This window comes from Oncorhynchus tshawytscha, linkage group LG02, assembly GCF_018296145.1.
Source record: "Oncorhynchus tshawytscha isolate Ot180627B linkage group LG02, Otsh_v2.0, whole genome shotgun sequence".
In the NCBI taxonomy this organism is placed as follows: Eukaryota; Metazoa; Chordata; class Actinopteri; order Salmoniformes; family Salmonidae; genus Oncorhynchus; species Oncorhynchus tshawytscha.
Genome location: NC_056430.1, coordinates 37,759,691 through 38,333,917, shown reverse-complemented (window position 1 = coordinate 38,333,917; position 574,227 = coordinate 37,759,691). Strand labels below are relative to the sequence as shown.

The 574,227-nt window shown below is 42.3% G+C and overlaps 15 protein-coding genes and 1 pseudogene across 28 annotated transcripts; 9 read left to right on the top strand and 7 right to left on the bottom strand.

Annotated features, from left to right (window-relative positions):
• The first annotated feature begins 927 nt into the window (after positions 1-927).
• On the top strand, positions 928-36,785 carry LOC112216161 (advillin). Its single transcript, XM_024375946.2, has 20 exons — positions 928-1,268; positions 1,715-1,832; positions 1,923-1,997; positions 2,265-2,461; positions 2,857-2,965; positions 3,079-3,189; positions 6,658-6,863; positions 8,663-8,741; positions 8,858-8,956; positions 9,089-9,242; positions 19,599-19,699; positions 19,817-19,954; positions 20,084-20,242; positions 20,903-21,082; positions 21,279-21,430; positions 21,652-21,796; positions 21,934-22,122; positions 22,335-22,406; positions 35,957-36,067; positions 36,338-36,785. Exons 2-20 carry the CDS (start codon positions 1,773-1,775, stop codon positions 36,449-36,451), a joined length of 2,451 nt encoding a protein of 816 aa, XP_024231714.1. The 5' UTR covers positions 928-1,268; positions 1,715-1,772; the 3' UTR covers positions 36,452-36,785.
• A 1,153-nt stretch (positions 36,786-37,938) lies between these two features.
• LOC112216170 (probable Bax inhibitor 1) lies at positions 37,939-68,827 on the top strand. 2 transcript variants are annotated; one of them, XM_024375969.2, is made up of 10 exons: positions 37,939-38,092; positions 46,939-47,037; positions 47,473-47,581; positions 60,114-60,234; positions 62,955-63,003; positions 63,122-63,219; positions 65,110-65,189; positions 65,348-65,448; positions 66,771-66,846; positions 67,084-68,827. In XM_024375969.2, the coding sequence occupies exons 2-10, from the start codon at positions 46,982-46,984 to the stop codon at positions 67,108-67,110; spliced, it is 717 nt and encodes a 238-aa protein (XP_024231737.1). In that variant the 5' UTR covers positions 37,939-38,092; positions 46,939-46,981; the 3' UTR covers positions 67,111-68,827. The 2 variants fall into 2 exon arrangements, with proteins under 2 accessions (XP_024231737.1, XP_024231727.1); XM_024375959.2 differs by having other exon boundaries at positions 67,081-68,827.
• Positions 68,828-68,994: 167 nt separating this feature from the next.
• Positions 68,995-72,325, bottom strand: LOC112216179 (ly6/PLAUR domain-containing protein 1-like). Its single transcript, XM_024375980.2, has 3 exons — positions 71,265-72,325; positions 69,873-70,010; positions 68,995-69,728 (listed from the first exon to the last, which is right to left on the bottom strand). The coding sequence occupies exons 1-3, from the start codon at positions 71,314-71,316 to the stop codon at positions 69,496-69,498; spliced, it is 423 nt and encodes a 140-aa protein (XP_024231748.1). The 5' UTR covers positions 71,317-72,325; the 3' UTR covers positions 68,995-69,495.
• A 23,522-nt stretch (positions 72,326-95,847) lies between these two features.
• LOC112216190 (nck-associated protein 5-like) lies at positions 95,848-210,091 on the bottom strand. Of its 3 annotated transcripts, none has more exons than XM_024376009.2 (14): positions 209,920-210,091; positions 164,653-164,843; positions 136,534-136,609; positions 134,222-134,356; positions 116,483-116,551; positions 116,231-116,269; positions 115,983-116,102; positions 112,498-112,590; positions 102,819-106,129; positions 100,041-100,209; positions 99,856-99,934; positions 99,468-99,755; positions 99,077-99,219; positions 95,848-96,530 (listed from the first exon to the last, which is right to left on the bottom strand). In XM_024376009.2, the coding sequence occupies exons 4-14, from the start codon at positions 134,348-134,350 to the stop codon at positions 96,285-96,287; spliced, it is 4,686 nt and encodes a 1,561-aa protein (XP_024231777.2). In that variant the 5' UTR covers positions 134,351-134,356; positions 136,534-136,609; positions 164,653-164,843; positions 209,920-210,091; the 3' UTR covers positions 95,848-96,284. The 3 variants fall into 3 exon arrangements, with proteins under 3 accessions (XP_024231777.2, XP_042154049.1, XP_024231785.2); XM_042298115.1 differs by having other exon boundaries at positions 100,041-100,182; XM_024376017.2 differs by lacking the exons at positions 164,653-164,843; positions 209,920-210,091 and adding an exon at positions 143,656-144,218.
• A 7,880-nt stretch (positions 210,092-217,971) lies between these two features.
• Positions 217,972-223,895, top strand: LOC112262789 (annotated as a pseudogene).
• Positions 223,896-226,846: 2,951 nt separating this feature from the next.
• Positions 226,847-240,420, bottom strand: LOC112216201 (leucine-rich repeat flightless-interacting protein 1). 3 transcript variants are annotated; one of them, XM_024376029.2, is made up of 6 exons: positions 240,161-240,419; positions 238,021-238,095; positions 235,690-235,731; positions 234,946-235,107; positions 232,308-232,391; positions 226,847-230,961 (listed from the first exon to the last, which is right to left on the bottom strand). In XM_024376029.2, exons 1-6 carry the CDS (start codon positions 240,257-240,259, stop codon positions 230,296-230,298), a joined length of 1,128 nt encoding a protein of 375 aa, XP_024231797.1. In that variant the 5' UTR covers positions 240,260-240,419; the 3' UTR covers positions 226,847-230,295. The 3 variants fall into 3 exon arrangements, with proteins under 3 accessions (XP_024231797.1, XP_024231805.1, XP_024231815.1); XM_024376037.2 differs by having other exon boundaries at positions 235,690-235,728; XM_024376047.2 differs by lacking the exon at positions 238,021-238,095 and having other exon boundaries at positions 240,161-240,420.
• A 9,743-nt stretch (positions 240,421-250,163) lies between these two features.
• LOC112216217 (growth/differentiation factor 11) lies at positions 250,164-301,957 on the top strand. Of its 2 annotated transcripts, none has more exons than XM_024376065.2 (3): positions 250,164-250,928; positions 292,141-292,514; positions 297,790-301,957. In XM_024376065.2, exons 1-3 carry the CDS (start codon positions 250,514-250,516, stop codon positions 298,165-298,167), a joined length of 1,167 nt encoding a protein of 388 aa, XP_024231833.1. In that variant the 5' UTR covers positions 250,164-250,513; the 3' UTR covers positions 298,168-301,957. The 2 variants fall into 2 exon arrangements, with proteins under 2 accessions (XP_024231833.1, XP_024231825.1); XM_024376057.2 differs by having other exon boundaries at positions 250,165-250,928; positions 297,787-301,957.
• A 1,475-nt stretch (positions 301,958-303,432) lies between these two features.
• Positions 303,433-375,997, bottom strand: sarnp (SAP domain containing ribonucleoprotein). 3 transcript variants are annotated; one of them, XM_024376075.2, is made up of 11 exons: positions 375,891-375,997; positions 372,092-372,191; positions 371,539-371,579; positions 371,333-371,406; positions 370,926-370,977; positions 350,408-350,481; positions 346,852-346,889; positions 346,736-346,764; positions 337,984-338,052; positions 305,352-305,438; positions 303,433-304,362 (listed from the first exon to the last, which is right to left on the bottom strand). In XM_024376075.2, exons 1-11 carry the CDS (start codon positions 375,921-375,923, stop codon positions 304,321-304,323), a joined length of 639 nt encoding a protein of 212 aa, XP_024231843.1. In that variant the 5' UTR covers positions 375,924-375,997; the 3' UTR covers positions 303,433-304,320. The 3 variants fall into 3 exon arrangements, with proteins under 3 accessions (XP_024231843.1, XP_024231850.1, XP_024231858.1); XM_024376082.2 differs by having other exon boundaries at positions 371,539-371,576; XM_024376090.2 differs by lacking the exon at positions 337,984-338,052.
• Positions 375,998-382,340: 6,343 nt separating this feature from the next.
• On the bottom strand, positions 382,341-399,122 carry LOC112216259 (cyclin-dependent kinase 2). 2 transcript variants are annotated; one of them, XM_024376114.2, is made up of 7 exons: positions 398,729-399,122; positions 385,274-385,351; positions 385,062-385,179; positions 384,690-384,860; positions 384,426-384,527; positions 384,129-384,332; positions 382,341-382,835 (listed from the first exon to the last, which is right to left on the bottom strand). In XM_024376114.2, exons 1-7 carry the CDS (start codon positions 398,842-398,844, stop codon positions 382,731-382,733), a joined length of 894 nt encoding a protein of 297 aa, XP_024231882.1. In that variant the 5' UTR covers positions 398,845-399,122; the 3' UTR covers positions 382,341-382,730. The 2 variants fall into 2 exon arrangements, with proteins under 2 accessions (XP_024231882.1, XP_024231890.1); XM_024376122.2 differs by lacking the exon at positions 398,729-399,122 and adding an exon at positions 386,032-386,066.
• Positions 398,146-442,792, top strand: LOC112216251 (protein QNR-71-like). Its single transcript, XM_024376099.2, has 12 exons — positions 398,146-398,334; positions 438,478-438,573; positions 438,672-438,818; positions 438,962-439,108; positions 439,364-439,525; positions 439,706-440,011; positions 440,153-440,953; positions 441,065-441,244; positions 441,360-441,462; positions 441,581-441,786; positions 441,917-442,007; positions 442,243-442,792. The coding sequence occupies exons 2-12, from the start codon at positions 438,522-438,524 to the stop codon at positions 442,394-442,396; spliced, it is 2,349 nt and encodes a 782-aa protein (XP_024231867.1). The 5' UTR covers positions 398,146-398,334; positions 438,478-438,521; the 3' UTR covers positions 442,397-442,792.
• Positions 442,793-451,809: 9,017 nt separating this feature from the next.
• LOC112216270 (tubulin alpha chain-like) lies at positions 451,810-461,580 on the bottom strand. The gene is made up of 4 exons (XM_042298037.1): positions 461,432-461,580; positions 453,432-453,654; positions 453,193-453,341; positions 451,810-453,083 (listed from the first exon to the last, which is right to left on the bottom strand). Exons 1-4 carry the CDS (start codon positions 461,432-461,434, stop codon positions 452,103-452,105), a joined length of 1,356 nt encoding a protein of 451 aa, XP_042153971.1. The 5' UTR covers positions 461,435-461,580; the 3' UTR covers positions 451,810-452,102.
• Positions 461,581-467,096: 5,516 nt separating this feature from the next.
• Positions 467,097-483,785, top strand: tuba2 (tubulin, alpha 2). Of its 3 annotated transcripts, XM_024376164.2 has the most exons (5): positions 467,097-468,187; positions 469,321-469,543; positions 469,829-469,977; positions 470,080-471,006; positions 483,604-483,785. In XM_024376164.2, exons 1-5 carry the CDS (start codon positions 468,185-468,187, stop codon positions 483,649-483,651), a joined length of 1,350 nt encoding a protein of 449 aa, XP_024231932.2. In that variant the 5' UTR covers positions 467,097-468,184; the 3' UTR covers positions 483,652-483,785. The 3 variants fall into 3 exon arrangements, with proteins under 3 accessions (XP_024231932.2, XP_024231913.2, XP_024231923.1); XM_024376145.2 differs by lacking the exon at positions 483,604-483,785 and having other exon boundaries at positions 470,080-471,493; XM_024376155.2 differs by lacking the exons at positions 467,097-468,187; positions 469,321-469,543; positions 469,829-469,977; positions 470,080-471,006 and adding exons at positions 480,419-480,565; positions 482,120-482,342; positions 482,430-482,578 and having other exon boundaries at positions 482,677-483,785.
• A 6,688-nt stretch (positions 483,786-490,473) lies between these two features.
• Positions 490,474-497,135, top strand: LOC112216288 (plasticin). Of its 2 annotated transcripts, none has more exons than XM_024376183.2 (9): positions 490,474-491,178; positions 493,573-493,633; positions 494,450-494,545; positions 494,686-494,850; positions 494,973-495,098; positions 495,435-495,655; positions 495,743-495,783; positions 495,967-496,040; positions 496,197-497,135. In XM_024376183.2, the coding sequence occupies exons 1-9, from the start codon at positions 490,613-490,615 to the stop codon at positions 496,293-496,295; spliced, it is 1,449 nt and encodes a 482-aa protein (XP_024231951.1). In that variant the 5' UTR covers positions 490,474-490,612; the 3' UTR covers positions 496,296-497,135. The 2 variants fall into 2 exon arrangements, with proteins under 2 accessions (XP_024231951.1, XP_024231945.1); XM_024376177.2 differs by having other exon boundaries at positions 490,476-491,178; positions 495,743-495,792.
• Positions 497,136-506,900: 9,765 nt separating this feature from the next.
• On the top strand, positions 506,901-538,161 carry LOC112216301 (timeless circadian clock). 2 transcript variants are annotated; one of them, XM_042298003.1, is made up of 31 exons: positions 506,901-507,066; positions 517,613-517,669; positions 517,855-517,993; positions 518,244-518,397; positions 519,542-519,656; positions 523,907-523,969; positions 524,112-524,213; positions 524,536-524,691; positions 524,935-525,068; positions 525,415-525,502; positions 525,705-525,881; positions 528,628-528,845; positions 529,024-529,127; positions 529,250-529,419; positions 529,691-529,816; positions 530,220-530,371; positions 530,634-530,731; positions 531,195-531,312; positions 531,528-531,729; positions 532,172-532,317; positions 532,431-532,516; positions 534,094-534,217; positions 534,404-534,486; positions 534,738-534,898; positions 535,045-535,273; positions 535,473-535,541; positions 535,712-535,830; positions 536,066-536,312; positions 536,676-536,715; positions 536,796-536,860; positions 537,066-538,161. In XM_042298003.1, exons 3-31 carry the CDS (start codon positions 517,897-517,899, stop codon positions 537,188-537,190), a joined length of 3,768 nt encoding a protein of 1,255 aa, XP_042153937.1. In that variant the 5' UTR covers positions 506,901-507,066; positions 517,613-517,669; positions 517,855-517,896; the 3' UTR covers positions 537,191-538,161. The 2 variants fall into 2 exon arrangements, with proteins under 2 accessions (XP_042153937.1, XP_042153940.1); XM_042298006.1 differs by having other exon boundaries at positions 517,613-517,688.
• Positions 538,162-542,536: 4,375 nt separating this feature from the next.
• Positions 542,537-568,364, top strand: LOC112216308 (transmembrane protein 198). The gene is given in 6 exon segments (XM_024376208.2): positions 542,537-543,103; positions 563,389-563,647; positions 565,160-565,735; positions 566,082-566,194; positions 566,196-566,231; positions 566,813-568,364. Coding segments are annotated over 5 exon segments (1,017 nt in total). The 5' UTR covers positions 542,537-543,103; positions 563,389-563,505; the 3' UTR covers positions 566,963-568,364.
• Positions 568,365-569,045: 681 nt separating this feature from the next.
• mmp19 (matrix metallopeptidase 19) lies at positions 569,046-573,989 on the bottom strand. The gene is made up of 9 exons (XM_024376221.2): positions 573,370-573,989; positions 572,938-573,026; positions 572,500-572,630; positions 572,127-572,339; positions 571,522-571,767; positions 571,253-571,372; positions 570,824-570,988; positions 570,485-570,612; positions 569,046-570,249 (listed from the first exon to the last, which is right to left on the bottom strand). Exons 1-9 carry the CDS (start codon positions 573,463-573,465, stop codon positions 570,019-570,021), a joined length of 1,419 nt encoding a protein of 472 aa, XP_024231989.1. The 5' UTR covers positions 573,466-573,989; the 3' UTR covers positions 569,046-570,018.
• Positions 573,990-574,227: the final 238 nt, after the last annotated feature.

Sequence of the window (574,227 nt, the reverse complement as noted above, 5' to 3'; positions counted from 1 at the left end):
CGTACAAAATGGAGACTTAACTAGATTTGGGAAATAGCTAGGGCAGAGGTGGGGCATACTGAGATTGGATCATTCTGATCACATCCAACCAATCACAGAGGTCAGCATGAGTAGATGTGGCTCCTTCCCTGGGTGTTAACAAATCCTTTCATATTTCACTAATCTTGCCTGGGTGGCATCATTTCCATTCTGTAGGGTTTTCCCTGAGAACACAACAGACCACTGCTGTAGTTTTTCATGTTCCTCTGAAATTGTTTGCATTAACGGTGAGGTAGCAAACTGTGACTGACACCGTGTCCAAAATATATGGGTGTGTGATGTCCTTAGCATTGTGTACACTTCTTCAACACAAGTCATTTGCCTGTCAAACTTCTCAGGCTGGTAAGGGCCCCCCAGTATTTGTGTGATGCGTCCAACAAGGTTGAGTTCTTGAATAAACCTTTCAGACCGCTTCCGTATGTCTGGCATGAATCATCAGATTTCATGGAAAGGTACTTTTAGACTGCAGCTAGATTTGTCAGTAAGGACATCCAGTGAGAGCATTCTGATGTTGAAAATCAATAACACCATTCGAAACATAATCAATGTAGAGTGAATGTCACATAGCAATGTGGCCTCATGTGAGATTCTCTCCTACAGTATAGGCCTCTACTTGGGGTGGCTGTTAGGACCTTCTAATGCATGAATATTATAGGCAGCAACTGCATTAAAGCATCAGTGGTCCACCCTCTGTGCAGTACATAATTTAACTAAAAATCCATAGCTCTGTGGCTTCCTTCCAATACAGCCAGATCCATTTCCTGGCAAAGGGAGGGTTTTAACTACTCCACCTCCCTCCCTTTCTTTCTCTCCCCCTCCACTCCCCCCTCCCTCACACAGTCCCACCACCACTACCACTAAAGTGTCTTTTCAGCCTGTGGTCTTTTGAATAGGAGTCGTGTCTGCTTTATCCTCATTTGCCTGCTGGTTTGTGTATCTTTCCCTTTCTCTAATCAGCGATTGGACGGAGCGATAGGAGGTCCTGGAACATGCAAACTCAGGCAAATCTCTCAGGGGACGAGGGCCAGGAGGAGGAAGAGGAGAAGGATGCTTTGATACCCCAGTGACAGCCCTAAATCGTCTGGTTCTCTCCTGAGGGTTGTACTGCTGTGTCCAACCTTGAGTCAACGGAAGAACCATCCAGACACACACAGAGACACTTACTCCTACAAGCAAGCAACTCTCTAGCTGGACACGCTTGTCTTCTGTCTCCGCAGCCGCAACTCAAGGTACTGTTTGACTTGATCATATCTGCCCTCTGTGATTTCAGACAGTGGCTCACTGAGTTTCATGATGTGATTTGAAAGGAGAGAGTTAGGATGTTTTGTGGCTGGATCGATGGAGTTAATGGTCAGAGGGCTGAGGAAAACACATCTCTGACTATCAGAACAGTAAAATACAGTATGTCGTGAACTTTGTGATATTGACTGAATCAAACGTATAGTAGTGGGTGTCAACAGCAATGCAGTGCTTTTGAATGCTTCTTTCTCTTCTTCCGACAACACGCTGTCTGACCGGTTTATGATGTAAATACATTAGTCCTGCAGTAAACCTCCAGTAATCCTGGAATGGATATTGAAGTCCTTTTAATATCCATCTCAATAACCTCCGGGTTTTAGATAATGTAATTTGTTTAAGTGGTTAACAAATGACTCCTTCCTGGGTCCAAAACCAGGAGGTGGGCCAAGGAACTCTTTCCAACATCAGATTGAGATTGCCTGAATCTGAGAAACATGGAGTACACATTCCGTGCAGTAACCCACAATCCTGGGATTATAATCTGGCGAATCGAGGTAAAGAGGCTGTCAGTCAGTATATTATTTAAAATTGATCAGGGTGTGTATTCACAGTCAGTGGTGAAAACGATTTCTTTGTCCTCCCAGAAAATGGAACTGGTGCAAGTCCCTGAAAAATCCCTTGGCAATTTCTACGAGGGTGACTGCTACATCCTACTCTCTGTGAGTCCAGGGGCCATGATACTTATCAGGGGTGTCATGTCAGCACATTCATTTGTTGAATTAGGGAGTTATGACTTAGCTAAATGCCCTGGAGTGAATCAGTGTGTTTGCACTATAGATTATGTTTGCTTTGGAGTCTGTGCTACATGATTATCAATGCTCTATGTGATGTTTCCTCTTTCCATCTCTGTCTTTTTGTCTGTCTGCCTCTCCCTCCATGCTTTTTGTCTCCCCCCCAATCTCTCTATCTCCCCCTGTCTGTCTCAGACCCAGAAAGTGGGCAGCTCTCTGATCTATGACATCCACTACTGGATCGGCTCCCAGTCCAGTCAGGATGAACAGGGTGCGGCCGCCGTCTACACCATCCAGCTGGATGAGTTCCTGGGATCAGGGCCTGTCCAGCACCGTGAGGTCCAGAACTATGAGTCTGATGCCTTCCGAGGATACTTCAAACAAGGGGTCATGTAGGTCTATTTGCAGAGCAGCCAGGGAGCCACATTAACCTTATAGGAGAGAGCAATCTCATCATTACACTCTGTTCAGTATTCTCATTCTGATCTTATTTTGAAGCACTAAGGGTAATTCTTCTGTGGGTGTAGTTTGGGGAAATGAGCGTAGTTATCAATGGTGATTAGTGTGCAATCTCAAACACATTTTATTTTAGAGCAAATGCTCTATTTCTTGAACGGCATTGTTGGTTAAGGGCTTGTAACTAAGCATTTCATGATGAGGCCTGCACCTGTTGTATTTGGTGCATGTGACAAATAAAATTTGATATGATATATATAAAAAAGACCATGCACTGTAATAAAAGCAAGAGATTGATTGTTTTGCCTACTTACCTCTCCGCCCCTTACAGCTATAAGAAGGGTGGGGTGGCGTCAGGAATGAGACACACAGAGACTAACAGTTATGACATCCAGAGACTGCTCCATGTGAAAGGGAAGAAAAGGATAAGCGCCATGGAGGTGAGAAACACATACAGGGGGAAGTCATTCTGTGGAACACAACAGGAGGTGCCTCTGATAATGCCTGAAATTTTACTTGTAATATATCTTGCACAATTTCCTGCATACTGTAGGTAGAGATGAGCTGGGAAAGCTTCAATCTTGGGGATGTCTTTCTGTTGGACTCTGGTAAGACCATCATTCAGTGGAATGGACCAGAGAGCAACAGACAGGAGAGGCTCAAGGTACGGTAATGATCTGTGCAAATGCTGTTCTCAAGGAGTGCACCAACAGTAAAGGCAACCCACACTAGTTGAATCAATGTTGTTTCAACGTCATTTGTCAACCTATTGTGATGTGGAATCTACGTGGGAAACACATTTGTATTTTGAAAAAGTCATCAGTGAAAAGTCATCCATTTTCATCTCATTTCAATCAGCGCTGTAAACATTGAAATTAGAATAAAACCTTTACATAAATACAATGACTTAACCTGACTAACAGGTTGTTACATCAATCTAGTTTTAACATAATCATTAGAACTATGTATATGTTGAAATTGCATAGAAAAATTAAACAATACGTCATATAACATCATTACACCACTACATACAGTATAATACCACCATGCAACAATATTACAATGTACTGTACAGGTGCGTAGTGTGAGTGCTAGCGTGTGTGTTTACGCATGTGTGCCTGTGTGTGTGTCTCTCTTCACAGTCTGTGGCGTTGTTCCATAAGGTGTCGTTTTACCAGTTTTTAGAAAATCAGCTTTACTGCTTGCATGAGTTACTTGACATATAATAGAATTCCATGTAGTCATGGCTCTGTGTAGCACTGTGAGTTTCATGGAGTTTGTTCTGGACTTGGGGACTGTGAAGAGACCCCTGGTGGCATGTTTTGTGGGGTATGCATGGGTGTCTGAGCTGTGTGCTAGTCGTTTGAACAGACAAGTAGTGATGCAGTCAATCGCTCCTCTACTTTGAGCCATGAGAGATTGTCATTGATGTCAGCTCTGTGTGTATATTTAAGGGCCAGCCGTACTGCTCTGTTCTGGGCCAACTGTAATTTGCCTATGTCCCTCTTTGTCGCATTTGACCATATGACTGGGCAGTAGTCCAGGTGCGACAAAACTAGGGCTTGTAGGACTTGTTTTGTTGATAGCAATGTCAAGAAAGCAGAGTAGTGCTTTATTATGGAAAGACCTCTCTCCCCATAGTAGCTACCATTGCATCAATATGCTTTGACCATGACAGTTTACAATCCAGGCTTACACCAAGCAATTTAGTCTCCTCAACTTGCTCAATTTCCACATTATTCCTTACAAGATTTAGTTGAGGTTTAGGGTTTAGTGAATGGTTTGTCCCAAATACAATGCTTTTAGTTTTTGAAATGTTTAGTGCTAGCTTATTACTTGCCACCCATTCTAAAACTGACTGCAGTTCTTTGTTAAGTGTGGCAGTGATTTCACGAGCTGTGGTAGTTAACGCGTATAATGTTTAGTATTCAGCATACATCGACACACAGGCCTTACTCAGTGCCGGTGTCAGGTCATTAGTAATGGGCCTTTCCAGAGTTAGCCATCCCTGAAACCGGGTATGGTAACTCACATGTCCAAAGTTTAGTAAAGATGTTAGGTTTAGTGGGACTTTATGTAAAAGGGCATTATAAATTAAATAGCAATATACAGTGCATTCGGAAAGTATTCAAACCCCTTGACTTTTTCCACATTTTGTTACGTTACAACCTTATTCTTAGACATTTAATCAATGTTTTCCTCATCAGTCTACACACAATGACAAAGCGAAACCAGGTTTTTAGAATTTCTTGCAAATGTATATAAAAAAACGAAACTGAAATTCTTTATTTACATAAGTATTCAGACCCTTTGCTATGAGACACAAAATTGAGCTCAGGTGCATCCTGTGTCCATTGAACATCCTGAGATGTTTCTACAACTTGATTGGAGTTCACCTGTGGTAAATTCAATTGATTGGACATGATTTGGAAAGACACACACGTCTACAGTATATAAGGTCCCACAGTTGACAGTGCATGTCAGAGCAAAAACCAAGCCATGAGGTAGAAGTAATAGTCGTAGAGCTCTGAGATAGGATTGTGTTGAGGCACAGATCTGGGGAATGGTACCAAAAAATGTCTGCAGCATTGAAGGTGCCCAAGAACACAGTGGCCTCCATCATTCTTAAATGGAAGAAGTTTGAAACAACCAAGACTCTTCCTAGAGCTGGCCACCGGGCCAAACTGAGCAATTGGTCAGGGAGGAGACTAAGAACCCGATGGTCACTCTGACAGAGCTCCAGACTTCCTCTGTGGAGATGGGAGAACCTTCCAGAAGGCCAATCATCTCTAAAGCAATCCACCAATCAGACATTTACGGTAGAGTGGCCAGACGGAAGCGACTTCTCAGTAAAAGGCATGACAGCCTGCTTGGAGTATGCCAAAAGGCACCTAAAGGACTCCGAACATGAGAAACAAGATTCACCGGTCTGATGAAACCAAGATTGAAACTCTTTAGCCTGAATGCCAAGCGTCACGTCTGGAGGAAACCTGGCACCGTTCCTACAGTTAAGCATGGTGGTGGCAGCATCATGCTGTGGGGATGTTTTTCAGCGCAGGGACTGGGAGTTTAGTCAGGATCGAGAGAAAGATGAACTGAGCAAAGTACAGAGAGATCCTTGATGAGAACCTGTTCCAGAGCGCTCAGGACCTCAGACTGGGGTGAAGATTCACCTTCCAACAGGACACCGACTCTAAGCACACAGCCAAGACAACACAGGAGTGGCTTCGAGACAAGTCTCGGAATATCCTTGAGTGGCCCAGCCAGAGCCCGGACTTGAACCTGATCGAACATCTCTGGAAAGACCTGAAAATAGCTGTGCAGCGACGTTCCCCATCTGACAGAGCTTGAGGATCTGCAGAGAAGAATGGGAGAAACTCGCAAGTACAGGGGTGCCAAGCTTGTAGCGTCATACCTAAGAAGACTTGAGGCCTTAAACGCTGCCAAACGTGCTTCAACAAAGTACTGAGTAAAGGGTCTGAATACTTAAGTAAATGTGATATATTTAATACATTTGCAGAAATGTCTAAATACATTGTCATTATTGGGTACTGTGTGTAGAGTGATGAGGGTGAAAAACAATTTCATCCATTTTAGAATAAGGCTATAATGTAACAGAATGTGGAAAAGGTCAAGGAGTCTGAATACTTAACGAATGCACTGTAGTTCTGATGATTATGTTGAAATTAAATTGATGTAACAACCTGTTAGTCAGGTTAAGTCATTGTATTTAAGTTTTAAAGTTTTACCCTGATTGAAATGTTTACAATGCTGGTTGAAATGATGTGAAAACAGTACTGGTTGATGACTTTTTGCAAATCCAATTGAGTTTTCCACGTAGATTCCACTTCATAATAGGTTGACAAATGATGTTGAAACAAGGTTGATTCAATCAGTGTGTGCCCAATGAGAATGTAATCTTATTGCACCTACCATCCTACTAGTGACACAAGGAAGCTAATTCCACATTGGTAGCTCAATAAATCAAGAGTAGTTGAAGGGAAATCCACTTCACTCCCCTAAAGATTGGCTGAAGAGACCCCTAGTAGAAACACATTAGAATTAACGTTTTAGAATCACAGAAAATCAATCCATGTCACGCACCTCTAACTTTACATGCAATGACTCTTAGGGCATGCTGTTGGCTAAAGACATTCGGGACCGGGAGCGAGGGGGTCGGGCGGAGATAGGAGTGATAGAAGGGGACACAGAGGGGAACTCCTCTAAACTGATGGAGATCCTTATTAGCATCCTGGGGCAACGGACCTCCAAGCTTCTCAATGGAATGCCTGATGAAACAGCGGACCAACAACAGAAAGCTCAGCTTACTCTGTACCAGTGAGTGACTGAGGGCCATGTCCAGATGTCCTGTCTTTTTGCCTGTTTGAATTGTTTCAGGCATTTATTGCAAAGAAAGTGAAACTTAACAAAGTTTTATACTCTTTCTAAACAATACTTAGCCTAGTCCCAGATGTGTTTGTGCTCACGTCAATTCCATTGCTAATTTTCAAGCCAAACCATGTTTGCATGATGGGACGCAGGCTAAATCATACTTACTCATTAGTAAATACAGTGCATTCGGAAAGTATTCAGACCCTTTCTCCACATTTTGTTACATTACATTCTTATTCTCAAATGAATTTAATATTTTTTTTTCCTCATCAGTCTACACACAAAACCCCATAATGACAAAGCAAAAACAGGTTTTCAGAAATATTTGCAAATGTATAAATAATTAAAAACAGAAATACCTTATTTGCATAAGTATTCAGACCCTTTTATATGAGACTCAGGTGCATCCTGTTTCCATTAATCATCCTTTAGATGTTTCTACAACTTGATTGGAGTCCACCTGTGGTAAATGCAATTGATTTGACATGATTTGGAAAGGCACACACCTGTCTGCATAAAGTCCCACAGTTGACAGTGTATGTCAGAGCAAAAACCAAGCCATGAAGTCAAAAGAATTGTCCGTAGAGCTCCGAGACTGGATCTGGGGAAGAGTACCAAAAATGTCTGTGGCATTGAAGGTCCCCAAAAACACAGTGGCCTCCATCGTTCTTAATTGGAAGAAGTTTGGAACAACCCAGACTCTTTCTAGAGCTGGCCGCCCGGCCAAACTGAGCAATCATGGGCGAAGGGCCTTGGTCAGGGAGGTGACCAAGAACCCGATGGTCACTCTGACAGAGCTCCAGAGTTCCTCTTTGAAGATGGGAGAATCTTCCAGAAGGACGTCCAACTCTGCAACACTCCACCAATCAGGCCGTTATGGTAGAGTGGCCAGACGGAAGCCACTCCTCGGTAAAAGGCATATGACAGCCCACTTGGAGTTTGCCAAAAGGCATCTAAAGGACTCTAAGACCATGAGAAACAAGATTATCTGGTCTGATGAAACCAAGATTGAACTCTTTGGCCTGAGCGTCATGTCTGGAGGAAACCTGGCCATGCCTACGGTGAGGCATGGTGGTGGGAGTATCATGCTGTGGGGATGTTTTTCAGCGGCAGGGAATGGGAGACTAGTCAGGATCGAGGGAAAGATTAACTGAGCAAAGTATAGCGAGAGCCTTGATGAAAACCTACTCCAGTGCTCAGGACCTCAGACTGGGGCGAAGGTTCACCTTCCAACAGAACAACGTCCCTAAGCACACAATGCAGGAGTGGCTTCGGAAGAAGTCTCTGAATGCCCTTGAGTGGCCCAGCCAGAGCCCGGACTTGAACCTGATCGAACATCTCTGGAGAGACCTGAAAATAGCTATGCAGAGAAGCTCCCCTTCCAACCTGACCGAGCTTGAGAGGATCTGCAGAGAAGAATTGGAGAAACTCCCCAAATACAGGTGTGCCAAGCTATAGTGTCATGCCCAAGAAGACTTGAGGCTGTAATCTCTGCCAAAGGTGCTTCAACAAAGTACTGAGTAAAGGGTATGAATACTAATATAAATGTGATATTTCAGTTTATACATTTGCAAAAATGTCCAAAAAACTGTTTTTGTTTTGTCATTATGGGGTATTGTGTGTAGATTGATGAGCGAAAAAACGATTTAATCAATTTTAGAATAAGGCTGTATTGTAACAAAATGTGGAAAAAATCAAGGAGTATGAATAGTTTCCAAATGCACTGTATGTCTTTTCCCCAACAGTGTGTCTAATGCTGAGGGCCAGATGAAAGTCACAGAAGTTGCCACCAGGCCACTGGTTCAGGACCTGTTAAATCATGATGTGAGTCTGCAGAGCAGCAAACTGTACAAGTCGGACATAATTTGATCTCGGCATTATAAAGAGTAATTGGCTCCCAAACTATACATATTACCTCATGTGACTTCATCTTTCTCCAGGACTGTTACTTCCTAGACCAGGGAGGGGTGAAGATCTTTGTGTGGAAGGGGAAGCGAGCCAACAAGGCCGAGAGACAGGCTGCCTTTTCCAGAGCTTTGGTGGGTACAAGAAATCACACATACTGTACATACTGTAACAAAAAATAAGCCATAGTTGAGTTTTGTGTGTCAAATACCAGTTGCAGTATCTGATGGGAAGACTCTGAAACTGTCTCCTGCCTCTGTGCACAGGAGTTCATTAAGCTGAAGAACTACTCCACCACCACCAACGTGGAGACAGTGAATGACGGGGCCGAGTCGGCCCTCTTTAAGCAGCTGTTCCAGAGCTGGAGTGTGAAGGACCAGACTGTAGGCCTGGGAAAGACACACAATGTGGGGAGAGTGGGTATGTGTTTCTATGTTAGCTAACAGAAGCAAATCAATCACTAGAAAAACTCTAAATGGTTCTACCTAGAACCCATTATAAGGGTTCTTCCTACTACCCTCTATAAATCGTTCTGCCAATAACCCTTTTATTATCTAAAGGTTTTTCCTAGAACCCTCTTTGAGCGGTTCTTATGAGAACCCCTTCATCTTTAAAATGTTCTTCTTAGAACCTTCTATGAGGAGCATTTCCACCAGCCTTTACAATTAAACACTTAATGACAATATATTACATCCCACTGGGCACAAACTGGTTGAATCAACATTGTTTCAACCTAATTTGTCAACTTATTGTCACGTGGAATCTACATGGAAAATGCATTTGATAAAAAAGGGTGAACCATGGAATTGTCGCCATTGAAACCAATTTTCAACATATACAAACCTTGTATAAAGTATGCTGAATTTGTACCTTTGAAACAACTTCAGATCTTCAACTATGAAATAACGTATGTGGCCTCCACAATCTCCCAACCTCAACCCAATTGAGATGGTTTGGGATGAGTTTGACTGCATAGTGAAGGAAAAGCAGCCAACAAGTGCTCAGCATATGTGGGAATTCCTTCAAGACTGTTGGAAAAGCATTCCAGGTGAAGCTGCTTGAGAGAACGCCAAGAGTGTGCAAAGCTGTCATCAAGGCAAAGGGTGGCTTTGAAGAATCTCAAATGTAAAATACATTTTTATTTGTTAAACACTTTTTTGGTTACTACATGATTCCACAATAGAACTGGTTAGGCTGTTTTCATGTTATCCATAGGTAAACAAATCATCGGCCAGAGCGTCAAGTGTGCGCTCTGAACTCTCCGAGAGCAAACGAGATGAGTGGGGCTAAAGCTTAAGAGGGTGTAAATGATGCTGAATGTGTGTAGACAAAGAAGAGCTCTTCACTAGATACCAAAACATTCAAAGGCCATTTTCTCAAAAGTGAGTTTAAAAGTTTATCAACATTCAAAGCATAATTACTTTCCCATTGTTCCTTAAAAATGCAGTTTATGATAAACCATTTTGTAGCTCTGAGTCTCTACTTTTCTCCAATGTAAAAAACACAATTTCAAATTTTGCTACATAAGACCGAATCCAGGTGGTGAGTCACATATGTGTTATTTCATAGTTTTGAAGTCTTCACTATTATTCTACAATGTAGGAAAGTAAAAATAAAGAAAAACCCTTGAATGAGTAGGTGTGTCCAAACTTTTGACTGGTACTGTATATGCCTAGGGTTTCAAACTTTGGTTGATTAAAGTTTGGTAATCTTCAAGTTAATCATTAGTATGTTGGATTCACATCTCCATCTCAACCAAGAATCAAAGTTAAAGAATAGGACTAAATCGAATCAAACTTAAAATGCACTTTAAAAAAGTTTGATTTGATTTAGTCCTATTCTCAAACTTTGATTATTGGTTGAGATATAGCCATGAATCCAACACACCAATGATTAATTTGCCATGTCAACCTGTAACGCGGACACGGAGCCATGAAGTAAGTGCAGTTGGTGAGTTTAATAACAAAGAAAATGAAGACATACAAAACTGGAAAAGCGTACTGGGAATGAAAACCAAAACAATTACTGCCTGGAGTCTGAGGCTATTGAGGACTAAATAAAGGTGGAGTAATCAAGATACTGATGAAGTCCAGGAGTGCATAACTATGGGGAGCAGGTGTGCGTAATGTGGGTTGCAAGGACCAGTGGTCAGCAGACCGGCGACATCGAGTGCCGGAGTGGGAGTAAGCATGACGCACAGCTCCAGCCGCAGGACGACGCCATCCAGGGGGACCACCCCAAGAGCGAGGAGCGTGCTGGTCCGGAGGTGGAAATCCCGGATGATGTTGGGATCCAGGATGTCGTCCACCGGGACCCAACAGCGCTCCTCTGGGCCATACCCATCCCAGTCAACCAGGTACTGGAGCTGACCCCCACAACGTTGGGAGTCCAGGAGGGATCTGAAGGCATAGGCAGGGCTCCAATCGATGTCCAGGGGAGGCGGAGGGGTGTCGCAGGGGAAGGAACCAGCCAGGGGACCAGGATCCACCGGCCTGAGGAGGGAAACATGAAAACAGGGTGAGATCCGGTAGTTAGTGGGGGAGCTGTAATCTATAGGTTAACTCATTGACTGTCCAGAGGACCTTGAACAGCCCCACAAATCAGGAGCTCAGCTTTTTACAGGGCAGGCGGAGTGGGAGGTTCCTGGTGGAGAGCCAGACGCGATCACCAGGATGAAACACGGGAGCCTCACTGTGGTGGCGGTCCACCTACTCCTTCTGGCGGTGGACAACGTGCTGGAGTCTCACGTGGGCATTGTTCCAAACCTCCTCTGCGCGCCTGAACCACTCGTCCACAGCAGGAGCTTCGGTCTGCCTTGGTGTCCAAGGAGCCAGGGCTGGCTGATTTCCCAGGACACACTGGAAGGGGTCAGTCCGGTGGAGGAGTGATGCAGTGAATTCTGGGCGTAATCTGCCCAGAGAAGAAACCAGGACCACTCCCCCTGCTGGTCCTGGCAGTGACTCCTAAGGAACTTCCCCAGCTCCGGGGTCATCCTCTTCACCTGCCCATTGGACTGAGGCCTGTTCCCGAAAGTGAGGCTGACCATGAACCCAGCTTCTCCATGAAGGCTTTCCATACCCGTGACGTGAATTGGGGGCCACGGTCGGAGACGATGTCCTCCATAGGCTATAGTGTCGGAAGACCTGCTGCGACAGTGCCTCAGCGACCTGGAGAGCGGTATGAGGACTAGAGAGAGGGATAAATCGGCACGATTTAGAGAATCTGTATACAATAACCATAATCATAGTGAAATCATCTGAAGAGGGGATATCAGTGATGAAATCAAAGGACAGATGAGATCAACCAAGGCGGCTGAGGCACTGAAAGGCAAGGAGTTTCCCTGCTGGAGCGTGCTGGGCAGATTTGGTTTGGGAAAATATGGAGCAGGAGTTGCGTAGCGGGCAACGTCCTGTGCCAAAATGGGCCATCAGTACTTAGTGGAGATGAATCGAATGGTGCAGGTGATACCTGGGTGTCCAGCGGCAAGGGATGTGTGCGCCCTGGTCAATAGTAGCAGGCGCTGGTTCCCTCTCCAGAGCCTGGCAGATGTCCACGTCTATGTCCCAATGTATGGGGGCAACGATTCGGGAGGGCGGAATGATGGGCGCACTCTGGACAGGAACCTGTCCCGAATCGTGGAGACGGAACAGGGCATCGGCTTTGGTGGTACTTCAGGTTCCGATGGTCTTTGAGGATGAGAAATGGGTCCTTGGCGCCCTCCAGCCAGTGTTTCCACTCCTCTAGTGCCAGCTTCACCGCCAGGAGCTCCCAGTCGCCGACGTCATAGTTCCTCTCTGCAGGAGACAGTTTTGTTTTAGTAGTACGCACTCTTGTAGTAGTAACATTTTTGTGGGTTACCTAGGCGTTGTGACTGGACAGCCCACACACCCACGTCAACTCCACCACGAAGGGCAGCGTAGGATTTGGCTGTTTCAGAATCGGGGCGGAGGTGAAATTCCCCATCAGTAGGTGGAAGGCCTCATCGGCTGCAGGACTCCACACCAACTTACGGGGGCCACACTTGAGGAGAGAGTTGAGAGGAGAGGCGATGGAGCTGAGGTTCTTAATGAAGCGGCAGTAGTCCATTGTAGTCCCTTTATGGTGGTTGGGACTGGCCATTACCTGACTGCCTCAAACTTCCTTTCATCCATAACCATTCCCTGCGGGCTGATCCGGTATCCCAAGAATGAGACAGCAGCCTGATGGAACCGGCACTTCTCCGCTTTGATGTACAGATGGTTCTCCAGGAGGTCGTCCCAGAACACCTCATTCACGAATGCCTGGAACAACGATGGAGAATTGGCTAATCCATAAGGCATCACCAAGTACTTGTAGTGCCCAGACATCATGCTAAAGGCTGTTTTTCATTCATGCCCCATCCGGATGCAGATCAGATTGTAGGCACTCCGCAGGTCCCGTTTAGTAAGAAAACGGGCCCCGCGGAACTGTTTGGGGGTGGATGAAACGCTGTCGGAGAGTCTCCTGGATGTATTCCTCCATAGCCTTGGTTTCAGCCATTGACAGGAGGTGGAGGCGGCTGCGCAGAGGCACAGTATCTGCTAGCAGGTTAATGGCACAGTCCCAGGGACGACTCGGAAAGAGACAGGTGGTGCTGGTCCTGGAGATCCCGATAAGCCTCTGGGATGTTGACCTGGAACCACAGGACTCTCAACTGACGTGGAACCACAGGGTAAGGGAAGCAGGTATTCCGACATCTGGGTGTCTAGATCTCCATCCTCGACCAGGAGATGGTGGGGTCGTGAAGTTGAAGCCACAGAGACCGAGGATGACTTTGTGTTCGGGTGCCTCAATGATGACGAAGGGAAGGCTTTTGTGGTGCAGGGGTCCCCTCGGTAATGCTGAGTGGTGTTGTGATGTGTGTGATTGTCCCGGATTCAAGTGGTCGACTATCCAGTGCTTGAACTGAAAAATGAGAGGAGAGTAGGTATGAGGTGATGTTCAGGGAGGAGGCAAGGGCCTTGTCAATGAAATTCCCCGTGGCACCAGAGTTCGCTAGAACAATACATGAGGGACAGCCAGCCAGTGAAATTGAAACCAGAAAGCGTTTGGTGGTAAGTGATGATGATGGAATACTCACGCCTACCCGGGGAGACGGTTGATCACCGGGCTGTTCCCCTGCCCTCGTGGATCCCTGGTTGGGACGCACCGCACACTGTTGAAGCTGGTGCCCCTCCTGACCGCAATAGGGACAGTGCCCCAGCTCTGCCGCCGGCAGGTTTGTAGACCCTACCTCCATGGGTTCAGGCTCTGTCTCAGGACGGCCAAAAGAGGAGGGCGAGAGGCAATGTGGGTCCCCACGCTCGCGAAGAAGATTGTCCAGATGGACGGCCATCGCGGTGAGTGCGTCCAAGGAGTGGTTGTCATTTCGACACGCCAGCTCCATCTGGAGCTCTTTGCACAGTCTTCTTCTGAATAGGATGCGGAGCGCCGGCTCATTCAATCCACTGGAGGCTGCCATGGTCCGGAAGGTGAGGGCGTACTCCGCAGCGGTTTAGGCACCCTCCTGAAGTTGGAGTAGTCGCTCACCTCCCTGTCCGCCCTCCGGTGGATGATCGATGACCACCCTGAACAGAGCCATGAACCTCTCATTGGAACCCAGATCCTCCTCTTCTCTCTCCCAGACGTCCGTGGCCCACTCCAACGCCCGTCCGGTCAGCAGGGAAATTACATGGCAACCTCAAACCTCTCAGTGGTCTCCCGTCTGATGGAAGAAATAGAGGGATCACTGGAGTAGAAAGCCACAGCATTTAGATGGAGTCCCGTCATATTTGTCCAGGAGGACAACCGGGTATCGCAGACCTGGGCGGACTGCTGGATAGGCTGGGGACTGGCTAGTTGTAGATGATGCCCCTCGGGTGATGTCAAGGTGTTGGAGAACGCAGAGGACCTCATTCATAGCCGTACCCAGTTGCACCAGTTGGTTGTGGTGTTGCCGGATTAGGTGTGCCTGTTCAACGACATTCTGGGAGATGTTTGGATTTTCTGCTGCTTCCGTCGATCACTGGAGCGGGACAACGGGAGTAGGCTTGACACAGCCAAACACAATTCAATATTACTTTTGTAATACAGTAAATAGCCTAAAGTTTAGGCTATCTCAAACTAACGTAACAAATCAAATCAAATCAAATGTATTTATATAGCCCTTCGTACATCAGCTGATATCTCAAAGTGCTGTACAGAAACCCAGCCTAAAACCCCAAACAGCAAGCAATGCAGGTGTAGAAGCACGGTGGCTAGGAAAAACTCCCTAGAAAGGCCAAAACCTAGGAAGAAACTTAGAGAGGAACCAGGCTATGTGGGGTGGCCAGTCCTCTTCTGGCTGTGCCGGGTGGAGATTATAACAGAACATGGCCAAGATGTTCAAATGTTCATAAATGACCAGCATGGTCGAATAATAATAAGGCAGAACAGTTGAAACTGGAGCAGCAGCACGGCCAGGTGGACTGGGGACAGCAAGGAGTCATCATGTCAGGTAGTCCTGGGGCATGGTCCTAGGGCTCAGGTCAGTTGAAACTGGAGCAGCAGCACGGCCAGGTGGACTGGGGACAGCAAGGAGTCATCATGTCAGGTAGTCCTGGGGCATGGTCCTAGGGCTCAGGTCCTCCGAGAGAGAGAAAGAAAGAGAGAAGGAGAGAATTAGAGAACGCACACTTAGATTCACACAGGACACCGAATAGGACAGGAGAAGTACTCCAGATATAACAAACTGACCCTAGCCCCCGACACATAAACTACTGCAGCATAAATACTGGAGGCTGAGACAGGAGGGGTCAGGAGACACTGTGGCCCCATCCGAGGACACCCCCGGACAGGGCCAAACAGGAAGGATATAACCCCACCCACTTTGCCAAAGCACAGCCCCCACGCCACTAGAGGGATATCTTCAACCACCAACTTACCATCCTGAGACAAGGCTGAGTATAGCCCACAAAGATCTCCGCCATGGCACAACCCAAGGGGGGGTGACGCACCCCTTCCAGGGACGGCATGAGAGAGCCCCAGTAAGCCAGTGACTCAGCCACTGTAATAGGGTTAGAGGCAGAGAATCCCAGTGGAAAGAGGGGAACCGGCCAGGCAGAGACAGCAAGGGCGGTTCGTTGCTCCAGAGCCTTTCCGTTCACCTTCCCACTCCTGGGCCAGACTACACTCAATCATATGACCCACTGAAGAGATAAGTCTTCAGTAAAGACTTAAAGGTTGAGACCGAGTTTGCGTCTCTGACATGGGTAGGCAGACCGTTCCATAAAAATGGAGCTCTATAGGAGAACGCCCTGCCTCCAGCTGTTTGCTTAGAAATTCTAGGGACAATTAGGAGGCCTGCGTCTTGTGACCGTAGCGTACGTGTAGGTATGTACGGCAGGACCAAATCAGAGAGATAGGTAGGAGCAAGCCCATGTAATGCTTTGTAGGTTAGCAGTAAAACCTTGAAATCAGCCCTTGCTTTGACAGGAAGCCAGTGTAGAGAGGCTAGCACTGGAGTAATATGATCAAATTTTTTGGTTCTAGTCAGGATTCTAGCAGCTGTATTTAGCACCAACTGAAGTTTATTTAGTGCTTTATCCGGGTAGCCGGAAAGTAGAGCATTGCAGTAGTCTAACCTAGAAGTGACAAAAGCATGGATTAATTTTTCTGCATAATTTTTGGACAGAAAGTTTCAGATTTTTGCAATGTTACGTAGATGGGGGGAAAAAGCTGTCCTTGAAATGGTCTTGATATGTTCTTCAAAAGAGAGATCAGGGTCCAGAGTAACGCCGAGGTCCTTCACAGTTTTATTTGAGACGACTGTACAATCATAAAGATTAATTGTCAGATTCAACAGAAGATCTCTTTGTTTCTTGGGACCTAGAACAAGCATCTCTGTTTTGTCCGAGTTTAAAAGTAGAAAGTTTGCAGCCATCCACTTCCTTATGTCTGAAACACATGCTTCTAGCAAGGGCAATTTTGGGGCTTCACCATGTTCCATTGAAATGTACAGCTGTGTGTCATCCGCATAGCAGTGAAAGTTAACATTATGTTTTCGAATAACATCCCCAAGAGGTAAAATATATAGTGAAAACAATAGTGGTCCTAAAACGGAACCTTGAGGAACACCGAAATTTACAGTTGATTTGTCAGAGGACAAACCATTCACAGAGACAAACTGATATCTTTCCGACAGATAAGATCTAAACCAGGCCAGAACTTGTCTGTGTAGACCAATTTGGGTTTCCAATCTCTCCAAAAGAATGTGGTGATCGATGGTATCAAAAGCAGCACTAAGGTCTAGGAGCACGAGGACAGATGCAGAGCCTCGGTCCGATGCCATTAAAATGTCATTTACCACCTTCAGAAGTGCCGTCTCAGTGCTATGATGGGGTCTAAAACCAGACTGAAGCATTTCGTATACATTGTTTGTCTTCAGGAAGGCAGTAAGTTGCTGCGCAACAGCCTTTTCTAAAATGTTTGAGAGGAATGGAAGATTCGATATAGGCCGATACTTTTTTATATTTTCTGGGTCAAGGTTTGGCTTTTTCAAGAGAGGCTTTATTACTGCCACTTTTAGTGAGTTTGGTACACATCCGGTGGATAGAGAGCCGTTTATTATGTTCAACATAGGAGGGCCAAGCACAGGAAGCAGCTCTTTCAGTAGTTTAGTTGGAATAGGGTCCAGTATGCAGCTTGAAGGTTTAGAGGCCATGATTATTTTCATCATTGTGTCAAGAGATATAGTACTAAAACACTTGAGTGTCTCTCTTGATCCTAGGTCCTGGGAGAGTTGTGCAGACTCAGGACAACTGAGCTTTGAAGGAATACGCAGATTTAAAGAGGAGTCCGTAATTTGCTTTCTAATAATCATAATCTTTTCCTCAAAGAAGTTCATCAATTTATCACTGCTAAAGTGAAAGTCATCGTCTCTTGGGGAATGCTGCTTTTTAGTTAGCTTTGCGACAGTATCAAAAAGGAATTTCGGATTGTTCTTATTTTCCTCAATTAAGTTAGAAAAATAGGATGATCGAGCAGCTGTAAGGGCTCTTCGGTACTGCACGGTACTGTCTTTCCAAGCTAGTCGGAAGACTTCCAGTTTGGTGTGGCGCCATTTCCGTTCCAATTTTCTGAAAGCTTGCTTCAGAGCTCGGGTATTTTCTGTGTACCAGGGAGCTAGTTTCTTATGAGAAATGTATTTAGTTTTTAGGGGTGCAACTGCATCTAGGGTATTGTGCAAGGTTAAATTGAGTTCCTCAGTTAGGTGGTTAACTGATTTTTGTCCTCTGGCGTCCTTGGGTAGACAGAGGCAATCTGGAAGGACATCAAGGAATCTTTGTGTTGTCTGTGAATTTATAGCACGACTTTTGATGTTCCTTGGTTGGGGTCTGAGCAGATTATTTGTTGCAATTGCAAACGTAATAAAATGTAACATTATTTATTCAACCTTAAAGTAACACATCTATGGCCACATTTTGAGGTTAGCCTAATATAACTATAAATGTATTCTTATGTAATCATAGAAAGCGTGCATGCAAAGGTCAAAGATCTGTGGAGGTCATCAAAATTGCTATAATAATCTTGAATTCATCACCTCACTATGAACTTTTAATGCATTCAGAATGACTGCCAGGGTAGATGAAGCACAGATTGTATAAATATAAATATATGACAATGTACTCCCATTTTAACTGTGTTGTGCTTTTAAAGATGTCAAGATGAAACTAAACCATCTGTTTTTCCAGTAATTGTGAAAACACATTGAATTCAATCAACTTCTGGCTGTCTTTTTAGAGGTTTGCAGAGTAGTTGGACAAAACTTTGAGGGACTAGTTATATAACACAGTGGTTTTAGAAAAATGGATATGGGCAAGTTTACAAATTGGATATTCCAAGTATTTTTGTAATTATCCGCATTCAGAAATCTGAAATTGATAAATAGACTACTTAAAAGATTTTCAGTAATTGGTGCCAGACAAAACACGTATAGTAAATGGATATGGGCAATTTACTGGATATTCCAAGTATTTTTGTAATTATCCGTAATCTGAAAGAAATTACTTTTTGGGTGCCAGCACGCCTCTTTCTCATGTCAGTCAGTCAAGTGAGGTACTATGTGGTCTAAATAACTCAACTGGCTAGTTTGCGTGTTTGTAAAGAGAAAGAGTAGCTGTAGGACCCGCCTGCTCTGATTGGATAGAATGAAGCTGTATTTCTCTGTCCACTCACTTCATAATTTCACACGATCACTTTCACTTCTCTGTTTCAGTCTTTTTCAACTGTAGATGATTAAAGTTTATGCACTGAGGTAAACCTTCATGCTCACAGCACTATTTAAAAGATGAAAAGTACGTTAATTTGGATTCACAAGAGTTTTATTTCAAACGTTCTTGCCTTCCAAAGAATCCTTCTTGCCCTTCCAAAGAATGATCAAAGAACCCTTTCTTCCAACAATGGTTCTTAAGATGAAAAAGGTTCTTGGTAGAACCCTTTGGCTTACAAAGAACCCTTGTCAATCAAAAAACAGGTTCTTCGGTTCTTGGTAGAACCCTTTGGCTTACAAAGAACCCTTGTCAATCAAAAAACAGGTTCTTCAGATGAAAATGGTTTTCAGTAGACCCCTATCCCTCCACAAAGAACCCCTATGGAACCCTTTTTTCCAAGTGTACCTTTCTTCCTTTTTGATGTATGATTGAGATGTGAGTGCTTGGCAAATACTACCTTTAGTATGTAATTCCTCACCTTGTCTTTGTTTTGTGATTCTACACTGTCTTACCTACATATACACCTTAGCCATTGTGACTCAGGAGAAGTTTGATGCCACACGGATGCATGTGATGCCAGAAGTAGCGGCACAGGAGCGTATGGTGGACAATGGCACTGGTCAGGTGGAGGTAAACTCACCAAAACATTAACTCTGATTCATGTCATTTGTTCCAAGGTATCTCGCCGTCATTCTACTCACCATTTGTTACTTGTGGACATTTTAACACTCTCTGTGACACATGCAGGTGTGGCGTATCGAGGACCTGGAGTTGGTCCCAGTGGAACCCCAGTGGCATGGCTTCTTCTATGGAGGAGACTGCTATTTGGTGCTCTACACTTATGAGGTCCACAGCAAGCTAAACTACCTCCTCTACATGTGGCAAGTAAGGGAGCTCCCTGCCATTGTAGAATGCATAAAGTTGAATCCTTTTATTTGTAATAACATGGCAACAAAATGGCATACCTTTAGAGCTAAATGCCTCATCATTTTATAAATAAATATTTTGTTTTAGGGGCGCCATGCCTCTCAGGATGAGATAGCAGCGTCTGCCTTCCAGGCCGTGGCCCTGGATCAAAAGTATGGCAACCAGCCTGTACAAGTGAGGATCACCATGGGCAAGGAACCCAGACACTTTATGGCCATGTTCAAGGGTAAAATGGTTATCTTTGAGGTGAGATAATTTTGTTTTGATTTAATGGTACAATGATAAAATTTAAATACTGTGAAACTGGTTGTCATTATCTGATAGCAATGGATTGTCTTTGGTTCAACCATGATTATAGGTTGATATAGGATTTCTAACCATGAAGTAATTTATTACCACATACTGTACATTTAAATCAAACCTGACTTGCTATCATGTTTTAGGGTAAGACCCAGATGCAGACAGTGTCAAAGTAAAAAAACGTTTATTATTAATACATGGGCATGCAAAAAGACAGGTCAAAGACAGGTCAACGACGTCATTAATCCAGATAGGGTTAAAAAGGTCCAGAATGGCAGTCAGTCTGAGGGTCAGAGCAGCCAGGGGTCAATAATCCAGTGTTCTGTGGCAAGGTACAGAAAGGCAGGCTGGCTCAGGACAGGCAGAAAAGTCAAAACCGGGAAAAAATAGAAAACAGGAACTAGAACAGACATGAGCAAGGGGGAAAACGCTGGTAGGTTTCATAAAACAAAACGAACTGGCAACAGACAAACAGAGAACACAAGTATATATACACTGGGGATAATGGGGAAGATTGGCGACACCTGAAGTGGGGGAAGACAAGCACAAAGACAGGTGAAACAGATCAGGGTGTGACACCTGCTTTCCTCATCTTCTGTTCTACAGGGCGGTACCTCCAGAAAAGGCGTGTCTGACCCAGAGCCACCCGTCAGATTGTTCCAGGTCCGCGGTTCTGACGCCTCCAACACCAAAGCCATCGAGGTGCCTGCCCTGGCAGCCTCGCTCAACTCCAACGATGTCTTTCTGCTGAGGAGCCAGTCAGGGATTCACCTGTGGTGTGGCAAGGTACTGTTGGGAGGGGAATTAGGTATATGAAGTTGTGGATACTACAGATATAGCAGCTTAGAGATACTGTGCGTGTGCCAAATGACCAGGGTCCAATGGTCAAAATAAGTAGGAATAGGTTGCCTTTTGGGACACAGACACGGAGATATAGAGATGGTAAAACATTCTGTCTAATAGTCTCTCTCTGATTGGCCAGGGATCAAGTGGGGATGAGAGGGCCATGGCTAAAGAGGTCAGCTCTGTGATTGGACAGCACTCGACTGCTGAAGAGATCATGGCAGAGGGTCAGGAGCACATTGAATTCTGGAATTTACTTGGAGGGAAGGCCCCTTATGCCAACAACAAGAGGTAATACACAAGTTGCCTTGCCATAATCTGTATTTCAACCAACTATTATCTAATAAAATGTCAATGGGAGCAGCTGTACGAAGTTAGTTAAGTGATTGCGTCCTTAACCATGTCCAATTGATGGATTGTGATTCACTGTGCTAGATATTATGAATTTTAAGTAAACAGTGTGGTGTATGTAAAGTTGTATATGTTCTCTGTATGTGTTTTGTGTGTGAAAGACTACAGCAGGTTGCTCTGGATCATCAGCCGCGTCTCTTTGAATGCTCCAATAAAACTGGTCGTTTCATCGTTACCGAGGTGACCCAGTTCACCCAGGATGACCTCAGCGAGGATGATGTCATGTTGCTAGACACGTGGGACCAGGTACCGTGTGTATTGTTAAAATGTCAGTTTAACAGCCTTCTTCAGTGTGTAGGTCCAAACAATAGACTATAATACTATTAGACCACTGCCAAGCACCCATTTGTGGGCCGTCATCAATTATTTGATGTTGCATCCAGGTCTTCCTCTGGGTGGGGAACGAGGCCAATGAGGTGGAGAGGAAGGAAGCGGTGGTCACCAGTCAGGAGTACCTGCGTACCCACCCAGGGTCCCGGGACCCTGACACCCCTATCCTCCTCATCAAGCAGCGATATGAACCCCCCACCTTCACCGGCTGGTTCACCGCCTGGGACCCCTCCAAATGGAGTGTGAGTGCAAATGATCTCCTTCTCTTACAGATGAACTCTTGGTCTGCTTGTGTGTGCGTGTGTGTGTGCGTGTGTGTGTGTGTGTGTGTGTGTGTGTGTGTGTGTGTGTGTGTGTGTGTGTGCGTGTGTGTGTGTGTGTGTCAAATAGTGTACACAACTGTTTAAGTTAATATATTCAATCAATAATACTGTACACACATGTTTTGTGTTAGGGTGGGAAAACGTATGAAGAGCTGAAGAAAGAGTTGGGTGAGGTGATGACATCCCTCGTAAGGATCACAAATGTAAGCACAATTGTATTTATCTATGCACTCACCAAAACTTGGTATAACGAGTGGGATTGAGACAATGATGAGCTGGATCCAGAAAATCAATTTATCTAACCTTGCTGTGAACTCAACCCAACAAACTCATGGTTACATCAATTTTATTGGCCCCATACACACTTCCCACTGGGCAAAAGCTGGTTGAATCAACGTTGTTCCCACATCATTTCAACAAAAAAACGCAATGTGATGGTGTTGAATCAATGTGGAAAACTCATTGAATTTGCAAAATGTCATCAACATTTCGTAAATATTTCAACAAACTTTTAACCTACAGTAAATCCAATGAAATTGTGAAATGTTTTGTTGATTTCACATTGAATTCACGTTAGTTGACAACTCAACCAAATGTAAATCAAAACTAGACGTTGAACTAGTGGCGAACCGTGACTATAGGACCTAGGCCTTCAGAGGGACCAAAAATATTACAATACATTGTATCAAAGAAAATAACATCACCTAATGCGCCCGACGTTATATCTTCTGTAGTCGGACCAGAGGAGCAATTCTTTTTGATGACATTAAGAATTAATAAAATAGGCCTGGCAGCGTTTTGGGCTGCGGCAACACAGAGCCGGAACCCGGCATGGACACAACATGTGACAAATAGCATAAAATAATGCGACCAGCAAAACAAAAACACACTGTTTATACAACCAATAGTAACCTAGCACCACTATCACACTATCATCAATAGCGACAACAATAGTGTCACATCAAAGGTGACTGGCTCATGGTGCTGAAAGGACAGCGACCGTAATACCTCGGCACTCCATGGCGCTGAAGGAGAGACAGATTTGATCAAACACATACATACAGCTGATATCCGACAAGCCTCCAAGGTAGCTAGCTAGCTTGTAATCCTGCAAGTGTAGCTAACCTTATTATTAATAGATGTATGTAATAACAACAGTCACACACAGCATCAAATAATGTTAAAGAATAAGGAGCCCATTCACTCCAACAGGCCCCATGAAATCACAACAATTCAAAATCACAACCATTTAATTTACAAAATGAAATTAACAAACCAGCTATTACTTCCCATTGCAAATATATTTGATCACTTTCATCACACTAACCCAGGGGTTCCCAAACTTTTTTGGGCCCACGACCCCAAATTATCGCGAACCCAACCATGTGAAAAAAAGCTATGTAATTAACAGCCAATGTTTACTTTTTAAATTGGGGCTATGGCAGTCAATTGAAAAACATTATAACAGTATTTCTGATCGACTTCTCAACTCACCATGATATACTTTTAATGTGGGGCTATGGCAGTCAATTGCAAATTAATCTGACATAATGTCCCACCACTAATGAGATTGGTGTGCTTGATTCATGTGGCTTCGGAGCTTCTCAAAGTCACGGGCGTGCTCGACAGTGCGCACATAATCTCTCAGGGAGAGACGGCAGGGTATTTATTCCAAGTGTTGAAGGTGAACAGTCAACACTCGTGTGAGACACTTACAGAAGATGTTTTCTGTTAGAAACATGCACAGCCGAAGGAAGCGGTCTTAGTTCGGTTTTGAAAGTCTCTCTCGAATAAGAATTATTTTCTCTGAATCAACTGATTCGGTCACTCATCTGTAGAATGTTTTTGTATTTCCCCTGCATGCTTGCGTTCAATTCGTTCAGTTTCCTAAATATGTCTGTAACATCAACACAATCTCACACTCAATTTGTGCAAATATGTATTAAAAGTATTTCAGCAGATTTCGTGCGTATTTTGCGTTTTTTTGCGACTTAATTCGTAGAAGAAAAAAAATGTACGACTTCATTCATAGGAAAATACATTTTGGGGGGGAAACTTCAGAACAATCTTATGAAAGTTATTGGAGCAATGCATTTTGGGTAATGGGGTTCTACACTGCCTTTTTTGAGTCCAACATTTATTTCTAAACATTTTTAAAAAGTGTTAGCAACCCAATATTAGTAATAAACCAGATTGTCACGAAATACTTGTCATATAATAGTAGCCTTACATTTTTTTTTTGGGGGGGGGGGATACTTGTGCTATGTCGGATTTTATGAGGGTTGCCAGATTATAGTAAAAAGTTGTATTTGTCTGTATTTTTTGTGTGGTATCAATGGAAGGAATTTGATTGGGGAAGGGGGATACATTTTCACGATGGGAAATTAATTTATCAATAAATGTGGGGAAACAGAGTACCTGCAAAAAAGATCTAACATTTCCCTGGTGCAACTGCGTGGTATTTGCAACTATAACGAGTCTAGACTATGATCAATTAAACCATATCAATGCATTTAAATAGGTTAATGTAAAATAACGAGTTATGTTTGCTTAATCTTATGGCACTCCAAGGCCGTTTCATGATGATTATTACGGTCGTATCATTCATGTTATATACTTAGGCTATTGTAACAAGGCATATGCCAGCATTGTAGGCCGACTGCCTCTGCCCAGAGGCTTACCAGAGTCGTGGAAATTATCGCCAGGGAAACATGAAGTTAATATTAAATGAATCATTCTTTCATATCAGCAAGCTGGAGAGGTTCCAACCATCTTGATGCACCATAGTACACGTCGGTCGGGCTCTCCCCCGGGGCAGTCCCGTTAGTTTTCTTACAGTGCCTTGCAAAAGTATTCATCCCCCTTGGCGTTTTTTTGCTTTACAATCTGGAATTTAAATTGATTTTTATTTGGATTTCATGTAATGGACAGACACAAAATAGTCCAAATTGGTGAAGTGAAACGGAAAAGTGGTGCGTGCTGTGAAGCCCCTAAATAAGATCTGGTGCAACCAATTACCTTCATAAGTTACATAATTAGTTAAATAAAGTCCACCTGTTTGTAATCTAAGTGTCACATAGTCTGTCACGTGAAAGCAGGGTAGCCTAGTGGTTAGAGCATTGGACTAGTAACCGGAAGGTTGCAAGTTCAAATCCCTGAGCTGACAAGGTACAAATCTGTCGTTTTGCCCCTGAACAGATAGTTAACCCACTGTTCCTAGGCCGTCATTGAAAATAAGAATTTGGTCTTAACTGACTTGCCTAGTTAAATAAAGGTAAAATATATATATACAGTTGAAGTCAGAAGTTTACATACACTTAAATTGGAGTCATTAAACTAGTTTTTCAACCACTCCACACATTTTTTGTTAACTAACTAAGCAAGTCAGGTAGGAAATCTACTTTGTGCATGACACAAGTAATTTTTCCATTAATTGTTTACAGGCAGATTATTTCACTGTATCACAATTTCAGTGGGTCAGAAGTGTACATACACTAAGTTGACTGCACCTTTAAACAGCTTGGAAAATTCCAGAAAATTATGTCATGGCTTTAGAAGCTTCTGATAGGCTAATTGACATCATTTGAGTATATTGGAGAAATCTCCTCTGGTCTGATGAAACAAAAATGGAACTGTTTGGCTATGATGACCATCGTTATGTTTGGAGGAAAAAGGGAGAGTCTTGCAACGTAACGCTCGTCTTCCTCCTCTTCTGAGGAGAAGTAGTAGGAAGGATCGGAGGACCAATGCGCAGCGTGGTAAGTGTCCATATTGATAATTTATTATCATGAACACAAAAAACAAAATAACGAGAATGAACAAAACGAAACAGTCCTGTACGGTGAATACCCAAAACAGAAAACAATCACCCACGAAACACAAGTGGGAAAAGGCTACCTAAGTATGATTCTCAATCTGAGACAACTAACAACACCTGCCTCTGATTGAGAACCATACCAGGCCAAACGCAAAACACAACATAGAAAAAGAAACATAGACAACCCAACCAATTCATGCCCTGACCATACTAAAACAAAGACATAACAAAAAAAACTAAGGTCAGAACGTGACATGCAAGCCAATGAGCACCATCCCAAAAGTGAAGCACGGGGGTGGCAGCATCATGTTGTGGAGGTGCTTTGCTGCAGGAGGGACTGGTGCACTTCACAAAATAGATGGCATCATGAGGCAGGAAAAGTATGGGAATATATTGAAGAAACATCTCAAGACATCAATTAGGAAGTTAAAGCTTGGTCGCAAATGGGTCTTCCAAATGGACAATGACCCCAAGCATACTTCCAAAGTTGTGGCAAAATGGCTTAAGGACAACAAAGTCAAGGTATTGGAGTGGCCATCACAAAGCCCTGACCTCAATCTCATAGAAAATGTGTGGGCAGAACTGAAAAAGCGTGTGCGAGCAAGGAGGCCTACAAACCTGATTCAGTTACACCAGCTCTGTCAGGAGGAATGGGCCAAAATTCCCCCAACTTATTGTGGGAAGCTTGTGGAAGGCTACCTGAAACCTTTGACCCATGTTCAACAATTTAAAGGCAATGCTACTAAACACTAATTGAATGTATGTGAACTTCTGACCCACTGGGAATGTGATGAAAGAAATAAAAGCTGAAATAAATCATTCTCTCTACTATTATTCTGACATTTCACATTCTTAAAAGAAAGTGGTGATCCTAACTGACCTAATACAGGTAATGTTTGCTAGGATTAAATGTCAAGAATTGTGAAAAACTGAGTTTAAATGTATTTGGCTAAGGTGTATGTCAATTTCCAACTTCAACTGTACACACCTGTCCTGAAAGGCCCCAGAGTCTGCAACACCACTAAGCAAAGGGGCACCACCAAGCACGCGGCACCATGAAGACCAATGAGCTCTCCAAACAGTTCAGGGACAAAGTTGTGGAGAAGAACAGATCAGGGTTGGGTTATAAAAAATATCAGAAACTTTCAAATATCCCACGGAGCACCATTCAATCCATTATCAAAAAATTGAAAGAATATGGCACCACAACAAACCTGCCAAGAGAGGGCCACCCACCAAAACTCACGGACCAGTCATTAACCAGAGAGGCAACAAAGAGAGCAAAGATAACCCTGAAGGAGCTGCAAAGCTCCACAGCGGAGATTGGAGAATCTGTCCATAGGGCCACTTTAAGCCGTACACTTCACAGAGCTGGGCTTTACGGAAGAGTGGCCAGAAAAAAAGACATTGATTAAAAAATAAAATAAGCAAACACATTTGGCGTTCATCAAAAGGCATGTGGGAGCTATGTCTGGAGCAAACCCAACACCTCTCATCACCCCCCGAGAACACCATCCCATCATACTGTGGGGATGTTTTTCATCAGCAGGGACTGTGAAACTGGTCAGAATTGAAGGAAATATGGATGGTGATAAATACAGGGAAATTCTTCCAGAGATTTGAGACTGGGACAGAGGTTCACTTTCCAGCAGGACAATGACCCTAAACATACTGCTAAAGCAACACTCAAGTGGTTTAAGGGGAAACATTTAAATGTCTTGGAATGGCCTAGTCAAAGCTCATTGTTCAATCCAATTGAGAATCTGTGGTATGACTTAAAGATTGCTGTACACCAGCGGAACCCATCCAACTTGAAGGAGCTGGAGCAGTTTTGCCTTGAAGAATGGGCAAAAATCCCAGTGGCTAGATGTGCCAAGCTTATAGAGACATACCCCAAGAGACTTGCAGCTGTCATTGCTGCAAAAGGTGACTTTTAACAAGGCACACATGTTAATTGAAATGCATTCCAGGTGACTGCCTCATGAAGCTGGTTGAAAGAATGCCAAGAGTGTACAAAACTGTCATCAAGGCAAAGGGTGGCTACGAACCTCAAATATAAAATATATTTTGATTTGTTAAACAGTTTTTTGGTTACTACATGATTCCATGTGTTATTTCATAGTTTTGATGTCTTCACTATTATTATACAATGTAGAAATAGTAAAAATAAAGAAAAATCCTTGAATGAGTAGGTGTGTTCAAACTTTTGACTGGTACTGTATATATTTTTTCTTCAGGATTTTGGAAATTCTCCCGTGACCCCATTTGGGACAGACCGGCTCGATTTGGTCTTATGTCGCAACATTTTAAATTGTATTTTTTAAAGAATTGGATAAAAGTAGAGACTCAGAGCTAGAAAATAAATGGTATATCATACACTACAGTTGAGGAACAATAGGAAAGTAATTCTGCTTCAAAAGTTAATAAACTTGTAACCCCACTTTTGAAAAAATGGCCCTTGAATATTTTGATACACCTACTGGAGAGCTCTTCTTTGTCTACACCCATTCATCAACGTTCACAACCTCTTAAGCCTTTGCCCTCCCATATCTTTAAGGATTCACATGTGAGGCCATGTGCTGAACAGACAGAGTACGGTAGTGTGATTTAAAGGCTGATTTATACTAGTAGACAGTTTTCGCAGTGACATCATGAACATTCTATTGTCTTCCGACATCAAACTTGCTGTTGTTGTTATGAAAAAGTATAAACACAAAAACAACAGGCTGCATGACATCAGCAGCCTGGTGGTCCAAAACAGCATAACTGGTGTTTTTTAACACCAATAAACCCATCCGTCTAAAAATGAATTCAGTATGTGCCAATCTAGCAAACCAGGCAACTAAAAGCAACTTTCTAAACAATGTTTTGGTTCATTTCTAGTTTGTTAGCTGGCTAACGTTAACTTAGCTGGCTAGCCAGTTCAAATAATGACCATATCATGGCTGACAACGTCTTCATTTAAGCAATTATTTTGTCATTATTACAGTTAATGACGAGCTAATTACAAAACATAGCTCACGGTTGTGAATGTTGCAAAATAAAAGCAGGGCATTCTACTGGAGAATTGGCCTAACGTTGGCCTAATGTTATATCCTAATTTTACTTTGGTGGAGCTCATGTTGTTCTTCACATTGCCGTCTTTGGTAAATGTTGGTTACTGGCCCAACGCTCTTACCACTAGGCTACCTGCCGCCCCCAAACACTATATCATATAAAATCTATGTTTATTTGTCACATGCACAAAATACAGAAGGATTAAAAGGTACCTTGAAATGTTTACTTGCATAGTGGAGTCTTTTGTTTAGCTAGCTAGCTAAACAATGAACCATAATCCCAACTCATAACGTTACTACCATGCATGAATATGCAGGTAGCTAACCAACTAGGTTCAATGTTAGCTAGCTAACATTAGGCTATAACTAGCCATGCAAATGGCTTTCTGAGATAAGAATAATATTACTACACAGATCGTACATGTAACGTTAACTAGCAAGCCAGCCAGCTGACGTAGTCTAGCTATCTAACAGTACACTTGTTTGTTTTTTGGAGGGTGGATCATCTTAATATTGCGGAAAAAATGTTGCTTCCAATGTAATTGTCTGCATCATTTCCAATCCCCCATATTTTTTGGGTAAATATATATATCCATACACGCATGCATATATATACCCATATATACATACACATACCTATATAGACATACATACTTTTTAAAAGAATATACCTTTATTATTATTCCCCGCAAACCCTTCCACCGATCCCCCAATTGGAGTAAACTAATAAACACTTCTGCTTCTACCTTCAATCCATACATTTTATACACACTCTACAGACACAGTCTACTTTACAATAGTTCTCTCTTGTTTGTTCTTAGTCCTTCCTCTATTTCTGATCCATCCAGTTTGATTTCTATTTGTAACTATGCTATTTCACAAAAGCTCCGAACCTATATACATTTTACAGATCCCTTATGCCCTACATTGTTTATCTTGTTATTAGTCCCACCCTTCAGCTCCACTCAACCCCTCCCATCTGTCTCTCAACATCATCCATTTTGGATTTCTACTTGCCATATATTTTTCAACTGTGCTGTGATGCTTCACAAAATAATTGAACCTTCCTATTCTCATATAGCTTCTACAGATTGTAAATTAAAAATAAACATTTTTGCTAAAATAATTATTATATTACTGATTGATTGACTATGGCTTTTCAAATCACCCAGTATTGCTATCTGTAGTGTTAGTTCTAGGCAAATGTTGCAATTCTTCAGCCATTCCTGGACCTGTGACCAAAAATGAGCTACATATGGACAATACCAAAATAAATGATCTAATGACTCTGCCTCCTCATAGCAGAATCTGCAGAGCTGGGAAGATTGTATCCCCCATATATATAACATTATATTAGATGCAAGAATTTTGTGTAGTCATTTATATTGAAAAATGTGAAGTTTTGAATCCGGCGTTGTTTTGCGTATCAATTCATAAACCATGTGCCATGGAATGGGTACATCAAAAATCTCTTCCCAACTATTTTGCAATGTATATGGCACAGCTGTCAGTTTTTGGTCCTTAAATGAAATTGGTATATGTTTTTATTTCTCACACTTTTCTTTAACCATTTATGTTCTTTAATACAGGGCCAACATACAAGTTCCTTACTTTTTTCCCCTTCTACCTGCCTCTTCCATTTTTGTGGTAATGCTGCATTTAATTGGTTGTAATTTTGGGTAGAGCAGACATTTCCATATGTCTGTGTTAGCTGCATGTGTGACGTAACTCCACCAGTCCTATTTATGATATCATTCACTAAATATATACCTTTTTTAAAAATTTCTTCGATAAATACAATTTTTTTAATCAATTAGTATATTTGAATTTAACCACAATATTTGTTGTACTTATTGTTCCGTCCTTTCAGGTGGATTAAACTGAAATTGCAACCAACTTTCTAAGGCTTGTTTAAAAAATAAAGATATTTTGGAGATTGTTACCTTTTCAAACAACCGAAAGTGAGCAGGTGTAATCTGAATAAAGGGGAAAAGGCCCTTCCTGAATATAGGATGAGACATTCGTACCAATTGACTAGAGATTTAAGTATAACTTTTGTATGACTGATGCCTTTAGTGAGAGGTCTAATGCTTTAATATTTAATAATTTCTGCCCACCGAATTCATATTCATTATATAAATAGGCCCTTTTAATTTTATCTGGTTTGCCGTTCCAAATAAAATTTAATATTTTTTGTTCATATAATTTAAAAAGCAGGTCACTATTTGTAGGCAAAACCATAAGCAAATAGGTAAACTGATATAACTAAGGAGTAAATCAGGGTGATTTTTCCACATATAGACAGGTATTTTCCTTTCCATGGTAGCAAGATCTTATCTATTTTTGCTAACTTTCTATAAAAATCTATTGGAGTGAGATCATTTCTTTCCTTTGGGATTTGTATACCGAGTATGTCTACATCTCCGTCAGACCATTTAATTGGTAAACTACATGGTAATGTAAAATGTGCATTTTTTAGTGATCCAATACGTAATATGGTACATTTATCATAATTTGGTTTTAATCCAGAGAGGATAGCAAAAGTATCTAGATCCTCTAAGAGGCTGTGGAGAGACTCCAATTGTGGTTTTAAAAGAAAACATGAATCTTCAGCGTACAATGACACCTTAGTTTTTAGGCCACGGATTTCTAATCCCTTAATATTATTGTTTGATCTAATCTTTGCAGCTAACATTTCGATGGCAATAATAAACAGATATGCCGATAGTGGACAACCTTGTTTTACTCCTCTAGATAGTTTAAAACTTTCTGAGATGTAGCCATTATTTATTATTTTACATCTAGGGTTACTATACATAACCTTAACCCATTTTATGAGAGATTCCCCAAAATTGAAATATTCTAGGCATTTATATATAAACTCCAGTCGTACTTTATCAAAAGCCTTTTCAAAATCAGCTATGAAAACCAGGCCTGGTGTCCCCGATATTTCATAGTGTTCTATTGTTTCCAGTACTTGTCTTATATTATCTCCAATGTATCGTCCATGTAAAAAGCCTGTCTGATTAGGATGAATAATATCTGACAATACTTTTTTAATTCTGTGTGCCGAGCATTTTGCTAGGATTTTTGCATCACAACACTGAAGTGTAAGAGGTCTCCAATTTTTTTAATGGACTGGATATTTATATATACCACTTGGGTCCTGTTTCAGTAATAATGATATCAGACCTTCTTGTTGCGTGTCTGATAATCTACCATTTATATAGGAGTGGTTAAAACAAGCCAACAATGGTCCTTTGGGTATACCAAAATAAGTTTTGTATACTTCCACTGGTATGCCATCCAGCCCTGGAGTTTTCCCATCCTTAAAGGCCCCAATTGCCTCAAGCAGTTCCTCCTCTGTAATTTGGCCTTCACATGAGTCTTTCTGTACAGATATTCATTTTACATTATTATTGGGGAAAAAATCCATACAATTAGTTTCAGTTAGTGGAGATGGAGGAGTCTGAAATGAAAACATATTCCCAAAGTACTTTACTTCCTCCTTCAAAATATCATCCGGTGAATCATGCGTGACTCCATCATTTGTAACAAGTTTTAATACATTTTTTTTGGTAGCATTTCTATATTGAAGATTGAAAAAGAATTTGGTGCATTTTTCCCCATATTCCATCCAGTTCGCTTTATTTTTATAATATATTACACTGGATCTTTCTTGAATAAGTTCCTCCATTTCTTTTTGTTTTTCCTCTAACTTATTCTATGCCTCTATAGTACCATTTTTATTGCTATCTAACTGTACTGTTAGTCCTTCAATTTCCTTTGTTATTATGGACTCTTTTGATCTAAATTGCTTTTGTTTTATAGATGAGTACTGTATTGCATTGCCTCTAAAGGCACATTTAAAAGTGTCCCATACAGTAAGGGGATCTGCTGTACCTATGTTATGTCTGAAAAAGTCAGTTATAAATTCTTCTGTCCTAGTTCTAAACAATTTATCATCTAGTAGGCTTTGATTAAATTTCCAGTATCCTCGCCCACGTGGAAATTCTGTAAGAGTAATATATATGCCAATTATGTGATGATCTGACCGCATTCTGTCCCCTATCAACACTTTTTAAACTTTTGGTGCCAGAGAGAATGGTATAAGAAAGTAGTCTAGGCAACTAGCTTGATTAAGCCTCCGCCATGTATATCTCACTAGGTCAGGGTATTTAAGTCTCCATATATCCACTAATTCCAATATATCCATGACATTCATGATTTCCTTAAATGCCTGAGGGTGATAGTTTGTAGTGTGATTTCCTTTCTGGTCCATAGAGGTATTTAAGACCGTATTAAAATCTCCCACCATAATAATAGAGTCTAGTGTTTCTTGTAGAGTTGATAGATTCTTATATATATTTTCAAAGAAGCTTGGATCATCATTATTCGGACCGTATAGGTTAATAAGCCATATCTGTTTATTGTCCAATAACATATTTAAAATAATCCATCTACCTTGAGGATCTGTTTGGACAATTTGCACATTTGGATCAAAATTATTGTTAATTAAAACCATAGCTCATGGGAGAAGTATATTTCGCCCCCCCTCCACTTCTTTTTCGACAAAACTTCATCTAAAACTGTTGAATGGGTTTCCTGTAAACAATAAATATTATATTCCTTCTCTTTTAGCCAGGTAAATACTGATTGTCTTTTCTTATTATCTGCTAGGCCATTACAATTGTAACTGGCTATACTTACTTCACCACTTACCATAATGAGACACGACTTTCAATTCTATTTATCAAAATATATGTTTGTAAACGTACCATTAAAAAGTAACATGATGATGAAGTGTCTATAAAGCTGTACCATGATCTTTGCCTTTCTACTAAGTAAACCTCCAATTGGTCCCTACTATTCCACCCGCTAAAAGCCCTCCTCATCCCGAGTTGGTTTGTCATCCCAATGCCCGGCAGACCACCCTCGACCCCCTGTATCCCATAACCCATAAACGACTGGGATCCATCCTTTGGAAAGAGCCCACAGTGCCATTTACCGAATTGAAGTAGATTAACTGCCAAATGCATTTCCATCGCCCTCACCTCGATTTGTATTATATATAGCTGTGGATCATCCTCTATTGTCCCTAACATCTTTTACTTCTTCGCAACAGTTGTGGGAAACACACATACACCCACACACACTCAACCCATACCCCTAGACAACCATAAGCTCACTTACTCAACAATTGCACCACCCCAGAGCCCAACTCAAGACAGGTCTTGAATTACAAATGTACTCGCAGTTGCAGCTGCACGAGAAGGCCTGCAAGACCGCACAAAAAAATTGGCAAAAATTAAGAGATTTTATTTACCATTGTCACATCCTAGATGATGGAGGTCAAATGTACACCTCAGTACACTTTAACTTGCTATTAAAACAACTTGCTGACAAAATTAGATATAATAACTGAAAATGTAGGTAGCTAGACTCTTATCCGTATACATGGATGAACGCTTCTCCCTCTCCTTTTATACAACAGCCTTCTGTATTCTCTTTTATACTCCCTCCGCATATTTGCAATCAAAAGCCAGAATTTTCTCCATCTTCTTAGCTATCATACTCTGCTTTTACCGGGCATTCCACTGATTTCAAAACTCGGTCAACTTCTTCCATGGCAATAAAACTGTTGATTGCTGTTTCTTCCCCATCACTGTCATCAGAAGACTCTACAATGTCTGGTTCAATGAAAATGTTTTTACCCAAATCAGGTATTTCCTCATTGTCTGATTTTTTTCAGAGTCAGAGAGTCAGCAAGGCATGATCGTCCACCAGAAAGTGGAAAGCATTTGCAACACTTTTACAGTTCTTTGTGATATCTTTAAAAAAATGCATTAGAAAGAATTACCTACACGTACCGAGCAGCTCATATCATATACAGAAGCATGCTACATGGCAGACCATTCTGAACTCATCTCTTGGCAAAATTCTGCTCTGATACAGTTGAACCACAGAGTTTCTAAACCCAGAGGCACAATATTGCGAGACTTCTGGGAACGCTTGTGAACCAGACCAAGCAGACCAGGCTGGGGTTTGGGGTTAGAGATGTCAATGAAAGAAGTTAAACATTTTTCCTGAGTTGTTAATTTTAGAGAAATCTAAAGGCAAAACCTATAATTGAGCTAATGCCTTAAGTAGTTGAACATGATATTGCTCCAAACCAATGAAAATTGCAAACGGAGACGTTTTCAATTTTGTCAAAAATAACTTTATATTGAATGAGTGCCTTTGATTTGATGGCTGCACATGCGCAGTTCGGAGCACGAGCATTGCTAGCCAATGTCGCCATGACATTGCCTACAAGTGTGATCAGGGATTTCTACTGGAGAAGCAGTTTTAGCCTGTCTTTGGTTGAATGGCAGAGGACTTCTGTCCAGATTTTGAAGGCCTAGCCAATGGCTGGCTGGACTAGCTAGATTTTTCTACCTATGGACCACCAAATAAAATCCTGATTGGATATTGTTTTCTCTTTAGTATTAATGAAATCAGAAGATCATAAAAACAAATTCTAAAGATGAAATAGAAATCAAAACGAAATGTGATAAAAAACATGTATACATTGAGACCAGTGTCTCTTTTACATGAGAGCTCTACATATACAATTTCATAAAATACATCAAAAAAAACAAATACAACGTGAACTCATGGTTCCCCACTGCGTTGAACTGACATTTGTGGACAGTGGGTAAGGTCGTACAACACATTTACAACCCATTTTGGTTGTGATACAACTGCTAGTTTTGTGATAGGCTACAACAGAGAGCTTGTATAAAGAAAAATTATTACACAACTATTATGCAATGACTCGACAACCGTTGTGTTAACATTTTTTGTGCAGACAAACCTGAATCGAATCATTTACTCTCAGGGGCAGAATGGTGTTGAGACCAGGAAGAGCTTCCAGTCTTACCCACCAGAGGCCCTGATCAACAAACTAGCCAATGAGCTGCCTGAGGGTGTCGACCCCACCCAGAAGGAGGTAGGTGTTCTGAGCTGCTATACTGAAATGACTAGTGTTCAAAGTACTGCCACACTGATACCCTCAGATGCAATATTGTTCAGTAGTTTTTGAAGTGTGAGAAGTAGATTCCTCCATACACTACTATGAGTTACGGTGTATTATAGCTGGTTTTAATAAAGTGTCTTGACAAATGTATTCTTTACACTTGAATGTTGCCTTGAAAAATAACAATGGTCTCCTTCGCTCTCTGTCTGTCTCTCTCTCTTTCCTCCTTCCTCTGTCTTCCAGAAACATCTCTCAGACTCAGACTTCAGTGCCATATTTGGAATGTCTAAAGACCACTTTGCCAGCCTGCCTCAATGGAAGCAGCTGAGCATTAAAAAAGGCAAAGGCTTATTTTAAGGGGAATTCATCTCTGATGAATTGATGTCTTATTATTTCAATCTAATGACAGTCAGTCTAAAAAAAACCCTGCACTTATCTGTTCCTAATTGTGCATTTACAAAAGATGTTCCTATATCATACTATGTACTGTATGTCTGCCTCTCAATTAAGTATATGGATGTCCATGTTGAATACGATCAACCTAATCAAAAAATCTGTGTATTCTGAATGATTGTTTTATTGACTCTTCTGTGTTCCGACCACACACTACTACCATATCTCCTGTAGTTTTGTTGAATGTAATATGGTATGGTGGGACTTAATATACAAATAAAAAAAAGGGGAAATGTTATGTGTATCTCATCTTGTAGTGCACAAGTCCTGAGTTAGAGAGTATACCCCCCCCATCCAGATTCAATAAATTGTTATTAATAATGTCAAAGTCAAACACTCATTCATATACAGTGCATGTACAGTGCTGTGAAAAGGTATTTGCTCCCTTTCTGATTTTCTCTACTTTTGCACATTTTTTTATATTGAATGTTATCAGATCCTCAACCAGAACCTAATATTAGATAAAGGGAACCTGAGTGAACAAATAACACAACAATTACATACGTATTTCATAAACAAAGTTATGCAACACCCAATGCCCCTGTGTGAAAAAGTAATTGCTCCCTTACAATCAATAACTGGTTGTGCCACCCTTAGCTGCAATGACTCCAACTAAATCCTTCCTGTAGTTGTTGATCAGTCTCTCACGTCGCTGTGGAAGAATTCTGTCCAACTCTTCCATGCAGAACTGCTTTAATTCAGCGACATCTGTGGGTTTTCAAGCATGAACTACTTGTTTCAAGTCCTGTCACAACACCTCAAGTGGGGTTAGGTCTGGACTTTGACTAGGCCATTCCAAAACTTCACATTTGTTGCTTTTTAGCCATTTTCATGTAGACTTGATTGAGTGTTTTGGATCATTGCTGCATGACATAGCTGCACTTCAGCTTCAGCTCACAGATGGATGGCCTGACATTCTCCTGTAGAATTCTCTGATATAGAGCACAATTCATGTTTCCTTCTATTAAGGCAAGTCACACAGGTCCTGAGGCAGCAAAGTGTCCCCAAACAATCACACTACCACCACCATGCTTGACAGTTGGTATAAGGTTCTTACTGTGTAATGCAGTGTTTGGTTTTCGCCAGGCACAATGGGGCACATGCAACAGTTGCAGCTAAAGCTGGCATAACTAGTGATTGAGTGTAAGTGGGCAATTACTTTTTCTACAGGGAAATTGGGTGTTGCATAACTTTGTTAATGAAATAAATAAAAAAGCACAATTTATTTTTGTTATTTGTAAACTTAAGGTTCCCTTTACTAATGTTAGGTTTCGATTTTCTCCAAAAATAGAGAAAATCAGAAAGGAGGAAAATACTTTTTGCACGGCACTGTATAAAGGCTTATTCAATGCAATTCATGCAACTGTTGCACTTTTGTTGCACTATATTCGGGGCGTGTCTATCTAGCTCCTACGATGTCACAACGTACCCTATAACTTTCATACGTACGCTTTGAAACAACGACAGCATCAAAAGGCTGAAGTGTGGAAAGAAATAGCTTGCAAATCAATCTGTTGCTGACCACTGTGGAAATATTGACATCAGGTATGTTAATTAAAGTATATTTAATGCAGCCAACCAGTAAATTGTAAACGACACCTGAGATTGTTGTTTTGACGTGATACTGAAGAGCCAGGAGACCGAGAAGCAAAACGTCGTTAGCCAGCAATGTCAATGGCAGCTACTGGTAACGAAGCTAGCTAGCTAAATGGCTGACTTTCTACTACATTTTGTTGTCGATAAATATAAACAAACTGTCCTGATACAATGTTTTATTTTAAGGCTTGTGCTTATATTATTGTTGGTAATTGGAATTAAGCGAGTGAACGTTAGCTAGCTCGCTCACTGTTTCGTATAATCACCATTCGATTGAGTTGCGCTTGATTGGGGGAGAGGGCCTTCGTTAGCCAAATTGGCTGGCTAGCTAGGATAGTTCGACATCAAGTTACGTTACATGTCTGGCTATAATGACAACGCCCCCTTCAACGAGCCGAATCATGGTTTGGGAGCATTATCTTATACACCCAAATATCTAGTTAGGTAGATTTGACTAACTCAAATTGCCAATTACATATATGTTGTAGCCTGAAATTAGCTACCTACTATAGCTTCCTGGTTACACTTTGTCCTCTCACAAGTAGCTAACGTTACTGTCATGTTGAATCCATTGCGTAGGTAGCCTGATGTAACTGGGTAATTGTTAACTCGTTTGCGATTACGATAATGTTTGATCACATTAGACAGAGCTGTTAAATATTTCCCGGTAGTTAGCCGTAATAGTTTCTAGTTACTGGTGGCGGGGTGATTTTGGCCTAGATCTATTTACAGTAGTCGTGTGTTTAGGTTAAGCAACTGTCGCTAGCTAGCTAAGTAAATCTGAACGATTTGAGACTCAGAATAGAGGTTTGAACTCAGGAAGCCCATAACTGAGCTGCACTTGGTCAGAACACAATTATGGTTAGGGACAGATCGACATTTACTGTGGGGGAGGGTTGTCAAAGTAAAAAAAAAATCCTTTGGGGTGGGTTGTGTATTTAATTTGGGGGGGGCACAGGTTATAGGGTATTTAGTTTTCCCCCTTGTTTACATTCGCTCCTCTGCTCATTTTCCCAATAAACAATGTCTCAACTTTTTGATATTACCCTAATAAAGTACAGAAACATTTGGTATGGCGTGGCTATTAGTATGCTTTAGCTGATGCAGGCCTATGATATGAAGGCAGTGCGCCCCGGTGCTCCAACTGACTCCACTTGAGGTGAGGAAGACTGTTTCTTGCCTACTAGAGTTACTTCTATAATCTAACATAATAATGTTTATCTTTATACAAAATATTATGTTTCAAAATTAACAAATGATCCTCAATGTTTATATGCCAGTATTTATGCACGGACCGGTTTGGGTTTTTACTTTACCTTCTATAACAGTATTTGAATGTTTGGTTTGTTAAATATGATACGCCATGTGTAACTAACTTCATTTGTATATTTTACTCCGCTACTTGAGTCATATCTCTCGCTCTCGCTACAAAGTACTGTGTCAGAGGAAACGTAGCTAGCTAATACAGCCTGATAACAGTACTGGTGGAGGCTTAAATCAGCAGGTTTGTGCAAAAGTATCTTTTAAGTCAGAGAGAGGAATAGGCCAAGCATGAATATGTTGCCTATATGAATAAAGAGATTTAATGTAGTCAAAGATTATAGGGTCCCCTAGGAAACACTTTGGTTCCTACTCTAGAGGTCGACCGATTATGATTTTTCAACACCGATGCCGATTATTGGAGGACCAAAAAAATCCGATACCGATTAATCGGCCATTTAAAAAAAAAAATATATTTAAAAGAAAATTGTAATAATGACAATTACAACCATACTGAATGAACACTTATTTTAACTTAATATAATACATCAATAAAATCAATTTAGCCTCAAGTAAATAATGAAACATGTTCAATTTGGTTTAAATAATAAGTGTTGGTGAAGAGAGAAAGTGCAATATGTGCTATGTAAGAAAGCTAACGTTTCAGTTCCTTGCTCAGAACATGAGAACATATGAAAGCTGGTGGTTCCTTTTTAACATGAGTCTTCAATATTCCCAGGTAAGAAGTTTTAGGTGGTAGTTATTATAGGACTATTTCCCTCTATACCATTTGTATTTCATTAACCTTTGACTATTGGATGTTCTTATAGGCACTTTAGTATTGCCAATGTAACTGTATAGCTTCCGCCCCTCTCCTCGCTCCTCCCTGGGCTCGAACCAGCAACACAACGACAATTAGCGCACGCTAACTAGCTGGCCATTTCATTTCGGTTACGCCGACCTCATCTTGGTAGTTGATAGGCTTGAAGTCATAAAAAGCGCAATGCTTGACGCACAACGAAGAGCTGCTGGCAAAATGCATGAAAGTGCTGTTTGAATAAATGTTTACTAGTTAAATAAAGGTATAAAAAAAAAATTAAAATCTGCAAATCGGCGCCCAAAAATACATATTTTCGATTGTTATGAAAACTTGAAATCGGCCCTAATTAATCGGTCGACCTCTAGTTCCTACCCTGTCACAATAACTAGTCCATGGCAAACAACACTCTATTCAAAGTGCCCACTGTTATTTATATTATAATAAACATTCTGTTTCCAAAAGTCCACCCAAGTGTTTTGCTCTAAATCAAATCAAATCAAATTTATTTTATATAGCCCTTCGTACATCAGCTGAAGTGCTGTACAGAAACGCAGCCTAAAACCCCAAACAGCAAGCAATGCAGGTGTAGAAGCACGGTGGCTAGGAAAAACTCCCTAGAAAGGCCAAAACCTAGGAAGAAACCTAGAGAGGAACCAGGCTATGTGGGGTGGGCTCTTCTGCCTGTGCCGGGTGGAGATTATAACAGAACATGGCCAAGATGTTCAAATGTTCATAAATGACCAGCATGGTCGAATAATAATAAGGCAGAACAGTTGAAACTGGAGCAGCAGCACGGCCAGGTGGTCTGGGGACAGCAAAGAGTCAACATGTAAGGTAGTCCTGGGGCATGGTCCTAGGACTCAGGTCCTCCGAGAGAGAAAGAAAGAGAGAAGGAGAGAATTAGAGAACGCACACTTAGATTCACACAGGACACCGAATAGGACAGCAGAAGTACTCCAGATATAACAAACTGACCCTAGCCCCCCGACACAAACTACTGCAGCATAAATACTGGAGGCTGAGACAGGAGGGGTCAGGAGACACTGGCCCCATCTGAGGACACCCCCGGACAGGGCCAAACAGGAAGGATATACAGTGCCTTGTGAAAGTATTTGGCCCCCTTGAACTTTGCGACCTTTTGCCACATTTCAGGCTTCAAACATAAAGATATAAAACTGTATTTTTTTGTGAAGAATCAACAACAAGTGGGACACAATCATGAAGTGGAACGACATTTATCGGATATTTCAAACTTTTTTAACAAACCAAAAACTGAAAAATTGGGCGTGCAATATTATTCAGCCCCTTTCAGTGCAGCAAACTCTCTCCAGAAGTTCAGTGAGGATCTCTGAATGATCCAATGTTGACCTAAATGACTAATGATGATGATAAATACAATCCACCTGTGTGTAATCAAGTCTCCGTATAAATGCACCTGCACTGTGATAGTCTCAGAGGTCCGTTAAAAGCGCAGAGAGCATCATGAAGAACAAGGAACACACCAGGCAGGTCCGAGATACTGTTGTGAAGAAGTTTAAAGCCGGATTTGGATACAAAAAGATTTCCCAAGCTTTAAACATCCCAAGGAGCACTGTGTAAGTGATAATATTGAAATGGAAGGAGTATCAGACCACTGCAAATCTACCAAGACCTGGCCGTCCCTCTAAACTTTCAGCTCATACAAGGAGAAGACTGATCAGAGATGCAGCCAAGAGGCCCATGATCACTCTGGATGAACTGCAGAGATCTACAGCTGAGGTGGGAGACTCTGTCCATAGCACAACAATCAGTCGTATATTGCACAAATCTGGCCTTTATGGAAGAGTGGCAAGAAGAAAGCCATTTCTTAAAGATATCCATTAAAAGTGTCGTTTAAAGTTTGCCACAAGCCACCTGGGAGACACACCAAACATGTGGAAGAAGGTGCTCTGGTCAGATGAAACCAAAATTGAACTTTTTGGCAACAATGCAAAATGTTATGTTTGGCGTAAAAGCAACACAGCTCATCACCCTGAACACACCATTCCCACTGTCAAACATGGTGGTGGCAGCATCATGGTTTGGGCCTGCTTTTCTTCAGCAGGGACAGGGAAGATGGTTAAAATTGATGGGAAGATGGATGGAGCCAAATACAGGACCATTCTGGAAGAAAACCTGATGGAGTCTGCAAAAGACCTGAGACTGGGACGGAGATTTGTCTTCCAACAAGACAATGATCCAAAACATAAAGCAAAATCTACAATGGAATGGTTCAAAAATAAACATATCCAGGTATTAGAATGGCCAGGTCAAAGTCCAGACCTGAATCCAATCGAGAATCTGTGGAAAGAACTGAAAACTGCTGTTCACAAATGCTCTCCATCCAACCTCACTGAGCTCGAGCTGTTTTGCAAGGAGGAATGGGAAAACATTTCAGTCTCTCGATGTGCAAAACTGATAGAGACATACCCCAAGCGACTTACAGCTGTAATCGCAGCAAAAGGTGGTGCTACAAAGTATTAACTTAAGGGGGCTGAATAATTTTGCACGCCCAATTTTTCAGTTTTTGATTTGTTAAAAAAGTTTGAAATATCCGATAAATGTCGTTCCACTTCATGATTGTGTCCCACTTGTTGTTGATTCTTCACAAAAAAATACAGTTTTATATCTGAAGCTTGAAATGTGGCAAAAGGTCGCAAAGTTCAAGGGGGCCGAATACTTTCGCAAGGCACTGTAACCCCACCCACTTTGCCAAAGCACAGCCCCCACGCCACTAGAGGGATATTTTCAACCACCAACTTACCATCCTGAGACCAGGCTGAGTATAGCCCACAAAGATCTCCGCCATGGCACAACCCAAGGGGGGGCTCCAACCCAGACAGGATGATCTCCGCCATGGCACAACCCAAGGGGGCTCCAACTTGAGACCACATCAGTGAATCAACCCACTCAGGTGACGCACCCCTTCCAGGGACGGCATGAGAGAGCCCCAGTAAGCCAGTGACTCAGCCCCTGTAATAGGGTTAGAGGCAGAGAATCCCAGTGGAAAGAGGGGAACCGGCCAGGCAGAGACAGCAAGGGCGGTTCGTTGCTCCAGAGCCTTTCCGTTCACCTTCCCACTCCTGGGCCAGACTACACTCAATCATATGACCCACTGAAGAGATGAGTCTACAGTAAAGACTTAAAGGTTGAGACCGAGTTTGCGTCTCTGACATGGGTAGGCAGACCGTTCCATAAAAATGGAGCTCTACAGGAGAAAGCCCTGCCTCCAGCTGTTTGCTTAGAAATTCTAGGGACAATTAGGAGGCCTGCGTCTTGTGACCGTAGCGTATGTGTAGGTATGTACGGCAGGACCAAATCAGAGAGGGGTAGGAGCAAGCCCATGTAATGCTTTGTAGGTTGGCAGTAAAACCTTGAAATCAGCCCTTGCTTTGACAGGAAGCCAGTGTAGAGAGGCTAGCACTGGAGTAATATGATCACATTTTTTGGTTCTAGTCAGGATTCTAGCAGCCTTATTTAGCACCAACTGAAGTTTATTTAGTGCTTTATCCGGGTAGCCGGAAAGTAGAGCATTGCAGTAGTCTAACCTAGAAGTGACAAAAGCATGGATTAATTTTTCTGCATCATTTTTGGACAGAAAGTTTCTGATTTTTGCAATGTTACATAGATGGGGGAAAAAGCTGTCCTTGAAATGGTCTTGATATGTTCTTCAAAAGAGAGATCAGGGTCCAGAGTAACGCCGAGGTCCTTCACAGTTTTATTTGAGACGACTGTACAACCATTAAGATTAATTGTCAGATTCAACAGAAGATCTCTTTGTTTCTTGGGAACAAGCATCTCTGTTTTGTCCGAGTTTAAAAGTAGAAAGTTTGCAGCCATCCACTTCCTTATGTCTGAAACACATGCTTCTAGCAAGGGCAATTTTGGGGCTTCACCATGTTTCATTGAAATGTACAGCTGTGTGTCATCCGCATAGCAGTGAAAGTTAACATTATGTTTTCGAATAACATCCCCAAGAGGTAAAATATATAGTGAAAACAATAGTGGTCCTAAAACGGAACCTTGAGGAACACCGAAATTTACAGTTGATTTGTCAGAGGACAAACCATTCACAGAGACAAACTGATATCTTTCCGACAGATAAGATCTAAACCAGGCCAGAACTTGTCCGTGTAGACCAATTTGGGTTTCCAATCTCTCCAAAAGAATGTGGTGATCGATGGTATCAAAAGCAGCACTAAGGTCTAGGAGCACGAGGACCGATGCAGAGCCTCGGTCCGATGCCATTAAAATGTCATTTACCACCTTCACAAGTGCCGTCTCAGTGCTATGATGGGGTCTAAAACCAGACTGAAGCATTAAAATCGCAATTGCAACATTTGGTTAAAAATAAGGCCTAGTATTTTTGCACATATCGTGGAAATGATCTCAAATGAGTGCAAGAAATGCAGAAATTGATGCAAATGCAGAAAATTATTTTAGGTTGAAGTTGAATTGAATGATATAAAACAATACGAATGGAGAAAGACCCATTGAAAAAAATGTAGAATATGTGTTGCTACCCTAGGGTCACGCACTACCCCTTAAGCAAATGTAGAACTTTTATTAATCAAAAACATAGAATACCGTAAAAAAATACCATGTTATTTTGCCCATTTCGCCTAGCCCTAGCAGAAGCCGTAGCCATCTGACATAAATAAATGCATCTCAGTGTCAGAGCATGCCACCAGCATATCTCACTACATGGCCAAAAGTATATGGACACCCAAATGAGTGGATTTGGTTATTGCAGCCACACCTGTTGCGGCAGTGTATAAAATTGAGCACACTGTAATGCAATCTCCATAGACAAACATTGGCAATAGAATGGTCCGTACTAAAGAGCTCAGTGACGTTAAACTTGGCACCCGTCATAGGATGCTACCTTTCCAACAAGTCAGTTTGTCAACATTTCTACCCTGCTTGAACTGCCCCAGTCAACTTAGACTACTGCGCCACTCGGGAGCCCATAAGGCACTGCATCTCAGTTCTAGAGCCATTAATACAGACCCTGGTTCGATTCCAGGCTGTATCACAACCGGCCATGATTCGAGTGCCATAGGGTGGCAAACAATTGGTCCAGCATGTTCCGGGTTGGGTTTTGGCCGGGGTGGACCGTCCATTGTAAATAAGAACTTGTAATTCACTGACTTGCCTAGTTAAATAAACTAAGTGCTGTTAATGTGAAGTGGAAATGTCTAGGAGCAACAACGGCTCAGCTGCAAATTGGTAGGCCACACAAGCTCACAGAACAGGACCGCCGAGTGCTGTAGCGCATAAACATAATCTGTCCTCTGTTGCAACACTCACTACATAGTTCTGTATACAACATAAGTGCAAGAACTGTTCGTTGCGAGCTTCATGAAATGAGTTTCCATGGCCAAGCAGCTGAAAACAAGCCTAAGAACACCATGTGAAATTCCAAACGTCTGCTGGTGTGGTGTAAAGCTTGCCGCCATTGGACTGTAGCAGTGGAGACAAGTTCTCTGAAGTCCGACGGCCGAATCTGGGCATGGCGGATGCCAGGAGAACGCTACCTGCCCCAACTATGAAGTTTGGAGGAGGAATAATGGTCTGGGCTATTTTTCATGGTTCGGGCTAGGCCACTTAGTTCCAGTGAACGGAAATTTTAATGCTACAGCATACAATGACGATATAGACTATTCTGTGCTTCCAACTTTGTGGCAACAGTTTGGAAAAGGCCCTTTTCTGTTTCAGCTTGACAATGCCCCATTTCACAAAGCGAGGTCCATACAGAAATGGTTTGTCGAGATCAGTGTGGCCTGCACGGCCTCACTAATACTCTTGTGGCTGAATGGAAGCAAGTCCCCACAGTAATGTTAAACATTTTGTGGAAAGCCTTCCCAGAAGAGTGGAGGCTGTATAATATTCACATGAAAAATAATAAGTCCCTGACTTTGCAATCCCGGTCACTTAAAGTTGTGTATTTTTATTTTTAACTGAGAAATAAAATCAATCCAAACTGTGCAGCTGCCAATTTGATGAATGGAAAGAGACATCTGTTACAAAACAAATGTTTAATGACATTCGGAGATTGCCAACCTTTCGTTACTGGGAAAGCCGACAACGTAGGGAGGGCTGTATTTTCTGTTTGTGGAGTTGGACATAGTCTATTTATTAGAGGCCGACCGACTAATCGGAATGGCCGCTTTAATTAGAGCCGATTTTTAAAGTTTTCATAACAATCGGAAATCGGTATTTTTGGGTGCCGATTTAAAATAAATAAATACAATTGCTAAAGTGGCAGTCGTTATCCACGTTTAATCATAATTGCGTTCCTACCCCAGTGCAGCTCAATGTAAATAACTGTGACTGTAGGGTCGGTATCTTTTTGGCAAAGCCCCCATACAAGACCTAATGAATACAATGTAACTTAGGTTAATCAAAACAATTCAATCCTTGCATAAGTGGAGGAGGCTACATTTGTTCATTTTCAGACCCAGAGAGTTAACGTTAGCTATCTATTTGATCTACCAAAGCATGTGATCCAGAATAGATAGGAAGTGACAATGTACTTTTGGTTCTGGTGACGCAGACACATGTTTCCAGTTCTACCATTCCAGGACATGTAGACTAGTTCAAGTTTCTGAATTAAGAAGGCTGTATTTATTTCATGCTGTTACTGTACTAATCAACAGCAATGTCTAATGTCCATCTCATATCTGTTTTGTTTCAGGAAATTTTACTGCTGTGACAGGGTCCAACCAAATCCAGACAAGATGAACGTGTTCGATCGAAGTATAAATTTTGATTCCCTTTTTAAATTTTCCCAAATGTAAGTATCTTGGTTTCCTGTTTCCACACAATGTCTGATAACTGTAAGAAGACTCACTGTCACAATGACTATCTTCATCATCATCATCATCATCATGAGTCATTCATTGAACAGAAGCAGTCTGTACTGGTCACAAACTGGTTGTGCTACAGACAGTGATGTGTTACCAAATTAGAATATGACTAGATAGGCCTAACTGATAAGGAGGCGGACATTTTTTGTTAGTGTATTTTCTGTAGAGCTAAACCTGTTCCTTGTACAATTAAAAACTCTCCCCTCTATCTTAGCTCCCACTCCACTCAGTCTACAAACCTAGCTATAATGTGGTAGGGTAGTGATGCATCAATTTATCTGTGTCAATATAGTTTTCTCTTGATGTCTTGCAACTTAATGAAGAAAAATAAAATCTATCCATCTATTCCGTATACAATACAGCTCCCACTCCACTCAGCTGCACCTGAAGAATGTCTACTCCAGCCTGGCCCTGTGCATGTTTGTGGCTGCAGCAGGAGCCTACGTCCACGTCGTCACCAGGCTCTTCCAGGTAAGCAGAGGCAGTGGGAACAAGTACATCCAAACTGAAGCACTTTTATTAGTGTGCTGTAATATTAAAGGGCCAATGCAGTGTATTGTTTTATTTTATTTATCTCAATATCAGATAATTCCTGGGTAACAATTAATTACCTTACTGGGATTGTTTTCAATTAAAATAGCTCAAATCACAAATGGCTCAAATCAAATTTGATTTGTCACATGCTTCGTAAATAAAAGGTGTAGACTGGGAAATGCTTACCTACTGGTCCTTTTTCAACAATGTAGATTTAAAGATAAAAAATTGAAAAAGTGACGCATGGCTATATACAGGGAGTACCAGTATTGAGTCGATGTGCAGGGTTATGAGGTTGTTGAGGTAGCTATCACATTTTATTGGTCACATGCAGATGTTATTGCGAGTTTAGCTAAATGCTTGTAAGGACTGGAAGCGAGGCAGCCCTCTATCGGCACCACCGTTTTCTATGTTATGTGCATATAGGTAGGGTTAAAGTACAGTGCCTTCGAAAGTATTCGGCCCCCTTGAACTTTGCGACCTTTTGCCACATTTCAGGCTTCAAACATAAAGATATAAAACTGTATTTTTTTGTGAAGAATCAACAACAAGTGGGACACAATCATGAAGTGGAACGACATTTATTGGATATTTCAAACTTTTTTAACAAATCAAAAACTGAAAAATTGGGCGTGCAAAATTATTCAGCACCTTTCAGTGCAGCAAACTCTCTCCAGAAGTTCAGTGAGGATCTCTGAATGATCCAATGTTGACCTAAATGACTAATGATGATGATAAATACAATCCACCTGTGTGTAATCAAGTCTCCGTATAAATGCACCTGCACTGTGATAGTCTCAGAGGTCCGTTAAAAGCGCAGAGAGCATCACGAAGAACAAGGAACACACCAGGCAGGTCCGAGATACTGTTGTGAAGAAGTTTAAAGCCGGATTTGGATACAAAAATATTTCCCAAGCTTTAAACATCCCAAGGAGCACTGTGTAAGTGATAATATTGAAATGGAAGGAGTATCAGACCACTGCAAATCTACCAAGACCTGGCCGTCCCTCTAAACTTTCAGCTCATACAAGGAGAAGACTGATCAGAGATGCAGCCAAGAGGCCCATGATCACTCTGGATGAACTGCAGAGATCTACAGCTGAGGTGGGAGTCTCTGTCCATAGGACAACAATCAGTCGTATATTGCACAAATCTGGCCTTTATGGAAGAGTGGCAAGAAGAAAGCCATTTCTTAAAGATATCCATAAAAAGTATTGTTTAAAGTTTGCCACAAGCCACCTGGGGGAGACACCAAACATGTGGAAGAAGGTGCTCTGGTCAGATGAAACCAAAATTGAACTTTTTGGCAGCATCATGGTTTGGGCCTGCTTTTCTTCAGCAGGGACAGGGAAGATGGTTAAAATTGATGGGAAGATGGATGGAGCCAAATACAGGACCATTCTGGAAGAAAACCTGATGGAGTCTGCAAAAGACCTGAGACTGGGACGGAGATTTGTCTTCCAACAAGACAATGATCCAAAACATAAAGCAAAATCTACAATGGAATGGTTCAAAAATAAACATATCCAGGTGTTAGAATGGCCAAGTCAAAGTCCAGACCTGAATCCAATCGAGAATCTGTGGAAAGAACTGAAAACTGCTGTTCACAAATGCTCTCCATCCAACCTCACTGAGCTCGAGCTGTTTTGCAAGGAGGAATGGGGAAAACATTTCAGTCTCTCGATGTGCAAAACTGATAGAGACATACCCCAAGCGACTTACAGCTGTAATCGCAGCAAAAGGTGGCGCTACAAAGTATTAACTTAAGGGGGCTGAATAATTTTGCACGCTCAATTTTTCAGTGTTTGATTTGTTAAAAAAGTTTGAAATATCCGATAAATGTCGTTCCACTTCATGATTGTGTCCCACTTGTTGTTGATTCTTCACAAAAAAATACAGTTTTATATCTTTATGTTTGAAGCCTGAAATGTGGCAAAAGGTCGCAAAGTTCAAGGGGGCCGAATACTTTCGCAAGGCACTGTAACTAGGCAACAGGATATATCATAGACAGTAGCAGCAGTGGGTAACCATTTAATTAGCTGTTTAGCAGTCTATTGGCTTGGGGGTAGAATCTATCAAAAAGAGAACCAAAGCACGCTTCATATAATGAATTAAAATGCCTTTATTTGTATAGCATGTTTTAATGGAACAAAGATTTAAATACTTTGACGTGTTTCGGCTGCATGGACTTCATCGGGTAGTACAAATGGCTGCATGGACTTCATCGGGTAGTACAAATATACGATGTCGTCTTTTGAACAAACCATTTTCCAATCCACCCTGATTGAAGAGGGAGTGGTCACAGAACAGCTTATAGTCAAAATGAACTAGTAAACAACACTATACACTCATCATTGAAATAGATATGCTATCAAAATGCACATCAAGGTCAGAAGTATTAGAACCACTAGAAAACAAAGTAATTCTGTCCTTGAGTGGGAGAAATTGAGAATGGGAGAGCCATACATTTATAGTACACTAGATGATGGCTAACATGGACCAACGCAGTCCAAACATAGCATAGGGCATGATGTCCACTAGATGACAGCAAAGGGACCACTAAGTCCCTACAGGAATTGTGAAAAATCCATGTTTTTCTTTTAAACCAGGGTACTTAGTGGGCTGTAGTTTGTAAATCCCCAAACTTTCCCTTTGGGTTAGCAGTCCCCTTCTAATTTAGGCCTGAAAATGATCAATACCCATAGCTTGTAGGGAGTAAGTGTAAGTACTTGTAGCCCCTTGCCATGGTGTCTATTTATTTTATTATTATAAAAATTAGAGGGTAGATTGGAAATGACGCAGACAATTACATTGATGGAAGTTACAATCTATGGGGTAGTCTTTGTTGCCTACCTGTGTGGCATACGTGTGTCCCTTTAAGCCATGGTGGGGCGAAGTACGGGCCGTATCCCGCCCGCCGGGCACTTCAATCCAACCTGCGAGACATTATTATAATTATGTTTTCTTTACCCCTTTTTCTCCCCAATTTTGTTGTATGTAATTGGCAGTTAGTCTTGTCCCTTTGCTGTTACTCCCGTACGGACTCGGGAGAGCCGACGGTCGAGAACCGCGTGTCCTCCGAAACACGACCCAGCCAAGCAGCACTGCTTCTTGACACAATGCCCGCTTAACCCGGAAGCCAGCCGCACCATTGTGTCTGAGGGAACACCGCACACCTGGCGACCGTGTCAGTGTGCATGCAGTATCTCTAGAGGCATAGCTAGCACTGTGATGCAGTGCCTTAGACCACTGCGCCACTTGGGAGGCCCCGCGAGACATATAAAATTTTAAAAAAAGAAAGATTATATTTGAGTTCCAATTTTTGGCCTAAAATGACTCATTCCATGATATCCAAACAACCTCCAATAGATGGTGTTGTAGCCTGGCAGGGTGCTCTGTATTTGGTCCTGCAGTCAGAATTCAGAATGCGCTCAATCATCATAGCCACTTCATTGCTTGACGACTTTTGATGTGAAAAATGAGTGCTGGGAAAATGAGAAGTGGACTCTGAAAGTCGTGTGTTTTTAAAGAAGAATGGACAGCAAAATACTTATGTCTGATATGCCAAGTTGGTGTTGCTATTTTTAAGAAATATAATCTCAATTGTATTTTTCAAGCAAGCATGCTAACTACGCTAGCCACCTGTCCTCTCAGGAAAAGGAAGGAAGGAAGGAAGGCCTCAACTTGCCACAAACTTAAAAGCCCAACAAAATACGTTTACTAAACGGTGCTCTACTCAAGACTGTAACTAAGGCAAGCTACACAGTGTCACATAAAATCCCAAGCATAGCAAGCCTTTTGCTGAAGGGGAGTTTATGAAAGACTGTATGGTGGAGACTGCTGGTGTACTTTGTCCTGAGAGTAAAAGCCAATTCGAGACAATCACCAGGCGCATGGAAGTGATAGGTGAAGAGCTAATCTCCGAATTGAAGAAAGAAGCAGATGGCTTTCATTTTTTTTTCTGTAGCACTGGATGAGAGTACTGACATCAGAGACACTGCTCAACTTTACATTTTTGTCAGAGGAATAAATGAGAACTTCTTGCGTTGGACTCGATGATGGGAACAACCAGGGGCTCTGATTTATATGACAGGGAGTCTGCCCACTTGGAAAAATTAATCTACCGTGGAGCAAACTGACAAATGCAACAACGGATGGATCACCAAATCTAACTTGTAAAAACATTGTAATCTTTTTAGTAGGCCAAGACATAGGGCTTTCTTCTTTTACTAACTCGGAGGAATTTATATTTCTTATATTTCTTCACTGTACTTTTCATCAGGAAGATCTGTAAAAAAAGTTAAAGCTGGAAAATGTTGTCAAAGTGGGTGTAAAACTTGTCAACTTTAAACGGGTAAGGGGGCTTAACCATGGTCAGTTCGTTCAGCTGCTCAATGACAGAGACAGCACCAGGACTTGTTGTATCATTCAAATGTGTGCTGGCTAAGCCTGGGGAAAGTATTTAGCTGTGTGTGGGAACTGAGGTGATGTAGGTATGTTCCTTGATACGGTTGGTAAAGCTGATGACTTCTCTGAGTTGACAGACTGGCTGGGCGACTTTGCTTTCGTTGTGCACATGTTGCTGCATCTGGACAATCTAAATGTGAAACTGCAGGGAAATTGTGATTTGTGCATGAACTGTATTCCAATGTGGAAGTATTCAAGGCCAAACTTATGTTGTTCTCAAGACAAATGAGCAGCTGGTCTCTCGCTCGTCTTCTGACACTGTCAGCAGTGCCTCACCCAGACATACAGTAACACTTTGATCGACCTGCATGCTGAGTTTTCCCGCCGCTTCTCAGACTACACTGAGAGTGAGCTGGAGCTTGTATGCCCCCTGTCTTTCGACACTGAGAAAGCACCACCCGACGCACAATTGGAGCTCAACAACATCCAATGGGACAGTGCTTTGAAGGAGAAGTACAAAACGGCAACAATACACCAGTTCTATGACTCACTGAATGAAACACAGTTTCTAAACATTAAAAAGCACGTCCAAAGGATGCTTGTTTTGTGTGTGTGTGTGTGTGTGTGTGTGTGAGCAAACGTTCTCAGTCATGAATTACAACAAATCCCATCACAAAAAATGACCACTTGTCATCTCTTCTGAGAATCTCTACATCAAAGATGACACCACACTTTGCCCTTGCCAAGAGAGGTGACCAGACTCATTGTTCACATTGACTTGAATAAGCGTTACTGGGGTAGGCAAGGATTATTTTTCATGTCGATGGTTATGTAGTGAGTGATCCAGCAATGCACTTGGATACAGGTCCCAATACATCTGACAACGAACACTTATTCAGTCAGATTTGGCCTGAGGTGATTGGATAACTGTAAATATGGCTCGCAATTGAAATGAGAAATGTTCCTTTATCTGCTTTCAAAAACAGACCCTTCCAAATGAAACTGATGCTCTTACCATATGTTTCAGTCAAATTTTAGAGTAGTTTTTTTTACACCTGCTGTTACATTTTGCATGTCTCCAGTTGTTTATAATATCTGTTTTTAAGTTTGCATATTGTGACTAAGTTTGTACTTTACAAGGGTAGAGATGCAGGATCTGTGTGTGTTTTGACTGTCTGTGACGTTATAAATTATATCAATATTTAGAAATTTGTTCATAAAACAAGGGTAGAGATGGTACAAGGGTAGAATTGTTCTGCATATGTACACCTACAGTACACTAGTAGTTGCATGTTGGTGTGGAAATGAATAAAGGCTTCACATGTTTTGTCACGCATATAGTATGTGGCCCTTCACTTGGTTTCAAAAACTCAATGTGGCCCTTGGGCCAGTAACCTAAAGGCTCAACACTCTTAACCACTAGGCTACCTGCTGCGAAGGTAGTTGTGGACTAATTTGTTATTCAGGGTAAGAGCTCTCTTAAAGCTTCTGGTGCCTCTGGGAAGACTTTGTAGTAGCGTATCACTTTAATGATTCTACAATTATTTTTGTTTTTTTAATGTTCTCTGCTTCAGTGCTACATTTTAGAACAAAGTACACTCTGGTGCATCACAAGGAGCTCCCCTCTACAAAAAGTCTTCTCTGTCAAGATGTCCACTCCTTGTCCCTGCTTCTTACAGAACCTGACTGCTGTAACCTTGATTCACGAAGCGAGACTCCCAATTCAGCGGATTTGACACTGGTCTGTTTACTGATCGCAAATTCTGCAGACTGTTTGGAATTCTCCATAAGGAATGTTCTCTCTTAGCCTTTTGGGGTAGAAACTGTCTGTTCAGGATCTGTTGGTTCCAGACTAAGTGCAAGGGAACCGCTTGCCTTGCGGTAGCAAAGAAGTGTATGGCTTGGTTGGCTGGAGTCTGGAGTTGACAATTTTTAGAGGCCTTTCTCTGACACTGCCAGGAAAAGAGGTCCTGGGTGGCAGGGAGCAAGGCTCCAGTGGTGTACTTGGCTGTACTCACCGTTAGAGGTCTTCACAAGTCCAAAAAACTTTTGCCACACGGAGTAGGCTCTATGATTGTAGCCTATTGCTTCTTTGATGACTTATGACTGGCCAATAGCAAGCTACATGTGCAACGCTCTACTCGTGAAAAGGAAGAGCAGCAGCCTAAATGATAAAATGTTTCCCTACTGCAGCAGTCATGTTCAGATTTGTACTAGTCCTTCCAGCCAAGTCAGTTACAATTGCACATGCTCAAGACCATAACAATCAGATCTGACTCAGACCCGTGACATTATTTAGAATTCTGGATCCGGACGCATTTAGTTCCTGGATCGGGTCTTGGGTACGTGCGGATCCAGAAAGACCTCTACTCACAACCCTCTAGTTGGTGGTGCAGCTGTATAACTTTTTGAGGATCTGAAAGCCCATGCCAAATCTTTTCAGCCCGCTGAGGGGGAAGAGGCACTATTATGCCCTCTAAACAATTGTGTGGGTGTTTGTGGACCATGTTAATTCCTTAGTGATGTGGACACAGAGGAACACGAAGCTCTTGACCCGTTCCACTACAGCCCCATCGATGTAGATGGGACGGGCGAGCACGCCCCCCCATTTCCTGTCGTCCACGATCGGCTCCTTTTTGTCTTCGTGAAGTTGAGGGAGAGTTTGTCCTGGCACCACACTGCCAGGCCTCCGTTCTCCCTATAGTCAGCGTAGTCGGTGATCAGTCCTACCATCATGTCGTCAGCGAACTTAATGATAAAATATATATTTGATTATTATTTTAATGTCCCAGTTTTAAACACACATTGTTGGAGATTTCTGAGCTCCCAGTTGTTTTGAATGCGGCATTCGCACACACCCCCTGAGTGGCCCCATGTTGATGGTAAGCATGGCGGATGTGGTGTTGCTTTTCCTCACTGCCTGGGGGCAGCCCGTCAGGAAGTCCAGGATCCAGTTGCAGAGGGAGGTGTTCAGTCTAGGGGTGTCACCCCCCCCCCCCAAAACATCTTGGTTGACCGAGATCCATGTGCTCATTAGATATTTTACAATAGACACACCCTAGGTGTTTTAATAAAATCTGACGCTTTAAGTGCACTGTTTGATGAAATAATTAAGACACACAAATGACACGAGGGAGCCAGGGGTCAAGATGACCAGAACCTGTTCCCCATCTGCTTCCTCCTGCTGGCCTATGCCGATTCTGCCGTTATGCTCCCGAAGTTGCCGGTAATGGGCAATTTACAATTTCTGACCATTTCTACCACTCTGCATCCCAGTTCTAATTTTCATATTCACATTTTCGTGGAACAGTATTATTTTTATTCTATTGCCAACTAGGTAAAAAAAAATAGGCTATATAAAGCCAACAATTAAGAAGAAACTATAAATAAATAAATAAATATCCTACAAAGGATTGTTCTTCAATCACATTCATCTCTCTGCAACGAACTTGAAACATTGTATGTCCTGCAGCTCCCCCTAGCAAACTTGCAACATTGTATCAACTATTCTGGACCCTCAGAGCTTCCCGCACCACTGGATCAGAGCATGACATATTTCCCTTTCACAACATGCTCAGTTATCAAAATGTAGATTCATTGGTTAATTTTTCAAATAGCCTACATTTGGCAATAGTTTATTTCTCAATGGATGTAAAAACAGGCTTTGTTTACTTGTTTGAGGTGAAGAGATACTTTCAAGCTCCACAACTCTTTAGTGGTGGTGAGTTTTAAGACAATCAGAAATGCTGTCAGACATCCCCAAATGGACACATTTATACATTTGCTCGCAGGCAAAGTAGGCTAGGCCTAGTTCTTTCTGTGTAATCGGGTACACGTCTTTACGCAACATAGACAGGAACGCTCCCAAAATACTCAAATGGAATGAAAGCAACTAAAACTTGTTTCTCACAAGTGTAGCATAGGTTGTGAGCTCTACAAACATCTTGTCCACTCTGACAATGAGAAACAACTAGTAATAACCTATTTAATGCATTAACAGAAATTACTGTCACCAAACAAACACAGAGATTAGAAATTAAGGTTAAATGCAGCATAGCCTAGTGGTTAGAGCGTTGGACTAGTAACCAGAAGGTTGCAAGTTCAAACCCCCAAGCTGACAAGGTTGTACCTGTCTGTACCTGTATCTGTCGTTCTGCCACTGAACAGGCAGTTAACCCACTGTTCCTAGGCCGTCATTGAAAAATAAGAATTTGTTCTTAACTGACTTGCCTAGTTAAATAAAGGTACTACTGGTTATGTATGAAATAAATTGATAAACATTAACAATCAGAGGCAAACGATTCACACAATGAAGCGATTAAAATAAATGCGAATGAATGGGGGGGGGAGACTCTAAGCTTAACTCCCCTTGACTATAATGAAGGGTTTCTTTATTTTGACTTGTCTACATTGTAGAATAATAAGTGAAGACGTCAAAACTATGAACTAACACACATGGAATCGTAGTAACCAAAAGTGTTAAACAAATCAAAATATAATTGTATATTTGAGATTCTTCATAGTAGCCACCTGTTTCCTGGATGACAGCTTTGCACACTCTTGGCATTCTTTCAACCAGCTTCAACCTGGAATGCTTTTCCAACAATCTTGAAGGAGTTCCCACATATGCTGAGCACTTGTTGGCTGCTTTTCCTTCACCCTGTGGTCCAACTCATCCCAAACCATATCAATTGAGTTGAGGTTGGGTGATTGTGGAGTCCAGGTCATCTAATGCAGCACTCCATCACACTCTTTGGTAAAACAGCCCTTACACAGCCTGGAGGTGTGTTGGGTCATTGTCCTGTTGAAAAACAAATGATAGTCCCACTAAGTGTAAACCAGATGGGATGGTGTATAGCTGCAGAATGCTGTGGTAGCCATGCTACCCAAGCCATACAAATAAATCAGTGTCACCAGCAAAGCACCATTCCACAGTGAAGCATGGAGGTGTTGTGAACTACCTATGCGGAGGTCATCTGTTCACCTACTCTGCATCTCACAAAGACAGCGTTTGGATCCAAAAATCTCAAATTTGGACTCATCAGACCAAAGGACAGATTTCCACCGGTCTAATATCCATTGCTTGTGTTTCTTGGCCCAAGCCAAGTGTCTTCTTCATATTGGTGTCTTTTTTAGTAGTGGTTTCTTTGCAGCAATTCAACCATGAAGTCCTGATTCATGCAGTCTCCTGTGAACAGTTGTTGAGGTGTCTCTTACTTGAACTCTAAACCATTTATTTTGGCTGCAATTTCTGAGGCTGGTAACTCCAATGAACTTATGCTTTGCAGCAGCGGGTCTTGGGTCTTCATATCCTGTGCTGGACATTTTTCGCATTGATTGACCTTCATGTCTTAAAGAAATGATGGGCTGTTGTTTCTCTTTGCTTATTTGAGCTGTTCTTGCCATACTATGGACTTGTATTTGACCAAATCGGGCTATCTTCTATACACCTTCCTTTTCACAACCCAACTGATTGGCTCAAACACAAACAAAATTTTAACAAGGCACACCTGTTAATTGAAATGCATTCCAGGTGACTACCTCCATAAAGCCGGTTGAGAGGATGACCGCTTTGCACACTCCTGGCATTAAGGCAAAGGTTGGCTACTTTGAAGAATTTCAAATATTTTGATTTAACCCTTTTTGGGGGGTTACTACATGATTCCATATGTGTTATTTCATCGTTTTGATGTCTTCATTATTATTATACAATGTCGATAATAGTCAAGATGAAGAAACGCTTGAATGAGTAGGTGTCCAAACTTTTTTGACTGGTACTGTATATTAGAGGTCAACCGATTTAAAAAAAATCGGAATGGCTGATAAAAAAATTAATTTAAAAAAGTAAATTATTTTTAATTAGGGCTGATATCAAGTTTTCATAACAATCGGAAAACTGTTTTTAAACACCGATTTGATAAATAAATATAATTTTTAAAACACCTTTTATTTTATCTTTAACTAACTAGGCAAATAAGTTAAGAACACATTCTTATTTTCAATGACGGCCTAGGAACGGTGGGTTAACTGCCTCGTTCAGGGGCAGAACGACAGATTTTCACCTTGTCAGCTCGGGGGATTCACCCTTACAGTTAACTAGTCCAATGCTATAACCACCTGCCTTTTCGTTGCACTCCACGAGGAGACTGCCTGTTACGCGAATGCAGTAAGAAGCCAAGGTAAGTTGCCTAGCTAGCATTAAACTTATCTTATAAAAAACAATGAATCATAATCACTAGTTAATTACACATGGTTGATGATATTACTAGTTTATCTAGCATGTCCTGCGTTGCATATAATCTGACTGAGCGGTGGTAGGCAGCAGCAGGCTCGTAAGCATTCATTCAAACAGCACTTTTGTGCGTTTTGCCAGCAGCTCTTCCTTGTGCGCCAAGCATTGCGCTGTTTATGACTTCAAGCCTATCAACTCCCTAGATGAGGCTGGTGTAACCGATGTGAAATGGCTAGCTAGTTAGCGGGGTGCGCGCTAATAGCGTTTCAAACGTCACTTGCTCTGAGACTTGGAGTGTTTGTTCCCCTTGCTCTGCATGGGTAACTCTGCTTCGAGGGTGGTTGTTGTGTTCCTAGTTCGAGCCCAGGGAGGAGCGAGACGGAAGCTATACTGTTACATTGGCAATACTAAAGTGCCTATAAGAACATCCAATAGTCAAAGGTATATGAAATACAAATGGTATAGAGAGAAATAGTCCTATAATAACTACAACTTAAAACTTCTTACCTGGGAATATTGAAGACTCCGGGTTTCATATGTTCTCATGTTCTGAGCAAGGAACTGAAACATTAGCTTTCTTACATGGCACATATTGCACTTTTACTTCTCCAACACTTTGTTTTTTCATTATTTAAACCAAATTGAACATGTTTCATTATTTATTTGAGGCTAAATTGATTTTATTTAAGTATTATATTAAGTTAAAATAAGTGTTCATTCAGTATTGTTGTATTTGTCATTATTACAAAGACATTTTTAAAAAAATCGGCCAAGTAATCGGCATCGGCTTTTTTTTGGTCATAGTCATAATCATAATCGGTCGACCTCTATTGTATATCCATGTCCTCGTTGAGCCGTGACTCTGATAAACAGGATATTACAGTTTCAGGTCCCATTGATTGGATAGTCTCGAACGGAGCTCATCCAGTTTGTTCTCCAGTGATTGCATGTTTGTTAATAGAACAGAGGGCAATGGCTGTCTATTTGCTTGCCAAGGTAGTTTCTTCAGGGTGCCGGCTCACCTGCCTCGCTTTCATCGCTGCTTCCTCTTTCGAGACCCGGTGATTTTGGCCTGGTCCAGAGTAAATCAAAATGTTTTGTCACATGCGTTGAATATAATATATTTCATTAGCGTGAAATGCTGACATGCAAGCCCTTAACCGACAATGCAAATTTGCTAAAGCAAAAAATACAATAAAATAACAATAACGAGGGTAATGGTACCGAGTCTGTGCGGGGGGTACAGGTTAGTCGAGGTAATATGTACGGGGGGGGTCAATGTGGTGATGCATAGGAGTAAAGTGACTATGCAGCAATGTTAAAAAAAGGGGGTCAATGCAAATAGTCAGGGTAGCCATTTGTTTGACTGTTTAGCAGTATTTTGGCTTGGGGGTAGAAGCTGTTAAGGAGCCTTTTGGACCTAGACTTGGCACTCCGGTACTGCTTGCCGTGCGGCTGTAGAGAGAACAGTTTTTGACTTTGGAGGCTAGAGTCTTTTGACCCTTAAAAAACAAAAAAAATTAGGGCCTTCCTCTGACCACCTGGTGTAGAGGTCCTGGATGGCAGGAAGCTTGGCCCCAGTGATGTACTGGGCTGTACTCACTACCCTTTGTAATGCCTTGAGGTCAGATGCTGAGCAGTTGCCGTACCAAGCGGTGATGCAACCAGTCGGGATGCTGTTGATGGTGCAGCTGTAGAACTTTTTCACAAAAGGTGGCCACATAACATATGATTGGTAATGCTTTGAAGGTTTTTCATTTAACTGGTGAATGACAATTGCCATTGATGTTATTACATTATAACTGTTGCTGTGTGTTTTGTGTCCATTAGGGTGGGATGTTGACCATGCTGGGCTCCCTGGCCATGATGGCTTGGCTGGCTATGACTCCCCACAGCCCTCTGACTGAGAAGAAGAGACTGGCCATCCTCTCTGGTTTTGCCTTCTTCACAGGTAATCTCATCTGCCCTATAGCTCTGTCAGAAAAGGGCCTACACAGTGTGTGCACTCATTCAATCACCTTCATGCATTTAAAAGCATTGGATTGGTGCAAACATGGCTGGAGGGAGTTTTCACCATAGAGATCCTATTAAATTACAAAAGGGACTATTTCATAAACCCTCACTTCCAGAATGGGGTGAAATTGGCAGCCATAAATGCGGTAAAGAGGTCAATCGAACTTGACCACAACAATGGAATTGCCATGGAAACTCTTGGTGGAAAGATCCTGAGTCACCCCATTGCCCCCTAGCAAAATTAGGTTACATTTTAGGCTATTGTTTAAATGTGTATTAATAATCAGGAGTATAGTGCTTGTATGAACGGGAGTTAGCATTTAGCAGTCGCTTCTTATAAACCTGAAAAGGGACAACTTCTACATGTTTTACAACAAAAACAGACAAATGTATCAATTGGACTTTAGCAACCACATTGTGGGCCTGTTACAATACATAAAACTTGACGGATGACAAATATCCCTTTTGTTACATCAGATTTGTTAAATGTGGGCCAATCTGGTCAATGGAACATCTGTTCCGTTGATTCTTTTACCGCATCTTATATTGGTCATGGAGAAATCCAAACCAGTCTAATTGGAATGAATGGCAGTCGAGGCATAATCCTTTTTTTGTTATCAACCTTGTATTTATTTTTAAAGGAACACAGACAATAACAAAAAGCAGCCGGAATGGTCATGCAGTAGGTAAATAATTGAATGTTACTAGGTTACCCGTGGGCGTGGTTTTGCACCAAGTTTGGAGTGGATAAAAAGGATGCGCCAGAGAACAAGTCTGAATGCTGGCCATCATGTAAACTATCCAGCGGCACAGCAATACCCACTGTTGGATTCTGGGGGAAACTTTGAACATTGTTATACTCAGAAGTTTAGGAACATTAGTTACAGAAGAGACCTGAGGGGTGCCATAATGAAGCTTGGGAGGGGCTGAGTGCAGGGAACACGATTGCATGTTCTCCCATTATCAGTGGAAGTACTGATAAGGGGAGAAACCGTTGAAGGCTCATATCACTTAGCTCCCTGCTTAGCAATAATGATGCAATGTTTAGCGATTAGGAGACTCCCACCCAAAGTGGGGTGTGAATACTACCACGGGGGAAGCCATGTCTGTGTCTGAATTACAGCTGTATCGACCCATAGAGAAGCTTAACCAAGTTGAATTCTTCCTAGTGTCCGTGAGTTATTTACTCTGAAAATTAGAACCTAACATTGCTAATTCTCGTCAACCGCGCCCCGCAAATTGAGAGAATCATCCTCCTTTGGATTGGAAAGTTATCATTTCTGCGCCATGTTTGAGTGTGACAGCAGAAATGCTTGGAATCTGCTTTTCTGAGACCAGTCCCTTGTCTTAAAGGCCAGATGCATGGTGTAGTTGCATTGGTGAAGTTACTGTAGTCTGCCCGGCCAGAGTGGGAGCGTTCTTCCTAACCGCCTTCAGAATGCAGTGTCGGTCAGTGAATCTGCGCACCAAGAAAATCAAGGTTTGGGATCCGGCTGAGTTGCCAATGTGCCTGCCTATGCAAAGAGCTCTCATAACTTCCAGTTCGGTACCAGTCAGCTCTGGAAACCACTCTGAAAGTTCTCTTGATGAAAGAGTTCATTCTGGCCCTATTCTCACATTTTTCTGTTGCATGCCCTCATAGCAAGCCATTTTCTCCTCCATCGTCCAATTCTGGTTTGGCCCTGAATCGACTTCTCCTTACATTTGTCAAGTCTATTGTCCAGCTTTGCACTCAGCTCAAAGTTTTTTATTTTATTATTTTTTATTTTTTCCTTTTTTTTTTTTCTTCTAACATCAGTAATGCACTTGGAAACGTAATCCTGAATAAAATCCAACTTTTTTTGTACTCCACTAAACTCTGAGGCGATGAACTCTTGTTGGTTTACAATAGCTTCATCTAACATGGTAGCTAGCACTTTGTTGTCAGGAGATGTCTTCTTTGATTTAGCTCGTAAAGCGTGGCGTGTTATCGTAAGTTACTAAATACTGTTACAGGTTAGCTGTGTTAAATCAACTGAAATGCTTCTGAAAAAGCAGCCATATTTCTGCATATTTCTGTCACATGACTCCCATTAGTTAGAGGCATAATCCTAATTTGACTTGAGCAGGAAAATTTAAGTGAGGCATGTGATATCAGGAAACGTATAATAGAATTGTCAACCTAAAAATATTTTCATAATTATAAATACAGCTTATTCATGTTTTAGAAATTCTGTATAAATATCCTCTAAATATGTAAACAGACATGTCTCCATTTTTTGTTTTCTTCGAAAGCTGTGAGTGCTATTATATGATACAATATCACTGATTTCAGCCAGTATGTGGCTGTAGATTGACTATTGTTTGAATGGAATGTTTTTATATTGGCAGTTAATTTCATAAATATTTTTCAAATTATTTAAGTGGATGGCTAGCTAGTGAACAAACATTAAAAATCATTCTTCAAACTCATTGTGTAAAATAATCTTATCACAATGGCTGACCTTTTATTCCATCATAAGAAGGTTCATGTCATTCTAATTCTATGTTTTCCCCCATATTCCCATGAGGGGAGGGTACGAGTACACACTTACAAAGAAAGGTAGAGAATTGGAATGCAGCCTATGTATTTTTAACTATTGAAGTAGCCATGAGCTGATGTTTTCCTCTTCATTTCAGGTGTTGGTTTGGGCCCAACCATGGATTACGTCATCTCTATTAACCCAAGGTAAGATGACAGTAATAATGTGTATAGTTAAATAATAATAATGTGCTAGTTTCTTTCAATGGGGGTTTCCTCCTGAGGTGACTGAATGAGCCTCACATCTCTCTGCTTCTACAACCAGCATCATTGTGACAGCTTTCCTGGGGACCTCAATCATCTTTTTGTGCTTCACGCTGAGTGCCCTCTACGCCCAGCGCAGGAGCTACCTCTTCCTTGGAGGTAAAGTGCTGAACTTTCTTATTCATGCATAACGGACCAAATAATGAAAGACTAGCACTGTAGTTTTGAGTTCCACGAAGTGGGTGTGGAAGTGGTGACATATTCTTTGCTATCTATAAATAAGTATAAACCACCTGGTACCAACAACCTGTATGGTAAATTGCTGAGGTTGGTGTTGGAATGCATTGTGACTCCTGTTTGTCACATCTTAAATGTAAGCCTAGAAGACGGTGTGTGTGTGCCCTCAGACATGGAAGCAAAGGTCATTTCGCTACCCAAGAATAGCAGAGCACCCACCACTTTAATGATTTAAACAGCCGACCAATCAGCCTGTTACAAGTGCTTAGCAAACTTTTGGGGAAAAACTGACCTTGAATAAAGCCTGTGTGTCTATGCACGCCGACGACTCAACAGTATACACATTGGCTGCCACAGTAAAATAATTAACATCCTTAACAAAATCAAATCAAATTTATTTGCCACATGCGACAAATACAACAGGTGTAGTAAACCTTACAGTGAAATGCTTACTTACAAGCCCTTAACCAACAATGCTTTTAGAATTTTTAAGAAAAAAGCGTTAAGGAGAGGTATATCTATATTTCCATGTCTAACAATTGTATTTATCGACATTTATAATGAGTATTTCTGTAAAATTATGTGGCTCTCTGAAATATCACTGGATGTTTTTGGAACTAGTGAACGTAACGCGCCAATGTATACTGAGATTTATTTATATAAATATGAACTTTATCAAACAAAACATACATGTATTGTGTAACATGAAGTCCTATGAGTGTCATCTGATGAAGATCATCAAAGGTTAGGGATTCATTTTCTCTCTTTGCTTTTTGTGACTCCTCTCTTTGGCTGGAAAAATGGCTGAATTTTTCTGAGTTTTTGCTGACCTAACAATCATTTTTGGTGCTTTCGCTGTAAAGCCTATTTGAAATCAGACACCGTGGTGGGATGAGGAATTTTAATGATTAGATTTCTGTTTTGAATTTGGTGCCCTGCACTTTCACTGGTTGTTGTCATAACGATCCCGTTCACGGGATTGCAGCCCTAAGAAGTTAACTACATGGAACTCTGCCACTGCAGGTATTTAAAAAAAAATGTAACCTTTATTTAACTAGCTAAGTCAGTTAAGAACAAATTCTTACTTGCTATGACTACCTACCCCGGCCAAACCCGGATGACGCTGGGCCAATTGAGTGCCGCCCTATGGGACTCCCGATCACGGCCGGTTGTGATAAAGCCTGGATTCGAAACAGGGTGTCTGTAATGACTCCTCTAGCACTGAGACGCAGTGGCTTAGACTGCTGCTCCACTCGGGAGCCCAAGCTAGCAATAAGAACAGATTTTAAAAAACAGATAAAAGAACACCTTACTGCACAAAGGGGACTGTGAAGAGATGGTCATTTTATATATCTTGTTTTGTAATTTGCACTTATGTATTAGACCTAGATATTGTGTGTATGTACTGATATGTAGGCTGTGTGTGATGCTTTTTTTTTATGTATGTATTGCGGTCCTTGACTAATAATGTTCTGTATTGTTTCATGTGGACCCCAGGAAGAGTGAAGGGGATCCTAATGAATACCAAAGTGTTCTGTGCTGCTTACCAGATATTGTGTAATGTAAAGGAACTGAAACTATAGAAAGTAAACTCGCACACCTTGAAGTGCTACCAGGTGCATAGAGAAAAAATTGTACTCATTACCAGTGTGCCGGAGTTTTCCTTTTTTATTAAGGAACTGAAACTTACCACTCTGGATTTAGTGAGACTGTGCTCACTAAATAAATGTTACCAAATGCAGATACCCTTAATAAAGAAGTTTCCAACTTTCTATTCTGTTCATTTATCGCAAAAATATTTCTGTCTTTCAGGTACTCTAATGTCCGGACTGTCCATCCTGCTCCTGGTCTCTTTCCTCAACATGTTCCTGGGGTCTGTCATGTTGTTTACGGTAAAGAGGAAAATAACCCAATATTGTTATGTTTGCTTTGTTTTGATCCATTATTATTGCTACACAATGCTACTCTTCATGGACTTAGCAATTAGTTACAGTATGACTTGCGCTGGTTGTCATTTTCACCAAGCATTTCTCTCTCTGTGTGTGTCTAGGCTCACATGTACCTCGGTCTGGTCATCATGTGTGGATTTGTGCTGTTTGACACTCAACTCATCATTGAGAAGGCTGAGATGGGAGACAAAGACTACATCTGGTAAGGGACACACACTCTCTCTGGGCCTGGTGATGAGGGTGAGTGGTTAGATGTTGAAACACATTTTTTTGCCACTGTCATCTGGAATTTAGTCTGTCAGCCTGTGACTGTAAATTAAAATGTTTCATTGGTACCACTCCTAAAGTTAGGAGCACAACAACATTTTGGAGCATCAGAAAAAAGGATAAACATTTTTGTTGTTGTTGAGATATAGCCTTATATTGGGCAAAATGATTTTGACTTTAAGCACATGTTGTGCAATAGCAACTAATAGGTAACCCTGTAAATAGATTTGTTAATTTATAAAAAGCTAAAATGTTGACGTAAATACCCGTCACTGAAAATAGTTATTTTTGGAATATTAGATTTCTACATAGTTATGGCCCTATAAAATGTCTTTATTTTTGTTAACATAATTTCCCATTTTTGTTTTGCCCAAATTCTGTTTCATCCGTTTAGTTCACTTTTTTTTTTAAATAGAACATCCCAGTTTCAAGTCCAAAACAATACTTAAACCACATCAGGAGACTGCTTTTCTAAGACATTTACATGTTTTAGTGTAGTTACCCTTTAATTCAAGTGCACACCATGCACCTATAGCAATAGACTGTTTGGTTAAAAGTGTTTCTGTAGCGTGCGTGCGCGCGCAGAGCTTGCAAAACAAATGCCCAATGGATTGATGCAAGGAAGCATATCTTTCTGTCAGGTAGGCATAGGCTACTTAACATTTAATTGAGAAGGTTTTTGAGAAAGCCTTTCCATCTACCAGAAGGCAGTTGCCGTTAGCGATGCTAATGATTACACAAAGTGGTAGACATGCACACGAACGGTACCGCACGCGCACACAGAAGGGACATTCCTGTGCATTGCATCTTCAGAAGGTTGCAGGAAATCCGAATCCCTGATCCGTTCATGTCTCATGATATACTTCGGCAAATTGAGTGAATCTTTCAAAATGTTTGGGCAAGAAACAATCTGTTTTGATGTGGCCTAGTATTGGTGCAACCATATTCGCTAACGAATCTGTTGGCTTTTTTTCTCTATGGCACTCAGAAACAACAGTACAGTGAAACTTGATCATTACAACAATTATCTGGTTGTTTTTTTTCTAGGCGCACTGGTGCTCCCAAAGAGAAATTCCAGGTCGCTCAAGAAAATATTAAGGAGCATGTTTATGGTTGCGCTTTAGGTTGAGAAGAAAAGATTGCACACAGAAAAACACAATACAATTGGTATGCACTTGGTAATTGGGGCTCTTTTACAATGAGCTTATGAAGTGTTTTGTAAGATATATGATAACTTCTCTTTTCACCCGGTTGAAGGCACTCTGTGGATCTCTTCTTGGACTTTGTGACCATCTTCAGGAAGCTCATGGTTATTCTGGCCATGCATGAGAAGGTACAATATTGACAGTGTATTGCTATTTATATAGCATACCGACTATAATACACTTTCACTATCTCTCATACACGTTGCTATGTTTTGAACCATAGAAAAACATGAACCTAGGACCAGAAAGCATTCTAAATACAATATGTGCGATAAACCAGCATATTGTAGAAATGTTGCACTTTGCACTGCTAGGCTAATAATGGTTTAATGTCAGTTAGGTGAAGTGTTCTCTTTATTTAGCAGGACAACAAGAAGAAGGAGAAGAAGTAAATGTGGAGGAATGCAAGCAAATAAAAGATATGTGACTTGGAATTGCTTCAGGAGTGCTTCTGGTGCATTCACATAACTGCTTAATTATTCTAATTATTTAGACCATGTTTGATTTTGTACTTTGATAGTGTCTTAATTGTTAGGAATCGATTGGTTTGGAATTTGGCTTTGGCGTAAGGTTTGACGTTTTTAAAAGTTGATGTTAAGGTTTTAGACGTCCCTGTGTCTTTTTTGTTTTTTTTAACTCTCATTTTGTAGGGATGGTGTAGTTAACTAACATACTTATTTCGATAGTTATTTTTGCATTGTCAAGTAACGATTTGAGACAATTTGTTCTTTGCTCTTCCATCTGATTAAGCAGGAAATCAATGCCTCAAATAATTTTTAAATGGCCACTTTTTATATACCAACTGATTAAAGTACCGTATCAGTTTGGAGTTGTGCGAGGTTGTTAATTCTGTGAATATTATCTGTCCATTTGGGAATTCTGCCATTTTAAATAAGCCACACACTATAGTCTCAATTATGACATCACAGGCTTTTTGTTGCGATGAGTAAATGAAGAACATGATGCATTTGTAAGGTGGACATTTACATGGGGTATCATTTATTAGCAAATTACAAATATTACTAGTGCTTTTACAGTACAATCTCTTTTTTACTGAAATCATGCATTCGTAACATTTCCCCTTGAATGATCAGAGTAATTTACTGGTTTAATTTAAGACATTGATTCTCTCTGAGGCTGCTCTAACCAGTCTTTCTGTTGTAGTTTGTGCCAATAGGGGATCTTGTCAGTTTGTTTTAATAAGATGCAAATGATAGAGCAGACAGCTTTGCATCTTAGATGTTAAATATTCAGACCTTGCACGGACTCATCTGTTGAAACATAAATGACATTTTTCAATGTAATTGCTGGTGGTGTCGTCTGCTATGGTGTCAAGAAAGTGATGTTTTATGGATGGACTTGTATTGAGAAGTGTAATATATTTTCCTGATAATTAATTTTGTCAAGCTTGTTCTCTTTCCACTACTAACAAAGATTCAGTGCTTGAAATAGAGGTGATCAGTAGAGAATCTGTGTTTCATGTAATTAGGTGACATGAAAGAAATCCCACTAATCTTCCCTATGTGCAGGGGTAACAACATTTATTTTCAAGGTGCACTTGGTTTTATTGAGAGAATCTCCTGTGACAGGGGTTACGGGATTAATTGAGACGGTATGGCAGTACTGCCAAAGTCAATTAACTCACTGAATCACATGGCATAGCATCCAGTTACCAGTCAGAACGTGTCCTCATCTACCCAGTAATAGCTTGGCTAAAGGATTAGCCATTACAAATGTTTCAACCTCTTGCTTGATGTTGGTAATCTAGATGACGTGAAATGTACTTTTTCTGATATGGGTCGTAGTCCTTCATTTAAAAAAAAAAACACTTTTTTAATTGAATGACATTGAACAGATAATCTGGCAGTCAAACATCCTCTGCTATGCAGCTCAAGGCTTTATTTTCTTAGAAGTGCCAATAACAATACAAGTTTACCAAACTAATCACCTGTTGCTTTTCAACTGAGGATTTTACTGTTTCAAAAATGAAATAACTGCATATCTTATACTGTGAAATTTGTTTTGCTTTTATGGGAATTACTTTTGTAATTCTGCTACATTTAATGTAATTTAAATTTGTTAAAATAAAGTTTGATTAAGTCAATGACACTTATGTTCATGTTTTAATAATGGTTGCGAAGAGGGTGAACGGGAAAGACAAAAGTGCCTTTGAACGAGGTATGGTAGGTGCCAGGCACACCGGTTTCTGCCAAGAACTGCAATGCTACTGGGTTTTTCATGCGCAACTGTTTCCTGTGTGTGTATCAAAAATGGTAACTTGACAACTGTGGGAAGCATTTGGCATCAACATGGGCCAGCATCCCTGTGGAACGCCTTTGACACCTTGTAGAGTCCATGCCCTGATGAATTGAGGCTGTTCTGAGGGCAAAAGGGAGTGTAACTTAATATTAGAAAGTGTTCCTAATTTGTTTGTACACCAAGTGTGTCGTCCTAACTGTAAACATTGTGTATAGTACTGAATGTACCCTGTCATCTCTGGGATATAAACACTAGTTATTTGATTCGGTGCCATCTGCACTAATGATTAAAGTGTAATTTACTATGGATGCAACCTATTTTTATGAACTTTTGGGTCAGATTTAATATACTTCCTAAATTTCTCACTCCCGTCAACGGACCGGTATGTGTCGGACAGCTCTGTTGCTTTGATTTCAGAATCCCTGTCCAGTCATCTCTCAGGACAGTGTTTGCTCCAACACCAGGCACCTCCACACCTGAGAACATTCAGTCCAATCTAGCTAATACCAGTGTCCATATCAGGGCAGTGTTGCCATGGAAACAGTGATGAGGAGGAGGAGCGCAGTGGGTCTGGTGGGGGGATGGCTGGGGGCCAGGGAGATCCTTGGGGGGCGGGGTCCGTTGCAGAGGGGGGTGTTACAGCAGCTAATGCAGACAGAGCCCACCCGACCTGGGACACAGAAAGACTGATACCCTGCTGAAACAATCAGACAGGTGGAGAAGGAGGCACAGGCCTTCCTGTAAATCACACCTGGAGGAAGATAGAGAAGACAAAGCCTTGGCCAAAAATTACACAAAGGGTGCACATTTTAGGTCTTGTAAAACAAAAGTTATTTACTATTAACCTACTAGAATAAATTCAGACTTGAGGTCAGAAAAAGTCAACAAGGCTCACCATTTTCACCCACAATCACCTCCTTCTGACAGGCATTCTGGATGTTTGCTGTGCAGTTGACAATGAACTTTGGAGCTGAACAGTCATTGTCCAACAGAGTCTCTTCACAGTGGTAACACTGCATCTGATAAGGCCAGACTGAAACGCATGCACACACACTAATTGTGATGCCTAAAATACATGGAAGGAAATCTCTAGTTACAGTGCACGAGAGTGGAAGTACGTGTTTCCAAGCAACCTCCATGGAGATAATGCAGTGCAGAAACTCCACAAGAGGGAGCCATATCCCTCTGTTTATGCCTCTATTCCCTCTAATACATTGATAAATCCATTGTCCAGTGCCCTTTTCAATCAGATTGGACAGTAAAACAGCAGAGGTTTAAACCTGCTTAAAATGCTATATTCACTTGTTTTTTCAACTACACTGTTACTCATTTTAACACTATTATTATGACCACTGTCTCAGGAAAAGGAGATATTCAGATGCACTTTTAAATGTGAAGGCTATCCAGTCACTTGTGGTGAAATGCCAAATCCCAACAGCCAATACAGAGATAATCATTAGTATGAAGAATCCTTGACTCACTCAACCTTGCTTCCATATTTGTAATCAGTAGTCACCCAGCTAGTGTTCAACAGAGACGTTTGGAATAGATCTGTTGTGCTTCCTCTGACTATCTGGGCTTGATTGATATGTTATGCCTGCATGATCTGATGGATATTTGCTTGCAACACATAAAACGCATTATAGGAGCACTTTGTAAAACACATCGCTATATCACTAATTTGACCCCCCAAAAACGGATTACATCCTATATTCGTGGTACTGTACTTTGTCTCTGTCTGTCGGGTCATTAACTATAAAATATGAATGCAATGTGGCCAAACATTATTATTGCATTAGCCATAGTTCAAACAAAAATATTAACCTGTCTAACTATAAGGGTGTTGAAGCAGAAATTATTCATGCGTCTGTCAATGACAGATTGACAGAATGGCCATTTTAATCATGTTCACATACTGGTATTATGATTATAACAGGTTGGCTCAGACTCCAAAGGTAAAACAAGTTCAATCATTAATTTCTGTCATTGTGTGTAATTGCGCATGTTTAGTCTACATTTAAAGCGATTGCATTCATATTTGCATCATTTTAGAACATAATGTATACATTATATTAGCAGAGAGGCTTAACGCATGGATTTAGTTGGGTAGGCTAAAAGGCTTCTCAAAAATCTCATTTTATTCTAGACTATAAACTTTAAATTGAGAGATTTTGGGGTAACGAGACAGTAATTAAGAAATTAATTATTACTCCGGATTGCCACTGTTATAAATAATATAAATAAACCTACACTGACATTTAAAAAAAGAGAAACAGTAGTTATGTACCTGAGCAAAGGACGCAGCCACACAGAGAAGCGAGGAGAACAAACGATTGCATCGTCCATAAACTCCATCAGGTTACTTTTTCTCCCAAAAAAACATTACACAGTTGTATGGTCAGCCTCAACTTGAATCCACTTCTGATAAAGTAGGAGCAGTAATATCACCAGTAAGCATGCAGTGTCATGCCTAAAAAGGTTTCTAGGTGGCTTGCTTCTCCTAACTTTGAGTGCGCTCTGTTTGGCAAGCGTCACAGAATCAATCTCAATCTGACGCCTCGATCACACCAACGGTGTATTTGCGCAAAATGGGATGTAGCATCATCTGGATGTGTAAAACGTAATCATTCTGCTACCATTTCTGTCAAGCCTCCTACGCACACAGTTTGATGCATATTAGATAAATCCAATGTATGTGCCACACAGAACGCACTGCAAGAAGGCAAACACAGGGTTCCTTTAGAAATTAATGTAGGTACTTCTGGTGTACCAAAACGAATTAACACTGTAGGTGTGATCCAGTGGCAGTCAGTGCCGTTTATGAGGGAGGACAATTTTTTTGGTTCATGAGCATGGCCTTGTTTATATTACAGCATGTTGGATGACTATCATTCATATTCCATTCACGCAGTTCAATGTAACATCGATGGGATTAGGCTACTACATGATATTCACATGTTCACTATACCCATCAGGAGGTTGCTGCAACCTAGCCTATGAATGAACGTTTACAACGTAGGTGCACACAGGTCGAGAGAAACAAATTGAGATGACAGACAGTTACACATTCAATACACTCTTGCGTGCATCTAGCTTATCTAGGGTGTAATCATTAGCCCAACAGTTGCAAACAAGAGTTTCTATTGGATAAATTCAGGTATTTTTTTTATCCCTGTGTCGTTTGCTTTCGTTTAAGAAACGTTTTTCAACTAAATCGGCAGCCGCCATGTTGTATTCATTCACCCTCTATGCACTCTCCTCCTCTCACCTTTTCCCTTCGTTTGTGGACTTCAATGAACAACACATCAGCTGTATGTGACCATGCGAAAAAAAACTTTCCAAGCTAAACCGTGTCATAACCGCTACACACAGCCTACATCGTTGTCCCCATATTAGCTAAAGTAACGTCCTGGTCCACATAGCTAATAGAACTAATCCATTAATAATTATTTGTAGGCAAGTCAGCTAAGAACAAATTCTTATTTTCAATGACGGCCTAGGAACAGTGAGTTAACCGGCGGCCCCGGTGGCAATAATAAAAACAAAAGCTTAACGAGAACTTGGAAGAGTTCCAGTGTTGTGCGGGATAGTCATAGCCAACTAGATAACATAGCATACCTCTGTTTGAACCAGATGTTTGAGTAACTAAACTAGCCAGCTGCATTTGCTAGCTAAGTAAGTGAAACTGAAAGTGAAAAAAAAAAAACGAAATCTCTCTATCTTGTATGTTGAAAATTGTTAAACTACTGTCTTTCTCTTTGAGTCAACTACTCACCACATTTTATGCACTGCAGTGCTAGTCAGCTGTAGTTTATGCTTTCAGTACTAGATTCATTCTCTGTTCCTTTGATTGGGTGGACAACATGTCAGTTCATGCTGCAAGAGCTCTGATATGTTGGAGGACGTCCTCCGAAAGTTGTCATAATTACAGTGTCTATGGAAGGGGGTGAGAACCAAGCGCCTCTTAAGTTTTGTATTGAAGTCGATGTACCCAGAGAAGGACAGAAACTAGCTGTCCTCCGGCTAAACCATCATGCTACCCTACAGAGTGCTGTTTAGGCTACTGTAGACCTTCATTGCAAAAGAGTGTGTTTTAATCAATTATTTGGTGACATGAATATATTTAGCATAGTTTTTCACTGTTTTACCATTTTTATTTGTATGAAATTCACTGTGGAGGATGGTCCTTCCCTTCCTCCTCTGAGAAGCCTCCACTGGTGTGATTGCGGTATCAGAGTGCTGTGACATGCTCCAGTTCAGTGGTTTCAGATAAACAACAAATGCTAGAACATATCTCAATAGCAGAAAAGGAGGAAATGTCTGTATAACTCAAATTCAGTGTGACTACCCTAGTCTTTTACCACAACCCTTACCCTATCGCTTCGTATCCCAGCCCAGCAGCAGCAGCTCCACATCCTTGTTCATCCCTAACCTTAGCTTCATGTCACATCCCAGTTCAACCCTAACCACAACCTTAACCCGAGCTTCATGCCTACATCCCAGTTCAACTCTAAACCTATATACTCAAAATAAGTGCTAGTTAGTACCACAAAAACATTCTTCATTTTGTCCCTGTAGGGGAAACCTTTTTAGGGCTGTGAAGAACCTTTATCTGTTCTTTGAATAATCCTTTGTGTAGTTCTTCATTAAACTGTTAGAACCAGAGCCCAAACCAGTTTAATAAATGTTGTTTCAATGTAATTTGTATAATATAATGTGAAGTTGAAAATATTTATGTAACTAGGCAAGTCAGTTAAGAGCAAATTCTCATTTACAATGACAGACTAGGAACAGTGGGTTAACTGCCTTGTTCATATTTTTACCTTGTCAGCTAGGGGATTCAATCTTGCAACCTTTCAGTTACTAGTCTAATGCTCTAACCACTAAGCTACCTGCGGTTGAAAATACATTGGATTTGAAAATAAATCAATGTAAACTGTTGTTTTCGGGGTGGAATTTCAACCACATGATTATGTGATCTTTAACCAGGTTTCCATCCAACCTTTTTATGCTAGTATGTCGGATAAAAAATGTCATGCCAGGTCTGATGACAATAGCCAATTTGGCCGTGAACTTTCCGAATGTCGACAAAGCAAAATACACTAGAGAAGGTGTGATCTTCGTGTCTGTAAAATGAATTATACGATAAATGGCTGTGGACTTTACACACAAATATCAATATAATATGCATCACATTGTGACTGCTCTTCGTTCGATGCGATTTGGTTCCCGAAGTTCACCAAAAATATCTATTCAATAAGAGCCATTCGTTCGCGAAGGACCCATCACTAATGTAGGCTACCAAATAAAAAATACAAGTTAAATAGGCTTCCATCGCTCCCTGATTTGCATACTGCTACTACTGCTTTTTGAGCTAAAACAATGATTTTCTGCAGATAAGTTAATAATAATTCTCTAAAGTCAGGGGTCTCCAACCCTGTTCCTGGAGAGCAACTATCCTGTAAGCTTTCATTCCAACCCTAATCTAATGCACCTGATTCTAATAATTAGCTGGTTTATAAAGATGAATCAGGTTAGTTACAACTGGGTTTTGAGTGAAAACCTACAGGAGGGTAGCTCTGACCCTTCTTGACCCTAGCCTGTATCTCAGGACCTGAAGCAAAAATATGCATATTATTGATACCATTTCAAAGGAAACACTTTGAAGTTTGTGGGAATGTGAAATTAATGTAGGAGAATAACACACATTAGATCTGGTAAAAGATAATACCATTTTTTTTATTCTGTCATTTTTGAAATGCAAGAGAAAGGCCCAAATGTATTATTCCAGTTTAGGCACAATTTAGATGTTGGCCACTAGATGGCAGCAGTGAATGTGCAACATTTGTAATGAACCATTACATTTCTGTTCAAAATGTTGTATCAAGTCTTCTCAAATGTGCCTAATTGGTTTATTAATACATTTTCAAGATCATAACTGAGCACTTACCTCAAATAGTAGCATGATCTTTTTTCACTGTGATAGCTACTGTAAATGGACAATGCAGTTAGATTAGGGGGGGTGAATCCTCACTGCAGAAACAATAAATTGTGGGGAGAACGCCTCAATCTGGTCCATGCTGATTTTTTCAGTTTGTAGAAAACTTTTTTTGCAGGCCATTTAATAATTTGGCCATGTACAAAATGTATTTGAACTTGCATTTCACAATCTTTCACAGGCCTACATTTTGGGCTTTACATTGGAGATTTGCAATATTTTCACAGTTCTAGGCTGTTCTTTAAGCATTTTGAACAAAGAGCCATTTGGGAGCCAAATGAGCCGTCTCTTTTGCGTGAACAGAGCCTAATGAGCCAGCTCAAAGAAAAGACACGAAATGCCCATCACTAACCTACATGGGAATTTAACCACAGATTGCCTGCAAGAGATTGCCTGCAATGACAACAAGCTCAGTCTGATGACGCTGTGACACACCGTCCCAGACCATGACGGACCCTCCAAATCGATCCCACTCCAGAGTACAGGCCTCGGTGTAACGCTCATTCCTTCAACGATAAACGCAAATCCGACCATCACCCCTTGTGAGACAAAACCGCAACTCGTCGGTGAAGAGCACTTTTTGCCAGTCCTGTCTGGTCCAGTGACGGTGGGTTTGTGCCCATAGGTGACTTTGTTGCTGGTGATGTCTGGTGAGGACCTGCCTTACAACAGGCCTACAAGCCCTTAGTCCAGCCTCTCTCAGCCTATTGCAGACAGTCTGTACACTGATGGAGGGATTGTGAGTTCCTGGTGTAACTCGGGCAGTTGTTGTTGCCATCCTGTACCTGTCCTGCAGGTGTGATGTTCGGATGTACCGATCCTGTGCAGGTGTTGTTACACGTGGTCTGCCACTGCGAGGAATATCAGCTGTCCATCCTGTGTCCCTCTAGCGCTGTCTTAGGCGTCTCACAGTACGACATTGCAATTTATTGCCATGGCCACATCTGCAGTCCTCATGCTTCCTAAGGCACGTTCACGCAGATGAGCAGCGACCCTGGGAATCCTTCTTTTTGTGTTTTTCAGAGTCAGTAGAAAGGCCTCTTTAGTGTCCTAGGTTTTCATAACTGTGACCTTATTTGCCTACCGTCTGTAAGCTGTTAGTGTCTTAACAACCATTCCACAGGTGCATGTTCATTAATTGTTAATGGTTCATTGAACAAGCATGGGACACAGTGTTAAACCCTTTACAATGAAGATATGGGAAGTTATTTGGATTTTTACAAATTATCTTTGAAAGACAGGGTCCTGAAAAAGGGACGTTTCTTTTTTTGCTGAGTTTAGAAGTAGGACTAGTGTTCCTGGCCTTTGCATAAATGCAGGCCTATAAATGTCTCCATTTGGTGATCTGATATTATTTATGGTTGTCTTAACTCACCATCACTGTGGAGCTTCTCAAAGTAAGTTTTTCTTTGCCTCAAACAGCAAGTAAACAACGTCTGTTTTTACATCCATTGAGAATGACAAAGTCATCTTTCCAGCTCTCTCCCTTTCAATTACCACTCAGCATGAAAGGGGAAAAAAATGGTATGCTCTGATCTGGTGGAAACGTCAAAATAGGCCTACTTGACTACTTCCTATATCCTAGCAGAAATAGCCCAAAGCAGTGTCCCGAGCTCACTGGTGCTGGGAACTCTGAGGGGCCAGAAAATTTTACACAATGTTGCAAGTTTGCTAGCACAAGTTTCTGGCCTGACCAAGTTAATAGAATAGTTGATATAATGTTTCAAGTTCCTTGCAGACAGGCCATGCACAGCCAATGTGATTTATAGGATATTTATTTTTATCAGGATAGTTTCTGTTGGCTTTATGTAGGCTGTTTTCACATATTGGCAATGGCAATTGAAGTTACTTTTAGATTTGTATAATTTTCATTTAGATATAATTTTGAGATATGAAGACTTTATTATGAAATTCAATTAAACTGTTCCACGAAAATGTGCATATGAAAACCATAACTGGCACGCAGATCAGTAGAAATGGTTCAATTGAAAAGGTTGCCGACCGATGGTGTAGCCTATTACCGGCAACTTCAGAAGCATAATGGCAGAATCTGCGAAGGCAGATGAGGGTCGGGAACAGGTTGTTTTCTTCTGGTTACGCTATATTGATGTCTGGCGCCCTCTTTAGTAATTTGTGTGTCTTCATTTTTAATCGCAGTGCTTAAAGCATCAGTAGCCTATATATAGTTGATTTCTTTCAAACAGGGTGTCTATACATGGAAAAACACACATTTAAAATGTCGACCATTCGATTGGTAGAAAGAATAGACGATTCTTGGTCGACTAAGATCAGTTTTGGTTCGGGAACCGACCTAGTCCCAAGTGTGCTCACCACAAAGAATGCATAGTAGTTGTTAACTAATATTAAGCTATCTTGTAATCAGAAAAGTTCAGTCAGTTACTGGCAGCTAGTTGCAAGTAAGTTACTAGCAGTTACTGGCTATTAAGATACTGAGATTTTTACAATAACTGAGCGACAGCTGGTTGTCAGTTAGGTAATGTACAATTCACAGAAAATTCCAGGCAACTAACTGCTATTCGAGTTACTGTGAAATGCACGTTAAGGTTGAATCGGGATGTGGACATGAAGCTAGGGTTTGGATTTGGGTTAAAGGAAAAATCCACCCAAAACCACTTATTCCTTTAATTTACAGTGTTAAATAGCACTAATGAGTGGGAACAATATTTTTGGTAAACAAATGTTTCATTTTGGCGTTTCATTTGGTTGGTAGCAACCAGTGACGATTTTAGCATGTAAATCTTGGTGGGGAAAAAAACAAATACATTGTTTTTGATGTATGCCAGAAAGCCACTACACAACACAACACTGAACAATATATTAATTGCACTATAATGTTGACAAACCGTGCCCACAAACTATTAGGGCCTACAGAAAACTGTACCAGCAGAGTCCTAACACCTTACCAACGCTACATGTGGCTATTAGCGATTCCTTGTCTGGTAGCGAAACAGTTCATTCAGCCTCATTCACTGCCTTTAAAAAAAACATAGCTGATATTGCTGACTCAGTCTCAACCTTTAAGTCTTTATTGAAGACTCATCTCTTCAGTAGGTCCTATGATTGAGTGTAGTCTGGCCCAGGGGTGTGAAGGTGAACAGAAAGTTACTGAAGCAGGAATTGCCCTTGCTGTCTCTGCCTGGCTGGTTCCCCTCTCTCCACTGGGATTCTCTGCCTCTAATCCTATTACGGGGGCTGAGTCATGGGCACACTGGTGCTCTTCCATGTCGTCCCTAGGAGGGGTGCATCATTTGAGTGGGTTGAGTCACTGACGTGATCTTTCTGTCCGAGTTTGCGCACCCCTTCAGTTCTTGCCGTGGGGAAGATCTTCATGGGCTATACTCAGCCTGGTCTCAGGGTAGTAAGTTGGTGGTTTGAAGATATCCCTCTAGTGGTGTGGGGGTTGTGCTTTAGCAAAGTGGGTGGGGTTATATCCTGCCAGGTTGGCCCTGTCTGGAGGTATCGGCGGAAGGGGCCACAGTGTCTCCCGACCCCTCCTGTCTCAGCCTCCAGTATTTATGCTGCAATAGTTTATGTGTCGGGGGGCTAGGGTCAGTCTGTTATATCTGGAGTATTTCTCCTGTCTTATCTGGTGTCCTGTGTGAATTTAAGTATGCTCCCTCTAATTCTCTCTCTCTCTCCCCCTCCCCTCTCGGAGGACCTGAGCCCTGGGACCATGCCTCAGGACTACCTGGCCTGATGACTCCTTGCTGTCCCCAGTCCACGTGGTCGTGCTGCTACTCCAGTTTCAACTATTCTGCCTGCGGCTATGGAACCCTGACCTGTTAACCGGACGTGATACCTTGTCCCGGATCTGCTGTTTTTCTCTCTACTGCACCTGCTGTCTCTGAATGCTCAGCTATGAAAAGCCAACTGACATTTACTCCTGAGGTGCTGATCTTTTTGCACCCTCTACAACCACTGTGATTATTATTATTTGACCCTGCTGGTCATCTATAAACATGTGAACATCTTGGCCATGTACTGTTATAATCTACACCGGGCCCAGCCAGAAGAGGATTGGCCACCCCTCAAAGTCTGGTTCCTCTCTAGGTTTCTTCCTAAATTCCTGCCTTTCTAGGAAGTTTTTCCTAGCCACCGTGCTTCTACATCTGCATTGCTTGCTGGTGGGGCTTTAGCCTGGGTTTCTGTATAGCACTTTGTGACATCGGCTGATGTAAAATGGGCTTTATAAATACATTTGATTGAATTTGATTGAGATGTACAAACTATGGCATAAGGGGACAACAAGCAGATAAGAGGCAATCCGTAATTTCAATTTAGACATTAATGAGCAAGCTAGGACAGACGTAGTCAATATAACTATTTGTTCAGCGCTTTTGAAATGGGCTACTGACAGCTTACAACATACACGTAATTTTACTTTCTTAGCTACAGTATTCATAGCTCTCTGGAATATTACATAATTTATGCAGCAGCATACACAACATATTTGGACTCACCTTGTTGTGCTGTTCTCACTTGAACAGGAAGGTGTCACGGGGGTCCTTCTTAGGGATCATTTTGCCATCAATCTTTGTCAAAGTCTGTCATTCTCTGGATTTATGGTGCTTGAAAGATATCTGTGAACTCGGGAAAAAAAACAGGTGGAATCATGATGACGTCAGTGATCTTCAGGTGGGAACTCTAGAAAGAGGCCCGAGTTCCTGACTTGCAATTCAGAGTTAAATGACCGTTCAAATTGTATTTTCCCATCCGGAGCTCTTTTTATTTTTTTTATTTTTATAGTTCCCAGTTGTCTTGAACTCACTGAAGTCTGAGATTTCCCAGTTCAATGTTTCCAGTTGTTTTGAGCGTGGCAGCATGGCCAGTGTTGAATGTTTACCCTTTTAAGCTTGTAAAAGAGACTCTTAAACCCAGACCACACACCCACTCCACTGAATAGCAGGCTAGTGATTGCCAAAATGAATGCCATATGCTGCATTTGCTTTAGAACTATTGCTTACCTTTTTGTTGGTGACACTTTGATATCTGTTTAAAGGGCAAATCCACAGATGAAACCATAACAAATCCCCCCGCCTCTGTTTTGGTAAAAAGGCCTGGAGAAATGTGACCACTCTCAGATTAATAGACAGAGCTAGGGATGCAAGGACTGACCATCCATAATATAAAAATGGTTTTAACCATGTTAAGAGGCAAAAAATTGGAGTAAAACAAGCTTATATTTTGGGTTCTCGTGGAGTGTGACTGTTGAACTAAGCTCATGAGGCATTCAAAAGATATATACTTCAAGAATCAATGGATATACACTACCATTCAAAAGTTTGGGGTCACTTAGAAGTGTCCTTGTTTTTGAAAGAAAATCAATTTTTTTGTCCATTAAAATAACATCAAATTGATTTTTATGGAATGTCTGCATAGGCGTATGGAGGCCCATTATCAGCAACCATCACTCCTGTGTTCCAATGGCACGTTGTGTTACCTAATCCAAGTTTATCACTTTAAAAAGGCTAATTGATTATTAGAAAAACCCTTTTGCAATTATGTTATCACAGCTGAAAACTGTGGTTCTGATTAAAGAAGCAATAAAACTGGCGTTCTTTAGACTAGTTGAGTTTCTGGAGCATCAGCATTTGTGGGCTCAATTACAGGCTCAAAATGGCCAGAAACAAATAACTTTCTTCTGTAACTCGTCAGTCTATTCTTGTTCTGAGAAATGAAGACTATTCCATGCGAGAAATTGACAAGAAAATCAAGATCTCGTACAACGCTGTGTATTACTCCCTTCACAGAACAGTGCAAACTGGCTCTTACCTGAATAGAAAGAGGAGTGGGAGGCCCCGGTGCACAACTGAGCAAGAGGACAAGTACATTATAGTGTTTCGTTTATAGAAACAGACGGGTCACAAGTCCTCAACTGGCAGCTTCATTAAATAGTACCGGCAAAACAACAGTCTCAACGTCAACAGTGAAGAGGCGACTGCAGGATGCTGGCCTTCTAGGCAGAGTTGCAAAGAAAAAACATATCTGACTGGCCAATAAAAAGAAAAGATTAAGATGGGTTAAAGAACAGACACTGGACAGAGGAAAAAAGTGTAAAAAAGTGTTATGGACAGACAAATCTAAGTATGAGGTGTTCGGACCACAAAGAAGAACATTCGTGAGACGCATAAAAAATGAAAATATGCTGGAGGAGTGGAGGGGTGCTTGACGCCATCTGTCAAGCATGGTGGAGGCAATGTAATGGTCTGGGGGTGCATTGATGGTGGTAAAGTGGGAGATTTGTACAGGGTAAAAGGGATCTTGAAGGAAGGCTATCACTCCATTTTGCAACGCCATGCCATACCCTGTGGACGGCGCTTAATTGGAACCAATTTCCTCCTACAACAGGACAATGACCCAAAGCACAGCTTCAACCTATGCAAGAAATATTTAGGGAAGAAGCAGTCAGCTGGTATTCTGTCTATAATGGAGTGTTTGAGTTCAAGTTTTTACAGGGACATGGCACATTAATCAACGTTTCAGTAAAAGTGCCGGTTTTAGCCAGCCGGCTAATTTTCAACCGCAGTCCCTGGGCAGGTTATTAAAAACAATTACAATAATAATATAGATAATCATTGAGCAGTGAGCACACGCAGAGCAACATAGGACAAGCAAGACATAGCACACAGACAGAGAAACATAGCACAAAAAGACTAAATGTTTCCACACCTCACAAGCTACAAACAACATGGAAAGCGGCAATACACAACTAGGGATTATGTTCACAAATCTGATTGGCCTTTAGCCATGTCTTCATGTTTTTTGTGTAAGTGTGATAGGTGGTGCAGTTTTGTGTGTCTGATGGCAGTGTATTCCAGACATGGGAAGCTCTCACAGAGAAGCAGATTGACTAAAGGTGCTTTCCCTAAAGGGAACTATACAGTCACTTCCGGATAAAAAGCGTGCCCAAAGTAAACGGCCTGCTACTCTTGCCCAGAAGCTAGGATAGGCATATAATTGGTCGATTTGGATAGAGAAAACTCCCCAAAAAAATTAAATGATGTCTGTGAGTATAACAGAACTTATTTGGCAGGCGAAACCCAGAGGACAAACCATCCAGGATTTTCTTGTTTGTTGAGGTGACAGTGTTTTCAATGGGTTTTCTATGTGGATCTGGATTTCTAAGGCACTTCCTTGCAGTTCCTATTGCTTCCACTAAATGTCAACAGTCTTTAGAAATTGGTTGATGTTTTTCCTTTGAGAAATTAAGAAGTAGCCATTTCCTATCTGGGTGGATAGCCAAGTGTACTGTTGTGGTTGGGGCGAGCGACCTGAAAGCTCGCTCCACTTAATAATTAATTTATTAGATATTTTGTAGTCATGTTGCGCGAGTTGGAACCTGTGGTTTTCTGAATCCAACTCGCCAAATAAATGGACATTTTGGACATATAACGATAGAATTTATCGAACAAAAGGACCATTTATGATGTTTATGGGACATATTGGAGTGCCAACATAAGAAGATCTTCAAAGGTAAGGCATGAATTATATAGTTATTTCTGAGTTTTGTGTCGCGCCTGGTGGGTTGAAATATGATTGTCATGTGTTTGTTTGATGGGGTGCTGTCCTCAGATAATAGCATGGTTTGCTTTCGCAGTAAATCCTTTTTGAAATCTGACATGGTGGCAAGATTAACAAGATGTTAAGCTGTATTTTGGTGTATTACACTTGTGATTGTATGAAAATTAAATATTTTGAATAATTGTTTTTGAATTTCGCGCTCTGCAATACCACAGGAAATTGTCGAAACGTTCCGCTAGCGGAATCCCTAGCCGTAAAAGGTTACTTCTTTGGGATATTGGGCAGCATTTTCACTTTTGGATGAATAGCGTGCCCAGAGTAAACTGCCTCCTACTCAGTCCCAGATGCTAATATATGCATATTATAATTACTATTGGATAGAAAACACTCTGAAGTTTCTAAAACTGTTTGAATGATGTCTTTGAGTATAACAGAACTCATATGGCAGGCAAATACCCGAGAAAAAATCCAAACAGGAAGTGGGAAATCTGAGGTTTGTAGTTTTTGAACTCAGCCCGTATCGAATTCACAGTGGGATATGGGTTATTATGCATTTCCTAAGGCTTCCACTAGATATCAAGCGTCTTTAGAACGTTGTTTCAGGCTTCTACAGGGAAGGGGGGCCGGATGAGAGCTGTTTGACTAAGGGGTCTGGCAGCAGCCTCGTTCTCAGTCACGCGCATTTCACGAGAGGTAGCTCTCGTTCCATTGCTTTTCTACAGACAATGGAATTCTCCGGTTGGAACATTATTGAACATTTATGATAAAAACATCCTAAGGATTGATTCTATACTTAGTTTGACAAGTTTCTTCAACCTGTAATATAACCATTTGAACTTTTCGTCCGACTAGACCTGAACGCGCATTTGGATTTGTTTACCAAACGCCCTAACAAAAGAAGCTATTTGGACATAAATGGACATTATCGAACAAAACAAACATTTATTGTGGAACTGCGATACCTGGGAGTGCATTCTGATGAAGATCATCAAAGGTAAGTGAATATTTATAATGCTATTTTTGACTAATGTTGACTGCGCAACATGGCGGATATTTCTTTTGACTGGTTTGGGCTCTGAGCGCCATACTCAGATTATGCTTTTTCCGTAAAGTTAAAAAAAATCTAACACAGCAGTTGCATTAAGGAGAAGTGTATCTAAAGTTTCATGCATAACACTTGAACATTTATAATGAGCATTTCTGTGAATTCATGTGGCTCTCTGCACAATCACCGCATGTTTTAGAACTACTGAACGTAACGCGCCAATGTAAAATTAGATTTTTTGATATACATATGCACTTTATCGAACAAAAGATACATGTATTGTGTAACATGAAGTCCTATGAGTGTCATCTGATGAAGATCATCAAAGGTTAGTGATTCATTTTATCTCCATTTGTGCTTTTTCTGACTCCTCTCTTTGGCGGGAAAAATGGCTGGGTTTTTCTGTGGCGTGGTGGTGACCTAACATAATCTTTCGTGGAGCTTTCGCTGTAAAGTATGTTTGATATCAGATACTGTGGCTGGATTAACGAGAATTTTATCTTTAAAATGGTGTAAAATACTTGTTATTTCATTTGCTGTTGGCGAGGGGTCCATTAGCAGAATGGAGTCCCCAGTCCTAGACAGGTTAATCTAATTCATGCTAATAAAATAAATCCATGGGCCTAATGGACACATGCTCAAACTCGCACACTTTTGATAGACTTAATATGTAGTTGCTACATCCATTTTTGGACCTATAAATTATATATATACACTACCGTTCAAAAGTTTGGGGTCACCTAGAAATGTCCTTGTTTTCCATGAAAACATACATGAAATGAGTTGCAAAATTAATAGAAAATATAACTCAAGATGTTGACAAGGTTATAAATAAGGATTTTCTATTGAAAGAATAATTGTGTCCTTCAAACTTTGCTTTTGTCAAAGAATCCTCAATTTGCAGCAATTACAGCCTTGCAGACCTTTGGCATACTTGTTGTCAATCTGAAGCTATTTCCCCCCCATGCTTCCTGAAGCACATACGGTCAAGCTGCTCCCACAACAGCTCAATAGGGTTGAGATCCGGTGTGACTGTGAGATCCAGTGACTGTGCTGGCCATGATAATGGCCATCTTTAAATCTGGTGACCCTGCTGACATGAGTAACTACAGGCCCATTAGTATACTACCTGTGGTGTCGAAGGTTGTTAAAAAGTGTGTAGCAGAGCAACCGATTCCCCACCTCAACAGCCCCTTCACATTACCATCCATGAAGTTTGGCTTCAGAGCAAAACACTCCACAGAAACGGCCAACTGCTTTCTTCTGGAAAATGTGAAGTCCAAGATGGACAAAGGGGGCATTGTTGGGGCTGTGTTTCTGGACCTAATGAAGGCTTTGATACTCTTAACCATGAGGTTCTCATCACAGAATTGTCCAAGTTAAACTTTTCCCCCAATGCCTTGAGATGGATGAAATCATACGTTGAAGGCAGAATTCATTGTGTCAGACTGAGCAAAGAGCTGTCGCCCACTCTTAGCTATAATGTGGGCGTGCCCCAAGGGTCAATACTGGGGCACCTCCTGTTCAGCCTGTACATTAATGATCTGCCTTCTGTCTGTACTGGGTCTGAAGTTCAAATGTATGCAGATGATACAGTAATATGTGCATGCAGAGAGCAAACAACAAGCTGCACAAGAACTCACTACTGTAATGGACCAGGTTACAAAGTGGCTCAGTGACTCGTGTTTGCATCTCAATGTGAAAAAAAACTGTCTGCATGTTCTTCAGAAAGAGGGCAACAGATGCTACTGAGCCAGATGTCTATGGGTCAGGGGAGAAGTTCCAGGTGGCATCTGATTTTAAGTACCTTGGCATCATAGTTGATTCCAACCTCTCTTTTAAAAAGCAGGTGAAAAAGGTAAATCAAATAACCAAATTCAACCTAGCTAATTTCTGATTTATACTAAAATTGTTTGACTACAGAGATAGCAGGACTGTACTTCAAATCTATGATACTCCCCCACTTAACATACTGCTTGACTAGTTGGACCCAAGCTTGTTGTACAACATTAAGCAATAAAAGCCCCACTTTTATTCCTATTTTCAAAAACAATGATTGATAGGCATCTTAATTCAACCATTGGGTTCAAATACACATTTATCCTTAAGGTGCAAATAGCAAAATGAGAGAGCAGCAGTGTGATTCATATCAATGCGCTATGTAGATATCCATAATAATTGATATCTGTATTTACGTAGACTACACCACTGCTGTCGTCCTTACCTCCAAGAGTTTATTCAAGTTGGATAATCTTTTGGATGCCGACAGCAGTCGCACCATTGGAAGACAGCTCGGACTGTAGCCTAAAAAAGCCTATTCCTGCTCTTTTCCCACCAAACAAATTTGGTGTCATCATAATGGTCTCTGAATTTTGGTCAGACTCACTCAGGTGGAACAAACTTATACTTGTGCCTTTTTTCAATGCTGATTTGAATGTTAGAGAAGTGTCTGATTTTTTCCGCAAACATCCTTTCTTAATTTAAAAAGTAATCCTCGAAGTAATCCACTAGTTTTTCAAAAGTATTATCAAGGCACAAGGCAAGACCCAAATGCAGACACAGGAGGCAGATGGTTGGAGTCTTACAATGTTTATTATTGCAAAGCGGTAGGCAAGATAATGGTCGTGGACAGGCAAAAAGGTCAAAACCAGATCAGAGTCCAGGAGGTACAGAGTGGCAGACAGGCTCATGGTCAAGGCAGGCAGAATGATCAGGCAGGCGGGTACAAAGTCCAGAAACAGGCAAGGGTCAAAACCGAGAGGATTAGAAAAAGGAGAATGCAAAAAAGCAGGAGAACGGGAAAACCGCTGGTTGACTTGGAAACATACATGACGAATTGGCACAGAGAGGCAGGAAACACAGGGATAAATACACTGGGGAAAACAAGCAACACCTGGAGGGGGTGGAGACAATAACGAGAACAGGTGAAACTGATCAGGGTGTGACATGTATCTGTAATCTGATTACAATATTTTAGCTGGTAACGTAATGGTTTACAGTTACCGTTTTTTGCAATCCTTTACATGTAATCCGTTACTCCCCAACCCTATCTGTGGCCAATGACTTTGCGCCTTGCTGGATTGGCACTTCTAATGTAACTTTATTGCAGCACCCCAAGGGGCTTGAATGTTTGAGCTCTACCTGTAGATTTTGCAATGAAGTAGTGTCCCCATGAGTGACAGAACACTGAGCCAATCATGGCGTAACTAGAGAACATTACCAACCCCTACGCTACGTTTTTTTTAGCTGGCTGCCCCACCACCACAGACAGCACTGAGCTAGGCTGAAACACCTGCCTTACTCAAGAAAGCAACAAAAAAAAGACGGTGTTTGTATGCGGCTTTATTAACTAAATTATAATTTTTTGTACATTGTTTGCAAACTGATATGTAACACGTATTGATGCCAAAACAACAGGCAAAACAGGCACAACATTTATATTTTATTTTAGCTAAACAGGTGGGGCTCAAAACAGGTGAGCTCTGCCCTGAATGACGGGTCGCCACTGATAGTAACATGGAAGATCGTTGTGGAAATCTGTTACAGCTCAAGTCAATTCCAAAATCGACAATGCAATGCTCTTGCTATGGGCTGGCTAGGTAGCTAGCTAGCAAACATAGCCACACAATAATACCAAATACAATATCATCATGTGAAGTAGCAAGTTAGCAGTAAAATCGCCTAAATATAGGGGTCCACAATCTCACAATGTACAACCTGCAGATTGATTTGCCCCACAGAGTGGGGTCTAACATTCTCAATGGCAGATATACTTTTGAGAAAATGGGAATTGTTGCCCATGCTACGTCAATGGACCGCGCGGTGCATTCTGGGCGATTCTGGGACAAGCAGCACTCTCCTTCAAGGAGTGAATGGGAGTCTATTGGGCTCTAGCTCAAAACCCCCAACATCAGCACAAATTTTGTCAACAAGAAGTACAACATTACAAATATTTTCCGAGATGTGAGAATTAACTTGCTCTCTGTAATATTGTATTGCCTTGGATTCGTGACAATCCTAGCTTCATGTCCACATCCTGGTTTAACCCCAATCAGGGTTGCAAAGATACAGGTAATTTACCATAAGTAATTTTTATGAAATACTGCCATTATTTTCAATTAACTATGCAGACTATTGACTTTTCACAAGTGCCACCAGTTTGGCACCAAAACATTTACAACAAAGATATGAACATAGTAAAATAATTAAGTGTGTAAAAAAAAAGAAGATACAGTATTTCATGCTGAAACCCTCATATTAAAAAACGATGGTATTCACTAAGTTGATGGTTTATATTTAGTTTAGTGTTTTACAGCTTTGCCGTTGTATTTTTGTGATCATTATCACAGGTGTCTCGCTGTTAGGAACGTTGGGCCAGTAACTGCAAGGTCGCTGGTTCGAATCCCCAAATTGTCTGTTAAATTATTAAAATGTCAAATGTAATAATCGGAAGTACCCAAAAAGATCACTAGATGTCATCTGATAAAATAATTTTGTTGTTGTTGAAAAATACCAATATTCTGGTAGTTTACTGGTAAACTTCAAAGGATTCTAGTAATATACCTTTCCTTTGCAACCTGAAACCTAGCTCTAACCACAATCCTAACCCTAGCTTCATGTCAACATCCCGGTTCAACTCGAACCCTTAACTACAACTCTAACCCTAGCGTCATGTCCACATCCAGGTTCAACCCTTACCCAAGCCTCAACCACAACCCTAACCTTAGCTTCATGGCCACAACCCGGTTCAACCCTAACTCTAGCCTCAACCACAACCATAATTTGACATAACACTAACCCTAGCCTTATGTTTAACCCCGACTGAACCCTAATCCAGAGTATTGCATATGCAGAGTATTGATACAGCAAGAACGTTTTGTTTGTCTCAAAATAGCAGGCTCTGATGCTTTGTGGATATTATATACATAGCAGGTTAGCTTTTCAATCAATAGACTTCAATGAATAAATGAAGAATGTCAAGCGAGCTCAGAGAGATTTTTATTTGTTGGGTTCTTGCATTTGTTTAGAGACATAAAATGAACATAATCATCATCATTGTGTTTTTACTGCCTTGATAAAATACATTACGGTTTATGGCTTCATTTGAGATCTGGTGGAACTTCTATGTACAGAACACCTTGATATACTATTTACAAATACATGAGTAATAAAATGAAAATACCCCAGACAACAGAACAAAAGACAGGCCTCTGATGAAAATAACAACCTTTCACTCAATAGAATAAAATAAGAGTATAGTACAAAAATAACGGGTATCAGAATAAAAACAGCAATAACGTCAATGACTAAACAGAAACAAAAAATTCATTTCAGTATGATTTGACCTAAAAAATAAATAAGTACATAAATACAACAGATCGAGATAAATCGCGAGTCCATAAAGCAAATGTACTAAGTAAAGATTCCACGACATCGCCACGCCACTCCATACTAGTCAGCATTGGCATGGTTATTGTACATGGTGTTGCTAAGACTCCTGACCGGGGCATGACCCATGTTTTGGGGGGTTTGTCCGCAACGTAGAACACAGGATGTTTTATGAGATGATTGTAAAGCGAATGGCCTTCATGTCAAACCCTTGTTTTCATTTTGACATAAACCAGACGGGCTTGAAAGGGTGGAACGGTAGCAGATATTCTGGAAGACTACTACCTCTTCAACTGAAATCTATCTGTTCTCACAAAGGACTGTGTATGCAGTAATAGTCAGATCTCCACAGAGTAGTTATTTTTTTAACTCAGAAGGGGGAGAGGAGGGAGCTAAAGGAAAGGCAAGGTTCAAGGTGGGATTATGAATAATTTTCAACTAGAAAAAGGTCAAATTCATGTCCATTTTGAAAGATCACTTGCTTCTGAAAGCTCAGAGTTTGGAAGCACAAGGATGTCTTATCCCTGAAGGAGTTTCTGGGGAGTTATGAAGTTGAAGTGGATGGACCTATACTGAACAAATATATAAAATGTAACAAGCAACCATTTAAAAGATTTTACTGAGTTACAGTTCATATAAGGAAATCAGTAAATTGAAAATAATTCATTAGGCCCTAATCTATGGATTTCACATTACTGTGTAAACAGATATGCATCTGTTGGTCACCTTTAAAAAAAGGTAGGGACATGGATCAGAAAATCAGTCTGTATCTGGTGTGACCACCATTTGCCTCATGTATGACACATCTCCTTCACAGAGTTGATCAGGCTGTTGATTGTAGCCTGTGGAATGTTGTTCCACTCATCTTCAATGGGATGGCAGATAGCCTAGTGGTTAGAGTGTTGGACTAGTAACTGAAAGGTTGCAAGATCAAATCCCAGAGCTGACAAGGTAAAAATATGCTGTTCTGCCCCTGAACAGTTAACTGTTCCTAGGCTGTCATTGAAAATAAGAATTTGTTCTTAACGGACTTGCCTAGTTAAGTAACAGTTTTTTGTCTGTAGCTTATGCCTTCCCGGGGCATGACCCATGTTTTGGGGGGTTTGTCCGCAACGTAGGGGCACTCTACTCTGTTGACATCAGCAAACCGCTCGCCCACATGACACCATACACGTGGTCTGTGGTTGTGAGTCCGGTTGGACGTACTGACAAATTCTCTAAAACAACATTGCCTATGGTAGAGAAATTAACATTAAATTATCTGCCAACAGCTCTGGTGGACATTCCTGCAGTAAGCATGCCAATAGTATGCTCCCTCAAAACTTAAGACATCTGTGGCATTGTGTTGTGTGACAAAACTGCACATTTAAGAGTGTATTTTTATTGTCTCCAGTACAAGGTGCACCTGTGTAATGATCATGCTGTTTAATCATCTTCTTGATATGCCACAATTGTCAGGTGGATGGATTATCTTGGCAAAGGAGAAATGCTCACTAACAGGGATGTAAACATATTTGAGAAATATGCGTATGCGTTTGTGCTTATGGCACATTTCGGGGATCTTTTATTTCAGCTCATGAAAACAACCCTTTACATGTTACGTTTATATTTTTGTTCAGTGTACTTATGAGGACATAATGAAGTACATGGGCTGGAAGGGAGGGAGGAGTCCAAGTCCTTCTTAGTGTCTCTTGGTGCTGTTCTGAACTGGGCGTTTAAACAAGGGGTGTGTCCCAAATGGATCCCCATTCCCTATAGTGCACTTCTTTTGACTAAAGTAGTGCATTATATTTAGGGAATAGGGTGCCATTTGAGAAGCAGTAAAGTTCCCTAATGGGCTAGGATCTCCTATCAGTTTATATTCTGTTCGCAAAAGAAGAATGAAATTGTACCAAAAAAAAAGCGATAGGTGTTTAGCCACAGACAGGGTTGCCACAACCTGAAACGACCCACAGTTGAACATAAAAAAAACATGTTTTTGGCAACCAGAGGGAATTTAAAACACATTTACATACAGCACTTCTCCATTAGCATAACCTCAGATTCTAACAAATGCTAAATGTGTGTAGAAACACAATACTCTTGCTTCTGCAACAAACATCTGTAAGCCTACCTAAACACTTTAGTGTATCATCTGCAGTACAGCACTAGTGATTGAATAGCACATGTGTTGTCTTAATTGGCCAACAGTAAATTGATTGAATGTGTGTCTGTTTAGGCAAACATTGGCCCATATTGCAGAAGTAAGTAACTACTCTATGTTAATCCTTCACAAGGAAGGCCTACATATATCTTTTTGCTTTAGTGGAGCATTTTGTGGACCCAAAGTAGGGTTATTGTTTTTCTGGCAGAATAAAGATGGACCCTGTGCCAAACGAAATGTCAGAAGACTATAGTAGGGATTCAATCCAAGGTGAGTTACAGAGCTGCGGACTAAACAGTTGACAATGCACCTTTTAAAGGCATTTTCCCGATGTTCACAGAGATCGCATTCATGGTAAACACTGTACATGTCAGATAAAGCATGCATTATCTTTAAAAGTCTGTTACATTACGCTGCTCTTGAACACGCCTTGGATTGAATCCTGGCCCATGTATGCAAACTCAGTTTATAGTCAGTATAAAGGTGGATGAGTCCTGTTACTTGTTTACTCTTTCAGCATGTCAAACTCTCATTTTGAGTATTAAATGGCAGCTCAGTTGAGAACTACATTTTTAATGGTGGCAGTCACAGGCTGCCTTTATAATGCTGTTGTAATGGCATTATTCCTGACATAACTGTTTCACTACGTAAAACAGTCTGACAATGGATCAAACACATGTAAAACATTTGACTCTTGGTTGAGATTCTTAGAATGTCATTGTCCATAACACATACACTAGTAGGTAATATCTGGTCATAAGGCTAATATAATGGCTGTTGTCTTGATCCGCCACTATCTGTTAGTTCAGACGTTAGGTCGATTTCTTTGTCAGTGTTACAGTAAGTTGTGATACAGTACAGTATATGGCAGCTTCAGGGAAACTGGTCAAAGCTATCATGGAGACACTGCATTACGTCTCACTCACATACACTCATCCATACATCCCCACACTTAAAAAAAAAACGTAACCCTTTACACTCATGGGAATTGGCCTAGATGGATTGGGCTCAATTTAAATGTTTCTTACCGAAGAAATATGAAATGCATAACCATGGTAGCAAGTGAAAGGGAACAGTTTGAAGATTATGGGAAATTAGTTGACCCAAGGTGAGGACAACAGTTCATCTGACACAAGACCGAAACCAAACATTACACTCGATTATATGAGCATTTTACTTTTAGCTGCATTCGTTGAGAACGAAATCTGAAAATACTCTGGATACATTCAGTAACATGATAAGAATATTCCTGGAAATTGTGGGGTAGGTGCAACATAAGACAAAACAATGACAACGGTTTGAGTGGCTACACACCTCTCCAAAGTGTGCACAGTTCCTAAGTAATTTCAATGCACTTTTATTACTCAAATAAGAGTCTTCAACTATAAAGGTGCTATGTGAGCTCTCCTAGCTGTTTCATTCAGGAACTAAAGCAAGCACATTTGTAGTTGTTTAGGTTGGAACGCAACCCTGCATCCCCTCCCTCACACAATTACGGTTGTTGTTAATGCAATCCAAAAACAGTTCATTATAAATTGCAATCTGGGTCAGGTGGGCATCATTTGAAAGCTTATTCTATTACCAACATGACTAGATAAGTTATAAAATACAACATTACAGTGTTAGGGTTTTACAATGGAATTCAAGGAAACAGATCGTCATTTTGGTGCGCATCGAAAGGAGTCATGAGTTCGTGTGCTGCGACAATTTCTTCACAATAGACAAAACATAGGTTTATTCTGTTCAGAACATCTTGTAACTGTACATCAAACATATTGATCATAAACGTTAACACTGTATATGACATGAGTTTTATCCTATAGAAATGTGAAGTGCACATTTGGATTCATGGGTGTTTGGCTTGCTTGTATGACATCAAAGCTGTATTTATTACAATCCATCTTTCAAAATACATCGAGTCCTCTTCATTTACAGAATTTCCCTCACTCAGACAATAAAAATGTGCAAAGGTTGCCCAATTAGCACGAGGGATGGGGGCAACTTCTTGTCGAGGGAGGTGCTCAAGTTCAGAATGGCTGTCAGTCAAAATCCATACAGCGCTGTCAAGCACACTCTGACGTTATGTCTAGCATGTTACTTTACAGCCACTGCATTCCAATTTAGGCGTTTATCAGTGACCAAATCTGCTATTTTCAACCCGTATACGTGTATGAGTGTAAAGGGTTAAAGTAACATGATATATAACATATGACAAAGCACAACAGCTTTAAAAAAATAACATTACGACTGAAACCATGGAAGTCTATGACATATTTATGATCGATCACCACATTGCATCACATTTAATGGACGGTAACATGTTATTTTTTCTGGCGTTAAAGGCAACCCAGTTCTATGTGACCGAAACATGTCTACATCCAGGGCAGACAAGATAAACCCCTGATACCAGCCACTTCTTGGGGACCAATGATCCCAGTTACATGATTTAACAACGATTCTTCAGATCCAGGCCATAGTGAGCGTGTGGCTGTCTCGAACTAGGTTATGTTTTTTCCATGCATCTCATTGGTGTGTGTTAGGCTTGGGCAGTATACCGTATACCGGGGTATTTGGAAATAGCCACGGGATGGTTTTTCAATACAGTCGCATTCTTCATTTCACCTGTTACATCCTATTCATTATGACGCTTACTGGTAGTACCCAGACACGTGGTGTTTGTTTACAAGCACACAATGACCGAAGCCTTGTGAGTCACTCACTATTGTGCAGCACACGCCATCTAGCTAAAGTATGAAATTCACAACTAAATGTTTGTCAGCTAGATATCTTATAACTATTAAGTTACCTGTCCAAAATGTGCAAAATTCTCTGCAGTAGCTAGTTAGCAATCTAGCTAAGTGGTTAGCTTCTTCCAAAATCAAGCTTTGCTTGCCAGTAACAGTAGAGAATCCCATCCTGGATCAAGAGCCTTGCTTTATAATGTTTGTTTTGTGCATGCAGCAAATTGTGAGTAGCATTTACTTTTATAACTTTATGAGCTGGGATATCTGTCCTGAAAACAGTTTAGGTCAGAGACTGTATAAAATGTTCGCAAAGTGCTCATTAGAATTTAGTTAGCATTCTCTATGGGACTTGACATGTACTGGTTAGCATTGCTAACCTTCGGACAAGGCTAAGTGGGGTTTGAAAATAGTGCCCCTTGTGTCCAGTGCCAATATTACCAAATATCCCGGTATGACACAAGGTCGGTATGAAGGTATGACAATCTGGATACCGCCCAACCCTACTGTGTGTGTGTACAGTTGAAGTCGGAAGTTTACATACACTTAAGTTGGAGTCCACTCCACAAATTTCTTGTTAACAAACCATCGTTTTGGCAAGTGGGTTAGGACATCTACTTTGTGCATGACACAAGTAATTTTTCCAACAATTGTTTACAGACAGATTATTTCACTTATAATTCACTGAATCACAATTTCAGTCGGTCAGAAGTTCACATACACTAATTTGACTGTGCCTTTAAACAGCTTGGAAAATTCCAGAAAATTATGTCATGGCTTTAGAAGCTTCTGATAGGCTAATTGACATCATTTAAGTCAAATGGAGGTGTACCTGTGGATGTATTTCAAGGCCTACCTTCAAACTCAGTGCCTCTGCTTGATATCAAGGGAAAATCAAAAGAAATCAGCCAAGACCTCAGAAAAAAAAAATTGTAGACCTCCTCAAGTCTGGTTCATCCTTGGGAGCAATTTCCAAACACCTGAAGGTACCACAAGTTCATCTGTACAAACAATAATATGCCAGTATAAACACCATGGGACCACGCAGACGTCATACCGCATCGGAAGGAGATGCGTTCTGTCTCCTTGAGGTGTACGTACTTTGGTGTGAAAAGTGCAAAGGACCTTGTGAAGATGCTGGAGGAAACAGGTACAAAAGTATCTATATCCACAGTAAAACGAGTCCTATATCAACATAACCTGAAAGGCCGCACAGCAAGGAAGAAGCCACTGCTCCAATACCGCCATTAAAAAAGCCAGACTACGGTTTGCAACTGCACATGGGGACAAAGATCGTACTTTTTGGAGAAATGTTCTCTGGTCTGATTAAATAAATATTTAACTGTTTGGCCATAATGACCATTGTTATGTTTGGAGGAAAAAGGGGGATGCTTGCAAGCTGAAGAACACCATCCCAACCGTGAAGCATAAGGATAGCAGTGGCAGCATCATGTTGTGGGGGTGCTTTGTTGCAAGAGGGACTGGTGCACTTCACAAAATAGATTGGATCATGAAGAAAAATTATGTGGATAAATTGAAGCAACATCTCAAGACATCAATCAGGAAGCTAAATCTTGGTCGCAAATGGGTCTTCCAAATGGACAATGACCCCAAGCATACTTCCAAAGCTGTGGCAAAATGTCTTAAGGACAACAAAATCAAGGTATTGGAGTGGCCATCACAAGGCTCTGACCTCAATTCTATAGAAATTTTGTGGGCAGAACTGAAAAAGCGTGTCAGGAGGAATGTCCAGCTCTGTCAGGAGGAATGGGCCAAAATTAACCCATTTATTGTGGGAAACTTGTGGAAGGCTACCAGAAACGTTTGATCCAAGTTAAACAATTTTAAAGGCAATGCTACCAAATACTAATTGAGTGTATGTAAACTTCTGACCCACTGGGAATGTGATGAAAGAAACCAAATCTGAAATAAATCATTCTCTCTACTATTATTCTGACATTTCACATTCTTAAAATAAAGTGGTGATCCTAACTGACCTAAGATAGGGAATTGTTACTAGGATTAAATGTCAGGAATTGTGAAAAACTGAGTTTAAATGTATTTGGCTAAGGTGTATGTAAACTTCCGACTTCAACTGTATATGTGTCTGTGTGTACATTTGAGTTGCGCTGGTCTGTCGTATGATGCTTGTTGCTTGGAGGACAACGGTGTCCAATTCTCAGCCTAGTTCCTCAAATTATGTATGTGAACATCAGTCAACCTGAGGGTGAGTTTTCCAGCAGTGTTAACCAGATCTCAGTAACACAGAGAGGGTCAGCAGAAAGAGGTGTATGTGGAAGAGGGAGGAGGTACTTCAACTCTGTCTGCCTCAGGGGCTGGCCCCACCATTACAAGAAGGGATGGGCGTGCCTCATAGCAGGAGTTTAAAGGGTGTCGGTCGGTCCGCCTCTCTCTCTGCTCCCCTCTCTGTCCATGGGCCCTTGGGCCTGTCAGCCCTGGCTGCCACAGGAGGACAGGCTGTCGTAGAGGGAGTCACTGAGGGATTCGGGCGTCTCTCTCGGGGACATGATATCTTCTGGTCTCTCCTTCACCAGCTCCAGCCCTCTGTCCTTTCCCACCTCTGGGGCACTGGGCATCCTCTCCTTACCCAGTGTGCTGAGCCCCGTCTGGGGTGGCAGGGGGAGGCTGCATGGGTCAGCAGCCAGGGGGCCCTGGGGGACACACTGTTTCAAACTCTTGGAGGAGAGGAAAGGTGGGCACATGAAGAAGGGGGAGGGTGGATGGGGAAAAAGGGGAGGATATGGATGGTAGGGATAGACAGGGATCAGAAGGATGCTATAGTTAATTATTTTATTTTAGATGTGAAATTTACCAGGTTGAAGGGAAACATGCATTTATATCTGCCACTTCAATAAATGCTTTTGTCAGTAACCATGTTTCCAGCCAACCATTTTTATGGTAGTAAAATACCTGTTGGATTAAAAAAAAAACTCACAACAGGCCTAATGTCAGTAAATTTCTTAAACAATGTTGTTGGTGAAATAGATCATGCGACAAATGGCAGTGAACATTTAATTTTTTTCCATAGAATATTGTTGATAATTGCAATTGTTGATAAATTTGCAGTCACGTAATGCTATGTTGTGTGGTCCTACCACTACGACTTGGAAAAGCATGCACAGTTATTAGGCTACCGATCAAATAAGCTATATGAACTTCACATGGTGGTGAATGTGCACTGTCATAAGATTGATGCTCCTTTCCAATAAATATCGAGGGTCTTAACTTGTATGGTGGTGACATGATGATCGCTGCTTAACTGCGAATTTACAAATAAAAATTATCTACCTTTTATTCATTATCTCAACATGTACCCTCTACACTGTGTCTGTGAGCACGTGCCAAGATGAGTGGGCAAACTTGCCATTTTTCACAGGTCTTTGAGACAAAACCATTAAAATCGGTACATGAAAAGTTATACGACGAAGTGATTCTTATATGCACAGCTCTTTATTTGCAAAAAGACCGTTTGTTTGAAACACACTGTTGCTGAGAAAATGCACATATTTCTCTGTGCAAATGTTAGAATAATTTATTGCTGGAAAATCTTTCCAAAAATGGGATGGAAACCCAGCAAAACATACTCTGAATGGTGGGTTGGAGTTTGAATGGGCCATTGCACCCCCCCCCCCCCATGAACTTTCTTGTTGTAATTTCTTAAGAAAAGCAAAGGAGTGTCTGGAGGGAACTTGCTGTGCATTTCAGTCCAGGCTGCCATTAACACAGCCCATTCAAAGGGAGAGAGTCAAAAACAAGTTAGTCAAAACTCTTTGACTTGAGAGACATGATTGTGCCTCGTTCATTATGACTGAGACTTGTAAAAGTGTGTTTTAAACAATGTACATTTGTGATAACTAGGCATAAAATAAGATTATTTCTTGATTCCTTTGAAACAAGGTCTAGTTGCGGCCGCAATCGGAGTAGATTGTGAATTTTTTTTGGCGGAATTCTTGACTGCCGAGAGGATTGATGGACCTTCATGTCTTAAAGTAATGATGGACTTGGTCTTTTACCAAATAGGGCTGTATATCACCCCTACCTTGTCACAACATAACTGATTGGCTCAAAGGCATTAAGGAAAGAAATTCCACAAATTAACTTTTAACAAGCCACACCTGTTGATTGAAATGCATTCCAGTTGACTACCTCATGAAGCTGGTTGAGAGAATGCCAAGAGTGGCTACTGTAGAAAATAGTAAAAATAAAGAAAGTCGGTGTGTCAAAACTATTGACTGGTACTGTGTATACACACACACACAATATTGTGACTGATAAATGCTCTTCCAGCTCACCGGCTCCAGAATGCTCCGACCAACTACTGTCTATCATATGTGCGCACAGGCAGCATAGAGAAGAAAAATGCATGTTTAGAACTGATAATCGACCTCATGGTGCAAGAATGAATACAATTAATTGATTACGATACTGTGCTTAACACCCTCTCGGCAGTCAAGCATTCCACCAAAAATCTTTCACAATCTAGTCCGTTTGCGGCCACAACTAGACCTCGTTTCAAAGGAATCAAGAAATAATCTTATTTTATGCCTAGCTATCACATTTGTACATTGTTTAAAACACACTTTTACAAGTCTCTGTCACAAATAACTGCTCCAGTAAGCCCCTTATGGTGAAAGAGGGGCTTGCAGAATCATGACCCTTTCGAGTTTTCAGTTCATCATTCGCCTGTAGGGGGTCCTGAGTGCTCTGGGCATTACTGAATCGAATGAACGAAACGAGTCAGGGGGAGACGGGGAGTGGCTGAACGAGTTGAAAAGATCAGAGTCAGTAAGCTGAACTTCCCATCACTCGTCAAAACCCCTTCTCCATCTCGTTTCCACAGCAACCCCCACCTCCCCCATCCCCATCCCTGAGAAGTGGCATGAGGAGTTAGGCGTCTTTCAATCTAAATGCAGATAACTAACATTGCACTCCGCTTCATCCCTCCTTCCCTCTCTCTCTCTTGTTGGAGGGCAGAATCTGAGGATAATAATGTCAGCTAATGGGACTATGGTATAAAGTGCTGACAAGGGATGACAACTGACAGACAAGTGATCAAGGCCCCAGCTGTCTTTCTATCAGCCTCATCTCTTAAAATATTAATAAAGAGAGGAGCTTTCGTCATTTCATTTTTCACTGTAGATGAGAAAGTTGGCACATGTCAGCACAGAGTACTACATTTCTTGTTACGATGGAGATGAACTCAGCTCGCTGACTCACTCACCCTTCTGGAGGGGGTCCTCTGGCTGCCCGGGTCTCCCACCACATCCAGGTAAACATCACTGACTCCTGCAGAGCCTTTCAGGTTGGGAAAGGTCCAGTCCTTGGTTGGGGGATTTTGCATATGAGCCCCGTAGGCATCAATGTCTACATAAGAACAAATGTAATTCAAGATGTAAAAACAGAGCTTAGCTCAGGTGTTTTGTTTCAAGATTTAAGCTTGTGTGAATAGTTAGTTCACAGTTTTAATAACACACAAAATGTTGGTTTTGCAGAACTGATCAAATTTACGCAACCATACCTAAACCACTAATGTAAAATGTCAGCATTGAAATGGTCTATATGGGAACACAACAAGTCCTATGGGAATACAAAGTCCAAGAGTCCAAGCTGACCCTCATGGATGGTGCTGGACAGGTGCATGTTGGGACCTTTTCCCTCCAGTCCTGAGCCATACAGGATAGATGGGTTGACTTCATCCAGAGATGACAGCTCTCTCTCCAGCGTATGGGCTTTCCGCGAAACTTTCATCTTGGCCCCATGTTTCCCCTGGGAACCTGAAAACCCTTGCTCTCCCTGTGGCTTCCCCTTAGTGATGCTCTTCCCTGCTGCATTACTGGCATAGTCTGGCATGGGGAACGTGCCGATGCCACTGTCGAGGGTACGCATGGATGCACCAGAACCTAAACATTGAGGAAAGAACAATGAAGTGAGACTAGAGTCAGGGGAGACGGGGAATGTTAGTCAAGGGAAATGGATGACAGACATTATTATGACTCTCACCTGTAATGTGCTGGGAACTAATGGACTCTGCCAAGCTCTCGTCTGATGTGACCTCATCCTTGCCAATCATATCAGAAGCCTGAAACAACAAGGGTTACACTCCACGTAAGATTGAATCATATTACTGATGTGTCATTTATTAGTTTGTCTATAGTGTATAAGAGGAGAAAGAGAAGAGAGTTTACCTGGTCCATCTCGTCCCTGCTCTTTGTGTGGCTGATCCCATCCCTCTGGTGACCGAAGATGGGCCGCGACCTCTTCGAGTCAAAGGAGAGGCGTCTGTGTGCCATTCCAAAGGTGGTAGGTATAGCTCCCCTCTCGTCCACCCTGTTTCCAGAACAAGACGTCGAGGGACTTAAGAAAGAAGAAGTTACAAACTCATAGGGGAACTAGCTTTCGACATATACTAATCAAATTCATACGAGAAAGAGTTTAACCCTGTGGCAAGTTTTGTAATTACAGTGCATTCAGGAAAGTATTCAGATTTCATCCACATTTTGTTACGTTACAGCCTTATTCTAAAATGGATTAAATTGTTTCCCCCCCTCATCAATCTATGCACAATACCCGATAACGGAATTTTTGCGAATTTATAAAAAACTGAAATATCACATTTACATAAGTATTCAGACCCTTTATTCAGTACTTTGAATCACCTTCGGCAGCGATTACAGCCTCGAATCTTCTTGGGTGTGACGCTACAAGCTTGTCTGTATTTGGGGAGTTTCTCAAATTTTTCTCTGCAGATAATCACTAGCTCTGTGAAGTTGGATGGGGAGCATCGCTGCACAGCTATTTTCAGGTCTCTCCAGAGATGTTCGATCGGGTTCAAGTCCGGGCTCTGGCTGGGCCACACAAGAAAAGACTTGTCCCGAAGCCACTCCTGCATTGTCTTGGCTGTGTGCTTAGGGTAGTTGTCCTGTTGGAAGGTGAACCTTCGACCCAGTCTGAGGTCCTGAGCACTCTCGAGCAGGTTTTCATCAAGGATCTCTCGGCACTTTGCTCTGTTGATCTTTCCCTCGATCCGGACTAGTCTCCCAGTCCCAGCCGCTGAAAAACATCCCCAAAGCATGATGCTGCTGCCACCACAATACTTCACCGTAGGGATGGTGACAGGTTTCCTCGAGACGTGACGCTTGGCATTCAGACCAAAGAGTTCAATCTTGGTTTCATCAGACCAGAGAATCTTGTTTCCCATGGTCTGAGAGTCCTTTAGGTGCCTTTTAGCAAACTTCAAACGGGCTGACGTGTGCCTTTTACTGAAGAGCGGCTTCCGTCTGGCCACTCTACCTGATTGGTGGAGTAACAAAGAGATGGTTGTCTTTCTGAAAGGTTCTCCCATCTCCACAGAGGAACTGCAGAGCTCTGTGAGAGTGACCATCGGGTTCTTGGTAAACTTTCTGACCAAGGCAATTCTCCCTTGTTTGGCCTGGCGGCCAGCTGTTGGAACAGTCTTGGTGGTTCCAAACTTCTTCTATTTAAGAATGATGGAGGCCACTGTGTTCTTGAGGAACTTCAATTAAGGTACCCTTCCAAAGATCTGTGCCTCAACACAATCATGTCTCGGAGCTCTACGGACAATTCCTTCAAGCCTTATGGCTTGCTCTGACATGCACGGTCAACTGTGGGACCTTATATAGACAGGAATGTGCCTTTCCAAATCATGTCCAATCAATTGAATTTACCACAGGTGGACTCCAATCAAGTTGTAGAAACATCTCAAGGACGATCAATGGAAACAGAATGCACCTGAGCTCAATTTCGAGGGTATGAATACTTACAGTACCAATCAAACGTTTGGATACACCTACTCATTCAAGGGTGTTTCTACATTGTAGAATAATAGTGAAGACATCAACACTATGAAATAACACATATGGAATCATGTAGTAAAAAAAACACCATTTGCCTTGATGACAGCTTTGCACACTCTTGGCATTCTCTCAACCAGCATCACCTGGAATGCTTTTCCAACAGTTCCCACACATGCTGGGCACTTGTTGGCTACTTTTCCTTCACTCTGCCGTCCAACTCATCCTAAACCATCTCAATTGGGTTGAGGTCAGGTGATTGTGGAGGCCAGGTCATCTGATGCAGCACTCTCGTTCTTGGTCAAATAGCCCTTACACAGCCTGGAGGTGTGTTGGGTCATTGTCCTGTTGAAAAACAAATGATAGTCCGACTAAGCACAATCCTGATGGGATGGAGTATCGCTGCAGAATGCCGTTGCAGCCATGCTGGTTAAGTGTGCCTTGAATTCTAAATAAATCACTGACAGTGTCACCAACAAAGCACCCCACACCATCACAACTCCTCCTCCATGCTTCAAGATGGGAACCACGAAGATCATCTGTTCACTTACTCTGCGTCTCACAAAGACACGGCGGTTGGAACCAAAAATCTCAAATTTGGACTGGTCAGACCAAAGAACAGATTTCAACTGGTCTAATGTCTATTGCTCGTGTTTCTTGGCCCAAGCAAGTCTCTTCTTATTATTGGTGTCCTTTAGTAGAGGTTTCTTTGCAGCAAATCGACCATGAACGCCTGATTCACGCAGTCTCCTCTGAAAAGTTGATGTTGAGATGTGTCTGTTACTTGAATTCTGTGAAGCATTTATTTGGGCTGCAACTTCGGAGGCTGGAATGTGTAGGTGTCCAAACTTTTGACTGGTACTGTATGTAAATAAGGTATCTGTTTTTAAAAAAAAACACATTTGCATACATCTCTAAAAAACCTGTTTTGCTTCGTCATTGTTGGGTTATTGTGTGTAGATTGATGAGGATAATAATAATTTTTTACAAAATGTGGGAAAAGTCTATGGGTCTGAATACTTACTGAATGCACTTTATTTTGTAATCATCATTCAGTACACTCATGGCTGCAATATTATACGTTTGTGCAAGACTTCTGATGTAATTAATGAAATCTTAGGAACATAATTTAAGATTACATATCATTCTTACCTGTTGAGGAGCTGCTGCATGAAGTTGTCTGCGGTCACTCCTCTGTACATGAGTGACAGTTGGCCCTGGGCCTGGTCCATCACCACCTCACAGGAGTGGCCCCTGCCGGAGCGGTCCATCCCGACCCCGTTCACATATGCCCGCTCCTCCTCCAATGCCTTCCGCAGGTCCTCTGCCTTCTCCATCAGCATGGAGATGTTCAGGCTCTCCACCACCTTCCGGGGCCCACCTGACTTAAAGTCCTTAGCCCCTCCGCCGGAGGCAGAGGACGACGAAGGAGAGGATGACATATTGTTCTTGAGCTTGGACACTTCTGGTTTACGGCTGAGGGCGGGGAGCTTGCTTTTCCTCAGGCCGAACCAGCTGGCGATGCCGTTGGAAGCCTTTTGCTTGGGCTCAACCAACTGGCCCCGGTCCTGCTCCTGCAGCTTAAGCATGTTCTCCTCGATGCCACGCATTACTTTCTGCTCGATGGCCGACTGGGGCACTGGTGGGCCGGACGAGTACTGCTTCTTGTCGTTTTTCATGATGGCTTCAGTAGACGACCGCGGTGGCAGAGGAGGAGGAGGCGGGAAGCTCTCTGCATGGACGAAGGTCTTCTTCTTGCTGGCCAGGAGTTTGCTTTTGTCCTCCAGCCTGGGCAGGTGTCTCTGAGCCAGGGCGCGGTCCTCATGAGCAGGCCTGACCCCTCGGGGGTAAGAGGAAGCCTGGCCGACCTTTGAAGGGGACTTTGAGGAAACTTTAGTGGGGCTGTTTTGAGGGCTAGGGGTAGTTTTACTGTGGTGGCTCCGGGTGATGGGGCACTTCCCATAGCTCCTCACCACGGAAGAGGTCTCTGTATTGGAGGATAATGTGCCCATCTTGATCTTTGGACCATCTGCTTTTGCTACATATATCCGGGGAGAGAATGATGACTCCTGCTCTGCCTTGGGTATGGATGATGGGGTAGCTGATGATTTGGCACCTGATTCATGTATTGGACCTGGCACCCTGGGGTGACTGCAGAGGCTGGTTTTGGGGTATTGCTTCCCTTCCAGGGAATCAGTGTATTTCTGATGTCTGTGCTGCTCTGTCCCAGTTCTCTCGCCTTGCCTTTCAGCAGTCTTGCTTTTCTCAATATTGTTGGTGGGGGGTTTACCCACGTTACTTTGTGCATCCTTCTTGTCCATGGGCTGTGCGCCTACTGGCAGGTTCTCTGTGCTCTTCAGTTTCCCCAGAGCAGCCAGGCGCTCTTTGAATGGGTGGTGACTGGACTCACTCTGGGGTTTTCCCTGCACCAGCCTCTTGGGGGTGGAAGACCCAGGCGACCGGTCACCTTGCCTGGCTGCAGACTGGGTTGGCTGGGGGGGTTCACAGATTGGCTGACTGGGCTCCAGAGTTGCACGGTGCTCCTGGTGCCTGTCCCTCATGCTGGAGTAGCTGGGGCGACTACTGTGTGCTTTACTAGCAGCGGAGGAGGACGAGGAGGGTAGGCTGAAGTGTTGGTGGGGTTTGTGCCAGACAGGGCTTTCTGAGTCAGTGCCCTGGTCAGTGCCCTGGTCAGTGTCCTGGTCAGTGTCCTGGTCAGTGTCCTGGTCAGTGTCCTGGTCAGTGTCCTGGTCATCTGGTTCTGGGGATGAGTCAGGGTGCTGTGAAGATGGGTGGCTGAGGAGGTTCTCCTCCTGCTGCTGCTTGTCTACAAGCCCCTCAGGTTGGGTGTAAGGGAGGTACTGGGGCGTCCCATCTGACATGCAGACTTTCTCGTAGTGAGCCACCTTCTGAGAGCCCCTTTGTGTGTGAGAAGAGGAGGAGGAGGGGGGGGCTGCCTTTGTACTGTGGCTGGGTTTGGGCGCAAAGTGGCTGCTGAAAGCTATCTCCTTGACTGTGGGAGGGGGGCCCGCAATGTCCTCTGGCTTGGGTGGCGAGGTGGGGGCAGAGTGTGTGGCAGTGTAGGGGGATGAGGACAGCTGCTTCTCCCTCTCCGTGGTGGTGGCTTTGCGGGTCAGGACAGGTGAGTGGTACACCTCATAGTTGTTGTTGTTCCTGCAGGGGATCTTGGAGCTGCGGGTGAGCTGGGGACTTAGACGGAGGGGGTTGCCTGGTTGTGCCTGGTTCATCCCCGTCGGGATCTTCAGGAACTTGAGCAGCCGGGACGGGGAGGAAATGGTGGAGGGCTTGACTTCACCTAGGCCTGTGGAAAAGGTGGGGCTGAGTGCAAGCTTGCTCTTGCCAGAGGGAGGCAGGGCCTGAGCTGAGCTGGTCCTCTCGGGAACCGGGGCTGGTGAGTAAAACTCCACCGCCACCTTCTTGCAGACAGACGTCTCATTGGAGGAGAAGTAGAGCCCGTTGCAGACCTGCTCGCTCACTTCTGGCTCCTCTTGATACCCTGGGGCTGTCTCCGTGGCAACGGGGTCTGTATGTGAGGTAGGGGTGTGCAGGCTGTTGTTCACATTGTGTGCCACTGATGCAGCCTCTTCTTCCAGGTAGCAGCACTCCTCCGGACTGTCCCTGTTTTGGGTCAGCGACGTGTGCTTCACATCCTCACTGTGAGAGGGTTGCACCTCAGCCCGAGGCAGCGGTTTGCCAAACGGATGCCTGTCTTTGTGTCTTTGAAAGTTCCTGGTCTCCTTCCGTAGCATCCCGTTGAGGTTGGCTTCGATTAGCGAGGAGATTGGATCAGAAGAAACCAGAAGTTCTGGAGGCTGCTCTAGAGAGTCCACTGCTGTTTTGTGCATGTAGCACTGGCTTGTGCTGCCAGTAGAGAGGAGGTGGGGGAGAGCTGCTGCCTGGGGAAGGCCTGTGCTCGGTGCCAACGCCCCCTGGTCCTCTGCCCAGGCCTGCCCGTTGAGGCTCTCCACTCTGCCCGGGTGTGCGGCGCCGTGGACCTTGGCACACTTCAGCAGGCTGTCCAGGCTACTCTTCTGGGAGAGCATTTGGCAGGACTGGCAGTCCCTGTGCTGGTGCTGTTTGTGCAGGGCATGGTCCTCCTGGAGAGCCCCTTCTCTGTTGGTATAATCATGGTTGTCCGAGTCTGAGCTGGAGAAGTGGCAGCGTGACGAGGGATGTGCTACCAGGCGCTGAGAAGAGGGTAACCCCACAGAGGACATCAGGGACATCTGGTCTCTTTCCATGGAAACCAGCGCCTGACCCAGGTCGTGGTGTGGGGACAGGCAGGAGGAGGGGTGGAACTTGAGGGGGTCCGACTCCTCCAGCTTGCGCAATACTTCCAGGATGTGTGCTTTCTTTTTGAAGAACGGAGACAGGGCCTCTATGGAGGTGGCAGGGGCCGGGGCCAAGCCGGCTGTTCCGTTCTGTGTGTGGTCCCAATTGCTCTGCATAAACAAGGACATCAGGTTGTAACTCCACTACATCTTCATCAGGCAATACAAACTAAAATCTAAAATTTAGCCAGTATGGCTAAAATCTAAAGAAAAGTTCACATAGCCTCCAACATCTAACATATTGCGTGCATAGTGCAGCAGGACTCAAATGTATTGATTTCATGTTGACAATCGATTGTGGAGGTTCCTTTTTACTTTGATGAGAACAAAACAACATTTGCTTCGATACTTCAGGACTTTTTGAGGGGACCTGCAACTCATGTTTGAAGTGAACATACTGTAGTGAACTAACCGCCCAAGTCCCCAATGACTTTGTCACAGCAAAAGAGGACATCCTGAGAATGCTGAGCACCCCTGTCCTGACAGGGGGAGGAATACATGAATGAAGGAGAGAAGAGTGGAGAGGCAACTGAAGTCACTTTGGATACACATGGCCAGCCAACCTTAGGAAGCAGTCTTTATCTTTAATTAAAGAAGCAATTAATTCTGTAATCAGTGAGAAAACTTCTCCTCCACCCTCCTCCTCATCCCGTCTTCTTGGAGAAGAGCCAATCTGTTAACTAAAATAGTCACCGCCAGTGGGGACCTCTGGGATTATCCAATTAAGACAGAGGGGCGTGAGACAGAGCCACTTGCTTAGCTTACACAGACCATTCGTTCTCTTCCCCTGTCATTATTTCCACTACTACTCCACTGGCATTCTCCAAAGCCATGGCATGTAAATTTGATGAATCCAAGCAACAGGCCTGGTTTCTACAGGTTAGGGCCCACATGATTACCTCAGCATACACTGTGCATTGTTTTCCCTTTTCAGTCTCCCTCCATCTCTCCCAAGTGAACCCAAAGAGCCATTGCGTGCAAATTTGACAAACCCAGTCGAATGAGGTGACTTTGAAAACCCCTCTGCCATCGCTGCAGAAGTGCCTATTCTGATGCAATGATTTACGTCTACCTAATAAATTCTCAGTCTACACCTGGGAGCTCTGATAAGCCCATATATATGCAGTATGTATATATACACAATCTGGACGGGTGATGCACTTGGATCAGGGGAGCTGGGAGTGATGCAGAGCTTAGCTGAGGATATGGGGATGGAGAACTGAACTGTATGGGATTCGGTCAGTCAGTCAATACATTTCTCTACTCATGGTCCATTAAAAGCCCAGTGCAGTCAAAAACATGAATATACATTGATTATACCAAACATTAGGAACACCTTACTAATATTGAGTTGCCGCCTCAGCATCCATGAGAGAGGATCTATGTTGTAAAGTAGCCCTTCAACAGTGGACTCCATCAATGTGTGTGATGGGTTAGTGGTATGGGCTCTCTTAAGGGGTGCCGCATTGATCCAAAACCTCCATCCCACTATATTCTTGTTTAAAATCCCAGAGCCATATGGATGGTATACTAAATGCTTTGAGACTTGGGGCCAGAGAGAAACCATTGGCCAAGGAGATCTGATGGAAATAAAGCCTCAACCTCACAGAATTACGGAGGAGTGGAGACTGAGGGAGAGAACAAGAGGAATGCATAGGGAGAGTGTTTGTTCAGAGGGAAACAAAAATCTATATTCAATTTGACACCTCTCTCCCTGCCTGATAACAAGAAACCAATCAGTTGCCCTCAGGGTTGAAATGACTGGGTCTCTCTCGTTCCTGTCTTCCACTTGCTTCTCAGTCATTTGTCAGCAGGAGTCTAGTGCTGCTCCTTGGGGCAGCAATAACACTGGCCTATTTTAAGAGAGAACATTACAGAGGGGCACGGTGAGCGCCGTTGGGGGTACTTCGGTGAGTGGTGGGGCAAAACAGGAGGAACCTTCAAAGCAGAAAATGTTATGGTGGCGCTAGAACATTGAGCGAGCCGAGCCCCTTTAAATGATATTAATTTGTGGGTGAATTCATCCTGGGAATGAGAATGGACTTTGTTCACTGAGGAACCTCCTTAGAACACATCAAATTAGTGGATTCGGCTAATTCAGCCACACCTGTTGTTGACAGATGTATAAAATCGAGCACACAGCCATGCAATCTCCATAGACAAACATTGTCAGTAGAATGGCCTTACTGAAGAGCTCAGTGACTTTCAATGTGGAACCGTCTTAGGATGCCACCTTTCCAACAAGTCAGTTCATCAAATTTCTGCCCTGCTCGAGCTGCCCCCCGTCATCTGTAAGTGCTGTGATTGTGAAGTGGAAACGTCTAGGAGCAACAACAGCTCAGTCGCAAAGTGTTAGGCCACACATTCTCACAGAGCGGGACCGCCGAGTGCTGAACGCGTTGAAAAACAGTCTGTCCTCAGTTGCAGCACTCACTACTGAGTTCCAAACTGCCTCTGTAAGCAACATCAACACAAGAACTGTTCTTTGGCCTAAGATCACCATCTCAATGTGAACCATCAGCTGGAGTGGTGTAAAGCGCACCGCCATTGGACTCTGGAACAGTGTAAGCGCGTTCTCTGGAGTGATTAATCACACTTCACCATCTGGTTTGGCAAATGCCAGGAGAACGCTACCTGCCTGAATGCATACTGCCAACTGTAAAGTTTGGTGGAGGAGGAATAATGGCCTGGGGCTGTATTTCATGGTTCGGGTTAGTCCATGTTAACGCTACAGCATACAATGACATTCTAGATGATTCTGTGCTTCCAACTTTGTGGCAACAGTTTGAGGAAGGCCCTTTCCTATTTCAGCATGACATTGCCCCCATGCACAAAGCGAGGACCATACAGAAATGGTTTGTCAAGATCGGTGGGAAAGAACTTGACTGGCCTGCACAGAGCCCTGACCTCAAGCCCCTCGAACACCTTTGGGATGAATTGGAACGCCGACAGTGAGCCAGGTGTCATTGCCCAACATCATCGACCGACCTCACTAATGCTTGTGGCTGAATGGAAGTCCCCGCAGCAATGTTCTAACATCTAGTGGAAAGCCTTCCCAGGAGAGTAGAGGCTGTTATAGCAGGCAAGGGGGGACCAACTCCATATTAATGCCCATGATTTTAGAATGAGATGTTCGATGAGCAGGTATCCACATACTTTTGATCATGTGTATGAGTATGAAAATAAACCATGATAACTAACAGAATGTGTCCAATGCTGGTGAAACAAAATATGAGTTTGCTGAGCTGATTAAGGGTCCCTCAATTTGCCCTCAGAACAGCCTCAATTTGTCAGGGCATGGACTCTACAAGGTGTTGAAAGCGTTCCACTCCAACGCTTCCCACAGATGTGTCAAGTTGGCTGGATGTCCTTTGGATGGTGGACCATTCTTGATACACACAAGAAACTGTTGAGCGTGACAAACCCAGCTGCGTTGCAGTTCTTAACACAATCCTTAACACAATCTGGCTAGGGCTGTGGTGTTCACGAAATTTCATCAGCCGGTGATTGTCAAGCAAATAACTGTCGGTCTCAAGGTAACTGACAGTTAATTAACATACACATTTACTATCTCCTGGCTTCCACACAAGTCATTTTAAAAAGAATAATACATCCATGTAATATAGCTTATTACACCTTCACAATAAATCCATGATTTATTTTAGGCAGGTCTAAAGAAACATGATATGAAGAAAAAGTAGTTTATTTCAGAAGAACAGAATAGCATACTCTGAGTGTCCTTATGTTAGGTCCTGATGTGGCTATGCCAAATAGCTGTGGGCTACACTAGGTCATTTAGAATTCCGTGGCATTAGTTTATATTATTTTATAGTTTGAAGAATAGAATTGAACAAAGCTGAATAAAATATTAATATTTTCTCCAAACGATTTGAGGGAGTGTGCACATGATGAGCGGTTAACAAAGAAATAGGTATTCCTACATGCTTAATTTAGAGTTATTAATGTAACTTTAGTTCTACAAACGTTGGGCTGTATGTTTAGATTTTTAATACATTGTAAGGCTGCATGATGCGACCAATGATGATTTGAAAAAAGTTGCTTGAAAGGCATGAGCTCGGCTCAGTTTTTTTTGCGCAGGCTGTACCACACTCCAATAGTCTCTCATTCTCAATTTGATAAGCACTTGATAATGCCTCGAATTTCACGGCGGCATCCCCTTTATGGCCGTAATAGACCCTAAAAAAATCCATGCCTTTTGCGGCCCAGAGTGCTGCGTTGTGCCCTTCTCCCAGAGTGCTGCGTTGTGCCCTTCTCCCTGAGTGCTGCGTTGTGCCCTTCTCCCTGAGTGCTGTGTTGTGCCCTTCTCCCTGAGTGCTGTGTTGTGCCCTTCTCCCTGAGTGCTGTGTTGTGCCCTTCTCCCTGAGTGCTGCGTTGTGCCCTTCTCCCTGAGTGCTGCGTTGTGCCCTTCTCCCTGAGTGCTGTGTTGTGCCCTTCTCCCTGAGTGCTGTGTTGTGCCCTTCTCCCTGAGTGTGCTGCACAATCCACAGCGTCTCTCACTCACATGGCTCTCCGTCACGTGATCGGGTCTTTCTCACAGGCTGTAAGTTAAGACAGACACATCTGGGACACAACTGCACGCGTCCTTATCCAATTCCGAAGTGCATATTGAAGATATTGGAAGAACTGTCCACATTTACTTTTCGTCAGCCTACAAGATGAGTAGGCCTAACGAACAGCAAAAGCACTAGCCTATGTCAATCTACTATCCCCCATAGAACAAAATTCGACCTATTCTATTCTGTGCGAGAAACAAATATTACAAACAGTCTGGGACAGATGTGGGATGCAATAGATCCCAAATTAAATCAACCACTAGTATCAAAAACCTTTTTTATGCAATGTGGCTGATCAGAACGTTTAGCTTAAAATGTTGATAAACTACTAGGCTATTTCTTCACATCATAAGAGCAGCGGGAAAACACCATTATCAAAAGTGACCGCAAATGCAATTATGCATGTAATGCTTTTATTATAAAGGTGCATTTTTATAGTAAACATTATCTTCCCCAAACTTGAAAGCTGCTTTTATGTCAGTTAGGCTCCACAACCCTTGTAAAGTGGTTTTCATGTGCTTAATTTTAAGAAGTTATTTAACCACTTTAGTTATGATACAAACCTTATTAAAACATATAGGCCTATGGGGCTAGGCTACATGAGGTGTGAGACTATGATTCGAACATTCACAAGTGATATTGTCACTCATCAGACTATTCTTGATTTAATATTGTCTTTACATATACTAAATAATATATGTGTGACATTTGTTTTGATTTAGAATGGACCATTATTATGCACCTGTATTGAAACAGGGGCAGCTGGAAAAAATACATGTAATCTATGCACTTAAAGCGACTGGAGGACGCTTTTCCCCGTGGTTTATTTTCATCCCAGCCAGGTAGGCTGTACTCCTGTTGTAAAGAGAAGCAATGTGCTTAATATTAGGAAAGTTTTGCTTAATATTAGGAAAGTAAATATAGTAGGCCTAGAAAGCTGATGGGATCCTCCTCTTTTCAGAGGACATCACTCCGTTTTCTCACGCAATTACATAGCCTATTGAAATGTTGCACAACATGAGCTCATGGGCTCTCATGAAGTGTTTGATTAGATTTTTTCGAATACCTTTGCATTGATGTCAGAGGAATTAGAGGGCCAATAGAGTGCTGAGTACCAGGCAGTTAGCAAGTTTGATGGGCTACTAATAACCATAAGCAGCATCAGAGCTTGGAGATGCCTAATTACCATGACTAAACGGTCATGTGGAATTTGACTGCCTTCATTTTGCACAAATTTGTTTACATCCCTTTAAGTGAGCATTTCTCCTTTGCCAAGATAATCCATCCACCTGACGTGTGGCATATCAAGAAGCTGATTAAACCGCATGATCATTACACAGGTGCAGCTTATGCTGGGGCCAATAAAAGACACTAAAATGTGCAGTTTTGTCACACAACACAATGCTACAGATGTCTCAAGTTGAGGGAGCATGCAATTAGCATGCTGACTTCAGGAATGTCCACCAGAGCTGTTGCCAGAGAAATGAATGTTCATTTCGCTAACATATGCCATCTCCAACATCGATTTAGAGAATTTGGCAGTGCATCCAACCTGCCTCGCAACCGCAGACCACGTGTAACCACGCCAGCCCAGTACCTCCAAATCCGGCTTCTTCAGCTAATGGATCATCTGAGACCAGCCACCCGGACAGCTGATGAAACTGAGGAGTATTTTGTCTGTAATAAAGCCCTTTTGTGAGAAAAAATGTCATTGATTGGCTGGGCCTGGCTCCCCAGTGGATGGGCCTATTGACTGATTTCCTTATATGAACTGTAACTTAGTAAAATCTTGGAAATTGTTGCATGTTACGTTTATATTTTTCTCCAGTATATGTGTTCGTAATTCTATGGTCAAAGTGAAGTTTTAGTCAGGGGTCAGGGTTTGTGTGTGGGTCAGTTGCTCACCTTGAGTTCCCTATGGCTCTGGGACACCAGCAGCTTGCCACTGTCCATGGTCAGGGGCTCTGTGCTGTGCTCTGGGACAGACACCAACTGCAACTGGAACGGGAGAGAACAGGGAAAGAGGAATGACAGTAAGGGCACCATATTGACTATTGTCATTCTCTGCACCCTCTCCTGATTTCCTTTAACCTGCCTCCTAATACACAGATAAAAATGGCATTAATGGAGCGGGCCAGCCTCTTTTCATTCCCATCTCAGCCCTGAGTAATTAAATTGCTTCGGCAGTGAGATGGCATCAGTTTTCCTTATGATTATTATATTCATCACAAAGAAAGGCGATGGCGGGGGCAGAGGCTCTCACTCTGTATGCGAGGAAAGATGTTTATTTTTCCCCCACAGGTAAGAGACGCAAAGAGAACGACTGAAGAATACAGAAAAATTGAGGCGTGGGGGGAGAAGAGAGGTAGGGAGAAGGGGTTAGATTTGGGGGGAGTTGGGGACAGTTAAAATGTTCATTTACAGTAATAGAGAATGTGCCTTTTGCTCCCCTGGCAATTACAGGGCACATTTATTTAGATTAAATAGTGTTTTGAGATTTCTGCAGCAGATTGCTTCTTTCTCCTATCCGCTCGCTACCGTGGAGCGGTTGGAATACTAATACAGTTGATAAGAAAGAGAGAGCGAGAGCAAAGGAGTTGGGGTTAATAAACAGAGCTGAAGAAAGAGAGAGGGAGGAAGGGAAGGAGGGAGGGGGATAGTGTCATGAACGTCGTCAGGGAAATGACCGGACCAAGGTGCAGCGTGGTAAGCGTACATTTTCTCTTTATTTAAAATGTCGCCAACAAAACAAGAAACAACAAAACAAACGTGAAGCTTACTAGGGCTATACAGGCCACTAACAAAGACAACTATCCACAACTAAGGTGGAAAACAGGCTACCTAAGTATGATTCCCAATCAGAGACAACGATAGACAGCTGTCCCTGATTGAGAACCATACCCGGCCAAAACATAGAAACAGAAAACATAGAAATAAAGAAACTAGAACGCCCACCCTAGTCACACCCTGGCCTAACCAAAATAGAGAATAAAAGCCTCTCTATGGCCAGGGCATGACAGATAGAGAGGGAGACAAGTGGAGAAAGAGGTGCCCTGTGTCACACACAAAGAAATGAAAAATATGACCAAGGTCACTGAACATCTTTATCAAAGACAATCTCTGCCTCTGTTCTTTTGAAGCCAAATTCTCAGAAACTTAAGAGTTGCTGCATAAACACCTCAGCAGGGGATTCTAAAACCCTACTATGAGAGCAGCACTTTTGTCCTTGGTTTCTTTCAACAAGGCCAAAATGGATAGAGTAAGAGCTCCAAAGAGGTTTTGGGCTCCAAGCTACAGTCCATGTTACAATTAATATTAGATATCAGTTAGGATAAAATAAATCCAAAATAAGGGATATCTAAACATCTATCGGACCTCAATGCATAATACATCACTAGCTGCACTTCAATAGAACTACAAATAACCGTTGCTTCATTTCAGCTTGACAACGGTCACCTAAGCAACAACAGTGATGAGATCAGTGTGACAGAGATGAGGGAGAACTTCTCATCTCCCTCCCAAATGAAAACAGATTAAAATCAGAAACACTGTGCTTATTAGGTAGGAAACAGAAACAGCATGACACATGGGGCCTTATTATCTTTTATATAAAACTTTGATAAAAAAGCGATATAATCATAATGAACAGGAGACAAGCAATGTAGTGGTTTAGATACAGATGTATGATCTTAATTTGATCACTCTGTCACAGAGAATTTTCCTGCAAACTTGTAGTGTATTTGAGGTTTAAAAAGGCTTTTACAGTGCCTTCAGAAAGTATTCATACCCCTTCACTTTTTCAACATTTTGTTGTTACATTTCAAATGGATAAATTGAGATGTGTCACTGGCCTACACACAATAGCTCATAATGTCAAAGTGGAATTATGTTTTTCGAAACGTTTACAAATTAATTAAAAATGAAAAGCTGAAATGTCTTGAGTCAATAAGTATTCAACCCCTTTGTTATGGCAAGCCTATATAGGTTCACAAGTAAAAATCTGCTTTATTAACACGTTCCATAATAAAGTTGCATGGACTCGCTTGGTGTGCAATAATGATTTTTGAATGACCACCTCATCTCTGTATCCCACACATACAATTATCTGTAAGGTCCCTCAGTCGAGCAGTGCATTTCAAACACAGATTGACCCACAAAGACCAGGGAGGTTTTCCAATGCCTCGCAAAGAAAGGCACCTATTGGTAGATGGGTAAAAAAAAACAGAATATCCCTTTGAGCATGATGAAGTTATTAATTACACTTGGAGAGGGATAAAAACACTCAGGGATTTCTTCATGAGGCCAATGGTGACTTTAAAACAGATATAGTTTAATGGCTGTGATAGGAGAAAACTGAGGATGGTTCAACAAAATTGCAGTTACTCCACAATACTAAACTAAATGACAGAGTGAAAAGAAGGAAGCCTGTACAGAATGAAAATATTCCAAAACATGCACCCTGTTTGCAAAAAGGCACTAAAGTAAAACTGCAAAAAATGTGGCAAAGAAATTAACTTTATGTCCTGAATACAAAGCGTTATGTTTGCGGCAAATCCAACACAACTCATCCCATTTTCAAGCATGGTGGTGGCCGCATCATGTTTTGGCTATGCTTGTCAACGGCAAACACTAGGGAGTTTTTTAGGATAAAATAAAGAGCTAAGAATAGAGCTAAGCACAGGCAAATCCTGGAGGAAAACCTGGTCATTCTGCCTTCCTACATACACTGGGAGAAAAATTCACCTTTTAGCATGACAATAACCTAAAACACTCAGCCAACTAAACACTGGAGTTACTTAACTAGATAACATTGAATGTTCCTGAGTGTCCTAGTTACAGTTTTGAGTTAATCGTCTAGCAATGATCAACAGATAGCTTCACAGAGCTTGAATATTTTTTTAAATAATAATGTGCAAATATTGTACAATCCAGGTGTGCTCTTAGAAACTTACCCAGAAAGACTCACAGCTGTAATCACTGCCAAAGGTGATTATAACATGTACTGACTCAGGGATGTGAACACTTGTGTAAATGAGATATTTCCACTTTGTCATTATGGGGTATTGCACGTAGACGGGTAAAACATTATCATATTTAACCTATTTTGAGTTCAGGCTGTAACAACAAAATGTGGAATAAATCAAGGGGTATGAATCCTTTCTGAATGCACTGTAATTTCCACAAGCATTTTAAACTTGATTCCACTTAACACACACACACACCTTCTTTGGTCACACTTTCAACAACTGTCTGTCAGTACTCATGACTAATTCTAATTAATGTCTCCTGTCGCATTCAATCTAGTTTAGAAAAAACTACTGAAAATAAAATGAAAAGCAACTTACTGCTGAGAGAGAAAACTGTCACACAGACACACACACGTTCTGTACCTGTTGTAGAGAGCTATCCTGGGGGTGTAGTTTCTGGGCAAAGAGCTCAGTCAGAGTTCTGTTCTGTCTCTCCAGGTCAAACACACGCATCTTCAACTTAATACACTCCTCCCGCAGGTCCTAGGACAAAACACACAACACAAATAAAAAAACAACTGACACACACACACACACACACCTTGTTGTGTAATGAACTGTTCCTCGACTTCATCAACATCATTGATTTGCCTTGATGCACCATGTCTTACCTTTTGACTCAGAAGGGCCTGTACCACGTGGTTGGCAACCTGAATGAAATATAATACAAGTTTAATCTTTGCTTCGGTCTGTGGTCAGAAATTGAGAATGATTTTGGAGTCTTAAGAGTGGACAGTAATCATAGCAGAGTATAAAAGCTGAGACATTTTAAGTAATGGGGTACAGAGACAGACAGAATACAGTGTGACAGTGTCAGGATGACATTCTCCTAATGTATACTGCAGCTCTATATGAAAACTCACCTCATCCAGACACCTTTCATACGCCTCTCTCTGGCTCTCATTCGCAAGGGCCAGGACTGAATTATCAGCCTACAAAGGAGAGAGAGAGGAGAGAAAAGAGATAGACGTATGTAATCGGTGTCTATCGAAAGCATTCATTTGACAACAAAGATCAACCTCAGGAGATTCATCCCCACCTCTGTTTCATATGATCCGTTTCAAATGTCTACACCTAGAATGAAAAAATCCCTTGATTTCACAATCTTTCCCAACAATATGTTCTGTTTCATTTCATGGAGAATTTAACAGTGTTAAAGAATGGAAGAAAGAGGAAATTATGAGGTAGGTCTTTTTCTCTTCTCCTTCTCCTTGCTCTGATAGGTGCAGATGGAGTCAAAGAGAATCCGTCCCCAGGCTCATTCGCCATGATCAAAAGCGCGAATATGTCACCGCGGCGAAGACGAAATCGAAGGGCTGATAGGGGACAGACTGAGTGATGGGGAAAGAAGGAACAAAGTAGAAAGAGAGGGAAGTGGAAAGAGAGGGAAGCATTCTGAAAGATTGAAAGAAAGAGGGAAACAGAGACAAGATGAGGAGGGTTAGTAGTTTGATTTATTTTAAATGATTAGGATCTCTTTTAGTACTCATTTGGACTAATCTTCTAAGTGCCATTAAGTAGTGGAGGAAATAATGGGAAAGAAAAAAGAGCGAACAGGCTGATTGGAATAAAAAAGGGAGCGAGTGAGAAAGAAGAAAAAAATAGAAAACAGAGGCACTAAAACCACCAGTGTCTGCACATCAAAACAGCCCTCACACATTTAATGCTCCCTCTACAGTGGGTCACAGAAGCTGTGACGGGCCCAAGTGCTCAATGATCAGGTGAACGGTGAGGGAAAAAGGAAGACGAGAGACCAAATCATTTCCCTGCACTATAAACTCACATCTCAACCGAGCAGAGAAAACAGAGTTTTCTATCTGTTTGTTTATGACGTTTCGCAGGGGAACAGGAATCAGAGACTAGCTTAGTAAAAAATTATTGCATTATTAAGTGTGTGTGTGTGTGTGTGTGTGTGTGTGTGTGTGTGTGTGTGTGTGTGTGTGTGTGTGTGTGTGTGTGTGTGTGTGTGTGTGTGAGACAGAGAATTTGTGGGCAAGCCAGTTCAGTTCAAGCCAGATAAAGGGCGAGATAATTTCTTAAATAGATTAACATATACACATTGGTCAATGTATAATCTTATGGAGATTTGGTTCGGCCTCTGATTTGAGCATTAATCACCTTTAAAGTAGGGCTTGGTGGATCCCTCAGTGAGCAGTACAAGATGATCACAATCAATATAATTCCCCGCAGAACAGGGAAGAGACGCAGCAGCAATTACAGCCTGATTCACACATCAATACACCGCTGTGCTAAGGGTGAAGGTGTGTGCATGTGTATACAAATTGGGACAGGGAGAGACCGTTTGTGAAAGTGTCATCTTTGTAGTGTGTAGGTAGGGAATTTTTCTGTGTGTGTGTGTGTGAGTATATGTATGTATGTATGTATGTATGTATGTATGTATGTATGTATGTATGTATGTATGTGTGTGTGTGTGTGTGTGTGTGTGTGTGTGTGTGTGTGTGTGTGTGTGTGTGTGTGTGTGTGTGTGTGTGTGTGTGTGTGTGTGTGTGTGTGTGTGTGTGTGTGTGTGTGTGTGTGTGTGTGTGTGTGTGATCCTGTTACGTCTGAAACTCAATGGGTCGCTCAACTACCCAACCTGAGAGCAATATGTGTAATAAGCTTCAATGGTGTCCTCTACACAAAGTGTGGGTTGGCTGACATATAGGAGGCAGAGGACCATCACCTGATTCTGCAACATTTCATAAGTACTGCAGGGCCTCAGTCGAGGGTATATAACCACAGTAACAGTAAGAGCCCTCTCCATCACAGTGGCATGATTATAAAACACAAAAAAAAAAAAAATTCTAAAAAAAAGAGGCTCAGAGAAGAAGTGTTTTAAAGCACTTTCTTTCCCACCTCTCATTCTGCCACTAGGGCTCAGGAGATAGGGTCAGAAGAGCTGGGAGACTTCAAGGTGTTATAACAACTTTTAAAGTGCTGCAGCGGTCTATAGTGCCGAGTTAAGAGATTTAACACAGGCACTTAAGGCTCTAATGGCAGAGCCTTTTAGATTTGTCGATAAAGCAAAGCCCTGAAAGTAGCTGCAGGTTACTCAGTCGTGTGATATCCATCATCCTGTACTAAGCTGGGAGGAGAGTGGGGGTATGTCATGCAAAGTGGCCCCTGGCTCCCCGAACATCCCTTCCAAAATACCCTTATCGCCAAAAGAGATAAAAATAGTGAATTAGTAAAATGCGGGGAGGGATCTTTGACCCACAAAACCATCCAAAACCAATACTATTATTGAGCATATAAATGGTATATTCACTTGCCATGCCAGGCTCTCAGCTGACTTCTATGGCCTCCCACCCATCACTACATACATAAGCATCCTATTCATTCAGAGATCAGACTGTGTTAAAACAGCTTATTTCACGGGAGGAGGGAGACACCTGGTGGAATATGATACAATTAAATGAAATCAGGGCTATCAAGAGTCTAAGAGTAGAAGTGCTGATCTACAAAGCATCTCAGAAAAGGTTCTGGGAATCCTGCTAAAACCTGTTTTAAGACAAAAACAAAACAACTCTTAGCTCAGAGTAGGTTTAAGGAGGATGTTAAGACACTGCCCAGACAAACTGTGAGCCAGGAGTAAAATCAACTTCTAAAAGTTTCTCAGCTCTGTAATCACAACAACTTGAGGTACAGCAAAGATAGTGATGACGCTCATTGACATTGCTGCAAATTATGGGAAATAACCAATAGCAATGAGGCATCGCCAACTGCAAACTCCATAGCACACTTCAGACAACCACAGTGAACGTGACTGTACATCAAATGGTGCAATGGTAAAACGTTCAATATACTTTTCACCTGACAATCACTTTGCCTACTCTTAATTATTAACTAATTAACTTTTATTTTATCCTTCCTTCTTCATCACACTGTCTGTGTGGGTGGACCATTTCAATGTCTGTGATATGTATGCCGAGGAACTTAAACAACTTTCCACCTTCTCCACTGCTGTCCCTTCGATGTGCTCCCTCTGCTGTTTCCTAAAGTCCACGATCATCTCCTTTGTTTTGTTGACGTTGAGTGAGAGGTTGTTTTCCTGACACCACACTCCGAGTGATCTCACCTCCTCCCTGTAGACTGTCTCGTTGTTGTTGTTGGTAATCAAGCCCACGTCGTCTGCAAACTTGATGATTGAGTTGGAGGTGTGCATGGCCACGCAGTCGTGGGTGAACAGGGAGTACAGGAGGGGCTGAGCATGCACCCTTGTGGGGCCCCAGTGTTGATGGTCAGCGAAGTGGAGATATTGTTTCCTACCTTCAGCACCTGGGGCCGGCACATCAGAAAGTCCAGGACCCAATTTCACAGGGCGGGGTTGAGACCCAGGGCCTCCAGCTTGATGATGAGCTTGGAGGGTACTATGGTGCTGAATGCTGAGCTGTAGTCAATGAACAGCATTCTGACATAGGTATTCATTTTGTCCAGATGGGATAGGGCAGTGTGCGGTGTGATGGTGATTGCATCGTCTGTGGACCTGTTGGGGCGGTATGCAAACTGAAGTGGATCTAGGGTGGCCGGTAAGGTGGAGGTGATATGATCCTTGACTAGTCTCTCAAAGCACTTCATGATGACGCAACTGAGTGCTACAGGGCGGTAGTCATTTAGTTCAGTTATGTTTGCCTTCTTGGGTACAGGAACAATGGTGGCCATCTTGAAGCATGTGGGGACAGCAGACTGGGATAGGGAGCAATTGAATATGTCCGTAAACACACCAGCCAGCTGTTCTGGGCAATGCTTTGAGGACGCGGCTAGGGATGCCGTCTGGGCCAGCATCCTTGCGAGGGTCAACACGTTTAGAATGTTATACTCACGTCAGCCACGGAGAAGGGGGGGGGCTGGATTTATTTTTGTTGTCTTGGTTGGATTTCTTTCCAGTAGACCCTGCCACATACGTCTCGTGTCTGAGCCGTTGAATTGCAACTCCACCTTGTCCCTGTACTGGCATTTCGCTTGTTTGATTGCCTTGCGGAGGGAATAGTTACACTGTTTATATTCAGACATATTCCCATTAGCGTATAGGTTGATGTTGTTCTACGAGGCTGACCAGAACATATTCCAGTCTGCATGATCAAAACAGTACATCACTGTAGAAGGCTCCCTGCTATTCAGGACCTCTATACCAGGCGGTGTCAGAGGAAGGCCCTAAAATGTGTCAAAGATTCCAGCCACCTAAGTCATAGACTGTTGTCTCTAGCTCATTGGCAAGGTGTACTGATGCACCAAGTCTGGAACCAACAGGACCCTGAACTGCTTCTACCCCCAAGCCATCAAATATTTAATGGATTATCTGCATTGGCCCTTTTTGCACTAACTTTTTTTACTCATCACATAAGCTGCTGCTACTGTTTATTATCTATCCTGTTTCCTAGTCACTTTAATCCTAGTTATATGTACATATTTTACTCAATCAATCAAATTTATTTATAAAGCCCTTTTTACATCAGCAGATGTCACAAAGTGCTTATACAGAAACCCAGCCTAAAAGCCGCTCAGAGAAGCCATCAGGGCAAGGCCCTTCCCCAAAAGGATTTTCCAAGGACGGGAAGTATCAAGCCTTGCCGGACGCCCAGGCAGGCATGGAAGCGAGCGCACCCACAATCACCAGGATAAGCACACATGCTGTCTACAGTGTGGAACATTTTTGAACAAACGATAGTTTAGGTTATGAATTGATATATTGAGGTTGTTCTATGGTTTTACATGTGTTCTGATAGTGTCCATTGTCATAGTCTTGGAGGGCCGATGCTGCTCGTTCCATAGTCAATATGTCCAAGAAGTCCTTTTTATAAGAATTGTCTGTTTGACTGATGGTTGGGCCAGAGCAATGATGCGTGCATGGTTCTAGGTTGGATATTACCCACAATGCTCCCAAGAAGGTACACTACAGGACACAGTTGGAGACAAACAGTACCAGTCTAAAGTTTGGACACACCTACTGATTCCAGGGTTTTTCTTTATTTTTACTATTTTCTACATTGTAGAATAACTATGAAATAAAACATATGGAATCATGTAGTAACCAAAAAAAGTGTTAAATAAATCTATATATATTTTATATTTGAGATTATTCAAAGTAGCCACCCTTTGCCTTGATGCCAACTTTGCACACTCTTGGCATTCTCTCAACCAGCTTCAGGAGGAATGCTTTTCCAACAGTTTTGAAGGAGTTCCCACATATGCTGAGCACTTGTTGGCTGCTTTTCCTTCATTCTGCGGTCCAACTCATCCCAAACTATCTCAATTGGGTTGAGGTCGGGTGATTGTGGAGGCCTAGTCAGCTGATTCAGCACTCCATCACTGTACATTCAAGATTTCAGACAGCATATCAACTACCTCAGTCCAGAATCTTTTGACAACTGGACATTTCCAGGCTTTGATCCATCTTTTTCAACTTGTGTCATGTGATGCATGCCCTGTGTAATATCTTTATTTGAATAATCTTATACCTTACACAATAGGATATTGATGTTGCATTTTCCATATTGCATCACATTGTGCTGTGGTAATAGATACACCCATGTCCTGCTCCCAACATAACGGAGTAGAGGTGTTACTATTTGGGGAGGAGAGACCAACCAGCTTGTATAGGGCAGAAACCGTTCCTTTACCATTAGCAACATTCACCAGTTTGTTGTCTAAAGTACTTTTAGATCCCACATCAATAAAACTTTGAGGAAATACGCTGTAAATAGGGTAGAAATGCTATATTATTCAGGCCAAACGCTGACATCAGCTCTTGGAATGGTATATTTTCTCCGCCCCTTACAACCTACCACACCTGACTGATGTTCTGGCGTTGCCAGGTGATATTAGCCAATGTCTTTCCCCTTCAGTAGACAAGGGGTGCTTCCATATTGGACATGAAGGGAAGGATTCTCCATTGATAGATAACCTTTAATTAAGTATCTTTGCCACTTCACAAGAGTACTCCTGTAGTGGGTTATCTATCTTGCAGTGGAACTTGGGGTAATACCATAGTGATAAAGTGGTCGACTTATGTTCCCTCACAATTTCTTCCTCTAACCAATCCCAGGTGCCTGCTACTCCCCCATTTGTATAGCCACATGCCAGTGGGTATCTTGCATTATATGACAAATAGTACAAATACACATTAGGAACACCTAATCCACCCTTACTTGTTGGCACGGACAGTTTTTTGTGGTTAATTCTACGTTTATTTTCTTTCCACAAGAAGCTTGATAAGAAACTGTTTATCTCTTTAAACCAGTGCTGAGGGAACTGAAGTGGAATAGCTGACATAAGGAAAGATCGTCTCGGGAGTATGCTCATCTTTATCACCTCTGCGCTACCCCATAGTGATAAAGGTAGAATATAATGTTGTAATGTCGTCCCGAATGGTTCAAATCAAATCAAATCAAATCAAATTTTATTTGTCACATACACATGGTTAGCAGATGTTAATGCGAGTGTAGCGAAATGCTTGTGCTTCTAGTTCTGACAATGCAGTAATAACGAACAAGTGATCTAACTAACAATTCCAAAAAAACTACTGTCTTATACACAGTGTAAGGGGATAAAGAATATGTACATAAGGATATATGAATGAGTGATGGTACAGAGCAGCATAGGCAAGATACAGTAGATGATATCCAGTACAGTATATACATATGAGATAAGTATGTAAACCAAGTGGCATAGTTAAAGTGGCTAGTGATACATGTATTACATAAGGATGCAGTCGATGATATAGAGTACAGTATCAACGTATGCATATGAGATGAACAATGTAGGGTAAGTAACATTATATAAGGTAGCATTGTTTAAAGTGGCTAGTGATATATTTACATCATTTCCCATCAATTCCCATGATTAAAGTGGCTGGAGTAGAGTCAGTGTCATTGACAGTGTGTTGGCAGTAGCCACTCAATGTTAGTGGTGGCTGTTTAACAGTCTGATGGCCTTGAGATAGAAGCTGTTTTTCAGTCTCTCGGTCCCAGCTTTGATGCACCTGTACTGACCTCGCCTTCTGGATGACAGCGGGGTGAACAGGCAGTGGCTCGGGTGGTTGATGTCCTTGATGATCTTTATGGCCTTCCTGTAGCATCGGGTGGTGTAGGTGTCCTGGAGGGCAGGTAGTTTGCCCCCGGTGATGCGTTGTGCAGACCTCACTACCCTCTGGAGAGCCTTACGGTTGAGGGCGGTGCAGTTGCCATACCAGGCGGTGATACAGCCCGCCAGGATGCTCTCGATTGTGCATCTGTAGAAGTTTGTGAGTGCTTTTGGTGACAAGCCGAATTTCTTCAGCCTCCTGAGGTTGAAGAGGCGCTGCTGCGCCTTCCTCACGATGCTGTCTGTGTGAGTGGACCAATTCAGTTTGTCTGTGATGTGTATGCCGAGGAACTTAAAACTTGCTACCCTCTCCACTACTGTTCCATCGATGTGGATGGGGGTGTTCCCTCTGCTGTTTCCTGAAGTCCACAATCATCTCCTTAGTTTTGTTGACGTTGAGTGTGAGGTTATTTTCCTGACACCACACTCCGAGGGCCCTCACCTCCTCCCTGTAGGCCGTCTCGTCGTTGTTGGTAATCAAGCCTACCACTGTTGTGTCGTCCGCAAACTTGATGATTGAGTTGGAGGCGTGCATGGCCACGCAGTCGTGGGTGAACAGGGAGTACAGGAGAGGGCTCAGAACGCACCCTTGTGGGGCCCCAGTGTTGAGGATCAGCGGGGAGGAGATGTTGTTGCCTACCCTCACCACCTGGGGGCGGCCCGTCAGGAAGTCCAGTACCCAGTTGCACAGGGCGGGGTCGAGACCCAGGGTCTCGAGCTTGATGACGAGCTTGGAGGGTACTATGGTGTTGAATGCCGAGCTGTAGTCGATGAACAGCATTCTCACATAGGTATTCCTCTTGTCCAGATGGGTTAGGGCAGTGTGCAGTGTGGTTGAGATTGCATCGTCTGTGGACCTATTTGGGCGGTAAGCAAATTGGAGTGGGTCAAGGGTGTCAGGTAGGGTGGAGGTGATATGGTCCTTGACTAGTCTCTCAAAGCACTTCATGATGACGGATGTGAGTGCTACGGGGCGGTAGTCGTTTAGCTCAGTTACCTTAGCTTTCTTGGGAACAGGAACAATGGTGGCCCTCTTGAAGCATGTGGGAACAGCAGACTGGTATAGGGATTGATTGAATATGTCCGTAAACACACCGGCCAGCTGGTCTGCGCATGCTCTGAGGGCGCGGCTGGGGATGCCGTCTGGGCCTGCAGCCTTGCGAGGGTTAACACGTTTAAATGTCTTACTCACTTCGGCTGCAGTGAAGGAGAGACCGCATGTTTCCGTTGCAGGCCGTGTCAGTGGCACTGTATTGTCCTCAAAGCGGGCAAAAAGTTATTTAGTCTGCCTGGGAGCAAGACATCCTGGTCCGTGACTGGGCTGGGTTTCTTCCTGTAGTCCGTGATTGACTGTAGACCCTGCCACATGCCTCTTGTGTCTGAGCCGTTGAATTGAGATTCTACTTTGTCTCTGTACTGGCGCTTAGCTTGTTTGATAGCCTTGCGGAGGGAATAGCTGCACTGTTTGTATTCAGTCATGTTACCAGACACCTTGCCCTGATTAAAAGCAGTGGTTCGTGCCTTCAGTTTCACACGAATGCTGCCATCAATCCACGGTTTCTGGTTAGGGAATGTTTTAATCGTTGCTATGGGAACGACATCTTCAACGCACGTTCTAATGAACTCGCACACCGTATCAGCGTATTCGTCAATGTTGTTGTCTGACGCAATACGAAACATCTCATAGTCCACGTGATGGAAGCAGTCTTGGAGTGTGGAGTCAGCTTGGTCAGACCAGCGTTGGACAGACCTCAGCGTGGGAGCTTCTTGTTTTAGTTTCTGTCTGTAGGCAGGGATCAACAAAATGGAGTCGTGGTCAGCTTTTCTGAAAGGGGGGCGGGGCAGGGCCTTATATGCGTCGCGGAAGTTAGAGTAACAATGATCCAGGGTCTTTCCACCCCTGGTTGCGCAATCGATATGCTGATAAAATTTAGGGAGTCTTGTTTTCAGATTAGCCTTGTTAAAATCCCCAGCTACAATGAATGCAGCCTCCGGATAAATCGTTTCCAGTTTGCAGAGAGTTAAATAAAGTTCGTTCAGAGCCATCGATGTGTCTGCTTGGGGGGATATATACGGCTGTGATTATAATCGAAGAGAATTCTCTTGGTAGATAATGCGGTCTACATTTGATTGTGAGGAATTCTAAATCAGGTGAACAGAAGGATTTGAGTTCCTGTATGTTTCTTTCATCACACCATGTCACGTTGGCCATAAGGCATACGCCCCCGCCCGTCTTCTTACCAGAAAGATGTTTGTTTCTGTCGGCGCGATGCGTGGAGAAACCCGCTGGCTGCACCGCTTCGGATTGCGTCTCTCCAGTGAGCCATGTTTCCGTGAAGCAGAGAACGTTACAGTCTCTGATGTCCCTCTGGAATGCTACCCTTGCTCGGATTTCATCAACCTTGTTGTCAAGAGACTGGACATTGGCAAGAAGAATGCTAGGGAGTGGTGCACGGTGTGCCCGTCTCCGGAGTCTGACCAGAAGACCGCTTCGTTTCCCTCTTTTTCTGAGTCGTTTTTTTTTTTGGTCGCTGCATGTGATCCACTCCGTTACACTGGTTGTAAGGCAGAACACAGGATCCGCATCGCGAAAAACATATTCTTGGTCGTACTGATGGTGAGTTGACGCTGATCTTATATTCAGTAGTTCTTCTCGGCTGTATGTAATGAAACCTAAGATGACCTGGGGTACTAGTGTAAGAAATAACACGTAAAAAAACAAAAAACTGCATAGTTTCCTAGGAACGCGAAGCGAGGCGGCCATCTCTGTCGGCGCCGGAAGTCCGTTTTAAGGAGACCTGGTCCATTTAGATGAAATATCTTATTAACTGGTGACTTGATATTTCTCCCAAGGTATTTCATGCAAATGGAGCATTTCCCTTGTGAGCTGGAAATGTGTGGTGGTTCAGAAGAATAGCCTCACTCTTACTCTGATTATACCTTATTTCCAGAAAATTAGCCAAATGCTCGTATGAGCTGTTGCACACCAAGTATCGAACTGCTGTGATTAGGATATCATCAGCATGTAGGTTGACTGAAGTTATGACCACTCAGATTGATACAGATCGATCAGACCCCTTGACTTTTTCCACATTCTATTACAGCTATATTCTAATATGGATTTTTTAAAAATCCTCACCAATCTACATACAATACCGCATAATGGCAAAGCAAAAACAGGTTTGACGTTTTTGCAAATGTATACAACATTTAAAAAAAGACATATCACGTTTACATAAGTATTCAGACCCTTTACTCAGTACTTTGTTGAAGCACCTTTGGCAGAAATTACAACCTCGAGTCTTCTTGGGTATGACGCTACAACCTTGGGACACCTGTATTTGGGGAGTTTCTCCCATTCTTCTCTGCAGATCCTCTCAAATTCTGTCAGGTTGGATGGGGAGCCCGGGCTCTGGCTGGGCCACAAAAGGACATTCAGAGACTTGTCCCGAAGCCACTCCTGTGTTGTCTTGGCTGTGTGCTTAGGGTCATTGTCCTGTTGGAAGGTGAACCTTCACCCCCAGTCTGAGGTCCTGAGCACTATGGAGCAGGTTTTTATCAAGGATCTCTCTGTACTTTGCTCAGTTCATCTTTCCATCGATCCTGACTAGTCTCCCAGTTAGGTCTGTGCTGTTCACGAAATTACATCAGCCAGTGATTGTCAAGCAAATAACTGTCGACCTCATGGTAATTGACCGTTAATTAACATAAACACATTTAGCATCTCCTGGCTTCCACACAGCCTACAACCCACTGATGCTGACATTTGAAACATCTACATCTTAGTCTAATAAATCAATGTAATATAGCCTACACCTTCACAATAAATCCATTATTTATTTTAGACAGGTCTAAAGAAGCATGATATAATGAAAATGTAGTTTATTTCAGAAGAACAGAATAGCATACTCTGAGTTTCCTTATGTTAGGTCCTGATGTGGCTATGCCAAATGGCTGTGGGCTACACCAGTTCATTTAACAGACAAGATTTGCTTAGAATGCTGTGGCATTATTTCATATTATTTTATTGTATGAAGAATACAATTGAACAACAAGGATTTTTCTCCAAACGATTTGAGCGAGTGCGCACATGCGACTATTCAGTGTTGAGCGGTTAACAAAGAAATTGGTACTCCTATATGCTTAATTTAGAGTTATTAATGTAACTTTAGTTGTTCTACAAACATGTTTTGATTTTTAATACATTGTAAGGCTGCATGATGCAACTGTAATGATGATTTGAAAAAAGTGAGCTCTGGCATGAACTCTGCTTTTTGCGCAGGCTTCGTCAGTCGCCTAATAATACCTTGAATTTCCCCGCAGCATCCCCTTTGTGTGGCAAAACAATCCAAGCTTTTGCAGCCCTTCTCACTAAATGCTGCTTGCTCAGAGGCATCTCTCATCTCACACCGCTCTCCATCACACGATCGGTTCTTTCTCACAGACTACAAGTGAAGACTGACACATCCGGGATGGAACTGCTCGCGTCCTTATCCAATTCCGAGGTGCATATTAAAGATATTGGAAGAACTGTCCACATCTACTTTTCGTCAGCCAACCAGATGAGTAGGCCTAATGAACAGCAGAAGCACTAGCCTATGTCAATCTACTATCCCCCATAGAACAAAAGTTGACCTATTCTATTCTGTGCGATAAATACATATTCCAAAGAGTCTGGGGCAGTTGTGGGATGTGATAGATCACAAATGAGTAAATCCACTAGCATCCCAAAACTTTTTTACGCAATGAGGCTAATGCAACAGATAAGAACGTTTAGTTTAAAATGTTGATAAACTATTAGGCTATTCTTCACATTATAAGTGCAGCAATGCGCACACGGCAGTAGGCTTCAAGTGCGAATGTTCCATTAGCAGGAAAACACCATTCTCAAAAGCAACCACAAATGCGATTATGCATGTAATGCTTTTATTAAAAAGGTGAAAATCATCTTCCCCAAACTTGAAACTCATGCGCTGTTTATGTATGCCAGTTAGGCTCTACACCTCTTGTAAAGCAGATTAATGTGCTTAATTTTAAGAAGTTATTTAGCCACTTTTGATACAAACCTTATTAAAACATATAGGCCTATGGGCTAGGCTACATGAGGTGTGCGACTATGATTCGAAGATGTGGCACAAAAAAGGCATTGTTTCTAATGCTGGGCATCATCCACATGTGATAATATATAATTCACAACTGATAGGCTAATATTGTCACCCATTGGACTATTCTTGATTTAATATTGTCGTTACATATACTAAATAATATATGTGTGACATTTGTTTTGATTTAGAATGGACCATTTTCATGCACCTGCAATGAAAAATCGATATAATCTATGCACTTAAATAGCGAATGGAAGATGCTTTTCCTTGTGGTTTATTTTCATGCCAGCCAGGTATGCTATACTCTTGTTGTAAATATAAGCAATGTGCTTAATATTAGTAAAGTTGAAAAATAAATATAGTAAGCCTAGCCTATAGAAAGCTCATCTTCCTCTTTTCAGTAGAGGCCATCACTCTGTTTTCTAGCGCAATAGCCTATTGAAATGTTGTACAACATCAGCTCATGGGCTCTCATGAAGTGTTTGATTAGATTTTTTAATACATTTGCATTAATGTCAGAGTGATTAGAGGGACAATAGAGTGCTGAGTACCAGGCAGTTAGCAAGTTTGGTAGGCTACTAATGACCATCAGCAGCATCAGAGCTTGGAGAAGCCTAATTACCGTGACTAAGCGGTCACATGGAATTTGACTGCCTCCATGGATCATGACCGCGGTAATACGGTCACCGCAATAGCCCTACTCCCAGTCCCTGCTGCTGAAAAACATTCCCACAGCATGATGCTGCAACTACCATGCTTCAGTAAGGATAGTACCAGGTTTCATCCAGATGTGACACTTTGCATTCAGGCCAAAAAGTTAATTCTTGGTTTCATCAGACCAGATAACCTTCCTGACCGCTTCTACCCCGATTGCTCAGTTTGGCTGGGCGGCAAGCTCTAGGAAGAGTCTTGGTGATTCCAAACTTATTCCATTTCAGAATGATGAGGCCACTGTGTTCTTGGGGACCTTCAATGCTGCAGAAATGTGCTGGTGCCCTTCCCCAGATCCGTGCCTCAACACAATCCTGTCTCAGAGCTCGACAGACAATTCCTTTGACCTCATGGCTTGGTTTTTGCTCTAACATGGCTTGGTTTTTGCACTGACAGGTGTTTGCCTTTCCAAATCATGTCCAATCAATTGAATTTACCACAGGTGAACTCCAATCAAGTTGTAGAAACATCAAGGATGATCAATGGAAACAGGATGCACCTGAGCGCAATTTCACGTCTAATAGCAAAGGGTCGAATACTTACTTCAGTTTTTTATTCTTAAAAAATTTGAAAATTATTTCTAAAAAACTGTTTTATTTCATACATTTAAAAATAAGGCTGTAACGTAACAATATTTTGAAAATGTCAAGGGGTCTGAATACTTTCCAAATGCACTGTATATCCTTCTTAGCTCTATGGTGCAGGTGAGGGGCTTTAGTGCCAAAATTAATAGACTGGGGACACAGGGCAACTTGTAGAACAGAAGAGCTGAAAGGGGTCAGATATCATACCATTAGTTTTAACTGAAGTAATATGTTAATGATAGAGTTCCCTAATCTATTGCACGATAACAGACCCCAAACCAAATTGAGAGTGTGCATATAACAGGTAAGACCACCATTCTATCAAAAGCTTTCTCTGCATCCAGCGATACTGCTAGTGCTGGATTCCGGAGAGAGCTAGCCCTTGACATTACATGAGAAAGGTCTCATGTTGTTGGGAGGATAAACGACTTGGTACAAACCCCACCTGATCCAGGTGTATTAAAGAGGGGATAGCCTTCTCTATGGGCATAGCAATGATCTAGACAAACAATTCATTGTCGTTATTTAATAAACTCAAAGGACAAAAGTGGTCATTTGCATAGGATCCTAGGCTTTGGTAGCAGAGAGATGGTGGCAGAACGCATGCTCATTGACCGATTATCAATTATGTCAGTGTACAGCAAAACAAGCAATGGAGATAATGTGTTCTGGAAACACGTACAATTCTAGAGGACTCTACTGGCAGATATGATTTCCTTATACAGAACAGGTGCATCCATTGTCATTCTATCTTTCTCCTTAAGAGTGGGCAGTGATATATCTTTTTTTTTAATCATCCATCTCTTTGTTATTGGCATTCAGACATTCAGATTTAGACCGTCCTGAGTAGTACTCTCTAAAAGCAGAGTTAGGCCTAAATAGTTTTTGATCACATACTACGGACCCATTACAATCCTGAATGGCTGGAATTGTTTAAATACTAACATTTTGCCCGCTTTGTCAACTTACTCGAAATATCTCCTACGTAATCAGAAAAAAAGGCAAATGTAGTCTCATCATGCAGAATTGCTTGCAGATCTTACAGTCAATAATGCATTTGTAAGTCTGGGGTTCTTTGGGTCCAACCTGTTTTGTAACTCTTCTTACGTCTTAAATTCCACTATTAAAACATGTTTTACTTTGTAACATTTATTTGCTGGAAGGGGACGACTAGAGCGGTCTATTCTAAGATCATTGACCAGGTTAAAGTCTCCTCCCAATAGAATGGGGTCCCCAGCAAGGGGTGATATGAACATAGCTTGTGCTGAATTAGGAGTATAAATATTTACAAGAGTACATGTTTCATTTTGTAAAAAGCCTGACAATACACGATTAGAGATTATTTTAGCTACTAAAATACTGACACGCCTGGCTGCTCCATTAACTGGTGCTGAAAATACTTTAAAGATTAATTGTCATTAAAAAGGTGTGTTTCTTGTAACATGGCCATATCACAGGCTAGGGATTTCAAATGAGAAATTATTGGACTTTATTCAAAATCCTATTCACTTTCAATGAAATCAGATTTATATAGTATTAGATTCCATTTGTGACAATGTGTATTATATCAGCCTTAGTAAGGAGAGAAAGGACTCGGCATCAATGTACTACTGTTTGTATTCTGTACCAGTAGGGAGGGAATGTGGAGGGAACACACAAGACAAACAAACATTAAAGGATGTCATGAGGCAAATAGAAAACACGAAAACAAAAGTTAGATAGATGCCCTATCCAGCTCTTATTCGTGAAAGAACAGGTTTATGCGCTGCTATCCACCATAGCCAGATCTCTTATGAGGTGGATTTGTTTCACCCTCACTGTGCTCTCCAGACCAGTGCATTGTTCGATACTGCACGGCAACCGTGCGCAAACGAGAGTCAAAACGTAACCACCAATTTCAAGTCTACACCAAAACACTATTTGCACAAATTTGTCTCCGTTATTGCATAATGTATTGGCCTGGTAAGCTGGCTATAGCCATATTTTAGAGTGCCATTAAAGCATTTATAGCCCTTTTTCTGTATATATTTTACCAACACTCGGTCAATATAAGGAGAGAAAAGTAACAATCTCAACAAAAACATTAGAGACTAGAGTGCAGTCCTTCATCGCCTCAATAACTTGCCCGAGTTACAAAAAAAAAAAAATGGGAGCCGTAAATTCAAGTCCTTGACCACATCTTCTGCGCTACTGTAGATACTGTATGTTTCTTCCCATCTATGGTGACGATGAGCCTGGCTGCATACAGTAGGGGTGGTCTGTAGTGGTAGTCTGTGTCCTGAAGTTTCTTCTTGATGTTGGCATACTCCACGCATTGTAGTTGGAGCTCCACTGGGAAATCATGGTACACATGGAACGGTCTCCCTCCCCAGATCAGCTTCTCCTTCTTGCCTGCAGCTCTCATGATGTTTTGTCGGCCACCCCACTGTAGCAGGCGTATGTAGTATGGACGCGGTGGTTTGGGTGGGTTTGAGCAGGATTGGAAACGTCTGATGTCTCTCCATCTCTGGTACTGGGTCAGTCTCTTTCATGTCCAGAATGTACCGGAGTATCTCATCCATCTCATCTCATCCAGCAGGCCCACGCGATTCCAGGTCGATCACCTTAGTATTCAAGTGGTCCCGGTCTTTAAGTTGTTTTAGGTCTTCTCCATCAACAGAGTCTCTTCCTTGCTTACTCTGTTCAGCACGGGCTTGGTGTCTTTTTAAGTTCTTTAGACTCATTGAGTCCATCAAACCTCTGCTAGAATGATACCTTAAGTTTGGTGACCTCCTCAGTCAAGTGCCGTGCCCAGCACGATGCCTCCTCCTCGGTCAGAAATTGTTCGGTAGGACACCAATCTGTATATTGTTTCTTTGCCGTTTGCCCGGTCTGCTGTTGGACTCCTCTACCAGTCATTTGTCAAACTGTGTACAAAGCGCAGTTTCGCAGTTTACAAAATAGAAGTGGGCGTTTGAGGGTGTTAAAGAGGCTATATTTTGCTGAATTTAAACATCTGGAATGCAAAAGAAACTAGCATGCCATTCCGTGGCATCACGTTATCCTGACTAGACATATTTTGTAACAACATGATGTTGCCCTCCAAATGGATAACTTGAAATAACAACTTAAAACAAAATCCATTTTTTATTAGCTTAGTGGTTATAAGTATTTAGTGAAATCTTTGTCAAAAGCGCTAGAGATACTGTTGCATGTAGGTCTAGATTATTTATGGATTAATCATATAAAAATATTAAATATATAAAAACCTTATTTTAACTCCAATTCAAATGTGCACGTGGCGCAGGAATCACTGACATTTTTCTGTTATCAAGTCACAAGATACCTCTTAAATGGTTAGGACAGCTCATGAGGTCTCCTAAATATCTGTGTGACTCTTATGACTAAAGACGGTTCATGCATAGCTTTTACTTTAGCCCATAACAGTAGGAGTAAAATGTCTCTATTCGCAGCAATTTTCTACTCTGAGACACTATGTGTAAACGGGCCCTAGTTCCCCCAGTCCATGTAATCCTATTCATTGAGATGTAAAATGCATAACTGTCCCTAAAATCAGCACTCCTACCCTGAGACACTTGATATATACGCCACCATGTGCACATCTATCAAATTGGCATCATCTTGAAAATAAATATGAAATACAAATTCTACTAGCATTAATAATGACACAGTGCTAGTGATGGTATTAAAAGTAAATATCACTGCTGCTCTAGGATGAATCAAAGACTGATTCTTTGAGTTTGGTTGTTTGGACTGAAGCATGTGATCGTTTCGACAGCTGCAATTCTCGGTCAAAGCAAGCAACTGCATTAATTAAATGTTGCAAACTGTTATTCGTTTCCATTGAATGCTTTGACTGATGCAGCTCTCAGTCTCCAGGTGTACCCAGATAGTCCCCACCTCCAGGGGTCAAGACTAAAGCCCTTTCTCAATTCCTCTTTGTCTCCTTCTCAAAACCAATTGAAGAAGAAGATCCAAGGGGAGGGAACCTTGGACTTTCTCATCCAATACAGTTGAGTAGGTGAGGAGATCGGATGTGAGGAATCAAAGAAAGACAAATTGGTATACAGCCCACAGTCTTGTGTTCCCCAGCCCTGCCCTCTTTCTCCCTGGGTCTCACCTCCAGCTCCCTGAGCCTCTCTAGGAGCTCCCTGCTGCTCGCCGGCTCCTCCAGGTATGGCTCCACATCGCCCTCTTCTGACTCAAAGGCCTCATCACAATCTCTCAGCTCTGTCTCTTCAGACTCCATTACTACCTGCAGTGCAGAAAGGACGGTCAGGGACACGGTTAGTAACGGTGCAGGGTTAAGTTGTCCCTAGAAGCTGATCTTGGGTCAGTTTTGCGTCCGGCTAAGAATTAAGGTCAGGATTGGGAGAGGGTTGCTGAACCTAGGGGAAATTTCACCCCGAAGCTTAGAGAGAGGTTGGGGACATGGTTACCATAGTAATACAGAAGTTGGGTAATAATGTCACTGCACACAATAACAACATCAACATTTCATGGGGATTTGTCATGGTTTCACACTCTTTCCAGGGTGATAATTAAAATAAGCTTTTATATTTTCACCTACATTTCACCTTTCCACCCACTCTGATTTTGGTTACGGAGACTGTTTTCAGTAGTGATAGTGACAATGAAAACTGGATTAATTGAGATTTAAGTGAATGCTGTACCCGAATAAAAAGCTGTACATATGAATTTTTAACACCCCTGATCATACATGCATGACAATCACATTAATGAAGCAGGGGATGATTCTCTAGATATAGTTTCATTTGATCACCAGGTCACCATGGCTGGGCCAGAGGCGGCGAAACAGAAGCTCTGTGGTTTATAAAAACTTGCCAGACTCACTTTCCATCTAAGGTTTCAGAGTCCTTTATCAAACTATCAATCACGATCATGTGAAGATGAGGTCTCGTGATTTATTAGGAATAATAGAGTTATTCAGTAGACAGAACATTAGAGTTTTAGTCTGAAATACACAATACCACTACATTTAGGCCCTACTTTGAGGTTTAAAAATGGAACAGTTGTGTCTTTACTCTTCTCCCCAGCTCCCCAGTGTTGTGCTTTATTGGGAAGGGCTGCCACCTCAGGCCATAAACCAACCAACCAGTCTATTGTATCCATAGGATGGGCCGTAGACAGGGCCAGTAAATTAAAGCACAGTCGCCCCTATTCTAACCCCTTTCTCTGCCCATCCAAAACAACCTATTGACCCCTTTCAAGACGGCCAGAGGTATCTGAAGCGTGGACTACGTGGGGCAAACTACAGTCTTCTCGCCTATATGGGATTCCACAGAGTTTTAAATGGTTGATTAACATCTATAATACGTTATAAAAAGGAATAAAAAGATTAATAATGATGGAGGACACGGCAGACATAAAACAAGTATGGGGTGACAGAGAAGCAAAGACAAACTCTCTCAGGTGAGGAATACATGAGGTACCGCTTTGAAGCACACTTCAGAGAGACTATTTTGGTCAGTTAAGGGAAAAAGTTCATCCTTTGCATAACTGCCAGTGTTGCGACAGTCTGCAGTAATTGTCAGTTTATGGTTCAATGCAGCTGATCAGAGCTGAGGTAACGGTCTTTGACCAGGGGATTCATTTATGGAGGGATCAAAGTGAACAGGAGGCTGTGTGCCAGAGTCTGATGCTGCACTATATAGGGCAGGGGTGGGCCAGAATTTTGCCTCGAGGGCCACATCGGGATTTCAAAAGTCTATGGAGGGCCGCACAGAATTTTTTTTTGTCAAAAAAAAATTCTGTCCAGAAAAAGGGCTTTTGAAAATATAGGAGGTCCATTTTAATTTCTCCAAATTTTGTAACTACTTTAGATTTTCAAGTGTGTCCTGGAGTGTTTTTTTTTAACCCAAAATAATAATCCCCGCCTCAAATACAGGTTTTGATATGGTCAAACCTGTGGACCATAGTTTGCCAACCCCTAATATAGGGAGTAGGGTGTCATTTGGGATGCACCCAGAGAGGCCAAAGAGTCTAGGCCAGACAGAGAGCACTCTCAGGGACATGTGATGGGTGCCACATGCCGGCTTAGATCAATACACTGCCGCCGCTGCAGCCTCTCCTCTCCCATGTATCCCTCTTTCTGAGAATCCAAAATAAACAGGGCAGTTGTATAATCAGACTTGCGTAGTTAGGGGCTAATTTTCACAAAGTCACATGAAAGGCAAAAGGGAACAACATTGACATTTTGAGTGTTCCTTCACCTTTTCCTATCGGTCTGCAGATCAGTGCTTTCTCTTCTATTTCGTGATGTTGTCTGTCTGTTGACGTGATAGAGCTTAGGGGTTGGGTTTTGATTCAGCTAAGAATTCAAATAATGGTTCAAAAATGACTAAAATAGACTCATGGTGATGAGTGAGTGAGTGAGTGTGTGTGTGTGTGTGTGTAGGAGGGGGTACCCACCTGTCAGGCTGGATCTACAATGTGCAGAAAGGACAAGTTTAGTTATGATGCCCTTCAGGCCCGCTCCACAATTTACCTGAGAAACACATAAAAAAGGACAAAACTTTAGTCTCACGGTCTCCCCCGAGTTAACTATTTAGTTTAACATACATCTTCCATGGGAAAAAAAACACACCAAAAAACAACATTGTAATCCCCCAAAATGTAATGCTAAACATTCTTTCACTATTTTCGCAGCCATCCTCTTTAAGCATTTGCCATAGCATGTGGCACTTAGATGTGACACAAGACAAACCAAAAACAGTCTATACCAGCCAGTCCACTTCATTGACATTTCCAGCACCCTTTCCAAATAAACCTGCAAAATATTCTCTATCCAACCCTACAGATAAACAACTGCATCCAAACTACAAAGACAAGACACTATGTGACATTAGGTTCACTTAAACTGACCCTCCCGTTTATGCTAGCCCTGTGTGCCATTTCCAAATCATCAGATATAACGTGCTACATCTTTAACCATTTTGTCCACCTTTTAAAATAAAAACCTTCTAGCAATAAAGCTCATGCCCATTCCCCACTATGGGATTTGTAATGAGTTCATATGAGTTAACAGATAGGGTCATGAACTGATAGTACCTCAGATGGTAAACCAGGACACTACAATGCATTGTTTCTCATTAGCTCAAACCTTGCACCTAATTCAAAGCTCAGGGTTTGTGATAAACCAGCAGAGCTGAATTCCAAGTGGTTAGTCTACTAATGGTTATGTGGGGTAAGTTTAGAGATGGTTGCGGTTTGAGATCTGATTGGGAGTGGATCGGATGTTTAGGCGTCGGCCTGATGGAATGCACAGCCTTAGAGGAATTTGTTGACATAAAACATAGCCCAATATGGAAGCTTATATTACTTACTAAGAGCGAAAAGCTGATTCATCACCAGTGTGAAAGCTGATAGATCAGAGTGAAAAGTGAGAAACGAAGGAAGAATAAAAAAACTACAAACTCTGCAGTGAAAGATTCTTGGCAGGCATTTTCGTCCTCTCCCCCTCTCCACACCCTGTTCCTCTCACCGTCCGTCCCATGTCACTTCTGACAGGCAGTTCCCCATCTCATCCTCCCCTGGACTCCCTTGGACCCCTTCAGGTGCCAACGTTTACAGTTAGATAAGCATTTGTGAGCATCTGCCCTATCCTCCCAGAGTTCCCCTCTCTAGAAAGCACAGACAGGCAGGGCTGGCCCTGCCAGGTGGGATGTGTTTTCACACCACCAAACAGGTGCTTCAGAAGAGCCCCTTAAAACCTGTCTCAGTCTTGACATCAGCTGCTGCCTCCCAGACATTACTGTTAACCCCCACCACCCCCCATGTTAGGGGAATGCCTTCTGTTCGGGGCAGAGGGAAAGAGAAGGTAAAAAAAAAAAAGATTGCGATGGACATGGTGTTGTTTTATCATCCCCGGCTGTCTCCCTTCAAACATAACAAAGATAATCCACCACACATAAAAAAAATAGACACAGCAAAGATGCTTATAACATAATTGAATAATACTGATCTATCTATGCAGCAGAATGTGAGGCTACATCTTTCAGTAGATAACCTAATAACAGTGCTCTCACTACAGTGGGCCGTACGTATAACCTATCTAATCTCTGATCTACAAGGTAAACTCTACAGTGAATGGGGACTCATCTTATGACTACAGACACTAATTGCTAGGGTTAGGCTATAGCCTCACGTGCCAGGTTTCGATGGTGAACAAGACAATATATGGGCTGAACCCAATGCTGGGATCCTGTGAATCACTCCAATGATAAAATGCCCTGAGGAGTCAGCAGACAAAGCATCGGAATGAGGACCAGACCTATGAGGCCTGACTTCACCAGCAGCCGCCGCAGCGTTGGGGCTAGAGAGACTTAAACCACTCTGTGTCACTGTGCACCTGGAGTCTGTGGAAGGGGGGTAGGCAGGCGGCAGGACGTTATTTCAGCATGAGTATCAGGCAGGGTAATTCCACAATTGTCTGCCAGGAGTGGGCATCAGTGATGGAGGCTCAGTGGGTTCGCAGGTTGGTTTTTTGGAGAGTGGGTATGTGGAGTCAACACACAAATATAAAGAGGCATAAAGAAAGATATACTGAACAAAAATATAAAAACGCAACACGCAACAATGTCAATGATTGTACTGAGTTACAGTTCATAAGGAAATCAATATATTTAAATAAATTCGGCCCTAATCTATGGATTTCACATGACTGGGCAGGGGCGCAGCCATGGGTGGACATGGGAGGGCAGATGCCCACCCACTTGTGAGCAAGGCCCAGCCAATCAGAATCAGTTTTTCCCCACAAAAGTACTTTATTAGAGACAGAAATACTCCTCAGCACCCAGCACCCCTTCAGACGATCCCGCAGGTGAAGAAGCCCGATGTGGAGGTCCTGGACTGACGTGGTTACATGTGGTCTGCGGTTGTGAAGCCAGTTGGACGTACTGTCAAATTCTCTAAAACAACGTCAGAGCTGTATTATGGTAGAGAAATTCATATTAAATTATCTAGCAACAGTTGGTATACATTCCTGCAGTCAGCAAAACTTGAGATATCTGTGGCAGTGTGTTGTGTGACAAAACTGCACATTTGAGAGTGGCCTTTTATTGTCCCCCAGCACAAAGTTCACCTGTGTAATGATAATGCTGTTTAATCAGCTTCTTGATATGCCACACCTGTCAGGTGGATGGATTACCTCGGCAAAGGATAAATGCTCACTAACAGGGATGTAAACAAATTTGTGCACAAAATACGCTTTTTAAATGTGCATATTTTCTGGGATCTTTTATTTCAGCTCATAAAACAGGGGACCAACATTTTACATTGCGTTTATATTTTCTTCATTATACAGTGCATTCGAAAATTATTCAGACCCCTTGACTTTTTCCACATTGTTAAGTTACAGCCTAATTTTAAAATTGATGAAATTGTTTTTTCCCCTCATCAATCTACACACAATACCCTTAAAACAAGTTGAAAGAAATTGCTACAAACTTGGCTCAGCTGTATTTAGGGAGTTTCTCCCATTCTTCTCTGCAGATCCTCTCAAGCTCTGTCAGGTTGGACGGGAAGTGTCACTGCACAGCTATTTTCAGGTCTCACCAGAGATGTTCGATTGAGTCTGGGCTCTGGCTGGGCCACTCAAGGACATTCAGAGACTTGTCCCGAAGCCACTCTGGCGTTGTATTGGCTGTGTGCTTAGGGTCATTGTCCTGTTGGAAGGTGAACCTTCACCCCAGTCTGAGGTCCTGAGCACTATGGAGCAGGTCTTCATCTTTCCCTCGATCCTGACTAGTCTCCCAGTCCCTGCTGCTGAAAAACATCCCTACAGCATGATGCTGCCAGGTTTCCTCAAGATGTGACGTTTGGCACTGAGGACAAAGAGTTCCATCTTGGTTTCATCAGACCAGAGAATCTTGTTTCTCATGGTCCTAGAGTCTTTAGGTGCCTTTTGGCAAACTATAATCGGGTTCAAGACAATCTTGTCTTGGCGCTATAGACAGGTGTGTGCCATTCCAAATCATGTCCAATCAATTGAATTTACCACAGGTGGACTGCAATCAAGTTGTAGAAACATCTGAAGGATGATCAATGGAAACAGGATGCACCTGAGCTCAATATCGAGTCTCATATCAAGGGGTCTGAATGTCTAAACCTGTTTTCGCTTTGTCATTATGGGGTATTGTGTGTAGATTGATGACGATTTGCATTTATTTCATCCATTTTAGAATACGGCTGTAACGTAACAAAATGTGGAAAAAGGGATCTGAATACTTTCCGAATGCACCCAATATATACAGAAATGACGACGGGGAGAAAAAGGTGTCATGACAGAATTGGAGGAGAGAAAGTGGTATAGCAGGAGAAAAGAAAACGGGAGTAAGAAGAAAGAGATATATACCAATATAGAGATGCAGACAGAGGTGTAAATTGTGGGGGTGGGGAGGTGGATTTGACTACCCCGTCTGAACGCAAATCAAAAAGAATTCTACCCTCGGGGGCATTTCTAAGCTCCTGCCAAGAGCCCCCACCCTACCCACCCACCCCACCCCAACCCGCCTTGGGAGCTCTCCTTTTCCTAAAAGACTGGGTTAGGGTACGATCACAGAAACTAGAATATTAATCCACACTCCCATGCATGATAAATCCCATTCCACTATAATTAGCTCATCAAAACAACTCAAATATATGCCATCGTTAATTAATCGTGTTTCGGGTGGGTGGAAAGGGAGAGGGAGTGATCGGAGCTGTGGTTTACAGATTAAAATCAGGTGCTTATAGGGGTTAAAAATAGAGCAGATTAAACAATCAATCAGTCAAACAATAACACATTTGATCCAAGGGCCCTTTGAACATGGCAGGGTAAGAATTCTGCACGTTCTCCAAAATAAGCCAAGCCATCTGTTGAAATGAATTTGTCATGACAGCGGGAGAAACTCCTGGAAAGGGCATAGAAGAACTGAGTCCGAACTGTACAGCTACAGGGGAAAAAGTTATCCAAGCGTTTTAAGAAAAACCCTATCCATTACTACTGCAATAAAAGAGCTGTGTCTGTTTGCTGTAAGTCACAGGGTGAACTGCAAAGTCTGGAAAACACTAAATCCTTCCCATCTTTAAACTAAAAACAGAGGCCAACATTAACAAAGAATTACAATCTTATCAAAGACCCCTCAGACATCACTCATCAACACCCCCCTCTCTTTCATCTTTGCCAACTCTGATGGGCACAAGGACAGACAACCCCCACATCCATGTTTCTCTGTTGATTTGCCCTCCCGCGTCACTTTATACACAGATCTCAGCTAAACATAGAATCACATGGTTTAGTCATCTCTCTGTGACCGCCGGTAACTTCAGAAAAAAGTTGACTACAAATACAAAGTTGCCAATGTCTTTGCAATTGATGCAAACAAGTGACGTATGAAAACCGAGGTGACTGCATTCAAATATAAACAGTAGGCTATAGGCCCATTTCAACCATATTGAAATACATTACAGGGCCCGTGTCTAAAGCTCCCCCATCTTGATCAACTTTACCTCAAAAACTCCTTAGAGTTTGAGCTCCTGAGAGTTACAGCCTCTGTCTGACTGAGTCAGTGCTGTGACATTGCAGTAGTCAGCAAATTCACCCAACCGAGCGTAGCGGAGCAGAACAAAACATAGGCTGGGGCAGCTGAGGAGCTATAAAAACCAGACCCCGTCGGTCATTAATGAGACATAACCTCAAATACCTCAGACTAGCTTATCAACAGAAACAGCATCTGTCTGTACTTTAGTGGAGGACCCACTGTGTCCTGACTTCACCAAGAGATGTTTTAGAGGCTTCGTGAGAGTGTTGTAAATTCACCACTCATTCAAGGTTTTTAGGCTCTTTTGAGCCCTTCTGTCTCTGTGAAGGTTGGTTGGCTGTTTTTTGAGGCATCAAACTCTGCTGACAAGATGAGTTACAGACATGTCCTCAAAGTCACGGTCACGGTGAGATGTCTAGCTCTTTGAACATCCCCAACTGCATGGCATACATACACAACACTGGCCAGCCATCTGGCATGAATACCGCATGCTTAGAGGACTCCTGAAAAGGGATAAAATACTGTGGACTGGGTCTAACATTTGAGGAGACCAGACCAGAACAACAAATCAATATAATCGTGTGTCCCAAATGGCACCCTAGTATTCCCTTTACAGTGCACTACTTTTGACCAGAGCCCATAGTGCCATTTGGGACGCACCCTTGGCCTTTGTTCTTTGTAAAAGAACAGCAAGCACTAACTAGTCCAGCTATTAAAACAATTTAGCACTCAATACCTAGTGAGAATTGAGAAGTTTTGTGTTCAAAACCCTTCTGTCTGGAGGAGTTGAGGCACACACAAACACACATGCACTCAAACACCACCCTCATTGCTAAGCCTTATGTCAACACACCAGTGTATCACTTCCCCAGGGCTTATTACAGTTTAGCAGTATGAAGGCCCACCCACAACACAACACTGGTTAAACAAACAATCCAGTGTTTTTAACAAAGAGAAATACACATACGGGAAGATCATGATAGAGCTTGGTATAGGGTCATGGCACGGGGGTGATATTGGTATAGGGTCATGGCGCGAGAGTGATATTGGTATAGGGTCATGGCGCGGGGGTGATATTGGTATAGGGTCATGGCGCGGGGTGATATTGGTATAGGGTCATGGCGCGGGGTGATATTGGCATAGGGTCATGGCGAGGGGGTGATATTGGTATAGGGTCATGGCGAGGGGGTGATATTGGTATAGGGTCATGGCGCGGGAGTGGTATTGGTATAGGGTCATGGCGCGGGGGTGATATTGGTATAGGAGCCTCTTTTCGCTGTTTTGCCCATATTCCTCTAAGTACAGTCATGTCAGAGCTGCAACTGGCAAAAATTGTAATGTGTGTAGTGTAGGATAAGAATGCCAAAGCCCATTCTACTCTATAAACAGTTGCTTTAAGCTTTGTTGAAACATCTTACGCACATTATAATATAATTCTGCTGACTAAGTAGAACAGAAACATCAAATGAAGCCTGCTGTGCCCCCTTCCCAATGCCCCAAATATGGGTTACTCCCCCTGCGGGCAACTGGTTATGACTACGCCAAGTTGAGTATTTGGGGCTAGTAGCTGATCCATGCCAACGGGTGACTCCCGGTCACGCACCCATTTCCACAGCAGCCCAGCTGTTTCATCCTGCTCCCCCTCCCCCGTCATCATGTAGAGAGCTTCTGATCACCGCCCGCCACAACAAAACCCAGGCAAAAGCCTGCCAGCCAGGGGATTAGCAGCCCGCTGACAAAATTAGACACAGAGAGAAAAAACAACCATACACACACAGACACAGAGAGAAAGCATATACAAATATTAACCTAAATGCTATTGCGTACACATGCAAACGTGTACACTGACACACACATTCTGCATGCAAAAATGAGCTACAACACACACATGATCTAATAAACACATCCACATGCATACAGTCCACATACCCAAATGTGCACAAAGAAGTACACATTATGCACAAAATAAGTAGGCCACCATCTTCTGAAAATACACAAAATAAATACTCACACGATAAACAAAGCACACCAGCCCACGTCGACAGAGCTCCGCATTTACAGATCTCTGGCAAAAAATAGCATCCCTCCTTTCTTCCAGTTCATCTCCACTCTTCCCTGATCATCAGCTCATAGTGAAAGCACCCTGTCACAGCATCCTAGACGTTCCAGAGCTCCTGTGTGGGGAATGTCTGGGATCAATATGGAATAAACCCTATGAACATACGGTAATGAGAAAATGTTCCATGCACATAGCGCCTCTGCCAGCCAGTCACTGCTCCTAGTCCCAGTGTCAGCTGGGCCAGCCTCGTGCTGCAGTTACAGCCTCTCTCCCCTCCAAGAGGAGAGGCAGAGGAGAAGGTAAAGGATGTGTGTCGTCTCTAGAACTCTCTCTATCTGAGGCTCAGTGCTGAGACGTCAGGGCCATCCTAGTGCAGCAGTAGCAGTGGTAGCAGCAGCAACGCTGGCATATTGTGTGTGTCTGCAGTAGCGACTGTCATTGTTCCAGAGGCCGAGCAGAGAGAGAGAGAGAGAGAGAGTGAGAGAGCGAGCACACTAGCCAGAGCTAAAGCACATAAGAGCATGTACTGTAATAGACAGAGGAAGGGGTAGAGCGAGTGAAAGAGAGTTAAGCCCTCCTCCACTCAGACAAACCCAGGCTACTACACTACAACAGCTGTGGACGAGCCCACGTGTGCTCCACCTCCTCCTCTCCTTGTGCCCAGAATTAACTCTGTAGTTGCTAGCTGGCTGAGATGGAGCAGAGGAGCGAGGGATGGAGGGGATGTCATAGAAAGACAAAAAGGGGATATTGTTTCCAAAAGAGAACAGTGTTAGCCTATAGACAAAGCCTGGGGAGGGGAGCGTACAGTGCATCCGCTCAGCTCCACAGACATTTGAGCTGTACGGGAGGGGGGACAGGGGGGTGGGGGTGGGTGATGGGGGCAGGGAGCTGTCAGCTAAGAGGATTTCAAGCCCCTGAAAACGAGTCTGCAGTCAAAAAAGTCACACAATGAAATTAATGGGGAAGTAGAGCACTCCTAACTGAGAATCGATAATGTCAAATGTTTCGTTTTATTCTGTCAGGAATAAGAGGAATTATAAAACTGAAGGGGAGGGGCGTGGAGGTTTCCTACACTACGATTGTAGATTAAACTACGTCTCATCTATTGAGTAACCGCCAGATTATTTTTTATTTGAGATCTATTAAAATATGAAATATGGTTACAGAATCTAATGCTATCAATGACCTTATAGATTAATAACTAAAGGGGTGAAAGGTGATTGTGTTTTATGAGAGCTGCCGGCCGCAGAGTGTTTTTCCATGCACCATACGTGGAGGGTGCAGAGATGGAATTAGACTGATGTAGAGACATGTGTCGTCACACCAAGACAGGTGGCTACAACCTGCCACCATCTTTACCCTAATAAGTGTGTGTGTGTGTGTGTATGTGTGTCCGACTGACACTATAACCTAATTACAGCTCTGGAATGCTAGGTATTTATTAGTACTCTGTGGTCCTGACTCCTGGGCCCACCCTGCTGCTGTCACACCCACCCATCCACCCACCACAAGACTGCCCTTCCTCCTCCCAAGGAACAACGACATACTATGTAAAATAGGGAATTGACATCTATACTATAGTATTCACAATGTTTGGAATCTACCTTTCACTTAAACTGACATACCACACTTACATACGCTCTCCTATAAAGATTACATTTCCTGTAAATACAATTTATTCTACTGTGACCCTCTTTTGGTCCTGTTGTCAGACAGCATAGTGGGTTGGAATCTTGGCATTGATTTACAGTCCATGAGGTACACTACCGTTCAAAGGTTGGGGGTCACTTAGAAATGTCCTTGTTTGAAAGAAAAGCACATTTTTTTCTCCATTAAAATAACATCAAATTGATCAGAAATACAATGTAGACAGTGCTAATGTTGAGGCATCTGTTTCTCAAACTAGACACTCTAATGTACTTGTCCCTCTTGCTCTGTTGTGCACCGGGACCTCCCACTCTTTCTATTCTGGTTAGAGCCAGTTTGCGCTGTTCTGTGAAGGGAGTAGTGCACAGCGTTGTACGAGATCTTCAGTTTGTTGGCAATTTTTCGCCCGGAAATAGCCTTCATTTCTCAGAACAAGTATAGACTGACAAGTTTCAGAAGAAAGGTCTTTGTTTCTGGCCATTTTGGGCCTGTAATTGAACCCACAAATGCTGATGCTTCAGATACTCAGCTAGTCTAAAGAAGGCCAGTTTTATTGCTTCTTCAATCAGCACCACAGTTTTCAGGTGTGCTAATATAATTACAAAAGGGTTTTCTAATGATAAATTAGCCTTTTAAAATTATAAACTTGGATTAGCAAACAACGTGCCATTGGAACACAGGAGTGATGGTTGCTGATAATGGGCCTCTGTATGCCTATGTAGATGTTCCTTTTCTATTTTTTTTAAAACAGCCATTTCCAGCTACAATAGTTATTTACAACATTAACAATATCTACACTATTTCAGATTAATTTGATGTTATTTTACTGGAGAAAAAAAAGAAGCTTTTCTTTAAAATACAAGGACATTTCTAAGTGACCCCAAACTTTTGAACGGTAGTGTACGTTGATATGAAAGAACAAGGAGAGAAAGTAAGATGTCTTAAGGGTCGTACAGATCTCACCAAATGTGGATCTCCCATTTTGTCTTCCGATCGTTCAGTGCGCTGTTGACTTCTGACTCCCGACATTTTCAGTGATTCTACATATAAAATCGGTTCGCAATTGGTGTGTTCGAGCCCTTAGAACCGGACCATTCTTAGATCACCCTCTATCCATTTCCTTCCCTGTGGTGAAAAGTGAAAAGTGGGGTCAGATGGGGAATGTTTTACTTTGTGGCTTTGTAACGTAAACTCACTCACTTTTATATATCGCCTTGGTTCGTACAATTGACCTTATTTTAGCGCCCCAAAAACGTAATACTTAATACTTAATGTCAATACCATTGTAAAGCACAATTTCTCCCCTTTCCAACAAAATCAATGACATGAGCTCCACGCTGCCTGTTTCTGCATAATTCAACAAGGCAATGAGCTCCGTCGGGTCTTTTCAAAAATGGTGGGTGGGGAAGCTAAACTAATGCGTGATAGTGAGAAGGAGAGATAACGTGTGGGAAAACCTTTTTTCACTCGATCTGTCCAACTTATCCCCTTATCGCCTCTAAAATGTAAATAAAACACTTTAAAGAGTTTATATAAAGTGTCATTACATACCTATTTGAAGGTTTGTGTCGAATTTGAATCGGGTTTTTAGTGCGTTGCTAAAGCGATCTTCAGAAGTAAACAGCGGCTTTCAGAGTCACGATGCTTGCAGTTACGACGCACTGTCCATTTCTTGTTTTTAAATGATGAGAGAAGTGCCACACCTGGTGGAGAGAGATTGTAAGACAGAAATAGTTGCTTTATGCGTGCTGTACATTACGGCATGACACGTCATGATGTAATGGAGGGTCCGTTTTTTTCAACTTTTCTCCAATACTATAGAGCCATTACCATGTCGGCCAACGCTTGAATAGAAACGTAGTTCACACCCCCGATTTTGAAGTCAACACAGTCGCTACAGTCCCATTCGTTTTCTTTGCAGCCTTGTTTGAATGTCGCGGTTGCGCACATTTGTACAGAATGGGGTGAGTTTACATTAGTTAAAAGAAGAAGCCCAGTAGATGTTTATAAACTCAATCATTTTCTGTTCTTGAAGAGTTAAAAAAATGCTTGTTTTGTCTCCCCTATACGCTTAGCGTGTGACTAGTGTTGTCCTCAAAAAGGTCCTCTTCATTACACACTGTTGACTGTGTATTGTGGTTCGTCTCTCACTACTAAAGGGGCAAACAGAGCCTGTTTTAATACCCAACTGTCTGGCAGGGTCAACAAAGCTCTTGCATTAAAAACAAGACTTGAAAACCCCCTACACTACTCAGTCAAATAGCGTGCGTCATCAACATGGCACCCCGACATGGCTGGCTGTCTTCATGGCCCCAAGGGATGCAGTGAATAGCCTCTTATTGGAAAATACACATTTAGCCAAGCTAAAGGGTTCCTAGCCTGAGCGGCTAATTCAACTACGTGGCTCAGACGTATATTGTACATCCCAAATAGCACCCTATTCTCTTTCTAGTACACTACTTTTGGCATGGGCCCATAGCGGTTTGGTCAAAAGTAGTACACTATATGGAATTGTGTGCTATTTGGGCCACATTCACGGTGTGGCCCTGGTTCTGACGCTAGTCACTGTAGCTGGCTCAGTAAGCTCCATTACCCATACACTTGTTCTGACACACCCCCACTGAGTCATTACTGAAGCATTCAGCCACATGCCTCAAGATAAGCTTTAAATCACCTGCCATCTACTGGAATCCCAGAGCTCACCATGTATGAGCCATCCATCATGTAAATCTAGGCTACATCGACAATTAGGTATGGCCAATAAAATATTTCTAGGTTTCCGTCCAATTGGTGACAGATTTTCATGCGAATATTCAAAAATCTGCATAAAAACAATACGCGCATTTTCCCACCAGAGATGTGTTTCCATCTAATTGACTTGTTGCAGATAAAAAAGGCTGTGCATGATGATGAGGTGCACATAAAATAACTTGTGGTTAAATTCCCATGTACTGAATAAGTACAAGTTAAATGGGTTTTCATTGCATTTTCAACTCTACTGATGATTTTGTCACAACAAATGTTGCTTTATATAGCGAATGTGCACATTCTGGTCTTAGCACGTGTGCTCTAGCCAACAGCTAGCAGATACAGTGTGGTTAGGCTACTTACTACATGATGAGATTATTATGTAGAACTAGAAAATGTTTATTTGTCAAATGGTAGCCAAGCATCAATTATCATGTCACCAGAATAAGACCCTCAATATCTATTGGAAAGGAGCATCAAGCTCATCACCTTGCACTTTCACAACCATGTGAAGTTCATCATAACTTATCATAAATTAAACTGTAGCCTAATAAACTGCATGCTTTTCCATGTCGTAGTGGGAGGATCACACACACCATATCATAGCGTGATTCCAAGTTTACTTCGGAACGTTATTATATCAATATTTGTGTATAAAAGGGTGTTTACACTTCCATTTCTTACATAATGAATTTTACAGATACAAAAAGATCCCACCTTGTCTAGCGTATATTGTTTGTCAACATTTGGAAAGTTTACTGACAAAATGTGCTGTTTCAGGCCGGTTGTGACTTTCCATCCCACGCAATTTACTTGCATAAAAAAAGTTGGATGGAAACCTAGTTTAGATCAGCAAATGTCCCCCAGAACAGGTGAATCATCAGTTTGAGAATGAACATAAGATACAATAACACACAACTGTTATGGATAGAGATCTTTTTAGTGTAATAGGATGATAGTTCTGACACTCCATGATCAGCAATCAATCAGCACCTATGGTTTGTGCATTACAGTAGGAAGAACTGCAATAATAAGACCTTTGAAAAACACTGTTCCTCATGTGGACTGACTCAGACAAACAAAAGCCCTAACAACACAAAGCCAAAAACGACAAGCTCACTTCCCTTTCACAACGGCTTCATACCAACAAAAACACACCCGTCAGCAAATTTGGTTTCATCATAATGTTTGTATAGTGCTAGCACACACTAAACATGTGCGTGTGTGTGTTTGTGTGATAAAACTGTGTGAAAAATGTAATCGTCACACTTCCCTCATTCTACAGTATGGCTGGCTCTCTTCTGCATCCCCCCCACTACTACTTCTGACCCCAGAACAGTTTGTCTTTGCTTGAGGGGGGTGGGGGTTCTCTGTCTCCCAGTTGAGGGGTGGGATTCCCCTGTTTACATCATTACATCATCAACGATTACATCATCCCTGGGGGGTAATCAAGCCAAGTCATCTGATTAACAAGACTAGACACACTGAGTCCCCACCCAAAGTGGTTAATTAAGAGAGAGTGAGATTAAGAGAAAACAAGTGTAGGGTAGATGTCGAAGTAGCCTACAGAAAGTGAGTCAGAGCTAATCAAAGAATATTAGATATATATCCTGGTGTAATGAAGGCACTCCAGGGACTAACAAGGACACAGACACTGGTGACAAAATCAATGAGGGTTTACAGCTCCCCTCTCAATTACGATAAAGAGATCTACTGTCTGAATTATAAGTCAGCCCCCTCCCTGCATCTCACAGAGGAACCATACAGGGCGTTTAAATGAGTACGATTAAAAGCAAAAAATAATACGATTATCATCAATAGTCCGATTAATATAGTTTGATTTAAACATTTACGTGCTTTGCAAGGATTTCCCTAATAATTATGTTTAAATGGAGCCATCTGATATCAAGCTATCTGTTAGGACTTTGATACATGCAGAAAGTCACCAAATCAAAATAACACCACCACAGCAATCATATTATTCGTGGGAAACACATTTGATTCTGAATTCGGACACAAAGTTAGCATGTGAAGACTATTTCTAACAAAAAAAGTGTTAAAGAAATCAAAATATATTTTATGTTCTTCAAAGTAGCCACCATTTGCCTTGATGACAGCTTTGCACACTCTTGGCATTCTCTCAACCAGCTTCAAGAGGTAGTCACCTACCTCACTTATTTTCCACCATAATTTGCAAATAAATTCATTAAAAATCCTACAATGTGATTTTCTGGATTTCTTTTCTCATTTTGTCTGTCATAGTTTAAGTGTACCTATGATACAAATTACAGGCCTCTCTATCTTTTTAAGTGGGAGAACTTGCACAATTGGTGGCTGACTAAATACTTTTTTGCCCCACTGTATTTTGATTTGTTTAACACTTTTTTGGTTACTACATGATTCCATATGTGTTATTTCATGGTTTTGATGTCTTCACTATTATTCTACAATGTAGAAAATAATAAAAAGAAAAGAAAAACCCTTGACTGAGTAAGTGTTCTAAAACCTTTGACCGGTAGTGTATATAGATATAAGCTCTCCAAATGTATTTTCATATCTTGTAATAAGGTTAGAGAAGACAAGCATGTGTAGTATCAGCTGTTCTTCTGAGTGTTTATCTGGTACAGAGGCCTGTGTCTCGGTCATGACAAGTATATAGGACTACCCCGTTGTCTGCTGTGTAGCTATTCATCATACATTTATTCATTTAGCAGATGTTTTTGCCCAGAACCAACCATCCAGATTTTTTTTCTTCTAACTTAGATCGCCAAACACAACGCACTACTGTACATTTTGTAGACTACCCCCAGAGAGGGTCATTTTCGGTGTCCTTCACGCTGCCTTTTATGAAGATGTGCTTTATAAAAGAATATCTTGCTTTTGTGGTATTAGGTCCCCAAACCAGCCTGCACCCTGCTGATACAGAATCCTACTGTTTAATTGTGACCAATTCAGTCAGTTGGATTCCAGTTTGCTTATTTTGAGAAAGAGAGGGAGGTAATGAGAGAGAAAGAGAAGGCAAGCCAAGTGGGACTCAAATCCCTGCCTAGGGAGAGGGTAAGAATTAATAAATATATAAAAATAAGAGGGGCTGCATCCACACAGCACACATCAAAAGGGAAGGGGGAAGCTAGGAGGGGAACACTGTACGCACTGTGTGTATGCATGTGTCTGTACACACACTGCCTGACACCCAAACCAGCTGGACCACACCAAGGTGGGATATTTTTAGGGTGTGGGTGAGGGGGCTTAAGGCATCCGCATACATAGGTTCGGTTTGCTCCTAGCAGAACTCGGCTAGGCAAAATTGATGTCTGTGCTCGCATCCTCCCTTAAAATACCTTCACTTGAAAAACAAGAAAAAAGCTGCAGTATTAGCGTTTGTCCCTCTTGATGACCTGTAGCCAGTACACTTCTTCAAAATATAGTCTTTATTAATCTAAGATAAAATAAATATGTAATTAATTAAGACGTTTTTGCAGAAGAGTTCATAGGTCACGCAATTTTACATCTAAGATGGCCGTAGACGGCTAACACGCTTGGGATTTTGAAGTAAAGTCAAGTGAAGCGCTGGAATTTAAAATGTGCAGTATTTCTCAAGTGAAAAAAATGTGCATGAGACAACTTGTCGGCTGTCGTTGAATGACAAACACTTAATTGAAGAATTCCCACTGTTGACCAATCACCAACTTCGGCAAGCCTCAAGAAAAAAAAAAGTGCTCGAAAGCTGAAAAAAATCCTGCTGAACATCAAAACAAATAAAAATGTGTCATAATATATTCACAAACTGTTGACTGTGAAGCATACGGTAAGTTTTACTCGACTGCATATTGAGGGTAGAGTGTCTGACACCAGGGCAAAAGGATTACTCTACATTAAACCTTCTCTTCTCCACTTCATCCGCAAAGGTCACAGAAAGTAAGTACCCATACAGATAGAGCTAGCATATTGAAATTTTAAATAGCAGCCATGTGCCTTAGATCAGAGACTTAACTCCCTATCAGCAAAAGTGAGAACAAAACTAGATTGGATGGATGGTGAACGATGGCACATCTGAACAACAACAGTGAGCTTGATTTAAAATAACAAACTACCTCATCTGTGTGAAGTGAAATCTAATCAAACGTCCTTGTGAGTTATTGTAAGGAAGCAGTGGAACAATGATGTGTGAATGTGTAAATGTCAGAGGGCTAGTGTCCAGGGAGTTCTCAGGTATAATGGACACACACACATTCTAGCAGACTATGTGAAAGCATGCCTGACCCTGCTCTGTCACCTTAAGCCAGTGGTATAAAAAAATATATTTAAAAAATAGCACATGTATTTATAGTTTTTTTCTCATTTTGATAAGAGATGAAAATGCAATGAATTGGAGGTTATTTGTTGATGTGTCATTCGATTTTGGGCCGGGTTGGGTCGCAAGAAATCCGTGGGAAAATAAAATGGGTCACCAGAAATTTTGCCAGAAAAAAAATGGGGTCCACTCTGAAAAATGAATACATTTACATTTTAGTCAATTAGCAGATGCTCTTATCCAGAGCAAAATGCCGTAGTGATTGCATACATTTTCATTCGTACCACTGGTCATCATACCGGCTGTATTTCTGCCTGTTTTAATGGAATTAACTCAGATTCCCATGAAATTACAATGGGAAATCGATAGAACATCACTCAGAGGTGAAAAAAACAATATAACATTCAGAATGGGTGAATCTTTCTTTTAAAAAGGTGCAATATGCAGAAATCGCACCCCACATTTCCTAAAATTCTAATAGTTTGCCCCACTAAAAGGCTTTATTACCAATAGAAATACTCCTCAGTTTCATCAGCTGTCCAGGTGGCTGGTCTCAGATGATCCCGAAGGTGAAGAAGCCAGAGTGGTTACATGTGGTTGCGGTTGTGAGGCCGGTTGGACATACTGGCAATTTCTCTAAAACAATGTTGGAGGCGGCTTATGGTAGAGAAATTAACATTAAATTCTCTAGCAACAGCTCTGTTGGACATTCCTGCAGTCAGCATGCCAATTGCATGGTCCCTCAAAACTATCTTGGCAAACGAGAAACACTAACAGGGATGTAAACAAATGTGCGCACAAACTTCTTGAGCTTTTTGTGTGTATGGAAAATGGCTGGAATCGTTTCTCTCAGCTCATGAAACATGAGACCAACACTTTACATGTTGTGTTTGTGTGTATGTGTGTGTATATATATATATATATATATATATAAGTGAAGGCTCCTCAGAGGACAGGTGAGGAAGAGGATCATCCTCAGTGAAATTTCATTTTAAAAAATTGTGAAACGGGGGGCGGAGCTAGCATGTTGGAGTGAACGGCTGTGCGTGAGAGGCTCCTGCAACTTTTTTGCGAAATAATCTAATTTAACCTACTTTATGGCACTTTTTACAACAAACGTTTCTTTCTAATACAAGATTGTAACTTTTTATATGAAAATGCCGAGTAATAAGCGACCAAAGGACAATAAATCCATAAATCCACTATTGCTGAACTGGACACCAAAATCGAGAGCATCATTCGAACGGTCGCTTCGCATGGCCAGAGTATTGTGGACCTTGAGAAAGCTTCTGAATTCAACGCTGGTAGGATCGACGAGTTAGAGAAGCTATGCACGTCATTGCAGGATACTGTGCAGAGGCTTTCTGTGAAAGTGGTGGACCTGGAGGGCCGATCCAGACGTAATAACCTTCGCGTTGTTGGTCTGGCAGAGGGGGTAGAGGCGGGCTCTCGCCCCACCGACTTCTTCGCCAAGCTATTGAAGGATGCAATGGGATCGGATGTTTTGGATTCGGATCCCCAGCTGGACCGCGCACATCGCTCCCTTGTCCCAGTGCCTGGACCGGGCCAACGTCCTCGCCCAGTAATCATCTGTTGTCACAGTTTCAAGACCAAGGATCTTATCCTGCGTGAAGCTCGAATGAGGGGCAACCTGTCACATAAAGGGCATCCATTCCGTGTCTATGAGGATTATGCGCCCGATGTGGCAAAGCATCGCGCCGACTACAGAGATGTCATGACCAAACTCTACAAACTCCATCTTCGCCCAGCCTTACTCTTCCCTGCAAGACTAAGAATTACCCCGCCTTCCGGTGAGAAGATTTGGCTCTCCTCGGTTTTGGACGCAGAGAAGTTTATCCGGGGATATACACCAATCCCCCGTACAGGTTAGAGTGCCTTGTTATTGCGTGTTAGGGTCTGCTCATGGACTCGAATCCATACTATACCATATTGGGTGAAAAAGTATTAAACGGGCTCAACAAGGGCTACCGAACATGTAAGACGCTGAGCAGACCAATGGATGGCGGTCAGAGCTCTCATTTAACGTTAAATTCACTTTCATCCCAGCTGTGCTCAGCGATGCATATTTTTTACTTCCAGGTTTGATCACTGACACCTTCGGACGGATATACTTATATTCCCCGACTTTTGTTTTGTTTCGTTATTTATTTTACAATCCTTACATTATTCTTACTACCATACCATTTATTTATTGCTTGCAGGGGACTGGGGGTGATGGTTGGGAGGGGGCAGACACCTGGTTAGCAGGTTGATGTTTTGTGCCGTTCTGCCTTTGTCTGGCCGTGGGCCTCTCTCCCGACTAGAGTCCCACCAGCCCTCTGTAGTGCTTATGTCTGTGTAGGTGTGCGTACATATAATTACTATTTGTACTTTATTACTATTTTCTCTTAGCATTTTAGTATTATGTATGTGTATATTTTAAATCAGTGTAGATTGTTATTCTGGGGTATGAATGTTTGTATGTGTATGTGTGCATATGGATGTATATACATATTCTTTAAATATATATATGATTTTTTTGTGTGGGTATGTATACATACATGTATATGTATGTATGTGTGTATGTATGTATGTATATGTCTTTATAGGTATGTGTATGTATATGTGTGTATGTATGTGTATGTGTATGTGTGTGTATGTATACAGTGCCTTGCGAAAGTATTCGGCCCCCTTGAACTTTGCGACCTTTTGCCACATTTCAGGCTTCAATCATAAAGATATAAAACTGTATTTTTTTGTGAAGAATCAACAACAAGTGGGACACAATCATGAAGTGGAACGACATTTATTGGATATTTCAAACTTTTTTAACTTTTTTTTGTATGTATATGTGTATATGTATGTATGTATGTGTGTATATATGTATGTGTGTATGTGTATATGTATATGTGTATGTATGTGTGTATGTATGTGTATGTATGTATGTATATATGTATGTATGTGTATGTATGTATGTATATATGTATGTATGTGTATGCGTATGTGTATATGTGTGTGTATGTATATGTATATATTTTTATTTATTTTTTATTAAACATGTTTTTTTTATGGGGGGAACGTTTAATTTAACAAATCCTTGTTCCGATCTCCTGACCCACAGTATGTAAAGGTACGGCTGACTATGTCGGTTGCGGATGGTTTATTTTTTGACCGGCAGTGCTTAGCAATATAATCTTGAGGCTATATCTTGCTTATCTCTGGGATTGACCCAGGATGACGCTTAAATGCGCAATATGTTTAAGTTGCAACTTATTCGGTTTAGGTTTATTAGATGCTAACTGAACACTTAACTCGCGGGAGCCTCCTCAGTTCATATGTTAGTAGAAGTTCCAGGATAGTGAGAGGTGAACGTATAGTTGGGATTTTATTTTTGTTTTACCTCTTGTTCGAGGTCGCGCCGTGCTTTTTTGGCATCGGCCAGACAATGTGTTTATTATTTTTATTTTTCCTTTTTTTTCTCCTGTTTGTACATGCCTGTTAAATGTGGGTTGATGGGGGGGGTAAGTGTTGGGGAAATTAGGGGAACAGGGTGGGAAGTAAAGGTGCTTGCAGGGGGGGAGGGGTGGGTTGGATACTGCTCAGGTGTAGGTGCTACATATGCTGATCGTGACGGTTTGGTGCGCTTTCTTACCTTTTTATCAAGTTACTTGGTATGCAGGCCACTATAGGAACTACAAACGAGAGGAGGGCGGGGCTTACATTCACTTCCTGGAATGTCAAGGGTTTAAACAAACCAATTAAGAGGGGCAAGGTCCTAGCCCACTTGAAAGCACTCTCGTCTGATATTATATTTTTGCAAGAAACCCATCTGAAGAATAACTCTCATAGCAGACTTAAGTGTAGGTGGGTGGGGCAAGTGTATCACTCTAACTTCTCTGCCAAAACGAGAGGCACAGCGATTCTGGTACGGAAAGGAATTCCCTTTCTACATAAAACCACTATTGCGGATAAAGAGGGTCGGTATGTGATCGCAATAGGAGAAATCCACTCTACCTCAGTAACTCTACTAAATATCTATGGGCCAAACATTGACAATCCTTTTTTCAAAAGAGTCCTTGCCCTGATTCCAGATATCTCTCATACTAACCTGGTCATTGGAGGGGACCTTAACTGTGTGCTAGACCAATATTTGGATAGATCCTCTACCCGGCGAACCCCTACCTCCTATTCAAGCGAATTCTTGAATACCTACATAAAAAATTCGAACTTATTTGATATATGGAGGATCGCTAACCCTACGGGTAGGGAATACTCCTCCTCCTGAATCCTCAGCTCCTCACAGAACCAACATTCTGTGAATATCTTAAAGACCAAATTACATTTTTCTTTGATACCAACGACAACACAGAGACCTCCCCAGCATTATTGTGGGAAACACTGAAGGCTTATCTGAGAGGCTGTATCATCTCCTTTCAGTCTGCCAGGTGTAGGCAAAACAGAGGAAAACTGGAAGTACTGGAGGGACAAATTCACTTACTGGATAGGGAGAATGCTAGCCACCCATCTATGGAGAAACATAAAAAAATTACCTCTTTAAAATTTGAATATAATCAGATTCTCTCAGCTAAAATTGCTAAATCTTTTCTCTATGCCAAGCAAAAATATTTTGAGTTTGGTGACAAACCACACAAATTACTCGCCAGACAACTTCGAAAAAATGTGAGTGACCGAATGATTCACAGGGTTAAATCTGCATCTGGGGAATTACTCTCTTCCCCCAAAGACATCAATGACAGATTCGGCAGTTTTATGAGACTCTATATACATCTAAAGCGGATCCTAACCCCTTAATTATGCAAACATTTTTGGAGGACTGTAATCCGGGCCCAGATGGATACCCTGGTGAATTCTATAAAACATTCAGCAACATGCTCTCTCCCTACCTGCACAAAATGTTGGTTCAGGCCAATGAGGATGGAGCTCTCCCTTCTACTTTGGACGAAGCGTTCATTACAGTTATACATAAGAAGGGTAAAGATCCAGAAGAGGTAGGGTCATACAGACCAATATCTCTCCTTAATACAGACCAAAAGATTTTAGCAAAAACTCTGGCTAACAGGCTTAGCACTTTAATTGGCAAATTGGTCCATTCGGATCAGACCGGCTTTATCCCTAACAGAAACTCATTCTTCAATCTCAGGCGCCTCTTCAATATTATGTATTCTCAGAGGTTACCCAACTTGGACCTTGCCGTCATATCTCTTGACGCCGAAAAGGCCTTTGACCAAGTTGAGTGGCCCTATCTATTCAAGGTCCTACAGAAATGTAATATTGGAGATAGGTTCATAAATTGGATCCAGCTTTTATATAGGAACCCCTGTGCCAGAATACTCACTAACCAATCATTGTCGCCCGATTTAACCTCAACAGGGGGACAAGGCAGGGTTGTGCGCTGTCGCCTATGCTCTTCGCCCTAATTATCGAACCGCTCGCTCAGACGATTAGATCTCATGCAGCAATACACGGCTATAATACTAAAGATACTCTAAATAAGATCTCCCTATACGCAGATGACATCCTCCTCTATGTAACAGAACCCCAGGCTAGTATCCCAGCTATTCTTGATGTGATCAAGTTGTTTGGTACCTTCTCGGGATACAGAATAAATTGGAACAAGAGTGAATTAATTCCCATACGGTCGCAAAATACCTCCTGGCTAGAACATCTCCCATTTAAGTTATCTTCAGAAAAATACCTATCTAGGAATTGTAGTTACCAAACAATACTCCTTACTATTTAAAGAGAATTTCCCCTCTCTGATACAAAAACTCAAAGCAAACATACTATTTTGGAGAACTCTCCCAATTTCTTTGCTCGGAAGAATTAATGCCATTAAAATGGTCTTCCTCCCACAACTGCTCTACCTATATCAGAACATCCCAGTATTCATACCTAAATCCTTTCATAAACAACTGGACTCAATTATCAATCCTTTCATCTGGGATTATAAAACACAGGATAGGTAAAAAACACCTCTGTAAATCCAAGATGGAAGGAGGATTGTCTCTCCCAAATTTTATATTTTATTACTGGGCCGCTAACCTCCGCGTTGTTACGTTTCTGTTGGATGACGTACTCCCGGCATCCAGCTGGCTTAGTATGGAGCGTGAGGAGTGTCACCCCTTCTCTATTGGCGCTGTGATTTTGTCGCCTGTCAATCTGGAGATGTCACTTTATTGTAACAATCCTATTATACATAGCACAGTCCGAATCTGGAAGCAAATTAAAGTCCACTTTGAGCTTAGACCAATGTCATTCATGCTCCCTGTCGCCAGCAATCCCTCCTTTGCCCCTTCTAACCTTGATAACACCTTTGAGCGATGGGGAGAGTTGGGGATAAGTACCATATGGGATTGGGATTTATACATATGGGATACATATGGGATTCCCATTATACATATGGGTTTTATACATAGAAGGGACCTTTGCTTCCTTTGAGTTGCTGAGGGAAACTTATAATCTTCCCAGAAGTAATTTTTTCAGATACCTACAAATTAGAGACTACGTTAGAAAACACCTCCCAACATTTGGGAATGCTAAACCTTCCATGTTTGACAGATGCATAAAAATATGCCCCACCTCAGATAAACTGATATCGCGTCTATATGATGCTTTTCAATCTGTTAGCACACCTTCTACTGATGCCATCAAGGCAAAATGGGAGGAAGAACTAGGGACTGACATCTCGGTGGCAGACTGGGAAGAGAGGTTGGAGTATATCCACACATGCTCCATTAATTCCAGACATCGTCTCATACAATTCAAGGTTTACACAGATTACACTATTCCAAAACTAAACTGCATAGGATATTTCCTGACACATCCCCTACATGTGATAAATGTCAGGCTACGCAGGGTACACTACTCCACTGCTTTGCCCTATGCTCTAGCTTGCATGGTTATTGGTGTGGAATTTTTGGGATCCTCTCTGAAGTTTTGGAGACTTCAATAGATCCAGACCCGCTTCTGATAATCCTGGGAGTATCTGAGTCCCTAAACGGATTAACCAACCCCCAAAAACAACTAATCTCGTACGGTCTCATCTCGGCAAAAAAACTCATCTTGTTGTTTTGGAAAAGGAGGGAAGCGCCCTCTACCAAATTATGGCTCAGTGAATTGGCAAACACTGTACACTTAGAAAGAATTAGATATATTCTGAACAATAAATTATCAACATTTGATCAAATCTGGCAGCCTTTCCTCTCCTACTTGGACGAGTCGGCGCTGTGAATTTGTACTTTTTAACGCACTCTCAATTGTAATATTTGAATCTACCTTTGGGCAGCATGTGCTGGCCCTGCCACCCGAGCAGTTGGGAGGGGGGGGGGGATAGGGGGGACATCTTCCCTCTTTCTTTCTATGTGTCCTTGTTTTGTATGTCGTGTTTTGTATTATTTGTTCTGCACCCAGAACTCTGGGTCTTGTTGTTCCTGTATGCTCTTCTTTGTTTAGATAAGAATTGTATACCTGTCTTGTATACCTATACACCATTCTTGTGTGTGTTTAATAAAAAATATTTGAAACAAACACTGTAAATGAAAGGAAAAAAAAGAAAAATAATAATAATTGTGAAACATTTTTTTTAAAGTTATCATTTTTAGATAAAACTATACAAAATATATTCATATGTCACCAAATAATTGGTTAAAATACACAGTTTTCAATACAGGTCTACAGTAACTTCAACAGCACTGTCTGGGATAGAAACATGGTGTAGCCGGAGGGCAGTTAGCTTCCGTCCTCCTCTGGGTACATTGACTTCAATACAAAACTAGGATGCTGGTAGGCCTCACCCCCTTCCATTGACATACATGGTAATTATGACCACTCCCGGAGGACATCCTCCAACCAATCAAAGCTTTTTCAGTATGAACTGACATGTTGTCCATCCAATCATAGATGTAGGATCAGAAAATGAACCTAGTGTGTTGTATTGGGATTGTGCCACAGAGCATTATGGGGATTCTGTGTGTTGAGAAGCTTGGTGACATTGTTGGATAGAGAATAAAGAGTGAAGAGTGATAGTTGAGCATTTTTGGGACATTATTCAAATAAAAAATAAAAAAATTACAGGAGATGGATGAGGTATATTATCAATTGTTGTCTTGGGTTTGTAACTTTCTGTTTGTGTCCAGTTAGTGCAATTTATTCATATTTGCCTTACTAACTTGTATACAGTTTTCTCCGCCCAAATTATAGAATGGCCAACGGTGCCAAAAATGTTGTGGATTTTTGTTGAAGAACCCCTTTTATTCTCTGGGGTACACGGAAAAGTTGCAAATTATAAGCGAGGGTTGACCTCTGCCTGAGATCTTTTTCATGAATAAGGATGAAAAGGTGAGGGCATTCAATACCAACTGATATCAAATGTATAGCTGGTTAACACGGAGCCTTTCATCAAGCTGCCTGTAATTGCATGTTACGATGCTTTACATGTTGAACATCTTTTCTGGGATGTCGAAAAACAATTCTGAATGATTTGATAGCTTCTATCGCATCATCCATTAAAAGTTAGATTAGAGAGGTTGACGCAGCACATGTTTCCGAGGGGCACTCAAGTAGGCTTTGCACTTTCCTCTGGTATTTATTTAGCAAAGATGATAACACATAATCACTCTGGACAGACACAAGCAAAAACATCTGACATAAATGTTGTAGCAGCCTAGGCTACACCTAAACATTAGAAATCTGACATGAGGTATGGGATAAAAACGATACAATTTTTATACTATTAACTGTAGGCTACTAATAAGAGCAGCTGCATACAGCCAATGCGCCCTGTCCATCTGGTCAGGGTTAACTAATTGGCAACGTTATGCATTTATAGTCCATTTGTGTGTCAGGAGAAAATGTGAATGTGATCAAATTTAGATTATAGCTCATCAATGTTATTGGTGGAGTCTCAAAACATATTCTATTCAACGCTAGCAAAGCAGTCCTGTAGCATAATCTCAGATTCTGGTGACCATTTCTCAAAAGAGCGAGTCAAGGGTACTTCCTGTTTGGGTTTCTGCTTGTTAACAGGAAGCAGGAGTACGGAGTCATGATCTGGTTTGCGGAATGGCGGATGACGGAGGGCCTTGTATGCTTGCTTGGGGGTAGAACGACAGTGGCGTTGGATACGTGTTGATGGAAGTTGGCCAACACGCATTTTAGTGATGGGGAATTAAAATCTCCGGGCAACCAGGCAGGCAGCCTCTGGATGTAGGTTTTCTTGATTGTTTATAGCGTTGTACAGTTCGTTAAGTGCCAGCTTGTTATTTTTATTGTACTGAGGTGTAATGTATACAACAGTCAAGATAACAGCTGAAAATTCCCTCGGGAGGTAGAAAGGTCCGTATTTGACCATCAGGTATTCCAAGTCGGGTGAACAGTGGGTCGACACACACCAGTTGGTGTTGATGTAGAGGCAAACCCCTCCCCACTCGATTTCCCCGACTGGAAAATCGATTGAGTTGGATAGCCATGGGGGGTGCTGTCCAAGAGCCATGTTTCAGAAAAGCAAAGAATATTGCAATTGAGACTCCCGTTGGTAGCAAATCCGCATTTGGATTCATCCATCTTATTATGGAGTGACTGGTCAGTAAAATGTGTGACCGGTTTTCCCTTCGCTTCCATTTCACCAGGATCCCCCCCTCCCTGCCTCTGTAACGCCAGCGTTTCCTCTTGGGTAGCCCAAAAATTGGGTCGGAATTACAGAGAGAGCCCAGGGCAGATGAGTTGAAGTAGAAGCCGGAATTGGGGTAAGTAACTGCCGATCTGATATTCAAAAGTTATTGTCGGCTGTAAGAAATAATAGCATACATTGTGAAAATAAAATTAAAATAAACAACAAAATAATAAGTTGGGTCGGAGCTTACAAAACGACAGCCATCCAGTATGGTGCCATCTTAGACTTGCTTTCAATGAGAATGACAGAGCTATAACTCACATTTCTATGTGAATCTGATCGGGTCGCCCAAAGTGATATAGGCACACACACCTCAACTCCCCCCTCATAGTGCATAAACTCAGAAACCCATGCTTACACATTACACACACTTGTCCCCAGAGATTTGTGGAATGTGAGATCAGTTGTCATATGTCGTTAATCTTTATGAACACCCACACAGTAAGAGTAGCATATGTGCTACAGGGACCCTCCAGGGTCTCACAGTGTGTCCCACAGGGACGGCCATTATGGAGAATCAGAGCACAGTTTCACATAGAGTAGACACTTCTAATGAGATCTGGTTGTGAAAGTAATAATGTCCTGGAGGTCTGATAACTAGCAAGACTGTTCCTTTCTTAGTCTTTCGTTGTAATATTGTTTTGCCTAGGTTTAGAGAACTTATATTAGACTACCAACAGACTGAACTATATCTAACCAATGTCCACAGAAGCCAACTTGACAGTGTGGTAGTCAAGTAAAGAGTTTTGAATTCATAGCCCATTAGGTCACCCAGCCTACATCTTTTTGTGAAGAGGGATATTGGTCATCATTATCCCCGGTATGCCCCCCACCCATTCCCTCTCTCCATTGGAATGTTTGCCATCCTGGGGGGCTAGCAGTTGTTAGCGAGCATGTGTGTCTGCAAGTGTCAGTGATGTTTGTGCACCTGGTCCCAAAATGAGTCCCTAAAACAAGATACATTTGTCTAAATATCACTTTATACCAGTCACAACTGATAAGGAAAACGGGTAGTGGACTCTGCTGTAGTTTTATCTCTTTTCCAAAACAGTGAAAAAAACATTGTTGAAATCATGTGGTGATACAGTATAACCTCTGTTGACTGAAAACCAAGAACTCGGCATGAATTCCAAGAATGGATTGAAACCATATTCATGAACTACTGAGACAAATATACAGTCGAGTGGATGAAGTTCCTGCACAGCGATGTATACAAAATCAAAGGGAAATTTTAAAAAGTAATTTAACCACAGTGCCAGAAATAGACCGCTGCACTGATAAAACAGAGTTTCCACAACCAGACAGCCTCCTCTCATGCATTTAAATAATCTCACAGCAGATTACAACCGCAGCAGAAGTGCCGTTTGACGTCAATAGCGTCCATTAATTTACATGGGAGAGTAAACCGCCCAGAGAAATAATACACTCCTTAAAGAAAGACGAAGAGAAAGGAGCAGATAAAGACAAAGATGAAGAAAGGAGAAAAAAAACTGCCTTTTGATGAAGACTTGAATAATTCATCAAGGAGAATCTCAGATTGAAAATAATTAAAAATCAACAGATGGCCTCTCTATTACCCCCTCGTTCGTTCTCTCTCTTCACTTCCCAGCTCTATCACTCACTTAATCTTGCTCTCCTTTTGGCATTGGTTCACTCCAGAGAAGCCCCTTGCTTTCCCCACTCTTCCCCTGTGCAATGGTGGCGGGACTGACCCTGGACACAGTGGACAGACGACTCCATTCACTTTCTCCTGTACAAGCCAGCCTCAATGGAGACGCAATGGAGGGGCTCAGTCAGTGACCACTAAATCTCCAAGCTCAACAGGAGCTTGGGGGGGGGTCTAATCCAGCTAAGCCTGTAGCACTGTGACACTCAAATCTCGGGCATGACCCACTGTTGTAACCGACACCAATGGAAAGTCATTAGCTGGACGTACTCAAGGTCATGGTGCAGACGTTAGACTGGCTAATTCTAATGGTCAACATAAGCTAGCTAGGGGAAGTTCCTTCTCAATATTAACTGTAAATGCTCCCCTCGCAATCCTTCTTAACCTTAATTTCAACAAATAGCAAAATAGTTGATCAAATCACTATGACATATGAAGTAAAAATTGCATGTGCCCATTTATAGCTACTGTATTCCAAGGTGCATTGAAGCTGTTCTGGCCCAACACCCTATTAGACATGCTCTGGAACTTTGGTAACTACAAAATATCTTTTAAACCTCCCGCTTTGGGCTGGATGTGTCAATGTGTAGTTCATACTTTGTGCATAATCTATGAGCAGAATTACTGTTTTACCTCAATTAGCCACATACAAAAGTACCAGAGAATCTCTAAAACCATGTTTGGCTGTTACCTGTACGTCCCCAATATTGACCAATATTGATGAGGCGCTGCTCATTGGATGGTGACAATCACCAGCAGGGGCTTCAGTGTAATACCTCAACAACTATACGAAATCTAACTTAATAGAAACTGTAAAGTGTATTCTTTTTTTAACAGTCAATTCCCTAGCACTGCAGATATCAGTGACACAGACCAAATAGTCATAATGAGTCCACTCACCTCAGAGCTAGCTTCTAGCCGTCTATCATGTGGCCCTCTGGGGCCAGGGACCTCAACCTCAGGAATAGGAGTGTGGTTCCTGTCTCCGGGGGGCAATCCCATGCTTTATCTCACTGGCGCCACTGATGTTCCTGTATCACATTATACCACGTTGAATCACCAGAGATAAGGGAAGATGGAGGGTAAGAATCCTGTTAACAAAGACAGAGATGGATAAGTCACGATGGCAAATTCATGAAGAATGCGCATTTACGATTTTTGCCCCAATAAGTGAGGCAGTAGGCATCCTGCTGGCATCAGAATGTATAGAAATGTAGCATATTCAATGCTGACACAATCACTTCTTGGTACGGAAGTTGCTGCTACCTCAGGCTATAATGTTTTCACAGCTGATACATTTCCATCACGTCCAAGATAGACAGGTTGAGGAACCATTGCACAAGGATATGGAAATGCCATCTTTTAACAGTGGTTTGCAATTTATCTTTGAAGATTTAATTTCCTCCTCTTTGTGCTTTCTTAGGCAAAGAAGTGACATAGCCTGCAGCATCAGTCAGCTCATTTAATTTAACACCATACTGCTCAGCTGATCAATATCTTCTATACATTTCCTGTTTAAGTAAAGTCAATACAAAAACATTACATAACCTATACCATCTGTAAGCTAATTGGGAAACATGACCAGCACACCTTGCCTCAGCCTGAACATGTCAACAGAGTATGAGCCTTCTGGATTTAGACCATTGCGGGGGGGAGGAAACCACAACAACAACCTATGGGTACCCTTTGAACACGAAGCTCGTGTATCTCTCTACCAGTAACTAATGCCCAACAGTCTTCTGCCACGTCAATAAACTAAAGGGTGATACCACCATCCGTCTCCAATCTGAAGCATGTAATTAAAAACTAAAAAGGTTCACCCTTGTCATGACAAGTCAAGACCTTTGACCAGGAACCCAACTTACAAGACACAGGAGCTAGCTGGCATGTGGCCTTCTGGCTGACAATAAAAGACCCCCAAAAAAAAAAAAAAAAAAAAAAAAATATGTGGTCCACAGTTCGCAACCTTTATGCTCTCCAAGTCTAGTTTGACATCTGGCCTTTTATTAAACTCCTGAATGTTGCTTTGCCTCGCTTCATACGTTTCCCGTGAGAAACATCCGGAAGACAATACCACTAATTTACTTCTTTTTTTTTACCAGCTTTTTGTATATCTGAAAGGGGTAGGGGGTAGAAAACATGGAAAAACAAAGGCCACCTAAAGACTTACACTGAGTGTACAAACATTAGGAACACCTGCTCTTTACATGACAGACTGGCCACGTGAATACAGATGAAAGCTATCATCCCTTATTGGTGTCGCATGTTAAATCCACTTTTAAAAAAAAATATATATTTCACCTTTATTTAACCAAGTGGGCCAGTTGAGAACAAGTTCTCATTTACAACTGCAACCTGGCCAAGATAAAGCAAAGCAACACAAACAACAACACAGTTACACATGGAATAAACAAACATAGTCAATAACACAATAGGGGAAAAAATCTATATACAGTGTGTGCAAATGAGGTAAGATAAGGGAGGTAAGGCAATAAATAGGCCATGGTGGCGAAGTAATTACAATTTAGCAATTAAACACTGGAGTGATAGATGTACAGAAGATGAATGTGCAAGTAGAGATACTGGGGTGCAAAGGAGAGAAAAAAAATAACAATATGGGGATGAGGTAGTTGGATGGGCTATTTACAGATGGGCTATGTACAGGTGCAATGATCTATGAGCTGCTCTGACAGCTGATGCTTAAAGTTAGTTAGGGAGATATGAGACTCCAGCTTCAGTGATTTTTGCAATTAGTTCCAGTCATTGGCAGCAGAGAACTGGAAGGAAAGACGGCCAAAGGAGAAATTGGCTTTGGGGGTGACCAGTGACCAATATACCTGCTGGAGCACGTGCTACGGGTGGGTGCTGCTATGGTGACCAGTGAGCTGAGATAAGGAGGGGCTTTACCTAGCAAAGACTCATAGATGACATGGAGCCAGTGGGTTTGGCAACGACTATGAAGTGAGGGCCAGCCAAGGAGAGCATACAGGTCGCAGTGGTGGGTAGTATATGGGGCTTTGGTGAGAAAACGGATGGCACTGTGATAGACTGCATCCAATTTGCTGAGTAGAGTGTTGGAGGCTATTTTGTAAATTACATCGCCGAAGTCAAGGATCGGTAGGATAGTCAGTTTTACAAGGGTATGTTTGGCAGCATGAGTGAAGGAGGCTTTGTTGCAAAATAGGAAGCCGATTCTAGATCTAATTTTGGATTAGAGATGCTTAATGTGAGTCTGGAAGGAGAGTTTACAGTCTAACCAGACACTTAGGTATTTGTAGTTGTCCACATATTCTAAGTCAGAACCAGCCAGAGTAATGATACTGGGCGGGCGGGAATGTGCGGACAGCGATCGGTTGAATAGCATACATTTAATTTTACTTGCATTTAAGAGCAGTTGGAGGCCACGGATGGAGAGTTGTATGGCATTGAAGCTTGTCTGGAGGTTCAAAGAAGGGCCAGAATCAGTGTAGATGAAGGGGAGGAGACTGCTTAAAAATAAGGATTTTTAAGCCTTGAGACAATTGAGACATGAATTGTGTACGTGTGCCATTGAGGTGAATGGGCAAGACAAAATATTTAAGTGCCTTTGAATGGGGTATGGTAGTATTTTCCAGGCGCACCGGTTTGAGTGTGTCAAGAACTTCAACTCTGCTGGGTTTTTCACACAACAGTTTCCCTTGTGTATCAACAATGTTCCACCACCCAAAGGACATCCAGCCAACTTGACACATGGGCCAGCATCCCTGTGGAAGGCTTTCGACACCATGTAGAGTTCATGCCCCGACGAATTGAGGCAGGTATTCCTGATGTTTTGTACATTCAGTGTATATCCCTTTCATACTAAGACGTATTTCCCACAACTTTACCAACTTTTTTCAGTCTTCTCTTTATATCCGAAACGTATTGCTGATAGCAAAGTCATTTAGTTTATTTCCGCCTAGTAGACCTAGTAATAATTTTGGTAAAGTTCTGCCTACGGCTTAATATAATGCAGAGGCGGCATTTTTATACATTATGAGCTGTACCAGTTAACAATTATTTAAGATATAAATAGATTTGATTGATTGGCATAAAGCCCTTTTTACATCAGCAGATGTCACAAAGTGTTTATACAGAAACCCAGCTTAAAACCCCACAGAGCAAGCAATGCAGATGTAGAAGCACGGTGGCTAGGAAAAACTCCCTAGAAAGGCAAGAACCTTAAAAGAAACCTAGAGAGGAACCAGGCTCTGAGGGGTGGCCAGTCCTCTTTTGGCTGTGGCGGTGGAGATAAGAGTACATGGCCATTAAGGCTAGATAGTTCTTCATGATGTTCAAATGTTCATTGATGACCAGCAGGGTCACAGTGGTGATTATCTAGCAAGCCAGGCAACTAAAAGCAACTTTCTAGACAACAATATTTTGGTTTGGTGCTAAAAGTTAGCTTGTTAGCTATCTAGCTGGCTAGCCAGATCATATAATTACGAGAACATACAATATATATATATACACAAAAGTATGTGGACACCCCTTCAAATAAGTGGTTTCAGCTATTTCAGCCACACCCGTTGCTGACAGATATATAAAACCGAGCACACGGCCATGCAATCTCCATTGACAAACATTGGCAGTAGAATGGCCAACAAGTCCGTTTGTAAAATGTCTGCCTTGCTAGAACTGCCCTGGTAAACTTTAAAGGCTGTTCTTGTGAAGTGGAAACATCTAGGCTCAGTCGCTAAGTTGCAGGCTACACAAACTCACAGAAGCACGTAGCGCGTAAAAATTGTCTGTCCTTGGTTGCAACACTCACTACCGAGTTACAAACTGCCTCTGTAAGCAACGTCAGTACATGAACTGTTCTTTGGGAGCTTCATGAAATGGGTTTCCATCGCCGAGCAGCCACACAAGCCCACAGCCAGGTCCATACAGAAATGGTTTATCGAGATCGGTGTGGAAGAACTTAACTGGTATGCACAGAGCCCTGACCTCAACCCCATTGAACACTTTTGGGATTAATTGGAATGCCGACTGCGATCCAGGTCTAATCGACCAACATCTGTGCCAGACATCACTAATTCTCATGGCTAAATGGAAGCATGTCCTCACAACAATGTTCCAACATCTAGTGGAGAGCCTTCCCAGAAGAGTGGTGGCTGTTATGGCAGAAAGGGGGGCACCAACTCCATATTAAAACTTCTTAGGGCTGCAATCGATATGACAACGGCCAGTGAAAGTGTAGGGCGCCAAATTCAAAACAACAGAAATCTCATAATTAAAATTCCTCAAACATACATGTATGTATCTTATACCGTTTTAAAGGTAATCTTGTTGTTAATCCCACCACATTCCAATTTCAAATAGGCTTTACAGCTAAAGGACCACAAACGTTTATGTTAGGTGACCACCAACTCACAGAAAAAAACAGCAATTTTTCCAGCCAAAGAGAGGAGTCAACAGAAATCAGAAATAACATTATAAATATTCCCTTACCTTTGATGATATTCATCAGAATGCACTCCCAGGAATCCTAGTTCCACAATAAATTTTTGATTTGTTCGATAATGTCCATTATTTATGTCCAAGGAGTTACTTTTGTTAGGGAGTGAGGTACACAAATCCAAACGCTCATGCAGGTCCAGCCGAACGTCGGACGAAAACTTCAAAAAGTTATATTACAGGTCATAGAAACATTTCAAACTAAGTATAGAATCAATCTTTAGGATGTTTTTATCATAAATCTTCAATAACTTTCCAACCGGAGAATTCCATTGTCTGTAGAAAAGCCATGGAACGCAGGTCGCTTTCATGTGTAATGCACATGACCAGGACCTGGCTCTCTGCCAGACCACTGACTCAAAGAGCTCTCATCCAGCCCCACATCACAGTAGAAGCCTCATTCAAGTTTCTAAAGACTGTTGATCTAGTGGAAGCCTTAGGAAGTTCAACATAACCAATATCCCACTGTGTATTCAATAGGGGCTGGATTGAAAATCGACCAACCTCAGATTTCTCACTTCCTGTTTGGATATCTTCTCAGGTTTTTGCCTGCCATATGAGTTCTGTTATAATCACAGACATCATTCAAACAGTTTTAGAAACGTCAGAGTGTTTTCTATCCAATACTAATAATAATATGCATATACGAGCAACTGGGACTGAGGAGCAGGCTGTTTAATCTGGGCACCTTTCATCCAAACTACTCAATACTGCCCCTGCAGCCATAAGAAGTTAATGCCCATGATTTTGTAGTGAGATGTTCAATGAGCAGGTGTCCACATACTTTTGGTCATGTAGTGTATCTAACTGTTGCCAACTTTTTATTCATCATAAGAGGAAAATTAAGACATTACAAGGTAATTATTTACAAATGATTTACAAGTATAAGCAAAAAACCTTACCAGAAGCAGGCGGGTGAAAAAAGTAGAGTGAGACCAGTGACTGTATACTAGCAGGGAGAGGCTATACGGACACAACTAGTACACAAATTGACAAAGTATGTCGCACAGCGAGAGTTGAGTGGAAGCTAATGGATTCTGTCATCCTGATGAGCCCTGCTAGTTTATGCTGGGTAGCTGGAAACAGCAGCATGGCACTAGTAAAATAAAGTTGCTAATTTCGATGGGTGAGGGAGAAATAACTTGTAGTATTAGCCACCATCTGGATGTCACCGTGACATGCCAATGAGCTAACGTAATGGCAAGCCATTGTAAATGACCAGTGCAACTGTTGTATTTAGGTGCTTGCTAGCCTCTGATACTGGCGACATCTCCCAGAGTGAAGCAATATGGTCAGGCAAAGAGGCTATAGTGCTTGCCAACGTGAGTTGAATAATGACAACATTTTTCTTGTGTGACTCCAGATGTGGGATCTTAATTTGATCACTCTTGTTGCGGCGAATTTTCCTGCACTGCAGGAAATGCAAACTTGTAGTGTATTCAAGATTTTTAAAAGGCTTCTAAGTTTGTAGTTTCCACTTTAAAATGTCAGACTTGATTTGCCCAAATGAAAAATGTTTGGCCATTACTTATAATCCACATTTCCTGTCACAAACTGGCTCAATTTAAGATTCTACATCTGTACAGTGCCAGCAATAAAACACAAAAAGAGACATGCTCTAATTGAGCGAGGCGTCAAAGTGGAAACCCCGCCCGGCTTCGGTTGGGTCATTATAATTCCAAACAATGCATTCTAAAATGACTGTGGGATGAGTTTTTGCTTGTAAGCAGGAATCCGGAAGATATAATTATGGTCAGATTTGCCAAATGGAGGGCGAGGAAGAGCATTGTACGTATCTCTGTATGTAGAGTAAAGGTGGTCTAGAGGGTTTTTTCCCCCGGTTGCACATGTGACAAATCACACACACGACTAACATCTTTGCCTTTGAATTTAGGCCATTACTGTTGTCAATGTGAAGAAATGAAAGCAGTGTAGTCACTCAGGTTACCATGACAATGATCACAACAACAGGGTCAAAGTTGAATGCCTCTTGCGCTTCCCGGCAAAAAAAATGTCAATATAAAAGGTGAATGCCGACAAAGTATAATTCACATAGGATGTTTGGCACGTTGCCTGAAAAAAATTATTGGGCAATGTGTTTTTCCCAAGTTGTGGAAAAATGGCTTTCAAAACAGCCAAATGTTTACGTGGTAAATAAATACTCTGTTACTGTTTTAAAAGATAAGTTATTTTTTACAACCAAATAAAAAAATGTATGGGATGATACAGAACGGTCCTGACAACTTTTTTGTGATTTCACATGTTTTTAAGAAACTACCCCAAACAGCAAATAACTTACTCATCCTAGTTTTTTAGTATGGGGACCCAGAAAAACATGAACAAAGGTTCCAAAAATACCCAAATACATCCTTTAAAAACATCAAAGCTCTCAGTATAGTGATGCAGGTCTTTAGATGTTGTCCACATGAAATTGCGTCATTCTGAACTTTATCTGTAACGTTAAATTCCATTTTGTTGCGACTTGAGAAATACTTCTCCGTCAAATCTACAAGTAAGTGCCAAAATAAAGGAAACACTTGAGTAAATGAGGGATACAACATGCGCCGAATACAACAGGTGTAGACCTTCCCGTGAAATGCTTACTTACAAGCCCTTAACCAACAATGCAGTTTTTTTGTAGTGATGTACTGGGATGCACACACTAACCTTTGTAGCGCCTTGCGGTCGGAAGTCAGTTGTTGCCATACCAAACAGTGATGCAACCAGTGTGGATGCTCTCGATTGTGCAGCTGTACAATTCTTTGAGGATCTGAGGACCCATGCCAAATCTTTCCAGTCTGAAGCAGAATAGGCATTGTCGTGCCCTCTTCATGACTGTCTTGGTGTGTTTGGACCATAATAGTTTGTTAGAGATGTGGACACCAAGGAACTTGAAGTACTCAACCCGCTCCACTACAACCCGCCGATGTGAATGTGGGTGTGTTCGGCCCTCCTTTTCCTGTTGTCCATAATCACCTCCTTGTCTTGCTCACATAGAGGGAGAGGTTTTTGTCCTGGTACCACATTGCCAGGTCTCTGACCTCCTCCCTATAGGCTGTCTCATAGTTGTAGGTAAGTGGTTCCCAAACTTTTTATAGTCCCTTACCCCTTCAAACATTCAACCTCCAGCTGCGTACCCCCTCTAGCACCAGGGTCAGCTCACTCTCAAATGTTGTTTTTTGCCATCATTGTAATCCTGCCACACACACTATAAGATACATTCATTCTTATGTTTAATAAATGTGAGATTTCGTCACAACCCGGCTCGTGGGAAGTGACAAAGAGCTCTTATAGGACCACGGCACAAATAATAATAATCAATCCTTTTGCTCTTTCTTTAGCCACCTTACATATAAAACCTTATTTGTTCTTCCAAAATTGTGAATAACTCACCACAGGTTAATGAGAAGGGTGTGCTTGAATGCATGCACATAACTCTGCAATGTTGGGTTATATAGGAGAGTCTCAGTCTTAAATAATTTTCCACACACAGTCTGTGCCTGTATTTATTTTTCATGCTAGTGAGTGCCGAGAATCCACTCACAAATGTACGTGGTTGCAAAGGGCATCAGTGTCTTAAAAGCATGATTTGCCAAGGCAGGATACTCTGAGCGCACCCCATCCAGATATCTGTCAGTGGCTTCTGATTAAATTCAATTTTCACAGAACCGCTTGATGCAATTTCGATGAGGCTTTCTTGTTCAGATATCGGTAAGTGGATTGGACAGCTTGGAAAACAGCTTGGAAAATTCCAGAAAATTATCTCATGGCTTTAGAAGCTTCTGATAGGCTAATTGACATAATTTGAGTCAATTGGAGGTGTACCTGTGGATGTATTTCAAGGCCTACCTTCAAACTCACTGCCTCTTTGCTTGACATCATGGGAAAATCAAAAGAAATCAGCCAAGACTTCAGAAAATAATTGTAGACCTCCACAAGTCTGATTCATCCTTGGGAGCAATTTCCAAACACCTGAAGGTATCACGTTCATCTGTACAAACACATCTCTGTGTGTGGAGTAAAGTTGGTCTAGAGGGTTTTTTCCTCCAGTTGCACATGTGACATGTTGGTAGAAATGAGGTTAAATTAATTTAAAGTTTTACTGCATTAAAGTCCCTGGCCACTAGGAGCGCCGCTTCTGGGTGAGCATTCTCGTTTGCTTATGGCCTTATACAGCTCGCTGAGTGCGGTCTTAGTGCCTGCATCGGTTTGTAGTGTTAAATAGGAAATATAACATTCTGGATAAAGTTCAGAATGACAAAAAAAAAACATTTAAAATCAGGAGTTTAATGGTTGTGATAGGAGAAAACTGAGGATGGATCAACAACATTGTAGTTACTCCACAATACTAACCTAATATTACAGAGTGAAAAGAAGGAAGAATGTACAGAATAAAAATATCCAAAACATGCATCATGTTTGCAACAAGGCACTAAAGTAATACTGCACAAAATGTGGAAAAGCAATTCACTTTTTGTCCTGAATACAAAGTGTTGTATTGGATTTGCCCCAAACAACATAACACATTAACGAGTACCACTCTCCATATTTTCAAGCATAGTGGTGGCTGCATCATAGTTATTGGCCCAGTGTCGTCCGGGTTAGGGGAGGGTTTGGCTCGGTGGGCTTTTACAAGTAGGCTGTCATTGTAGATAAGAATTTGTTCTTAACTGACTTGCCTAGTTAAATAAATCAATAAATGTTATGGTTATGCTTGTAATCGTTAAGGACTGGGGAGTTTTTCAGGATTAAATAGAAACAGAAAGTGTTTTTTAATTTTAAAAAATTATACAAATGTTATTTTTTTGTGTGTAGATCATTGACACAAAATTACAATTAAATCCATTTAAATCCCACTTTGTAACAACAAAATATGTAAAAAGTCTAGGGGAGTGAATGCTCTCTGAAGGCACTAGTCATGATTACTGCATTTTCACAGGCTCTGTAACCAAAATACAGGTATCAGATATGTGTCTGTGTATGGTTGTCTGCTTTTTTCAAGGTAAATTCATTAACACTTCCATTGTTCCCTAATTTGAACTGGAAACAGCCCCCATGGTTTAACACCATCCCCACCCCTCTCAATTTGCCAGTTACCCACTGATATGTATAAAAGGTATGTATATACCTGCAAAAAAGTGGTAGATAAAAGGTTGTTTGAAAGGGAGACAAATAAACATTGCCTTGTACTTTTTACAGGTAACATATATTGTATGTCTGCTGCGGTGACCGTATTACTGCCACGCAGGCAGTAATGAGTCATGACCACAGTAAAATTCCACGTGACTATTGAGTCACAGTAATCTCCTTTTATGCACTCTGGACATGCCTTGGTAATACCCAACTTGCTAATGATCATCAGGCCCTCATGGCCTGGTACTCAGGGCTCTATTGTTCCTCTAACTACTCTGACATCAATGCAAATGCAATGGAAAATCACAAACACATCAAAAACAGTATAGTGCTTTTAAAAAACTAATCTCACAGTGATGATCAAGTTGAAGAAAGAACTTCAACAGCAGGTTGAAACTGAGTGTAAAACATTGTCGTGGTGGATGTTGTTTCAAAGCTTAACAATGAAATGGACAGAGCTTTCTAAGGTGATGATTAATTCAAAATACCCATTTTAGAGCTCATGCAAAACCCTGAAGTAAAATTACGATTGTGCTACATAGCCTACTGCATATTAACCACGGCAGAAAAACATAAAACTGATTTAAGATGTATTTGGTACATAATTGGTCTACTCTAGCCTCTACTCCAAAATTAAACAAATTATAGTAATAACCTTTGAGTGTGGACTGTATTATTATTATCATGCATACTGGATGGACTGGTTACCTTATGCTACACTCCACATTTTTTATCCATGATTCTGGGAGAGAGCCCTGGGCGAGCCCTGCTGTTGATTCATCGATTCTTCAGAGCAGCTTACAGGTAGCCTACAATTAGTGAATTTGTATTTGATTTTGAATAGCCTAGTAATAGGAAATTCTTTATATTTTCATAATTAATTAGGTGACACGTTACCTTTAGCTATACAGAATATCTCACCACCATGCATTTCCATCAACTCCTCTCTCTCCTTTATTCCTTTCTCGAGCAGACAGACAGGCTGTCAACAGTTTAGTGAAATATGTTTTGTTTGCGAAAACATGTTAATATCTATGTTCACCAACAAATGTAACTTGGTTTCCCAAATTAAGCACTGGGCAGCTGCAGGAACAGAGTTGATGAGACCATGGCAGTTGATGAGACCAAAGAGTTTGGGCGGAATATCACCTGTCGAGCAGCGAGAGCATGCTCCTCAAACAGTGGTTGATCTATAAGTGTTCCTATATTTATTTCTCAGCTGCTCATACTAAGCACAGCTCCGCTATAAAACCGAAGTAGCCTACCAGGCATCTTTGAAAAACAGACTAGAGGGAAAGCACACTGCCTCCATTCGCTATTGAGTGCATACAGATGACATGTCTTTTTTCCCCTACCCATTTGAATATGGGCCATTCTAAATCAAAACTACATTTTACATATTAGCAAAGACAAGATTCAATTCAGACCAGTGAGCTGAGATAAGACAGGGATTTACCTAACAAATACTTATAGATGACCTGGAGCCAGTGGATTTGGCGATGGATTTGTAGCGAGGGCCAGCCAAAGAGAGAATACAAGCCACAGTGGTGGGTAGTATATGGGGCTTTGGTGACAAAACGGATGGCACTACTCAGTAAATTGGATGCAGTCTGAGTAGTGTGTTGGAGGCTATTTTGTAAATGACATCGCCGTAGTCAAGGATCGGTAGGATAGTCAGTTTTACGAGGTTATATTTGGCAGCATGAGTGAAGGAGGCTTTGTTGCGAAATAGGAAGCCGATTCTAGATTTAATTTTGGATTGGAGATGCTTAATGTGAGTCTGGAAGGAGAGTTTACAGTCTAACCAGACACCTAGGTATTTGTAGTTGTCCACATATTCTAAGTCAGAACCGTCCAGAGTTGTGATTCTAGGCGGGCAGGCAGCAATCGGTTGAAGAGCATGCATTTAGTTTTACTAGCATTTAAGAGCAGTTGGAGGCCACGGAAGGAGAGTTGCATGGCATTGAAGCTCGTTTGGAGGTTTGTTAACACAGTGTCCAAGGAAGGGCCAGATGTATACAGAATGGTGTCGTCTGCGTAGAGGTGGATCAGAGAATCACCAGAAGCAAGAGCGATATCATTGATATATACAGAGAAAAGAGTAGCCCTGAGAATTGAACCATGTGGCACCCCCATAGAGACTGCCAGAGGTCCGCAACAGGCCTTCAATTTGACACACTGAACTCTGAGAAATAGTTGGTGAACCAGGCGAGGCAGTCATTTGAGAAACCAAGGCAATTGAGTCTGCTGATAAGAATGCGGTGATTGACAGAGTCGAATGCCTTTGCCAGGTTGATGAAAACGGCTGCACAGTACTGTCTTTTATCTATGGCGGTTATGATATTGTTTAGGACCTTGAGCGTGGCTGAGGTGCACCCATGACCAGCTCGGAAACCAGATTGCATAGTGGAGAAGGTACGGTGGGATTCGAAATGGTCGATGATCTGTTTGTTAACTTCAAAGACTTTAGAAAGGCAGGGCAGAATGGATATAGGTCTGTAACAGTTTGGGTCTAGAGGCTCTCCCCCTTTGAAGAGGGGGATGACCGCGGCAGCTTTCCAATCTTTGGGGATCTCAGACAATACGAAAGAGAGGTTGAACAGGCTAGCAATAGGGGTTGCAACAATTTTGGCGGATCATTTTAAAAAGAGAGTCGAGATTGTCTAGCCCAGCTGATCTGTATGGATCCAGATTTTGCAGCTCTTTCAGAACATGCGAGGAGGCCTGGAGATGCTAAACGTGTTAATTAAGTTGGTCAATTACCGTGAGACTGGCAGGCTTTTGCATGACAATAACCGGCTGATAAAATGTCATGACCACTGCAGCCCTAGTAACTTACCACATCTTCTGTCTGAAATGTACTGTCTGAAATTGGTGTACAAACCAGTTGTGGCACTTCAAACGCCCCTTCGATTGTGTAACTGGTCAAACTAAATGATAATAACTACTGCTTTGACTGCTTCTCCATGGTTGTAAAAAACCAAACGACATGAAATGTCTCGCTATCAAGTACCAGTCTCTCCATCTGGTAAACCAATTTGAGTCGCTCTCCTTCTCCATCCTACTGCCACCAACACAACTCAATTCCCCGAAGGCAATGAATGCATGATCAAGTACTCAAGCATCGCTTCTGACCTATATTCCTGCAGCAACATCAGAGACATGTGTCAAGTTGTCACTGATCCCCACCCTTTGCCATTTTAATTAATCAATACTTTAAGAGCTTCTGCCACTCTCCCTAGGCTAATATGAGATGCCATATGGCACCTTTGACTGCCACCCACATTAAGTTATGGTCATAATGCAGAGGGCCTATGACCACATATAATACATTATTACATGCCTACCATATACATACATACATACATATGCATTCTGAAAATAGATAGTCTGTGAAAACAAAAAGGGGAAAGAGAGAATGAGTCGGGCACAAGAAAGTGCAGAAGAAGTACCTTGGAAGGACAGACAGCTGGGCACAACTGCATGGCAGTCTTTGCGACTCGGCATTGACTGTGCTTCAGCGCCTTTCAATCTGGTTGAGCTAGCCCCTACCAACACATACACTGACCCACACAGGTTTCACAACCTTGTCCCATTTCTGATACACACATTCTGTCACATCCAGTTAGCCATGTGGCTTCTGCAGTGTTTACAGTCTGAAGCATGTGAAGGTGTCCATGTGAAGGTTAGTCACAACCCTGCAACTCGCATTCAAGGGTATGTTGGAGACGGCAATGAATACGTGCGCCAAGTCAACTTAATCAAATTGGTTGTTTCTGAGCAAGCAGCCATATCTGGGCTAAAATACTGTGGGGCTCAACGGTCAGACGCACATTCAAAAAACTGCTTGCCGTCCTGACACAGCTATTGTTTCTAACCGCATAGCCAAAAACTCAACTAGATTCGCTATATTTCAGATTACTATCAAATGCTTACATTTCCCACCATCTCTTACTATAACAATTGTGTCTCAACCCAGTATCAATCAAAGCACAACACTCAATACTTTTATGAATCTTGAAGATTCACAGGACATGGATAGAGAAACCAAAGCATTTTCCTTTTACTGTACCTGCTTTTTCACTGTTTTAAAAAAAACTCAAGTTGCAGTTTGTCAGTTGAAGACTTGTACTGTGACATCAGAGGTGACCTCTAAGAGCTCTGAATATGGTTTTCTACAACTACCACTGATTTATCATTGTCTGTATGTCACCCCAAATACAGAATCAGAGGGGATTTTGTCCCCGATAGGAGTGTTTATCCGATATAGCTCCCCATATTGCACTGCTGTCCCACTCCACTGGTCCCTCCACCCCTTAGGGCAGGGCACACACCTATACAAACATTCCCTTCGCTTGTACACTGTTGACCAGGGAGTAGAAGGCAGGAGAGGGGGAGGAGGGAGGGAGGGAGAAACAGTGCTCCCCTCTCACATCTGCAAGTAATAATCTATAGTATGTGAATGCTTGTGGGCTGGATTAGCAGCCCTGTTGTTTTAAAAAGCACAGTAACCCCCTTTTGCAGAGACGTGGGTATTAACGGTGGGGCAGGCGGGGGAGAAACCAGAGGCTAGTAATCTTCTTATGGGAATGCTTTGGCCTTGATTACCATACCACTGTGACCTTTCAGATGACCCCCTTTTCATACAGCCGCATGCAGACATAGACAGAACATTCCATATATACATCACACTGACCAGAGGTCAGAGATATTGCTTTATTCATTTAGAAACACGTAGAATTTCTGTAAGCATTGAAATCTGATTGAAGGAAACATTTCTGAAGGGCGTGTTACGACTTGGCAGATATGGAGATATGGATCTGGCATAAGAATATTTATGTTTCACTTTGATTAGATCAGCAGGGGTTTACGTTTGGTTGGAATTAAAAGGGTGAAAACGTTAAATAATAAATGCTTAGTTTGACAAGACCTACAAGACTGTTGCAATGAAAATGTCACAATGTGAACAGGAAATTAACAAAGGCCAAGCACAATCAAGATGGGTCAAAAACGGTAAGTGCCAGACTGCTTTAATTTCTTAAGGGCATAGACATCAGCATTGTATATGAATTAGTAGAGATGTCTCAAGAAGATATGGCAACTCATTCCTTTGTGTGTGTGTGTGTGTGTGTGTGTGTGTGTGTGTGTGTGTGTGTGTGTGTGTGTGTGTGTGTGTGTGTGTGTGTGTGTGTGTGTGTGTGTGTGTGTGTGTGATTTCTCCCTCTAGTGATTTCGGTCATCTATATCCAGCTCTTGGTAGTAATTACCCAATATTTCTAAAAAACCAAAACCACCCCCCAAAAATTACCAAACTAAATCTGTGCTGCTTTGATGAGGAACCAAGGCAACCGTACATAGATAATGGGGAAAGGAGAGAGAATGAGATAGGAAGAGAAAAGATAAGACAGAGGAAGCCTAGAGGCACAGGGGGTGGGGTAAAAAAATTGATGGCAGTGTGTCGGGTTGGGCGGTATCCAGATGTTCATATTGTCCTTCTCTTATCCCGTGATTTATGGTATTACCGGCTTAGTACACAAGGGGGCGCCAAAAACGGAACCAAAAGCCCATTGGGCGTCTACCACACTGTTAATAGTAATAGTAATAGTACATTTCCATGGAGGATGGTAGCTAAATATGCTAATGAGCAGAAAAGGAAAATAAAATGCAACGACAGGCAGTCCAGCTCATAAAGTAATACATATATATAGGTACATTTTTTGGTGAGTTTGGACATTTACAAGCGAATGTGAACAAGAGACATTGTTCAAATGAAAAGTACGGGCTCTGGAGCAGCAGATACGCTGTGTCTGTGTGGAGTCTGACTGCGCTAGGTCAACAAGCCAGCCTGCTCTGCTCTGAGAAGATGGGGGAGGAGCAGACCAGCCAAGAACTGAGAGGAGAAAAAAAAACGCAAGGAAATCAAAAAGATAGCAGTGGCAGCTGTACAGATAACTCATTCCTAAACAGGCTTTGCTTCCTCAAACAAGGCAGAAAGCCAACACAATATAATGCCCCATCAACTTATTAATTAAGCCACTTAATTAACTAGCAAGCTAAACTTACGGGTAACGTTCACGCAGAATTCTTTGTTTTTCATGAATGAAAAAAAAGATACAACACATAAGAAATATCTTGCTTCGTTTCGTAAACACAGATCTAAAATGCTTCGTATTATAATTTCTGCTCAACATCAGACAAACAAACATATCAGCCGACAGTGCTCTGACTGACGTGTAGCTACATTTCTCCTCTGGTACCTAGTTTTCCCGGTGTAGCCAGCCTACTTTTCTCATTTGAAGAAAAACATTAGGAAATGTAGCTGGATACATTTTTTTATGATAAACAGAAATATGATGGTCATCCATAGTTTTTGCAAAAAATACTTTCTTTTTCATTCTAAGCATATTTAGCCAACTTGTGTGGCTGCCAGCCAAATAGAATTGCATCAGTCATCTGATGAACAATAAGTTGCGCTAACTCCTTTGAAGGAGGACTATAGTTGCATGTCCCTGATCACTCCACTGAAGCAAAAAATAAAACACTCGACTTTCAATATAAAATGCGACCCCTGTCAATACACAGCTGGACTCACCGACTCCCGCTTTCTCCAGTTGTGCCATTTACAAACAAACACATGATTGGCCATTTCCGGTCACAACTTGTAGACTTGTTTACGTGTTGCTGTGCGCTTTGTGCGTTTTGTTGCCAACCTTACTTTGCTACCTGACAACTTTACGGTTTTTACTTTTTAAGTAACCTTTATATTTTTGGTTTTTCCCTCACTGAACTTTTTTTTCATTCAACTCTTTCCACTCTGGACGTGGTCCGTCAAGACCTCCAACAGCCGAAGCTAAGTAGTAACATTAACATGATGCCTTCTAATTGCAGTCGCTGTACTCATAATATACAGGAGAACAATCGCCTTACGGCGCAGATAGCTGTGTTGCAAGCCCAGCTTCAGACGCAATCGTTAGGCAAGGGTAATTTCAGTGTAGGAAAGGATGAAACAGCGTCTGTACCACAAGTAAATACAGATAGTAACGTTAGTATTAATCCCCTCGCACGGTCCCCACAGCCGGACAACTTTCTCATGGTTTCTGGAGGGAAATGCTGTAGGAATGCTCAACCGGTGTCGCTCATTCAGCCGACAGAAACTTTCAACCGGTTTTCCCCATTAAGCAGCGAGTTGGAGTCTGAGGCCGAGCCTTCTCTTGTCTCTACTCCTCCAGTTACGGGGTCTGAGATGCCGAAGCTTCCCACCATTAGCTCTGACAAATTGAAAACCTTAGTCATTGGCGACTCCATTACCCGCAGTATTAGACTTAAAACGAATCATCCAGCGATCATACACTGTTTACCAGGGGGCAAGGCTACCGACGTTAAGGCTAATCTGAAGATGGTGCTGGCTAAAGCTAAAACTGGCGAGTGTAGAGAATATAGAGATATTGTTATCCACGTCGACACCAACGATGTTAGGATGAAACAGTCAGAGGTCACCAAGTGCAACATAGCTTCAGCATGTAAATCAGCTAGAAAGATGTGTCGGCATCGAGTAATTGTCTCTGGCCCCCTCCCAGTTAGGGGGAGTGATGAGCTCTACAGCAGTCTCACAACTCAATCGCTGGTTGAAAACTGTTTTCTGCCCCTCCCAAAAGATAGAATTTGTAAATAATTGGGACTCACCCACAAACAGGACCAAGCCTGGCCTGCTGAGGAGTGACAGACTCCATCCTAGCTGGAGGGGTGCTCTCATTTTATCTACCAACATAGACAGGGCTCTAACTCCTCTAGCTCCACAATGAAATAGGGTGCAGGCCAGGCAGCAGGCTGTTAGCCAGCCTGACAGCTTAGTGGAGTCTGCCACTAGCACAGTCAGTGTAGTCAGCTCAGCTATCCCCATTGAGACCATGTCTGTGCCTCGACCTGGGTTGGGCAAAACTAAACATGGCGGGGGTTCGCCCTAGCAATCTCACTTGGATAAAGACCTCCTCCATTCTTGTCATTATTGAAAGAGATCGTGATACTGCACATCTCAAAATAGGGCTACTTAATGTTAGATCCCTTACTTCAAAGGCAATTATAGTCAATGAACTAATCACTGATCATAATCTTGATGTGATTGGCCTGACTGAAACATGGCTTAAGCCTGATGAATTTAATGTGTTAAATGAGGCCTCACCTCCTGGTTACACTAGTGACCATATCCCCAGTGCATCCCGCAAAGGCGGAGGTGTTGCTAACATTTACGATAGCAAATTTCAATTTACAAAAAAAAAAAAAAATACGTTTTCATCTTTTGAGATTCTAGTCATGAAATCTATGCAGCCTACTCAATCACTTTTTATAGCTACTGTTTGTGGCCTCCTGGGCCATCTTAATGTTTTTCCTCATAATCCTGGACTATCCGACCACCATTTTATTACGTTTGCAATAGCAACAAATAATCTGCTTAGACCCCAACCAAGGAGCATCAAAAGTCATGCTATAAATTCACAGACGGCACGGGGATTCCTTGATGCCTTTCCAGACTCCCTCTGCCTAATCAAGGACGTCAGAGGACAAAAATCAGTTAACCACCTAACTGAGGAACTCGATTTAACCTTGCGCAATACCCTAGAAGTAGTTGCACCCCTAAAAACTAAAAACACTTCTCATAAGAAATTAGCTCCCTGGTATACAGAAAATACCCGAGCTCTGAAGCAAGCTTCCAGAAAATTGGAACGGAAATGGCGCCACACCAAACTGGAAGTCTTCCAACTAGCTTTTAAAGACAGTACCGTGCAGTATCGAAGAGCCCTTACTGCTGCTCGATCATCCTATTTTTCCAACTTAATTGAGGAAAATAAGAACAATCCTAAATTTATTTTTGATACTGTCGCAAAGCTAACTAAAAAGCAGCATTCCCCAAGTGAGGATGACTTTCACTTCAGCAGTAATAAATTCATGAACTTCTTTGAGGAAAAGATCATGATTATTAGAAAGCAAATTACGGACTCCCCTTTAAATCTGCGTATTCCTTCAGAGCTCAGTTGTCCTGAGTCTGCACAACTCTGCCAGGACCTAGGATCAAGAGAGACACTCAAGTGTTTTAGTACTATATCTCTTGACACAATGATGAAAATAATCATGGCCTCTAAACCTTCAAGCTGCATACTGGACCCTATTCCAACTAAACTACTGAAAGAGCTGCTTCCTGTGCTTGACCCTCCTATGTTGAACATAATAAAATGTCGCTCTATCCACCGGATGTGTGCCAAACCTTGACACAGAAAATATTTTAAAACTATCGGCCTATATCGAATCTTCCATTCTTCTCAGAAATGTTAGAAAAGGCTGTTGCGCAGCAACTCACTGACTTCCTGAAGACAAACAATGTATACGAAATGCTTCAGTCTGGTTTTAGACCCCATCATAGCACTGAGACTGCACTTGTGAAGGTGATAAATTACCTTTTAATGGCATCAGACCGAGGCTCTGCATCTGTCCTTGTGCTCCTAGACCTTAGTGCTGCTTTTGATAGCATCGATCACCACATTCTTCTGGAGAGATTGGAAACCCAAATTGGTCTACACAGACAAGTTCTCGCCTGGTTTAGATCTTATCTGTCGGAAAGATATCAGTTTGTCTCTGTGAATGGTTTGTCCTCTGACAAATCAACTGTAAATTTCGGTGTTCCTCAAGGTTCCGTTTTAGGACCACTATTGTTTTCACTATATATTTTACCTCTTGGGGATATCATTCAAAAACATAATGCTGACTTTCACTGCTATGCGGATGACACATAGCTGTACATTTCAATGAAACATGGTGAAGCCCCAAAATTGCCCTCGCTAGAAGCCTGTGTTTCAGACATAAGGAAGTGGATGGCTGCAAACTTTCTACTCTTACACTCGGACAAAACAGAGATGCTTGTTCTAGGTCCCAAGAAACAAAGAGATCTTCTGTTGAATCTGACAATTGATCTTAATGGTTGTACAGTAGTCTCAAATAAAACTGAAGGACCTCGGAGTTACTCTGGACCCTGATCTCTCTTTTGACGGACATATCAAGACTGTTTCAAGGACAGTTTTTTTCCATCTACGTAACATTGCAAAAATCAGAAACTTTCTGTCCAAAAATTATGCAGAAAAATGAATCCATGCTTTTGTTACTTCTAGGTTAGACTACTGCAATGCTCTACTTTCCGGCTACCCGGATAAAGCACTAAATAAACTTCAGTAAGTGTTAAATACGGTTGCTAGAATCCTGACTGGAACCAAAAAATTTGATCATATTACTCCAGTGCTAGCCTCCCTACACTGTCTTCCTGTCAAGGCAAGGGCTGATTTCAAGGTTTTACTGCTAACCTACAAAGCATTACATGGGCTTGCTCCTACCTATCTCTCTGATTTGGTCCTGCCGTACATACCTACACGTACACTACGGTCACAAGACGCAGGCCTCCTAATTGTCCCTAGAATGTCTAAGCAAACAGCTGGAGGCAGGGCATTCTACTATAGAGCTCCATTTTTATGGAATGGTCTGCTTACCCATGTTAGAGACGCAAACTCGGTCTCAACCTTTAAGTCTTTACTGAAGACTCATCTCTTCAGTGGGTCATATGATTGAGTGTAGTCTGGCCCAGGAGTGTGAAGGTGAACGGAAAGGCTCTGGAGCAACGAACCGCCCTTGCTGTCTCTGCCTGGCCGGTTTCCCTATTTCCACTGGGATTATCTGCCTCTAACCCTATTACAGGGGCCGAGTCACTGGCTTACTGGTGCTCTTTCATGCTGTCCCAGGGAGGGGTGCGTCACCTGAGTGGGTTGAGTTACTGATGTGATCTTCCTGTCTGGGTTGGCGCCCCCCCTTGGGTTGTGCCGTGGTGGAGATCTTTGTGGGCTATACTCGGCCTTGACTCAGGATGGTAAGTTGATATCCCTCTAGTGGTGTGGGGCTGTGCTTTGGCAAAGTGGGTGCGTTTATATCCTTCCTGTTTGGCCCTGTCTGGGGGTATCATCGGATGGGGCCACAGTGTCTCCTGACCCCTCCTGTCTCAGCCTCCAGTATTTATGCTGCAGTAGTTTATGTGTTGGGGGGGCTAGGGTCAGTTTGTTATATCTGGAGCACTTCTCCTGTCTTATCCGGTGTCCTGTGTGAATTTAAGTATGATCTCTCTAATTCTCTCTTTCTTTCTCTCTTGGAGGACCTGAGTCCTAGGACCATGCCTCAGGGCTACCTGGCATGAGGATTCCTTGCTGTCCCCAGTCCACCTGGCCATGCTGCTGCTCCAGGTTCAACTGTTCTGCCTGCAGCTATGGAATCCTGACCTGTTCACCGGACGTGCTACCTGTCCCAGACCTATTATTTGACCATGCTGGTCATTTATGAACATTTGAACATCATGGCCATGTTCTGTTATAATCTCCACCCGGCACAGCCAGAAGAGGACTGGCCACCCCTCATAGCCTGGTTGCTCTCTAGGTTTCTTCCTAGGTTTTGGCCTTTCTAGGGAGTTTTTCCTAGCCAACGTGCTTCAACACCTGCATTGCTTGCTGTTTGGGGTTTTAGGCTGGGTTTCTGTACAGCACTTTGAGATATCAGCTGATGTACGAAGGGCTATATAAATACATTTAATTTGATTTGGCTCGCCTGTTCTGGGGAACTACGGTAAGCTTCATAATGTCAAATAATGTGACAGGTGAAATAAAGAAAGCAATCTGCTTTATCTTCTAACATATTGTACAAGTTGACTGCAGGTATTTACTTCAAAAGTAGCAACAAATATTAAAATGTAAAGAAATGGTTAACGATATTGAAAAATCATCCTGTGGCTATTTCCAAATACGGTACAAACACACACACTTTATTTTTACTATTTTCTACATTGTAGAATAATAGTGAAGACATCAAAACTATTAAATAACACATATGCAATCATATAGTAACCAAATGAAAGTGTTAAACAAATCAAAATATATTTTAAATTTGAAAGTAGCCCCCATTTGCCCTGATGACAGCTTTGCACACCCTTGGCATTCTCTCAACCAGCTTCATGCGGTAGTCACCTGGATCACATTTTAATTAAACTAATATTAAATTAAGTTAATTTGTGAAATGTATTTCCTTCATAATGCGTTAGAGCCAATCAGTTGTGTTGTGACAAGGTAGGATTGGTATACATTTGGTAAAAGACCAAGTCCGGGCCTCCCGAGTAGCGCAGCAGTCTAAGGCACTGCATCGCAGTGCTAGCTGTGCCACTAGAGTCGACTGCGACCGGGAGAGGCATGGGGCGGTGCACAATTGGCCCAGCATCGTCCGGGTTAGCGGAGGGTTTGGCTGGCAGGGATGTTCCTGTCCCATCATGCACTAGCGACTCCTGTGACGGGCCGGGGTGCAATGCACGCTGACATGGTTGCCAGGTGTACGGTTCTTCCTCCAACACATTGGAGCGGCTGGCTTCCGGGTTAAGGGGGCGTTGTGTCAAGAAGCAGTGCGGCTTGGATGGGCTGTGTTGTGTTTCGGAGGACGACGGCTCTCGACCTTTAACTCTCCCGGGTCTGTACGGGAGTTGCAGCAATGGAAATTAACTAACTACCAATTGGGGAGAAGAAGGGGTAAAATAATTTTAAAAAGACCAAGTCCAGCTCAAATAAGCAAAGAGAAACGACAGTCCATCATTACGTTAAGACATGAACGTCAGTCAAAAAGGACCATTTCAAGAACGTTTCTTCAAGTGCAGTCGCAAAAACAATCAAGCTCTGAAACTGAGGACCACCACAGGAAAGGAAGACCCAGAGTTACCTCTGCTACAGAGGATAAGTTCATTAGAGTTAACTGCACCTCCGATTGCAGTCCAAATAAATACTTCAGAGTTCAAGTAACAGACACATCTCAGAATCAACTGTACACTGCATAAAATCAGGCCTTCATGGTAAGAATGCTGCAAAGAAATCACTACTAAAAGGACACCAATAAGAAGAAGAGACTTGTTTGGGCCAAGAAACACGAGCAATAGACCTTAGACCGGCGGAAATCTGACCTTCGGTCTGATGAGTCCAAATTTGATTTTTTTGTTTCCAACCTCCTAGTCTTTGTGAGATGCAGAGTAGGTGAACGGATGATCTCCGCATGTGTGGTTCCCACTGTGAAGCATGGAGGAGGAGGTGTGATGGTGTGGATGCTTTGCTGGTGACACTCAGTGATTTACTTAGAATTCAAGGCACACTTAACTGGCATGGTTACCACAGCATTTTACAGCGATACGCCATACCATCTGGTTTGCGCTTAGTGGGACCATACTTGTTTTGTTTTTCAACAAGACAATGACCCAACACACCTCCTGGCTGTGTAAGGGCTATTTGACCAAGAAGGTGAGGGCTGCATCAGATGACCTGGCCTCCACAATCACCCAACCTCAACGCAATTGAGATGGTTTTGGATATGTTGGGCCGCAGAGTGAAGGAAAAGCAGCCAACAAGTGCTCAGCATATGGGAACTCCTTCAAGACTGTTGGAAAGCATTACAGACGAAGCTGGTTGAGAGAATGTCATGAGTGTGCAAAGCTTTCATCAAGGCAAAGGGTGACTACTTTGATGAATCTAAAATATATTTTTTTTGGTTACTACATGATTCCATATGTGTTATTTCATGGTTTTGATGTCTTCACTATTATTCTGCAATGTAGAAAATAATACAACTAAAGAAAAACCTTTGAATGAGTAGGTGTGTCCAATCTTTTGACTGGTACTGTATGTATATGCATATATGGTATACCGCCTAAGCAGTGTGTATGTGTCCTAGCAGTGTGTATGTGTCCGTCTCATGAGTCACCTCAATGTGACAACCTGCACTCATTCCATAGGAAATCTTTACACGGGACATACATTATACATACAAAGTATGTGGACACCTCTTAAAATTAGTTAAAGGTTAATTGAATAAAAAAATAGAGGAGTCGGCTATTTCAGCCACACCCGTTGACAGGTGGGTAACATTTAGCACACAGCCATGCAATCTCCATTGACAAGCATTGGCAGTAGAATGGCCTTAGTGAAGAGCTCAGTGACTTTCAATGTTGCACCCTCATAGGATGCCACCTTTCCAACAAGTAAATTCATCAAATTTATGCCCTGCTAGAGCTTCCCTGGTCAACTGGGAGTGCTGTTATTGTGAAGTGGAAACATCTAGGAGCAACAACACTTCAGCCGCGAAGTGGTAGGCCACACAAGCTCACAGAATGGGACTGTTGAGTGCTGAAGCACGTAAATATAGTCTGTCCTCGGTTGCAACACTCACTACCGAGTTACAAACTGCCTCTGGAAGCAACACACACAAGCCTAAGATCCCCATGAGCATTGCAAAGCGTCAGCTGGAGTGGTGAAAAGCTCGGCGCCATTGGACTCTGGAGCAGTGGAAACACATTCCCTTCGTTCCAGTCAAGGGAAATCTTAACAATACAGCATACAATGACATTCTAGACTATTCTGTGCTTCCAACTTTGGGGAAAGAGTTTGGGGAAGGCCCTTTCCTGTTTCAGCATGACAATGCCCCCGTGCACAAAGCGAGGTCCATTCAGAAATGGTTTGTCGAGATCGGTGTGGAAGAACTTGACTGGCCTGCGCAGAGCCTTGACCTCAAACCCATCGAACACCTTTGTGATTAATTGGAACGCCGACTGCGAGCCAGGCCAATCACCCAACATAAGTGTGCCTGACCTCACTTATGCTTGTGGCTGAATGGAAGCAAGCCCCTGCAGCAATGTTCCAACATCTAGTGGAAAGCCCTCCCAGAAGAGTGGAGGCTGCTATTGCAGCAAAGGAGGGGACAAACTTCATATTAATGCCCATGATTTTGGAATGAGATGTTCGTCCACATCATTTTGGTCATGTAGTGTAGATAAACATCTGCCAGGACTGACAACAACAACAACAAAAAACATACAGAACAATGAAACAACAGTGCAAGCATCCCCATGTCACTCTATACCAGGGATAGGCAACTTAGATGGGGGAGGGTGCCACAAAAAAAAAAAAAACTGAATATATCATGGGGTGGGAATTTATCAATGGTCTGCATACCCACACTCATACCAACACATGCAGTCGGCCCTAGTCTTTTGGGGGGCCTATGTTTATTATTATTATTACTATTATGGACCTGCCCCCCATCCTGCAGGTTTGAGTAAATTTCCTTAAATTCTACAAATGTTATCATGGGGCAGAAAGAAATGTTTGCAGTTAACATGATATCCAAGTGAGCGTGACAAACAAAATCAATGGGGTCCCCCCGGTCGGTAATTCGACCATGATTACTACAAGTTTAGATAGCTGGCCGCTAGACTAACTTACCAATAAAAAAAATATTTAGCTGACATGGGCTAATTGAGTGACTGTCAGTGACCGACAAGAGAAACTGCTGATGCACAACCAAATTTCAAAATTACACCTTGTGGACTGTACTGTTCTAACTCTCAACAGTAAATTGAGTCCCCTATTTTTTTTTGTCTTTGGACTTTGATCAGTGGGCCTACAAAATCCCTGTTTATACAATTACAGGTGTTACCAGTTGAGAACTCATATTTTATTTGAATTCCCCACAGAAAAGTTAAAGCGATGCCGGTTGACTGCCATCTAGCCATGTTAGCGATATCAATCCACTAAGAAGTTGACAGTTATGGTAGAGATTGGGGTCTACAATCCCTTTTAAACAAATATAGGATCTTAAAATCAGACCCGTTTCTCACAGCAGGGAAATAAATCCTGCAACAACAGGAAATGTGTATTATACATTAATAATGAACATTTTTGTAGGGGTTGATAAATGTTTTTTAGGCAAATCAAGTCGGCCATTTTTAAAGTGAAAATTACAAATTTTAGAAGCCTTTTTAAACCTACAAGTTTGCTTTTCCTGCAACAGGGGGATCAAATTCTAAAATCAAATTTGATTGATATGCCGATGTTATCGCAGGTGCAGTGAAATGCTTATGTTTCTCCAACAGTGCAGTAATAGCTAGCAATACAATAGACACAGAATCCCCCCCTCAAAAAAAAGAACAAGCAATGGCAGAGTCTGGAATACAAATATAGCTATAAATAAATGTGTGTATAGACAGTATATTAATATAAAAGGTGTGTAAAGTAGTAGTTATATAGGATGAGCAATGACTAGAATACAGGATATAAAGTGAATAAAACAGTATGCAAACATTAAAAAGTGACCAGTGTTTAATGACTATGTTCATAGGGCAGCAGACAGTTCTCAAAGTTCAGAGCAGGGTACCAGGCGGAGCATGGCTAGTGATGACTGTTTAACAGTCTGATGGCCTGGAGATAGAACTGTTGTCCCAGCTTTGATGCCCCTGTACCATCTCAGCCTTCTAGATGGTACCGGGGTGAACAGACCATGGCTAGGGTGGCTGAGGTCCTTGATGATCTTCTTGGCCTTCCTGTGACACCGGGTGCTGTAGATGTTCTGGAGGGCAGGCAGTGTGCCCCCGGTGATGAATTCGACTGACTGCACCACCTTCTGGAAAGCCCATACCAGGGGGTGATTCAGCACGACAGAATGCTCTCAATGGTGCATCTGTAGAAGTTAGTGGAGGGTCTTAGGGGCAAAGCTGAATTTCTTCAGCCTCCTGTTGAGCCTTTCTTCACGACTCTGTCGGTGTAGAGGGACCATTTCAGGTCCTCAGCGATGTGCACGCAGAGGAACTTGAAGCTTGACCTTCTCCACTGTGGCCCGTCGATGTGGATTAAGATCCAACATCTCTATACTCCAGCCTAGACATGCAGTGGCAACAAAGCTGTAATCTTGCACCCTCAATATTTAGCATAGGCAACAACATGAGGCTTTTTAGAGCCAAACAGCTAAATATTTAAACGTGCCTCCCTGCAGCCCGCCGTAGCAAAGTCAAAGGGAATGTGAAATTCGACACGAGCAGTTTCTTTAAAAACACATAAAAATAACATTTTGCTGTGACATTGTCTGCCTTGCCTTACATACTGCCCGCGGTGAACAAATCAGGAGGGTTAGGTTGTAGCAAACACTCCCCCTCCCGCTTCCCTACCTCTTAGTGAAAAGTATGGATGGTGGCTAGAAGCTGTCCTCTACTGTATGTGGGACACCCATCAAACCAACTACACTGATCAGTACACATCTCCCGCCCCCTTCCCCATTATAGCTCCATTACTATGCACATATATTTCACACATGTGTTTAAATATCAGCCAGACTCCTCAGCCAATTCCTAGCCTCCTGGGCACAGCTTTGCATAATTTCGGGTAAGGCCCTCTCAATTTTCATTTTTTCCCCCTGGCTGTAATATACTGAGGACCTAGTCAACATAGGCACAAAGAGGCTGTGATTTTCATACTGTCCCCAACTTTATTCATCTGAGCAATTTCTGCCAGTGTTATATTCTTAGGACCCTATAAAATCTGCATTGCAGACGGGATCACAGAATCCAAACATTAAAACTGAATTCAACAATATTCACAAATGTATTGAAGTTAATAGGAAATCAACTAAATCTATAGAATTTCTTAGAAAATAAATTAGTTTGCCCAAGTGAATTATAAGACATGAACAAAATGCATCAGTGATTTGTATTTCCTGAAACGGCACAGGAATGCCCTTGTCTGTGTGCGTTGCTACTTGGTGTAGCCATTAGCGATGACACTAACGATAACCTTTTTCCTGGTAGAGATAGAATGGCTTTCCCTAAAAACCTTCTCAATTAAACTTGTTACTACAAAGTAGCCTATGCGTGCGTACCTGGCAGAATGATATCATGATTATTTGCATCAATTCCGTGGCCATTTGTTTTGCAAACTCTGCAATCACATGAAGTTAAAAAAAATAGGTATTAGGTGAACAACAGATAAGAAATAAAAAACAACAGTAAAAAGACATTGAGTAATAACAGTAGTGAGGCTATATACAGGCACTGGTTAGTCAGGCTAATTGAGGTAGTATGCACATGTAGGTATGGTTAGAGTGACTATGCATATATGGTAAACAGAGAGTAGCTGTAGCATAAAAGAGGGGTTGGCGGGTGGTGGGTGGCGGGACACAATGCAGATGGTCTGTGTAGCCAATGTGCGGCGGCACCGGTTAGTCGGGCTAATTGAGGTAGTATGTACATGAATGTATAATTAAAGTGACTATGCATATATGATAAACAGAGTAGCTGTAGCATAAAAGAGGGGTTGGCGGGTGGTGGGTGGCGGGACACAATGCAGATGGTCTGGGTAGCCAATGTGCGGCGGCACCGGTTAGTCGGGCTAATTGAGGTAGTATGTACATGAATGTATAATTAAAGTGACTATGCATATATGGTAAACAGAGAGTAGCAGCAGTGTAAAGAGGGGTTGGGACACACAATGCAAATTGTCCGGGTAGCCATTTGATTACCTGTTCAGGAGTCTTATGGCTTGGGCGTAAAAGCTGTTGAGAAGCCTTTCCTAGACTCGGTACCGCTTGGCATGCGGTAGTAAGGAGAACAGTCTATGACTGGGGTGGGTGAGGTCTTGACAATTTTTAGGGCCTTCCTCTGACACCGCCTGGTGTAGAGGTCCTGGATGGCAGGCAGCTTAGCTCCAGTACCAGGCAGTGATGCAACCAGATCTGAGGACCCATGCCAAATTTTGCATTAACCTAAAAAGTGGTCTCCTGTTGTGGTTTAAACATTATTGTAGACTTAGAACATCCAATTACGTTTTTCAATAAAAAATAAAGTAATTTTGAGAGTGAAAACAAAATAGATAAAAATGGAATTTGGGAGTTAACTTCTGTTTCAGGGATGGCTCTGCGGAGAAGGGGGTATTTTTCACTACAGACAAGTAGTATGGGCAGGCCCGTAACTAAGGAGGACATGGACACAATGGAATCAAATCTTAAAATGATGTCTCCATTCCAATGTAGAAAAAAAATAAAACATCCAGTTGGTCTCTTGTGCCAGGATGGCTTAGTTAAAATACTCCAGTCTGCCATTGTCCGTGCATTCTGAAGAGCATTACAAATTGCTTTACACACCAATCTGTGCAAGGATTAATCAAAACACTGCCATTTTGGACAAGCATAATATATAAGGTTGTCCAAAATGGCACCATATGTGCCCTGGTCAAAAGTAGTGCACTACATAGGAAATAGGGTGCTATTTGGAACATACAGTATAATGTTGAGATGACAAATCCTAAAGCAATACAGTGAGGGTAATGGGATTGACCACTGGGTTTATTAAAAAAATTTTTTTTTAAAGTCACTCAAGGTCGAACCATCTGAAGCAAAGAGACCTTATATGTTGTGTCACCTAAACTAGAATAGGGTGTCATTTGGAAGACACCCAATCTACTTGCATAGAGAAACAAAACCAATCAAAGACTCTTTAAGACCACAATTCATGCACATCTAGTGATGATGACAATCAAAGGCTGCATCCATTAGCCCTGAACACACACACACACACACACACACACTGCAGCTTCCGCACATCAACAACAAACGCTGTCTATAAATAACTCAGGTCCTTTTGCGTTTCACACAGCCTTACGTAACAGCACAGCAGCTCCATTGTGAGAAAGACACTAATAATAAAAGAAGAGCAGAGAGCCTTTGAAATATACATGAGTTATGATGTGCAAACTGGCATGTGATGGTGCAGGGCAGAGAGATTCCGTCCCAAATAGCAACCTATTCTCTAGATAGTGCACTACTTTTGACCGGGGCTGATAGGGCTCCATGTAGGAAATACTGTAACATTTGAGAGGCAACCAGTGATGTAACCCGAGGCATTGGTCTTTCACATTACACCACCCCCCGCCAGGAAACATCTATCCAGGAACAGAGCGGAGCACAAGTCCATTGCCATTTTCAACATCTTGCTGACTGAGTCTGTCCTACCTACATGTTTCAAGCAGACCCCCATAGTCCTTGTTCTCAATGTGAGCAAGACAAAAGGAGCCGATCGTGGACTACAGGAAAAGGTGGGCCAAAGACGCCCCCATTCACGTCGACGGGGCTGTAGTGGAGCGGGTCAAGAGTTAAGTTCCTTGGTGTCCACATCACCAACAAACTATCATGGTCCAAACACACCAAGACAGTCGTGAAGAGGACACGACAACGCCTTTTCCCCCCCAGGAGACTGAAAAGATTTGGCATTGGTGCCCAGATCCTCAAAACGTTATACAGCTGTACCATCGAGAGCATCCTGACCAGCATCACCGCCTGGTATGGCAACTGCTCGGCATCCGACCGCAAGACGCTGCAGAGGGTAGTGCGTACAGCCAAGTACATCACTGGGGTGGAGCTTCCTGCCATCCAGCACCTATATACTAGGCGGTGTCAGAAGAAGGCCCAATAAATTGTCAAAGACTCCAGTCACCCAAGTGATAGACTGTTCTCTCTGCTACCGCACTGCAAGCAGTACCTGAGCGGTTCAAAAGGCTCCTTAAAAACCTCTTTGGGCTAGGGGGCAGTATTTTCACGTCCGGAGGAAAGGCAGTAAACTGCCTGTTGCTCAGGCCGAGGCTAGGATATTAATATAATTGGTAGATTTGGATAGAAAACTCTAAAGTTTCTAAAACCATTCAAATAAATGTCTGACTATAACAGAACTGAAATGGCAGGCGAAACCCAGAGAACACCCCCCCCCCCAAAAAAACAAAAAAATCATCCTACCACTGTTTTCAATGGCTGTCACTTTTATTATAAGGCAGTTCCTAGGGCTTCCACTAGATGTCAACAGTCTTTAGAAAGAGTTTCAGGTTGGTTTTTACAAAAAATTAGGTAGATGTTGTAGTTTCTAAGTGGCTCCCATTTTGGCTGTAGTGTTTCCATGCGCATGGACGAGAGCGTGTTCTTTTTGTTTATCTCCGGTAAAGACAATAACGATTCTCCATCTTAAATTTTATCGTTTATTTACGTATTAGGGTACCTAAGGTTTGATTATAAACGTTGTTTGACTTGTTTGGATAAGGTTATTAGTAACGTTTCGGATTAATTTTGTATGCATTTTGATGGAGGGAAAATTGTGGATTATTGACTGAAGCGTGCCAGCTAAACTGAGTTTTTATGGATATAAAGAAGGACTTTATTGAACAAAAGGACCATTTGTATTGTAACTGGGACCTTTTGGAGTGCCAACAGAAGAAGCTCTTCAAAGGTAAGGCATATATATATATATATCGCATATATTATTTCTGACTTTCGTGTCGCAACTGCCTGGTTGAAAAACTATTTGTCATGCATTTGTATGCGGGACGCTGTCCTCAGATAATCGCATGGTGAGCTTTCGCCGTAAAGCCTATTTGAAATCTGACACGGCGGCTGGATAAAAAAGTTAAACTTTATTTTGATGTATTACAATGTATATTTTCATGAAAGTAAAATATTTATAATACTGTAGTTTGAATTTGGCGCTCTGCAATTCCACCGGATGTTGTCGAGGTGTGCTGCTATCCGTAACCGGTTTAACAGCTTCTACTCTCAAGCCATAAGACTGCTGAACAATTCATCAAATGGCCACCCTATTTACATTGACACCCCCCCCCTTGTTTTTAAACGGCTGCTATTCACGGTTTATTATCTATGCATAGTCAGTATCTATGCAAAAACAGGCGAGAGTAATTGAGAACACATCATTCAAACACGTTCAGAGTAAAATGTGCAGTCAAGTGTCATGTGTTGGTGTTGCATTTGATGTTTCATGAAATGGCTCGTCCAACTTAGCAGCTGGATTGTGAGGGTGATTTATTGAGTCACGGATAAACAAAGTACATTCCTATAATGTTAAGTGTAGTCTGTTACATTACCAAGCTGCTGTAAGCCCAATTCGAAATTGCTTCTCACATTCACTACAAATGCTGACAAGAGAGATGATTCAGTGTGCAAAGTGCCCTGGCTGACAGACATGGTCATTTCTAGGTAAAAGGACACATGAGCACCAACATGTGAAGTTCATAGGACCATGTCAAATTGGGTGTCAAATGAAAGCCAAGAGTCTGTATATTTTTTTTAATTAAGGCATATACATTGCAACATTTACCTCAAGCTAACTCTGCAGGTAGCACTACTAGGTGATTTGAAAAGTCATAGTCAAAAATGTATCGATATAATAATTTTAGCAACAACAAAAAAATCGTACAAATGTACAATCTGTAGAAACTATGAGAATAGTAATGTTCAGAACTTTTGTGAAACATCACAGCACAATTGAAAAATATATGGCAAATAGAAATCCTATATGGATGGTGTTAAGAGATAGATGGGAGCAGTTGAATGGAGGTTAAGGGTGGGACTAATAAACAACAAGATAACTAAATGTAAAATGTATATCGGTTCAGAACTTTTGTGAAACAGCACAGTTAAAAATGTATGGCATAGAAATAAAATGGGATGGACATCGGAAATAGATGGGAGAGGTTGAGGAAGGACAGAACTAAAAACAAACAAAATATAACTATTGTAAAATAGATTGGAAGCTGGAAGTAGAAGCCTAAGTGTTGTTGTTCATTAGTGTTCTCCAATTAGGGGAGGGTGGTAGGGTTAGTGGAAAATATATTTCCAAAATAATATATTGGGGTTCTTTATTTGTACTATTTTCTACATAGCAGAATAATAGTGAAGACATCACACTCTTGGCATTCTCTCAACCAGCTTCATGATGTAGTCACATGGAATGCATTTTCAATTAACAGGTGTGCCTTGTTAAATTTCTTTCCTTCCTAATGCGTTTGAGCCCATCAGTTGTGTTGTGACAAGGTAGGGGTGGTATACAGAAGATAGCCCTATTTGGTAAAAGACCAAGTCCATATTATGGCAAGAACAGCTCAAATAAGCAAAGAGAAACAACAGCCATCATTACTTTAAGACATGAAGGTCAGTCAATGCAGAAACTTTCAAGAACTTTGAACATTTCTTAAAGTGCAGTCACAAAAACCATCCATCGGTATGATGAAACTGGCTCTCATGAAGACCGCCACAGGAAAGGAAGACCCAGTAATGAATTATAAAAAGTGATTAATTATTTATATTTTTACAAAACCGCTAGCAAAATTTCTGTATTGAATTGGCTACAACGGGAAATCATAGCAGTCACAAAGCACAGTTGGGTTCACAAGTTTGGACAGCACAGCACAGTAAAGAACAGTAGAGTACAGTGCTGTACTGTAGAGCAGAGTTCCGTACAGTTTACAGTAGAGCACACTAAAATTGAGTCCACTATAATGTATTGAACTATACTCTACCTTGATGTCCAAACTTGTGAAACATAGGCGTCTATGACTGGTTCAGATTTGTTCCGGTCCAACTAAATTTGGTCTTGTTTGGTGTCAGAGCTCATTAAAATAGCCAGTGTGTAGAATAATACCCAAACATGCAAAGGAGGATATTGCATATAGATACATGTGTAACTATTTAGGATGCATCTATAACGTTTCTAGTAAGACCCAAGTGCAGACTGTGTTGAAGTTACAATGTTTATTACAGCAACAGGGGCAGGCAAACGACAAGTCAAGGCAAGCAGGGGTCGATAATCCAGAGAGGTGGGGCCAAGGCACAGGACGGCAGGCAGGCTCAGGTCAGGCAGAGGTCAGAAATCCAGAGTAGGGGGCAACGGGTCAGGACAGCAGGCAGGGTCAGGCAGAGTGGTCAGGCAGGTGGGCTCAGAGTCCGGACAGGCAAAGATCAAAACCAGAAGGGCGACTGGGGAAAAGCGGGAGCTGAGAAAACCGCTGGTTGACTTGACAAACAAAACAAACTGGCAACAGACAAACACAGGTATAAGTACCCAGGGGATAATGGGGAAAATGGGCAACATCTGGAGGGAGGGGGTGTGGGGGGGGGTTGAGACAAGCACAAGGACAGGTGAAACAGATGAGGGAGTGACATCACAATGAAGAGAATAACGTTCATATACATAATTATGCATTTCTGTGAAGTACATTCCGTTACCGGGTGTAAATCCACTTCACTTACTGTAGTTCAATAACCAAAATAGATTTTTTCTAAGTTAATGTGTCATGTCATAGTATGTCATTAGTTTTTGGAAAACTAAAAACAAACTGAGGGAGATTTGACTGGAATTCTGTGACCAAACTTTGCATTTGCACAGTTCTTCCAGTAAATGTGTCTTAGTAAAAATCTGTGTAAATTGTAAAAAAAAAAAAATCAAATAAAGGTAGTCCTTGTGCATAGACATGTATAGTTTGTTAAACTTTGAAAGCAAGGGTTTTTGTTCGGCATACATTTGAAGTGAAAAATCTGAGTCTCAGAGCAATTCGGTCACCGTGGAATTGCCCACATGCAGTGCACTTGAACTTTTGACAAAACTCATTCAGTATTAATACTCAATGAGTATTGAATGATAACGCCCACTGTGGTTAACACAAACTCTGTTATTCAACATGCATAGGATGCTAGCCCGTGAGGAACATTTCTCTCAACAACCTCTGATCATTTCAGCTGACCTCATTATTGCAACCACCTTGTCGAGGGAGAGTGTATTGTGTGTCCCAAACGGCACACTGTTCCCTACATAGTGCACTACCTGAGACCAGGGCTGTTGAAAAGTAGTGCACTATGTAGGGAATAGGGTTCCATTTGAGACATGGATATAATAGTTTTTAATTTCTGGAATACATATTTATACCCTGGAAGACAGCTCTTTCAAAACACAGACTACAGGTCAACATGATTGCTTGCCTTCAGTAGGAGAAGAAAACCAACCATTGGTCGAAACTTCTTGAACAAGAAAATCCACTCACTCCATCCAGCCCCCCCAGGCCTTTGAGCAGGCGGCAGGGAGGGCTAATGTTTCTGCTGTAGTTGAGGGCTGGGGCAGATCCCTTAAGCAGGATTTGTGATTTCAGCATGATTAGAAAAGGGTGGCAGACAGGAGGCGAGAATAAAGAAACCAGAGGAGCACCATCTGGGATGGGCATGTGAAAGTTCAGAGCATAGGCCTAGATAGGGTATTCATGCTGGTGTTAATCAGAGCAATCCTTGCATTCAATAATGGGATAACCCTTCACACAATGGGCAGACAGCACACTGATCTATACTGGTCAGCAAACAATCTCTTTTGATATACAGTGGTTAGGTCACATTGAAAAGTTTCTAAAGGGTTTAAATGTCCCTAAACATCAGTAAGATGTTTTCACTTCAAAATGGGGGGTCAAATAAACTATATAACAAATCAAGTATATTCCACTAAAACATGAATTCTTTACTCTCCACACGTAGACAAAGATTAAGGACAAGATTAAGGCCTTCAACAAGCATTGATGTTTTGATTCTCTGGAGGACTGAAACATTAGAACAAAGCAATGTGGAAAAACGATGGAAGCAAATGGAAGAATGGAGGAAGGGAGGGCGAGAGGCAAAATTTGCCTGAAATTCTGCAGTTGATTTAAAGGGACTACTACACCCTGTGGGAGTGCCTTGTCCAAGAGACCCAAATCAAAGCCAAATACTGATGCAGCACAAACTGACACTGTGATAGACTACATCACAGGAGACAGTACAGATCAGAGAGATTAATATCCTCAACATCAAATAAATCACACACTAAAACAGTCGACACAAACAATCTGATGTCTTCTTAAATAAATCTCCCCAAGACCCCTAAAACAATCTTCAAACAGTGAAGGAAAACTGACGAGGGGGCGATTCGGTTGGGCTGAAACTATTAGCAGAACGTAATGAGTATTCCCTTTTAATGCACTTTAAGATGTTTTAGTGCAGTGAGAAAATAGGCTTGTAAAATAAAATGAAACCAATTAGTTCGGATCTGCACAGACAACTTACACAGCAATAGGTTATGATGGGGGGTGGAGGCACTCTCAAGGGCTCGACCCAGATGTTCCCCATTTAAAGCAGTGCAAGCACCAGCCCCGACAACCACACTTACATCAAAGTGAAACAAAATTAAAAAGGAGCTCATATTAAATTGTTTCCTCTCCATTTCACTTTATCGTTTAAGAGGGGACCGGCGATTGGTTGATGCTTAGCAACGCAGAAACCTGAGTAGGTGTCTGTTAGGGTAATGGGGGGCTAATGATGCGTGGGAGTGTATCTGAGCATTGGCCCGCTCAACGGACTGTGATCAGATACTCACTTTCCCTACATATCAAACGCGTTGCTTTCTAACAAGGTCACATTGGCGGTATAATGGTGTTTGAGGATCTACTGGTAACACTCCATCTGAAAACAATGGTGTCGACTACTATTGGACACAAGGTCTGTGTCCCAAAAAGAAACCATATTTCCTATTTAGTGCACTACTTTTGGTTAGTAGGGCTCATATTCAGAATAGAGGAACCAAGTCTGGTATGAATCAGGTCTAGTTTCAAAGTTGAGCCGTGTTACATGCATCTGAAATGTCTCACTCCATCAGGCACAGATGGTAGTTGAGCCCAACAGACTTTCCCATGGCTTGGCCAGTACCTGATTGAATCTCTTAAAAAGGGTCAGAGATACTGTATTTTCATGACTAGAAGGTTTACCTATGACTTTAGAGAAGATGGCTTCTGTAATTCCGCTCTGCCGTCTCGCTGACCTAATGAAATCAAGACATAAATTAGACTTGGGCGGTATCCAGATTATAATACATTCATACCGACCTTTTGCCATAATGGGATATTCGGTAATACTGGCAATGAACAGAAGGGCAGCTGTTTTCAAACCCAATGCTAACAAGTACATGTAAGATCCCATATAGAACGCCAACGAGCGTGCAAGCTTTTATGCAGGTCTCGGACCTAAAGTATTTTCAGGACAGACATCCCAGCTCATAATGTTATACAAGTAATTAAAAAATGCTACACAGTTTGCTGAATGCACAAAACAAATACTAAACAGCCAGGCTCTTCATCCAGGTAGGGATTCTCTGCTGTTACCAAGCAAAGCTTGATTGTGGAAGAAGCTAACCACTTAGCTAAGTTGCTACTAAATTTGCAAACCAAAAATGCATAACTGAGGAACATTAAGCACATTTGAGACAGTAAACTTAATAGTTAAACGATATCTAGCTGGAAATCATTTAGATGTGAATCCCATACTGTAACTAAATCACATGGCTCATACTGCACAACAAGTAAAGTTTTAAATGCCACATGCACAAGTACAGTAAAATGCCTTTCTTGCAAGCTTTATATCCAACAAAAACAAACTACATTTAAATGAAAAGAACACGAGAAAGTAAGAAGCTACAGTTGAAGTCAGAAGTTTACATACACCTTAGCCAAATACATTTAAACTCTGTTTTTCATCATTCCTGACATTTAATCCTAGTAAAAATTCCCTGTTATAGGTCAGTTAGGATCACCACTTTATTTTAAGAATGTGAAATGTCAGAATAATAGTAGAGAGAATGATTTATTTCAGCTTTTATTTCTTTCATCGCAATCCCAGTGGGTCAGAAGTTTACATACACTCAATTAGTATTTGGTAGCATTGCCTTTAAATTGTTTAACTTGGGTCAAATGTTTTGGGTAGCCTTCCACAAGCTTCCCACAATAAGTTGGGTGAATTTTGGCCCATTCCTCCTGACAGAGCTGGTGTAACTGAGTCAGGTTTGCAGGCCTCCTTGCTCGCACACGCTTTTTCAGTTCTGCCCACAAATGTTCTATAGGATTGTGGTCAGGGCTTTGTGATGGACACTCCAGTACCTTGACTTTGTTGTCCTTAAGCCATTTTGCCACAACTTTGGAAGTACGCTTGGGGTCATTGTTCATTTGGAAGACCTATTTGCAACCAAGCTTTAACTTCTTGACTGATGTTTTGAGACTTGAGACTTCTTGACTGATGTTTTGTTACTTCAATATATCCACATAATTTCCCCCCTCATGACGCCACTATTTTGTGAAGTGCACTAGTCCCTCCTGCAGCAAAGCACCCTCACAACATGATGCTGCCACCCCCGTGGTTCACGGTTGAGATGGTGTTCTTCGGCTTGCAAACCTCCCCCTTTTTCCTCCAACCATAACGATGGTCATTATGGCCAAACAGTTCTATTTTTGTTTCATCAGACCAGAGGAAACTCCTACAAAATGTACAATCTTTGTCCCCATGTGCAGTTGCAAACCGTAGTCTGGCTTTTTTTAATGGTGGATTTGGAGCAGTGGCTTCTTCCTTGCTGAGCAGTCTTTCAGGTTATGTCAATATAGGACTTGTTTTATTGTGGATATAGATACTTTTGTACCTGTTTCCTCCAGCACTTCACAAGGTCCTTTGCTGTTGTTCTGGGATTGATTCGCACTTTTCGCACCAAAGTCTGTTCATCTCTAGGAGACGCATCTCCATCCTGAGTGGTATGATGGCTGCGTGGTCCCATGGTGTTTATACTTGCGTACTATTGTTTGTACAGATGACCGTGGTACCTTCAGGCATTTGGAAATTGCATCCAAGGATGAACCAGACTTGTGGAGGTCTACAATTGTTTTTCTGAGGTCTTGGCTGATTTCTTTAGATTTTCCCATGATGTCAAGCAAAGAGGCACTGAGTTTGAAGGTAGGCCTTGAAATACATCCACAGGTACACCCCCAATTGACTCAAATTATGTCAATTAGCCTATCAGAAGCTTCTAAAGCCATGAGAACATTTTCTGGAACTTTCCAAGCTCTTTAACTTCTCTGGGATATGTGGGACAGTAGCGTCTCACCTCGCCAACAGCCAGTGAAATTGCAGGGCGCCAAATTCAACACAACAGAAATCTCATCATTAAAATTCCTCAAACATACAAGTATTTTACACCATTTTAAAGATAAAATTCTTATAAATCCAGCCACATTGTCAGATTTCAAATAGGTGTTACGGCGAAAGCACACCAAACGATTATGTTAGGTCAGCACCTAATTGCAGAAAACCATACAGCCATTTTCCAGCCAAGGAGAGGGCACAAAAATATTCCAGCCACCCAAGCCATAGACTGTTCTCTTTGCTTCCCCACGGCAAGCAGTACCGGTGCAACAGTTTCTGTCCCCAAGCCATATGACTGCTAAATAGCTAACAAAATGGCTACATGGACTATCTGAGTTGACCCTTGTGTTTATACAGTTGAAGTCGGAAGTTTACATGCACTTAGGTTGGAGTCATTAAAACTTGTTTTTCAACCACTCCACAAATGTCTTGTTAACAAACTATAGTTTTGGCAAGTCGGTGCATGACAAGTTTATGCATGACACAAGTAATTTTTCCAACAATTGTTTACAGACAGATTATTTAACTTATAATTCACTGTATCACAATTCCAGTGGGTCAAAAGTTTACATACATCAAGTTGACTGGGCCTTTAACTTCTTTGGGACTGGGGGGCAGTATTGAGTAGCTTGGATAAAAAAAGGTGCCCAGAGGAACTACCTGCTACTCAGGCCCAAAAGCTAGAATATTCATATAATTAGTAGATTTGGATAGAAAACACTAGGTTTTTAAAACTGTTTGAATGATGTCTGTGAGTATAACAGAACTCATATGGCAGGCAAAAACCTGAGAAAAAAATCCATCCAGGAAGTGGGAAATCTGAGGTTTGTCGTTTTTCAAGTCATTGCCTATCAAATATACAGTGTCTATGGGGTCATATTGCACTTCCCAAGGCTTCCACTAGATGTCAACAGTCTTTAGAACCTTGTTTGAGGCTTCTACTGTGAAGGGGGAGAGAAAGAGAGCTATTTCAACCAGGTGTCTGGCAGAGTGCCATGAGCTGATCACGCCTGCGCCCGTGAGAGGTAGCTGCGTTCCATTGCATTTCTAAAGACAAAGGAATTCTCCGGTTGGAACATTATTGAAGATTTATGTTAAAAACATCCTAAAGATTGATTCTATACATCATTTGACATGTTTCTATGAACTGTAATGTAAAGTTTTTGACATTTCGTCTGAACAAGTGATCGCGCATTATGCATTTGGATTCCTGGGCTAAACGCGCAAACAAAAAGGAGGTATGGTATTGGACATAAATTATGGACTTTATCGAACAAAACAAACATTTATTGTGGAAATGGGATTCCTGGGAGTGCATTCCGCCCAAGATCATCAAAAGTAAGTGAATATTTATAATGCGATTTCTGACTTTTCTGACACATCTCCTTCTTTGGAAAATGGCTGGATGTTTTTCTGTGACTAGCGCTGACCTAACATAACCACAAGGTGTGCTTTCGCCGTAAAGCAGTCTATCAATATTTCCATGTATAACACTTGTATCTTTTATCAATGTTTATTATGAGTATTTCTGTAATTTGATATGGCTCTCTGCACTTTCACCGGATGTTTGTTTGAGACAATGCATTTCTGATCATAACACACCAATTTCAAATTAGGTTTTTGGACATAAAGATTAACTTTATCGAACCAAACACACATCTATTGTGTACAGTGCCTTGCGAAAGTATTCGGCCCCCTTGAACTTTGCGACCTTTTGCCACATTTCAGGCTTCAAACATAAAGATATAAAACTGTATTTTTTTGTGAAGAATCAACAACAAGTGGGACACAATCATGAAGTGGAACGACATTTATTGGATATTTCAAACTTTTTTAACAAATCAAAAACTGAAAAATTGGGCGTGCAAAATTATTCAGCCCCTTTAAGTTAATACTTTGTAGCGCCACCGTTTGCTGCGATTACAGCTGTAAGTCGCTTGGGGTATGTCTATCAGTTTTGCACATCCAGAGACTGAAATTTTTTCCCATTCCCATTTTTTCCCATGGTCTTGGCCATAGTGGAGTTTGGAGTGTGACTGTTTGAGGTTGTGGACAGGTGTCTCTTATACTGATAACAAGTTCAAACAGGTGCCATTAATACAGGTAACGAGTGGAGGACAGAGGAGCCTCTTAAAGAAGAAGTTACAGGTCTGTGAGAGCCAGAAATCTTGCTTGTTTGTAGGTGACCAAATACTTATTTTCCACCATAATTTGCAAATAAATTCATTAAAAATCCTACAATGTGATTTTCTGGATTTTTTTTTCTCATTTTGTCTGTCATAGTTGAAGTGTACCTATGATGAAAATTACAGGCCTCTCTCATCTTTTTAAGTGGGAGAACTTGCACAATTGGTGGCTGACTAAATACTTTTTTGCCCCACTGTATATACAAATAAAAGAGGTGTTGTTGCCATACCAAGCAGTGATGCAGCCAGTCAAGATACTGAAAAAGATCACTTTTTCAACCTCCTGAAGGGGACGAGGTGCGGTCGAGCCTTCTCCTGCACGCCAACTCTCAGAACAAAGTCTTACTCAGTTAATAATATCCGGAGTAGAGATCAAAGTAAATCAATTAATTAAATTATTATAGCTTTAGTCAACAACTTGGTAATTCAATTACTATAAAAGATCACTGTATAATCATGTCTTGGTACAAAACACACAAGCACAAGATCACCAATTGAGTTATTCCCCCCCTTTTGATCAACTAGAGATGAATAAACCAAATCGAATTATGGTTATTGACCAATGATCTGAACGTGAAGATGGGTGATGTCTAAAGGGTTTTGGTCTCCTCCATATCCTTACATATACTACATTTCTACTCAAATTTGCAGGTTGCTTACTTATCTTGAGGAAGCATTAAAGCGTCACAACTCCTTAATTCTAGGCAAAATAAAATACAATTTTATGTGTACCTATGATGAAAATTACAGGCCTCTCATCTTTTTAAGTGGGAGAACTTGCACAATTGGTGGCTGACTACATACAAAATAAAATAAAATGTTATTTGTCACATGCGCCCAATACAACAGGTGTAGACCTTACCGTGAAATCCGTACTTACAAGCCCTTAACCAACAATGCAGTTTATGAAATAGAGTTAAGAAAAATATTTACTAAATAAAATAGTAACACAATAAAATAACAATAACGAGCCTATATACAAGCGGTACCGAGTCAATGTGCGGGGGTACAGGTTAGTCGAGGTAATGTGTACATGTCTGTAAGGGTAAAGTGACTATGCATAGATAATAAACAGTGAGTAGCAGCAGTGTAAAAACAAGGGGGGGTCAATAAATTGTCCGGGTGGCCATTTGATTAATTATTCAGCAGTCTTATGGCATGGGGGTAGATGCTGCTAAGGAGCCTTTTGGACCTAGACTTGGCACTCCGGTACCGATTACCATGCGGTAGCAGAGAGAACTGCCTATGACTTGGGTGACTGGAGTCTCTGACAATTTTTAGGGCATTCCTCTGACACCACCTAGTATATACACAACCGTTCAAAAGTTTGGGGTCACTTAGAAATGTCCTTGTTTTCCATGAAAACATACATGAAATTATTTGCAAAATGAATAGGAAATATAATCAAGACGTTGACAAGATTATAAATAATGATTTTTTTATTGAAATAATAATTGTGTCCTTCAAACTTTGCCTTCGTCAAAGAATCTTCAATTTGCAGCAATTACAACCTTGCAGACCTTTGGCATTCTAGTTGTCAATTTGTGGAGGTAATCTGAAGCGATTTCACCCCCTGCTTTCTGAAGCACCTCCCACAAGTTGGATTGGCACTTCTTACATACCATACGGTCTAGCTATTCCCACAACAGCTCAATAGGGTTGAGATCCGGTAACTGTGCTGGCCACTCCATTATAGACAGAATACCAGCAGACTGCTTCTTCCCTAAATAGTTATTGCATAGTTTGGAGCTGTGCTTTGGGTCATTGTCCTGTTGTAGGAGGAAATTGGCTCCAATTAAGCGCCGTCCACAGGGTATGGCATGGCGTTGCAAAATGGAGTGATAGCCTTCTTCAAGATCCCTTTTACCCTGTACAAATCTCCCACTTCACCACCAAAGCACCCCCAGACCATCACATTGCCTCACCATGCTTGACAGATGGCGTCAAGCACTCCTCCAGCATCTTTTCATTTTTTCTGCGTCTCACGAATGTTCTTCTTTGTGTTCCGAACACCTCAAACTTAGATTTGTCTGTCCATAACACTTTTTCCAATCTTCCTCTGTCCCATGTCTGTTCTTTTGCCCATCTTAATCTTTTATTTTTATTGGCCAGTCTGAGATATGTCTTTTCTTTGCAACTCTGCCATGAAGGCCAGCATCCCGGAGTCGCCTCTTCACTGTTGACGTTGAGACTAGTGTTTTGCGGGTACTATTTAATGATGCTGCCAGTTGAGGACTTGTGAGCCATCTGTTTCTCAAACTAGATACTCTAATGTACTTGTCCTCTTGCTCAGTTGTGCACCAGGACCTCCCACTCCTCTTTCCATTCTGGTTTGAGGCAGTTTGCGCTGTTCTGTGAAGGGAGTAGTGCACAGTGTTGTACAAGATCTTCAGTTTCTTGGCCCTTTCTAGCATGGAATAGCCTTCATTTCTCAGAACAAGAATAGACTGACGAGTTTCAGAAGAAAGTTATTTGTTTCTGGCCATTTTGAGCCTGTTATCAAAGCCACAAATACTGATGCTCCAGATACTCAACTAGTCTAAAGAAGACCAGTTTTATTGCTTCTTTAATCATCACCACAGTTTTCACACATAATTGCAAAAGGTTTTTCTAATGATCAATTAGCCTTTTAAAATGATAAACCTGGATTAGCTAACACAACATGCCATTGGAACACAGGAGTGATGGTTGCGGATAATAGGCCTCTGTACGCCTATGTAGATATGACATTAAAAAATCTGGAGTTTCCAGCTACAATAGTCATTTACAACATTAACAATGTCTACACTGTATTTCTGATCAATTTGATGTTATATTGGCAAAAAAAAGTGATTTTCTTTCAAAAACATGGAAATTTCTAAGTGACCCCAAACTTTTGAACGGTAGTATAGGTATTACAGACTAGGTCAGGGACAGGTTGAAAATGTCAGTGAAGACACTTGCCAGTTGGTCAGTGCACACTCGGAGTACATGTCTTGGTAATCTGTCTGGCCCTGCGGCTTTGTGAATGTTGACCTGTTGAAAGGTCTTGTTCACATCAGCTACAGAGATGATGATCACACAGTCGTCCGGAACAGCTAGTGTTCTCATGCATGCTTTAGTGTTGCTTGCCTCGAAGCGAGCATAAAAGGCATTTAGCTCACCTGGTACACTTGCGTCACTGGGCAGCTCACGGCTGGGTTTCCCTTTATAGTTCGTAGTAGTTTGCAAGCCCTGCCACATCCGACGAGCATCAGAACCGGTGTAGTAGGATTCAATCTTAGTCCTCTATTAAAGCTTTGCCTGTTTGATGGTCCGTCTGAGGGCATAGCGGGATTTCTTATAGGCGTCTGTATTAGTGTCCCGCCGATGAAAGCAGCAGCTTGCAGTACGCTTACTGATGCTATACATCTAGGTATCATACACATACTTTGCATATCACACTATCATGTACTGAGACACTTTTAGAAACAACCATGTACTCACCACATTAGCACTGACCAAAGATATCAGGCTATTAGTTTAACATTTACAACCTAGGTAGCAGTCATCATGATGACTGACTCTCAGGGCCAGCTCTAGCCTTTTGGGGGCCCCTGCAATTCTACATATTTTGCCATGATTTATGCCCTGTTAATGATATATGAGTAAGAGTGACTAACAATCAATGAGGGCCCCCTGGAGGTCAGGGCCCCTGGGCACCTACAGCTGGCTAGACTAATTTACCAAGGAGCCGGCCCTACTGACACGACTGTGAGAGCGGTGATGTCCGAATCATTTGGAGTCAGCGCTGCTGGCACACATTACTGGCCCATTTGGACCAAGATAGGCTCAAGAAAATATTTGACTATATTAACAGGTGCAGCCAATGTCCAGAATATATTGCAGCCATTTACTCCAGATTTACTGTACTTTCCAAACCAAACAATCAGTCTGAAATATAATGCTAAACGATTGCAAGATGTGTGCATGTCGGTTTCACTTGAGAAGCTGATGACAATGCATTCATTCTCTCGACATAGCTGTGCAAGTTAAGGCATAAATTAACTGCAGGCTTACAAATGTGACATGCCTCAGAGTACAGACTACAGAGGATCAAGACTGATAGTTTGAGCAGATGTTGCGCCCCATCTGACCCATGTTGTCCTTCATTGTTCTGTAGCCTACGAAAAGTATCAAGTTTGTATCATGTTCCATAATGACACAATAAGACAATAACAGCAAACTACTATTTACTAATGATAGTGTTGTAGCCCATCAAAACTCCCACTTACATGTCAATAAGACTTCCTTCACCATAGAGTTGTTTTTAGTCAGATAGTATTTAATAAGTATTTTGCTATAGAAAAAAATAATATTAGGCGATGTCCAATGCGTGGCAAGATTTTAATGTGGTATATTATCGTGATGACCGTCTGGGTGTAAAAATGTTCCCCGAGTAACCGGTTTCCTGTTCACGTTTAAATTAATACAGCGACATGAACGTCACATAATAATTCATTGTTTACGTATCACAGGCACCGCCAAATAGGCCTACATGGGAGTATGAATAGGCTACTACAAACACATCTCTGTGGCATCCTCATACATTGTTTGCAACGTTCTTCATCACATTAAATACCCAGTCTAAGGTTTATCCCAGCACCCTAACGTTACTAGTAAGCATTTTTTTTCTCAAACGGTACCTCGGTACACGGTGATGAATATAACATTCACTTACCTAGTCTAGAAAAATGGTGCTTCACAGGGAGATAAACGGACAGTCATACAGCACCAACGTTAAATACGGCACGTCTAAAAATAAACATCGAGATACTCCGTATTGTCTAAAAAAAAAGCTGCATTCCTTATTTTCCTCGAACAGAGACAGATTGAAATAAGAGCCGCACCGAGGTCTTTCCGCATTTGGATGCGGTCGTCATGAAATGTGATGTCATGGCTTTAAATTGCTCTCGACTCCCCGCTCTCATTGGGGCAGCCAATGTCTGTGTGGTACTCACATCTTATTTTGAAAACGAACGCAAACAAATCTTACTCCATTATTTTATTAAGTACAAGACATCCCGTGGTACTATTATGTTGTTATAGTAAATTAATGACTACTATTCTATATACACTCTACTATAGCCTACTATACAGCATACAAGCTACTATAGGTAGGCTACAATACCATACCATAATAAAGTATACTATAATATACGATAAAAAATCATATTTTTTTAGATTATATCCAATGGGTGTAAATGCTCAGAAAGTCCTGTGCTCCAGTCATGTAGTGATTTATTTCCGCATAGTCTCTCGTGGACAGATCTATGTAAACTTTAATGGAGCAACTGACCAATTACGCGCGAGAGATTTTAGTTCTTGTGTAACCGAGATTAATTTACCCAACATGTAATTTTGTGTTTTACATGGTAATTTCCCCATTCCCGTCTTTCTGACACATTAACTCTATATACGTTTGACAACTATAAGTGAGTAGATTGAGTATGGTGACCCTGCGCATGTATATAACTTCTAATGTAGATGCATAATTGTATTTCATGTACATTATAGACCTAGAGTTTGCTATCTCCTCAAATTCCTTGACTGCTTTGAGAGAGATGGAAATGGAGGAGATATACGAGGTGGGATAAGGTTTTTTATTATGGCTAGTCAGAAATAGCATTTTCCCATACACTCATATACTCCTTCCCATCCTGCATCCTTTAATAATCTCCAGCATAACCACTAATAACCACTACCCACCATACATGTCTAACAAACCTCAAGTAAACAATCAAATAAAATAATGGAGTGAGATTTGTTTGCGTTTGTTTTCAAAATAAGATGTGAGTACCACACAGACATTGGCTGCCCCAATAGTACTTCAACACCCCATACTCTTCTATCTTTCACAATAAATGTTAACGTCAGGTCCAGCATAGACGCAATTATCTCCTTTATTGAAAGGGTACCTAGCCGTTTTTGTGAAGAAGGCGCCCTCCTGTGACATAAAAGGGAAATAATAACAGGCTCCGGCACACCAACATCACAGCAGACCTCAGTTCAAATACTATTTGAGATCTTTCAAATGCTTTGAGCGGTTGTTTTAACCTGCCTGGAGTGCCAGGTGAGCAGGGTTTGCACTTTTGAGATGTTTCTATTGGTTCCATTGCAACAGGCAAGATCAATCAAGCACAGCTAAAGTATTTGAAATAATTTCAAATCATATTTGAATCCAGGTTTGCATCACAGTAAGGCTGGGATAGACAGAGTGGTGATCTCACAGTGTCCAATGTGAGTAGTGGTTGATATTTATAATGGTGATTTCCATAAGTAGGACAGATGTCTCCTCTCGAACACAGCACTGGGAGACCCATGGATCCGTAAACAGGAATTCTGGCTTCCTCTCTGAGGCCTAAAAATACCTGACCTCAGGAAGTTAGGGTATTGTGCTACTACACTGCATTCCACTGTCCTGACATCATTGTATATGTTTATTTAAAAATATGCAAGGTGGGCATCTGAAGTTAAATATAATCCATGGGCCAGACCCCCACACTTTCGTTGTCGGGCTCACTTGGGTGACAATGTCTCATAGTGATTTTCTTGAAGGTCTATGTCCTTAGAGTTGGAAAATGTGTGATAACAGCCCAGAAATGGCAACTTTCTCTGTGTTATCATGCTTTCTTTCATCCCTCCAACCCATACTTTTTTCCAATAGGGATTATACCCCATGACGAACAATGTCAGTATACAACAAGTTATTGCACACTGATACCCTTTAATTATATATCATTGGAAGTTTAGATTCCCAGCTGTCCATCAGACACATTTTCGGGAATGTTCAGGTCAACAGAACTTTGACCTTTGACCTATATGGTACATATCAGAATTACCTGTATAAATTAGTTTAAAAAGGAAACCTTGATACATTTTAAACGTTGTTTGACAAGTGGTTCTGAAAGATCATGAGATTAACTTTCAAATGATATATACTGTAGCATAATCAACTTTAAAAGCACCACTTACAACTATTGTTAAAATTAGCCCATATTTTCTCATTGTCATTAGAATGTTGTTAGCTTAGCTATATAATTCCATGTAGTGGGGCAGCTATGTTTTTGGATTGTAACAGAACCATCAAATTGCACACACACAGCTAGAACAGGGTTTTACAAATATTTGTATATACAGGGCAATCACAGGATTCATGCATTAAAAAGCCTTTTTCCAATATGGCTGCCAAACAACTTAATGGGGTCTTTTTGGATAAATTTCACATGACCATACCTGTATGTTATATATTGTTGTATGCCCAATAATATCTTACAACATAGTGAGGTAGAATACACAACTAAATGAGCCAGGTGTGCCAGATTGGAAAGATTTTCAATTATTCACAGAATTGTGAGGAGAACGTGAGGAGAACGTACCCTAAAAGTGAAAAGTCATAGATGTGAGCTGATTAACATGATATGCCATGATATGCCAAGTCATTCTGTTAACTGTTTCCATATAACAAAGGACTAGAAATGTGTAAAATTGCATAGGAATTGCAATATGTTTTACCCTAAAAGGGTTTTGAGCTTGAGGTAGTCGCCATACTATGACTAGTAGTATGGCTAGACAGTACGCTGTCCTCTCAGCACATATCAAAGGTGCATGCAAAGGTTAAATCTAGACTTGTTTTCTTCCATAGTAATCGTTCCTCCCACCCCATCTGACAAGTTAAACCTGATTCGGATCATCCTACCCGTGCTAGATTACGGAAACATAATTTATAGATCAACAGTTAAGGGTGCTCTCGGACGGCAAGATGTTCGTTACCATTCCGCCATCAGATGTGTTCCTTATAGGACACATCACTGCACTCTGTACTCCTCTCTAAACTGGCCATCTCATCATACATGGCGCAAGACCCACTGGTTGATGCTTATTTATCAAACCCTCTTAGGCCTCACTAAACCCGAACTAAGATACCTACTGCAACCCTCATCCGCCATATACAGCATCCATTCTGCCAGTCACATTCTGGTAAAGGTCCTCAAACATACACATTCCTGGGTTGCTCCTCTTTTCAGTTTGCTGCAGATAATGACTGGAACGAGCTACAAAAAACACTCAAACTGGACAGTTCTCTCTATCTCTACATTCAAAGACATGGACACTCATTTCTGCTTAGCGTGATATGTTTTTGGCTCTACCATTTTGTCCTTCGTGCAGTTGTCTGTGCTTAACATTGTTTGTGCCATGTTTGTGCTGCTACCATGTTGTCCTGCTGCCATGTTGTGCTGCTACCATGTTATGCTGTCATGCTGTGTTGCTACCATGTTGTGTTATCATGTTGTGTTGCTTCCATGTTGTGTCTTAGATTTATCTTTATGTAGTGTTGTGGTGTCTTTTTTGTCGTGATGTGCATTTTTGTCCCAGTCCCCACAAGAGGCCTTTTGCTTCTTGCTAGGCCGTAAATGTAAATAATAATTTATTCTTATTTGACATGCCTGGTAACATTTTCAGAAATCTGCGATTCTGGCAGCTTTTTGGGCACATTCTTACCACATTTCTGAGAATAATGTAACATCTTTATATATCTGACACACCTGGCTCATTTGGCAATGTATGCTACATCACTATAAACATATTATTTTGCATACTACAAATATATTTCATACAAGTATGGTTATGTGAAATTGATCCAATAAGACCCCATTGAGTTTGGCGGCCATGTTAGAAAAAGGCTTCAGAGGCATGGAGGGATGAAAGAAAGAATGATAACAGAGAAAGCTGCCATTGCTGAACTGTTATCACACATTTTCCAACTCTGGGGACATAGACCTTCAAGAAAATCACTATGAGACATCAGCCCATGTGAGCCCGATCGACCCCTCAGCCTATGAACTAGTACCACAGTTAAATCAAAGACCCAGTCAAATCTTTATTTGTAATTTTTTAAATAATATTTTTTCCCCCATTAGAATAAAATGTAATTCCAAAAACAAACTTATACATACGAACAACAACTTAGACACACAAAGACCCTCATGCTCACACCCCCATCCAGAGTGCCTGCATTATTGTTTGCCACTTGGCCTTAAATTGCACCAATTTTATTTCAATAATAAATTATTAGATTTTTGCATTGTGTAAATCATGTCAGCTTGATTTAATGCAGGACGTCAAATCAAAGGCTTTCCTTAGATATGTTGTTCTTGATGAAAATGAAAATGTGTCAGTTTGTCACTTTCAGGAGGTTGGAGTAATAAGATGTTCAAGACATTGGCTAGAATGTAGGTTGTGCCTTTAGAGTTTGAGAAAATTAACTAAGGATTCATTTTCTCTTCTCTCATTGACTTCTCTAACCCCAAACCCTGGCCTGGTCTGCATGGCCTGTTTTGCAAGCATTCCTGGAAGTCTAGCGATGTGGCACCTCTGGGTTTAGAAACTCTGGTTAAATAGAGTTGGGAAGTCCCATTGGTTTTTGGACACAAATGCTAAAAAGTTAGCATTTGGAGACAGTGGCCAGTTAAACAAAATCAAAGCATGAGTTGCTGTCTTACATTGTCCATATACTGCTTAGAGAGTAAGGAAACCAAGATGTATTTTTTTAATCTAGGTGAACTAATCCTTTAATATAAGTTAGATGGTCTTATCACCCAGTGATGATGATAGGGTTTGAGTTGAGTAATGGTTACTCATTTGTTAAAGGCATGGTCTGTTAACAACATTGAAAGTTTTAAAAATTGCATTAGATGAGGACCCCATCAAATTCATGAAGCAATTAATTTTGAAGCCCATAATTTAAAGTGAAATCAATCATATTTATATGTATAGTTAATTATATGTATGGTTACTTATGGGTAATTTCAACTATTGAAATATACCCCCTGATGTTTGAAGAAAGCTATTTAAGGCATTAAGTAATTTATTACAACTGTCTTACCACATCATAACAAAAACAATGTACTTAAATGTTTCGCTTCAACTGATGTAAAAATAAAAAAGGAACGATATTCTAGTCTGCTCAGATCTAGCCTTTTATATTATATCCTCTGCTCAGCTCAGTTCTATTCTGCTTAGCTCTTCTATTCTATTCTGCACAGATATAGGCATATTCTATTCTAACAATTTAGTTACATGTTAAGTGTTGGCATTTTAGGACAAACGTTTATAATACAATTAAGAGTTGATAGCTATTCTATTCTGCTCAGATAGGGGCTCCCCGGTGGCAAAGCAGTCCGTCACTACAGACACAGGTTAGATTCCAGGCTGTATCACAACCGGCAGTCTTAAATGGTTTTAAATATTTATAATAAATAGGCATTATGTCAGTGGTCACCGGTCTAGTCATTCCTAGTCGATCACCAAATATTTCTGTAGAAAAGCCAACGCTAAAGGCTTGCGCTGTTGGCAGTAAGTGCACTTGATTCAGAAGCCCTGCTCGCCGGGTATACAAAATGTCCCGATTTTGAACAATTTCATTTGTCTGAGGGGACAAACTCTGCCTCCCCGGTTGACTGGGAGGGAGATCTGTGGCTAAATACAGCGTGCCTACTGTACTGGCCAATCGGATAAATCACCCTGCCTACAGTTTCCACAACCCCCGCCACCCCAAAGTTTAATACTAGCATATGTGAGATTCATAACTTTTAAAACCTTGCCGAGAGAGAGACTGAACGAATACAGCAAAAAGCTGATGTTTTATGAGTGAGTTCATGTCCATGTTCTTATTCAGCACAGTCAAAACTGTTTTACTCAACAATATTAGAAAACATAAAAAGTGCTTCTCCATACTTCCCCTGGCACTGTAATGAATGAGTAGCCAAGTGTATTGATAGCAATGTGTTTTTATTATTGTTATTAGCAGCTTGCGCTGAAGACGTCTATATCCAGTCAGCTATAACAGGACTGGCAAAGGCCCAGTGCAGTACTTTTGTGAAAATACCAAATGTATGAGTGTTTACCAGCATGTGAGTGATTATTTTCTGTACAAAACAGTTAATTTGATAATACTTGTGGAATATAAAAATACTTGCTTGATATACACTACCGTTCAAAAGTTCGAGGTCACTTAGAAATGTCCTTGTTTTTGAAAGAAAAGCAATTTTTTTGTCCTTTACAATAACATCAAATTGATGCTGGCCTTCTTGGCAGAGTTGCAAAGAAAAAGCCCTATCTCAGACTGGCCAATATGTCACGGCTGTCGTAAGAACAGAACCAAGGCACAGCGGCTGTTGAGTTCCACATATTTAATTCAAAGAGAAACTTAAAGAAAACCAAATCTATAACAACTAAACGTGACTACGTGATGCACAAAACAATATCCCACAAACACAGGTGGAAAAATATCTACTTAAATATGATCCCCAATTAGAGACAATGATTACCAGCTGCCTCTAATTGGATATCATACAAAAACACCAACATAGGAAACATAAACTAGAAAACAACATATAAATTATAAACTAGAATACCCTAGTCACACCCTGACCTCCTATGCCATAGAGAAACAAGGGCTCTCTGTGGTCAGGGCGTGACACAATAAAAATAAAAGATTAAGATGGGCAAGAGAACACAGACACTGGACAGACGAACTCTGCCATGAAGGCCAGCATCCTGGCATCGCCTCCTCACTGTTGACGTTGAGACTGGTGTTTTGCAGGTACTATTTAATGAAGCTGCCAGTTGAGGACTTTTCTTGATCAAATTGCATGGAAAACAACCACTTTTTGTGAATTATTAATTTACCATACTTTCAAACCACTTAAAGTAAATGTGCGTTACTGTATTGTACATAGGCAGGTCATCTAGGACTGTATTGTGCGTTGTTTTTCTTCATGGTGATGGAAAGTGTATAGCTAAAAACCTAGATGACCTGCCAAGTGGCTTGTTTCTGCTAGTTTCATCTTGTTCTTGATACCATTTTTTGTTTTGAGGTGTTTTGACTGATTTCATGTCAATGCTAGTATGGCAAAACAATTGCTAGCTAGCTAACTAATAACTGTAACGATGTATTTAGTGCAAATGTAGTTAGTTATGTTTTAAACATTGGATACAAAATATAGTTTACATGTTGTCAACAATCTCTGCCAACCCCGTCTTGTTTTGCCGAAACGTGTTGTTTTGTTGCTAAACAACCAACCCATATACAGTAAACGTAAATTCGTTTTTGAGGCCAGGCTGGGGTAGCCTAGGCCTAACTGATGAACTCAGTGTTGCAGAGAAAGATCAGAAAATGGAAGCCTGTTTTGAAAGTTATTGTCTTCTACATTTCCCACATAATTATTGATGTTATTGATTATTTTGATTTTCTCTCATTGTTCAGTTGTTCATCTCTTATTTGTTGTAGGTTAACAAATAAGAGATGTTTATATAAATCAGGTTTCAGTAAGCAGCCCAGGCTAGTAATGCTTTCTAACTAGTGGCTATTTGCTTTGGATCTAGATTAAAATGTATTGTACACAGCAGCATGCAAACGTGGAGATATATTTGGATTCACATTGGTTTCACGGGTGATTGTGTGACAGGTTGCCATTATGATAAAAGTCTAGATCCTGGCATAGGCCTACATCTGTTGTTTTCTGTATTTTTTTGTCTTGTAGATTTCCATTTTTCATCTGACAGACGGGTCCTATTGTCCTTGAGAGGGGTACCTCTCTCTCCCCCTCCTCTGCTCCCCCATCCTCCTCTCCCCAGCTGTCACTTGAACCCCCTTTTCCCCTGTTCCCCCACCCTCAATGTCCAGAATAACCTCCAAACCTCCAAACCCCCTCACGAACACACAGCCCCAATGGCAGGGTATAGAACAAGACCCAGTGGGCAGCCCCAATCCAGTAAATTGATCCAGTTTAAATTGGTTTTCCTGGGGGAGACATCAGTGGGGAAGTCCAGCCTGCTGCTACAGTTTGTCAAAGCCCAGTACCGGGACTTCAGGGAGAGCACCATTGGGGGTAGAGTACCAACCACACATTACAATTCAATACAGTATTCACCTCCCTTGGCATTTTTCCTATTTTGTTGCCTTACAACCTGGAATTAATGGATTTTTGGGGGGTTTGTGTCATTTCATTTACACTTCATCCCTACAACTTTGAAGATGCAAAATATTTTTTCTTGTGAAACAAACAAGACAAAAAAACAGAACTTGAGAGTGCATAACTATTCACCCCCCCCACCCCCAAGTCAATACTTTGTAGAGACACTTTTTGCAGCAATTACAGCTGCAAGTCCCTTCGAGGTCACAAGCTTTGCACATCTAGCCACTGGGATTTTTTCCCCAGCTCCTTCAAGTTGGATGGGTTCCTCTGGTGTACAGCAATCTTTAAGTCATACCACAGATTCTCAATTGGATTGAGGTCTGGGCTTTGACTGCCATTCCAAGACATTTAAATGTTTCCCCTTAAACCACTCGATAGTTGCTTTCGCAATATGCTTAGAGTCATTGTCCTGCTGGAAGGTGAACCTCGGTCAGAGTCTCAAATCTCTGGAAAACTGAAGCAGGTATCCCTCAATAATTTCTCTGTATTTAGCACCATCCATCATTCTGACCAGTTTCCCAGTCCCTGCCGATAAAAAACATCCCCACAGCATGATGCTGCCACCACCATGCTTCACTGTGGGGATGTTGTTCTTGGGGTGATGAGAGGTGTTGGGTTTGCACCAGACATAGCATTTTCCTTGATGGCCAAAAAGCGCAATTTTAGTCTCATCTTACCAGAGTACTTTCTTCCATATGTTTGGGGAGTCACCCACATGCCTTTGGCGAACACCAAACATGTTTTCTTATTTTTTTTCTGACCCCTCTTCCATAAAGCCCAGCTCTGTGGAGTGTACGGCTTAAAGTGGTCCTATGGACAGATACTCCAACCTCCGCTGTGGAGCTTTGCAGCTTATTCAAGGTTATCTTTGGTCTCTTTGTTGCCTCTCTGATTAATGCCCTCCTTGCCTGGTCCTTGAGTTTTGGTGGGCAGCCCTCTCTTGGCAGGTTTGTTGTGGTGCCATATTCTTTCCATTTTTGAATAATGGATTTAATGGTGCTCTGTGGAATGTTCAAAGTTTGAAATATTTTTTTAGAACCCAACCTTGATCTGTACTTCTCCACAACTTTGTCCCTAACCTGTTTGGAGAGCTCCTTGGTCTTCATAGTGCCTCTTGCTTGGTGGTGCCCCTTGCTTAGTGGTGTTGCAGACTCTGGGGCCTTTCAGAACAGGTGTATATATACTGAGATCATGTGACAGATCATGCGACACTTCGATTGCACACAGGTGGACTTTATTTAACAAATTATGTGACTTCTGAAGGTAATTGGTTGCACTAGATCTTATTTAGGGGCTTCATAGCAAAGGGGGTGAATACATGCAGTTGAAGTCAGAAGTTTACATACACTTAGGCTGGAGTCATTAAAACTCATTTTTCAACCACTCCACAAATTTCTTGTTAACAAACGATCGTTTTGGCAAGTCGGTTAGGACATCTACTTGGTGCATGACACAAGTAATTTTTCCAACAATTGTTTACAGACTGATTATTTCACTTATAATTCCCTGTATCACAATTTCAGTGGGTCAGAAGTTTACATACACTAAGTTGACTGTGCCTTTAAAACAGCTTCGAAAATTCCAGAAAATTACGTCATGGCTTTAGAAGCTTATGATAGGCTAATTGACATAATTTGAGTCAATTGGAGGTGGACCTGTGGATGTATTTCAAGGCTTACCTTCAAACTCAGTGCCTCTTTGCTTGACATCATGGGAAAATGAAAAGAAATCAGCCATGACCTCAGAAAAACAATTGTAGACCTCCACAAGTCTGGTTCATCCTTGGGAGCAATTTCCAAATGTCTGAAGGTACCACGGTCATCTGTACAAACAATAGTACGCAAGTATAAACACCACAGGACCACGCAGCCGTCATATCGCTCAGGAAGAAGACGCGTTCTGTGTCCTAGAGATGAACAGACTTTGGTGCAAAAAGTGCAACTCAATCCCAGAACAACAGCAAAGGACCTTGTGAAGATGCTGGAGGAAACAGGTACAAAAGTATCTATATCCACAGTAAAACGAGTCCTATATCACCATAACCTGAATGTTTGCTCAGCAAAGAAGAAGCCACTGCTCCAAAACTGCCATAAAAAAGCCAAACTACGGTTTGCAACTACACATGGGGACAAATATCGTACTTTTTGGAGAAATGTCCTCTGGTCTGATGAAACAAAAATAGAACTGTTTGGCCATAATGACTATCGTTATCATTGGAGGAAAAAGGGGGAGGCTTGCAAGCCGAAGAACACAATCCCAACCGTGAAGCACGGGGTGGCAGCATCATGTTGTGGGAGTGCTTTATTGCAGGAGGGACTGGTGCACTGCACAAAATAGATGGCATCACGAGGAAGAAAAATGATGTGGATATATTGAAGCAACATCTCAAGACATTAGTCAGGAAGTTAAATGGGTCTTCCAAATGGACAATGACCCCAAGCATACTTCCAAAGTTGTGGCAAAATGGCTTAAGGACAGCAAAGTCAAGGTATTGGAGTGGTCATCACAAAGCCCTAACCTCAATCCTATAGAAAATTTGTGGGCAGAACTGAAAAAGCGTGTGCGAACAAGGAGGCATACAAACCTGACTCAGTTACCACAGCTCTGTCAGGAGGAATGGGCCAAAATTCACCCAACTTATTGTGGGAAGCTTGTGGAAGGCTACCCAAAACATTTGACCCAAGTTAAACAATTTAAAAGCAATGCTACCAAATACTAATTGAGTGTATGTAAACTTCTGACCCACTGGGAATGTGATGAAATAAATAAAAGCTGAAATAAATCATTCTCTCTACTATTATTCTGACATTTCACATTCTTAAAAGAAAGTGGTGATAGTAACTGACCTAAAACAGGTAATTTTTGCTAGGATTAAATGTCAGGAATTGTGAAAAACCGAGTTTAAATGTATTTGGCTAAGGTGTATGTAAACTTCCGACTTCAACTGTATGCACGCACTATTTTTTTTAAAATATATATATATATATATTTAACAAGTTATCTTTTTAATTTCACTTCACCAATTTGGACTATTTTGTGTATGTCCATTACACTCAATCCAAATAAAAATCCATTTAAATTACAGGTTGTAATGCAACAAAATAGAAAAAACACACTTTTGCAAGGCACTGTACATCTGGTCATCTGACTTCCTCCTATCTGTCCACATTATTCCCCTTTTCACAGAGACTTGTTTACATTTTGCACACTTTCTCTCTTTATCCTTCTTTTGAATCTGTATTCTTTTCTCTCAATCTATGTACCTGTAATCTCCTCCTCTCATTCCTATTTTCTAGGCTAACTGCCATGTTCTCTTCTTTCCTCAGCTGCCTTTCTGACTCAGATGGTGAGTGTGGACAGTGCCATGGGGAAGTTTGAGATCTGGGACGGCTGGTCAGGAGCTCTACCACAGCCTAGCACCTACGTGCTACAGAGGAGCCCAGGCAGCCATAGTGGTCTATGACATCACCAGCACAGTATGAACATCTTAGATGATAACATCTCCCTCTCCCTTTCAAATGCTCTGTCTCCCCCACAATCCTCCTCTCCAGCCCTTCTCCTTCCTGCATAATGACTCCCATCTTTTCCCTGTTAATCTCTCCATCTCTCCACCTTTCCTCTCACTTTTTCCACTCATTTGTAGTGAAGTAATTCTCCAACAATGCTAAGCGTCTGTTAATAATTTTCACCACAAATGTTGCATATATCCCGCATTTACACTATACCACTGTGCAGAGGTTTGAGACAGATGTTTGAGAAGGACATTCATACCTTTCTAGCAGTACATCTTCCCTGTTCCTTCTGCTCATATCTCAACTTTATTTTCTATTCTGGATAGGAGACCTTTGTATGAGCCAAAACCTGGGTGAGCGAGCTCCAGAAACTTGTGGGTGCAACAAAGTGGAAAAAGTACCCAACTGTCATACTTGAAAATGACTTAAGTAAAAGTAAAAGTCACCCAGTAAAATTCTACTTGAGTAAAAGTCTAAAAGTATTTGGTTTAAAATATACTTAGCTGTGCCACCAGAGACTCTGGGTTCGCGCCCAGGCTCTGTCGTAACCGGCCATGACCGGGAGGTCCGTGGGGCGACGCACAATTGGCCTAGCATCGTCCGGGTTAGGGAGGGCTTGGCCGGTAGGGATATCCTTGTCTCATCGCGCACCAGCGACTCCTGTGGCGGGCCGGGCGCAGTGCACGCTAACCAAGGTTGCCAGGTGCACGGTGTTTCCTCTGACACATTGGTGCGCCTGGCTTCCGGGTTGGATGCGTGCTGTGTTAAGAAGCAGTGCGGCTTGGTTGGGTTGTGTATCGGAGGACGCAAGACTTTCAACCTTCGTCTCTCCCGAGCCCGTACGGGAGTTGTAGCGATGAGACAAGAGAGTAGCTACTAACAATTGGATACCACGAAATTGGGGAGAAAAAGGGGTTAAAAAACATTAAAATATAGTATCAAAAGTAAAAGTATGAATAATTTTTAAAAATCCTTATATTAAGAAACAAGATGGCACCATTTTCTTTTTTCTTTATTTACTAAAAGCCAGGGACACTCCAACACTCAGACATCATTTACAAACAAAGCATGTGTGTTTAGTGAGTCAGCCAGATCAGAGACAGAAGGGATGTTTGGTTGATATGTGCGTGAATTTTACTATTTTCCTGTCCTGCTAAGCATTCAAAATGTAACGAGTACTTTTGTGTTTCAAGAAAAATGTATGGAGTAAAAAGTACAATATTTTCTTAAGGAATGTAGTGAAGTAAAAGTAGTAGTCAAAAATATAAATATTAAAGTACAGATACCCCAAAAAACTACTTACGTAGTACTTTAAAATATTTTTTACTTAAGTAGTACTTTAAAGTATTTTACCTTAAGTACTTTACACCACTGGCAACAAGTCCGATCAGTCTGCTAACAGAGCGGTGGAGTATACGGTAGGCTCCTGTGTGTATAACTCACACCCAAGTAAGCGAGATAATGGCCAAAGGCTTGTGCAGTGATGTGTGTGTAGCAGGTCTACATTGCTGCTGGGTTTTTCGAGGATGTTCAGGGCTAAGCTGCTGACAACAGTCTTCAAATTCAAATGGGATGAAATTGGCTGGAGATGATACTGTGGCCTTCTTTCTCGAGGACTTCAATATTCTATGTTAAATACTCAATGTTAGGAGACAAAACTCATCAAAACAAATCAACCAAAACAAATCATAATTCCTTTGACAGAGCATTTGTTTCTGCCATGGATAGTTTACTCCTCATCATGACACTGCTAAGGTTTAGTGTCCCTATATATCCACAAGAGGGTGATAAAACACGTAATATGAGCAGCTATCAATCACCTTGTTTATACCGTTGCCACTCAACTATAAGCAACACATACTAGAATTGTTCTATGTGGTCCTCTATGTTGATATGTCTTTTTTCTAGACAAGAAACTGCCCAAGAGTGAGCCATTGGGTGGAGTAGCAGGTAGTGCTCAGGTTCGAGGAGAACCGCCAGTAGATCTCAGGCAGCCTACCCAGACAACTCCAGCCCAGTGCTGTGGAAACAGAGGAGAGAAGGGGGAGAAGAGGAGAAGCAAACAGAGTGTACAAGGGTACCAAATGAAGGTGTTTCACAGCAAGCTCACAACTGAGGGAGCAGGGAAGGCTAAAGAGATTTTCCAGGGGAAAAAGGGAGAGTGAGAGAGCGATAGAAGTGCAGCATGCAAATGAAAGCGGGAGATAAAGGAATTATAAGGGACAAATATATAGAGCTATGGGAGGAAAACAAACACTAGATTAAGATTAACTTTGTCAACACTACTGGACAGCCACTGATAAATACGCTAATGATCTGAAAGTGATCCTTATGCTTTTTAGTCTTACGCATTATTATAACACTCCTGTAACCTTTCCACATTTTCATGGGTTTATTTGGTATTATGATAATAATTTGTGAAAGTCGTAAGATTTCGTAAGAATGGAAGGAGATTACAGTGGCAAGAATGAATGGGCATTATTAGTCGGAAACTGAAGTTGGGCGATTAGGCCTGGCTCGCAGTCAGTGTTCCAAAGGTGTTCGATGGGGTTGAGATCAGGGCTCTGTGCAGCCCAGCCAAGTTATCCCACACCGATCTCGACAAACCATTTCTGTATGGACCTTGCTTTGTGCATGGGGGCAATGTCATGCTGAAACAGGAAAGGGCCTTCCCCAAACTTGGAAGCACAGAATTGTCTAGATTGTCACTGTATGCTGTAGCGTTAAGATTTCCCTTCACTGGGCCTGAGGCCTGAACCATAAAAAACAGTCCCAGACCATTATTCCTCCTCCACCACACTTTACAGTTGGCACTATGCATTCGGGCAGGTAGCATTCTCCTGGCATCCGCCAAACCCAGATTCGTCAGTTGGACTGCCAGATGGTGAAGGGTAATTCATCACTCCAGAGAACATGTTTCCACTGGCCGCGAGCTTTACACCACTCGAGCTGAGTGTGGCTGCTCGGTCATGGAAACCTATTTCATGAAGCTCCCAACGAACAGTTCTTGTGCTGACATTGCTTCCAGAGGCAGCTTGGAACTCGGTAGTGAGTGTTGCAACCTAGGACAGACGATTTGTTACACGATTCAGCACTCGCCGGTCCAGTTCTATGAGCTTGTGTGGCCTACCACTTCGCGGCTGAGTCGTTGTTGCGACTAGACGTTTCCACTTCACAATAACATCACTTACAGTTGACAGAGCAGCTCTAGCAGGGCAAACACTTGACCAACTAACTTGTTGGAAAGTCACTGAGCTCTTCACTAAGGCCATTCTACTACCAATGTTTGTCTATAGAGTTTGCATTGATTTTATACGCAAGTCAGCAATGGGTGTAGCTGAAATTGCAGAATCCACTAATTTGAAGGGATGTCCACATACTTTTGTATATATAGTGTACCTCCTTATGTGCATTTTACTATGGTCTCATGAGTCTTCTCATGTACCCCCTGTGGATAGGCCAAGTACCCCTGGTTGGGAAACACTAGACTACATGATATTATAGGAAAAATAACATTATTTTTTGTCAAATTACAGCCATATGTCAATGATCATGTCATCAGAATAAGACTCTTGATATTTATTGGAATGGAGCATCAAGTTCATCACCTTGAACTTTCACCACCCTGTGAAGTTCATCATAACTTCATTCGTAGCCTAATAAATTGCATCCTTTCCAGATTAGTCGTAGCGGGAGGACCACACAACATCATTGCGTGACTTCAAGTTTACTTCGATATGATGGTTATTATATCAATATAGAGGCCTGGATGACATTTTTTACCCAACATGTACTTTACTCTCAGAACAAGGTTGGATGGAAACCTGGCTAGTGTGAGCTATTTATACCAGGGAATGGTTTACTGCAGTGTCACAACGCTTTGACTGTTGGGGGTGAAGTGAACGGGTACACGTGCAGCTGTGGGAAGGGTGGAAGTGACCTTGTACGGGTCGGAAAAGAAGGGGTGACCAGCCACTCCATGCTCAAAGACAGACATGAGTGCCTTAAAACAATATTTTTACACTCAGCAGTTCTCCCAATAGGCTACAAATAGAAGGCCAATGGAACACATGTCATATAGTGTTGGGTTATGAAGTTCTTGGCAAATGCTGTCAATCTGAGGACACTCAAAAAGGAAGTGACATCACATCGGTCTTTCAAGCGTTGTGGTCACACTGGGACAAAAGGATTAAGAAAGAGGCAGAGGCCAAATTTGTGTTTGCACTAAGCACACCGATCGTTTCTCCGAGAACACTTGGTCAAAACTCCCAGCAGTCCCTCCTATGGCTGCATATTAATGAGCTTTTACCAGATCTTTAAGTTTATTTGCCTCTTTTATCTTAGTGGGACATTTATTCTATTATCAGCTCTGCTTTAGTTTCCGAGTCTCTCAACAATATTATGTAGTCCCTAAGAGGATGTGACATAACATGTCACATGACCACATCTCCTTTACCTAATGTGCAATACTAAGGTGTTCTCAGTTGGCCTATACTACAGGGAATTAAAGTTTTATGTTGCATTTAGAAATAGAATGTATAGAGCCATGCACAGTTAACTGCAAGGCTACAGACTGTTCATGGGTGATGGTTGAACAAAATAGTGGGGTGGTAAAACAGAGGAACTAAGACAATGAAAAGCTAACTTCTTGTGGTTTGATGAAATCAACGTCCTTTATCCAATTTGCCAACTGCGACACTGCTTGTTATGTTTCCGTCCATGACAAGGCATGTTTTGCCACAGACACTTGGCTCCCTGCAAATATTACAGTTGTAAAGTTTCATATAATCTGCTGTTCCTGTGTATTATGTTTTATAAACAAAGTAGCCTATATAATTTTCTAATGGTGTTCCAATATACAATTATAAAAAGCACTATATGCCCACTGGATTTCATTTCAAATCTTGTTTTATCAAGCTTTTTATCACAATGTGCATTGGCCCATAAATAATATCCTGTACTGCAATCCAAATGGCTTGTATGTTTACGAATTAAGCTACTTTCTTATTGAATCCTTTACTTGTTGTTTGTATTTTCTGTTCATGTGCAGTTTGATAATAAATCATTATTTAACATGACAACAGAAAACAATCTAAGCTGAAATAAAGACACATGGCACTGTACAAAATATTTATTCTTTAAAAGAATAGAATTCATTCAAAAAATACATACTTTAACTATTTGGTGAAAATATGATAAAGCATAAGCATTACCACTCAGTAACATGTTTTTCCCATATTTTTTTGTTGCCATTTTAGAACATAATACGATGCAGCAAACCCTGTTTGGAAGTGCAAATCACAAAACTAGTGCAAATTTACATTAGCAGAGGCATGCTGAAATAACACACACTTTGTGCCAAGACTGCTGAAAAACATCTTTTATATCAAACAGTTGCTTTCAGAAAAAAATACCTAAATGTTCAAGATAAATTGTGACATCAAGGAGCATTAGATAAGACATAACCATTCACCAACATAACAGGTAGTATTGCACATTTAGAAACCTCCCGAGTAAAGTACATATTGTGCCTTCAGAAAGTATTCATACCCCTCAAATTTTCTCCACATTTTGTTGTGTTACAGCCTGAATTTAAAATGGATTAAATTGAGATTGTGTCACAGATCTACACACAATACCCATAACGTCAATTTGGAATTATGTTTCAATACATTTATACAAATTATTTGAAAATGAAAAGCTGAAATGTCGAGCCAATAAGTATTCAACCCTTTCGTTATTGCAAACCTAAATAGGGTCAGGAGTAAAAATGTGCTTAACAAGTCAGATAATAAGTTGCATGGACTTGCAATAGTGTTCAACATGATTTTTAAAATGACTACCCCATCTCCGAGAGCTACTTTAACCATATCTACATGTACATTCTACATCAATTAGCCTGACTAACCGGTGCCTGTATGTAGCCTCACTACTGTATATAGTCTGTCTTTTTACTGTTCTCTTATTTCTTAACCTACCTATTGTTCACCTAATACCTTTTTTGCACTATTGGTTAGAGCCTGTAAGTAAGCATTTCACTGTAAGGTCTACTACACCTGTTGTATTCAGCGCACATGACAAATACATTTTGATTTGATTTCTGTACCCCACACATACAGATAATTGTAAGGTTGCTCAGTCAAGCAATTAATTTGAAGCACAGATTCAGCCACAAAGACCAGGGAGGTTTTCCAATGGTTCGCAAAGGGCACCTATTGGTAGATGGGTAAAAAAGCAGACATTGAATATCCCTTTGATCATGGTGCAGTTATTACACTTTGGATGGTGTATCAATACACCCAGTCACTACAAGTACAGTCACCCTTCTTTAAGGAAAGTAAGGAACCTGCTCAGGGATTTCACCATGAGGCCAATGGTGATTTTAAAACAGTGACAGAGTTTAATGGCTGTGAATAGAGATAACTGAGGATGGATCAACAACATTGTAGTTACTCCACAATACTAACATAAATGACAAAGTGGAAAGAAGGTAGCCTGTACAGAATAAACTAGGAATAGAGCTAAGCACAGGCAAAATCCTCCAGGAAAACTTGGTTCAGTCTGCTTTCCAACAGACACTGGGAGGCAAATTCACCTTTCAGCAGGACAATTACCTAAAACACAAGGCCAAATATACATGGGAGTTGCTTACCAAAACAACATTGAATGTTCCTGAGTGGCTTTGTTACAGTTTTGACTTAAATCGTCTTGAAAGTCTATGGCAAGACTCAAATGGCTGTACAGCAATGATCAATAACCAACTTGACAGAGTTTGAAGAATTTTTTAAAAGAATAATGTGCAAATATTGTACAATCCAGGTGTGCAAATCTCTTAGAAGCTTACCCAGAAACTCACAGGTGTAATTGCTGCCAAAAGGTGATTCTAACATTCTAACATGTATTGACTCAGGGGGTTGAATACTTATGCAAATTAGATATTTTAGTGTTTTATTTTCCAGTAATACAATGTTATTTGATTTTTTTTGCCACTTTGACAGAGTATTTTGTATAGACCGTTAATATAAATGACAATTAAATCCATTCCACTTTGTAACAACAAATGTGGAAATGGTCAAGGTGTGTGAATACTTTCTGAAGACTATCTCCCGCAGAAACAGAAATTCAGGCAATAGAAACAGAATAGAAAACACATCACAAGTATCAAAGTTAGGAATTATTTCAGTGTGTTTCAGTGTGCTTTCGAACTTGACATCCATTTAACCCCTACTACCAAGAGCTGCATTCTGACTTGAGATACACAAAGTCTAACACACAAAACCTAGTGTTGAAGGCATTGTAAGATTTGCCCCCAAGTTCATTACAAACGCAGTATCTGTTGAAAATGTTCAACAAGGTAAGGATTGGAAAACAGATCAATTTCATTTGACCTCGCTAGTGTCAAACATGGACAGGAATGTTGATAAAGTATGCGTCCCAAATTACACCCTATTCCCTTTATATTGCCCTGGTCAAAAGTAATGCACTAAAAAGGGAATAAGGTGCCTTTTGGGACTATGAAAAAATCTCCTAAAAAGATTAATAGGTAGCAATGTTTATGTAACTCTTTCCAAGTCAAAAGATTATCCTCAGATTTTATGTTAATGTTATGGGTAGAGAGAAGAAAAACAAAGGGTACATTGTCCAGCAATGCCAGATACAAAATAACATGTAAGGTCTACCAATTCAGTAGTTTCACTGCGACTGTGCAAACATGACCTGACAAGTAGCATGCAGTACTGTTACTGTACATATACATTATCAGGTATCCTTAAAGTTTTACTATTAAATGGAATGTCGTTACTTTTTCAATCATGCTAGTATCGTACTAAAGCTAGATTAAATTCAGTAAATGTATTACATCTTTCAAGTTAATATTCCATATTCATAAAATGCATTAAGGTGAGCCAGGAAAGGCACCAAATCCTTCTTGAAGATCAAATGAAATGTCCCTGTGAAGGCCAGTGAGACAGTGAAAACATTATGGTTTTATACCCATAAATGGAATTATTCAAATATATAGTAGCTAGCTCCTTGGCTGCCTGCTATTGTGATTACAATCTTGCCAGCGTCTAAACTTAAGAGCATAAAAACAACTATAATCGTCTTAATCTACGAATCACATAGTTTGCCCGTTTAGAATGCAAGAGGTCTGATATATCTGATAGTTCAGTGTACGCAAACAGTCTTGTGTGATTATCAGTCACTAAGAAACAGAGAGGTCATTTGCCTTTTGTGCCGAACAGCAGGGGGGGGGGGTGTAAGTGCAACCTTGCAGGTCGTGCCAAACAATGCGGAGGGAGAGAGATTGGCTTTAGAGTAGTCTGTAGACATGACTGGAATTCCACACTGCCTGGCAACAACTCCCAAGATTGACTCTACCCTTCTATATGTGTAACTGGAGAGTACAGGCCCAAGAACATAAGACATAATAAAAAAATGGATGCATGTAAGTCTCTTCGGATAAAAGCGTCTGCTAAATGGCATACATTATCAAGAGGCGGACGGAGCGAGAGCAGTGATCTCAGAGAAGATTTGATCCTTCGTAGCACAACAGTTCTGCAGCTCTTACGACAGAATGCAAGATTCATTGGGGTTTTTGATGCTCTTGGGTTCGTTGCCATTTGACAGATCTCCCTCATCATCTACTGGGGAGCCTTCATCATGGGGCAGCCTTGGCCCGTCACCCTCTTCCAGCTCGGGCATGTCAGCGCAGGCATCTTCATAGGCGCTGATGCTGTCTGTGTCATTGTTCCTGTCGGGGGAGAGGTCACGCCCGTTCTCCTCCTGATTTCTCCCGGGGGTCTGGCTACCGAGTGACAACGGCCCAAAGGTCTTGTTGACTATCTTTGTGAACTTGGTGAAGCTGTCCTGTGCCCCATCTGCTACGTCCTCAGAGGACACCAGCTGGGCAACGTGGATAGGAGAGGGCTGGGTCAGACTGTCAGAAGGCTGCTCCCCCCTCCCCTTTTTGAAGAAGGAAGCGAGCAGCCCCCCAGTGCTGGTCTCAGATGATAGCCCATTGTTGGGCCCGGGGCCCTCACTGTCCAATCGGATAATAGAGAGAGGTGCATCTTGGCGAGAATTGTCCTCATACCTTGGTGCATCCCTGATTTGTTCCTGTGCTCCCTTTTTGATTTGCATCTCTGTGGCTTGTTGTCTAGCCATCTCATCTTCCCTCTCCTGCTCCTTGACAAGTGTGTACACTGGGACTGCTGATATGGTGTTCCTCTCCTGTGGAACAGTATGATACAACAGCTATATTAATCATGTTCACATCAGGGTTGTGTCCCAAATGGCACCCTATTCCATATATGGTGTACTACCTTTGACCTGGCTCTGGTCAAAAGTAGTGCAATATATAGGGAATAGGGTGCCATTTGGGACACACAACTGTACAGACCTAAGTACAGCAGGGAAACAGGAAGAACATTTACATTTTGATTTTCATACTGTACAACCAGATATAAAATGTCAAGGCTAGAGGTGGGTGATATGAAAACCAGATTCAACAAGTACAGTCATATAATGCTGCTACTATTACAAATATGAGTCCAAATCTCTGTCAAATTAATTGTATAGCCTCGTCTCTGGTAGATCTTGTGCTACACTGTATTAATATATTCATAGCTTGATTTGCATGGCTTGAGGCATTGGCTGGGAAATTAGCCAGGCCAATTGTCACGTTACCGTTTCCTGATTGCAATAGGAAACAGGCAGCATCTCCATGTCTGTCAGTAATTGGCCAGGGCATCCTACTGCAGAGCAGAGCAAGCACTGGGTACAAGGCCAAGGCCATTTGACGGGACACACACAACCTTCGGTCACACTGGATTTACCCAACCACAAGTCCATGCTGATGATCAGATTACCAAATTATTACAACCAATGTCTCTCAGTCAATGCAAAAATGTTTTTGTTATAATATCTACTGAGGTTTCTTAAAGTGAGGAGGATATATAATAGAGGCAGCTAGGATATATTGTTGAGCTCTTCTTAGGGCTTTAAATTGCAAACAGGCAACTCCCTTCTAATCTGCCTCAAGCCTCAGTAGCAGATAAATAGACTGTGATAAGGATGCGGGTTGAACCCTGAGGGAAATTTGTCCATCTTATATTGTGCTGTGTGCTGCTCTCTTTAGATTAGAGTACAAAATGTACTCCACAGGACTATTGTCAACACGTAGCAAGTATAATTTTATCAAACATATCTCATTTTATAGGCTTTGGGCCAGAACAAATATCTGTCAATCATTTAAAATTGCCCTACTTTAGGAATGATAATGTGCATGCACACACACACACACAGAGTGAGAATAACAGGTATGGTGGGAGGTTGTCGCCCAGGCTGGAATTTCCCAGCAGCTGAAACACTTCATTCTGTCAAGTTCAGCAAAGCACAGTTGAGCTGAAAGAACAAGAGAACACTCCCCTGACAAACGAAAGAGTTACGCAACTAACCAGAGCTGGCATGCAGCAACAAGCCATTAGTCACTCTTTATGCCCAAAACCAGGAAGCCTGCTGTACTTGTGTCTCTCTTTCTATGATTATGTAAGCCCATCCTCCTCATCCCCCATTACCTCTTTTAGCCTCTCCACCTCCTGCATCAGAGAACTGACAATGTCCTCCAACTTCCTCTTCGCCTCTCTCTCTCGCTCCACCTCCTACAAGTGCAGAGAGACACATTAGCAGCGTCAGTCCATTTATGACCCTTTAGATCAATTCAGCAGAGGGTAGTGAAGTGTTTTAGAGCAGTGGTTCTTAAAACGGTGGGTTGGGACCCACAGTTGGGTCACAGGAAATTGGACATTCCTACTGGAGCATTGCGTTGCTCCACGAGGACCATTTTACATGTACAGTGCCTTCGGAAAGTATTCAGACCCCTTGACTTTTTCCGCACTTTGTTGTTACAGCCTTATTCTAAAATGTATTATATAAATACAAACCCTAGGCAATCTACACACAATACCCCATAATGACAAAGAAAAAACATGTTTTTCTTCAAATTTCTTAAATTGAATTACAAATAAAAAACAGAAATACCTTATTTACATAAGTATTCAGACCCTTTGCTATGAGACTCGAAATTGAGGCGCATCCTGTTTCCATTGATCATTCTTGAGATGTTTCTACAACTTGATTGGAGTCCACCTGTGGTAAATTAAATTGATTGGACATGATTTGGAAAGGCACACACCTGTCTATATATAAGGTCCCACAGTTGACAGTGCATGTCAGAGAAAAGAAAAACAAGCCAGGAGGTCGAAATAATTGTTCCGTAGAGCTCAGAGTCAGAACTGTGTCGAGGCACAGATCTGGGGAAGGGTACCAAAAAATGTTTGCTGCTTTGAAGGTCCCCAAGAACACAGTGGCCTCTATCATTCTTAAATGGTAGAAGTTTGGAACCACCAAGACTCTAACCTAGAGCTGGCCGCCTGGCCAAACTGAGCAATCGGGGGAGAAGGGCCTTAGTCAGGGAGGTAACCAAGAACCTGATGGTCAATCTGGCAGAGCTCTAGAGTTCCTCTGTGGAGATGGGAGAACCTTTCAGAAGAACAACCATTTTTGCAGCACTCCACCAATCAGGCCTTTATGGTAGAGTGGCCAGATGGAAGCCACTCTTCAGTAAAAGGCACATGACAGCCTGCTTGGAGTTTAACAAAGGCACCTAAAGACTCTCAAACAATGAGAAACAAGATTCTCTGGTCTGATGAAACCAAGATTGAACTCTATGGCCTGAATGCCAAGCGTCACGTCTGGAGGAAACCTGGCACCATCCATACGGTGAAGCATGGAGGTGGCAGCATCATGCTGTGGGGATATTTTTCAGCGGCAGGGACTGGGAGACTAGTCAGGATCGAGGGAAAGGTGAACGGGGCAAAAGTACAGAGAGATCCTTGATGAAAACCTGGTTCAGGACCTCAGACTGGGGCAAAGGTTCACATTCCAACACGACAACGACCCTGAGCACCTAGCCAGGATAACACAGGAGTGGCTTTGGGACAAGTCTCTGAATGTCCTTGAGTGGCCCAGCCAGACCCCGGACTTGAACCCAATCGAACATCTTGTAGAGACCTAAAAATAGCTGTGCAGCAACACTCCTCATCCTACCTGGCAGAGCTTATGAGGATCTGCAGAGAAGAATGGGAGAAACTCCTCAAATACAGGTGTGCCAAGCTTGTGACATCATACCCAAGAAGACTTTAGCCTGTAATGGCCGCAAAAAGGTGCTTCAACAAAGTACTGAGTAAAGGGTCTGAATACTTAAACTACCGTTAAAAAGTTTGGGGTCACTTAGAAATACCTTGTTTTTTAAGGAAAAGCACATTTTTTGTTCATTAAAATAACATGAAATTCAGTGTAGACATTGTTAATGTTAGAAATTACCATTGTAGCTGGAAATGGCAGATTTTTAACGGAATATCTACATAGGCATTTGGAGGCCCATTATCAGCAACCATCACTCCTGTGTTCCAATTGCACGTTGTGTTAGCTAATCCAAGTCATTTTAAATGGGTTCGATTACAGAGTCAAAATGGTCAGAAACTCGTCAGTCTATTCTTGTCCTGAGAAATTAAGTCTATTCCATGCGACAAATTGCCAGGAAACTGAAGATCTCTTAAGCTTTTCTTTAAAAAACAAGGACATTTCTATGTGAACCCAAACTTGTGAATGGTAGTGTACGTAAATGTGATTTCATAATTAGTTTTTTTATAAAATGAGCAAAAATGTATTTAAAAAAACACTTTTTCCTTGTCATTATGGAGAATTGTGCGTAGATTGATGAAGTAAAAAAACTATTTTATACATTTTTGAATAAGGTAACGTAACAAAATGTGGAAAAATACAAGGGGTCTGAATACTTTCCGAAGGCACTGTATATTACATGTACATTCCATTTTGGCAATTTATCCAGAGAAACATAGTCAGTACATTCTGCTAAAGGTTGGTAAGACAACAACATATCACAGTTACTGCAAGGAAAAACATTCCTCAATAAATTTGTTTATCAGCTATTTTTAGAGTGATGACCCCACCCTTAAGCCTCTCGGAATGTGGCTTTAGCGGATTCATGGCTAGAAAGGAGTGAGTGCATCCTAAATGGCACCCTATTCACTATATAGTGCACTCTCACTATAGGCGCTGGTCAAAAGTAGTAAACTATGTAGGGAACAGGGTGCCATTTGGGAAGCATCTAGTGTGTATGACTAGGTGTACCATGGTGGCGTGGCTGGCCTCTCTCTGGGCCTCAGCCAGCATCTCCTCGGCCCCCTCCAGGGCGTCCTGCAGAACGTCCACCTGGAACAACAGAGTCTCCCGCTGCAGCTCCAGCCCACGCAGCTCCTGCAACACATCGTCGTAGCTTGCCTGCAGGTCATTCTGCATGAGAGATGTATTCATTAGTCATCAGTGGGCAGCTTGATTGATGTATACACAGGCATATCAGCTTCATATGGCTAAGAGAAAAATTATCTGTACCAAATGGCATCCTATTCCCTTTATAGTGTACTACTTTTGACAAAAGTGAATAGGGTACCATTTGGATCTCAGACAAACAATATACATTAGGCATGACAGGGTGCAGCTTCCTCTAATCACACTAGCAACAACGGTGATTTAATTAACATGTGATTTGCTCATCAACTGTTGGATAATGATGTCATTGCTCTGATAGCTATTTCTGGCCCATGGTCGTCCTTATCTGCGTCATACCAGGGTTGTCTTCTTCTTTATATGGCAGAGTTACTGGCATTACAACACATAATCGAACTGGAGCAAAGTTATTTCTAATATATTTCTGGGCTATTTGGTGTTAGCTTCATAAAGAGTGTGCACCCTTTGAATATGCAGCACAGTCTGTGAGAATGTCTAATTTGACATCCAGTAGAACTGGTTATACTGCTAAAATATGAAAACGTTATCCTGCAAAACATAATTAAAACAGCTTGTGCGGATAATCACCATCTCAGGGAGTTCCATCAGTTCCTGATCTTCCACAGACTGCTGAAATGACCAAGAAAAAGGTAAACAAGACTCATCAACAAGTAATATATGAGAAGTTTGAGTATACTCCGTACATTTAATAACAGTGATAGAATCAGAAGTAATCATGTTTAAATGACAGACCATAGTAGGCCAGTGTCCGAAATGGCACCCTATTCCCTATATAGTGCACTACTTTTGACCAGAGCCCTATGGGGAATAGGGTGGCATTTGGGCCGCAAACCTAATTATGCCAGTAACTTCAGGCCATTTCCATGTAAAAGGATCCATGAAGTGAAGTTATCCAGAGAAGTTCATAGGAGCACATCAAATTTAGTGTCAAATGAAAGCTACCCAGTGTTCTAAGGCACTGTATCTCGGCGCAAGAGACGTCACTACATTCACTGGTTCGGTTCCAGGCTGTATCACATCCGGCCGTGATTGGGAGTCCCATAGGACGGCGCACAATTGGCCCAGCATCGTCCAGGTTTGGCCGGGGTAGGCCATCATTGTAAATAAGAATTTGTTCTTAACTGACTTACCTAGTGAAATAAAAGGTTACATTTAAAAAATGTTAATTAAATTCTCCAGGCACCACTACTCTCCTGTTAATGTCACCTCTCACTGACACCTACCCATGAGGCCCCTCTCTTTCAATTTACTGTAACCAGCGAACTCACCCAATGAGCACCGACCGACACCGGTCCATGGACGTTGAGAAGTAGTTGAAATTAGTCTTATGGCTTGGGGGAAGAAAATGTTAAGAAGCCTCTTGGACCTAGACTTGGCTCCGGTACCACTTGCCATGCAGTAGCAGAGAGAACAGTCTATGACTAGGGTGGCTGGAGTCTTTGACAATTTTTAGGGCCTTCCTCTGACACTGCCTGGTATAGAGGTCCTGGATGGCAGGAAGCTTGGCCCCATTGGTGTACTGGGCCGAGCAGTTGCCATACCAGGCAGTGATGCAACCAGTTAGGATGCTCTTGATGGTGCAGCTGTAGAACTGTTTGAGGATCTGAGAACCCATGCCAAATCAGTCAATTGAAAATAAATTAATTAGACCCTAATGTAATGGATTTCACATGACTGAGAATACAGATATGCATCAGTTGGTCACATATAGCTTTAAAAGGTAGGGGCATGGATCAGAAAACCCCTCAGTATCTGGTGTGACCACTATTTGCCTCATGCAGCGCAACACATCTCCTTCGCATAGAGTTCATCAGGCTGTTGATTGTGGCCTGTGGAATGTTATCCCACTCCTCTTCAAGGTCTGTGCGAAGTTGCCGGATATTTGTGGGAACTGGTCCACGCTGTTGTACACGTCGATCCAGAGCATCCCAAACATGCTCAATGGGTGACATGTCTTATGAGTATGCAGGCCATGGAAGAACTGGGACATGTACAGATCCTTGCGACATCAAATCAAAGTTGATTTGTCACGTGCTCCGAATACAACAGGTATACAGTGAAATGGGGCTGTGCATGATCATGCTGAAACATGAGGGGATGATGGGGGATGAATGGCATGACAATGGACCTCAGGATCTCGTCACGGTATTACAATCGATAAAATACAATTGTGTTTGTTGTCGGTAGCTTATGCCTGCCCATACCATAACCACAACTTCACCATGGGGCACTCTGTTCAACATTGACATCAGAAAACCACTCACCCACACAACGCTATACATGTGGTCTGCGGTTGTGAGGCTGGTTGAACGTACTGACAAAATGTCTAAAACAACGTTGGAGGGGGCTTATGGTTGAGAAATGAACATTCAATTATCTAGCAAAGTTGATCAACAACTGATGGGCATTCCTTCAATCAGTATGCCAATTGCACGCTCCCTCAAAACTTGAGACATCTGTGGCATTGTGTTGTGTGACAAAACTGCACATTTTAGAGCGGCCTTCTATTGTTCCCAGCACAAGGTGCACCTGTGTAATGAGCATGCTGTTAAATCAGCTTCTTGATATGCCACATCTGTCTGGTGGATGGATTATCTTTGCAAAGGAGAAATGCTCACTAACAGGGATGTAATCAAATTTGTGCACACAATTTCTGAGAAATAAGCATTTTGTGCACATGGAATATTTCTGGGATCTTTTATTTCAGCTCATGAATCAAACACTTGACATGTTGAGTTTATATTTATGTTCAGTGTACTCCTTTTGTATAGATTTGTACGGTTTGTTTAACTTTGCAATCAATGGTTTTTCTTTGGCATACATCTAAATGTGAAAACTTGAGCCTCTGCATCATTCTGTTAGCATGGAATTGCCCTTCATCCATTACACTTATTATACCTGACTCCCACTTCTCCTCTTGAGGGTCCCCCCTCTGCTGTCACTGTGCGTCAGACGCCTGGTCGAACTCTCCGTCTGACAAAGGAACAAAAATACATCTCAGGCAGAGCCATAATAGAGTGGCGAGGAGAAGCTCCGACGACCCTTCGTGCCAGGAAGTAAAATAGTCAATCATTGTAGCCATTGGCGCTCTGTAGAGTTGCTATTTTCTCGTGACAGTTAAATTGTGACATTCCTGCATTGCTCATTATACTAACAATGTCTGAATTAATCACCAAATACGGTAGTCAGTTTAAAAAGGTTAAGGGTACAAGACTGTGTACATATCTGGCTGTGTTGGCAAAATCACTAGATATCCAGTCGAGCCAAGCGGGGAGAAGATGCCTGTTGTCACAGTTCCAAGACCAGTCTTAAACGTCCGGTAATTTACACTAATTGATCTCAAAACTGAACTTCGATCCGCGTTAGCTAGCAGATATCCTTCGCCACCGTCGTCATATGCCAAATATCTCGAACCAATCATGACTATTCAACAAAATAAAATGAGATATAATTTTCACGTTTCTTAGTAACATGATTGTATAACTAGCAAAGTTGTTTAGACGTTGAGGCTGCAGTATTTATGAAGTTTGGAAATAAGGACAAACTAGCATAGTTCAGCTAGCCAGCTTGTTTAGCCAGGGAAAACGAGCTCCGCCCTAGTACACTAGGCTAATTTAGGAGACTTTATTCACTGATATCAGGAGCTAGAGACAAACGAATTAATCATATTTGAGGAGCGTGAATCGATATTATAGAGTGGTGAAGAGGAGTCTACCGAGTATGGACGCAATTTCACCATACATTTGTTTCTTTATCAGGGTTCACTCAAATCGTTTCAATATTGACAGTTACAGCTGATTTCGGGATTGTATATGTTTACAAAAGCAATAACTGTTTACATCCAATAGTCAGCTGGTATATGTTAAGATGATTTAGCAGATCCATCAAAATCTATACCATCCCCAAGCCTTTTAAACAAAGTGAAGAGCAGGCTATATGATGCCGGATGCTTATTTTACAGATAGGTATGAGGTCTCCAGTGATGTTCAATCGAATGAGTGTCCCGCTATTGAAAATTAGCCTACATGTTATCACATAGTTACATATATTTAGGGTTAAGGCTAGATAATGATGCGGGAGGATTGTTTTACAGATGGATTCATGAATGATGCTCTATCAAATGAGTGGGCTATTGCTACTGTTTAATTGCCTAGGCTACATGTCAACACATAATTTATATTCATACAGCATATGGATAGAAACATGGATTTTAGGCAAACCTCTAGGTCCAGTTCTTATGGACCATAGGTCTACCAATAAGAAAATAATTAAAGAAACGTATGATGAACTACTGATGACTGAATTCTAACTACATTAGTCATGCAATGTGTCGTCCCTATTCTAGGCACGCTGTAAGAAAGCAGCCATACTTGTTTTTTACTTGTGCCCTAATGGGGTAGACACTAGAAAGAGATTAGGAGAATAAACCATTTTTCTCCGTCGTTTAGTAGCAAGCTAAACATAAGGCTATTCAGATGTCCATAGTTTGGTTACAATCAGGGCCGGACTACCGCATTTCGAGCCCCGGTACACCGACCTAGTCTGCATTTATCAATGTGCCATAAGGTAGCCTGATTTCAGATGAGTCCATGTAGACTAAACAGGATTATGAGGAAAATTATTCTTCTTGCAAACCATATTTATCGTTTATAAACGTTTTAATTGAACTATTATATGTATCGGACAATCCACAATAATCACATTATGTGTGCACGTAGCCGTATTCAATTTAACACCATATGCTACAGTAACACTGGGATGAGAGTCGAAATGAAAATGAGCAGTAGGGTTAAAAACCACAAAGTAAACAAACGCCTAGAAATATAAACAGGCAGTGGCTTACTGTAAGAGGATGAATCTTCGACTGTAACCACTAGTAATGTTGCCAAGGCTAAGCTTCAATTGGCTAAATTTAAATGTTAGTAGGATATGCTACAATCTCAAATTACTCAATAAAAAGAGATAATTGAGAAAATAGACTATATGCCTCATGTAAATGTCGTATTAAACAAAGACGACGTGATTTCTCGACGCTCACCTCCTTGATAATGTTGCGAAGTGACTCATCCTCGCTCACTCCCCGAGAAAGCGTCCTTTTCCTCGGTGACCCAGCTCTTTCCAATGCCCCGGAATGCATTTTTCTAGTAGCTTACGATACGCAAAAAAATATTAATACTGTTCTTAAAACAACTAGATTAAATGAGGGCAGTCAACACACCAGAGTAATGTTTTGTGTGGTGTGGATGAAGATATCGCGACAGAATGAACTGGCTCCCTGATTGTGGGCGAAGGTTAACAAAACTGTAACGTGGGCGGAACCTGTTTGTCTCTGTGTTGCCTTTAGGGTTGAACGTTTTCTGAGTCAAGATAACTTTCGCAGTCAAAAAGCAAGCCGATATCTACCGCTCAAACATGAACATGTAACAGTAACCTAATCAAAACAGTTCTGTAAGAATTAGGTTTGTGCAGTAGGCCTAATACATTATCACAGCATATTGGCTATATGCCTGGCTTGCCAATATTCTTCTCCTCAGACCATATTATAAAATCAAACGTTATTTGTCACATGCGCCGAATACAACAAGTGTAGACCTTACCGTGAAATGCTTACTTACAAGCCATTAACCAACAGTGCAGTTCAAGAAAGAGTTAATACAATATTTACAAAATAAAGTAAAGTAAAAACAATACAAACTAACACAATCAAATAACAATAATGAAGCTGTATACAGGGGGTACCGGTTCCTGAGTCAATGTGTGAGGGTACAGGCAGTGATGCAACTGTTCAGGATGCTCTCGATGGTGCAGCTGTATAACTTTTTGAGGATCTGGGGACCCATGCCAAGTCTTTTCAGTCTTCTGAGGGGGAAAAGGTGTTGTTGTGTCCTCTTAACAACTGTCTTGGTGTGTTTGGACCATGATAACACAAAATGAGTGTCACTATTTTCAACATAATAGGAAATCAGTCAATTGAAATAAATAAATTAGGCCATAATCTATGGATTTCACATGACTGGGCAGGGGCACAGCCATGTGTGGGCCTGGGAGGGCATAGGCCCACCCGCTTGGGAGCCAGGCCCACCCATTGGGGAGCCAGGCCCAGCCAATCAGAATAACTTTTTTTCCCACAAAAGGGCTTTAATTACAGACAGAAATACTCCTCCTGATGAAACAGTTTACCGGATGGCTGGTCTCAGGAGATTGGGCAGGTGAAGAAGCCGCATGTGGAGGTACTAGGCTGGCGTGGTTACACATGGTCTGTGGTTGTGAGGCCGGTTGGACATACTGCCAAATTCTCTAAAACAAAGTTGGGAGGTGGCTTATGTAGAGAAATTAACATTCAATTATCTTGCAACAGCTCTGGTTGACATTCCTGCAGTCAGCATGCCAATTGCACGGTCCCTCAACTTGAGACATATGTGGTATTGTGATGTGGACACCAAGGAACTTGAAACTCTCGACCCGCTCCACTACAGCCCCGTCGATGTTAATGGGGGCCTGTTCGGCCCGCCTTTTCCTGTAGTCCACTATAAGCTCCTTTGTCTTGCTCACATTGAGGGAGAGGTTGTTGTCTTGGCACCACACTGCCAGGTCTCTGACCTCCTCCCTATAGGCTGTCTCATCGTTGTCGGTGATCAGGCCTACCACTGTTGTGTCGTCAGCAAACTTAATGATGGTGTTGGAGTCGTGTTTGGCCACGCAGTCGTGGGTGAACAGAGAGTACAGGAGGGGACTAAGTACACACCCCTGACGGGCCCCAGTGTTGAGGATCAGCGTGGCAGATGTGTTGTAGCCTACCCTTACCACCTGGGGGCAGCCCGACAGGAAGTCCAGGATCCAGTTGCAGAGGGAGGTGTTTAGTGATGAGCTTCGTGGGCACTATGGTGTTGAACACTGAGCTGTAGTCAATGAAAAGCATTCTCACATAGGTGTTCCTATGTCCATACTCAAGCTTTGATAACAAAATAGACCAGTTGGTGTAACAATTGTGAGGCACAGCTGAGCATAAATATAAATAATTAACTTTATTTTATTTTTTACTGGACTGATGGTACTTGCATCATGCTGGACTGATGGTAATGGTGCTTTCAAGACAACTGGGAAGGGGGTCAAATCATGACGTCAGTGAACTTCAGGTCGGAAAGTCGGGGCTTTGGAAAGATGTCAGAGTTCCCGAGTATAGTTCAAAACTATTATTCCCAGTAGGATCTAGTTTTTTTCAGAGTTCGCAGTTGTCTTGAACGCACTGAAATCAGTAGTCGGAGATTTCCGATTTCCAAGTTGTTTGAACACCGCATTAGTCTCAGCAGAAGGAGGAAGAATAGCAGAGGGTCCGCCTCACGGTCCTTGCTCTGACCAAAGAGAGGGGACACAGTCTCCACCTGATGGCGAAACTCGCACAGCATCTACCTCGGGCACAAATTAATGTTGTTCCTATGACCAGAAAAAGTTAAATACTCCTCGAAATTAAAATAGACACGACGAGCTGCTAATACTATTGATACACTTGGCTACTCATTCATTGCCGTTACAGCGCCAGTGGAATTAGAGAGAAGCGTGTTTTATGTTTTGTAATAGTGTTGAATAAAAAGTGTTGACAGTGCTGAATAAATCTTAGACATGAACTCACTCATAAGAAAAGCAGCTCTTTGCTGTATTATTTGACAGCCTCTCTCTGGTCATGTTTTTTTTTAAATTATGAAATCTCAAGTAGGCTAGTATTAAACTTTGCTGGGCCGTGGTAGTGCAAGATGGCACACTCAATTTAGCCACAGATCTCCCGGTCCATCAGGTAGGTGGAGTTTTTGTTCTCCAGACAAATGATATGGTTCAAAATGGGAACACTTTGCCTACCCAGTGCGCGGGGATTCTTCAAGTGTACCTACCGCCAACAGCGCAACACCGAGCCTTTATGCCTTTATCGTTGGCATATCGACATAAATGTTTGGTGATCGATGGCGTAGAAAAGCTGATGCTAGGGTGTAAAACAAATAGCCCAAGACTTCATAGGGTCACACACACAGACATAGGTCATTCCATCCTACATCCCATCAGTTCTGCCTACTCTCAGTAAAGCCTACAGCTTCATATTTTCTATGAATGTGCTCACAGTCCCGACACCTTTCGAAAGCACTAAAATAAGATTCAGTCGTAATTCGTTTATTGCCTATGCTCTGCTATGGACATGTTCGGCAAAGGCTAAACACATTGCAGCTGTCGCATCTCTCATTGACACTAGTGTAGCCTAGTGATTAAGGGGGAACAGACAAAACAGGGTTTAGGCCTAGGCCTACTGTGGTTGCAGGGAGAGTGCATCTGTTAAACTGTTATGGTCCATCCATACCTCTTGTGGCCAAGTTACTCAACTCTCCACGTACAAGCACAATGGAATTGAGCGGCGAAAAATATGGGCGGACTGGAGCTCCGATTCGCTGTCATTCGATACTTGTCAAATTGTACAATCTTAAACCCTTACCGTGTACCAATGTTTGTCCTGTGTAAAGTCGGGCCTGTCTTTGTTTGCTGAAATCCATACTTTATAATAAAACGTTCATCAAATACAGCCATCGACCGTTTCCTAATTTCAGTTGCTCTAAAATGGGATTACCCTAGATTCAATTGGCACATGCACATTCGTGCTGAATTGGCATCTAGAAACAAGGAAAGGGTCTGTGGTTTCAAAGTGTGCCATAAAGTACATCCTTGTCACGCCCTGGTCAAAGTATTTTGTGTTTATCTTTATGTATTTGGTCAGGCCAGGGTGTGGCATGGGGTTTTTGTAATTGTGGTGTGTTTGTCTTGGGGTTTTGGTGGTGGTATTGGGATTGTAGCTTAGTGGGTTGTCTAGCAAGGTCTATGGCTGTCTGGAGTGGTTCTCAATCAGAGGCAGGTGCTTATCGTTGTCTCTGATTGGGAACCATATTTAGGCAGCCATATTCTTTGAGTTTGTCGTGGGTGATTGTCCTTAGTGTCCTATGTGTACTCTCTGTTAGTTTGCACCAGATAGGCTGTTTCGGTTTTGTTTATTGTTTTTTGTAAGTTCGTGTTTCTTTGTTGTATTAAACATGGATCGCAATCGACACGCTGCAGTTTGGTCCGACTCTCCTTCATCACCACTAGAAAACCGTTACAGAATCACCCACCACCAACGGACCAAGCAGCGTGTTAACAGGCAGGAACCACAGGAGAGGCAACAGAGGCAGCAGCAGCAGGAGCAGCAGCAGCTGCAGTGGGAGAGGCTGCACCACCTGGAGAAATGGACATGGGAGGAAGAACTGGACGGTAAAGGACCCTGGGCTCAGCCTGGAGAATATCGCCGCCCCAAGGAAGAACTGGAGGCGGCGAAAGCTGAGAGGCGCAGATATGAGGAGGCAGCACGGCGTAGCGGATGGAAGCCTGAGAATCAGCCCCAAAAATTTCTTGGGGGGCTCAGGGGAGAGTGTGGCAGAGTCAGGAGTCAGACCTGAGCCAACTCTCCCTGTTTATCGTGAGGAGCCAAGGAGGAGACCAGAACCAGAGACTGTGAAGGAGTTAATGGGGAAATTGGAGGAGAGAGAAATGAGGGAGTTGCTGTGTTGGTGCTTTTTGCATGGAATTCGCCCGACGGAACGTGTTGGGGATTTGATGGCACCTGGGTTAGCGCTCCATACTCGTCCTGAGGTGCGTGTTAGTCGGCTGGTGAAGTTGGTGCCAGCCTCACGCACCAGGCCTCCTGTGCACATCCCTAGCCTTGCACATCCTGTGCCAACACTGCTCTCAAGATCTCCAGTACGCCTTCACGGTCTAGCCCATCCAGTACCACCTCCACACCCCAGCCCTCCGGTAGCAGCTCCCCGCACCAGGCTTCTTGTGCGTGTCCTCGATCCAGTACCACCAGTTCCAGCACCACGCACCAGGCCTTCAGTGTGCCTCGCCTGTTCAGCGCAGCCAGCGCTTTTCTCCTCTCCTGCGCTGCTGGAGTCTCCCGCCTGTTTAACGCAGCCAGAGCCTTCCTCCTCTACAGCGCTGCCGGAGCCTCCCGCCTGTTCAGCGCAGCCAGAGCCTTTCTCCTCTACAGCGCTGCCGGAGCCTCCCGCCTGTTCAGCGCAGCCAGAGCCTTCCTCCTCTACAGCGCTGCCGGAGCCTCCCGCCTGTTTAGCGCAGCCAGAGCCTTTCTCCTCTCCTGCGCTGCCGGAGTCTCACGCCTATCTAGCGCTGTTAGAGCTTTCCTCATCTCCAGCGCTGCCGGAGTCTTCCGCCTGTTTAGCGCAGCCAGAGCCTTCCTCCGACACAGCGCTGCAGGAGTCTCCCGCCTGTTCAGCGCAGCCAGAGCTGCCAGTCCGCATGGAGCAGCCAGAGCTGTCAGTCTGCATGGAGCAGCCAGAGCTGTCAGTCCGCATGGAGCAGCCAGAGCTGTCAGTCTACATGAAGCAGCCCGAGCTGCCAGTCTGCATGAAGCAGCCAGTCTACATAGAGCAGCCAGAGCTGCCAGTCTGCATGAAGCAGCCAGAGCTGTCAGTCTGCATGGAGCAGTCAGAGCTGTCAGTCTGCATGGAGGAGCCAGAGCTGTCAGTCTACATGAAGCAGCCCGAGCTGCCAGTCTGCATGAAGCAGTCAGTCTACATGGAGCAGCCAGAGCTGTCAGTCCGCATGGAGCAGCCAGAGCTGTCAGTCTACATGAAGCAGCCCGAGCTGCCAGTCTGCATGAAGCAGCCAGTCTACATGGAGCAGCCAGAGCTGTCAGTCTGCATGAAGCAGCCAGAGCTGTCAGTCTGCATGGAGCAGCCAGAGCTGTCAGTCTGCATGGAGCAGCCAGTCTGCATGGAGCAGCCAGTCTGCACGGAGCTGTCAGTCTGCACGGAGCTGTCAGTCTGCACGGAGCTGTCAGTCTGTAAGGAGCTGCCAGTCTGCAAGGAGCTGCCAGTCTGCAAGGAGCTGCCAGTCAGCACGGAGCCGCCAGAGCGGTCAGTCTGTAAGAAGCCGCCAGAGCTGTCAGCCTATATGGAGCAGCTAGTGCCGCCAGTCTGCCCAGCGCCGCCAGTGCCCCCAGTCTGCCCAGCATCGCCAGTCTGCCCAGCGCCATCAGTCTGCCCAGCATCGCCAGTCTGCCCAGCATCGCCAGTCTGCCCAGCATCGCCAGTCTGCCCAGCACCGCCAGTCTGCCCAGCGTCGCCAGTCTGCCCGGCGTCGCCAGTCTGCCCGGCGCCGCCAGTCTGCCCGGCGCCGCCAGTCTGCCCGGCGCCGCCAGTCTGCCCGGCGCCGCCGGTCTGCCCAGCACTGCCAGTCAACCAGACTCTTCCAGATCTGCCAGTCAACCAGACTCTTCCAGATCTGCCAGTCAACCAGACTCTTCCAGATCTGCCAGTCAACCAGACTCTTCCAGATCTGCCAGTCAGCCAGGATCTGCCAGTCAGCCAGGATCTGCTGAAACCACCAGCCAGCCAGGAGCTGGTAGATCTATCTACCTGCCTGAGCTTCCTCTCACTCCTGAGCTTCCTCTCACTCCTGAGCTTCCTCTCACTCCTGAGCTTCCTCTCACTCCGGAGCTTCCTCTCACTCCTGAGCTTTCTCTCACTCCTGAGCTTTCTCTCACTCCTGAGCTTTCTCTCACTCCTGAGCTTTCTCTCACTCCCGAGCTTCCCCTCAGTCCCGAGCTGCCTCGGTCCCGAGCTGTCCTTCAGTCCCGATCTGTTCCTCAGTCCAGTGGGGTTCTGGGTGAGGACTACTAGGCCATGGTCGGCGGCGAGGGTGGACTATCCAGGGACGAAGGGAGAGGGGACTAAGACATTAAAGGAGTGGGGTCCACGTCCCGCGCCGGAGCCGCCACCATGGACAGACGCCCACCCGGACCCTCCCTATTGTTTTGAGGTGCGTTCGGGAGTCCGCACCTTAGGGGGGTTCTGTCACGCCCTGGTCAAAGTATTTTGTGTTTATCTTTATGTATTTGGTCAGGCCAGGGTGTGGCATGGGGTTTTTGTAATTGTGGTGTGTTTGTCTTGGGGTTTTGGTGGTGGTATTGGGATTGTAGCTTAGTGGGTTGTCTAGCAAGGTCTATGGCTGTCTGGAGTGGTTCTCAATCAGAGGCAGGTGCTTATCGTTGTCTCTGATTGGGAACCATATTTAGGCAGCCATATTCTTTGAGTTTGTCGTGGGTGATTGTCCTTAGTGTCCTATGTGTACTCTCTGTTAGTTTGCACCAGATAGGCTGTTTCGGTTTTGTTTATTGTTTTTTGTAAGTTCGTGTTTCTTTGTTGTATTAAACATGGATCGCAATCGACACGCTGCAGTTTGGTCCGACTCTCCTTCATCACCACTAGAAAACCGTTACAATCCTACAGTGGCCCGCAGACTCCTTTACTACTTTCACATGCAAACCAATAAACACATTTTGACATTACCAAATACCATTTTGAGAAAAAAAATGGGCCGCAAGATAAAGAAATGACCATGTATTTACTAAGAAGGTACATGGTAAAATGGTAATTACACAGTATTAACCTATCAATTACTTGTTGATATCTTTAGGATTCATTAAAGCAAGCTCCACTAGGCACCATTACATACCAAGTAGCTATTGTGTAGACTTCTTTAAAGTGTCAGAAATCCTCAATTCTAATGGAGACTACTGGTAGATGTGCTCTACCAAGGATACATTTGCACATGGAATATTACTAACTTCTGAATCTACCTTGTTTAACTGAAATTGTAACTGTATATTCAGCCAGTAGATGACAGTAGTAAGCTAGTTCTGCAGTACACTACATGGTAGGCTACTCAACTGATGGACAGTCAACCATAATTGGAACAATACTTCCCATTAGTAATTAGCCAGAGATAATCTCAAAATAAGTAATCACATTGATTCAGAATATTTAGCATGTAATAGCTGGAAGTATTTATGGCAGGCAGAGGTAATGAACTTCATATACAAGTGCATTGTAGTTGGCTTTACATACGTAGAGGCCTCAATAAAGTATTAATAATCAATTGTCTATTCCAGGATTGAGTAACAATATAACTTTAATGTTTATTGAGGAGATGAGGACTTTAGAAATAATAAAAGGGATTAATTTAAAATAATGATGGCTAGAGTATATGGATTGATTGGTTGACTAATTGATCGATGTGGTTAGTTTATTGGTTAATGGCTTCATTGCTAGTTTGGAATATTGTTTAGAAAGACAAAACATTACCAACAGGCATTTGTCACTCAATTTGAGCTACTGTATTGAAATCTAACAGTTGTTACTAATGCACTGACCATGCATATGATGGTTGAAACAATCATAGACTGTCATATTGAACGAATATGGTAAGGTATGAGAGCAAATCTTCATAATTGTTTTTTTTTAAAGTCAGTGATAGATCACAAATTGCCTGACCAACATTGATAATTTCACAAGAGATTTTGCCCAGGCTGTTAAAAAAAACAAAGAGCATATAACTCCCTTATGCCTTTATGTAATAGAATACTTTGTTAACAGATTATTTAAAGCTTCAAATCATGTTTAGAAAAAGTTGTGTTGCCCTCATGGAATGTAAATCCTTGAGTGCTATGGATATATAGATATATTTAAATCAAGTGTTAGGTGCAATTGAAAATGTCATGGGATGCATTTGCTCCATTGTTTTCTTTTGTTGGCATATCCTACTCTTTTATGGAATTCATGTTTTTATCATCAGGGCCCAGATGTTTGACAGTCTATATTAGAATTTATGCTGCATTTGCACATCTCGATGTAAAATCATTGCATTAAAAGTCTTGAGTTAGTCTAACACAAAATGATTGTCACTATTGTCAACATAATACTTCTTAAATTAAAAAGATGCTATCCCACTGCCATTTAGCACAACCTGTCACTCATGAGTCAAGTTTGAAAGTTTCACAATTCTATGGGGGCAGGCCAGGTTCAACGTATCATTTTATGCATACATTTGACTCATTTTACAAATAATATTACTGAACAAAAATATAAACGCAACATGCAACAATTTCAAAAATTTTACTGAGTTACAGTTCATACAAGGAAATCAGTCCATTGAAATAAATGCCCTAATCTATGGATTTCACATGACTGGGCAGGGGCGCAGCCATGTGTGGGCCTGGGAGGGCATAGGCCCACCCACTTGGGAGCCAGGTCCAGCCAATCAGAATAACTTTTTTCCCACAAAAGGGCTTTTATTACAGACAGAAATACTCCTCAGTTTCATCAGCTTACCGGATGGCTGGTCTCAGGAGATTGGGCAGGTGAAGAAACCGCATGTGGAGGTCCTGGGCTGGTGTGGTTACACATGGTCTGCGGTTGTGAGGCCGGTTGGACATACTGCCAAATTCTCTAAAACAAAGTTGGAGGTGGCTTATGTAGAGAAATGAAAATTCAATTCTCTTGCAACAGTTCTGGTGGACATTCCTGCAGTCAGCATGCCAATTGCACGCTCCCTCAAAACTTGAGACATATGTGGCATTGTGTTGTGTGACAAAACTGCACATTTTAGAGTGGCCTTTTATTGTCCCCAACACAAGGTGCACCTCTGCAATAATCATGCAGTTTAATCGACTTGTTGATATGCCACACCTGTCAGGTGGATGGATTATCTTGGCAAAGGAGAAATGCTCACTAACAGGTATGTAAAAACAAATCGGCACCACATTTCCGAGAAATAAGAATTTTGTGCATAAGAAACATTTCTGGAATCTTTTATTTCAGCTAATGAAACATGTGTTTATATTTTTGTTCAATATATATAACAGGGACATATTACACGTGAGAGAAGAGAAGGGGGAGGATAAGTCGTGGTTGAAATTTCTATTCACTGCTTACCAACACTAGTTTCTTGACATAAAGAAAAAAAACATACCACTAATGACATGTAATGACTTGAAACCTTATCTCAATACAGTAATAAAATGCAAACTGGACAAACTACTCTCCAATCCATTCTCCCTTGCTCCCTCCCTCTAGCTCCCTCTTTTTCTTGACTTGGTGACAGACCTAAAAGCCTTTTGTTGGAATCTTAGCCAATGGAGACGGATTACGACACGGAGGAGCGGAGATATATAACGAGCCCTTTTAGGAGGTACTTGCACACTTTTCAATGACACATCTTAACATTCGCACCTATGGACTTAATTGTTATCAGATAAGGCAACCAAAACAACTATAGCATGAAAACGGGTTATGCGTCAAATCGATAGATAGGTTTAAGTACAGAGAAAACCCACTAGGACGCACCTTCCTAGGTTTATTGCGGTCCTACAATAAAATCGTTTTAAGAGGCGACTCTATTGGAGTAGTTGCATATCATTGGTACCTTTGCAAGGTAAGGAAACAGGTTGTGACAAGCAACATTTCAGAGGGTAGAGAAAGGGATACCGCGAGCAGAAAGTTATATAGCCTGACAAGTCATCATCATGCCGAGGTATAACTTTTTGCTGTGTTTGATGGTTTATATTTGTCTGGGACTGTCTGGGAGTGACGAGCCTAATCTTTTTTTGCCACCAACGAGCGAGACTCCCACGGACGACGGGCTTTCGCTCCTCGATGAAGAAGCGGGCGCTCATGGATGTTCCGCATGCGTTTGGCGAGAGCAAAGTAAAGTCCTGAGGCTGGAGACCATCAAGTCTCAGATCCTGAGCAAGCTGCGGCTCAAGCAGGCTCCTAACATTAGTAGGGAGGTAGTGAACCAGCTGCTCCCCAAGGCACCCCCACTCCAGCAGCTTCTGGACCATCACGATTTCCAGGGAGACGCGTCCTTTCAGGATGAGTTTATGGAGGAGGACGAATATCACGCCACTACGGAGTCCGTCATCACTATGGCCTCCGAACGTGAGTAATGCAACTTTGTCCCATAGCTGCTGAAAATGATTAATTACTTTGTAAACCAATGCTAGGAGTGAGCAGCAAGTCGTTGTCAAATGTGTGGTGATTGTGATTATTATTGGCATGCTTGGACAGAGGATATTCTGGGCATTTGAACATCAATAGGCCTACTTCGAATGATTTTGTGATCATCTATTTAATCAAGTAAAATAAATAACCGTTTAAATAGGACAAATTATTTCATTTAGTTCATTTAGTCAAGTCAGTTAAGAGCAAAATCTTATGTATAATGACGCCTTAGGGGCAGAACGCCAGATTTTTACCTTGTCAGATCCGGGATTCGATCTAGCAACCTTTCAGTTACTGGCCAAACGCTCTTAACCACCAGGCTACCTGCCGCACCGATGATGCAGGGTCAGCTGTTTGCTACGGCTGTCAAAAATATCTGTATGGATTAAGTGTGAACTTGAAAAATCAATAAATCAATAAAGAGCCTCATCACTCTATGACAGGTCAAGAGGAATTAACTTTGAGTTGGTCAAGCCAATATTATTATGATTATTATTAGGCTAATATTATTCATATTATTATTATTATTCATATGACGCATAAATGTAACTATTTTCTTCAGTTTTTCTATGTAGGCCTACATGAAGAGAAAGGATTTTTTGGATGATGGACTTCTAGCCTACAGCTGTGCTATAGGCTAGAGTGCCAGTACTGACAGCTCGTGCGTGGATTTAGCCTAGGTCATCTATGGGGTGTGCCCGGGGAAGTCTATAGTCTACCCTAAATTATAGCATATTTTCTTAGTTTCAAGTCATTTCAGGGACAGACTTCATGTAACATACTTTTAAATAACTCTGTATCATGTTCCTATACATAGCAGTTTTGAAACCGTTGTTTCGGTTTTTGGCAAATTAGGTCACTGATCATTTGCAATTTCCGGTTGTTCTGTCATGTTTTGTGATTTGACTTTCATTAGCCGCATGACAGACTTTTGAATGCTATGCCAATGTCTGTTTGGAGTGCATAAATCAGTAATGATAATGTAGCATTTGGCAGGCAGATGTATTGCGCCGAACCTTTGCACATTATCCATTATTTTGCATATCTTGCAGTTGTATGGCCAAAATATAGCCTACAATATGATATGCTTTAAATAGCAGAGGGACCGTTTAGGCCTAATATGACCTATAAACAAGTATAAAATAACATGTTCAAATGTGGACAGGAAGGTTTTGCGTATATTGCTGAGAAAAAAACACCAACATTCCCTAAAATTATAGAGCCCAGCAGCTGTGCTCTGTGGTTCTTTATAATAGGGCTCTACCGGATTCCCTGCTGTTCATCGCAGTCAGAAAAAGTGTGTCCAAAAAAGCTGCTATTGTTTCCCCCATGCAGCAGTCCCCCTCGACCGCACTTGTCTTTTAAATACGAAGTTTATAGGCACAGCTCGTTTTTTCCCTGTGAGGACACAAAGCCAGAGAAACAGTTGGGGTCGAGGGGAGTGTGTGACCTTTTCGCGGCGAATCGCCGTGGTTCAACAACATTTACACACATAATGTATTCCGCACAAGGAAACGAAAAGCTATGCAAATAATCCGTTTTTTTCCCCAAGAGGGAACAAAGATAGGTTTGTGTTCCCTTAACTTCTTCTTCGATTGTCATACCAGCCTGGTCTCATAGACTAGACGTAACATAGTAAATGTAAATCCGAGATGTCCAAATTAGTATGATAGGTTAGGTTTGGTATGGTTACATAAAACAGTCATGTGAATGTGTTCAAATCTCATCATGGACAACTTTAGCTTATTAGCAACTACTTGTTACTTTTTAGCTACTTTGCAACTGCTTAGCACAAAAGCGAACCCTAACCTTAACCTTAACCCTAACCCCTAGCTTAGCTAACGTTAGCCACAACAAATTGGAATTCGTAACTTAAATATCATACATTTACCAAATTCATAACATATTGTATGAATTGCAATTCATAGCATACAGTGCCTGCAGAAAGCATTCTGACCCCTTGACTTCTTTCACATTTTGTTGTGTTACAGCCTGAAATTAAAATTGATCAAATTGACATTTTTAGTCACTGGCCTACACACAATATCCAATAGTGTCAATGTGGAATTATGTTTTTTGTGATTTTTACAAATGAATACAAAATGTAAAGCTGAAATTTCTTGAGTCGATAAGTATTCAACCCCTTTGTTATGGCAAGCCTAAATATGTGACTTGTTGCGTAAGTTGCATGGACTCACTCTGTGCGCAATAGAATGTTTCAAATTCAAAAAAGTACAGTGAAATGCCCTTCTTGCACACTCAAAACCCAACAATGCAATAATCAATAACAATGTATTACTAGAAAAAAGCACACAAGAAATAAGTTTAAGAAATATGGAATACACAATAAAGTAAATAAGTAAGCATACTATATACAGGAAAATATTTTAAATGTCAGTTCCAATACCATATTTACATGCAGGGATACTGGAGTGATGGAGGTAGATATGTATAGGGGTAAGGTGACTAGGCAACAGGATATAAGATAAACAAAGTAGCAGCAGGTTACATGTGAGTGGGTGTGCGGGTGTGTAGAGTCAGTATAAATGTATGTGCATATTATGTGTGAGTGAGAAAATGATGTGAGTGAGTGTTTGTGTGTGTATTGGGCCCTGTGAGTGTGCACAGAGACTGAAATACTGAAATAAAAGGTTGATAAAGATACAAGGGAAACTCGCTCCATGTAGCTATTTTGTTAGCTGTTTATCCGTCGTATTGCTTGGGGATAGAAGCTGTTCAAGAGCCTGTTGGTGTCAGACTTGCACGGGTATCTCTTGCCGTGCGGCAGCAGAGAAAATATAGGGGTCCTGAATGGCAGGGAGCTCGGCCCCAGTGATGTACTGGGCTGTCCGCACAATCCTCTGTAGCGATCGAGGTGGTGCTATTACCATACCAAGCAGTGATGCAGCTAGTTAATATGCTCTCAATGGTACAGCTGTAGAACCTTTTCAGGATTTCAGGGCCCATGCCAAACTGTTTCAACCTCCTGGGGGGGAAGAGGTACTGTTGTGTGTGTGTTTGGACCATTTTAAGACTTTAGTGATTAGGACATTGAGGAACTTGAAGCTGTCTACCTGCTCCACTGCCTCCCCATCGATGTGGATGGGGGCGTGCCCCCCCCCCCCATTTCCTGTAGTCCACGATCAGCTCCTTGGTCTTGCTGACGTTGAGTGAGAGGTTGTTGCTCCCTGTAGGGTGACTCTTCGTTTCCGGTAATCAGGCCTACCACCGTTGTGTCGTCAGTGTACTTGATAATGGTGTTGGAGTCGTGGGTGAACAGGGAGTACAGGAGGGGACTAAGCACACATCCCTGTGTTAAGGGCCAGCGTGGTGGAGGTGATGTTGCCCACGCTCACTACTTGGGGTTGGCCCCTCAAGTCCAGGATCCAGTTGCCGAGGGAGGTGTTCAGACCCAGAGTCCTAAGCTTGGTGACAAGCTTGGAGGGGATAATGGTGTTGAATGCTGAGCTGTAGTCAATGTACAGCATTCTCACATAGGTATTCCTCTTATTTAGCTGGGCGAGGGCAGTGTGGAGAGCAATTGAGATTGAGCCATCAATGGATTTGTTGGGGCGGTATGCAAATTGGAGTGGGTCCAGGGTGGCTGGGATGGTGGAGTTAATGTGTGCCATAACCAGCCTCTCAAAGCACTTCATGATTACAGAAGTGAGTGTTACAAGGCAGTAATCATTGTGGCATGAAGCCTTAGATTTCTTAGGAACAGGCATGATTGTGGTCATCTTAAAACATGTGGGGAATACAGACTGGGACAAGGAGAGGTTGACAAGGACTGTGAATATGCCTGCCTGTTCTGCGCATGCTCTGAGAACGCGTCCTGGAATATCGGCCTTGCGGGTGTTGACCTGATTAAAGACCCTTCGTATGTCAGCCTCGGAGAGCAAGATCACCCAGTCCTCTGGGTCGGTGACGGCCCTCACACCCGGCTCAATGTTGTTGCTGTCCAAGCGTGCATAAAATGCTTTGAATTCGTCTGGTAGAGAGGCATCGTTGGGCAGATAGATCACAGTTGGGTCTTTCTTTGTCATCTGTAATAGACTGGAGCCCCTGCCACATGAGGCAGGTGTCAGAGCCTGTGTAATATGATTCCACATTATTCCTATATTGTCCTTTTCTTTGTTTGATGACACTGGGGAGGTCATAGCGGGCCTTCTTGAACTTATTCCTGTCTTCGGCCGTAGCATCAGGGTTGTTCATGATAGCTCTGTGTGCAGTAGCCCCGCTCTTTAGTTTAGCGCCAACCTCGGTGTAAATCCAGGGCATTTGATTGGAAAAGTGAACCCTCACGGCGGGTACAACGTCGCCGATGCATTTTCGATTGAAGCCGGTGACAGAGGTGGTTATCGGTGGAGTCTCAAAACATATTCCGATCAGCGCTAGCAAAGCAGTACTGAAGCATACCCTCTGATTCTGGTGACCATTTCTCAACGGAACTAATCGTGGGTACTTCCTGTTTCAGCTTCTGCTTGTAAACAGGAAGCAAGAGTACGGAGTCATCATCTGATTTGCCGAATGGCAGACGAGTGAGGGCCTTGTATGTTTGCTTGTGGATAGAATTGTAGTGGTCTAGGACTTTATTGGCCCTAGTGGTGTTGGAGACGTGTTGATGGAAGTTGGGCATCACATGTCTTAGTGAAGCCAAATTAAAATAGCAGGCAACCAGAAAGGCAGCCTCTGGGTGTAGGGTTTCCTGCTTTTTTATAGCCTAGTTCATTATGCACCAGCTTGTTATTTTTCTTGTCCTGAGGTGGAATGTAGACAGCAGTCACCGATAACAGCTGTAAACTCCCTTCAGAGGTAGAAGGGTCAGCCTTTAATTATTATTTTTATTTTTTATTTTACCCCCCCATTTTCTCCCCAATTTTGTGATATCCAATTGCGATCTAATTACAATCTTGTATCATCGCTGCAACTCCCCAACGGGCTTGGGAGAGGCGAAGGTCGAGTCATGCGTCCTCCGAAACATGACCCGCCAAACCGTGCTCCCTAACACTTGCCTGCTTAACTCGGAAGCCAGCTGCACCAATGTGTCGGAGGAAATACTGTTCAACTGACAACAGAAGTCAGCCTGCAGGCACCCGGCCCACCACAAGGAGTCGCTAGAGCGTGATGAGCCAAGTAAAGCCCCCCGGATAAACCCTCCACTAACCCAGACGACGCTGGGCCAATTTTGCGCCTCCTTATGGGACTCCCGGTCACGGCCAGCAATGACACAGCCTGTGATCAAACCCCAGGCTGTAGTGCGCCACTCGGGAGGCCAGATGGGTCGACATTTGGCAATAAGGTATTTCAAGATGGGTGAACAGTGGGTCAACACTTCCACCACGCTGGAATTAGCACACCAGTTGGATTTGATGAAGAGGCAAACCCCATCCCCCCCTCGATTTCCCCGACTGTCCTGTCCGCCCTGTGAATGGAGAATCCATCAAGTTGGATAGCCATGGGGTGTATCTTGTCACGGAGCCATGTTTCTGAAAAGCAAAGAATATTGCAATTCCGAGAGTCCCGTTGGTAGCAAATCCACAATTGAGGTCATCCATCTTATTATCAAGTGACTGTACATTCGCAGTAGAATGGAGGGAAGAGATGGCCGGTTTTCCTTTCGCCTTAATCTCACCAGGATCCCCCCTCTCTTTCCTCTGTAACCCCGGTGTTTCCTCTTGGGTAGCCCGAAGATTGGGTTGATGATAGGAGAAAACTGTGATAGGAGAAAACTGGGGCTGAATCAACAACATTGTAGTTACCTAATTGACAGAGTGAAAAGAAGGAAGTCTGTACAGAATACACATATTTCAAAACATGTATCCTGTTTGCAACAAGGCACTAAAGTAAAACGGCAAAAATTGTGGCAAAGCAATAAATATGTTTTTCTGAATACAAAGTGTTATGTTTGGGGAAAATCGAATAAAACACATAACTGAGTACCACTCTCCATATTTTCAAGCGTAGTGGTGGCTGCATCATGTTATGGGTATGCTTTTAATCGTTAACCTTTACACATGTACCAACAAACAGGTGGGATCATTTTACACTGGTCCCTGCAGCGTAAGCTCAAACCGGTGTGATTAGAGCGCTTATTTAGAACGCCCAGTTTCGCTTTACACAACAGTCAGCACTTGAGCTAGTCACACTGTTTTTTTCACAGAAACATGTTGCACAAACAAATCCAATAAAATTGTATTTTTCCACATGCGCCGAATACAACCTTACAGTGAAATGACCTTACAGTCCTTACAAAGTTATGTCCTGAATGTGACCAGTTTATTTGGGATGCAATATTCAGACCTTCACAGAAGTAGCGACAGCAAACACAATCATCCAAACTGGAAAATGTAGGCTACATTAGTCCTAGCGCTAACTGAGGAAAGATTGACGTAACACAAGCGGTCATATGAGAACTCTCTGCTGACAGAAACCCCAATATGAATGAGCTAATAGCAATTGCTATTTATAATTCATCACATCGCGGGTGAACTTAACATTGATCAAAATAATTGAGTAAAACACTTTATAGAAATCAAAAGTAATCCAACGATGGGTAGTTTGTGCTCGCCGCCATGTTTTTTTTTTGTGTCAACCAAAGATAATAAGAGGAGACAATATGAATTTGGTCGGTTTGCAGTATGCATGTTGAAGGGGGTGTGTTGTCTACTTCCATTCATTCACTTCCGTAAGTTTACTCGAAAGACAAGTGAACCATTACATCGCCTCATTATAACTTCTTTGGTCTGACCGACATTTACGTGACACCCAGAATGCATTGCATAATATCAACAAACATGGTGCCACACATAGCTGGCAACTAGCTTAGCATTAACTCATTATAATCAGTACAACAAAATACCAAACAAGTGTTTTACACACATCATAGGTGTTCATTACAATCTATGCAATAATCAGAATGCAAAATTTGTCACCAATACTTGAAAACGTGAATACAACTGTAAATACATTATGCTCCATACATTCATACATACATACTGTATGCTTCAGTAGAAACGACAACATGATATACAGAAAATAAGGCACACATGTCCTAAGTTATTATTTCTAAGGAAAACAACAATGGAGGCAATGAGAGCGCTAGCCGGAAAATATGCCAGCAAGACTGTGCAAATGTCTGCATACTTGAAGTGCGGAAAAAATGGGGAAGGGCTCTCCTCGAAGAGGAAAGTTTGTCCGGCTCAATAAAGCCTCAAACATAAATAGTCCCCAACACTGAAATGGGCTACTTCTATGTGAATTAATGAGGAGGCGGAACACACTTCAATTCAAACTGTTGTTGGAAAATAAAATTTGTTAGAAAATAATTTGAAATTGACAAGTTGAAACATAGCCTATAGATAATTAGCAGGTAGCGCGTGTTAACTGTCCTGTTACGTAACAATTACATTTTGGAACAGTGAGTGCATTCTGACATCACGTGCATAAAACCACTCATGCTGGGGCGACCGTTAGAGATATTTGGAACTCGCAAGTGAAAAGGTTAAGGACTGGGGAGTTTTTCAGGATAAGAAAGCAACGGAATGGAGCTAAGCACAGGCAAATCCTAGAGGAAAACCTGGTTCAGTCTGCTTTTCACCAGACACTGGGAGATTAATTCACTTTTCAGCAGGACAATAACCTAAAACACAAGGCCAAATCTACAATGGAGTTGCTTACCAAGAAGACAGTGAATGTTCCTGAGTGGATGAGTTACAGTTTTGACATAAATCTGCTTGAAAATGTATGGCAAGACCTGAAAATGGTTGCCAAGCAATGATCAACAACCAAATTAGCAGAGCTTGAAGAATTAAAAAAAAAGAATAATGGGCAAATGTTGCACAATTCAGGTGTGGAAAGCTCTTAGAGACTTACCCAGAAATATTCACAGCTGTAATCGCTGCCAAATGTGATTCTAATGTGTATTGACTCCACAGGAGGTTGGTGGCACCATAATTGGGAAGGATGGGATCGTGGTACTGGCTGGATCAGAATAAGTGGAATGGTATCAAATGATGTGATTCCATTAATTCAGTTCGAGCCACTTACCCAGGAAGACTCACAGCTGTAATCGCTGCCAAAGGTGATTCTAACATATATTGAATAAGGCGGTTGAATACTTATTTAATCAAGACATGGCCACCGGATTATTTACATTGACACACCCCAGTACCCCAGCCTCGTTATTGTTATTTTATTGTGTTATTTTATTTTTTACTTTAGTTTATTTGGTAAATATTTTCTTGCTTATAAAGCATTTCATGGTAAGGTCTACAGATGTTCAGCGCATGTGTCAAATAAAGTTTGATTTGACATATTCCTTTATTTTTCATGATTTTTTTTTTTACAAATGTTAGATTTGTCTTCCACTTTGACATTACAGAGTATTTTGTGTATATCGTAGACAATTAAGACAGTAAAATCAATTTTAAGGAACTGTATCATACTAATTATAATTGGTAACATATCATCAGGGTATCTCCAGGCATAAGAAACATAAGAGGTCGCTTATGGCTCTCTGCGCCCCATGGCAAGACATGTAGAACTGCAAAAGACTTGCTTAAAACGGCAAAAATGTCTCCCAGCCCCATGGCAAAATGTTTAGAATTGCATGAAATGTATTATATCATTGCTAAATGTTCTCTCTGTCCGATGGCAAAATGTATAGAAATTAACTTTAAAACCTAAATTTCTCTCTCTGTCGTCAAGATTGCCTGCTTGCCCCCCCCCAACCAAATCTCGCTTTGTGACTCCAGCCGGTCCTGCATATCATAGGAAATGGATGATGGACATCCACAAATGAATACATACCATACGAAATGTAACATATCATAATAATTGGAGTGTCATGGATTTAATGTTTACTATGCTCTGTCTACCCCAGGTTGACGTGCCTGTGCCGTTCATATGATGTTTATTTGTTTGTTCTTCAAATAAGGAGTTGTCAAAACGTCAAGAAATGACTTTCAATTGTCCATATCAATTAGGCTAATAGATTGTCCCTTCCGTTAATTAATAGTCCATTTTACTCATCAAACTTCTTTGTAGCTGAACTTTCATGAATGATCCTCGTTCTGCACATAGGCCTACTTTGTGATGAATTACCTATTCTTGAATATCTGCTACCAAAACTACTGTGGCCCATGGTAATGAAAATCACAGTGTCAGTTGCTATTGACAACCCTCAAAGCAAGTTCAGCCTTTGGTCCTCTGAGGGATGCATCATTGTTCTTGCCAGGCATGAGATCTTGACTGCTGTTGCAGGCTTACAGCTCGCTCACCATTGTGGAAAATGATTCCTATGAATCGTTTTTTGAACAAGTATTGCCTATGGTCTGTTAGAGAATGGAGAGGTGGTGAAAACAGGAGCAATTGTCGAGCACAAGCATTTCGCTACACTCGCATTAACATCTGCTAACCATGTGTATGTGACAAATAAAATTTGATTTGATTTGATTTAGTACATTTTGAACCTGTTTACATAGAATGAGACTCATGTGGAGGATCACAAAGTTGTACGATACAAGTACTTATCAATCTAACCTTATATGACTTTGATGTGATTATTTGATGTGATTCTCATCGTCCAGGTTTTTGAGGTCAACGAAGTGGCCGTAGAATGGTCAATGTCGGCTATCCTCCGGCCTTAGTATGTCCAGCTTTCTCCACCAGTTGACAACATAGCAGTCTCCATCTCTCTCCCTCTCCTCCCTTCATTCTCGCCCTCTCCCTCTGCGTGTTGTTAGTGGGACATACTGCAAAAGTGTTTGCCCCTCGTCTGATGACAGAGCCTGCGTAACAGTGTATCTTGTGTTTGAGGGTTATATGGATGTGGTGCCTCCATTCCAGTATGCCCCGTCCAGTGTTGTACTCTGTTGCCCCATGGATGTGTTAAACCTGTCTCAACCCTCTTCCTCGGGCCAGACATGACATGACACAGATGCTCCTGTCCATTAGAGGAGAAGTGTTTGGCCTCAAGCAGCATCTGAATCAGCAGCACAGATATGATATGATGGAACTGGAAGAAGAGTGACTCTTGCATTTAGAAGAGAGGCTTTTGTTTTGCAGGGGAATGGGCTTTGAATGGGAGGGATGGAAACCCCATGTTTCTGTTTCTTTAATGGCTTGTTTATTAGACAGTTGTGGGCCTTGGTTATTGATAGGTCCATAAGATATCTCTATTAAAATGTCAGGCGTGGGAGCTGCTGCTTTGTTTTGAATGAATGGGAGTGCACTCACTGACACTGGTGCAAGAAACATGTACTGTGCTGCTCTGCTCTGTTAGCAGGATGCCATGGGGCTGCATTAGCATCTTTCCCTCTCTCTCTTTTTTCTTCTCTGTTTTCTCCTCTCCTCTTCCACCCACTCTATGTTTGATCCTTTCTCATTTCTCATATCTCACTTCTCTTTCTTCCTCTCTTCTCTCTTTACTCCTCATCTCTCTACCCCTCTCTCTGTTCTCCCCTTTCCTCCTCTCCCTCTGAACTCTCTCTCTCCGTTATCACTCTCCTCTGGTGTTCATGGAACAGTTTCACATTGAGAAGAGAAGGACTGAATCTCCTCTCGCCTGTGGCACCTCAGCAATCCCGCTAGATGAAAAGCGCCTTTTCCGTCTCTCAGATAGAGCCAGAGAGTACTTCAAACACTATTCCCTGCGCACCTCGAACCCATTCACCCTCTCATGGGCGTGTGCACTGCCTTTGATGGGCCGTGTGGGTTCACACAGTACACGCTGAACTGGACCGGTGCCAGCGTTACTTCTTAGTATGCCAGAGTTGCTTCTTAGTATTCGCTCAAGGTACATGGGTGCCGCAGTAGGGGTTGAGAGGGTCCATGCTTCCTGGTCGCTAATTACTATAACATTTCATGGAAAAGCTATTTATATCACAGTGCGGCACTGTAACGTACTGTAGCATTCCCTCCTCATACGGTGTGTTGCAACGATATGGATGCAGTGCCCTACCCATGTACATGGAGTGAAGCTCCACACATAGGAACTGCTCTGGTCCTATGTGGTTCATTTGTGTCACAACATACCACATAGAAAATGATTTGAAACTGTGTGTGTATATGCTAGTTACACAGAAAGCTGTCTGATTTTATACTTGAGCTGAGCCCTGCACAAACAGGCTGTATGTGTGTGTCTGTGTGCTGGTGGATGCTGGGCTAATGAGGGGTGAGGTTTTGACCCCAATAGGCCCTCATTTGTCACCTGTCCATGGCTTTGAGACCAGACCTTCCTCTCCCATCAAGTTTCTCTCTCTCGCTCTCTCTCTCTCTCTGTCTGTCTGTCTGTCTGTCTGTCTGTCTGTCTGTCTGTCTGTCTGTCTGTCTGTCTGTCTGTCTGTCTGTCTGTCTGTCTGTCTGTCTGTCTGTCTGTCTGTCTGTCTGTCTGTCTGTCTGTCTGTCTGTCTGTCTGTCTGTCTGTCTGTCTCTATCTGTCTCTCTCTGCCTGTCTGTCTCTCTCTGTCTCTCTCTCCCAGCACAAAACTGCGTACATTTGGAAAACGTTTGTTTGTCAAATGTTTGTTGATCATTTGTTACTAAAGTAACTTTGTTTTACATTTTTGCTTTTACAGCTTTTTAGTTACAAATACACTACCGGTCATACGTTTTAGAACACCTACTCATTTTAGGGTTTTTCTTTATTTTTACAATTTTTCTACATTGTAGAATAATAGTGAAGACATCAAAACTATTAAATAACACATAGGGAATCATGTAATTAAACAAATCTAAATATATTTTATATTTGAGATTCTTCAAATAGCCATCATTTGCCTTGATGACAGCTTTGCACACTCTTGGCATTCTCTCAACCAGCTCACCTGGAATGCTTTTCCAACTTTCTTGAAGGAGTCCCCACTTATGCTGAGCACTTGTTGGCTGCTTTTCCTTCCCTATGCAGTCCAACTCATCCCAAGCCATCTCAATTTGGTTGTCGTTGGGTGATTGTGGAGGCCAGGTCATCTGATGCAGCACTCCATCACTCTCCTTCTTGGTAAAATAGCCCTTACACAGCCTGGAGGTGTGTTGGGTCATTGTCCTGTTGAAAAACAAATAATAGTCCCATTAAGCCCGAACCAGAAGGGATGGCGTATTGCTACAGAATGCTGTGGTAGCCATGCTGGTTAAGTGTGTCTTGAATTCTAAATACATCACAAACAGTTTCACCAGCAAAGCAACCCCACACCATATCACCTCCTCCTCCATGCTTTACAGTGGGAAATACACATGCAGAGATCATCCGTTCTCCAACACCGCATCTCACAAAGACATGGCGGTTTGAACCAAAAATCTCCAATTGGAACTCCAGATAAAAGGACCAATTTCCACCGGTCTAATGTGCATTGCTTGTGTTTCCTGGCCCAAGCAAGTCTCTTCTTCTTCCTGGTGTCCTTTAATAGTGTTTTCTTTGCAGCAATTCGATCACGAAGACATGATTTACCTGATTTACACAAGTGCTCTGCATATGTTGGAACTCCTTCAATACTGTTGGAAAAGCATTCCAGGTGAAGCTGATTGAGTGAATGCCAAGAGTGTGCAAAGCTCTCATCAAGGCAAAGAGTGGCAAATCTGAAGAATCTAAAATCTAAAATATATTTTGATTTGTTTAACACTTTTTTGGTTACTACATGATTCCATGTGTGTTATTTCATAGTGTTGATGTCTTCACTATTATTCTACAATGTAGAAAATACTAAAAATAAAGAAAAACCCTTGAATGAGTAGGTGGCACAAACTTTTGACTGGTGCTGTATGTCTACTTCACCATCAGCCAGTTTTATTGGTAAACTACAGAGTAATGTAAAAGTTGTCTTTTAACAATCCAATATGTAATATGTAATATTGTACACTGATCATAATTGGGTTTTAGTCCAGAAAGGCTAGATAAGTTATCTTGCAGACTTCTAGAAAACTTGAGTCATCGGTATACATTGACAATTTTGGTTTTTAAGCTCTGGATTTCGAAACACTTGATGTTCTTTTTGGATCAGATTTTAATTGCTAGCATTTCGATTGCCATAACAAATAGATATGGAGACAGCGGACAGCCTTGTTTTACTCCTCTTGACACTTCAATACTTTCTGAGAAGTAACTGTTGTTGACTATTTTACACCTGGGGTTGCTATAGATAACTTTAACCCATTGTATAAGAGATTCACCAAAATGTTACATTTATATATAAATTGTAGTCATACTTTATCAAAAGGCTTTTCAAAATCTGCTATGAAGACCAGTCCTGGTTTCTTTGATGTTATATATTATTCTATTGTTTCAAGTAATTGTCGTATATTATCTCCAGTGTTCCTTCCATGTAAAAAACCTGTCTGATCAGAATTAACAATATCTGGTAAAACCTTTTTAATTATATGCGCTATTAATTTAGCCAGGATTTTTGCATCACAACATTTGAAGTGTAAGATGCCTCCAGTTTGAATTGACTGAATCTTTATACTTACCACATGAGTCCTGTTTCAGTAATAGTGAAATCAGACCTTCTTGCTGAGTACCTGATAGTCTACCATTTTAAAGGAGTAGTTAAAACTGGCAAATAATAGATCTTAGAGCACATCAAAAAATATTTGATATACCTCTACTGGTATGCCATCAAACCCTGGGGTTTTTCCAGACTGAAAGGATTTAATTTCCTTTTCTGTCTGTGGCCTTCACACAGATATTTCTTTACATTTAGTTAATTTAACCTGATCATTATTAGGAAAATAATCCTTACCGTTAACACCATTTAGGGGAGATGGAGGAGACTGACAAGAAAACATGCTAAAAATAGTTTTTTTCCTCTTTTAAAATATAATTTGGTGAATCATGGATGACTGTCATTTTTAACGAGCTTCTGTAAATTATTTTTTGGTAGCATTTTCATGTTGAAGATTCAAGAGAAATGTATTGCATTTTTTAAAATGATCCACTTCGCTTTATTTTCGTAATAAACTACACTTTATTGTTCTTGAATAAGTTCCTCCAGTTGTTTTTGTTTTCACTCTAACTTATTCTATTTCATTATAGTAAATGTTTTATTGCTATCTACCTGTGCTGTTAGTTCCTCTATTTCCTTTGCAGTGGTGGAAAAAGTACCCAATTGTCGTACTTGAGTAAAAGTAAAGATACCTTAATAGAAGATGACTCAAGTAAAAGGGAAAGTCACCCAGTAAAATCCTACTAAAAGTATTTGGTTTTAAATATACTTAAGTATCAAAAGTAAATGTTATTGCTAAAATATACTTAAGCATCAAAAGTAAACGTACAAGTATAAATCATTTCAAATTCCTTATATTAAGCAAACCAAAAGGCACCATTTTCTTATTTTCTTAATTTACGGATAGCTAGGGGCACGCTCCAACACTCAGACATACCTTACAAACAAAGCATGTGTTTAGTGAGTCTGCCAGATCAGAGGCAGTAAGGATGACCAGGGATGTTCTCTTGACCAGGGATGTTCTCTTGATAAATGTGTGAATTAGACCATTTACCTGTCCTGCATTTAAAATGTAACGAGTACTTTTGGGCACCAGAGAAAAAAATATGGAGTAAAAAGTTCATCCCTTTCTAGGAATGTAGTGAAGTAAAAGTAAAAGTTGTCAAAAATATAAATAGCAAAGTAAAGTACAGAAAATGCCCCAAAATAAACTACTTTAGTAGTACTTTCAAGTATTTTTATGACACCACTGTTCCTTTGTTTGTCTAATCTATTTTGACTGAAACTGCTTTTGTTTTAAAGATGAGTATTGAATTGAATGGCCTCTGAAATTGAGTGGCCTCTGAAAGTGTCCTATACAATAAGGGGGTATGCTGTACCTATGTTGTGCAGGAGAAAGTCAGTTATACATTTCTTTGTCTCTTGTACCCATATACAGGTTGAAAATGGCAGATTTCCCAGACCCATTCATTGCTCTGTTCGGTACAGTTGATGGGAATAACCAGGAAGGGAAGGCTGTCTCTCTTTGTACTCTATTAGCCAAAAGGCTCATTTTGCAATTTTGGAAATTGGAGACTGTACCTACCTTTGAAATGTGGTTACAGGATTTAGGGAATGTAATGCATATAGAACATATTCAATACAATACCTCTTATAGAAGTCCAATGTTTTACAACATTTTGCAGGCAATACTGGATAAATGGTCTATTCTGTCACGCCTGCTTCTGCTCCCCCTCTCTTGCACTCGAGGGCGCCCATTCTGTCCTCACAGAATGCTGACACCAATATTGGAAGCATCAGGGAGTTTTTTGTTTATTTTTTTGTTTTGGTTGGTGACGTCGGGTCCAGGTGCCGCTGCCAAAGGAACTGGGGTTTCATCAACTGGATCGTCAGGCTTCCATGCCTTAGCTGGCTTGAGAGGTTTTCTTGCCTCGGTTGGCTTGACAGGCTCCCATCCCACGTCACGCCTCAGCTGGCTCGTCAGGCTCCCACGCCTCGGCCAGCTCGTCAGGCTTCCACGCCTCAGCCGGCTCGTCAGGCTCCCACGCCTCGGCTCCCACGCCTCAGATGGCTCGTCAGACTCCCACGCCTCAGATGGCTCGTCAGACTCCCACGCCTCAACCGGCCCGTCAGGCTAGCCCAGGTGGGATGCCGGGTGGCGCCCCTAAAGGGGGGTACAGTCACGCCTTCTCCCGCTCCCCCTCCCTGGTGCTCGAGGGCACCAGGCTCTCCATCATTAAGCACACCTGTCACCGTCGTTACACGCATCAGCGCTTCATTGGACTCACCTGGACTCCATTACTTTATTGATTGCCTCTTCTATATCTGTCTATTCCTCAGTTTGATACCTGTGTCAGCATTAATGTCGTTATGTTTCCGTTGTCCAGACACTGTCCGTGTTTTTTTTTCATGTCTGTTACTTATTAAATATTCACTCCCTGTACTTGCTTCTTGTCTCCCAGCGTCTGTCCTCACACTATTCCCCCTTCATAACTGGGTTGATGATCTGCTGCTACTCTGTGCTGTACTCCACTCAATATTTCTTTTTAGTTTATCTACACTGCTTTCAATGACTATATGCTGTCTTCTTCTAATAGGTAGCACGTAATAGGAATTTTATCTTAAATTTGTAAATATGTGAGTTAAGTTTTGTTTTGCACTCTAAATTTGCCATCCCATTCAACACTACAAGGAATGTCAATGTTTGTAGCTTTGTCTTTGTTTTCCATTGTAAAATAATATGTAAAAAAAGAAAATGGCAGATTTGGCCCCTGATAAGCACCTAAATTGGAACGCAGTGGCTGTACAGTAACATGCTATAAATTACATCCGAGCTCAGGCGCTACGCTTTACAGCACTGTATGGGTTTTGACTGATAGCCATGGTGGTCCGATTGCATTCTGTCTCCTATCAACACTTTTTATACTTTTGGTTCCAGCAAGGATGACACAAGAAAGTAGTCAAGACGGATGGCTTGATTAAGCCATTAGGTCAGTTTTTTTAGCCTTCATATAGTGCTTCAGAGAGTATTCACACCACTTGACTTTTTCATAATTTAGTTGTCTTACAGCATGAATTTAAAATGGATTAAATAGAGATTTGTGTCACTGGCCTACACACAATACCCCATAACATCAAAGTGGAAATATCTTTTTATTTTTTTTATTTTGACAATTGAATTAAAAATTCAATCTGATATGTCTTGAGTCAGTAAGTATTCAACCCCTTTGTTTTGACAAGCCTAAATCAGTTCAGGAGTAGGAATGTGCTTAACGAGTCACATAATACAGTGGGGCAAGAAAAGTATTTAGTCAGCCACCAATTGTGCAAGTTCTCCCACTTAAAAAAGATGAGGGAGGCCTGTAATTTTCATCACATAGGTACACTTCAACTATGACAGACAAAATGAGAAAAAAAATCACATTGTAGGATTTTTTATTAATTTATTTGCTAATTATGGTGGAAAATAAGTATTTGGTCAATAACAAAAGTTTATCTCAATACTTTGTTATATACCCTTTGTTGGCAATGACAGAGGTCAAACATTTTCTGTAAGTTTTCACAAGGTTTTCACACACTGTTGCTGGTATTTTGGCCCATTCCTCCATGCAGATCTCCTCTAGAGCAGTGATGTTTTGGGGCTGTTGCTGGGGAACACGGACTTTCAACTCCCTCCAAAGATTTTCTATGGGGTTGAGATCTGGAGACTGGCTAGGCCACTCCAGGACCTTGAAATGCTTCTTACGAAGCCACTCCTTCGTTGCCCGGGCGGTGTGTTTGGGTTCATTGTCATGCTGAAAGACCCAGCCACGTTTCATCTTCAATGCCCTTGCTGATGGAAGGAGCTTTTCACTCAAAATCTCACGATACATGGCCCCATTCATTCTTTCCTTCACACGGATCAGTCGTCCTGGTCCCTTTGCAGAAAAACATCCCCAAAGCATGATGTTTCCACCCCCATGCTTCACAGTAGGTATGGTGTTCTTTGGATGCAACTCAGCATTCTTTGTCCTCCAAACACGACAAGTTGAGTTTTTACCAAAAAGTTCTATTTTGGTTTCATCTGACCATAGGACATTCTCCCAATCTTCTTCTGGATCATCCAAATGCTCTCTAGCAAACTTCAGACGGGCATGTACTGGCTTAAGCAGGGGGACACGTCTGGCACTGCAGGATTTGAATTCTGGCGGCATAGTGTGTTACTGATGGTAGGCTTTGTTACTTTGGTCCCAGCTCTCTGCAGGTCATTCACTAGGTCCCCCCGTGTGGTTCTGGGATTTTTGCTCACTGTTCTTGTGATCATTTTGACCCCACGGGGTGAGAACTTGCGTGGAGCCCCAGATCGAGGGAGATTATCAGTGGTCTTGTATGTCTTCCATTTCCTAATAATTGCTCCCACAGTTGATTTCTTCAAACCAAGCTGCTTACCTATTGCAGATTCAGTCTTCCCAGCCTGGTGCAGGTCTACAATTTTGTTTCTGGTGTCCTTTGACAGCTCTTTGGTCTTGGCCATAGTGGAGTTTGGAGTGTGACTGTTTGAGGTTGTGGACAGGTGTCTTTTATACTGATAACAAGTTCAAACAGGTGCCATTAATACAGGTAATGAGTGGAGGACAGAGGAGCCTCTTCAAGAAGAAGTTACAGGTCTGTGAGAGCCAGAAATCTTGCTTGTTTGTAGGTGACCAAATACTTATTTTCCACCATAATTTGCAAATAAATTCATTAAAAATCCTACAATGTGATTTTCAGGATTTTTTTTCTCATTTTGCCTGTCTTTGTTGAAGTGTACCTATGATGAAAATTACAGGCCTCTCTCATCTTTTGGGAGAACTGACTCAATACTTTTTTTGCCCCACTGTACGTTGTATGGACTCTGTGTGCAATAATAGTGTTTAACATGATTTTTGAATGACTACCTGATCTCTGTACCCAACATATACAATTATCTGTAAGGTTCCTCAGTCAAGTAATGAATTGCAACACAGATTCAACCACAAAGTCCATGGAGTTTTTCAAATGCCTCTATAGGTAGATGAGTAAAAATAGAAAAAGCAGACATTGAATATCCCTCTGAGCATGGTGGAGTTATTAATTACACTTTGATGATGATGATGATGATGATGATGTATCAATACACCCAGTCAATACAAAGATACAGGCGTCCTTCCTAACTCAGTTGCCGGAAAGGAAGGAAACCGCTTAGGGATTTCACCATAAGGGCAATGGTGACTTTAAAACAGTTACAAAGTTTAATGGCTGTTATAGGAGAAAACTGAGGATGGATCAAGAACAGTTACTCCACAATACTAACCTAATTGACAGAGTGAAAAGAAGGAAGCCTGTACAGAATAAATATAATCCAAAACATGCAGTTTTCTTCAACAAGGCTCTAAAGTAATACTGCAAAAAATGTGGCAAAGCAATGAACTTTTTGTCCTGAATACAAAGTGTTATGTTTGGAGCAAATCCAATACAAAACATTACCACCCTCCATATGTTCAAGCATTGTGGTGGCTGCATCATGTTATGGGTATGCTTGTAATCATTAAGAACTGGGGAGTTTTTCAAGAAAAAAGATACGGAACAGAGCTAAGCACAGGCAAATCCTAGAGGAAAACCTGGTTCAGTCTGCTTTTCACCAGACACTGGGAGATTAATTCACCTTTCAGCTGGACAATAACCTAAAACACAAGGCCAAATCTACACTGGAGTTGCTTACCAAGTAGACATTGAATGCTAATGTTCTTGAGTTGCTGTGTTACAGTGTTGACATGAATCTGCTTGAAAATATATAGCAAGACCTGAAAATGGTTTTCTAGCAATGATCAACAGCTAATTTGACAGAGCTTGAATAATTTTTTAAAGAATAATGGGCAAATGTTGCACAATCCAGGTGTAGAATTTTCTTAGAGACTTACCCAGAAATATTCACAGCTGTAATCGCTGCCAAACATGATTCTAATGTGTATTGACTCCACAGGAGGTTGGTGGCACCATAATTGGAAAGGACGGGCTCGTGGTAATGACTGGAACAGAATAAGTGGAATGTTATCAATTTGTGCGATTCCATTTATTCAGTTCCAGCCATTATTATGAGCCATCCTCCCCTCAGCAGCCTCTTGTGATTGACTCAGGGGTTTGAAAACCTATCTAATCAAGATATACACTATATATACAAAGGTATGTGGACATCCTTTCAAATGAGTGGTTTTGGCTATTTCAGCCACACCCATTGATGACAGGTGTATAAAATCGAACACACAGCCATGCAATCTCCATAAACAAACAGAATGGCCTTATCGAAGAGCTCAGTGACTTTCAACTTGGCACCGTCATAGCATGCCACCTTTCCAACAAGTCAGGTTGTCAAATTTCTGTCCGGTCAACAGTAAGTGCTGTTATTGTGAAGTGGAAATGTCCAGGAGCAGGAGTGATAGGCCACACAAGCTCACAGAACGGTTGTCACACTCTCTTCCCGAGTTCCAAACTGCTTCTGGAACCAACATCAGCACAATAACTGTTCGTCGGGAGCTTCATGAAATGGCTTTCCATGGCTGAGCTGCCACACACAAACCTAAGATCACCATGATCAAGGCCAAGCTGGAGTGTTGTAAAGCTCGCCGCCATTGGACTCTGGAGCAATGGAAACGCGTTCTCTGGAGTGATGAATCACGCTTCACCATCTGGCAGTCCGATGAACAAAGCTGGGTTTGGCTGATACTAGGAAAACGCTACCTGCCCGAATGCATAGTGCCGACTGTCAAGTTTGGTGGAGGAGGAATAATGGTGTGAGGCTGTTTTTCATGGTTCAGGCTAGGCCCCATAGTTCCAGTGAAGGTACATTATCATGCTACAGTATACAATGACATTCTAGACGATTCTGTGCTTCCAACTTTTTGGCAACAGTTTGGGAAAGGCCCTTTCCTGTTTCAGCATGACAATGCCCCCATGCACAAGGTGAGGTCCATGCAGAAATGGTTTGTTGAGATCAGTGTGAAAGAACTTGAGTGGCCTGCACAGAGCCCTGACCTCAACCCCATTGAACAGCTTTGGGATGAATTGGAACGCCAACTGCAAGCCAGGCCTAATCGCCCAACATAAGTGCTTGACCTCACTAATGCTCTTATGGCTGAATGTCCCCGCAGCAATGTTCCAACATCTAGTGAAAAACCTTCCCAGAAGAGTAGAGGCTGTCATAGCAGCAAAGTTGGGACCAACTCCATATTAATGCCCATGATTTTGGAATGAGATGTTGGACAAGCAGGTTTCCACATACTTTTGGTCATGTAGTATATTAGTGGTTTTTATTTTTTTCAAATGTTCCATTTTTGTTTATATAGATCGTTGGGGAAAAAAAGACAATTAAATAAATGTTAATCCCACTTTGTAACATAACACCGTTTTGAAAAGGTCAAGGGGTGTGAATACTTTCTGAAGGCACTGTTTCCACTAGTTCTAATGTGTCCATGATATTCGTGATCTCCTTAAGTTCTTGAAGGTGATAATTTGTAGTGTGATTTCCTTTATGGTCCATTTAAGTACATTTAAGTACTTAAAACCGTCTTATAGTCTCCCACCATAATAATAGGATCGTTGCTTGTGAGTTCAGAGTGTTAGAAATATTTTCCTAAGAAGTGTGGATCATCATTATTTGGATGGACCATATAGATTAATAAGTCAAATCTGTTTATCGTCCACTAGCATATTCGAAAGGATCCACCTTCCTTGCAGATTTGTTTGGATAGTTTCACACTCTGATCAAAATGATTATTAACTAATAATACCATCACCCCTTTGCACATGACAGTACATTTTGCCCCACCCCAGTCCCTTTTCCACACAACTTCATCTGTAGAGTAGATGTAGAGTGAGTTTCCTGTCAACAAATACATTATATTTGGGGCGGCAGGTAGCCTAGTGGTTAGAGCGTTGGGTCAGTAACCGAAAGGTTGCTAGATTAAATCCCCAAATTGACAAGTAAAAAATGTGTCGCTCTGCCCCTAAACAAGGCAGTTAACCCACTATTTCTAGACTGTCATTGTAAATAAGAATTTGTTCTTAACTGACTTGCCTAGTTAAATAAATATTACATCTCTTTTAGCCAGGTAAAGATTTATCATCATTTCTTATTATCTGCTATTACAGATTATAATTATATTTATAACTAGCTATACTTATTTCACCACTTACCATAATGAGATACAAGTTTTAGGTATACTTACCATGTATACTGCAAAATTACTAACATAAAATACCATGATGATCAAGCTGCTAGACACTTTATATCAGATTTACAATGTATCTAACTGTCCTCCATTGTCCCTCTCCCAAAAAGTCTCCCCTATCCTGAGGAAAGCCCTATCACCCCCTCCCAGAATCTTGCACTTTCATCACGTTCCTAATCCCGGAGTGCATGACACTCCGCCTGTCCCATACTTAACCACGCTATACCCCCCAGCCTAATCCTAAAGGTCTGAGGTGGGAGGTGTATTTACTCTATGGTCATTAATGACAGGTTGGCTGGCAAGGTCACAGAAACGATGAGGCAGCAGGCTGTGTGTTATGATTCTGAACGGTCAGATAGCAACAATGTGAAGAAGCTGCCGTGTGGGGAATCATAGGTGGCTCGTTTCAGCTCGTTGTATCTTGTAAATGATACCATGTCTAAACAGCTTCTACCCCCAAGCCATAAGACTCCTGAACATCTAATCAAATGGCTTCCCAGACTATTTGTATTGTCCCCTCCCCCTCTTTTACACCGCTGCTACTCTCTGTTATTATCATCTATGCATAGTCACTTTAATATCTACCTACATGTACATATTACCTCAACTAACCGGTGAGCCCGCACATTGACTCTGTACTGGTACCCCCCTGTATATTCTCGCTATTGTTATTTTACTACTGCTCTTTAATTACTTGTTAATTTTATTTCTTATTCTTATCTGTATTTTTTAAAACTCCATTTTTGGTTAGGGGCTCGTAAGTAAGCATTTCACTGTAAGGTCTACTACACCTGTTGTATTCAGCGAATGTGACTAATACAACTTGATTTGATTTGATGTCATGTCTATGCTAATATGGCTCAAATTCGCTAGCTATCTAACCAACAACTGTAACAATGTATTTGTGCAAATGTATTTTTGTTTTAAATAAATATTTGGACACAAAATATAGTTTACATGTTGTCAACAATCTAAGCCAACCATGTCTGTTTTGCCCCATAGTTGTGCACGCATAGATTTTGTTGCTAAACAACCAACCCATCTATAGCCTAGATAGAGGATAATACTAATTCAGATAAAATACACATGAGAAATAAAAATGCACATTGGAGTCAGTGTATGTGTAGATATGATGAAGTATCCTCTTCATTCTTTCCATTCTCATCTGTGCATCAAACGTCTAAATTGAGTTATTTTGCTTTATCAGTCATCCTTGGTACCAAGACACAACAGTTTCATCAGAGCTTATTGACAGGGAATCTTTGCAAATATAGCTGCAGCATTGCAATGTGACACTTGGATTACCATATTAGTTCTGTTATTTTTCGATTTTTGTCAATTAACAATTGAGAAACATAAGAAACTAGGGACACACACACACACACACACACACACACACACACACACACACACACACACACACACACACACACACACACACACACACACACACACACACACACACACACACACACACAGTGACAAAAGTCTCCCTATTGACAAAAAGGGTCACAGAGTTCACAGCTATGTGATATATTGGATGAGGAGCCAATTAACCTCATTGGGTCTCTTTCTTCAGCAGCAAAGGAGAACCAGCTTACACAGCATTACCCCCACTCCCATACAAGCATGCACGCAACGCACACGCACACTCGCACACACACACACACACACACACACACACACACACACACACACACACACACACACACACACACACACACACACACACACACACACACACACACACACACACACACACACACACATACACAAACACACACCAACCACTCCCACCAAAAAACCACAAGTCTTTTATAGTGTTGACCCTATAAAAGGGTCATTTCCTGAAGGTGCAGGAACCATAAACATTAAGAGGGAGAGCGCTAAAAGGACAGGCCAGCAGAAGCCGGACTGTCTTCAGCTCACTGGCCAGTGTGTGTGGGAAGTCAATGACTATGTGAGGTTTTTATATATTTATTCATTCCATGGAAGGCCATGTTTAATGGTGACACCTGTTCCTGTCCCTTTTCAGTCACTCCCGTCCACTGAGAGAGCCTCTGAAGGGGAAGATAAACTTTGGTGATGACTTGTTTGGACGCTGGGTCATTACTGTTCTTTCGTTGAAATAGAAGAACACACTGTACACACTGAACACACTGTACATTTTATGGCTAATAGAATTTCCACGGACCAAAACCTATTAATACAGGGGGTGAAAATTTCACCAGCGTTTTCAGGAATCTCACTCCTTCCACCTTTCGTTCCGTATTCCCACGCTCTCCCCATGTACCCACCACATCAACCAGTCCCGGTGTGGAAAACTGTGGAAAACTTGGGAGACTTAAGACATTACGATGACCATCATCAGACCAGTAACGGCATCACTTCCTCCTGTGGTGTGTGTGTGTACCCACTAGTAAGCTGGTATGCTGCTCAGTGCCTGTTAAGGGGATTCAGGGCGCTACTGTAGCATCCAGCCTGCTGCGCTGTATGTGGCCCATAGTGCGTGGGCATGCAGAGTGGTGGAAGGTTGCATGGGGGAGTGTTGGGGAGGGGGTCCACAGGGAGCAACAAGCAGCCCAGTCCTATCCTTAAGGGACAAAATCATAGAGGGGCTTTTATAGGTACACTTAAAAAGACCTGAAACAGATGTTACGTCTCACTAAAAAAGGAAATAATTACTTCCCACCAGTAATTAAGCACTGTGTAGAGGAGGAACAGACCGGAAGAAAGGAGAGGAGGGCAGAGGAGGAGAGGAGAGAAAATATAAAATGGAGATCATTGAGGGGATTATTACTGACGGGTGAGTCGGGCTGTGGAGGCGGTGCTGCGGAGACGTTTATGGCGGAGCCCATTAATCCTAAATTAAGGCATCTCTGATCAGAGGAAATGCAGCATGGACACAATGCCGGATCACACCAGGATTTTGAGGTGCCTGAAAGAGGTTCGGATGGTGCGGATTGAGTGGATCGCCACTGCCACAGCTGAGGAATATCTGCATGAACATTTTATTTTAGCCCTTCTAAGTGGCCCTGAGAGTGGCTCCTTACTGTATTCATCCATCGCCTATGGCTGCATGCATTTCCGTTTCAGCATGCCGAGAGCCGAGATCAACCTCGGAAGTTAATTATATGGAAGCAGCACATTGTCCAAACGTCCAAATGTTATTTAGGCCCGGAGCCAAGTTTGATTATTTTTATGTACAGTGCTGGTGGAAGAAAAAGAGCTGTGACTGATTCGGAATGGGATAACAGATACTTCCACATTGTATGGACATTGTCAAGTGAATAGTATTGACAGAAAATGGTTCTAAAGGACAGGGACTCAGTTCTAAAGGACAGGAGAATGGGGAACACGCTCTGGCTAACAAGGCCTGGTCACAGTGATTTTGTCCACAGTGAAAATCCTTGGCCAAGGCTTTGAGCCTTGAACGTTTATCCTTGAACTTTTATCCTTGGGCTTTGAACCTTGAGCTTTGAGCCCTGGGCTTTGAGCCTTGAGCCTTGGGCTTTAAATGTGCTTCAGGGCTGCCTCAATAGCACAGTGAGGGAAAACAGAGAGCCCAAAGATGGGGGAATGGAGGGAGTGCATCATTTAAATTATTATTATTATTTTTAATATATGAACCTTTATTTAACTAGGCAAGTCAGTTAAGAACAAGTTCGATGACGGCCTACCAAAACAGCCTATCAAAACATCTTTCCTTTTGTGGGTCCCTCTGACCTCTGCGCCCTCTCCGCCCTATAGAGATGAGAGAATGACTTAGAATTAAATAATAAAGTTGTAAAATAAAATAAATAAATTATGGTTAATACAGTGAGGGAAAAAAGTATTTGATCCCCTGCTGATTTTGTACGTTTTCCCACTGACAAAGAAATGATCAGTCTATAATTTTAATGGTAGGTTTATTTGAACAGTGAGAGACAGAATAACAACAAAAATATCCAGAAAAACGCATGTCAAATGTTTTATAAATTGATTTGCATTTTAATGAGGGAAATAAGTATTTGACCCCTCTGCAAAACATGACTTAGTACTTGGTGGCAAAACCCTTGATGGCAATCACAGAGGTAAGACGTTTCTTGTAGTTGGCCACCAGGTTTGCACACATCTCAGGAGGGATTTTGTCCCACTCCTTTTTGCAGATCTTCACCAAGTCATTAAGGTTTCGAGGCTGACGTTTGGCAACTCGAACCTTCAGCTCCCTCCACAGATTTTCTATGGGATTAAGGTCTGGAGACTGGCTAGGCCACTCCAGGACCTTAATGTGCTTCTTCTTGAGCAACTCCTTTGTTGCCTTGGCCGTGTGTTTTGGGTCATTGTCATGCTGGAATACCCATCCACAACCCATTTTCAATGCTGTGGCTGAGGGAAGGAGGTTCTCACCCAAGATTTGATGGTACATGGCCCTGTCCATTGTCCCTTTGATGCGGTGAAGTTGTCCTGTCCCCTTAGCAGAAAAACACCCCCAAAGCATAATGTTTCCACCTCTATGTTTGACGGTGGGGATGGTGTTCTTGGGGTCATAGACAGCATTCCTCCTCCTCCAAACACGGCGAGTTGAGTTGATGCCAAAGAGCTCCATTTTGGTCTCATCTGACCACAACACTTTCACCCAGTTGTCCTCTGAATCATTCAGATGTTCATTGGCAAACTTCAGACAGGCATGTATATGTGCTTTCTTGAGCAGGGGGGACCTTGCGGGCACTGCAGGATTTCAGTCCTTCACGGCATAGTGTGTTACCAATTGTTTTCTTGGTGACTATGGTCCCAGCTGCCTTGAGATCATTGACAAGAACCTCCCATGTAGTTCTGGTCTGATTCACCGTTCTCATGATCATTGCAACTCCATGAGGTGAGATCTTGCATGGAGCCCCAGGCCGAGGGAGATTGACAGTTAATTTGTGTTTCTTCCATTTGCGAATAATCACACCAACTCTTGTCACCTTCTCACCAAGCTGCTTGGCGATGGTCTTGTAGCCCATTCCAGCCTTGTGTAGGTCTACAATCTTGTCCCTGACATCCTTGGAGAGCTCTTTGGTCTTGGACATGGTGGAGAGTTTGGAATCTGATTGACTGATTGCTTCTGTGGACAGGTGTCTTTTATACAGGTAACAAACTGAGATTAGGAGCACTCCCTTTAAGTGTGTGCTCCTATTCTCAGCTCGTTACCTGTATAAAAGACACCTGGGAGCCAGAAATCTTTCTGATTGAGAGGGGGTCAAATACTTATTTCCCTCATTAAAATGCAAATCAATTTATAACATTTTTGACATGCGTTTTTCTGGATTTTTTGTTGTTGTTATTCTGTCTCACTGTTCAAATAAACCTACCATTCAAATTATAGACTGATCATTTCTTTGTCAGTGGGAAAACGTACAAAATCAGCAGGGGATCAAATACTTTTTCCCTCACTGTAAGTGATAAGCAGAAATGGCAGTCACTACCATCGTGGGACTTTTATTAATTGCTTTATTCAGTGTTGTCACATCATTCAACCCACATAATGCATCGTGCATTTAATGTCCAAAAAATAATCAAAACCAAAATCGAAAACCGTGATTCCTTTTTAATAATCAAACCAAAACCGAACTAACCTCAAAAACACTAATTGCTATCACTAGTTGCTGGAGTGGAAGGAAACCACTCGGGAATTGAGGCCAATGGTAAATTTAAAACAACTAGAGAGTTTAATGGCTCTCATAGGAGAAAACTGAGGATGGATCAACAACATTGTAGTTAATCCACAATACTAACCTAAATGCCAGAGTGAAAAGAAGGAAGCCTGTACAGAACGTGCATCCTGTTTGCAATAAGAAACTAAAGTAATTCTGCAAAATGTGGCAAAGAAATAAACGTTATGTCCTGAATACAATGTCTTATGTTTGTGGCAATTCAAACACAACACATCACTGAGTACCACTCTTCATATTTGTGGTGGTGGATGCATCATGTTATGGGTATGCTTGTCATCGGCAAGGACTATGAAGTTTTTTAGGATAAAAGAAACAGAATAGAGCTAAGCAATGGTAAAATCCTAAAGGAAATCTGGGTTCAGTCTGCTTTCCAACAAACACTGGAAGACAAAATCACCTTCCAGCAGGACAATAACCTAAAACACAAGGCCAATCCCCGCGGAAATATAATTAGCATAATCAAAAAATCACCATACAAATGTGTTCGTTTAAGCCAGAGATGTCTGTTTTCTTGCATTGGATGCATCTCAATTCACCGCATCCGCATACTTTGCACTTTCACATCTTCCGTGAATGGTGACATAGCGTCCATGACAAATTGTCTGTGGCGTATGAACGGTTTGACCTACTAACCCCTCCATGGAAATACAGTTGAAATCAGAAGTTTACATACACCTTAGCCAAATACATTTGAACTCAGTTGTTGATAATTCCTGACATTTAATTCTAGTAAAAAAATCCCTGTCTTAGGTCAGTTAGGATCACCACTTTATTGTAAGAATGTGAAATGTCAGAATAACAGTAGAGAGAAAGATTTATTTCAGCTTTAATTTCTATTTCTTTCATCACATTCCCAGTGGGTCAGACGTTTACATACACTCAATTAGTATTTGGTAGCACTGCCTTTAAAGTGTTTAACTTGGGTCAAAAGTTTCCACAAGCTTCCCACAATAAGTTGTGTGAATTTTGGCCCATTCCTCCTGACAGAGCTGGTGTAACTTGGTCAGGTTTGTGGGCCTCCTTGCTCGCACACGCTTTATCAGTTCTGCCCACAAATTTTCTATAGGATTGAGGTCAGGGCATTGTGATGGCCACTCCAATACCCTGACTTTGTTGTCCTTAAGCTATTTTGCCACAACTTTGGAAGTATCCTTGGGTTCATTGTTCATTTGGAAGAACCATTTGCGACCAAGCTTTAATTTCCTGACTGATGTCTTGAGATGTTGTTTCAATATATGCACATAATTTCCCCTCTCATGATGCCATCTATTTTGTGAAGTGCACCAGTCCCTCCTGCAGCAAAGCACACAACATAAGGCTGCCATCCCCGTGCTTCACGGTTGGGATGGTGTTCTTCGGCTTGTAAGCTTGTAATGGTCATTATGGCCAAACAGTTCTATTTTTGTTTCATCAGACCAGAGGACATTACTCCAAAAAGTATGATCTTTGTCCCCATGAGCAGTTGCAAACAGTAGTCTGGCTTTTTTTATGGCGGTTTTGGAGCAGTGGCTTCTTCCTTGCTGAGCGGCCTTTCAGGTTATGTCGATATGGGACTCGTTTTACTGTGGATATAGATACTTTTGTACCCGTTTCCTCCAGCATCTTCACAAGGTCCTTTGCTGTTGTTCTAGGATTGATTTGCACTTTTCGCACCAAAGTCCGTTCATCTCTAGGAGACAGAACGCATCTGTTTCCTGAGCGGTATGACTGCGTGGTCCCATGGTGTTTATACTTGCCTACTATTGTTTGTACAGATGAACGTGGTACCTTCAGGCATTTGGAAATTGCTCCCAAGGATGAACCAGACTTGTGGAGGTCTACAAATTTGTTTCTGAGGTCTTGGTTGATTTCTTTTGATTTTCCCATGATGTCAAGCAAAGAGGCAGAGTTTGAAGGTAGGCCTTGAAATACATCCACAGGTACACCTCCAATTTACTCAAATGATGTCAATTAGCCTTATCAGAAGCTTCTAAAGCCATGACATCATTTTGGGGAATTTTCCAAGCTGTTTAAAGGCACAGTCAACTTAGTGTATGTAAACTTCTGACACACTGGAATTGTGATACAGTGAAATTATCTGTCTGTAAACAATTTTTGGAAAGGTTACTTGTGTCATGCACAAAGTAGATGTCCTAACCAACCTGCCAAAACTATAGTTTGTTAACGAGAAATTTGTGGAGTGGGTGATAAATGAGTTTTAATGACAACCTAAGTGTATGTAAACCTCCGACTTCAACTGTATGAGACTGTCACGAACACGACGATGTTCTCCGTTTAGCTCTATGACCCCACAAGGGTCTTGGGACTCATCTGAAGACGGTACAACTGATCTGTCTAATTCTGTCTGTAGTGTCTGAACAGTTTGGAGAGGTGAAACTCACAGGAACACGTAGAGTTTGGAGGTGTGAGACTTACAGGAACATGTACAGTTTGGAGAGGTGAGACTCACAGGAACACGTACAGTTTGGAGAGGTGAGACTCACAGGAACACGTACAGTTTGGAGAGGTGAGACTCACAGGAACACGTACAGTTTGGAGAGGTGAGACTCACAGGAACACATACAGTTTGGAGAGGTGGGACTCACAGGAACATGTACAGTTTGGAGGGGTGAGACTCACAGGAACACGTACAGTTTGGAGAGGTGAGACTCACAGGAACACGTACAGTTTGGAGAGGTGAGACTCACAGGAACACGTACAGTTTGGAGAGGTGAGACTCACAGGAACACGTACAGTTTGGAGAGGTGAGACTCACAGGAACACGTACAGTTTGGAGAGGTGAGACTCACAGGAACACGTACAGTTTGGAGAGGTGAGACTCACAGGAACACGTACAGTTTGGAGAGGTGAGACTCACAGGAACACGTACAGTTTGGAGAGGTGAGACTCACAGGAACACGTACAGTTTGGAGAGGTGAGACTCACAGGGACACGTACAGCTTGGAGAGGTGAGACTCGCGCAAACACGTACATGTCGGTTGTTTACTCTAGGATGCCCACAGGCCTCACAGGATTCGCCTGAAGGTCCACCAGTACCAGTTGAAAAAGGGGTTAAATTCATGTTAAAAAAACATATATATATTTAACAAGTGTTTCTTGATCTTTCTTATATCTCTCAGATATTTGACAGACACTTCAGGACAAACTTTCTTTAGATTCTTTGGAGGTACTATCTGTTGTTCCATGTCGTGAATCTGTTATTAAATGTGTTTGTATGGGCTAATAGCACGAAGGACAATATTTTTTAAAATACTTTTGATACTTCAAAGGGTCTTAAAATTCTAAATCAAATAGCAAAAGGATCCTTTGTTTGAACTTCCTAAAACAATTTCATTTAGCTTAGTTGAACCCCCACACCCCTTGAAAATGGCTGTCTAGCGATGATCAACAATCAACTTGACAGAGCTTGAATAATGTTTTTAAGAATAATGTGCAAATACCGTACAATCCAGGTTGGCAAAGCTCTTAGAGACGTATGCAGAAAGACTAGCAGCTGTAATCACTACCAAAGGTGATTCTAAGATGTAACGATTTAGGGGTTTGAAAAAATATGGAAAAATATGGGGGTATTGTGTGTACATGGGTGAGAAAAAAATAGATTTAATCCATTTTGAATTCATGCCACAAAATGTGGAATAAGTCAAGGGCTATGAATACTTTCTGAAGGCACTTTAGTTGAAATGAATGGACATTATGTTGTTTATATGATTTGGCAATATTTTCTTTAAATTCTTTTTTAGAATCTGTTGCTTTCCAGAATCGGTCATAATATCCCTTCTCGGTCAGAATCCATCAGAACACACACATGCACGCACACACACGCATGCATGCACGGACACGCACAACACACCCAAAACCCTTCTCGTTTCCTGCTGTCCAGCTGTCCGGCTTATTTCAGCTCACTGCGCTCTCTCTCTTTCTCCCTCCCTCCCTTTCTCCATTTCCCTCTCCCACAGTTCTGCATGCATTTCTGTGGTTCAGTTCTTTTCTGTGGAAGGGTTTTATTATTATAAGAGACCCCTATCCCTGTCTTGGGGAGAGAGTCTGTTTGGGGCCCCTGTGTATGTGTGTGTGTGTATGTGTGTGCGCTCACTGGGTTGGAACAGGGAGTATTAGGAGGTGTCTTTTGTTGCTCCTGGGGGGCTCCTGTGCTCAGTCCTAATAGGAGTCTTGTGCCTGCCGTTGTCCCAGGGGAGGGGGTCTGAATGACGGGTCTAACTTCACATCCCCCCTTCCCCACCTCTACCCCTGCCTCACCCACCCTCCTCTCCTCCCCTTTGGGGCAGCCCGAGAGACAAAGAGGGAGTGGGGGTGGGATGGTTGAGGGGGTGCACTGTGGCCTCTGTCTTATTAGAAGGGTCGTGAACGTGTCACAATGATTAATTTGCCGAGGTGTGCGGGGATACCCTAGAGTCACATTTATCTAACGCCAGGGCTCCCAAATGTGCACTCGCCACAAAATGGCACATTTGCATTTCCCATTAAGAAAAGAAAATACAGATATATATGCAAATGCAATCCCCATCTTGATTTATGCCATTATGCACTATCGTTTTGGACATTCACAATAGATTACCGTTTTTCAGAATTTTTTCGCTCTTTTTTTTGGCAGTCTATCTATTGAGCCTGATTGGCACGATGTTCCCTTTTACTGCACGTGTGGATGCACACACACACACACACACACACACACACACACACACACACACACACACACACACACACACACACACACACACACACACACACACACACACACACACACACACACACACACACACACACACACACACACACACGTGGGGACTTCAAAACCACCAATGTTGTTTGAATGCAAGTTCAAACCATGATCATTACATTTTTAGGAATCCAAGAAACAGGAAGCACACTGAATTGAACTTGCTGTCTTAGTGCAACATGGAACAACTATATTGTTTACTAACAGATGTATCATAAACATATCGATTCTCAGTGAATGTACAACCACAGTAACCACAATTGTTTGCTTGTCTCTGACACTATCTTATTGGCACTTTTCCCTTATAACCAGTGAATGGTCTGCATGGGTTGATTGGGTGAAGTTACGGGGTTGGCTCTAAGGATTAGCCTTTTGACAGACAGCAGGGTACACAAACCACCCTGTCTGTCTGTCAGCCCAGATTGCCTTCATACAAATAGGACTGGAGAGGTTGGATGTGGTGTCTCCATCAAATATTCCATCAACTTAATCTACATTCTCTGTGTGCCTCCTATCAGACCAAGCAGAAGGCTCCATTGTGAACTGTCTGCATAACGAGGCAATGGGATTGTCTGTTTGCAACCTTTCTATCTAATGTCAGACTAGTTTTTTGTGTCTGGTTTGGGGACACCATCATTTTAATTTGAGATTTGGAAACGACATAAGCCACTCTCTGAGGTCAGCTCATACGGCAATGTGTTGATGTGTTGTGCAACATAGCCTATGGTGTGAGTAATATAGCCTACACTCTTCTCTCTGTGTGTAAAATGTATTTTGCATCTCCTAAAAATGTGGTCATCACATTCGTTCTTCTCTTGCCACGTCCATGCAGCACCACCTGGTAGTATTACTGCCAACCATTAAAACATAGCATGCTTTGAAATGGCCTTGGAGGTATTTGAATGGACAGATGACATTGGTGAATAAACCCTTATACTTTATAAGTCTCCCCTTACATTAACACATAGAGTGCCCCGAGCTAGCATTGGAAAACAGGTACCCAGGGAGAGGGCCAGATGTTCAGTAGTCCCACCTGCAGACCTGCTGTGCCTTGGCAGTTAAAATTCATGTGCTACATATGCTCCCATCACACCGTAGGGAAATAAGTGGCTACAGTAATGAAGCAGAGCAGCACTCTACACTGCCGTAGTGGAAACAGGAGAGAAGAACAAAACAGGCATGTGTCCTATGATGGCGCTGCATTGGATAGCTGCCGTGTTATGGGCTCCTGACCAAATCTGCTATTTTGTACACTGATCCTATGACCGAAAACAGCTGCTGGACATCTTAACAGCGATTACTAACCTCGATTTGGATGAAGATTTCATCAGAAGCTCTGGATGTTATGCTTACCCTGGACCTGGCCCTGATCACTGGGACTCTAAAGAGGAAGCGGTGGGAAAAGAGAGGCAAGCGAGGTGGCATCATGATTAGACTACATTGGCGAGCATGTAGACCGCCATTGCTCTCTGTTTTGTTGGCAAAAGTACAATCACTAGAGAACATACTGGACGAGCTCCGTTCAGGACTATCCAACGGGACCTGATGAACTATAATATACTCTGTTTCTCGGAGTGTGGCTGAACAAGAACATGGATAATATACACCTCATGGGCTTTTCCATGCATCGTCAAGACCAATGGCAGTTTTGGCTAAGCTGAGAGAGGGAGGGGTGTCTCTTTGTTAACAACAGCTGGTGCGCAATCTCTAATGTTAGGGAAGTTTTTGCTCGCCTGAGTTAGAATATCTCATGATAAGCTGCAGACCATACTATTTACTAAGAGAGTTTTCGTCTATATTTTTCGTAGCTATATATTTACCACAACAAACTGATGCTGTCACTATGACTGCACTCAACGAGCTGTATAGGGCCATAAGCAAACAAGAAAATGCACTTCTGGTTTACCAGCATGTCAACTGTGCAACTAGAGACAACAAAACGCTAGATCACCTTTACTCCACACACAGAAACGCATATTCCCTCCTATCCTCCTGATCCCTGCTTACGAGGAAAATTTCAAAAAGGAAGTACCAGTGAAGTGCTCAATATGGAACTGGTCCATTGAAGCCGATGCTAAGGTACATGACTGATTCGCTAACACAGACTGGAATGTCTTCCGGGATTCATCCGATAACACTGAGGAGTTTACCACATCAGTCACTGGCTTCATTAAAAAGAGTATTGACGACGTCGTCCCCACAGTGACCGTAAGTACAGTACATATCCCAACCAAAAGCCATGGATTACAGGCAACATCTGCACTGAACTTAATGCTAGACCTGCCGCTTTTAAGGAATCCCACTACGACCTCTGATGAGCCATCCAACAGGCAAAGCGTCAATACAGGACTAAAATAAAATCCTACTATACCAGTTCTAACACTTGTTGGATGTGGTAAGGCTTGTAAACTATCACGGATTACAAAGGGAAACCCAGATGCGACCTACCAAGTGACGCAAGCCTACCAGACAAGCTAAATGTCTTCTATGTTCACTTCGAGGCAAGCAACACTGAACTATGCATGAGAGCACCAGCAGTTCAGGCAACTGTGTGATATCATTCTCCGTAGCCAATGTTTGAGTAGGACCTTTTAAACAAGTTAACCGGAGGGCCAAACAGATTAACAGGACGTATACTCAGAGCATGCGCTGACCAGTTGGCGGGAGTCTTCACTGACATTTTCACCCTCTCCCTGACTCATTCTGTAATACCTACATGTTTCAAGCAGACCACCACAGTCTGTGCCCTAGGACGACAACGTAACCTGTCTAAATGACTATCGCCCCATAGTGCTCACATCTGTAGCCATGAAATGCTTTGAAAGGCTGGTCATGGCTCACATCAACACCATCATCCCAGACCCCCTCCAATTCGCATACTACACCAACAGATCCACATATGTGAGAATGCTGTTCCTTGACTACAGCTCAGTGTTCAACACCATAGTGCCCTCTAAGCTCATCACTAAGCTCAGGACCCTGGGACTGAACACCTCCCTCTGCAACTGGATCCTGGACTTTCTGACAGGCCGCCCCAGGTGGTGAAGGTAGACAACAACACATCCACCACATTGACCCTCAACACGGGGGCCCCTCAGGGGTGCGTGCTTAGTCCTCTCCTGTACTCCCTGTTCACCGACTGCGTGGCTGTGCACAACTCCAACATCATCATTAAGTTTCATGACGACACGATGGTGGTATCACCGACGACGATGAGACCACCTATAGAGAGAAGGTCACTGTCCTGGCAGCGTGGTGCCAGGACAACAATCTCTCCCTCAACGTCAGCATGAGGCTAAGCACATGCAAAATCCTAGTGGAAAACCTTTCCACCAGACACCGGGAGATTAATTCACTTTTCAGCAGGACAATAACCTAAAACACCAAATCTACACTGGAGTGGCTTACCAAGAAGACAGTGAATGTTCCTGAGTGGCCAAGTTATAGTTTTGACTTAAATCTACTTGAAAATCTATGGCATGACCTGAAAATGGTTGTCTAGCAATGATCAGCAATCCATTTTGAAAAGAACAACTGGCAAATGTTGGACAATCCAAGTGTGGAAAGCTCGACTTACCCAGAAAGACTCACAGCTGTAATCACTGCCAAAGGTGCTCCTACAAAGTATTGACTCGGGTGTGAATACTTACTTATGAATACTTATGAAATTAGATATTTCTTTATTACATTTTCAATCAACGTTAAAAAAATCTACAAACATGTTTTCACTCTGCCATTATGGGGAATTGTGTGTAGATGGGTGAGAAAAAAAACATATTTAATCAATTTTGAATTCAGGCTGTAACACAACAAAATGTGGAATAAGTCAAGGGGTACGAATACCTTCTGAAGGCACTGAACCTTTATTATCTCATACTCCTGCACATCGACTCGGTACTGGTACCTCGTGTATATAGCCAAGTTATCATTACTCATTGTGCATTTATTCCTTTTGTTATTATTTTTATTTCTATATTTTTCTCTCTGCATTGAAGGGAAGGGCCTGTAAGCATTTCAATGTTAGTCTACACCTGTTGTTTACGAAGCATGTGACAAATAATATTTGATTTTAAACACTGCTCACATGTATGAGTCCTTCTTGGTTGTCTTTGTAAGAAAAGCCAGAAGTAGGTGAAGGTTGATATCTCAGTCAACAGTTGAATTGTGTTTCTGTGCATAGCCGCGGGAAATAGGGGTGCTGAGGGTGCTGCAGCACCTCCTGAAAAATCTGAATATAAAAATAAAATGATCAATTCACAAAAGTAGAGGGCTTGTCATTGCATTGGGCCTTTACTAGTCCTGTATTAGCAGACTGATACAGCCGTCTGTAGTGCGACAAATCGCAGCAGCCCTACTCCCAAACATCTTCCAGCAGCTATGTTTCTGAGAGGAGGTAGGCAGAAGGGACTCTGATGAGAGAGGGGTTGTCATTGCACAGGTAAGGTGGTGCTGTATGCAAAACCTGAGCTTGTGCACCAGGTTTGGATGAAGAGGTAAGTAGACTGGGGGATTGGGGAGGGATTTTCCGTTATAAAGAAATGGGTACAGGAAATGAAGACACATAAATGTTGCTAGACCCCACTGGCAGAAAAATACTTAACTCTATTCATCAGTAATATTTCCTGGCAAAAGGGATCAAGCTATTTCAAGGCTTAAAATCTCATTGGTTTTGAGTGATCTTTACAAGCCTCCCTCATTTAATATGGAAAGTTCTGCCAAGGTATATGACATAATTAGGCTGCAGGTATGCACATTTCACTGAGTTTCCCTACATTTTTTCCCATTCAAGCTCAATAAAGGCACAAATTGATTTTACCAATCAATGCTCTCATTGTTTAGCATGATGTAGCTCATATGTTGTGCATGTGTGTTTAATAACTTACTATTATATGGCACTAAATGTAGCATGAACAAGAAAAACCTGCCTCTCAGATTACGTAGAAAACTCTACTTTAGGTCTCAGCTTATTGCAGAAGACATATAGAAGAAAGTGAATTGCCAAAGCAACTCAAACCGGTTGTTTCAAGGGAGTCTTTTCTTTCAGCTGTTGGTTAGTTGTTCATTTGGATAAAGGTACAGTGTGGAAAGGTATTGGTAATGTTTCACCATTCACTATGCATCAGAAAAACAACAACAAATAGTAATCTCAAGTAAACCCGGAGAAAACTGCAGAATCATTCATTCCCGGTTTGGTGATGATGAGCAAACACAACAACAACACAACACGTTAATTGCTGCGACCCAAGCAACCCACCAAAAGGAACATTGACATATTGTTTGTCCACCGTGAGACACTGTATAATTTACACTCACTAATGACTGGCCCTTGTAATACAGGCTGAAGGACCACGTCTGTCTCTCGCTTGGCACTTATTCAATGTTCCTCTGAACTCTTCTAATGGATATGATTCTGTCTTTACCTCATTGAATTCATATTCCTCTATGCATGCCTGCTAAATCAATTACAACATTTGTTCAGTGTAAAAAAAAAAGTATTGTTCTGTGTTCTCTTCTAGTCAGTCGAAGTCTGGTAAACAATTCACCATTGCCTGCTTAAACCCCACCCAAAACACAACAAGAATTGTGGATGAATAAGTTGTTTACCTTTGAAATATAAAATGGTCTCTCTGTGTGAATAGGTGAAAGGACTGTTGTGAAGAAAAACATATTACCATCGCCATAGGTTCGACCTTGACCTTCAAACTCAATTTGGCTATAAGGACTGCAACTCCCCAGCACCCAGAGGATGTAAAAGGCTGACGGTTTTGACCCCTGACCCCATTTCTTAACTAGGCCGAGGTGCCAAAGTGACCTTTTGACCGAGGAAGCCTTGGCAGGTTGCCTGAGCAACCTCAGATTTAGAAATGATTGACAGGTCCCTGCACTTTATGTTAAAATGAGGCAGCAACACACTTCTCAGCAGAGAACAATGAGAGGGAACACAAGCCTTTATTCAGCTGAGTCTCTAGATCATTAACACTCTCGGCTGTCTGCTTCAAGACCAAACTAGGTTGCTGTCAATGTTGAATGTAACTCATTGATAATATTTGGTGCATTGTATGTATATAATTTCTTCCATAAAATGTTGGTACTGGATTTAGCAAGGGGCCCCTCAATGCATTGTAATAAATGCATCAACCAAATACATGCATTTTTTAAATAAGCATGCCTCCTTTAAAAACAGTGTGCTTCTATTTAAAATACTTTACCTGGTATGGTGTCATTTAGATTATCTGGTAATAAATCTTGACAGCATTTTTATTTATTTTTTTACTTCATTGACTGCAACAGTAACCATAACTTTTAATTTGGGTGTTACAGAGAATATGTACTCTCCCCAAATGACTATAACATACGGTTTAGCTCTACAGAGCCCATTCAAATCTCCACTAATGTTAGTTAACTGGATCTAGACTAGAAGTGGATCCAAAACGGCAAATCATTTTGATGGTTTAACTGACAGTTCGATCATGAGCTTGCTCAAGGGATCTATTAACCATTTGATGACTAGTCTTGCTTAGCTGTTTTCCTGGCTCTTCAGACACCCATCTAACTCCCCATCCCTCCTCCTGCCTGTGATTTTGGTGGCAGCTGTGTGGAGATTGGTTTTGACCCCTGATCCCCACATTAGGCGGGATCTCCATGCTGTGTCAGTTATTTAGTGGTGAAAACCAATGGCTGCTCTTGGATTTGGAGAGCGGCAAGCTCGCATTGGGTGACATAAGTCAGTTGCTCAATTCCAAATCGACCCAAACCCCTTCCCCCCAGGCACGGTGTAGAACTGAAAGGATTGAACCAGTATAAAGCAATATTATAATAGCTCCAGTGCTCCACCATGATATTTGAAATCTTCATTATGAAGTCTTTTTTTCAAAGACAATACCTTTTTAACCATCTTAAAGTATGAAAGAAGATATTGACAACATACAACGCTAAACTGATATTTGTAAAGCCATGCTCCAGTCCAGTGTCATTGATCTTCATTTATATGCTGACACCTTGTTTGTGAACTTGTATGTACAGTTGAAGTTTACATACACTCAATTAGTATTTGGTAGCATTGCTTTTAAATTGTTTAACTTGGGTCAAATGTTTCGGGTAGCCTTCCACAAGCTTCCCACAATAAGTTGGGTGAATTTTGGCCCATTCGTCCTGACAGAGCTGGTATAACTGAGTCAGGTTTGTAGGCCTCCTTGCTCGCACATGCTTTTTCAGTTCTGCCCACACATTTTCTATAGGATTGAGGTCAGGGCGTTGTGATGGCCACTCCAATACCTTGACTTTGTTGTCCTTAAGCCATTTTTCCTCAACTTTGGAAGTATCCTTGGGGTCATTGTCCATTTGGAAGACCCATTTGCGACCAAGCTTTAACTTCCTGACTGATGTCTTGAGATGTTGTTTCAATATATGCACATAATTTCCCCCCTCATGATGCCATCTATTTTGTGAAGTACACCAGTCCCTCCTGCAGCAAAGCACCCCCACAACATGATGCTGCCACCCCCGTGCTTCACGGTTGGGATGGTGTTCTTCGGCTTGTAAGCCTCCTCCTTTTTCCTCTAAACATAACAATGGTCATTATGGCCAAACAGTTCTATTTTTGTTTCATCAGACCAGAGGACATTTCTCCAAAAAGTACAATCTTTGTCTCCATGTACAGTTGCAAACTGTAGTCTGGCTTTTTTTATGGCTGTTTTGGAGCAGTGGCTTCTTCCTTGCTGAGCGGCCTTTCAGGTTATGTCGATATAAGACTTGTTTTACTGTGGATATAGATACTTTTGTACCTGTTTCCTCCAGCATCATCACAAGGTCCTTTGCTGTTGTTCTGGGATTGATTTGCACTTTTCGCACCAAAGTCCGTTCATCTCTAGGAGACAGAACGCGTCTCCTTCCTGAGCGGTATGAAGGCTGCGTGGTCCCATGGTGTTTATACTTGCGTACTATTGTTTGTACAGATGAACATGGTATCTTTAGGCGTTTGGAAATTGCTCCCAAGGATGAACTAGACTTGTGGAGGTCTTGGCTGATTTCTTTTGATTTTCCCATGGTGTCAAGCAAAGAGGCACTGCGTTTGAAGGTAGGCCTTGAAATACATCCACAGGTAGACCTCCAATTTATTCAAATTATGTCAATTAGCCTATCAGAAGCTTCTAAAGCCATGACATCATTTTGGGGAATTTTCCAAGCTGTTTAAAGGCACAGTCAACTTAGTGTATGTAAACTTCTGACCCACTGGAATTGTGATACAGTGAATTCTAAGTGAAACAATCTGTCTGTAAACAATTGTTGAAAAAATTACCTGTGTCATGCACAAAGTAGATGTCCTAACCAACTTGCCAAAACTATAGTTTGTTAACAAGAAATTTGTGGAGTGGTTGAAAAATGAGTTTTAATGACTCCAGCCTAAGTGTATGTAAACTTTTGAATTCAACTGCATATCTATGTACAGGTAACTGCCAAAATAAAGGAAACACCAACATAAAGTGTCTTATTAATAGGGAGTTGGGCCACCACAAGCCAGAGCGGCTTCATAGATGCCGTAGTGTCTGAAACTCTATGGGAGGGATGTGACACCATTCTTCCACAAGAAATTCCATCATTTGGTGTTTTTTTGATGGTGGTGGAAAACACTGTCTCGGGTGATGCTCCATAATCTCCCATAAGTGTTCAATTGGGTTGAGATCTGGTGACAGAGAAGGCCATGGTATATGGTTTACATAGTTTCCATGCTCATCAAACCATTCAGTGACCACTCGTGCCCTGTGGATGGGGGAATTGCCATCCTATGGGATTGTAGCCATGATAGCCAAAATAATGGCCTGCCCAGCATTTTTATACATGACCCTATTAATTTTTTTATTTAACCTTTATTTAACTAAGCAAGGTGGAATGTAAATTGCTTAATTAACTCAGGAACCAAACCTGTGTGGAAGCACCTGCTTTGTATCCCTCATTTACTCAAGTGTTCCCCTTATTTTGGCAGTTACTTGTATTTACAGATATTAAACCTGTATTCATGTGGAAACCCTCTCTGTCTCTGTCCCACAGCGGAGCCCTTGGTGCAGGTGGATGGCAAGCCTAGCTGCTGCTTCTTCAAGTTCAGCCCCAAGCTCATGTTCACCAAGGTTCTGAAGGCTCAGCTGTGGGTGTACCTACGGCCGCTACAGCAGACCTCCACCATATACCTGCAGATCCTCAGGCTGAAGCCCGTCACGGAGCAGGGCAGCCGCCACATCCGGATCCGCTCGCTGAAGATCGAGCTCAACTCCCGCGTGGGCCACTGGCAGAGCATCGACTTCAAAAACGTGCTGCAGAACTGGTTCAAGCAGCCGCACACCAACTGGGGGATCGATATCAACGCCTTCGATGAGAGCGGCAACGACCTAGCAGTGACCTCGCTAAGACCGGGGGAGGAAGGGCTGGTAAGGACCCTCAGACCTGTCGCAGCCTTACCCACTGACACAATGACACTTTGGCCTTTTATAAATGAGATTTGCTCACCTCCTGCGTCCTCTCTAGCCTCCTTTTGAACAAGGTCAAAGTTAATCGAGGAGGGTCGGCGAGGAGAGTGAACGTGAATGTCAATGCGCTTGCTTGAATTGAGACGGTCCTTCTCCACTCGCACGTCATTAGACTAATTACGTTTACGGGGTGGATCCCCAGATACATGTGTAAAGTGTTAAAAACAAATTCAGTTGTGCAAGACATTTTATAGATAAAACAATACGCAGCATATTGTTTTTAAACGTGCATGTTTTTCTCCTCTGACAAAACAAGGGCTGATGTTAAACCTTTATCAAGGGGGTGTGGCAGATTTCAAAACTCTTCCATGGTAGGATACACATGAGTATCATCGATGAAAGGTGGTTATCGAGGAGGGGAGGACACTCTTCTGTTTGCCTACTAATGAATTGACACTCCTCGACTACTCGACCACTTATTGGTTTCCGGGTCTCGGAGGAGAGGATGGTCTTTTGCCCAAATGAGAAACACCCAATGTAAATGAATCTCTCCTCGATCCCTGGCATCCTCTCTTCATGCCTCTTTCTCAAAATGCATTGGAAAAGAAGGTCTAAAGGGAGGGACCTTGGACCTTCTCCTCCAATAAGGTTGAGAAATAGGCAGCGAGATAGGAAGAAGAAGAATCAAGGAAAGATCACTTGAGAGCCATTGGCAGGGCCGGCTCTAGCCTTTTGGGGGGGCCCTAAGCGAGATTTGGTTGGGCCCCAGCTAGCCAATCTCAAACCCAAATTACTACATACAGTAAGTCAAGTTTCTTCCCCATTAAGCATCACGAAATGGTAACCCACTAGTAATTTAATTTGGTTCAGCTCTTCACAGCATGGCCCAGGGGTTGACTCTGGCCTCTCAGCCAATGAATCCTTGCACAGCAGCAAGCTCTGTTTTTCTTAAAGAGAAGAAGAAAGACAGAGGCCTGTGTACAAAAATAAAACAAAACACAAAAAGTAAAGAAAGAGGCAAACTCCCCTCTGAACCTATATTTTTTTGCTTTCCCCCATAGCAACAAAAGCCCTAAAGCGCAAGCTGATGTGGGTTGACCCTTCTGGACTCAGCTTATTTATTCTGTGGAAAGCATCACAAAAAACTACTCAAGTCTAAATTGGGATTTCTGTGGAAATATGAGGGCTTTGTAAAATAAACATGCTGGAGTAAAATATTCGCTGCTCTCGCATGCCCAAGGGTCAAGGTTATGGTAACCTGTGGATGACTCTCGAGATCATAGATCAAGCTAAGCGTATAGAATGTTGGCCATTCAATTTATGTTAACAGAGGTCAGCTTTGCATCAACTGATACGACTGACATCCTCCCCTCAGTATTATGTGTCTTTAAAACCCAGGGTTGGGTAAGGCACTTTTTAAATGTAATCCGTTACATTTACTAGTTACATGTCCAAAATCATACTCAGTAACCTAACTTTTAGATTACCCAAACTCAGTAACGTAATCAGATTATGTTCTCTGTGGCCGACGTAAGACATTTATGATGACATCCCGCGTCTTCAGAGCATGTGCAGACCAGCTGGGTGAAATGTTTACGGACATATTTAATCTCTCCCTATCCCAATCTGTTGTCCCCACTTGGTTCAAGATGTCCACCATTGTTCCTGTACCCCAAAAAGCAAAGGTACAGAGCCTTCGGAAAGTATTCAGACCCCTTGACTTTTTCCACATTTTGTTACATTACAGCCTTATTCTAAAATGGATTAAATTAATACAAAAATCCTCCGCAATCTTCACACAATACCACAAAATGACAAAGTGAAAAAGGTGTTTTAGAATTGTTTGCAAATTTAAAAACAGAAATACCTTATTTACATAAGCATTCAGCCCCTTTGCAATGAGACTCGAAATTGAGGTTCTCGACTCCAGCGTCGGTCGTTACAGAATGCAGCACCCATCATACGAAGCATCGGGGAGAGCTGGCGTTCCGGTGGGTGACGTCGGGTCCGGGGGCCGCTATTGATGGAACCGGGGGTGCCTAAGCCAGCTCTTCTGGCTGTCACGCCCTAGCTGGCTCGAGAGGTTCTTGCCCCGGTTGCTCAGGAGGTGCCCATCCCACGTCGGGCCTCAGCCGGATCGTCTGTTTTTTACGCCCAGCCGGCTTGTCAGGCTGCTACGCCTCCGCCGGATCATCGGGCTCCCACGCCTCAGCGGGATCGACAGGCTTTCACATCCCAGCCGGATCGTCGGGCTCCTATGCCTCAGCCGGCTCGCCAGACTCCCATGCCTCTGCCGGTTCGTCGGGAGTTTACGCCCAGCCGGTTTGTCCAGCGCCCGTGCCTCGGCAGGCCCGTCAGGCACGCCTAGGTGGGATGCCGGAGATGGGGAAATGACAAATATAGGGGAGGTAATAAACAGGTGATTGAGTCCAGGTGAGTCCAATAATCACTGATGCTTGTGACGTGGGGAAGGCAGGTGTGTGTAATGATGGGGAGCCTGGCACCTTCGAGTGCCAAGGAGGGGGAGGCAGGTGTGACACTGACAGAGCTAGAGAAGATCTCCAGAGAAGAATTGGAGAAACTCCCCAAATACAGGTGTGCCAAGCTTGTAACGTCATACCCAAGAAGAATCAATGCTGTAATTGCTGCCAAATGTGCTTCAACATATTACTGAGTAAATGGTCTGAATACTTATGTAAATGTGATATTTCCATTTTTTATTTGTAATACATTTCTAAAAACTGTTTTTGCTTTGTCATTATGGGATGTTGTGTGTAGAATGATGAGGGAACAAAAACTATTTAATACATTTTAGAATAAGGTTGTAATGCAACAAAATGATGTAAAAGTCAACGAGTCTGAATACTTTCTGAAGGCACTGTTTTTATTTTTTATTTAGCCTTTATTTAACTAGGAAAGTCAGTTAAGAACAAATTCTTATTTACAATGACGACTGTAACTGAACTAAATTACTATCTCCCCGTAGCCCTCACTTCTGTCATCATGAAGTGCTTTGAGAGGCTAGTTACATAAAATGTTTTGTCATTTAGCTCACGCTTTTATCCAGAGCGACTTACAGGAGCAATTAGGGTTAAGTGCTTTGCTCAAGGGCACATAGACAGATTTTCCACCTAGTTGGCTCAGGGATTTGTCTACCTGCCCCCATTATATCACCTTCACCTTACCCGCCACCCACTACAATTTGCATACCGCCCCAACAGATTCATGGATGAAAATCGCCATCGCACTGCACACTCCCCTATCCCATCTGGACAAGAGGAATATGTATTTAAGAATGCTGTTCATCGACTACAGCTCAAACTTCAACACCAGATTGCCCTTCAAAATCATCACTAAGCTCGGGGCCCTGGGTCTGAACCCCGCACTGTGCAACTGAGTCCTGGACTTCTGGACGGGCCGACCTCAGGTGAGGGTAAGCAACAACATCTCTGCTACGCTGATCCCCAACATGGGGGCCCCACAAGGGTGCATGCTCAGCGCCCTCCTGTACTCCCTGTTCACCCATGACTGCATGGCCACTCACATCTCCAACTCAATCATCAAGTCTGCAGATGACACAACAGTGGTATGCCTGATTACCAATAATGACGAGACAGCCTACAGGTAGGAGGTGAGGGCCCTGGTGGAGTGGTGCCAGAAAAATAACCTATCCCTCAAAGACAACAAAACCAAGGAGCTGATCATGAACTTCAGGAGACAGCAGAGGGGGAACGCCCCCATCCATATCGACAGAACCAAAGTGGAGAGGGTGAAAAGCTTCAAGTTCCTCTGCATGCACATCACTGACAACCTGAAATGGTCCATCCACACAGATAGTGTGGTGAAGGCAGCGCAACAGTGCCTCTTCAACCTCAGGAGGCTGAAAAAATTTGGCTTAAGACCCTAGTGAACTTCTACATATGCGCCATTGAGAGCATCCTGTTAGGCTGTATAACCGCCTGGCAACAGCGGGGCTCTCCAGAGGGTGGTGCGGTCTGCCCAGCGCATCAACGGGGACACACCGCCTGCCCTCCAGGACATATACAGCACACCCAGGGTCACAGGAAGGCCAAGAAGATCATCAAGGACAGCCAACCGAGCCAAGGCCTGTTCATCCCGCTACCATCTAGAGGTCGGAGACAGTACAGGTGCATCAAAGCTGGGACCGAGAGGCTGAAAAACAGCTTCTATCTCCAGGCCATCAGCCTGTTAAATAGTCACAACTAGCCAGCCCCGACTTGTACCCTGCCTGAACTTTAGTGACTGTTACTAGTCAGCTACCACCCGGTACTCAACCCTGCACCTTAGAGATTGCTGCCCTATGTACATAGTCATTGAACACTGGTCACTTGAATAATGTTTACATACTGTTTTAACCACTTCATAATGTACAGTATATACTGTATTCTAGTCCAGGCTCATCCTATATAACTACTGCTGTAAACACCTTTTCTATTCATATACTGTCTATAATGTCTCCACACCATCAGTATATTTATATTCCGGACTCTGACATTGCTCGTTCTAATATTTATATATTTCTTAATTCCTTTCTTCATATTTTTGGAATATGTGTGTATTGTTAGGTATTAGTACACTGTTGGAGCTAGGAACATAAGAATTTCACTACACCCGCGATAACGTCTGCAATATATGTGAATGCGACTAATACAATTTGATTAGATTTTTTGGGATTACTCTGTTACTTTTGGATTTCTTTCCCCTTTAAGAGGCATTAGAAGAACGCAAAAAATATCCATCAAATGCATTTGATGTATCATCACAATGGTCTCTGGTGGAACAAACTTCAATTTGTGCCTATTTTCAATGCTGATTGAATGTCATTGAGAAAACAGAAAGGTGTAAATGCATTTTTTCACAAACATCCTTTCTGAATTTAAAAGTAATCCAATAAGTAACCAAGTTTTTCAAAAAGTATCTGTAAACTGATTACAATATTTCTTGCTGGTAACGTAACTGATTAGTAACAGTTTTTTGGTAATCAGATTACATTTAACTGATTACATGTAATTGGTTACTCTCCAACCCTGTTAAAACCATAGGTAGTAAGAGAAGTGCATCGGTTTTATTTTTTCTCCAGTGATGTTAATCGTCCCAGTACTCCAGGTTTTTTCCTAGAAACATTACTCGCCTCCACTGTTGAGTTCTATCTTAATCACCTCCTTTCTCCTCCTGTCCCCGCTCCTTTCCCCTCCCCCTCCCCTGACTCCAGCAGCCGTTCCTGGAGGTTAAGGTTCTCGAGACGACCAAACGTTCCCGACGTAACCTGGGACTGGACTGCGACGAGCACTCCACTGAATCCCGCTGCTGCCGCTACCCGCTAACGGTGGACTTTGAGGCTTTCGGCTGGGACTGGATCATCGCTCCCAAGCGCTATAAGGCCAACTACTGTTCGGGCCAGTGCGAATACATGTTCATGCAGAAGTATCCACACACCCACCTGGTACAACACGCCAACCCCAGAGGCTCAGCAGGGCCCTGCTGTACCCCCACTAAGATGTCGCCCATCAACATGCTCTACTTTAACGACAAGCAGCAGATCATCCACGGCAAGATCCCTGGCATGGTGGTGGATAGGTGTGGCTGCTCTTAGACCCAACGGAAGTCATGCATAATCGTGCACGCCTAACTCCACATAATTTCCACCCAAAACCCTGACTAAGCGCTCCTCTGGCACCAGACTTTATCCCCCTTCGCACTCCGCCACAAAAAAATCCCATGGGACCTCCATTCTCTTAGTTATTCATTTTAGTCAAACATAAAAATGAAATATGAAATGAAGATAGGACTGAGGCTGAGTGGTAGAAATATATATTGAATATTATAAAGGGGATGTGTCTGTGGAGCAGCTTGAGAAACTTATGGTAAATAAGACAAAACTATGTTTTAGGTGTTTGTTCGTTTTGTGGTTGGTTTTCTTCAAAAAAAAGTTTGAAAGAAAATGTCTATCAGGTTTTTTGAAAAGATGGTGTCTTTGTTGAAATGTCCTGGATAGTGGATCCAGGCTGATGGAGGGAGACATTCCTAAGCAGTTACAGTATATTATCATTTTCCCACATCTTTACTTCCAAGCAAATTCAGTTCTGAGGTGAGGGGCCAAACTGTTTTATCTGTGTAAAAAATGCTTTATTCACATATTATACTCCTATCAATGGAATTTGTTTCACAACCAAGACATTTATAGACAGTGCCAATAGAGGGGGACTTTGTCTACTAATTACCAGTGCTATTGTGAATGCTTCATTTTTAGCATCTTTGTCATTACAAAACAAATCTCCCTTACTTGTCTACTTTTAGACTTAAAAGTTTATGAAATTAATCCAACATTTTATGAAAATAATGTTCTAAAGGTTTAAAGTGTTGAGATCCAAAGCCAAACACTGTGCCCTCTGAACCCGTTCACAGTTATTTTGAGAAAAATAAGAAAATAAATTATTTATAAATTAGTTATTTCACTACCTTTAAAGGGGCAGTGCAGTCAAAAACGTGATTTCCCTATGTTTTATATTATTACCACACTGAGGTTGGAATAATATTGTGAAAACTATGATAATACCCTTTTAGTGTAAGAGCTTTTTGAAAAGGCCGCCTGGCGACACCTGGTGATGTCGCCAGGCAGTATGAGTTAATAAACCAATAACAGAGAGTTTGCCCTCCTCTCTGACAATGGGCAAGTTCATTTTGCATGGCCCGGTGCCCCGTGTAGGTGGAGTTTGTACATTTTAGACCATTCCATTGGTCCTTACGTGAAATCTCCAGCCACCCGGGGCACCGGGCCAGGCCAAACGAACTTGCCCAATAACAGCAAGTTTTCAGGTTACATGTCCTTCCCATTAGCCTCCTCCAATTAGGCTCCTCACTCAGACCACTCAAATTCCTTCTTGAGAAATATTTGGAATATTTGAAATATTTTTGTTTATTTGGAATATTTGAATTGAAAACAATCACAGTAAGGTACTTAATTGATACCAAGAAAATATTTGAAATTGAGATAAAAACATCTGCAATGGACCTTTAAAAGTGAACAGGAAAGGGTTGTAATACACATTCTGTTTTACTGCAGAAGCTCATAACAGCTCAGGTGACCTCAATATCAACCTGCACACAATGTTTAGATGAACTAAGACAAACATGTCAAAGCTACACCCATAAAACCTTCTGGTTGGTCTAGGGCACGCAATTTTAGAATTCAAGATTTGGCTTGTTAGATTTTTGTATAGCCCATCTTTGGATATCTATTACATATCAACTAAATCAAGAATATGGGAATCATGCAAGGGTGCCAGTTTACACTACTGTAATAGTCAGATTATTTTGTATGGAGTAAATTCACAGTGAAAGGGAACCCCACAAGTACATTGACTAACCTGGTCCACATGACTATAGCCTACTTAGGCGGTGTTTACACAGGCAAGCAAATTCTGATCTTTTTCCCACTAATTGGTCTTTTAACCACTCACAGATCTTTTTCAGAGTGGTCCTGATTGATCAGAAGAGAGATTAGTGAAAAAAAGATCAGACTTGGGCTACCTGTGTAAACGCAGCCTTATATACTTCTGTCGTTTTCACTCTGCACACTGTGCATTTACCATTCCCATTTACACAAACAAACCTAATGATCAGAGGACCAAATTTATTCTGACAAGTTGCTATGGTGGGAATGTTAAGATGGTTGTGGCAAATAAGACAACCTTGTGTTGGAAAGAAAATCAAATGCTTGATTGACATAGGCCTTCATACTAGTAAGTAAAGGGAAGAAGAGCTAGATTGTGAGTCATATAGAAAATAAGGAACATTGATACGGACAAGAATACAGCTGAAATGCCATTTCTAGTTTAGAGAGAACATATATTTTGATTGAATATCTCAATGCCCCCACCCCCCCACCTCAACTGCATCTGTAACATGCAGTAAATATTGGAAGTGCTTGAACAGAGTGTAGATTAGAAAGTCTGTCTTGTCTCCTGGATGTCAAAGCGAAGATATCCCTTTGTTAAAAACGAAAGCACTATGCTGTTGGATAAAGGAAGAGCCTTCTGACATTATATATAAATAATATATGTATATAATAAAAAGGGGTACAAAAAATACTTTCTGGGCACTACCTTACCAACAATAAATTTTGCACTATGGGACGTTCATGGCGTGAGGAGTCGTGTTGTTTGTATTTTACCTTATCGAGCACAAGAGCTTTTACAATTGAAAAAAGAACGGTCCAAGCGTCTGGCGATACACCATGTGGATAGACTAGTGAGCCTTTCACTTCTTTTGTTACCATCACACTTTCCTGACTTCCTTTTCGTCTGAAGCGGAGGCCTGTCCATATTCTCACGCTCCTCTTACACTCATCTCAGAAACCTGGACTGACCAGCGGCCAAAAGGCCTCCTCGGCCTCCCGGGGTGATAAGTCGTGTGTTACAAGTGTCTGGACCGATGAACATACAACGCTTTAAACTGGAAATGCCCCTCCGTCAACTTCAATCAATCTGTCATCAACTCTGAGAGACTTTTGTCCTTTTGAATTTGAGCGACTTGTGTTGACAGTCTAACCACAGACATGTTTTGCCTTTGTGTGTTTTGAGTGAAAGTGCCCATATTAGAATGGGAAAAAGTATCCAGGGATCGTTAGCCAAAGTAGAGGATGATATGTGTGCTGTAACTTTTGTAACTGCAGGAATATATATGCTAAACAATTTCAAAGGAAGAAAAAAAACGTGGTATGGGCAGCGGTTGGAAACAATTCAACTGGTCAAGTGTCTCTGTATTTATTAAGATCAAATCAATGAATTTCAAAGTATGTCTACCTCACTTCAGCATTCTGTTATAAATTTGACAGTTAAGTTTTGTTATGAGTTAATCTGTGCAAACTTGTAACCTGGATAAGTAAACCCAAAAAAGTAGACTAAAGCCACAGGGTCACCTTGGTCTCAAGTCAAGATTGAGTAATTGACAGCTGAGTTCAAAAGAGTGACTGAAGCAAATAGCTAAAGGTAATGTATACTGACAAAAGAAGAAGAAAATGGCTGTGCCCAGGACCATGGCTGAACTCTGGCTAATGCTGTGGATAAAGTTGCATTTTGAATTTTTGTGTCTGTATACTGGTATGTGTAAGAAAGTGTTTTCATATATATAAAAATATGAGAGGAAAAAATCTCTATGTAAATAAATACCCAAATGTTGACATTTTATGTTTTGGACAGGTTCTCTGCTTCTGTTTTTGCCAACTTTCTTTTGCTTCCATTTGTTCATCATGTTGTATAGATAAAATTCACCCCAACATTGTAGTTTAATGGTTGTGCATATTAATAATTGTTCCATTGTTATTTTTTTCTTTTTTTGTTATTTGTTTCCTGTCTTATTTTGTACAATAAATCATTTATTTAGCGAAATTCACGGCTGATTGATTGACCTTTCCCTGTGTTTCTCTGGCTACCCCTACCCTAGCCCACTGCCACACCTTACTTGTGGCATTTCCAGCTCCTAACTTATAAACATACCTGTCATGGTCACACAAAATGCATTTAAGAGGTCAGGTACTGCCTGGTGGCATCCTGACTCTTGGGATGGGTGAGGGGAACAGGAAACTCTGACATTAATTCTGAGGCTAATTGGTGGAAGAGAGAGAGGAGGAGAGAAACAGGCCCGAAGAGAAAGGTTTAGTGTTGGGAGGCCATTGTTTAGATTTCGTACGGGATCTAGCATGACCCAATTAATATGTCACCTGATAGGATGGCCTCTCATCAACCTAATTTAGCGAATCAATGGGGGACAAATGAGACTGAACACGGAGCTCTTTACTGATGCAAATGCACACAGACCACCCACCCCAGAGAAGAGAACATTGACGCCAGCAATGACATAAACCTTACGACATGCTCACACAAAAACGTTTCCAAACAAAACATTCACACCCTCATCTGCCCATAATCACACACTGAAAATCAAACTCTCACCTATGCGCACACATAGCTAGATATTTACAACTAATTTCTGGCCTATATGGACCACTAAAAGCCACAGGGGACCTGTTCTCAGTCAATGTCGTCTTCAATGAAAAACAGTCAAACTAGTAGCGTACAGATCATTTGAGGGAGGGTGGGAGAGACCTCAACTTCATGCTGCCAAAGGACAATCAGATCCCCTCAGGTAAGCTACAAGTGACAGGCACTGGTTAAAGTGCTAAAGTGGCAATTATTTAGCTACTAACACTTTGTCCAACTTCCACAACTACTCCTTATCATCATTAGTCATTTACATTACTACAAACATTACAGCGAAATTTGTCACTATACTTTAACATATAAAACATTAAACCACTGACAACAGCTACAAATCATAAAATATACCTGTTTAAATGCACTCGAGGGGAAAACAGGAAAAATATTAAAATCTTACAAAACTCCCAAGAAAGAGGGTTGGGAAGTTTATGATTGCAGCAATAGCCATAAAGTGAAGAAAAGTTCATTGAAGGTAAATTGGGGGCAGCACTCAATAGGATTGATTGCTGAACACAGTAATCAGTAACACCTTTGTGTCCTGCTCAATAACAGACCAGTGTTCAGAGAGGGAGGTTGTTCAAGAAAAATCACACTTGTTCACTTGTGTGAAGGATGAAAGAGTCCAATTCTGCCCATTTCGGGGACGCTTCAACTTCCAAGTGATAATTGCCTCCATCCCAAATTACTGTCTCAGGGAAAATTCAAGTGTTTTGGTTAAATTGTTTAAATATGAAGAGAAAGAAAACAGTATTGGTTGTGTTAGTAGGTATTGCTGGTGCTATAGCATATGCTTAAGGAGACTTTTAGCTGGAGTTTGATTTAAATGATATTGTGAAATGTAGTAAGAACAATGTCAGAAGTCCAATAACAGTCACGTTTTATTACAGATCTAGAAACGATCTATTCATTATTAACTGTTTACAAACCCACTTAGCAAACGTGTTAAAGGGATAGTTCATCCAAATTAAAAATCACAGTGTAAGGAAAACAATATGAAAGTAGTCTGGAAAAGCAGACCACAACAATCCATGCTTTTGTTTACCCTGGCTCAAATCCCCAAATGCCAACTAGCGTTTCTGTTCAAAAATCAATGCCAAGTCAATACTTCATGTTTGAAATGCTATGCCTAAATCATCCCAAAGTGTCTGAAATGTATTTTGTAGCACTATTAAATTACTGTAAGATGATGCATTTATCATTATGAAGTTAGCACAAGTGTGCAGCCAGGAATCCAAACTGGCCAACTATTGAAGTGCGTATCTGATATAACAATGAATTCCCAACTGAAAAGTAGCTTAGTGCCTCCACACTTGTTACAGCATGTCCACTGAGTGACATGTCACAAACCTGGTGCAGTGGTACCACAACACCTGGTTTGCAGAAAACTATTGACAGGTTTAGCTATATGTTGTTTAGTTATTAAAATCCCTGCCAGGGAACATCAACCCTTTCTCCCCTCCAGAGCAGAGCAGATACAGCAGGACCATCCCTCCCCTGGAGGAGTTCCTTTAACACCTGAAGGGGTACACAGACTTATTTCCCAACAGCAATAGGACAAGTTTACTCAAGGGTTGTTAGGACACTTGTGGGAAATTAGATAAGATCTTTAATTTCCAACTTTTACATAGTGTAAAGATTATTTCTTACTGAACAGCACAGGTTGGTATTTTACCACTGTAAAACAAGAGTAACAAGTTTTTAAAAAATACAAAATTAAATCATTAAAAAAGTACAAATATAAAATTGAATCAATTATTTCCAAATCGGTCTGCTCGTTTCCTCTTCTTTACCTGAAATGGGGGGGGGAATGAACATGTAAGGAACATTCTCAATAAATGTCATGTGTTTCAAATGTATACAGAAGAGCATATACAGAATTAATTGTAAATTGTGACTCAGGATTTATATTTTTGGAATATTCATGTGCAACAATAATAGAGCTTTCTTATCAAGTGAGATTAGAATAGCTGAATTGTCATTTAAATGACGGGGTGGTGGTGAGGAAGCAGAAACATCACATCAGAGTATTAAGTCAGTATCAAAACAAGCAGGCCTGATACCTGCAACATTACAACTGCAAGCATCATCCTTACATATATGTTTTAGTCATTTGATTACTTATTTAAGCAAAATCATTCATAACCACATTGTATGTTAGATATCATAACAGCAGAACTAAGCAATGCACAAAACACTAACTGCTTGTCATTGCTGGATGACTATATAGGTCATCGACATGCTCCGATACCATCTGGAATTCCTTTGTGTATGTTCAAGGGAACATCAATCATTCAAGACATTTTCAAAAAACTCAAGGTAGAAACTTTGAGAACTGTAAAGTTAGACTCTACGCCTGTATACCCCTATGAACTTTGGAAACAATTACCAAGAATATTAATTGTGTAATGTGGTAATTAAGCCATCATTTACACTTGTTAAAGATGACTTACATTACATTTACCCAACAGATTTGACACATCTATTGACTCAAAATAGGTTCATAACATCAACTAAAATGTTTGATTTTGCCTAAATATCGAGGCAATGCCCAATTCTTCTTCTTTCAGAACTTTGCTATTCTTCATTCTTTTTCTGTTCTAAAACATTCTAATAGCAACTTACAAAACATTCTTATACCCTCCTTCCCAACACACAACTATATGAACATTTCATTCGCTTATTTTGAATGTTTCTCACAACAGTGTTTGATCACTTACAAATCTGTCCCACCAGCTCTCTTTTGGCAACAACAAGAACATGAAAACAAAACCTTTTGTACCTCGCTATCTTCGGCCCCAACTACAGCAGCAGCAGTGAGAATCCCAAACCTCTCCTTCCTCTTTTTCAGCTTCTCGTCGACTTCAACCTGCAACACAACATCAGAAATGGATGAGGAGACTTAGTCTTTTGGAAAAGCAACAAATAAATGACATTCCGCTGACAGAAATGCCAAAGTACATTAAGTAGGGGGGAAGAAAAATACCCCCAAATTCTGGGTGTAAATTAAAAGGCTGAAAATCTGGTGGCCTGGCAAATAATGTTAAGGTTATGTGAGGACACAGCAAGCTTTTCCCTCATACACTGTGTTCTGGCAAGAGATTGCCAACAAGAACAAACTGACAGATTCCAGGTCACTGGTCAAACCTCCAAAACACAACCCTTGAGGTCAGCTCCATCCCCGTCCACATCCCAGAACCAACGTGAGGAGCGGGATGGGCTGAGAGTGGGACGCCAAATACAGCATTACTACCTTAAAGACCAACAAAGAAGGCAAATATGAGCTTTTGATTGCGCTACCACCATAATTGCTGAATTAAGAAGAAAAATAAGTTGGTCAAAGACACATATTTTTCAGAAGTTTACATTTGTGGCCATAGGCTACTTCAGCAATAATCAAATCAAAGTTTATTGGTCACGTGTACAGGATACAGGGTGTAAACAGTACAGTGAAATGCTTCCTAGTAAGCTCTCCTCAACACAGGTTTCTAGACTAACTTTTTCCACTGGTGGCACCAGTAATACACATTTTTTCAGTTAATGGCACAAGCACATGATTTGGCCCTGCGCAGGAATATTGAACTGACCTGTGGCCCATAATGTACCTGCATTCCATACAGAACCAGGCTAAAAATGACTAGCCATCTTTTAAATTAGAATTCCCTTGCAGGGCTTGACATTCAGATAAATTTGCCATTGGCACACCGGGCCAGTGTCAACTGAAAGCTACTGGCCCCCAATTAAAATAAATCTGGCCTGGAAAAGCAGATGCTGCACACATCATTTAAATGTTCTCTTTAATTTGCGGGCTGAGAAAGTAGCCTATAGTATATAATGACCTAACCTCCATACACAAATATTAATTTTAACTTGACAATATCAGATTTACATTGATTGTTTAAAGGGAAAAAATGTAACCTTTGAGCAATCTCAAAAAGTGTGTTATTGTTAGCGATCTTGAACAGTCAATATACAGTTGTAGGGCTCTATAAAATCTGCTTTTGGTAAATTCAGTTTTCCCAGGTTCCCCTATTTTTTTTCAGGTTTTCACACTTTTTTAATAGAAAAACAACACAAATCTGATGTTCTAATAAGTCCACAACAATGCTTAAACCACATCAGGAGAAGGTGTGTTGGGGGTGTAGTTTCCCTTTAATTCAGTTCACCGACGACACGACGGTGGTAGGCCTGATCACCGACGAAGATGAGACATGCTATAGGGAGGAAGTCAGAGACATGGTTGTGTGGTGCCAGGACAACAACCTCTCCCACAACGTCAGTAAGACAACGGAGCAGATCTTGGACTATGGAGGAAACGGAGGGCCGAGCACGCCGCAATTCACATTGACGTGGCTGTAGTGAAGTGGGTCGAGAGCTTCAAGTTCCTCTGTGTTCACTTCACTAAGGATCTATCATGGTCCAGACAAACCAGCACAGTCGTGAAGAGGGCAAGACATTGCCTCATCCGCATCAATAGGCTGAAAAGATCTGTCATTGGTCCCCATATCCTCAAAAAGCTCTACAGCTGCACCACTGAGAGCATCCTGACCAGTGGCATCACTGCCTGGTATGGCAACTGCTCGGCATCCGAGCATAAGGCGCTACAGAGAGTAGTAAGTACAGCCTAGTACATCACTGGGGCCAAGCTTCCTGCCATCCAGGATCTATATACTAAGCGATGTCAGAGGAAGGCCCAAAAAATTGTCAAAGACTCCAGTCACCCAGGTCATAGACTGTTCTCTCTGCTACCGCACAGCAAGCAGTACCGGAGCGCCAAATCTAGTCTAGGCTCTTTAACAGTTTCTACCGCCAAGCCATAAGACTGTTGAACAATTAATCAAATGGCCACCCACACTATACATTGACATCCCTGCTACTCGCTGTTTATTATCTATGCATTGTCACTTTGCGCCTACCTACATGTACAAATTACCTAGACTAAACTGTACCCCACACAAATTGACTGTACCCCCTGTATATAGCCTCAGTATTGTTATTTTATTGTGTTACTTTTCATAGAATGTTTTACTTTAGTTTATTTTGTAAATATTTTCTTAACTCTATTTCTTGAACTGGATTGTTGGTTAAGGGCTTGTAAGTAAGCATTTCACGGTAAGGTCTACTACACCTGTTGTATTTGGCGCATGTGACAAATAACATTTCATTTGATTGAAGCTACATACCAGTCTATCAACCAAGCTCCCCCTTAAAACCCTGGCTCTCCAGATACTGACCATTCTCAATGTAAGATACTGCTTTTCTAGTACTGCCAGAGAAATTCCTTCATTCGCTGGAATGATAAAGCAGTCCCCTTGAAAAGCTGCCTGCAAATCCTCTCTCCTGAATTAGACAAGTCCACAGGTCTCATTTGAGTTGGGGGCCCGGTCCGAAGATCCGAGACTCTCAAACCAGAACTGTGAATTGGTGCTAGATTCGAAGAACCCAATCACGTGGCTCCAGTCTCAAACACTATGATGACAAGCTTCTCCATCCTCGTGCTGACATCCACAGTCATTTCTGGTTTTGAAGGGACGTCAAAGCTGTGAGTCTGAACAACATTCAAATGCAGAGAATGGAAAGCCAAACCATGTGCCTATAAAGTGTCTGACCTACACTATATACCCCTTCAGATTAGTGGATTCAGCTACTTCAGCCACACCTGTTGCTGACAGGGGTATAAAATCGAGCACACAGCCATGTAATCTCTGTAGACAAACATTGGCAGTAGAATGGCCTTACTGAAGAGCTCAGTGACTTTCAACGTGGCACTGTCATAGGATGCCACCTTTCAAAAAAAGTCAGTCGTCAAATTTCTGCCCTGCTGGAGCTGCTATTGTGAAGTGGAAATGTCTAAGAGCAACAACAGCTCAGGAGCGAAGTAGTAGGCCACACAAGCTCACAGAGCGGGACCGCCGAGTGTTGAAGCGCATAGCGCGTAAAAAATAGTCTGTCCTCAGTTGCAACACTCACTACAGAGCTCCAAACTGCTTCTGGAAGCAACTTCAGCACAATAACTGTCTGTCAGCAGCTTCATGAAATGGGTTGCCATGGCTGAGCAGACGCACACAAGCCTAAGATCTGAAGTGCTGTAAAGCGTGCCGCCATTGGACTCTGGAACAATGGAAATGCGTACTCTGGAGTGATTTATCACGCTTCACCATCTGGCAGTCAGATGGACGAATCTGGGATTGGTGGATGCCAGGAGAACGCTACCTGCCCGAATACATAGTGCCAACCTTCAAGTTTGGTGGAGGTAGAATAATGTTCTGGGGCTGTTTTTCATGGTTTGGGCTAGGCCCCTTAGTTTCAGTGAAGGGAAATCTTAACGCTACAGCATTGTGACATTCTAGACGATTCTGTGCTTCCAACTTTGTGGCAACAGTTTGGGGAAGGCCCTTTGTTGTTTCAGCATGACAATGCCGCCGTGTACAAAGGAAGGTCCATATATACATGTTTTTTTTTAAAAAGTGTGGAAGAACTTGACTGGCCCGCAAAGAGCCCTGACCTTAACCCCATTGAACACCTTTGGGATGAATTGGAACGCCGACTGCGAGCCAGGCCTAATCACCCAACATCAGTAATGCTCATGGCTGAATGGAAATAAGTCCCTGCAGCAATGTTCCAACATCTAGTGGAAAGCCTTCCCAGAAGAGAGGAGGCTGTTATAGCAGCAAAGGGGGAACTAACTCCATATTAATGCCCATGATTTTGGAATGAGTTGTTCGATGAGCAGGTGCCCACATACTTTTGGTCATGTAGTGTACCTTCTTCCTGGCTCTGCCTTCACCAACCACCCTTATATTCAACAGGAATGGATTGTTTTGGCCCCTTCACAGTGAAGATGTGCCGAAGGAATGAGAAGAGGTGGAGAATCTTTTCATTTCCAATTACTTGATACTATTTTCACACAATACATCAAGATATTGATGAACAGAAGAACATAATCATATACTGAGAGGATATGTTTGTCACAAAAGATTGAGTTGAGGGAAGGGTTGTTTCAGTGTTGGCCTATGAAAAGAGTTGTGCATTTCTTTAAGGCCGGCACAGTCAGTGAAAGGCTCTGTGGGTTCTCCATAGTTCACATGGCAAACTCTCAAAAACCGGTTGTCCCCCCCTGCCCCTGTGATGCCTTAAGCAGAGGCCAGTGTTGACACAGTGCTGGCCAATCTAATTTTGATTGTCAGGAGCAGGGAACAGCAATCCCCCTCCACCCCCGAGATCATCAAGTTCATCCCCCCCACCCCTAGAACAATATTCAGCCATTCCTGGGCCTCACGGAGTGAGCTCACTGGAGTTAATCTCTCAGTCCTCTCTATCCTCCCTCTCTTGCTCTCCCTCTTCCTCGCTCTCTTTCTTTCTCTATTCACAAAGCCATTCTAGAACAGCTTGAATTAGTGACAGTTATTATTCAGACTAATGAGTAAAAAATCAGAGGCTACAATAGTGGACCATGGCATGTAGCTAAGTGCATTCATAAATCTATCATTCTTAACTAAATGCAAAGACGAGGGGAAAATGAACCGGTCAGAGCTGAGATGACGGGTCTAACTCTTTTCGTATGATGTCACTTTTTCCACAAATCACAAAATTGCCCACAGAAACACTCAAATACGAAAGCTTTCAGACATCGCTATTTCTGATTAATAGAAACCGACAAAGAACTCTCGAACATCTATCAATGTTGTTTCCACATCATTTCAACCCCCCAAAATCTATGTGATGACGTTGAATCAACGTGGAAAATTAATTTGGATTTGCAAAAAGTTTTTAAAAAGTAAGTTTACTTTGAATTTTTTTTTTTGATTTCACATTGAATTCACATTAGTTGACAACTCTAATATTACTAATATTTCTACTACTCTACATAGCATTTTAGTTACCGTTTATACACACTGCATATTTATTTATATACTGGATTCTTGACATAGCTCACTGTAATATATATTTGCTGAGCAATTAGTGTTTTTTGAGGTCGGTTCGGTTTCGATTATAATTTTTTTAATGAAATACACTATGCATTATGTGAGTTGAATGCTTTAACACAGAATAAAACAATGAATAAAGGTCCCATGATGGCAGTTGCCATTACTGCTTATCACTTATTAACCATCATTTATTCACATTACTTTAATAAAATTTCAGTTGTGTGTCTTTGTTTTTATTTGACTACTATTATTTAATTCCAAGTCATCACCTCATCTCTATAGAGCTGCTGCCTTATACTGTCTGACAAAATCACTATTTTAGTAGTTCTTTAAAATAAATAAGGCATATTTTTATGACTGCTGAATGCCAACTATTGTTCACTTAGATCATGTATTTTCAGGAAGAGATACCTTCACGAAGCAACTGCTCTCTATCCCTCTCAATAGTGCAAATCCCCATTCAAATCCCTCAGTTTAAGATTGAGATATGTATTTTTTGCATGGGCTGTATCTCAATCAACCGCATCCACCCAATGTTGGCCTTCTGAAAATCGGTAGCATCCAAATGCTTTGGCTTACAAACCAATATGACCACTCTATAGATAGAGGACTCGTCTGAAGGTAACCCATACAAACGAATGGAAGTATGGAGGTAGTTTTGCGCCAACAAAAATAAGGGGTTAAATGTGTCAAAAAATATATACATTTCCTGAGCTTTCTTATATCTCCTAAATATAGGACACTTCAAAACCTTATTCAGTTGGGTTCATTTTTTACTGTATTTTCCACCAATTTATGAATGTGTTATTGAATGCATTTCAATGGGCAATAGTAGTAAAGGCCAAATTAAACATTGTTTCAAATATATAAATATTTTTATACCTAAGGGGTCATAAAATTAAAAATCAAAAAGCTAAATGATCCATGGTATGACCATCTTAAAACAATTCCATATGTTAGCTTAGTATCCCCCAACAGCTTAAGACTGAGGTTTAAAATAGCACTACTAATATTTTTTCCTGCTGTATATATATTGATATATATATATCAATCTTAGTATAGCTTGTGTAAATTAATTTGGTGTAGATGCGTATAGATTGCATTTGGATTACTGTTACAGTGCTATTTGGGTTGTTAATTGGATTCGTTTCGACATTTCTTTATTTCTTGTTCTTAGTTTAAGTTGATTATTTGTGTACACCTGTTTGACATTTTACTGCATTATTAGGAGCTAGTAACATAAGCATTTTGCTGCACCCACTATAACATCTGCTAAACTGTGTAAGCGGGCTAATAAACTTTGTTTTGAACTCAACCAAATGTAAATCAAAACTAGATGTTGAACTGACGTCTGTGCCCCTATTCTGAGGGACATTAAATTATGTGACATGTCAAGAAGCCTTCTTTATTTTCCCAGATATGTATGGCCAGATTGGACAGATGGCCCTCTATACTTCTATTCAAAAGTGTGTGTGTACATTTGAGTGTGGTTCCATACACTTTGTGGGGGGGGGGGAAGGGCCCATTGCTATTATAATTCCAGATTCAAATGCAGATAGAGCTGAAAGTCCAGCCAAGCCTCCTCCTTAAAAATCACACATGTAAATGATGGTCCTTCAAATGAGTAGACAAATGCCTGGTCTATGTGTGGAGAATGATAAATGGCCAAAGCTGGGGATTCAGTTATTCACTCATTCATTCTTAGGACAGATAAATTAAATTTGGCTCATTGCTTTTCTTCAATTCAAATTAAAGTATGCATGATGTGGTAATGCAGAAAACGTCTCCTCAATTGTCTTTTGTGGAATGCAGGGTAGGGAGAGGGGGGGGCACAGCGTAGTGATTGCCGGCCATCACATATGGGGGAAGTCATCAGTGTCACTCCACTCAAATTCAAACCGTTGCAGATATAAAAAGATTTCAGCAATGATTTAGGTGCTGGTGGGAGCCTTTGACAGCATAGCAGTGACAGTGAGTGGCTGGCTTTGCGGTGTAATAGGCACTAGTGTTCCACTGTATCCTGATACTTCTGTACTTTTCCAATACTATAACATGAAAAACGGTTCAGTACTAGATTGAGAGATTATGAAATCAGTGCAGTCTCTGTCCCCTTATAGCTTGAGTGCACCGTGCTTGCTCCACTTACTCACTGCTAGCTCTAGCCTATCCTGGGGAACAACTGCACTCACTGGGAGTCTGGGATGCATCATGTTAGCTCCCCACTGCACAGAAATGAACGCACTTGAATAATGCAACACGGCATGTAGAAATGATGCAGCTGTTAATTACTTTTTGCAAAACAATGCCCATTACAGGCCAGGACACTTTACAATGCAAGAAGATAGCTTTGTAGGCTAACTTTCATTGCTAGCTTAGACCTGAAGCTAACATCAAGTCACTAACCTAGTACTTTGTTCGTGATAAATTACTTATTTTACGCAAACTATAATGCAAAATATGTTGATTTCAAGCTGAAAAACCATACACCAAAACCATAGTCATTGCCAAAAATGATATGTCTCTCCTGTTTCCATCAGTGTGTGTGTGAATGACGTCATTAGGTCTTGAAATGCTTCTTCTATGCAAATGTTGCTGACCAGTACAATAAGTCCCAAATGGAAAGGAAACGGATTGTTTTTCATCTGTCACCCCATGAAATCAGCAAAAACAAGCTCAACTCAATGCATGCACACACTCTTAGAATATGGAGAGCAGAGGATAAGGGGGGGATACAGTTTTGAACTCTAGGCTTGTTTACACAATTTCTATAACAGCCATCCACCACCATGCATTCTAATTGGTGAGTTGGTGATTAATCAGGCTGGTGATTTTATGCTCACTCACGATTTTAAGTTAAAAGAACAGAGATTTTTTAAAATTGTGTATATAATGTAACAGTTAGTCAAACATATTTGCTTCTAAATACGGGTAGATATGGTTTGTATGACTTAAAGGAATAATCCACTCAAAACTACAAATCCCTATGATTTACATTGTTAAATAATGCAAATATATGAGAACAATATAGGTTGCAATTTTTTGGGCAATTTCAGCGTTATAATAAGTTAGGAAGCAACATGTGAAAATCTGCGGTGCTCAAGTTGACTACAAAACCCACAAAGCAATGCTCCCCCTAGAAAGACTGGCTGGGTAGCAAGGTAGCTAGCTAGAGAACGCAACACACAATAATACAAAAGTCAATATCAGCATGCGAAGTATTTAGCTAGCTGTAAAATTCCTGAAACATATGGCATTATCTGACTATGTTCAACCTGGTAGAGATTGGGTTTCTAGCTCAAAGCTGTGTGAGCCAAGTTGCTATGGCAACGCGGCAAGGGCCCTGCGAGCCTGCAAGATTGAAGACAAGAGGAGAAAACTGCTTTGCGCAATGGTAGTTGAAGGAAGAAAGGATATTAACATTTGAACAAAATATACACTTTGTCGTAACGATTAAGACAGATGGATGGGTGGCGCAGCATTCTAAGGCACTGCATCTCAGTGCTAGAGGTGTCACTACTACAGACACCCTGGTTCGAATCCAGGCTGTATCACAACCAGCCGTAATTGGGAGTCCAATAGGGCAGTGCACAATTGGCCCAGCGTCGTCCGGGTTTGGCTGGTGTAGGCCGTCATTGTAAATAAGAATTTGTTCTTAACTGACTTGCCTAGTTAAATAAAGGTCACGTGTTCAAGACAAAAAATGCATAGTGTAGTGGCTACGGTTTTGGATTTTCTGGAAACCCGACTTGCCATGGCTAAAAATATAGATTTTTATGTAGCTGCTTCCCACGCCGCTGACTACATAGTAGCTTGCTCAGTTATTTATTTATTTTACCAGGCAAGTCAGTTAAGAACAAATTCTTATTTTCGATGACGGCCTAGGAACAGTGGGGTAACTGCCTGTTCAGGGACAGAACGACAGATTTGTACCTTGTCAGCTTGGGGGTTTGAACTTGCAACCTTCCGGTTACTAGTCCAACGCTCTAACCACTAGGTTCCCCTGCCGCTTTGATTGGCGATGACGCCTTTGTCTGGTGTAGCTTACATAAAAATGTCATGTTGTACACAAAGGACATGGTTCAAATGTTAGAACTATTGAATTCCATGCCTTACTAGGCTATTCGAGTTTCTCCTGTACTTTTGCATACTTCTTATGCAGTAGTTCTGAAAGTAGTACGCACGGTAGTACGTAGGGACTGTAGTACGCATGGTTCACAAAAATTGCATACCATTTCACATACAGTACCGGTCAAGTTATAGAACACCTACTCATTCAAGGGTTTTTCTTTATTTAAAAAAACTATTTAATAGTAGTGAAGACAATAGTGAAGACACCAAAACCATGAAATAAAACATATGGAATCATGTAGTAACCAAAAAAAGTGTTAAAACAAATCAACATTTATTTTATATTTCAGATTCTTGGAATAGCCACCCTTTGCCTTGACAGCTTTGCACACTGTTGGCATTCTCTCAACCAGTTTCATGAGGTAGTCACCTGGAATGCATTTCAATTAACAGATGTGCCTTCTCAATGAGATTCAGTGCCTTAGACTGCTGCGCCACTCAGGAGCCATTTACAGATCCTTCAGGAAGTGTTCACACCCCTTGACTTTTTCCACAATTTGGTGTGTTACAGCCTGAATTTAAAATGTATTAAATAGAGATTTTTTGTGGTCACTGGTCTACACATAATACCCAATAATGTCAAAGTATTTTTTTTTTAAACAAATTAATCAAACAAATGAAGACTACATTTCTTGAGTCAATAAGTAAGTATTCACCCCCTTTGTTATGGCAAGTCTAAATAAAATCAGGAGTAAACATTTGCCTAACAAATCACATAATCAATACATTGCATGGACTCCCTCTGTGTGCAATAATACTGCTTAACATTATTTAATGGGCACATTTTGCACAATACAGGTGTGGAAAGCCTGACAGGTGTACAGGTGTGGAAAGCCTGACTTTAAAAAAAAGACACATAGAATAATAACAATAGCTATTTAGCTAGCATTGGAAAGATACATATTTTAAGCTTCTTTTCTCTTTTTATTTTTTATAACTGGCACTACTCACAATATACTACTATCCTTCAATCAATGTAAGATCACTGATAGATTAGGCTGCGTAATATACAGGTTCTATAAACCTAATATAATTTCATGGAGATTTAGTTGTCTAACTCACCTAACTTTGTGAGAAGCACTAACTGCTGTAAGTTTAACACAAAAGTGACATTGTATATAAAAAAAGCATGATCCCATATTGCCTATGTAAATTGGACATCACAGAAAAAAATAGTACCCACAAATCATTCAGGGGGAGAGCAATAAAAAAATGAAGACATAAAACGTGAAAATGTGTTCTGGCCATCCCACCCCCATTCCCAAAACATGCAAGGCCTCTCTACAAGCTCAACTGCAGATTGTCAAAACTAATCTTGACATTACTGAGAACAAATCTATCCCCAAAGATCAAAAGGTGAAAGGTCAGGAATACTCTGACAGGGATAGAGGGAGGTCACAAAAACAGCACCCATTCCTTTCAAAAAAAAAGAAAAGAGGGGAGGAAATACTACGAAACAAAACAAATTACTGAAAACTGTTGTGAATCTAGCTACCTTATATATTAAATGTACAAATATTAAACATAAATAAAATAAACGTATGGACAGGGTGCAAATGTCAAATGGCGCCGACAGATATGGCAGCTCTGCTTCTAGCTCCTAAGCAACTTTGCCCAGAATTTGTTATTACATACAGCTGGAAAGAACTTTGGATATCAAAGCGTCGGTAACTAGGAATACGACTTTCTCGAATTGGATCCTTTGTTCGTACCCCCCAGGGCAATTTAACTTATTCCAGAGGCTGCTCCAAAACACCGCTGGCGGAGAAGAGGTATTCAGAGTGGACTTCCAGTCCAACTTCCGAGTATATTACTCGCTAATGTTCAGTCTCTGGATAATAAAGTAGACGAGCTCAGGGAGAGGATCTCCCAGAGAGACATCAGGGATTGTAACATACTCTGTTTCACGGAAACATGGCTCTCTCAGGATACACTGTCCCCGTCCATACAGCCATCTGGGTTGTCAGTACATCGGTCAGACAGGAATAAAGAACTCTCCGGGAAGAAGAAAAGCGGGGGTGTATGTTTCATGATTAACTTTGAAATGCCTACAAGGCCCTCCCCCGCCATCCCTTCAGAAAACCTGATCACGACTCCATTTAGCTCCTCCCTTCCTATAGGCACAAAGTCAAACAGGAAGTACCTGTGCTAAGGTCTATTCAACGCTGGTCTGACCTAACGGTATCCATGTTTCTAGATTGTTTTTATCATGCGGACTGGGATATGTTCCGAGTAGCCTTTGAGAATAACAACGAATACGGTGACTGAGTTCATCAGGAAGTGTATAGTAGATTTTGTACACACTGACTATTAAAACCTACAGCACTCGCACAAAACTGAAAGTGTGAACCACTGTGTTTAACCATGGCAAGGTGACTGGGAATATGGCCTAATACAAACATTGTAGTTATTCCCTCCTAAGGCAATCAAACAGACAAAAAGTCAGTACAGAGACAAAGTGGAGTCGCAATTCAACAACTCAGACACCAAAGGGAAAACCAGCCATGTCGCAGACACCGACGTCTTGCTCCTGGACTGTTAAGCTAAACACCTTCTTCACCTGCTTTGAGGATAACACAGTGCCACTGACGCGGCTCGCTACCAAGGACTGTAAGCTCGCCTTCTCCGTGGCCGACGTGAGTAAGACATTTAAGCTTGTTAACCCTCGCAAGGCTGCCGGCCCATACGGCATCCCTAGCCGCATCCTCAGAGCATGCACAGACCAGCTGGCTGGAGTGTTTACAGACATATATAATCTCTTCCTATCCCAGTCTGCTGTCACCACTTGCTTCAAGATGGCCACCATTGTTCCTTTACCCAAGAAAGCAAAGGTGACACAACTAAATGACTATCGCCCCGTAGCACTCACTTCTGTCATCTGAAGTGCTTTGAGAGGCTAGTTAAGGATCATATCACCTCTACCTTACCTGACACCCTAGACCCACTTCAATTTGCTTACCGCCCAAATAGATCCACAGACGACGCAATCGCCATCCACACAGCCCTATCCCATCTGGACAAGAGGAATACATATGTAAAAATGCTGTTCATTGACTATAGCTCAGACTTTAACACCATATTACCCTCCAAGCTGATCATTAAACTCTGGGCACTGGGTCTGAAACCCGCACTGTGCAACTGGGTCCTGGACTTCATGACGGGCCACCCCCAGCTGGTGAAGGTAGGAAACAACACCACCACTTCGCTGATCCTCAACACAGGGACCCCAGAAGGGTATGTGCTTATCTTATCCTGTACTCCATGTTCACCCACGACTGCGTGGCCACGCACGCCTCCAAATCAATCAAGTTTGCAGACACAACAGTAGTAGGTCTGATTACCAACAATGATGAGACAGGGAGGAGGTCAGGACCCTGGGAGAGTGGTGCCAGGAAAATAACCTCTTACTCAACGTCAACAAAATACAGGAGCTGATTGTGGACTTCAGGAAACAGCAGAGGGAAGACGCCCCTATCCACATCGACGGGAACGCAGTGGAGAAGGTGGAAAGCTTCAAGTACACATCACTGATGATCTGAAATGATCCACCCACACAGACAGTGTGGTGAAAAAGGCGCAACAGCGTCACTTCAACCCCAGGAGGATGAAGAAATTTGGCTTGGCCCCTAAAACTCTAACTTACTTTTACAGATGCACAATTGAGAGCATTCTGTTGGGCTGTATCACCACCTGGTACAGCAACTGCACCGCCCGCAGCCGCAGGGCTCTATACTATTATCATAATATAATACAAATTTTCCACCATAATTTGCAAATAAATTCATAAAAAATCCTACAATGTTATTTTCTGGATTTCTTTTTCTCATTTTCTCTGTCATAGTTGATGTGTACCTATGATGAAAATTACAGGCCTCTCATCTTTTTAAGTGGGAGAACTTGCACAATTGGTGACTGACTAAATACTTTTTTGCCTCACTGTATGTCTTAATTCCATTATTTTACTTTTAGATTTGTGTTGTATTGTTGTGAATTGTTAGATACTAATATACTGTTGGAGCTAGAAACACAAGCGCTTCGCTACACCCCCAATAACATCTGCTAAATATGTGTATGTGACCAATTACATTTGATTTGTTTTAAAGGTGGGGCAGGGTGGCCGTGGCATTGGAGGTGCTTGATTTGCAAGCTGTCAGCTGATTACCCTTCAGATGAAGAGCAGTGGGCCTCATTCTCTGTCCAGTGCCTTGTGGTCTGTTGGGTTGTGGCCTCACTAAATCAACATTGTTCTAATGAGGTGTCACACTTGACCCAGAGCAGCCAAGGCCCCTCTCGTAGGTGTCAGTGCCACAATGGGCAACCCTCCATCTCCAGCGCCTTCCTGACACATTTGATTCATTGGAGACCCTGGGCCCTGTCAGGTCAAATTTACCCCTATCAAAACGCCAGCAGACACTTTCAACCTCACCTCAACAACACTTACAACTCCCACAGCAGTTTTGGAAAACAACCAAGACAAATGCCTTCCCCGGTTAGGCTACACAACCAGCCTTACACATAGACGCACACTTAAACCTGCCACAAACCAGCTTGACCAAACAGGTCTCTTATCAAGGGAGTGGATTAGTAAATCTGTGAGAGAGTTCAGTCGTCTGATGGCACTCACCCCCCCAAACCGTGTGCTGTGTCCCTCGGGTGTTATGAGTCCTGGCCTCTGACTCACTTATCCATAACACTCCTGATGTGAGTAGGTCCACAGAGCAATGTGGGACAGTCTGGTGACAAAAGGCTGAGGCAATATGTGCTGCCAAGATCTATAAATCAAAGGCCATTAAAAGGTGTACTTGTTAGTCACCCCTATGCAATCTCACTGCTCTCAGCTTTTAATAGAGCGCAGAACATTTTTTGGGAAAGAAATGGCTGGCAGACGAACCTTACGAATACTCCTTCTTGTCTTTCTAATGTACAGTTATACAGATGTACAGTTATAATGTACAGTTATACTTTCAGAAAGTATTCACACCCCTTGACTGTTTCCACATTTTCTAATGTAACAGCCTGAATTCAAAATTGATTAAATAGATTGTTGGCCTCACCAATCTACAGTTGAAGTCGGAAGTTTACATACACTTAGGTTGGCATCATTAAAACTCGTTTTTCAACCACTCCACAAATTTCTTGTTAACAAACTATAGTTTTGGCAAGTCGGTTAGGACATCTACTTGTCCTAACAAGTCTGGTTCATCCTTGGGAGCAATTTACAAACGCCTGAAGTTACCACATTCATCTGTACAAACAAAAGTACGCAAGTATAAACAACAGCCGTCATACTGCTCAGGAAGGCGACGCTTTCTGTCTCCTAGAGATGAACGGACTTTGGTCGGAAAAGTGCAAATGCTGGAGGAAACAGGTACAAAAGTATCTATATCCACAGTAAAACGAGTCCTATAATCAACATAACCTGAAAAGGCCACTCAGCAAGGAAGAAGCCACTGCTCCAAAACCTCCATAAAAAAGCCAGATTACGGTTTGCAACTGCACATGGGGACAAAGATCGTACTTTTGGAAATGTCCTCTGGTCTGATGAAACAAAAAAGAACTGTTTGGCCATAATGACCATTGTTATGTTTGGAGGAAAAAGGGTGAGGCTTGCAAGCTGAACACCACCATCCCAACCATGAAGCACGGGGGTGGCAGCATCATGTTGTGGGGGTGCTTTTCTGCAGGAGGGACTGGTGCACTTCACAAAATAGATAGCATCATGAGGAAGGACAATTATGTGGATATATTGAAGCAACATCTCAAGACATCAGTCAGGAAGTTAAAGCATGGTCACAAATGGGTCTTCCAAATGGACAATGAACCCAAGCATACTTCCAAAGTTGTGGCAAAATGGCTCAAGGACAACAAAGTCAAGGTATCCATCACAAAGCCCTGACCTCAATCCTATAGCAAATGTGTGGGCAGAACTGGAAAAATCATGTGTGAGCAAGGAGGCCTACAAACCTGACTCAGTGACACCAGCTCTGTCTGGAGGAATGGGCCAAAATTCACCCAACTTATTGTGGGAAGCTTGTGGAAGGCTACCCGAAACATTTGACCCAAGTTAAACAATTTAAAGGCAATGCTACCAAATACTAATTGAGTGTATGTAAACTTCGGACCTATTATGCCTAGCTAGCAGCAGGCAATCTGGTCACAAAAATCAGAAAAGCAATCAAATTAAATCGTTTACCTTTGATGAGCTTTGGATGTTTTCACTCACGAGACTCCCAGTTAGATAGCAAATGTTCCTTTTTTCCAGAAAAATTATTTTTGTAGCTAAGTTCTTCACGTTTGGCTGAGAAAACGACCGGAAATTGCGGTCACGACAACGCCAAAAAAATATTCAAAATTAGCTCCATAATATCGACAGAAACATGGCAAACGTTGTTTATAATCAATCAAGGTGTTTTTCAAATATCTATTCGATAATACATCAACGGGACAGAGCTTTTTTTCAGTAAGACCGGGTGGAAAAATGGCTACCTCTGTCTTTTGCGCGAGAAATACACAAAGAGCCATCAGGTGGACACTGACGCAATGTTGTACACGCTAATTTTTCAAAATAAAAAGCCTGAAACTATGTCTTGTGATACTAGACACATTAAGGAAGCCATAGAAAAAGGAATCTCATTGATATCCCATTCACTGCTCGATAGGAAAGCATAGGAAGGGACTCTTATTTAGAAACCGCTGCGTTCCTGATTGGATTTCTCTCATTCTTTTGCCTGCAATATCAGTTCTGTTATACTCACAGACAATATCTTTACAGTTTTGGAAACTTTAGAGTGTTTTCTATCCTAAGCTGTCAATTATATGTATATTCTATTTTCTGGTCCTGAAAAATAGCCCGTTTACTTTGGGAATGTTATTTTTCCAAAAATAAAAAATGACCCCTAGATTCAACAGGTTAAGCCAGTATATGTCCAGGCCCGTCTGAAGTTTGCTAGAGAGCATTTGGATGATCCAGAAGAAGATTGGGAGAATGTCATATGGTCAGATGAAACCAAAATATAACTTTTGGGTAAAAACTCAACTCGTCGTGTTTGGAGGACAAAGAATGCTGAGTTGCATCCAAAGAACACCATACCTACTGTGAAGCATAGGGGTGGAAACATCATGCTTTGGGGCTGTTTTTCTGCAAAGGGACCAGGACGACTGATCCGTGTAAAGGAAATAATGAATGGGGCCATGTATCGTGAGATTTTGAGTGAAAACCTTCTTCCATCAGCAAGGGCATTGAAGATGAACCGTGGCTGGGTCTTTCAGCATGACAATGATCCCAAACACACCGCCCGGGCAACGAAGGAGTGGCTTCGTAAGAAGCATATCGAGGTCCTGGAGTGGCCTAGCCAGTCTCCAGATCTCAACCCCATAGAAAATCTTTGGAGGGAGTTGAAAGTCTGTGTTGCCCAGCAACAGCCCCAAAACATCACTGCTCTAGAGGAGATCTGCATGGAGGAATGGGCCAAAATACCAGCAACAGTGTGTGAAAACCTTGTGAAGACTCACAGAAAACATTTGACCCCTGTCATTGCCAACAAAGGGTATATAACAAAGTATTGAGATAAACTTTTGTTATTGACCAAATACTTATTTTCCACCATAATTTGCAAATAAATTCATTAAGAATCCTACAATGTGATTTTCTGGATTTTTTTTCTAACCTCATTTTGTCTGTCATAGTTGAAGTGTACCTATGATGAAAATTACAGGCCTCTCTCATCTTTTTAAGTGGGAGAACTTGCACAATTGGTGGCTGACTAAACACTTTTTGCCCCACTGTATATGCTGTCGTAAAAGCTAGCCAAAGTGACATTTTACTGGTTGAAGTTTAACTGTTTTTTTTCAGTATAATTCAGTTGATTTGCAATGATGACAAACATTACATTAAGCAGGACATTGAAATGAGCCTTAAAATCCTATTACAATCCAAAAGTAGTGTGAAATGAATTCATAAGCAACATTCAAATACAGGCTTTTTTTGCCGTTCTATAAGAACTCCCCCTTGTTCTGCCACCAACTTGCGTGCATTGTCATCGTGCGGCAATCTTTGTAAACACAGAAAGGGGTCTATGTCTTCTTGATTAACTCCAGTGTAGATTTGGCCTTGTGTTTTATGTTATTGTCCTGCTGAAAGGTGAATTTGTCTCCCAGTGTCTGTTGGAAAGCAGACTGAACCAGGTTTTCCTCTAGGATTTTGCCTGTGCTTAGCTCTATTCCGTTTATCTTTATCCTAAAAAAACTCCCTAGTCCTTGCCGATGACAAGAATACCCATAACATGATGCATGCCACCACCATTTGCCCCAAACATAACACTGTGTATGCAGGACAAACATTTAATTTGCACTATTACTTTAATGCGTTAGTGCAAACAGGATGCATGCTTTAGAATATTTTTATTCTGTACAGGCTTCCTTTTTACTCTGCCATTTATGTTAGTATTGTGGAGTAACTACAATGTTGTTGATACATCCTCAGTTTTCTCCTATCACAGCCATTAAACCTTGTAACCATTTAAAAATCACCATTGGCCTCATGGTGAAATCATCAAGTGGTTTCCTTCCTCTTCGGCAATTGATTTAGGAAGGGCGCCTGTATCTTTGTAGTGACTGGGTATATTGATACACCATCCAAAATGTAAAATGGATAATTACACCATGCTCAAAGGGCTTTTTTTTTACCCATCTACCTATAGGTTTCCTTCTTTGCAAACCATAGGAAAACCTCCCTGGTCTTTGTGGTCGAATCTGTGTTTGACATTCACTGCTCGACTGAGGGACCTTACAGATAATTGTATGTGGGGTGTACATAGATGCGGTAGTCACTTAAAAATCATGTTACACACTATTATTGCAGACAGAGTGAGCCCATGCAACTTATTACGTGACTTATTAACTTCTTGGTGACGGGGCAGTATTTTCACGTCCAGATGAAATGCATGCCCAAATTCAACTGCCTGCAACTCATCCCCAGAAGATAGGATATGCATATTATTAGTATATTTGGATAGAAAACACTGAAGTTTCTAAAACTATTTGAAACGCAGAGGAAAAACCATTCAGATGTTCTTTTTTTTGAGGTCACTCTCTTTTCAATGGGTTTTCATTGGGAATCCAGATTTCTAAGGGACCTTATTGCAGTTCCTACCGCTTCCACTGGATGTCACCAGTCTTTAGAAATTGGTTGAGGTTTTTCCTTTGTGTAATGAAGAAGCAGCCCTGTTCAAAACGAGGGTCACTTCAAGTGTGCTGTTAGATAAGAGACCAGAAAGGTAGCGTCAGTTTGTTTTCTTCCTGTATTGAACACAGATCATCCCGTCTTCAATTTTATCAATTATTTACTTTTAAAAAAACACCTAAAGTTGTATTACAAAAGTAATTTGAAATGTTTTGGCAAAGTTTACAGGTAACATTCGAGATATTTTGTAATCACGTTGCGCAAGTTGGAACCGGTGTTTTTCTGGATCAAACGCGCCAAATAAATTGCCATTTTGGATATATATCGACGGAATTAATCGAACAAAAGGACCATTTGTGATGTTTATGGGACATATTGGAGTGCCAACAAAAGAAGCTTGTCAAATGTAAGGCATGATTTATATTTTTATTTATGCGTTTTGTGTCGCGTCTGCAGGGTTGAAATATGTTCTCTCTCTTTGTTTACGGAGGTGCTACCCTCAGATAATAGCATCCTTTGCTTTCACCGAAAAGCCTTTTTGAAATCTGACATGTTGGCTGGATTCACAACACGTGTAGCTTTAATTTGGTATCTTACATGTGTAATTTCATGAAAGTTAGATTTTTATAGTAATTTATTTGAATTTGGCGCTCTGCATTTTCACTGGCTTTTGGCCAGGTGGGACGCTAGCGTATCCCATAGAGGTTAAGCACATATTTACTCCTGAACTTATTTAGGCTTTCCATAACAAAAGGGTTGAATACTTATTGACTCAAGACATTTCAGCTTTTCATTTTTAATTAAATGTGTAAAACCATAATACCCCATTGTGTCAAAGTCGAAATATGTGTAGATCAGTGACACAAAATCTAAATTTAATCAATTTTAAATTCAAACTAACACAACAAAATGTGGAAAAACTCAAGAGGAAAAAGTCAACTACAGTGCCTTTCTGAAGGCACTGTAGTTGAAAATATTGACCAACTAATCAACTTGGCATTTAACCATCTTGCTGCTCAACTATGCAATTAGTGAGTGCAGGTTGTTTTTCTCATACATACATTTTTTAAACACTGTTTGGACTTAGGTGACCCAAAAAAACACTTAGGCAGCCCACCCAAGGATTTCAATGGCAGAAAAATCCCTGTAGTGTACTCAGCAGTGACTACTTGGGAGCTAGCCATCATTAGCTTGGAGCCCTGTATTAGCATTAGCAGAAGTAAATTAGAGCGCTCTTACAAGGCACGTCACAACAAGAGTGGTCTGAACACAAGAGTGGAGAACCAATATTTTTTTTAAAAGAATAGTTACATTTAGGCCATGTTGTTGACCCAGAGATCCAATTAAAAGAACACACGGTCAGATAGCAAAATAAAATCATTCAAATTCCAGTTGCTTGGTAATGACAAAAACAAAATCTCAACGTAAACCATTGTAACCGATTGTTTCTTCAAGCCTCTTTACCTTATAAATCGTTATCTTTCTCTCTCCAGCTAATCCACCTCTACCTTCTCACTTCTCTCCCTAACACCAGCTGCCAGCATTGCTGCACCAATAATACTTTCTTAATTAGTCGTTTAAACAATCACGTTAGTCCATGCACGCCTCTCCAAACACAGCCAGGTCCACAGGCGGGTCACTGCCCCCGATCCCCGGGGACCCCTCATTAGAGACACCACCCCTCCTTTCCAGTTCGGACTGGAACGCTCCGCATGGGGCCGAGGTGGAGTAATGAGGCTTCGGTCATAACCAAGTCCGCAAGGAAATGAGATTCGGATAATGAAAAGGCAGGGGGGGTGAGGTATCACTGGTAACTAAAGCTCTCCTAGCCCTAACCACGCATACCTCAGGGACATGGCTTCTTTGGGCAATTACATAATGCTGGAGAACATCCTGCTGTACCATGGGGTGCGAGCAGGGGAGAGGGAAAGAAGGGCAGTTTTGGGTTGATAATTCATTCAGGAACAGGGATTATAAAGGCCGAAACTGACTGAAATTTTAGATTTGTATGAGGAAATTCATCACCACCAGTTACTACTAAATCACAGTAACATAATTACCAGAAGGCTATTATTAGCCTTTTACTTCGCTTAAAGAGACAATACTAACTTTCAAATTGGTTGTTTTACAAATGTAAAACATTAGTGAATGTGATGTAATATGACAGTAAATGACAGCAAAGCAAATGAGGGTGCTGGCAGAGATAATTTAATAGATGATTCAATAGCAACAGCAGATTACATTTTCATGCAGACCGCAATTGAGTAATCGTGTATGAAGGCCTTACCAAACAAGAAAACTTAAAGGACCCAGTGCAATCAAAAACATGATTTTCCTGTGTTTTACATATTCCCACACTATGAGGTTAGAAAAATACTGTGAAATTCATAATGCCATTTTAGTGTAAGAACTGTTATAAAAGACCACCTGAAATTTCAGCCTGTTTTGGTGGGATAGAGTTGGTCATCACCAGGCGGTAAATTAGTTAAAGCATAGAAATGTGAGTTATAGATCTGTCACTTATTTAATGCAAGTCTAAAACACTAGAGCTGTTCAATGTGCGATATTTCTATCTGTCCAGTTTTGATTTTTTTTCTTTCCGTTTTGTACACCAGCTTCAAACAACTGAAAATACAAATTATTTTGAAAATATATTTCACAGCAGTTTATATGGTACACTATACTCTGTCACAAACTGAATTTAGGCAAACTATTTGATTTTTAGCAACCAGGAAATGGCATTGCGATTTCCGCATAGTGCATCTTTAAAGCCAGACTCAGTCCTAAATACAATTTCACTTTTTTCTGGCTTAATATATATCTCTAAATGTATAAATGAAAGATGAATTTGCCATTTGGATCACTTCAAAGTGATACCAATAAAGATTTTACTAATTATAAGTACAGCAGCTTTGTTTACAAATTGATTTCTCCAGGTAATTTAATGCATAGGCCCATTGATCATTTCTCTTCCGCACTTTCTCTGTCCCTCTGATCCATGTATGACTACAGCAACACATCAACAATACATATCTAGCTACATGTACGTATATCCTTCTCAATACAAATAAGACTCAAATGAGAGTTGAGTGATACAGAATAAACTTGTAATTTAGCTGACAAATGCATGTCGTAATGGTTAAAAAACGCTTAAGCGACCGGGAGGTCCGTGGGGCGATGCACAATTGGCCTAGCGTCGTCCAGGTTAGGGAGGGCTTGGCCGGTAGGGATGTCCTTGTCTCATCGCGCACCAGCGACTCCTGTGGCGGGCCAGGCGAAATGCGAGCTAACCAAGGTTGCCAGGTGCACGGTGTTTCCTCCGACACATTGGTGCGGCTGGCTTCCGGGTTGGATGCGTGCCGTGTTAAGAAGCAGTGCGGCTTGGTTGGGCTGTGTATCGGAGGGCGCGTGACTTTCAACCTTCGTCTCTCCCGAGCCCGTACGGGAGTTGTAGTGATGAGACAAGATAGTAGCTACTAAAACAATTGGATACCATGAAATTGGGGAGAAAAAGGGGTTAAATTTAAAATTAATAATATTGGCTCCTGGCTGTCAGTCCGTTTACCTGTCTGTGCGACAGGTGACGATACGCAGGAGCACAGAGTGGTGGGTCTGTCATTTCAAAGTTGCTTTGATGTTGCTAGCTTGAGCTTCTAAATGAAAACTGGAATTGTGGGTGATTTTCATTCAGCAAGGGATTGAGAATATTTTCCGAGTCAAACACGTGCTAGTTCGACCACATTTCCGACTTCTTAGCACGGCCAGTGCTAGCAGCATGCTAGACACTATGGATAATAATCACAAAGCCAGCTCTATCTACTGGTATGCAAGTGAAGAAAACTAGCTAGAAACAGATCGATCGACACACATTGCTTGCAAATGTGCATAGCCTACCGGTGGGTGATTAAGCCAACAGCCAAATAAATTTTCATGCACTTGCAAACTTTGCTGGAGTTGATAGCTGGCTAATTGTTTTCCTCTTGGATGTGGAGTTTACTATTGTAACCTTTTGATGGTGAATTTACTCAATCCTATATTTGCTGAGGGTGGACTTTTCCAGGCAAGTGTTTACACTGCAAGAAATCAAGCAGATAATGGTGCTACTGTTGCACTGCAGTAGGTGGCCTATATCGTTGAACTTGTCTACTAAATTAAAATACAATTTTACTGCTGTAACGTTCATAGCTGACTCCACATGTAAATTGTAATTTTTATACAGTAGAGTAACCTACATGCTCGTTTTAGGCTACAAGCAAACCAGAACACAGCTGTCTGATACTGACTGATCGAAGGGTGGTTGGTCCAGCGGCCACTATGAGAACTCATGTTATAATGTCTCGCCTGAGTTTATTTTGTCGCCCCAACAGTATGATATTTCATAATCGTAAATGACGTAAATGAGAATTCTTGCTTGAGAAATTGCTCTTCCTAAGAAGTGATTTGTTTATTTTTGAACATTTTGATTGAAAACAATCACAGTAACATACTTAATTGTTACCCATAAAAGGATTTGATATTTCGATATTGAGATAGAAATGGCTGCATTGGACCTTTAAATGGTTAACCAATTAAAACAAGAATAAACAAACCCTGTTTAAAAAAAGCTCCTCTCATGTCCTTATGTAGCTGCAAAGTGGGTTAGCTGGCAGAGGCCTGCCACAATGACATCATACAAAGAGGGTGCACTGGGAAGAGGAACCAATGACCTGACCAGAGGGTCAGTTCCTAAATTTAGGAAACCATGCGTACTCTCTCCCAACCTTGTAAATCCCATGTGCACTTCTCACAATGTTCAGGCTTTGCCTTATCCCATTATTTTTTGTATTTTTATAAATACAAATACATTCTTTATCAGTGGGAGGTCTTGATATAAGCTTACTGACACATAAAATATATATAGCCTATGGCTCTAATATGACCATACAAGTAGTAGAGTGACAACTCAAATTTAGAAAGATTGGAATTTATAATTTTCATCCATTTATTTAAAATTAGAACCATACATGGCCTCCTTTTCTAAATGGAATACACACTTCAAATAGGATCACTGACCAACCTCCTTCACTGCTGTCTTTCTAAAAGGGTTGAAATGGAAACCTTGAGGAAAGGCGAGGCCATAAACTTGGACCACGAGAGAAATTGGGCGTGGGGCAAGTGGTTTAAGGTTGTGGGGGTGCTCTCCTAACAATGGGGGAACACAGTTAATACCCCAGCCACTCGAATGGACACAATCTGGAAGAGTGAGGCTGTGCAGGCCTCTGTGTGGAAGGAGCTCTTGATTTAGTTACACAGCTGAAACAAGAGCCTTTCACTTGCAAACAATGGACTGCTTTTCTGAGGGCTAGTGCTGGACAAGTGAGGAGCAAATTATGTGTGTGTGTCTGTGTGTGTGTGTGTGTTAAAAGAAATCATCTACTGCTGAAGTACTTTACGAGAGCCTGCTTTAAACAGAGAGAGGCCTAAGTGCGTAAGTCTCCATGGGAATCTTAGCTTGTTAGGGGGGCCTTTCTCCCTCCCTCTGGCTCTCCCCCGCTGTATTCCTGGACCAATGCAATTGTTTATTTTCGCCTATTGAGGTTGCTCCATTCACTGGCTTTCACATTTAACCAGCTCAATTGGAATGAGAAAGCACTTATTCGGAGGAAAGAAATGTAGCATTCCATTGAGAGAACAGTAAGGCTGTAGCAGCAATAATGTAATCATTTAAAAAGAAAAGAGTTCAACTGACTGTGAGGGAACAACGTCAATCACATCAAGAGGGTGATTGCATCAAAATCTTATCTGAGCAGATGAGAATGGACAGCGTAGGAGCACATCACCTTGACGTTACAGAGCAAAGCTGTTTCAACAAAGCACAAAGGTCCTGTAGAATAGAGCACAGAGCCCTGAAGGGGAGAAGTTCATTCTCCCTGCTCTGTTAACTGAACCTCAGTCCTGACAGAACAATGCTGTGCTCTGCTGCCCCTAGAGCCTGCTTCCATGTGTTACTGTTGTCACCTTCTGTTCCCAGCCTGGACTGGCCTTGCCTATCCACCCTGGCACAATAGCTCTGAGGTGGACGAGCAAGCTCTTCTCTCCAGGTGGCTGGCCGGTCGCAGTGACAGACCCCTTCTCTGTAACAATCACTGTGGCTGCCAGGGCCTTTCTCCATCCTGTCACTAGCCATTATCCCTGGCCAGCGAAAGCCTCTCAAGGACAATCAAACAGGATAGTGGATTCGAGTGGGGGGGGGGGAGGCATTGACCAAAATCTGATGTACACCCCTCCCCTCACAGCGCAAGCCTCATAGCAGGAGGGACGACAACACAAAAGACAAAGGAAGGAGTCAAATGTGTCAGAGGGGTGAGGTAAGGGTTAAGTCAGGTTCACTGATTACCTCCAGTCAAGGTAAAAAATAAATGTAAAAGAAGATTTGCAAATTGACAGATCGACTGTCCAATGGTGACAGTGTTCTCAATAGCATGACTACATTCTACTAACGACAGCCATATCTTCACAACACATAACATGTAAGTTACAATCCCTGAACAGATCAATTGACAGAGATACCACCATCTCCCATAAAGCGATGAAGACCACACTATAAAAGCTACTGTATGTGTGTAACTTAAGAATAAAGTTCATTACAGAAAAAGTGGTGTACCAAAAAGATAACGCCTCAACTCGACATTTTGAACTTTTCACTTATCTTTTAACTAATAAATATATGTTACCTGTGTGACGGTTGTCCTATGCCCTGTCACTTAATCTAAAGACTTGCCTTGAATAACCAGACATAACTAGACATGAAATAACTAGACATGAATAACTACACATTGATTAAGCAAATTATTTATTATTAGAAAAACACTTATTGTATGTACAGTGCATTCGGAAAGTATTCAGACCCCTTGACTTTTTCCACATTTTAATGCCTTATTCTAAAATGGGTTGAATAAAAAAAAGATATAGCAATCTACACACAATACCCCATAATGACAAAGTAAAAACAGGTATTTAGACATTTTTGCAAATGGAAGAAGTTTAGAACCACCAAGACTCTTCCTAGAGCTGGCCAAACTGAGCAATCGGGGGAGAAGGGCCTTGGTCAGGGAGGTGACCAAGAACCCGATGGTCACTCTGACAGAGCTCCAGAGTTCCTATGTTGAGATGGGAGAACCTTCCAAAAGGACAACCATCTCTGCAGCACTCCACCAAATCAGGCCTTTACAGTAGAGTGGCCAGACGGAAGCCACTCCTTAGTAAAAGGCACATGACAGCCCGCTTGGAGTTTGCCAAGAGGCATCTAAAGGACTCAGACCATGAGAAACAAGATTATCTGGTCTGATGAAACCAAGACTGAACTCTTTGGCCTGAATGCCAGGAGTCAAATCTGGAAGAAATCTGGCACCATCCCTACGGTGAAGTATGGTGGTGGCAGCATCATGCTGTGTGGATGTTTTTCAGCGGCAGGGACTGGGAGACCAGTCAGGATTGAGGGAAAGATGAACGGAGCAAAGAGAGATCCTTGATGAAAACCTGCTTCAGAATGCTAAGGACCTCAGACTTGGATTTCGGGACAAGTCTCTGAATGTCCTTGAGAGGCCCAGCCAGAGGCCGGACTTGAACCCAATCTAACATCTCTGGAGAGACCTGAAAATAGCTGTGCAGTGATGTTCACCATCCAAAGTGACAGAGCTTGAGAGGATCTGCAGAGTAGAATCGGAGAAACTCCCCAAATACAGGTGTACCAAGCGCATAGTGTCATACCCAAGATGACACGAGGCTGTAATCGCTGCCAAAGGTGCTTCAACAAAGTACTGAGTAAAGGGTCTGAATACTTAATTATTATTATTATTATAATTTTTAATATTTAATTGGATTTTTAATACATTTGCAAAAATAAACATTTTTGCTTTGTCATTATGGTGTATTGTGTGTAGATTGATGAGGTTTTAAAAAATCCATTTAATCCATTTTAGAATAAGGCTGTCACGTACTTTTGTTGTTAAAAAAAGTCAAGGGGTCTGAATACTTTACGAATACACTGTATGTGTAGTTAGCGATGTTCTCCCGTTGTTTGATTATGGATCACTGGTTAAAGAAAGAAACATTTGGTTGCTTGACGTAACACCGGTTCTATGATCATGTGAGTGAGGTCTCTCACTCTGGGTAAGTGATTCAAGAACACTCCAATCACATATCTGTTGTTGACAGACACGAGCGACGGCGAAGTTGGAAGCCCCCAATCTTTTATAAGGCTCCGTCATCCCCTACTAGCTTCACTTTCCAAGTATATGTTTTCTTCCTTACGCAAAGCGTGAAGGTAAACGTGGTGAAAGACGTCACTCATTATCATAGAACGTCAAGTAACCCAAAGGTTTATTTCAAAATACTTGTTCGATCTCTTTTACGGTGGGGATATAGCCAACTCCCGTAGTTCTCATATACTCTCCGACGCCAGGTTGTCTAGACAGAATCAACCACCAGAAGTCCCGACACTAAGTACCGTATGCTCTAACGAGGGGGTTCCCCAACATGGAGCATTACAGATCTCGAACAGAGATGCCCTTAAACAATGCTCATGATGCAGCCAAACCTCCAGTGGAATGAGCTCTCAGGCCCTCTGAAGGTGGTAAATCCTTGCTATTATAGGCCACTATAATAGCATCCACTATCCAATGGGATAAGAGCCGGTGAGAAACGGGCCTCCATGCGTGGGGAGGTGCCCAAGAGACAAAGAGCTGGTCGCTCTTTCTAAGGGCTCTTGTCCTGTCCATGTAGATGCTCCACAAGCGGTGGAGACGCCATTCCACCAAAAAGGAAAAAGGCGGTGGGTGAACGGCTGACAGCTCCAAAGTGAGTCTATTGTAAGTACTACTTACTTTAGGCACAAAAGCGGGGTTAGGTTGTCGGGTAACATTGGACAACCCAGGGGCAAAGTGCAGGCATGAGTGGTGGACAGACTGCGTGCAGCTCTCCCACTCGCTATGCGGATGTAATGGCTAAAAGTAAAGCAGTTTTAAATGAGATAAGTCTCACTTCCCCGCGGCGGCTGTGAAATGGCCTCAAGCACAATAGATAGGTCCCAGGATGGGACTAGCTTCTTGGATAGCGGGTGAAAGCGACGACACCCTTCATAAAATGTCTGATAAGGGGGTGTCTCGCCTCTGTACCGTAATTTAAGTTTATATAGCAGGCAGAGATGGTCCCACAGAAAGCAATGTACCTCTGAAAATGAGTACAGAAAGAGAGTAACCCGTTTCAGCTCGCATCATCTCTCAAACACACTCACTTTATGACAACGAGTGCCGTGTGTTTGAGAGATGATGCGAGCTGAAACGGGTTACTCCCTTTCTGTACTCATTTTCAGAGGTACATTGCTTTCTGTGGGACCATCTCTGCCTGCTATATAAACTTAAATTACGGTACAGAGGCGAGACACCCCCTCACCCACGCCACTCGTTGTCATAAAGTGAGTGTGTAGAAGGAGCCTAGCGCTCTGAATAGCCTCCACAACACAGAGCGGTAGGCCTGTCACAGTAAAGGGCAACGTCATCACTTTTTAACCTCATTTTCATTATCTCCAGCAGAATATCAGGTCAACATGTGTGAAAACGTCACGTTTTGTAAAAGAAAAAAAAAGGTAAAAAGTTCATAACATTAAAAATATATATATATTTTTTAAATAGTGATTTTCAAAACACTGAGATTCGGGGTAACGTGGGTGGGGAGAAAGCATATACCCTCCCTTGGGCTAGAACTCAATGCAGGCTTTGAAAAAACATCTATTTTTTCATTTTAATCCTAACCTGTGATTTCACAGAGAAGCATTTTCTTAATAAAGGATAGGGGGCAGCATTTCTACTTTTTGATAAATAGCGTGCACAATTTCAACTTCCTGCTACTCATGCCAGGAATATATTATATGCATATGATTAGTAGGTGTGGATAGAAAACACTCTGAAGTTTCTAAAACTGGTTCAATCATGTCTGTGACTATAACAGAACTTATGTAGCAGGCAAAACCCCAAGGAAAAACTGTTCAGAATAAAACAATTATTTTCCCTGACAATTCCCTCAATTGTCTTTGTCAAGGGAAATTAGATAGCGCCCATTTTATAGTTCCTACGACTTCCACAGGATGTCACCAGTCTTTGGAATTGGGTTGAAGTTAATCATTGGTGAAACGAAGAAGAGGCACTTCCTGGTACACGTTACACTTTTGATAGTTACGCAAGAGGGAAAAAGGAGCATATTTTGTTTAATTTCTCTATCGAATACAGTTTGCCCCGTCTACAATTTGATTGATTATTAACGTTTAAAAATACCTAAAGTTGGATTACAAAAGTAGTTTGAAATATTTTGGCAAAGTTTATAGGCAACTTTTGAAATGTTTTGGAAAGCAGTTTTTTTCCGGATCAAACCTGCTTGGACATTTTGGGTATACATGGACGGAATTAATCGAAAAAAAGGACCAATTGTGATGTTTATGGGACATATTGGAGTGCCAACAAAGAAGCTCGTCAAAGATAATGCATGTTTTATATTTATTTATTTCAGCGTTTTGTGTAGCGCCGGCTACGCTAATTATTTTGTTTACAACTCGTTCAGCTGGTTCAGGGGGGGTGCATGCTATCAGATAATAGCTTCTCATGCTTTCGCCAAAAAGCATTTTTTAAATCTGACATGTTGGCTGGATTCACAATGAGTGTAGCTTTAATTGAGTACCCTGCATGTGTGATTTAATGAAAGTTTGAGTTTTATCGCTTTTTATTTGAATTTGGCGCTATGCATTTCCCGAGGCTATTGGCCACTTACTATCCCTAAGAAGTTTTAAGACCTTTCTTATCTTTTTAACTACAGATCATATAAACACGCTGTGTTCATTAATGTAGACACGTGTTTGGTGCTGGAAATGAATATAAGGTTGAAAAATGGCAGACCTGCCCTTCAAGATTCACCCTCTCACAGGCCAGGCACAAAGAGCCAACATGTACAGACGAGGACAGAAAATCTCTGTTTGCTTGGGTAAACAGATCCCTGCATAACGGTAACTGCCAGGGCTGGTCGTTCCCTCACTCTGGAGAGTGTGGGAAGAATCAGACAGAGGGGGGGGGGGGAGGAGCGTAAAGCCGCACCCATGGCAATGGGTGTGCCATCACGTCCACCCATAGTGGCGCATCGTCGCTTGCCAGTGTAAAGAACAGTGGGCAGTGTGCGTTTAAGCACAATGCCAAAAGATCTACGGACGCCTGTTCGTATTTCTCCCATATTTGGGCCACTACAAAAGAGGTGAGGTTCCCACTACCCATACAATGAATTCCCTCTGGACAACAAATCTGCTTCTGTATTCATTATGCCTTTCTGTGTGACTGTATGCCCCAGACTAAACATGAAGAGACATAGGCGGAATGACGTGACTCGCCTCTCTGACTGGGTGGCCCAGAAATAAAGATGATTTATTCTGATATTCTGTTCTGTGTGGGCACCAAACAGCTCTTTATCGGATTGATCCTGAGACCAAGCTCTGTGAGGTAGATTGTAAGGATAGCCGTGTCTCTAAATGCTTGCTCCTGTTTGCGGGTACAGAGCAGGTAGTCGTCTATATACAGTACACAGAGATTCTGAGCCCCCTGCACCTCAGTGGGTTCAATGCCACCTCCACACGTTGTTGAAAATCTGAGGGGCTAGTAATAGTCCAAATGGACCAGTGAGATACTTATAGGCCATGCCCTGAAAGGCAAACTTGAGAAACATCCTATGTGCTGGCAGAATGTTTGTGAAAATAAGCGTCCTGCAGATCGACACATTGTGCGTAAGCATACGGAACATGAACTTTTATCAGATGGCTGTTGAGGACCTGTAGGTCAGAGACAGGGCTAACTAGTAATTCGGTGCTTGGCTTACTTCGCCCAGTACAGGGACTGCAGTAGCTATAACTCTGGGAGAGAAGGTTCTGTCAGCCGGGTTGTATGTGTACTACTCAAAGCCTGATTTTTGGTTCCATACAGCTCAGTGGGATAAACACCTAGCTAGTTAGCTAGCTAAACAATGAACCCTAATCCCAACTCATAACGTTACTACCCTGCATGACTCTACAGGTAGCCAAGCAACCAGGCCCAATGTTAGCTAGCTAATATTAGGCTATAACTAGCAATGGCTCTGAGATATGAATAATATTATTACACAGATCATACATGTAACGTTAGCTAGCGAGCTAGGCAGCTAACGTTACCTAGCTACCTAACAGTACACTAACTTGAAATGAAAACGACTTTGACAAAATTAGAAACTTGTTATATATCTGAAAATGTAGCTAGCTCTCTTACCCATATACATGGATTGACGCTTCACCCTCTCTGTCACGGATGCCATGGTTGCTCTCAGTTTGAAGATGTAATCCAGAGACAGGTGTTTTATACAACAGCATTTTGTGGGTTCTCTTTTAGACTCTGATTGCAAATATGAAGACGAACGCAAGAATTTTCTCCATCTCCTTAGCTATCAGACTTTAATTCCACTGATTTCAAAACTCAGGCCTCCAGAAAGTGGAGAGCAACACTTATGCAGTTCTACAATGTGAAATCTTTCAAAAGAGCCACTTTAGAAAGGATTACCTACACATACTGACCAGATCATGTTATATACAGAAGTGTGCTATACGGCAGAACAATCCTAACTCATCTCTCGGCATGTCCAGCCCACTCATTATCTCAGCCAATCATGGCTAGCGGGAAGGTTGCTGACTTTTTCCGTGGATAAACAAACTAGGCTCATAATTTAACAATGCCGTCTGTAAATACGAATACAAGTTTGTTATTAAGGCACATGAAAGTTCACATGTTCCAGAAGGCATTTCAACAAAAAAAATGCATTTTGATCAAATAAAAAAAAGTTTACGTTCAAATGGCTCTCCTGTGAAGTAGTGACGCGTGACATATGCCTAGCTTCCTGGGTCTACTTAAAAATATATATATATTTATTGAATTAATATGCAAAAATAGAGAAAATCAGAAAGGGGGGGGAAATACTTTTCCACAGCACTGTATGTATACATCATTGTCAAAATCAATTGTACCTTTATTAAGTTTCAGCCAAATGTGGTTAGTACCTTTTTTCATTTCATTCAGTGCTAAGTCCTGCTTATGCCAAATTATGATTACACCGGAGTTCCGACCCTGTTGAATGTTTTTATGTTTGATTGATGGTAGTAAACCTTCTCTGTAGCTTTAGGGCCACGGAGTATCAATGCCTCCACAACACCATGTTTCGAGAAGGATTATGATGTCCTGTCCCTTGACGTATTAAAACAATTCTGGATTTGCTCTTTTAGAACAAAAATACGAACAGTATAGGCCCTGGATATTCCAAGAGCTGATAGTTAATAATCTAATTCATAATAAGTGATATTCACTGGTTTGAGTGAAGTACATTGACAGTTCATATAAGGCAATCAAATCAATTTAAATAAATAAATTAGGTTCTAATCTATGGGTTTCAAATGGGTGGGAATAAAGGTATGTCTCTGCTGGTCACAGATACCTTAAAAAAATTGGTAAGGGCGTGGATCAGAAAACCAGTCAGTATCTGGTGTGATCACCATTTGCCTTATGCAGCGAGATACATCTCCTTTGCATAGAGTTGATCAAGCTCTTGATTTTGCGGCCTGTTGAATGTTGACCCACTCCTCTTCAATGGCTGTGTGAAGTTGCTAGATATTGACGTGAACTGGAACATGCTGTCCTACATATCGATCCAGAGCATCCCAAACATGCTCAATGGGTGACATGTCTGGTCAGTATTAAGGCAATGGAAGAACTGTGACATTTTTAGCTTCCAGGAACTGTGTAAAAATCCTTGCAACATGGGGCCGTGCATTATCATGCTGAAACATGAAGTAATGGCAGCAGATGAATAGCACGACAATGGGCCAAAGGATCATCATTGTATCTCTGTGCATTCAATTGGCAACAGTGTTTCGTTGTCCGTAGCTTATGCCTGCCCATACCATAACCCCACAATGGGGCACTCTGTTCACTACGTTGACATCAGCAAACCGTTCGCCCACACGACGCCATACAGGATAGAGAGAGCAATAGAGAGAAGAGAGCGATAGAGAGAAGAGAACGATCGAGAGAAGACGAGCAGGTGTTCACATACTTTTGGTTATGTAGTGAATTCATGAGTCAGCTCACCGTTTTGGCGACAGAGGACACATTCATGCCAAAGCGCTCTGCCCGCTTCTTCAGGACCTCAACGCTGACCTAACGCCACAGAGGGAGGAGAGGTGTTACTTATGTGCTCCATAAAGACAAGTCAGGTGTTCACAAACTCCTATTCATAACATCACAGTGAAAAAGTGAGGAAAACCCGATCCTGTCATCCTCTTACAAACAGAAAACCACAGGCTTGTTCTTCTCCAATAAACAGGGATGCAAACAGGTAAGGGTGCAAAAAGGTGACAATTTGCATATTACTTCATATTGTCAGAGAATAACAAGTACAAGTACCTATTTGAACAATCTCAATACTCCTAACTTTCCAAACCACAATAGACAGAGAAAATTGTGTCATTTGGGAGTTGGGCTCTTTGGCATGGGTTTAAGGTTAATCATGACATGATCATCTCAGTCTCCCCAGACAGTTAGGATTTTCATATTTTCTTGTTGAGGACATGTATTTTCCAGTGGGTTTAATGAAGAACTGTAAGGTGAAGGTCTAGGCTATCTGCTAAATAACTAAATTATTTTCAGCCAACATTAAAACAACTCTCTCATTTCAATATAATCTGACCTGCCACACACACACGATTCATACCCCCCATTATTTTTACAAAAATTATTTTAATGCTCAAAATAATAAACAGTAACAGGCTGTAAATTGCATGACCTGGCTTGTCTATCTTCACATTTATTTTTAAACGTGGGAGGGGTGTGCTGCAATCCCTTGACATCGGTCTTTGCATCTAACTTCAGCCAGGCCCAGCTCCACTTGAACCTCAAACCTGACTCAAGCTTAGACAGTGACTCCCTCTCCTAAAACTCCATCATTCTGAAAACGAAAGCATAGCATAAATTACACTATTTAATAGAAAGATGCCAACAACACAGTATAATAATATGCACATTTGATTTTCTAATTTCCTACATAATAACTAGACTACCCACAGTGTGATAATGTGGGTTTGCCTAAGGTAAGTACTCAAACACGGCACAAGCGGGTACTTATTCATTGGTATCATTGTTAGAGTATTGAAACATTATGACTCCAGTATACACCGTTGTTGTGCAGCTGCCTGCACTACCATGCTAGGTTTAGTAATAAAGTAACCAAGTTTATAAAGTTACTCCCTCGCCTCCTCCAATGCATTTAAGTGTTCTGTGGATTATTAGACAGACATGTGAAGTAAGCTGAGGCAACACATAGTTAATGGAGGCATGCAGGTGGTAATGTTAGCTTGCCAACTTCCTGCCCACTTTTCATCAGAACCCCCACGTTTTTTTTTACAGCTCTACACGGTTCACGTGGATGACTGTTTTGAAATAAAAGCGATGAATATCAGCGAAAAATGACAAGTTTGCATGCCTGCAAGGCGGTCGGAAGGGTGGTGGGGAGTGTTCAGGTTTCGGATTCCCTCACCCTTTTATCAGGGTTTAGATAATTTCTTATAGAAAAACAAAAAAATGGATGTTCTAAGAACACAACCATGCTAAAACCACACCAGGAGACCACTTTTGAGGTCTGGGAAAAATTTAGACATTTTTAATGTAGTAACCCTTTAATTCAAGTTTGCATGCACCTAGCACAGTTTTTTTGGTTAGCAGTGTTCTGTAGCGTACACTGGATTTATGCAAAAACTCACAATCTCATTCTGTCAAGTAAGCTACTTTGTAGCTACCGGTAGTTAACATTTAAACGCCCACACCAGTAGAAATCCACTTTTTTGAGCTGAAAGATAATGGCCAGACCGTAACCATGTTGTTGGCGCCGACAGAGATGGTCGCCTCGCTTCAGGTCCTTAGAACTGTTTTGTTTTTTTATGTACTATTTCTTACATTGTCCAGAAAATGTTATTACATACAGCCGGGAAGAACTATTGGATATGAAAGCGACGTCAACTTACCATCATTTCGACCGGGAATACATCTTTCCTAAAGGGGATCCTTTGTTCGGACCTCCACCCTGGACATACGATCTTATCCCAGAGGCCGACCCAAAACAACGCGGTCACCACAGGAGAGGCAGACGGAGCGGCCTACTGCTCGGACTCAGAAGATGAGCACACCATCCACCGCTTCCTAGCATATTACTCGCCAATGTCCAATCTCTAGATAACAAGGTGTACGAAATTAGGGCATGAGTTGCCTTCCAGAGAGACAGAGATTCTAACATTCTCTGTTTCACGGAAACATGGCTCACTCGGGATATGTTGTCGGTACAGCCACCCGGTTTCTTCACGAATCGTGCCAACGGAAACAAACGTCTCTCTGGTAAGAAGAGGGGGGTGTATGCCTTATGATTAACGACTCATGGTGAAATCACAACAACATACAGGAACTCAAGTCCTTTTGTTCACCTGACCTAGAATTCCTTACAATCAAATGCCGATCGCATTATCTTCCAAGAGAATTCTCTTCGATTATAGTCAAAGCCATGTATATCCCCCCAAGCAGTTACCTCGTCGGCCCTGAAAGAACTTCACTGGACTCTATGAAAACTGGAAACCATACATCCTGGGGCTGCATTTATTGTAGCTGGGTATTTTAACAAAACTAACCTAAGATCAATACTCCCTAAATTCTATCAGCATATCGAATGCGCGACACGAGCTGGCAGAATTCTGGATCATTGCTACTCGAATTTCCGCAATGCACACAAAGCCCTAAGTGCCCTGGCTTCGGCAAATCTGACCATGAATCCATTTTGTTGCTCCCAGCCTATAGACAGAAACTAAAACAGGAAACGCCTGTGAACAGGTCAATACAACGCTGGTCTGACCAATCGGATTCCACGCTTCAAGATTGCTTCAATCACGTGGACTGGGATATGTTGCGGATAGCCTCAGACAACAACATTGACGTATACGCTGACTCGGTGAGTGAGTTTATTAGCAAGTGCATTTGAGAAGTCGTACCCGCTGTGACTATTAAAACCTTCCCTAACCAGAAACCGTGGAATAATGGCAGCATTCGCGCAAAACTGAAAGCGCGAGCCACCACTTTTAATCATGGCAAGGCGAATCACGGATTACAAAAAGAAAACCAGCCCCGTTGCGGACATCGACATCTTGCTCCCAGACAAATTAAACAACTTCTTTGCTCGCTTTGAGGACAATACAGTGCCACTGACACGGCCTGCTACCAAAGCCTGCGGGGTCTCCTGCTCCATGGCCAACGTGAGTAAAACACTTAAACGTGTTAAACTTCACAGTGCTGCCGGCCCAAAGGCATCCCTAGCCGCGTCCTCAGAGCATGCGCAGGCCAGCTGGCGGGTGTGTTTACGGACATATTCAACCAATTCCTATCCCAGTCTGCTGTCCCTACATGCTTCAAGATGGCCACCATTGTTCCTGTTCCCAAGAAAGCGAAGGTAACTGAACTAAATGACTATCACCACGTTGCACTCACTTCTGTCATCATGAAGTGCTTTGAAAGACTAGTCAAGGATCATATCACCTCCACCCTACTGGACACCCTAGACCCACTCCAATTTGCTTAACGCCCCAATAGATCCACTGACAATGCAATCGCCATCACACTGCCCTATCCCATCTGGACAAGAGGAATACCTATGTAAGAATGCTGTTCATTGACTACAGCTCAGCATTTAACACCATAGTACCCTCCAAACTCGAGACCCTGGGTCTCGACCCCGCTCTGTGTAACTGGGTCCTGGACTTTGACGGTCAGGTAAGAAACAACATCTCCACACCGCTGATCCTCAACACTAGGTCCCCACAAGGGTGCGTCCTCAGCCCTCTCCTGTACTCCCTTTTCACCCATGACTGCGTGGCCATGCCCGCTTCCAACTCAATCATCAAGTTTGCAGACGACACTACAGTGGTAGGCCTGATTACCACCAATTACGAGACGGCCTATAGGGAGGAGGTGAGGGCCCTCAAGAGTGTGGTGTCAGGAAAATAACCTCTCACTCAACTTCAACAAAACTAAGGAGATTTTCGTGGACTACAGGAAACAGCAGAGGGAGGGGGAGCGGGATGAAACAGCTGGGCTGCTGTGGAAAGGGGTTCATCAAAGCTGGAACTGAGAGACTGAAAAATAGCTTCTATCTCAAGGCCATCAGACTGTTTAACAGCGATCGCTAAAATAGAGAGGCTGCTGCCAACATACAGACTAAAATCTCTGGCCACTTAAATAAATTGACTTAATAAAGGTATCACTAATCACTTTAAATAACACCACTTTAATAATGCTTACATATCCTACATTACTCATCTCATATGTATATACTGTATTCTATACCATCTACTGCATCTTGCCTATGTCGCACGCCATCGCTCATCCATATATTTATATGTACTGTGGCGAAATCTGCTCAGAGCCTTCACCGTGCGCCGCCACTTTAAGAGCGCATGAGCAGTAAGGAAGGAGGAAATAAAAAGAGAGGTCGTTCAGCTCTTTGGGGAGGGGCTCTTGGGTGGCGCGACAGTTTGTGTGTGCTGTAGAAGTTTTGTTTGTTTTCAGCGTTTGTAGTTTATAAAGTATTTAACTCAATCATCGGTGTGATCACTTTAGATCGTGGTTGTTTTTGTTTGGGACCGCGCCCGTAATGGATCGCATGGATTAGTAGCAACATTGTTGCGAAGCTTTAACATACAAACCAACAAACCATCGGACAGTCAGACAGTACACCGGCAGGCCTGAAGACCACAGCTAAGATTGATCTTTTTCTCTCTCTCTTTCTCTTCCCTTTCGTTCCAGTGCTTTACCCTGCAACAGACTCTCTATTTTTCAAATACACTTCCCATTGAAGTTCATTAGAGCTGGACTATTATTGCCCTGCCAGAAGTATTTGGATGGACATTTTAGTTAAAAGGGAGGTTGCTTGCAAGTTGTGTATTGTTATGTGAACTGTATTGAGGTGAGGTGTACTAATGACATGTGGCCCGAGAAGACTGTGGACATTTTTAAGGCCTTTGTTGTGTCGATGAACACCCCCCACATTCATACCCTCTGCACTCATCCACTAGAAAATACAAATTATTGCAAATCCTCTGTTGATGACTGGGTTCGTTCTTGTATGAAGTTGCTGTTGAATTGCTCTGCCATTATTAGTATTAGTATTATCGTATGAGGTATTCTTGTTGGGGTTACCCCTGTGCTGTGATGTGGGTTTTATATGGTGTGTATTCTCTTTTCTCTCCACTGGCTATCTGGTAAACAGGCTACACTCTAGGCAGTCTCTTCTGCTGATGTGTGTGGGTCTGGTAGTGGTACTCTCTCTATTCTACTCTTTTCCTTTCGGCATGGTTAATACCTGCCCGGAGCCCGAACAAAATCTTTCTTTACCCCTCTCTAATAAATACCGCTACAGTACATATTCTATTCCTCCCTTTACATTTGTGTGTATAAGGTATTTGTTGTGAATTTGTTAGATTACTTGTTAGAGTTCGAAACTAGAAGCACAAGCATTTCGCTACACTCGCATTAACATCTGCTAACCATGTGTATGTCACCAATCAAATTTGATTTGTTGCACAACGATTTAGTCAAAGTATGATATATTTGGGCTTGAAGTGACAAATTTGAACTGCCCACTTTGTTTTGTATTTTCGTATGATTTGACAGACATTCTCAGCCTACGTTTCGTTTGATTTAAAATGTTACTACCCACCAGCATGACATTGGTGAGTCAAAAGCCTCGTGTAAACTTGAGCCATGGATCAAATTAAAATAGGGTGTGCAAACTTATGTTTTTGCACATCCCTTTATTTTTTTGAGCAATATATACACACACACACACACACACACACACACACACACACACACACACACACACATACTGCTCAAAAAAATAAAGGGAACACTTAAACAACACAATGTAACGAGAAGTTAATCACACTCCTGTGAAATCAAACTGTCCACTTAGGAAGCAACACTGATTGACAAATTTCACATGCTGTTGTGCAAATGGAATAGACAACAGGTGGAAATTATAGGCATTTAGCAAGACACCCCCAATAAAGGAGTGGTTCTGCAGGTGGGGACCACAGACCACTTCTCAGTTCCTATGCTTCCAGGCTGATGTTTTGGTCACTGTTGAATGCTGGCGGTGCTTTCACTCTAGTGGTAGCATGAGACTGAGTCTACAACCCACACAAGTGGATCAGGTAGTGCAGCTCATCCAGCATGGCACATCAATGCGAGCTGTGGCAAGAAGGTTTGCTGTGTCTGTCAGCGTAGTGTCCAGAGCATGGAGGCGCTACCAGGAGACAGGCTAGTACATCAGGAGACGTGGAGGAGGCCGTAAGAGGGCAACAACCCAGCAGCAGGACCGCTACCTCCGCCTTTGTGCAAGGAGGAGCACTGCCAGAGCCCAGCAAAATGACCTCCAGCAGGCCACAAATGTGCACGTGTCTGCTCAAACGGTCAGAAACAGACTCCATGAGGGTGGTATGAGGGCCCGACGTCCACAGGTGGGGGTTGTGCTTACAGCCCAACACCTTGCAGGACGTTTGGCATTTGCCAGAGAACACCAAGATTGGCAAATTCGCCACTGGCGCCCTGTGCTCTTCACAGATGAAAGCAGGTTCACACTGAGCACGTGACATACGTGACAGAGTCTGGAGACTCCGTGATGAACGTTCTGCTGCCTGCAACATCCTCCAGCATGACCGGTTTGGGAGTGGGTCAGTCATGGTGTGGGGTGGCATTTCTTTGGGGGGGCCGCACAGCCCTCCATGTGCTCGCCAGAGGTAGCCTGACTGCCATTAGGTACCGAGATGAGATCCTCAGACCCCTTTGTGAGATCATTTGCTGGTGCGGTTGGCCCTGGGTTTCTCCTGGGTTCTTCCTAAAGCAAGACAATGCTAGACCTCATGTGGCTGGAGTGTGTCAGCAGTTCCTGCAAGAGGAAGGCATTGATGCTATGGACTGGCCCGCCCGTTCCCCAGACCTTAATCCAATTGAGCACATCTGGGACATCATGTCTCGCTCCATCCACCAACGCCACGTTGCACCACAGACTGTCCAGGAGTTGGCAGATGCTTTAGTCCAGGTCTGGGAGGAGATCCCTCAGGAAACCATCCGCCACCTCATCAGGAGCATGCCCAGGTTTTGTAGGGAGGTCATACAGTCACGTGGAGGCCACACACGCTACTGAGCCTCATTTTGACTTGTTTTAAGGACATTACATCAAAGTTGGATCAGCCTGTAGTGTGGTTTTCCACTTTAATTTTGAGTGTGACTCCAAATCTAGACCTCCATGGGTTGATAAATTTGATTTCCATTGATCATTTTTGTGTGATTTTGTTGTCAGCACATTCAACTATGTAATGAAAAAAGTATTCAATTTTCAATCATTCATTCAGATCTAGGATGTTATTTTAGTGTTCCCTTTATTTTTTTGAGCAGTATATATATATATATATATAAATAACCATTTTATAAAATGGTATAATTGTGTGATATTAGCCATTTGCAAACTCGCTCCCCATCACCCCAAGATTAATGGTTTGACCAGTAAAGTTTTGCTTCACTACAGAGAAGGGGCTAGCTACATCCCAATATGGCGACCGGAGCATGGACGAGTGGGTGTGTCGAAAGGAAAGTAGTGGGCGTGTGGAATGGAGTGGGTGTGTCAACAAAAGCTCTCTGCTATAGGTTAGATGGTTTTGACTGAGCTGTTTTTTTCCTCTTCCATTTCTTACCACGCAACTACCATACATTGAGCTACCATACGGTAAGAGTGGACTGGATGGATGAGTCAGTCATATTTCACTATTACTTTTACACAAATAATTGTCCATTTTCAGTTATAAAACTGATGATTGTTTATTTTTTATTAAAAGTATTTTATGATGGGTGTACTGTTACTTCATTCGTTGTATGCGTGTGCTTACTGTAACAGTCATCCTGATATTGGCTAATGGCTACTAGGTAGCTATTTCCCACACCATTGCCGGACAGTAGTGCTTGTCAAGCGGGAGCGAATGGCACTGTGTCCCGGTGTTGCCGTTCATGGCCTCCCCATTGAGTAGTAGACTGTATGTAGGATATGTATCATCTAGATGGTTATCAATATTAGTTATTTCTGGTGTAGGCTGCTATCCTATTTGGAAAAATAAAAAATGGAAGATGCCAAACTTTGGAAAAAACAATAGATAGCGAAGTCAAAGATTGTCCAGTGGTTTCCATCTGTGGCAAAGTTTTCCTAAATAAATTATTATGATAAATCCATCTACAGAACCAGCAATAGAGCCAGCTGCTTAGTATTTTGAATACGGTGTAGTAAAACCCAGCAACAACAACATATAACATTAGCTAGCTATATAAAATTAGCAGGATAGCTAGCTAGATAAGGTTAGCATGTTAACTACATACTCTGACAGCTGTCAAGTGGCCTTGTTGTTGATGTTTATCAACTCCACATGGAAATTCCCACACCCAATTCGTAAATATGTATATGTAGCCTTCGTGATTCTTCGGAGGTGGAATCTAAAAGTGCATTCCCTCTTTAGGACAAAAAATTGCTTCAAAATAGTAGGGGATACTTCCTCTGGGGGGTCCTTTAATTGAGAAGGTTTTTGGGAAAGCCTTCCTATATTTTTTCCTGTTCCATATTATTTTGCCAAACTAATATAGGGGAAACACCAACATTGTCACAGCAACCTACAGTAAATTTGCTGATTATGTGAAGTGCCATTTTATGTGCAGGCATTGTCGAAATAGGAAAAATAAATATTATATGAACCCCATTGATACTCACAGTTAGTTTACTATTTGCAACTGATGCACCTAATAGACAAAGAGAAAAAATATACATGAATTACAACATACAATTTTGACTGGTCATGCTGAAAAACCTATGAAAATCCAACTCACCTGGTTTGGAAGCCGGTGATAGAGCCGGTAAACCAAATCTGACAAACATCAGATCAATTCAATTAATATTCACTCTCACAGCCTACATCTTTTTAACATCCACCTGGAGTAAATTATTGCCACATAAAATATGTATATTAAATAACTACCTGACACTGTTCACTGAGTAATGATCAAAACTTGATTGTCAACCACAATATTTCATACATTTGAGGATATCAAGGGGTCATAAAAGTGTGAAACATTGCTGTTGCCTACATGCAAGATTAACAGTACATGACTGCTTTTACTTCATTTCGAACTTGAGTTATTACTATGCTATAAACTGTCTCCTGACAGCACCACTGAATAATTTTCAACTTTGAAACCACCCAAGTCCCATCTTGGAAGTGATTGGCCCCGGCGGGCCATGACTCATTATACCCTGAGGGTATAATACGCACTGCCCAGCCACTTTTGCTTTATTCAGCCACCACTGTTTATCAAAGCCACCATTTATCACCTGTAAATTCATCTTTTCCGTCTAAACTTCTCAATTTTAGACGGCTTACGCATTCGACCGAGCAGCGAAGATATTTTAGATTTGATTTAGATTCCTTCGGCGTTGGTCCGTTTTGCAGCCTGAGTCAGCTAGCTTGCTACCCACTCTTTGCTAATGGTTTATCTAGCTATATAGCTAGCTAACGTGTCGCACTTGAGGAGATCAAGGATTCTGAGGTAAATATTTTATAAATCACTTTCCCAATCACGCTCAAACAGTGTTCATAAGCTTTGAGTGTGGGTACCCCTGCCTTCCCTTCGCCATCAAGTGGAGCTGATCTATATCTCTCCACAACCCAGCTCCTCCCATATAGCTCCACGGGAGTGTATGGACGAGTGGCCAAGATGCGGCGCTCCAAAACTTGACAGAGCCTCCACCTCAGCCCTTCCCCAAATTGCTGCTTCTTTCGAGGACGCAGCGCACCGGGAGCTGAGAGACTTCCATGCCAGCCAGTGGAACGCCAATGGAGATCCTGGCTCAGAATGAAGGGTGACATAGAGGAGGACAAGGTGGAGATGCCGGCTGTCTGTCGGATCTCTGACAAGGATCCTTACAACAAGGAGCTGGTGGAGGTCCTGGGCAGGGCTGTGACTAAGCTATGCCTGTCTTGGCCAAATCCACAACCAGCCCCTGAAACCATGCTGGCAGGGGCTTACTTCCCACCGTCAGTCACCGGCTAGCCAGCCAGCCCCCACAGACCCTGCCCCCTGTTCACAGATGTCAGGAATGAGTTGAGGCAGTCCTGGAAGAAGCCACAGACACGCTCTCCCATCCAGAGCTTCAAATCATGGTCCAGGATCGACACAGAGCCCGAGCTGGGGAATCTGGCCATGCCCCCGCACAAAGAATAATAAATAAAATTTGATTTGATTTGAAGAAGCCTTTTCCGCGGAGGCTGTTGAGGTGTCAGGCTGAGAAGCCGCAGTTGTCATCCAGAGCATGCCGTATTACCGCTTACCTGGAAGAGAAGTCTTACAAGGTAGCCGCCCAGTCAGCAGCCATGCTGAACATCATGGTCCTCCTCCAGACCTACCAGGCACAGGTCCTCCTGGACATGGAAGGGCAGGCTACTCCAGAGATGTACGTCGAGCTCAGGAAGGCACACTACACATGAGGTGTGCTGCCTAGGACGTGGGCAGAATCATGGGATTCTCGGTAGTGACACACAGCCACTTGTGGCTCAACCTCACTCAAATGTCAGAAACAAAGAATGCTGCAGAACGGGCACCGACCAAGAACAGACAGAGAACACATACTACACTGATTTTAAGGTTTCTGCACTGGCTGCCTGTGGGTTTTAGAATACATTTTAAGATTCTTCTATTACCACCTTTCCAACAAGTCAGTTCATCAGATTTCTGCCCTGGCCAACTGTAAGTGCTGTTATTATGAAATAGAAACATCTAGGAGCAACAACAGCTCAGCCGCGAAGTGGTAGGCCATAAAAGCTCACAGATAGGGACCTTCGAGTGATGAATCGTGCAGTTAGCAAAAAATCGCCTGTCCTTGGTTGCAATACTCACTACTGAGTTTCAAACTGCCCCTGGAAACAAAGCTTGCCGGCATTGGACTCTGGAGCAGTGGAAACGCGTACTCTGGAGTGATGAATCACCCTTCAACGTCTGGCAGTCCGACAGACCAATCTGGTTTGGTGGATGGCAGGAGAACGCTACCAGCCTGAATAGATAGCACCAACTGTAAAGTTTGGTTGAGGAGGAATAATGGTCTGGGGCTGTTTTTCATGGTTCGGGCTGGCCCCTTGGTTCTAGACGATTCTGTGCCTCCAACTTTGTGGCAACAGTTTGGGAAGGCCTTTTCCTATTTCAGCATGACAATGCCCTCGTGCACAAAGCGAGGTCCATAGAGAAATGGTTTGTCGAGATTGGTGTTGAAGAACTTGACTGGCCTGCACAGAGCCCTGACCTCAACCCCATCGAACACCTTTGGGATGAATTAGAATGCCGACTGCCAGCCAGGCCTAATCGCCCAACAATTAGGGCTCAACCTCAATAATGCTCGTGGCTGAACGGAAACAAGTCCCGGCAGCAATGTTCCAACATCTAGTGGAAAGTCTTTCCAGAAGAGTGGAGGCTATTATAGCAGTAAGGGGGGGACCAACTCCATATTAATGCCCATGATTTTGGAATGAGATGTTCGAGGAGCAGGTGTCCACATACTTTTGGTTATGTAGCGTAATGCAGCTTTATTTTTGTTTTTTACTAAGTTTTTTTCCTGTAAAGCACATTGCGTTGCATTCTATGTCTGAAATAAAGCTTCATTTAATTTAATTTGAGAACGAGAAAAGAACATGCTGCTGCATGCTCCTGTCACAGTAGCTGGGCTCTTCGGTCCTTTCGTGGAGACCATCACACACAAATTTGAGCAGCAACAGGAAGGCTCTGCAGCCTTCAAGGCTATCATGCTCTGCAGGCCTCGGGCTCGACCTCATACATCAATTGCCATGGCGGAGTCCGCTCAATGGCCATGCACCAGGTGGCATCACGGATACATGCTGTGGGCATACACACACACCTGCACTCACTGTCAGCAACGCACATCCCAGGTATATTGAATCCAGGTGCGAACCTATTGTCGAGGGGCAAGCCTGAGTCTGCAGAGTGGCGTATCCACCCACAGGTTTTCACCGACACATTGGTCCACATTAAGCAGGCGGATGTTACTGAGCGCGGTTTGGCGGGTCATGTTTTGGCAGATGCATTACTCGACCTTCAGGTCTCCTGAGCCCGTTGTGGAGTTGAAGCGATGAGACAAGATCATAATTTGATATGATGAAATTTGGGAGAAAAGGGGAGATAAAACACAAAAAATGTAATAAATGATTATTCAGTGGTGCTGTCTGGAGACAGCTTATAGCATAGTAAGAACTTGTTCGTCCTTCGTAAAACCAGGGTTGTGGTACAACCCATTTGTTTTAACCAAAATATGTATAACCCTAGTTTTATCCAAAGTCAACATATGATCCATTATAATGTGTAATTCGGTCCAGGGGCTCACCTGGCAGCGCGGGCCTCTTTCTTACTATCAGCAGTAGCAGGCAGGTTGAAACGCTCTGCCCTCTTCTGCAGCCTCTGTGATGGACACAAATAGATAGAAGTTAAATATTCATGCTACTAGCAAACTTGTAACATTGTATAAAATATTCTGGGCCCTACGACTTTCCCGCGCACAGACACAGCTTTAGGCTATTTGCGCAAGGGATAAGAAGCAGTGCTTGACTTGGGCAGGAGCTCACCGAAGCTGAGTACCGGAACCTCAAACCTGTTCCTCAAAGAATATTGGCTCAAAAGTATTGTGGAGCTCCTGCACCTAAATAGTCACTGCCCCCAAAATGAGTACCGGAACCTATTTCAGTCCAACTCAAGCACTGATAAGAAGTAATCAGGTAGGACAATTTTATGACGAGTTCTTATCGAAAGGGAGAGAGATAGGAAGATTTTTTTAAATACATTGTGGAACTACTGTAATTCTCAATGGATGTATAAATAAGACTGTTTGCGGTGAAGAAAACATTACTTTGAGAAGCTCCACAGGTTATTAGTAGTGGTGCATTAAGCCAATCAGAAATACTAATCAGACCCTACACATCACATCTACATTTGCGCAGGCCAGGTAGCCTATAGGCCTACTTCCATGCGTGCGCATCCTTACTCAACATTTACAGGAGCGCTCAAAACAAAAAACAATGACTAAATTGACAAAAATTGTTTCTCACAAGTGCAGCATAGGTTGTGCACACTGGGTGATAATGTGACAGGAATAATAATATTGATAACAGAAATTACCGTAACCAAAGTAACAAACACTGTAGATTAGAAATGGTAGGAATTAACGGTAAATGTATTACTGGTAATATATGTAATGAGGAATTGATATACACCAACAATTAAAACACAAATAATTCACACAGTGAAGTTAAGAAATAAATAAATAAATGTGCACAAATTGGCAGGAGAGAGCGCATTCTGAAGAGAGTAGCGCATTGTGCATCTGGGCGCATGATCAATCCGACGTCTGCACTGGCCATGCAGCAATCACGGTGATACGGACTCAGCAGAAGTCAGGCCATTCATACTTCCTGCGCTTCGCGGAGCAGTGCAGAGCTGTTGTGAGTTTGTGTTTCCTACATGATGTACCGCCCCCACCTACCATCAACCAATCATGTCAATGCGGTGCATTACAGAGCTCTCTGCATTGTTACAACATTTGGGAGGCGCTTTGGCCTATGCTGCTCTGTACCATCACTCATTCATATATCCTTATGTACATATTCTTTATCCCCTTACACTGTGTATAAGACAGTAGTTTTTTTTTTGAATTGTTAGTTAGATTACTTGCTCGTTATTACTGCATTGTCGGAACTAGAAGCACAAGCATTTCGCTACACTCGCATTAACATCTGCTAACCATGTGTAACCATGTGTATGTGACAAATAAAATTTGATTTGATTTGATTTGGCAACTGCATGCCTCCGGAGGCTCCGCAATTGCGTCACACCCTCCATATGGAGCCACCTACCACATTTTCCTATCAAGCATAAACTGGCATTTAGTCTAGGCCTCCGCAATGCACTAGTTCACCAAGATGAACGCAAATATAAATATATGTATATTCAGTACCAGTCAGTCAAATGTTTGTACACTCCTACTCATTCAATGTTTTTCTTTATTTTTTACTATTGTCTACATTGTAGAATAATAGTGAAGACATCAAAACTATGAAATAACACATGGAATCATATAGTAACCAAAAAAAGTGTTAAACTAATCAAAATATATATATTTCAGATTCTTCAAAGTAGCCACCCTTTGCCTTGATGACAGTTTTGCACACTCTTGGCATTCTCTCAACCAGCGTCAGGAGGTAGTCACCTGTAATTAACTACAATTAACAGGTGTGCCTTGTTAAAAGTTCATTGTGGAATTTCTTTACTTCTTAATGCGTTTGAGCCAATCAGTTGTGTTATTACAAGGTAGGGGTGGTATACAGAAGACGGGCCTATTTGGTAACAGACCAAGTCCATATTATGGAATGAACAGCTCAAATAAGCAAAGAGAAACGACAGTCAATCATTACTTTAAGACATGAAGGTCAGTCAATGCAGAACATTTCAAGAACTTTGAAAGTTTCAAGTGCAGTCGTAAAAACCATTAAACCCTATGATGAAACTGGCTGTCATGAGGAACGCCACAGAAAAGGAATAGGGCTGTTGCAGTGACCATATTACCGCCACACCTGGAGTCACAAATCATGAAGGCAGTCAAATTCCACATGACCTTTTAGTCATGTAATTAGGCTTTTCCAAGCTCTGATGCTGCTGGTTATTAGTAACCTACCAAACTTGCTAACTGCCTGGTACTCAGCACTCTATTGTCTCTCTAAATCACTCTGACATCAATGCTAATGTATTTGAAATTCTAATCAAACACTTCATGAGAGCCCATGAGCTCATGTTGCGCAACATTTTTATAGGCTATGTAATTGCGTGAGAAAACAGAGTGATGGCCGCTAATAAAAATATGAGGATCCCATCAGCTTTCTATAGGCTACGCCTACTGTATTTATTTCTCAACTTTCCTAATATTAAGCACATTGGTTATATTTACAACAGGAGTACAGCCTAACTGCCTGGCATGAAAATAAACCATGGGGAAAAGCGTCCTCCATTCGCTATAAGTATTTTTTCCGTTGCCCCTGTTGTTTCGATACAGGTGCATGATAATGGTCCATTCTAAATCAAAACAAATGTCACATATTATTTATATATATGAGCTCCCGAGCGGCACAGCGGTCTAAGGCACGGCATCGCAGTGCTAGAGGCGTCACTATAAACCCTGGTTCGATCCCAGGCTGTATCACAACCGGCCGTGATCGGGAGTCTGATAGTGCACTTCCCTATTGGCCCAGTGTCATCCAGGCTAGGGGAGGGTTTGGTCGGTAGGCCTTCATTGTAAATAGGAATTTGTTCTTAACTGACTTGCCTAGTTAAATTAAGGTTAAAAAAAATGTTTAAAAAAAAGTGTATATGTAAAGACAAGATTAAATCTAGAAGTCTGATAGGCACCTATCACCGATCACTTGTGAATTATATACACTGCTCAAAAAAATAAAGGGAACACTTAAACAACACAATGTAACTCCAAGTCAATCACACTTCTGTGAAATCAAACTGTCCACTTAGGAAGCAACACTGATTGACAATAAATTTCACATGCTGTTGTGCAAATGGAATAGACAACAGGTGGAAATTACAGGCAATTAGCAAGACACCCCCAATAAAGGAGTGGTTCTGTAGGTGGTGACCACAGACCACTTCTCAGTTCCTATGCTTCCTGGCTGATGTTTTGGTCACTTTTGAATGCTGGCGGTGCTTTCACTCTAGTGGTAGCATGAGACGGAGTCTACAACCCACACAAGTGGCTCAGGTAGTGCAGCTCATCCAGGATGGCACATCAATGCGAGCTATGGCAAGAAGGTTTGCGGTGTCTGTCAGTGTAGTGTCCAGAGCATGGAGGCGCTACCAGGAGACAGGCCAGTACATCAGGAGATGTGGAGGAGGCCGTAGGAGGGCAACAACCCAGCAGCAGGACCGCTACCTCCGCCTTTGTGCAAGGAGGAGCAGGAGGAGCACTGCCAGAGCCCTGCAAAATGACCTCCAGCAGGCCACAAATGTGAATGTGTCTGCTCAAACGGTCAGAAACAGACTCCATGAGGGTGGTATGAGGGCCCGACGTCCACAGGTGGGGGTTGTGCTTACAGCCCAACACCTTGCAGGACGTTTGGCATTTGCCAGAGAACACCAAGATTGGCAAATTCGCCACTGGCGCCCTGTGCTCTTCACAGATGAAAGCTGGTTCACACTGAGCACCTGACAGACGTGACAGAGTCTGGAGACGCCGTGGAGAACGTTCTGCTGCCTGCACCATCCTCCAGCATGACCGGTTTGGGAGTGGGTCAGTCATGGTGTGGGGTGGCATTTCTTTGGGTGGGCCGCACAGCCCTCCATGTGCTCGCCAGAGGTAGCCTGACTGCTATTAGGTACCGAGATGAGATCCTCAGACCCCTTGTGAGACCATATGCTGGTGCGGTTGGCCCTGGGTTCCTCCTGGGTTCTTCCTAATGCAAGACAATGCTAGACCTCATGTGGCTGGAGTGTGTCAGCAGTTCCTGCAAGAGGAAGGCATTGATGCTCTGGACTGGCCCGCCCGTTCCCCAGACCTGAATCCAATTGAGCACATCTGGGACATCATGTCTTGCTCCATCCACCAACGCCACGTTGCACCAGACTGTTGTCGTGGAAGATTCAGAATTTGTTGGTAACATATGTAAGATGTTTATATTCATCAAATGTGTGTAAGTTATTTCTCATCAGAATGGTATTTTTGTATAATACTGTGGCGAGGTTGCAGTTATCTGTTCTATGTCAAGACTAAGTTGCAGGGGCCGCAGAGGGGAGAGAGGTCAAAGTATCATCATGTGTAAACATATCTCTTGACTCCACAATGTCTGTGTGCCAGTCAGTGTGTCTGTGTGATCTTGTCCAGGATTGGTTGTATTTAGAATTGGTTGTATCTAAATGACAATTTGATATATGCCTGTTGATATGGAGGGTTGGTTTATCGTTCTGGGGTTTGAGTAAGGAGACAAAGCTGAACAATGAATTATGCCGATGCTGTCTTATCCTGTTTATCTTTGCTATAAAGGATCCCATTTTGCCGTTGTGTGGGGACTCTCAACTTTTCATTAGAGATACTGAACTGTTGAAAGTCAAAATGCTATAGAGCTTATATAATTAAAGATGGACTTTGATAACTAACTCTGACTTGTGTGTGTGGTTTGCTCCCATGATTTGGTAAATAGAGGAAATTTCCACGACATTTGGCGACGAGGATGGGATGTGAATCTTCACTCGGTGACCGTTCCTACGATCTAGGTAAATAAATCGTGCACGAGGGATCCCCTAAACTTGGGATCTCAGGGAGAACCACACTTCGGGAACGAAGCAGATGGACCAACCTTTGTTCTAAGAGGAAGCAAGCCGAGTGGATACCACATCTCGAACTGAGTTTTTTTTAAGAAAAAGGTGAGCGAACCACACACAGATTTGAAGTCGAGTTTTTTAAATTATGCCTGTTAAGTATACTCTGAGCGTGAATTCCTTTGTAAAGAAGGCACCTTGGCGGCGTAAGCAGGGCCGAGTCAGAGGAGAGTAATCTGGGGGTTTTGTGGACTCAAAAGATACTCTGCACTGTCCGGTTGCCAGTGACCAAGAGCCCTCCTGACACTGAATTGACCACAGTGGGGATTTGGTGAGGTCTGTCGGGGTGAGGAGCCAGGGTGACTGTGTGTTCTAGGTGAAACACGGTACTTGGTGAAGCCCTATTGAAAGAAGGACCTCATTCTGTGCGTCTGTGTGATTTGTCTAAGTGACCCTCAGATGTGGTGAATTCCAATTATTTTAAATGTACTAGCCAGGTATGCCCTGGGTTACTCTGTGTGAGTATGTAATAGTTGTCGGACCGTTCTGTGTGAGCGGGGTAGGGTTGACTCTGTGTGGGAAAACCTTTTGATGTTCTGTGTGGACGCCTGACCAGTTCTATGTGAAAATCTGACCAATCCTGTGTGGATGATCCTGAAAGTTCTGTGTGAGTACCTAAGATTTTTTAAGTTTTATATGGATTCTGTGAATTATTTGAAATTATGATAAATAGTACGTGTGTATAAAGTAATGCGTAGAATGATTAGATACAATTTGAACCACCCATTCGTAGACGTACGTAGGTTTTGAGTTGATATCTTAAATGGATAATTTGATAAAGATTAAGTTTTTAAGCACTATTAAAATAATCTACAAAATCTGGGAAATTGAGCTCTAGAAACTGATTAGAGTGTGTCCACTTTTGGTTATCTTACCTTAACGATGTAACTATAAAACGCATATTGGATTATCTCCATCTGGGTGAAACATTTGAAATTAAACTGCCCTTAAGGTCTGAACATGTTATAATTTTCCTTCCCAGTATGAGAGAAGTTGCGGGATTTATTGAATAAACTGTTTTCCATAAAGTTAAAGAGAATTCGAGGGATGCTCGATGTAATTTATAATGTCGTACAAAGCCTAAGGTTTTCCATCAAACTAATTATCATTGCGAGATTAATGTGATGTAGTAAAGTAATTGAAAGACGTTGCATAAGTAAACAATCTATTTTTATTCAATGGCGCAATATCTGTTTCCTAGTCATTAACTGTCGATTTTATTCTTTGATTGCTAATATATTCATTTGGAATTTGAGAATCATAGCTGGAGTATGAGAATCATAGCTGGAGTAACGTTTGTACTATTAAAATTGGGCTATTATTCTTCTGGGAATTACCGATCGTGACGTGTTTTGATTTTACTTTGTAAATGGGGTTTATATCCGGAGAATTTTAGTTTTTCTCAATAGCATTAGTGGTTCAGTGGTAGAATTCTCGCCTGCAACACGGGAGGCCCAAGTTCCATTCCCAGTCATGGCGCTGGCTGAATTCAGAGTTTTTGATTGTAAATAATCTATTTGTATGTTTTGCCTGGAAAGTTATGGTCGCTAGTGTTTGTATAAGAGATAAATTGAACGTTTTCAATAGATTGTTTAGGTTAAATTGATAGACTAATTCAATTTAAAATAATAACGAAGCGAATTCTGATGCAAGACGATGTCTGTTCACTAAATTATCTGCTGGAATAATGTATTGAGAATTGGGTCGTATTTAAATTACTGTATCAATAGAGAAGACAGTTACCTAAGTTAAAGACATTCTGAATAATAGCGGGGAGAGAATGGCAATGGAAAGTGGTTACTGAAATGTTTTTCATTCTTATAGATTGACTGACGCATGTTATAAGTTTGGCGCTGTGTGTTGTTTTTAAAGAAATAGGATACATTTCATAAGTGTGGAGAGCAAAGAGAAGAGGAAGTTATAAAGTTGGGGTTTTAATCTTACGATAGAGGTAAGGAAAAACGTTGAAATGAGAGGGGTTATATTTTTGCCCACTGGGGGAAAAAGAAATAGGAAAGTTTAGTTGAAAGTATGGAAGAGAGTTAGTTGTTATGTTGGCTACTAATTGTCAGGGAAAGTTGCTGGAGGCAGGTAGATTGTTGTAGAATAACGTAAATTTGCGTTATTAGTTTGAATATACAATAACCTTACTCTAATTGTTTTGACCGTTGTTCAGGTACATTTTGTTTTGTATTTCTAGCAGCTGATTCGCTAGGTGGGCAACAGAGATTTGTGGGAGACTGGTTGTCTGGATCATAAAACATCGTAAGGATAGATTCTGATGGTTATTGATTTTTGGTTTGATTGTTTAAGTAACACCAGTTAATTTGAGCAGGAAAGTTCATGTAGTCTAACGTTATAGTATGTTTCCATTATGTGGAACAATGTCAGGTCATTAAAGGTGATTGCTGGAATGAATAGTATGAGAGCCTGTTGACAGAAGACTGAATGGGTATGAATGTTGAAAAGCAAGCTTGGGCCAAACTAGTAAACTAGTATGTTAAGTGGGGGAGTATCATAGAATTTAATTATAGTGTTGTTACCGCAATAGTCAAAACAATCTCATATGTTTTGGGAAATTAGCTAGGTTGAATTTTGTATTTGAGTTCCTTTATAATTTGCTTTTTAAAAGAGAGGTTGGAATCAAGTATGATGCCTTGGCACTTAAAATCAGATACCACCAGGAGCTTTTTACATCAGTAGTTGTTTTTTGAGGAACATGCAGACTGTGTTTTATTTTATTGAGATGTAAACATGAGTCTCTGAGCAATTTTGTCATCTGAATCATTATAGTAGTGAGTTCTTGTGTAGTTTGTTATTTGCATGAATTTATCACTGTATTAGCTGCATACATTGGAATTTCAGACCCTGTACAGACTAAAGGAAGATCATTAATGGATGTGCTGAACAGTATTGACCTTTGTGGATATCAGTGGGGGAAAAAATACATTTATTTTTATTTTTACGATGATGAGACAGCACCGACTTTTGAAGGATTTTAGATTTGCATTAAAAAAAATCAGGATTGGTTTTTACTAAATTTATATCAACAGATTGAAATTATTAGGTTGCTGATTAATATGTTTTTTAGGAGTTGATTTAACTTAATTAAACATTGTATCATGCTTATACATTGATGTGGATTAAAACTTATGATTAATGATTTGAGGTACAGTGGAATTATCATTAGGTTTGGTTTATAGTTTCACGTTTGAGTTTCTGAATCGATGTAGTGTAAATGAATACTAAGTGTTTTTGTGTTTTCTCTGGGAAAATGGATATTTCACTGTCTCTCTCTGGAATGTTTCCAGGGACTATACTCTTGGGGAGAGTGAGTGAAATTGGGGCCATAAACTACCACATTGAAAGGGGCACTCACCACATTGGGATTTTAATGAGTTTTTATTTTCTGACTTTTCATTACACACGCAAATTCTTTTGATAAAGGAATGTTCTGGGAACATGGAAATACGAAAATGTTTGGAACTAGTTGATTATTGTTTGCAAATTGTTTCATATAGTGAAAAACACTGCTTTGAAGGGTTTTGTATAACCTATGACCTTCTGATGACTTTCCGTTGTGGCTTGATCACCCGCATTGGAAAGTCATTTGGATAATGAAATTATCTGTAATACTGCTTTCAAAATAATTTGTGTAATTGGTAAATATGTTTCTTAAGCCATATGTGTAATTTGGACCAGTGTGAAGAGGGAGTAGGGCATTGCTTTTAACTAAGGGTATGCTGCTTTAAGTCTATTTTCCTATGACCATAGGGGTTAAATAATTTTTCTTTGGAGTTTTTTTTCAGTTTAGTGATTTTAATTTGATTAGGTTAGCTGAAATGTTGTTTTATATTTGTTTTTAGTTTTGTTTTACATTACTCTCATACAGAGAGATGTGTGTAAAACATGGGGGAGGATTCAGTTTTTTGAGGGTTTGAATTGAAGTTATACAACTTAAGTGATATGTGAATGAGTGTATTGTATTGTTGAGTGTATTGTATTTGTGTTTGTTTTGTTCTATTCCCAAGGGGTATAGGTCTAATTTCTTGATCCTTGGCTCTACGATGGAGTTGACAGTGAGATGGGGAGTATAAACCAATTTGAAAGAATAGTTTCAATAGAATGTTTTGATATTCTCTGTGAAATATGTTTAGATATGTGTGTTAAGAATAATTGGTAAAAGTAATCATTTATCATGTAGTTAATGAACTAAACTGTTGTTCTGATCTGTTCTTTCGAGGTTATCATGAAAAGTGACATCAGACGGTATCTTAATGCATGGAAGAGATAATTTGGACCGAATGGTGTGTGTACCTCAAAACCCCCTCTAACTGGCTGAAGAAGGGTGACAAAGGCATTGAAGGAGGCTTTCCAAACCACTTCTACCGAGAGAAAAGAACCAAGCCAGAAATTGGTGTACAGTATCAGATCTAAGCTATCAACTGCTTTTCTTTCATGGTTCTGTCATACTGTGATGAGTCCACTTGGAGTGATCATGGAGAAAGATCTGTTCTAACATTTTCTTATGATGCTGGTATATTGGTTGACGAATGGACAAGACATGAGTGGTAAAGATGAGACATTGAAATTGGGACATTATCATGGGCCGTCCACTTTGAACTGTAAAGCTATCTGAAGAAAAACGAAGATGCCAGAAGATGCCGTGCCTGTGTAGGGGGGGTTTAATCAAACTGTGCCATTAAAATTGTTTATACTTTTGTGGTATCAGATTGATTGAAGAGGTCTACACCATGTAAATTGTAGTAATTTAGATTAAGAATGCATTGAGATACTGATCTGTATTATTAAAATCATGATTAAAAAAGTTAATAGTAGAATTATGGGATAATTATACGATATGTAAATCTGCTAATATTGATGTGTGTTAAATTGAGGTTTTTACTTTGAGTGATAATACAAATTTGAATCACTGAGGAGTGCTATTCTAAATATTGGTTTGATAAATAGTTGGGTTGTTACTTATGATTTGGAATATGAATGATTTCACTGCCCTATTCTCTATTCCTAAGTATATTTCTGAGCATGAGTACTTAGAGGGATGTCTGTCCTATATGTTGTAAGGAGGCCTGTGTTTAGACACTGGTTCTCATGTAACTTAAAGAGCATAAATATGTTATGTTTTTATTTTCCTCAAATGGATTATTCTGTGTTATTAAACATGTGCAAGTTTGTCTTGTAGAATAAAGGTTGTAAACATAGTTTCAGAAGGGAGAAAGCTTACATATAAGCTAAGGTATTTGACATTAAGGGATTTGAATTTTAAAATATTGAGTATGTTACTATTCTGATTCTTCAGAAGGGACTGAGTCCCTTGAGAGGGGAATGTCGTGGAAGATTCAGAATTTGTTGGTAACATATGTAAGATGTTTTATATTCATCAAATGTGTGTAAGTTATTTCTCATCAGAATAGTATTTTTGTATAATACTGTGGCGAGGTTGCAGTTATCTGTTCTATGTCAAGACTAAGTTGCAGGGGCCGCAGAGAGGGGAGAGGTCAAAGTATCATCATGTGTAACATATCTCTTGACTCCACAATGTCTGTGTGCCAGTCAGTGTGTCTGTGTGATCTTGTCCAGGATTGGTTGTATTTAGAATTGGTTGTATCTAAATGACAATTTGATATATGCCTGTTGATATGGAGGGTTGGTTTATGGTTCTGGGGTTTGAGTAAGGAGACAAAGCTGAACAATGAATTATGCCGATGCTGTCTTATCCTGTGTATCTTTGCTATAAAGGATCCCATTTTGCCGTTGTGTGGGGACTCTCAACTTTTCATTAGAGATACTGAACTGTTGAAAGTCAAAATGCTATAGAGCTTATATAATTAAAGATGGACTTTGATAACTAACTCTGACTTGTGTGTGTGGTTTGCTCCCATGATTTGCTAAATAGAGGAAATTTCCACGACACTGTCCAGGAGTTGGCGGATGCTTTAGTCCAGGTCTGGGAGGAGATCCCTCAGGAGACCATCCGCCACCTCATCAGGAGCATTCCCAGGCGTTGTACGGAGGTCATACAGGCACGTGGAGGCCACACACACTACTGAGCCTCATTTTGACTTGTTTAAGGACATTACATCAAAGTTGGATCAGCCTGTAGTGTGGTTTTCCACTTTAATTTTGAGTGTGACTCCAAATCCAGACCTCCATGGGTTGATAAATTTGATTTCCATTGATCATTTTTGTGTGATTTTGTTGTCAGCACATTCAACTATGTAATGAAAAAAGTATTCAATATTCAATCATTAATTCAGATCTAGGATGTGTTATTTTAGTGTTCCGTAAAAAGGCATAGATTTTCTTAGGGTGCATTAAGGCCACAGAGGGGATGCTGCCGTGAAACTCAAAGCATTATCAAGTGCTTGTCAAATTGTAAATGAGAGAGTTATGGCGTGTGTACAGCCTGCGCAAAAAAACAAATCAGTGCTCATGCCTTTCAAGTGACTTTTTTCAAGTCATCATTACTCTCATCATATAGCCTTACAATCAATGTTTTAAAATCAAAACATATAGCCCAAGTTTGAAGAACTAAAGTGAAATTAATAACTCTAAATTAAGCATATAGGAGTACATATTTCTTTGTTAACCGCTCAACACAGAATAGCCGCATGTGCGCACTCCCTGAAATAGTTTGGAGAAAATAATTATATTTTATTCAGCTTTGTTCAATTGTATTCTTCATACTATAAAATATAAATAATGCCACGGAATTATAAGACAATCTTGTCTGCTAAATGAACTAGAGTAGCCCACAGCCATTTGGCATAGCCACCTCAGGACAACAGAGTATGCTATTATTTTCTTTTGAAATTGACATTTTCTTCTGTTCTTTTGTCTGACGAGTCCAATATTTGAGATTTTTGGTTCCAGCCACGTGTCTTTGTAAGACGGAAAATCTCTGCATGTGTGGTTCCCACCGTGAAGCATGGAGGTGTGATAGTGGGGGGGGTCCATTGCTGGTGACACTGCCAGGGATTTATTTAGAATTCAAGACACACTTAACCAGCATGGCTACCACAGCATTCTGCAGCGATACGCCATCCCATCAGCATTGCGCTTAGTGGGACTATCATTTGTTGTTCAACAGGACAATGACCCAACACACATCCAGGCTGTGTAAGGGCTATTTGACCAATAAGGAGAGTGATGGAGTGCTGCATCCGATGACCTGGCCTCCACAATCACCCGACCTCAACCCAATTGAGATGGTTTGGGATGAGTTGAACCGCAGAGTGAAGGAAAAGCAGCTAACAAGTGGTTAACATATGTGGGAACTCCTTCAAGACTATTGGAAAAGCATTCCAGGTTACGACATAGTTTTGATGTCTTTACAATAATTATACATGTAATGAGTAGATGTGTCCAAACTTGTAATGTATATATTAGTCGACTGGTCGATTGTTTGGTCGTTAGGTTGTTGATCGACAAAGATTGTTTTAGTGCTCGACTTAAACAATCTTTGTCGATCAACAACCTAACGACCAAACAATCGAACAGTTGACCTATTGCGGTCAGCCCTACAATAGATCAGTTTCACATTCCAACACAGTGCGAATTACAAGAGGGGTCATTCCATTTGATTTCAATAACTTTTTTGACCAAACCCCTTTGGATTTGAATGAAAGATTTTATGCATATTTACCAATGGTAGAAGTAGTTTTTGGACCTGAATGCCAAAACATTTACCAGAAAAAGTTGGTCAAAGTTGACCAATTTTGCATACCCCACCCTACCATGAGACAGACATGCATGTCTTCATCACTGGAAAAAATAAACAGTTGAGTTTGATATAATTTAAAAGCTTACAAAACAGGGTTGTCAAACTATTTGATAATTTCTTGAAAAAAAATGTTTTAATAAAAAAAATGTTTTTGTTGCTTTAACTTGAATTATTTTTTGGGGAAAAAAGCATGTTTTCATTTTCGCATATGTTGTAGGTTAGACCCTATTTTACACCATCTGGTGTTTTGTGTTGTGCACGCAATTGGTTGAGACAGCATGCTCTTGAATACAAGGTGGGAGTCATATTTTGGCTAATAAATGGGAGAAAAAAAATTGAACTGTCAACTTTTAAATGGTAGCACAAAGACTGTTGGAGGTCCACACATCAGAGAACATTGACTTGAATGGGAATATCATTTATTAAAAATTATACTGTCAATCCTCCATAGGAAACCTATTGAAATAGAAATACAGTGCATTCAGAAAGTATTCAGACCCCTTCACTTTCCCACATTTTGTTACGTTACAGCCTTATTACTCTAAAATTAATACAATTGTTTGATTTCCTCAATCTAATCATTCTACACACAATACTCCATAATGACAAAGCAAAAACAGGTTGACATTTTTGCAAATTCGTAAAAAATAAGCAGAAATACCTTATTTACATAAGTATTCAGCCCCTTTGCTATGAGACTCGAAATTGAGCTCAGGTGCATCCTGTTTCAATTGATCATCCTTGAGAGGCTTCTACAACTTTATTGGAGTAAACCTGTGGTGAATTAAATTGATTTAACATGATTTGGAAAGGCACACACCTGTCTACATAAAGGTCCTGAGCAAAAACCAAGCCATGAGTTCGAAGGAATTGTAGAGCTCAGACAGGATTGTGTCGAGGCACAGATCTGGAGAAGGGTACCAAAACATTTCTGCAGCATTGAAGGTCCCCAAGAACACATTAGCCTCCATCATTCTTAAATGGAATAAGTCTAGAATCACCAAGACCCTTCCTAGAATTGGCCGCCCAGCCAAAATCAGAGGAGAAGGGCCTTGGTCAGGGAGGTGTGGTCACTCAGAGAGCTCCAGAGTTCCTTTGTCGAGATGGAAGAACCCTCCAGAAGGACCACCATCTCTGCAGCACTCCACCAATCAGGCCTTTATGGTAGAGTGGCCAGATTGAAAGACTCCAGCCACCCTAGTCATAGACTGTTCCCTCTGCTACCGCACAGCAACCCGTACCAGAGCGCCAAGTCAAGGTCCAAAAGGCTTCTTTAACAGCTTCTACCCCCAAGCCATAAGACTACTGAAAAGCTAGTCAAGGGGCTACCCAGAACCCTCTTTTACGCTGTCGCTACTCTCTGTTTATAATCTATGCACAGTCACTTTAACTATACTTACATGTACATATTACCTTCATTACCTCAACTAACCGGTGCCCCCCGCACATTGACTCTGTACCGGTACCCCTGTATGTAGCCTCGTTTGCTATTTTACCTCAGCTGTTGAATTATTTGTTACTTTTATTTTCTATTTAACACTTTGCTTTCTTAACTTATTAAAGCATTGTTGGTTAAGAGCTTGTAAGAAAGACTTTCATTACCTGTTGTATTCGGCACATGTTACAAATAAAATCTGATTGGATTTGATAGCCTGCTTGGAGTTTAACAAAAGACCCCTAAAGGAATCAAGATTCTCTGGTCTGATGAAACCAAGATTGAACTCTTTGACCTGAATGCCAAGCATCATGTCTAGAGGAAACCTGGAAACATGTTTTTCAGCAGCAGGGACTGGGAGACTAGTCAGGATCCAGGGAAAAATGAACCGAGCAAAAGTACAGAGAGATCCTAGATGAAAACCTGCTCCAGAATGCTAAGGACCTCAGACAGGCACAAAGGTTCACCTTCCAACAGGAGAACAACCCTCAGCACACAGCCAAGACAACACAGGAGTGGCTTCGGGACAAGTCTCTGAATGTCCTTGAGTGGCCCAGCCAGAGGCCGGACTTGAACCCGATCGAACATCTATGGAGAGACCTGAAAAAAGCTGTGCATCAAGGCTCCCCATCTAACCTGACAGAGCTTGAGAGTAATCCCTGCCGAAGGTGCTTCAACAAAGTACTGAGTAAAAGGTTTGAACACTTATGTAAATGTTATATTTCAGTTGATTGCAAACATTTCTAAAAAACTGTTTTTGCTTTGTCATTATGGGGTTGTGTGTGTAGATTGTTTTTTGCCTCATCAATTTAATCAATTTTAGAATAAAGGCTGTAACATAAGAAAATAGTGAAGAGGTCTGAATACTTTCCGAATACGCTATACAGATAACGGACTATACATTACCATTTAAGTTCACATTCGACTGTGGGTGGACCGGTGGCCATCATTGTGGTAGTAATTAGAGGTAAAAATGTGTACTCAATTAAAACGTTAATGATGTACGAAATAAATTGCAGTAGGGCTGTTGCGGTGACCATATTACCACCACACCTGCGGTCATGAGTTATGACCGCAGTAAAATTCCACATGACATACATTGGTAGTACCCAACTCTCTAATGACCATCAGGTCGCTAATGGCCTGGTACTAAGGGCTCTATTGTCCCTCTAACCACTGACAGTGTAAATGAAATCATAAATCACAAACACATCATCAAAACAGTTCCTTGCTTTTAAAACTCACATCAGTGTGATTGTACTTTTTCTTCATATTGATCAATAGGTTGAAACTGAGTGGAAAACATGGTCGTTGTGGATGTTGTTTCAAAGCATAACACAACGAAATGGGCAGTGCATTCTAAAGGTGATGATGAATTAAAAACACCCAAAAGGCATATTCGAGCTTATGTATACCCATATGAGCTCAAGCCTGAAATAAGTTTTACAATACATAGCCTCTCCGCATATTTTTTATTTATTATTATTTTTTAAACGGATCTAAGATATCTTTACATAATTGGTCTAGCCTATACTCCAAAATAAAACAAATTCTAGTAATCTTCTTTGAGTGTGGACTGTATAATTATGCATATTTGATAGACTGGTTGGCTACCTTATGCTATCCTCCAAACGTTCTATCCATGAGTCTGGGAGAGAACATGTAGGCCAAGGACTAGGCGATGCTGTTAGTTTATTGATTTTGCAGGTCGGCTTACAGGGTTAGCCTACAATTATAGTACATTTGTTTTTGAATATATAATGAATAGGCTGACACATTACCTTTAGGTACAGAATATCTCACCACAGTGCATTTCCATTTATCTCGCCTTCATTTCCTTCTCGAGCACACAGAGGTGCTGACAACAGTTTGGTGAAATATGTTTTGTTGGGAAAACATGTTACTATCGATGTTCCTGAATAGATTTCACTCAATTTCCCAATTAAGCACTGGGTAGCTGCAGGAACAGGTTTGGAGAACCCATGGCATTCAGCGTTTGGGAGGAATATAACGTTGCTGAGCAAGAGGCTGCATCCTCAAACAGTGGATGATGCATGGAGTGAAATAACCAGAGTACGCTACCCAAATTGAAAAAAACTAAGCAGTCTCCATTCGCTATTCGAGTGCATACTGATGACATGTATTTTTTTACCCTGCCCCTTTGATAATTGACCATTTTAAATCTAAATTAATTTAACATATTAGTAAAGACAATATTAAATTGAGACTAGTCTGATGGGTGAAAATATACTGAACAAAAATATAAAACAACATGTAAAGTGTTGGTCCCATGTTTCATGAGTTGAAATAAAAGATCCCATAAATGTTCCATACGCACAAAAGGCTTATTTCGCTCAAATTATGTGCACATATTTGTTTACATCTCAGTTAGTGAGCATTTCTCCTTTGCCAAGATAATCCATCCACCTGACAGGTGTGGCATATCAAGAAGCTGATTAAACAGCATGATCATTACACAGGTGTACCTTGTGCTGGGGACAATAAAAGGTCACTCTAAAATGTGCAGTTTTGTTACACAACACAATGCCACAGGTGTATCAAGTTCTGAGGGAGCGTGCAATTGGCATGATGACTGCAGGAATGTGTACCAGAGCTGTTGCCAGATAATTGAATGTTAATTTTTCTACCATAAGTCGTTTTGGAGAATTTGGCAGTACGTCCAACCGGCCTCACAACCACAGACCACACAAGCCCAACCTGCGGGATTGACCAGCCACCCGGACAGTTGATGAAACTGAAGAGTTATTCTGTCTGTAATAAATCCCTTTTGTGGGGAAAAACTCATTCTGATTGGTTGGGCCTAGCTCCCCAGTGCGCCCCCTGCCCAGTCATTTGAAATCCATAGATTATGGCCTAATATATTTATTTAAATTGACTTCCTTATATGAACTGAAACTCAACAAAATCATAATTTTTTGCTTGTTGCTTTCTTATTTTTGTTCAGTATATGATCACTTTATGAGAGAACAGCATATGCAACTTGAGGCAAAGAACAGAGTGCAAACTTTTTGGGGGACTTCATCAATAGCCTATAGTCGCGCCATGCAGCCCATATACTGTATGTTCTGATTTCTAAGACATTCTAAAGTTTGTTTCATTCACAACTAAAGTGGCCAAATAACTCTAAATCTAGCATATAGGACCTGTTTCAAATTATCACTTTTACGCTCAACATAGCCACTTCATATGTGCACTCTGGAATGGGAAAAATATATTTTCTATTTTATTCTGCTAAGTGAACATATGAAAGCTGGTGGTTCCTTTTAACATGAGTCTTCAATATTCCCAGGTAAGAAGTTTTAGGTTGTAGTTATAGGAATTATAAGACTATTTCCCTCTATACCATTTGTATTTCATTAACCTTTGACTATTGGATGTTCTGATAGGCACTTTAGTATTGCCAGTGTAACAGTATAGCTTCCGTCCCTCTCCTCGTTCCTTACTGGGCTCGAAACAGCAACACAACGACAACAGCCACCCTCGAAGCAGCGTTACCCATACAGAGCAAGGGGAACAACTACAAGAAGGCTCGGCTCAGAGCGAGTGACGTTTGAAACGCTATTAGCGCATGCTAACTAGCTAGCCATTTCACTTCGGTTACACCAGCCTCATCTCGGGAGTTGATAGGCTTGAAGTCAAACAGCGCAATGCTTGACGCACAACGAAGAGCTGCTGGCAAAACGCATGAAAGTGCTGTTTGAATGAATGTTTATGCGCCTGCTTTTGCCTACTACCGCTCAGTCAGATACTTGTATGCTCAGTCAGATTATATGCAACACAGGACACACTAGATAATATCTAGTAATATCCTCAACCATGTGTAGTTAACTAGTGATGATCATTGATTGTTTTTTATAAGATATGTTTAATGCTAGCTAGCAACATACCTTGGCTTACTGCATTCGCATAACAGGCAGTCTCCTTGTGGAGTGCAACGAGAGAGAGGCAGGTCGTTATTGCGTTGGACTAGTTAACTGTAAGTTTGCAAGATTGGATCCCCCGAGCTGACTAGGTGAAAATCTGCCATTCTGCCCCTGAACGAGGCAGTTAACACACCTTTCCTAGGCCGTCATTGAAAATAAGAATGTGTTCTTAACTGACTTGCCTAGTTAAATAAAAGGTATATATAAAAAATATAAATACAATTTAAAATACGTTTTTTTATTTATAAATCGGCGCCCAAAAATACCGATTTTCGATTGTTATGAAAACTTGAAAATCGGCCATAATTAATCGGCCATTCCGATTAATCGGTCGACCTCTAGTCTAAAGGGATATGTCCATTCTATTAATTATATTTCTATTATTTAAATTTCACCCACCCTGTATTCAAGAGTGTGCTGTGTCTCAACCGAAGGCAGGCACAACACAAACCCCTGAGATTTCATAAAATAGGGTCTAATCTACAAAATATGGGAAATGAAAACATCTGACTTTAGGTGTTTTTAGATAATTGATGTTAAAGGAGAAAAAAAATGAATGTTTATTTTTTTTATCTATAAATTATTAAATTGTTTGACAACCCTGTTTGTAAGCTTTTAAATGATATAAAACTCAACTGTTTATCTTTCCACTGATGAAGACATGGATGTCTCATGGTAGGGTGGGGTATGCAAAATGGGTGACTTTTTAGCACCTCCATCACCTAAATGTTTTGGCTTTCAGTTCCAAAAAGTCACTTTCTGACCACTTCGACCATGGGCAAATATTCACCAATTACTTTGCAGACAGAGTTCAGTGTGTCAAATCGGAGGGCATGCTGTCCGGTCCTCTGGCAGTCTCTATGGGGGTGCCACAGGGTTCAATTCTCGGGCCGACTCTTTTCTCTGTATATATCAATGACGTTGCTCTTGCTGCGGGCGATTCCCTGATCCACCTCTACGCAGACGACACCATTCTATATACTTTCGGCCCGTCATTGGACACTGTGCTATCCAACCTCCAAACAAGCTTCAATGCCATACAACACTCCTTCCGTGGCCTCCAACTGCTCTTAAACGCTAGTAAAACCAAATGCATGCTTTTCAACCGATCGCTGCCTGCACCCGCATGCCCGACTAGCATCACCACCCTGGATGGTTCCGACCTTGAATATGTGGACATCTATAAGTACCTAGGTGTCTGGCTAGACTGCAAACTCTCCTTCCAGACTCATATCAAACATCTCCAATCGAAAATCAAATCAAGAGTCGGCTTTCTATTCCGTAACAAAGCCTCCTTCACTCACGCCGCCAAGCTTACCCTAGTAAAACTGACTATCCTTCCGATCCTCGACTTCGGCGATGTCATCTACAAAATGGCTTCCAACACTCTACTCAGCAAACTGGATGCAGTCTATCACAGTGCCATCCGTTTTGTCACTAAAGCACCTTATACCACCCACCACTGCGACCTGTATGCTCTAGTCGGCTGGCCCTCATTACATATTCGTCGCCAGACCCACTGGCTCCAGGTCATCTACAAGTCCATGCTAGGTAAAGCTCCGCCTTATCTCAGTTCACTGGTCACGATGGCAACACCCATCCGTAGCACGCGCTCCAGCAGGTGTATCTCACTGATCATCCCTAAAGCCAACACCTCATTTGGCCGCCTTTCGTTCCAGTACTCTGCTGCCTGTGACTGGAACGAATTGCAAAAATCGCTGAAGTTGGAGACTTTTATCTCCCTCACCAACTTCAAACATCAGCTATCTGAGCAGCTAACCGATCGCTGCTGCTGTACATAGTCTATTGGTAAATAGCCCACCCATTTTCACCTACCTCATCCCCATACTGTTTTTATTTATTTACTTGCTCTTTTGCACACCAATATCTCTACCTGTACATGACCATCTGATCATTTATCACTCCAGTGTTAATCTGCAAAATTGTAATTATTCGCCTACCTCCTCATGCCTTTTGCACACATTGTATATAGACTCCCCCCTTTGTTTTCTACTGTGTTATTGACTTGTTAATTGTTTATTCCATGTGTAACTCTGTGTTGTCTGCTCACACTGCTATGCTTTATCTTGGCCAGGTCGCAGTTGCAAATGAGAACTTGTTCTCAACTGGCCTACCTGGTTAAATAAAGGTGAAATAAAAAAAATAAAAAAATAAAAAATATATATAGAAAGCTTCAGTCAGATCAAATGGGCTGAGTCAAAACTGATTGAAATTAAATGGAACGACCCAGAGCTGATGAGTAGAACATTGTGGAAAACAAGATTTTAAATCTAGCTATTTAATGCAGTTATTGTGTGCATCATGCACACAATTAGAATACTGTACTACATACCTCATCCGCAACTGATGGGGCAGTGATTTTTACAACTTTCTTCTCAGCATCCCTAAAGCAAGACAAAATGTAAAGTTGAATAAACTATCTAGTGGAAAACTTTGTAAACCTAGCCTGCCCTCTATTGGTTAAAAACAATCCACTGCACGTCCAGTGAAATAATCCCCCAAAGACATCTTGTACATACCGTATAACAACATAAATTGATCATGACTGACATTCAAAGACTGAAAAAGGAAGGTGCCAACATCAAACTTTATCTTAACATGTTGAAAAACTGCTGAATTTGCCATGAGAATCACGATAACAATGATTAGGCTATGCCCACTTCAATCACATAATAACCATCAGTCATTAGGACACGAAACATCCCATAGGTAGGTTTGAGTAACAAATAGAGTACTGACTTTTCAGGTACAGCTGCCTTTTCTACTGCCACTTCTGCAGGTGGTTCACTGATTTCCTCCTCTTTAGGATTGTCCTGTAAATATACACCAAGCATGTAATCAGCAAAATTTTAAATATTCTGAAATATTATAAGAGTAAAATATTCTGAAAAAATAAGTCAGCTTTAAACAATCATATTTTTATTAATCATGTTTCACATGCTTACCTCCAACTCTCCCAAAACCTCCTCTTCGTTCACCTCATCTTCTGGAACATAAAAGGTCAAATACAAAATGTTTCTCACATTTTCAAGACAAGTTTGCTGTAAAAACAAGAATATTTAACCGAGCATAGTACAGAAGAGAATGTATACCCCATCTGTTGGAGAGAATAATGCTACATACATCTACCCAACCAAGGTTCAGTTATTGGAGAAATCAAGACATTTCATGACAACATCCAAGAAAGAGTAAGGTTTATATTGCAGTGGTTTTGTTAAGCTGAGTTCAGAAACAAATCAAGAGAAAATGTCAATATTAGGGAAAGTGTTTGTTACTGAGCAAAAATGAAAAACCACAGACATACCGACACCTAAACATGATAATACATTATGCTAATAATTGGAATTGAAGTGAACTCCCCATCACATCATTCACAGGGCAGGGGAACATTATGCCTTCGTACGTCATTTTTTTTCTTCTTTTTTTTTCACTAATTTAGGCTACATTTTACAATCAGTGCTGGTAAGAAAAGAGTAAGTGTTAGTGGAAGAATCATACCATGCTCCTCAAGGTACGCCTGCAACCGGCCAATAAGGTCACCTTTGTTTCCTTTGACGGCCAATCCCCTCACAGCACACTCCTGCTTGAGCTCAGCCAACTGAAGAAGGTAGGGTCGACAAATGTAGAAGACTTTTAGTGAAGAGCGTATGCATATAATACAATTAACATTGATTGCATTTATATAAAAAGGTCAACTACAAAAAAATAATAACATGGCTACCACATAAGTAAAGAGTTTTAGCACAACAATGCAGCCATTGGCAACAGACCTTCTGCCTGACGTAAAACTCAATGCAATTGGGTTTCCAGACAAGGGAGAAGGCAGTTTTCAAGAGCTAACACACGATGTCCACCAGGTGCATATGAGTTTTGTTTTCCTGGATGTCAAGCCCGCATTTTCCGTACTTGACACACGTTCTTCACTTTTCAACTAGCTAAAAGTCTGTGTGTACCTTTGTTTGTACAACCGCACAGTAAAGCAACCAGTAGTTGAAAAAATTGAATGTATGCGGTACACAGAACACATTGCAGCCTAGTGCGGCATTCCCAACGTATCTTTGTGGACTATACCATTGACGATGAATGATTTCCGCTGCAAAGACTTCGATGCATCTGGTGGACATGAGGTGTTAAAGGCTCTGTACGGTTCATCCGTTTTCTGCATTGGCCATACAGCATATGGCGATATGGTCAGTTGTGGAAAAAATACTCAATTGTCATACGTGAGTAAAAGTAAAGATACCTTAATAGATTATGACTCAAGTAAAAGTCACCCAGTAAAAGTCTAAAAGTATTTGGTTTAAATATACTTAAGTATCAAAAGTACATGTTATTGCTAATATACACCTAAGTATTAAAAGTAAAAGTATAAATCATTTCAAATTACTTATATTAAGCAAACCAGACAGCACAAATTTCATGTTTTGTTTGTTTACAGATAGCCAGGAGCACACTTCAACACTCATACACAATTTACAAACGAAGCATGTGTTTATTGAGTCCACCAGAACAGAGGCCGTAGGGATGACCTCTTGATAATTGTGTGAATTGGACAATTCATGTCCTGCTAAGTATTAAAAATGGAATGAGTACTTTTGGGTGTCAGGGAAAATGCATAGAGTAAAAAGTACATTATATTCTTTAAGAATGTAGTGAAGTAAAAGTTGTCAAAAATATACATAGTAAAGTACTCCAAAAAACAAATTAAGTTGTACTTTAAAGTATTGACACTTAAGTACTTTACACCACTGGCCAGAGAATTCATACTTCTTGCGCTTTGGGTAACAGGGCAGAGCTGTTGTCAAGAAAGTGAGTTTGGGTTCATTCAGGCCCTCCCGAGCTCACCTACCGTCAAACAATCATGTCAATGTGGAGCTATACGGAGTCCTCCACATTGCTACAAAATGTGGGAGACAAGTCATCGCCGTATGGGATTTCTGGGAAGGAGCATGACCGGGTGGCAGAGTCTGAGCAAGCAAATCAAGGAATCCGGGAGAAAGAGAGCACGCTTGTTTGAAATTGAAATGGGCTTCGGTCGCTATTGATAAAGAAGAGCATCAAGACGAAGAAGCTGCTTTACAAGTGGGATGCACTGTTGAATGCTACATCTAGAGGGGTTAGTGCTGATTGTACAGAGATGGTGGCAGCCGGTTAAATGGCATCCCTTGACAAGGCAAGAACAAGATGCATGTCAGGAGAAGTGCAGTATTATCATAAGGAGATGTATACTTGGAATACGGAGGAGGAATGGAGGGAAAAAGAGGCAGAGGAGATCTACGAGAGAGAGAGGGAGGAAGAGGGTGAACTTGAGTCTGTAAAAAATGTCAGAAAAGGGGAGATGGTTTGTTAAAGAAGAATGGTAGGAAGTGTAAGCAGAGTGAGTTGAAGACAGGAGGAGAAATGGTAGGTGCGGTGAAGTTCTCAGAGGCTGAGGCTTGCACCAAGGGTCTTTGACAGTAGGAGTGAAGTTTTGGAGAAAAAAATGGACCCTTGCCTTTTGGCTGATCCATTTGTGGTTTCAGTGTGGGTGAAATCAGAGTTGGGTGCTGTGGAATCGGTAAGGGTAACCAGAAGTGGTCTTGTGATAATTGTGTTTCTGCTGGTCAGAGGTAGCAGGCGCTCCATGTTAAACAAATGGAGGCAAGAGATGTGATTTGTTTTGCTCTCAAGAAAAGGCTGCCATTGAAAGGAATGATTACTGGGGTAGCGGTAAATGTGAAAGCTGACCAACTGAGGGGAAGATTTCAGTGTTTGTGATGCTCGTCATTTGGTGAGACACAGACAGGGTGGTGTGAGTGGTGAAACAGAAGAGTCAGTCTGTTCTTTTGAGTTTTGATGTTGAGTCTTTGGCCGACAAAGTGATGTTAGGATATATAAGTTATCCTGTACGAGCTTTTGTGCCAGATACATTACATTGTTACAGGTGTCAACCTTATGGGCATGTGGCAGCAGTGTGTAGGAGGGAGGTTCCTAGGTGTGAGAAGTGTCCAGAAGGGCATGAGACAAAGGAATGTGTAGCATTGGGGATAGTACTGGTATGAGTTAATTGTAGGGCTGCCCATGGGGCTGGGGATCCGAAATGTCCCGTGCAAGAGAAGCAGGTTGAGTTTTCCAGGGTTAGAGTCATGCAGAAGTTGTCATATGCTGAGGCAGTGAAGAAAGTTGAGGAAGATGGGTCAAGTGGGAGGGATCCTGAGGAGTGGTGTGACTAGTAATTCTGTACCAGTACAGGTGGATAAACTAGCAAGTGAAATGTTTCACTAAGATTGTATTTTTGGCATTTATAACAACTGTACTGCAGGGATGGAATTTAAGTTGCGGAAAAGAGGTTCTGGTGGCAGCTGCAGAGAGACTTGACAGGGTGTTCATTTTATTATTTAACCAGGCAAGTCAGTTTAGAACAAATTCTTATTTACAATGACAGCCTATCCCAGCCAAATCCTAACCCGGACGACGCTGGGCCAATTGTGCGCCTCCCTATCACAGCCGGATGTGATACCCCCTGGATGCAGTGTCTTAGACCGCTGCACCACTCAGGAGCCTGTTAAGTGGTGGTATTCCATACTTTCAGACTGTTGGCCTGAAGTAGGACTAAATATGTTTAAATAGTGGAGTATGTTTTTGTTCTGTGTGTGTGTGTGTGTGTGTAGTATTAGATGGTATGGTATTTATGGTTTTTTTTCAAGCAACATTAAAGGGATCTATATTTCAGTCTAGTAGGTGGCGGTAATCCAACATTTATTGGATGCCAACCGCCGTTAAACCTCCTAGAGGAAGAGGAAGCATCGCCGTGCGAAGCTCGATTTGGCCTCCACAAGCCACCCGAGGCGTCGCAATCGTGTCGCCCTCTGTACGGAGCTTCCGCTCGCATTGCCAGACCAAGCATAAATCGGCTATAAAGCTGTATATACCAATTGTGTATTACAGCCTGATTAATCAAACTAGGTAGCTACCAGAACTAGCTAAGAATACAATAACTTTGCTAGGTAAAATGTATTTATTAGCTAAATTAATTCGTGCAACTAGCTGGTCAAATGACGACGCTCTCGGTTATTTCATGTTTTACAGTAACGAACGTGCGCATGTTAGCTAGCTAACACTAGCAGACAGCTGTGTAAGATAGCTAGCTTCCATTTGCAGGCAAATCACACGGAGTATTACTACCGCACAACTACATTATCTAGTGAGTGGAGTAGTAAACCGTACAATGCGTAAATTACTTGTACATTTTACACGATGCCAGACTATAAGGAATTACGTATGTATTGGATTTTATTCCTTTTTAAATAGTTCTCACCTTCAATTTCTGGAGTTCAACAACCCCAGCCATCTTGTTTGTATAGGGAAAGCGCGGAAGAAAATTATCCAATGGTAATGCGTTTTAGTGAAAGGCGTAATAAAACGACCGATGATTGGCTATACGCCGCTTATACTCGTGAAATGGTAGCAATGTTCAGTGGTGCTGCCATCTGCCGAAACTTTGTGTGAAGATTTTTTACTTTCTTTTTTTCGTCATTCCCACAGCAACTACGGTTGCATTTACACTGGCAGCCCATATCGTATCATTTGCCAAAGTATTGGTCTTTTGACCAAACAGATCAGATCTTTTGTCAATAATTGGGCAAAACATCAGAATTGGGCTCCCTGTGTAAACACAGCTAACTAAGTGATTTATAGCTACACTAAATCAAATCAAATCTTATTTGTACACCTTACCGTGAAATCCTTACTTAAAGTTCTTAACCAACAATGTAGTTAACTATTTTCTTAAGAATAAAAATAAAACAATAAAAGAACAAAAATGACACTATATACAGGGGGTACGGTACCGAGTCAATTTCATTTTACCTTTATTTAACTGGGCAAGTCAGTTAAGAACAAATTCTTATTTTCAATGACAGCCTAGGAACAGTGGGTTAACTGCCTGTTCAGGGGCAGAACGACAGATTTGTACCTTGTCAGCTCGGGGGTTTGAACCTTCAGGTAGTAAGTAACCTTCAGGTAGTCCAACACTCTAACCACTAGGCTACCCTGCCACCCCTAAAAAGGGGATACATGTTAGTCAAGGCCATTTGTATATGTAGGTAGGGGTAAAGTGACTATGCATATATAATAAACAGTGAGTAGCAGCAGTGTAAAAACAAAAGGGGGGGTGTCAATGCAAATAGTCCGGTTGGCCATTTGATTAATTGTTCAGCAGTGTTATGGCTTGGTGGTGGAATCTGTCAAGGAGCCTTTTGGACTAAGACTTTGAACTCTGGTACCACTTGCCGTGCGGTAGCAGAGAGAACAGTCTATGACTTGGGTGACTGGAGTCTTTGGCAATTTTTAGGGCCTTCCTCTGACACGCCTAGTATATAGGTCCTAAATGGCAGGAAGCTTGGCCCCAGTGATGTCTTGGGTCATATGCACTACCGTCTGTAGCGCTTTACGGTCGGATGTCGAGCCGTTAACAACCGGTCAAGATGCTCTCAATTGTGCAGCTTTAGAACTTTTTGAGGATCTGGGGACCCATGACAAATCTTTTCAGTCTCCTGAGGGGAAAAATACGTTGTTGTGCCATCTTCACAACTGTCTTGGTGTGTTTGGACCATGATAGTTTGTTGGTGACGTAAACACCAAGAAACGTAACTCTTGACCCACTCAATGTGAATCGGGGCGTGTTCGGCCCTCCTTTTCCTGTAGTCCACAATAATCTACTTAGTCTTGCTCACATTGAGGGAGAGGTTGCTATCCTGGCACCACACTGCCAGGTTTCCGACTTCCTCCCTATAGGCCGTCTCATTGTTGTCGGTGATCAGGCCTATCACCATTGTGTCGTCAGCAAACTTAATGATGGTGTTGGAGTTGTGCTTGGTCACGCAGTTGTGGGTGAACAGGGAGTACAGGGTGGGACTAAGCACACACCCCTGAGGGGCCCCCGTGTTGAGGATCAGTGTGTCCGATGTGTTGTTGCCTACCCTTACCAGCTGGGGGCGGCCTGTCAGGAAGTCCAGGATCCAGTTGCTGTGTCCCAGGGCACTAAGCTTAGTGATGAGCTTTGTGGGCACTATGGTGTCGAACACTGAGCTGCTTGCTGCACAGCATTCTCACATAGGTGTTCCTTTTGTCCAGGTGGGAAAGGGCAGTGTGGAGTGCAATTGAGATTGTGTAATCTGGGGATCTGTTGGGGCGGTATGCGAATTAGAGTGGGCCTAGGGTTTCTGGGATGATGGTGTTGATGTGAGCCATGACCAGCCTTTCAAAGCACTTCATGGCTACCAATGTGAGTCCTACGGGGTGGTAATAATTTAGGCAGGTTACCTTCGCTTTCTTGGGCCCAGGGACTATGGTGGTCTGCTTGAAACATGTAGGTATTACAGACTCGCTCAGGGAGAGGTTGACAACGTCAGTGAAGACACTTGCCAGTTGGTCCGCGGATAATCGAAGTACACGTTCTGGTAATCCATCTGACCCACCATCCTTGTGAATGTTGACATGTTTAAAGGTCTTGCTCACATCAGCTATGGCGAGCGTGATCACACAGTTTTCCGGAACAGCTGGTGCTCTCATGCATGTTTCAGTGTTGCTTGCCTCCAAGCGAGCATAAAAGTTATTTAGCCTGTCTGGTAGGCTCGCGGCTGGGTTTCCCTTTGTAGTTTGTAAGTTTGCAAGCCCTGCCACATTCGACGAGCGTCAGAGCCGGTGTAGTAGGATTCAATCTTAGTCCTGTATTGACGCTTTACCTGTTTGATGGTTCATCTGAGGGCATAGCGGGATTTCTTATAAATGTCTAGATTAGAGTCCCGCTCCTTGAAAGCAGCAGCTCTAGCTTCTAGCTCGGTGCAGATGTTGCCTGTAATCCATGGCTTCTGGTTGAGATATGTATGCACGGTCACTGTGGGGACGACGTCATTGATGCACTTATTGATGAAGCCGGTGACTGAGGTGGTATATATACTCCTCAATGCCATTGGATGAATAATGGAGCATATTCCACTCTGTGCTAGCAAAACAGTCCTGTAGTGTAGCATCCGCATCATCTGACCACTTCTGTATTGAGTGAGTCACTGGTACTACCGGCTTTAGTTTTTGCTTGTAAGCAGGAATAAGGAAGATAGAATTATGGTCACTATATATACAAAGGTATGTGGACATCCCTTCAAATGAGTGGATTTGTCTATTTAAGGTACACCAGTTGCTGACAGTTGTATACAATTGAGCACACAGCCATGCAATCTCCATAGACAAACATTGGCAGTAGAATGGCTTTACTGAAGGGCTCAGTGACTTTCAATGTGGCACCGTCATAGAATGCGACCTTTCCATCAAGTCAGTTCATAAAATTTCTGCCCTGCTAGAGCTGCCCCAGTCAACTGTAAGTGCTGTTATTGTGAAGTGGAAACATCTAGAAGCAACAATGGCTCAGCCGGGAAGTGGTCCCCAGTTGCAACACTCACTATGTAGTTCCAAACTGCCTCTGGAAGCAACATCAGCACAATAACGGTTAGTCAGGAGTTTCATGAAATGGGTTTCCATAGCCGAGCAGTCGCACACAAGCCTAAGATCACCATGCGCAATGCCAAGCGTCGGCTGGGGTAGTGTAAAGTTCGCCGCCATTAGACACTGGAGCAGTGGAAATGCATTCTCTGGAGTGATGAATCATGCTTCACCATATGGCAGTCTGACGGGCGAATCTGGGTTTGGCGGATTGCAGGAGAACGCTACCTGCCCCAATGCACAGTGCCAACTGTAAAGTTTGGTGGAGGAAGAATAATGGTCTAGGGCTGTTTTTCATGAATCGGGCTAGGCCCCTTGGATCCAGTGAAGGGAAATCTTAACGCTACAGCATACAATGACATTTTAGACTATTCTGTGCTTCCAACTTTGTGGCAACAGTTTGGGGAAGGCCCTTTCCTCTTACAACATCACAATGGCCCTGTGCACAAAGCAAGGTCCATACAGAAATGGTTTGTTGAGATCAGTGTGGAAGAACTTGACTGGCCTGCACAGAGCCCTGACCTCAACCCCGTTGAACACCTTTGCGATGAATTGGAACGCCGACTGCGAGTCTGGCCTAATTGCCCAACATCAGTGCCGACCTCACTCATGCGCTTGTGGCTGAATGGAAGCAAGTCCCCACAACAATGTTCAAACATCTAGTGGAAAGCCTTCCCATGAGAGTGGAGGCTGTTATAGGAGCAAACTCCATATTAATTTCCATGATTTTGGAATGAGACGTTCAACAAGCAGGTGTTCACATACTCTTGGTCATGTAGTGTATATTGATGCTGCATTCATAACCAAGAGGGAAAGTTATTAGTTGTGATGTCGTAAATACCAGTTGGATGCATTCACATGCTTTGAACTCCTTAAGAAACACTGATTGGCTAATGGATAGCCTCTGCTGAGTCCCCAACAAACAGATGTTCCGGTTTCCAGGGGAAATGGAAAGACACGACTTCCACTTTTGGACGTTAGCGAGGCGACACTCCATCTTAACTCCTCCTCCCCATTTACTGGATTGGTTCAAAAGTGCAGAAGAGAACTTCCCCAATAGTTTCAGGTGTTTCTTTTACGCCTGCTACGTTAGGTTAGCTAATGGCCTACCAGCTGTTTATTTGAAGTGTTTCTAAAACCCCCTATCGAAAAAAAAATGGTGGAAAAACAATTGGAACCGTTTCCGTTTGACCGCTAGGTTTTATGGGTATTATGACTCATTCTGTGGTACTCTATGGTCCCACCTGATCTTGCTTCCTCCCACCTGCCTTCCATATTTGAGGACACGCGTTTCCATTGTTAGAGCGTCACTCAACTGTCTTCTCAATATAATAGAACATATTTGATCGAGCCCAAAACCTAATTTAGGCCCAATCTCACCCTATATGCATTTGTGGAGATCTGAGTGGATTCAATATATGAAAGCAATATGATAATCATAACCTCGCCTTCTGATAGGCTAGATGGAAGATAAGCCATATTGCTTATAAATCAATCAAATCCTCTCACAAGTGCATAGGGTTAAGGAGTTGATTTGGGATTCGGACTTATGCTGCGTTCATAACCAAGTGGAAAGTGGGAATTTGTCAGTTGTGAAGTTGTAAATACCAGTTGGTTGCATTCACAGGGGTTACAACACAACAATCCCATGACTGAAACTTAAGTCGATCTCAGATCGCTAAGTTGACCTCCCCTTTCATCTAATAAAAGCCATGACCATCATGCCTTTAGGGTAAGAGGATCATTTCGCACATGTATTAAACAGCGAATTTGACCAACTCAAGTCCCCTTGCTTAGGGGGTCCGGGATCCTCCCAGAGATCATTTTTATGCAGGACTGATAAGCTCAAGTCTGGAGACTTTTTAAAAGGACATTCTACTTCAAAGTGAATGATAATAAAATGTTGACACCATCTAAAACATAAATTCCACCTCCAGAAATGGGCCCAATAACATATTATACCATGCATATAGCCTGTGCATAGTCTACATTATCAGATGTGCTTTTAGCAATAGGCATTATGACCTGTAGGACAACTGATGAAGCATAGTGCCAATAAAAATGAACCTAAGCTGAAGCATGCATTTTGTCCATCTGCATTTACCCCATTGGACAACATCCTGATTATTAATAATAAAATACATAAATAATATTGTTTGTTTCTATTACAAAGGATGTCATTGCCCTGTTAAGATATTGCCCCTTTAAGAGCTGTTATGCAGCTGCATCGAAACCATGCTATGCTACAGGACGCTAATCCGGATGTTTATTAAAAAAATCCTGAGAATGCTGTTCATTGACTACAGCTCAGCGTTCAACACCATAGCGCCCATAAAGCTCATCACTAAACTAAGGATTCTGGGACTAAACACCTCCCTCTGCAACTGGATCCTGGACTTCCTGACGGGCTGCCCCCAGGTGATAAGGGTAGACAACAACACATCTGCCACGCTGATCCTCAACACTGGGGCCCCTCAAGGGTGCGTGCTTAGTCCCACCCTGTACTCTGTTCACCCACAACTGTGTGGCCAAACACAACTCCAACACAATCATTAACTTTGCTGACGTCACAACAGTGGTAGGCCTGACCCCTGACAATGATGAGACTGACCTCCTCCCTATAGGCTGAGACCTGGCAGTGTGGTGCCAGTACAACAACCTCTCCCTCAATGTGAGCAAGACAAAGGAGCTGATTATGGACTACAGGAAAAGGCGGGCCAAACACACCCCCATTAACATCGATGGGTCAGTAGTGGAGCGGGTCGAGAGTCTCAAGTTCCTTGGTGTCCACATCACCAATAAACTATCATTGTTCAAACACACCAAGACAGTCGTGAAGAGGGCATGACACCCTTTCTCCCTCAGGAGACTGAAAATATTTGGCATGGGTCCCCAGATCCAATTTCTGAATGTTTTTTTAAACATGCATGATAGCTGTACTTTTAGTTTATGGTTTAGGCAGCTTGTTAGCCATATTGATGTTTCTCAATGAGTTCAAAGCATGTGAATGCATCCAACTGGTATTTACGACTTTACAACTAGTAAATTCCCACCTCCCACTTGGTTACGAATGCAGCATAATTACTAGTTGGAGGGCTCGTCTAGTGGATTTTTACCAGTTGTATGTGGTAAATTCCCACTTGGTTATGAATGCAGAATTATTCAGATTTCCTATGTCAAGGCTAGATAAAAAAAATCTGTTAAAGATTTACTGCCAGTGAGGTTATAACACAAGCCAAATGAGTAATATTCAAATAGTTTCACACAATAAAGCTCAAACTAATTTAATCAACTTTTTATCATAAATTATGCAATGAACAAATAAAGAGCTTGCATCTGCTAAATGACTAAAATGTACACAAACCAAGTTAACCCTTTCAATACACATAAAATGCTGAAACAACTGTAGAGTTCATTCTCTATGACATAACAGGCACTCATAGCTGTAGAGAAAAAACTCACAGGACATCCAATTTATACAAATGCTGGTTTTTGGCTGCTAGAATGATTTTTGGAAAGGCATTCATATTTCACTGTGATCTCTCCCATCTCCTGGACTGTAGTATTCAGGTGTGGATAAGAGCTGGGGCAGTCCTCCTGCTCAGGGATCTCTCATGGAAAGACCCTGGGCTATGTATTGTTCCTGTCAGTCTGCATGTCACAGTCGTAGGTGTGGCATTGGCATGGTGACGTCACGGAAAAAACGATGGACAAGGGCATTTTTGGCAGATATCCTCTTGTTTGGGTCATAGCTCAGCATTTGCTGGAAAAATAAGAAGAACAAATACGTCATAAAAAGAGACATATCGATTACGTGTCATAGGCTGCTAGAATGAGCACAAATTTCAATTAATTATATTTTATTAACCCTATTAATAAAAGAGAAGAAAATGACCGTAAACTCTGCCAGAGAGAACTTCTGGATTTATACTTTAGGCATCCTACAGCCGTAAGGACTTAAGGAGGATTTTGATATGAGGGTCATGTTGTATTTCCCATTGTCATCATCTTAGCTTCACACACACACTCCCTGGTATTAGGGTGTCCTGTATTCATGATGCCCCTAGTGGCCCGATACTTCCGGCAGGTTACCTTAACCTAGTTGTTTTATTAGATTTGCCCTGGTTCTACATTTGTATAGTGTTGTATATACAGTATATTCCTTTTGCAGCAGTCTTTCGGCTTTCTTTGAGAGACTGGGTTCCTTATAACAACACCACATTCCCTGTGTTTTGTTCTAGTAGAAATAAATCTATATCATGTTCTGTTCTATCCTGTATTTCTATCTGATATTATGACATCTGTGGTAATCTAAAGTACCCAAAAGGGCCACTAGGTGTCTGCAATTACCTCTGGCTCGCAGTGTGACCTTATCTGTCCCACTGTTGTTTGTTGAGACATGCTCTAATCAAGGGAGACTGACCGAAAGCTCAGCTATAATTAAAATACATTTGCATCTGACTGAAACCTTTTTCCTGTTCCTCCAGTTTTGCCTCCAGCACTTTCACAAATCAGCGTTGGATGTGCAGTAGAGTCTGCCTATTATTAACCTTATTGGTACCAGCCTAATACCAAAACATAATTAAAAAGTGGTCAATGTTGTTAGAGTTCTAACCCTGGGCCTCCTGAGTGGCTCAGCGGTCTAAGGCACTGTCCATACAGACCGGGATTCGGTCACAGGCTGTATCACAACCGGCCGTGATCGGGAGTCCCATAGGGTGGCGCACAATTGGCCCAGATTCGTCCGGGTTAGGGGAGGGTTTGGCCGGGGGGGCTTTACTTGGCTCATCGCGCTTTAGCGACTACTTGTGGCGGGACAGGCACCTGCAGGCTGGCCACGGTCGTCAATTGAACACTGTTTCCTCCAACACATTGGTGTGGCTGAGTTCCGGGTTAAGCGGGTGGGTGTTAAGAAGCAAGGTCTGGCAGTTCATGTTTCAGAGGACGCATGACTCAACCGTCGCCTCCCGAGCCCGTTGGGGAGTTGCAGCGATGAGACGAGAAAAGGGGGGTAAAATACAAAAAATAACTATATATTTAATAAAAGGGTTCTCACCCTGAGCAGCTCTCTCCCGTCCTCGTCCAGTGGGGGAACCACTTTGGACAGCTCCTGTCGGGCCCACTTGGGGAAGGAGGGCTTGTAGTCAGGCATGGAAGTGACCCCTGGCCAAGCCACCTCGTCCGGTGTGCCCAGGGTACGGAAGATCCGGAACAGCTGATCGATCTCTGAGTCGCCTGGAAACAAGGCCCTCCTGGTTATCTGAATGAAGAATTGGAAGGTTTGGACATGAAGTGAGACCTTGCTTTATAAACGTTAAAGCTACAAAATACTATAGCCAGAGAATACATTTACCATTTCAGCAAAGATACAGCCCAAACTCCAGATGTCAACCGCTGTGGAGTAGTATTTGCAGCCCAAAAGAATTTCTGGAGCTCGGTACCATAGAGTTACCACCTGAGAAATGCTAAAATGTTAGTTTCCCCATCATGGGTTCAGAAATCATTTGAGATGCTTACAGAAGCATAACACAAGTGAAACACTAAAGACCCATGTTGCTAGCCATTGGCCAACTAAAAACCGCACAGCAAATGACAGTGTGGTGTATGTATGCTTCACCTCATGAGTGTAGGTGCGGACAGGCACCCCAAAGGCCCTAGCAAGGCCGAAGTCAGCCAGCTTGATCTCCCCCTGGGCGTTAATGAGAAGGTTCTGGGGCTTCAGGTCCCGATGGAGAACCCTGTGGGAGTGACAGAAGGCCAGGCCCTGCAGCAGCTGGAACAGGTAACTCTGCACACACACACACAAAACAGACACACCTAATTAGCTTAAGAGAGACACAGTCAGACAACCTCGTAGGTTTCCATATTGTTTTCATTTAAAAATGTGACAAAATATATGTAGCACTGACAGACATTGGGGGGGTAATTCACTTATTTATAAGCCTCACACCCCTAGTCTGAACACGTTGAATGTGCAGTCTGTGCATACCTTGACAAGTGGCAGAGAGATACCAGAGACCGAGGAGTCCATGAACTTCTTAAGGTCCTGATGAAGGAACTCAAAAACCAGGTACAGTTTGTTCTCTGTGTGGATGACATCACAGAGCCTGTCGGTGTGAAAATACATAGAGATGTCAATGTAAGCACAATTTAACAGAGACAGTTGATGTTTAACATAATAAGTAGCTCAATTGTACATACTTGACAATATTTGGGTGGCTGAGCTCTTTGAGGAGCGATATCTCTCTGATGGCAGTGCTTGGTACTCCCTCTGTTTCCCTAAGAAAAAGACATATAGCAACGACAGTCACACAATATCATCCCTTTACTCACACAGACACTAGCTAGGTTTCCATCCAATTGGTGACAGATTTGTGAATATTCTAAAATCCACATAAAAATTATAGGCACATTTTCCCACCAGTGATGTGTTTCCATCAAAATAACTTGCAGATAAAAGGCTGTGCATCATGACATAGTGCACATAAATACTTTTTGATGTTAAATTCCTGAATAAAAAAAATACAAATTAAATGGGTTTCCATCGCAATTTCAACTCTACTGATGGTTTTCTCACAAAAATGTTGTGTTATATAGTCTGGTATTGGCACTTGCGCTGATGGCTAGAGCGCATGTACAGCCTACATGAAAATATTATTATGGACAAAAGAGCGAGACTATTTGTCAAATGGCATCAAGCATTGATTATCATGTCACCAGAATAGGACCATTAATATTTATTGGAAAGGAGCATCAAGCTCATCACCTTGCACTTTCACCACCTTGTGAAGTTCATCATAATTGATTATATCAGTAGCCTAATAAACTGCATCCTTTCCCAACAAGTTGTAGTGGAAGGACCACATGTCATTGCGTGACTCCAAGTTTACTTTGATATAATTAAGCAATAAGGCCCGAGGAGGTGTGGTATGGAGGTGTGGTATATGGCACCAACTTACTTCACCATAGGCATGATGCCAGGTTTCCTCCAGGTGTGATGCTTGGCATTCAGGCCAGAGTTCAATCTTGTTTCTCATGGTCAGAGTCCTTTAGGTGTCTTTTGGCAAACTCCAAGCGAGCTGTCATGTGCCTTTTACTGAGGAGTGGCTTTCGTCTGGCCACTCTACCATAAAGGCCTGATTGGTGGAGTGCTACAGTGATGGTTGTCCTTCTGGAAGATTCTCCCACCTCCACAATAAACTCTAGAGCTCTGTCAGAGTGACCAAGTTCTCCCCCGATTGTTCAGTTTGGCAGGGCGGCCAGTCTAGGAAGAGTCTTGGTGGTTCCAAACGTATTCCACTTAAGAATGATGGAGGACACTGTGTTCTTGGGGACCTTCAATGCTGCAGAAACATTTTGGTACCCTTCCCCAGATCTGTGCCTCGAGAAAATCCTATCTAGGAGCTCTACGGACAATTCCTTCGACCTCGCGGCTTAGTTTTTGCTCGGACATGCACTGTCAACTGTGGGACCTTATATAGACAGGTCTGTGCCATTCCAAATCATGTCCAATCAATTGAATTTACAACAGGTGGACTCCAGTCAAGTTGTAGAAACATCAAGGATGATAAATGGAAACAAGATGCACCGGAGATCAATTTCAAGTCTCATAGCAAACAGTCCGAATAGCAAAGCATCAGATTACATTTTTTAAATCCATTTGCAAATACCTGTTTTCGCTTTGTCATTATGGGGTATTGTGTGTTTGATGGATTATTATTATTTTTTTAATCCATTTTAGAATAAGGCTGTAACGTAACAAAATGTGGAAAATTGAATCAAATGCACTGTATAATAGATGTGTACACAAAAGTATGTGGACACCCCTTCAAACTAGCGGATTCAGCTATTTCAGCCACACACGTTCCTGACAGGTGTATAAAATCGAGCACACAGCCATGCAATCTATATAGACAAACATTGGCAGTATAATGGCCTTACTGAAGAGTTCAGTGACTTAAATGTGGCACCGTTACAGGATGCCACCTTTCCAACAAGTCAATATATCAAATTTCTACCCCGGGCAACTGTAAGTGATGTTATTGTGAAGTGGAAACTAGAGGTCGGACGATTACGATTTTTCAGCGCCGATACCGATTATTGGAGGACCAAAAAACCCGATACCGATTAATCGGACTATTTTTGATTTTGGGGGGGAAATAATGACAATTACGACAATACGGAATGAACACTTATTTTAACTTAATATAATACATCAATAAAATCAATTTAGCCTCAATTAAATAATGAAACATGTTCAATTTGGTTTAAATAATGCAAAAACAAAGTGTTGGAGAAGAAAGTAAAAGTGCCATGTAAGAAAGCTAACATTTCAGTTCCTTGCTCAGAACATGAGAACATATGAAAGCTGGTAGTTCCTTTTAACATGAGTCTTCAATATTCCCAGGTAAGAAGTTTTAGGTTGTAGTTATTATAGGACTATTTCCCTCTATACCATTTGTATTTCATTAACCTTTGACTATTGGATGTTCTTATAGGCACTTTAGTATTGCCAGTGTAACAGTATAGCTTCCGTCCCTCTCCTCGCTCCTCCCTAGGCTCGAACCAGCAACACAACGACAACAGCCACCATCGAAGCAGCGTTACCCATGCAGAGCAAGGGGAACAACTACTAGAAGGCTCAGAGCGAGTGACGTTTGAACCGCTATTAGCGCGCACTAACTAGCTAGCCATTTCACTTCGGTTACACCAGCCTCATCTCGGGAGTTGATAGGCTTGAAGTCATAAACAGTGCAATGCTTGACCTGCAACGAAGAGCTGCTGGCAAAACGCACATAAGTGCTGTTTGGGGGGATAGGAGGGACGCCATGTGCGACTGACATGTTTTCCGTTTGCTCCCGTGGTATTCTTAAAGTTTATGTGAATTTTGCAGCAGAACCGTATTTATTTTCAAATATTAATTTTGTGATCCCTTTCCGTAAAAACCAAGACTACTTTGCTTCCGAATGTCAGCATGTCGACCAAACATAAGGCCAAAAGCATGACTTTGAGAAAACCCGGCCTACAAGACCCGCTCTCATCACCGCCCTCTCCTGAGTCTGAGGGCCCGGGGACGCACACTTTACCCGGGGGTGCGGCTTGGCTTGGCGGCGCTGAAATGAACATTCGAGGCCATCAAACTACTACGCTCTGAGATAGTTGAAATGAAAACACAGATGGTTGCTACGATTGAGAACAGAATACAGGAGGTTTCTGATACTTTAAAAGCAGATTTAACCATCCTGCGGAACGAGACTGTGCCAGCAATCACATTACTCAAAACAACAGCTGTGTCACTCACTACAACGATTGCAGCACTGGAGACCTCCGCTACTAATGTCTCCGACTTAACTACATCCCTGGAGGCTGAAGTTAAAAGCCTAGCTGCGGATTTGAAAAAGGTGAAGGAGAGCTGTGTGAGTTTAGAGGGATTCTCTCGCCGCAATAATCTGAGACTTGTATCGGTCCCAGAGTCAGCGGAAATGCATCGCGCCACAGATTTCGTTTCAGGGCTGCTGAAGGATGTTCTTGCCTTAGATGAAAAGCCCCTGATTGATCGAGCCCACCGGTCGCTGCGCCCAAAGCCCCGGGATGGGGAGAGGCCCCGTGACATAATTCTTCGAGTGCACTTTTTTCATGAGAAGATGGAGATCCTCCGACGAGCTCGCAATACCACTCTGAGCTTTCAAGGACAGAGCTTCTCCATCTACCAGGACTACTCCCCCACTGTTTCCAGGCAGCGCGCAGCTTTCGGACAGGCCAAACAAGTACTTTGGGACCATCCAAGTGTGAAGTATGGACTGCAATTCCCAGCCCGTTTATGGCTTTCTCATGAGGGTAAAGACTACACATTTCAATCTCCGGTTGAGGCTATGGCTCACATTCAACGTCACATCAAGAAGTCTTGAACATGCTCACAGTTCAGCAACTGTTGCTTGCGAACTGTGGATAGTAAGTAACCCACCTGTGGTACAATTATGTTTAGATATAACAGGCTAGTCTTGTATAGTTGGCGAAACCATTCAGGCTTATTTGATGTGATCTAATGTTTTGATCATCTAGTGTGCGTGCCTTACAAGCATTCAGTCATTTTAATTTAATTGTATTAAGGTTTTACTTAACTCCTGTGTTTTGATCACCTATTCCGTTTGTTTACACAGTGTCTCAGTGACTCAAAATATTTTTGGTTATTTGTTTACTGCATCCGTTTGCATTGACCCAGTAAACAGTAAATGTCTCCCGAGGCTACATGGTTTTTGGGGTCTCACTTCAATTTTAAAAGTTTTGAGCGTCATTTACGCCCAGCAAACGTTCAACATTGCGCACACATAGTTTTTTGGTATTGTTTGTAAGCTGTCTCAGTCAACTAGACTACTATTATAATTACTATTATTTTTGATTGTCTTACTACGATTTCCTTACTTCAAATTCGATTTTTGGCTGAGAGCCTTTATACATTTGACTTATTTTCTCTCTCAATGCCTGTTATAAGACTGGGAATATAACTATATACATCTACAAGTGGTGCTTTTGTCATTCCGTTTGCACAAGGGATTTGCCTTTTTTTATTTGAAAAAAAAACAACATAAAAATCTTTCTTTTTGCTGCTTGATCCACTAACAAAACGTGACTTTAAAGAGCGGGACTGTGGGTTTAGGTTTAAGACCGCACTCTCACAGACATACTGTGAGAAGAGAACATGTTCTATTTAGGCTTGTACCTCGTTTGGGGAGGTATTGCACTCGTCCTCTTTTAGCACTAGACACAGCCTCATTCAATTCAAGGTGGTTCACCGTATCCACTGGTCGGGGGCCAAACTTGGAAGAATATTCTCTGTCTTTTTAGTTGTTTTTTCTGTACTTTTTCCAAACATCTACCACCGTACATTATTACTCTGAGACAAGTTATTCTGGGGGTTTTGGGCGCTCATTGTTTTTCCATTCTATGCTCTAATGACAGGGTTGAATAACGGGAATGCCCAGAGGGGCCGAAATAATGCGATCAAGTACATTTCATGGAACACCAAAGGGGTTAATAACCCGGTGAAACCTAAGAGGGTGTTGACACACTTAAAGGGTTTGAATGCAAATATTGCATTTCTACAAGAGACTCACTTGAGGACTGGTGAGCATTTTAGGATTCGTAAGGACTGGGTTGGTCAAGTGTTACACTCGAACTTTCATAGTAAATCAAGAGGTGCTGCTATTCTGGTTGATAAAGCTACTCCCTTTGTAGCTTCTGAGGTTATTGCTGATCTTAAGGGATGATACGTCATAGTAACCGGTGAACTGTTTTCTACCCCTCTTGTTTTGGCTAGTGTTTATGCTCCCAATTGGGATGACACAAGTTTCATTTCTTCCTTTCTGTCTGCTATTCCCAATTTAGATTCTCATTTGTTGATTTTAGGGGGGGATTTCAACTGTAAAATGTCCCCAGTTCTTGACAAGTCCTCACAAACAAATACAGGCCCATCTAAATGTGCCCTACTTATTCAATCCTTTCTTCAGAAATATGCTATGTTTGAGGCCTGGCATTTCCTACATCCTACAGATAGACAGTATTCCTTTTATTCTCATGTTCATCAAACATACTCCCGGATTGATTACTTATTTTTGGACAAAAAACTTCTGCCTAACCTTCGGCAGTGTACTTACGAGAGTATTGTTATCTCTGACCATTCACCATTAGTGCTTGAACTAGAGTTTCCCCAGCGACCTCCTATGTGTTATCAATGGCGTCTCAACCCCATTTTACTCTCAGATAAGGAGTTTGTCAATTTCATTTCTTCTCAAATCACCTTATTCCTAGAAACAAATTCAACACCAGGTATGTCCTGCTCTACTATATGGGAGTCTCTCAAAGCATACCTACGTGGCCAAATAATTTCTTATACAGCCAACCAAAACAGTTCGCTCTCAGTGACTTCGGGAGCTGAGCGAGTCCATAGCCACATTGGATGAGAAGTATGCTACAGATCCTTCCTCTGATCTGCATAAAGAGCGCCAACTACGCCAATCTGAATTTGATGAGCTTTCTACCAGGCAAGCTGAACAGTTACTCTTGCGAGCTCAATACAAAGTCTATGAACAAGGCGACAAGGCCAGTAAACTCCTTGCGCATCAGATCCGTAAATCTGAGTCCTCACATTTAATCCCACAAATAAGGACCCCGTCTGGTGCCACCACAGTTATACATAAAGAGATCAATGATCAATTTAAACAATTTTACTCTGCGCTATACACCTCTGAATCCCCTCAAGACCCTTTGCTGATTGACTCCTTCTTTAATGGCTTGAACATGCCTTCAATTGATACAGACTCCCATGACTGTCTAGAAGAAGAATTTACGCTTGAGGAGATTGCAACAGCAGTGTCCGCAATGAAAAGTGGTAAATCACCAGGTCCGGACAGTTTTCCAATCGAATTTTACAGGACGTTTTCTGGTCTGCTTTGCCCATTCTTGTCTCGACTATTTGCAGAGTGCCTTGATACTTCAAAGCTACCGCCTAGTCTTTATCAGGCTACAATTTCATTACTATTAAAGAAAAATAAAGACGCCCTGGAATGTGGATCCTATTGCCCAATCTCGCTTTTAAACTGTGATTACAAAATCCTAGCTAAGCTTTTAGCCATCCACATGGAAGGCTTGCTGCACCAAGTAATACACTCTGACCAGACTGGCTTTGTGAGAAATAGGCATTTATTTTTCAATATTAGGCGCCTTATGAATATACTGTACTCCCCAGCGTCGGGGGACCCGGAGGTGGTGGTCTCACTTGATGCCGAAAAAGCATTTGACCGCGTTGAGTGGGATTACCTAACAGCTGCCCTTTAAAGATTTGGCTTTGGCCCCAAACTCATTGCGTGGATAAAGATTCTTTATTTTTCCCCCATGGCTTCGGTACGGACTAATAACTTGTCCTCTGACTATATTCCCTTGCACCGCGGATCCAGACAGGGTTGTCCACTCTCCCCCTTGTTGTTTGCTTTGGCAATCGAGCCTCTCGCCATTGCACTACGCTCTAATGATGCCATTCAAGGTATAATCAGGGGGGGCTGGGAGTAGAAAGTCTCGCTATATGCTGACGACCTCCTTTTGTTTATCTCCAACCCTGATACCTCATTGCCACGTGCCCTATCTGTTCTTAAAAAGTTTGGATCAATCTCAGGGTACAAGCTGAATCTAGGCAAGAGTAAGCCTTTTCCAGTAAACAAGGCTGCTTTAAAGTGTTCTTTTACAAGTTCTCAGTTTAGGATTGTCCGGGATCAATTCACCTACTTGGGAGTAAAAGTGACAAGGAAATATTCAAATTTGTTTCAGGAAAACTTTGTTGCTCTAGCAGACAATTTGAAACAATCATTTACTTTTTGGAATTCCCTACCCCTTTCTCTTATCGGAAGGATTAATGTCATTAAAATGAATGTGTTGCCCAAATTTTTATATTTATTTCAATGTTTACCCATTTTTATTCCAAAATCTTTTTTTATTTCACTGGATCAAACATTCGTGCATTTTATTTGGGATGGCAAGGTACCACGGATTGGTAGAAAACATTTACAGAAGCCTAGGTCATTGGGGGGTTTAGCTCTACCAAATTTTCAGACATACTACTGGGCTGCAAATTTCAGAGCCCTTCTGTACTGGCTGCAGACTGATCCTACTGGCCCTAGACCACTCTGGGTCCAGGTGGAGTCTGAATCGTGTAAACCTGCAGCACTTTCCTCTGTGTTGTGCTCATCTCTCCCAGTGTCCCTAGGCAAAAGGTGTGTCAATCCAATTGTAAAGCAGTCTCTTAAAATTTGGAATCAGTTCCGTTTAGCCTTTAGCCTCCGAGGCTTTTCTCTATCAGGCCCAATCAATCAGAACATTTTATTTCCTCCATCTTTGAATGATGGGGCTTTTGGCATTTGGCACTCACTAGGCCTCTCCTCGCTAGCCCAATTATTCTTTGATGATACATTTGCCTCTTCTTCTCAGCTGCAGGAAAAGTTAAATCTCCCCCAATCCCACTTTTTCCACTATCTCCAGACTAGAAACTTTGTCAGAGCTAACACACCTGGATTTCCCAATAGGCCTGTGAATACAGCTATAGAGAGCATCTTGGAGTTGAACAAGCTTCCTAGGGGCGCAATTTCAGATGTATATGCAATCATTCATGACTTACAGAACCATTCTTTGGTGCCTTTAAAGACTCAATGGGAAAGGGATTGGGCGGAGGAACTTGGGGATGACGCCTGGGAATCTGTGCTGCACAGGGTGCACTCGTCCTCTTTTAGCACTAGACACAGCGTCATTCACTTCAAGGTGGTTCACCGTATCCACTGGTCGGGGGCCAAACTTGGAAGAATATTCTCTGATTTAGATCCTACCGGTGTCAGATGTAATGTGGAACCAGCCACACTGTTGCATATGTTTCTCGGCTGTCATAAACTGTCAGGTTTCTGTGAATTAATATTTAAATGTTTCTCTGATATATATGACACTGTTATAGATCCGTCTCCCCTTACAGCCCTTTTTGGAGTACTGCCCATGGGTACCCCCCTATCAAGAATCCAGTCGGACACGGTTGCTTATACAACTCTTTTAGCTAGACGGCTAATACTACAGAACTGGAAGATGACAGCTCCCCCATCTTATAAATATTGGGTGAGAGATGTGTTGTGCTCTCTGAAACTATAAAAAAATTCAATTCAATTCACGTGGGAACCCCAAACTGTTTAATGAGGCTTGGGCTCCATTCCGGTCTTACTTTAAAACAGTCCATCCTCTGATGGCATTCCAATTCAAACTAAAATAAGTCTGTATTTGACCCCCTGTGACTTAAGGGTTGGAGGAGCTTCTCTCTGTGTTTTTGCTGGGGGGGCATTAAGGTCCATGTGCTTATTGATTGCGACCCACGGATGCCTTGTTAATCTTGCCCGGGCAGAGACTGAAGTGTGAGCTTGTTTTTCCCAGTTATTTTTACATTTTGTTCACGCCTACATGAATAATCATTCTATTTTTTTTTTTAAGCATTGTAAACTTTATTTTTGGTCCAGTGGATGGTCGGTCTGTGGCCATGACTGTCTGTGAGTGGTTGCATTTCTCCACCCTTATGCCTTGACTGTTTACAGGAACAATGGTGAGGTGTTTGCTCTGTCCCTGTACTATAGATTGCCCTTTAACCTTTGTAGCCTTCTGCCCGATGTGTTTAACTTGTCTAAAGTATGGTATCTTTAAAGCTATTTTTTTATTTGTATTTTTATTTGTATTTTTTTTCTAGTTGAGTATATTATTCATATTGCTTTGTGTTGTCTTGTCTGTGTGTGTGTGTGTGTGTGTGTGTAAAACCTAATAAACAGTTTTTTTTAAAAGTGCTGTTTGAATGAATGTTTACGGGCCTGCTTCTGCCTACCACCACTCAGTCAGATACTTAGATACTTGTATGCTCAGTCAGATTATATGCAACGCAGGACACGCTAGATAATATCTAGTAATATCATCAACCATGTGTAGTTAACTAGTGATTATGATTGATTGTTTCATATAAGATAAGTTTAATGCTAGCTAACAACTTACCTTGGCTTACTGCATTCGCGTAACAGGCAGTCTCCTTGTGGAGTGCACAAGGACTAGTTAACTGTACGGTTGCAAGATTGGATCCCCCGAGCTGACAATGTGAAAATTTGTCGTTAAGCCCCTGAATGAGGCAGTTAACCCACCGTTCGTTCCTAGGCAGTAATTGAAAATAAGAATGTGTTCTTAACTAACTTGCCTAGTTAAATAAAGATTAAAGGTGTAAAAAAATTATAAATCGGCAAAATCGGTGTCCAAAAATACAGATTTTCGATTGTTATGAAAACTTGAAATCAGCCATAATTAATCGCCCATTCCGATTAATCGGTCGACCTCTAGTGGAAACGTCTAGGAGCATCAACGGCTCAGACGCGTAATGGTAGGCCACACAAGCTCACAGAACAGGACCACCAAGTGCTGAAGCACGTAGAGCATTAAAATTGTCTGTCCTCAGTTGCAACACTTACTATTGAGTTTCAAACTGTCTTTGGAAGCAACGTCAGCACAAGTACTGTTCGTCGGGCAGCCACACACAAGCCTGAGATCATCATGCACAATGCCAAGCGTCGGCTGAAGTTTTAAAGCTCGACGCCATTGGACTCTAGTGATGAATCACGCTTCACCATGTGGCAGTCCAATGGACGAATCTGGGCTTGGCGGATGCCAGGAGACGTTACCTGCTCTGTGGCAACAGTTTAGGGAAGGCCCTTTCCTGTTTCAGCATAACAATTCCCCCATGCACAAAGCAAGGTCCATAAAGAAAAGGTTTGTTGAGATCGGTGTGGAAGAACTTGCCTGCACAGAGCTCTGACCTCAACCCCATCGAACACCTTTGGGATGAATTAGAACGCAGACTGCGAGCCAGGCCTAATCGCCCATCACCAGTGCCTGACCTCACTAATGTGCTTGTGGCTGAATGGAAGCAAGTCTCTGCAGCAATGTTCCAACATCTAGTGGAAATCCTTCCCAGAAGAGTGGAGGCTGTTATAGCTGCAAAGGGGGGGACCAACTCCATATTAATGCCGATAATTTTGGATTGAGATGTTCGATGAGCAGGTGTCCACATACATTTGGTCATGTAGTGTATAAGCTTCACTAAGGGTCAAAGTAGTGGAATGGGGTAGTGGGTTTTTAATGAAAGTAGGGTTAGCTGGAAAGTTGTCACTTTTGTTTTTCCTCTTTTGTATCACAACGTATAATGGATTTATTATATAATCCAGTTGGTGGCAGTAATGCAACATATTGGTTGCCAACCGCCATTAAACTCTAAAGAAGATGGAGAAGAAAATGCCCATCCAAGATTGTGTAATATGTATACTGGCTGCTGACAGTGGAAAAGCCAGGTGTGTCACACATGGTGCGCAGCTAATACCTCCCCTTTTACATGCATCTACACAGAACAAAAATATAAATACAACATGTAAAGTGTTGGTCCCATGTTTCATGAGCTGAAATAAAAGATACCAGAAATGTTCCATACCCACAAAAGTGTATTTCTCTCAAATTGTTCACAAATTTGGTTACTCACTGTCAGTGAGCATTTCTCCCTTGTCAAGATAATCTATCCACCTGACAGGTGTGGCATATCAAGAAGCAGATTACACAGCATGATCATTACACAGGTACAGCTTCTGCTAGGGACAATAAATGGCCACTACAATGTGCAGTTGTCACAACACAATGCCACGGATGTCTCAAGTTGAGAGCGCTTGCATGGTGAGTGCAGGGATGTCCACCAGAGCTGTTGCCAGAGGATTGAATGTTAATTTCTCTCCCATAAGTCACCTCCATTGTCATTTTAGAAAGTTTGGCAGTGCATCACAACCGCAGACCATGTGTATGGCGTCATGTGGGAAAGTGGTTTGCCGATGTCAACTTTGAACAGAGTGCCCCATGGCGGCAGTGGGGTTATCGCATGGGCAGGCATAAGTTACGGACAACGAACACAATTACTCTTTATCGATGGCAATTTGAATGCATAAAATGCTGTATTCTTATTTGTATTACTTTTTCTCCCCAATTTCATGATATCCAATTGGTAGTTACAGTCTTGTCCCATCACTGCAACTCCTGTACGGACTCAGGAGAGGTGAAGGTCGTCCTCCGAAACACAACCCTGCCAGGCCGCACTGCATCTTGAGACACTACTCGCTTAACCCGGGAGCCAGCCGTACCAATGTGTCGGAGGAAACACCGTACAACTGGCGAGCGTGTCAGCATGCATGCGCCTGGGCCCGCCACGAGTAGCTAGAGTGCGATGGGACAAGGACATCCCGGCCAGCCAAACCCTCCTCTTACCCGGACGACGCTGGGCCAATTGTGCGCCGCCTCATGGGTCTCCCGATCGCGGACCGGTGCGACATAGCCTGGGATCGAATCCGGATCTGTAGTGACACCTCAAGCACTGTGATACAGTGCCTTAGACCGCTACTCGGGAGACCCCGTGATGAAATCTGGAGGCCCATAGCTAGATTAGGGCCCAATGAATTAATTTCAATTGAATGATTTCTTCATATGAACTGTAAGTCAGATTTATTTTATTGTTGCATTTATATTTTTGTTCAGTATAGATGTGATTCCAATGGGATTGCAATAACTTGCCTAAATTCAAGGACTTAGAGGACATATGCCTCTTCTGTGATAAGGGGAAACTATTATACACTGAGTGTGACAGTTATTTTGGAGCGAGATAATATTTTTATTTATTTAAGTAATAAGACCAGACATGCCACGAGGGGTCTTTTCACAGTCCCCAAATCCAGAAATATTGTACAGTATTATATAGAGCCCTATAGAGCCCTTATTGCATGGAACTTCCATCTCATATTGCTCAAACAAACACCAAACCTGGTTTTAAAAAACAAACAGATAAAGCAACACTTCATGACACGACGCCTCTCCCCTATTTGACCTAGGTAGTTTGTGTGTATGCATTGATTTGTAGGCTGTATGTAGTTCTGTCCTTGTCTATTGATGTTCTGTATTATGTCATGTTTCATGTGGACCCCAGGAAGAGTAGCTGCTGTTTTTGCAACAGCTAATGGGGATCCTAATAAAATACCAAATAAGACCCATGTATTTTCAATGAAAGATGTTATTATTTAAATGAAAACAAAACTACTGAATTAGTCGTTAATTTCTTCATTCTCTCTGGTAAATTATATATATACTGAGAGTAATATTTGAAATCTGTCCACAAGTTAAATATATTTTTACTAGAAATCCAATATTCTTGTTTGATCGTAATTTGACATTTTAAAAAATTATATATAGACGTGATTCCTTCCTGATTCTAGCTTGCTGAATCATCTTTGGCTGAATATTTTTATGAGATGTCCATGTGTCCATTTATATTGCATTTATCTTTTTAATCCCAGGCCCCCGTCCCCGCAGGAGGCCTTTTGATAGACCGTAATTGTAAATACGAATTTGTTCTTAACTGACTTTCCTAGTTAAATAAAGGTTAAATAAAATTAAAATAAATGTGACCAATGCCATTTTATAGCAGTGCCAGTAGCTGTCATTACAGTGACTTGTTTGTCATACAAAGCTATATAGCTAGCCAGCCTGGAAACTCGACGTTTGGCTCATTCCTACCGCCAAAAATATCAACCGGTAATGTAGCTATAGGTTCCCATCCAATTGGCGACAGATTTTCACCAGTGGTGTTTCCACCAAATGGAGTTGATGCAGATCAAAATCAACCGGTATAGTAGCTATCATTTTACTCAACGTTCTGGCTAGTAGCACCCTAATTCAAACGCAAATTTCAGCCCGATGTAGAACTCAAAGCAAATTTAACGACGGGTTTCCAGGCAATTTAGAGTCCAGCTTAGAGTTCGCTAGTTATTAACTATACTTACGTTACCTACTTTCAAGACTCACTGGTTATCAATTCAGGTCAAATAACTAGCTAGGGTAGCGACATAGTTAACAAGGTTAGCTAGGAGCAAGCAACTGTGGAAATGGAAAGCATAGTCACATCGGGACTAATGTTACTGTGAGGAGTGAGTCAGTCAGCTGCTTGACCGGGCTACAATTAACGTTAGATGGCTAACGACACTTCGGTAGCCAGCTAATTTTCAGTCAGACACCACTTACGTGTCTAGTCTGATTTTCTTGAGGGCAACAGTCTCTCCCGTGACTTTGTTCTTTGCCTTGTACACCACCCCGTACGTCCCTTCTCCAATCTTTTCCACTTTCTGAAATAATTCCATGTCACACGAATTCCGTTTGGCTAACGTTTCAAACCGTTGTGATTTTTTAAACAAAGAAAACCGTTAACCCAACTTCAAACTAACGTAAGCATGCGAACTAAGTAAATTATGTGTGGGGGGGGCACTTGTAGCGGGAACACATCAGGATTACCCATAGACTGTAAAAAAAATAAAATTCCACAATAAATAAAAGGGATCAATTGAGCCGGGTGTAACTCTATAGTAAACACTTTCCACTCAAAACAAAAGTAACAGGTCCCGCGTTGTTTATGCCACGCCCCGGAAGAACGACAGCGACGCGAACCTTTTCAATATACGACCAATCACTGACAGCCCAATGGATAAAAACATTTAATAATAATATCACTGACAGCCCAATGGTTAAAAACATTTAATAATAATATGACTGACAGCCCAATGGTTAAAAACATGTAATAATAATATGACTGACGCGCCCACTCAGCACAGGAACAAACGCAGAATGGGTGGAACATGGATTTTAGCTTTAGGAAAGCTTCTCTGGCAGTCGCGTTTTTGTGAAAGGTTCAAATTTGAGGCGCTTATAATCGCCCGCCTTCAGTTGATATTCAAATGTTGATCTTCCCTCCAGAGATTTGTAAATTATTGAATTCAATGAAGTAGCTAACAAATCAAATTGTATTTGTCACATACACATGGTTAGCAGATGTTAATGCGAGTGTAGCGAAATGCTTGTGCTTCTAGTTCCGACAATGCAGTAATAACCAACAAGTAATCTAACTAACAATTCCAAAACTACTGTCTTATACACAGTGTAAGGGGATAAAGAATATGTACATGAGGATATATGAATGAGTGATGGTACAGAGCAGCATAGGCAAGATACAGTAGATGGTATCGAGTACAGTATATACATATGAGATGAGTATGTAAACAAAGTGGCATAGTTAAAGTGGCTAGTGATACATGTATTACATAAGGATGCAGTCGATGATATAGAGTACAGTATATACGTATGCATATGAGATGAATAATGTAGGGTAAGTAACATTATATAAGGTAGCATTGTTTAAAGTGGCTAGTGATATATTTACATCATTTCCCATCAATTCCCATTATTAAAGTGGCTGGAGTTGAGTCAGTGTCAGTGTCAGTGTGTTGGCAGCAGCCACTCAATGTTAGTGGTGGCTGTCTGATGGCAGCCTAACAGTCTGATGGCCTTGAGATAGAAGCTGTTTTTCAGTCTCTCGGTCCCAGCTTTGATGCACCTGTACTGACCTCGCCTTCTGGATGATAGCGGGGTGAACAGGCAGTGGCTCGGGTGGTTGATGTCCTTGATGATCTTTATGGCCTTCCTGTAACATCGGGTGGTGTAGGTGTTCTGGAGGGCAGGTAGTTTGCCCCCGGTGATGCGTTGTGCAGACCTCACTACCCTCTGGAGAGCCTTACGGTTGTGGGCGGAGCAGTTGCCGTACCAGGCGGTGATACAGCCCGCCAGGATGCTCTCGATTGTGCATCTGTAGAAGTTTGTGAGTGCTTTTGGTGACAAGCCGAATTTCTTCAGCCTCCTGAGGTTGAAGAGGCGCTGCTGCGCCTTCTTCACGATGCTGTCTGTGTGAGTGGACCAATTCAGTTTGTCTGTGATGTGTATGCCGAGGAACTTAAAACTTGCTACCCTCTCCACTACTGTTCCATCAATGTGGATAGGGGGGTGTTCCCTCTGCTGTTTCCTGAAGTCCACAATCATCTCCTTAGTTTTGTTGACGTTGAGTGTGAGGTTATTTTCCTGACACCACACTCCGAGGGCCCTCACCTCCTCCCTGTAGGCCGTCTCGTCGTTGTTGGTAATCAAGCCTACCACTGTTGTGGCGTCCGCAAACTTGATGATTGAGTTGGAGGCGTGCGTGGCCACGCAGTCGTGGGTGAACAGGGAGTACAGTATACTCTTAGGGAGTACAATATACTCTAATTTAAAGACTGTCAACTCTGTGTCCTACTCTGTGTCCTACATTTGGCTGATGCCTATGTCATCATTCGATTTGAAATGGTAAATAATGATTGAATGACCCTCCCTCCTCTTGCTCTCTCCGGTTAATGTAACCACGTTTTATGCGAGTAAAGTCATACCATATGCAAAAAAATCACGACAGCTGTGATGGAAACAGGACGTTTTGGTACAATGTTATAAATGCCGACAGATAATGAATTTGTTCATTTAACCTGGTGCGATCTTTTTGTGCCGGTAAAATTAATGATGGAATAAATGGCAGTGGAAACGCCTTTATATTGATATAACAACCATCATATCGAACTAAACTTGGAGTCACATGATGATATGCTGTGTGGTCCTCCCACTATGACTCGGGAAAACAGTGCAGTTTATTATGCTACAGATTAAATAAATTATGAACTTCACAGGGTGGTGAAAGTGCACGGTGATCTAGATGCTCCTTTCCAATAAATATCGAGGGTCTTATTCTGGTGACATGATGATCAATGTTTGACTGCCGTTTGACAAATACAAATATTCTTGTTCATATCCATAATAATCTCATCATGTAGTTTAGCCCCTCCATACAGACTTCTCGCACTATTTGGGAGCTGTTGATTAGAGCGCAGGTGCCAAGACCAGAGTAGGCACATTTTCTATTTAACGCAGTCGTTTTTGTGACAAAACTATAGGTATAGTTGAAAATGCAATGGAAACATATAGAATTTTAGAATTTACATGAACATTTAATTGACAAAGTACATGTTGTGTGCACTACGTCATCACGCACTGATTTTGTGTGTTTCACTTCATCGCGCACTGATTTTTTATCTGCATCAACTCCATTTGGTGGAAACACCACTGGTGAATATCTGTCGACAATTGGATGGGAACCTAGCTAGTGTGACAGTGTTGTTTCATTATTATCTCATTAAGACTTTCATACAAACTCTGCAGATAGCACTAGTGGGTGTCTGAAAAATCTGAAAAGTCATAGTCAATCGATTAATAATATAATAATACTTTTAGAGAAAAAAAAAACATTTTTTAAATTTACAACCTGTAGAAATTATGAGAATAGAAAGGTTCAGAACTTTTGTGAAACAGCACAGCACAGTTGAAAAATATATGGCAAATGAAAATCCAATATGGATGGTGTTAAGAGATAGATGGGAGGGGTTGAATAGAGCTGAAGGGTGGGAATAATGATGACAAGATAACTGTGTCCATAAAACGTATGTAGGTTCCGAACTTTTGTGAAATAAATAGATGGGCGGGGTTGACGTTAGAGGAAGGACAGGAGTAAAAACAAACAAAATATAACTTTTGTAAAATAGACTGAACCTATAAAATGTATATAGATTGTATGAGCTGGAAGTAGAAGCCTAAGTGTGGTTGTTCACTAGTTTTTTATTTTATTTAAACTTTTATTTAACTAGGCAAGTCCGTTAAGAATTAATTCTTATTTACAATGATGGCCTACCTCGGCCAAACCCTAACCCGGATGATGCTGGACCAATTGTGCGCCTCCCAATGTACTTCATTTAATCTGATTGTCATAAGGTTTCATGACTTTGTCCACACAGGGCATCTGAACACACAAAATACATTTTGATGATTTTTATAACATTTTGGGTGTTTTATTTAACCTTTTATTTAACTAGGCAAGTCAGTTAAGAATAAATTCTTATTTACAATGATGGCCAAACCCTAACCCGGATGATGCTGGACCAATTGTGCGCCTCCCAATTTACTTAATTTAATCTGATTGTCATAAGGTTCCATGACTGTCCACACAGGGCATCTGAACACACAAAATACATTTTTATGATTTTATTACATTTTGGGTGTTTTATTTAACCTTTGTACACCTGTGGTGTTCCGGTCATTAGGAATGAATGGATGAGACTACAATTAGTGTATAACATTGAGTTCAGGCACATGCCCATTGATCAGATGGACACACTTCCGCTCCCAGACCCCCACATGATGTGTGTGTTTGAGCACACACCTCACTCCCCTTCTTGGCTTCCATGGCAACCCCCACGGGAACCTTTCCCCAATATAATCTCTCCCCACAGGAACCACGCCTGTTGGCATTCTCACAAACAATCGCAACATTGTTTCAATAATATATAGAACTTTTCTTGCAGCTCTGGTATATAAAGCTTTTTTGAGGCCTTGCTCACAATTCATTCTGTGGCAGCACAATGACCAAACGATATACTGTATGTGAGGATGTTGATCATATCTTTGATCATGACACTGGTGAGGAGGAGAGAGTCCTTGTTAAACTTTGACACAAAGTAGTCTGTGATAAATAGCACAATATGTTTAATCTGAGTATTTTGTTAGTCAAAATAATCCATACATTATGCATTTTTTACTCAAAAACGAGAAGTATGAGCTCCGGTCAATGAGGCCTACAGGCCATAAATAGCAAATAGAAGTTCAAAACGTGTAATGTTCACAAGAACTTAAGTTGCTAAAAAGATCTAACACAACATTAGGTGATAATATATGTATTATTATGGATTTATAATCAGCTATAATGCGGCTGTCATTTTGGACCGGGAACACAGAATTAGTTAACATGAAACTAACACAACAGGAGGGTTCAAGCTGATCTACCCCCTAAGAAAAAATTAATGAATCTTTCATACTCCACACCATTCCAATAATCAAACAACATTTTATGTTTTCTAGAAAGGTTACTTTTGGAAAGTCGAACACTTTTTCCTGTTGACTTGATCCTGATTGTGTTAAAATTCCTGACATTTCTCAGGGGTTTATCAGTCTTCCACTCTGCTCTCTGATCCCAGAGTGAACCAACCTTTTGTTGTGTTTGTGTGTGAGTGGTAGAGAGAGGACAGTCAAGACATGGAGTTTTTCCGGGCAATATGTATCCCAGAACTAACTCTGGGCCTAGCTACAGAATTGTAATGGAATATGTGATACTCCATTACCCATTTTAACTTCAAATCAAATCAAATTTTATTTGTCACATACACATGGTTAGCAGATGTTAATGCGAGTGTAGTGAAATGCTTGTGCTTCTAGTTTCGACAATGCAGTAATAACGAACAAGTAATCTAACTAACAATTCCAAAAAAAACTACTGTCTTATACACAGTGTAAGGGGATAAAGAATATGTACATAAGGATATATGAATGAGTGATGGTACAGAGCAGCATAGGCAAGATACAGTAGATGATATCGAGTACAGTATATACATATGAGATGAGTATGTAAACCAAGTGGCATAGTTAAAGTGGCTAGTGATACATGTATTACATAAGGATGCAGTCGATGATATAGAGTACAGTATCTACGTATGCATATGAGATGAATAATGTAGGGTAAGTAACATTATATAAGGTAGCATTGTTTAAAGTGGCTAGTGATATATTTACATCATTTCCCATCAATTCCCATTATTAAAGTGGCTGGAGTAGAGTCAGTGTCATTGACAGTGTGTTGGCAGTAGCCACTCAATGTTAGTGGTGGCTGTTTAACAGTCTGATGGCCTTGAGATAGAAGCTGTTTTTCAGTCTCTCGGTCCCAGCTTTGATGCACCTGTACTGACCTCGCCTTCTGGATGACAGCGGGGTGAACAGGCAGTGGCTCGGGTGGTTGATGTCCTTGATGATCTTTATGGCCTTCCTGTAGCATCGGGTGGTGTAGGTGTCCTGGAGGGCAGGTAGTTTGCCCCCGGTGATGCGTTGTGCAGACCTCACTACCCTCTGGAGAGCCTTACGGTTGAGGGCGGTGCAGTTGCCATACCAGGCGGTGATACAGCCCGCCAGGATGCTCTCGATTGTGCATCTGTAGAAGTTTGTGAGTGCTTTTGGTGACAAGCCGAATTTCTTCAGCCTCCTGAGGTTGAAGAGGCGCTGCTGCGCCTTCCTCACGATGCTGTCTGTGTGAGTGGACCAATTCAGTTTGTCTGTGATGTGTATGCCGAGGAACTTAAAACTTGCTACCCTCTCCACTACTGTTCCATCGATGTGGATGGGGGTGTTCCCTCTGCTGTTTCCTGAAGTCCACAATCATCTCCTTAGTTTTGTTGACGTTGAGTGTGAGGTTATTTTCCTGACACCACACTCCGAGGGCCCTCACCTCCTCCCTGTAGGCCGTCTCGTCGTTGTTGGTAATCAAGCCTACCACTGTTGTGTCATCCGCAAACTTGATGATTGAGTTGGAGGCGTGCATGGCCACGCAGTCGTGGGTGAACAGGGAGTACAGGAGAGGGCTCAGAACGCACCCTTGTGGGGCCCCAGTGTTGAGGATCAGCGGGGAGGAGATGTTGTTGCCTACCCTCACCACCTGGGGGCGGCCCGTCAGGAAGTCCAGAACCCAGTTGCACAGGGCGGGGTCGAGACCCAGGGTCTCGAGCTTGATGACGAGCTTGGAGGGTACTATGGTGTTGAATGCCGAGCTGTAGTCGATGAACAGCATTCTCACATAGGTATTCCTCTTGTCCAGATGGGTTAGGGCAGTGTGCAGTGTGGTTGAGATTGCATCGTCTGTGGACCTATTTGGGCGGTAAGCAAATTGGAGTGGGTCTAGGGTGTCAGGTAGGGTGGAGGTGATATGGTCCTTGACTAGTCTCTCAAAGCACCTCATGATGACGGATGTGAGTGCTACGGGGCGGTAGTCGTTTAGCTCAGTTACCTTAGCTTTCTTGGGAACAGGAACAATGGTGGCCCTCTTGAAGCATGTGGGAACAGCAGACTGGTATAGGGATTGATTGAATATGTCCGTAAACACACCGGCCAGCTGGTCTGCGCATGCTCTGAGGGCGCGGCTGGGGATGCCGTCTGGGCCTGCAGCCTTGCGAGGGTTAACACGTTTAAATGTCTTACTCACTTCGGCTGCAGTGAAGGAGAGACCGCATGTTTTCGTTGCAGGCCGTGTCAGTGGCACTGTATTGTCCTCAAAGCGGGCAAAAAAGTTATTTAGTCTGCCTGGGAGCAAGACATCCTGGTCCGTGACTGGGCTGGGTTTCTTCCTGTAGTCCGTGATTGACTGTAGACCCTGCCACATGCCTCTTGTGTCTGAGCCGTTGAATTGAGATTCTACTTTGTCTCTGTACTGGCGCTTAGCTTGTTTGATAGCCTTGCGGAGGGAGTAGCTGCACTGTTTGTTTCAGTCATGTTACCAGACACCTTGCCCTGATTAAAAGCAGTGGTTCGTGCCTTCAGTTTCACACGAATGCTGCCATCAATCCAAGGTTTCTGGTTAGGGAATGTTTTAATCGTTGCTATGGGAACGACATCTTCAACGCACGTTCTAATGAACTCGCACACCGAATCAGCGTATTCGTCAATGTTGTTGTCTGACGCAATACGAAACATCTCCCAGTCCACGTGATGGAAGCAGTCTTGGAGTGTGGAGTCAGCTTGGTCGGACCAGCGTTGGACAGACCTCAGCGTGGGAGCCTCTTGTTTTAGTTTCTGTCTGTAGGCAGGGATCAACAAAATGGAGTCGTGGTCAGCTTTTCCGAAAGGGGGGCGGGGCAGGGCCTTATATGCGTTGCGGAAGTTAGAGTAACAATGATCCAGGGTCTTTCCACCCCTGGTTGCGCAATCGATATGCTGATAAAATTTAGGAAGTCTTGTTTTCAGATTAGCCTTGTTAAAATCCCCAGCTACAATGAATGCAGCCTCCGGATAAATCGTTTCCAGTTTGCAGAGAGTTAAATAAAGTTCGTTCAGAGCCATCGATGTGTCTGCTTGGGGCGGGATATATACAGCTGTGATTATAATCGAAGAGAATTCTCTTGGTAGATAATGCGGTCTACATTTGATTGTGAGGAATTCTAAATCAGGTGAACAGAAGGATTTGAGTTCCTGTATGTTTCTTTCATCACACCATGTCACGTTAGTCATAAGGCATACGCCCCCGCCCCTCTTCTTACCAGAAAGATGTTCGTTTCTGTCGGCGCGATGCGTGGAGAAACCCGCTGGCTGCACCGCTTCGGATAGCGTCTCTCCGGTTAGCCATGTTTCCGTGAAGCAGAGAACGTTGCAGTCTCTGATGTCCCTCTGGAATGCTACCCTTGCTCGGATTTCATCAACCTTGTTGTCAAGAGACTGGACATTGGCGAGAAGAATGCTAGGGAGTGGTGCACGGTGTGCCCGTCTCCGGAGTCTGACCAGAAGACCGCTTCGTTTCCCTCTTTTTCTGAGTCGTTAAACTTAGCTAATGTAAACTGCTGGGAGGAATTTTTCAACTTACCTGTCTCTTCTAAATGTCCAGTTGCAGGTGGTTCTCCAAAAAAACTGAGAATATTCAGAAAGATATTACATCCACGTTTTGTATCGACTGAGAAATGCCTCTTGCATGTGTGAAGATCTTTGTTTTGATCACACTGTGTAACGCTTTGTCATCTTCTTCTACACATGCCTGCGGCCAGGTCGCATCAAAATGACTAGTTCCTGCAAAGATATTGAGAAATGCAAGATGTCTGGCAAGTAAAATGTTGAGGAAACTCCTCACTCGGTGCAAAATGTGGATTTATATATTCTCTAGTTTTTTGAGAACCACCTGCAACTGGACACAGACTTTTAGAAGAGACACTTTTCTTCTGAATCAAAAAGGAAGAAAGCAGCACCAAGAAGAGGTTAGAAAAATTCCTTCCGAGGCTTCACACTAGCTAAACTTTAACAGGTAGTGGAGCATCAAATATCCTGTTACAATTCTGTAGCTAGTCTGGGACAATTACCATGTTGCAGTTCTTGTTTACATAAGACAGAGGCGACCACCTGTTCTAATTAGCTATCGAAGCATCTCCGAACGCCTGTGTGTAACGGAAGAAGGACAAAAATAGTGTTGCAACTAAAAAGTGCTGTCAGTTGCAACAGTGTTACATTATTTTGATGTGATGTGAAAGTAGAGGGCTTTATGTTTCCAACATCATATTGCAAGTATGATTAATATTTCCAAACTTTTAAACAGAGTGTTTGTAGTTACAGGATTGTAGTTCACATGGAGCCAGCTTTGGTCCATACCTTCAGCTGAGAACCAAAGAGGAAGCTGTGAAGCCCCTTTTGGGTTCTCGAGAGCTACCTATAGTTACATTTCATGTGCCGAGAATGAATCATTTGTTTGCCTTCATTTCAATGGCATCAAGTCAAGTGTGTGTGTAACTGGTAATACTGTAACTGAAGGAAGCCATGTTACAAATGTACAGTTATGACTATAACTATTGTTGCCTGAAGGAAGGAAATGAGGTACAACACAGTGTTGGAGAGTTCATGCTCTTGCACCCTCTACGGAAGAAGATTTGAATCACGCCTGACAAGGCCAATGAACACTATGCCTCACCAGAATCTCCGCTTTCCACAGGTGATAAACCTGAGGCACGTATTCATTCCTTTAATTGAGCTCTGCTCTTCACCAAGCCCAAGCCCTCGCCCCAAGCTGACCCCAGCAGACACCAAATGAAATGGCCCACAGCAGACCACCCAAAGTCCCAACCAGACAGGAAAACCTGCGGTACCTGGGTATTGTGTAATCTGCGTGCTGCCTAATGACCCTCTCCTGCCCCAGCTGTAAGCACACTGTGCGCTACACTTAGGGCAGAGACATCCGAGCGGTAAAACATCACAAAAGTGTGTGGTGATACCCAATTTACCGCAGCACAAATATCCCCTACAGGCAACCCTTTAAGAAATGCCCAAGAAGCTGCCAGACTCATGGTGGAGTGGGCGCATACACCATTCGGTCATTTTTGCCTTTTGCTGTCATATGCCTGAGAAATAGCCTCCACAAGCCAGTGGGAGAGACGCTGCTTAGAAAGCGCTCTACCACAAGCCGGATTAGCAAAACAGACAAAGTTGGTCACACAAACAGACACCCCTGGTCTACTGGCTTATTTATTTATTTATTTTACTTCACCTTTATTAACCAGGCAGGCAAGTTGAGAACAAGTTCTCATTTACAATTGCAACCTGACCAAGATAAAGCAAAGCAATTCAACACATACAACAACACAGATTACACATGGAGTAAAACAAACATACAGTCAATAATAGAGTAGAAAAATAAGTCTATGTACAATGTGAGCAAATGAGACGAGGTGAGATAAGGGAGGTAAAGGCAAAAAAAGCCATGGTGGCGAAGTAAATACAATATAGCAAGTAAAACACTGGAATGGTAGATTTGCAGTGGAAGAATGTGCAAAGTAGAGATATAAATAATGGGGTGCAAAAGCCGCATGGGTGACATCGGCTAGCAAACGGTACTGTGACAAGACATTTTATCGGATCAAAATTGATAATTCATCCCCTGGTTCCGTAACTGACTCAGCTGAGGTACGGGCACCCGTGAGAGGAAGTCATAAGAATTCCACGTTTTCCAAGGGAATCTGTGCGCACCATGGACTAGGGGAACAGTGCCAGCCGCTGTTACTGGCACCGTCCCTTCATCCCGCACACAAGCTGACCTGAGCAGGGGTGTGCCGAGACATAACAGAAAGCAAAACGTTAGTATATTTTAATTTATTTGCTCATGGTCTTTGAACCCGAACCCAGCTTGTTAGCCTTTGTCATTTTGGTTGCGTTAGCCATCTTACTCATACGGTGTTTACATGGTACACTGCAAACTGGATGTCATTGTTTTGAATGAGAGCATGACGGTATTTGCCGTTGAGGCTGGCGGTGAATGCCGTCAGTTAAAATATTTCAACTTTTGTCATATGCCGTTGAATTGTTTTCTTCCGGATGTTGATTTGCACTGATTGTTTACTGAAATCACCATAGTGACAAATGTTAGTGTTTACATACTGGAGAGGGAATGCAAAACAACGACGCTGGACAGAGTGGAATCAGGTGTATCAAAAGGCAATTTATTGAGTCAAAGATATTTTGTCCTGCCGTTATCGTGCACGGACCTAAGCAATGCGACTCTGTGAGGAGTCAGAATCATTAGGCTGCCTCGCCAGAGTTTACAACAGAATGTATACACAGAATAATGTAGGTGGGGTCTCGTCGTGTTGGTCTTCTGACTGGTCCTGAAGAGTTGGAGGCGGGCCCTGCTCTAGCCAGAGCAGGAGCCCCATTGGTGCACAGCAAACTCCTTTGCTCTTGGCACCCGACCAGTAGGGGGGGTATAGTGTGAGTGTACAGTGCTCATGAAATGTATGTGTGTCAAGGAAAGCGTGGATTTTAGGGTCTGGTAATGTCTGCTTTAGGCTCAGGTGTTTCCTGTTTATGCAGGAGTGCATGTAGGGTTCAATGTCAGTGAGATAGCTTGGCACTTCTAAGCTCGTTAGTGTTGCAGGCTGCTCTTTGTAGTTTACAGGGGAGTATATTTGCGTGATGGCAGCTGTGTGTCCTTCGGATAATCATGTTATTGCACGTAGGCTCTGAACTTGACTGAGGACACTGGGCCCAGAGTTATCTGAGGGCATCCGGTTTAACCAGAGTGTTGGTCTGCTAGTAGTGCTCGATATTAGAATTATTTATATAACAAATCCCCATCTTCACGTCTTATTAGACGTGAATAATAGAAATTAAATATGAAGCAACCAAACAATTTGGTAGGAACCAAATTTTTGAGTCCCCCTCTTCACGTCTTTTAAGACGTGAAAACTATAGAAGAAACGAGAGGAGGAGATAACGAAAAACAAAAACCCCCTCTAGTATGCAGCGAAACTAGGCAAATAAGCAAGGACATACATAAGGTGGTGCTTCTAACCTTGTCTGGTGTGCATGGTGGGTCTGTATGTGTAGTGCTATGTTTGGTGCGTGTGAGATTGAAGGGAGTGGTGCTAGGAATGTTATCAGGGATAGGGGTTGGGGTGAGAGGGGTTGATGCTTTAGTATGTGTTTGTTGTTCTATTAACCATGTGAAAGTGCCCAGGGACACCCCAAATATCAGTAGGAATATCACAAACAGTGGTCCAGATATTCCTAGCCTCACCCAGGGAGGGAGAAATGTCCCTCTAACTGGGCGAGGTTCCTTTATCAGGGTTAGAGGGGTTTGATGCCCCATTACCTGAGTCAGGAATATCTTCATTTGGAATCAAATTTAGGCTGTTCAAATCAGCTCTGACTTCAGTCAGTGTTCTAGAAGGAATTGGGGCTGGAGTGCAATGTGTAAGGTGGTGCCAAGGTGCGCCTGATTTACCTTTGACCTGGACTGAGTGTGAAGTAACCTCCTTCACTTCGTACGGTCCAGTCCACCTGGGTTCCAGCCACTTTCTCTTGTGGACTTTAACCCTCACCCAGTCACCAACCTTTACCTTCAGTAGTGGCGTGTCCCCCGGCAGCTCCCCGTCCTGGACCTTGTGAACCTGGGTAGAGAGTGCTGCAGAGAGAACCGTCAGTTTTTTCACATTATTAGACATTACAATTTGTTGTTCATCAAGAGCGGGCATATGACCTCCCTCCCTTGGTGGACCAGGCATGACTCTTCCAGACACTTTTGCTATCTTAGCTTTCAGCTTTTGGTTTAACGTTCCACCAGATTTTGGGACCGGGAGTGGTACACAGAACCAAATCTGTGTGTTATGCCAAATCTTTCTTCCACCTGTCTCAGGTGTTTGTTAAATGTGAGCCATTTGTCAAATTTGATTTTTTCTTGGGATGCCATACCTGGGTATTAGTTTGGTTTGTTAGCCACTTAACGACTGACCTAGCATCCCTCTTTGCTGTTGATATTGCTTCTACCCATTTGGAGAACCTATCTACCATAACTAGGAGATAGCGTTTGTCTTTAGATACATTTTGGGGGCCCATGTCGGTGTAGTCTATACTAATGTCCTGAAAACATGCATTAGGTACTAAGTATGAGCCCATTGGTGTTTGATATGGTTTCTTTGGGTTGTGTCTGTCACAAACATTGCATTCTTCATAAAATAATTCATCGTCATAAAAAACAAATATATATATATATATATATATATAAATAAAAATCAGTCATATTTTCATGTGAGGGTGCCACCAGATGTGCGAGACCTTTTGAAGGGTCTTTAGTTTGCCTTCGTGTGTGTGGGGCCATGTGCTTCTCTTAAAAGTTCTGGGTCCATTTGTGTGGACTGCTCCATGGGCATAGGCTGAGTCTGTATAGATATTCACAGTCTTTCCTTTTCCTCTGATGAGGGCCTGCGTCAATCCGATGATTTCAGCTAATTGGGCAGGTGCTGGTTGAGGGATGATGGCTGATTCAAAGGTGACGTGTGAGCCGTCTGGGAGTTGCTGCACCATCGCATAGGCTGCTATGTTTCCTCCTTCTCCTTTGTAGCAGCAGCCATCAGTGTACAGCCATTGGTCGGGATTGGTCAGTGGTTCATTCTTCAGGTCTGGTCTCAGTTTGACCTTGTAGCCCTTGGTGGCTAGGAAGTCTGGCAGTGTTTTTGTTATTTGTAGGCAGAGGTCAGATGTAGGAGCGCCTAGTAGTAGATCGTCAACGTATATGGAATCAGATGACAGCATGTGGGGGAACTTGATAGCAGAATAGGTGCATCCTGTGTCTACCAGGAACTGATGGGGGACACCCTCAACTTCGCACATCATTGTTGGTTCAGTGTGCTGTTGAAAGTGTTGCCTCCCTTCTCCTGCCGTGGGTGGTGGGCATCTTTATGGCCAGGGCATGGTGTCCCCAGTCATTCCCTGATACTGCGGTTGGTTGTATGCGGGTTGCTGATGCATGGGTGTGGGTCCTGGTTGCTGATGTTCGTACTGTTGAGGTCTATTTCCACCCCTTCCCCTCCCATATGGACCTCTCGTAGAGTTCCACTGACGTTGTTGTGGTGTGAGTGGGTATGGGCACTCTCGTGAGTAGTGCCCTGGAGTTCTACAGTTGAAACAAACCCCTCCTCTGGGATGGCCTGGTATCCATTGCGGCTGGTATGCAAATTGTGGTTGCGGAGGATACCAAGGCTGAGTAACTCCAGGTTGCCCCACTGGAGTAGGCCCCGGGTTGGCTGGTTGAGGACCGGCCTGCTGTTGAATCATCTGAGAGACAGTCTGGGCCACTATTTGAGAGATGTCTGTTTTGGTGCCTGTCTCCTTCGTTTCTTCCGCCACCATCTGTTTCTTAGGTTTTTCTTATTTTTGTGCTTCCTTCAATTGGAGTTTCAGGAGTTGTACCTGGAGGGACTGTACTTGGTTCTCGGATCCCCCTCTGTCTTTATTGTGTTGGCCCACATGGTGGTGCACATGAGCATTAAATTGGGTCAGAGGAAGTGCGATCAGTCCCACCGTTCCTCTCAGTTTGGTCTTTACATCCCCTGGGCAGCCATTGACCACCATCTCTTTCCACATGTTGAGGGTGGTGCCTGTATGGTCAAATGGTTCATCATGGACTGATCTCCAGGTGGATTTAGCTCTATCCAGATATTCTGCTGGATGCTCACCTGGGTTGATAGTGAAGGAGGACAGGGTGGCATGGTTACTTTCAGTAGGATAAGCTCTGCGCAGTTCATCCCATAAAACGGTCCTGAAACGATCTAGGGGCAGGGTGGGTGGCTGGGCTCCGAGATCGGCTGCTGTCATGATGCTGTTCATGGTGCCATGGTTGGTGGCTCTGGCTAGTAGTGCTTTCATGTCTCCTAGGCAGAGATCCAGACCGGAGGTCAGAGTCTGCAGCTGGTGTAGCCATGCGGAGGCCCCTCCATGTAGGCTGGGCATCTGTTCCATCAGTGTGGTCAGGTCAGTCATTTTCCAGGGTTGGTACTCTACGTACCGTGGATCAGCTGCTGGGAGTAGAGGATACATGCTGGCTCCACTCTGTTCCAGGTCCCAGTCTTCTCTGGTGGTCACTCCTCTAGATCTTAGTTCAGCCACCCTGGCAGACTTCCGGGTGGCGGTTGCCCCCTGTGTATTGGTCATGTCAGCCACCTTTCCCTTCATCATGCCTTCGATGTGGTACTCACCCATCCCTCTGCTCTCATTATTCATCAGGCCCTTCGCTTGGGCTATTGATTCACTTAATTTTCTCCTTAAGTTTTGTATTTCACAGTCTATTTCTAAACTGGTGGGTGTCTTTCTGTTCCTGTCCTCATCATCTTCCGTCGCCTGACTCTCGTGGCTAAGGTAGGACCCTTCCTCGACTTGGAGGCTTCGCGGGGAACCCTTAAAATGGAAGTAGTTGGGGTTTGGTCGTTGTGCCTCCAGGGGGAAACGCCCATCTGCAGCTCCATTTCCCGGACCTGATAGGGAGCCAATAGAGCCTCCAAGATCTATCAGGAGGGGAGCTGCGGAGTTTCCAGGGAAAGCTCCTTCCTTGCATTGATGCTCTCGCTTCTGGGAGGTGTTCCCTGTATGTAGAGTGCTGGTGGTGGGGAGTGGCTCACACTCTATCTGCCCTCCTGTTATTTCGAAGCTCATAGCCCCATCTAGCTGGCCCGCCTGTACACTCAGAACTGGGGCCTGTATTGCGGGCTGGGTCCCGATGAGAAAAGGGTTCCCATTGAATGGGTTGTGAGACGGGCCTCGTTGATTATGCCCCATTGAGTATGGTGGAGGTTGGGCCACCTCTATTGGTATTTCTGGGTATAGTGAGGGAGGAGCAGACGTCGTGCTGGTGTTGGCAACTTGGGGTACTGTGGGTAAACTCTCGAGTGGAGATTTGGTCTCTGCTGAGGCCACACACATCATGTCTAGTTTGTTTTTTGGCAGTACCCTCATACTCTCTTGTATAGCCCATGTCCCTATTTTCAACTCTGCTTCTGCTCTCTCTCTCTTTCTTGTCCCTTCCTTCTTGAACAAATGAGCCTTGTTCCCCTCTGTCTCACTTGCTTTTGCTCCCTTTACGGCTTCTTCTAGCCCTTTGTGCATAGATTGGAGTTCCTCGTCTACTGGAGGTCCCCCTCTAAGGTAGCCCGCCTGTATCCATTTCAGTCTTACCCCCTCCCACACTTTTTTCATTTTTTTATACTGGTCTTTCCCTCCCGCTCTATTAGTCATGCGCTGTTCTAAGTATTCATTGAACTTGAGTTTGGGTGTATTTGAGCCAGACATGTTATCACAAAATAATTACGTGAACTGCTAAGGTAATTATTAATGCGGTTAGGCAAGATATAACTAAGGCAGTGATTATCTGAAAAAAAAGATCTTATTTGGCTCCTAATTCCTGTTCTAGCTCATCTGGTAATGTCTGAAATGTGTCCTCTAGGTTTGAGTCAGTCCTGTACTATGTCCTGTGTAATATGTGTTTATTTCGATCTTTGTATACTTAGCCCGTCCTTGGTCGAAACCAAGGATGTATTCGCGGTATCGGGACAGACTCAACTCTTGTACCCCACCCTCGTATTCAAAGGTTCTATCGGTATGTGATTACAGCTACGTGTGTGTTTCTCCGGTAGTTTATTTGAATTTGTTCAGCGATTTATTTAGGTATTTTCTAGAAATGATTCGGCGATTTCCTTTTGGAACAATATATTAGTGAATATATTCGGTTCTATAACAATTGTCAGAGTAATTCTAGCACTTTAGGAAATATCGATAGAAATTGGAAAACTAAAAATCAGTGTATAGCTCGGCGGCTTGTCAATCAAAGGCAGTGCTTAGCTCGGCGGCTTATTTAAGTACTTTCTAGAAATAATTCAGTAGTTTCCTTTTGGAACAATATATCAGTAAATTCGAGCGGTTCTATAACAATTGTCAGAATAATTTTATCTCCTGGGGAATACCAACAGCGGAAAGAGAGAAAAAAGAAACCGTCAATATTTTAGCACGGCGGCTGGGTTAATTCACAGCCCGGCGACTGATCAGTATTTTGGCTCACCGACCGTCAATCTTACACCGTTTATGTATTCAGAGTATGGCAATCATTCCCCAACAAATGTTTTCTCTAAATTGGGCACAACAAAATCGCGGAACATCAAAACTGGTTATATTATGTTATAGTGTGATGTGCAATGGTCACATCATTCCCGATCTCTGTCTTGTGGAACGCTAAACTTACATATACTATGTCTATTCGACTACACCTCTAACATAACCAATTAAACAGTATACCACTTATTTTAATAGGATCTTTTACATGCATTAACTACACCTCTAACACAACCAATTAAACAGTATACCACTATTTAATAGGATCTTTTACATGCATTAACTACACCTCTAACACAACCAATTAAACAGTATACCACTATTTAATAGGATCTTTTACATGCATTAACTACACCTCTAACACAACCAATTAAACAGTATACCACTATTTAATAGGATCTTTTACATACATTAACTACACCTCTAACACAACCCATTAAAATAAATCACGCAATTCATTCACTCAGTTTACATTAATCTCAGTATCCATTATACACAAGAACACAGCCTCGATTTAACCTCACCTCACACACAACCTATATATAATTATAGGACAATTTTCTATGCAGATTTCAGAACTAACCGGATTCCAGGGGGAAATCTAGTGTATTGGTCAAACATTAATTTCACTTATCCATTATAATAACTCAGTATAGGCCAATTAATAAAAATAAAAATAAAAACGAGCAAAACAAGATATCCTTGATCAATGCCTTAGGTTTTTATGTAAAAAATTTTTGGCAATGAATCATACTCACGTCAGTACTTTCTGATCAAAATTTGGTTTAGACTATAATACAATATGCAGATTTCGATTTAACAGGCTCTGCTCACCTTTTAAGTAGAGCGCTCCGATCAGATTTCCTGAGGCAAGACGAATGGCTGTGGACAGGTCACTCTTCCGTCTGATTTTGAGCCGCTGATCTGTTTCGTCCTCTCACACTAACTTATCATAGATCGAATCCAGGAATAACCATCCTCTTGCTACCATTTTGTTAGTGTTTACATACTGGAGAGGGAATGCAAAACAACGACGCTGGACAGAGTGGAATCAGGTGTATCAAAAGGCAATTTATTGAGTCAAAGATATTTTGTCCTGTCGTTATCGTGCACGGACCTAAGCAATGCGACTCTGTGAGGAGTCAGAATCATTAGGCTGCCTCGCCAGAGTTTACAACAGAATGTATACACAGAATAATGTAGGTGGGGTCTCGTCGTGTTGGTCTTCTGACTGGTCCTGAAGAGTTGGAGGCGGGCCCTGCACTAGCCAGAGCAGGAGCCCCATTGGTGCACAGCAAAGTCCTTTGCTCTTGGCACCCGACCAGTAGGGGGGGGGGTATAGTGTGAGTGTACAGTGCTCATGAAATGTATGTGTGTCAAGGAAAGCGTGGATTTTAGGGACTGGTAATGTCTGCTTTAGGCTCAGGTGTTTCCTGTTTATGCAGGAGTGCATGTAGGGTTCAATGTCAGTGAGATAGCTTGGCACTTCTAAGCTCGTTAGTGTTGCAGGCTGCTCTTTGTAGTTTACAGGGGAGTATATTTGTGTGATGGCAGCTGTGTGTCCTTCAGATAATCATGTTATTGCACGTAGGCTCTAAACTTGACTGAGGACACTGGGCCCAGAGTTATCTGAGGGCATCCGGTTTAACCAGAGTGTTGGTCTGCTAGTAGTGCTCGATATTAGAATTATTTATATAACACAAATACCATTGTGCTGGCTTGCTTTTGCTGTAACCATCTTTCTTGTCCCGCTATGCTGGCTGGTATGACGGTTTTTGTGTCCCTCGTCGAAACGCAGCATCATTCAGTTAGCCAGGCTAAACCGGCAGAAGAATAACTAACAAATTCATCAGGAAACTCACAAAACCAGTTACCAGGCTTGAACACACAATGCCCAGAAGGATGGGCAGGCCATCCTTAAGTGGGACAGTTAGATTTCGTATTTCCATGTTTATTGTAAAGAATGCGTGAAAATGTTCTGTTCAGATCGAAATTAAGAGCGGAAGAATTTAAGGAATTAATCCGTGCCTCACTATTCCGGCGAGGCACTGTGTTCATTGGCCTTGTCAGGCGTGATTCTAATGTTCTTCAGTGGAGGGAGCTAGTGTACGAAGTCCCGATATGTGTGTTGTACCAAATTGACTGACTAAAGGAACTCTCAAATTGAGGATTTTTTTCTCTCACTATAACCGTACAGCTAGTTTCAATCAAGTTTGTGTGGGTTTTGTCTAAGTCAGTGTTCTGTGTTGGTATCTTTCAGTGCTGTGCAGTGTGGTCGGTCAGGTGCTTTAGTGAGCGATGTTGTTAGAACATGAGTGGTCACATGTTGTGCAGTTTGAACAATCTCACCACCAACCTAAGGCAATTGGAATGGCAAGATCATATGTTGCTGTCAGCTACACACAGACTTACCATTGAATGCACCTCAAGTTAAAAAAAAATTTTTTAAAGGACTTGTGGCTGCAGAGGCCTCCACATCAACCTGCCTTTTGTGTGTCCATACATCAACTGAATAATTTGTTTAAGCATTTTACCAGATTTAAGTAAATACTGAGTTTCATGCATGTTATTTTATTTCATGGTGTTTAGTTGTTAGATTGTTAGATATTACTGCATGGTTGGAACTAGAAGCACAAGCTTTTCGCTACACTCGCATTAACATCTGCTAACCATGTGTATGTGACCAATCAAATTTGATTTGAGTACATTCTGTATTTTTCTGAATAAAATATATATATATATATTCATTCAACCTTTAAAACTTTTGATAATACTGTACCGAAACAATGGGAGTAGCACGAAGTTGAGAGACGTGATTTGGGGGTCCAGACCCAGACACATTACCACTGTTCCTAGAAAGCTAGGTTTTAATTATTTTTTTTAACCTTTATTTAACTAGGCAAGTCAGTTAAGAACAAATTCTTATTTTCAATGACGCCTAGGAACAGTGGGTTAACTGCCGGTTCAGGGGCAGAACGACAGATTTGTACCTTGTCAGCTCGGGGATTTGAACTTGCAACCTTGCTAGTCCAACGCTCTAACCACTAGGCTACCTTGCCGCCCCGGGTAATTGTTCTTGTCAATCAAAGGTCATCACAATACTATGTTTTCCCACACGAATCGTCACACTGGTCAAAGTTGTGGTGTTTTTAACCATTAAGACCTTTATTTCTATCTCATTAGTTCAATAATTACTTAGTCTGTTTGACTGAATCGTTCTGGAATGCGGAAGCGTTAAAAAGCAAGCACAAGTGTTTCCCAGCATATGTGGATTGCTTCGAGCATAGATCATTTTACTTGGTATGAGGCCTATGGCACTGAAAGGAGAATATGGGGAAAGAGGGGAGTAAAAGGATGCTGTTGATTTGCCATCCCCACACGCTGATCTTGTGATTCCCATGTACGCACAGCTGTAAGGTCGGACGTCAGGGCAGGCATGATTGCAGCTAAGCCAATTCTTCCAGGCATCCCTATAAGGAACAGACATTACATATACTACATTAAATTACATTTGTTCGAAATCTGTCAGAATAGGATAGATGGTGCTCATATTTGAAAAGTGATATTAATGAAAAAAGTGAAGTGAAGTGAAGTGAAGTGAAGTGAAGTGAAGTGAAGTGAAGTGAAGTGAAGTGAAGTGAAGTGAAGTGAAGTGAAGTTAGAGCATATGGTTGAGTCATGGAATCTGGCTGAAAATTGTCTTTAAAACAAGTGTAGGGCAAATCATCAAAGGAACAAGACTCAACTTATGCATGGCAATTGCAATATTAGAACAAACACATTATGCAAAAAGTAAGAGATTAAACTTGAAAGGGTCAAATTAGTAATTAAAGAGTAGAGAAGAAATCGAAAAGTCTGTTTCTTTATGGCCCTTCCTGGGAGGGGGGAGTAACGAACGCCAATACATAACTATGACTTCATATCAAGGGTGCGTCCCAATAATCGGTCCTTCTTTCTGAAGTGTACAGTTGTTCACTACTTCCCACACATTTAATAGCATTGGATTGGTGTAGGCATTGGGTATAGAGAGTTTCCATATACCAGTTATTTCCCTTCAAATTCATGAAGTGTACACTTCAGTAGAAATTAGAGATTATTGGGACACACACCTTGATTCAATTCTCAACTTCCTATAGTGACCGTTGACCTTTGCAACTCCATAAAACAACATTAGCAAAGAACTTCCTGCCTGTTCACAGGCTATAGGGCAATTCAATGGTAAAAGATTCAGGTTTTTCACTTATAATGTATGTCAAACATAAACCATTGCTTTCAAAGTTTGAAAAACCATACAACCCCATGCACAATAACTACTTTTAACAATTTACACAGAATATTTGACAAAAAAACACATTTACTGGAAGAACTGTGCAGATGCAAAATCTGGTCACAGAATTTCGGTAAATCTGACCACATTTTCCAAAAACGTTGTTAAATATCTGTTCTGAATTAAGATTCAATGATGGCTGCAGAAAGAATGGGGTGTCAGCTGTGACATGACACTTGAATTTGAAAAAATTGCTTTTGGTTATTGAACTACAATAAGTGAAGTGGATTTACACCCTATAACAGAATTGCGGTAACATAATTTCATCATGGGTCCCTGATCTGCACTACACAGAAATGCATAATTATGGATATGGATGTCATTCTCTTCATGGTGATGTACCCTAAATAGGCACACAAAGGTAGAAATATGCAATATCTCCTTTGCATATTTATGTATTATTCTACACACTGCCTATTATTTTAATGAGTTCCAAACAAGACAATTTGGTCCAGACCAAATCTGAACCGATCATAAACGTCTACATTTCACAAGTTTGGACATCAAAGTATAACACAGTAGAACACAGCATGGAATATTAGAGTAGAGTATAGTTCAGTACTGTACATTATAGTGTACTCAACTCTAGTGTGCTCTGTACTGTACTGAACTCTACTCCACGATATTATACTGTACAGGACTGTACTGTATTTTTAAAATGTTTCTTTTAACCTTTTATTTAACTAGGCAAGTCAGTTAAGAACAAATTCTTATTTACAATGACGGTCTACTGTATAACTATTCTCTATTTTTCTGTACTGTACTGTACTGTGCTGACTAAACTTGTGAAACATAGACACCTGGGATTGGTTCAGATTTGGTCCGGATCGGACAAAATTTGAATCAATCATGGATGTCTATGTTTTGGCCAAATTAAGGCTAGTTCAGACGTCTGTGGATGTTGAAATCAACACTGGTCCAGACTGGATAAAAAAAACGTCTGTGGATGTTGAAATCAAATCCAAGGCAGATTGACCAAATTTCAACTACTTTTCAACGTCCATGGACGTCTGGTGTCGGTTGATGCTCAGTGGGTGAGGATTCTGGTTAGAGTAAAGGGAAAGAGCGGGGGCTCATGGTAAGGTGTCGGCAAGTGCCAGGAGATGTGACATTAATTGTAGAGACAGAGAAGAGAGTGGGAGTGTTGTCACACTTTTGCTTCAACCACCAAACGACAGAAAAAGACAAGCAGTTATCAGCTGAACATAACAGTATTCCAGTGGAAGTGAGGACTGTAGCAGGTGAGCCAACTGTGGTTTGTGACTACTATAATTTCCCATTGTAGCCAATTCAACTGCAGACATTTCGTGACTGATTTGTTTTTGGGGGGGGGATTCTGTTACCGATTTCTTTCTCATTCATCATTAATGATTCATTCAGGATTATCTGTAATCATGACAGCATACACATTAATATAGAAGTGTTTAGAAACATTCTATTCTTATTTACAATAATAGTGACTCCAAAATGGCACATTATTTAGCATTCATTTATATTGAGCACAAAATACTCTGAATCACAACCAAAACAAACAGCAAGTGCATCCAACAAGTTTGTAGAGTCATAAGCTTGATGTAATCAAGAAACCGTGGATAGGTGGCAGCATTCGCCCTAAACTGAAAGCGTGAACCACTGCACTTAACCACGGCAAGGTGACTGGGAATACAAACAGTGTAGTTATTCCCTCTGTAAGGCAATCAAACAGGCAAAACGTCAGTAAAGAGACAAATTGGAGTCAAAATTCAGCGTCTCAGACACGAGACGTATGTGGCAGGGTCTACAGACGATCACGGATAAAAAAAGGGGAAACCAGCCACGTCGCGGACACCGACGTCTTGCTCCCGGACATGTTAAACACCTTCTTCGCCCGCTTTGAGGATAACACAGTGCCATTGACATGGTCTGCTCTCAAGGAATGTGGGCTCTCGTTCTCTGTGGCCGACGTGAGTAAGACATTTAAGCGTGTTAACCCTCGCAAGGCTGCTGGCCCAGACGTTATTCCTAGTCGCGTCCTCATAGCATGCACAGACCAGATGGCTGGAGTGTTTATGGACGTATTCGATCTGTCCCTATCCCAGTCGGATGTCCCCACTTGCTTTAAGATGTCCACCATCGTTCCCATACCCAAAAAAGCAAAGGTAACTGATTTAAATGAATATCGCCCGGGAGCACTCACTTCTGTCATGTGAAGTGCTTTGAGACGCTAGTTAAGGATCATATCACCTCCACCTTACCTGACACCCTAGACCCACTTCAATTTGCTTACCTCCTCAATTCATCCACAGATGATGCAATTGCATTGCACACTGCCCTATCCCATCTGGACAAAATAAATACCCATGTAAGAATGCTGTTCATTGACTATAGTTCAGCCTTCAACACCCTCCAAGCTCATCATCTAGCTTGGGGCCTTGCTTCTGAACCCCACCCTGTGCAACTGGGTCCTGGACTTCCTGACGGGCCTCCCCCAGGTGGTGAAGGTAGAAAACACCTCCACTTCATTGATCCTCAACACAGGGGCCCCACAAGGGTGCGTGTTCAGCCCCCTCCTGTACTCCCTTCACCCATGACCCAGTGGCCACATCAGTCTCCAACTCAATCATCAAGTTTGCAGATGACACAACCATAGTAACGGTACTATAAAAGCAGAGGGAGCACGCTCCTATCCACATTGACGGGACCGCAGTGGAGAAGGTGGAAACCTTCAAGTTCATCGGTGTACACATCACTGACAATCTGAAATGGTCCACCCACACAGACAGTGTGGTGAAGAAGGTGCAACAGTGCCAAAACCCTCACAAACTTGTACAGATGCACAGTTGAGAGAATCCTATCGGGCTGTATCTCTGAATGGTATAGCAACTGCACCGCCCGCAACCACAGGGCTCTCCAGAGGGTGGTGCAGTCTGCCCAACATATCACTACAGCACCCGATGTCACAGGAATGCCAAAAAGATCATCAAGGACATCAACCACCAAAGCCACTGCCTTTTCACCCCGCTATTATCCAGAAGGCGAGGTCAGTACAGGTGCATCAAAGCTTGGACTGAGAGACTGAAAAACAGCTTCTATCTCAAGGCCATCAGACTGTTAAATAGCCATCACTAGCCGGCTACCACCTGGTTACTCAAACCTGCACCTTTAGAGACTACTGCCCTATATACATAGACATGAAATCACTGGTCACTTTAATAATGTTTACACACTGCTTTAATCATTTCATATATATTTTTCACACCGTTTACTTTTACTTCACTACATTCCTAATAAAAATAATGTACCTTTTACTCCATACATTTGCCCTAACACCCAAAAGTACTCATTCCATTTTGAATGCTTAGCAGGACAGGAAAACAGGAAAATAGTCAAACAGCCCTGGTCATGTCTACAGACTATGATCTGGTATACTCATTAAACACAAATACTTTGTTTGTAAATTATGTCTGAGTGTTGGTGTGTCTCCCTGGCTATCCGTAAATGTCAAACACGATTTGTGCTGTCTGGTTAGTTTAATATAAGTAATTTGAAATTATTTATACACTGCTCAAAAAAATAAAGGGAACACTTAAACAACACAATGTTTTATACATATATATGTATGTATGTACTGTATGTATGTGTGTGTGTATATAGGGCAGCAGCGCCTAAGGTCCAGGGTAGAATACCGGGTGGTAGCCGGCTAGTGACAGTGTCTAAAGTGCAAGGCAGGGTACCGAGCGGATGCCAGCTAGTGATGATTGTTTAACAGTCGGAAGGCTTGGAGATAGAAGATGCTTTTCACTCTCTCTGTCCCAGCTTTGATACTACCTGTACTGTCTTTGCCTGCTAGATTGTAACAGGGTGAACAGGCTGTGGCTTGGGTGGCTTTGATCCTTGATTATATTCTTGGCCTTCCTGTAACACTGGGTGCTGTAGATGTCCTGGAGGGCAGGCAGTGTGCACCCGGTAATGTGTTAGGCTGACCACACCACCCTCTGGAGAGCCCTGCAGTTGCTGTACCAGGCGGTGATACAGTCCGATAGATTGCTCTTGATGTTGCATCTGTAGAAGTTTGTGAGGGTGTTAGGGGCCAAGCCAAATGTATTCAGCCTCCTGAGCTTGAACATGCTGTTGAACATGCTGAGCTTGAACATTCTGTAACATGCTGTTACCCCTTCTTCACCACAGTGTCTGTTTGGAGGGACCATTTCAGGTCCTCGGTGATGTGCACACCGAGGAATTTGAAGCTTTTGGCCCTCTACACTGTGGCCCATCGATGTGTATGGGGGCATGCTCTCACTACTGTCTCCTGTAGTCTACGATCAGCTCCTTCGTTTTGTTGAGGGAGAGGTTCACCAGGGATCTCACCTCCTCACTGTAGGCTGTCTCAGCGTTGTTGGTAATCAGCCCTGCCACTGTTGTCATCAGCAAACTTGATATTGAGTTGGAGACGTGCATAGCCATGCAGTCATGGATGTACAGGAGAGGGCTGAGAACACACTCCTGTGGGGGCCCTGTGTTGAGAATTAGTGTGGCAGAGGTGTTGTTGCTTACCTTCACCACCTGGGGTTGGCCCGTCAGGAAGTCAAGGACCAAGTTGCACATGGAGGGTTTCAGACCCACGACCCTGAGCGTAGTGATGAGCTTGGAGGGCACTATGGTGTTGAAGGCTGAGCTGTAGTCAATGAACAGCATTCTCACATAGGTATTCATCTTGTCCAGGTGGGATAGGGCAGTTTGCAGTGCAATGGCGATTGCGTTGTCCGTGGATTTGTTGCAACAGTATGCAAATTGTAATGTGTCGTAAGTTGTAGGTGATATTGCCCTTAACTAGCCTCTCAGCACTTCTTGATGACAGAAGTGAGTGCTAGGGGGCGATAGGCATTTAGTTCAGTTACCTTCACTTTCTTGGGTACAGGAACAATGGTGGATATCTTGAAGCAAATGGGGACAACTGACTGGGATAGGGAGAGATTGAATATGTCCATAAACACTCCAGCCAGCTGGTCTGCACATGCTCTTAGGATGTGGCATGGGATGCTGTCTGGCCCGGCAGCCTTGCAAGCCAGAGGGTTATCACACTTGAATGTCTTATTCACTTCAGCCACAGAGATTGGGAGCATACAGTCCTCGTGAGCGGTGATGGCCTACCTCGGCATCTCTGTGTTTTCCTCAAAGCGGGCGAAGAAGGTGTTTTGCTTGTCCGGCAGTGAGGCATCGGTGTACGTGATATGGCTGGCTTTCCCTTTATAATCCGTGATTGTCTGGAGTCCCTGCCACATGCGTCTTATGTCTGAGCCGTTGAATTGCGACTCCACTTTGTCCCTGTACTGTCGTTTTGCCTCTTTGATTGGCTTACGGAGGATATATTTGTATATGTCCATGTTCCCAGTCACCTTGGTGTGATTAAATGTGATAGTTTGCGCATTCAGTTTTGCGTGAATGATGCCATCTATCCACGTTTTTTTATTTGGGTGAGTTCTAATCGTTACAGTAAGAACAACATCCTCCTCTATGCACTTCTTTACAAAACCAGTTAGTGTGTACGTCAATACTGTTCCAGAGGCGACCAAGAACATTTCCCAGTCCGCGTGATCAAAACAATCCTAAAGCATACATTCTGATTGGTCAGAACAACATTGAACAGTCTTTACCATGGTTGCTTCCTGTTTAAGTTTCTGCCTATGGGAGCAGGATGGAGGTGTGATCTGATTTGCCAAAAGGGGGGCGGGAGAGGGCCTTGTAGCCATCCCGGAATGGAGAGTTACAATGGTCAAGCGTGTTCTCTCTACGTGTAGCACAGGAGATGTGTTGGTAGAATTTAGAGAGCGTTTTCCTCAGATTTCCTTTTTTAAATTCCCCAGCTACAATAAATGCGGCCTCAGGATATGCGGTTTCCAGTTTGTGCAAAGTCCAGTGTACTTCCTTTAGAGCTGTCACAGTGTCTGCTTGACGGCAATGTACATGGCAGTGATAATAACCAAAGACAATTATCTCAGGAGGTAATGCTGTCTGCATTTGATGGTGAGGTATTCCAGATCGGGAGAGAAAAAGGACTTGAGTTCCTGTACGTTACTACATTCACACCATGAGTTGTTAATCATGAGACATACCCCTCAAGCTTTGTTTTTCCCGGAGAGTTCTTTCTTTCTGTGCGCACGATGTATGATGAACCCCACCTGCTGTATGCACGGGGACAATATATCTGCAGAGAATCATGATTTTGTTAAACAGAGTTTGTTACAGTCCCTTTTGTCTACTTTAAAATAATCGGAATTGGTGGATGGTTTGCTCGCCGCCCGAGCCTGATTTAGAACGTCACCTCTCCTCCCTCTCTGATTGTGGACAATAGGAGATATTATAGTGTGCAGTAATATTTGACGTGTATATGATATTATAGATACCTCACATGTGACTCGTAATAAGACTAAGCAATTAGCGTATTAAAATGTTTATCTGACTACATAAAGATAATTAAAATATACACTCAAGTGTAAGGCAATGAGTTGACGTTGACTAGCAAGAACTGGTCTGAGAATTGTCTATCAAAGGCAGATATTTAATTAACATTGTACAATGAATGGATTCGCATACAAGGCATAAAGCTTATGTTACAAGTATTAAAAAGCATTACAAAGCATACTTCTAGGTATTTACAGTACCAGTCAAAAGTTTGGACACACCTACTCATTCAAGGCTTTTTCTTTATTTTTACTATTTTCTACATTGTAAAATAATAGTGACATCAAAACTATGAAATAACACTTATAGAATCATGTAGCAACTGTTCACCCAGCTACCATCTAGCAGAAGGAGACAGTACAGATGTATCAAAGCCGGGACTGAGAAACTGTTTTACCCACTTTATATGTATATACTGTATTCTAGCCATGGCTCATCCTCATGGATTATGTATGTATTGTATTGCTAGATGTTACTGCACTGTTGGAGCTAGAAACATAAGCATTTTGCTCCACCTGCAATAACTTCTGGTGGGTTAAGAGTGTTGGGACAGTAATCAAAAGGTCACTGGTTCCGAATCTCCAAGCCTAATGGGGGATAAATCTGTGGACGTGCCCTTGAGCAAGGCACTTAACCCAATTGCTCCTGTAAGTTGTTCTGGATAAGAGCGTCTGCTAAATTACCAAAATGTAAAATTGGCAAATCTATGTTTCTTTTTTTATTTCACCTTTATTTAACCAGGTAGGCAAGTTGAGAACAAGTTCTCGTTTACAACTGCGACCTGGCCAAGATAAAGCAAAGGAGTTTGACACATATAACAACACAGAGTTACACATGGAGTAAAACAAACATACAGTCAATAATACAGTAGAAAAATACATCTATAATGTGAGCAAATGAGGTGAGATACGGGAGGTAAATGCAATAAATAGGCCATGGTGGCGAAGTAAATACAATATAGCAATTAAAACACTGGAGTGGTAGATTTGACTGTAGATGAGTGTGCAAAGTAGAAATACTGGGGTGCAAAGGAGCAAAATAAATACAGTAGGGGAAGAGGTAGTTGTTTGGGCTATTTGTAGATTGGCTATGTACAGGTGCAGTGATCTGTGAGCTGCTCTGACAGCTGGTGCTTAAAGCTAGTGAGGGAGATAAGTGTTTCCAGTTTCAGAGATTTTTGTAGTTCGTTCCAGTCATTAGCAGCAGAGAACTGGAAGGAGAGGCGGCCAAAGGAGGAATTGGCTTTGGGGGTGACAAGTGAGATATACCTGCTGGAACGCGTGCTACGGGTGGGTGCTGCAATGGTGACCAGCGAGCAGAAATAAGGCGGGACTTTACCTAGCAGGGTCTTGTATATGACCTGGAGCCAGTGGTTTTGGCGACGAGTATGAAGCGAGGGCCAGCCAATGATAGTGTACAGGTCGCAGTGGTGGGTAGTATATGGGGCTTTGGTGACAAAACGGATGGCACTGTGATAGACTGCATCCAATTTGTTGATTCGGGTGTTTGAGGCTATTTTGTAAATGACATCGCCGAAGTCGAGGATCGGTAAGATGGTGAGTTTTACGAGGGTATGTTTGGCAGCATGAGTGAAGGATGCCTTGTTGCGAAATAGGAAACCAATTCTAGATTTAACTTTGGATTGGAGATGTTTTATGTGAGTCTGGAAGGAGAGTTTACAGTCAAACCAGAAACTTAGGTATTTGAAGTTGTCCACATATTCTGTCAGAACCGTCCAGAGTAGTAATGCTGGACGGGCAGGCAGGTGCAGGTAGCAATCGTTTGAAGAGCATGCATTTAGATTTACTTGTATTTTTTTTTGTAACAGTATTTTTATTGGAATTTCACAATTTTCACCCGTATTAAGAGATACAACAACAGAGACAAAGCACACAGAACAAAAACAAGAAAAACAGCACCCACTTACACATATCTACGTGCATATATATACACATACATACATACACACACATACATATACCCATGCATATACACACACATACGTATACATACACGCACGCACACACACACATACATACGTACACCACAATACATACATTTTAAACAAACTTACAAACAGAAATTAAACAAAAAAGCTCAGTTTAAACCAAGAGGTTAGGTTCCACACATGGAACGTACAGTGTAGTTCTGAAATACATAGATCCCCGCCATTCTAAGAGAATCCTTGCAGCATAATAGCTGATACCTCAGGTTCTAGGTAATTTAGATAAGGTTCCCATACTTTGTAGAACTGGTCTGTTTTAGAATGCAATGTACATGTCAGATATTCCAGAGGCACCCATTCAAATAGTATCTTATGCCAATCTTTAATAGAAGGAACCTTATCACTAATCCACTGTAAAAGGATGTTTTTCCTCGCTGCGAAGGTAAGGATGTTGTAAAGCCTCCTTTTACCGACAGAAGTAACATGCCTACTAGGGAGACCTAACAGTAAAGAAACTGGGTCCAATTCTAGATCAACCCCTAGGATCTTCAATTTCTTGCAGAACACCAGACCAGTATCTTTGTATTTTGGTACATGACCATAAACAATGTGTTAGGGTGCCTGTATCAGTTTTGCATTTAAGACACTGAGGGGAAGAGGAAGTGGGGCTAAAAGCATGTCTGCGATTTGGGGATATATGCAATCTGTGTATTATTCTTAATTGGATTGCTCTAGTACGGTTACATATAGATATTGTTTTTGCATATCTCCAAATGTCCTCCCACATCTCTTCGTCAATAGTAACAGACAATTCTTTCTCCCACACTTGTTTCACCCTCTGTGTGTTGACAGCAGAAAAGGACCTTAAAGTATCATAAAACAGACTTACAGACATTTTCCTTTGTGGGAAAAAAAGCATTCTTTCAATGACAGACACATCAGGGTTACCAATTAAGGTGGTGCTCTTCAGAATATAATGTCTTACTTGTAGGAAGCGGAAAAAGTCCTGCTTTGGGAGTCGATATTTCTCGACCATCTGCTCAAATGACAACAAAATCTTATCAGCAAATAAGTCATTTAGCCTGTGTATGCCCTTATTAAGCCATAAGTTAAAGCCAGCATCCAGCAATCCTGGACTGAAATCTGGGTTGTTAAGAATTGGGGTAAGAGCAGAGGTTAGTTTGGACCTTCCCAGGAAGCGTTGAACTGACCTCCATACTTTGAGTGTGTTAAGTGTAACGGGATTATTGCAGTGATCTTCTACAGACTTGAAACTTCTGAAAAATAAAAGATCCTGTAAGGGGTATTTTGAAAGAGAAGTCTCAATGTCTAACCAAATAGAGGAGTCATCATTTGTGATCCAGTCAGAAATATAACAAAGGTGGGCACACCATTGATAGAACCTGATATTGGGCAGGTCCAAGCCGCCCATAGAACTTGGCAGCTGCAATATTGCCATCTTAAGTCTTGGCTTGCGTTTACTCCATATAAAGGAACTTAGCCATCCATTTACATCCTTTATTACCTTATTGGAGAGTAATACTGGGATCATTTGGATTGGGTAAAGTAGTCTAGGTAAAATGTTCATTTTCAAGAGGGATATTCTACCCAACCAAGAAATCGGGAGAGAGTTCCAGCGCTCCAGATCCTGTCTTATTGTATCAAACAAGGGAACAAAATTGGCTTTGTACATTAGCTGGAATTTAGGAGTTACAAATATACCCAGATACATGAAACCTGAGGGAGACCATTTAAAAGGGAAGGGGGGAGAAGTATTAGGTACAGAGTGTAGGCTACCAAGTGGCATAGCCTCTGACTTAGTAAGGTTAATCTTGTAGCCTGAGAATTCGCTGAATAATTCAATAATATTAATAAGAGATGTAATTGAAGTCTCGGGACTAGAGATGAATATCAGGACATCATCAGCATACAAGCTTATTTTATGGTGAACATCACCAATGAGCAGCCCCTGTATAGCAGGCGTTACCCTGATGGCCTCGGCCAGTGGTTCCATAACGAGTGCAAAGAGAAGGGGGGATAAAGGACAGCCCTGTCTGGTACCTCTGTGTATAGAGAAGCTATTTGACCTTAGCCCATTAGTAAGGACAGCAGCCTGAGGATCATCATATAAAACTTTCACCCATTTTATAAAGTTGTCCCCCAGACCAAATTTATTTAGAGCAAATAATAGGTAAGACCACTCCACACGATCAAATGCTTTCTCAGCATCTAGGGAGAGCACAAGACCATCCACAGCACTTTGTTGGTAGGCTTGAATTACATTAAGAAGCCGCCTGACATTGTTGCATGACTTACGGCCCCTAATGAAGCCAGTTTGGTCTCCTTTCACAATTAGTGGCAGTGAGTCCTCTAATCTTGTGGCTAGAATTTTAGAAAGCAATTTTCTATCCACATTCAGAAGGGAAATTGGTCTGTACGAGGAACAAGACTCTGGACATTTTCCCTTTTTGAGAATAAGTGAAATGTTGGCTTCTCTCAGCGTTTGAGGGAGTTGGTCATTTGAAAATGAGTGGTTAAACATATCACGCAATGGCTCAAGGATCAGGCCATGGAACTCTTTATAGAACTCACTACAAAACCCGTCTGGTCCTGGGGCCTTACCATTTTGCAGATTCTTAATTGCGAACATTATCTCTTCCTTGGTAATAGGGGCATTAAGGAGGGACCTCTGCTCTTCGGAGATAGTAGGGAGCTCAATCTTACAAAAGAAGTTCTCCATTAATTTGGGTGCATCCTTTGGCAGTTCTGAGGCATAAAGGTTTGTATAAAATTTCTTAAATGAGTCACTTATCAATTTATTTTCATATAAATGATTACCATCAGAATCAGTAATAGTAGCAATTGACTGAGAGTCAGCCCTCTTTTTAGCTAGGTATGCCAAGTACTTTCCTGGCTTATCGCCATGTTCATATAGCTTTTGCCTGACAAATCTCATTTTCTTTTCAGCGTCCTGTGTTAGGAGAGAGTCTAACGTTGATCTAATGACTGATATTTCCTTTAATAGGGCAGGAGTGGGCGTTTTAATGTAGTCCTTCTCTTTAGTTCCTAATTCACCCTCTAACATTTTTTGCTTTTCCCGCTTTTTCCGTCTCTTAGTAGCTGTGTATGACATAATCAGACCCCTGGCATACGCTTTACAGGTCTCCCAAAGGAGCGAGGGGTTATCTGTTGATTGAGAGTTAATGGAGAAAAATGCTTTAAACTCTGTTATAAAATATGATGTGAATGTATGTTCTTTAAGAATGGTTGTGTTCAACCTCCAATGTCTTGACCGATTGAATGCCCCGTTGAGTTTTATGTCCAGGATCACCTCAGCATGATCAGATATGACTATGCTTCCTATCCTAGAGGATAAAACAGACTGCAAAGACGTCTTGGGTATAAAAAAATAATCTATTCTAGTCTGACATCCATGAGGTGCAGAGAAAAAAGTGAACTCTCTGTTGGAGGGATGAAAAGCTCTCCAGACATCCGCATACCCCAGATCATCACAAATAACTTTAAGTGACTTAGCTTGAGGAGAGAGTGAAGCTATACCACTGGGAAACTTATCAATAAGGGGTTCAACAAGCAGTTAAAATCTCCTCCAACCACTGCAGTGTCTGAGTTTAATTCTGAAAAGTCTAGAAATGCCTTAGTGAGGAAATCAGGGGGTGAGCAGGGGGAAGTAAATATTCATTATGGAAATGTTCTGCCCTTGTAAAGTACCATTAATTATAACAAATAGACCAAATTTATCTTTCACACAATTCAAGACCTTAAGTGGTAAGTTCTTTTTCACCAGAATTGCTACACCTCTACTTCTGGATGTAAATGATGAGAAAAACACTTGACCAAACCCTCCTTGTTGTAATTTCAGGTGCTCCTTATCATCCAAATGAGTTTCTTGCAACAGGGCAATATCAATATTTTCTTTTTTCAAAAAAGACAGTACTTTCTTCCTTTTTATGGGATTATGGCTCCCTCTAATGTTCCACGTACATACACGCAGTCTGTTATCTGCCATTGTATCTTGACCATTCAATATCCAGACTGGATCCTACTGTAAAAGTGGGGTGGTACATTTTTCCATGTGTTGAACTCTCCTCTATCTCACTGAGCATAAACAAAAAATATGAACCCTGAACTCGAACTATACTAAACCCAAAAATTAAACATGTAAAGATCCAAAAGGGGGTTTTCCCACTAGCTAACATGCAGGGGATTTCAACTCTCCAATGTAGACTCTTAAGTCCGCATTGCCGCTCAATAGCCTCATCCTTTATATATATGGAAAAGAAAATCAATAGAAGAAGATTGAGGCTCTTCCACCTAAAACCAAGCCTGGGCACCAATATGGATTCACACATATCTCAGCCTGAGCTATAGCGGCTATTACTTTAGCAAGAAAAATAATAAAGATACGAATATTACTGAGCCGGAGTACGTGAGGACTCACACCACTGTTTCATGATCAGATTCAACCAAAAATAAACAAAGTTATTCAATGCTTTGGAGGTGCAGCTTAAAGTTATTTACCCGAGAGAGTCAATAAACGCAGCAGCCTCTTCAGGTGTGTAGAGCTTTTTAGGTGATCCGTTGACCATAATCTTCAATGTGGCCGGGTACAACAGTGTATAGTCCATCTTCATTCTCCTGAGTCGAGCCTTCACCTCATCAAACGCTTTGCGTCTTCGTACAACCGCTGTGGAATAATCATTGAAGAATGAGACCTTTGGACCTTTATGTTGACTACCATCAGAGCCGATGTTTCTAGCGGCATCCATGACGCGCTGCTTGTCGGTGAAGTTGTGGAACTTTATAACCACTGGCCGTGGGCATTGATTGGGACCAGGTATCGGTGCTTGAGAGCGATGGGCTCTGTCCAGCTTCACACGACCAGCCTTAGTGTCCATTTGTAGGTAGCCAGGGATCCATTCCTCAAAGAATTTTACTGAACGTGTCCCTTCAGAATTTTCCGGGAGTCCCACAACACGAATATTGCATCTGCGTCCTCGATTATCCAAGTCGTCAATGTGCTCCGCCATTTCGCGCACCTGTTTCTCAAGTGCTTTTATCTTAGCGTCCATAGATGTAGTTGAAGTTTCCACTGCAGCAATTCTTCCTTCCGCCTCAACAACACGTTTCACAACGCTCTGTATTTCAGTTGAATGGCCTGCTATTGCTTCCAAGACCGTTCTTATCTTAGCATCGATCACTTTAGTAATGTTATCAGTCATCTTTTGAATCATCAGGTCCATTGTGCCTGGATCCGCAATGGTGTTAGCTTCGCTAACGTTAGCTAGCTCCTCATGCACATCCACAGGGGTGGTGGTTTTGGTCGATTTCTTGGTAGCTCTATTGGGCATGTTGTCGGAGATTTTTGCGAAATAGTCGTCAAGACTCATTATATGGTAACTTATTTAGCCAATTCTACCACTTTTTCAAGCTAGGAGATTAATGTAAGAATATAAATTTACGAATGCCACGAGAGCTCGCTGAAACACCGTGTTCTCTCTACGGCGCCATCTTGTCCCCCCGTTTTACTTGTATTTAAGAGCAGTTGGAGGCCACGGAAGCAGAGTTATATGGCATTGAAGCTCGTCTGGAGGGTTGTTAACACATTGTCCAAAGGGCTAGAAGTATACAGAATGTATACGTAGTATATGTAGACGACCAATAAACTTTGATTTATTGCGTTTTTCTACCACAACCACTAAGCCATTAATTCCATAAGGTTCCCACTGTCTTGTGAAAATGGGAGAAGTATCACTCTTTACTTGTTGGAGAACATTGTATGTTCGAAATCGCATAATTTCCTAAATTTTTCAAAAGAAATGAAAGAGTTTTATGTCTCATCTTTCTTTCAAGCACCAGTGCAAAGATAGCTTTTTTTTTTAAATACATTCTGACATGTAGAAATATTTTGGGGGGATTGATGGTAACACTACATTAAGGTTAATCCTTTTAGCTACTGTAATTATCCAATAAAACATTTGAAAACATAATAGCATTGCTAACAAAGTGTGTCTGTCTCTTCACACTGTTGATTATAGTGGGAGGGGCTGGGTTGTAGCCTCCCTAAGATCAGATGCGAGCGGCAAGTTTATGGTAATTAAGGGTCCAAGACTCTTTTATAGGGAATCAGAATCCTACCACAAGTCTCTCTGGGTGTGTTGTTGGGTTTTTAAGACTAGGATAAGGGTAAGGAACTGGGCAGAGAAAGGACACACAACCACGCACAATGAGGACTTTACTGGCGGTACTGGTGTTGGCTATCTCATCAGCAGCTTTAGAAGCAAGTGAGTATATATGGATTACTTTCTAAATTACTATTTGATTAAACACTGGTTGCTCCATCCCGTCTTTCTTGAGTTATGTGCAGTGTTGGACGGGAGATGGGGCTGAGGTAGAATGAATTGAAATAATGGAAGTATTCTCACTGAGTATTGCTAAGTACTCACTGAGCAATGACATTTGTGCAAACAATCCCTTTTAGTAGTGAAATGTTTGTTCTATATTTCCCCAAAATACAAACTAATTGCATGTTTTGTATTCCAAAAACTCTTACATTTGACTAATCAATACATATGATATAACTTGTCTGAGGATCTGTCAATCATCATATTATTAATGAGAAACAATAACAGTTAATTGTATGGTTGTTTACACGCTAATGGTACTTGGACAAGCTCAACAAACATAAGTAATAGTGAGTAAGTGGTCTCCCTCATATCTTGAACTTAGTTTTTTAAATGGTTTCCTTTATTCTGAGGGTCTTTATAGAAACTGAGCTTTAAAGCCTGAACTTTGTATTTTGCATTGCCATTGAAAAGGATGAATAATAATCTATTCATTACTGCTTCCTCAATTCACTGCATATATACTCAATAAATATCTATATATAGTAAAACGTTTCAATACTTGGTGAATATACAGGACCACCAGTGTCTGAAATTACAACATTTTCAAAGAGTATAGTATACCGGTATAATCTTCTAAATAACACCATTTTGTGCAGTTCAACTTTAAAGTGTGGAGAATTGAATTAAGAAGATCCTGAGTAAATTCATGTTAAGCTTCGACATGAGCTCATCATGCAATTCATTTTGGAAGTACATTTAGGGAATAATTCTGTAGACCAAAAAAAATGTTTTTGGCGTGTCTTGTCTACATTAATCTCACATTAGCAAGAATTCCACCACTGTGTAATATACAGTAGGATAGCATGTCTATTAACTACTGACAGGGTGGGCCACAGATTACATGCTTGTAATCAAGAATAGCGCAATCACATGCCAAGTTGATCTCCAAACCCTAAAACTCTTCTGTGCATCCTGTAGTTTCAATAGTAAGGTGAACATTTTCTCAGCTCTCATCAATAGAACAGAATAACTATATTTTTTCCCCTGAGGAAACGTTAGTACTAAAGTTGGTGTTTCACTATCAATCATGAGGTTCAAAGTGTTATCTACCAATGTGTTGCATTTAATGGATATCCAAACCAAACCACAAGCTGTAATTCACTTGGTAGGAGATATCGGTCTTTTCATTGGCAATCAGTTTGAAGTGTGACTATGTGATTAATGACTGCACATGATAACGATATTATGGCTTGTCATTATGAGTGAGTAATTTTAGAGGATGCATTCCTGGGATTGTATGATAGTACTGTATATGCCAAGGGGAATACAAGGGGCTCATAATAACAGAAGATAATGTAGTTGTTGCGGTTTCCTAAATCCTGAATTTGCACCTTATGATACATAATCACGATTTCAGTCATATATCACACACTCGCGCGTGCGCACACACTCGTATGTGTGACGTGCACACACAAACACACACACACAGTGGTAGCAGAGTGAGCCCGCCCTGGTGTCTGAACTCCACAGAGGCTCTCCTCCTTCCAGCATTTGGGATTACGGCTGACTGTGCTCAATTGACAGTCACATGAAAGGGATTGACGGGTATTGCAGGGGCCGTGTGACTCGCCTGGAACCTCCACCTCGCTCTCCCCCTTCCACAACCATCAAAGAAATACCTGAACTACCCACCACCGCTATCTACCCCCTCAAACAACTATATTTGATGCTTCTTTAAGTAAAATGTCAGTAAATGTCTTTTCCCACACCCCATCTTGTGCCCATTTGCCAAGCTGTAACATCATGATGATAACTTTTCCTCTACCCAGGATAGGCAACAGGGCAGCGAACACTTCGCCATATAATACAGTCAAAAAAATGGAATAGCTATGGTTGTATTTTCAGGAAGGAGGGGTCAGATCCTGTAGGTTTGGAGAAGTAGAAATTGTGTCAACATGTTCAATAAGCATTTGAGCCATGGTTATACACATTCCAGGTCTGAGTAGTAGATCTTTGTATGACATTCACTCAAAGGACATTGCAAAAGTAAATGCTAATTAATTAGCCCAGTAGGTAGAGCATTCTGGGTGCCAGGATCCTGTTCCTGAATAATGTCTAGACAATAGCAATGTTTTGATAAAATACCATTTTCAACCTCAGATTTACATCTAGATTTAATTGTGCAGTGGTCAATTGGCAACTGGCCAAGTAGTCTTACAAACAAATGTACATTTAGGGTTTTTGCTGTTGCCTAATGGGAATACCTCACCATAACCACTGCCACTGGTGATGTTACATAACTGATTAAACCTCAATAATATGATAAATATGAATGTAGTAGTTCACTACAGTACCAGTCAAGTTAGGACACACCTACTCATTCAATGTTTTTCTTTATTTCTGCTATTTTCTACATTGTAGAATAATAGTGAAGACATCAAAACTATAAAATAGCCCATATGGAATCATGTAGTAACCAAAAAAGTGTTAAGCGAATCAAAATATATTTTATATTTGAGATTCTTCAAAGTAGCCTTATTGACAGCTTTGCACACTCTTGGCATTCTCTCACCCCGCTTCATGAGGTAGTGCCTTAACAGGTGTGCCTTGATTCATTTGTGGAATTTCTTTCCTTAATGCATTTGAGCCAATCAGTTGTGTTGTGACTAGGTAGGGGTGGTATACAGAAGATGGCCCTATTTGGTAAAAGACCAAGTCCATATTATGGCAAGAACAGCTCAAATAAGCAAAGAGAAATGACAGTCCATCATTACTTTAAGACACGTTTTTTCAAGTGCAGTCGCAAAAACCATCAAGCACTATAATGAAACTAGCTCTCATGAGCACCACCACAGGAAAGGAAGACCCAGAGTTACCTCTGCTGTAGAGGATAAGTTCATTAGCGTTACCAGCCTCAGAAATTGCAGCCCAAATAAATGCTTCACAGAGTTCAAGTAACAGACACATCTCAACATCAACTGTTCAGAGGAGACTGCGTGAATCAGGCCTTCATGATCGAATTGCTGCAAAGAAACCACTACTAACCACTACCAATAATAAGAAGAGACTTGCTTGGGCCAAGAAACACGAGCAATGATGAGTCCAAATATGAGATTTTTGGTTCCAACCGCCGTGTCTTTGTGAGATGCAGAGTAGGTGAATGGATGATCTCCGCATGTGTAGTTCCCACCGTGAAGCATAGAGGAGGAGGTGTGATGGTGTGGGGTGCTTTGCTGGTGACACTGTCTGTGGACAATGACCCAAAACACACCAGCAGGCTGTGTAAGGGATATTTTACCAAGGAGAGTGATGGAGTGCTGCATCTGATGACCTGGCCTCTACAATCACCCGACCTCAACCCAATTGAGATGGTTTGGGATGAGTTGGACTGCAGAGTGAAGGAAAAGCAGCCAACAAGTGCTCAGTATATGTGGGAACTCCTTCAAGACTGTTGGAAAAGCATTCCTCATGAAGCTGGTTGAGAGAATTCCAAGAGTGTGGAAAGCTGTCATCAAGGCAAAGGGTGGCTACTTTTGAGGAATGTAAAATATATTTTGATTTGTGTAACACTTTTTTGGTTACTACATGATTCCATGTGTGTTATTTCATAGTTTTGATGTCTTCACTATTATTCTACAATGTAGAAAATAGTAAAAATAAAGAAAAACCTTTTGAACGAGTAGGTGTGTCCAAACTTTTGACTGGTACTGTATGTCAAAGTGTGATCAACAAAAACATTGTTTCAATTAGGAGAACGAGAGAAAAAGTACCCTAAAATTTCAACCCTTTCTTTTTTCAGAGCCTAAAACACGTTTCACACGCTACCGCTCATGGAACTCACAAATGTATCCAGTGTGGAAAGATGGGGACTCCCGATACAGAGACTGTTGGACAGGTGGGTTCTCACTTTACTGCACGTTTTTATAGACCAATCAACTTCTATCGAAACGTTTACCTCTTTCTATTGATGTATTTATCACTCTCTGTCACCAGGTGGCGAAGTTACATTTGATGTGAAAAACGATGCACCCACCCTGACTGGCTCAAAGGCAACCTTTAACATCAACCTTCGCCTTCCGTCAAATCAGACAGTACGTCCTGATGGACAGGTGGTGTGGGTGCGTAACTGCACTGTCAATGGTGAGCTTTCCTTTCAAATTTAACCACTATACCATACCATCGACCCCACAGTTTTTTGTTTTTTTGTCGTATAGGCCTACAATCTTTTTTCTAGTGTTCCAAACCTTTTATGTTAAACTGGGTGTGATCCTCTTCTCCTACAGGAACACAGTACCGTCAGGGCCAGGCTGTGTACCCCGACCAGGTCTCTGGTCATTCAGGAGAGTACAGTGGTGTCTTCCCTGATGGCACCCCCTTCACTGGGACAGCAGACAGGAAACCCCACTACATGTTTGTATGGACAACATGGGGTAAAAACAAGCTCTTTCATTTACAGACATTGATGTGAGAAAGTGCCAACACAATAACCCAATGCATTCTGGTATTGACCAAGCTGTGCGCAGTGTGCGCTGGGAAATCATTCCTTTGATAAGAGGTTTTAAAGGATTAGTAAAGCAGCTGCTGTTCCTCTGAGCTTTGTCAACTCAAGGTTTGATCATCAGGCCATTCAGTTAAATTTTATAACCGTTGCTGTGTTTTCTAACTACTGCTGCTTTGGATCCCAGGACATTACTGGCAGGTGGCAGGCGGACCCTCCTCTTCTCTCACCATCGGCACAGACAATGTGCCCCTAGGCTCTTACAACATGGAGGTGGTCATCTACCACTGCCGTGGCAAGGACAAGTTCATCCCTCTGGGCTACGCCTCCACACCCTTCTCCATCACAGGTGGGCAGCTGTTTAAGAGGAAACACTTGCCAAATTTAAAAGCACTAAGTATTATTTTAATTTAAACAGCAAATCAATCAACCCTAATTTGACTTCAATTGATCATTTTAGATCCTTTGAATTTATTCTCACAATCTTTCACAACATTAACTTGACATGTTTTGCCTTGTGCCTCCCCAGACCAGATCCCCTTCACGGTGTCGCTAACCCAAATTAACGATGTGAACCAGGCTGACCAGAGCTTCATCCAGAACCGGGCCATTGTCTTCAGCATCAGCCTCCATGACCCCAGCCAGTACCTCAGCACCTCAGACGTCACCTTTAACTGGGACTTTGGTGACAACAGCAGCACCCTTATCTCCAAGGAGCGCCAGGTCACACACATGTACCTCACCGCTGGCACCTACAGGCCTCAGGTGGTCCTGATGGCAAGCATCCCCAACGGCTGTGACACACCTGCAGACCCCACCACTGCTAACCCCACTGGTGAGAGACATCATTTTCTTTTTTACAGCGCATCCATTTATCAAAAACAATATTTCCTTTACCAAAGTAAATTCATATTCGGTGCATATAACATACGTAACAGTTGTAAGTAAAATGTGTTGTTTTTGTGTTTTCAACCAGTATTGGCCAGAGCCCCTGCCATGGTTGTGGTGGTCTCTACCGCAGAGGCAGCTCCAGCTGACATCGCCCTGGATCTACTCGCCTCTGATGTTGCCCCTGCTGAGGCTGCAGATACAGTTGCAGCCAATGACACAGATGCAGTCGAAGCCGATGCCGCAGCCGAACCCACTGCCGAAGGCACAGCCTCAGAGGGAGTCGAGGTGGTTGCCACAGTAGCCCCTGCGGCAGAGGATGCCACCGTTGTCCCAGCAGCAGAAGATCCAGCTGTTGTCCCGGCAACAGAGGACAATGCCGCTGTCCCTGCAGTAGAAACCGATGCCACAGCAGAAAACACGGCTGCTCCAGCCGTTGAGAACCCCGCCGCTGTCCTGGCTGTGGAGGGAGCCACAACTGTCACTCCAGCAGCTGAAGAGGCAGCTGCTGAAACCTCAGTGGTAGAGGCTACGGCCGCAGATGTGCCCATCATCGACGCTGCTGCTTCAGTAGCTCCAGTGGTAGAGGGAGAGGAGGCTATAGTGGACCTGGTTGCCACAGTCCTCCCAGAGATCCCAGTCGTAGCCTCCGTTGCTGCCACGGCGGAGGAGCCCTTGGTTGCCGATACTGGAGTGGAGGTTGCGGCTGCAACACAGGTGGCCCAGGCTGAGATGGTGGCCCCTGCTGCTAACGTCATTGTTCCTGCCGACACTGAGGCTGCCGCTGTGGTGGAGGTGGTGCCAGCTGAACCTGCTCTTGAGACCGAGGCAGCGCTAGAGGCAGAGGTCGTAGAGACTGTGAATGAGGTTGCAACTGACGACACTGCCGGTGATCACTTACTTAGTTACTTACTCATTATATATATAAACAAAAACACTTAATCAATCATTTGAGTCTTTTCATAATACTGATAACTTACTGTGTCTTTGTTTTCTTCAGAACCAGCAGCAGTGACTGCTCCAGTGGAGAGTGAGGTAGCAGCAGAGGTTGAGATAGAGTCAGGCACAGAGACACAGGTGGCTCTTGTTGTGGCTAAAAGGCAGGTTCCGGAACTTACAGCAACTGACAACTGTATGATCTACCGCTATGGCTCCTTCTCGACCTCAGTGGATGTCGTCCGTAAGTCCACATATGTCCAGATACTGTTGACGTGTTTACAATACAGTCGCAGCTGAGATGTAAAATGCAGGTGACGGTTGCTGATAATGATCTCACAATCTATCTCATTTCTCAGAGGGTATTGAGAGTGTGGAGATCACCCAGGTGGCCAACGTGGTGTCTCTGGCCACTAAGGTGGTGCAGAATGCTGTGGACCTGACCACCACCTGCCAGGGGAGGTGAGTAGCCAGCCAGCAGTGGAGACAGGACCCAAGGGACCGTGCACATTCTATTGAAATTAGCATTTTGAACATTGCCATCCCCTGCACTTCATATCTCCACCTTCTCTTTACTTAGCCTGCCCAATGAAGTGTGCACCATTATCTCGGACGCAGACTGCAACACCCCTGTGGAGACCGTTTGTAACAACGTGACACCCTCCCCAGATTGTCAGATGATACTTCGACAGTTTTTCAACGAATCTGGAGTGTTCTGCATCAATGTGTCCCTGAAAAATTATGTTAGTCTGGCTGTGGCCAGTGCTAAAGTCAGTGTGACAGTGGGTGAGTGAAATTTAACGAACAACTGTACATAAAGCTTTATGAACTTCAAAAAATGTTTTTCTATTACATTTCACTAATCTGCGGAGTGTACTGTACCATACCTTACTCATACTGTGTGTTGTGGTTGCAGGCTCCAACTCCTCCACAGCAGGCACTGTGGCCGCGGTTCTGGCTGTCTTGGTCCTTGTCTGTGTTGTTGGTGCCATTGCTTTGACATACAAGTGAGTGAAAGACAGTTCTAACCACCGTAAACGTTGCATGACGAAATGAAAGTCACACAATTCCTGGTTTCTCCAAATTGATACTTGATTTATGATCCACAAAAATGACCCATAGTGGTCCAATAAAAAAAAGATCCCATGCCATTATTATGTGGAGTCTTTTATATAATGCACATCTTTTTTCTTTTTTTTTTACTCTACAATGAATGTCAGCTAACTTGTGTTTTCCAACCAGGCAGTTTAAGCAGTATCGCCCACTGAGGGAGGACTCAACAGGTGGCAGCATGGGCATCTCTGGAATCACGTCTGTGCCGATGCTGCTGTGGAATCTTCTGAGCCAACAGACACCAGGAGAAAGAAGCCCACTGCTTCAGGGAAGCGTGGTGTGAACACTCAGAACCATCTGTAATGATACAGCACAAACCCATGCATGTAAATATCACTCAGACAAACACATCCACTCAGCATGCATGTGTACCCATAAAGACACATACTGTACACTTGCAGACTCCGACACACACAGCCACCCTAATGCGGAGACAAACTGCAACAAGAACAAGCAATATAAAGCAGTTGTTTTCTGTATTGTTACACTGAAAGCAAATTTAATAAAAAATGATCATGTATTGCTAATGTTTTTCAACATAGAACAAAAAAGAAACCCCCAAAGGCAAAATTAACATTTGTTTCTGGCATTGCATTACTTGTGACAGAATATTATATTTATTTTGACCCACATACTTTTTTATTTAATAAAAAGGAAAACGGATTAAAGTTGTCAAAAATCGAATAATTTATGCTGTACTTTTTGTGTACTTGTTACGCACCGTTCTTTAGAATGTAATCATAACAATGAATGATTGTCTTTTAAGATTCCAACATATTAATTTGCTATCTGGTCTAATTTGAATTGCCAATAACATCACAGCACTTTTGTTTTTATAACATATTTAGTGTCACCTCAAAAGGAAGTATTTACATTTCAGTGACATATTTTCAACTATACCTCAAAATTATAACGTCCCGAGTCCTAACTAATCTTGCATCCTTGATTTTGTCCTCCATGCCCTTACGGTTGAGTGGTTTATTATATATATATATATATATATATATATATTATATATAAAAAAGTGTCTTATTGTTGAAAAGTAAAGTCTATTCAACATTTAACTGTTATGGGTTTTATCATTACATAGCCACGAATAAAGAGAAGGAACCCATTCCTGAAGTAGCACAGAGGTTTGGCCACAGGGTGTCATGGTAGAAGTACTGTAACATTAAAAGGAATTGATTGAAGTCTAAGGAAAATATAGGTATTGAAAGGAATTAGGTTAAGTCCATGTAAGTTAAGGAAAATTATCTCAAGACTGAATAGAGCTCTAATTGTCATCACATTCAATACTAAAGCGTCCTCTTCTTATTGTAAACCAGTTGCCGTCCAAGGTAAGATTCTATGGTTTTTCATGAATGCTCATTAAATATAAATTACAAGCTATTGCTTTTATGTTATATTTTTCAGATTTCAAAAAAGAATACCAGGAAATTATCTCAGGGATTCTTGAATGTCGGGACAATCCTTGTCCGGCAGCGAAACCTTTTTTTTACAGTTAAAAAAAAAAAAAATCTGGTATTATTTAGAATGTACATTTAGGGACATTTTATAAGGGAAATATTTGTTTTTAGAATTTTCTAAGTAGTTTCAATATTATTCATTTCCATGTAGACTTTATTCATGGAAATGCCCTTGTCCAGAGCAAAGTATCCCAATTTCAAATTCTCAAAAAAAGTGTTCTAAAAACTGTCCATTATGGATTTTAAGTTAACAGAAAAATGATCTTATGTAGTTTTCCAGCAATAACCCTCTGTGACTAAATTATATCTGTATCAAAACTGTGATTCCAAAAAGATGTCTGAATATGTGGTCAACTCTGTCAGATTTGTCTAATATCCTAAAAGAATCAGGAATGAGCAGGGTCAACTATAGTGCTGTCACGCCCTGGTCAAAGTATTTTGTGTTTTCTTTATGTATTTGGTCAGGCCAGGGTGTGGCATGGGGTTTTTGTAATTGTGGTGTGTTTGTCTTGGGGTTTTGGTGGTGGTATTGGGATTGTAGCTTAGTGGGTTATCTAGCAAAGTCTATGGCTGTCTGGAGTGGTTCTCAATCAGAGGCAGATGCTTATCGTTGTCTCTGATTGGGAACCATATTTAGGCACCCATATTCTTTGAGTTTGTCGTGGGTGATTGTCCTTAGTGTCCTATGTGTACTCTCGGTTAGTTTGCACTAGATAGGCTGTTTCGGTTTTGATTACGTTTATTGTTTTGTGTAGTGTTCGTGTTTCTTTATTTGATTAAACATGAATCTCAATCGACACGCTGCAGTTTGGTCCGACTCTCCTTCATCACCACTAGAAAACCGTAACAGAATCACCCACCACCAACGGACCAAGCAGCGTGTTAACCGGCAGCAGCAGCAGGAGCAGCAGCAGCTGCAGTGGGAGAGGCTGCACCACCTGGAGAAATGGACATGGGAGAAAGAACTGGATGGTAAAGGACCCTGGGCTCAGCCTGGAGAATATCGCCGCCCCAAGGAAGAACTGGAGGCGGCGAAAGCTGAGAGGCGCAGATATGAGGAGGCAGCACGGCATAGCGGATGGAAGCCTGAGAATCAGCCCCAAAAATTTCTTGGGGGGGGGCTCAGGGAGAGTGTGGCAGAGTCAGGAGTCAGACCTGAGCCAACTCTCCCTGTTTATCGTGAGGAGCCAAGGAGGAGACCAGAACCAGAGCCGGTGTTGGAGGTGAGCGAAACAGAGACTGTGAAGGAGTTAATGGGGAAATTGGAGGAGAGAGAAATGAGGGAGTTGCTGTGTTGGTGCTTTTTGCATGGAATTCGCCCGACGGAACGTGTTGGGGATTTGATGGCACCTGGGTTAGCGCTCCATACTCTTCCTGAGGTGCGTGTTAGTCGGCTGGTGAAGTTGGTGCCAGCCTCACGCACCAGGCCTCCTGTGCACATCCCTAGCCTTGCACGTCCTGTGCCAACACTGCTCTCAAGATCTCCAGTACGCCTTCACGGTCTAGCCCATCCTGTGCCACCTTCACACTCCAGTCCTCCGGTAGCAGCTCCCCGCACCAGGCTTCCTGTGCGTGTCCTCGATCCCGTACCACCAGTTCCAGCACCACGCACCAGGCCTTCAGTGTGCCTCGCCTGTTCAGCGCAGCCAGCGCTTTTCTCCTCTCCTGCGCTGCTGGAGTCTCCCGCCTGTTTAGCGCAGCCAGAGCCTTCCTCCGACACACAGCGCTGCAGGAGTCTCCCGCCTGTTCAGTGCAGCCAGAGCTGCCAGTCTGCATGAAGCAGCCAGAGCTGTCAGTCTGCATGAAGCAGCCAGTCTACATGAAGCAGCCCGAGCTGCCAGTCTGCATGAAGCAGCCAGTCTACATGGAGCAGCCAGAGCTGTCAGTCTGCATGAAGCAGCCAGAGCTGTCAGTCTGCATAGAGCTGCCAGTCTGCAAGGAGCTGCCAGTCTGCAAGGAGCTGCCAGTCTGCAAGGAGCTGCCAGTCTGCACGGAGCTGCCAGTCTGCACGGAGCTGCCAGTCTGCAAGGAGCTGTCAGTCTGCAAGGAGCTGTCAGTCTGTAAGGAGCTGCCAGTCTGCAAGGAGCTGCCAGTCAGCACGGAGCCGCCAGAGCGGTCAGTCTGTAAGAAGCCGCCAGAGCTGTCAGCCTATATGGAGCAGCTAGTGCCGCCAGTCTGCCCAGCGCCGCCAGTGCCCCCAGTCTGCCCAGCGTCGCCAGTCTGCCCAGCGTCGCCAGTCTGCCCAGCACCGTCAGTCTGCCCAGCGTCGCCAGTCTGCCCAGCGTCGCCAGTCTGCCCAGCGTCGTCAGTCTGTCCAGCGTCGTCAGTCTGCCCAGCACCGCCAGTCTGCCCAGCGCCGCCAGTCTGCCCAGCGCCGCCAGTCCTGCCAGTCAACCAGACTCTTCCAGATCCGCCAGATCTGCCAGGATCTGCCAGTCGGCCAGGATCTGCCAGTCGGCCAGGATCTGCCAGTCGGCCAGGATCCGCCAGTCTGCCAGGATCCGCCAGTCTGCCAGGATCAGTTGGATCCGCCAGTCAGCCAGGATCCGCCAGTCAGCCAGGATCCGCCAGTCTGCCAGGATCCACCAGAAGTGCCAGTCAGCCAGGATCCGCCAGTCAGCCAGGATCCGCCAGTCAGCCAGGATCCGCCAGTCAGCCAGGATCCGCCAGTCTGCCAGGATCTGCCAGGATCCGCCAGTCTGCCAGGATCCGCCAGTCAGCCAGGATCCTCCAGAAGTGCCAGTCAGCCAGGATCTGCCGGAACCACCAGCCAGCCAGGATCTGGTGGATCCATCAACCTTCCTGAGCTTCCTCTCACTCCTGAGCTTCCTCTCACTCCCGAGCTTCCTCTCTCCCGAGCTTCCTCTCACTCCCGAGCTTCCTCTCACTCCCGAGCTTCCTCTCACTCCCGAGCTTCCTCTCACTCCCGAGCTTCCTCTCACTCCCGAGCTTCCTCTCACTCCCGAGCTTCCCCTCGGTCCCGAGCTTCCCCTCGGTCCCGAGCTTCCCCTCGATCCCGAGCTTCCCCTCGGTCCCGAGCTACCTCAGTCCAGTGGGGCCCGTTGTTAGGTTTCCTAGGCCAAGGTTAGCGGCGAGGGTCGCCACTCAAGGGACACTAAGGAGGTGGACTAAGACAATTATGGAGTGGGGTCCACGTCCAGCACCAGAGCCGCCACTGCGGAGAGATGCCCACCCAGACCCTCCCCTACAGGTTTAGGTTGTGCGTTCGGGAGTCCGCACCTTAGGGGGGGGGTTCTGTCACGCCCTGGTCAAAGTATTTTGTGTTTTCTTTATGTATTTGGTCAGGCCAGGGTGTGGCATGGGGTTTTTGTAATTGTGGTGTGTTTGTCTTGGGGTTTTGGTGGTGGTATTGGGATTGTAGCTTAGTGGGTTATCTAGCAAAGTCTATGGCTGTCTGGAGTGGTTCTCAATCAGAGGCAGATGCTTATCGTTGTCTCTGATTGGGAACCATATTTAGGCAGCCATATTCTTTGAGTTTGTCGTGGGTGATTGTCCTTAGTGTCCTATGTGTACTCTCGGTTAGTTTGCACTAGATAGGCTGTTTCGGTTTTGATTACGTTTATTGTTTTGTGTAGTGTTCGTGTTTCTTTATTTGATTAAACATGAATCTCAATCGACACGCTGCAGTTTGGTCCGACTCTCCTTCATCACCACTAGAAAACCGTAACAAGTGCCTTCAGAAAGTATTCACACCCCTTTACTTTTTCCACATTTTGTTGTGTTACAACCTGAATTTAAAATGTTTTAGATTTTGTGTCACTGATCTACTACACACAATACCCCATAATGTCAAAGTGGAAGTATTTTATTTTAGACATTTTTTTTTTAAATGTCAACCTGAACTGTATTGAGTCAATAAGTATTCAAACTCCTTTGTTATAACAAACCCAAATAAGTTCAGGAGTAAAAATGTGCTTAACATATTGCATAATAAGTTGCATTGACTCATTCCGTGTTCAATAATAGTGGTTAACAACATTTTTGAAAGCTACCTCATCTCTGTACCCAACACACATACAATTATATGTAAGGTAGTAGTGAATTTCAAGCACAGATTCAACCACAAAGACCAAGGAGGTTTTTCAATGCCTCGCAAAGAAGGGCACCGATTGGTAGATGTCTAAAAAATGTAAAAGCAGACGCTAAATATCCCTTTGAGCATGGTGACGTCATTAATTAGGCTTTGGATAGTATATCAATACACCCAGTCACTACAAAGATATAGGCATCCTTCCTGCCGGAGAGGAAGGAAACTGCTCAGGGATTTCACCATGAGGCCAATGGTGATTTTAAAATAGTTTGAGTTTCATGGTTGTGATATGAGAACTGAGGATGGATCAACAACATTGTAGTTAATATGCAATACTAACCTAAATGACAGAGTGAAAAGAAGGAAGCCTGTACATAATACAAATAAATGTACTTTTTCTCCTTGAATTAGAAGTGTTATGTTGGGGCAAATCCAACACAATACATCACTGAGTACCACTCTTCACTTTTTCAAGCATGGTGGTGGCTGCATCATGTTACTTGTCATCGGCAAGGACTAGGGAGTTTTTTTGATAAAAATAAACAGAAAACAGCTATCAGCACTGGCAAAATCATACAGGAAAATCTGGTTCAGTCTGCTTCCAACAGACACTGGGAGACAAAGTCACCTTTCAGCAGGACAATAACCTAAAACACAAGGCCAAATCTACACTGGAGTTGCTTACCAAGACGACTTAAATCGGCTTGAAAAATCTATTTCAAGAATTGAAAATGGTGGTCTAGCAATGATAAACAATTATCTTGACAAAGCTTGAATATTTTTCTAAAGAATATTGGGCAATATATTGTACAATCCAGGTGTGCAAAGCTCTTAGAGACCTACCCAAAAAGACTAATCACTGCCGAAGGTTGCTTCTGCAAAGTATTGATTCAGGTGTGTGAATACTTATGTAAGTGAGATATTTCTTAATTTCATTGTCAATAAATTAGCAGAAAAATTCTCAAACATGTTCTCACTTTGTCATTATGGGGTATTGTGTGTAGATGGGTGAGAATGTATTTTTATTTTATTTGAATTCGGGCTGTAACAACAAAATGTGGAATAAGTGAAGGAGTATGAATACTTTCTGAAGGCACTGTATACCATAAGGACCCCTTATTCATGTCCTCATTACATGTAATGCAACAAGACCACTCATGGTCTGGAAAGTTCTCTACCTTTGATAGATTTAAACAAACAATATTGGAATCACCATGGTCACAAGTTCATAACCATAAACTGTAAACTCCATCTGCCTGACAGAATATGCATTTTGGTTCAAATATGTTACATTTAATTAGGATTTAGAGTCATAAAGCAACTGAGAGAAAAAAAGGTTGCTGCTGTGTATACCACTTGAATGAAGAAGAAAAAAACATTTTTGTCAACTCTGTCAGAGTGCTGAAATATCTGATCGAATGGTTATGTTTTTATTGGGGATTTTCAACTCTGTCACTGATGGCTAACCCTCTTAATTAAGATATTTTTTTCTGCAATATTGTGAAGAAAACATTTTTTTCCACTGTTCTGTAACATATGCTTAAACAATTGAAGTATTTGCTGTGCTAGACCTAATGGATCATGTTTTCTTTAACGTTGTTTAATGTTCCACATCTAGAAAAACATGCCAAATGGTTACCAAATGAACCCTGGAGCAGTAGTGCTATAAAACAAAACAAGAAGTTTAGAGATTTGTATTACATAATCTAATGTTAGAATGAAACAATCAAGGCCTTTAAACACTTGTGGACAGTAAATGAAATGCCTTTTATGGTGTCTGACGGAGGTTACATAAATCCAGTTAGTTGCATTTTATGTTCCTTTACATGCTGTGATAGCTGATACTTTGGTCTATCAAAATTCAGTACCAAAAAAAAAGTGTTAAACAAATCAAAATATATTATAGATTTTAATTTCTTCAAAGTAGCAACCCTTTTCCTTGATGACAGCGTTGCACTCTCTTGGCATTCTCTCAACCAGCTTCATGAGGAAAGTTTTTCAACAGTCTTGAAGAAGTTCACATATGCTGAACACTTGGAGCATTAGTGCTATAGAACAAAACAAAAATAAGTATAGAGATTTGTATTACATATTTGAATAATCAAATGTTAGAATTAAACAATCAAGGCCTTTAAACATTTTTGGACAGTAAATGAAGTTCACAAATGCTGAGCACTTGTTGGCTGCTTTTCCTTCACTCTGCAGTCCAACTCATCCCAAACCATCTCAATTCGGTTGAGGTTGAGTGATTGTGGAGGCCAGGTCATCTGATGCAGCCCTCTCCTTCTTGGTCAAATAGCCCTTACACAGCCTGGAGGTGTGTTGGGTCATTGTCCTGTTGAAAAAACAAATGGTACCACTAAGTACAAACCAGATGGGATGGCATATCATTGCAGAATGCTGTCGTAACCATGCTGGTTAGGTGTGCCTTGAATTCTAAATAAATTACTGACCGTGTCACCAGCAAAGCACCATCACTCGTCCTCCCCCATGCTTCACGGCGGGTACCATCCGTTCACCTACTCTGCGTCTCACAAAGACACAGCAGTTGGAACCAAAACTCTCAAATTTAGACTCAACAAAACCTAATTCCAGATTTCCACCGGTCTAATGTCCATTGCTCATGTTTCTTTGCCAAAGCAAGTCTCTTCTTATTATTGGTGTCCTTTAGTAGTGGTTTCTTAGCAGAAATTTGACCATGAAGGCCTGATTCACGCAGTCTCCTCTGAAAAGTTGATGTTGAGAGGTGCCTGTTACTTGACCTCTGTGAATAATTTATTTAGGCAGCAATTTAAGAGGCTGGTAACTCTAATGAACTTATCCTCTGCAGCAGAGGTAACTCTGGGTCTTCCTTTCCTGTGGCTGTCCTCATGGGAGCCAGTTTCATCATAGTGCTTGATGGTTTTTGCAACTGCACTTGAAGAAAGGTGTCTTAAAGTAATGATGGACTGTCATTTCTCTTTGCTTATTTGAGCTGTTCTTGGCATAATATGGACTTGGTCTTTTACCAAATAGGGTACATTCTTCTGTATACCATCCCTACCTTGTCACAACACAACTGATTGGCTCAAATGCATTAGAAAGAACGTCTATAAATTAACGTTTAACAAGGCACACCTGTTAATTGAAATGCATTCCAGGTGACTACCTCATGAAGCTGGTTGAGAGAATGCCAAGCGTGTGCAAAGCTGTCATTTTTTTATTTAACTAGGCAGGTCAGTTTAGAACAAATTCCTATTTACAATGATGGCCAACCCCGGCCAAACCCTGACCTAACCTGGACGACGCTGGACCAATTGTGAGCATAGCTATGGGACCCCCGATCACGGTGGATTGTGATACCGGGATCGAACCAGGGTCTGTATGGACACCTCTAGCACTGCGATGCAGTGCCTTAGACCGCTGTGCCGCTCGGGAGCCTCAGTCATCAAGGCGAAGGGTGGCTACTTGGAAGAATCTCAAACATAACATATATTTAGATTTGTTTACACTTTATTTCATCGTTTTGATGTCTTCACTATTATTCAACAATATAGAAAATAGTAAAAATAAAGAAAAACCCTGGAATGAGTAGGTGTGTCCAAACTTTTGACTGGTACTGTATGTTCATGAATGCTTGTCCCATATTGTCTCTGAACTTTGACTCTCGCTCTATCACAGTGCCAGTCATTGTTGAGACTCTGCTGCCGTTGCTTAGCAACACCACCCATACACTTCGGTGGTGGTTGCTGCAGTTAGATATGCCTGAAGAATAAAATCTATATTTGAATGCAGATGGTTGTGCTATATTATAGGTTATTAGCACTTCTGGAAAGCAAGTTGCACCACTTTTCAGTAAGTGTTATATTAATTACATGTTCATTTCCTAATGTAATTACAGTGTTTTAGGTACACATTGTTACATAGTTATGTCTTCTTGCAATATGCACTTTGAAAGATTTGTACACGGATATAAAACAATAATTTTAGGGTGAGGTTCAGCTAAATATATACATATAGATTGTCAATGTGTAATTACACAAACAGCTAGTTGTAGAACTAACAATATGTACCTACAACCTACATTGTTATTACACTTCAACGATCAAATGATTCCTTCTTGAGTAACACTGTGGTAAGTTTTAGTGAGTGAAGAAAAAAACAAATAAATACATTAAGAAAGAAAGACAAGAAGCAAAACTCCTCCAGTAATTTATTGTATATAACAGACAAAAGAGGACAGACCGCTGCAGTGTAAAATAACATAAAACCGTAAAAAGTAAAACCATTGCAACACAATGACATTCCCTGAACACAACCACAGCAAATTTCATTAACAGCTTTCGGTGCCAATGGAATGCATGAATATCTATGATGTGTGACAGTGTTTTCTAGCCATTTCCAACGCTAATAAGGAAAGCTGAGCCATGTAAACTTCTGACCAGTGATAAGCATGCTAGTGATATGACTAGGTTGAATCAAGTCACTTCACTTTAATACTCCTCTCCCTCCTCCTCTCCCTCTCCCTCAATGGAGTCGACACCCACTTCCTCATAATCTTTCTCCAGGGCAGCCATGTCTTCCCTGGCCTCAGAGAACTCTCCCTCCTCCATACCCTCACCTACGTACCAATGCACGAAAGCACGCTTGGCATACATCAGGTCAAACTTGTGGTCAAGGCGGGCCCAGGCCTCTGCAATAGCAGTGGTGTTGCTAAGCATGCACACTGCCCTCTGGACCTTGGCCAGATCTCCACCAGGTACCACAGTTGGGGGCTGGTAGTTGATACCAACCTTGAAACCAGTTGGGCACCAGTCTACAAACTGGATGGAGCGTTTTGTTTTGATGGTGGCAATGGCAGCGTTAACATCTTTGGGCACAACGTCGCCACGGTACAGCAGACAGCAGGCCATGTACTTGCCGTGACGTGGGTCACATTTTACCATCTGATTACATGGCTCAAAGCAAGCATTGGTGATCTCAGACACAGAGAGCTGCTCATGGTAAGCCCTCTCTGCTGAGATCACTGGGGCATAGGTGGCCAGAGGGAAGTGGATACGGGGATAGGGCACCAAGTTAGTCTGGAACTCTGTCAGATCAACATTGAGGGCACCATCGAATCGGAGGGAAGCAGTGATGGAGGACACAATCTGGCTGATTAACCTGTTAAGATTAGTGTAGGTGGGACGCTCGATATCGAGGTTCCTACGGCAGATGTCATAGATAGCCTCATTGTCTACCATGAAAGCACAGTCTGAATGTTCCAGGGTGGTGTGGGTGGTCAGGATGGCATTGTAGGGCTCAACAACAGCTGTGGACACCTGGGGAGCTGGGTAGATTGAGAACTCAAGCTTGGACTTCTTGCCATAGTCAACAGACAGGCGTTCCATCAACAGGGAGGTGAAACCAGAACCGGTGCCACCTCCAAAGCTGTGGAAGACCAGGAAGCCCTGAAGGCCAGTGCACTGGTCAGCCTGGAGAGGAGGAGAGGTGTTTCAGATCATTATGGAGGGATAAAGGTGCAGGATTTTCAGAGATGTGGGCAGAGTGTATGTTAATACAACATCATATGTAAGTTCTCACCAGTTTGCGAGTCCTGTCCAAAACCAAGTCTATGATCTCTTTGCCGATGGTGTAATGCCCACGGGCGTAGTTGTTCGCTGCATCTTCCTTCCCAGTGATCAGCTGCTCAGGATGGAAGAGTTGGCGGTAAGTTCCAGTTCGCACCTCATCTGGAAAAAGAAAGACCTGTAAGCTGAGGGCTCAAGACTAAGGGGATACCATAGTGTCATCATCATTGTTTCAAGACAAAGTGATCGTACCAATGACAGTGGGCTCCAGATCCACAAACACAGCCCTGGGGACATGCTTGCCAGCTCCAGTCTCACTGAAGAAGGTGTTGAAGGAGTCGTCTCCTCCTCCGATGGTCTTGTCACTGGGCATCTGACCATCTGGCTGGATCCCGTGCTCCAGACAATAGAGCTCCCAGCAGGCATTGCCAATCTGGACACCAGCCTGACCCACATGGATGGAGATACACTCACGCTTGAGAAAGAGAAGAGAGCGCAATTTAATTGGATCACACTGTACATAATCAAGGTAAATGTCAACGATGTCACCAAAGCATTGGCATCTGCATTTATGAGAGGAGAGCCAATGGAAAGAGGGCACACATTATCCAGTCTCCATTACATCTAATCCAATGCAAATCAGATTCTTGCGCTCTTTTCATCTGAAGGGCAAACTGTATAGTGCTACATTTTTCCCCATGATTGAATGCACATCACTAAGGACTTAACATGGTCCACACACACCCGCACAGTCTTGAAGAGTGCATGGTAGAGCTTCTTCCCCCTCAGGAGGCTGAAAAAATTTGGCAAGTTCTACAGCTGCACCATCGAGAGCAACTTAACTGGCTGCATCCCCACTTAGTATGGCAAATGCACCGCCCTCGACCGCAAAGCGCTACAGAGGGTGGTGCGGATCATTGGGGCCGAGCTCCCTGTCATCCGAGATCTCTATGTCATGCGGTGTCAGATGAAGGCCCAAAAATGTGCCTAATCTCCAGCCACCCAAGCCATAGACTGTTCACTCTGCTACTGTCCAGCAAACACTACCCGGGCATCGGGGCGGCAGGTAGCCTAGTGGTTAGAGCATTGGGCCAGTAACCAAAATATTGCTAGATCAAATCCCTGAGCTGACAAGGTAAATATCTGTTGTTCTGCCCCTGAATAAGGCAGTTAACCCACTGTTCCTAGGACATCATTGTAAATAAGAATTTGTTCTTAACTGGCTTGCCTAGTTAAATAAAGGTTAAAAATTCACAAATAAAAAATCGGCTCTTGGACCAACAGGCTCCGAGACAGCTTCTACTGCCCAAGTCATAAGACTGCTAAATAGCCAGACTGCTAAATAGTAAATTTATGGTTGCCCAAACTATCTGCACTGACCCTACACATACTCACTAGACTATATACACTACATACGCGTACATACAAACACATGCATACTGACACACACTTTTACACTCATCATTTGCTGCTGCTACTCTGTCCTTTATTTTACTCGCATTATTATCTATCCTGATGATTTGTCACTTTACCCTGCCTTCGTGTAGGGTAGATGCTTGCTAAAAAACTTTATTGGTATAGAATCAGCTTGATCCCCTCTGCCGAAGACGCTTGGACCTTCTTTTTTGATATTTTCAGTGGTATTGTTAACAAACACACCCCCATAAAGAAAATGAGAATTAAAACAGGTTCAGCCCCTGGTTCGACTGTGATCTTGCAGAGTTACTCCACCTTAAGAATTGCAATTGGTGAAAGGCTCGGCACACGCATACTCGGGCTGACTGGCTATCATTCAGGCAATTGAGAAATAAGTGCACTCAGGCTATCTGGAAGGCCAAAGTTAGTTACTTTAAGGAGCAGTTCTCTCTCTATGGGTCTAACCCCAAGAAATTCTGGAAAACAGTTAAAGACCTGGAGAATAAACCTCCTCCTCACAGCTGCCCATGTCCTTTAATGTTGATGATGTGGTTGTTACTGACAAGAAGCACATGGCTGAGCGCTTTAATTACCAGTTCATTAAGTCAGGATTCCTATTGACTCAGCCATGCCTCCTTGCCCGTCCAACATTTCCTCATCTCCCACCCCTTCTAATGTGACTATCCTCGATGATTCTCCCTCTTTTCCCCCTGTCCCGCTACAAAGTTTCTCCCTGCAGGCAGTCACTGAGTCTGAGGTGCTAAAGGAGCTCCTTAAACTTGACCCACAAAAAAATATCTGGGTCAGATGGTTTAGACGCTTTCTTCTTTAAGGATGCTGCCCCTATCATCGCCAAGCCTATCTCCGACCTTTTAAACCTGTCTCTTCTTTCTGGGAAGGTTACCATTGCTTGGAAGAGAGCCACGGTTCCTCCTTTATTTCAAGGGGAGATCAAGCTGATCCTAAGTGTTATAGGCCTATTACTATTTTCCCCTGTTCATCAAAAGTGTTGTAAAAACTTGTCAATAATCAACTGACTGGCTTTCTTGATGTCTATAGTATTCTCTCAGGTATGCAATCTGGTTTACAGTCAGATAAAAGATGTGTCACTGCAACCTTAAAGGTCCTCAATGATGTCACCATTGCCCTTGATTCTAAGCAATATTGTGCTGCTATTTTCATTGACTTGTCCAAAGCTTTTGATACGGTAGACCATTCCATTCTTGTGGGCCGGGTAAGGAGTATTGGTGTCTCTGAGGGGTCTTTGGTCTGGTTTGCTAACTACTTCTCTCAAAGATTGCAGTATAAAGTCAGAAAATCTGCTGTCTCAGCCACTGCCTGTCACCAAGGGAGTACACCAAGGCTCGATCCTAGGCCCCACGCTCTTCTCAATTTATATCAACAACATAGCTCAGGCAGTAGGAAGCTCTCTCATCCATTTATATGTAGATGATACAGTCTTATACTCAGCTGGCCCCTCCCTAGATTTACAACAAAGCTTTCTTAGTGTCCAACAAGCTTTCTCTACCCTTAACCTTGTTCTGAACACCTCCAAAACAAAGTTCATGTGGTTTGGTAAGAAGGATGCTGTAACGTTCTGAGTGTGATGGGTGAGAAGTCAGGCGCAGGAAGCAGAGAGTTCAGGGGAGTGCTACTTTAATGCACAAAAAACGGCGAACATAAGCCAACCCCACGAAAACACAGGGCGTATAATACAACAAACGCGCCAAACTTAGACTTAAACTGTCCAGCAAAACCAACGAAATAGGAAAACACGTAACCCATAGACGTGCACACAAGTTTACACAAAACAGAAGGTCACAATAATTAATCCCGCACAAGGAACCAGGCGGGCTGGCTGACTAATAAAGCCTCACTAATTATACCCAACTCAAAACAGGTGCACTCAATAAACACATAAGGAGGGGGAGGAAATAATCAGTGGCAGCTAGTAGGCCGGTGACGACCGCCGAGCTCCACCCAAACAGGAAGGGGAGCCACCTTCAGTCGGAGTCGTGACAGATGCCCCTCTTCCCACAGGTGTTATTATTACTACCTCTGAGGGTTTAGAGCTTGAGGTGGTCACCTAATTTTTTTATTTTTTTTTACTAGGCAAGTCAGTTATAAGAACAAATTCTTATTTTCAATGACGGCCTAGGAACAGTGGGTTAACTGGCTGTTCAAGGGCAGAACGACAGATTTTGTACCTTGTCAACTTGGGGATTTGAACTTGCAACCTTTCGGTTGCTAGTCCAATGCTCTAACCATTAGGCTACACTGCCACCCCTCATACAAGTACTTGGGAGTATGGCTAGATAGTGCACTGCCCTTCTATCAGCACATATCAAAGCTGCAGGCTGAAGTTAAATCTAGACTTGGTTTCCTCTATCATAATCGCTCCTCTTTCCCCCCAGCTGCCAAACTAACCCTGATTCAGACTACCATCCTTCCCATGCTAGATTACGGAGACATCATTTATAGATCAGCAGTTAAGAATGCTCTCGAGCGGCTAGATGTTCTTTACCATTCGGCCATCAGATTTGCCACCAATGCTCCTTATAGGATACATCACTGCACTCTATACTCCTCTGTAAACTGGTCATCTCTGTATACTTATTTATTAAACCCTCTTAGACCTCACTCCCCCCTATCTGAGATATCTACCGCAGCCCTCATCCTCCACATACAACACCCGTTCTGCCAGTCACATTCTGTTAAAGGTCCCCAAAGCACACACATTCCTGGGTCGCTCATTTTTCAGTTCGCTGCAGCTAGCGACTGGAACGAGCTGCAACAAATACTCAAACTGGACAGTTTTATCTCAATCTCTTCATTCAAAGACTCAATCATGGACAATCTTACTGACAGTTGGTGCTGCTTTGTGTGATGCATTGTTGTCTCTACCTTCTTGCCCTTTGTGCTGTTGTCTGTGCCCAATAATGATTGTACCATGTTTTGTGCTGCTACCACGTTGTGTTGCTACCATGTTGTTGTTATGTTGTGTTGCTACCATGCTGTGTTGTCATGCGTTACTGCCTTGCTATGATGTTGTCTTAGGTCTCTCTTTATGTAGTGTTGTGGTGTCTCTCTTGATGTGATGTGTGTTTCGTCCTATATTTATATTGTATTTATTTGTATCTTTAATCCCAGTCCCTCGTCCCCGCAGGAAATCTTTTGTCTTTTGGTAGGCCGTCATTGTAAAAAATAATTTGTTCTTAACTGACTTGCCTAGTTAAATAAGGTTAAATTAAAATAAATAAAAAATGTACACACATTATCTTCCTCCAATATCTCGTACCTCTGCACATTGATCAGGTACTGGTACTCCCTGTATATAGTAGCTCCATTCTTTTGCATTTCATTTTATTACTCTTCTGTTACTATTATTATTGTTAAACTCTACATCATTGGGAAGGGATCATAAGCAATTCTTTCATGGTAATGGCTACACCAGTTGTATTCAGCGCATGTGAAAAATAACATTTGATTTGATTTGCAGAGGGCTGGGATGAAATACAGTTAGGCTGCATTTTCCCCCACACTGCAGCACAGCAGCTATTCCACACAATCATCCCCTCTGTTCTGAGAGCACAAATTAATTTGGAAAAAGTGGGAATTATGCCATGAAGAGGGACCGCCCTGAACTGCAGTCTGCAGGAGGTGAGAGAGAGAGATGGAGAGAGAGAGCGTGAGAGCAAGAGGACCAAAAGCTGCAGCATGACCAGGACGAATGACGCAACCATCCCCCCACCTCCGCCCTCCCTCTCCTCCCCTTCCCCCCTCCCTTCTTCGCCACAGCTTCACCCTGCTGTTACCAAGGAATTTGCTTGCATATTTCCGTTGCTAAGCAACTTGGCCCTAGCAGGAAACTGTTTGAGGTTTTGCACAGGAGGGGGTGGTTTGTGCACTTTCCATTAAAAAATAACGATTTAGATTTGTCTATGAGGTACACTTGCCCAGTGATGCTCAAGAGCTATGGCGCTTTATTTTCAACAACCCTCAGGGCACCAACCCTCTTTAGGGCAAATCATTGACATCTCATGTTGCAAAATGGAAGACTATACAGATTCTACAGTGCATAGACTTAACAGTAATGCCGTCATAGGAATAGTAGCCTTTATGTGCAGCGATAACACTTAAACCGGTGACTGTTATATCAAATGTGCTTGTCTCTGGTTGGAAAGCAGATGCCAGGAAGGCTAAACTAAACATGAACATGGAAAGACAAGGGTGCAGCGGGCTACAATGGTTTAAACACAGATCCATCTGCATAAGACCACTTCAGACAAAGATCTTTTCCTTCCCCCTGTCAGGTCTCATCCTGGAGACCATATGCACCAGCAGAGATTAAGGATGATGCAGCTCCCCACCAGCTTTCAGTGTTAATCAATGAACACGGTTCACCTGAGTCTGTTTTTTTCCTATGAATATTATAGTGTATATACTTTCCTCCAAAAAGAAAGAGTTAGATCATCTGAAATGGCCATTGGAACTTCAATATGGATGAAACTGTTCCACAATAAATGTACATTACTGTATTATAGGCTGGTCATCTACAGTGCATTCAGAAAGTATTCAGTCCCCTTCCTTTTTTCCACATTTTGTTACGTTTCAGCCTTATTCTAAAATTGATTAAATCATCATCAATCTACACACAATACCCCATAATGACAAAGTGAAACCAGGTTTAGAGACATTTTTGCAAATGTATTACAAATAAAAACAGTAATACCTTATTTACATAAGTACATAAGACCCTATGCTATGACACTCGAAATTGAGCTCAAGTGCATCCTGTTTCCATTGATCATCAACTTTATAGAGTTCCTCTGTGGAGATGGGAGAAACTTCCAGAAGGACAACCATCTCTGCAGCACTCCACCAATCAGGCCTTCATGGTAGAGTGGCCAGAAGGATGCTATTCCTCAGTAAAAGGCACATGACATTCATCTTGGAGTTTGCCAAAAGGCACCTAAAGGACTCTCAGACCATGAGAAACAAGATTCGCTGGTCTGATGAAACCAAGATTGAACTCTTTGGCCTGAATGCCAAGCGTCATGTCTGGAGGAAACTTGGTACCGTCCCTACAAGCATGGTGGTGACAGCATCATACTGTGGGGATGTTTTTCAGCGGCAGGGACAGTGAGACTAGTCAGGATCAAGAGAAAGATGAACGGCGCAAAGTACAGAGAGATCCTTGATGAAAACCTGCTCCAGAGCGCTCAGGACCTCAAACTGGGGCGAAGCACAAAGCAAAGACAACGGAGGAGTAGCTTTAGGACAAGTCTCTGAATGCCCATGAGTGGCCCAGCCAGAGCCCGAACTTGAACCCGATCAAACATCTCTGGATATACCTGAAAATAGCTGTGCAGCGACGCTCCTCATCCAACCTGACAGAGCTTGAGTGGATCTGCAGAGAAGAATGGGAGAAACTCCCCAAATACCGTGTGCCAAGCTTGTAGCGTCATACCCAAGGAGACTCGAGGCTGTAATCACTGCCAAAGGTGTATCAACAAAGTATTGATTAAAGGGTCTGAATACTTAAGTAAATGTGATATTTACAGGTTTTAATTTTTTTTTTTTCAAACATTTCGACAAACCTGTTTTTGCTTTGCCATTATGAGTTATTGTGGTTAGATTGATGAGGGGAAAAAATAATTTCATCAATTATAGAATAAGGCACAAATGTGGAAAAAGTCAAGAGGTCTGAATACTTTCCGAATGCACTGTATGTTTGTACCTGTAGACTTTCCATGTCCATGAAGAAAAACAATGCTAAATACAGTAATTGAGTACATTGAGATATCAAGTGGTTTGTGATGATGTGATGATGTCATGTGATGATGTGGCTCAGTTGGTAGAGCATGGCACTTGCAATGCTAGGGTTGTCGATTCAATTCACATGGGGGACCAGTACGAAAATGTATGCACTCACTACTGAGTTGCTCTGGGTATGAGCATCTAATAAAAAGGAATGAATAGACCATTTCAGTTTTCAAATAGAAGTAAGTTGGACTTGCAAAGTATTTCAACAAACTGGAAAACATATATCAAGCAAGTATTTTTATATTACACAAGTATTATCAGATGAACACGGGTGAAAATGCTAACTATTAGAATAAATCTCTTCTGACCGTAAGACTTTTCAAGGTGGGCGCGTCACACGACCATGACAACGCCGAATTCCATCAAGGCAGAAGAGGTTGCGATTAGAAGAGATCTGAAATGTTCTAATTTCTATCTCAGGTTCGTTTACCGCAAATTGAGATATTCGGAAGTCAAACTTGAACTTGGCACTATTTTATGATAGCAAATTATATTCAAATGACAATTAAGTATAAGATACTTGTGGTTAATTGGTACCAAAGTTTCTTTCTCGTCCTCCATCCGTAGCCCACCGCCAATGGTTACGGGCATCAATTCACCTCAATCACATGAGCGTTCATTTTCCAGCAAAGCGACAATGTAATGGTTTTTTTATTGAGTCGACATGAGGATACACCTTCACTATATAACTTCGTAATAAGCCTAAAATGTAAAATAGGGTTCCATAGGGAATATGGTATTTCCTCGACAGTTTGAAGCATAGCCTATCTATCATATTCCTCTAGTCAAATAAATCAGTGACCACTGATTTAAGCAATAAAATGCAATTCCAGCCACAATATGAATGAAGCCATATACATATTATGCAACAACACGCTAGGCTATGCAAAGTTACATTGATGGAATGGATGAGTAGCTATAGCACCACCATCAGTAGAATGAGAGATGCACACACCACATAAAGAAATCAATAGACTACTTTCAACATTTCTGTGATAAACTGTACTCACCATTTTACTGACGGAGAGGAATTTTAGAGGAATATATCAAAATAAAGTTTCTACAATTTTATCTTCGGGTGAGAGAGAAGTTACTTTATGCGACAGCTAAGAGTCGATGTAGTAACTGAACTCAAACATCGTGGCGCGCTAATATTTGTAGTATCGCTAGGAGGGCTGATCCAGCATACATTAATAAATTAATAAATTAGGAAGAGGAGAGGATCAAGACTGCAGGCCTAGGCGTGAGGCCTATGGTGGGAGAGATGCAGCACGTAACACTGTACATTTCCCCCTACCTTGTGAAAACAGTTGCATTGGTCCTGTTTGTTATTTTAACAAGAGTTCAAATCAAATTGGATTTAAGCTTCCCTGCATTATGGATTTTAAATGGATTTAAGTTTCCCTGCATTAAAGTCCTGGGCCCTAGGAGTGCCACCTCTGGATGAGCATTTTCTTGTTTGCGTATAGCCTTATACAGCTTGTTAAGTGCGGTCTTAATGCCAGCATCGATTTGTGGTGGTAAATAGACAGCTATGAAAAATATAGATGAAATCTCTCTTGGTAAATAGTGTGGTCTACAGCTTATCATGATATACTCTAACTCAGGCGAGCAAAACATAGAGACTTCCTTAATAATAGATTTCGTGCACCAGCTGTTATTGACAAATAGACACAGACCGCCACTCCTTGTTTTACAGGACGCAGCTGTTCAATCCTACTGATGCACGGAAAACCCAGCCAGCTGTATGTTATCCATGTCGTCATTCAGCAACGACTCTGTGAAACATAAGATATTACAGTTTTTAATGTCTCGTTGGTAGGATAGTCTTGATCGGAGCTCATACATTTTGTTATCCAATGATTTCACGTTGGCTAATAGGACTGATAGAGGCAGATTACGCACTCTCTGTCGAGTGCCATTTGGAGTACGGTCAGCATAAAAATGTAAGCCTATTGTGATATGACAGAGTTATTTGTTAGTTTGTTAGAGTCAGTCAAATCTGAACCACAGTATCTGCAAATGTAGAACCCCATTGTAGTCAATACCAGGCAAAAAACTTTAAAATATATAGGCTATATACAGAGGTCCTGTTCACAAAGACCTAATCTGGCATCAACCCCTTTCAGCACCATGAAGGCAGGTTAGCGTTTTTCGTCATAAATCTTGTTCTGGAGGCAGCTCTGAAGAATGGTCATTAGCTGGCACAGCCACATAGTCATAAAATCTGATTTTGAACCACAGGAGCTTGGTGGTGCCTTAATTGGGGAGGACGGGCTCGTGGTAATGGCTGGAGCGGAGTGGATGGAATGGTTCCATGTACAGTGCCTTGCGAAAGTATTCGGCCCCCTTGAACTTTGCGACCCTTTGCCACATTTCAGGCTTCAAACATAAAGATATAAAACTGTATTTTTTTGTGAAGAATCAACAACAAGTGGCACACAATCATGAAGTGGAACGACATTTATTGGATATTCCAAACTTTTTTAACAAATCAAAAACTGAAAAATTGGGCGTGCAAAATTATTCAGCCCCTTTACTTTCAGTGCAGCAAACTCTCTCCAGAAGTTCAGTGAGGATCTCTGAATGATCCAATGTTGACCTAAATGACTAATGATGATAAATACAATCCACCTGTGTGTAATCAAGTCTCCGTATAAATGCACCTGCACTGTGATAGTCTCAGAGGTCCGTTAAAAGCGCAGAGAGCATCATGAAGAACAAGGAACACACCAGGCAGGTCCGAGATACTGTTGTGAAGAAGTTTAAAGCCGGATTTGGATACAAAAATATTTCCCAAGCTTTAAACATCCCAAGGAGCACTGTGCAAGCGATAATATTGAAATGGAAAGAGTATCAGACCACTGCAAATCTACCAAGACCTGGCCGTCCCTCTAAACTTTCAGCTCATACAAGGAGAAGACTGATCAGAGATGCAGCCAAGAGGCCCATGATCACTCAAATCAAATCAAATCAAATTTTATTTGTCACATACACATGGTTAGCAGATGTTAATGCGAGTGTAGCGAAATGCTTGTGCTTCTAGTTCCGACAATGCAGTAATAACGAGCAAGTAATCTAACTAACAATTCCAAAAAAAAACTACTGTCTTATACACAGTGTAAGGGGATAAAGAATATGTACATAAGGATATATGAATGAGTGATGGTACAGAGCAGCATAGGCAAGATACAGTAGATGATATCGAGTACAGTATATACATATGAGATAAGTATGTAAACCAAGTGGCATAGTTAAAGTGGCTAGTGATACATGTATTACATAAGGATGCAGTCGATGATATAGAGTACAGTATCAACGTATGCATATGAGATGAACAATGTAGGGTAAGTAACATTATATAAGGTAGCATTGTTTAAAGTGGCTAGTGATATATTTACATAATTTCCCATCAATTCCCATGATTAAAGTGGCTGGAGTAGAGTCAGTGTCATTGACAGTGTGTTGGCAGTAGCCACTCAATGTTAGTGGTGGCTGTTTAACAGTCTGATGGCCTTGAGATAGAAGCTGTTTTTCAGTCTCTCGGTCCCAGCTTTGATGCACCTGTACTGACCTCGCCTTCTGGATGACAGCGGGGTGAACAGGCAGTGGCTCGGGTGGTTGATGTCCTTGATGATCTTTATGGCCTTCCTGTAGCATCGGGTGGTGTAGGTGTCCTGGAGGGCAGGTAGTTTGCCCCCGGTGATGCGTTGTGCAGACCTCACTACCCTCTGGAGAGCCTTACGGTTGAGGGCGGTGCAGTTGCCATACCAGGCGGTGATACAGCCCGCCAGGATGCTCTCGATTGAGCATCTGTAGAAGTTTGTGAGTGCTTTTGGTGACAAGCCGAATTTCTTCAGCCTCCTGAGGTTGAAGAGGCGCTGCTGCGCCTTCCTCACGATGCTGTCTGTGTGAGTGGACCAATTCAGTTTGTCTGTGATGTGTATGCCGAGGAACTTAAAACTTGCTACCCTCTCCACTACTGTTCCATCGATGTGGATGGGGGGGTGTTCCCTCTGCTGTTTCCTGAAGTCCACAATCATCTCCTTAGTTTTGTTGACGTTGAGTGTGAGGTTATTTTCCTGACACCACACTCCGAGGGCCCTCACCTCCTCCCTGTAGGCCGTCTCGTCGTTGTTGGTAATCAAGCCTACCACTGTTGTGTCGTCAGCAAACTTGATGATTGAGTTGGAGGCGTGCATGGCCACGCAGTCGTGGGTGAACAGGGAGTACAGGAGGGGGCTCAGAACGCACCCTTGTGGGGCCCCAGTGTTGAGGATCAGCGGGGAGGAGATGTTGTTGCCTACCCTCACCACCTGGGGGCGGCCCGTCAGGAAGTCCAGTACCCAGTTGCACAGGGCGGGGTCGAGACCCAGGGTCTCGAGCTTGATGACGAGCTTGGAGGGTACTATGGTGTTGAATGCCGAGCTGTAGTCGATGAACAGCATTCTCACATAGGTATTCCTCTTGTCCAGATGGGTTAGGGCAGTGTGCAGTGTGGTTGAGATTGCATCGTCTGTGGACCTATTTGGGCGGTAAGCAAATTGGAGTGGGTCAAGGGTGTCAGGTAGGGTGGAGGTGATATGGTCCTTGACTAGTCTCTCAAAGCACTTCATGATGACGGATGTGAGTGCTACGGGGCGGTAGTCGTTTAGCTCAGTTACCTTAGCTTTCTTGGGAACAGGAACAATGGTGGCCCTCTTGAAGCATGTGGGAACAGCAGACTGGTATAGGGATTGGTTGAATATGTCCGTAAACACACCGGCCAGCTGGTCTGCGCATGCTCTGAGGGCGCGGCTGGGGATGCCGTCTGGGCCTGCAGCCTTGCGAGGGTTAACACGTTTAAATGTCTTACTCACTTCGGCTGCAGTGAAGGAGAGACCGCATGATTCCGTTGCAGGCCGTGTCAGTGGCACTGTATTGTCCTCAAAGCGGGCAAAAAAGTTGGATGAAAAGTTGGACTCTGGATGAACTGCAGAGATCTATAGCTGAGGTGGGAGACTCTGTCCATAGGACAACAATCAGTCGTATATTGCACAAATCTGGCCTTTATGGAAGAGTGGCAAGAAGAAAGCCATTTCTTAAAGATATCCATAAAAAAGTGTCGTTTAAAGTTTGCCACAAGCCACCTGGGAGACACACCAAACATGTGGAAGAAGGTGCTCTGGTCAGATGAAACCAAAATTGAACTTTTTGGCAACAATGCAAAACGTTATGTTTGGCGTATAAGCAACACAGCTCATCACCCTGAACACACCATCCCCACTGTCAAACATGGTGGTGGCAGCATCATGGTTTGGGCCTGCTTTTCTTCAGCAGGGACAGGGAAGATGGTTAAAATTGATGGGAAGATGGATGGAGCCAAATACAGGACCATTCTGGAAGAAAACCTGATGGAGTCTGCAAAAGACCTGAGACTGGGACGGAGATTTGTCTTCCAACAAGGATCCAAAACAATGGAATGGTTCAAAAATAAACATATCCAGGTGTTAGAATGGCCAAGTCAAAGTACAGACCTGAATCCAATCGAGAATCTGTGGAAAGAACTGAAAACTGCTGTTCACAAATGCTCTCCATCCAACCTCACTGAGCTCGAGCTGTTTTGCAAGGAGGAATGGGAAAAAATTTCAGTCTCTCGATGTGCAAAACTGATAGAGACATACCCCAAGCGACTTACAGCTGTAATCGCAGCAAAAGGTGGCGCTACAAAGTATTAACTTAAGGGGGCTGAATAATTTTGCACGACCAATTTTTCCGTTTTTGATTTGTTAAAAAAGTTTGAAATATCCAATAAATGTCGTTCCACTTCATGATTGTGTCCCACTTGTTGTTGATTCTTCACAAAATAATACAGTTTTATATCTTTATGTTTGAAGCCTGAAATGTGGCAAAAGGTCGCAAAGTTCAAGGGGGCCGAATACTTTCGCAAGGCACTGTAATGGGGATATTGATTCAATTTAAACTTTTCATGTCATTTTCTTCCATAGATTATCATCAAAGGCTTGTAGCGGCTATAGATTCATGGCATAGGTCTACATGTGTTTCAGGAGTAAAATAAAATACTTGTCATTTGTTTCTTCATAACAGCATTCTTCCTGACCATAAATAAGATGCACCTGCTAACATACACTAAGAACACAGACTATTTACTCATTCATGCTCAACATCTTGATGTGTTTTACAGGATTTCATCCATGTTTCGGCCAATCCTAAAGGGAAGGAAAGTATAAGTGGTCCATCTGTCTGGGATTGTTGAGTTGGGATGCAAGTCAGGCAGACGGGCAGGGAGGGGCAGTCAGGAGAATCTGATGCAGCTGTCTCTTTCAAACACAGCCCATCTCTTACTTTATCCCCTCGCCCTCAGTCCGATATTAGTGAAATGATGTGTGTGTGTGTGTGTGTGTGTGTGTGTGTGTGTGTGTGTGTGTGTGTGTGTGTGTGTGTGTGTGTGTGTGTGTGTTGAGGGGTATTCACAGGGAGAGGAAGAGAGGTGACAGACAGCTGGGCCAGGGAGAGGAGAGGGCAGACAGCTGAGGGGCCATGTGTTTGATGGTAACTAACCACAGTGACACATCAGTCACATGATTCACTGCAGAGGAGTGACGTCACTGCAGCAAAATCTTGAACAAAGAGGGGCGGAGGTCTGGCCAGGCAGACTAGGGAAGCGGGGGTTAGAAGAAGGAGGTTGGTGCAGCAAAAGTCATACTCTAATTTAATACATGAATTAACTCCTTGTTAGAGTCTGGCCTCTGAAAATTTCTGTCAAGCATCTTCAACTTCTCATCTTTTTATTTATTTTAATTTTAATTTTTATGGAATCCTATTTTGGTAAACTTTTTCCATTTTATGTTAAATTGGCATGAAAGTCTTTTCATGCACTTGAATGAACATGCTGTCTTTTGTGAGATTTTATACTGGTTTGCATCCTCTCCATCTCAGTACATTTGTATTTGAATGGCATCAAATGACAGAGGCGATATGTCTAATGTGGTGCTAGATATTCTGCTCCACATTTTATAACAGGGCTGTATTGTTGGCACAGAATTTAGTTCAGCATCCTAAGCTTAAAGAGATTTGGGACTAAATGATTAATTGACTTACAAAATAGAGTGCATGTTGCGCAATGTGTGCGTGTGTGTCTTTGTTTTGAACGGGTTAGATTTGACCATTCAGCACCTTACTCAAGCCTGTCTTCAGTTCTTTATTTTTTACATGGGATATACAGTATCTCATGTAGACCTATGTGCAATGTCATCCAGCAAAAGGCACTCTATTAACGGTGTGTCCTCCGTTACTGCTATTTAGAGCTTTGTAATGGCTTAAGAGACTACAAAACATATTTTACATAACATTTTATAACCCTCATAATTTTCATCAAAGCAAAAATAATAATATTCACATAAACAAATCGTTTTCAGTCACCATAGACTGGTCAACGCTAATTGTCACTTAATCACTCTCATTGAGCTAAATTCCATCTACAATGTTTATTTGGCCTACATATTTCATTTCGACTTCAAAATTATAGTAATATAGTAATAAAACTAAAAACAACGTAATTATCTGCAAACATGCTTTGTCTTTTGTCATCGAATCTGGGCTGTGGCTGTGTGTCGCTGTCTGGTTCATTGAATGAGAAAGCACCGCCTCCGCCTCCTCCCGCAGTGGCCAGCGCACTCTGAAGCTGTCTAGAGAAGTGTGCACTGTTCGTCTTTCCGGCGCCTCTATCCCAGCATCATACCTTTCCTCATAAAGCAATCAAAATGGTGAGCCGTTCATTTCATAAAAATAAAAATAAACATTTGTATTGTATCATTATTTTTTATATATTTTTTTACAATTGGGTATACAATTTCTGAGATGTTCCATTTTGAGACAGTGATTAGGGTACATTTGCAATTACATTTTGATTATGGGTGGGTGGCTTGAAAGGATGCACGGGTCTTGTAGGTCGAGAATGTTCTATTATTCTTAAACGCGCGTTTAGTAGCAGCCTACAGAGTTGGTGTTGATGTTCAGTTTAGTTGAAAAATGGTTTGTAGTGTTCAAACCCACGTTTTTTATAGGAACATCCTAAATGGCATCTATTTTAAAACAAGTGTAGGCTAATTTAGAAACAGACACGCAAAATGTAATAGACTGCTCTGCCACACAAAGCAAGCCACTCCCTAAGGAAATTTGGGAATGGTGTGAATTCAGTCATACAAAAGCCCAACGCATATGTGTTGGCCAAATCCAAACAGTTTGATTAAGCCTATGTGCAATATAATTATAATAGACTGTTATGTGTAATTTATCAGATAAATATTCTGTTATTGAAAAATGAAATACATGTAAGGTAAATGTTTTATAGTGTAGCCTTTACTGAAATTCAGAATGTCCATATGAATTATTCATATTGCACTCAGTGAGGTAGGCTAGCATCTGCCACAACATTTAGCACATTGTACATTTATTTTTAGTCTATCAGCATGTTTTTGTCTGTGCAGAATGGGAACAAATCTGACTTGGTATTTCAAAAAAACATTTTTTTGAACAATATCAGCAGTTATGACCCTTGTAACAGGTGCTAGGCTAGCATATTGAAAGTGACTCATTCAGACATCAAGGGCAGGTTTCCCTGACTCAGATAAACCTAGTGCTGGATTACCAAACATGGTCAATGGAGAATCTCCATTGAAATACCTTTTTAGTCCATGATTAAGATGAATCTGTGTCCGGGAAACCGGCGCAAAAGCACACATCCAGACTCCAAAGGTCTCATTATGACTTTTTTTTTAAATGTTCTGGTTTAATTTACTATACATTTCTTGGAATGTGATTATGAGAAGTTAGGACACTTGCCTCAATTACATTTATTTTTAAAATTAATTATATACTTTTAAATTTTTTGAACCAGCGTGAATGTATCTCAGTACACGTGGGTCAGGCTGGAGTCCAGATGGGCAATGCATGCTGGGAACTCTACTGTCTGGAGCACGGGATCCAGCCTGATGGTCAGATGCCCAGTGACAAGACCATTGGAGGAGGAGACGACTCCTTCAACACCTTCTTCAGTGAGACTGGAGCTGGCAAGCACGTCCCCAGGGCTGTGTTTGTGGATCTGGAGCCCACTGTCATTGGTAAGATCACTTTGTCTTGAAACAATAATGATGACACTGTGCAACACACTAAAAACAAATGAGTGCCAAATACATAATAGCATAACACAACAGATTAGATCAACTGGAACAACACTCTCACTCACGGCTGCACAAAAATAATTAATTTTATAAATCAGCCGCCACCCCTACATTTTAATTATCACATAGAACCATCACCCTTCCCAAAGAACCCTTAAGGAACCTTCATTTTTTTGTGTGTATCATTCTTGACTTCTTCAGATAAAAGCTCTTTCTTTGTTCCAGATGAGGTGCGCACAGGAACTTACCGCCAACTCTTCCATCCTGAGCAGCTGATCACTGGGAAGGAGGATGCAGCCAACAACTACGCCCGTGGTCATTACACCATCGGCAAAGAGATCATCGACATGGTTCTGGACAGGACTCGCAAACTGGTGAGAATCTCCAACAACCTCTAGTGATGCCTTATTGTACATCCTTTATATTTCTTGTCGTTGTCCAACCATAATGATCTGAACATCTCTCCTTCTCACAAGGCTGACCAGTGCACTGGCCTCCAGGGCTTCCTGGTCTTCCACAGCTTTGGAGGTGGCACCGGTTCTGGTTTCACCTCCCTGTTGATGGAACGCCTGTCTGTTGACTATGGCAAGAAGTCCAAGCTTGAGTTCTCCATATACCCAGCTCCCCAGGTGTCCACAGCTGTTGTTGAGCCCTACAACGCCATCCTGACCACCCACACCACCCTGGAACATTCAGACTGTGCTTTCATGGTAGACAATGAGGCTATCTATGACATCTGCCGTAGGAACCTTGATATTGAACGTCCGTCCTACACTAATCTTAACAGGTTGATTGGCCAGATTGTGTCCTCCATCACTGCTTCCCTCCGATTCGATGGTGCCCTCAATGTTGATCTGACAGAGTTCCAGACCAACTTGGTGCCCTATCCCCGTATCCACTTCCCCCTGGCCACCTATGCCCCAGTGATCTCAGCAGAGAGGGCTTACCATGAGCAACTCTCTGTGTCTGAGATCACCAATGCTTGCTTTGAGCCATGTAATCAGATGGTAAAATGTGACCCACGTCACGGCAAGTACATGGCCTGCTGTCTGCTGTATCGTGGCGACGTTGTTCCCAAAGACGTTAACGCTGCCATTGCCACCATCAAAACAAAACGCTCCATCCAGTTTGTAGACTGGTGCCCAACTGGTTTCAAGGTTGGTATCAACTACCAGCCCCCAACTGTGGTACCTGGTGGAGATCTGGCCAAGGTCCAGAGGGCAGTGTGCATGCTTAGCAACACCACTGCTATTGCAGAGGCCTGGGCCCGCCTTGACCACAAGTTTGACCTGATGTATGCCAAGCGTGCTTTCGTGCATTGGTACGTAGGTGAGGGTATGGAGGAGGGAGAGTTCTCTGAGGCCAGGGAAGACATGGCTGCCCTGGAGAAAGATTATGAGGAGGTGGGTGTCGACTCCATTGAGGGAGAGGGAGAGGAGGAGGGAGAGGAGTATTAAATACCCTGCCAAATTCACACATTCCTATGTGACCCAGAGCTGAAAATGACTGAATTGTTTCCACTACACTCTTAGAAAAAGGGTTCCAAAAGGGTTCTTCGACCGTCCCCATAGGATAACCCTTTTTGCTTCCAGGTGAATCATTTTTGGTTCCAGGTAAAACCCTTTTGAGTTCCAAAAGGGTTCAACCGTGAACCAAAAAGGGTTCTTCAAAGGGTTCTCTAACAGGGACAGCCAAAGAACCCTTTTAGGTTCTAGATAGAACCTTTTTTTCTAAGAGTGTATGATTCTGTCTTGAACAACCAATATAATGAAGTAGCTGGATGGTAAGGTGTAGTCTACAAGTCTTAAATTATGCTCACTCACAAAGGCTGATGTCCTTGCTTAATCTGTGCTTTTGTAGCGAGATCCTAATAAAATGATCATCAATAAAGAAGTTTGTTCTCTGTCTCTGTTATGACATCATGTAACAATGTTATAAGTCACATACAGATCAGTGACCACAGAGTAAATTGATATCAGTAGGTATATATACCCAAGTAAAATACTTATTTTGCAAACATTACTTTTCTCTAGACTAAGCATGTCTCTGTCATACCCTGACCATAGTTTACTTTGTATATTTCTATGTTTTGGTTGGTCAGGGTGTGAGCTGAGTGGGCATTCTATGTTTCATGTCTAGTTTGTCTATTTCTATGTCTGGCCTGATATGGTTCTCAATCAGAGGCAGGTGTTAGTCATTGTCTCTGATTGGGAACCATATTTAGGTAGCCTGGGTTTCACTGTGTGTTGGTGGGTGATTGTTCCTGTCTCTGTGTTTTCACCAGATAGGGCTGTTTCGGTTTTCGTTACGTTTCCACGTTTGTTGTTTTTTTGTAGTTTTTGTATTGATTCGTGTTTTACGTTTGTTGATTAAACATGGATCGCAATCTACACGCCGCATTTTGGTCCGACTCTCCTTCACCAAAAGAGAACCGTTACAGAATCACCCACCGCAACAGGACCAAGCGGCGTGTCAACAGGCAGGAGCCACAGGAGAAGCAACAAAGGCAGCAACAGCGGCACAATGAGGATTGGACATGGGACGATATATTGGATGGCAAGGGTTGCTATACATGGGAGGAGATCCTGGCGGGAAGGGATCGCCTTCCATGGGAACAGGTGGAGGCAGCGAGGAGAGCAGAGGCAGCCGGAGAGAGGAGCCGGCGATATGAGGGAACACGGTTGGCAAGGAAGCCCAAGAGTCAGCCCCAAAAATATCTTGGGGGGGGGGCTCACAGGGAGTAGGGCTACGCCAGGTAGGAGACCTGCGCAAACTCCCTGTGCTTACCGGGGGGATAGAGAGACCGGGCAGGCACCGTGTTATGCAGTGGTGTGCACGGTGTCCCCAGTGCGGGTGCATAGCCCGGTACGGTATATTCCAGCTCCTCGTATCGGCCGGGCTAGAGTGGGCATCGAGCCAGGTAAGGTTGGGCAGGCTCGGTGCTCAAGAGCTCCAGTGCGCCTGCACGGTCCGGTCTATTCAGTACCACCTCCACACCCCAGCCCTCCGGTAGCAGCTCCCCGCACCAGGCTTCTTGTGCGTGTCCTCGGTCCAGTACCACCAGTACCAGCACCACGCATCAGGCCTACAGTGCGCCTCGCCTCTCCTACGCTGTCGGAGTCTCCCGCCTGTTCAGCGCAGCTAGAGCCTTCTTCCTCTACAGCGCTGCTGGAGTCTCCTGCCTGTTCAGCGCAGCCAGAGCTGCCAGCCTGCATGGAGCAGCCAGAGCTGTCGGTCTACATGGAGCAGCCAGAGCTGTCAGTCTGCATGAAGCAGCCAGAGCTGTCAGTCTGCATGGAGCAGCCAGAGCGGTCAGTCTGCATGGAGCAGCCAGAGCGGTCAGTCTGCATGGAGCAGCCAGAGATGTCAGTCTGCATGGAGCAGCCAGAGATGTCAGTCTGCATGGAGCAGCCAGATATGTCAGTCTGCATGGAGCAGCCAGAGATGTCAGTCTGCATGGAGCAGCCAGAACTGCCAGTCTGCAAGGAGCTGCCAGTCTGCAAGGAGCTGTCAGTCTGCAAGGAGCTGTCAGTCTGCAAGGAGCTGTCAGTCTGCAAGGAGCTGCAAGTCTGCACGGAGCCGCCAGACCTGTCAGTCTGTAAGAAGCCGCCAGAGCTGTCAGCCTACATGGAGCAGCCAGAGCCGCCAGTCAGCGTGGAGCAGCCAGAGCCGCCAGTCAGCATGGAGCAGCCAGATCTTTCAGTCTGCCAGGTTCCGCTAGTCAGCCAGACTCTTCCAGATCTGCCAGTCAGCCAGACTCTTCCAGATCCGCCAGTCAACCAGACTCTTCCAGATCCGCCAGTCAACCAGACTCTTCCAGATCCGCCAGTCAACCAGACTCTTCCAGATCCGCCAGTCAACCAGACTCTTCCAGATCCGCCAGTCAGCCAGACTCTTCCAGATCCGCCAGTCAGCCAGACTCTTCCAGATCCGCCAGTCAGCCAGACTCTTCCAGATCCGCCAGTCAGCCAGACTCTTCCAGATCCGCCAGTCAGCCAGACTCTTCCAGATCTGCCAGTCAGCCAGACTCTTCCAGATCCGCCGGGATCTGCCAGAACTGCCAGTCGGCCAGGATCTGCCAGTCAGCGAGGATCTGCCGAAACCGCCAGCCAGCCAGGATCTGGTAGATCCATCAACCTGCCTGAGCTTCCTCTTACTCCTGAGCTTCCTCTCACTCCCGAGCTTCCTCTCACTCCCGAGCTTCCTCTCACTCCCGAGCTTCCTCTCACTCCCGAGCTTCCTCTCACTCCCGAGCTTCCTCTCACTCCCGAGCTTCCTCTCACTCCCGAGCTTCCCCTCAGTCCCGAGCTGCCTTAGTCCCGAGCTGCCCCTCTGTCCTGAGCTGCCCCTCTGTCCCGTGTTATTAAGTAGGGTTGCCGTGGCTAGGAGGTCACGGAAGCGGACAAGGTGGAGGAAGACTACGGTGAAGTGGGGGCCACGTCCAGCACCAGAGCCGCCACCGCGGACAGATGCCCACCCAGACCCTCCCCTATAGGTTCAGGTTTTGCGGCCGGAGTCCGCACCTTGGGGGGGGTACTGTCATACCCTGACCATAGTTTACTTTGTATATTTCTATGTTTTGGTTGGTCAGGGTGTGAGCTGAGTGGGCATTCTATGTTTCATGTCTAGTTTGTCTATTTCTATGTCTGGCCTGATATGGTTCTCAATCAGAGGCAGGTGTTAGTCATTGTCTCTGATTGGGAACCATATTTAGGTAGCCTGGGTTTCACTGTGTGTTTGTGGGTGATTGTTCCTGTCTCTGTGTTTTCACCAGATAGGGCTGTTTCGGTTTTCGTTACGTTTCCACGTTTGTTGTTTTTTGTAGTTTTTGTATTGATTCGTGTTTTACGTTTGTTGATTAAACATGGATCGCAATCTACACGCCGCATTTTGGTCCGACTCTCCTTCACCAAAAGAGAACCGTTACAGTCTCTCTCTGTCTAAGCTCAGTTTTCATACTGATGAAACATTTGTAATGTTATATTCTTCAGCAGGCAATTTGACATTGTTATCCTCAGCAGTTTGCTAATGTAGTTGGGCTGGTAGATAGAGATAGACCACTAATATTTGTACAGTGCCTTCAGAAAGTATTCAAACTGCTTTCCTTTTCCCACATTTTGTTACGTCACAGCCTTGTTCTAAAATGGATTCAATAAATTAAAAATCTCAGTAATCTACACACAATACCCCATAATGACAAATCGAAAACTGGTTTTTAGAATTGTTGCAAATTTATTACAAATGTAAAAACAGACATACCTTATTTACATACAGTTGAAGTCGGAGGTTTACATGCGCTTAGGTTGGAGTCATTAAAACTCGTTTGTCAACCACTCCACAAATTTCTTGTTAACAAACTAGTTTGGCAAGTATGTTAGGACATCTACTTTGTGCATGACACAAGTAATTTTTCCAACAATTGTTTACAGACAGATTATTTCACTTATAATTCACTGTATCACAATTCCAGTGGGTCATACATTGACATAGACTAAGTTGACTGTGCCTTTAAACAGCTTGGAAAATTCCAGAAAATTGTCATGGCTTTAGAAGCTCCTGATAGGCTAATTGACATCATTTGAGTCGATTGGAGGTGTACCTGTGGATGCATTTCAAGGCCTACCTTCAAACTCAGTGCCTCTTTGCTTGACATCATGGGAAAATCAAAAGAAATCAGCCAAGACCTCAAAGAAAATTGTAGACCTCCACAAGTCTGGTTCATCCTTGGGAGCAATTTCCAAATGCCTGAAGGTACCACGTTCATCTGTACAAACAATAGTACGCAAGTATAAACACCATGGGATCACACAGCCGTCATACCACTCAGGAAGGAGACACATGCTGTCTCCTAGAGATGAACGTACTTTGGTGTGAAAAGTGCAAATCAATCCCAGAACAACAACAAAGGACCTTGTGATGATGCTGGAGGAAACAGGTACAAAAGTATCTATATCCACAGTAAAATGAGTCCTATATAGACATAACCTGAAAGGCCACTCAGCAAGGAAGAAGCCACTGCTCCTAAACCACCATAAAAAAGCCAGACTACAGTTTGCAAATGCACATGGGGACAAAGATTGTATTTTTTGGAGAAATGTCCTCTGGTCTGATGAAACAAAAATAAAACTGTTTGTCCATGATGACCATTGTTATGTTTGGAGGAAAAAGGTGGAGGCTTGCAAGCCGAAGAACACCATCCCAAACATGAAGCACGGGGTGGCAGCATCATGGTGTGGGGGTGCTTTACTGCAGGAGGGATTGGTGCACTTCACAAAATAGATGGCATTATGAGTAGGGACAATTATGTGGCTATATTGAAGCAACATCTCAAGACATCAGTCAGGAAGTTAAAGCTTGGTCACAAATGGGTCTTCCATATGGACATTGACCCCAAGCATACTTCCAAAGTTGTGGCAAAATGGCTTAAGGTACAACAAAGCCCTGACCTCAAACTTGTAGAAAACGTGTGGGCAGAACTGAAAAAGCGTGTGCGAGCAGGGAGACCTACAAACCTGACTCAGTGACACCAGCTCTGTCAGGAGGAATGGGCCAAAATTCACCCAATTTATTGTGGGAAGCTTGTGGAAGGCTACCCGTAACGTTTGACCCAAGTTAAACAATTTAAAGGCAATGCTACCAAATACTAATTGAGTGTATGTAAACTTCTGACCCACTGGGAATGTGATGAAAGAAATAAAAGCTGACATAAATCATTCTCTCTACTATTATTCTGACATTTCACATTCTTAAAAGAAAGTGGTTTTCTGCAGCATTTCTGCAGCATTGAAAGTCCCCAAAAACATAGTGGCCTCCATCATTCTTAAATGGAAGACGTTTGGAACCACCAAGACTCTTCCTAGAGCTGGCCGCCCAGTCAAACTGAGCATTTGGGGGAGAAGGGCCTTGGTCAGGGAGGTGACCAAGAACTCGATGATCACTCTGACAGAGCTCTTGAGTTCCTCTGTGGAGATGGGAGAACATTCCAGAAGGACAACCATCTCTGCAGCACTCCACCAATCAGGCCTTTATGGTAGTGGCCAGATGGAAGCCACTCCTCAGTAAAAAGCACCTGACACCCTGCTTGGAGTTTGCCAAAAGGCACCTAAAGACTCTTGTACCATGAGAAACAAGATTCTCTGGTCTGATGAAACCAAGATTGAACTCTTTGTCCTGAATGCCAAGCGTCACATCTGGAGGAAACCTGGCACCATCCCTATGGTGAAGCATGGTGGTGGCAGAATTATGCTGTGGGAATATTTTTCAGTGGCAGGGACTGGGAGACTAGTCAGGATCGAGGCAAAGACGAACGGAGCAAAGTACAGAGATCCTTGATGAAAACCTGCTCCAGAGCTCTCAGGACCTCAGACTGGGGCGAAGGTTAACTTTCCAACAGGACAACAACATTTGTTGTGTCATTTAGCAGATACTCTTACCCAGAGCGACTTACACGAGAAATTAGGGTTAAGTGCCTTACTCAAGGGCACATCAACCTTTTGGTTACTGGGCCAACACTCTTAACCTCTTACACTCTTAAGGGGCGGAAGGTAGCCTAGTGGTTAGAGCGTTGGACTAGTAACCCGAAAGGTTGCAAGATCAAATCCCTGAGCTGACAAGGTAAAAAAGCTGCTGTTCTTCCCCTGAACAATGCAGTTAACCCACTGCCCCTAGGCTGTCATTGAAAACAGACTTGCCTTGTTAAATAAAGATAAAAAAACACGAGCCTACCTGCTGCCCCATGACTCCAACATGTCATGGTGGGATCAGCCAATGGTCACCAGGTGGGATTAGCCAATGAAGTTGGAAGTCCCACCCAGTTGACTACATTAAAATGTTGGAAGCCCTCAATGGCACTGCCCATGCTAATATTTGGCCACTAGAGGCCTCTATCATTCTCTATGGACTGCTGCAAGACTTTATAAAAAAAATCTATGATGAGACTCATATTCAAAAACTCTGGTTCCATCCTGTGGTTTGGTATGTGTCTAGTGTCTGCTGTTTCCTGAGTAGGCCTGCACTGTACCAGAAATACTCCACTGACAGATCACAGTCCATGCAATAGCAAGGTTATTATAGTAAACTGAAACTAATCATGAAAAAATATATTTCATAAACTGAAATGCAATAATTCACAAACCCGTTTGAAAAACTAAAACTATACTGAAACTATTATCTTTGACTTTAAAACTAACTCTAATAAAATGTAAAACATCATAAATTATGTTCAAAAATCAAATGGGGTTTTCAAATTGGGGTTTTCAAGCTAATGAATCTGGTGGGTAAATGCTGCCAGGAGATGGTGATGTTTGAAATAGGCTTAGTTTGTGCATCACTATTAGTCTCTCTTGACTACCGGAGAACAACTTCCCCCTCTAAGTGAGGACTTCAAGTTCAAGGCCTACCGGGGGACTGCAGGCAATGTTTTCCAAAAGCAAGATCGTGGTCAATATTAATGGGTATAAAAAAATTATCTGAACACAATCATGGTATCAATACTTGCTTCTATTTCACCAGAAGTATGTCCTTGAAGTTATAAGGATCATTTGCAGCCTGCAGTACCCCGGTTGGCCTTCAACTTGAGATACTCAATGAGAGGCAGCAGCAATAAGCTAGCCTGCAACGTCACGTCCTAGAGTAGCTCAAACTGTGCATGCAATGTTTCCGAAAACTCCTCCATGAAGCAAAATGGCGACACTGATCTTCAAATGCGCTACTAAGACTTCACATAGGAAAATATGAGGTGACGTCATCGATGGCTCCGTCTATTCTTTTTACAGTCTATGCTGTCTAGACAGACGGGTTGCTTGCCTAGTTTACGATGCTCCAAGGTCTGGGATATCCGAGACTACATCACTATCAGCCATCACTAGCGAACAGTGAAAGAATCGGCTAGTAGATAACTTGATTATTCTTACATGTCCTACTGAGGTGAAAAAGCATTGGATTGGTGTAAACATGGGTGAGTTACCTTTCACCATATTTTTTTTTACCAGTTTCAGCGCTATTCCTTTTAAATCCAAGTCATATTGAGATTGACTTTATAATGTAAAGGGCCAATCAGCATTTTTGGTAAAAAGCTGAGGGATGGAGCTGGGGAAATGTAACCACTCTAAAATTCATAGAGAGCTATGGATTCAAAGACTGACCATCCATGATATCCAAAATGATAGTTTCACCCATGTTTTGAGGCTTTACAATATTTGTTTATATTTACTTTGTTTATAAACATTGGAGTAAAAAAAGCTTATATGTTGGGTTGTGATGGGTATCGACAGTTGAACTAAGCTCATGAGGCATTTATAAGTTATATTCTTCAAGAATCAATGGGTACATATCATTAATTTATAAGTCGAAAAATGTATGAAGCAATTGCTGATTGTACCTTTAAACCTAACAAAACCTATAACCCTTCATGCTATGTATTACTGCCCCCAGGCTGCAAGAAGTGACATCCCAAAAAACACACAACAAACTATATAACACAAATGGCTCCTAGCCTGGCCCATGCATGCTTTCTGTCCTTAACACTAAAACTAAAAAATACAAAAACGAAATATAAATATTTGTATATAACTGAAACTAAATAAAAAGTAGCAAATCAGTGTAAAGGTTTTCCTCCTCTTCCTCTGCAGAGGTGTATCGCAAGGATCGGACCAAGATGCGGCATGGTAAGTGTCCATGGTTTTTAATATGAAAAACTCAACATGAACACAAATACAAAACGTGAACAAAACCGAAATAGTACCGTGTGGCGAACAAACACAGACACGGAAACAATCACCCACAAAACAACAGTGAAACCCAGGCTACCTAAGTATGATTCTCAATCAGAGACAACTAACGACACCTGCCTCTGATTGAGAACCATACTAGGCCGAACACAGAAAACCAACCTAGAAACACAAAATATAGAATGCCCACCCAACTCACGTCCTGACCAAATAAAACAAACAAATAACACAAGAACTAGGGTCAGAACATGACAATCAGGTCTGAAAACTAACTGAAACTAAACTCCAAATTAAAATCGAAAAACGAATATAAATTAAAACTGATATGTAAAACCCAAACTATAATAACCTGTGCAACAGCCCTCTTTAATGACCCAGCAGTTTTTAAAAAGAGGGAGAAGTGCTTCCTTGAGACCAGTAAAATGACAGCTGTGTCCTCCAAATTAGTTACAAAGTCAATGTAGAAAGATTCTCAGCTGCAATAGGCTTATATCAAGCAGATCCAAAAAATAAATCAAGAATTATGATTAAATCTAAAGCAAAATCATATAGCCTAGGGCAAATTTAAAAAACAAAAGATGACAGATAAAGTTGGTGTCAAAGGTTAGGCCTACATTGTTATCATTTTCAAATTAGTTGTAAAAAAAAAATAGTTGTAAAACCTTGCTGTGGGAATTTGCTTATCTTCACGGCATTGTACTTTGGTTGTAGGATCATGGCTGGAGAATATCCAGCTTTTGTCAGAATTTACTTTTCGTAGCAGGTTTAGAAGAGCTTAAGCAGCAGGTTAGGTGAATTAACATGGCATGTTAGGACAATTAGGTTAAGTTTAGGAAAAAGGTTAGGGTTAGCTAAAATGCAAAAAAAGCAGAACAACTTTTGAAGTAAATTTGACAAAAGATGGATCCATTTAGACATGATATGGTTGGTCATAGGTAACACTTTCACGCCATTTCCTTCTTTCGTGGTCCTCAAATGGTCCTCCTTCAAATGGTCCAATAGAACGAGCAAAAACGCCTCTTCTTTTCCCCAGGTGGGCGGTAAATTTCAGTCTAAAGCCCGCCCAAATGTGGCGGACCGTCATAATCAGTAGCCTATATAAAGCCCCACCCTTACACATTACTGAAACTTCTCACATTAGACTCCTAAACGTCCGTCTGTGAGAGTTGGTCTTTAATCTACTGCTTCTTATTTGATCTTTACTGCTCTTATAAAACTCCTGATCTTAGACATGGTAAGTTTGAATATGAAAATGACGAGAATTGTAATTTAGATTTCTTTAAATGTGTCATGATCGTGTAATAAAATTAGATTATGGATTATCAACAAAACATGACACGATAATTAATACCTGTTGCCTATATATTCTATTGTCTAACACGTTTATATTTTGTATGATTTTTATTTTTTTCCCACAGTGACAGACATTATTCGATGTGACACAAATAGTTAGGACTGCGCCACAGATTGAGGTCTTTGATTCCTTATGTAGGGCGGCATTTAGCCCTTTCGTCCTCTCCCCGCTCATTGACCATAGTAGGCTATTCTTGCTTTGTTGCATTGCGGAAAGTGGCATGCCTTTGTAAGTGAACATGTGTCGTGGTCATATTCATAACTAGTCTACAATGCAAAAGCAGTAAAATAGAAAATGATCTGACACACCATCGAGATGACTTAATCGTGATTTATTGCAGATATTTTTTTATAGTCTGTTGCCGGTGGAAGTTCGAGGGGCAGGACCTTGTATAGAATAATAATCAAATGTCTGGGTAGGCAGATGTCGTTACATTCTTGTCAATACCTGAATAAACCGAGTCAGACCACGTAGTCTTTTCTCATCTTGTGCAAATAAAGGAAACTAGACGGGCTGCTCCAGCCTATATCAATTATTATAACCCGATTATATTGTAGTCCCTTATACTCCAGAGGCATAGACCTGTACACTTCTATTTTAGACGACGCCATTTCGTTTCGTTGGAAAGGGGAGTTGCCCATTCAATTGCATAGCCTATTTGGCTCAATCTGAATCAATTTAGATAAACAAACAAAAATCAGGGTCGCTGAAAAAAAACAACTCCACTCTTCAGAGTAGGCTAGTGTCAATTGTGCCATATCAGGGATTTTTCTGCCGACCCATACATAGCTAATCCTTGCCATGCTGATTTTCAGTAACGTTACATCGAGGATTACCACAGTCAACAGCTATAATCACTCCCATTGTCATGAGCACCGAATGACAGTGCCATAGCCAATAACACAGATGTAACACGTAAATCCTGTCAATTATTTCTAATGGTTTGATTAGGCCACATTGATTTAAATATAAATCTTTAAAATGAGTCATTGACATGTAGTAGCCTAAGTTATACACTAATATAACCAAAACTTATTTTAATAATGGTCTGGAAGTGTATCCTTACATTTCTGTCTAAATCTTGATTAAATTTAGAAGAGGCTAAACCCCTCAATAATTTAGAGCCATGAATAGACTTACTCTACTCCAAAATCTGCTGCCTGTAGTCATGTGCTTTCTCTACAGCACCAACACAGAGCAGGTCTGTCTCCCTCATAGCTGCATATAATCACTTACACACTGAGCCAGGTGACCAGGGTGTGCTTGATTTAGATCCAAAGCTATGCATAACTTGAAAACATACAGGTACACAAGCCCATACAGCAAAAATGTCTTCCTCGTGAAAAGGCTTTTTTAAATAACTGGAACTCATCTGTAGGAAAGACTACTAATATCTGAGCACTCAATTTTACGTGATTGTTCATTTTCCCACAGCGTGAGTGTATCTCGGTCCATGTGGGCCAGGCTGGAGTCCAGATTGGCAATGCATGCTGGGAGCTGTACTGTCTTGAGCATGGGATCCAACCAGATGGCAAGATGCCCAGTGACAAGACCATTGGAGGAGGTGACGACTCCTTTAACACCTTCTTCAGTGAGACTGGAGCTGGCAAGCACGTCCCCAGGGCTGTGTTTGTGGATCTGGAGCCCACTGTCATTGGTAAGATCACTGTCTTGAAGCAATGAGGTTCTGCTAACATTGGTATATCTCCTTAGTCTTGAGAAAAGCTAACTGATCTTTCTCCAGATGAGGTGCGATCTGGAACTTACCGCCAGCTCTTCCACCCTGAGCAGCTGATCACTGGGAAGGAGGATGCAGCCAACAACTATGCCCGTGGTCATTACACCATCGGCAAAGAGATCATCGACTTGGTTCTGGACAGGATCCGCAAACTGGTGTGAATCTTAAATAACCTTTAGTGATGTCTTATTGTACAGCCTGTCTACTTTACTCAATTAACAATACATTTGAAACATCTCCTCCTTCTCTCCAGGCTGACCAGTGCACTGGCCTCCAGGGCTTCCTAGTCTTCCACAGCTTTGGAGGTGGCACCGGTTCTGGTTTCACTTCCCTGTTGATGGAACGCCTGTCTGTTGACTATGGCAAGAAGTCCAAGCTTGAGTTCTCCATCTACCCAGCTCCCCAGGTGTCCACAGCTGTTGTTGAGCCCTACAACTCAATCCTGACCACCCACACCACCCTGGAGCATTCTGACTGTGCTTTCATGGTAGACAATGAGGCCATCTATGACATCTGCCGTAGGAACCTCGATATCGAGCGTCCTTCCTACACCAACCTGAACAGGTTGATCAGCCAGATTGTGTCCTCAATCACTGCTTCCCTCCGATTCGACGGTGCCCTCAATGTTGATCTGACAGAGTTCCAGACCAACTTGGTGCCCTATCCCCGTATCCACTTCCCGCTGGCCACCTATGCCCCAGTGATCTCAGCAGAGAAGGCTTACCATGAGCAGCTGACTGTTTCAGAGATCACAAATGCCTGTTTTGAGCCATGTAATCAGATGGTGAAATGTGACCCACGTCACGGCAAGTACATGGCCTGCTGTCTGCTGTACCGTGGCGACGTTGTGCCCAAAGATGTTAACGCTGCCATTGCCACCATCAAAACAAAACGCTCCATCCAGTTTGTAGACTGGTGCCCAACTGGTTTCAAGGTTGGTATCAACTACCAGCCCCCAACTGTGGTACCCGGTGGAGATCTGGCCAAGGTCCAGAGGGCAGTGTGCATGCTTAGCAACACCACTGCAGTGGCTGAGGCTTGGGCCCGCCTTGACCACAAGTTTGACCTGATGTATGCCAAGCGTGCATTCGTGCACTGGTACGTAGGTGAGGGTATGGAGGAGGGAGAGTTCTCTGAGGCCAGGGAAGACATGGCTGCCCTGGAGAAAGATTATGAGGAGGTGGGTGCAGATAGTGTGGAAGGAGAGGATGAGGGAGAAGAGTACTAAGAAGTATCAGGAAACTTCAGCCTGTCTCAACACATTCAACCATTCCTCATGGAACAATGTTTTTTTTGTCCCTTTGTAACCTTGACTTTTAAATATTGCTCTATTTTCTTGCAATAAAAGTCCATTTCAATGTTTGTGAACTTGTTTGTGGTTCATTACCCGGCATACAAAATCAAATGATAACTTGGCATCCACATAATGAAGTAATATCTCATAATTACAGCACTCACTATGATTGCTCTGCTGTGTTGGATATCACAGCTTGCTCTGAATGAGGCTGAACATTGGGACTGTTTCATAAAATCTATGCAAATATAGTCGGAATAGGAGAACCAATGTGGGACAACAGTCTTTTGATCCCTCTTCAGCAAAACGACTCCTTTGTTCTTGATTGAGCATTTGACGCATTCTGGTTTGATATAGAGGAAGTTTGTGTATGTCATCGATAATTGTGCGCTTAGGCTGTGTATATATATATATATATATATATATTAGCTACCTTTCCTCAGTAATTTGATGTCAGTAAGGGGCACTTTGGATGGTATCCACATAGCCTTCAATTACAAATAGTTGTCCTCTGAATTATTGTTAGCGGTGTTAATATTAAAGACCTCTGACCTGTACTATAAAAGAGTAGCATCTTATTACATTCATACCGCTGTCATCAACTCCCTGTGTGAGTGAAGTGAACATGTTCAAAACAAGCTACAACAGCATTTCCTATTCTCTTCCTTTACGGGCAATTGACTGCTGAGGTGAAAGGCCTGAACTTTGAATATAAGGTCTTCAGTGGAGAGTGAAGGTTGCAGTGTCTACTGTATGCAAAATTATTTTGGAAACCTCTTGAGATTTGGAATATTTTAATTGTATTTTGTGGAAGTGGTCTGGGTCTGATTAAATAATCCTCTTAAGTATCATGCATTGACATGAGGTATGGGCTGATATTTTCCTGACCTTTGTTTGGCTCTGCTATAATGCCAGAGATGAGGACAGAGTGTACACCTACCCCCAAAACAACTTCCTGTGGCTATGCGTCCAAAGTCTGAGACCAGATTATTTTAACATTCCAGACAGCAGCTCCATTATGTATAAATATTGAGTAATCTGTATGACAAAATAATAGAATACAATGGTGTCTCCCTAGCATGGCATTTTCTTATGAATGGTTTACGGTACTGTTATAACACAAATACTTTGTGAATTATACTTGAATTTATCATTTTTATTCTTACTTGCAGATCATTAACTTAGAGCTTGACTGTTGAGGTTAGATAAGCAGGAGGAGAATGATAACATACAGAGCATGTTGCCTCATGCCAAATCAAATGGTATTGATCACATACACATGGTTAGCAGATGTTATGGCGAGTGTAGCGAAATGCTTGTGCTTCTAGTTCCGACTGCAGCAATATCAACAAGTAATCTAACAATTCCACAACAACTACCTAATACACACAAATCTAAGTAAAGGGATGGAATAAGAATATTACATATAAATATATGGATGAGCAATGACCGAGCAGCATAGGCAAGATGCAATAGATGGTATAAAATACAGTATATACATATAGGATGAGTAATGCAAGATATGTAAACATCATTATTAAAGTGACTCGTGTTCCATTTATTAAAGTGGTCAATGATTTGAGTCTGTATGTCGGCAGCAGCCTCTGTTAGTGATGGCTGTTAACAGTCTGATGGCCTTAAGATAGAAGCTATTTTTCAGTCCTCGATCCCAGCTTAGATGCATACTGACCTCGCCTTCTGGATGGTAGCAGGGGGAACAGGCAGTGGCTCAGGTGTTTGTTTTCCTTGATATTTTTGGACTTCTTGTGACATCGGGTGCTGTTGGTTTCCTGGAGGGCAGGTAGTTTGCCACCGGTGATGCGTTGTGCAGACTGCACCACCAACTAGAGAGTCGTGCGGTTGTGGGCGGTGCAGTTGCTGTACCATGCAGTGATACAGCCAGACAGGATGCTCTCAATTGTACATCTGTAAAAGTTTGTGACGGTTTTTGCCAAATTTCTTCAGCCTTCTTCACCACACTGTCTGTGTGGGTGGACCATTTCAGTTTGTCCGTGATGTGTACGCAGAGGAACTTAAACATTTCCACCTTCTCCACTGCTGTCCCATCGATGTGGATAGGGGGGTGCTCCCTCTGCTGTTTCCTGAAGTCCACGATCATCAGCCATGCAGTCATGGGTGAACAGGGAATACAGGAGGGGGATGAGCACACACCCTTGTGGGGCCCCAGTGTTGAGGATCAACAAAATGGAGATGTCTCCTTCCTTCACCACCTGGGGGCGGCCCATCAGGAAGTCCAGGACCCAATCACACAGGGTGGGGTTGAGACCAAGGGCCTCAAACTCAATGATGAGCTTGGAGGGTATTATGGTGTTGAATACTGAGCTGTAGTCAATGAACAGCATGTCCCCAGAGAGCCATGTTTCCGTGAAACAGAGTATGTTACAATCCCTACTCTCTCTCTGGAAAGCAATACTTGCCTTAATTTCTTCTACCTTGTTGTCTAGAATCTGGACATTAGTGAGTAATATACTCAGAAGAGGTGGGTGGTGTGCGCGCCTCCGAAGTCTGACTAGAAGGCTGCTCCGTCTACCTCCTCTGCGGCGACATTGTGTTGGGTCAGACTCTGGAATCAGTTGGAATGCCTTGGGTGGTTCGAACAAAGGATCCGCTTTGGGAAAGTCGTATTCCTGGTCGTAGTGCTGGTAAGTTGACATCGCTCTGATATCCCATAGTTCTTCCCAGCTGTATGTTATAATACTTAAGATTTTCTGGGCTGACAATGTAAGAAATAATGCATAAAAAACAAAATACTGCCAAGGTTTCCTTAGGACTACAAGCGAGGTGACCCTCTATGTCGGCACGATGTGTTTCATGCACATTTCACACGGTCATTACCTACCTGGTCTGACCTGTGTAGTCGGTGCTGATAGATGGTTAACTGCAGCTTTAGCCAAGTGAACAATTAAGCATGTCATGGTTGCTTTAATTACGAGCTGCTAGTCTCACTCATGTCTTTGAAATCGATGCTGCCTGGTATGTCTGCTGGGAGGAAGCACTAACACAGGAAACATGATATCTGTACATCAGAAGGTGATTGGGTCCTAGATTTTACAGTGAGATAAGATAGCTTTGAGGTGTGTGTGCGTGTGTGTGTGTGTGTGTGTGTGTGTGTGTGTGTGTGTGTGTGTGTGTGTGTGAAGGGTGGGGATAGAGACTCAGGTCATGGGGAACCTGATCAGTTGCCATTTGAGAATATTGGTCTTTATCGGGGAAAAAGGAACAGTGAAGAATTGCAGTGTGTAATCTTCCATTAAGGAAAGACAGAAGCAGGGAGAAAGAGAGAGGGAGCGAAAGACTAGGTTCTTTACTATAAGGCAGGTTGATTAGATTATAGTGCAAGGCCCATCACACAGGAAATGAATTACCAAGAAAGCCAGACATGGGTAGCAGCTGGCCAAGTGCTGCACTGCTGCTGAGCAGGATGGAGAAGGAGAGGGGGAGGGAGAGATATACCTGGAGGTAGGGATGTACTGTAAAGAAAGGGAAAACCTCCCACAGTAGACAAGGTGCATGCTCTGCATTGCTTCAACATTAAAATGGATTGGTAGAATGTCTTTCACTTGCCCACCTATTGTCACACCCTGACCTTAGATTCTCTGTTTTCTATATATTTTGGTTAGGTCAGGGTGTGACTAGGGTGGGTACTCTAGTTGTTGTATGTCTACGTGCGCATCCACAGTCCAGTACGTCCTGTGCCTCTTCCCTGCACTCGCCCTGAGGTGCGTGTCATCAGCCCGGTGCCACCTGTACCGGTCCCACGCATCAGACCTCCAGTGCGCCACCACAGTCCAGAGCTTCCGGCAACGGTTCCCAGTCCAGAGCTTCCGGTGACGGTTCCCAGTCCGGAACCTCCGGCGACAGTCCCCAGTCCGGAACCTCGGCGACGGTCCCCAATCTGGGGTCTCCGGCGACGGTCCCCAGTCCGGGGCCTCTAGCGACGAGCTGCAGTCCAGAGCCTCCGGCGACGATCCACGGTCCGGTTCCACAAAAGCGGAGGGATCAGTGTAAGGGGGGCTGCGTCCAGAACCGGAGCCGCCACCGAGGGTAGATGCCCACCCGGACCCTCCCCTATAGGTTCGGGTTTGTGGCCGGGAGTCTGCACCTTTGGGGGGGAGTACTGTCACGCCCTGACCTTAGATTCTCTGATTTTCTATATATATTGGTTAAGTCAGGGTGTGATTAGGGTGGGTACTCTAGTTGTTGTATGTCTATTGTTTTTGTCATCTAGGGTTTTTGTATGTCTATGTTGGCCTGATATGGTTCCCAATCAGAGACAGCTGTTTATCGTTGTCTCTGATTGGGGATCATATTTAGGTAGCCATTTCCCCATTGTTAGTTGTGGGATCTTGTCTATGTTTAGTTGCCTGTCAGCACTAGTTTATATAGCTTCACGTTTCGTTTGGTTGTTTGTTGTTTTTGTTCATTCATTAAAAGGAGAATGTGCGCATACCACGCTGCACCTTGGTCCGATCCTTATGACGAACGTGACACCTATGGACTAAAGGAGCCTAACCTTAGTTCTTATAGACCAGGACCTTACATGTTCCGTTAAGAGGTGAATTGGCCCCGGTCAGTCAAAACAGCCAAATACTCTAAACGTGAATCGTCTCTCAATTGCAGTACAGTTCTAGAAACATAAAGCCTTCTATATTCATACCACATTAAAATAATTTCACAAATGAAAAATATACCCTTACTGTACACTGTTTTAACCGGTTTTACCACAGTTGCACCTGACAGTATTCTTCAGTACACCATTTGTGGCGTCCGTGTTCCCTTTACACACAGGTATTCAGAGACACAAATCGCTAATTAGTACAGGTCTTCCGTGTACATGCACACTAACCCACACAACCCAACATACAGAGCTGGCAACTAATTTGCCTCTGCAGTAGAATGCATTTAGGCTTCCTGGAACTTCACAGTGTACTTTTTTACACGTTGCTTTGAGGCTATGCACTGCAGTACAATAACACTGAGCAACAACTGAGCAATAGGCACTGTAGTATACCATTTTCAATACAGTAAGAAGTTATTCTTTCACTCGTTATCAACATATTATGCTTCTGTATATTTTGAATATGACTAAATTGTTTGGAATGTCAATTTTGACTTATTTTCTTAGATTCCTTTTCACTAGTGGGGGGGTGGTTTTTGCTAATGACACCTTACTGGACACCTAGCATTCCTCCTAGTCACTTTCCAAATTCTTTGTTACCAGACCACTAATTCTCTGTCCTGCAGCAGCACACCCTGGACTCATGAGAAACACATGAAGAAGTCTATCGCCTTGGAAACCTGCTGCTTCTTCCTCAGATTCTCAAGGCTTACTCAGTCCAGAGCCTACCCATGTACTGCAAAGTAAGCGTTATGTATTTAATTAATTTAGTTACAATAAAAGTTAGACTGGTCAACCAATATACATTTTTTCTAAAACCCTTTGTCTCAGTTTGAAAAATACCTGTCACGACTTCCGCCGAAGTTGGTCCCTCTCCTTGTTCGGGCGGCGTTCGGCGGTCGAATTCACCGACCTTCTAGTCATCGCTGATCCACTTTTCATTTTCCATTGGTTTTGTCTTGTCACACCTGCTTCCTATTCCACCAATTACATGTTGTGTATTTAACCCTCTGTTCCCCCTCATGTCCTTGTCGGTAATTGTTTTCTTGTAGTGCTTATGCACGGTATGCTGATATTCACCGGGTTTTGTTTGACTCATTTATTGTATTGTTCTGTTGACGGTGGTTTATGGATATTAAACGACACCGTTGAAAATCAGTTTTCGCTCTCCTGCGCCTGACTTCTCTTCCTCCAGTACGCACCTCACTACAATACACACAAAAAGATGAAAATACTACATTTACATTGTCATTGTGTCTGAGCTCAGAGGACATGACCAGATCTTAAATATAAGAACAACAAAGTGTTGATCTGAAATCTGCTGAGCAGGATTCAAACAGAGATCACTCTAAACCAGTCGGTCATGCAGGATTAAATTGCACAGTCATAGCCCTTGCCTGCCAGAATATCAATAAAGTATTCCATTACCGTGGAAATAAAGGAAAGAGAGAGAAAGAGGAAATGAATTCAGCTCTGCAATCTTAACCAAATGAGCGTTGTGATATAAAATCCTGATTAATAAAACAAATGTCTGTTTCTGGATTTATTTGCACAAATTACTTTGTTGAACAACTTTCCAATGTCTTACATAATTGATTCTGATGATGTCACTTATGTACATCTACTGTACCATTACAGATAAATGAAGGATATTAACAGTGAAAGAGAAGACAGACGATAGAGTGACAAGGAGTGGGACAAAGCAAGAGGAGGAGATGATTTGAAGAAAAAAAAGCAGGGAGCAGACACAGCATCCTACGAAGGATATATCAGCTGTCAAGGTGAGGAGGGGGAGGTGGGCTTGGCGATGGGGACATCTTTAGAGATGAAGGCATTAACATGGGAAACAGTTTGGCCTCCTGCTATGGACAAAAGGGAGGGGCAGATGGAAGAGAGAGAGAGAGAAAACAAAGGGGGAAGAGGGCCTGCTACTGTGGGCCAGGGAGTGGCCTAAGACTCATGTATGTTGAGGAGTGATGGATAGAGGAAGGAGGCAGGGGCTCTGGAGACTAGGAGGGAGGGAAGTAGGGTGTGGCTGAGGAGGGGGTGTTTGCAGGGAGGCAGCGGGGGATGGGGGTGAGGCAGATGGGATGTCCAGCTCATGTATATAAAAGCCACAGCACTCCTCAGTCAGACATCCTGTTGCTTCACTCCCTGCTCCCAGGCACCTTCGGCTCCACCAGACAGAGACAGTAAGGAGAGATAGATAGTTCGAAATAAATAGTTAGCAAAATTACAGGCCACCAAATATCAACCATGAGCCACCCTTCAATGAACCACCCTTCAGGACGCGCCTCCACCTCCTACCGTCGCACATTCGGGGGCCCCAACCCCATCTCGATGTCCTACTATTCGCCTTCAAACTCCCGCATGCCAATGTCCAGCGGGCACTACATGCGCTCTATATCACCCGTGGTGCCCACTCGCTCCTCCAACTACCACCACCAGCAGCGCCAGCGCTCCAGCACCCAGCCGCCCCGTCTCACCTACGAAAAGGTGGACTTCCAGCTGGCCGACGCGGTCAACGCCGAGTTCCTGGCCACCCGCAGCAACGAGAAGGTGGAGCTGCAGGACCTCAACGACCGCTTCGCCAGCTTCATTGACAAGGTGCACTACCTGGAGCAGCAGAACAGCGGGTTGCAGCAGGAGCTGAGCCAGTTCAAGGGTCAGCAGCAGGAGGGACAGCCCAACCGGGCCACCGAGCTCTTCCAGGAGGAGCTGAGGGAGCTGAGGCGCCAGCTGGACCACGTGGGAAAGGAGAGGGACCAGTACCAGGTGGAGAGGGACAACCTGGCAGAAGACATGAACCTTATCAAACAGAGGTGGGTGACACGGATGAGAGAGAGTGAGGGTTAAGGTAAGGGAGGGTTGTAGGATGCTTGGGTAGTGCATGGGTGCATGGGTGACGTACTGTAGAAAGATGTTGGGAGCAAGAAGTAGGGGGGGGGGTGGTTGTTTGGGAAGTTCATGAGGGATGTAGAGAGATTTTGGGAGATAGTGGTGTTTGAAAAGGGGGGTGTAACGATTGAGAATGTATTTCAGGAAGTTGGCAGACTAGCAGTTTTTTATACTCTGATGTTGATAGATACGTTCTGGGCAGTGAGGGGACAGGGTGTGTGTCTGTGTACAATCTGTGACTTTCACACCACCACCACCCTCCCATCACCCCCACTAATCTTTAAACAGACCCTTACCCCACAATATTTATAGGCTGTATTTTAAACACTGATACAGGACCAGGGGTCTTTGGGCTCAAAACCCAAAACTCCATAACAGCAGTGGTGGGCTGGCTGGGGTGTGGCACTTTGGAAGGATGAACACAAAAGCACCGCAGCATACTACACTCTGTGCTTTACTGCAGTGTGTGTGTGTGTGTGTGTGTGTGTGTGTGTGTGTGTGTGTGTGTGTGTGTGTGTGTGTGTGTGTGTGTGTGTGTGTGTGTGTGTGTGTGTGTGCAAACACGCTAAATGTCATGGCATTGGGCAGGAAGGATCCAACATAAAAAAGATGAAATGCTTCAGCATATCATAACCAAGCAATGAATGGGACACCAAGGAAAACAAGGCACTACAGTATTAGAACATTTCTACTTGACCATTTATACAGTATTTACAAACTTTCAATGAACATCTCAGCAACTGTTGAAGCAGATTATTTAATCAAATATGTTTTATTAAATCAAACAAATGCCATTAAACGGAAGATGAAACTTCCTGCATCCATGGAATGTAAATATAGACAATAACACTTTTAATTTTAAATTACACTGCAGTTCCATCAGCCCTTTCAAACCGAACCACAATATTTTTCCTTCAAACTCAAACTTGAAAAGAGCCAGACAACCAGTTATGGGAAACAGTATTTTTCCCCATTTGAGTTACAATTTCTGTAGACACCCACTAACTACATGTAAGCGCACAAACACTCCCCATGTCCCTTCCCTGCCTCACCAAGGGGTAGAGAGATGACAGAAGAGGGAGGGGAATGAGAGAGGGAAGAGGCAGTAGAGGAGGAAGAGGGGGAGGTGTAGGTGGGGAGAAAAATAGCATCTGGAAAAATCAATGTGACTCAATGAGAGTGGCTCCATTAGGGGATGTTCAGTGTCCCCCTGTGATGATGGGACGGTGCCTGGGACCCCATTAGGAAAAAAGGACCCCTGTGACATGGCATGAATTAAAGATGAGGTGAGGCAGCAAGCCCCACACATGCAGTAACCCTCCCCCAAACACACGCACACGTCAAGCAATCAAGTGACTGACCACAAGGACAGCCAATCCCCAGCGAGCCTGCTGTGATTCCATGTTAGATACAGAGTGGATATGGTGTGAACTGAATAATATCATTGGACTTATGATATCATTTTTGATGACTCATCACAACAGTGGAAGAGACACTCTGTGTTCTATGACCCTGTCCTATGATGACTAAATCAAAACCAAAAGATTTATCAAACTGTTTTAACCTATTTGAATATCTATTCAACCAGGCTTTATATTTTTACGCTTTAAATCTGCTTATAAATGTTAAGTATATTTGACATTTAGGAAAGGGAAGTCTTAGTCAGACCAGTCAGTATACTATTAGGCTTATGTAGTATAGACTTTGGTGGCAGAATGCCCAGAGCTGTCAGGCTTAAGACAGGGTGTGTCCAGATAACCTCCAAGAAGTGGTAATTAGCCAAATTTGTTTGATGTAGCAGCTGCTGACCCCATTGGATACGCTCCCAAATCCTTTTACAGGACAGTGAATTACCAAATTGATCCAGAGGCTTTTTGCCAGCTGATGCTTCTTTCTGAGGAGGAGACCTATGACACCCAGCCAGACATACTAGATCTGCATCCCAAATGGCACCCTATTCCCTATAAAGTGCACACCATTTGACCAGACCCCTATGTAGGGAATAGCTTACGATTTGGGACAAACCCTCAGATAGCCCTTATGCAATTACCACTGTGTTCCATCCTGTCCCAAGGCTTCAGCTTCCTTTGTCCAGAGCTGGACGAAACCTAGTCTATAACCCAAGTATTGTGAACGATATCAAATTAGTTCTAAAGTGCCATAAAGAGTTACATAGGGAATTTCCATTAATTTATGTATTCTAAGATGGAGGTCGGAGGTTCCATAAATAGATAATATGAATCTACAATAGGAATTTCCATAGGCCTATGCATGATTGTAATAAATATTTTCTCCTTGTATGTATTTTCTTCTTACAGACTGGATGAAGAGAATCAGAAGAGATCTGATGCTGAGAGCAACCTGCTTGTCTTCCGCAAGGTTAACACACCCTAGACTCAAACCATCACAATGTACACCAAATCAATATATTGGGCAGCGAGTCAATAGTTGACGGTAAAAGTCTGATTGAAATTCTCAGCCTGGATAATCACATTTGGCACGCCGGTTGTGATGTCAGAGCCCAACCCAAAGCTTCCCTTACCTCATAGCCCCGCATAACAGTGACATCTTCTGTTTGGCTGAGATAGAGCTGATTATTATGATTATATTACAACTCTGAGAATCGTGAAATCATGGGTTTTCACTACAGATGTAGGATCTTAATTTGAGCCAGCTTGCTACAGCAGAAAAATAATCCTGCGGAAACAGGAAATATGAATTATTATGTGAATTCTAATTAATGGACATTTTTGTAGGGGTCCATGCATTTTTCAAGTCTAAAATTTCAAAGTGGAAATTGCAAACTTCAGAAGCCTTTTAAATCTCAAATACACTACAAGTTTTAAATGTCCTGCATTGCAGGCAAGTTCCCTGCAACGGGGTGGTCAAATTAAGATCCTACATCTGTAGGAACCAAATGGAAACAAACCGACCGAAATGGTGAGGGACTAATCTGAACTACTCTAATAAGAAATGCTTGTTTTCATTTTTTTTAAATGTACGGTTTTAACAGTGTGCGCTAATGAATACAAACTAAGATACGTATGACAAAACACAATATTGATGGCATTGCATTGTTGATATAATACTGCATCCCACTCACTGTTAGAGTTATCTGATCAAGCCAAAAATATTTGTTTAACCTGTTTGGGGGTTGATGAAATACTTACTAATAAGAGTTTGATCTGGAACCAGGATGTGGATGATGCCACTCTGTCTCGCCTGGAGCTGGAGAGGAAGATCGAGTCTCTGATGGATGAGATTGAGTTCCTCAAGAAGCTACATGATGAGGTAGATGCAGCTGCTGAAATGGTCGACCACAAATCATGGTCTTCATGATGATCCATGCATAATCATACCTTTTTGGATTCAACCTGCTATTTAGAGGCCTTTTTTTCCAATTGACCTCTCACTTGCTCTTGTCTTCTCAGGAGATCCAGGAGGTGCAGGTGAGTTTCCAGACCCAGCAAATGAAGATAGAGGTGGACCAGACTGCCAGGCCTGACCTGACCGCTGCCCTCAAGGACATCAGGGCCCAGTACGAGAACATCGCCTCCAAGAACATGTATGAGTCTGAGGAGTGGTACAAGTCCAAGGTGAGGCGGGAACAATGGACACACACACAAATTTGAACGACCTAATCACTCACACACACACACACACAGAGAGAGAGAGTAACACCTGTTCTTATTTGTGTGTTTGTTGTTTGCTCCTGCAGTTTGCTGACCTGACAGACTCTGCCAAGCGTAACACTGATGCTATGAGGCAGGCCAAGCAAGAGCAAAACGAGCACAGGAGGCAGATGCAGTCCCTCAGCTGTGAGATTGATGCACTGAAGAGCACGGTGAGGCCTCACAGAACTTGCCTATTTGTCTGTAATCAACCCCAATTTACACTGGCTGAATGGGCAACAACAGTACAATGATCTCAGGCTTAACCCAAAATGACTGCCAGCCATGAATCACCCAAGTGCGTCAGGCATGTAAGTAGAGGATGATGCGAGTGAGCAAAATCCCTTATAATTTCCTCCCCCAATAATCTCCCCCAATCTTCCCCCAGTGATGGAATACAGTGTTTTATAAGCCCATGTGGGCTGGGCATCCTGAAGATGCAAGATACTCTATTAATAAAATCCCCCATTTCCTCCTGCCCTCACTGTATATATGTGTGTATTTTTCAGAACGAGGCTCTGCTGCGGCAGATGCGTGAGATGGAGGACCAGTTTGGCGTGGAGGCCAATAACTACCAGGACAACGTGGTCCGCCACGAGGACGAGATCCACCACCTGAAGGACGAGATGGCCCGACACCTGAGGGAGTACCAGGACCTGCTCAACGTCAAGATGGCCCTGGACATAGAAATCGCCACTTACCGCAAGCTGCTGGAGGGAGAGGAGAGCAGGTGAGGAGGATAAGGGTTAGGACATCCTTACTCGCATCTGATTATGAACACATTCCTGAGCTAACCTATTGCTTCATTTCTCTTTAGGATTACTGTTCCCATGCATCCCTCCCAGTATGGCCGTAGTGGTGATAGGGGTGAGTTCCATCATATTAGCAATAATACTAGTCTTTATCTCTCAATGTATTTCCCTCTCCATGCAAATACCCATATACTTGCCAGTATTGTCTTTATATTTAACATATCCATAATCTATTAGATGTATATAAATGATCATGCACAGTATCTAAAACTGGCTTATCCCCTCATAGGCTATGACCATACCCCAGACACCCCTAGCAGGAAGCCTGTGGTGATTAAGACAGTGGAGACTCGTGATGGAGAGGTAAACATTCCAAATATTTCCTGGTATCAAGAAAATGTGTTCCATAATTTCTATATCCACCTTGATATCCATTATACAGTGTAGTTTCACAAGAAAGCATTTGCAGGAAGTGGTGGAATTTGCCTGAGGTTTGTTTCTCTTCTTCTCTTGCTCCAGGTGGTGAAGGAATCAAAGAAGGAGAAGGAGAGGAGTGAGAGGGATGGAAAACATGATACTAATGATGGGGATCATGGCAGGGATGACCACGATGACTAGAATAGTTAGGTACCAATCACCTGTTCCAGATTCAAATGTAGCAATACAACACAAAAGAACAAAAAAAATAGTTAAAAGCTACATACTCCATAATTGCTGTTCACCTTTCACCCTTTAAGATCACATTTTTCTGTAGAGCAGAGAGCCTGTAGTATATATTTGTGCAATGTTAAAAGTTGACGAAATCTCATTTAGATAGCAAACTTAGTCACAGGATGTGATCGTGGTGCTAGTTTCAATAACCGATCATTCCTCATTGAAGAAAAAATACAAAACAAAGACAGCCATACATGAGCATACACAGACATGATAGTCCTATTTTTCCACGATAGGCAAATTTAACCTTTTTATCGATACACCACTTGAGGCCTTGATTTACAGTTAAATTATATACTTTTTTTGTAGCTGAACTTATCATTCAATAAAATGGGTAAATGGAAAGTGGCAAAAACAAAGCAAAAGGTTTTTTTGTGATCCCTCCACAAAAAAAAAACATCTCTGACATGGTACTCTCTCCAGTCGAAGGACATGATTTGATTTAGCTTTGAGAGACAGTGGACAACAATCAGTACAATTTAAAAAGGAGAGGGTCTTTGTATAGTGTCATGGAACTCTCAATGTAAAATATTCTGCCAGAGAGGGACCACCAATGGGATTGATTATAGACACATACAGAACAATCAAAGGCCACAGTAGCAGCACCACATACTCTGCTCACATTCCACTCACCTCAAAATAGAAGGGAAATGTGCTATGCGATTATATGAGAATGTGTGTTTCTGACAGAAATAGAGAATAAAAAAGAAAATTAAAATGCTAATAAAGTAATCTGGGACAGAGCTATGGAGTTGATCTTTATTCATTTGTATTGTATACTCTCATACTACTACAAAATCCTGTATAAAATGGAGATAAGGATGACAATTGCAATGAATGTGTATTTGCATAAGTGAAACATGTCAATCAACAACTATTATACAGCAGAAATTAGTTCATTTGATTTATTACGCAGTAATACTTCATAATAACTAAGACATCTGATTTCCAGTGCTCTTTTGTGTGAAGTGTACTATTTTAAAATATAAAATATAGATCAGTTACTAGTTAATCAACATGCAGACCGGCACCTTGTGGGACAAAATGCAACCAAGCAACTCCGGTGAGTAATGCAGAGGCTGGTCATTGGTCCCAATTTGAAATCTCTTAATGTACTTATCTTTTAAACAGGGCAACTGGGACCAAAATACAACTAGAGACTGAAATAGTCACTGTTCCATTCATTACATACTCTAAACAGGTGCATTTGGTTGTTGTCACTTTTAAGGCTTGACATATGTAAACTGATATCATGTTTATGCAAATTATTTGAAAAATCTAATCTCACACGTTGACAATATACATTCTTTTCTGCAAAACAAGAACATGCTGTATTATACCTTAGCAGCCAATGATGACACTAAAGTGCATGACCTACCGTTTAACAGCAGTGCAGGCTACGATTCACGAACGCTGCATCGGCGTTGGTCACGCTGAACTTGAATGTGATTATTGGAAGAAACCAACAGCTGTGCAGTACAGTATTATGTAGAGCTATTTTACACAAAAAAATCTTACCGTCCATATGATTTTACAGGAAGAAAATGTTTAGCTGGGACAAGTGGTGATCACAACATTTCAATTAGGCTACACCTGGTTTTTGACAGGTATGTTGATGATAATGATAATGTAGGCTATTGATAATCCGGTATATGGCCAGTTATTGCACGATATGCAGAAACTGGCCACATTAGGGCTACTCCCCTATGGCCAGATACAGTGACTAACTTGTTTGCTGCTTTTCATAAACTAAGAGAGATTTAAAAAATATATACAGACTTGGTCATGAATAAAACAGCATTAAAAATGTTCTTTAAGACGAAGGGGTTTATTGGTTCTGTTTTTGCTATAAAAGAATGTAGGGTATTCACCCATAAAATTATTAATTAATTCAAGGTTTATACAATAGAACATTCCGACAGAAAAACGACAGTCCAACCCCCATGTCTCTACCATATATGGTTCAAAGGTTACCAACAATATACTCTGAGAATTTAGCATGTTTAGAGTGAATGGAATATTTTTAATGCATAGCAGGACAGGAAAATGGTCCAATTCACACACTTATCAAAAGAACATCCCTGGTCATCCTTACTGGCTCTGATCTGGCGGACTCACTAAACATAAAGCTTTGTTTGTAAATTATGTCTGAGTGTTGGAGTGTGCCCCTGGCTATCCGTAAATAAAAAAACAACTAAAAATGGTGCCAAATAATTTCATATATAAGGAATTGCTACTTAAGTATATTTTTTAGCAATTACATATACTTTTGATACTTAAGTATAGTTAAAACCAAATACTTTCAGACTTTTACTCAAGCAGTATTTTACTGGGTGACTTATACTTTTACTGGAGTCATTTTTTATTACGGTATCTTTACTTTTACTCAAGTATAACAATTGAGGTACTTTTTACACCACTGCAAATATGTGCACAGAATTTGAGAGAAATAAGCTTTTGGAAAATGTTGGTGTATTTATTTCAGCTCATGAAACATGGGACCAACACTTTACATGTTGGGTTTATATTTTTGTTCAGTGTAATTTGAGCAGTGGTGACCCGTCATTTGAGCCCCACATGTTTAGCTAAAAAAATACATACAGTGGGGCAAAAAAGTATTTAGTCAGCCATCAATTGTGCAAGTTCTCCCACTTAAAAAGATGAGAGAGGCCTGTAATTCATAGGTACACTTCAACTATGACAGACAAAATGAGAAAAAAATCCAGAAAATCACATTGTAGGATTTTTAATGAATTTATTTGCAAATTATGGTGGAAAATAAGTATTTGGTCAATAACAAAAGTTTATCTCAATCCTTTGTTATATACCCTTTGTTGGCAATGACAGAGGTCAAACGTTTTCTGTAAGTCTTCACAAGGTTTTCACACACTGTTGCTGGTATTTTGGCCAATTCCTCCATGCAGATCTCCTCTAGAGCAGTGATGTTTTGGGTCTGTTGCTGGGAAACACGGACTTTCAACTCCCTCCAAAGATTTTCTATGGGGTTGAGATCTGGAGACTGGCTCGGCCACTCCAGGACCTTGAAATGCTTCTCCTTCGTTGCCCGGGCGGTGTGTTTGGGATCATTGTCATGCTGAAAAACCCAGGCACGTTTCATCTTCAATGCCCTTGCTGATGGAAGGAGGTTTTCACTCAAAATCTCACGATACATGGCGCCATTCATTCTTTCCTTTACACAGATCAGTGGTCCTGGTCCCTTTGCAGAAAAACAGCCCCAAAGCATGATGTTTCCACCCCCATGCTTCACAGTAGGTATGGTGTTCTTTGGATGCAACTCAGCATTATTTGTCCTCCAAACACGACGAGTTGAGTTTTTACCAAAAAGTAATATTTTGGTTTCATCTGACCATATGACATTTTCCCAATCTTCTTCTGGATCATCCAAATGCTCTCTAACAAACTTCAGACGGGCCTGGACATGTACTGGCTTAAGCAGGGGGACACGTCTGTCCCTGGCGGCGTAGTGTGTTACTGATGGTAGGCTTTGTTACTTTGGTCCCAGCTCTCTGCAGGTCATTCACTAGGTACCCCCGTGTGGTTCTGGGATATTTGCTCACCGTTCTTGTGATCATTTAGACCCCACGGGGTGAGATCTTGCATGGAGCCCCAGATCGAGGGAGATTATCAGTGGTCTTGTATGTCTTCCATTTCCTAATAATTGCTCCCACAGTTGATTTCTTCAAACCAAGCTGCTTCCCTATTGCAGATGCAGTCTTCCCAGCCTGGTGCAGGTCTACAATTTTGTTTCTGGTGTCCTTTGACAGCTCTTTGGTCTTGGCCATAGTGGAGTTTGGAGTGTGACTGTTTGAGGTTGTGGACAGGTGTCTTTTATACTGATAACAAGTTAAAACAGGTGCCATTAATACAGGTAACGAGTGGAGGACAGAAGAGTTACAGGTCTGTGAGAGCCAGAAATCTTGCTTGTTTGTAGGTGACCAAATACTTATTTTCCACCATAATTTGCAAATAAATTCATAAAAAATTCTACAATGTGATTTTCTGGATTTTTTGTGTACCTATGATGAAAATTACAGGCCTCTCTCATATTTTTAAGTGGGAGAACTTGCACAATTGGTGGCTGACTAAATACTTTTTTGCCCCACTGTATACATGTATATACAGTACCAGTCAAAAGTTTGGATACACCTACTCATTCAAGGGTTGATCTTTATTTTTATTATTTTCTACACTGTAGAATAATAGTGAAGACATCAAAACTATGAAATAAAACACATGGAATCATGTTGTAACCAAAAAAGTGTTAAACAAATCAAAATATATTTTATATTTGAGATTCTTCAAAGTAGCCACCCTTTGTCTTGATGACAGTTTTGCGCACTCTTGGCATTCTCTCAACCAGCTTCATGAGGTAGTCACCTGGAATGCATTTCAATTAACAGGTGTGTCTTGTTAAAAAAAACTCTTGAGTGTAGGGGGCAGTATTTTGATGTTTGGATGAAAAACGTACCCAAATGAAACTGCCTATTTCTCAGGCCCAGAATCTAGAATATGCATACAATTGTCTGATTAGGATAGAAAAAAACGGTCAAAATATTGTCTGTGAGTATAACAGAACTGATATTGCAGGCGAAAACCTGAGGAAAATCCAAAGAGGAAAGTGCCTTCTATTTTGAAAGCATGGTCCGGTTGAAATATTATCAATTATTTATTGTAAAAACAACCTGAGGGTTGATTATAAAAAACATTTGACATGTTTCTACGAACTTTATGGATACTATTTGGAATTTTCGTCTGCCCCGTCGTGCCCGCTCGAGCCTGTGGATTTCTGAACATAACGCGCCAACCAAATGGAGGTATTTTAGATATAAAAATTATCTTTTATATCTTTTACACATTTATTGTGTAACTGGGAGTCTTGTGAGTGCAAACATCCAAAGATCATCAAAGGTGCTTTTCTGACTTTCGTGATCAATCTACTTTGCTGCTAGCTGTTTGTAATGTTTTGTCTGCTGAGAGAGATGTCCTTACATTAAACGCTTGGTTTGCTTTCGCTAAAAAGCTTTTTTAAAAATCTGACATGCAAGGTGGATTAACAACAAGCTAAGCTGTGTTTTGCTATATTGCACTTGTGATTTCATGAATATTAAATATTTTTAGTAATTTAGTTTGAATTTGGCGCTCTGCAATTCAGAAATGACAGTCCATCATTACTTTACTGAACATGAAGGTCAGTCAATATGGAAAATAAAGACATTTGAACGTTTCTTCAAGTGCAGTCGCAAAAATCATCAAGCGCTATGATGATACAGGCTCTCACAAGGGCCGCAACAGGAAAGGAAGAACCATAGTTACCTCTGCTGCAGAGGATAAGTTCATTAGCGTTACCAGTCTCAGAATTTGAAGCCCAAATAAATGCTTCACAGAGTTCAAGTAACAGCCACATCTCAACATCAACTATTCAGAGGACACTGCATGAATCAGGCCTTCATGGTTAATTGCTGCAAAGAAACCACTACTAAAGGACACCAATAATAAGAAGAGACTTGCTTGGGCCAAGAAACATGAGCAATGAACATTAGAACAGTAGAAATCTGTCCTTTGGTCTGATGAGTCCAAATTTGACATTTTTGGTTCCAACCGCCGAGTCTTCATGAGACGCAGAGTAGGTGAACGGATGATCTCCCACCGTTAAGCAAGGAGGAGGAGGTGTGATGGTGTGGGGTGCTTTGCTGTGACACTGTCAGTGATTTATTTAGAGTTCAAGGCACACTTAACCAGCATGGCTACCACAGCATTCTGCAGCGATCCGCCTTAGTGGGACTATCATTTGTTTTTCAACAGGACAATGAACCAATACACCTCCGTGTAAGGGCTATTTGATTAAGGAGAGTGATGGAGTGCTGCATCAGATGACCTGGCCTCCACAATCACCCGAACCTCAACCCAATTGAGATGGTTTGGGATGAGTTGGATCGCACAGTGAAGGAAAAGCAGCCAACAAGTGCTCAGCATATGTGGGAACTCCTTAAAAACTGTTGGAAAATAATTCAAGGTGAAGCTGGTTGAGTGAATGCCAAGAGTGTGCAAAGCTGTCATCAAGGCAAAGGGTGGCTACTTTGAAGAATGTAAAATATAAAATATATTTTGGTTTGTTTAACACTTTTTTGGTTACTACATGATTCCATATGTGATATTTGTGGAAAATAGTAAAATAAAGAAAAACCCTTGAATGAGTAGGTGTGTCCAAGCATTTGACTGGTACTGTATATTTTTGTTGTTGCCTGTTTTGCGTGTTATTTTGGCATTCATTCATGTCACATACCAATTTGCAAACAATATTTAAAAAATGACTTAATAATGCCGCCTACAAACAAAGTCTCTTTCTTGAGTAAGGCAGCTCCAAAATGCAGGTGTTTCAGCCTAGCTCGGTGCTTTCTGTGGTTAGAGGGGCAGCCAGTGGAATATACCGAGTGTAGGCGTTGGTAATCGTCTTTAGTTGCGCCGTGATTGGTTCAGTATTCTGTCACTCATGGGGACACTAGATCACTGCAGAATCTACCGTGAGAACTAGACAGTTCAAGTCCCCTTGGGTACTGCCATAGATTTACATTAGAAGTGTCCATCCAAGAAGGCTCAACGTCATTGGCCACAGATAAAATGACGTCAAATCACATTATATCTACCGTAGCTTTGATTGGACTGATCATGTAACTTTCAAAATCTTAGCTAGCAAGATAGACAAGCAGTCATCGTCATGAACCACGTCAACAATCTACTGGCAAATCCTTTTCAAGCCTTGTCATATGAAAATAAATGATGATAAAAGGTATCGGTGCTCATCGGTGCTCATCGGCCATTGGACATAAACATTACACAACAAGTCAAAAATCGCATATTCAACAATGAGTGGTTTGGGAGTAATCCGTGGCTAACTGCAAGCGTTGCAAAGCAATCACTATTTTGCTTCGCCTGCCTGCTATTCGGTGGAGAGGGTGTGTGGTCCAAGTCTGGGTTTAAGGATTTAAAGCATTGGTCTGAAATGGCCTCTTTTCCAAGCTCAAAAGGATACAGTTGATTCGGAAAGTATTCAGACCACTTGACTTTTTCCACATTTTGTTACGTTGCAGCCTTATTCTGAAATTGATTAAATAAATACAAATCCTCATCAATCTACACAGAATACCCCATGATGTCAAAGCAAAAACAGGTTTTTAGAATTTTTGCAAATGTATTAAAAAAACAAACAGAAATACCTTATTTACATAAGTATTCAGATCACATGCTATGAGGCTCGAAATTGAGCTCAGATATATCCTGATTCCATTGATCTTCGTTGAGATGTTTCTACAACTTGATCCAATTGTGGTAAGTTCAATTGATTGGACATGATTTGGAAAGGCACATACCTGTCTATATAGGGTCCCACAGTTGACAGCGCATGTCAGAGCAAAAACCAAGCCATGATGTCAAAGGAATTGTCCGTAGAGCTCTGAGACAGGATTGTGTCGAGGTCCCCAAGAACACAGTGGCCTCCATCATTCTTAAATGGAAGAAGATTGAAACGACCAAGACTCTTGCTAGAGCTGGCCGCCTGGCCAAACTGAGCAATCAGTGAAGAAGGACCTTGGTCAGGGAGGTGACCAAGAACCCACTGGTCACTCTGACAGAGCTCCAGCGTTCCTCTGTGGAGATGGGGGAACCTTCCATAAGGACAACCATCTCTGCAGAATTCCACCAATCAGTTCTTCATGGTAGAGTGGCTAGACAGAAGACACTTCTCAGTAAAAGGCACATGACAGCCTGCTTGGAGTTTGCCAAAAGGCACCTAAAGGACTCTCAGACCATGAGAAACAAGATTATCTGGTCTGATGAAACCAAGATTTAACTATTTGGCAAGAATGCCAAGCGTTACGTCTGGAAGAAACCTGGCACCATTCCTACGGTGAAGCATGGTGGCGGCAGCAAAATGTTGTGGGGATGTTTTTCAGCGACAGGGACTGGGAGACTAGTCAGGATCAAGGGAAAGATGAACGGCGCAAAATACAGAGATCCTTGATGAAAACCTGCCACAGAGTGCTCAGGACCTCAGACTGGGGCGAAGGTTCACCTTCCAACAGGACAACGTCCCTAGGCACACAGCCAAGACAACGCAGGCGTGGTTTTGGAACAAGTCGCTGAATGTCCATGAGTGGCCCAACCAGAGCCTGGACTTGAACTCGATCAAACATCTCTGGAGAGACCTGAAAATAGTTGTGCAGCGATGCTCCTGATCCAACCTGACAGAGCTTGAGTGGATCTACAGAGAAGAATGGGAGAAACTCCCCAAATACAGTTGTGCCAAGCTTGTAGCGTTATAGCCAAGAAGACTTGAGGCTGTAATTGCTGCCAAAGAGGCTTCAACAAAGTACTGAGTAAAGGGTCTGAAGTCTTATGTAAATGTTATATTTCAGTTAATTTATTTGTATAAATTTGCAAACATTTCAACAAACCTGTTTTTGCTTTGTCATTATGGGGTATGGTGTGTAGATTGATGAGGGGAAATAATTTAATCCATTTTAGAATAAGGCTGTAACGTAATAAAATGTGGAAAAAGTCAAGGGGCCTGAATACTTTCCGAATGCACTGTAAACATTGACTCGCAACTGCATGGGCATGAAAAGTTTGAATCCATTGGCCATGCTGTAAATAAAATAAAATGTTTTTTGTCACATGCACCGAATACAACAGGTGTAGTAGACCTTACAGTGAAATGCTTACTTACAAGCCCTTAACCAACAATGCAGTTTTAAGAAAATACCTTAAAAAGTAAGAGATAAAAGTAACAAATAATTAAAGAGCAGCAGTAACATAACAATATCAAGGCAATATACAGGGGTACTGATACAGAGTCAATGTGCTGGGGCACCGGTGTCAAGTTAATTGATGTAATATGTAAATGTAGGTAGCGTCATTAAAGTGACTATGTATAGATAACAACAGGGAGTTGCAGGATCGTAGAAGAGGGGTGGGGGCAATGCAAATAGTCTTGGTAGCCATTTGATTAGATGTTCAGGAGTCTTATGGATTGGGGGTAGAAGCTGTTTAGAAGCTGTTTATACTTGGAAAATGGAGGAGGAATGGAGGGAAAAAGAGAGGGAGAGAGGGAAGTAGAGGGAGAGCTTGAGTCAGATAAAAATGGTGGGAAAAAGTGAGATGGTTTGTTTCAAGAATAATGTTAGAAAGTGTAAGCAGAGGGAGCTGAAGACAGGAGGAGAAATGGACATGAATGAGGGTGAAATATCGGAGGTGGTAGGTGTGAAGTTATCAGAGACAGAGGTATGCACCAAGGGTCAGGAAAAAGATGAGTCTGTGGCAGTAGGAGTGAAGTTTATGGAAAAAGTGGACTCTTGCCTTTTGGCTAATCAATTTGTGGTTTCATAGTGGGTGAAAAAAGAGTTGGGTAATGTGGAATCGGTGAGGGTAACCAGAAGTGGTCTGGTGATATTGTTTGTATTTCTGTTGGTCAGAGGGAGAAGGTGCTCAGAGTAGAACAAATGGGGGCAAGTAAAGTGAATTGTTTCACTCACTCTCAAGGAAAGGGCACAAATAAAAGGAGGGATAACTGGGTAGCAGTAAATATAAAAGTTGACCAGTTGAGGGGAAAGATTCCCGTTGTATGTGATGCTCGTCGTTTGATGCAACGCAGACAGAGTGGGGAGAGTGAGGAAACAGAAGTCATTGTTTGTTCTTTTGAGTTTTGAAGTTGTCTTTGCCCGACAAGGTGAAGTTAGGATATATAAGTTAAACTGTACGAGTGTATGTGCCGAATACATTACGATGTTACAGGTGTCAAGCTTATGGGCATGTGGCAGCAGTGTGTAGGAGCTCCCTCCAAGGTATGAGAAGTGTGCAGAAGGGCATGAGACAAAGGAATGTGTAGTATTGGGGAAAGTAGCGGAATGTGTTAACTGTAGGGGTGCCCATGGGGCTGGGGATCAGAAATGTCCTGTGCGAAAGAGGCAGATTGAGGTTTCCAGGGTTAGAGTAGTGCAGAAGTTGTCATAGGTAGTGAAGAAAGTAGAGGAAGATGGGTTGGGGGGGTAGTAGAGATATACCAGTACAGGGGGAGAGGCCAAAAAGTTATAAGTTTCAGTAAGATTGGATTTTTGGCATTTATAGCAAAGGTTATCAACTGTACTGCAGGGATGCAACGGAAGTCGCAGAAAATGTAGTTTGTGGTGGCAGCAGAGAGGTATTTTGGTGTGCGAGACTTGACATCAGAAGAGTTACAGGGTGTGTTAAGTGGTGATGTCCCATCCTTTCAGGATGATGGCATGAGGTAGGAATAAATACATTTAATTAGTGGAGTAGGGTGGTATTCATTTAATTTTATATAATTTTGAAATTGTTAAATGGTAGGGTATTTATTGATTACATTTTTTATTTTCAAGCAAAGAATAAGGGAGTTGTACTCCAGTCTAGTAGGTGGCGGTAATGCAGCATATGGGATGCCAACCGACGTTAAACGTCATAGAAGAAGAAGAAGAACATCCGTCTAGAATCGTCACGAATAGTTTAGGCGCTAAACTGGACAGTGCATATGGACTTCTCTTATTGTGAAAATGGCATTTTCATTACTTGGCTAATATCTATAGAAATATATTAATAACTGTAGTCAGAACACAAAGGTCCATTTTACCATCACCGCGGTCTGGTATGTATAGTTGCCAACCTTGTGTGATTGAATGATTGTGTAAACGAACATTAGTATTTTTTGCTAGCTTAGCTAACTGAGCAAACACCGCATCGGCAAACGATGGAATTGCTTGTTTAAAAAAATCACTTATACATCATGTTATAATGTGTGCGTGTCATACCTGTTTAATCTTCCATAACAGTGGAGTGAAATGCGTTGATAACATTTGCTTCATTTAGCTAATGTTCCCTGGCCAACCACGCTGGTCAAGTCATACCTGTCCAGTTTATACAAACTTGTGTGCTTGTATCTTCCCGCCAGGAGTCGTTTACTAAGCACTGAATGTGTGTTGCATCCAGTTACAAGTACAACTGCTATTCTGTGATCATCCTACATTCAGAAGCGAAATCACCCCATATAGAACCAATCAGTCGATATAATCGACGCGTAATGAATCAGAGAGTGGGGCGCTGCCTGACCCACTAGTTCAGAAGGTTCACATCAACATTTCATATCGTAATTTCCGAGTAGGCTGTAATTTTTTTTTATTTTTTATTGTGCTGTAACTAAACTAGACTAGACTATCTTCTGATGTCCTTTCCCTTCGTCAAAAAGGTACGTAATGGAATTTTAAGTGTTTTTACCCCGGGATAGGCCGCTAAAATGACCCATAGTAGGGAATAACATTTTTGAGTGCAATTCGATCTACAGTACATCTACATCTCGATATGAAACGTTGATTTGAACCTTCTGACCAACTAGTGGGCCAGGCGGCGCCCCACTGTCGGATTCATATCGTTTGATTTCTGATGACAGTTGTCGATTATATTGACTGACTGGAATTGTATCGGGTGACTAAATGCTGTCCCTGTTTATGCACTTTTTTTACTAATACATTTTTTTGACAGCATTGCATGCTGACTTGTAGTCTGATTAATACACAATTATTTGATTTAATATGACTAGCTGAGTTGTAGAAATGTCCAGGTGGGAAGTGTGGTTAAGGTTTAAAATCAGATACAAAATAAATAAGTAGGTGGGGTTTATCATAAATAAAGGTGAAATAAAAAAATCACTTTGTGGCTGTCTTAACTAGCTAGTGACGACACTGGTGTCAGCAGAGATAGTACTTCAATACATTGCAGCGTTATTATAATATTATTAAGTGTCTGAGATGATAATCATTTTAGCAGGGGTTTAATCACTATGAATGGGCCTGCCAATCTTTACACTCATACTGCCAAGTCCCAAAAGTAAATATGTTGTTTGGAAAACAGACTGACACATTGTCAGCTGGTTGGCAAAATATATGCATTTGCGTTGGAGCCCTTATGTCTTGACTGAATAATGCTATCAAAAGGATAACATCAAATCAACATAATTTAGGCTGCCTAGTCATTTGTCTCAAGTGTTAGGTCCCATCATGGTGTGTACATCAAAGCCTTGTCGTAAATACTTAGGCTGTTACATAGCCAGTCATCTCCATTTTAAAGTTAATGACTTCATTTGATTGCAGTGCAGAATAGTCTTGGGCCAGAATATAAGCAACTCTTTTTATCACTGTGTTTTCAAACCGTTAATGCACCCATAAATTGCCTTTTGTGCCCAAGTTGAGTGGTCTGTTACGCCCTTGCTCAGTCCAAGTCAAGTCTCCCTTGTGTAACTTCTCACAGCTTGGTTCTGTTTCATATTTGCCTGTCGCACACCACTTGTTTCTGGCCAGCCATAGTTATATGACCAGGGTCTCGTTTTCTACGGCTGTTCATGCTTTCCACCTGGCTACCCCTACTCCACACCCCCCACAGCAACTTGCCCAAGCCTCCCCATTTCTCCTTCAGCCAAATCCAGATAGCTGATGTTCTGAAAGAGCTGCAAAACCTGGACCCCTACAAATCAGCTGGGCTAGACAATCTGGACCCTCTCTTTCTAAAATTATCCGCCGCAATTGTTGCAACCCCTATTACTAGCCTGTTCAACCTCTTTCGTATTGTCTGAGATCCCTAAAGATCCCTGCCTTTCTAAAGTCTTCATAAGCCAAGTTAACAAACAGATCATCGACCATTTTAAATCCCACCGTACCTTCTACACTATGCAGTCTGGTTTCCGAGCTGGTCATGGGTGCACCTCGATAAAAGACAATACTGTGCAGCCATCTTCGTCGACCTGGCCAAGGCTTTCGACTCTGTCAATCACCACATCCTCATCGGCAGACTCAACAGCCTTAGTTTCTCAAATGACTGCCTTGTCTGGTTCACCAAGTACCTCTCAGAGTTCAGTGTGTCAAATCGGAGGGCCTATTGTCCGGACCTCTGGCAGTCTCTATGGAGGTGCCACAGGGTTCAATTCTCGGGCCGACTTGTTTCTCTTTATACATCAATTAGAGGTCGGCCGATTAATCGGAATGGCTGATTAATTTGGGCCGATTTCAAGTTTTCATAACAATCGGAAATCGATTGTTAACAATCGGGGGGGGGGGATTTTGCCGATTTTGTTTCTATATTTTTTTACACCTTTATTTAAGTAGGCAAGTCAGTTAAGAACACATTCTTATTTTCAATGACGGCCTAGGAACAGTGGGTTAACTGCCTTGTTCAGGGGCAGAACCACAGATTTTCGCCTTGTCAGCTCTGGGATTCAATCTTGCAAACTTACGGTTAACTAGTCCAACGCTCTAACCACCTGATTACATTGCACTCCACGAGGAGCCTGCCTGTTACGCGAATGCAGTAGAAGCCAAAATAAGTTTCTAGCTAGCATTAAACTTACCTTATAAAAAAACAATCAATCATAATCACTAGTTAACTACACATGGTTGATGATATTACTAGTTTATCTAGCGTGTCCTGCGTTGCATATAATCGATTCAACGCTGGGGGATGATTTAACAAAAGCGTATTTGCGAAAAAAGCACAACCGCTGCACGACTGTACCTAACCATAAACACCAATGCCTTTCTTAAAATCAATACACAAAAGTATATATTTTTAAACCTGCATATTTAGCTAAAGGAAATCCAGGTTAGCAAGCAATATTAACCAGGTGAAATTGTGTCACTTCTCTTGCATTCATTGCACGCAGAGTCAGGGTATATGCAACAGTTTGGGTAGCCTGGCTCATTGCGAACTAATTTGCCAGAATTTTACGTAATTATGACATAACATTGAAGGTTGTACAATGTAACAAGAATACTTAGACTTAGGGATGCCACCCGTTAGATGAAATACCGAACGGTTCTGTATTTCACTGAAATAATAAACGTTTTGTTTTCTAAATGATAGTTTTCGGATTTGACCATATTAATGACTAAAGGCTCGTATTTCTGTGTTATTATGTTATAATTAAGTCTATGATTTGATATTTGATAGAGCAGTCTGACTGAGCGATGGTAGGCAGCAGCAGGCTCGTAAGTATTCATTCAAACAAAACTTTAGTGCGTTTTGCCAGTAGCTCTTCGAAAGCACAGCGCTGTTCATGACTTCAAGCCTATCAGCCTAATGGCTGGTGTAACCGATGTGAAGTGACTAGCTAGTTAGCGGGATGCGCGCTAATAGCGTTACAACGTCACTCGCTCTGAGACTTGGAGTAGTTATTCCCCTTGCTCTGCAAGGGCCGCGGCTTTTGTGGAGCGATGGGTAACGCTGCTTGTGGCTGTTGTTGTTGTGTTCCTGGTTCGAGCCCAGGTAGGGGTGAGGAGAGGGACGGAAGCTATACTGTTACACTGGCAATACTAAAGTGCCTATAAGAACATGCAATATTCAAAGGTATATGAAATACAAATGTTATAGAGAGAAATAGTCCAATAAATACTATATTAACTACAACCTTAAACCTCTTACTTTGGAATATTGAAGTCTCATGTTAAAAGGAACCACCAGCTTTCATATGTTCTGAGCAAGGAACTTAAACGTTAGCTTTCTTACATGGCACATATTGCACTTTTACTTCTCGAACACTTTGTTTTTGCATTGTTTAAACCAAATTGAACATGTTTCATTATTTATTTGAGGCTAAATAGATTTTTATTGATGTATTATATTAAGTTAAAATAAGTGTTCATTCGGTATTGTTGTAATTGTCATTATTACAAATAAATAAATAAAGTGTCAGATTAATCGGTATCGGCTTATTTTTTTTGGGTCCTCCAATAATCGGTATCGGCGTTGAAACATCATAATCGGTCGACCTCTAACATCAAAGATGTCGCTCTTGCTGCTGGTGGTTCTCTGATCCACCTCTACACAGACGACACCATTCGGTATACTTCTGACCCTTCTTTGGACACTGTTATCAAACCTCCAGACGAGATTCAATGCCATACAACACTCCTGGGGCCTCCAACTGCTCTTAAATGCATGTCAAACTAATTGCATGCTCTTCAACCGATCGCTGCCTGCACTGTAAACTCCTTAAATCGAGAATCGGCTTCCTATTTCGCAACAAAGCATCCTTCACTCATGCTGCCAAACACCCTCGTAAAACTAACTATCCTACCGATCCCTGACTTCGGTGATGTAATTTACAAAATAGCCTCCAACACTCTACTCAGCAAATTGGATGCAGTCTATCACAGTGCCATCTGTTTTGTCACCAAAGCCCCATATACTACCCACCATTGCGACCTGTATGCTGTCGTTGGCTGGCCCTTGCCTCATATTCGTCGGCAAATTCACTGGCTCCAGGTCATCTATAAATCTTTTCTAGGTAAAGCCCCGCCTTATCTCAGCTCACTGATCACCATAGCAGCACCCGCTCGCGCTCCAGCAGGTATATTTCACTGGTCATCCCCAAAGTCAACTTCTCCTTTGGCCGCCTCTCCTTCCAGTTCTCTGCTGCCAATGACTGGAACGAATTGCAAAAATGACTGGAGTCTTTTATCTCCCTCACTAACTTTAAGCATCAGCTGTCAGAGCAGCTTACTGATCTTTGCAACTGTACACAGCCCATCTGTTAATTGCCCACCCAACTACATCCCCATATTTTTTTTTTTTGCTCCTTTGCACCCCAGTATCTCTACTTGCTCATTCATCTTCTGCACATCTATCACTTCAGTGTTTAATTTCTAAATTGTAATTATTTCACCCTTATGGCTTATTTATGGCCTTACCTCACTAATCGTACTATATTTGCACACACTGTATATAGATTTTTCTATTGTGTTATTGACTGTACGTTTTGTTTGTGTAACTCTGTTGTTTGTGTCGCACTGCTTTGCTTTATCTTGGCCAGGTTATAAATGAGAACTAGTTCTCAACTGGCCTACCTGGTTAAATAAAGGTGAAATAAAATACAAAAAGAGTATGGCACCTTTGTCTACTTTTCTGATATTCAAATCTGAAATCAGAACAGCAATGACTACTACCCCACACACACACACACACACACACACACACAACATCCACACCTTCAACCATAAGTTCATTCCTTTATCATACCAATCTATTCAACCTAACTAGGCTGGACAATAGAACGAGTCAAAATTTAGCCAAGGTTGAAAACTGCCAAAAGAACGTTGACTGAGCTGGACAGTAGCGCGAGCCCATAGTAAATTAATGGAATCGAACGACCGGTGGGCAGGTCTCATTGCCAACAATAGCAAAGCAGGCATTGTGACGTAAAACAATAAGCTGGGAATAGAACGTTCGGGAGGCGAGTTGGTGCCACGATGCTCAATAGAACTAATAGGAGCTGGCAGGGTGAAAAATGTTCTAAAATAAGGCCTGTTTTGTCAGGAATACTTTAAAACTATGGCAAGCAGCTGGGACATATGGTAATATTATGAAACTGGGCTCTACAGCAGATGCAATGAACTAGTTTTTATCAGAAAAAAAGCATTGTTAAAGATGTCATGTGTCCAGCCTAACTTAACCTCGTTTTATCCCTCCATCCATTAGGTCTTCCATCCCTGTGTTCATACTTTATTTCTCTATTTATTTATCTGTGCTATTTATCTATTCACGTCATAGCTTTTAACAGCGTTATCATTTTGATTAACAAAATATATGGTAAGGGATAAATGCTTGGGATAGAAGTTGTTTAAATGTATTTTAAACTTTAACAATGCCTTGTCTACTGTACTCTATTATTACAGTTTGCATGTACTGTAGTAGTGTAAAAAGTGTGGTAGTGAGTAGTTATTTGTGATGAAATATGTGATCTAATTGCCCCACTATCCAAAGTAATCAGACAAATTATTTGACTATATTTAACTTCTTTGCTTAAGTAAAACATTTTTAAACTTCTTCCACTACCATAAAAATACTTAAAGAGAAATACGTAAAGAGTTAAAGCAAGTCCCACCAATTATTCTTAATGTCAAGTTACCATCTAGTTCCTTGTGTTGTATCAGGTTGGCACATCAGTAAGATTGCTGCAGATATAAGGGTTTGATAAGATGGTGGTAGAGTGATTAGAGGTCTATGTTGGGCTAAATGCTAGCGTTAGCATTTGCTCGTTTCTGCATGAAGGAAAGTGTCGAATGACCACATTCTTGTAGCTAGACTAGAACTACAGCTCATATTTCTGAAGAGTTTAAAAAAGGGGGGGATTTCATAGGCTGCTTAAATGTCTTGCTGCTCATTGAGAAAAATGTGTGAGTTCTTTCTGATCTGTGTGGAGGGGCTGCTGTAGTTCTTATTTATTTTATTAATATTTTATTAGACAAGTCAGTTTAAGTACAAATTCTTATTTACAATGACGGCCTTCCCCGTCCAAACCCTCCCCTAACCCGGACGATGCTGGGCCAGTTGTGCACCGCCCTATGGGACTCCCGATCATGTCTGGTTGTGATATAGCCCGAGATCGAACCAGGGTCTGTAGTGACACCTCTAGCACTAAGATGCAGTGCCTCAGACTGTTGCTCCACTTGGGAGCCCGTAAGCATGTCTGTCAGAGAGTGGGGCTTTTCATGTTCTGATATGATGAGAGGATGTGATAGATAAGATGAGCTAACGTTCTGTTTGTTTAAACCTGCTTTATAGTCCTCATGATACTATGTATTTGTCATGTTTTGTTCATCAGTAACCAGGTGTGGTTTTTGTGTCAAATTTGGTTGTGAGCCTTTACGCAACTTCTGGAAAAGTAATGCACTGTGTGTAAAAGGGGAAAGAGTTTACATTTTGTTTGTAGTATACAGTGCATTTGGAAGGTTTTCAGACCCCTTGACTTTTTCCACATTTTATCTTACAGCCTCATTCTAAAATTGATTAAATTCTTATTTTCCCTCATAATTCTACACACAATACCCTATAATTGACAAAGCAAAAACAGGTTTTTATTTTTTTTTGCAAATGTATTAAAAATACAAAATTGAAATCACATTTACATAGATATTCAAACCCTTTACTCAGTACTTTGTTGAAACCTCTTTGGCAGCAATTACAGCCTTGAATCTTCTTGGGTATGACGTTACAAGCTTGGCACAACTATTTGGGGAGTTTCTCCCATTCTTCTCTGCAGATCCTCTCAAGCTTTGTCAGGTTGGATGGGGAGTGTTGCTGAACAGCTATTTTCAGGTGTCTCCAGAGATGTTTGATCAGGTTCAAGTCTGGGCTCTGGCAGGGCCCCTCAAGGACATTCAAAGACTTGTCTCGAAGCCACTCCTGCGTTGTCTTGGCTGTATTCTTAGGGATGTTGTCCTGCTGGAAGGTTAACCTTTGCCCCAGTCTGAGGTCCTGAGTACTCTGGAGCAGGTTTTCATCAAGGATCTCTCAGTACTTTGCTCAGTTCATCTTTCCCTCAATCCTGACTGGTCCTCCAGTCCCTGCTGCTGAATACATCCCCACAGCATGATGATGCCACCACCATGCTTCACAGTAGGGATGGTGCCAGGTTTCCTGCAGACGTGACACTTGGCATTCAGGCCAAAGAGTTAAATCTTGGGTTCATCAGACCAGAAAATCTTGTTTCTCATGGTCTGAGAGTCCTTTAGGTGCCTTTTGGCAAACTCCAAGCGGGCTGTCATGTACCTTTTACTGAGGAGTGGCTTCCTTCTGGCCACCCTACCATAAAGGCCTGATTGGTGGAGTGCTGCAAAGATGGTTGTCCTTCTGGAAGGTTCTCTCATCTCCACTGGAGCTCTGTCAGAGTGACCATCGGGTTTTTGTTCACCACCCTGACCAAGGCCCTTCTCCCCCGATTGCTCAGTTTGGCCTGGGCGGCCAGCTCTTGGAATTGTCTTGGTGGTTCCAAACTTATTCCATTTAAGGATTATGGAGACCACTATGTTCTTGGGGACCTTCAATGCTGCTTTTTGGTACCCTTCCCAAGATCTTTGCCTTGATGAGGAAAAAAGCTAATTTAATCCATTTTTAGAACAAGGCTGTAACGTAATACTTTCCGGATGCACTGTACATTTCGGTAATGTGTGTTTTAAAATCGTAAGTTCACTTTTTGGGATACGTTATTACAGCTTTAGACAGCTCGCATGGACATGTCTTCTACATTTAACCAAAACTGTTTACCCTAAGTCCACACTGTTTATGTTCCAAGAAGTGAGATTGGAGGCAAATGGAAACATTTAAATATACATTGGTACTCAATGTATGAAAGAAGGTACTTGGTTTGCTAGAATTACTTGAAGTGTGGAATTATAGGTTCACTCACACCTGAGAACATTTAGGCTATGTGAAGTAAACCGTTACTGCTTCTTGGAGATGATGGCTTTTGTTGACAGATTTGAGATAGACCCAGATTCATTTTCCCATATTGATTTATATGGAAATTGTGAGCCAGATCTTCTATTGTTGTGTATGTGTACCTCCCCCCACCCCCAAAATAGCCTATTACTGGGTTATAACATTGCAGTTATTAGTTGTTACATCGTAGATGGTGTTGCCCCAATGATTGTATACACTGAGTATACCAAAAATAACACCTTCCTAATATTGCATGGAACCACCCAGGATGCTGGCCCATATTGACTCCAATACTTCCCACAGTGTCAAGTAGGCTGGATGTCCTTTGGGTAGTGGAACATTCTTGATGCACACAGGAAACTGTTGAGTGTGACAAACCGGTGTGCGCCTACTACCATACCCCATTCAAAGGCATGTAAATTTTGTCTTGCCCATTCACCCTCTGAATGGCACACATACACAATCCATGTCTCAAGGCTTGATAATCGTTCTTTAACTGGTCTCCTCCCCTTCATCTACACTGATTTTTAAAGTGGGTTTAACAAGTGACCTCAATAAGGGATCTAAGCTAACACCTGGTTTAACCTGGTCAGTCTATGCCATTGTAAAAGTAGGTGTTCTTAATGTTTTGTATACTTGGTGTGCTGTATGAATGGACAAAGCCACCGATCACGTGACACCATTCATTCCTATGTAAAGACTCAATTGCGCATTGAAGCCAAATTAAGTACTTTAAGATGGCGTCTCACGGAAACATAACATGCCCAGTAAGTGACGTTGCAGGCTAGCTCAGTGCTGCCCCCTCTCATTGAGTAACTGAAGGTGAAGGCCGACCCGGCTACTTCTGACTGCCATTAGCAACTAAATTATCCTTAACTACTTCTGTGTGTGAATAAAAAATAATAGGTTCAAGGACACACATCTGGTGTAAGAAGCAATAATTGGTACCATGATTGTCTTCGATTTTATTTACATGAAGATTGACCACAAATATTGCCATTTTTCCATTCATTATAGTGGGGGATCCTGTTTAAATTTCCCGTAGCTTCAATGAGAGGGGTCAGTCATTCTCTGCTGGGTTGCCCCTCGTCTCACTGTGCTTTGTTAGTGCTTAGAGGAATAGAGGTTCTCACTGGCAGTCTCATAAGAGCGGGTTCATGTGGGTTTTCTATAGAATGTAGCAGTACTAGGTGTGTGAAGAAGCCTAGACGAGCTGATGGGAGTCTCATTTCAAGTGGAGTAGTCCTTCGTATGCCCGTGTAGCGGTAAAAAGGTGGAACTGTGAGAACTTGTAGTCCTGTTCATGGTTCATTTCCATTTTCAGTTTGTCTACATAACCAGGTTAGCCAGAGGCTGAAAGAGAATCTCTCTTTAAAATGGCCATAGCCCATCTCACAATTCAGAGGAGAGCAGGGATGCATGAGCTGTTCCGTGTACAAAACAAAAGGCTGCTTCTCATCCACTCCATTTCCTAAGGATGTTACTGTTCTGTTTACTTGAAGTCGCTGACCAGATGAGGTCAGATGGTTAATGTCACTAGGTCCTGTACTCTGGGCTAATCCTGGATTAGATCGCTCTGCTGGAATTGTCCGTAAGTGTGATTTCACAGTATGCCTTTCAACTCAAGACTGTCCGCTTGGATCTGGTCACAGTAAAAGTGTGTGTTTGAGAGGGAGCAATTGAGACACACGGCCAAGCAGCAAAGATGTCCTCTTGACATTCAATCTGCTCTTAGTTTCTCACACTGAAAAACATGCAGATTGCAATTCCAGCTCAATTATTAGTTAATAATATACCAAGAAAAGCACTAGTAGTTATGTTGATTATTCCTTGCGGCTGTGACTTTCTAATACCGTTTGAACTGAATTGTTTCTAGTGCGTAGACTGGTAAAGGCCATATAACAATGTCTGACTGTCTCTGTCTCCTACAGGTTTGAACGACCTATGAACTGACGTCTAAACACCTCGGTTCTGCTGTTGAAATCCAGGTGATCTTTTAGCCTACAGGTGTATTATTCAGTCTAGTTTTTTTGGGCATAATATATTCACTATAGTTATTTTTGTTTCGTGTTGTGTACACCTTTTTAGTCTTCCCAGAACTATATATTATAAGACTTCTTCCTTCCCCACCTCATTATAAATCTCTCTCTCTTTCCTGATTGCTGTGTGTCAGGTTGAGCATCACCTCTATCCTCCCCTGCCAGGCAGGTGATGTATGGACTTGTACGTGATGAACTGTGAGCTTTTAGCAACGTGCAGTGCCCTCGGGTACCTGGAAGGAGACACCTACCACAAAGAACCTGACTGTCTAGGTGAACTGCTACACACACTGGCTAACAACACTTGCTGGGCTATAAACACAGTGCCTAAGGTAGTACTGTGTACTAGGACCCAGTCTTGACATGAATTACTGTGTTTAGGGAGGATTTACAGTATATTTACTGTCAAAGCAACTTAAATTACTTGTGATAATCTGACCTAGGCCGGACTGCACTCAATAAGTAATGTAATTCATGTATAGGGCTTTTATATGCACTCTGACCCTGTGTGTGTCCCCTGTAGAGAGTGTGAAGGACCTGATCCGGTACCTGCGGCATGAGGATGATACGCGGGACACCCGTCAGCAGTTGGGGGCGGGCCAAATCCTCCAGAACGACCTGCTGCCCATTATCACCCAGCACAGCCAGGACAAGTCCCTGTTTGACGCCTGCATCAGGTACACTACACACACCCTCAATACTGCATCAGGTACACTACACACACCCTCAGTACAGGCCTGCATCGGGTACACTACACACACCCTCAATACTGCATCAGGTACACTACACACACCCTCAATACTGCATCAGGTACACTACACACACCCTCAGTACAGGCCTGCATCGGGTACACTACACACACCCTCAATACTGCATCAGGTACACTACACACATCCTCAATACTGCATCAGGTACACTACACACATCCTCAATACTGCATCAGGTACACTATCCTCAATACTGCATCAGGTACACTACACACATCCTCAATACTGTATCAGGTACACTACACACATCCTCAATACTGTATCAGGTACACTACACACATCCTCAATACTGCATCAGGTACACTACACACATCCTCAATACTGCATCGGGTACACTACACACATCCTCAATACTGCGTCGGGTACATTACACGCATCCTCAATACTGCGTCGGGTACATTACACGCCTCCTCAATACTGCGTCGGGTACATTACACGCATCCTCAATACTGCGTCAGGTACATTACACGCATCCTCAATACTGCGTCGGGTACATTACACGCATCCTCAATACTGCGTCGGGTACATTACACGCCTCCTCAATACTGCGTCGGGTACATTACACGCCTCCTCAATACTGCGTCGGGTACATTACACGCATCCTCAATACTGCGTCGGGTACATTACACGCATCCTCAATACTGCGTCGGGTACATTACACGCATCCTCAATACTGCGTCGGGTACATTACACGCATCCTCAATACTGCGTCGGGTACATTACACGCATCCTCAATACTGCATCGGGTACATTACACGCATCCTCAATACTGCATCGGGTACATTACACGCATCCTCAATACTGCATCGGGTACATTACACGCATCCTCAATACTGCATCGGGTACATTACACGCATCCTCAATACTGCATCGGGTACATTACACGCACCCTCAGTACAGGCCTGTATCGGGTGCATGAAGTTAAATAGCTTGAAAATGTGTAATGTAGTTCGTCCCTGAACAGGTTGTTAGAAGCCTGGATGAATGTTGGATATTGGATCATGTTGTGTTTTGGTTGGAGTGTGGTTCTGATGCTGTCTCTGTTCCCTCACAGGCTTATGGTCAACCTTACCCAACCTGCACTGCTCTGCTTCGGGAAAGTCCCAGATGACCCCACTGTCAGACATCACTTCCTGGAAGTGGTATCCTATTTACAGGCCTATAAGGAGGTAGGCGTGTTTTTATTTTTTACATTTCACCTTTATTTAACTAGGCAAGTCAGTTAAGAACAAATTATTATTTACAATGACGGCCTACCAGGGAACAGTGCCTTGTTCAGAGGCAGAACGACAGATTTTTACCTTGTCAGCTCGGGGATTTGATCCAGAAACCTTTCGGTTACTGGCCCAACGCACTAACCACTAGACTACCTGATGCCCCAATGGTTGTGTCCCAAATGGCACCCTATAAGGGGGTGATATGGCCCAAAAATCATCTCTATTTTTAACCCTAACCCATTTATATATATATATATATATATTTTCTTGTCAGCTTGTTTGATATATATATACAGTGCCTTGCGAAAGTATTCGGCCCCCTTGAACTTTGCGACCTTTTGCCACATTTCAGGCTTCAAACATAAAGATATAAAACTGTATTTTTTTGTGAAGAATCAACAACAAGTGGGACACAATCATGAAGTGGAATGACATTTATTGGATATTTCAAACTTTTTTAACAAATTAAAAACTGAAAAATTGGGCGTGCAAAATTATTCAGCCCCCTTAAGTTAATACTTTGTAGCGCCACCTTTTGCTGCGATTACAGCTGTAAGTCGCTTGGGGTATGTCTCTATCAGTTTTGCACATCGAGAGACTGACATTTTTTCCCATTCCTCCTTGCAAAACAGCTCGAGCTCAGTGAGGTTGGATGGAGAGCATTTGTGAACAGCAGTTTTCAGTTCTTTCCACAGATTCTCGATTGGATTCAGGTCTGTACTTTGACTTGGCCATTCTAACACCTGGATATGTTTATTTTTGAACCATTCCATTGTAGATTTTGCTTTATGTTTTGGATCATTGTCTTGTTGGAAGACAAATCTCCGGCCCAGTCTCAGGTCTTTTGCAGACTCCATCAGGTTTTCTTCCAGAATGGTCCTGTATTTGGCTCCATCCATCTTCCCATCAATTTTAACCATCTTCCCTGTCCCTGCTGAAGAAAAGCAGGCCCAAACCATGATGCTGCCACCACCATGTTTGACAGTGGGGATGGTGTGTTCAGGGTGATGAGCTGTGTTGCTTTTACGCCAAACATAACGTTTTGCATTGTTGCCAAAAAGTTCAATTTTGGTTTCATCTGACCAGAGCACCTTCTTCCACATGTTTGGTGTGTCTCCCAGGTGGCTTGTGGCAAACTTTAAACAACACTTTTTATGGATATCTTTAAGAAATGGCTTTCTTCTTGCCACTCTTCCATAACGGCCAGATTTGTGCAATATACGACTGATTGTTGTCCTATGGACAGAGTCTCCCACCTCAGCTGTAGATCTCTGCAGTTCATCCAGAGTGATCATGGGCCTCTTGGCTGCATCTCTGATCAGTCTTCTCCTTGTATGAGCTGAAAGTTTAGAGGGACGGCCATGTCTTGGTAGATTTGCAGTGGTCTGATACTCCTTCCATTTCAATATTATCGCTTGTACAGTGCTCCTTGGGATGTTTAAAGCTTGGGAAATCTTTTTGTATCCAAATCCGGCTTTAAACTTCTTCACAACAGTATCTCGGACCTGCCTGGTGTGTTCCTTGTTCTTCATGATGCTCTCTACGCTTTTAACGGACCTCTGAGACTATCACAGTGCAGGTGCATTTATACGGAAACTTGATTACACACGGGTGGATTGTATTTATCATCATTAGTCATTTAGGTCAACATTGGATCATTCAGAGATCCTCACTTAACTTCTGGAGAGTTTGCTGCACTGAAAGTAAAGGGGCTGAATAATTTTGCACGCCCAATTTTTCAGTTTTTGATTTGTTAAAAAAGTTTGAAATATCCAATAAATGTCGTTCCACTTCATGATTGTGTCCCACTTGTTGTTGATTCTTCACAAAAAAAATAGTTTTATATCTTTATGTTTGAAGCCTGAAATGTGGCAAAAGGTCGCAAAGTTCAAGGGGGCCGAATACTTTCGCAAGGCACTGTATATATATATATCTCAAACAAGTCACCTATACACTGCATTTCAAACAGTCAGGAATAATCTAATGAATTCGGGGCTTGTAAAATTATACGTAGCCTAAATATAAGCCTTCAACCATAAGACCACTAATAATTTAATTATTTTAGAAAAACATTTTTTTGCAATAGTAACTGATCTGGTTTTCAAATCTATGAAAACGTCCTTTTTGTTACAAATGTAACCAGACCCACGTACAATGCACATCCACTAATACTGACTAACTTCTGGTAGCAGACACTATAGAAAAATAACACAGGACTCTCAAACACAAGCCCCCTGCTAGTGAGTAGCCAGCTAATCTTTAGATTTAAAGTCTAGCCTTTTTGAATCTGTTTGCTTGCTAACAAGGTAGAACAGTTGAACTGTTATGAATACACCCTCCTGTTTGTCTCCAACTGTTTTAGAATACAGCCTGTTGACTTTGTTTACGTGTTGAAATGGCCTACCTGGATAAGAAAATGTTTATTTTTCAGAATGAGAATGTCTAAGTGAGTTCCTTTAAAAAAATACGTATTTCTATGCTCCTTGCACATTTTATAAAATAAAGATTAGACGGCTATATTGAATTTAAATACAAACGTAACATGCAACAATATTCAAAGATTTTACTGTGTTACAGTTTTAATATAAGGAAATCAGTCCATTGAAATAAATTCATTAGGCCCTATTCTATGGATTTCACATGGCTGGGAATACAGATATGCATTTGTTGGTCACAGATATATATATTTTTTTAAGTAGGGGCGTGGATCAGAAAACCAGTCAGTATCTGCTGACCACCATTTGCATCATGCAATGCGACATCTCCTTCACATAGAGCTGATCAGGCTGTTGATTGTGGCCTGTGGAATGTTGTCCCACTCCTCTTCAATGGCTGTAAGAAGTTGCTGGAGATCGGGGTGGCAGGTAGCCTAGTGGTTAGGGCGTTGGGCCAGTAACCGAAAGGTTGCTAGATGAAATCCCCGAGCTGACAAGGTAAAAATCTGTCCTGCCCTTGAACAAGTTAACCCAATGTTCCTAGGCCATCTTTGTAAATAAGAATTTGTTCTTAACTGACTTACCTAGATAAATTAAGGTAAAATAAAAGATTGGCTTGAACTCACTGTCGTGTACACGTCAATCCAGAGCATCCAAAACATTCTCAATGGGTGACATGTCTGGTGAGTGTGCAGGCCATGAAAGAACAGGGACATTTTCAGCTTTCAGGAATTGTGTACAGATCTTTGTGACATGGGGTTGTGCATTATCATGCTGAAACATGAGGTCATGGCGGTGGATTAATGCACAACAATGCATTCAAATTGCCATCGATAAAATGCAATTGTGTTCATTGTCCGTAGTTTATGCCTGCCCATACCATAACCCCACCACCATGGGGTGTTCACAACGTTGACATCAGCAAACTGCTCGCCCACACAACGCCATACACGTGGCTTGTGGTTGTGAGGCCGGTTGGACGTTGGACAAATTCTCTAAAACGAAGTTCGAGGTGGCTTATTGGTTGGGAAATTAACATTAAAATCCTTGGCAACAGCTCTGCTGGACATTCCTGAGGTGAGCATACCAATTGCTTGCTCCCTCAAAACTTGAGACATCTGTGGCATTGTATTGTGTGACAAAATTGCACATTTTAAAGTGGCCTTTCATTGTCCCCAGCACAAGGTGCACCGGTGTAATGATCATGCTGTTTAATCAGCGTTTTGATATGCCACACCTGTCATGTAGATGGATTATCTTGGCAAAGGAGAAATGCTTATGTCAACACTGCTGAGGATTATGTCTGTAATAAAGCCCTTTTGTGGTTGGCTGGGCCTGGCTCCCCAGTGGATAGGCCTGGCTGCCAAGGTGCTGCACCCCTGCCCCGTCATGTGAAATCCATAGATTAGCCTGCTCAATTTATTTCAATTGATTGATTTCCTTATATGAACTGTAACTCAGTAAAATCTTAAAAATTGTTGCATGTTGCATTTGTTTTTGTTCAGTATAAGTGTGTGTGTGTGTGTGTGTGTGTGTGTGTGTGTGTGTGTGTGTGTGTGTGTATATAATCTCCCAGACCTACACCGTATTCCCTTTTATAGTCCACTACCTTTTACCAGAGCTCTATTGGGGCCATTTGGAACACATCCTCTGTGATTATCTATTTGAGCCCATTCTAAGGGGTAGAGGGAGGAATACTGAATGATTGTATGTAGCAGTATGATGTGTATGGTTGACTCATCTCCTTGTGTCTCTCCCTTTCCTCAGGCTTTTGCCAATGAAAAGGTGTTTGGAGTTCTGAGTGAGACCCTGTACACCCTGCTGCAACTGGTGAGTGTTATACTTTCATACTACAACACCACAGAATGGAGTCCTCCACAAATAATCCTGGTCTTTTCCAAAAAATAAGAGTGAGAAACAGTGGCTCTGTGTTAAATTATTCTCTCTCCCTTTATCTGTCTCTGTCGGTCAGGACTGGGAGCAGAGACAGGAGGAAGACAACCTGCTGATTGAGAGGATTCTGCTGCTGGTCAGGAATGTACTGCATGTCCCCGCTGACCCCTACGAGGAGAAGGTCAGAGTTCACTGTGTCAGGTCGTGCTGTGACCCCATTCGGTACATTCCCAAGCAGCAGACCCTGCTGAGTAAAAAAAAAATATATATATATCTATATATATATATATATATATTTTTGCCTTGGTTCATCTGTCAATCTCTCATTGTATTGAACTCTCTTTTTCTCACTGTGTCTTTTCTGTTTTCCTACCTTTCACTACCCCCCATCCTTTATTTCTTTCTCTTGCATCTCTTCTCTCTCTCTACCTACCTCTTCTCTTTTTCCTCTCCCTATCTCCTCCCCATCTCCTATCCTTTTCTGCTTCCTCCCTCCTTTCTAGAATGTGGATGATGATGCCAGTGTGCATGACAAGCTGCTGTGGGCCATCCACATGAGTGGTCTAGATGACCTGATCAAGTTCCTGGCCTCTGCACAGAGCGAGCAGCAGTGGAGCATGCATGTGCTGGAGGTCATCTCCCTCATGTTCAGAGACCAGGTGAGACCAGAGGGAGACACCTGGGCCCATATCCATAATGTATCGCAGAGTAGGGTTGCTGATCTAGGACTAGGTACCCGTCTTTGTAATCTTATGCATTATGATCTAAAAGGCTTAGAATTAATCAAACATTCCAGCTTCTGCTACACCCAATATGGCTGCCGATACACAGCCTACAGAATATTACTTTTAATGAAAGGGTCCATTCTATTGATTCTGATTCTATGTTCTCCCTCCCTGCAGACGCCGGAACTCCTGGTGAGTGCGGGTCAGGCTCGTTCAGCTCAGGAGAAACAGAGAGATGCCCAGGAGCTGGAGGCACTACGACAAAAAGAGCAAGCGGAGAAACGCAGCCGCACCCTCCAGAGAGGAACCCGGTAACTGCACTGATCTCGGCAGTTTTTCTCAGCGAGACATGCTCTTTAGATGTAGATTAGATACCATCTGACCTCAGAGCAGTTGAAGAGAGTGTGATATGATCTAGAGCACAGGAGGTTGGTGGTACCTTAATAGGGGCGGACAAGCTTGTGATAATGGCTGGAGCGGGGTAAGTGGAATGGAATCAAAATACATGGTTTCTATGTGTTTGAAGCCATTCCATTTCCTCCATTCCAGCCAATATTATGAACCTTCCCTCCCCTCAGCAGCCTCCACTGCTCTGGAGAGATGCCAGGTAAAAAAAAATACTTTCAGAATTGTCTGATGCCTTTCCCTCTCTTTCAGACACTCTCGCTTTGGAGGCTCGTATGTGGTTCAGGGACTCAAATCCATTGGCGAGAAAGATGTGATCTACCACCGAGGCCTTCACAATGTGAGTGCGAAATCCTAGAGCAGTGCCCCAAAATTGTATTACCGGGGAGTTGGCATTTGAAGCAGGTTTCCTAGATAAAGGTCAAAGCTATTATAACGAATGGAAAAACCAACATTTGCATTTCCAAGCTGAAATGTCAAGTAGTTAAATCTGTCCTTTCTCGTTATCCTACCGGTCCCTTCTTACATGTATTTGGTCCTAGTTCAAGAACTACACCCACGATGAAGGCAAGGCGGTGAGACGTGTGCCCAAGCGGAAGCTGCACGCTCGAGACTCTGAGGGCAAACGCCGCTCGGCCCTCAACGTGCGCCTCTTCCTGCGCGAGTTCTGCATGGACTTCCTGGAGAACTGCTATAATCGCCTCATGTACCTGGTCAAGGTGAGGAGAGGGGGTCACAACACGGCATGATGGCCAAAGAAATGACTATCACACTGGAGGGGGTGTACTGCCCAATATAGGGTGTGCGTCACAATAATCTGTCCTTCCTCCTGAAGTGTGTACTCGTTCATTACTCCTCATCATATTGAAAAGCATTGGATTGGTGTTGGCCTGGCTTAGAGCAGTTGTACTCAAAGTCTGGGTCAGTGGGGTCGCCAAGATTTAAAGCTGCAGTATGTAACTTTTTGGGCGACGGGACCAAATTCACATATAAATGTCAGTTCTAGATGTCATTCTTGTTGAAAGCAAGTTTGACGCGGTAGATCTGTATTATGTGCTCTACTTCTATGTTTCCCATTCGTAAATGTTTTTGCATCTTGCTTGCTGTTTAGTACACCAGCTTCAAACAGCTGAAAATAAAATCATTGAGGTTATTGAAAAGATATCGAGGAGCGATTTCTGCATATTGCACCTTTTAAAGAAAAGAAATACAATTTTTTTGAGTAAATGTATTGTATTTGATAAAAAAAGAATTGAATGTTATTTGTCAATGGAAAATTTTATTTACATTTTTATATATATATATACACTCCTCAAAAAAATAAAGGGAACACTTAAACAACACAATGTAACTCCGAGTCAATCACACTTCTGTGAAATCAAACTGTCCACTTAGGAAGCAACACTGATTGACAATAAATTTCACATGCTGTTGTGCAAATAGACAACAGGTTGAAATTATAGGCAATTAGCAAGACACCCCCAATAAAGGAGTGGTTTTGCAGGTGGCGACCACAGACCGCTTCTCAGTTCCTATGCTTCATGGCTGATGTTTTGGTCACTTTTGAATGCTGGCGGTGCTTTCACTCTAGAGGTAGCATGAGACGGAGTCTGCAACCCACACAAGTGGCTCAGGTAGTGCAGCTCATCCAGGATGGCTCATCAATGCGAGCTGTGGCAAGAAGGTTTGCTGTGTCTGTCAGCGTAGTGTCCAGAGCATGGAGGCGCTACCAGGAGACAAGCCAGTACATCAGGAGACGTGGAGGAGGCCGTAGGAGGGCAACAACCCAGCAGCAGGACCGCTACCTCCGCCTTTGTGCAAGGAGGAGCAGGAGGAGCACTGCAAAATGACCTCCAGCAGGCCATAAATGTGCACGTGTCTGCTCAAACGGTCAGAAACGGACTCCATGAGGGTGGTATGAGGGCCCGACGTCCACAGGTGGGGGTTGTGCTTACAGCCCAACACCGTGCAGGACGTTTGGCATTTGCCAGAGAACACCAAGATTGGCAAATTCGCCACTGGCGCCCTGTGCTCTTCACAGATGAAAGCAGGTTCACACTGAGCATGTGACAGACGTGACAGTCTGGAGACTCCGTGGAGAACGTTCTGCTGTCTGCAACATCTTCCAGCATGACCGGTTTGGAGATGGGTCAGTCATGGTGTGGGGTGGCATTTCTTTGGGGGGCCGCACAGCCCTCCATGTGCTCGCCAGAGGTAGCCTGACTGCCATTAGGTACCGAGATGAGATCCTCAGACCCCTTGTGAGACCATATGCTGGTGCGGTTGGCCCTGGGTTCCTCCTAATGCAAGACAATGCTAGACCTCATGTAGCTGGAGTGTGTCAGCAGTTCCTGCAAGAGGAAGGCATTGATGCTATGGACTGGCCCGCCCGTTCCCCAGACCTGAATCCAATTGAGCACATCTGGGACATCATGTCTCGCTCCATCCACCAATGCCACGTTGCACCACAGACTGTCCAGGAGTTGGCGGATGCTTTAGTCCAGGTCTGGGAGGAGATCCCTTAGGAGACCATCCGCCACCTCATCAGGAGCATGCCCAGGTGTTGTAGGGAGGTCATACAGGCACGTGGAGGCCACACACTACTGAGCCTCATTTTGACTTGTTTTAAGGACATTACATCAAAGTTGGATCAGCCTGTAGTCTGGTTTTCCACTTTAATTTTGAGTGTGACTCCAAATCCAGACCTCCATGGGTTGATAAATTTGATTTCCATTGATCATTTTTGTGTGATTTTGTTGTCTGCACATTCAACTATGTAAAGAAAAAAATATTTAATAAGAATATTTCATTCATTCAGATCTAGGATGTGTTATTTTAGTGTTCCCTTTATTTTTTTGAGCATTGTATATAAATATAAATGTAAATACATTTTTCCATTGACAAATAACATTCAATATTTGTATAATTCCGTTCCTGCTTAAAAAGTTAGAATAAGACTGCTGTAAAAGGTTTGAATAAGACTGTCGTAGAGGGAGTTCCCATATAACAGTCTGTCTGTCTGTCTGTCTTTATCCTTGAAAGGAAGTGAACAAGTGCATACTTTGGGAAGGAGAGATTATTGATAGACAGGGACTCTGACTGTAATTCTGAAAGTAACCATATTTTCCTGGAAGTTGCTGTGTAACATTGTGAATCCAGTTAAATCCAAGTTGAGTTACTGGGTTCCTGGCCCAGTCAAAAGCAACATTCTTCCTGCACAGTGAGAAGGTGTGTTTGGATGGTGAAATAGTGGACTTAAAAAACTTTATCCCAGAAACTCAGTTACCACATTTTGATTGAATAAAGCCCTATGTTGCACAATATAACATTCTTCACACTTGTGGTTTGAGGCCTGTTTAGACACAGCGGTCACATTAGACTCTCAGTCCTATCTATGCAAACAGATCTGAGCTCAGTGCAGTTTGCGACATCACTCACAGCTGGTCTCTCTGTCTGCTTCCACAGGAGGGACTGATCAGGGAACAGGCGCAGCAGCACGACGAGACCTACTACCTATGGGCTCTCAGCTTCTTCATGGCCTTTAACCGCGGCAACGGTTTCCGTGCTGACCTGGTCTCCGAGACAATGTCCATCCGTGCCTTCCACTTCATTGAGCGCAACATCACCAATTACTACGAGATGATGCTCAACGACCGCAAGGAGGCCTCGTCCTGGTCCCGTAGGTGGGTGTGGAAAACAGGGTTATTTTTTTAAGGGAGCCATGTTGGCACTAAAAGTTTTAAAGTCTAATTCCAATGTTATCGTGGACTGTATGGAGCCCACATGGAGGATGGCTTGTACATTTCTGTGTATCTCTGGCTTTGAACGTGTAAGAAATACATTTTTGCATGTTTCTTCCAGGATGCACCTGGCTCTGAAGGCGTATCAGGAGCTGCTGCTGACGGTGAACGAGATGGACCGCTCCCGAGACGAGGACATCAGACAGAGCGCGAATGTCATCAAGAGTGAGATGCTTCTCCGGTCTTCCGCTCTTCTCTCCACCTCTTGTCGTTTCCTCTTCTCTTCTTTGTTTCCTCTTTCATTATTTTTCTAAACGAAACATCTAAATCCTCTGTCTCCCTTCCAGGTAACATTTTCTACCTGATGGAGTACAGAGAGATCTTCTTGACCCTGCTGAGGAAGTTTGATGAGACAAAGCAGCCGCGCACATTCCTCAGGGACCTGGTGGAGTCCACCCACCTCTTCCTGCGCATGCTGGAGCGCTTCTGCAAGGGACGCAACAACCTGGTGGTGCAGGTGAGCCTCACTCTCTACTCACAGACAGATAGGGGCCACTAGAGGGGTGAAAGGAATAAGTGCAAGGTGATATTTTGTCAAATAGTGAAGTTGCTGAACTTTCATTTGTCAAATATGTTTCTGAAAATTGATTATTGTTGACTTGAACATGCATCAAATGACAGCCCTACAGTTCGTTATTTACAAAAAGGGTATCTGGCTATATGTCGACTCAATTCCACTTCATATGATTTATTTTCTGTTATCCAACTCTGCTTCCCTCCTTCTGCAGAGGAAGCGTGTGAAGCGTAAGAAGTCTAAGGGCCGGAAGAATCCGACTGCAGCAGAGACCACCCCCGAGGAACTGGAGGAGACGTGGAGGGCCGTGGCAGAGGAGCTGAGGGCCACTAGCTTTCAGGTCACTGTTGGGGATCAGCCTTGGGGATCAGGCAGGGGACAGTTAACACCTGGAGCAGCTAGCTTGTCTTGTCTACTCACCACCAGACTCCATTCCATTTACTGAGGCAGATTGTTGCTTGGTGCTTTCATGGCTTCATGTTGTAGCATTACGCTGTTAACAGACAGCTAGGGAGGAGTTCATGGGTGCATCTCAGTTGTCTAAAGTGGCTTCCTCTCCCTGTCTCGTTTCCTTCATAATATTCACTGGTGAAAGCAAATGCCATATGGCTTTCCCCTATTGTATGTGTAGATCAGTGCAGATGGAGGACAGGAGACAAGTAGAGGAAGATTGTTTAATCTATTGAGATGCAGCCCTAGTGTGTTGCTGAGTGCTAAATCTGGGTCTGTCTGTATGGCTGCAGTTGTCGGAGGCTCTGACAGAGCGCGCTGTGCCATTTGACGCTGCGTCTGAGACTCCCCTGGAGGAGCAGAGGACTGAGGCCATGGTGCGTGTCCAGGATACCCTGCTCAACAGACGGGGCCCTGAGGCTCTGGGCCTGCTACGAGCCGCGAGGTCAGTCACACACTCAATCTGACTCTGCTCTCATAGACTTCTTTTGGGAAAATTGGTTATAGATGCATCCGCCATTGAACACTACAATATTATTATTTATTTTGGTAGTGCTTTTCTTAAACTCAAAGTGCCCTACATCCACGTGGGTCGATCCACCAATAGTCAAAACAGCATTTTGATCTGAGGCTACTTTTTGGGCCATTCACTTTACAATAACAGACATGGTGGTTGTCATAATTCTCTTTCTATATTTCTATCATAGGGAGGTGTGGCCAGAGGGAGATGTGTTTGGTTCAGCTGATGTGGAGCCAGAGGAGGAACTGGAGCTCCTCAAACAGATCCTCATTGCCAACCTGCCCAGTGAGTGTCTCTGTGGCACTGTTGTAGTACTCGAGTCCAGGACTCGACTCTGACTTGATTCACAATTTTCATGACAAGTAACTCGACTAGGACTCGACCAGTGGTGACTTTGTCAGAAAATCTCTTTTGTATAATTAAACATACTAGCTACAACAGCAAATGTTATATAGCTGTATTATGTAGTTAGCCTTACAAATGTGCAACAATGTAACAAAGTCTACCTTTAAAAATGGTTGGACTGCAGCTTTTAGTACTACCAAGTGACTCAAGTATAAAGGACTTGGACTCGAACACTAGGTACTTGGGACTCGACTTGGACTCGAGGTTTGGTGACTTGACTACATCACTGGTCTGGTCATTTATCAAATATGGGATCGATATGATTTAATCTGACGTGTATATTAGCAGATGCATTAATATCTACAAAAATAAAGTAGATTAAGAAACACTGTTTTGTTTTGAGGGCCACCTCCCCCTGAACCTGGGATGGAGGAGGAGGATGGCGAGTTGGAGGAGGAGGAAGAGCTGGAGTCTGTACGCGTGTCTGAGACGGAGTTCAACTTCCTGGACTTCATCAAGAGGTGAGGGACACAAATTCAGTGTTTACAGTACACGTGATCTCAGATTTGCATCACCAGGGCCTCCGTGTCAGTCTCCTGAATACGAAGAACTAGTGATAAAAACATTTATAAAACAGAACATGTTAAACTAATGAATAAGCCCCAGACACTCCATTTGCCCTGTGATAACACGGACCGTTTTAACTCTTCACTGCCCAATGTGCCCTGCCTACCAGGTTTGCCAACCCCAACGTCGTACGTCCCTACCTGCTCCTGCTCCGGTCTTACTCCCAGAACTCTCCCCACACCAACCACTGCATCACACGCATGCTGCACCGCCTGGCCGTCGACCTTAAGATGGACGCCCTGCTCTTCCAGCTTTCTGTCTTCTGCCTCTTCAACAAGATCCTAGGAGACCCTGCCGCCACTGCCTATAAGGTTAACCAGGGTCCCGTTCTTTAGGGAACACTGTAGCAAAATGTTGCAACGGAAAATTAAAATAGTATTTATGAGACAAGTTCAGCTAGTCCCTCTCTGTTTCGGTCTGTTTTGTGCCTGATGATAAATGAACCTGAACCACCAAAACACTGGGGTAGATGGGTGCTATCCTGGGAGCTCTCTAGTGTAATCTCACACGTAGGGGAGGAATGATTGTGATGCCGTTTTGAAGTTGATTAATGAACCGATGAACTGAAAAGACGAGTGCATTTGTAAGCGAGCGGACCAGCTTCGGGCTAATGATGGTCTGAATCTTTACCGGAGATACTCACATGTAACTCGAATTACATATCAAGTCCCTTCGGATTTAAAATCCTGTAACCAAGGCACATGGAATCTAATACACTTACATGTTCCAATATTTTTCTCTTTCCCCCTACAGGAGCTGGTGACCTTTGCTAAGTTTGTGCTGAACCGTTTCTTTGCCCTGGCGGCTAAAAACAACAAGGCTTTTGTAGAGCTGCTCTTCTGGAAGAGTGTGGGAGCTGCCCGCGAGATGACAGAGGGCTACAGCAAGCCTGGAGAAGGGTGTGTGTGTGTGCGCCTGGGTGTCAATTAAATAAGTGTCTGTTCTCCTACACTTAATGCTTTTCAAGGTGTCCATTTTTAAAAGTCATTTATTGTTCTCATGCTCGTCTCAGAGAGGGGTCTAATAAGAAAGCAAAATGGACGCCAGAGGAAGAGGATGAGCTGCGAACACTCTACGAGGAGCACCGCGACTCTGAAGGTAAACAAAGGACATCACTCCCCTCTGAATTTCCTGTACTTTTATCACCAATCCTTTCATCTATCTGGTTTTTTATGGCATAGCCATCCCATACATACAGTATCAGTCAAAGGTTTGGACACTTACACATTCAAGGGTTTTTCTTTATTTTTACTACTTTCTACATAGTTTTGATTCTACAATGAAATAATGCATATGGAATCATGTAGTAACCAAAAAAAGTGTTAAACAAACCACAATATATTTGAGATTCAACGTACTTTGCCTTTGTGACAGCTTTGAACACACTTTGCATTCTCTCAATCAGCTTCATGAGGTTGTCACCTGGAATGCTTTTTCAACCGTGTTGGTGTTCCCAATTACAAAATGCTTTTCCTTCACTCTGGTCAAACTCATCCCAAACCATCTCAATTGGGTTGAGGTCAGGTGATTTGTGGAGGCCAGGTCATCTGATGCAGCACTCCATCCCTCTCCTTCTTGGTCAAATAGCCCTTACACAGCCTGGAGGTGTGTTGGGTCATTGTCCTGTTTAAAAACAACTAAGCGCAAACCAGATGTCGTATCGCTGCAGAATGCTGTGGTAGCCATGCTGGTTAAGTGTGTTTTGAATTCTAAATAAATCAGTGTCACCAGCAAAGCACCATCACACCACCTCCTCCATGCTTCACGGTGGGAACCACACATGCGGAGATCATCCGTTCACCTACTTTGCCTTTCAAAAAGACATGACGGTTGGAAACAAAAATCTAAAATTTGGACTCATCAGACTAAAGGACAGATTTCCACCGGTTTAAGGTCCATTGCTCATGTTTCTTGGCCGAAGCAAGTCTCTTCTTATTAATGGTTGGCAGTGTTTTTTTTGCAGCAATTTGACCATGAAGGCCTGATTCACGCAGTCCCCTCTGAACAGTTGATGTTGAGATGTCTGTTACTTGAACACTGAAGATTTTATTTGGGCTGCAATTTCTGAGTCTGGTAACTCTAATGAACTTATCCTCTGAAGCAGAGGTAACTCTGGGTCTTCTTTTCCTGTGGCAGTCCTCATGAGAGCCAGTTTCATCATAGTGCTTGATGGGTTTTTGCGACTGCACTTGAAGAAAGGTGTCTTAAAGTGATGATGGACTGTCATTTCTCTTTGCTTATTTGAGCTGTTCTTGCCATAATATGGACTTGGTCTCTTACTAAATATGGCCATCTTCTGTATACCACCCCTACCTTGTCACAACCCAACTGATTGGCATTAAAAGAAATTCCATAAATTTTAACAAGGCACACCTGTTAATTGAAGCTGGTTGAGAGAATGCCAAGAGTGTGCAAAGCTGTCATCAAGTTAAATGGTGGCTACTTTGAAGAATCTCAAATATATTATATATTTTGATTTGTTTTAACACTATTTTTGTTTACTACATGATTCCATGTGTTTTTTTAATAGTTTTGATGTTTTCACTATTATTCTACGATGTAAAAAATAAAGAAAAACCCTGGAATGATTGTGTCTAAACTTTTGACTGGTAATGTATGTTCATGAATGCTTGTCCCATATTGTCTCTGAACCTTTGACTCTCGCTCTATCACAGTGCCTGACATTGTTGAGACTCTGCTGCCGTTGCTTAGCAACACCACCCGTACACGTCGGCAGGTGGTGGCCCAGTTGGTGGCGATGGGACTGGTGGACAGTGTAAAAGAACTGAAGAAACAGAGGTTAGTCAGTGTCATTCAAGGGGGCTTCATGTCTAGGCTACATCCTGTCACCTGATAGCTTTTACCATAGAGAACCTATTCCATATTAATGTCCGTAGATGTAACGTACTGTTTACTTGTCAGTGCTAGTTAGATTCTGGAAAGGACACAGCCTGACCTATAGCTTCTGATTTGACATCCCTGAAGGAAAGGCACTCGTATTGTTCTGTGGACAGAGGAGCAGGAAGAAGAGCTACAGATGCTGTTTGAGGAGTTCAGAGACTCCGATGGTACGTTCTGAAGGCGCCCTTGATTCCCATGCTATACCATGACATCTGAATGGCGATAACGGTTGCCATATTTGTTTGTCTCCATGGTGATAATGGTTGCAGACCTGTGTTGGAAAGCTTTCAGAATTTGCTGTTTTGTGACCGTTCTATTGATTCCTTTGTGCCAGACAAGCTCAATAAAGCCCAGCTGAAGTATTTTGAATTCAGATGTCATTTGAACCCAGTTCTGAGTGGTTGTTACATTTCCGTAGATGTGCTGGGGAACATCCTGAAAAAGGTGACGGCTAAACGTTCCCGGGCCCGCATGGTGGAGAAGTTGCTCAGCATGGGCCTGGTCTCTGATCGACGGGAACTCCACAAGAAGAGACGGCGCAACCCTAACGCTCCGGGGAAGAGTGCCGCGATGGGAATGGTGACATGAATTTATTTAACCTTTTTTTTTTTTTTTTGTCATTAATTGTAATACTGGGTGTCCAGTATTCTAGAATAGGTTGGTGATCTAGAAATGTCATAAAACTAACACCACTATTATTAAAGTATTTGTGTGTAATCTGTTAGACTGAAGAAGAGTTCCTGGCTCATCTCCCTGGAGGTCTAACCGAAGAGCCCATGGAGGGGGAGGAGGAGGTGGAGGAGGATGAAGAAGACGAAGAAGAGAGCGAGGGGGAGGAGCGGGAGAGACAGGCTCCGGCAGCCAGAGGGAGGAAAAGCTGGATGGCAGAGAGGGAGAGCATGGTTGAGAAGAATGCCAGTCTGAGGACCATGGTGTACACTCTACGGCAGGAAGGTGAGAGCAAAGCATTCATGTTTACAGTATGTTTTCAATACAGACTACCCCTTCTGTGTGTCAGTATAGTACTATGTTCTTTTCATTTTAACATCACACAAGCTAATCAAAGAAGATTTAATATGGGCAAGAAGGCCACATAACAGTTGGTGTTGGTCAACAGTTGATAAATGGTCCCTAAAGCTGTATTTCGTAACAGGTATGTCAGGACCCCTGTTGTGGCTACAGAACTGCCTGAACAGAACGGCAGATCACCGTGAGGAAGAAGGTGAGTGATAATCCCCTTTGAAAAAATGTGACCTAAAAAATATTGGCGGGAAACAACGCAGCATTGAGCATTTTGCATTTCTTTATCAATGTGAATTGCTGCATTCTTGAAGTGTGGTTGAGGAAATGTGTGATTTATTGTGGTAGTTAACGTTCTATTTTCGCCATCAGGCTTGTTTCAGCCCGTGCCAATTGTCCCTCTGACTGAGGAGAACGAGGATGCCATGGAGAAAAAGAGCTTTCAGAGGTTACTACGGAAAATAGGGGTCCGAGCACCAGCTGATGAACAGGTTGGCTTTAGGAGAGAACTGTTATTTCTATATTTTTTGTCCTACCCACATGATTAAAATTATAGGAATAATCCTCAATTTAATTACTTATATGCAAGATTTGGCTAATAGGAGGCACTGAAACTTTGAGAAAGTTGCATTTATAAAAGGCAGTGAAGTGATGTTTTTCAACATGCTTTCCCATAGACTACTGTATAGGTAATAAATTTCCTCTGTGTGTCTGGTGATCGATTAGGAGTCATTCTGGAGGATCCCAGCCCAGATGAGACCATCCCAGCTGAGGGGAGCGGCAGAGGTCCTTAGCCCCAGTCAGGATGCCCTAGCAGCGGGGGCAGAGGAGTCGGAACAGCCAACCCCAGGGAGCCCCATCCAGGAACAGCAGCAGGGGGAGGCAGACTCTCACGAGCAGAGAACCCAGGCCCTCCGAGCCCTGCTGCTGGCCCGCAAGATGAAACAGCCCTCTGCCTCAGCAGAACACACAGGTCAGCAGATTAGACATTGGTTGTCTGAAATGGCACCCTATTCACTATATAGTGCACTAGTTTTGATCAGAACCCTATGTGTCCTGGTTCAAAGAAGTGCGCTATATATTAGCTGTTATCTCCTACTCAGTTTATACCTCTTGTAACTGATTAACGGTGGAGGTCTCGTAGGATTGATCCGACGTTGTTGCTTTGTTAACCGTGACTTTATTAAGAGACAAGGTAATATTTCCATCAAACTCTTTACACATTTCTAAGTTTAATACGGCTGCTATTTTGTCTTACTAAAAATGGGAAAATGAATAACTACTTTATATTCGGAAACACCCACTTATATCTACCATGACATTTGTCTTTTCCCAGATTTCACACCTGTTGAGGATTCAGACGGTGCACCTCAGAGGTGAGACACTTCTCCTTTCTATTATGTAATAGCATATCTCTGTTCTGTTCTGACTTTTCTCTTCTCCTTTACCATCACAGATCTTCAGAGAAGAAGACCTCCACCAAGAGAAGCCGAGTGGTGTTGGACAGTGATGAGGATGAAGGTACTGTGCTGTCGTCTAATCATAATCTAGTCATATTAGTTTTTTACCCATAAACTAGAAATGATAGCCAGGGTGCCAGTCTGTTTAGGCAATGACTGCTGTTTGTTTAAGAAGAAACGGACTGGCATCCAGGCTTAAAGAATATTTACTACGACATTTAAACATGGGGCTGTATTGCTAACACTGCCATCTCCTCTCCTGACAGAGGACTCTCCTCTCACTATGGACCTGGGGGCAAACGGGGGCGCTGACTCAGACAGGGAGGCGCACTCCGCCCCTGCCAAGCGCAAACGACAGAGGGTCCTGATTGACGATGATGAAGATGATTAGAGGAGAAGTCTTCAGTTTGATTTAGATTTATTCTGTATAGCGCTTTTCCACGTATGTGCTTTACAGCGAAAGGGAAAAGCTCACCTCATCCACCAACAATGTGAGGCATCCATTTGGAACCAATTTGATTGAAGCATAATCATACACCATGCCTCTATGGGGTTGTGTGTAGACTGAGGATGGGGAACATGGACCCTCACTTACCAAATATTTCTCAGAGAAGGTGGTATACAAGTCTTCTCAGACAAAAGACCAGAGAGGGAGAGAACCCCAGGTTTTTAGGTAACATGGTGCGTTGATGACTCCTCCCCCTTTGCCTGTACTAACCAATTTGGAAAAGATTCTAGTCCTGATTGACAGCTCACTGTTAATTCATTCTAAATGTTTCCATGCGTTTGTTTAATCGTTGTTGTAAGGAGCGGATGGTAAGGCTATTGTATAATTAAGGTGATTAAAACGACTGGTTGGTTGTGTGGTCTGGTCGCTTATTGTATCCACTGTTTTCACATCCTTATAAGAACACACACCATGGTGTTTGTTTTTGGCAGTAATGATGTCTTGCAGTATGAGGAAGTGTAGGATGTTTAAAAAAAATATATATATGTTTTTGTCGTTTATATTCTTCAATCTCTTTTTTGAGTATCCTTCAATGTTTTGTATTCATTTCAAAGGACCAGCCAAGCCAATATAGGGATTGTACGGTCAATGCCCAGGTTTTAGAATGTGTTACCTCAAACTAGGTTGTTCTATCCATGTGTGTGTCCCAAATGGCACCCTATTCCATTTGGGAAGCAAATTATGTAAACTCAAGATTGTTTCAACTGCAGGTGTTCAGTAATCAGCAGATTACTAAACACCTGGGAAATATATCTGCTGTTTTAAAAAAAAGCTGTTTTCAGAAAGTAGTTTCCATTGTTAGAGTTCAGGGTAAAACCTGCATACGTTGATGATTAAACAAACAAAAAAAGTAATGAAATGTGAGTGAAACGTTTGTTGGGTCGGTGGGGTATGCTCATCCACTCATGCTGATTTCACACACCAGCACTGTGCCTTTTTCACCACTAGGAGGCACATTTCATTGTTTTACTGTGTAGAGTAGATTCTCTTCTGTCAAACACCAACTCAATTTCCTGGTGGATTTAATCGGGGAAAGCAGGAAATATTTCAGTGGGTGAAAGAACCAATGTCAAAAGTATTTCTCTTCTACTGAATAGATTTTATGCATTTTTATTCATAATCCTTCAATATTTCAACTTCCCTAATCTTTACTGACTACCCCCTTGTTCATTATCTCAAATGAGCAAAATAACTATTCTGTACTGTTGGCTTAATTTGTCTGTCTTTTCACTGGTTCTACCTGTACTTGCCTATCTATTTCCCTAGACCATGTTGCTGTTAGGAAGGGAAGAAAGTGGGTGGGTTCAGAGGGATCCCAGTCTTTACCGTCAGGGTCTGTGGTCTCCCACCTTTCCCAGCTGCGGTGGGGGTTGTCCCTCTGGTCCTTACATCTGGAGCATGTTAGCCACTTCCTGTCGCTAGCATCCGGTCAAGCCCCTATCCCACAGATCCAGAGCCGGGATGGGAGAGGCACAGGAGTGGTCTGGACCTGTACAAACACAACGATTGTGTGTCCTGTTATAAGAATGAGGACCCAGATATTAAATATTGACTGTTTTTTTTGGGGGGGGGCAATGAGGGATGTAAATAACCAATAGAGTAGTATACTAGATCAAATGAATTGTTTATTTTGATGTTACACTTTAGGGATGTCTATAGTATTCTCTCTGGTATGCAATGGGGTTTCTGCTCAGGTTATGGATGTGTCACTGCAACCTTAAAGGTCCTAAATGATGTCACCATTGCCCTTGATTTTAAGCAATGTTGTGCCGTTATTTTTATTGACTTGGCCGAAGGTTTGATACTGTAGACCATTCTTATGGGTCAGCTAAGGAGAATTTGTGTCTGAGGGGTCATTGGCCTGGTTTGCGAACTACCTCTCTCAAAGAGTGCACTGTAAAGTCAGGACATCTGCTTTCTCAGCCACTACCTGTCACCAAGGGAGTACCCCAAGGCTTGAGCCTAGGCCCCATGCTCTTCTCAATTTACATTAACAACATAGCTCAGGCAGTAGGAAGCTCTCTCATCCATTTATATGTAGATGATAGTCTTATACTCAGCTGGTCCCTCCCCGGATTTTGTGTTAAACGCTCTACAATAAAGCTTTGTTTTTGTCCAAGAAGCTTTCTCTGCCCTTAACCTTGTTTTGAACACCTCCAAAACAAAGATCATGTGGTTTAGTAAGAAGAATGACCCCTCCCCATCAGTGTGATTACTACCTCTTAGGGTTTAGAGCTTGAGGTAGTCACCTCATACAAGTACATGGGAGTATGGCTAGATGGTGCACTGTCCTCTCCGCAGGCTAAAGTTAAACCTAGACTTGGTTTCCTCTAATGCTCCCAAGTGGCGCAGCCGTCTAAGGCACTGCATCTCCGTGCAAGAGGCGTCACTACAGTCCCTGGTTCGAATCCAGGCTGTATTACATCCGGCTGTGATTCGGTAGTCCCATACAGCCGCACACGATTAGCCCAGCGTCGTCTGGGTTTGGTCGGGGTAAATAAGAATTTATTCTTAACTGACTTGCCTAGTTAAATAATAAATCTTAAAAATGTAATCGCTCGCTCACTCTTTCACCCTAGCTGCCAAACTAACCCTGATCCTGATGACCATGCTAGATTACAGAGACGTAATTTATAGATCGGCAGGTACGGGTGATCTCAAGCGGCTAGATGTTCTTTACCATTTGGCCATCAGCGTTGCCACCAATGATCCTTATAGGACACATCTCTGTAAACTGTCCATCTCTATACCTGACGCAAGACCCTCTAGTTACTACTTCTTTATAAAACCCTCTTACGCTTCACTCCCCTATATCTGCAATACCTACTGCAAGCAACCTTCATCCTCCACATACAACACCCGTTCTGACAGTTACATTCTGTTAAAGATCCCTAAATCACATACATTCCTGGGCCGCTCCTCTTTTCAGTTCGCTGCAGCTAGCGACTGGGACGAGCTGCAAAAAAAACACTCAAACTGAACAGTATTATCTCCATCTCTACATTCGGACTCAATCATGGACACTCTTAATTACACTTGTGGCTGCTTTGCGTGATGTGTTGTCTCTACCTATTTGCACTTTGTTAGGCACAGACAACAATATGTGTACCATGTTTGTGCTGCTACCATGTTGTTTCTACCGTGTGGTTGTCATGTTGTGTTGCTACCATGCTGTGTTGTCATGTGTTGCTGCCACCATGTTGTGTTATGTGTTGCTCCCATGCGGTGGTGTTGTCTTAGGTCTCTCTTTATGTAGTGTCGCGGTGTCTCTCTTGTCGTGATGTGTGTTTTGTCATACATTTTTATTTTTAATCCCAGCCCCCGTCCCCGCAGGAGGCCTCTTGGCAGGCTGTCATTGTAAATAAAAATGTGTTCTTAATTGACTTGCCTAGTTAAATAAAGGTTTATTAAAGAATGTGTAACGGTATAAAAGAGGATATTTTCAAGAACTACAGAGCTGTTTTCTTTCTAGAAGTTTTCTGTTCCCTCATGAACTCAATTACTCTTCAAGTTGACTGAACTTCCCACCTCCCCGTGCAGTACAGAAAAGCTGTTGTTTTATAGGCCGTTCAAAGCCTTTGCACCTCCAGTCAAACAGAATGCCTTGTAAATATGAACATCAAATCCCCCTTCTTCTTGTGTACCCATATGTGTGCCATGTGTATAGGCTACAGTACAGAACACCAACCTACTGCTCCAACGTGTCGACCCACTATAGACTCTACGTCTGGCCATGCTGCCTGTCTGTAATGGCACTGGAACCCCAGGACTGTACATAGCTTAGAGAGAAGAATGCAGAATGACATAGCTTCAAGTCAAACCCAGGTGAAGTAAATCCAGCCACAGATATTTTATAAACATTGCAGAACAGAGAGATGAGGGTTTAATATTACAATGACCACACCTACACTACAATCAAATACTGTTCACCGAATGATACTGTACTTCAGCTTCTTGAACAATACAGTGCGTGCAGATGTCATCATTGTGTGCAGATGTCCTCTTGAGTTTGTTTTATTTAGGAAAATGTAGAAATGACTCAAGGAAATGCGACGTTCTAGGTTTACTAATATTTGTCTTAAAATTGGTTGTGTATAAAGACAATTCAGTTTAAATTAGATTGCGTCCTTGAACACTGCTCCCCGAAAAACAAGATAAATATATACAATCAGGGGACATTTTGGAAAGCAAAAGTTGTAAGGCTTTGTTTCAGTGGGGTGACTGATTTATAATCAGTTGGTTTTCAGACAGATTAACCCCAGGTCACGAGAAAGTGTTTAAGGGTTAGAGTCTTCAATGTAATAAAGGTACTGGTGATAATGCTGCTATGGCCAGGTGTAGTAGGAGGGTGGTGGTGGTATAGTTTGCAAAAGGGTTGAGGTTTGTTAGGAAAAGTGTTAAATTATCTGTTGATTTTTGATGGTTGGGAGGCGGGGTATTTTGCCGTGAGGCGGGGTATTTTGCCGTGAGGCGGGGTATTTTGCCGTGAGGCGGGGTATTTTGCCGTGAGGCGGGGTATTTTGCCGTGAGGCGGGGTATTTTGCCGTGAGGTGGGGTATTTTGCCGTGAGGCGGGGTATTTTGCCGTGAGGTGGGGTATTTTGCCGTGAGGCGGGGTATTTTGCCGTGAGGCGGGGTATTTTGCCGTGAGGCGGGGTATTTTGCCGTGAGCTGGGGTATTTTGCCGTGAGGTGGGTTATTTTGCCGTGAGGCGGGGTATTTTGCCGTGAGGTGGGGTATTTTGCCGTGAGGTGGGTATTTTGCCGTGAGGTGGGGTATTTTGCCGTGAGGTGGGGTATTTTGCCGTGAGGCGGGGTATTTTGCCGTGAGGTGGGGTATTTTGCCGTGAGGTGGGGTATTTTGCCAATATCTCCTTCCATCCCCCCATGTGCAAGAAGGATCCCCTGCCTGTTCCTAATTTATTGTCTTCTCGCTTACATTGTTTGTGTTCAAATCGCCCAATTAGAAAATCGGCTCTATTGAAAACGTCTCTCTTACACACACAAGTGCAGTAGGCCTACTGTAAATTATTACACATGTATTATATATTATAGCCTATCTATTATCTATAATCGTTTCTATATTTTCTATAATCTATTCTCAATTAGTATTATTATTATTGTTTTTATTGTAGAAGACAAACTCAATCCCATCTAAGCCTAGCCTGCCTCCACCTCCCCCTTCGAGTCCCAAATTTGAATGCAACAGGCAATACCAGATGGTCTGTTGGCGTTGGCTATGATGTCAAGCGTTTTCAGCTGTTGGCTGGACGTTGGAGGGGAGAGAGAGACTCTCGTGGAGAAAAATACTATTTTAAAATAAAGTAGTTTAGAGCTCTAGAGAACTAGACCCCCTTGGGTATCGATATACAGTCCACGTCATAGAGAGGGAAAGAGGAGGTGTGTAAAGAGAGAGACATTTGGCTCGCTGTAGCCAACTTTTTACAGAGGTGACTAGCTCGCCAACTGACAAACAGCCTGTTAATACAATGCCATGGGATTATGAATAAACATGATCAACCAAGAGCTCAAGTTCACGCAAACTCATCCGTTGAGAGTGTAAATAACGCCCGACCGATTTAATTTTGGACATCGTTTTTGAAGAAGACGAGAACGTGGCTGATTCCTTTTGAATAGCCGACTTTTGTTGTAAAAACAGTGAAGAAGGACTTTTTTGTGCTCACTGTATGTGCATAGGAACCTGTTTTTCCACCGCTGCTTCGATGTTCTGTTGTTTTCCGTTGTGTTCATGCCTGACAATTCCCACGGAAACAGACCCACATAGCCGCTCGCAGTAGGTAAGTGTTCTTTTGTACAGCATAAATTAATTATTGTAAATTACAGCCCATTATCCTTCCACCGCAGACAATACAATGTATCAACTTTAGGCTCCTTCAAACAGCAGGAGGAAGACCAATGTAACAGAATTCTACTGTGAAATGTAACAGTGTAGTTAGTTCCTGTAGAAGAGCTTCTTCTGTTACATTGTATATTTTCCCTGCTGTTTGAAGAAGTCTGCTGTGAGATGCTCATAAACTTTTAGTGACTGTACACCCTTAACATTATTTTAATAATTCATTCCATAGAGTAAGTATAGGCTAAACTTGCATTTTTGTTTTATTCATTCAGTAATTTATCATATTCTTTTGATGTCATTCTCCAGTAAATTAATGTCTGGGCTCTGTCTCAAGATCATTTCAGTAGAACCTATTGGGCTATCAGACAAGATAACAATGTAAACAACTTGGGCAGTTAGCCTTTGTATGGAGAAAAACCTGAAATTGATTGCTTGTTATCTTAACAACTGTTATCATGATCAGATGCCATTCCTGATCTTATTGACCAGATAAGCATTGTTATGTATTTTCTCCTTGTTAGCTTTAGTTACACCTTGCTTTTTTTAGGGGGGTCCTCTGTGGCAGAGGAGTCACACAGCGTCTCTAGCTACACCCCCTCAATGCTCTCTCCCACATCCCCCAGCCAGCCCCCCACCCATCTACAAAAAAAAAAGCCAGTCGACTAGCTAGGGCCAGATGGCTTTGCCTCAACCACTCTGGGAAAATGCAGAGATGGGGCCCTTCCCAGCTCCGGAGAGAGAGGGGCAGATCAAAGAGAGGAGGAAAGAGCAAATGTTGGGGTGTGTTACTTAACTCCTAGTCCTTGAAGGCCTGTAGTGTACTGTGGATGAGCTGTTTTTCCACTCTTACCTTTTAATTAGCGCTGAAGCACTCATCATCACTCTCTGGGTCCCCCAACCAGCAGCCGTGGGCTTGACCTCAGGAGGGGCCCGTCTCAGCCTCAGCCACCAGGGATGTCCTAATTCTGTCTGGCTAGAAAGAAGACCAAGATGTTCTGAACTACTTTCATTTCCCGATTGTCTACTTTCACTCACCACCACTGATTTGAGAGTACATAGGTGAGATGTATAGTGACTGGAAATCCATCCATGGTTTTCTCCAATAGCCATTTTCACACTGGCATTTTTATCCCAGGGTATTTCCAGGGCGACAGGTTGACAATATTTTCAACCTGCATGGCGTCAGCCCTGCATAAGGACCAGGGTTGTAACAGGGTCAGAATGGAAAGGAGAGGTAAGAGGAGAGACACACTTGTCTGGCCTTATTGTAGCCTTGACTCAGTGAAGGCCAGGTTATTCATAATAGTCATTGGTCAGTCAGGCCTTATTGTGGAAACTCTTCTACTGGTGGTGTCCAAGTGAAGTAAAAAAGTATTTTACTCTACTGTCCACTCCACATCCCCATAATAGACCATCAGCTGTGGTAGCAAAGGTCAACCCTGCCGAGGCTCGTTTGTTCCGGCCAACAACATGAACCGTCAGAGAGTTGAAAGGTCTCAACGTTAGCTTAGCATCTCTTCATCTGTAGGAGGATTGAGGGGGGCGGGGAGAGGTCATGTTTAAATAAGACTGCTGTTGCAAAGCCAGGGAAAGTGGTATACTATCAGTGAGGGGGGTAGAGAGTGCAGCATCCAAGGCACGCTCCCTGTCCTGTTGATCTGTAACGCAGTTGGATATCCTGGCCCATTTTTATTTATTTTTTTACACCCCTTTTTCTCCCCAGTTTCATTGTATCCAATTGTTTTTTAGTCGCTACTATCTTGTCTCATCGCTACAACTCCCGTACGGGCTCGGGAGAGACGAAGGTTGAAAGTCATGCGTCCTCCGATACACAACCCAACCAAGCCGCACTGCTTTTAACACAGTGCGCATCCAACCCGGGAAGCCAGCCACACCAATGTGTCGGAGGAAACACCGTGCACCTGGCAACCTTGGTCAGCACGCAGTAACCCGGACGACGCTAGGCCAATTGTGCGTCGCCCCACGGACCTCCCGGTCACGGCCAGTTACGACAGAGCCTGGGCGTGAAACCAGAGTCTCTGATGGCACAGCTGGCGCTGCAGTACAGCGCCCTTAACCACTGCACCACCCGGGAGGCTATCCTGGCCCTTTTTGCGTGGTTGGCAGTTTTTATATTGTACTTTTACCCCTTTTTTGCCGCAATATCCAATTGGTAGTTACAGTCTTGTCTTATCACTGCAACTCCCCTACGGACTCAGGAGAGGCAAAGGTCGAGAGCCATGCGTCCTCAGAAACACAACCCAACCAAGCCGCACTGCTTCTTTGACACACTGCTCGCTTAACCCGGAAGCCAGCCACACCGATGTGTCGGAGGAAACACCGTCCAGCTGGCGACCAAAGTCAGCTTGCTAAACCCTCCCCTAATCAGGACGACGCTGGACCAATTGTGCGCCGGCTCCATGGGTCTCCTGGTCACGGCCGGCTGTGACACAGCCTGGAATCGAAACCGGTCTGTAGTGACGCCACTGCGATCCACTGCTCCACTCAGGAGGACCTGCTGAGTTGGCAGTTTTGAGATAATGTAGAACTGAAAGTTTGTTGAAGTTGAACTTTCCATGGTCTGACAAGCCTGCTTGGTGTTCTCAGCATCAGGCTATTTCAGGCCTGTGATTGATAGATCCTCTACATTTTTTGTTTCTTATCATGTACAGGGACCTCTATTCATAGACGTGTTCTGGGTCTGGATATCCCAGTGTTTTGTCCCCTGTAATGTTATTGCCATATCTATATCCGCATTGTAAAATTGGTTATGGTAAAACTGGAAGTAATGACTGCACAGAGCAGACATCCTTGAATATGCAGACAAGGGCAGTCTCTCACATGATAATGTTTATCACCAGATGCATTTAATTGATTTATAATGCAGGGTAGCCTAGTGGTTAGCGCATTGGACTAGTAACCAAAAGGTTGCTAGTTCAAATCCCCAAGCTGACAAGGTACAAAGTCTGTTGTTCTGCCCCTGAACAGGCAGTTAACCCACTCTTCCTAAGAATTTGTTCTTAACTGACTTGCCTAGTTAAATAAAGGTAAAAAAATAAATCAGTCTCACTGTCTAGTTTCTTTGTGTCACAGACCTTCAAGTAGCTAGGTCACTGGACAAGAGCTCAGAAAAACAAGGCTAGCTCTGTTTAAAAGCGCAGGCCTTCATAGTACAGTAATATCCTGTCACTGTGCAATGACTTGATCCATGTCTCCATCCTCTGAACCCTTAACTAAAACCCAGATTAGCATTCCTACTCTGGCTGGCCACACGTCTCTGTCTCCTGCTGTTCTACCTCAGTACATCAGAAGTGTCTGGGATTACCCCTAATTCCTTTCACTTTAACCCCTTGCAATTCAGAGAGGGGACACAGTAGTACTGTAATGTGGATTTCAGCTACTTTATCGGCTTGGGTTCTGATAGAGAAAAGCCTCAGTGATACAGTATTCTTGTATGTTATCACACTGTATATGAAGTGTAGACTCCCAGTCACAGTAGGGGAGAGTGGGGTTTTTTAAGCAATTTTTACATTCAGCATAAATGTAAATATATAGTAATCAATGGAAATATATTGTTCTGGTCACACTTTATTTGGAGAGTCCGGGTTGTCTATCTGTAGATGGTCATTCTGTCAACAAACTCTCTGTTGATAAGAAACTGCTTGCTAAGGATATGGTTAGGGTTAGGTTTAGAATAAGGGTTAAGTTTAGGGTCAGGTTAGGTTTAGGTTTAGTAGATAGTCTGTAGAGTATCTACAGATGAACTATCCAAATTAAGTGTTACCAGTATTCGTTCTAACAAAGATATCTACATATATTACAGGATGTTGGGTATCCCTGGAAATAATCACAATTCATGTAAACGTAACAGTTTTGAAAACAGCTTGTCTCTTGGCACAACTCATTCCGGGAACGGGGTAAGTTAAGCCACCTACACATTTCTTTACTGAATGAAATATTACGCTACCTTTTTTGAAACAATGTCTATCTTTATTTCCCAAACACAATTCAACAAAATCACAATTGCTTTTTTATCTTTGAATAATTTTAAGCATCTTATAACACAGGCTTAACACCTAACAAACACTTAGTACTTTTTAAAACACTTTTAACGTAGGCCCAGGCCCTGTTGTTACATCATACCATACTTGCCTTATGCCTGGGAAGAAAATACTTCAGTTTGCTCAACTTGCCATTAGCTCAACCATTGGCTCAACTTACCCCAAATGGCAACCATTTTGACTATATTAGCCCACACAGCTACAAGGATGCCTTTTCATGCTAGGTTAAGGACCTCATATTGAAGCTTATCGAGACCCCAACAGATGTATAGAACAATCTTTAAATTATTTACTTTGGTTTAGATACAAGCATCATGAAACCTCTATAAATTCATTTGAATTGGTGAAAATGCTTTTTTGGACCTAACTTGCTCCACTTTTTTCATGTTTTTTTCCCCCCTTCAAAGACTCCACGAAATGATGACCTCTTCCTAAAAATTGGTCAAATTATGAATTTTGTGTATGATTTCCTAGAAACAAGGGCGGCTCAACTCTCCCCTACAATGTGTTTGTCCTAATCGAAAATAATTTTAGCAGCAGCATAATCATCTAATACAACATAGTCATCAAATAGTGAATGAGTTACAGTCCTGATTTTCATCATATCCCATGGTTGTGAAGCATTGCTCTACAAGCCAAGGCAATTACTTTTTATTTTACCTTTATTTAACTAGGAAAGTCAGTTAAGAACAAATTCCTATTTTCAATGATGGCCTAGAAACAGTGGGTTAACTGCCTTGTTCAGGGGCAGAACGACAGATTTTTACCTTGTCAGCTCGTTGATTTGATCTTGCAACCTTCCGGTTACTAGTCCAACGCTATAACCACTAGGCTACCTGCCTCCCCAGCCAAGGCAAGCCAAAGCCTGGTTTAGGCAATATACTGCCCTGGACAGTAGCCTATACTCTACTGTACTGGACTGTGTTGGTCCTGCACTGGCAGAGTGTATTTATACACTGACCACACTAGGGTCTCCCACAAATGAGCCTCTACAGTTAAGAAAGCCTGGAAATAGAGTCTATGTTGAACCTTGTTGGCAGGAGGAGATGCTTGTTGTGGGTTAGGCCGGGAGATGGACAGAGTCTTGTCCTGTAGCGTTAGCCTAGGAGGGGGGGGCGGTGGAGAAGTATTTGGGTTTGGAAGAGACCTGTTGTCTCATTAACCGAGCCGAGTACCTAAAAGAGGGGTAGCGCTGGTTTTTGGGGTCTTGGAGTTCCACTCACACCCATTCATAGACTCAAAGTATTGGGTGATGTTGTTTTCTTTTGGCTAAGAGGATGCCAGAGAACCTTTGTAGTGTACACAAAGGAGGGGTTATGGGAGATATTTTAGGACGGGAGAGACCATAAGGAGGTACAATTATACCCTGGCACCAGACAAACAGACGTTGGGTAGAATAGAAGAGCAGTTCTGCGCTGCTGTAAATGACAGAGCTGACCTGGAAGTGGCAGAGACCAGAGCTAGAGAGACGCTGTGTGGGATAGTGAACACTTCAAGGTCCCATCCCCCCCCACTCCACGCTACAGTAGATAGAGTCTATCTGTTACCGCAAGGAACACCTCCTCTTTTCATGAGATAGACTGTCCAGGTGAATCAAGGGGTAAGCTATGATCCTTACTGATGTTGCCTGTCAAATCCACTTCAATCAGTGTAAATGAAGGGGAGGAAACAGGTTAAAGAAGGATTTTTAAGCCTTGAGACAATTGAGATATGGATTGTGTATGTGTGCCATTCAGAGGGTGAATGGGCAAGACAAAATATTTAAGTGCCTTTGAGCGGGGTATGGTTGTATGTGCCAGGCATACTGGTTTGAGTGTGTCAAGAACTGCAACGCTGCTGTTTTTTTCATGCTCAACAGTTTCCCATGTGAATCAAGAATGGTCCACCACCCAATCGACATCCAGCCAATTTGACACAACTGTGGGTGGTATTGGAGTCAACACTTTCAACACCTTGTAGAGTCTATGCCCCAACAAATTGAGGCTGTTCTGAGAGTAAAAGGAGTTGCAACTCAATATCATTTTGATTAAACTCTCAACTCAGATACATTTATACAAGGACCATTCAACTGTTACTTACAGATAGTAGCTTATCTTAGCAGGCTAACATTTACAGTGCCGTTAGATTTTAATATTACCTCAGCAGAATGTTGTGGACTTGTCCAGACCCTTGACAGCTAAAGAGATGAGTTCCACAAATATATGCAATATTTGAGATAAACTATTACAGTTTAACATTCAAACCTGGGTATCCCGAGCAGTACACGGTCGCCAGGTGCACGTGTTTCCTCCGACGCATTGGTACGGCTGGCTTCCGGGTTAAGTGGGCATGGTGTCAAGAAGCAGTGCGACTTGGTTGGGTTGTGTTTTGGAGGACGAACGGCTCTCGACCTTCGCCTCTCCCAAGTCCGTACGGGAGTTGCAGCGATGAGACAAGACTGTAACTACCAATTGGATACCATGAAAAAGGGGTAAAAAAAAAAACGTTTTTGTAAAAACATTCAAACCTGACTGACCTCAACACTTAGGTGGATTGTTTTCCACTTGCTGTGGCTAGACATCCACTCAGTGGTTTTTGTGTTCATAGTGACTCCCTCGTACTCCGTCTAATCTGGCCTTGCAATGACTCTCTATATCATTATATCGTAAATCCTTTCTAGTCTCGTAGCTATAAACTGTGTGACGTGTAGACCTAATTCTTATGTTGGATGTTTGCTCTCACAAAGACCCCACATCACTCTTTCACTTTAATGATAAGTACACTACATTTACTATCCAAATAATCAGATATTGTTATTATAGCCTATTTCACTTGTAGGCTATTTAACAACTGATTGGAAATATAATGGAGATGGAGGGAATATCTGGCTCTGAACTACATTCATATTGCCAGTCTGTAGAAAAAGGCTTCCCAGTTTGTATAAACATGGAATTCTTGATGCGCATGGGTGGGGATAATTAGAATGTGTGGATTGGAGCTTGTATATTTGCGTGAGTGTGTGGGTGCGTGACGTGTAGGTCTGTTGATGCATGTTTTGTGTGTGTATGTGTGTGCGTGCGTGCCTGTGCCTTGAATCGCCAAGTCTGTCTGGGTGTTAGTGGGAGTTGTGTTGGAACATGCGTGGAAGTAGGGGTGTGTCTACTTGTGTGTCCTCTTGTGTCATACACACGTGACTCTGCCTCTCGAAAAGGCCTCTCATTGTTTCTCTGTTACTCCACTTACTGTACGCTTTTTCCCTTTTTTATAAGGAGCTCTCTACAATCAGAGTTGAAAGGCCTTCATTGTCTGGGCTTTTCTGAAAGGCAAGCTTGGAGTGGAAGGGCTTGATGGAGAATAGGAACTCTCTCTGAGACTGTTAAACTATTTGAATATTTAAAGGGATATACAGTATGTTAGACCGTGTTAGACCATGTGTTAAACAGTGGGTTTCCTGGAAACTCATTCAGACATAATATAAAAGATGTGTACACCATCGGAGACAGTTTTCACAGGTACTGACTTGTCTGGCAAGTGAAGAAATGTATAGGCTACATAGGAGTTGGAAAGTAGATACATTTTAATTGATGTAGTTCTGTTCTTGTTTATTCATGTTCTGTATTAGGGCATGTTTTATGTTTTTGTTTGGACCCCAGGAAGAGTAGCTGCTGCTTTCACAACAGCTAATGGGGATCCTAATAAAATACCAAATGGTTTGGAGGGTTGGATAGTGATGTATGATCTTTTATGATGACTTTACAGAGGTTTGTTATTTTGGAACATCTGCACATGTTTGAAAGGTCAGTGTGTATGGTCTTAGAGTGCATGTCAGTGTTAGGCCTAGTTGTAAACTTACTGCCCCTCAAATCACTTTCTATACATTCTCACTCTGTAATTACTACTTTCTGAAGGGTTTACAGCCTACATTCTCTCTCTCTCTCTCTCTCTTACTCTCGCTCTCTCTCTCTCTCTCTCTCTCTCACACACTCTTTGGAGAGCACTGTAGGGTCCAGAAAACAGTGGGGACATTCATGGGGAGAGCTCTGCTCTCGGCCAAGCCTGGCTGAATGAAGGCTGGAGACATGTAGGAAGGGGTGCCACGGTGCCAAAATCACTGCAAGGCCCCCCCTCTGCCTAATTTACTCTTGAGGAACAAAGTGTTGTTTGAGAGGCACTGGTCAGAGATTTAGGGAGAAGAGAGATAGAGACAGTCTGAGAGAGAGAACGATGGCGAACTCTGGCTTTAACACCAACTTAGAAAAAAAAGTCTGAATGCGAGGATGTGAAAGAAGGTCTTTAGGACTAGTAGGTCATTCATTCCATTCGCGTTTCATGTTCAGATGAATAATTTCCTTCCTTAGTCAGCATGGATGAGTAAAGGTTATCATAGATCTGTGGTTTACCATAGGGGTCTACTCATGATACATTTTTTGGGGGAGAAAATTCACTTAACTTGTAACCTTGGTATTTATGTTCCTCCTCAATACAACATAGTATTCATTCTTTGCCTTATAAGAGATAAAATCGAAGCTGTCTGTGGCTGTCTCTCAGTAGACCACTGTCAAACAGTTTGATCTCATGTGGAGTGCATCTCATTTTCTTCTTGTTTTGGAGATGGAATGATGAACGAGTTGTCCCTTAATTTCCTGTCAAATGAGCTCCCAAATGGAACAGCCTGATTAAAAAGCGGGATTTTCATGTTTTCATTCTCTGCTCAAAACAGCCATTCACTTGTCAGGACTGCCTCTAGCATTCCTCAAGAACGACAAGATCAATTTAGCAACGACAAGGTCTATTTTGTGCAGCAATTTGACTTTATAAGAACAAAATGGAAGAGGTCTTGGTGCATTATAGATCAACATGTCTTTCATTACTGGATTTGATTGGATTATAAATAATTAGTGACCAGGTTTCAACATGAAAGTAAAGGTTCAGACAGGTCAGTGATAGAGGTCGACTGATTATGATTTTTTCAACGCCGATACTGATACCGATTATTGGAGGGCCAAAAAAGCCGATACCGATTAATCGGACGATTTTATTTATTTGTAATAATGACAATTACAACAATACTGAATGAACACTTATTTTAACCTAATATAATACATAAATAAAATCAATTTAGCCTCAAATAAATTCTGAAACATGTTCAATTTGGTTTAAATAATGCAAAAACAAAGTGTTGGAGGAGAAAGTAAAAGTGCAATATGTGCCATGTAAGAAAGCTAACATTTAAGTTCCTTGCTCAGAACATGAGAACATATGAAAGCTAGTGGTTCCTTTTAACATGAGTCTTCAATATTTCCAGGTAAGAAGTTTTAAGTTGTAGTTATTATAGGAATAATAGGACAATTTCTCTATACCATTTGTATTTCATTAACCTTTGGCTATTGGATGTTCTTATAAGCACTTTAGTGTAACAGTATAGCCAGTGTAACAGTATAGCTTCCGTCCCTCTCCTCACTCCTACCTGGGCTCGAACCAGGAACACAACGACAACAGCCACCCTCGAAGCAGCGTTACCCATACAGAGCAAGGGGAACAACTACTCCAAGTCTCAGAGCGAGTGACGTTTGAAACGCTATTAGCGCGCACCCCGCTAACTAGCGAGTCATTTCACATCGGTTATACCAGCCTAATCTCGGGAGTTGATAGGCTTGAAGTCATAAACAGCTGCTGGCAAAAAGCACGAAAGTGCTGTTTGAATGAATGCTTACGAGCCTGCTGGTGCCTACCATCGCTCAGTCAGACTGCTCTATCAAATCATAGACTTAGTTATCATGTTATAACACACAGAAATACGAGCCTTAGGTCATTAAAATGGTCAAATCCGGAAACTATCATCTCGAAAACAAGACGTTTATTCTTTCAGTGAAATACGGAACCGTTCCGTATTTTATCTAACGGGTGGCATCCATAAGTCTAAATATTCCTGTTACATCGCACAACCTTCAATGAATGTTATGTCATAATTATGTAAAGTTCTGGCAAATTAGGCGGCCCAAACTGTTGCATATACACTGACTCTGCGTGCAATGAACGCAAGAGAAGTTACTCAATTTCACCTGGTTAATATTGCCTGCTAACCTGGATTTCTTTTAGCTAAATATGCAGGTTTAAAAATATATACTTTTGTGTATTGATTTTAAGAAAGGCACCGAATCGATTATATGCAACGCAGGACATGCTAGATAAACTAGTGATATCATCAACCATGTGTAGTTAACTTGTGATTATGATTGATTGACTGATTGTTTTTTATAAGATAAGTTTAATGCTAGCTAGCAACTTACCTTGGCTTACTGCATTCACGTAACAGGCAGTTTCCTCGTGGAGTGCAATGAGAGGCAGGTGGTTAGAGCATTGGACTAGTTAACTGTAAGGTTGCAAGATTGAATCCCCCGAGCTGACAAGGTAAAAATCTGTCATTCTGCCCCTGAACAAGGCAGTTAACCCACTGTTCCTAGGCCGTCATTGAAAATAAGAATGTGTTCTTAACTGACTTGCCTAGTTAAATAAAGATTAAATAAAGTTGTAAAAAAAAAAAAAAATCGGCGTCCAAAAATACAGATTTCCGATTGTTATGAAAACTTGAAATCGGCCCTAATTAATCAGCCATTCTGATTAATTGGTCGACCTCTAGTCAGTGAGAGGGGTTATTCAAATTCAGGAGGATTTGTTAATCTACCCAGCGAGCGTATTTTACCTATTTGACCACATAAAAAAAGGGGAATTTTTGTGTGTTCAAGTTGCGAGCCAGAGAGCATTCTCTCATTGTTTCTGCCACTAGGCTGTGAATGTTGATATCAAAGCGTGTCTCAGACATTAGAGCATGAGTGAGTGCATCTGGATCCATGGATGGAAGGCCCATATAAACACAATCATTATTATCAGTTCCGAGATAATTTTGAACATGTGGAGTGTTTTATTTGAATTGTTTAGAGATGATAACCGACAAAAACAAATGCAGCTGAACCCACGGTCAACGTGTTGTAATAGCCAAGGCATTCAAAACACTATCACAGAACTACTATATGAGTCTGTTATGTTGTGATACTATTGGAGCTATACCCTATAACCTATTGGATCCACGTTTCTAAACAGCTTCTATCCCCTGGCCGTGGCTAACAACTACTGCTCTCCCTCTCCCACAGACTATCCACACTTGACTTCATGTCCATCCACAGGTCTTTACCCACTCAGACACAACCTACGCTGCTGCTAAAGTGATTATTGATTACATTTATTTCTCCATTACGCTGCTGCCTATTGATTATTGATTGCCAATAACATTATTTATCCTGCTACTGGTCACAATTACTCTTGTTTACATGTATATTCAGTATTACCATTAGTATATTATAGAGGAAAAAAGGTGCTATCTAGAACCTAAAAGGGTTCTTCGGCTGTCCCTGTAGTAGAACCCTTTGAAGAACCCGTACTACAGAGAGTTATAAGTCAAACCCAAAAGACTTATCTCTTTTGTCTTGGAACCCTTTTTTCTTAGTGTATCATAAGTTTTTATATATTCCTGCTACTAGTCACTTTTCAGCCCTGTTTACATGTATGTCCTACTACCAGTTAGGGCTGGGCGATTTAATGAATTAATTAATATTTTAGAGGAGTATTCCAAATGCCTTTATGGTAAGAATTTAGTATGTGGGCCTCCCAGGTGGTGCAGTGGTTAAGGGTGCTGTACTGCAGCGCCAGCTGTGCCATCAGAGAGTCTGGGTTCGTGCCCAGGCTCTGTCGTAACTGGCCGCGACCGGGAGGTCCGTGGGGCGACGCACAATTGGCCTAGCGTCGTCCGGGTTAGGGAGGGCTTGGCCGGTAGGGATGTCCTTGTCTCATCGCGCACCAGTGTGGCGGGCCGGGCGCAGTGCGGGCCGGGCGCAGTGCGCGCTAACCAAGGTTGCCAGGTGCACGGTGTTTCTTCCGACACATGACCTGAAGAGAGCTGGGACCACAGTCTCAAAGAAAACCATTAGTAACACACTATGCCTTCATAGATTAAAATACTGCAGCGCACGCAAGGTCCACCATGCTCAAGCCAGCGCATGTCCAGGCCCGTCTAAAGTTTGCCAATGACCATCTGGATGATCCAGAGGAGGAATGGGAGAAGGTCATGTGGTCTGATGAGACAAAAATATAGCTTTTTGGTCTAAACTCCACTCGCCGTGTTTGGAGGAAGACGAAGGATGAATACAACCCCAAGAACACCATCCCAACCGTGAAGCATGGAGGTGGAAACATCATTCTTTGGGGGTGCTTTTCTGCAAAGGGGACAGGAGGACTGCACCGTATTGAGGGGAGGATGGATGGGGCCATGTATCGCGAGATCTTGGCCAACAACGTCCTTCCCTCAGTAAGAGCATTGAAGATGGGTTGTGGCTGGGTCTTCCAGCATGACAACGACCCAAAACACACAGCCAGGGCAACTAAGGAGTGGCTCCGTAAGAAGCATCTCAAGGTCCTGGAGTGGCCTAGCCAGTCTCCAGACCTGAACCCAATAGAAAATCTTTGGAGGGAGCTGAAAGTCCGTATTGCCCAGCAACAGCCCCGAAACCTGAAGAATCTGGAGAAGGTCTGTATGGAGGAGTGGGCCAAAATCCCTGCTGCAGTGTGTGCAAACCTGGTCAAGAACTACAGGAAACGTATAATCACTGTAATTGCAAACAAAGGTTTCTGTACCAAATATTAAGTTCTGCTTTTCTGATGTGTCAAATACTAATGTCATACAGTAAAATGCAAATTAATTACTTAAAAATCAAACAATGTGATTTTCTGGATTTTTGTTTTTAGATTCCGTCTCTCACAGTTGAAGTGTACCTATGATAAAAATTACAGACCTCTCCATGCTTTGTAAGTAGGAAAACCTGCAAAATCGTCAGTGTATCAAATACTTGTTCTCCCCACTGTATGTATGTATGTATGTATGTATGTATGTATGTATGTATGTATGTATGTATGTATGTATGTATGTATGTATGTATGTATGTATGTATGTATGTATGTATGTATGTATGTATGTGTGTATGTATGTATGTATGTATGTATGTATACATTTTAGCCAAAGACTGCTATGCTAGCTTTCTAGTCTGTGTTTTATACATGTGCAATAAGCATAAAACACAATTATCTAAGTAATTGTCAACTCGTTCTCCTTCTGAGAATTAAGGTAGGCCACTTGATTTCAGCATCTGAAAAAGGACAGGCATGCTGTTCAAACAGATGGAGACACACAGAAGGGTGAAATATAAAGATTGTAATATAAAGATTAGCTGGTTACTCACTAGCAGGGGGCTTGTGTTTGAGGGATTGTTTGAGACCTGTGTTATTTTTCTATAGTGTCTGCTACCAGAAGTTAGTCATTATTAGTGGATGTGCATTGTGCATGGGTCTGGTTACATTTGTAACAAAAAGGACATTTTCATTGACAGACTTGAAAGCCAGATCAGGGATTATTGGTTGTGGCCTAAGTATAATTTCACAAGCCCTGAATTCATGAGATTATTGCTGACTGTTTGAAATACAGTGAATTTGACCTTTAATTTTACAACAAAATGTATTCAGAGAAAAAATTATCAAAAATCTAGATACTGTATACATCGGTAATCGCCCATAAATTAGAAAAAAAATTGAGGTAAAACTAAAATAAGTGCGCTTCAGTAAAAACATTGTGCATATAAAAGTCTTGACACTGGATGTCTTTGGCCCTACTATCAGTCACTTTTATGTATAAACCCACCTCAACCACTCCAGTAACCCTGCACATTGAATAAGGTACTGGCACTGACCTGTATATACTTGCATTCTCGTGTTTCTTTAACTCACATTGTAGTCCTTGTGTGGTTTTTATTTGAATTGTAATGTTTTATTCTATTTTCTATTGTTATCTATATTATTATTATCACTGCATTGTTGGGAAAGAGCTCTCAAGGTAATTATTTCACTGTACTCTTTTACGGCGAATAAACTTTGAAACTTGAAACTAGATTTAACTAGTTAGATAATCAGTGTTGGTGTTGACACTCCAGCCTCCAAATCCAACTCTGCTCTTCCTGCTCTGCTTCCTGCCCTCAGGGAAGGTTCACCTCCAAAACAGCCCTGCCACTGATCTCCACTTCCTCTTCTGGATCACAGCTTCCTGCCAATGCGAGAGCAGAGGGGGGAGTGGGGTTAGGGGTCAGAGGTTTGAGGTTAAAGTTTCCGGCCTTGTGGATGGAGGGTCAGGAAACCCAATAATCTAGTGTGGAAAACATATGCATGTATCTATGTTATTATTCTTATGGTTCGCTTTAGGAGGCAGCCATGGTCAGGACAATATTCCAACCATGTCAACAAGTATGCATGAATCCACGCATGTTTCTCTAAGGCAACCACTGTTGGTACAAGATGGACGCCATGAATTGTGTTGCTCCCATCATGTCCAGACTGTTCTCCAGTCTCCACTGCCAGTCTTTGGGCAGGACACGGTGGGTACAGTTTTTGGCATTAGTGGTCATGGAGGATTATGTTTATAGCTGCAGCTGTAAAGGGGGGTAGCTGTAGACCCACGGGCATCATGCCCAGTCAGGGGGAGACCATGGCACAGTCACACATACCCCCCTGTGCCAACCTGTGCCTCCAAACAGCTGGGCTCTAACGTTGAATTCTCAGCTGCCACCTGCCTTAAAGCCAGAGCACCTTGGAATCCCTGACCTTTCTCACACCCCAGCAACCCCCTCAGTGGTTAATTAAACACACCCAATTAGCTATGTGGGGAACCCAGGCATGTTCTTGTCTGTTTCTCAGCTGTTGTGGCTTGAGCTAGCCCCGTCCCACCCTCTGTCCCTCCCTGGTGTTTGTCAGACAACATTCTAAAGTATTTCATACCAACATGCTCAGTCATCTAAGTGTGACTGTGAGGCTTACCACTAAAACATTTGCTTTTTGTTTATCTCTGTATACTTTTTTAAAAACTAGGCAAGTCAGTTAAGAACAAATTCTTATTTACAATGACGGCCTACCCCGGCCCACCCCTAACGACGCTGGGCCAATTGTGCACCGCCCTATGGGACTCCAAATCACAGTGGTTCCTTTTAACATGAGTCTTCAATATTCCCAGGTAAGAAGTTTTAGGTTGTAGTTATTATAGGAATTATAGGACTATTTCCCTCTATACCATTTGTATTTCATTAACCTTTGACTATTGGATGTTCTTATAGGCACTTTAGTATTGCCAGTGTAACAGTATAGCTTCCGTCCCTCTCCTCGCTCCTCCCTGGGCTCGAACCAGCAACACAACGACAACAGCCACCCTCGAAGCAGCGTTACCCATGCAGAGCAAGGGGAACAACTACTAGAAGGCTCAGAGCGAGTGACGTTTGAAACGCTATTAGTGCACGCTAACTAGCTAGCCATTTCACTTCGGTTACACCAGCCTCATCTCGGGAGTTGATAGGCTTGAAGTCATAAACAGCGCAATACTTGACGAACAACGAAGAGCTGCTGGCAAAACGCATGAAAGTGCTGTTTGAATGAATGTTTACGCGCCTGCTTCTGCCTACCACCGCTCAGTCAGATACTTAGATACTTGTGTGCTTGTATGCTCAGTCAGATTATATGCAACACAGGACACGCTAGATAATATCTAGTAATATCATCAACCATGTGTTGATTAGTGATTATGATTGATTGTTTTTTATAAGATAAGTTTAATGCTAGCTAGCAACTTACCTTGGCTTACTGCATTCGCGTAACAGGCAGTCTCCTTGTGGAGTGCAACAAGAGAGAGGCAGGTCGTTATTGCGTTGGACTAGTTAACTGTAAGGTTGCAAGATTGGATCCCCCCGTTCTGCCCCTGAACAAGGCAGTTAACCCACTGTTCCTAGGCCGTCATTGAAAATAAGAATGTGTTCTTAACTGACTTGCCTAGTTAAATAAAGGTATAATTTTTATTTTATTTTTTTAATCGGTGTCCAAAAATACCGATTTCCAATTGTTATGAAAACTTGAAATCGTCCCTAATTAATCGGCCATTCCGATTAATTAATTATAATGAGGTCATTCAATACATAGTTTATCAAAATGTATCGAAGAGAGTATTTCTCAACTTCTACTTCTGCGCCTTGGCCTCCAAGAGCTCCAAGACTAGACATGGAGCCACGTCACTTATCCTTATTTTGTGAGAATGGGTGATAATATCAGCATTCTGGACAGTTACCAGCTAGACCCCATCTACTCCCTTCATCCTTCAACCACCCACATGCTCAATGGCAAACACACACACACACACAAGTACACACACACCACCTCCTTTCCCTTGGTTGCCTCCATCTCTATGTTGTATGCCCCTCTCTCCCAGCATGCTTTGCTGTGTGTGCCAGTAGAGGTCACGGCTGGGGTCTCAGAGCCTTTGTGCCGCCCCATAATGGCTCCATTATCCCTGAGAGGCATGGACTCCAGGCCTCTCCAGGCCTTTCACACTGACCACCATTGTGACTCACACAGGGACAATTTGGGGACAGACACACGGACGTGGGAAAGAGTTGGTGTGTGTGAATACAAACGTGTGAGGGAATTTGTGTGTGTGTGAGTGTGTATGGTCGGATGCACAAGTCGTTTGTCTTGATGGATTACCCACAACAATCACTTTTTGTGACCAGTTATCTCAGTCTCCCCTTGCGTTTAGAACCGTCTCCTACTGTAGTCCTTGTTTTGATCTAGCTGAGAACAGCTTTCCAAATGTTTGATTTGAGTTGAGTGGAGTCTAGTGGTTAGAGCGTTGGGCCGGTAACCTAAAGGTTGCTAGTTTGAATCCACGACCTTGACTAGGTGAAACATCTGTCAATCTGCCCTTGAGCAAGGTACTTAACCCTAATTGCTCCAGGGTCGCAGTCAATAATGGCTGGTCCCTTGCCGTGACCCCATTCTCTGAGGGTGTTTTGACCATTTTGGACTATAATCAGATATGGAGATGAAAATCTTTCATAGTTTACAAAAGTTCTATCTTTTGATTTGTGCACAATCAGTGGTTGTTTGTTTTGGCTTTATACTTGACATTGTAATAGTACCATTTCATGGTATAGCATTTAAACCTTGACTAGGGCAGGTGTAAGGTAATGCCACGAAATCTATACGTATCGCCATAACTGAACATGATGAAAGAGAAGTCCATAATAACCTCAAGGTGAAATGCCCTCATGCTTCACAATATGGACGATACTGCACAGCACATTATTTGCTGAACATATTCTCTGTATCATATTTCTGTCTCACTCTAAAGCGTTCATAATACTGTCCACACCCTCTCAGGAGTGCCACAGACACAGCAGACCAGTAGGACTGTGGAACTCTCAGCTGGCCAGATCATTTGTCTTTCCTTTTCCTCTGGCCTTTAGAAAACAAGTGAGACAGAACAGATAGGACTATCTGGCAGAGACCGAGAGGCAGACACGTGAATGCAGCAAGAACTCTCCCTCCAGCTCTGGAAAAAGAGAAGGGACAAGAGAGCTGGGACCTCATTCTTTCCATGTCAAGTCATGGCCAGGTCATAATGTATAGCCATGTGTCTCGGAGACAGAGGGAGAAGGAAGGAGGAGTTTAAAAGTAGAAGGAACATTTGGGAGAATGGAGGGAGGAAGATAGTGACACAGAAGACAGATGAGGGGAAAGAGGGGGGAGACTGAGAAGAGAGCGAGCAGATGAGGAGAGCAGGCAGCCAGCTGCGTGACTGTTTTTTGTCCTGAGCCTGAGAACGTGAGTTTGCTGTAATCGGATCGGAACTGGGGTGAGATCATAGAGAAGGCCAGGCAGCAGCCCCAGAGAGAGCGGCCCACCCTGAGCCATGAGACCCTACACCTCCTCTCCAATCCCCTGCAACAGGCAGACGGGGGGGGGTTGGGGCTGCCTGATTAACCCCTCACTAGCACCACTCGCTGTCCGTAGCCCCACTTTTAATTAAGTAATTTACTTTCACCCAGACATTTTTACTACATAGCCTAGTTTAAATGTATGACTCTGACACCTCAAGCCCAATTTAGGAGAGTTGTAGATAAACAATGAAAACAGCGTCGACCCCATTAAACTTGAGTGGGTATTTGGTGCTGATATGATATCAGTGCTGAATATGCTCACAGAAAATGGGTCAAGTGTATGTTAAATTGGATGGTGTTAAATAGATGCCAAACTTGAGTGGACACTGGACATCTGCTGCTATGTAGATTAGAATTGTCATAATTACATGCAGTAGATCAGACAAACACACAGCAATGCCGGTACTCTGCAAAAAGCTATTCTATAAGATGTGCCGTCAGTACTGATGTATTTATTTTGGTTTACAAAATTCAGCAAGGTACTACAGGAAGTCCCTGGAGTATTTGGCTGTTCATGTTTATGTGATTCAACCAGACTGTAGTCATGGCAACAGGGTGTTTGTGTGGTGGTATACAGTACTGTGTGTTATCATGGGAGGCTAGCAGAGTGTCTGGCAGGCCCCAAATGCATAGTCACCAGGGAGAAGTCACAGTTGGCCGGCAGATTTCATACTTCTCCTGAAGCCTCGAAGAACAGCGGTCTGAAGCAGGGGTGGTGGGGGTGAGGAGGAGGGGGGTTCTGGAGTGCTCCACATGCAACATGTTAAACTTTTGAGTCATTCAGCATGAATGGAGTCCCGCTGCAACTAACCACTATATAATCTCTGTTTTGTGGGTAAGGTCATCTAAGGCAGTGTTTGTAGGTTTACAAAGTTTTTTTTATATTTATTTATTTATCCGTTATTTTACCAGGTAAGTTGACTGAGAACACGTTCTCATTTGCAGCAACGACCTGGGGAAGAGTTACAGGGGAGAGGAGGGGGATGAATGAGCCAATTGTGAACTGAAGATACGTTGAGATGTCTGCTCTGTTCTCTTTGCCGGTTCTCTTTCTCTAGTTCTAACAGAGAGTCCTAACAAAAAGGTAACGGTCACTTTAACGCATTGTGATGCTCTGTGATGATCTACACTACATGACCAAAAGTATGTGGACACCTGCTTGTCAAACATCTCATTCCAAAATCATGGCCATTTGTATGGAGTTGGTCCCCCCTTTGCTGCTATAACAGCCTCCACTCTTCTGGGAAGGATTTCCACTAGATATTGGAACATTGCTGCGGGGACTTTCTTCCATTCAGCCACAAGAGCATTAGTGAGGTTGGGCACTGATGTTGGACGATTAGGCCTGGCTCACAGCCGGCATTCCATTTCATCCCAAAGGTGTTCTTCCGCACTGATCTTGACAAACCATATCTGTGTGGACATCACCTTGTGCGCAGGGGCATTGTCATTCTGAAACAGCAAAGGGCCTTCCCCAAACTGTTGCCACAAATTTGAAAGCACGGAATCATCTTGAATATCCTTGTATGCTGTAGCTTTAAGATTTCCCTTCACTGGAACTAAGGGTCCTAGCCCGAACCATGAAAAACAATCTCAGACCATTATTCCTCCACCAAACTTTACAGTTGGCATTATGCATTGGGACAGGTAGCGTTCTCTAGGCATCCATCAAACCCAGATTCGTCCGTCGGATTGCAAGATGGTGAAGCGTGATTCATCACTCCAGAGAACACGTTTCTATGCTCCAGAGTCCAATGGCGGCAAGCTTTACACCACTCCAGCCGACGCATAGTTATCTTAGGCTTGTGTGTAGCTGCTTGGCCATGGAAACCCATTTCATGAAGCTCCCGACAAACAGTTCTTGTGCTGACGTTACTTCCAGGAGCAGTTTGGAACTCAGTAGTGAGTGTTGCAACCGAGGACAGAAGATTTTTATGCGCTACGTTCTTCAGCACTAGGCGGTCCTTTTCTGTAAGCTTGTGTGGCCTACCACTTCACAGCTGAGCTGTTGTTGCTCCTAGATGTTTCCACTTCACAATAACAGCATGTACAGTTGACCAGGGCAGCTCTATCAGGGCAGAAATTTGAAGAACTGACTTGTTGGAAAGGTGGCATCCTATGACGGTGCCATGTTGAAAGTCACTGAGCTCTTTAGTAAGGACATTCTACTGCCAATGTTTGTCTATGGAGATTGTGTGGCTGTGTGCTTGATTTTATACACCTGTCAGCAACGGGTGTGGCTGAAATAGCCGAATCCACTAATTTGAAGGGGTGCCCACATACTTTTGTATATATAGTGTATGATTTAATCCAAATTTTCTTTCATTTTACAGGCACACAAGCTGTTCTGATGGACTCCAGATAACAGCACCACTCCTCATCCTCCAGCCCCCACCTTTAACCTCCACCTCCTCCTCCTCCTTGTCTGGTTGGTCTATTGGAGCCCCAGGATGACAGACCCTAATGGGTCTGTGGGAGAGGGCTTGGCCGAGGTGGATGCCTGCAGCCTGGAGATCGAGAGGCAGTATGAGGTCATCCCTGCCGTCATCTGCTCCATGTGCTGCCTGTTCGGCATCATCTACTGCTTCTTCGGTAAGGTCACCATGGGGTCAAGGCATACCTCAATAACGTCATGTCAACAAGTACACTTAAACTTCAATAACACGGACTGCATCCCACATGGCACACTATTCCCTATATATTGCACAAGTTTTGACAAAGGACTCTGATCGAAAGTAGTGCACTATGTAGGGAATTGGGTGCCATATGGGACAGAACCAAAATGACAGAGCATGGGAATGTGTATTCAGACGTATCATATGTCTGTTAATGTGTTATATAGAAAATGTACAACCAGGTTACCTTATACCAATGTTCCCCAAGGTACACTAGAAAATGACATGATGCGGGCTACCTGATACAGGGAACATGTACTTTCTATCCAGACATACTGTGTCATGTGTCTATTGTTCTGTATGCTTCGGTAAAGTCTTTAATACAGTCCCGCACTGACATGTCATCATTCCTCAAGGCAAAACCTCCCATTTTGTCTTTCAAATTGTTACGTAACTGATTAGAGAGAAATTAAAGACATCTGGCCATTTGGTACCTAATGACAGCATTTCCCAGACTAATGTGATGGTGTAGTGTGTGTTAATCACACTGAGCAATCCCTCACACCCAGATGAGAACCATTACCCAGAGAGAGAGGGCTCCACCCTCAGCCAAGCAGCCGCCACAATCTATGGGTGGGCGTCATTTTTCTCACCAAATCCCCCATCATCACCCCAATTAGCCTCAACACCACCACCTCTCTTATTAGTTTTAATTGTAGGGTCATTTATACGGAATTACATTGCTTACAGTTGATATTCTGTCATTTATACAGTTGGATAGTAGTTGCTGTGTCCTAGCCTCAGCAATTTAACTTGAACTTAATGCCCTAATTTATCACCTGCATATTTCCTTACCGTTAGTTATATTCCTCAAGCTGTTTAATCTTCCCCATTGAAGTGAATTAAAACCTTTAACTGCAGTGGGCTAATTCTTGGTCACACAGAGTGTTTCTTGCTAGTCTTAAACAAATCTACTTTGAAACAAAAGTATACACCTCACACACATGGTTATGGGGTGGCAGGTAGCCTAGTGATTAGAGCGTTGAGCCAGTAACCGAAAGGTTGCTGGCTCGAATCCTCGAGCTGATAAGGTAAAAATTTGTCGTTCTGCCCCTGAACAAGGCAGTTAACCTACTGTTCCCTGGTAGGCCGTCATTGTAAAAAAGAATTTGTTATTAACTGACATGCCTAGTTAAAAAAATGGGCTTAAAAAAATAAGAAACCTGTACCATGTCAGATATAGAGCTGAAGTGTATTCAATTTTAAGTTTACATCCCAATATTACACTTTATATACATCACAGAAGACTGAAATATAAAGAAAACTGTTTGACATAGAAACACTGGTTTTTCAGTGTTTTTATTTACATAATGTTTATTAATTATGAAATGGCTACATAGATTCTACATTCTTCCCCCTCTATTCACCTCTCTACCCTTCTCCTCTCTCCCTCACCATCCTCTCTCCACTCTCTCCTTTCCTCTCACAGGCTACCGCTGCTTCAAAGCTGTCATGTTCCTGTCGGGCCTGATGTTTGGCTCGGTCATCATCTTTCTGCTGTGCCACAAGGAGCGGGTGCTGGACACCCAGCTGAGCGTGGAGGCCTCGGCGGGTATTGGCCTGGGCATCGGCCTGCTGTGTGGCCTGGTCACCATGCTGGTGCGCTCAGTGGGCCTCTTCATGACAGGCCTCCTTCTGGGCCTGCTGCTCGCCCTCGCCGCCCTTCTGGTCACCCACCAGTTCTACACCCCCACCACCGTCTGGGTGCCCCTGGGGGCACTGCTGGGCACAGGCATGCTGTTCGCCGTGCTCACCCTGCAGTGGCAGAAGCTCTTCACCGTATTGTCTACGTCCGTGTTCGGGGCAGCCATCATGACGGTGTGTGCCGACTACTTTGTGGAGATGCTGGCGCTTGCCAGCCACGTGTACGAGTGCCTGAGACTTTCGCCGCCGCCGCCGCTCTGCTGGTACAGCTGGGTGATCCTGGGTATCTGGCCGACACTCAGCTTTATGGGGGTGCTGGTGCAGTGGAAGCTGACGGCTGAAGGCTTCTCACACACTGAGGGTAAGCATCATAGAATTCCATATAGAAGCTGATTTATAGGATCTCTGTGGAAAGAATGAGAGGTAGAGGACACCTTTTGTAGAGTATGATGCATCTGTATATCTCAATATGGAGTATGGGTTCTATTATGTTCTATTAACTGCTACAAGGGTTTCATGGTTTTAGAGAACATTCTTATGACATTTTTTTTAAAAACAGGGTTCATATTAGATTTTGGGTGATTAAGAATTTCTCGTGTGCTCTGCCGAATTACTAAGAAATGACTCAGTGAGTTAACACGTCCCTCTCTACCTCTCTCTCCTATCTCTCTCTACCTCTCCCTTTCCCTCTCTCTTTCTCCTCTCAGTCATCATCAGCAGGAGGCAGAAGCGGGTCCAGTTGATGCGGATCAGGCAGAAAGATGCCAAGAAGCGGCAGCAGAGCGGTGGACAAGAGGGCACTTACCGTCGCAAGCCTACCCCCCGTCAAACGCTACGCAGGAGACCTGCTGGCACCGGTCAGTCTCACACACACACACACACACACACACACACACACACACACACACACACACACACACACACACACACACACACACACACACACACACACACACACACACATAGAAACACACAGCATATGTTTTACTATCCTTGTGGGGACCTAAAATGTATTTCCATTCAAAATCCTATTTTTGCCTAACCCGAACCTTAATTAACCCTAACCTTAACCCCTAACCTTAACCCCTCACCCTTACTCTAAACCTTATTCTAACCCAAATTCAAGCCCTAACTCCTAAGCCTAAAATAGCCTTTGTCTTCGTGGGGACCTGGGAAATGTCCCCACGAGGGAGAATGTTCTTTGATTTACTATGCTTGTGGGATAGTAAAACACACACACACACACACACACACACACACACACACACACACACACACACACACACACACACACACACACACACACACACACACACACACACACACACACACTCTATTGTATTTTAATTCCAATGTGTAGAATCTATTTCTAGGTTGATTCTGATCATGTTCCCTCTCTCCTCTCTTCTCCCCCTCTCTCCTGTATTCCTTCTCTCAGAGTTACCTGCAGAGTCTGAGGGACAGACAGATGGGCACAGGCAACTCCCTCAGCAGCCTGGGCACTGCCAACCACACCATGATTGACTTTGACTACGAGACTGGCTCCACCGTGCCCCTCACCGCCACTACACCAGTCATCAGGGTCTGACGCACCGAGGGACAAGCAGGAGACCAACCACTTGTTACTTGTCCCTCCTCCACAGTCCTCCTCCCCTACAGACTGTTATTTTAGGGCCTCAGCTCTTATTTAGGCAATGTTCGAGTCTATTGAATAGTGAATCTACCTTCCATGGAGCTGGAATAGGGCCTTGAATGCTGTCCAAGTGAAGATCATTACACCAATAGTTCCTAGCACAACTCCAGTGTAACTCTCAGCCTATCATTGTTGGACGTTTGGAATGGCCGACTTGAGAGTGATGGAATGGTTCCTCTGTCTGTGAGCTGTTCCCTAAGAGTTGTTGGGAGGGATGTTTGGCCTCTTGTTTGATGTGTGCTGTAACCACTCTGTGTCAATAGACTGTGCCTGTGTGGCCTCACCCTGTGTTGTCTGCTCTGAGCGTGGGAGGTCCATGTGAAAAGTCGGAAGGCCACTGAAGAGGGAGGGAGAGAGAGGGAGAAAGAGCAGAAATAATCTCATCTGACTTCTTAGGTCATACTTTTTTTGGTGCCATTATGATTGATTGATTATATATGGGAAAAATCACTTGACTGATGAAAACAGACTATTTTTGCTGTTCGGGAACCAATAATGGGGATGGAAATGGCTATGAATAGCACGAGAGCTACCTCCTCGAGTAATATCAACTTTTACAATTGGAGTTATCTGTGCTTTAATGACTTGAAATTAACCAGTGGCTTGTAACTTCTGGTCACCTGACTTCCTCAAAGAATAGGAGAGCAGCTGTTGTTGAGGATGCACTGTGACTGGACAAAGACGAGGACAAGTCAAGACACATTTCTCTGATCTGTGTTTGTTGTCTGTGCGAGTGTGTGTGCGTTTGTAATGTTATGGTGTGTGTTGATGTTTACTTGTCCCTTTTTGTAGGTAAATGCCTGTATAGTTGGGTGTAGAAGATGCAGGTCCAGAGAGATACACGGCAGCCATTTTGTGCCTCAATACATTGAAGATTATTACATGGGCAACTGTTACAAGTGAAATGTACGTTTTTTTTTCATAGGAATTACAGTGCCTTTTTTAGAGGTAGCAATACTGCAATACTATATATACAATGTTTCAAACCACACTCGTTATGTCATTTATTTTGGAGCAGTAGCTTGTTTCATGACAACTTATGGGCAGTTTTACCTGTGCAGTACCTGTATTCAGTAATTTATATGATTAATAACATTGAAGGACTATGCTATGGTAAAATTAGAGTACACATTTGCCAAATTCTAGGTTACTAAAGAATTATCTGTGTTTTTTGAAAATGGTAATTTACTGTTGTTTTAGAATTTTAGAGGGATAGTACTCTGACTATTCTGAATCTGTACAGAATTGTCAATAGGAAATGTAAAAGATAAACCATTAAATTAGTTTAAAAACAAAAGCTGTTTGAGTGATTCCTCTGAGGATAATAAATGGCTCTGTATATTTTCCTCGTGGTCACCTAGCAACATCCGCTGCCAAATTCACCCTTAGAATCAGAAACACAGAGGGTCTCAAAGGCAACAACAGGGGGGGGTCCTGCTCCCTGGTGGTTTAAGCAGTGGTGTTGCTGTGGCAGCTCCAAAACTTTATCAACCCTCAAGTATCATGCATGAATGCTGCCCCCCCTTTGCCCTCAGAACAGCCTCAATTCGTCAGGGCATGGACTCAACAAGGTGTCAAGAAAGCGTTCCACAGGGATGCTGGCCCATGTTAACTCCCAATGATTCCCACAGTTGTGTCAAGTTGGCTGGATGTCCTTTGGGTGGTGGACCATTCTTGATTCACACGGGAAATCCAGAAGCGTTGCAGTTCTTGACACAAACCGGTGCGCCTGGCACCTACTACCGTACCCCTTCTAAAGCTACTTTAATCATTTGTCTTACCCATTCACCCTTTGAATGGCACACATACACAATCCATGTCTCATTTGTCTCAAGGCTTAAAAATCCTTCTTTTAGCTGTCTGGCATTTAACAAGTGACATCAAGGGATCATAGCTTTCACCTGGTAAGTCTATGTCATGGAAAGAGCAGGTGTTCCTAATGCTTTTTATACTCTGTGTACATCATAAAGGAAACAAGGACTGTTGAAATGGTTTTATTGTTGACTGTCATTACTCATTTGTACAACTACATCTTGGATGAATTAACAGCTAAATAAAAATCACTGCACACATATATAAACATTTCCAAATGGTACTGTAGGCCTACACACTGTGAATTCCCTTTAGCTTGTAGGAGTCACATGACTATAAAAACATCAATAAACATGATGAGGTTCAACAGAAACATCAGTACACAATTATAAGCCAGTTATAAAATGTAGACATCGTGATGTGAAAGCTGGTGTTGACCTTGGAAGTCTGCCGCAACACCAATGATATTAGGCTTCTCTTTATGTGTGAAGGCCATACTCTAGCCCTATCAAAACATAACATGGCGACAAAAAACTCACAAATACTTTTTCAGACCCGTCCACAAGCCAAACGTCAAAAGAAAACAAAGTTTCAAAGTGCTGGGTGAACACCATTGAAATCAGTACACATACTGAAAAGAGGGCAAACAACAACTGAATAATCCCATCCACATCTGTTGTGAGGGATAGGAAGGGCCCCCCTGGAAGGCACCCAGAGAGCATAACAAACAGCCTCTCCACACACTCCCTCAGAACTTAGTCTAACACGTTTGGGTTGAGGTCCTGCCTGCGTTACATGGAAACAGAGAACTAGTAGGCCATAACGATATGACACTCAATACTCAACCTTATATAAGCACGTATGTCTTACTTCAAATGGCTTTCCCACTACTTACGTTGATTAAGATTCTCACGTTTCGAAGAATTTGTTTGACATAAAATTTCAGTTTTATGTACCTTGACTGATAACATCTACTGGTACATGGAAATATGTTATTATATTGGTTTCACAGTGTGAACACAATGTTATCACAGAGTGGTTGTGGTTGTTGTGTGGTTCCCTGAACTGTTAATTGTGAACACATCTCACTAGCAACGTATTGAGGTTTATGGTGTCTGCTGCCCTCTAGTGTCTAGCTCCTAGCAGCGCATCCAGCGTTCACTCATGCTGAGCGGGTAGCCTTTGTCTACACTCAGTAGACCGTTCACACGCCAGTACTTGTCTCCCTTGAAGAAGAAGATGTTTCCGTTGGTCCAGGTAAAGGCAGCATCAGGGTTGGAGGGCACCCCAGTGAAGAGATTAGAGAGGGGTTTAGGGTACACGTTGAGGTTACTGTGGCGCAGCTCATCCCACTGCCAGTACCCTGTACCCTGAGGACAGGATCAACAGAGGACAAAGATGATTAGTACAAAGAGTATTTCATGCTGGGTATTTGGCATATTCATCATATTCAAGTGGGTAAAAATGCTACTGCTTCAATTTTTGTTATCATTAATCTACTATAACAACTTACTGAATCCATAATGCTCAGTTGTCATTTGTAACAATTTTGAGTTTACTGGTTAAAAAGTATTGATATAAGTGTGCTGTCTTGTGTTGGGTTACCTTGAAAAAGACCAGCTTCTTATTCTTCTCTAAGTACAAAGCGGCATCAATATTAGGTGGGATGCGTTTGAGCTCTTTGGGGTACCCGTAGTCCAGGAGAAAAGTGGTGTATCTCCACACTTTATCACCTGTGGTCAGAAACAGTTTTGGTGAGTCGGCTGAAATGAGGAGAGATAAACAGTAACACATTCACACATTCTGGGCCGGATCACTGTCAATCAATCACTTGTCAAGTATTACACAGTTCATACTATCGGTCTATCTTTAAAATCATCTCACTTTACCTCATTTGTTTGTCAAAAACACAATACATTTTAAAGTTAAGAGAAAATATTACACCTTTAAAAAAGTATGTCTTGTTTGTTCTCTGAGAGTAAACGGCTGCGTTCAGGTTCCCAGGTAGTCCCGTCCACAGCCGGTCGATCTTCATGGGTGCATTGTGTCCCATGTCAGACACCGTCCACACATAATCACCACTGAAGGCAAATGTCTTCCTCCATGGACCTAATAAGGAGGAGCATGAAATAGAACACTGAAGGTCCAATCTCAACCTGTCAAATTCCATTGTCGTCTCAATTCCATTGCAGAGAGCAAAAATGTGGTTAGTTAAATCTATCAGAGTAAAAAATATTGCTACAATCTTGAATAGTGTAACGCTACAATTTGTGAGGCAGAAATAACAGCTTCCAAGGGAAACATGTACACTACAGTGAGCATCACCACTTTTGACTGTATATCGCTGGTCAGTATTGTGTGCAGACATCTTACCCAGCATGATGGCATCCAGCTTGGCAGTGCAGGGGTCTGGGATGTCTCCCTTAGCACCAGGGGGGCTGTATGTGGGGAGTACCACCGTGGGCTCAATTGTAACACTTGTATCACGTTTACCTAAAACAGATTATTAGACAAAGGATTTGAGGGAGGATGAGAGCAGTACCGGTGATGTGTAATATAATAGCTTTCTGAGAAGGGTGTACTGTTTTTCAAGTGAAAAAGTCCAAAAACATTGGTACCAGACCAGCCCAGGCTCTACTCACCATACATAGCCTGGATGCCTTTCACGTCATCAAAATGCAGACGGAAGTTGTTACGGTAACCGGTGTAGAGAGGGGCCATGAGAGCACTTCTGTACTGGGAGTGGCCCAAGCCCAAGGCATGGCCTATCTCATGGGCAGCGATGATACGCAGGTTAATGCCATAGAACTTGCCCTCTGTCCAAAACTCATCCTCGTCAAAATGAACAATGCCTGACTCTGGGGGTTCAGCATGGGCCAGCACGTGACCTACAAAATAAATGTTTATTTTAATTTTAATTACGCTATATTTCAATGGCAATTAATAAGTATCAGCAGTGAAACATGGGGTACTTAACTACTGTATGTTTGGTGTGTGTGTGTGTGTGCGTTAGGCTGAGATTCAAGCCGATCGCGCTTGTAGACAACCCAGCTTTTAAAGGCAACAATGTGACAGCGTTCGCGGAGATTGCATTTAAGGTAAACACTGCAGATGTCAGCTCAATTAGAATTCACCTTTAAAATGTCAAGCATGCTATAATGTGGATCTAGCGAAGATCAGCATTAATCCCGGTCCTAAAACTACAGTAACTCCAACCCAACTGTATCCGACCCATAGGCACACTCACCCCGTCCATCAAAAGGCACGGCACAAGTGGCATCTTTCGCATGGAATGAGATCCTGATGTCGGCTCGTCCATACTCTACCTCGCGGAAGCTCAGGGGAGCCACGTCGCTCCAGTACTTAAAGGCAGAGCGGATCGCCCTCTTTGTCTCACTCTTTGGCATGTCTGGAGTGTAGTTGTAGATTCGCCAGGTCAGGTTTCTCTTGCGCCAGTAACCTAAAGAAGAAAAAACATGAATTTACCATAAACACAGGTCTAGACGAGAAACCACATTGTGTAGGTGAAGATTATTCTTATTAAGTTTTATGTCCCAACCCACCATCTGGGAAACGCTGGTTCATCCCACCCCCACATACAATATCCTCTCCACACTCACCCAGCACTCTGTACTTTAGGGTTTTCTGGTTGAAGGTGTCCTCTATGCCACAGCGAGGCTGTCTCATCATCTCTAGGGTGGCCTTGTCAATCACTCCATTGACAGGCAGGCCTGTCACTCTCTGGAAGACCCTGGGGAAAGGAAGGACTGAAATCTCCAATAGCAGATGCAGCATGTGCATACTGTAAATGTAAGGCAAGGAAACATGTCCTGCCAATGGGAAATGTTATGCTAAAGAACTGCATTGATTGTGGTGCATGTGTCTTGCAAAAAGCTATAGAACAGAGCTGTGTTTGGATCTGTATTCACAAAGGGACATTTAGAGTAAGTATGTTCAGATGTTTTGCTTGTTCAGGTTTGTTGGGGAAGAGGAATCACACATGTAAGTTGTTGTTGTGTTCATAGACTGTAGGTTGTGTTGCTGAGGATCTACTTTACCTGAGGGCCTCAATGATATCTTCTGTCTGGATGCCCTTGTTCTGAGGATCCAGCGGAGTGTGCAGATAGCCATACCTCTTCAGGTATGCCTGGTAACACAATAACCAGTGGGGATACAAGGGTTTACTTTAGACGTTTCAAAGTGATCCTATTCACCTCTTACACTGTGCAGGACAACAGCCACACGAGAAACAATGCTGGTTAAGTTGCAGACAACCAGAAAGACGGTGAAAGCCATATGATAATATGATAGGTTACACATATGTCCCTTTTCATCACATATGCCGATACGGATGGTCCAGTTCATAGGCATTTCTGATCAAGTTTGTATTATGAATGTGAACATCCACAATAATGCTGAGTATTCAGAAGTTGCAATGTAATTCAAAGAATGGAGATGGATAATACTTCAAAAAGCTGGAAAATTCCTACCGTTGCTTCAGTCGCCTCCATCCTCCTGTCCATCACTCCGGTCATTACGCACAGCACTAGCACCGTGAGCACCGTCAGCTGCAGAAGGTAACCCATTTCGCAAAACTTCTATGCAGGAAAAACTGCTGTAACCGTTACGAAAAGCAAGCAAATATGAAGTCCGTAACACACTTTGCAGGACGCTCTTGTCTTAATTACTTGTAAAAAAATATATATACGTATTAAACATTAGTTAGGAAAAAAATGTTTTTGTCGTTCATCGTTATCTGTTACTCTCCCAAAACCTTACTCTACTGGTTTTCTTCCGTGTGTTCTGGAGGCTTATAACTCAAGTGCTGAGTGAGTCAGTGTGACCCACTGTGATGATCCATCTCTGAGGAATGAGCCTGGAGCAACGGGCGAAATGGTTTCACTTTGAAACAGTAAAATTCAGTGGTCGACCATTTTCCGAAGCTCTCCAACTCCCACACACCACGTGCCTACTGCGTCTCATGAACAACACACATTGGCGGGAGACTTCAGCCTATTGGGCTATTTCCCACGGTAACTACGCGCTTCAAACGTCAACGCACGAGAGAAAAACGCAACGTTTCACATGGATTCCTGACACAGTCAGTGCTACCCGGAATCATTGGGATGGACCTACCGACAACCCCAACCTTAACCCCTACTCTTACCTTATCCTTAACCCTTGCCGTAGCCATTTTAAATGTCTACTTAAATGGGGTAAGGAAATCGCAAGGGTTCCTGTTACACTGGACCTTTTTCCCAACAGTGCTCACAAGTAGACACATTTTACCACGTCATTGGCATAAAGAAGTTGTAACACTGCACAATTGGTCGCTAAGCAAAGCTTTT

Bases quoted from the DNA above. Each gene is read 5' to 3' on its own strand.
- LOC112216161 (XM_024375946.2), top strand. From the start codon at position 1,773: ATGGAGTACACATTCCGTGCAGTAACCCACAATCCTGGGATTATAATC. The intron at 21,431-21,651 runs GTAATACACAAG...TGTGTGTGAAAG, and splicing joins CCTTATGCCAACAACAAGAG to ACTACAGCAGGTTGCTCTGG. The intron at 36,068-36,337 runs GTAGGTGTTCTG...TCTGTCTTCCAG, and splicing joins TCGACCCCACCCAGAAGGAG to AAACATCTCTCAGACTCAGA.
- LOC112216170 (XM_024375959.2), top strand. From the start codon at position 46,982: ATGAACGTGTTCGATCGAAGTATAAATTTTGATTCCCTTTTTAAATTT. The intron at 47,038-47,472 runs GTAAGTATCTTG...TATACAATACAG, and splicing joins CTTTTTAAATTTTCCCAAAT to CTCCCACTCCACTCAGCTGC. The intron at 47,582-60,113 runs GTAAGCAGAGGC...TGTGTCCATTAG, and splicing joins TCGTCACCAGGCTCTTCCAG to GGTGGGATGTTGACCATGCT.
- LOC112216179 (XM_024375980.2), bottom strand. From the start codon at position 71,316: ATGCAATCGTTTGTTCTCCTCGCTTCTCTGTGTGGCTGCGTCCTTTGC. The intron at 70,011-71,264 runs GTACATAACTAC...CATGCGTTTCAG, and splicing joins TGGCTGCGTCCTTTGCTCAG to TCTGGCCTTATCAGATGCAG. The intron at 69,729-69,872 runs GTGAGCCTTGTT...ATCTTCCTCCAG, and splicing joins GGTGATTGTGGGTGAAAATG to GTGTGATTTACAGGAAGGCC.
- LOC112216190 (XM_024376009.2), bottom strand. From the start codon at position 134,350: ATGGAGTCTGAAGAGACAGAGCTGAGAGATTGTGATGAGGCCTTTGAG. The intron at 116,270-116,482 runs GTGAGTTTTCAT...TATTTCATTCAG, and splicing joins ATGAAAGGTGTCTGGATGAG to GTTGCCAACCACGTGGTACA. The intron at 96,531-99,076 runs GTGAGTGAGTCA...CTCTCCTCCAAG, and splicing joins AGAGGACCCCCTCCAGAAGG to AGTTTGAAACAGTGTGTCCC.
- LOC112216201 (XM_024376029.2), bottom strand. From the start codon at position 240,259: ATGCATTCCGGGGCATTGGAAAGAGCTGGGTCACCGAGGAAAAGGACG. The intron at 238,096-240,160 runs GTGAGCGTCGAG...TTCCTTTGTCAG, and splicing joins TTCGCAACATTATCAAGGAG to ACGGAGAGTTCGACCAGGCG. The intron at 230,962-232,307 runs GTAATGGGGGAT...ACTGTTCCACAG, and splicing joins AGGTGGAGAGGCTAAAAGAG to GAGAGGAACACCATATCAGC.
- LOC112216217 (XM_024376057.2), top strand. From the start codon at position 250,514: ATGCCGAGGTATAACTTTTTGCTGTGTTTGATGGTTTATATTTGTCTG. The intron at 250,929-292,140 runs GTGAGTAATGCA...TCTGTCCCACAG, and splicing joins CATCACTATGGCCTCCGAAC to CGGAGCCCTTGGTGCAGGTG. The intron at 292,515-297,786 runs GTAAGGACCCTC...CCCTGACTCCAG, and splicing joins GACCGGGGGAGGAAGGGCTG to CAGCCGTTCCTGGAGGTTAA.
- sarnp (XM_024376075.2), bottom strand. From the start codon at position 375,923: ATGGCTGGGGTTGTTGAACTCCAGAAATTGAAG. The intron at 372,192-375,890 runs GTGAGAACTATT...TACCTTCTTCAG, and splicing joins TTGAACTCCAGAAATTGAAG to TTGGCTGAGCTCAAGCAGGA. The intron at 370,978-371,332 runs GTCAGTACTCTA...GTCTTGCTTTAG, and splicing joins AAGGCAGCTGTACCTGAAAA to GGATGCTGAGAAGAAAGTTG.
- LOC112216259 (XM_024376114.2), bottom strand. From the start codon at position 398,844: ATGGAATTATTTCAGAAAGTGGAAAAGATTGGAGAAGGGACGTACGGG. The intron at 385,180-385,273 runs GTATGTACAATT...TCACACCGACAG, and splicing joins AGCCACCCAAATATTGTCAA to GCTCTGTGATGTCATCCACA. The intron at 384,528-384,689 runs GTGAAGCATACA...AGCATTTCTCAG, and splicing joins TCCGCACCTACACTCATGAG to GTGGTAACTCTATGGTACCG.
- LOC112216251 (XM_024376099.2), top strand. From the start codon at position 438,522: ATGTATCCAGTGTGGAAAGATGGGGACTCCCGATACAGAGACTGTTGG. The intron at 441,787-441,916 runs GTGAGTGAAATT...TTGTGGTTGCAG, and splicing joins TAAAGTCAGTGTGACAGTGG to GCTCCAACTCCTCCACAGCA. The intron at 442,008-442,242 runs GTGAGTGAAAGA...TTTTCCAACCAG, and splicing joins GCCATTGCTTTGACATACAA to GCAGTTTAAGCAGTATCGCC.
- LOC112216270 (XM_042298037.1), bottom strand. The intron at 453,342-453,431 runs GTACGATCACTT...TTCTTTTTCCAG, and splicing joins TCTGGAGCCCACTGTCATTG to ATGAGGTGCGAACTGGAACT. The intron at 453,084-453,192 runs GTGAGAACTTAC...CCTCCTCTCCAG, and splicing joins TGGACAGGACTCGCAAACTG to GCTGACCAGTGCACTGGCCT.
- tuba2 (XM_024376145.2), top strand. The intron at 469,544-469,828 runs GTAAGATCACTT...TCTTTGTTCCAG, and splicing joins TCTGGAGCCCACTGTCATTG to ATGAGGTGCGCACAGGAACT. The intron at 469,978-470,079 runs GTGAGAATCTCC...CCTTCTCACAAG, and splicing joins TGGACAGGACTCGCAAACTG to GCTGACCAGTGCACTGGCCT.
- LOC112216288 (XM_024376177.2), top strand. From the start codon at position 490,613: ATGAGCCACCCTTCAATGAACCACCCTTCAGGACGCGCCTCCACCTCC. The intron at 494,851-494,972 runs GTGAGGCGGGAA...TTGCTCCTGCAG, and splicing joins AGGAGTGGTACAAGTCCAAG to TTTGCTGACCTGACAGACTC. The intron at 495,656-495,742 runs GTGAGGAGGATA...ATTTCTCTTTAG, and splicing joins CTGGAGGGAGAGGAGAGCAG to GATTACTGTTCCCATGCATC.
- LOC112216301 (XM_042298003.1), top strand. From the start codon at position 517,897: ATGGACTTGTACGTGATGAACTGTGAGCTTTTAGCAACGTGCAGTGCC. The intron at 523,970-524,111 runs GTGAGTGTTATA...TCTGTCGGTCAG, and splicing joins TGTACACCCTGCTGCAACTG to GACTGGGAGCAGAGACAGGA. The intron at 535,831-536,065 runs GTTGGCTTTAGG...GTGATCGATTAG, and splicing joins GAGCACCAGCTGATGAACAG to GAGTCATTCTGGAGGATCCC.
- mmp19 (XM_024376221.2), bottom strand. From the start codon at position 573,465: ATGGGTTACCTTCTGCAGCTGACGGTGCTCACGGTGCTAGTGCTGTGC. The intron at 571,768-572,126 runs GTGAGTGTGCCT...TTTATTTTGTAG, and splicing joins CGTGCCTTTTGATGGACGGG to GTCACGTGCTGGCCCATGCT. The intron at 570,989-571,252 runs GTAAGATGTCTG...CCTCCTTATTAG, and splicing joins GCTGGATGCCATCATGCTGG to GTCCATGGAGGAAGACATTT.